The sequence below is a fragment of the Microtus pennsylvanicus genome, chromosome 4 (genome assembly GCF_037038515.1).
Source record: "Microtus pennsylvanicus isolate mMicPen1 chromosome 4, mMicPen1.hap1, whole genome shotgun sequence".
Lineage (NCBI taxonomy): Eukaryota > Metazoa > Chordata > Mammalia > Rodentia > Cricetidae > Microtus > Microtus pennsylvanicus.
In genome coordinates, this window is record NC_134582.1 from 16,521,501 (window position 1) to 17,098,216 (window position 576,716).

General features: G+C 42.1%; 1 protein-coding gene, 1 long non-coding RNA gene and 1 pseudogene across 20 annotated transcripts; all 3 read right to left on the reverse strand.

Annotated features, from left to right (window-relative positions):
* Positions 1–61,305: 61,305 nt before the first annotated feature.
* On the reverse strand, positions 61,306–398,097 carry Tcf4 (transcription factor 4). Of its 19 annotated transcripts, none has more exons than XM_075968356.1 (20): positions 397,544–398,093; positions 395,267–395,357; positions 393,475–393,547; positions 279,371–279,432; positions 275,715–275,811; positions 222,716–222,777; positions 180,297–180,426; positions 179,789–179,838; positions 112,292–112,397; positions 108,463–108,596; positions 103,006–103,138; positions 94,913–94,980; positions 93,713–93,791; positions 91,247–91,323; positions 88,578–88,781; positions 68,923–69,058; positions 66,903–67,065; positions 63,228–63,457; positions 62,249–62,389; positions 61,306–61,659 (listed from the first exon to the last, which is right to left on the reverse strand). In XM_075968356.1, the coding sequence occupies exons 2-19, from the start codon at positions 395,336–395,338 to the stop codon at positions 62,253–62,255; spliced, it is 2,013 nt and encodes a 670-aa protein (XP_075824471.1). In that variant the 5' UTR covers positions 395,339–395,357; positions 397,544–398,093; the 3' UTR covers positions 61,306–61,659; positions 62,249–62,252. The 19 variants fall into 19 exon arrangements, with proteins under 19 accessions (XP_075824471.1, XP_075824472.1, XP_075824469.1 ...); XM_075968357.1 differs by lacking the exon at positions 397,544–398,093 and adding an exon at positions 396,643–396,821 and having other exon boundaries at positions 180,297–180,423; XM_075968354.1 differs by lacking the exon at positions 397,544–398,093 and adding an exon at positions 396,643–396,821.
* An 80,163-nt stretch (positions 398,098–478,260) lies between these two features.
* LOC142848581 (glyceraldehyde-3-phosphate dehydrogenase-like) lies at positions 478,261–492,019 on the reverse strand (annotated as a pseudogene).
* An 80,041-nt stretch (positions 492,020–572,060) lies between these two features.
* Positions 572,061–576,582, reverse strand: LOC142848610 (uncharacterized). The gene is made up of 3 exons (XR_012910433.1): positions 576,472–576,582; positions 575,374–575,471; positions 572,061–572,375 (listed from the first exon to the last, which is right to left on the reverse strand). It is a non-coding gene; the product is annotated as an uncharacterized LOC142848610 (long non-coding RNA).
* Positions 576,583–576,716: the final 134 nt, after the last annotated feature.

A 576,716-nucleotide genomic window follows, 5' to 3' on the forward strand; every position in this document is an offset into this window, starting at 1 on the left:
GACAGCAGTCTAGACATTTTTATTATCCAGGATATATGTTGAATTCACACTTTATTTTCTTTCTTCTTTGCTGTCTCTTAGTTTTGAAGCCTTGTTTCTTCTCAGTTAATGACTTCCTTATTAATGAGTTGTCCTAGCTCCCAGTTCTTTTCTCCTGTAGTAGTGATTTGGCTTCATCATCAAGTATTTTAAAAGAGTCAGTGGTTCTCCGTCCGTCCTGAAAGATTCACTCTACCTCATCCTTGACGTGTACCAGGATGTGCAAACTTGGACGCAAGGGTTGATGAAGTTTTTTCTGTAAATGAACTTAAATTATTTCAAGCCTACATTTAGCCTACTGGCAAGTTACTAAATTAAGTTATATCCAGGTAAATCCTGGCCCTTGTGTAATGTCTCAGCCTTTTCTGGTGGGAAGTCAGCCTCTTCTAGGTGCTTTCTTACAATGTGTCCCCCTGGCTTGGAGACACGTCTTGGCAGTCAGGTATATGTGTAAGGATGGGAGTACATGTGGCCACGGACCATCTCTGCTGCTCCGTGGGTCTGGAAGACATGTCTCATCCATCTCAACTCGCTCGCTCCCCTCCTCTTTCCTCTCATGCTTAGGATCAGGCACTGTGGGTTCCACTCGGTGTACACATGAGTGACAATCTTGAAGAGCATAGACAACTGCTAGATGCCAGTACTCTTTCAGGCACTTAACCACTCCTGACAATCTTTGAGTGATCTATGCAGACAAACAAAAGTGGGGGTTAGAGGGACTGTGTGTACATGTCCGTGTGGAAGTCAGAAGCTGGCCTTGGGCATCTCTCAATATTCAATATGGCCTTGTATTTTGAGATGGGCTCTGTTGCTGACCCTGAAGCTCACTAATTTGACCATGGTAAACAGCCACTGAGCTCCAGAGACCCTCCTGCCTCTGCTTCTCTGGGGTTTAGATCACGGGGGCATACCATTACACCTGCCTTTTCATATAGATGTTGGGAATCTGAATTACGGTCCTTAGGATTGTTGATTCAGAAGTTTCCCTAGGCCCACAAGTTGAATTTTTGTTGTTGCTATGTTTTATTCTTTAAATCAACTTGCTCTCTAATATTTGGGTATGTGTGGTTAGGTTTTTAAGCTTCACTTAGCAAAATTTCACCCAGAGGCAGAGTCATACAATGAAACCATTCACTCACAACCCCACTTGAACAGCTACCATGATGGTCTCATCTACTGCCTTATTCTTCAACCCCCACTTGACACCAACCCCTCTCCCAATTCTTATCTCCCTTTCCTGAAGAATTTTAAAGAAAATCTTAGGCATTAAGACTTCTCCAAAGAAATACTTCAGCATAAATCATCTAATAAAAACCTTCTAATAGTGACAGTTAATTATTAGAGATAACAAGATTAATCACCATTCTATGTACTACCTATCAATCTGTACCAATATGCTTTTATATCATAAATGGGAGGTTTATATGAAGGTGTAAATCACAAAACAATCCCACACCAGTTTGGAATTATGATTAATAAAAGGGTTATTTATTTAAGGGAAAAAGACTTACAGATCACCATCCCAGACAACAGCCCTCAGCGTGACCAGGAACGAAGTCTAACAGCAAGAGAGAGAGCATGCACACAGCTACGGCTGCTTTTTAAAGCAAAAGAGACCACGCCCAAGTGGGCTGGTATCTTAAAGGCTATTGGCTGAAGGAGTGGAAGGAGCTCCTGCAGCACTTATGCATCTCTGGGTACTTTGCTTCCCCAGTTCTTAGATACCAGAAGCCTTTACTCTATGTCAGGGTTCTCAGCCTTCTAAAGGCTGCAACCCTTTAAAACACTCCCTTAATGTGGTGGTGACCCCCAACCATAAAATTATTCTTATTGCTACTTCATAACTCTAATTTTGCTACTACTATGAATTGTAATGTAAATGTTTTTGGAGACAGAGGTTTGTCAAAGGGGTCGCGACCCACAAGTTGAGAACCCCACTGCACTTTAAGGCTACTTTCTCTTCCAAGTCTCAGGAATAGTTTTGGAAGGACTCGTTTTGAGTCTGGTCTCAGGAAGTATTTACAGCAAAAATGTACATAAATATTATTAAATTTAATAATATAATAATAATGGTGAAGAAAATTGCCAAAAATAACACTCCAGCTTTTTTTTACTGAGTCATAAGTAGATCAAATTAGAATCAGTTAATTGTTCACTGAAGAAAAAAATAAATACAAAATAAAAGATAACTAATTCTATAAAGACAAAAGAATTTTCTAAAATAAAAACTAGCCATTCCATATTCTCCATATAGACAGGTGGATGCTGACATGGCCTATGAACTCAGGCCTCACCCACCTGAGGAAGCTGAGTTTCCAGTTACCTCACATTTTCCTTTCATCTCAACCTGGGGAGGATCTGGCTGGAGCAAGTCGAGCAAGTATTTGAAAACATTTAAATTCTTACCTCCATGAGTCTTCCCAAAACTTCTAACATAATTGAAAGAGTGAGTTCACTTGGCAGGAAATGTTTGCTTGAATTCATATCTGGTTCTCTCAAAGAGAGAAAGAAAACTCTTCTTTTTTTTTGTCCTGAATTAGAAAAGAAGAAAGATATAAAGATGATTCTTTTGCATATTTACTCATAAAAGAAGCCCTGTCCGTATGAGCTTGTATGGACAGAATCTAGGTGATGGGCTGTCCATACATTGCTTTTCCATTTTTTCTGTTACAACATGAAAGTTGTCTTGCAGGGTGCTTCATCTATATCCCTTTAGCGAATTAGGAGCAACTCTTTATCCATATTATCTCGTGAAAAATCCCCTGAGATGCCCAGCTAAAACAGGTTCTGTGAAGAGAAGATCAACAGGCTCAGCCTTCTTAGATTTTAGAATGATTAATCTCCAACGTGCACTAACAATCTTTCCCCGTTTCCTTTGTCTGATGCCGGAATTTATCATCTTAATGTACTTCGGGCATCTCTAATCTGCTCATTTCTATCATTGACGACTCTCTGTATTGATTTGGACACACCTACCCTTTCTGCTTGCTTGCTTACTGTCCTCTCAATATGCCCATGGGAAAACTGCTTCATGAACAAAAGTTCCCAGAAATTTAAACAACAACAAATGTACTTTAGATGGAATCTAAATCTGCAAAGCTGAGTAAATGCTTAAAACTTCAACAGTTTTGGAGAAATTTAGATGTCACGGGTCCCGAGTCTAATTGCAGTTTATTTGGGGTTATATTTTACACGACTTAACTCCTTGATCAACTCAGTGCCTGACCTAACATCTTTGTAGCTATTGTAGAACCTTGTAATGCATGATCAGACCACAGCTTCCAGCAACTGGAAGACTAAGGAATGTAGTCAGGTAGACTGAGGCCTAAAGGCCTAGAGCAGAGAGTTCTCCATTCTCCTATCTCTGGCCTCCCCACTGTTTCCACCAGTCTCCTTGAACAGTGTATTAATCTATAATTTTATTACTCCTCTTCCTATAATAACTTCCTGAAACTGTTACCAGCGTGGGATGTGGAATCTGGGACATTCTGAGGCTGTGTTCCCAGGCCATGGTCACTCACATTTGACACCAGAATAAACTATGTGTTACCTACTTTGAGGTAAGAGTTTTGTTTCTGTGTTGATAATTTGGGTCCGACATTTTGATACTTAGCTTCGGGTTTCCTTATTGGCTGATGGATTTGGGGCATGGGGTGTTTCAAGCTTCCTTATTGGCTGATGAGTTCTGGTTTTACTGATGTATTTCATTTTAATGTCTAATGTGCTTCTACTTGCATTTGTATTTAATTCTGTTTTCTTCGGGGATCACATTTCTCCCTAGTTAATTCCTAATGACCAATGTTTGAAGGCATCTGCACCACACAGGCAACAGCTGACTTCCATTATGCCTGAGTTTTCTCAGCAGGAACCTCCACTGACCTAAGCAGCCCTTTCGCAAGACTGGCCCAGGCAGAGCAACAAGCCCATGGCCTTCCAGGCCTTCAACCTCCTTGGCTTAATGAGTTGCTACTTCTAATTACTTTTAAATTATTTTAATTGCTTGAAACCATTAAACACACACACACACACACACAAAACATTTGTGTGTTTTCAAAGAAATGCCAGAGTCTACTCAGGCCAAGATTTCCACTGACATAACATGATTTAGAAGGAACATCAAAGACTTGCAAACGAGACCATGGAAAGCCTTCTTACTTCTCCACCCATCAGGACTCAACGTTGTTGAAAAACAATGTGACTTCCAGAAGTGCTAGCTAAGCGGAGGCTCTGTGAATTCTGGTGAATTTGCCTAGCACAGAATCAAAAGAATCATGTATTTGCTTCTCACTTTCAGGAGAAAAATGAAAAAAAAAAAATCAAGAGACACTTTGTTAAGATTCTGGTCTTCTTTTGTGTTAGAGAAAGAAAACCAACAGTCATGCCCCCAAATCTATTCTTTAGGCATAGGTTTCACGGTGTCTCTAAGGCTTTGGAGGAGTTTCAGTGTGTCTGTGCGGGAAGTGTTGGAAATTTTAGTGTAGTTAGTTTAGAACTGATGTCAATTTGGGGAAATGTTCAAGTGGACATTCTGGCAGGCTCCAAAGCTCTATGGAAATCCCAGCCCGGTTGACATAACCGTGGGAGATTTACAAAGGGGCCACGTTGAATCCCAGGTGACTTTGACAAAATGTGACGCCCGCGCTAACGATGAGATGAGCTGGAGAGCCTGGAGAATGGCCTGTCACCGCATCATCCACAAGTCTGGTTCGGAGTCCTTTCCTGCCTTGTGTGGAAGAAAGGCAAACCTCTCCCAAGAGAGACTCAGACTTCTTCAGGCCTCAGACATTTCTTCCCTGCCATTTTTTTCCCTAAAAACCAGCCCCCCCCCATCCTGATAACTGTGCCTTCTTGACATTCCCAATGCAGGTATCATTTCCACCTTCCTGCTGCTGCTTGGCTTGGAGCATCCTCTGATATCAGTATGAACTACTTCAATTCAGTTGGGAAGCCAGAGTGCAACCTCGAAGGCAGAGGGGAGCGGGTGGGTGATTTCTCCCAGCAGAAATGGTATGGGTATACTATGAAAGAATGTGGAGGTGTACTCAAAATTATCCAATGCAGGGGACAACAGGTGATATGAATAAGGATCTAAGACCTGCAATTTGTTCACATAGAAAGAGAAAGCAAAACCATAGCCAGATAAGATAGCAGAGTTGGGAAAACACAGTTGCAATCTACTCACTAGACAGGGAGCAAATCCACAAAGGTCAAATGAATCCATAGTTACCTAAGCGGATTAACCAATAGAATTGTATGGAGATCATTTTTAGCTTGGTCCTGTCCTCAAAGATACCACTTCCGTCACCCTGGAACTCTTCGAGTGCAGAGCTGATATACGGAAGTTGGGGCATCCAGACCTAAGGAAAGGATCCGTGGCCTGATACTCAGCCAAACAGGGAAAGCACCAATCCAACCTGCACCTCTGCTTCATGCGATGAGGCAGGTAAGAGGCAAAGCAGGCCTATCTTTTCTCTCGAGTGTATAAACCCAAAGACCATGCCATTGGGCAACCGGGCACACAGACTGAGCTGGCACTTTATCCAGATTGGTTGTGCCTTATTCCCAGGTGCATCGGCGTTGTTTGAGTTCTGTCTCTAAAGGGGTGAGTTCAGCGCTCTTGAAAAAGACAGTATAGAGGCTGGAGAGGTGGTTCAGTAGTTAAGCGCACAATAACTTTTCTGGAGGACATGGGTTCAATTCCTAACTTCCACGTTATGACACACAAACATCTCTAACTCTGGTTCTAGGAGATCCAGTGCTTTCTTCTGGCCTCCATGGGCACTGCAAGGACATGATGTGCTTCAGGTGAAAACACCCATACACACAAAATAAGATATATGTTAAAATATACAATATAAAATGAGCTCATTGATAACAATTATTTAATATTTGGTATATATATATATATATATATATATATATATATATATATATATATATATATGTAAACCTTAATTCTGTTTTGTTTTTATATTCTCTATGCAGTTCAGGAATACTTTGAAGCCACGGCTATCCTCCTACCCCAACTGCCTATTACTGGGACCACAGGTATGCGCCACACAAAGACGAAATTGAAATATGTAATGCAGTGATTTGGTGCTGATTCTTCTTTTATCCGGACCTTAGTTATATTGAAGACAAAAAAAAAAAAAAGCTGGAGACACTCAGATCTGGCGTGGCACTCGCTCATCAGCCACAGTCCCAGAAATCAGTTCAATATGTAATGTCTTCCTACCGACTTTAATGACCTTTCTTGGCCCTGCCGTAGGAACAACTGAAAGCTTGGAGGGCCGGGAGGACACTGCAGATGCACAGCTGGGGACGACATTGCGGATGCACAGCATAAGAAATGAAAGTTCTACAATAGTGACTGGAACTCTCTGATCCTCCCCTACTCTCCAACTGCCAGCACTAGTCTGGGTGGGGTAACACAGGATCCAGCTACACAACACAGACCCTCTTTTTCCCTTTAGGCTGCAGCATGTGCTTCTAGGCCCAAATCCTCCAAATGGACTCTGATTCCACGCTGATGGATGAAAGATGAGAAACTCAGTAGCTTTCTGGTGGATTTTCTCAAGCGTCTGTTCTCAAGCCAATTGTTTGAAGATTTTTTTTCTTTTTTTTCTTTTTTAAGTCCCAGTACATCTCCTTTGGGCTTCTCCCTTTCCATGGGGAGGAATCCACCAGAGACAGCCCACCAGAGGCAAGGCACTAATGTTTCATCCTACTGAGTACTTTGTTTCATTCTGGTCAAAGATCAGCGTTGATCTAGGTGCTTGCCAGCTGCACAACAGCTGTGCAATTCAAGAAAACCACACTGGGCTCCGGAGGCTGAACAGCTTTATTAAATTGGGGAGGGGCAGGGGAACAGGTTGGGTTATATCCCTCTCAGACATCCCCCGAGTAAGTCTCTCCAAGGCTGAGGATGCTATGGATGCAAGGGACACTCAGATGTCACACCTCTAGAGTGCAGTTGTTAAGAGTCATTCGTATTTAGAGCAAGAAGCGGTGAGGGTTAGACAAGCTGTCCTTGTTTGTTCTAGCTTGTCCGCCAACTTGCAAAATCACAAGTTAGATGGGATATTCCAAAGAAATTAAGTATGACGTTAAGGCAGACTATTGCAAATTGTCAAAACTTTATAGTACACACCCTACATGCTACCTCTGCATGCTAACAAAATGCACCTTCTAGGATCCAAAACATGAGAAAAAGATTTTAAAAAATCAAATCGAAACAAAACACTAACACCAATAGCAACAAACAAACCTTTGGCCCTCAAGTCTATTTGGAAATTGCTGTGTCCTGGTCTCAGAGAGAGACCCTTCCGTGCGCCAAGAAATAAGGTAAAGACAGCCGAGGCTGTAGCTGAGTAGTATAGTAAAATCCTCACCTCATACATGTGACCCTAGGTTCAGTCCCTGTACACTAAGATGCAGAGTGACTGAGAAGACCACACACACACACACACAAACACAAATGTACATGTACACACATAAACATGCACACACTTGAATACACACATATAAACACACAGACATACACACACTCACATAAACACACATGTATACACACACACACACATTCACATACACCCAGATACACATCTTTATGAATGTATTTGGTTAATGTGTCCAGGGCATCTGTTTTCTTTTTATAATCAGTTATCTAGAAGCCTACAAAGGAATCATATTTCCAACTTGCAAATCCATGAGTAACGCGGCCATTCCTCAGAAGATAGATTTGCAACTGACTGTTTTGGCTGTGGTTGTGCTGCGATGGTCAGAGCCGGTGTAGCCAGTGAGCATTTTCACACTCCAACTCCACCTGGAATGAGAGCACTGAGCACACAAGTTCACAGCCTCTGAGCTACATTACTGTCATCTCCCAGACCTTGACACAGCATTGGCAAGGGAAAACCGTTTCCTGCCTGGCAGCGTCAAACATGAACACTTGAAAAAAATCACATAAAATACACGATGTGATATTTTCTTGGCAAACTCTCTTAATAAACTTCTGAATGAGATCCCGGGAAGCTTAACAGGCAAGCAAAGCTCCCAGTTGTTTACTAGGATATGAAAATGCCTTCCTCGCTGTATGAAGCCATCGGTGTGAGTGGATCACAATCTAGGGAGCACTTTTAGTTAGGAGGGGGAATACTTTTGTTTCTCCAAGCCTGAGAAAGCTGAAATCAGGGCTATGTTCTCTTCAAAACTGACAGCTGAAGTCAAGGGGTGGTGTGTGGTTATGGAAGAGTGGGGGTTTGTGACTGGTCCTAGGCGGAAATTAGTTTGTCACTTGGAATTAGAACTAGTTGATAGCTACCCTAGACATCTTCCTGAACTTCCGTCTCACTTTGATGGCCCCGACTATTCAGCGGGAGGCAAACATGTGCTGACTCATGGCTCCCAGCTCATTGTGCAGCGATAAAGTCATGTCCAGTTTTTGTCCCAGAACTTGTGGTGAATAGAGAAAAGCAGCGCTGAACGTCTGTATTTGAGTCTAACACACAGGTTAGAGGCAGTTTCAAACTTACTCTAATGTATTCCTCTCTCTCTCTCTCTCTCTCTCTCTCTCTCTCTCTCTCTCTCTCTCTCTCTCCTAAAGGAGGATGCTTAGGCAAATCTGAAGATTAAAAAGCTTTCTTTAAGCCTCCCAGTCAGCACTTACCTTTTTTATTGAATGTTACTTTTTTTTTGTCAAAATGTTTAGCTTAATAAAATGATACCCAGTCCACAAAGACTACGTTCAGTTGTAAATCGGTCATTCCTCTTCCAATAAATATCATCACAGCCTCTTTCCCAGGACTCTAGCAGGGACTACTGCTTGGTCCTTTCAGTAGTCACTGAAGGAGGCAATGAACACTCATTCATGCCGGCCCGAGAATCCAGCTGGATGCGGCTTCAGAACTCCACCCTTATCTACACACTTGGAACATCTTTTGCCCACGTTGCCATTTGACAGCTGTTTTTCCAAGCCTACAGATGTTCAGCTGTCTTGACTCATTCATTCAAGCAAAGTAACAGGAGCTGGAGATCTCGACGCGTGCACTTGACCTTGCTCTCTGTTTCCAGCAGCAAATGCATTGTGTTTGCACCTGTTGAAGACACTCTCACGTCTCTTGTGAGGAAACTAAGGGCCAGACTGCATGACTGAACAATAACAATGGTCTTCTCCTGGAAGGAGGTGAGAGGTCCTTGGACTTCCCACAAGGCAGGGAACCCAGACTGCTCTTCGGGCTGATGAAGGCGGGGGACTTGATTGGGGGAGGGGGGGAATATGGGAGGTGGTGGAGGGGAGGAGGCAGAAATCTTTAATAAATAAATAAAAAGAAAAAAAAAACAATGGTCTTCTGAGCAAGGATGAAAGAACAAGACCACAGTCAATAGTTTCCCATTAGGGCTCTTAAGAAAAACATGATGGCCCTGCTTTGTGGGACCCTGCGGCTTGATGTCTGGGCCGACTTGATGTCTAGAGAAATGATCAAAACTGATGGCACAAGCAGACACGGCAATTACTGGATAACCGGGCAGGTGGCAGTGCACAGGTGTGACACTCATACGCAGAGAAGACATAAGCAGGGTACCCACTAGCTCTCGCTTATTCAAGAGGTAAGGAACCACCAGCAGTGTCTTCCACCATTGGGGTTTGCTGGCTGAGCTCTGTGTGACCCTAGAACCTCCTAAGGACATAGATACAAGTGCATGGTCCCATCATCCGTGAGACAATAAAGTATGTCATGAGTGTATCTGTGTTTAGCACCCGCTCTGATGGTGCTGGGGGTCTATTTCCCAGCAAGGGCTACTGATAAGCAGGAGGTTGTGAGGCGAGTTGTGTTTTCTAGATCCAAATGAGGAGGCACACGAACAAGGCACAGATAGGAAGTGTACTGGATTTTCTGGGGTGGGAAAGGCTTAGAAACTCTTGCAGAAAAGTCCACCCTTTTCAAAAGATGGGCAGTAGCTTCCAGCCCAGTCAATAAAATGGTTTTTACAACTACTCTGGAATTACCTGAATGTGTCTTACCAGAGAAGCCAGTATTATCTTCTTCTCCGCACCTCTGGATCTCCCTGTTGTCCCGCTATTTATATTTAGTCTTTCTCTCTCTCCTTCTCTCTCTCTCTCTCTCTCTCTCTCTCTCTCTCTCTCTCTCAGGGTATAGCAGGCTCAACAACAGTAACAGCTCTTAAATCCAAGGTTCTAGCCTCTGCAACAGATCTAAGGAAGGCCTTTCTCTACACCCTATGAAGTACCAGGGCAGACATGAGAGGTTTCAGGGCTACTCAGTCCCTGCAGGACAAACAGAAGACAACAGGAAAAAAAGAGAGGTGACAGAAAGGACACCTGATTTCCCTAGTCCTTTATTCATCTACTTAGTTATCTCTTTGGAAACCGCTAAGTGACCATCTAGTGGGCCAGGTGTGGGTATCGGTCTGTCTCCTCACTGTTACGGGCTGTGACAACTCTGGCTGGCCAAGTTATTTACATGCCTGGGCTGAAGCTGCCCTTCCATAGTTAACTGTGTCCTTCGACTAGCTGTGAACATTCTCAGGAGCTCTCTTTATGAACTGTATAAGAATGAACTTTCCTTCACAGCCGCTTTGTTTTATAGAGATCTACCTTCAAATTAATTAGTTATATAGTAAAGTAACATATATAAAAAAAAAAATGTTCCTTAAACATGAGACCAAAACTGGACTACTAGGGAAGTAGGGGACAAGAGTGTAAGTCCGGTGTGAGTTTGTGTGTGTGTGTGTGTGTGTGTGTGTGTTTGTGTGTGTGTGACAAGAATAAGGTATGCATGAGAGGAGGAAAAATAAATTCATTGCTCTGCATACAGACTTACAAGAAAAGGAATTAAGAGCACAACTATCATCTTCAAAAAAAGGGAGAGGGGCTCATTAGCAGCCCAGTTCCTCAGGGAGCCCTAGCCGTTTCATTAGCAACAAATCACTCCCTAATAGCAAATGATCAAAAGCAGAAGGCTTCGGCAAAAGGAAAGCCCATCTTCCACCAGTCCAAGAACCCCGAGGACAGCTTGTTCCAAACTAATTATAAAAGTGACAGGGTGATTTATTTACAGGTTCCGTGTGCTCTGAATGGTTCAAGAACAAGCTTCAGTGCCTTATCACCCAGCTCTCCTGAGTCACTAAAACACCCAGGAATGTGAAAGTGTTGATTTCCAAAATGCATCTTCCAGGCTGTTTCTCATTTGGGGAAGGAATACATAAAGTTCTCAGTTCTGGCTTCGAGACACCCTCTTCAGTGGTTACACCATTTGAGTTTGCCTGAAGTGTAACAGAACAGGAGGAGGACTGGCTTGGATGCTGAGCTGGGCTGTTTAAGATGGTAGGCAGTAGCCACAGGTGTCCGTGGGAATAAATGGACTTCAAAGAAAACACCAAATAGGGAATGTGGCTCATCTTTAATCGCCATAATAAAGGATTATGAATGATGACTACTATTTATTAATAAATCTTAATGCTCTAGATATAGAACTTCATGTTTTAAAACTGTAGCTAATTAAACAATTCACAATTAGGGGCTGGTTAAGAGGTCTTGCTGTTCTTTCAGAGAATCTTACTTATGGAGGCTCACTGATGCCTATAAATGCAGGCACAGGGGGCCTGATGCCCTCATTTGGGCTCTGCAGACACCCTCATGCATGTCTGCAACACTTGCACACACACACAGACATGCACACACACTCAGACACAAACATACTTATTTTTTAATTTACAGCTATGTGGCAACCAATCTATCTGTACTGGATAATATTGTGCAAGAAACTGCATTCGATTTAGTATCAAATACATCAAGTTTGCAATTTTGCCAGCATGTTAAGAGGGTTTTTAATTCAGTGAAGCCACACTTTCCCTGTGTTGGGATACCACTCTGGCTCAGGGAGGACTCACTATCATCCTGGTGTGTGGAGTGTAGGCACGCTGCAAGTGAACACTCGCTACGACCTGGGAAAGCTGTCTCTTTTTTAAACACTCCTGAAAACCACCCTTTTTAGAAAGTTATGTATCTGGCTTCTTTACCCATCTCTCCCTTGAAGAATTTAGACTATGTAATCTCAAGACCATTAATTCCTCCCCTACCCATATTCTATAAACCCGATCCCTCCCTGTTGATACAACTCAGAGACATGTCAGGGATATTAATCAATTCTATTGCTGACCAATGAAGACACTTCAAAATGGGTTTGGGAAAGACACCATTACCCCCCTTCAGAATGCTAAAGATAAAGGAACTGGCTTGAACTATTGGCTACACCAGCCCTGATGGCTTTGTTTAAGAGACGTGCTACATCTGGGATTTGCTAACTTGAGTCAGAGAAGACTTTCTATTTCCTCCCAATGACTTCCTGAAGTCATTTTTCACAAGGGCTCAACTTTCTAAGATGTCGTGCCATAAATGCCTTTGCTGTCAGCAGGCAGGAACCCTGCCAAGGCTGGCCTTCCTGAGACATTCCCCTGGCTCCTCCTGCTCCTGGAGAGCTGAGCTTGACAGACGTTACCGTCCTTTGGGGAGATACAAGCCCACTTTGATCAGGTACAAGTTTATACTGTAGTCAGTCTCAGGGCCCTTGAGAAACACGTGGGCAGACAAACTGTTCTCATACTGTTACTGAGAATGGAAACCCAGGAAGTCAAGACTGGTGACGAATCATCACACAACAAGGAGAAGGCGAAGCCGTTTCGATGACCCACTGAGGAGGGAGTGTGTTCCGATAGCATGCACACAGGGATTGGAAGCCTTGCACCAATTGCACCACGCTGTTTTGACCATGTATTCTCTCCTCTTCATCTTTTCATGTGTGTTTGTCGAGATGCCATTACTTTTCTTCTCACATTAAATGCTTCTTTTCAAGTCAGCATTAAAAGTTATGAGTTTTGTTATAGCACGGAGGTTATCATTATCTTTAAAGGCATTATTTTAATTTTGTGGGTATGGGAGTTTTGCCTGGCTGTATGCCTGCACACCACTTGCATGCCCGGGTCCTGTGGAAGCCAGTGAATCAGATTTCTTGGGACAGGAGTTACAGATGATTGTGAGCTACTCTGTGGGTGCTGGGAACAGAACTCAGATCTGGGGGAAGTCAGCAGTACTGAGTCACCTCTCCAGGCCCTAGAGACTTTGCTTTAAAGTATACCTGTTTGTTTAACTGAGCAGGCTAAAAGAACAGAAACAAACAAACAAACAAAACCCCAGCTGGTTTTCTTTTTTTTTTTTTTTTTGATTTTTTTTAAAAATTTATTTTTTTTTTTTAAATTTATTTATTTATTAAGGATTTCTGCCTCCTCCCCGCCACCGCCTCCCATTTCCCTCCCCCTCCTCCGATCAAGTCCCCCTCCCTGATCAGCTGAGCAATCAGGGTTCCCTGACCTGTGGGAAGTCCAAGGACCGCCCACCTCCATCCAGGTCTAGTAAGGTGAGCGTCCAAACTGCCTAGGCTCCCCCAAAGCCAGTACATGCAGTAGAATCAAAAACCCAGCTGGTTTTCAAAGTGAGAAAAAGCCTAATACTACCACCACTAATACATTTGGAAGAAGCGCTAGACATTTGAACATTAAGTTGTTGGAGAGAAAAAAAAAACAGGGTCCGGAAGCCCAGGTTTGCATCTCGACAATTGCCAAATGAATTTCTAGATATTAAGTAACAAGGTTATGTATGCCTAGAAGATGAGGACACAGAAAACAAGGACAAAGCCCAGAACCATGTTGTTTTGCATCCATGAGGTCTTCAGTGGAGCCCTTTGCTTGCTGCTCACTCTGTCATATACAGAAAACTGGGGGAACAAGAAAATTCTGACCATGCCTCCAGACCCTTCTTACTTTGGACTCTAACAAGGCATCTCACATTTCCACTTCTGACCCAATAATCATAAACAGACAGCAAGAGGGAAGAAATACTTCTGAGACTGAGATTCAGGCAGCAAAGGTCCTCTGTAACACCACGGGCTACCATCAAATTTCACTATATCAGCAACTAGTACACAAGATCATACACATACATCTACACACAGCTCATAGCTGTCCCTGTATTGGATTAATTCATGCAATTGTAGGCAGTCCATACATTCATTCTACCTAGAAAATGGTAAGTTTCCACCAGCAAATTATACCATAACATCTTTGCTGGATCCATATCAAGAAATAGTGATTGATTAGAAGAACAAATCAACCCTGCTAAACTCTCACAGTGCCCCCTTAACTCTAAGTTGCCGCGCCTGCTGAAGGCTGCTGTGTGCTCTCCGGGTCTGCAGAACTGTGCACACAGCCTCTTGCAGCAAATAGGGAAAGGAAATCGGGGAAGCAGAAATCAAATTTCTCCAACTGAAAAACGGACACAGCACAAGCGAGCTCTGAAGAAACAGCTTCTACTGATGCGGCCAGCCCGCAGTGGAACAATTCCAGGTACACTGTGCCTCGCCCTCATGTCTTCCCTCTGGATAAAACCCATATGAAAAGAGAGCATTGCCACTGAGCTCTGGCTTCCTGGAGTCATCCCGCAAGCCCTTGATCTTCCAGCTGAGTGAAATGGAGGAGATTTAGCCGAGTCTGAGATGCTCGCTGCTCTTCCTGTGAGTCTGTGAGAAACTGCAACACTTGTCCGTGCGAGCATTTATCCCATTATTTTTTTCATCTGTAGATTGCTTAGGGAATATCAAGGATTCATATATATATGTATGTATGTATGTATACATATATATATAAAGTGTTCAGAAAATATATTTTAAAAATAATTCTGTCTCATCCAACTGAATCTCTCTTAATTAACTTTTCCTACCCATAACACCCTGAGGTCTTCAAATTGGTATTAAGGTCTACATCAAATGTTAGCCCAGTGGACAAGCTTACCAAGGCTGTCCTAACCAAACATATAGTTATGAAATCTCTTTTCTTGGAAGCCAAAGTCACTGAATTTAAATGTTTTTCCAATAAATTAACACTGGCGAGTCCTCATCAATAATACTTAACTAATACTTAATCAAGGTCCAGTGTCCCTATCTAGGAAAAGAGAACACTATAGCCAGCAATTGCATGTAAGGACTTAACAGACTTTTGACCCCATGCTTTGGGTGATTTATATGAAACCTTGAAACCATTGTTCTGATTGACAAAACAAGGAATTTTAAAATCCTATACATGATTTTATTTGTAACAGAGATTCACTGAAAAAAATATGAAGCCTCATAGGATGGGGAGCCAGATCACCTTTAGATATGAGAGAACATAAGAAACACCGTTCTAGGCTTCTCATTCATCTTTGCATTGGGAACTACCGTAGGGCCTCCCAGGACTGCATTCCACCATGTGTAAGGAAACCCAGATGAGTAAAACATTCCCTGACCTAGAGAAAGGTGGGGCACAGTCACCCTTGGCCAGCAAGCGAGGACTGTTTGACCTGTGATGTCTGCCAAGTGTTAGCCTCACGTCAGGGAGCTTCCCTCGTCCCCAAATGACAGGCAGCTTGGAGCCCAGGTGCAGAAAATCATGTCACACTCCACAACCTCACCTGACGCGCTTGGATCTGCCTTCTTCCAGGGAGGAATTCTCAGGAAGAGGTGTGGAGGGTGTCAGAGTTCTTTCGGGAACCTTTTGAAGAATGATCTCAACCTCATTCTCATTCTGAGCACCTTGTTATCGCCGCAGATAATCTTACAGTGTAAACGATTTCCAGCTGCCTTTGGAGAAAGCCCACGGTCTGTCCAGACAACAGCGACAACTGTTCGTGGGTTACTGGAGCTTGTTAATAGGGCTTGGGTTTCATTACTATGGGAATGTTAGAGAGCCCCCGAGTTCCCCGATTTGTAAATTCAGTTCCTTTGAAGTCAGGTAAGATGTTTCTTTCCACTTTTTCCTTTGTTTCTCTCTGATCCCCCCCTCCCCTGCACACACATGAATCATTTTTAAACAATCAGGCACGCAAGTATCACCCTGGTATCTGAATTCAGAGATCTGGAAGATGCTTTATTCTGGGAAACACGTAGGCTGCGCATTCCTGAAACGGAATCAACAAAACCTGTGCGCTCCCAGGTGGGAAGAGGTAATTGCAGGTGTAAACCAGGCGATGGAGCGAGAACAGGCAACCAAATATAATAAGCAAGCTGCAGCCGAAGCTTTGGTGAGGCTCCTTGGCCGTCTTTTCATTTGAATTCATTTGCATCTTCAGTCTAAGATGTCACAACGAAACACTCTATATATTCCAGCAGGCTCATCAATCTATGACAGGAATTTTGCCTTTCAGCTACTCTAAGTAACGTGTGTGTGTGTGTGTGTGTGTGTGTGTGTGTGTGTGTGTGTGCGCGCGTGCGCGCGCCCACCAGAGGCCACAGCTGAGGTGGTACTGATTTGGATCTTTTGCCGTAAGAACAGCTTGTTTGAAAACTCTGTCAAAGTGCAGGGTCTGGGTGATCTCCAGCACTCTGAGGCCACACATGGATTAAGAAACCGAGAGTCAAGAGAGAGCAGCAGATTTCTCATCAGAGCCACGGTGGGCTTGACCCTCAGCCTGCTGCACGCAGTGCAATGGACCCTCTGTAGAATCTTTTCTTTCTCTTTTTCTTTCTCTTCCCCTTCTCCCCTTTTTAGTGAGAAAGAAAAAAAAAGGTCCAACTTCCATTTTCTGTCTTGCTCAGTGACTAAAGGATATTTTTTAGAAAAATATTTTGTGAAGCGTTCAGGATAAAACTGACAGTGCCTCTCCTCTCTCTCCTCCGCCTCAAGAGTCCATGGTCATCACATGCCCAAAAGTGGCCTTGAGCCCTTCAGGACAAGGTCTGTCAGAGGCTAGGGATGTCAAGGCAGGTCTTGTCATTTCCTTGTGAGACCTGGTAAGTGCATCTTGCTCCAGGCCCGTGACAGGGAGGAACGCTGATGAAACCACATTGAAAACACATTATGAATGGCTGCGTTAGTTTCCGATTACTGCCTAAGGAATCTTACTAACCATGAAGCTTAAAACAACACATGTTGATGGTTCACACGACAAAAGTCAGAAGGCCAGAGTGAGGCTCAGTGCATTAAAACTGAGGGTCCAGAAAGCTCCATTGCTCTGGAGGCTTCAGAGAAGACTACTTCGCAGTTAAAACAATCAGCGTTTTGAGTCTCTCTCTGATTCCCCTTTCAAGTTCTTTTACATTAGAGGACCTATTCTGACTACATTGGCTCCCATCATGCGAGAGAATCTTCCTGTATTAACATCAGTAGATAAGTAAACTCAAAGCTATTTGGAGTGGATTTTTCTTTTCCATGGCATAATACAGGCACAGGCACTGGTGACTAGAGTATGGGCATCTTTAGGAAGTCTCCACTATACTTGTAAAAGAGAAAGAGAATCAATGACTTGGGATTGTAATTGTATAGAAAATGGAGACATGCCCATAGAGAATGGCCATGAAGCAGAGAAAAGCTGCAATTTTTCAATATCTTAATCCAGGCTAAAGGCCACTGAGAAAAGAGATAATGCAATGAGAGAAAACAAGAGCAGATACCAGAATTTGAAAGGAATCAGAGGTGAAACGGCTATGAAGCACTGAGAAATGCTGACAGTGCTCAGGAACCATTTGGGAAGCAAGAAATAAAAGCACAGAAATGGAAAGAAACAGATGCACACTCAGACCCAGCGTTGCTCAGACCTGAATTCTTGGGAAGCTCAGACTAGCACAAGCTCCGTTCCTCCCCAGCATGCCGCTCCACCAGGCACGACTTGTCCACCTCCGTCCTTTAAAACCTCATGGCAACTTTAGTCCTTCCCAGTCTGTGCCTGAGTTCGTCAGCTTGTGGAGGTAGGGGAAGAGTGGAGATCCTGTCTTCACTGGTTTCCCGCGCTACTGGGGCTATCTGGCTCCTGGTCCCCCACCCAAACACCTTTATCAGCCACTCCTTTTCCGGCCACACCTCTGAGGGGGGCAGTATCTTCTGTCAGCTTCGGGGAAGGACAGCGCTGGCTTATCACCATGCTTCCAGAAACTGGAGGAGAGTTCTAAAAGTAACGGGCTGCAGGGAACTGCAAACGGAGGTGCACTGTCGTTATTAAATCAGCATTAAATATGAAGGACTTATCAGCGTGCAAATGTGGAGAGCCAGCAGATTAATTGTAAACTGCTTTACAGGTAGCTAGAGATCTGACCTCTGAGACTGACATTAAAACCTTCAAAGTTTCTGGCACTGCTAACCTAAGAAGGAAACAGGATGCTTGAGAGTAGAGGGAATGAAGCTTGGCTCCAACGTCAACCTCATTCCACCATCCCCAAGGTAGTATTACTTGAGGTAGAAAAAACATCTTGCTAATAGCTAATAATACACACATCTGCGCACTTTTTATAGAGTACTAAAAACAAACAGCCAAGAAGTGAAACTTTTTTTAAAAAAATTATCATTGTAATACATCTAGAAACTCACAAAATGTTTAATGTTCTATTTATAAAGTCTGTGAAAAGTACACTGAAAACTCTAAGACATAAAGAAAGAAAGCTACAAAAGACCCAGGTAAATAGCAAGATATACTAAGTTCATGGATCAGAAGACTCCAGTTTCGAAAACGTCTTTATTTTGCAATAATTTCAGATGTGCTATCTGCAAACATGCTCCACCTGGCTGTCCTTAATGTCCAATCTTATACAACCTTGGTACATTCAGCAAAACTAAATTATTGTGGATATAACGGTGTTAACTGGATTGCACAGACACCATTCAGACTTCATTTAGCATTTTCCAGTACGCGTCTCCTCAGGAACACCACCAAGGGTCCCTACCAGTCACACTCGAGGGCTTGTGTCCTTTTTTAGTATGTCTGTGCTGTCTTGTTCTGAACAACATTTCAAAGAATACAATCCAGGTGTTTTGTTCCTGGCTGTTATTTTTTTATATTAGACTCTGTTCTGAGTTTGATGAAAGGGTAATGCAGATATGGTGTGCCATTTTTGCTACCTTGTATCAGGGCTCTGGTTTGTGAGCATGGCTTATTACTGGTTATGTGAACTCAGTCCTGTGGCTACTGTCATGTCTGGGACTATTGGGATTTCTCTGTTCCATTAAACATGGTGCCTAGCCTGTGTAGACACTATGCACAAAATTTAGCTCAACATGAATGATAAGTCTAAATGTAAGACTAAAATCATAAAGCTTTTACATAAACGAACAGGAGTAAAGAGAATCTTTTCAAATTCAGGTAGGCAAAGCCTGAAAGAACACATGCACGCTTAAATACTCACACACATGTACAAAGAATGAATCATAAGACAAAAAAAAATCATAAATTAGCCTTCATCTAAGGTGAAACTTTCTGGGCACCAGAGAGATGGTTAAGAAAAGATGCTGCTTTTGCAAAAGACCCAAATTCACTTCCTAGTACCCAGACTGGTAGCTCACAACTACCTATAACTCTAAGTCCAGGGTCCTCTAACTTGCTTCATCAGGCACCTGCCTTCACATACCATAGCCAAACAGAGAGCCCCACATAAACAAAGTATTTTTAATCTTAAGACTATTTTAAAAATTAAAAATGTCTGATCAAAAGGCAACATTTAAAAATTGAAGAGACAAGCCAAAGCTATCTGGAGAGAAAATGGTTGCCACGCGTATATCGACAGAAGACTTCTGGACTCAAACTGGACAGAATGGGGAGGACGTGGTGAATACCACTCACAAAGAAGACGAAATAACCATTTTTTAAACTGACAAAATACCTCAACAATAACTTCCAAAGGAATATACGTAATTGCCAGTAAGAATAGAACAGATGTTGAACATCATTAGCTGCACAGATTAAAACCATGATGAGCTACCACTACACCCCTGCTAAGGAAGCCAACATTAAAGAGACAGACAATACTACGCTTTGGCAAGGATGTGAATTGCTGGGACTACTCATGCATTTCTGGTGGAAATGTAAAACAGTTTGGCGTTGCTTTTAAAGTTAAACACATGCTTATTTTAGAAACCCTCCATGCCCACCTAGGTATTCACCCAAGAGGAATGAAAACATGCATGACACAAAGAATCGTTCAAGTATATTTTAGTTGCTTTATTCATAACTTCCACAACCTATAGAACAGTAAAAACCCATGGGAGCTGCGTAGATAAAAATGCATCTCTGCAATGGAAACCAACTCAAGAATAAATTATACTGCATTAAAGATGGCAGACCAAAAGAGGACACATCGTATGCTTCCACTGATACATACTCTAAAATGACAGAGATCATCTATGTAGTGACAAACATGGATGCATGACGGACACCCTGAACCTTGACTAGACTATGGTACTGACTACACAGAACATTTGAAATAATTACTTTGTGGAGATGGAAATGAGATATATTCTCGCAATGTTGGGGGTACCATGAGTTTACACACTTGTCAACACATACATTAGAATTTTAAATTGTTGCAAGTAGAGTGTAAAAAACCTTTTGTTTCATGTCATATATTTTATAAAACAAATCAGCTATTTTTCGGCAATGCATATTGCCTAGTATTTTTGGAAATCAGCTATGGAAGGTTGTGCGTGTGGGATATGTTTGTTAGTGCTATGGCCCTCCTATCAATGAGAGGAAAGCGTACATCTCACTGCATCTCCTAGAACATGTTTCCTTTCTCTAATGTTTCCTTTGGGGTGGAGTTTGCTGAGCCATTTGCTCCTTGAATACTCAGCTCTAGCAGACTCACTTCTGGATTGGACACACATCACTCTCAGAAACTGTCTTAACAGTTCAAGTTAGTGCTGCAAAATAGAAACACGACTTCTGTCTGTCAAAATCACTTCAAGCAATGACACTTCTACAGCATTGTGGCCACCTAAAACCCCCACGTTGTTTGCTAATCAGTTTGGTATACAGAGAGGAAGAGTAGTCGATCGGGGAAAATGCTTAGCACAGGTCTGTGATTAAAAAAAGATACAAAGACTACCAGATACCCTTTATTATAAATACAAAAATTCCCAAAAGTTGATGGAGCATCTCACCATGACCCAGGATGCACATGGACCTCTAATTAGCAAATTACAGAAAAATTTGAATGTCAAAAAAAATTGAGAGTTAACTATATTTTGAGTAAGGGAAATTACTTAAATGACTTATATTGATTTTATTTTTTTTTCAATTTATTTATTTATTAAGGATTTCTGCCTCCTCCCCGCCACCGCCTCCCATTTCCCTCCCCCTCCCCCGATCAAGTCCCCCTCCCTAATCTGCTTGAAGAGCAATCAGGGTTCCCTGACCTGTGGGAAGCCCAAGGACCGCCCACCTCTATCCAGGTCTAGTAAGGTGAGCATCCAAACTGCCTAGGCTCCCCCAAAGCCAGTATGTGCAGTAGGATCAAAAACCCATTGCCATTGTTCTTGAGTTCTCAGTAGTCCTCATTGTCCACTATGTTTATCAAGTCCGGTTTTATCCCATGGTTTTTCAGACCCAGGCCAGCTGGCCTTGGTGAGTTCCCGATAGAACATAAAAACAAAAAGAAATGAAATTTCAGCACAAATTATCAAGGGATCAATAGAATATTTGATTCTACTAAGGAATGCCATTACAGAAATCATCAAAATCAAGGTTATAAAAGAATGGGCTATAAAGACAGTCTCAAGATGTCATCAGAGTTGAATGACTATCAAACAAGGGACTTAGGAATAGAGAAATCAAGTAACTTGCACAGTGACTGCTCATCTAAACACAGACCACTAACGCGACTTAAGGTGAAGTTATGTGTCCCTTTTATAGAGGCGTGGACTATACACTAATCATAGCTTTCCTGCCAAAAAACCCTTGCCTTGTATCTAATCATAAGGATTTGGGGACACTTGTTAAAACTGGTCTGAAACCCTCCTATGTAACAATCGTGTGAAGTATGAGACTCTTTCAAGCATGACAGCAAAATGGAATGTAAGATTCAAAAGAAGTAAAAGTCATACCTTAGTAAAACTGATGGAAAAGTGAATATTGGAATATTACCTCAGTGTTCAAATTCTTAGTTTGACGATAGTACTTTTTTTTTAAGAAAATACCAAGACACTTACAGATGAAAGATTAAGATTAGGGGAAAATCCCGTGATGTAGGCAGAAGTCTTGGACGAGTTCATCTGATGGAAGATGTGCAGATAAACACACGACAACTCCATCTCACAGTGTCTAACTCTTTATAAAGACAACTTTGAAATAAAGAAGACCAGAAAAGCCAGATGACAAGCCACACCCATGCGAGCAGAAGAGGAGTCATGGGCATCTCAAACGGGCATTTACCTCTGCATTTTTTGCTCCCATTATTTCTCTACCCTCTGAGAGGCAAAAACCAGTGGCCATGGACAGTTGAAAGTTCTATTAGCAGGACACAACTTGTACACATGGATCGATTTAAAGGCAATGGAAGACACCATGTTTCAAGATGTTAAGTCCTGTGGTTTCAACTACAGATGTACTAGGGATTCTTCAGAGCAAGAGATCTATGGTGGTTGATGTGGCTGGGAACGGGGGCTTGTGACACACTAAAACTACAGAACTGGAACTCAGGAACAGAAACTGCCCGCATGTGTGCAAAGGAAATCCAGTAATTGACAGTCTATGATCTAAATCAGAAGGGCTTTCACGGAAGAGAATTCTGAACAAATTTTGAAGGAAGGGGTGGAATTATAGAAATCACTAAATACACGTTTGAGAGGAAGGAACCTCAGGGGCAATCACCTCCCCAATTCCATATTTTTATAAGTGGAAATAATCAGGTTTGTTTTGAAGGCTATATACTTAGAGGAGTGAAAGGGAGATCTGGCCAATTTGAGAACGCTAGGCTGGAGCAGAGGCGGGTCTGATTTGGTCATATCATCCAGCATTTCTGAGCCTTTATCTGCTGGGATGAGGTTATGATATTGGTTTTTAACTTTGGGTTTCCTGGTGACTTCCTTGATAAATCAAACGCAGTGGGAACAACATTGTAAGACAGAGAGAACTGGGCCCTTAAAATACTCATCCTTAGAATTCTGAACCTCCAAGTAGCAGAGTCCAGCTCTTTAGAAGATGACTTGTATACGATGAACAAGACTCACTAAGAGAGCTTAGAGAACAAGAAATACCACCGGGAAAGAGAAAGCAGTCAAGGAATGCCAGGGTAAGAGGCAAGAGAGGGAAGAGGCTCTCTGAGAAGTAATTCCTCCAGCTCCAGATAGCCACACTGATGTCTTGTGGATCAGAAATATGGTACCAATCCAAGTTTGTTCTAAGCTCTTGCTAAATCTAGGGGCAAGTAAAATATTTATTTTAAGCTGTTAAACTTTGAAATATTTAGGTATGAAGCTAATTTTAAAAAGCTAATTGCTAGTGTCCCTTGCAAGTCTCTCTCTCTCTCTCTCTCTCTCTCTCTCTCTCTCTCTCTCTCTCTCTCTCTCTCTCTCTCTCTCTGTTTTGTCTTCATAAAATACTGCAAGAGAAAAATGGCTGCAGATCTTTGGTTAAAGGAATAAGCAAGTAGAAAGTGGCAAGCTGACTTGCATTGGTGGTTTGTGGTAGCAGAAAGAATGGTCAGTGTCTGTGGGGAATGAGGGGATGCCAAAAATTAACATTCTTAGATCACTTTCTAAGGATATAAAACCTTATTTTGGAATATTCCCTTCAATCCATGAAGTTTACATCCTCTTCGCATCCAAATTTTCTTTTATAAAGGAAGAAAATGACAATCCTGGTTCTCCCTGCCTCGAAGACTGATCATGATAGCACAAGATAGCCACCATCCATGATCTTTCTGATGATGTCTAGCTCTTCATGTTCTGGGTGCATGGAGAAACTGTACTTCCTGTCCCTTTGTGACTGAGTGTGGTCATGTGATTAGTTGGAACCAATGAATGTTTGCCTCTTCTGAGTTAGTGTGTGTACTAGCAAGGTCTAGATCTTCCAACGCTCTCTTGCCCCGTTACAGAAGTCAATGATTGACATCCTGCTGATGCCATCATCCTGGTTTACTGAGTGATTCAGGGATGAGTGATAGCTGCCAAAATATAATGGACATGTAACATGAATGACAAATGTTCATTTCTGTCACCAAGACTTCAGGGATTGCCTGCACCGTGACATGGCACAAACTCTTCTGACGCATTCATGACAGGAGATTGGAAATACCCAGGAAACTGCAAAGGGATGTTACTCCTACAAAGGACAGGCTTCGGCAGGCTTTTAAGCGGAGAAGCACTCTGACTGATCATTCTATTTCTAGTAGGCTTTTGTAGTTTCGTTATACATAAGGAGTCATCTGGCTTCTCTGAGTCAAAACTGCCTACAGAAATGACTGTGACGATGGTAGTGAGAGCAGTATTTATCTCCCTCCCCAGTGTTCTGTGTCTACTGGGCGACTACGAGTCACTGTACAAACAAATTCACTCTCACACAACAGACCTGTTGAATGCACTTACCCACCCTATGTTAACAGCTGTAGAAATTGGCATTAGGGAGGTTCAGTACTCAGTTGTGCCCGTTGCCTCCCCATCTTTGGGTCTCTGTTTAAGAAGAACTCCAGGGCTATGGTAAGGAAAAGTGAGGGTCTCCCCTATAAAACACATATAGAACATGGCACACGTTCTGAACACATTATATTCTTGCTTTCACTAGGGTTTTAACGGGAAGTTGAAGTCAGCTAGACATCCCTGGGTCCAAGCCATCTGGTACCCATGTGTAAGATGTGCGTGCTTCCCTACGTCCTTCCAGGATGGCACAGACATTAATTGCTTAATGTGGAAGAGGCAGGAGCTGGGAGCAATAATGCTCATTTCCAAAGTCAGCTTGATTTTACCTTCATGGGCCCCAGCATGATGCTACCCACAGGCCCCTCAGGGCTTAAAAGTACCACTTGGAGCTTCAGCTCCATTTGGGGCATGTGGGGTTGGCACAGAGACCACAGTACCAACCTGATTAAGTACATGTGGTAAATGTGAAGGGTGAAGATGTTCAAAATATCCCTGGACCCACCCCAAACTTTGGGTGGCCTCAAAATGCCAAGCTTGGCCTGGAACTAGCGCTTGCATGCAGTGATCTTAAATTAGAGGACGTCAGATTCATTTCACAGTGTTTGGGGGGGGCTGGAAGACATGAAGACATTTGGACAGGGTTCAGAAGAAGACCAGAGAGACTTGGACTGATGAGAGTCCCGATGGAATGACGTGGACCTGAGTACAGAGCCTCACTCCCTGGTCCTCCCTGGAACCCGAGTACAGCCTTTCTCGCCTGTTTAGTAATTACTCCATCTGTCAAACCTCACCTTCAGTTCAAATACCTCAGTCCCTTAGGTCTAATTTCCCATGGTTCTGAAATTTTTCTTTCCTCCTCTAAGATATCTTGGAGAAAGTCTATTTCCTACTCCACAAGTCTTATCTAAATTCAGAATCCCAGGGTTTCTGTTTACCTTTCTTCTTGCCGTTAGCCCTCCAGAGTGAGCAGCCCATAACTTACCTTGACTTCTTTTTTTAAAAAAAGTCTTGACACTACTAATTGATTCGTCAATCAATTTTAGTTTCCTGCTACCTGACATGTAAGGCACTGAGCTTGAAACTGGGCACAGCAATGAATCATAAAGACATCATTCCTGTCCATACAAACATACATTCTAACCATGAGATGGACCTCATCCTCCGGAAGTGCATCTATCTTTCACTCCACCAAATTCTCCTTCATCTTGTTCCTGTAGTCAGAAATCAGCCCTTTGGGGGAAACAGCTACATCTTCACTAGTAGCAGACTTTAAGGAAGGTCTGTATGCATTGAGCATGGTATACACACAGACTGTGGGTTTTGCCTGGTGAGGTGTTTTGGCTATTAGATTGTGACAAAATAATTACTTAAATTATAGTAAAAGAGTCTTTTAAATTAGTATGAGATAGTGAAATCACAACCAAGTCCTCTCAATCTTCCAAAAAGCTAGCCTGGACTTGTTCAAATAGTATAATCATCAGTATCGTTTCCAGTAAGTGAATATGGGACACAAATCCTTTTTATTTATAGTTAACTTTATTACTGTGTATGTATGTTTGATGCACATGTGTTGTACAAGTGCAGGTATGTAGGGGCCATGAGCCATGTGGAGAAGCCAAAAGACCACTCTTGGGAGCCCGTTCTCTCCTTCCACCATAAGAAAGTCTCAAGTCATCTGACCCATATGACAAGCATCTTTATCGGCTGACCATCTCAGTATCCCCACGCAAAGTACTTTTTATGCTGTGTTTGTGAAGTAGGCAATGTGAAGCAGGGAGACATAACTTGATTCCAAACAATGAACCAATAGGTCAGTGAGTCCAAGTTATGTACTAATTGGTCAGTAGAAGATATGGGTGAATTGGTCAGTGATCATCCTAGTCTTCCAGAGGCCTGGAACACTCAAGGTTGCAAATACAAAGGGTGCAAAAACCTGAAGCCACAATCAATCTAACACACTCTTTGTTTTGTGTTTATCCCTCGTGTCACTTGGCTATCACTATGGCATGAATCCCCTCAGCACTTAATTGCCTACAACAGTGCCCTGAGTTAGGTTAGGCCCTTCGAAGACTAGATGTGAGGATATGAGGGTGACCGTGGAAAACCATAAGAAAAAGACATTGGTTTTGAAACTTAACTTACCGGAAGATGACAGTCATGTATCTACTTGAAGGAATTTAATTCCAAACAGAAGGAATGATAAGATAGATGGGAAGGTTGAAGGGAAGCTGAAGAGCAGAAATGAGAGCCAGAGTAGATGCATCAATCTGGAGAGACAGAACTGGTTGCAACTACCAACTGAGCAAGTAATTATGGGGAGTGGAAAGAGAGGAAAAGAGAAATGATAGTTGAAGTTAACCAAACTGAGAAGTGAGACTATTTGGCCAGTTACACAGTGGCAAAAGTGGCAGTGTGGTATGTCACATGGAAATCAGATGACTAAAACGGGGTACTGGAAAAAAATTACTACAACTGAGAGCTAGATGACCCTGGTGAAGAAAACATTCCAAGGATGAAACCCCAGGACACTCCAATTCCTGCTGGAGACTGGGAGTAAGAGGCGGTATCAAAGTGTGAGATTAGGAAAGAGAAGGCCAGAAAGTAAGAAAGCTGGGTAGAGTCGCGTCACTTGAGCCTAGACAGACGTGCACTGTGATGTGGGGTGTCCTTCCGTATATGTGTTGCTTTTATTGGGTTGATGAGTAAAGCTGTTTGGTCTAAATATACATATACAGAAGGACATCCCACGTCACACTGAAGAAGAAAGGGGTGACTTGTAAGTCATATGTCCTTGAGAACCCTGATGTGAAGATAGAGGGTCGACAACTTGGCCTTGTGAAGTAGAAGAACTGCCATAATTAAGAGACAAAAATACCATTTAAGTAAATTCACTGATAAAAGAAAGAGAGGCAAGGAAATAGGGGGAAAGAAAGACAAAGAGAAAAACTTGCCTTTATAAAAGTAGATATTATTGAAGAATATATGGTAGGAGTACACAATCCAGATTTTTTTAAAAATGATGATGTATCAAAGAAATAATTATTAAAAACAAGTCCTTAAAAGTAGATTCCAGAACATGGTAAGCAGTTTGAAAATGAATTTAAACTTTCTTATTTATTTACTCGTGTATTTATTTGTTTGTATGTGCGCATTGGCTTATAGGAGCCACAGCACACATTTGGAGATCCAAGAACAACCTCCAGCAATCTGTTCCCTTCTTCTACTGCATGGATTGACCTTGGGCTTAGTGTCAAGAGCCATTATTCAGGGGACAGTCTCACCAATACAAGGAACGAATGTACTACATAAATGTGGTCAATTTCCCATGTATTACTGAGGGCTCATTTTAGATTTGTTGCCATAAATGAGGAAAAAAATGAGGAAGTCTTGTCTAGTTTGTGCCATAATATTTAATGGCTCAGTCCAAATTCAGAAAGAGAGGGTAAAGTAGAGGATTTAAAGCAAAGGAGATGGAGAATACGTATGAGGAGCCACTTTCACGGTTTCTCACGGAGTCAGTTGGTTCAGAAGAAACTGAACATGCAAGAGGTTTGATAAATAGTGAAAAACCTGAGATTCCATAAATGAACATCTAAAGGAGATTCAGAGACACAATAGGGTTGGGTTGTGAAATTAATCATGTTAGAAAGACAGAAAGATAAAAGCAAAGAGGTAGAATTAAAATAAAAATTTCAAAAGTGATGTAGTTCCTGAGAGTGGAAAAGGCCCTGGTGTAATCATGAGGGCACTAAGCACTATTGAGGAAGATCATTGGAGCCTGAGCGGCAAGAAACTTGAGAAGCTGGAGAAGAAAGAACAGAAACTTTTGGTCTCACACTGCAATTGTGCCCAACTTACTGCTGGCTGAGTAGATAGATACAGATAGTTGTCTGTTCTCTCAAAGACAGAAAACGTTAAGAGTTCTGCACCAATGGCCATTCACTCACAGATGAAGGCACAGTGGTAACAATGGCTCCCCAAACTCCAGTTCCCAGGGGCATCTTAGTGAGAAACTGATCCTACTTGCCTACTGTTTGGATGCCTTACAGAATAAAACCCTTCCCCTATCAGATACTTCTAATCAGTCTTGTGTAACTTTTTATCCACCCCCACTTCCACAGACAATCCATGTTATACTGTTGGAATGTAAACAAATCTTACCTACAGACAAGAAGAGATCTTTATATTTCCTACCCCAAAATGTCTCAGGAGAAGGAAATGCCTCGCGTGTTAACATACTAGAATTCCTTATTTGGTACACCCCTTTAATTCCTGAGCTTCATCAGAGAATCAAGATTGTGCTGTTCCTGGAAATATTTGCCTGAGACATTCTTTGAGATATGTCTCTAATTACATGGATTCTGAAGCGAGGAAGTAAGAAAAAATAACTCAGTCAAAAGGTAAATTTTCGTTCAATAAATATAGGTAAGCTAGGTAAGCCTGTGTGTATGTGCATGCGTGCGTGCGTGCATGTTTAAGACAGATGGGGAAGTGCTTGTTTGGTGAGACGTCATCACGGGATCTTGAGCTCTGGGGTAACTATAGAAGGACTTACACAATATCCAAACTTGGTTTGTTTTTTTTTTAAAAAAAAAAATAACAGTCAGAAGCTCTTCCATACATTAGTTGAAGGCTGTACAACAGAAGTTCTTCCATACAGTAGTTGGAGGCTTACGACAGTCGGAAGCTCTTCCATTCAGTAGCTGGAGGCTGTACGACAGTTGGAAGCTCTTCTATACAGTAGTCAGATGCTGTACAGCAGTCAGACACTCTTCTATGCGACTGTAAAGTACAGGAAGCCTTAACTTTGGAAGTTGGTCAAAGAACACGAGTACAGAGATGTGTTACTGGACAGCTAAAAGCTGATAGGATGAGAAAGTGATGGTTAGAATATCTAGTCGGTTGGCTACTGGAGATATCATGGAAGCAGACATCTTGCTGAGATTAAAGTGTGGAGAGAGCTGGAACTTTCCTGTTGGGGAAGAACAAACCTGGGGGCCTGTGTAGTACATGTGGAGGTCTGACCCTTGCTGAACTGTCCCCAAACTAACCATCTGGGTTAAATAAATCTTTCCAGTGATCAAGACTCCAGATTCTCCTTTGATGAAATAGAGTTATAATATATGTGTTTCAAGGACAAGTTTTCTTTAACTTTTAAGGGAGGAAACCATGTCCAACTAGTTTAGGTAGAAAGAAAATTTAATGATTCATATAAAGTTCAAGAATCCTGAAAAGAATCACAGGTTCTCTTTCTCTAACACACATACTACCTTGGTAAAAATCTTTCTGTTGGGATTCACAGCAGCTCAAATCATTTATCCTTACTGTTAGTACTGTACTGTCAAAAGAAGAAAAGAAGAAGAGATTCTTTTTCTCAATGATACAAACTTATATCTTGGGAAAAGGCCTTTTTAGTTGGCTTGGATCACATCTGATCTTGATTTTTACACTATTTTTAGGAGGATATACCACTCTGATTGACCTAAATCATGTACTCAATTTTGGAGATATAGCTGTATGGGAAAGTGGAATATGGAAAACTTATATTTAAAAAGATATTTGAAAAGCTAAGTATGTAAGTATTTATAACCCTATCTTTATGGAGACTGAGGTGGGAAGATCATAAGTTCAAGGCCATCTTGAGTCACACAGCAAGTAGAAGGCCAATCTGGGGTCCATAACCTGATCCCTATGGAGATGAGAAAGAAGAGAGAGGAAGAGGAAGGCAGAGCAAAAGGAAAGAGATGTCACGTGGTGCATTAAAAGAAGACAGTGAAATCCTCCTGAGCCTGATGCCCAGCTCAAGCTGATCACAGGCTTATGATTAACAAAGGGCAGCTGATATCTCATGGGTGCCTGGTATGTATGCATTTTAACAAATGATGTCACTTAATCCTTATCCCAAACCCAGGAAGTACAGACAAAAGAGAGGATGATATATGGCAAGGCGCTGTCAGCGGCTTCCTTCTTACTTTCCTAGTTAATGCCAGCCTTGGCAGCGTGAAGGAGGGGAGCCCCCAAGGACTAGCAATGCATAAGACAAGATTCCTAGTGCCTCGGAATTGTCTGCCTGAGCAAAGGTGATGAGAGGGAAAACGTGACTGGAAGAGAGAGCATCTGAAGGTTCAAATTGTAGGAGCAGCGGAGGTACATTCAGAGATACGGCCGGTCTCACCGTACACCTGTCTCTGCCATGGTCACCATGCATTTATCTTCACTATGGGCTTTACAAGGGCATTTAGCCTAGGTTAATCTGCGTTAAAGCTTACATTGATCATTTAGATCATTCAAGTTTTGCGTTCACTTGATTCTCTCATATCTCTACTCTCTGGCTAGAATAAACCATGCCCACCAGGATTCGTACTTAGAAAATGCCCCTTAATCTCTGTCCTTAGCCTTCTCTGCCCCACTCACTGTCATTCAGTCAAAACTCCTTAAACTCTTCCCAGATGCTAGCTGTGTCCTAAAATCTCCTGTCAGGTGGCATATCCCAATCCAGCCTTGAAGAGCTGTTAATATTCCATAGCTGTTCTAGAACAGCCTTGCTTGTTCTGTCTGCATCTTTGTACGGTGCTCCTTGACACACACACACGCACATATGCACACACACACACACACCCAAAAGTCAACCAGTTATTGAAATTAACCAGTCAGTTATTTAAAAATCAAGTCTCCAGTTTGTTTAATTGAATTAACTAGCGAATGTTGTTTGGCTTGCACAGAACTGCGCTGAAAGGAAATTACCTCAACAGTTTTCAAATTTAGCCATGTCAGAGAAAGATCATTTCCAACTGGCAGCTTGCAGTGGAAACTCGTCTACATTGCGATGTGTTTTTCCCCCTGAAATAGCTCCCTGCTTTGTTATTGTAGGATCATTTATGAGCACGGCTGGAGCGACCCCAGGGTCTGCATTTCCAAATCAAATGGCCTTAGAGTGTTTGTTCTCAGCGCAGACTTACCAGCCTGAATGGAAGCCTGTGCTGTACACATTCAATAAATAATAACAGAAAGAATTCTGGGTTATGTGAATGTTTTCCTGGCAAAGCTTAATCTAATTAACCCGATATCATCAGCCTTTGCTAAGCAGTTTGTGTACATTTGGACCTGGTAGCCTGAGTGACTAACATATCTTTGGAAGGTGTGAACATATTACACAGGATCAACAGTTTGCACACTGGTGAGGAGGGGACTCCAGGAAAGAAACCATTTGCACCAAAGTCTATGGATTAGCTCCTCTGTTTCCCCCTTCTTCTGTTTATCCTGCCCTAGATACAAAAATACTGGGCCCTACGCACTGGCAAATCCACAGGTCAGCTTAGAAGCCTGGGAGGAGAACCAGCCAGGGAGGTACCTTGGGATGTGCCTACCCCAGTAGACCATTCCCAAACTTCAAAACAGCTTACTGGAATTGACTGTCTTTCTGGGTGACAATGAGCAGTAAAAGCCACACCATTCTGATCTATTTTACCTGATTAAATCCCCTTTGACCTTTCTGAATCTCAAACTGTGTTAAGAATGAGAGCCATGGGTTCAGAATGGGACCGAAAGAACAGAGAGACTCCCACTGTGTCCCCCGGGTAGCTTCAGGCAGAGGTGGGAACTAAGAAAGTGACATATTGAGAAATAACTTTCTGTTGTTCACCAGCCACACCGTTAGCCAAACTCTCTATAGGACAGAAACAATTGGTGTGGGGTTTCGTCAAATATATGATCTTAGAAGTTGTTGCCTTGTAAAACCCTTAACAATTTAATGCAACACACACACACACACACACACACACACACATTCTCTTGGATTTTCTGTGTAGATTGAACAAGATTTTTGCCGAGATACAATGATGGCATGTCATCCACAGACACAGCCGAATCCTAGCCTTCTAAACCCACTCTTTCAAGTCACTATCGGAGCCTGACTTTAGCAAGAGCCTAGAAGACTGTGCATTGAAGGCAGTGCTGTCCCCCGCCACAAACAGTCAATTTAACCAGTGGAAAAGTCAGCATGACATCTCGCTATTTGGGAAATTAAGAGCCTCTTTGAAGAGGTTTAAAATTTTGTCTTTATTCTTTTCAGCAACTAGAACAAATCCAAATTTATAATGACAAGTCTGGATATTTTAAACAATTTCTACTCATGGTTGTCAATGCCTTAAGTTTCACTAAAGATACTGTTTTGTTTTTCCAATGTATGAATCTGAAACCCACAGAGAAAGAGAGTCAAGGGTTGGACAGTGGTAAAAAATCACCCTGGATCAATTTTAAGAGATAGAATAATGGAATAAAAATGTTTGTTTAAAGCTAGGTGTGATAGAACATGCTAGTAATCCTAGCACAGGAGAACTGAGACAGGATTATGAGTTCAAGGCCACCTTGGGCTACACATGGAATTCTGATCAGCTTGCCAGGTGACAATCCTGTCCAAAAACAAAACAAAAACCAAAGTAGAAAAAAACAGACAAAGATAAACAATAAAATGTATGTTAAAGCAAGATGGCTATGCATGAACATTCGAATCAATTTTATATCAAATATCCTGGACACGGGAATGACTTATATGTCCATTAGCTACTGGGTGACTGAACAACCAAAGCATAAAGTTACTGGATGACATAACCTTGTGGTGAAAAGGGGTGAACTACTGACACCCACGGAAACTTGGAAGGTATTCAAAGGGATTATGGAGAAGGAGGGGTCAATTTCCAAAGCTTGTACGCTTTCACTACATTATGGTCTTGAAAAGAAAACACTATAGAGAGCAAGAAAAACAGTGGCTGGAATGCATTGGCACAGCAAGAAAAACCCTGTGGTGACAAAATGGCTCAGCATGTGGAATTTGCCATGGGCATGTGACCCTATCCATGTGGTCTAGTTGAAAATGTTGTGTGAACACACATGCGCATGTACACACACACACACACAAATGTAAAACTAGCAAAAACCAAACTTTGTGAATATTTTACCAACATCAGGTTCTTGATCTTGATATTGAGCAAGACACTATAACTGAAGGGGCCCAATAGAGGTTCTGTTTATGGATGAACATTAGTTTTTATTTAATGAAATTAATTTTCATTAAGTCTTCAGGTTAAAACATGAAGTTATCTTGCCTTAGAGGTTTAGCCTGTAATCTCAGCAATTGGGAGCTGAGGTTGGAGGATCACTGCAAGGTGGAGGTCAGCCTAGGGGCTGCATGGTGAATTCTAGATATAAAACCTGGGATATAAAGACCTTGTCTTAAACAACAAAAAGTTGCGGCAGTCTTTGATAAAAAGCTGAGCAATAATCTAAAAGAAAACAACTAAAAGCTTGAAGAAGATGTCACTAGATTCTTTAGTGTGGGCAGAGTTCTTACAAGTCAAACAAAACCTTTTAAAACACGTCTCAAAAATATGACTCTGTGTATGACATTTGTCATACTTCTATGAACCTAACCTGTCCATGTGGTCTAGCTGAACACACACACACACACACACACACACACACACACACACACACACACTAGGAGACAGAGAGACAGAGAGAGTTAAAATTGCCAAAATATAAGCTCTGGGAACATTGTACTAGTGTTCAAAATAAACTTACGAAGATGTAATTCAGGAAATGAAAGTCACAGTCAAATGGCCTATGGACATTTTAAATATCTTTACCTTCCCATGTAGTTTAAGGTATAATCCATGAAAAGATGTAGGCCTTGTCTTGGCAGTTTACAAGAAGAAAAGGTGTTTGGTGTTAATATTCAATGATAGTGTTAGTGTTGTCATGGGTATGTTTTTCACGGGACGTAGACTGGCTCAAACTTCCAAGGAAGCCCACTGACAGGAGCAAGGCCTTCCTTCTGTGGCAAAGGGCAGAAGTTTAGGGGAATGTTGCTGTTTAGAAGGAGGATCTCTGGCCATGGGGGAGGTGCTTCAACACCTTAAAGTACTCATCAAAGAAAGAATGCGTGTCCCCTAGCTCAGGCCTACTGACTCAAAACACAGTCATGTGCACTGTAATAGTGCATGTAAAGGACAGAGAAAATGTCCTATCTTCCGGTGACACAGAGGTCATGTGACCCACATATGCATGGCCATACTGTTAGAAACAATGGATAACATTGTTATTATGTAAAAGCATACCCATCCAGTCTGTCAAGGAGGCTAGATGACACTTCCTAATGGTAGTCATCAATTACCGGTTTGCTATACTTTCATGATTATTTCAGAATATACCCCTGCTTGTTTTTTAGGTTAACCATAAAGTAGATCCATGCAGGTTCTTTCAGCAGAAGGCCTAGTACTATAGGAGAAGACAGCTCTGTGCCTCCTCCAACAAATGTCAAGAAGGACAATATCTGTGTATGGTTAGACAATGTTTCTATTTTAAGCTGAGTCCAAAAGTTTCAACAATTTAGAAGTTCATAATGTAGTAAAGTTACAGAAACTTAGGGGTTCAGCTTGCCAAGGCAAAAGCCATTTTGAACGGCAACCACTGCGATTGTCCCAGAGTAACTCCAGTGAGTTTCTCCTGTATAGCTTCTCAGCAAACTAAAATAGACAATTCCATTAGACCCCAGAGTTAGGAATGTGCCTGACTCCTTGATATTATCTCAAAATAAACCAGGTACATTCCCCACGATGAAGTCATTCTTTTCCTAACCCATAAGCATATCCTGTGGATGACTCAGACCGTGGTCATGCAATTGATCCTGCTACCCTGGACTGTGTTCCTCTCACTGCCTCTCCTAATGCGCTGTATTTTATGTGATGTTAGATGTGGCTAGAATTATGCTTGGAAAAGTAACAAAGGTTTATTGAATTAATCATTGACCAGCAAAGAAGTAATTCTAACTGCAGAAACATTGAGGCTTCAGAGAATGTTTGGCTTTGGGATGACCTTTCTGCCCTTTGCTCCAAAGGAATTATGGTGTTTTGAATAAAAAATATAGATGTGAAGAATTATGAAAATTGGCACAAGAAGTATTTAGCAGAGATACATGCAAATGTATGAAGCCTAATTGGAAATGCATTAAAATATGATGGACAGAGGAGGACATGTACATATAACAAGTCTAGCGAACATAATGTTTCTAGCTTGGAAGTGGAAACAACTTATGTTCCAGCTAATTATTTTGTCAACTTGACACAAGCCAGAGTTATTTGGGAAAAAGAACTTTGTCCTAGCTACTTTTTTATTGTTGTGATAAGACACGATGGCCAAGGCAGCTTATTTTGAAAGTAAAGTTTTGCTGGCATGCATTCATGCCCACTCACACACGGTGTCAACAGCTGCCTTTGCACAAACACGGGAACGCCGAGGAGCTGCGACATGTACAGCCAAGCCTTCTGTGAACTCGAACCGCTACTTATTACGTCACCCAAAATACAGTCCTGTTCCTCTCTCAGTTCATCCCAGCACTATCCGTGTTGTGACAGCTGAAGTCCCACATTGCAGAAAATCCCTGAGTTACAGCAACTCTAGACAGTCAACTGCACTTTCTTACAGTGGACCTTTTGCACAGAATCCTCCACTCACGATTACTTACCAAGAGGGACTTCTATATCTGACAACCTCCGGAATGGCACTGAACAAACCTCCTTCATTGCTTGTCTATAAAGTGACACAAGAGACAAGTCTCATTCCCTGGCGGCAATAAGGATGAAGAGGGGTGCTGCTGGCCAGGTGGGACATACCTGGGACACCCAAAAGTACCATAAATGATGGTTGGTTCTGGGAGTAATTGGTTATTAATAATACTTGGAACTGTACCAACTTGTTTATAGCTATATTCTGTGGCTCAATAGTAAGTCTGATATATAACTTATAGTCACAGATATATTTAAACAAATGTTATTATTGTTTTTATTTCAGGCAGCCAGACATTCATCTGTCACCTTTAACCCAGCATCAATATGCATCCTTCTGTCCTGCATTCCAATCATGGCTTATCTATCCCAATGAAATTACAGGTTCCCAATTAAACGTAATTTTTAGAAGTCTTTCTCTTTAAGATCCACTAGATTGGCTACTCTTTTAGACTGAGAGAGGCAATGCCATGGCCACCTTCACCCTTCAGTACCCGTGGGAGCTTTATACTGTATTTTGTGGTGTGCTTAATATTGGATATCCTCCATGAAGGATTAAACTCCAGGAAGACAGTCCCTGAATAGATCCTTCAAATATTTCACTAATAGAGCCTAGCCCATGATGGCCCTCTAACCTGAATAGAGTCATACCTTGTCCAACAGTGGAAATGCAGTCTGAGAAACATGCCGCGGTGCCATGTCCTCACTGTATAAATATCGTGGCATGTCCTTAGACAAGACAAGGTGGCTACAACCACACTAGACAAGGTAATGCCAGGGACCGCTGTCACATATCCACTGTGGTGGTGACCTAAATGTCGTGCGCAGCCCATTACTGTATTTGAATAGAAGGATGAGTCCTTCCAGCTTTGATGAATGTCTTAGCAAGCCACTGCCATCCCCTGAGCTGCACTGCATCTGTAGTAATATGAAGCGGCGGCGGGGCTGCGTCCCCAACACCCCAGCCGCCTGCTCGGCTAGCTTATGCCCCAAAATAACAACACACAAACTGTATTCATTTAATCACTGCCTGGCCCTTTAGCTTTTGCCCTTACTGGCTAATTCTGATATACCGATCAACCCATCTCTAATAATCTGTGAGCACCAGTCTTACTGGGAAGATTTTAGCCTAAGTCCATCCTGGGTCGGAGCTGGGGCATGGCGTCTCTCTGAGGCGTCTGCTCCCGAGAGGAGAGCTGTCGAGTCTGAGCTCACTTCCTCTTCCTCTCAGCGTTTTGTTCTGTTTACTCCTCCCACCTATCTTCTAACCAATGAAATGGGCCAAGGCAGTTCCTTTATTAGCCAATGACCTTCCTCCATCATGCATCAGTACAGAAAACTCACTCCAAGGCCTTAGGAAAGCACATGGAGCGAGAACAGGAATATAAAGACATTCCTATTTATCTCCGTCTCTCTCTGCATGTGTGTGTGTGCACAAGATGTGTGTTCTTTTAAGTGAGTATGCAGACTGTGACGTGTGGAGGTCAGAGGACATCCTCAGGTATCTTCTGTGTCAGGGGTCACATCCCACCTTGCTTGAAATAAAGTCTCTTTGCTGTTCTCCACTGTGTGTGCCAGGCTAGCTGGTCCATGAGTTCCCAGGGATTCTCCTTTCTCGGGCCCCCATCTCCATGCTGGAGACCAGGGATTAGAGATGTGCAATGCACCACCAAGCATCACAAGGGTGCTGGAAATTCTAACTCTGATCCTCCTACTAATACGGCAAGCAGCTCATCCACTGAGCCATCACTGAAGCCCAAGTTCAGGTTGATATTTTTTCAGTTTTTCTTTTTCTTAAGACATATAAAATAAAAAATGATTTTGCCCTTGGAGCTTTGTCCTCTTTCTAGTCTCTCCTCTCCTCCCTCACCTCCCCCCCCTACACACACACACACACACACACGCACATGTACACAGACACATATACACACACACACATACGTATACTTTTCTTGGCAACATTGCACTAGAATCTGATTAGCACCATATTATATTATGGGCGGGTTTTTTTTCCCAAGTCTTGCAAGCCAAAACCTAGGCAGTGGTTCAACTGATCTTCGAAGTGGGCCTCTCCAGTGGAGCTGGGACGCTAGGGTGGCAGGCAGAGGAGGAAACTTGTGAGGAGACTTGCCCAAGCCTTGCAAGTAGAGCATCTGCTTCTTGGCCTCCGAAGTGAAACAACTCAATAATTACAGACCTCCAGGCTTTTTTTTTTCCTACCTCAGGAAACATTTTACAACTAACTAGCAATTTCCAAAAATATGGCTCAAGCAACACGTCTCCCTATCTTCTTGTGTAGGAGAGGGTGTGAGCTGTAACGAGACAGGGGCTTGTTATCTCAGGGGGCTCTTGGCGAGGTGCTCCTGAGGACAGCTTTTAATTGGGTAAGCACATGATAGTGAAGACAGGGACTTTGAAACTTTCTTCCAGGAGAAACCAAGGCCCTGCTGCCAAGTCTTCTCGTTAGAATAAATTAGAATGTCAGCTGGGCGGGTGAGAAGGGTCGTGGGTGGGGAAGGAGGGCAAATACATAGCTTGACATCTTCATAAGACTGTGGAAGCTGGAAATTTGCTTCCAATTTTGAGAGATCCCAGGTTTCTGGAACCCATTCAGGAATAAAGACAAGGCTTCCAGGTGGTCAGCCTGCTCACACTATAAGTAGCAAGGGGCCAGGTGCAGCTATTATAAATGAGAAGATCAGTCGTAACTCCAAGGGATTGCAGTGATGGGAACCCTTCAAGACTGGCATCCTCAGAACTTGAACCAGAGAAAAAGAAACATCAAAATTAATTTGAATGATCTGTCAATCTTGGGCTTATGCCCGAAATCATTTAAGGGTTCCCAAGTTCAGGGTCAGGTGGAATAGCGATTCTTCCTCAGAGTCCTCATATTACAACATGAAAATCACCTGTGAGCCAGCAAACCGCAGAGTCCAAGACTTAGCTATCAGTTGCCTCTTCCAGACAGCCTTCTTTGGTTTCTTAAGGTCCCCCCTCCATGCATCCACTGTATCTCAAACATAAGACAAGGAGGCTTGTCCGTCTCTCCTCATTTTCCTTGAGGGCAGTGGTTCTCAACCTTCTTAATGCGGCCCTTTAATAAAGTTCCTCATGTTGTGGTGACCTCCAACCATAAAGTTATTTTGTTCTTACTTCATAACTATAATTTTGCTACTGCTATGACTTGCGATATAAATGTCTGATATGCAGGATATCTGAGACGTGACTCCAAAGGGGCCACGACCCACTGGTTGAGAACCGCTTTAGTGCACCATCTCTGTCCGAGTGGTCATTTGTCGGAAGACTTGTTCGAATTGGGGTGACTTCCAAGGCCTCTATTGTTCTGGGCAACATCCTCCCTGGGTCAGCTCTTGTTTTCAAGCCCATTTCTTCTTGCTCACAAAGGTAAAGTTGAACTTGTGTCCAACTTCTTGTGGGTGCAAGGGCACCAGTGGGCTGGGACCTGGAGGACAGGAAACCAGCCAGGGGCAGGTGAAGGCACAGAGTCCTGAAAAAAGAGTTCAGGAAGGACACACTGGAAGTTCATGGGAGAAGTGTGAGTTCAGAGAGGGGGGAGTTGTTTCAGGAAAACTTTCTTGAATTGTAAAATATGGTCAAATGAATGTAGTTTCTTTTTTTTTTCTTTCAGAAAGTAGGTTAATTTGGATGACAGATTTTTAAAAGAAGGGTAAGCCTTTCTAGCTCTGGTGGTAGATATGTTCCGTGCCTTAGTGGAAATGAACACTTAAAATACATAAAAGTAGCAAGGTTGTGTGTCTGTGTCGCATGCATAGGTGTACAAGTGTGTGCAGGTGATGAGCTAGCTGAGAACAGAGATGGATGTGCAATGTCTTCTTCCATGGTCCCATGCATTATTCCCTTGGGAGAAGTTCTCTTGTTGAACATGATACTATTTTTTGGCTAGGCTGGTGACCAACAAACCATTGTAATTCTCCTGACACTGTTTCATTCACCCAGCACTAGGGTTAGGTATTCATGGCCAAACCGAACTTCTTACATAGGTGGTGGCTATCCAAAATCAGGTCTTCACGCTTGTAGAGCCAATGTTCTTTCCTACTGAGCCATCTCCGCAGCCCCCAAATATGAGTATGTTGTTAAGCAACAAATTGTACTGGTTATAGTTAGTATTGTTTTTCATATAGTTTTTTTGGTGGGTTTTGTTTTGTTGGGGTTCTTTTGTTGTTTGTTTTCACTTTTACAGCTTGTTCTAAGGGTAAACAAGGTACCTAACTGGTAGAGTAACAGTATAATCACAGAGAGTTCTGCCATCAGACTTGGTAGTGGAACCTTCATGGTGTATTTCCCAGAAAGCCAGAAAAAGAAATGATTCTAACGACTGGGCTGGCAATCCTTTATAAGTCAGGTGGTTCTCCATTCTCTGCTTCCATCAGTACTAATGGAATCTAATCAAATTACCTGCCTAGAGATTATTAGAGGTAATTTTTGATGATAGAGCCCACAGAACTTCATAGGAAGTTGGAGGCTTGAGAGATGTGGCTATAACAAAACTCTTTCTAGTCCATCTACATGTTTCTATGAACAAGTTTTTTTTTGGTGCCTCCAACTTAAAAACAATGTAGGGACTGAACGGATACCGAGACCCAAGCTGTTAAAGGAAAGAGCTGCATTCATCCACAGGCAGGGAAAAAAAAATCAGGACACAAAAGAAACTTCTCTGCATCATTAAATATGCTTTCCTTATGAATGCTGGATTTTACTCTTTATGTCTACTAATTAATTATCAATATTTACACTGTATTTTGTGTACTAGTACTAATAGTAACAACTCAATCTGGAACAATTTTATTAAAATATTAGAGCATTCTGGTGACATGAAATAAAAATAAACTTGGGTTCCATGCCCATTGTTTGAGGCTTGTGCATTTAACAGTGTGAAAAAGGCGTTACATATAAAAGTATGTTACATTAAGAAAAAGCTGTACAGTGTAAGCTCAACAGAAATAAGAGTTTAAGGGGAGTATAAGTCTGAAAGAATTGTCTTGTGTTCAGTAAGAGCAGGAGGTATATAATTTAAAGGGATGGTGGTAGATATGAAATTGTTACCACATTTAAATTCTCAAAAAGGAAAGAGAATAGTTAATTTAAAATGTCTGTACTCCCAATATACCAGACATTTTGTGCTCCTGAACTATTTAAAAATCGCCTGTACAATAAGAAGAGGTGGGCATGGTGGAGCATGCCTTTAATCTCACCGCTTGGTGTTAAAAATCTCTGAGTTCTAGGCCAGCCTACCTGGTCTACAAAGTGAGTCCCAGGACAGCTAGGGCTACAGAAAAACCCTGTCTCAGAAAACAAAACAAAACCAATAAACAAACAAAATACAAAATGAGAAAAGGAAAGACAACAGAGGATACCATCATTCAGGTCCAGGGACAACCTACAGAATGGGGAAAGACCTTTACCAATGAAACAGCTGATAAAAAACTAGTGTATACACTGAACACCAAGAAAGCTATTCAAATAAAACTGGGGTACAGAGCTAAGCAGAGATTTCTCAAAAGATGAAACACAAAAGATTGAAAAACAACGAAAAGAATGTTCAACATCCTTCATCACCAGGGAAATGCAAATTAAAACCATTCTGAGATTTCATTTTACCGCAGTCATGGCCAAGATCAATAATACAAGTGACAACTCAAGTTTTCAAGGATTCAGGATAAGGGACACACTTACTCATTGCTAGTGGCAGCCCAAATAGACACTATGAAAATCAGTGTAGTCATTCCTTAGGAATTTGGAAAATGATATACCTCAAGATCTAGGTAGACCACTCTGGGGTATACACAAACAACTCTATATCCTACTACAGAGATACCTGTTCATTCGTATTCATTGCTGCTCTATTCATAATAGCCAGAAACTGGAAACAGCGGAGAAGCTCATAAACTGATGAATGGCTAATAAAAATGTGGTATGCTTTATATGTGGTATAAAAACAATGGAATATCATGCTTGTTAAGAAAACAAAAACTTGTATATAAACGGATGGAACTAGAAAAAAAATCATCTGAATGAGGTAACCCAGACCCCAAAAGACAAATATTAAATGTATTCTCTTATATGTGGATGTTAGCATTTAAGCTTTTATATGTGTGCTATAATCCAAATAATCACAGAGGCTAGCAATCTAGTAAGGGACCAGGATGGAGAAGATAACCTATGGAAGGAGAAATGGAATATATTGCTAGGGAGAGAAGATGGGGAGACTAGAAAGGGAACAGGAATAAGAGAGAAAGGTTGAAAAGGGAATGTGGGGAGGAACCACTAACCCCAACGGCCATTTGGAAAAAATATATATATGGAATCCTACTACTGTAGAAGCTGCCTAAAATATATATATATGAAAAAAATCTAAATGGAGTCACCAAATAATAGGGGAGACAATGCCACTAGTAGACATCTTATGTTACTAAGTCACACCTCCAGTGATAGCATGTTTTATATCTTGTTGAGTTATTGGCCAAAGGGATCCCATAGAATCCCTCAAATACCAAGCAACCAAAGCAACTGGTTGCTTTCCACAACCGTATGATAAGGTCCAATTGCTGAAGACAGCCCTTATTTATGTCATTGAACACAGAAAAGTTGATCTGGTGCCCAACTAGAAGCTTCCCCCTACTGACTACGGTTTGTGTCCTCTGCATGCTACCAGAGGAGAAAGGTAATCATCAGCATCACCCAGCTACAAACCCTGTGACCTACAATGGTTACCTGCCTACATGATATAATAATGCAATGGCGGAACAAATGTTAAGCAACCCACCACTTTCTGATTATATCTAAAGCCAACTCTATGAAATGGAACCCATAGCTGATACTACTAAAGTGGCCAAAAACCTGAGACTAGATAGGTCACTGGCTGATGTGGAATTCCCCTCTGTATGCTTGATACCATTGGTTAATAAAGAATCTGCCTTGGCCTGTTGATAGGGCAGAGTAGAACTAGGTGGAAAAAACTAAACTGAATGCTGGGAGAAGGAAGGCTCAGTAAGGAGAAGCCATGTAGCCCTGCCAGAGACAGATGCTGGATGGAACTTTGCCTGGTAAGCCACAGCCATCCCCTTAAGGCTTAGGGACCTGTGAGGAAGAAGAAGGAAAAAGTGCATAAGAGCCAGAGCTGATGACTGCAAGGAAACAATGTCTTCCAGGCACAACAGGGTTGAGGTACATATGAACTCCCGGAGAGTGTGGCAGTATACATGGGACCTGCACCGGTTTAAGTTAAACTGGATCCCAGTACTAAGAGAGAAATGGAGATAAGATCCCACCCCTACCCAAGAAGCAATGTGCAATTGATACCCTATGGCAAAGGAAGAATTCATTTTCTCCAATGGAGTATCACTGAGTATACTATTCACACACCAAGGCAGGCCAACACAACACTTTTTGTGGATTTTTTTTGTTTCAATTTGTTTTGTTTTGGCTTGGCTTGTTGATCTTTGGCTTGTTGGCTTTTATTTTTTTAGTAAGTATATTTGTGGAGTATTTTGATTTTAGGTTTTATTTGTTTTTTGTTTTTGTTTTTTTTTTTCAGAGAGAGAGAGAGGAAGAAAGAAAGAACATATAAGTTTGGGTAGGGAGGGAGCTGGGGAGGATCTGGGAGAAGATAGGGGAGGAGATAAAAGAAAATTTAAAAAAATGAGAAGAAAGCAATGTCAACCCAAGGCTTCAAAACGCTCTATCATGGCTGCAAAAGTAGAGTAGAGTAGCTCAAATGAAGCACAGAAAGCAGAGAGGGGAATGCAGTGCTCTGCTGGCTCATCTTCTTCCCTGTTCTTTTCACCTGAGTCCTCAGCCTATGGGTGGTGCCATTTATTTAGGAAAGGTCTTACCAATTCAGCTAATTTTCTCTGGAATGCTCTCGGTGATATTGCAGGGCTCTGTCTCATAAATCTCATGGGTGATTCTAAATCCAATGACGCTAACAATGAAGACTGACCATCACACTGGTGGACGAATACCTTCTATGTGATATTCTTCTCATTTTTGTCTTGATAATAGATGGGGCTGGAGAAACGGCATGCTGGTTAAGAGCACTGGCTGCTCTTGCAGAGGACCTGGGTTCAGTTCCCAGAACCACATGGCAGCTCACAACCATCTGTAATTTCATCTCCAGGGGTCCAACACCCTTTTTTCACCTCCTTGGACACCAGGCATGCATGTGGTATCAATACATACAGACAATATACAATCAAAATAAAAATAAAGACATCTTTTTGATTTGAGCAAATGATATACTTAACCTCGAGATAAAAGGTAGACATTTTTAACCAGGGAAGTTCACCTCTCAGTCCTGGACTTCAAAGATAGTTTTTCCACGGTAACTTTGGCCCCTTCTATGTGTGTCTCTGACATTCCAGCCAACAGAAGAGGAAACTGAGTGAGAAGTGTGTAATCCTGTAGCCTGAAGGCAACAACCAGACAATGCATAACATAACGAGAATCTCTGTGCCCCAATTAAACAACTAAATTTTACTTTTAAGTATACATGAGAAGCAGGCTCAGTCCATGGGCTATATTGTGTAAGCCCTTTGGAAGCTACTCCTCAAGATAACCAAGGTCTCATTCATCTCAGGATTTAGTGTCCCTAAAGAGAAAGAAATTCATGTGCCAAGTGGTGGTGGCACATGCCTTTAATCCAAGCACTTGGGAGGCAGAGGCAGATGGATCTTTGTGAGTTTGCAGGGTGAGTTCCAGGACAGCCAGGACTTTTTCACAAAGAAACCCTGTCTCAAAAAAACCACCAAAAAAAGAAAGAGAGAGAGAGGGAAAATGAAATTCTAGACTAGACTTTCAAATAGGTTTCAAACACTAACAAAGATGTTCCTTCTTGCCTCTTCAGGAAAAATGACTATCAGGACCAGAAGTGCTTTGGCCAGAGAGAGAAGATAAGTGGAAAGTCTTGGGATGGGAAAGGAGAAAAACATTTTGTTTCTTCCAAAGAGGTGGCTGGAGATTTAACCTAGCGGTTCATTCATGGTTTAAAATGCTCCTCAAGCAGAAAATGGCATTTGTCCCTTAATATATCTCACCCCACTTCTATAGACTCCATAGATTTAGGGGATATATACAACTTCTGAAATGAGGGCTAAGATTCTTAGCATCCTTTGAAGCAATGCACACCCATGTCATCAGGCCCTGGTCAGTGATACATACACAGACTAGGGAGGAGGCAGCCTTCCTTTAAGAGCTGAGACTGGTCTGGGCTTTTTTCCTTTCCCTTCCTTTTGTCTGTTGGCATAGTGCGAGTTCTAATACATCTTATTAATAAAAGCCCCGAGTCAGATACAGGGGGAAAATGCTGAGAGAACAGAGAGAGAAGGAGGAAAACCACAGCCAGCTTACCTAATCAACTTCCCAGCCGAAAAGGGGAGTTTGTTCCTGTCTCCTCCTGCCTTACCACTTCCTCCTCTGCCCAGGCAAATCACTTCCTGTCTGTTTGCACAGACCTCCAGACCTCTATGGTTAGTTAGCGGCTAGCTCCATCCTCCGATCTACAGGCAAGCTTTATTTTTAAAAACAAGATACCACCACACGCTGGCTGGAATGTGGACTCAGAAAGCACCCTAAACCATAGGATGACTGAAAGAGCGAGCAATAAGGAGGAAAAGCAGAAGAGGCCTTGCTCATGGTGGCCGAGCACCGGCTCATCTAAAGCGGGATCCCACTTGGAGAGTGGTATGCTCGGTGTTTTCTGAGCTGCTGCTACTTTATGACACATTGCTTCTTTCCCCAGAAGTTCCTAACTACTTTGCAGGGAATATGCTTCTTTCGACAAGCTCTCAAGGCTGTCTGGCAAAAAATATCAATTGTCTTGCCCACTCATGAAACCCTCTTTGAGATGTACCTGGTTATTAGCTACTCGAAGACTTGCCTGACTTTTCTCATGGATTTTTTTTTCCCCACCCGACCGACTTTATGCTTGCTCTACCCTCAGCACTGTTCCTGGTTCTCCTGCTTGGCTGCGTACTGTGTGAATTGCAGCAGTGGATATGAGCAGTAACTGCAATAGCTGGGGGAGGAGCAATGATGCAGTTGGTAAGTTGCTTACTGTGTAAACATGAGGACCCTAGTGGGGTCCCCAGAATCCATGTAAAATGCTGAGTTCAGCACCACACCGTTGTGATAGTAGCTCTGAGAACGAATGCTCTCTGGCACTTGCTGGCCAGTGGGTCTATCTGAATTGCTTCAGTGAGACTCTTGTCTCAAAAGAATAAATGGAGTCAACAGAGGAAGACACCTGATGCTGATGGCCTCCGCACATGCACACACATGCATGGACATGCACACACAGCACGCACACGAGAACTGTGCACACACATGCATGGACATGCACACACAGCACGCACACGAGAACTGTGCACACACATGCATGGACATGCACACAGGATGCACACGAGAACTGTGCACACACATGCATGGACATGCACACACAGCACGCACACGAGAACTGTGCACACACATGCATGGACATGCACACACAGCACGCACACGAGAACTGTGCACACACATGCATGGACATGCACACAGCATGCACACGAGAACTGTGCACATACATGCATGGACATGCACACAGCATGCACACGAGAACTGTGCACATACATGCATGGACATGCACACACAGCACGCACACGAGAACTGTGCACACACATGCATGGACATGCACACACAGCACGAACACAAGAACTGTGCACACACATGCATGGACATGCACACAGCATGCACACGAGAACTGTGCACACACATGCATGGACATGCACACAGCATGCACACGAGAACTGTGCACACACATGCATGGACATGCACACAGCATGCACACGAGAACTGTGCACACACATGCATGGACATGCACACACAGCACGCACACGAGAACTGTGCACACACATGCATGGACATGCACACACAGCACGCACACGAGAACTGTGCACACACATGCATGGACATGCACACACAGCATGCACACGAGAACTGTGCACACACATGCATGGACATGCACACAGCATGCACACGAGAACTGTGCACACACATGCATGGACATGCACACAGCACGCACACGAGAACTGTGCACATACATGCATGGACATGCACACACAGCACGCACACGAGAACTGTGCACACACATGCATGGACATGCACACAGCATGCACACGAGAACTGTGCACATACATGCACGGACATGCACACACAGCACGAACACAAGAACTGTGCACACACATGCATGGACATGCACACACAGCATGCACACGAGAACTATGCACACACATACATGGACATGAACACATAGCACACATACAAGAATCATCATGGAAATATATGTGTATACTCTCATACATATATGTATATAATAACAATTTGAAAAAAAGAGGCCACAAATTTGAAGGGGAGTTGAGAGGGTATTTGGGAGGGGTTAGTGGGAGAAAAGATAAGGGACAAATGTCACAATATTATTATAAACTTAATTTTTTAATTTTTAAAAAGCAAATCTTTTTTTTAAAGAACTTAACAATAGTTGTGAGGTTGTATTAGCTTTCTATCACTATAATGAAATACCAGACACAATGTACTTATCAAGTAAAAAGAGGTTTATGTAAGTTCCAATACTAGAGCTTCGAGCTCAAGATCAGATAGCACATGGGGCTCTGAGAAAGGTGGTGCTTATCATGATAACAGTGTGTCTTGAGCCAGGAAGAGACTAGTATTCCACAAGAGTCTTCAAGGCCATGATGGAAGGATGACCCACTAAGCCAGGATTCCTAGGTTTTCCCAACACCACCAGCCTAGAAAGAACCCTTTTCCATATATGAGTCTTTGGAAGGTATTCAACAGCCAAAACACAGCATAAATCATGAGGCTGAGGCCTTCACCACTAGTAGTCATGACTGGGGTCTGACAGTGTGATGTTGGGTAACTGACCATGGCATCCCCGCAAGGAGAGCAGATGAAAAGCTTTCATGGTCTTTCCTTGATCTCTGTAGAGTCACAGTGTGCAATCAATGGAGCAATCCCCACTTGTTCATCAATTTCAAGATCCTCAACAGTTCGGAGACACTCATGCTAATGTCCTTGGGAAAGAAAAGACACAAGAGGAACGAGCTCTCTTCCTTCTTGTACCCAGAAGAAAGGTCATGGGAGTACACCTCCAGAAGATGATTGTATGCAGGTCAGGAAGAGAGCCCTCCTCGTCCCCGCTGGCCACAGAAATGTAAGATTATAGATTTCTGTTGTTTGATGCAAAACTGTGGTATTCCATGAAGACAGGCCATGAAGACAAATATAATAGCATATGTGGAATCATGACGATTCAGCTCCCTTTCCATTCAGTGTGACTAATTGACTCTTGCTCATCTTTGATGCTTTTGTGGTCCTTGAGTACAGCTGCCAGGGCCATTGGCAACAGAACTCACAGTTCTTATGGAATTTGCTTATGGTCTTAAAATGTACTAAGGACCCCAAAGAACTTTTATTTAGGTAAGTTCTACCCCTTTAATAATCACCACAATAGAGATTAAAACTGAGAAAAATGTCTTTCTTGTTAAAAAATAAACAGACACATTAAATCTTTAGAAATGAAACGTTTTTTAAATGAAAAATAACACATTCAAAACAACTTAATAAGAATAATGGAACTGAGCCTGGGGAGCTCACAAAGATGGATCCCCAGAATCCACATTTAAACGAGCAAGGATGGTGGCAGACACCTCCACTTCTAGCCCTGGGGAGCTGGAGATATGAGGATAGACTAGATCTCTCTGAGCAAGCTAGCCCACTTACTGAGTTCCAGGCCAGTGAGTGAGTTTGTCATAAAAACAATAGTGGGTGGTACCTGGTGAATGACACCTTAGCTCTTCCTCATGCTTCCACGGGCAATCTGTGTACCCTAACACACATGTACCAGCATACACATGTCTACATACTTTGTCACCGGTTAGAATAGGGCGTCATTTTCTAATTTATAATTTCCTTAAGATCCTAATGGAAGATAGATGGATGTTGTAGCCTGTTGTGGGATGATCCCTTGGCTGAAGGTGTGCTGGAACATGAGCCTCACACAGACATGCCACATGAATAAGAGTAACAAACTTTGGCTTTCTCAGAGCATTGCGTTTGTAGAATATTCTTCTATAAAACTGAACCAAAACGTAACAAGTGGCCGTTTCTCAAAGGTTAACTGTTGTGTGGAATCTGAGACCATGTCAACAAGCTTTGTATTCCATTCTCGTGAAAGTTCACTGGTACGTCACAACTTCTGAAGAGAGATCATCATACATACCTGGGTAGCTTTATGTACTGGCCACAGGCTGAGTTACATCTGTCTTCCAAATATGGACTTAGCAAAATATTTTATTAAATAAATATGTGTATTGCTACCATCATGGGATTCACTGCAAAATCCTTCAAGGATTGAGAAGCTCTCATAACAACCAATTCAAGTTTTCCAAGGTTTTCTTCATTCACGGTGTTATTGGGTCTCAAGGAATTAGTTCAGAGCCAGTATGAAACAGACCTGGGAACACTGGATTGTTTCTTCCAGTGCCTGATCACCCTGGTACCCAACCACACACCATTTTGTGGAAGTTTAACTGTGAATTCTGGCAGTGTGTCTTCCTGTCTCTGAGGAGGCTCTGGGCATTTGAACTGCTAAGATCTAAAAGCTGGCTAGGGAGATGGGATGGTTCTGTCATTGCCATGTGGGGATTTTTTTTTTTTTAAGACATAGCCCTAACTGTCCTGGAACATACTAGGTAGACCAGGCTGGCCTCAGATTCACAGAGATCTAACAGCCTCTGCCTCCCAAGGGCTGGGATTAAAGGCATGGCCTCTGACTTTAATTCTTTACACAGACCAAATAAGAGCCTAATAAGCTTTCCTTTACTTTCCACGCAGGGACTTGGTGATCAATTATCTCCAATGTTATCCCTTGCCTGAGCTGGGCTATAGTTAGTATTGCTTTGTCCACCCCTACCCTGGTCCTTATAGCATGTTACCTTTGCCACCTCTGATCCTGTCACCCCAGTTGAGGATGCTTGGAGTTCTCCCAGGGGTTCAGTTTTCAACACTATAGTGAAGGCCATGCTCTCCAGAGCTCTGAGTGGATGAACATAGTCACATGATTTATCCACTCCAGCACTCCCATTTCCCTCGGCATATGGCCCTTTGCTTTGTGGGACTTCAGAACCTTCTAGCATTTCAACTTCACTTAAAGTAGAGCTACTTTGGGTTCATATTCTCGCCAAACAAAGTAAATTATTAGAGCCATTTGAACCCCCCTGGGCTAAAAACATTCAATTTGGAGTCTCTGTTGGTGAGTAAGTCCATATCAATTAGTTTGGCTGGATCCAATTACGTATTTCTTCCTCCTTGATCCCACACCAGTAAGATCCACTCCCACACATGTTTCCCAGATTTCCATCATTAGAGCTTGGCAGAATCATTCCGTTGTTGTGGTGTCTATTACTCCCGTTCGTGGGTTGTATTCTGTACCTCACCCTTCCAGCATGTGCTGGAACGTGAGCCTGTTTGGGAGTCTGGATGGAAAAGGGCTACAGGGACAGTTTTGGGGACCCAGCAGTGTTTTGAAGGCAGCTCCCTCTAGTAGACCTGAAGTTCTTCAAGCACAGTTGAGAGGGCTGCTTGTAGTAGCATGGGAGACTTCAGGGTTTCAGAGTAGTGCTCTTTGCTTTACTGAATGAAATACCCTCACCCCTATACTGCCCCAATCCAATCTTTAGGGTCCTCTTTCTTCCTATCTATGCTCTAGGCTTAACAAAGGAGATCCAATTACCCTTGTAATGCCATGACCTGTAGAGTTAGGCTTCCTTCCCTCCAGGAAATAAATCTGAGTATTCCAGGGTAATTCCTGATAGGGACGTCAGCTTTCAGTTCCTTTATGGAGACAATGATGGGAACATAAAGTCAGCTTCTAAAGCCATCATTTTTTTATTGCCAAAATTACCGTAAGAAACTTATAATCCACCCCATTGTCTTTCTTATTTTAACTAAAATATTGGATGCCAGTAACAGGTTGGTTACCAGGAATCTTCCAATTGCACGCGGCTGTAGGGACCTGCATTCAGGCATCTGCAAGGGATAAACTGAGCAACAGTTTGCCCGCAGAAAACAGTGGACCACTTATGGCCACGCCCTCTGGGAACATCCAATCAGGACACAGAATCTGTCCCAAAAAGCTCAGAACCAATTCTGAAAACTCATCTTTAATGTTTGACCACTAGAGTAGCACTCTTGGTGCAAATGGTTAAATCATTCTGGGCCAGGTTATCATCCTTGAGCCTCAGGTTCTAGGTCACAGATCAGAGCAAGAACACCTGGGAGCTTCATTCACAACAGGACAAATTGAATCTTGGTGGTGCAAGCGTCCTCACAGAGCCACACCACGGACAGGCACACATGAACAAAACGTGCAGATCTGCCAACTCACTTCTCTGCTGGGGTTCTCAAAGGTTCTCCATTGTCCACAGGGCAGCCCAGACTCACTGGCATCTAGACCTGTCCTTCCTGCCCATTGTGCCCCTCATTCGCTCGCTGCTTTCAGTTGTGAAGCCATCCAGAATAATCTAGCGTTCCCAGAATGGGGGCAGGAGGGCCCCTGAGTGCCTTTCTTTGACCTCACGTTTCCTCTGTGGGAATTTCATTTAGGAACAGCAATGTCCACTGCTGCTTTTACTGTGATATCTTGTCTGAAGTCTGATGTTTGGTATGTCCCTGCCCGTCCACTGTTAGCTCTCTTCTGCCTGTTACACTGGAGGCTGACCTGGACTGCCTCTCATACATTGAATTGGCCATGAACTAATGGTAGCAAAAGGAAAAATACCTGAAAAGTGAGGGGAAACCCATACAGTCTCCTCCACAGAGTGGAAGCACCTGTGTAGGTGGAGATGATTCGATGGGTGGGGATGGAGTGGATCCTTATCCCCAGTGGACACAGGGACTCTTATGGAACTGTCGATGATCTCCATATGCCTGGGCTGAACATTCCACAATGTTATAAGTATGTATGCTTATCATGAAAACACAAGAGACCATAAATGGGAGTTTTCCTCTGATAGGTCGCTTCAAGATGGCTTCACTTCACTGAGCTTGCCTCAATACTGGTTCAAGCCGGTGTTATCTTCCCTTCTCTCACAAAGCTACTGACTCCATATTGGCCCCAGAAAAGGAGGGGATGGCCTTCTCTACTGGGAAGTGGCAGCCCCAAAGTGCGCTTGGGATCTGAGATGTTGTTACTAATGTCACCTTCACCATTGCCTCCTTCTGGGACCGAGTTCCTCCTGCTCCATCCTAAATCCACCCTGGATTGTGTCCTTCCCTCTACCTTCCTTTGAGAATGGTTCTCACTCCATGCCAGCATCCCTCTTAAGCACCGCTGTGCAGCAGCCCTGTGCAGCAGGTGTCCAACGGAGGGTCCAGAAGAGGACAAAAACTGCTTCTGAGATGGGCTGCAGTGGCCTTGTGAAGTGGGTGCTAATGGAGCACCAAATCAAAGATTCTTTTGGAAAGTTCCTCAGACAAGTTGAAAGAGAAGCCTGCTATTCCTCCAGGGAAGACCAATTAGCTGTGTGCCCTCAGGAGATTCATAGCACAGAGCTTCCAAATTGTTTTCAGAGCGGGTAGAATGGACGCATGTGCACTTCCTAATTACATGGCTTCTGTGTGCTGATTGGCCCAAGAACTGACTCCTGATGAGTCTGTTTAAAGATGATGTGGCCCTTCAGTTTCCCATTGGAAGACAATGTGGACTGCTGAGCCTCTGTAGCTACCCTCAAGTCTCTTGGTCATTCACTAAAGGCTTCCTCTGGGAAGCTGGGCATGCTGTCTCTGGCCCTCGTGCTTCTCTCTATACCTCACACATCACACATGGATGTGCATGTATGGTATTTTCTCCTACTATGTCATTCATGCCACACAGAAAACATAGGGCCTATTTCTAAGAGTCAGATGGCTGGGGTTCCAATGTTGCCTTTGACTGTTGTCAGGCCAACAACTTCCTTCAGCTTTCACGTCTTCATCTGGAATAAGGGAATGGCCAGGTTCAGCTAACAGAACTGTGTGTACTGGATAAAACAAGAACTCCAAACAAACTAGGGAACTGTGCTCTGTGACATAGGTCAACGGTGTGCACACATTGTTTTTCCTTTCACTTATGTTTTTGTGTGTTTAATTCTTCTGCAGGAGCATTTCGACTACCTTGGAAACAAATTTGCTTTCCTTGTGGTACCCTGCAGGGGTTTTGATACAGGCTCTCTGATCCCCAGATGCTATTGCTCTAGTTTTTGTTTTTCTTTTAACTGGATCAGATGATCATAGGCCGACGCCAGGCAATGGAAAAGATGTGTGGAGAGAGAAAGAGGGAAGCCAGGACTGAACAAAGGCTTGGGAATGGCACTTTGGGTTGCTGGGCTGTCTGGTTGGAAGCAAGCCTGCAGAAGCTGGTTTTGAAGATGGGGGATATCATGGGGGAGGGGGGTAGTGGCCTGCAGTCCTACAAGTACTACAATATTGTGGATTAGGAAGGCCAGAAGACACATTTTGATTCAAGTCAGGGAGTCCTTCCTCTGAACAGCAAAGAACTCGACCAGTACTGGCCAGTCTGCCTCTTAAGGCCTCTGTTGCCGGTGTAGCTCATGCCTGGGGCTTCCGATGCTCTTTCTCTTTGTAAGATGTATAGGGTGGGAAACCAGTTTCTTAGATTTCTACAGAGTATCAGTGAAATGTTTGTGATAAGGAGAAGAAATTAAGTGTCTCTTCCGCTATTGCTATGTTGGCATTGTGAGCTTTAGCGGTGTTTGAAGCAAAGCTTCATACAAATTCACATGATAGTTTTCCCTCAGCCCACAGGATGTCTTCACTCAGGCCTCCTTCATCCTTTGCCCTCCGCTTCGTGCGGCATCTTCAGACACCCACCTCACCCACCCTCTCTCCCACCATTCAGAATGTTCTTTACACCTAATTTACTACTAACCTCTTCCCATGTATGGCTGCTATATTAGACTGTTCTAGCCTTGTGCTAATTACCATAGCATTCTTTATGTCTGCCATTCTATGCCAGTTGCTGGCAATATGTCCACAATTTGTAGACTAAGGTAGAAGAGGGAGAAGTTCAGGCGTTTAGGGACTCTGCTGAGAAAAGTCATGGAGGAACAATGGAAAGGAGAAAAACTGAGCCATGAACCTGTTTGAAGTGGGCACGACTAGACAGACAGTCCCTTCAGGAGATGGCACCGTGCAGGAGTGACTAGGCCCAAAGCCAGGACACTGGCTCCTTGTTTAAGCTCCAAGGCCTGGAACGTGCTCCTGTGAATTTGACACAAAAGGCTAAGGAAATAATATAATTCCTTTGTAAGTTCAGGTTTCCATGTTCTTCACAATACTGGTGTGTGTGTGTGTGTGTGTGTGTGTGTACAAAGAATGAAGGTTCCCCAACAGGGAACGGTGCTGGTGGGAAATCTCGAGCCTGTGGGTCTGATTCCGCACGGGCATTTGCACTTTGCTCTTGGCTAGTGTCTGTTTCCTGTTAGAAGCGTATGGGTTCCTGCCAAAGCCAAAGCTATTTGACTTCTAAATATAGCATAACAGATGTGGATGAGGACCATATTATTTTCTGTGTTGCACAAAGCTTTTTTTTTTCCCCTCCCAGAAAAGCCAGACAGCAGACCAGTTCTGGTTAGGCTCAGTCAGCTCAGTGTTGGTTGGGGTTGGTTTCATGACTTTTAAGTTTTGGTTACGTTACACCAGGTTTTTCTTAACCTGAACAAGTGCCCCTGCCTAGACTCAAAAGCTCTTCACTGGGCCTTAGAAAGGAATGTGGTGATACCTGTGTTTCTCTTACAAAGTGGTTTCTCTCATTATCAAAATAACCATAAGTCAAGCACAGTATGTGACAGTCACTGAAGGGACACGCCGTTCCATAGGGCTGTGTGTGGAGGCAAATGCAGTCATCTTAATCTAGTATTATTATCCCTGGCTAGTGGGTGTCTAACTAGTTTAACTGATGGGTTCTGTGTACCCACCATTGTCTTTGCGCTGTAGTGACACACACAGGCGGGAACCAGTGAGGTAACACAAGCCTCAAGACCTGGGAATTTTACTTGATGAGATGAATTTTACTCGACGCCTATTTGTTTATCAAACAAATACCAAGGTGATTTTGGCTTGACTTGCCCACCTAGTCCTTTCAAAATGGGCTGTTTCTATGTGCTGCCGAATGTTCAGAAGAAACATGAACCTGTATTAGCCTGAGGCAGGTGCACACTTATGGGACTTGAGATCTAGCAGGCTGAGCAGGGGATCCACAGTGCAAGGCAGTTGTGGAGTCCTGGGCTGATCTGAAGGCAGACAGCACACTCGCTGCTGTTTCCCATCTCCCTCTTAAAGAAGGCCACAGGTGACATGTCCTAGGCTGTCAGTCAAGAGAAAGGTGGCCTGCAATAAAAGCCTAGGACAGAAATTTCACCTGGTTTTCTATGAATTGATCAAACTACGAGCCTAAAAATGGCACCCGATTTTGCCTTCTGTAGCTTCTTCTCCCTTACCCACCAATGCAATGAGGGCCTTGGTGAATATTATTCAACCTTCCCTGGCAATCTAAGTTCTGTTTGGGGTCTAAGTTCATGTACCTTACTTATCTTATGTCTCTTGAAGTAAAAAATCTAGTGTTAATAGACTATGTGAGACACTGGACAGATGTCTGGTTCATATCTGCTTTCTTGATATCAAATAAGTTACATGATCAAATATAATACTAAAAGACTAAATAATTGCGGCTCTTTTATGTATATTTAAAACACACAGTAAGAACATAAGAACATCTCAAATCATTTAAAGGGTTAAAGGGGTTATCAACCAAAATCTTTGGAAAATTCATAAAATTTAAATATCTGCAAACAATCCAAACAAAAGGAAGTGGGGATGGGGAGAAACAAACTCCCAACATTTGGCTAAGGAGGGAGGGCACTTTACATGGGAACCAAATGGCATTACAACATCTTTCAGGTAACTAGTCACTGTACCCGGTGAGAAAGAACACAAGAGCAACGTCGGAGACGTCCCCCCCAAACCCACGCACCCAGTTAAAACATTCCATTAAGAACTCCTCTGCCACGGGCTTTCTCTCATTGCATAGGCCACGTTTCAGTTCTACAGCGCAATGCCAAGCAGCCTTCGAGTTCTGTCTACAAAAATAGTAACGTACAGTACATAACACTGTGTAATCTTAATCTGTACAGTTTTGTTCCCATAGGTGGCACACATCAGTTTGTACAAGCTAGAAGAAAAAAAAAGAATAACACTCCTCTGGTTGTTTCCATTTGGGATAATAGTCAACAGAGTCAACCAGAATTTGGTGTGGTGGGGATCGTCTACGAAAGCATCAGTACAGTATCCTAGTACTGCGGATAACAACGGGCAGCTTTTACCAAGTGATACAGAATAAAATTGTCCTGGAGCTTCATTTATTTATTTACTTGGACTGAAAAGATCTAGCTGAGAATGTTCTGCCAAACAGCCGACCAACAGATCCGGAAGGTTAGGGCTGCTGAGACTCAGCCACCTGCCGCACAACCCAAAACACGGGCGCAGTTCAGGGCTCTTCAAGTGCATAGCTTCCGTGTTAAGCGTGCATTAATCGCATTCCTTCCATCAGTTAATCCTCTAGACAGCTTTCTCTGTGTTTTGCATGCATCCCGCTCCACGTTCATTAAGGGCATCTCTTCTTAAGGAACCATGGGCTTTGCCTTTCAATTTGCTTTTGTGATTTTTTTGTTGCTGTTGTTATTGTTAATGTTTAGTTTAACTGTCAGGATCTCCAGTGCTCGGAACACATGAACAGGAGCTGCGCTCTGACAGAAGAGGGCCGTGTGCACAATGAGAAATGAAATGAAACGAGCGTCAGAGACAGTTTATAAAAATGGCACATTTATTGCTACAGAACGGTCATGTACATGACTTCATCGAATAACTACAGATGGGAACAGGTAACGGTCTAGACCAAGCTGGGTTGTCTGCCTCTTGAAGGAAGTCCAGCACACAACCTGTTTGGACACTTCTACAAATCAGAATACACCAAAAACATGGAAAATCGAGGCACTCAGCCACACATTGAAAACAAGGTGTAACTGTTTATCTTTTTTTGAAATGTTTTCCCTTTTTTTCTTTTTTTTAACAATTTTTTTTAAAGTTTTTAATGCTGCAGCTATGTGTACAGTCGCAAAAAAAAAAAAATGTCCGCACTGCGACCTACAACTAAAAACAAAAACAAAAACGAAAACAAACAAAAGAAGCTACCATACAGTTTCATCTCGGTAACACATGGTAAAATAACATCTTTTAAATAGTAAAATAAAGTAACAAACTTTTACTCATAATGATTCCAAAAATCTACAAAGAAGAAATATTCAGAATCTGACAATTTTTTTTGTAATATCCATGGTATAAAAGGATTGCTCCTGCGAAAAATAAGCCAAATATAGTTTTTATTTTTAAATTTAGTTTTTTTCCTACTAGGGTGTACTACAGTCTATTTCATAGCAAAAAGAGCACTAGACAGACAGAGCTTTATAACAAAAAGCCAGGCACTGATACATGGTAAATCTCTGCTTTTTTTTTCTTATCTTCACTTAATTGCATCACAAGTAACAAGAATGAAAAAGGCCACAGTTCATATATTTCACCATTACATATGTCTATAATACTTGAAATGAGCATATGGCAAAACCAGCACTGCACAGAGATGAGTCACTTCAAGTCCCATGAGAAAGAACATCTCGAAAGAAAACAAACATAACCAAAGCGAAATCAAGGAGGCCTACAGGCCTTGGTGCCCCATTGTCTTGGAATTCATCACATTCCATCTTCACCTTTTTATTTATCTTTAATGTACTTAATTTTTGCTTCCAGTCAGCCGGCAGACTACACTTTTGTGCTTGTTTATGCGGAATTTTTCATTCCTGACTTAAGTTCGGTTTTGGACACAGATCATATTCTGCCTGTTGGATGCAAAGATGAAAAAAAAAATCCTCTTACCCCCAAGTCTCAGTTCAACTCCCTCCCACTTCCCAACCCCTCATCAAAACAAAGATCACAAATAATAATAATAATAAAAATCAAGAGATAGGAAAAAAAGTGAAAAAAGGAAATAAAACAAGGAATCGGAAGACGGAGTCAGAATCAGCTGTACGACTGGGTGAACTGACAGTTGAATAAGCATTAGTGTTCCTCACAGTTACACAGAAGACACACGGTAAGAACTCCTAGATGGATAGATCCCTAATTCTGCATATTCATAAATTACTCGAATGTGGAGGTGGATCAGCTGTTCCAAGTTGCTTTCAAAGCCTGAGCCTCTTAAACTGCTCCCTAAGCTATGCGCTGCCACACCAGCTATATCTAGTGTCGTATGGACCCTTAGGAAATGTTCGTATAGCATTTTAATCCTGTCTTCTGCTAAGTTTCTCTCAGGAATCCAGTGCAGGAATACCAGTATCTTACCTGGGTTTGATAATTACAAAATAACAACAAGAAGGAAAAGAAAAAAACCAACATATTAAGAAGGCCACATTCCCTTTTTTCTTTTTCTCTCAAACTGGAGATACAACCCAATTACTACAGAGAGGGTCAGATCATGTTTCTCCACCAAGCAGAATACAGCCAGCAGCTTCTGGTGGCCTTTAGGGAGGCTTTTGCTTGTTTCCAAAAGGAATTTGACAATAGCCGTATTACATTACAAGTAATGAATACATCAAAGCTGGTGAACAAGAAATTGCAGCTTTTCCTCTGTTTGAGTGAGAACAAAATATAAAAGCACCAATTGAAAAAAAATCAAATAACTATAATTTAATTTTTTTGCTTTGTTTACAGATTTGAAAAACTTTAATTCAGCTTTAGTAAGCACCTTTACGATAACATGTATCAAAAGTGCCATTCTGAAAATGTTCACCGATGCAGGGAGGATTTCCAGTTCCCTCAAGAGTAAACACCATATTCTCTTCTATACATGTCTCCTGAATGTGATCAGAGTATACCTGCTTCCTATATAATAACAATGTTCCTAGGGATACCCGCCTTGGTAGACTATACAAAATGAGTGCAGAATGTCTCACGAAAAGGAAATCTTTACCATGGGGAGAGAACAAGTACACATGGTTTCCATCTTTTCGGGAGGAGGGGAGGTGTACATTATTGTCTTCCATGCCTTTTTTTTTTTTGAGTCCCTTTGTTCGCACATTTCACAGGAAAGCCCCTGAAGAACTTTTCATGAAATCTGATTTCTGCTATTCTCCTACATTTTCAATCCACCTCCACATTTTAGGAACTTATCAACAAATCAAAGCATTTTAGTTTTATCACTACTGAACATATTTACAGTTTTCAACACACACACACATACACACACGCGCGCGCACACGCACACACAGAGCTAATCAAAATGTTTATGGGTTTGTAAAAGGTGACCACGTGGTAACTATCTTATTTGTTCTTACATTTTCAGAAATGAACATAAATTTCAGATTCTTGTAGCTCACTATTTCTTAATTAAGTGACTTTTTTTTTAAACCACACAGTTTAGGAAAAAAAACCTGATACAATGTATTAAAACACATAATAACAAGTCTACATGTAAAAATATAACTTTTACATACACAGTTTCAAAATAATGATAGGTTTGCCATTGGTTGCATAAAATTTACAAATGTTTCATCACTATGTAACTGGTAAAACAGGACAACAGATGGGGCATTTAGACCATTTCCATGGATTTATGGCATTTACTCAGTGCTGATAGGTGGAAAAACTACTTCAACAGGGATTTTTTTTTCTTAATACATGCCAAGATTGTGTGGCTGTAAAAATAGAAACCAGTTAGAGACAAAAGGATGCTGACAAATGCTAAGTAGGAGCACTATCTGTTCACTGCACTACACACCGGAGTCAACCACTAGCAAGATTTAGGATGGGAATTGGTTCATTGTGCCCAGAGTCAACGCTAGCTATCTGATGAGTTGCTGTGCCATAGTTTGATCAAGGTTTCTATCAAATGGTAAGTAGAAACTTCATTCATACTGGCCAGAGAATACTGCACTGCCCCTCCTCACGAAAGTGCAACCTAATGCTTTAGGACTTATAAGGCTTGTTATAATGCTGCATGACTGGTTGGCATCTTCTTCAGACCAAGGAGGAGGCAACTTTTTAGTAAACCCATTTTGAAAAAGAAAAAAAAAAAGAAAGAAAGCAACAAAATCAATCAGCTCGGTCACACCTACTTGCAATTTTCTCATTTGACAGTTTTTGAACTCGACTCTTTTTTTTTTTAAAGTTTTGTATTTTTTCCAAAAATCTGACCATGTATTCAGAAATGCCTCACTGCACACTACTTCGGCTACACAGGTAGGTAACACTTGACTCATTTTGTTAAGTCACAGCCACTTTGATTATGTTATGTTTCCGATGATATAAACATTGGAAGGCACAGTGGTAACATTGTAGCATTCTAACCGTGTACCTCGGAAAATCCCAGGAGAGGGTCGCAAGGGCAGCGCCACAAGCCAGACAAATTCCCTTTTTGCCTTGCCCGGGCAATGCTGCGTGTAATTTCTACACATGATGTGATTTTTTTTTAAGTCCTGTGTTCCCAAAAGACTGGAGAAACAACTTTCTACTAGTTATGAATGAGAAGCAACATCAGGGTCAGCATTTCGTCCTGCACTGCCCCTCCGGAAACAGAGTTGGCACTACAGGTTACGATAACAAACTGGGGGAAGGGACAAAAATCAGACAAAAAAAAATCCATATTTACAGTAAAATCTTTCTTTTAAAAAAGTTAATCAGTACTATTTTTTTACAGGAGAAAAAAGTCTGAAACAAATGAACAAAAGCTTACCATAGTCACTAAATTTTTAATATATATTTATATATATATTTATATATATATTTGTCATAGGTCTATAACATCCATCTGTCCCTCCTACCCTAAGGAATGGCTAATGTCATCATTTCGTTGCCATCAGGACGTTTGCTGGTTTTGTTATGAGGGTAGCCGGGCTTCCCCTATTCAATATCCGGTAATTAGAAACACTAGCTGACTTGAATGCCAACAAAAACGTTCATGTCGTTTTCTTCAGAAGTACACTTTTTCATTATTGCAAGGTTACAATTTTTTAAATTAAATATTTTTTTCAGACTTACAAATTAATTATATTTTTTTTTTCCAAAAGAAGTTTAGGCACAAATGCATTGCTCCACAGCGTGGAAGGATTGCCATTCAGTCTCTGGGCTGCGTCTTAGCCTGTACATACCGCTTCGCACATTCAGAATGATATGTTAAAGAAGTCGTCCCTCAAGTTGCACTTTTTCTTTCTTTCATTCATTTTTTTGTTTGTTTTCTGCTTTTTGATAATTGGGAATGCTGAAACCTCTTGCGTCTGCGACTCATAACTACTCAGACTTGTCTTATATTACAAAAAAAAAGGGGGTTAAGGAGCAGTGTTTATGTGGGTTTAGGGTAATACAGCTGTTAAGGAAGTGGTCTCTTGTTTTAATGAAGCAAGGTGGCAACTTGGACCTGAGAAAGGAAAAGGAGAAAAAAGTCATTAACATAATGATAGGAAAAGATTCATATTAAAAATTTAAGCCCTCTTTCTCAAGAAAGAAAAATATTGGCTGATCTGGGCGATACCAGTTGTATGTGGTTTGTGTGCCACTAAGAACTGGGGAGGACAGCGGTAGTAGAAACCGGGTCCAGCACACCCCTTCCCCACATCTGTCCCATGTGGGTCCAGCACACCCCTTCCCCACATCTGTCCCATGTGGGTCCAGCACACCCCTTCCCCACATCTGTCCCATGTGGGCCCAGCACACCCCTTCCCCACATCTGTCCCATGTGGGCCCAGCACACCCCTTCCCCACATCTGTCCCATGTGGGTCCAGCACACCCCTTCCCCACATCTGTCCCATGTGGGCCCAGCACACCCCTTCCCCACATCTGTCCCATGTGGGTCCAGCACACCCCTTCCCCACATCTGTCCCATGTGGGTCCAGCACACCCCTTCCCCACATCTGTCCCATGTGGGCCCAGCATACCCTTTCACATCTGTCCCATGTGGGCCCAGCACACCCCTTCCCCACATCTGTCCCATGTGGGCCCAGCATACCCTTTCACATCTGTCCCATGTGATTCGCAGCATCTCCCATCCCAGGGTGTGGGCCAGCCAAGGACAGAGGAGGAGGCTCTGAGGAAACTTTCTCTTCCTCCCTTCTTTTCAGACAGGCAGCTTTCGGGTTCAGATTCCTTTCTGTGGGTTGGGAAAGCACAGGACACTCAGTCAGCAGGGCTCCACAGGGGTAGAGAAAGCACTCCGCTGTCCATGCCAGACACCCAGACTCCATTTCACATGGCAGGATGTGGGCATCGTGCAGGAACGTGTACTAGTAGGTCACTCACTGCCCACCAGTTACTAACTGCACACAGCATAAAGGCAAGCATGGTGGCTAAGGCAAGGAATGCCTGCACTTGAGAGGCAGAGGCAGGGAAACTGTAAACTTGAGGTCAGTCTCTGCTATACATAGTTCTAGGCTAGACTGAGTGATACAATAAGACCCTTGCTCAAAATAATGACAACAGTGATTTAGAATGATGAGCTGGGAAGAGGGAGAACTCATTAGGAATGATCACAGTGCAAGCAGGAGGGCCCACGTTCAGTGCCCAGCACCCACATAAAAAGCTACATGTGGTGGCCGGCTTGTAATCCAGCCCCGGCAAGACAGAGACAGGCAGATTCCTGGGGCTCACTGGCTAGCCAACCCTAGTCTAATTGGCAAGCCCCAGGTCCTAGTGAGAGGCCCTGCCTCAGGAAACAAGATAGGTAACCGCAAGGCTAGCTATCCTTTGATCTACACACACACACACACACACACACACACACACACACACACACACACACACCCCACAAAAGAAAAAGAAAGAAAATAGGTCAGTCAATCATGTCTGATAATTGACAGCACACATGGAAAAGATGTAAAATAACACTAGTGAGAAGAACACCCTACAACCTAACTACAGGAGACAGACTTTGTTTACAGTCCCGCACACTAGCAATTCTTTGGGGGCTGCTTAGGCTTCTATCTCCTGACCTCGCACTTGCTGCTCCAGGCTGAGGATGACAGCCACGGCCTGGTGGAGAATCAGAAGCTTGGTCTGTGGCTTGTCACTTTTCAGGTGGAGCTGCACCATGCGGCCCAGCTCCTTGAAAGCCTCATTGATATCGCGGACCCTCAGGCGCTCGCGGGCATTGTTGGCCATCCTCCGCTCCTTTTCACGTTCTGCCTTCTGCTCTGGGGTCAGGTCCTCATCATCGTTATTGCTGTAGGGCGAGAGGAATGGGTGCTTTTATGATGGTGTGGGGGAAAGACGGTATCTATATTACATTTTCTTTGAGATGCTTGACAGATCCATCCTTCTTCGCAGAAATGTATCCATTTGACCTTCATATGACCTTGGTTGGTTTAGGTAATGAACACACCAAACTTTTTGTTCCACCCAGGGATTCTACCCAAATCAAACAGAAGAAGATGATCTTGGCTCCAGCAGGGTCATAGTGTGTCTACCCTGTTGTAGGGGGACTCAGGGGGGCAATGAAGACTTCATGTTCTATGCAATATGCACTACTCAGTCTTACAGAAGACAGAGATCCAGGCTTAGTTTATACGTATGAAAACACAATGATTACTTTAACAATCTGAAAAAATGACGTATGAAACAGACAGAAGATGAGTTATTGCCCGACAGATTTTTGTAGATCACGGTAAATACAGTCATATCAACAGCAGAAACATCAGAGAGTGGAGTGATCAAAACCAAGCACCACCTCTTTATGATGGACCAGGATCCCCGCGAGTCACAGAGGAAGCCAAACAGGATTCTCTGTCAGAACTAAACTAGTCTGTGACTCATTCCAATGAAAGGTTCAGCAGGCATATACTGAGCAATCATAGTGACCCATCTGAGACTTTGCTACGGAAGGTGACTAGGCAGATGAGCCATCTGGAAAAGATGCTCTCACAAATGGATTCATGGATCCAGGATTGCAAACGATCTGAGGGCTGTTATAAAGAAAAGAGGAGTTTGGGGCTCAACAAAAAAGAAGACTCAACAAAACCAAAATCTCCAGATGAGATACTGTGAGCAAGAATCTCTTCTGGATTCTGGATTTGAGAAGCATGGGGGAAGAATATGACACACACACACACACACACAGAGAGAGAGAGAGAGAGAGAGAGAGAGAGAGAGAGAGAGAGAGAGAGAGGGAGGAAGAAGAAGAAGAAGAAGAAGAAGAAGAAGAAGAAGAAGAAGAAGAAGAAGAAGAGAGAAGAGAGAGAGCACTTTCAGTCCAAGCCACTGAGTACAGATCCTTGAAAAGAAGCTTAAAATCCCCTAATCCCAAATTGTTCAGTCAAGATGATGAGTCCTCATATTTAGAACTGAAGATGTGGAAGATTAGCTTGGCTGTACATGGAATGAACGCTGACTTCAAATGGGTGTAGCCTTCCCAGGCGACCTGTCCCTGAACTCCTGGAGTCCTCAATTATCACATGTACTCACTCATAAGTGGTTTTTAAACATAAAGCAAAGAAAACCAGCCCACAAATCACAATCACAGAGAACCTAGACAACAATGAGGACCCTAAGAGTAACTTACATAGATCTAATCTACATGGGAAGTAGAAAAAGACAAGATCTCCTGAGTAAATTGGAAGCATGGGGACCTTGGGGGATTGTTGATGGGGAGGGGAGGGGAAGTGAGGGGAACAGAGAAAAATATAGAGCTCAATAAAAATAAAAAAGAAGAAGAAGAGGAGGAGGAGGAAGAGGAGAATGCCCTTGCCCAAGCCTACATCTTGGAGGGCTTTCTTAGTTTCTTTCTGGTCTCATGTTTGACCACAGGGTATTCTACCTGTTCTGAACTGATTTTTGTGCAGGGTGAGACTCAGGGACCCAGCTTCACCCTTCTGCATATGGTCTTCCAAACACAGAAAAAAATCAAGTAGAGATTCTGTGCGATACAAAAAGAAAACAAAGAATTGGGCAACATGAAAATTCTCAAAGTCCATAGTGGGCTTAATAGGAAATGCCATTATGAAACTCATCACTATGTACGATGAACATATATATGCTAATAACACAAGAGGAGAAATGGAAGCCCTCAGGTGGCATCCAAAGTGCAAGCAGGGCCAGTTACCCCGGAGGAGTCCTAACCAGGAGAGGCTTTCTTGAACTCTGTGAAGTACCTGAGGATATAAGGATGCTCGGACAGAAAGGGGCATATTGGGGCAGGATGGTGTGAAACGCTACAAGGTTGGACTTTGTGACCTCTCAACCAGCACTGACTATGCTGCTAGGAAAGCCAGCACACAGCTGGCTGAAGGCTAGAGGAAGCCTTTTCTTTCTCTGTCTCTCATTTTCCTTCTGGCTTCTCCTTTTCCCTCTCCGAGAATGTCTGCCGCTGGTGAGGGAATGCAGCCTGGGATTAAATGGTTCCTGCATACCATGAAGCAAAAAGGAACAGCCAAGTCTCTGGTAGGCCTGTTCTGAAGCAAAAGACTAGCAATATTTTTAGACAGTGACCATGTGTCAAACCTTACATAGGGGGAATCAGAAAATGGTAACCCGGCCTTTAAAAGTTTTCGGGCTAATGGCTAATTAGAAATAGTTATTCCCATCACTAAACTGCTCGTGAACATAACTAGATTTGAAGGCTACTATTTCACCACACACTCTGTGAGGCATACGTTGTAAACGACACAAAAACGACTTAAGAAGACACTGAATGGCTGAGTAAAATGATGTTCTCAGACTCCAAAGGACCAATTAGTATGTACACGTTATGGCCGCTAAATTATCAAGAACTCACTCAGCTACCAGAGAGGTGAAATCCCCATCTAAGGACTTCTTGCCAATGTGGCCACAAATCAGGGAACTGTAATGATGAGAGAAAGAGAGGGATAAGATAGAAGCACTTAGCATCTCCGGAGCCAGCAGTAGCAGGACAGACAATGTCATTTGTCGCAATGGTTATAAAGAGATGAAAAGGCAGTGTGAACTTGATTCATGAAATATGCCAGGTGTAGCCCTGAGAACCACAACCTTAAAAGGAAGCTGGAGTCTTGGCACAACTGGGCAATCTGCAAAGAAAATTAACCCAAAGGAATGAAGACAAAGTATATGGGTCCCGAGGAACCCTAAACCATCTGATCACCAGACTCAAGCTTACAGAACTCAAAGCCACCAGATATTTAAGAACACCAACTTGAAGCCATTTCCCTGCCGTTGTGTTTTTAGTAGTAGAGAGGGGGAGAAAATTAGAATTTATTTTACACACAGCAACCTGTTAAGGATAAAACTAGGAAATCAGAATTTTCTCACTTTAAAGATAAAAAATTTACAGTTGTATATACAATCGACTCTTTAACATGGCTAAAATCTCCTTTTTAGAAATGTTTTAGGCAAAAACACTTCTGACCAAATTTGAACAACATAATTTTAACAAGGAACTGTTTTTACTTGAATCAGGTACAAATAAATTTATGGTGTGCAATTAGCATTGGGCCCAAATTCAAAGGCATTTAGGCCTCATTAGAATACAGATATCTCAAATGATACCTGGAATACTTCTAGAACAAGCCTTGGATTTTCTTTTCATTTGAGGCTTTACCTGCCAGGAAAAAACTGAATAGTTTCTTCCTGTTCTGTTCACTTCATCAAAGTCCAATAAAGGAATTAAATGAAGCGACAGTATTGTATACTGTTACCTAGATCTTGACCTAGTAATGGATTTGATATCCTTCTTGTCGTCGTCTAATTTCTTGTCCTCAGAAGATTTTGTGTCTTGCAGGTTCTCGTCGCCCTCATCGTCGGACTTGATCTCGGAGCTGCCAGACGACACACTCTGGCCCTGGAGACCTGGTGGCATTCCTATGGAAAAGCCAAAGGAGAAACAGAAACGGGGAGATCAGCTGATGCCCAGCCGTCTTTGCGGAAGCACATTCACCCTAGAAACGCAGAGCTTTCCGGCCAGATCTGGGGCCTCCGGTCGCTTTTCCGAGCTGTCTGGGGAAGTTTCGGAAATGCACCTGTGGGAAGCAAGTTTTCCTTGCATCGGCTCTGAGGTTAAATTCTATTTTGCAATCTTTTGGAGTAGATGGTAATTTCACTGTCTACAAAACATCAACTTAATTGCAATGAAAATCATAATCATGAAAATCACACACCTCAATGTTCTGATTAAGAACCCGAGTAAATATCAGCTATTATATTGAGTTTCTTCCATATGCAATGATTTAATAGAAAAATGTCCTTAAAATATAATTCCCAGGGAGTACGCTAAATATGTGCAGTCAAGGCTTCAATAGATACCCTAATGATATTCTGAAATTAAGCTTCTCTTATGCTTGAGGAGTAATCAGCATTTGTAAATGGTACCTATGGAAGGGGGTGCTCGGCTCGCCGGAGAAATCTGGAATTCTAACTTTGCTCCACTGCTCATGTCCCCATGACATCTGCATGTGTCGCTGTGAGAGTAATACTCGCACGTATGTGCCCGGTGCCCACCCTTCTCTACCTCTTTCTGCCTATTCTTTTGAGGCGGGATCTCTCTCTGAAACCTGGAACTCCCGTCTTTTTGGTTAGTCTGGATGCCAGCCAGCTCCAGCGGTCCTCCAGAGGCTCTCCCCTGGGGGTCAGGGTTACAGGTGTGTACAGGGTGCTCAGCTTGTTATGTGGGTGCTGACATTTAGACTCTGGTCCTCATCGCTGCTCATCGAGCACCCGTAATCACTCCCTGGCCTTCGCATGACATTCAAAACACAACCTTAATGGAACCTGGTTCTCGGGTTGAAGGCTGTCTGTCACAAGCATCTGTCACTCACAAGCTGTGTACTCTAAAGATGCGTGACTCAGAATTTGTCCCGTGGGTCAGGAGCCTTCTTGCACTCTGGAGTCCTGAACAGCACACGTTCCCACTGCCACAGCCTCTGAATCGACATTTTAATTAGACTCCCAGGCTACAGGTGAAAACCATATCATAAAGAGGAAGAACACAGACATGGGATCACTCCTGTTTCAACCACAGTGAGCCACACACCTGTCTCTAGAAGTATTCAATTTTGCACTGGTTAACAGCCGAGAGGCTGGTTATAGGAATTCCCAAGGTAGCATTCATTTATTTTAAATAGGGAGGGAGCAAAAAGGCACTGTAAGTGAACATTGTTCATCTGGCCCATGAGTAACACAGGAAGTTGGACCCAGGTCTAGTCTTTGTAGTCCTGGGGATACAAAAAGTCCTTGTAATGGGGGGGGGGCACATTGTTTGTTACAGGGCTTGATCACTCCAGAGCAAAAACCATACAACACAGTTCACTGTTTTTCCTTTTCTGTGTTTTAATGTACCTACATTTCCTTCCATCTCAAACGACGACGATTTCCTCCCTGTCCATTTGGAAACATCATTTTCAGGCCACAACTAACCATATTAGAGGAACGAATGGGTAAAATGTGGAAATGGCTAAAATAAAATTTCCTCTCGGCATTCTGTTGTCTCGTTCCCCGCTGAAATGGGACTGGGATATCAGAGGACGTCTGAGGAAAACAGCCACGGAAGAAACACAATTAGCTGGCCAAATTCTAGCTGCTTTCCCATTATTGACCACTTTGGTACCAAATTTGGTTCTTGATTTTCTGCCAGGGCCTTCCAGACGCTGCCAAGGACACTTGACACCAGCGTGAAGCCTTTGTTTACCAAAGGTCAGGCACCCGTCCTGGGAGGTGACTAACCTCTGTAGGGGTCTTGGGGTGGGTTCAAGTCCGGGGAAGTTGCCGACTGGACAGGAAGCTGCGGAACCGGAACCTGGTTTGGCAGGAGAGAATGGCTGCCTCTCAGAGTCACGCCGTCTTCGCGGTGGGCCCCAACCTGAAACGACAGAACTAGAGCGCTGAGTGTGGCCTGGAGGGACAAGGGCTGTTTTCCAGGGGTAGCTGGGACTTGGTGCAGTAAGGGCGTCCTGTGAAAAGCCGTCCTCCCAGTGCATTCCACTAGAGGGCGCTGAAGAACTGCACATACACCTACAGTTCTGTGCTTAAAAAAAAAAAAGAAAAGAAAAAAAAATCCAACACTTAACACTCAGTAAGATGCCATGCCTTACATCCAGTGACAAATATGGCAGAGGAGCTCAGGCAGGTAAAACGTCAAATTGTCTCCCAGGGTGCTGCAGTGGAGCGCACTGATTCGTACCCATCTGTCTTCTATCATGTCCGCCAACAGATCTGACAATTATCTTAATGCCCATATGCTTAATTGTGGGCTTCTCAATTCCCCCATTGCTATCGGAAATCCTACAGGAATTTCAATTTGGCATTCGACTTTCATTTCAGGGGATAAGATTCTCAGGCCTGCCATTTTTCCCCCCATAATGCCAGCGAAGTCTCTGAGAGCGGAAGCTCAAGCAGTATGGGACATAGCCCCTGCTTGGTACAAATATAATAAAATGTCACCTGGCTTTCCAAAACTGGCAGCCCATTCCAAATTAATGTTCACTGTATTTCATCAGCTGCTGCGTCTCAAATCTAAAGGGGAACCATTTCTGCCAATGCCACCACACCGGAAAATGTACCAATAAAGGTTTTATTAAACACACCAGTAATGCCATCATTGCTATGTGAGGATGTCTGGACATTTTTCCAACTTCCCCCCGTCTCCAATACTCAGATCCTAAGAAAGACACTGTACTGTAAATACTCTTTATGCTTCCAGGAAAAAAAAAATAGAGAGTTCAGTGTGGTTCTTTGAGTTAAAAAGAATACCATTGAGTTTTATGAAGTAGTACTAGCTGCTCTGGGGCTCAGAGGGGATGAACTCATGGCACAGGAGTGTGGTGGCTGACTCTGTAGCTTGTGCCTTAGGGTAAAATCATTGAGCGTTTGTAAACCAAGGGAACAGGAAGTGCTCACATTTGCTCTGCCTTTCCAAGAGGCTATTTAGTTAGCCTCCTATCCAGTGCATACGTACGCCAGACAGTGGGTTGAACTCTAAAAAGCATTTGTCCATGAATTTATACTGCTGCGAACCAACATTTATTTTTCTAATAAAAAATAGAAGCACACTGAGCAGAAATTTCTAGTCTTTCACCATCATGTTTCAAATGATCGTTTCCAAAGACGTGAAATGAAACTACCACAGCAGCACTCAGAGAAGCCAAGGACTCTGTTGACTGTGTATCCCCTTTACACGTACACCATACACAGCTTGCCAAACTAGCCATACACTACACACACACACACACACACACACACACACACACACACACACACCACACACACACACACACACACACACACACACACACACACACACACACACCAAAGCAAGAGAAAAGAAAACAGTTCTGGACAGGGAAGGAAGATCACAGAAATTCCTGTCATTGTTTAGATTCAAAGCACAGCTGGGGCAGCAGAGGACTCAAAAGCCCTGAGTGAAAATGAGCATTTCTGCTGTGACACGGGGCAGTCTAGTTGTGGGCACTTGGTGTCTGCGTCCCACAAGAGCTTTCTGGATGGGGGTTACTGAGTTTCCACAAGGCGTCTTCAGATGTACAGAGACCCCGCTCACTCTCCAAAGCAGCCCGTTGTGTTTGGAAGACAGAGGGGCGCGGCAGTAGATCCCACCCACTAGCCCCGGTGTCAGGGCTGGAGCTCCAGGGAACGGAAGCTCTCTCTATACTAACCACGGGAAAGGGAGCTCTCTCTACATACTAACCATGCAGATGCAGGCCCAGCTTTTCTCTGAAGCTAGATCTTCTCTGGAAGGCAGGTCATAACCACCTATTCCTTCAAACACATCTCACCAATACTTTATGTGGTTGTTTTATTTTCCTTTGGAACAAGAATGGCAGTCACTTTCCAGGTTTTGATTTGCCATTTTTACTTTGGAAACCCCAGCGCATTAAACAGCTTGCATTTCCATGAGGGATGATGGTTCGAGGTTGGAATCCCCAGAAGTGAAACCAGATTTGCCCTCAGTGCAGATGAAGGCCCCTTTTCCTTCACAACCACCCTACAGATGTGCACAAGCCTTCTCTAAAAGGCACCTGTGACAGAATTTAAGACTTTTTTGTGTGTGGTTTTCATTTTACAAAGTTACTAAATGAGTATTTTCCCTTCTTGTTTCCCGAGAGGGAAAAAGAACTGATAACCAATACCTTGCAATAGTTGTCATCAAAGCTGGGTGGGAAAGACGGGGTGAGAGATCTAAAGAGGAAGGCAGAGTCCCGGTGCCTGCTTCTCTGTGAGATGAGCAGACACCATAAATCACGCAAGTGCAATGATACAGATGATACGACAGAGAATGAGGCCTAGGCTTATCATAAACATCTCTAAATCCATGGGAAACAGTGTGTAACACAACAGCTGTGTACAGGCCTAAGTGCTTTACCGGAAAAGCCTTGCACAGTATACAAAACTGATGGCTGACGGAGCTCAAGGACCCTCAAGGCTCACGCTAACTCTACTGATGGTTACTGCTGGAGTCACTATCTCTAGCTTCTTCAGGCCCATTTGGGTTAAGTCCCTTTACTCTATTATGACGGGAACATAGCAGAGGTTATACTAGAGCCCATTTCTTTTTAAATGTTAGGGAGGCTAGTCACCTTACTTTTGCCGTTTATGGATAATTTCAAGTATCAGTCATTTCGCATAAAGGAAGCTGGGGTCGATGGTGCCTTCGATGCTGTCACTGTTTTCTTTGTAACCATGCAGACTTTGGCTTCCATGAATAATGCAGCTCCATGTGGTAATGAGCTGGAGCCTGTGGCTGGGGAGTAATACTCCAATTTGAAGAATTAGCTTGGGTTGTCTTCTTGGCCACAGACAGTATGTCTCAACCCGATTTACTTTTCCTTTAAAAACATCATCTTAGTCACATACAAAGGGGCAGGTTGGTGGTGGGGGCTAGTGCAATTACAATTACAGTTATCAAAATAGAGGAATTGATACACACACCACACACACACAAATGAGAGAGAGAGAGAGAGGAGAGATCACTTTTCATATAAATATAAACAACTAGGGAAAAGATTCTTTAACTAATGAATTGATTATTAGTATGATATACTTGGAATAGTTTTGGAAAATTCTTATTTACTAAATCTCTGTTTTGATAAACTTGCAGCAAGTTGTGAGAACAGCTGACTTGACTACTGCTGAATGGACTCTTCTCCTGCAGTCACTCGAATGTAGCTTGAGGTACTTACATTAAAAGGGAAATTGAAAAGTTAATTTAATTACTATTGACCTACCAGACACGATTTACGTGGTTCACACCTGTCACTTTGCAGGGTGCTATGGACGGAGAGATCAACACGTCAGAAGGATGCCAGCCCTCAGGAGTTTACAACAAACTGCCAAGCGTCCATGATGACCAATTTAGGGTAGGGTTTTGACAGAATGGAACAACTTATTTGAGCTCGAACAAAATAAAATTCATCCTAAGGAATTCTGTGTACTGGATTTGGGGCCCACGAGGGTCCTGGACACCTAAAGTTGCTTCTTGTCTCTTATGGGACACTCGTCTCCACTTCTGCCTCAGGAGAACCTTAGCTTTCCTCGTGGCCCTCCTGTGCCCAGGTCACACTCTCCCTTAGCAACCTTGGGAACGTTCTTCCTGGCCCTGTGCCTCCTGCAAGCATTTCCAAACTTTGAGATTCAAGAGTGTCTAAAAAATCAGTTCTCCACTTGGAAGACAATACGGGTCAGACCATGAGACCACTGTGCGCTCAGGTAGTTCAGGGGACATGGAAGAGAAAGCAAAGCTTCGATGGCCCTGCTCCTTCTGGTGACCTGATAAGCCATGGATAGTGGATACCAAGTAACACCTAAGCCACTCTGGAGCTCAGGTCAGAACATACAAGAATTCTGCCATAGCCGCTGAAATTCTCCGGCCTTAGTTTATAACCAGGGATAGTCAAATACATTTAGACATGTATTAACGTTGTGAGTCATACAAATATCATGTAATTTAAATAATCACACTTTCTGAAGAACATTAGACACACTAAATTCATAGAACACAGAGTTCAAAGGACTAGCGCAGTGGTTTTCAATCCATGAGTTGTGACCCCTTTGGGGGTCGAATGACCCTTTCAAGGGGTTGCATATCAGATAACCTGCATATCAGATATTTATATTACAATCCATAACAGTAGAAAAATTACAGTTATGAAGTAGCAATGAAATAATTTTATGGTTGGGGTCACCACAACATGAGGAGCTGTATTAAAAGGTCGCAGCATTAGGAAGGTTGAGAACCACTGCATTAGAGGGAGATAGGAAGCAGGTCAAACTTTATTTCAGAGAAGAAATCTAAGGGTAAGAATGGCCGAGTGAATTACTCAACAACCAGTTGCAGAACTAGAAAAGACCTAAACTAACTCAGAAAGCTTATGACATTGAGCAATTTTACTAAGCATATAAATTACATCTAGGAGAGGGAAGTGAGTTAAGAGGCACACGGGGCTTCTCTCCTGGAGTTTTTGCTAGAAAACTGTGTGTGTGTCTGTGTGTGCGCATGCATAATATATTCATAGGTCCACATATGCATATACAAATACTACGTGCATATAAATGCCTGTACATGCACAGATCCAAAGCATTTTATTTTTCATTTATTAGAGGAAAAAAAATTCAGAGCTGACTACCTTAGGCCAAGGCCAAACTGTCTAACTAAATTGCAGAATTCAGTATTTGCTGTGACTCTCCCAACATAAACAGATTTAAAAGACAAGCAGCTTCAAATTAGGTGGCCAACGGCCAGGCTGATTTTACTCTGGGACGCGAGGTGCATCTCGGTAAACACCCTTGTCCTTATCCTCAAGCTAACAACAAACACCGCAAACAAAAAAGACATTCAGTGCTTTTGCTCTCTTTGTTTCCAGGGAGTATTGTGAAAGTAATTATTCTGTTGTATTTAAGAGGCCTATTTCATGGATGGGAAAATGTATTAAATTTCATTTGGCAGTTATTCAATTCTAGTTAATGTTATCGCCAGAGATAACGGCTTCCAAACAGGCTTTCAGGACCTGGCCCCTCCCACTCTACCATAATCCTTCTAAAAGAGCAGGATGGGGACTTTCGGCAAATGTCATCCGTCCATGTCTAGATCCACATAAAAATGGCACAAAACCAGATATGTTATTGGAACGTTTTGGTTTATTAAAAACCGATGCTTATTACTGATAATTTCTGGTTTTCAGAAAGTAAGTAAGGAACAAGAAAAGTACCAAAAGAGATGTTTGATTCTTTTTCTTTTACCCTTCTCCTGTGTTTCCTCAATACTCACATAGTACACACAGACACACACACACGTTGGGGGATGGTTCCCTGTCATTATGACATATTGACATGGCAAACACTTTTGGTGTTCAATAGTAGTCTCTCCATGAAATATAAACTCTCATTTATATCTGACAGTTAGAGGAGACTCAATTTCAGCTTCCATAACCTTGTTAGATCTCTGTCATATCAGAGGAAAGCAAACTTATTTTTTCCTATGTGCAACATCCACTGATGCCAAAAGTGCATCCTTCAAAGACGTAGAAATCAGTTGGAAAGTTTTCAGTGGTTCACAGAGGGAGCTCAAAGCTCCTAAGAGACCAGCAGAAGATGAATACTGTGAGGAACATACCAGACCCAGAGCCCTGCAGAAAATAAGATGGAACTCTAAAAGCCAACCATCATAAGAGAAATTCCTAACATCCAGGATAGCCTTCACCACAAATATTTCCTATTTGCTCAGTTTTTAAAAATGATCAGACTTTCTTTTTTTTTGGTAATGACCACATAATTGAAAATTTCAAGAACTTCTTCCTGAAAGCAGCTCAGGGTCCGGTTCCTCTGCTTGGATTTGCCTTGACTCTCCAGATGCTGCTGGGGGATGATTTCATAACTCTTAGGAGAATACCTAATTGTTTTGTTTCCGGAAATCTTGTGGCTCTACTTACAATTTGTCTGAAATTTAGTGTGATTCATTTTTGTGCAATTCTTAGAGATTTATTTAATGCTTATTCTCCAGATAAAAAAACATTCAGAATGATATCAAAATTTTAAGATTGATTTAACGCGTGTGAGTGTTTTGTCAGCATTCACCTGTATGGACCACATGCACATAGTGGACCACATGCAAAAGGAGATTCAGAGCCCCTAGAATTAGAGTTCCAAATGATTGTGAGAAACTGTGTAGGTGCTGGGATTCAAACCCAGGTCCTCTGGAAGAGCAGCCAATACTGTTAACCACTGAGCCATCTCTCCAGCCCCTTCAAGATGATTTCCTTAGAACTTCACCAAGTGTGGCTTTAGTGGCTTGGATCTGTTATGTGACCAACTATGCCAAGCTCCTGGGCCTCCATCAGAATGGTTATAAGGCGTGATTCTGTAAAGTGGTTCTCAAGGTGCAAGTGATGAAAGCTGACTCCAGTTGGTTTTCTTTCTTAAGTTCTATGTGGTGGAACTGTTTCTTGTCTCCCTTCCGCAGCCCCACTCTCTGCTGCTTCCCACTCTTTACCTCATTTCCGCCAATGGCGGTGACATCTGGACACTATATTCCTTGTCAGGACTATGGGCATTTAGAGGCCCAGTCCACTCCTGCTCCAGGCAGCAGGCTACTAAATCTGTTGTATAGAACTACAGTTGATCAGCTATACTGAGTCATGCCCATCTAGTGTGGGGATTCCGGGGAGGAACCGCAGTTACCTGTAAGCAGCTTTATTTTGTTTAGAAGCCAACTGAACACTTTGACAACCACCAGTAACTGTGGATTTCTGAAGCATACCTGTGTGTAGGCTCTTGCAGCTGACTGCCCTGTGAAGCGCTCTGGAGCCACAGACTGTACGACTACAGGCATACTATGATCCACCTTTTCCTTATAGTTTACTTCTCTGTGGGAAGCCGGGGAAGCACTGAGTGCATGTGCAAAGAGTAGATGAAGTCCTGAGGAATCATACATTGTTGACATACACAGGGCCTTATCAATGAACTGCGCCTCAGCCCCATGGGGACAACCAAGCCCTCCACCCGCGGTGAAGTTCAGAGGCCAAGGCTGACAGACATGCAAGTTTGAGGGTTTATGGCTGATCAGTGTGTGCAAAAGCTAGCAACGACTGTGTCCCCCTCCCACATAGTTCCATCCAGGTACTGCTCTCCTACTGAGACTGGCTAACCCCTCCCTCTGTGCTGTACAGTGTGTATAAATCTGTGGAGTCTCTGGTTGTTGCTGTACTTGGTGCTGCTCCATCAGAGCACACATAGCCCATCCAACCCCGGTTTCTATGTACATGCCGGCTGTTTCTTTTGTGCTTGTTCTTCCTTCACTCTCCTATGCTCCAGCAGGGTTGCCAGTACCACGCTGTGCAGGACGAGGCACCTAACAAGCGCCTATAGTACAGATTTGCAGAAGGAACAATGGCATAAAGAAATTTGCCTAAACAAACGAAATGTATCTTCTCCACCTCTTTGCAAATCTTCATTGTTGGAATGCTATATTCTTCTCCCAGGATCTGGTCCCTTAGCTAAGGTGCGGTATAGTTAGGAACAGAGCTATGAGCTCCATCTCCTATGTTGGTCCTTGACCTGGATGCCCAGAGACTATCCTAGTTATCTCTTAGTTTTAATTTGATCAGCCTGAATCTTTTGCTATCTGCTCATGGCAACTCATCCGCTGGGCTTTCTCCAACATTACCGTGGGCCAGGGACAACAGTGGACTCGTCTCTTCTGACAGCTCCTATTTCATCAGATCCACAGCCATCATCTTGTCCCTAGCTCCTTCGAGACCGTGCTGATCTCCATAAGTCTGCGCTTTGCCATTGCCTTGCTGGGTTCGGGAGGAGTCTCTCTCTGATTGAATCATTAAAGGCACCACACATAAAATACATTCAAGGACATAGTCAGATGGCCCTGGGCACAGACTTCAAACTTTGCTACGCATAAAGCCAATGCTTGTCTTGGGTTGTGAATGCCACATGGTTGGCACCTGGGTCCAGATTGGGGGACACCACTATCATTACCATGTGCAGGTGGATGTTCCCTAAACACCAATGATGGCACACGTGGCACATTTCCAGGAGGAGAGGTCTGACATTCATAACCTTTGATAATGTCAAGTACCAATTTTTGCATGTCTGCCCAATAATAAGCATTCCATTTAACTTAGCAAATGACTTTCAGATGTCCATATGCAAAGCACTCTTTAGGTACCCAGAGGGAAAAAAATAACAAAAGACAGACATCTATTACTTAACAGACTCATTATAATGGTGGCATAATATCATTAAGATATAAGACAAAATAAGACGGATGCCTTACGAGAGAACAAGGTCACAATGGGTTTCCAGGGATGATGAAGTCATATCTATCTGGGAAAACCAGGGCAACTGAGATAAGTTTTGAAGGACAGGGAGGATTTTGATGGCAGTTCTCTAAACCTATCTGTAATAGTCTGATATTTGACACTAATTACATAATCTCCCAGCTGTAATGGGAAATTTATATTTTTAACATCAATAAATGGCATTAGACAGTCTCTTTCTCTCTTTATGTCTCTGTCTGTCTCTCTTTCTGTGTGTGCATCTGTCTCTGCGTGTGTGTCTGTCTGTCTCTCTGTGAGTCTGTCTCTTCCTGTCTGTCTGCTGTCTGATCCTGCGCCTGTCTGTCTCTCTGTGTGTTTGTCTGATTCTCTCTCTCTCTCTCTCTCTCTCTCTCTCTCTCTCTCTCTCTCTCTCTCTCTCTCTCTCTCTCTCCCCTGTCTGATCCTGCGTCTGTCTCTCGGCACAAGAAGCAAGCAGCTCAGGGCTGTGTGTTAACATGTGTTTTCATATTGTCAGACTACATATCTCTGACGAAAAGCAGATTTTCATGCAGACCGTTCTAAAGCTCAAGCGCCCCGCTCCAAAGTGAACACACAGGGCATTCTGGACGCACATGGCACCTCAGTGTACGCGCATGCTATTGGTGCAAATGATTCACTCTTAGTTAACTGCACTGGAGCCTTTCATCTCCCAGCTATACAGTAATGGCTTCCATATGACCAGTGGCTGCTATAAATAAGATCAAAAGCAAAAGAAAGGATTTAATAAAAGAAAATGACATTAAGGGTAGCATTAAATCAAGAAAAAAATGCCAATATCCACTTTTTATATATAAAAAGAAATTCTTCCTTTTTTGAGACCAAGGGATCACAAAGGACCAAAGCACCTTGTTGCATGTTTCCTGGAGAGTCACCTACAAAGAGCAGGTGTGTGGAAAGTCTACCCGTGCACATCTGACCATCGCAAATATGCAGCTGAGGGTGGAGGATGTGCCAGCTAGAGGCAGAAGGGCCCCTTTTGAGTACTTACAGAGAAGTGGCACCGGCCTGCACAGCTGGTTCGATACTGGTAAGACTATGGTAAAGCTGCCGAAGGAAAAAGCCGCCCATCCCTCTGCCCTCTTCCCTCCTAGATAATGGGGACAGGCTTTTGGGGAATCCTGAGCTTCTCAGAGAATCACAACATTGCTCAACCCTAGTACATGTGTTCTGCAAGAGGAAGTTTTTTTTGGCAAGGCAGATCTGATATACAGAGCCAACTTCCCAAACAAATTTTCTTCTAGTTCTTAAAAAAAAAAAAATAAGTTTACAATGCTAATCTCAATTCCCGACTGGATACACAGCTGCTAATAGCTGCTGCTCCCAAAGGAGGGGGGCCTGTTTCCCTCGTCCTCAGAGGAGTGGGTACCTGCCCTGCCCTGCCCTGCCCTGACTTCTAGGCTTTCCTCCTGTTTCTTGTTTTGCCTTATTTTCAAAACTGCTTTAGTGAGGATTTGTTAGAAGGTCTTCAAGAGATAGTCTCAGAAACAGACACACAAACAAATAACAACAACAACAACAAAAACAAAACAAAACAAACAAAAACCAAAAAAACTCCACTCCAGCCCCAGGCAGTTAGGCTAGGGCTCATTTTAAATAGAAGTTATTTTGCTGCTACTGTGTTTACAGAGGAAATTCAAGGACTTCAAACCTCTCCTCAGAGCTGTGGAACCTCAGAGGCTTGGATCTGCAGCCCTGTAGAGGAAATGACCATTTTGGATTCCTTCATACTGAGCTAATTATTCACTCAAGGGCTAGCTGTGTTCAAAGAGTCTCAGTTCCTAACAGTACTGCTAATGCGATTACTTACTTAGACCCAATGGTGTCCTAAATAGAGGAGCAAAACTTCAACACTTTTTCCCTCTAAGAGGAAGTCCCCTGCAGCAGATTCCTGCGCCAGCCGGCCCCTGGCAGTTTTCTCGCTTGTCCAGGAGCACCTGCTTCAACAGTGACCTCAGTTCTATATCTCAAGACTCAGACAGTTCTCAAAACAGCTTTTAAAACAAAACCCAGCTGTTTCCCATCTAGTCTACAGGGGGAAAATTGGGCAGCTTACAGAAACATTACCCAGAGACTACCATTCTCCAATAACTTTCACACACTTCAGCTCCTCACCAGAGCTGCGCGTGTGCAGAAGCTGGGGGGGGGGGGCGCACGGGGAACAACAATGTGCAAGCTCGGTTCTGTGGCTTTGCACAATACATCCAATTAGCCGCTTTCAAGGGCGTGTGGCTATTGTACCACAGTGCTCCCCCCTTGCTAACGTCGGACAGATCTTTTGGCTAAACTCAGCTTTACAGTTCTCGGGTGATTTATGGGTAAAGGGGAAGCCAGAATTAGCACAACTGCAAATGTCAACCAATTAGGTCTGACAGAGAACGCAGCTCCCACCTTTCAGTTTTTAACCCCAAAGCCGATGTTTTCCTAAACCCTCTACTTGCTCTGAACCAGTTTTGTTTTTCTTTTCTTTTCTTTTTTCTTTTTTTTTTTAAAGCCACATGTTTTCTAAGCAGCAGCTAGGATACTTTTGATTTGAAAAATTTACAGCCACAATAAAAGTTAAACTAACACAACGGCCATGGAATTTGAAGAAATATAAAATGGCCAAGGCTTAGTCTTGGCTTTTAAACAGTGCCAAGCTACACCAGTATTTTCTGTTTTGGTATGAATGACATAACCGAATTACTTCATGAACTGCTACTTTAATTCCCAAGGGTGGAAAATTCCATGAGTTAATTTAATTTGGATGTAAAAATATATACATGAAAACTCTCTCTTCCTGTGGACTCTCATGTGCAATGCTCCAACCAATTGCTGGAATCATTGCTCTGCAGAGGAGGGGCTTGGAGCAGCCTGGGCTACCAGCTGCAAGGCCAGACCATCAGGCAATTTCCTTATTGCTCTTTGAGCATATAAGCACCTTTCTTTCTTTTAAGTTTTTTTTTTTTTAAATCATGTTTCTTCTCTAGCATGCCCCGCTGTAACTGTTAAAATTCTGCGTGGGTCCCTGCCCAAGTTTATGTTTTTCCTAGTCTAATCACTAATTGTGGCACTCTGTAATTCTACCTTGTCCTGAAGTGAGACATGGCTTTTACTGTAGACTGGCCAGGAGAGGTTCCCATGAAATCCGAGACTCTTGCACCTCCAACTGCCCCCGCTGCATCTAAAGCAAGCTGAGAGACATGGGGTGAATGAGGATGGGGATCTCAAACGTGCACAATGTATGCTTTTCTCCATGGTTTTGTGTTTTTTCCCCCTTTTTACACCACAAGGGTTGTTAACATCCCACATTATGGGCAGTTTAATATTGTGTTCTCACATTTAACAAAAAGAGGTCTAGGGTACTCAAAGTATCTGCTTGCCTTCTCCTCTATTATCTAAAAAGAAAACAGCCAGTACCAAGGGTGTGACGAAGCTAAAGGGTTAGTTTGAAATGTGCATTTAATTTTCCCATATGAAAATGGGGATGAGGGAAAGGTTTTACGATTCCGTTTGCTTATAGCATGTGGCTAAAGCATGTTACATACGGGCTCCGGATTTGTTTGTTCCAGGCACACAGAAAGCAGGGGTTTGGGCTACAGATCTAAGCAGATGGACGGACAGTGTCCATGTCATGAGATCTGAATTTGAATAAAACAGCCATGGGAGATCAAAGAGAATGTACCCAAGGGTGGTGTGTATGGGAACACACGGTGGTGTGTATGGGACTGGAGTTCTAGCCATTGCTTTTGAGGTGGAATGGTCTCAGGGCACTGACCGGATGGAAAGTCTCACTCCAGCTGAATTGACGCAGAACACAATTGTGATGTGAGTTTAAGGACTCTATTGTTGAACAAATAATCCCTGGTTGAGAGAATTTCTTCAAGCTCTTTTTTCTCTCTTTTTGTTTCCTTAAGGTTTTCTTTAAAAGTATCACAGGAATGTTGAAGAAAAATCTTTCAGCTGAGGTTACTAGTCCACTCTCAGGAATGGTTGCTGATTGAGGAGATTAGAAGAGTCAGGGGAATTCTAGAGACAGGCAACTTCTCCGATTTTAAAGATCAGCAGTAGAGGATTGGCTAGACTATGATGCTGGAGATTACAATCCTTGTTGGCGCAGCCTGGTAAACAGTGTCTCCATGCTCGGCAGGACAGCAATGGCCCCATGAACTCAGTTTGGTTTAACCAAGAACAAGCTCCTCTAGACAAACCCCATTTCCCCACTTAAGGGGGTGGGGGTGTAGCTGCATGCCTGGATCTTACAGCAACAGGATGGATGTCATAACAGGAGCTGCGTGAACAGAACTGGGGGACAGAACTGGCTGTGACAGTAAACTCCCAGATCAGGAACCAGTGTGGAGAGAATGAATGTTCTCTTGAGCCTCAGGGCTTTTTGGTTCATGTCTTCCTTTCCTGGCTAACATTTTTATTAGTGGCTTTGATGTGGACTTTAAAGAAACCATCACATCTGCCGACAATAGACTGGCAGAGGACATAACTGCATGAGGACGTTAAGTTGACCTATAGACTGGAGACAGATGGAAGGCTGAGATAGGAAGTTCTGGACAGATACAACACTGAGTCCACTGTCTACCGGGGCAGTCGGCATGGAGGCTTGCTTATGGCTTACAGATTACAGCACATCAGCATGATGGTGAAGGAATCAATATTAGCCACTAAGAATTATTAGACAGGATGGTGGGATGCAGGAGTGGATAGATTTTCACTGGTCTACCCTGAACATTCCCTGAGTACCGCATCCAGACTGAGATGCTGCACACTCCAAGTTCCTTAAAGTAGAAAGGGGACCTTGAATAAAAATCCCTCGTGCCTGTACTGGGTTGGACTTGGGAGCAGTTCCAGTGGGCAGAAAGGCACCGCATGCAGAGGCAGGTGTGGGCTGGTCAGAGGTAAAATTTGCAACTTGTTGATCTGAAACAGGTTTTACAGAGAGGGTGAAGAGGGTGATTAATACCTTGGTAGATAATATGGAGGGAGAATAGAGTTGAGATGACCTTTAAAGTCCCTGGGACTCTATAGCAATCACTGTACACACATGAAAAGTGTGTCCAAGCACATGGAGAATTTTACGGAATTGAAATCTGCAAAGACCTAAGGGGCCGATGCGTCTGCTCACACTCGTCAGGCCAAGCTCCTAATCTCTATGTTCACTTAGATGACCTGCCAGGAAATGCAGTCAAGGCAGCAGTGCAGGAGCACCCAGTAGGTGCCCTACGTGGTGGTTTAGTATGATCGGTAGAGCTAAAGCCAGGCACAAAGGAAGAGTGCATGGGAGCTCATTACCTAAGCACAGGGAACAGAGTAGTTTTAGATACCATTCACAGTTTTGGAAGTGTTAGGGTACTGAGTAAAAGGGAAGCGTACTGTATAGGACGTGGTAGGAAGGATCCTAGGACCAGGGCTACAGCTCAGGGGTAGAACACTTGCCAAACCAAGCCCCAGTACGATTTTTTTTTTTAAAGAAAAAAAATGTTGATGCAGTAGCTGGCCTGTTTGTCTGTTTTAAAGCCTCGCTCAACCAAGAACGAGCCAAGCAAGCAGGATTGAATCACTTCCCCTTTCAAGGTCTCAGTCTTTAGTAGCAAAACAATGGCAATGGGCCAACTGACCTGTGAGCTGCTTTCAGCACCTAAAATTCAATAATCTAAGCTCAACTATGCAAGCAGAAGTCAACTGTTTGTCCACGAAGTCTTACACCCTCTAAGTTCCTATATGCTCCATGCCAGCTGAAGAAAGATCACTGATCCCTCATCATAAGCTAATTGAATAAATTTTTAAATCAAAAGCTAAACTCTCCAGAGAGAAGGAAATGGAGTTAAGATTTCTCTTTGCACTGATGGTTTCTAAAGGTGTTCCACAACCCCACCTGGCTGAGGAGTTCAATGTGAAGGCTTGTGGGATGCCATGGGGGACAGGCAAATTTCACAGGACATCTCCATCTTTTAGTCAGCCACAGCTCCTGAAAGATTGCTGCTATTAGGTACTGTGGTCTAATCTTGTGAGGCTAGCTAACATGGAAACTGAGAAAGGATTGAGAGCTTAAAGCCACCTTGGGCTATAAAGTAAGTTCAAGGTAAACCTGAGTACATTAGGAAATCTTACTTCAATTTTTATAAAGGAAGGAAGAGAGGGAGGGAGGGAGAGAGAAAGGAGGGAGGGAAGGAGGGAGGGAGGAATTAAAAAGGAGATGGGGGCTGGGGCTGTAGCTTGGTACTATTGCCCCTGCCCAGTATGGACAAAGACCTTGGTTTCATATACAGGAACACACAAGGCACTTTTCCTGTAACAGGAGGCCATGAGGCTGTCCCTTCTAGGTAAAAGCGTCCCTGTTTTCTTATAGGGTCTAGTGGACTAGCACACAACAATTTGTTTAAAAGGTAGTAGTTCTTTCCAACTACTTTGTGAGCCCCAGAGACTAGAGACCATAACTGAGCAAGCGCCTGATACTTGCAACCACAGCTAATGTTCTTGAAATGAACAAGCAGAATTTGCTCAAAAAAGGAACTGAGAACCACAGGAACTGCATATTGATAATAAACACAACACTGCTGAGTCTATCTAACCAGGGGCATACACGGGGCCACATGAAGACATGCTTGATGTCCGTCCTGTTCCACTAAGAGACAGGGTGAAGCTGCTTGAAAGGCTCCATCTCTGAGAATAATAGCCAATGCATAACGAGGAGGACCGCATTGAGAAGACTGCTCCTAGAGCAGCTTAGAGGAGAGGGGATGATTTCAATGCCAAGATTAACCATGAGGTGGAGGAGATATGGAGCGGAACTGGAAGTGGCAAGATTGCCCAACTAGAGACAACCCCATTTGTTTTCATTTTTCCCCACAGTCAGAGATATGTGCTTAGACTCTGCCAGGGAAAGAGGCCGTTATGGCAAGAAACATGACTTGGTGACTTAAAGTTATCTCCTCACTGACTCAAGTGGGAAGAGTCCATACCTCTCGGCCATTCAGCACCTACATGGTGACTTAAGGAGGTACTTAGACAAAGATACTTAGCCATGCAGTGATGGCGCATGCCTTTAATCCCAGCACTCGGGGAGGCAGAGGCAGAGGCAGGTGGATGTCTGAGAGTTCGAGGCCAGCCTGGTCTACAGAGTGAGTTCTAGGACAGCCAGACAGAGATACACAGAGAAAAGCTATCTCAAAAAACCCAACAAAGAATGCTTTACACATTTACGCTATGCTCCCAGTCTTCACGGGAGAGAACCCAACTACTCTGGGATCCAGATCATAAAATGCCCAGAACATTCTTCTGCCAACTGATGCTTACTAACATATGAAAATTGCCAACTCTTTGCACTTTAGTCCTGAAAAGGTGTATTTACAATGTCTGGGAAGGAGGTATGGCAGCCAAACAGAGCAGGGAGTCTGGAGTAAGGTCTGTAAACTTTAATGGAGATGGATGTCTTAGCCTATTTGGACTTCAGGAAGTTCACATCGCCAGCCCTGAGGGCCACCATACTCCTCCTCACTGGATTTCTATGATGCCACCTGAGCTGCTCGACCCAGAGCCTAGACCAGAGGGGTCAAGCTAGTCAGTCTTCTTCTCACCGAGTGACAATCTATTTCCAGCGAGGGAGAGAAAATATAAAATGTGGCACTCCAGGAATTTACACCTGCCAGTCATACTGAAGTTGTCCCTATAAAAGAACCAGTGCTCTGTGACGCGGGCTAAGATAAATATCTGGAAGGGGTATGACTCACTGTGCTGTGAAACGGGGTGCTGGGGGAGACTGCAGAAAATGACTGCTATAGACAGAAGCAGCAAGAGACGGCTTCCTGGAAGAGCAGGAGTTTGTCAGAACTTCGACCATGGGTGAGAAGAGAGAAGTGGACAGGGCAGATGAACCCAGGACATATGCAAAAGAAGTACCGAATGGGGCCTGTTCTTGCCATACGCACTTGCACACTGATTTGGCTGGAAAACCTTTGCATAATACAATGGCTAAATATAAGGCTTTTGGTGATTCATCAAGGGTCTTGGCCGATGAGCCACAGAGCTGATCCTATTCTTACAGACAATGGAAGTTCCTTCAAAGTTTCTGAAGCACAGTCAAATAACGTTATCTAGAAAGCCCCGCTTATCTGCCATTTATTCCAGCAGTCTGAGCCATGCCGCCGTGGGAGAAAACATCCCTTTCATTGTATTAATAATTAGTAAATTCCCAGAGACCAAGGAGGACATTTTGTGAATCAAAAGTTAAGTACAATTTGTGAGCAACTAAATGAGATAACACAATGGCCGGGGCAGCACAGCTTTCCCCGCCACAGACCCAAGCTGCCGGGGAAAGAAAGGCTTCTGTCATCTTCCCGTTATCAAGGCATTTTGTTTTGATTTTCAGGAGACGGGGAAGGAAGGAAGAAGAGCGCAGAGGTCAAGACCATTTGAAGTCATCTATTCTTTAATCAGAAGGAATCAGGAGGCAGAGTTCGAACAGAGATTTGTTCAAAACAAAAGCAGCCTTAAGGTGAGTCTCAAATTTCTGCGCCTTCACTTCCAGCCCAGAACAACAAAGGAAGGTGTGTAGCTGGGAGCCAGCCCCATTCCAGGCCCCTCTGCCCTGTTTCCGGTCTGAACCCACTGCTACTTTACTTCCTGCAGCTGGCCAAGGTTGGGAAGCCTGTTTCATGTATTAAAATTCGAATGTGGAAAACATTACCAGCATCCTCCTTGAATTTTTTGTTGTTGTTATTGGGGGAAAAGGAGATTTTTTTTTTTTTTTTGCTTCCTCTCTTGTTTTTATTGTGGAATGTATCAAATGGTCAAAGGTTAACTTCAGACTGACTAAATTAGAAAACTATTTCCTTTGTCCTTAGGTTTTTGTTTTGAAATTCAAACTGGTTTGTGTTGAGAAAAGACATGCCAGTCCAATCGCTTCCACACACGTGAGGCTTCTGGGATGGGGAGTTCAGATTTTTAGGGGTTCCAGGGTTTTTAGGAAGCTAGAAGGCTGACAAGACCCCGATTGGGTTCACAGGGCATGGGCTACAGACATGCACATTTCTGGAGGAAGGCTAAGGTCTGGCTGGCTCCACAGTTCCTAGCAGAGTGGGACAGAACTTGTCTTAATCAGTAAACTGGAATCATAATGTCTTTAATATAGCATCCCAGTGACCATGGTCAAGAGGTGTCTGCATGCAACGGGCCAGTTATTTAAAATAATTTAGAAATGACTCTAGTCTATTCTCTTCTCTTTCCACTGGAGTCAGCATAACTTCCCTCTTCAGAAATAACTGTAGTGTGCTTTTTGTTGATGTTGCTTTCTTTTTCCTCTTGTCCCCTTTCGGCATCAGACGCAAAAAGAAGGCAACTCAAAGGTCAAATAATTGCAAATAGCATCTATGTACAGTTTAACATGCTAAAGAGACGCTTAGCCTCCATCTGGTATTTAAGAACAAGCTACATATTTATGGGAAAGACAGTCTCTACATCAACGTCCTGGGTGCACGCCGCATCCGGCTAACATATGCAAAGTGAACGCAGCTACAGAAATTAGACTATTTTTCTCTTGATTGAGAGCAGATACACATAAATGGTTATAAGTTGCAGATCTGGATTTTTAATAAAGCCAGATTTCTTAATTAAAAGCAGTATTGTTTAAATACTGTAGTTGAAAAAAAGTGAGAGGAAGGGAGAGCCATACAAATGAAAATCTCATATTATATGCATCCCAAGAGTTTAGCACATTACCTGAGGCCAGGCTAAATTAAAACCTAGGCTTTCCTTTGTAAACTCCTCAGCAACTGCTGATGAACACGCAAACAATTTTTATTCAATGATGGATTTTTAGTGTAGAGGTCAAGATAAAGAAAAAAAGTTAAGAAAAGAATAGCACTGGCATTGAAAAATATCTTTGCACATTTTAGATGTGAGTTCATTGCTCCTATTTATGGACCCACATTTTTAGTTTCTAATCAGTTGCAGGTTTCAGTATTATACTGTGCAGGATGGCACTCTTCATCTTAGTCTTTTAATTAAGAAAAATTGAAGAAAGACCAAGAAAAAAAATGCTGTGGAATGAGAACTGCGCAAGTATTCATGGTTATTTTGCATTTCCTTCTGGAACCATTTCACTACAGGGAAGCTGAAGTGAGAAGGGAAAAAAAGCCTTGCACCCAAGCAGCTCTGAAAAGCCTAGAGAGGTCAAGCAGAGCAACAAGACATTTGCCACCATGTACGTGCAAGGAGCAGGTTGATGCAAAATCAACAATACGGCAAACTTTACCTGATTTATCAGCTAATTGTTACCATTTAATGTTGTTATAGACATTCTCAGACTCACATACAAGGCAAATACACAACTTATTTCTACCTCCCAACCCTGAGACTAAAAGGTAGCATTTTGTCTTTATGAGGTATATAAATCTCATATTTGGAATATCACTCATGCAACACGAAGTTGAGTTATGTGCTTTGATCAAAGTTATCAAGATGAACAAATGAGCAGTGACCCAGCAACTTACGAAAACATGTTCATATAAAATCTTGTGCATGGAAACTCATAGGAGTTGGTGCGTGTTGTTTGGTTTTCAGGCAACTACCAAAGAGCAAAGTGGCCCTAGAACCTGTCACCTGAAAAGTGGGAAGTAGCACTGAAAACAAATAAAGCTTTAGCATGTGGGAAAAACACAGGTAAACTTTTAAAACATAGAGAGAAAGAAGGTAATCAGAAAAGGCCAACCCACGGTGTAATCCCATTTAAATGAGAAATGCCCAGAACATGTAGGAACAGGAAGTTGATCAGGGATCGCCAGGAGCTGAGGGGGTATGAAGAGGGTGGGGAGTGACTGCTTGATTGTTTGGTGTCTTTCTTTTTACAAGAGGCAAGAACATTCTAGAATTCAACAGTGGTGATGGCTGCACAATACTATGAACACCCTGAAGTGTACACTATCAATACATGAATCATCCATACGGTGAATTGTATCTCTATAAAGCTTTTCTTAAAAACAGAGAGTAGTGGTAGTGTTTGCACTTGAAGTTCTAATTCTACATAAGTAGAGGTCATGTATCCACATCACTTACCATGAGCGAATGTCTGTTGGCTGAAAGAAGGCCAGTTCCATACCCTGAGCCCAGACCACCCATCGCTCCATTGTGGGATGGTCCAATGATCCCATGCATGTCCGCATGGCCACCGGGTACAGCTGTGGACGGGCCCACTGCATGATTCCGGAGGACGTGAATCGCATCGTCCAGTCTCTCTAAACGGTCTTCAATACGGCTTTGCTGTTGGTATATAAACGATGTGAGATCCGATTCAGTTTGAAACGCACACACAGGTTACACAAGCAGAAGACTGAGTTGCCACAGACCACACTTTGGCTTTCGGAATATATGTTTCCAATAAAGTTTGCTTCCTGAGAACAATAATAAAAATAAATAACGTCCTTCCTAGAAAACTGGTGGAAAACGTTAATGTTAAAACTGTAGGGTTATTTTTCACAAACAAAGTCAATTCAACAATTCTTTGAGGACATTATTATGTACATATGCTATACTGGACTACATTAGCTTGAAAGAGAATTTAGATTTATGTTAGAGAGGAAAACATGCATTGAATTTGAGGAAATCTCTGGCAAGCACTGGCTAAAGAGCTCAATAGTAGTATTGGAAAGACGATCTCTTTTTTTTTTTTCAACAAAATTTTCTTCAAGTCAGAGATAGGTAAAAGTTTAGAGAACATTAACCTTCCCCCTCCCCTACTTCTGAACTGCTATTAATATCAACTTACATGTGTGTGTTGGGGGGAGGGGGCTCAGAAATTATTACAGCAAAGATATCTTAAAAATTCTGTCACTCAAAGTGATAAAAACCATGAGACTGAAGAACAACAAAGACTCAGCTTGGTCATTGACCCAGGACCTAGAGTTGACTTCAAAGTCTATACTGCAGCAGAAAATCCATTACCTTATGCAATAAAAAGCCAATCATTCTTTTCCCATCGAGTCCTTAAGGTCCTAGTTTTCTTCCCCTAGATGAGGCCTATGCTATAGCTAACGGGGAAGAGAGAGAGAGCACAGGAACATCTCCCTTTTTACTGTAGCAAATAATTAAGTATTACTTGCCAGTGGAGAGATTAAAATGCACCATCTCATCAACCCACGTGCCGTGTGTATTCACAGACAGACAGGACAGGGCTGTTCCTTCTATAGACATGTGAAAACATAGCTCAAAAATTAAGGGAATTAATTACTCTGTCCTATTGCCAAGAAATAGTAGTCAGGGTTTGCATCTATGTGTCCCCCCCACACTTTTTTCAACTTAAACCTAGTGCTGTTTTTGACTAGAACATGCCATAGTCTACTTGGTTTCGAAAGTGCTGGGCAAACAGATGTGCAGCTCCATTGCATGAGAAAAGCCATTTCTAATTATTCTCTACTGACAGGAAGAATGTGTGTCTAATAGGCTTAGTCTATGGTACAACCGATTTTGATTTGGTGGCCTTGGGGGCTATCTGACCTCCTTTGCCTGCTGGCCATGCTACTCATTTGACCCAGAGAACCTTACTAACCTTCTCTGAGTCTCCAGTTTTGAATCTATAAAAGTAGAGGATGACAGCACAGAGTTGGGTCAAGGGAAGCATGGAAAGAAATCATACAAGTACCTGGCATACTTTCTGCCTAACAGTTGCCTGGTGGAGAGTGAGGGCTCTCCTTAAGAATCCCTGTGAGTGTGTTCAGAATGTACAAGGAAAACCTGTGGTCCACAGCTCTGTTCTAAGTTCTCCAGCTGAATAAAGGCTGCGTTTGATGGCTGGGTGATGGAGAACAGTCTACAGAGGTTAAGTACTTAAAACTACTGGGCTATGGGATGTAGTCTATAAAGAAAGAGCTGGGTCACGGGCATGTTTTCTCTCTGCGCAGTTGTCTTTATTGGTGAAAATGCATAGTTGGATGATTCATACAGTTCACAGAGGAAGAGCACGAGGAAGGAAGACACTAGAAACTAAACTGAAAAGGCAAAGAGTAGCGTCTAAACCGTAGACAGGCACATGGGCAGAGATATGGGATTCTTTGCTTTCCGCAAGGCTTCGTCTCAGAGTATGAAGGAAAAGAGGAAAACCTCGATCCCGAGGGACAAAAGGCTCCTTACTACTTCACTCATGTGGGTACCAAACCTGCCTGGTGCAGGGCTGGTTCTTGCATAATTCCAGCTCTGCCCACCCTGAGCTGAGGAAGATAAAAGTGCCAGACTTTGAATCATCCTGTGAGTATTTATAATATGAATCAAGCTCATGGAAATGTTTAGCTTCCCCCCCTGGAAGAGTAACCATAGCCACTTCTTTACAAGTAAAATTGCTGCATTCCTACAAGAACCACAATAGAGGGGACATGAGTGCTAGGCCTCTTGCTTAAGGTTAGGTGGAAATGGCCCACAGTTATCTGGCAGGGAGGGAGGGTGGAGGGAGAGAGCATCTTCAAGGATTTCAGACCTCACAACTTAGGTACTCATTGTTCTGGAATTTTCCCAAAGAAGCTGGGAGGAAGGCACATCTCTCGTTAGACACTAGGTGTTTAGAGCCTTGGGTTCCCATTCTTGTCGCATCTAAGCCACCATGTCCAAAGAGATGAGCACAGCCTAATGACTGGCTCCAACAAGCTGGTGTTCTTAATGTAGACCTTAACTAGTGACTAGCGAAAGTAAGAGTCTTAAAAGAGGTAGAAAAAGGGAAAACCTGAGATGTTACATACCAAAGAGTGCAAGGGTCCTTCATAGTTAGGAGATGATGAGGTCTGTCCTCCGTTTCTAGACCAAACAGCTGTGCCTGCTGACATAGAAAGGAGAAATACAATCAGATCCATGTATGCAAATCCCCCATAAGTAAAAAGGAGCAATGTTGATCTTTGCTACTCAATAAGACAAATACACCGAATCTTCCTAGATGAAAATCTGGGGACCAGAGAAACCTTTCAAATGTAAAACATGTAGTCTTTTCATGTGCTTACAGTGTCCTCGGGCTGCTCTGTGAATGGGAAGAGTTTGTGGGGTCTAACTTTCAGCTAGCAGACCTCCTCTTGGAGAAATCTGTCACTGGAGAATGGAAAGCCATAGTGCTTTCAAGGGTGCCAAAGAGAGGGGGTGATTAGGCCTTGACTGGAGACTGGATTGTGTTCAACCAAAATCCCCTGGTTAACGCAGAAGAACTTGACTCTTATTTTAAAGATGTCTATGGAATGAGATAAAACCTTTTAGTGCTGGGGATCGAACTTGGTGCTTAGCTCATGCTCTGTACATACTCTCTGATGAATCCCCCCAGAAACTTCTAGAGGAAATAAGGTTAGTTCAGAGCACTTCACTAAAGCAGAGAGGATAAAACTCACTAACAACAACCACTAAGGAGTTTCTTCCAAAGAGCCTTTTAGGATATATTCCCTATATCGAAACCTACAAGACAAAAGCCACTTTTAAATTTAAACCAATTTAAAGTTCACATACACTGTAGAAAACTTAGAAAATCTATAACTCGAAAAAGGAACAAAAAACAATAACTGTGATAGCTCGCTCAAGATCCCATGCCCTGGTGCTGCCAGCACGTTTAAAATCCATTCTTCCTGTCTTTTCTGGGTATGCCTGTGTATTTTTATGCTAAATAAAAATAGGGTATTTTGTTCAATTACTTTTCTTGACAGAATTTGGACAGAGCCGTTGGTGTGAAAATAGCAATCTGTCCCCTTATTTATATCTTCATAAAAGCTCTTTCTTCGTAACATGTGGTCTTACAAAATGCATTATGAGGAAAGTGACTTCCCCAGGCTTGTTTTGTGTGCCTTCTACCTACAGCAGGTTGCTCAGGCTGAGGTGTCATTGAAGGGCTGTGCATTCACCTCCCCATCATTACCTAAGGTGTAGCAGCAGCCAGAGCATGGGTACCAGGCTCCTGGGCAAGCTCTCTCATTGTTCCTGGCATACCTTTGACAAGCCACCCAGCCTTGCCTCTATTCGGTACACTTATGTACAAAACCAGGACATCTGACATTAGCTGTTCTCACACTTCAGGACGACGGAACTCGCTGCTTTGTTTAAAGCGGTAAATGTGGCATGCCACCTACTTCCATGTGCTCCTCCTCTTATCTTAAGTCCTTTGTACTCAGTCCTTCTCTGGTTTGGGAGATTGATATCTGAAGTAATTGTTTCAGAGCCTAAGAAGCTGGTGCCAGGGCAGAACAGCATGATACTGAGCTTTTTATCTGTGCCATGGTGGGGTGTTCTGTTGCCATCTTAGAATCACCCTGCATCTTCCCAGTTTCAATGTGGTCGCCCCAGCACAGACTAACTGGAGGATCCAGTTGACCCCATCACCGTCCTAGTCTTTGAAATTGCTGTATCACAGGGGCTAAACCCCAGCTATGCTGCAGCCACCATTTCCTAAAGTTGTTAAGTAGTTTGAAACCTCCTACTTTCTACAAAGGAGCTCGGTTTAACAGTAGCTCATAGGGAACAGGAAGGATTCAAGGACACAATGTTTAAGCAAGGCAAATCTATTCCAAATTCCAATAAGGTCATGTAGACGTGTGACAGTTTTGCATGTAAGCCACCTTGCCTTCTTTCCAATGATCTGAGACGTGGACAAGGCTCTGGCAAATTTTCTGAAAGCATTCATGTAACAAGGGCTGTGGGGCACTCAAATGTACCTCAGATAAGTAAGATGATTTACTATATAACTGTACCACCTCTAATTATTTGATGAGAAGCTACACATCATAGCAATTGTATTTAAAAGACAAATATTCCTCTTATTTTACACAATTATGTAACAATTTATGTACAAAATCACACTTTCCTCTAAATACTTCAACAGAATTAGAGAAGGCTCAAATGTCTCCAGGGAAGGATTCATTTACATAGCCTCTACTTGGTAATTAAGTAGTAGACATTTATGGCTACATTAACTACTTCTTTGAAAAATTCTATTGGAATATATGATTCAGCTGTTGAACATCTTCTGGAGAACTCAGAAGAGTTTAAGAAATGCCTTTTCGCCTCGTTCTAAGAAAATAATTGGATACAAATGAACCTTCAGATTATAGTTTTTGTCATCCACCCCCTTCTATTTGTCTATGGAAGGGCTATGCTTTGAGATCTCTGTAGGCAGTGGGAGTGTAGAAGGTCTTTCTGCAACCTATTACATCTGCTAAGAGAAATTTAGAGTATCGTACCTGAGAGCGAAGGAGGCGAGCCCACGGGAGTTGAAGGGTTTGATGAAAAGCTGTTGTTAGTGTGATCTGGAGAATAGATCTTAAAGCAGAGGGGAGGAAAAGAACTTCTCATTTATTTCGAATACATAACGTTCAAACAACAAAAGTACCCATGCAGTTCATTTAAAACCCAAAAGTCACAAAATGTCTGTGGCCCTCAACTGCACCAACAACGTTCAAAAGTGGTAAAAAATAATAATAATAATAAAAGTGCAACAATAACTTCCAGCTCGCAAAAGAATCCCATTAGAGGTAGGTAATGGTAGGAAAGGAAGTGGGGTTAGCCAACTCCAAGCCCTGTCCCTTTCCCACCCATTACTGGTGGTGTTGCTGTGAGCAAGCTGAAGAGATACAGCTTTCTAATTTTCCTTTCTCCCTCCCCAAACCAAGAGGCTGGACAGTATCATGGCTACTGTCATGAGGGCATCTGAGAACAGGACCCAAGAGAGCCCAGATTAAATAAAGACTTTTGCTTGGCATTCCATGCTGATATTACTTGAACTTATTTTACGCTCATGAAGGGAGGGGAAAATGCAAGACACAAATCTTCTTTAAGAAATTCTTTAAGAATTTCTTCTTAAAAGCGTAAATAACCATGTGGAGCCTCTAAAGAAAATCCAAGGAACAGCACTTGAGCTGAATGAATAAGGGATGCTACCTTGTCACTGAATTGTTCAGCTCCAGGTTACTGGCAGTGTGCTTGGCCAAGGCAGAGAAGTTAAGTCCCTTAGGTGCCAATCAAGGGACAAGTCCCCCATGGACCTCAGCTATTGTCCTCTCCCCTCCCCCAAGTAACTTTCCAACTGTTTTGCAACTGATTCTTAAAGAGTCGGTCTTAGCTAGCCAGTGGGCATCGACAATACTTTAGAGATTAAAAAAAAAAAAAAGAAAGAAAGAAAAAAAAAAGGGGACACAGAAAACTACATGAGCCAAAAGGCCCAGAGATTAACCCCAGCCAACACCAATGGGAAAACAAGATCAAAGAAGCTAGCCAAAGGAGGTGAAATCGCTTTTCCTCAAACAGCCTCAGTGGTCCTTCACCCCCACCCCCTCATCAAAGCTATTTGCATTTATTTTCTAAAATTCCATATGTCCACTTCTGATTAAAGTTCACCCTGCTACAAGCGGTGCCCGTGGAGTCCAAAGTCAATATTTCCTCACCGAAGCCAGGGCTTTCCCCAGAGCGTCTCCAGTCTGGGAGCTGCCTGCTGCCCCAGTTCCTCTATTTGCTGCAAAAACAAAAGGCAAAATATGAAAACCAGGCAGTGAGACGTCTAACAGTTTTCTATTCCTGGTCCATTTACTCACAATTTAATTGCATTTTTAATGCTAATTATAACACATTAATCTTTAATTAGCATTAATTTGTTTGCCGAGGTAGATGTCAAATATATTCATGTTACATTTTTTTTTAACAGATAAAATATAAACCTGACACCTTGATTTAAAGACAAAATGTTTCCCCTGCTATTACTTCCCCCAAGTCACTGATGAGTAGTCACTGGTGACAGATACCGAGCCAGCCCTGAGTGGTCACTGTCAGTGAGAAACATGTGACACATGCAGAAGTCTGAAAATCCTCAAACTCCAACATGTCTCTGCAGATAATTGAACTATCTTCAAGATATCTTCAAATAAAGAAAAATTTAATAAAGAGAAAAATGGACAGTGGGTAGAACATGAAAAAACCTATAACTGGCCTGGCTAATAAAGAAAGAGAATATTTTCATTATTTCAAATATATATTTTGCGTATAAAGAACAAAAGGTATTATTAATAATAGTGCATATGTTTCAGTATGTAACATAGCCAGCTCCTTTGCTGAAAGGACTGTGTCTCTAGAACCACGGGCCAGGTGGTGTGATGAACTGTTCATTGAAACACTGACTGGACCTGGGGAATATGCCTAACTAGCAGCTCAACACCAGCACACAGACTTAAGGATAATCCATTCATGTTTCTTTCTTTTTTTTCACTTTTTTTTGTGGAAAAGGAAATAGTAAGTCAATTGATGAATCTAAGCAAAATTTCACTGCACACTGAGATGACGTTTGAATTCCCCAGCCTTCTTGAATAGGAGACCCTCTTAGCCAACCACCTCGCACCATCTTCTTCAAGGCCCACAACACAGTACATGATCACGACTCCAGCGGTCAAATCCACCATTTCCCTGGGTCTAACTTCATTCTTGGGACCTCTGCTCAGGGTAGCTAAGGTATGTTTGCCATGTTCATATATTTACAGGTTGGGCACGCCAGTTATCTCTTACATATGCTTTATTTGATAAACACAACTCCCATACACACTTAGTTGTTCACTCCTCTGACACTAGGAGGTGTTGTCTGGCTGACAAAACAGACATAATATCTTCAGGGAAAGCAAGCCTCTTCCTTGCCCATCACAAATGCATGGTGTGATGTGGATGAATGATACAAACACTCTGGGTTACGGGTGTGGGCAAACTCTCAGAAAGCACGTCTGATAGTACAGGGCTGGGCAAATAAAAGCAATTTAGAAAGGGAACAAGTACATTAAAATATTTAAGATAAAGAATATCTGAAAATGAAAAGTTCTAAATGAAAGGGTTTTAAGAGCTAATGATGGTCCTAAAGAGAGTATGACACAGATTTGAAGAAATAGAAAGTATATCTCATCACTATGTACTATACTATGGGTGGGAGCGATCACCTTTTGGACATCAAGCAATATCATTTTTTCATTATTATATGTTTAAACACAGCAGGTAGTAGAAATAATTTGTGGTGTTTCCCTGATTTTAAGACAGATCTCCATGAAGTGAATGTTCATAGAAACATTGGTGAAAAAAAAAATCACATTTTCTAATCAAGAATCTCAACAAAAAAGAGACAAGAATTTGTCAGTAAAGAAATGCTGCTGGGTAGTAGTGGTGCAGACATTTAATCCCAGCACCAGGGAAGCAGAGACAGGTGGATCTCTGTGAGTTCAAGGCCAGCCTGGTCTACAGAGCAAGTTCCAGAATAGGCTCCAAAAGTAAAAAGAAAGCCTGTCTCAAAAGACAAACAAACAAACAGAAATTGCCATAGCAGTAGTTGTCAGAAGATTAACTCTTCTTGAACAATGTTTAAATGAAGATTATAAAATATCACCCGTCCATCCATTTTTAAGATAGAAAACGCGAAGACTTGGAAGATCAATAAACATATTCTAAGCATATCTACAAACTGAATTATGTACATCAAATCATACATTTAAGAAGATAGGACAGCCCTCATAGGATATTACAGATCTTTAGACTTATTTACTTCATTATTTAACATGCATGAATATTTTGCCTGCAGGATGTGTGTGCAGCACACACTCGCCTGGGGTCGGCAAGGTCAATAGGAAGCTTTGTTTCTCCTAAAACTAGAGTTATAGATGCTGGGAGCCACCATGTAGGTTCTGAGAACTGAATCCGGGTCTTCTGCGAGAACAACGAGGGCTCAGCAGTGAGCTGACTCTCTAGCCCCGGTGTTGTGATTTTTGTTTTAAAGCACTGAGCCTTTTAAACCAAGCTATTAGTGTCTTCTTTATACAAAGAGATATTAAGACTCAGGAAGTTGAATCAAAAATAGAACCAACTCCTTACCTCATCTGGCCATAAAAATGTTTCAGAAAACTACAAAGGCTATTCATGCAAACCACCGATAAGAACGGACTATGTTTTAACTTGAAGCCATTTTACCTCGCAAGAGCTGGACAGCCCAACCCAAGGGCTTAAATTACAAAGCCGTTTATGGAGGCTAGTCTACTACTGTTTCACTGGGCATGCCTTTTGTTCTGTTCCAGGAAACTCGGGGGGAACGCATTTTCAAAGGAGCTTGGTCTGCTCTTGAAGATGTCTCTTTTTATTTATGCGACCAATATACGAAAGGACGCGGAATTAGAAAGGAGATATATTTTTAATTCTCAAATGGCATAATATTTTATCCTGGTACTGGAAAGTGGGTCATGTTTAGCAAAACACATATTAAATTCACCATTCCGGCTTCAGGGTACTAGGACATCATTACTATTTTAGTACCAAGTTTTTGTAAGTGTATATAATTAGAAATCACCAAAGTCCATGTGACAGAAATACACATGAAAACCATTTTCTTTATGTGTACCAACTTATTTTATTTTGAATCTAATCAATTTCTTTTACTAAATAGAAACAACAAAAACACAACCTAGCCCCTAAGCAGAAGTACGACATAAATATGAACGGAGGATGAGCAACTATGAAAAGCTTTGTAATTTTGCAGGAGGGTTTGATGCTGCCAGCCATTCAAGTATTGTTCAGAGAGCTCACACACAGGTGCTGTTGCTGGCTAGATGAAGCGCACACAGAGGTTTCATATCCTGTGCTCGGTGGTGGACCACCCTCCGTTCGTCTCCGCTTTGGGGAACTGGCGATTCCCAGCAGAACACGCCCCAAACAAAATACCAGGACGAGCGGTGCCTGGGGATCAGCCCTGAGAATCAGAATCTGGAAAACATGCCTCTCCTTTATTTCCCACCCATAACCTGGGGCAGGGAACAGAAGACATCAAAGACAGAGGAAGTGCAAATCAGTGTGTCCTCCAGAGATGGGCTGCTTCAAGATGAGGCTCTTCTGAACTGTGTCCCAGTGACCCTCCTGTCATTAAAATGCTAGGAGAAGCATAGCAACACCATGACTTTGTCCGCATAGAGGACTGGAAAGTGGAACGTGGCCAACACGCCTCTAAGCCTCTTAGAAGAACCTCCAACATGGGCCGTGATGCGCTAATGCCATGTGGGAAGGGCTCCAGGCATTCACAGGGGAAGGTGGGCCTCCTGACTGTGTGCAGGAAATGGTGGAGAGGCTTAAATCAGACTCATTTATTGCTCTCCACTGGTGGTCTTTACAAGTACAGACCTGACATTGCTGCATGAAATGTATCTTTCCTCTTCCGTCTGGGCCTGGTCATCACCCAGATTCATCTGAGAGCTCAAGGTCCTCATAAAACACAGACTGGATGTTATGTGACGAGTTTAATAAAATTACTATGAAACCAAGCCCTCTAGGGAAAAGGGACATAATGTTTCTACTAGAAAGTCACATCCCAACATGCTTCATGTCACACAAACATGTCAGAAGGAGTGAAAGTTGTAAGACAGATTAATTCATGAACCAGATAGATATTTCAGAGTAATCTTTAACATATGTTGCTTTAAATCAATCTTAGTAGCCTGCTCCTTCAACACTCCTTGGTTTGAGGTTTAAAAACATGGGGAATGCCATCTTTTTCTGGACTCAGATGGCAAGCCAGCAAAAGACAAATAAAGCAAGAGCGTTTATGTAGTTCTATGCCCAATTCCCAGGGAGGGACAAGGAGGGTGTGTGGACACTGTCGAGGCATATAGATGGTAATTCCCAATAGCAGGGGCAAATTGCTGAGTGGCTCTCATGCTTGAGGACCTGTGTTCTAGCAGAAGGTCCTCTCCCTCTTGATCAGCAAGAGCTGATCATTCAGGAAGGAAGAAGTAGGAAGAAAGCAGCGTGTACTACCCTGTAGAAATCTCCATTCTCTGCAGCTGGCATCTAGTAACTTCCTCTGGGTGCATACTTGGATCGAAGGGATCCAGACTGTACCACTGCTGACACACACCAGCTGCCTGGCACCGAGAGGGTACTTAGGGATAAAGCGCAAGAGATGCAGGGAACTTCCTAAAGGTGCCTGGTCAGCTCCCTCCTTGCCTAGGTGCTAAATCACCTGAGCTACCATTGACCCATTCTGCACCCTATTAACCTCATTTAGTCCAGGGTGCTTCAGGAACCCTTCCCATCCAGAAATGGCTAATGTACCCTCCAGGATGTTTGCTAGAAAGAACAGAAATGGACCATAAGTCACAAGTGAAATATTTTACCATGAATGGATATGTAATTTAAAAAATATCTCATGAATGTTTCTTAGAAGAACTGGAATTGGGCATTGGAAGGCAAAGGAAAACAAAGAAGCCATCAGAAAAGCAGACATGGTCAGTTGTCTCAGCAAGACCGACAACAAGCCATCCCCAACCTAAGAGGGCACTTTCCTTCTTTAACAGCAAACAGACAAGAAGTGAGATGCAGGCCTAGAGAGGCAGCATTCAAAGTCCCAGAGCTCATGTCCCCTCCACAGGTAATGTGAGGCTCTACAGACTTTCAAACAATGGCTGACAACCGTGGTAAAATATTATTACATGATACAGAGACGTGGGGCTGCCTTCTGAACCCAAAAAGCTTGCTTGAACATCAATGCCATGTTTCGGAGGGCTGCAGTGCCTTGCAACTTTGAGCCAAGGAAACTTGAAAACTGGGCTGTCCATGTGTGAGCGCTCGAGCCCATTCTTATGGCATTGGGGCTCTCACTGTCTGTTTTCCCTACAGGATCATGTGTGTAATCTCAAACATGTGTCCGGCTATGTGTTCCTTATTTACCAATTATTTAATTAGCCCTGTTTGTTCTTTGAGATACAGGCAATGTAGTATTTCTTTATTTCCTGCATTTCAGAATGAGTGAGTATATGCCAAATATTTTCAAAAGTCTACAGATGTATTCTATTAGTCCGCACTGTTTGTTGGGGAAGCACGCTGACATCAGAAGAGAAAGCTTCTCTCCGCATTATGCAGACACGCTGCCGTTGTTGCCCCCCTCCGCACACCAAACCAAAGCCTAAGAGGATTCCACATAAAGACACATGAGCACCAGAACGCCATGAGACAAAGGCTTTTAACTGGATTTCAGCTTTCCTCTGCACTTGTATACAAGGCAGAAGAGAGTACGTTATTTTAAGGCAGAACATACTGGAATATTCAAGAATGCTCTCCCTTAAAGTAGCTTTAAAGTCACTTTTGTATTTATGCAAATTTAATAAGGTCCGTTCTCTCCATAAGGCTGAATCACCAGATGTACTTCTCTTCTAAGAAATTAGGGTATCTTTCTATATTTTTCTAATGGACTTTGAGAAGAATACTAATTCTTATAAAATAATTTATGTAGTACATTTCTTAAAAATCCTTTGTGTGGGTTCTAAGAGTTTTATATTTTTCTTTTGAAATTGGGGTTCTTTACTATTGTCTGGCTCTTTGTAGGAGTCACCCGTCCCTCTGCTGTGCCCAGGTGACTGCTGTTTGCCCATCAGATAACAAGGAGAGGGCCATCTCAACAAGCAATCCTTATTCTCACTGCATTGGGCAACTAAGCTGGGCAAGGTTCACAGAGAATAACCTGGACCCCAATCTCTCTTATCCAGTGACGCATGCCTTAGTCACACAAAGACTGAAGATCAAGTCTACACAATGGAGTCTAAAAGAGAGCCCAAGTGTGCTTTCCTGAACTCGAAGGTCTGCTCCACCTCCATATCTTCCTTAAAAAGACAATGACTCAAACCACGAGCAGACAGGAAATCTGTCATGTATGAGGATGAATGACCGGCCATCCTTCATAACCAACCTCATGACTGCAGAAGGGGCTTTCCATCTGCCAGACCACACTGAAGTGAAATGCGGCTCAGTCTTTCAGTTCTGCACTTTTCTTTCTTTCTTCTTGTTTTTCAAATCTGCCCAAACTTCACTGGTAGCTAATAAAACTTCCCCTGTGTGACCTCTGTCCACAACTCCACAAGGTCAGACTTACAACACACTTGTAAAAGTTCTCCTATGGAAAGTTCCAGAAATGGAAACTCATTCCGAAATTTGCTACTCTGTGAGTTGTGATAGGAGAGAGCTAGTAGGTGGCTCATCTCAAGTGTGAAATAAATCACCAAATAAGCAAGCAAAGGTATTAGTTAGCCAGAAATTATATTTTCACATTTTAATACCAGCTCACTCACCAAAATCTATCCCACATAAGTGATTCACACGATCTCCAAAGTTCAAAGAAAAAAAGAAAAAAAATTACAAAAAAAAAAAACTAAAGCAATAAACAGCAGCCTGATGTTGAGTTTTTCATCAGTGACCCTCTGGGAGTGATCTCAAAGACCAAGCTGTTACAGTTTGGATGGGAAATGTCCCCCACAGGCTCGTGTATCCGAACACTTTGTTCCTAGCTGGGGGTGCTGCTTTGGAAGACTGTGGAAACTGTGAGACATGGGTGGCTGGCAGGCACAGGCAACTGTGGGCACAGCACAATCGGGACAGCCTGGCCCTGTTTCTGGTCTCACCTCTGTTTTCTGATCCATTGAGATGTAATAGTCTACACCACAAGCTCTACCTACCAAAGCAGGTCATTCTAGACTGTGTCTTTTCAAACCTTGAGCCCAGATGCAACTCCCCTCTCTTGAACTGCTTCAGTGAGGTATCTGGTCACACAACAACTATCCAAGGCACCTGTCAAGGGTGGCGGCAAGTGGAATAGAGTGGGCTGTGACCAGTGAAGCCTTGGGTTTTCTGAAGACCCTACAGTGTTTAGATGTGCTATGCATCAGAATAGGAGGTTTGTCAAGACTGGGTCACAGGTAAGAGGCTGCCTCCTCACCAACCAGAGTCTTGTCTTTAGGAGTAGTTGAACACCCACCCTGCCTAGCTCTTCCCTCAGGAAAACAGTACTGCCAGAGATCCATCGGCACTAGCGGACAGCAACAGACATCAGAGGACGTGTGTGGATGATGCATTTGGCAGCAACAATTTTCCTGAGCCTAAACTTATTACAAAGCCCACAGGAAATCATTTCTGGTCCACTGTTACCCAGTGATTTCTCTGATGCGCACAAGTACTATTTCTCTTCAAGGCCTTCATAATGCTACATTCTCTGAAGGTTATAGTCATCTAGCTATTAAAAGGACTTTTAATAGAAAATTTCATATAAACAAGTCTTTGGAAGACAGTGACACATCATGACGAAGACCTCAGCATAATGGTCAATCTCCGCCTACTATTAAATAACATCCACATCCATTCCCTTATCTCACTGGTCTTCTATGAATAACCTTAAGAACAATCAACTTCCCCCTGTGTTTGAAAATGTGAGATGCAACAGAATCTGCATTTACTTAAACCTTTATTTAACTTAATGACTCATAATGGACAACAAAGCCAAGTTTCAGTTTCTTGTCACAAAAAAAAAAAAGAGTGACTATGGGCAAGTCAGTGATTATTCCCTTCAACACATTCATGTGTTTGCTCAGCGATATGACAAACATGTATTGCCTGCCTGTAAGTCCGTTCTGAGGAGAGAAAGAGAGCCCTTTATTATTAAACCCTGCCATGGACCGCTGGCAACTTGGCTGGCATGGGCATCACTCACCCATTATACTGTCCGTCCCGTTGGCAGGAGGTGTGCAGGAAGAGGTGCTGTAATGGTTTGTGCCACTACGATGGAACGTGGACATCGGAGGAAGACTGGAGTTGATGTCTGCTGAGGAGTGGGATGGGTAGCTCTGCGCAGGGAGCAGAAAGGAGGAGACATCAATCATGGCATACTTAGCATTCTGATATGTCATCCAAATTCACCGGACTGCAATCTCTCGGAATCTCAACCCAGTCAAGCAAACATCCTGCTTCTTTCTGCCTGCTTTCATTTCTAAACAACCAAATACACAGAGCTCCAAGGTGGATTTGTGGTTATATCAAATGTCAAAGAATACCCTATCAACTTAGGGCACTAAGAAAAGATTAAAAACTCCAAAATCTCAAAGTCATTGGTTTTAAAAAAAAAAAATCATCCCATACATTTTAGAAACATACACAACTATTTCTGTCATTCCTCTGTGGCCTACTAGACAAGTGAGAAAGATTGTACTACATAATGAACACAGCACACAGACCTCCAGGGTTCATGCTACATTGGACTCCAGCCTCTCACCACTACATGGTCAAGTTATAGGAACCTTCTTCTTCTCCAGTTGTGTCACCTTGCTGAATGAATCTCAGCATCAAGAACAAGGAAGGAAATGAAAAAGTTTTCAAAGAATTGAACGCAAATTCACTCTGAGATACGAGTGTAGGAAAGCTCGCAAGCAACTTTGATGACTTGACTCGGGACCCAGAGGTTTGCCTACGCTTTATTTTGCTCTGAGTTCTTCCTTTGCATGCTTCAGATGCTATTTAGCTGACTAGAAGGTAAGAGCATCTTTGACGGGTTGCCTGGTTTCAAATTCAATGACTAAGCCAGTTGTTCAAATGATTTAGGGCGGCACATGAGTTGGGCTGTATCCATCCCTAAAGGAACATGTGTACTTACAAGGACACCTCAAGCTAATTTCCCACAAACAAACAAAAAACCCAGTCATTGAAAATTGCTTGCCTTTTTGCTTTATAAGCATCTGAATGTGCTATAGATATGTTACCAAAAAATATCTAGAGATAAAAATTTTCCTGACATGTAAAAAATTAATAGTCTACAAGTTTTTATTATATCATTATTGCAGTTGCATTTAATTGCTTAATTTAAAAATAGAGGCTGGGCAATGGATCATTATTGTCTCATGACTAGAGATGCTTTTAAAATTAGTTTTTAAATAGAGCTACTAGATACTGCAAACACCAGGAAGTACTAAAACCCAGGCATTTGTTCACAGGAAGGGAAGTGGTTTCTTGGTACTGGCCAACGGACTTGGGGAGTTCTGCCTCTCCTGGAAGACCCTCTCTTTGCTTACCACTGTCTTCTGAGATCAACCTGCACTCTGTACTAGACCATCTTATACTCATTCTCATGCCATTCATTGCCTGCTGCTTAAGCTCACTCCCATAAAACTGTGACCTCCCTAAGGGGAGGAGGTGGAGCTAAGTATGAACATACAACAACAGTACAGCACATATTAATGGACAGTGGACTCAAGCATAACTTAATTTGAGAGGCTACCAAAGAGTCCAGGTCACACATCTGCCTTTCAGAGCTGGGTCTGCCAATGACACATGGATATCTTTGAAAATACCACCTCCATGTAGCGAGATAGATACACATAAAAGATGTCAATGAAAAGGTAGAGGTAACGTCCTTACTTGCCCCTGGGCCTCTTGTTAAAACTCATTGACACTTGGGACTTGAATCTCCTAAGTTGCCCATACAATGTTCTCTAAAGAATAACAGAGTGGGGCTACTCTATAGTATAAATAATAAGAAAGACTAGATAGGACACAGGACTTGGAAAACCAAACTTAGAAAAGTTGGGACATGGTTATGCACTGAAGAAAGATTATTATAGAAATATAGAGAAAAAAAGACCATGTGGGAAAGAATTGAAAGAGAGAAAGATGGCAGGACTATACTTTTATGGAATGGTATTGCTTGCTGAGTTTTGCAGAAATCAAAAAAGAAGATTTCAGAAAATGCAAAATATAATCAAAAGATTGTAACAATTAGATAATGTGATGGGGGAAAGAGAAAGTCATGACCGAGACTCTCTGGACCCTCCTAACTTAGTGGATAATGAAAGATAACTTAGGACATGACACACAGGCTAAGTGCAGAGAACAGGATAAAAATCCCTACAGTTTTATGGGGAAACCAAGGTAATACCCACTAAATCAGTTATTTTTTAGAGACACATAGAAAACTAGATGCTGAAACAAATTAATGAGATTTATAGCCAGATTACTTTTCAATGAGAAGTATCTTGAAAACTAATGTTACTCAGAGAAGTAATAAACACAGCACAGAGAACATGAGCGATGTATGTCTCTTTTAGAGATATAAGGACAAACTCTAAGAGATTTTCATGATCTCTCTCTCCAGCTATTACTGCCTACCCTACTTACTATAATGTTTCAAGGCTTTCCATGCCCATGCTGTTAATTTTTTTTCCTTCGGGTACCCAACTTAAAATCTATTAATCATGCAAGTGTTACAAGCATTCACACTGGTGATGTCTGTTAGTGATGTGTGGGAGATTTGAAGATTCAAATATCTTTGAATTGGTAGTATATACTTAGAATGAAACCATGCTATAGGCCAAGTTAGGGGCTCATATTCTTGGCATTTGTGGCCTTTTGTGAGAGATATTTCATTGTCATAGGGCTTTACTGTGTGGATGGTTACCAGCATCTCTGGCCTCTACCCACTGGACCACGGTAGCATCTATATCCTATTTGTAACCACAAACAAATCTCTAAGCATTGTCCAGTGGTTCCTGAGACCAGCTGCAAATTACTGATGCACAGAAATAAAAGACAAAAGGAACTTCTTTAATGCTAAAATTTCACTTTTCCTCAGAACACTGCTAGAGTTATGTGTTAATCACATCAGGCAATGAAAACACTATCCTATGTTTTCAAACATCTTTGCCAAATCATCCAAACTTCAATTTTCTATAAAGACCCATTCCAAAAGTTAACTAGAAACTCCACTCATGAGGATGGTTCTGTGTATGTATTTGCACCACGCAGTCATGAGCAGTTGTAAAAGGCTAACACTGTACAGGGGATTTAAAAACTTCAAATTGGTAGCTTGACAGTTACAGGTGAAATGCATGGAACTGGAACTTCCTAATTATATAGTCTATTATCACAGGGCTAATGATGTTTCCAAAACGTTTTACCTTTAGAGATAATACAGTAGTGGTCAAATTATACCCCCCAAATAATCTAGGGAAATCTCTCTTCCTCAAGAGTTAGCCCCTTGCAACATGGGGTTAGCCAAATGCTACAGATTGGAGCTGTAGGGAAGCATCACTATTTTCAAGATAAAAGATGCTGGCTGCTGTTGTATATTCAAATTATTCCCAATCAGTGTCAGAGTCTTCAAAGTCACTTCAGAGAGAGATTGTCATATGGCTAAATACTGAAATTACAATGATAACTAGATGTAATAATTCAATACTTTCACTCTCAGTGGGAAAACTCATTAGGAAACATTACCAGAGACCTTATTCATTTACCCTTTAAAGCAAAAATCGTACTCCCTGAGATCTGCTAATTGGTCATATTAGGAACGGGAACCCGAGTTCTGTGATGGACACAATGCTTTACCAAAGCAGTTTCTCACGTGAGCCACTGAGATATTACTTTAAAATGAGCTTTCTCTTTGGACGATGATACTGTTTTGATTCATTAAAATTTCTCCTAAAATGTATTTGGTTTCTAGTTTGAAATGATACCTTTTGTGCATCTGAGCATAATTTAGGGGCTCCTTCCTCATGCAGTGAACTTCAGTGGGATAGTATCAAATCAGAATGCAAAATTATAAAATATGATAAAAGAAAAGAAATAACTGTAGGGGAAAGAAAAATAACATGTGGACAAACCTTCAAAGGACTGAAATTCTAAAACTTAATATTGTACTCCAAACATTAATTTGTCATCATAAATCCCCTAGTTTTGATTATGAATCCCAGGAAAAATAGGAAATGGTGTTGGATAAGTAAAAATGTTACAAAAAGATATTCTATCATAATTACAGTTTATATTTCTCTAAGCTTTCACTGAAATGTGTCCATGTAGAGGCTGGGAGAAGAGGAAATTTGAAACTCAATCAGTTGCTATTTGCTGAAAATACGCTAAAATTGGGGAGATAACAAACAGGCTACTCCCATCGCTACCGCCTACTTCTCAGGGCCACGTGGTATCCGGAGCTCTAGGACTAACTGAGAATGGATTTACAAGGATATCAGAACTTTCATATCTGGAATCTTTCGGCCATCAGAGAAGGATATAAAGCTGCCCCCCACCCCACTTCTTCTATATGTGCAGTGGTTGAACAGAGGAGAGCAGAGACCACAGGAATCCATGAAGAATTTCCCTGATCAGGACAGAGAAAAAGTAATAAATGTGGAATGAGGAAAAACAGCAGGAAGAAGAGAAGGACAATAGTTATAACCATGGCCATAGACTTTCCTTCATATCTATGAGGTTTGAAGTATGTGTGTGTGTGTGTGCGTGTGTGTGTGCGTGCATGTATGTGTGTGTCTAGCAAAGGATATGCAGGTACATGAAACTGTGTGTGCACATGAGATCAGACCAGGATTTAGGATGTCTTTCTCTATCACACTCTGCCTCACTGCGTTGAGATAGGTTTAATCTAGACATTCTTCTTCTATTTAATAATAGGTTTAAGTACACAAGTAGATTCTTGGCTGTAGTAGATTTTATGTCTAGAGATAGGTGGCTGATTCTTTGGGGACAAGGGATTATACTATAGGAAGGTGAGAAAGCAGAAGACATGGGAAGAGTGGAAAAACCTTACTTAGGAAAGACTTAATATCGTACAAGCCAGTGGCTTTGACAGGGTTGTTCAGCAAAACAGAACATGCGTCGCACTTGTGTGGAACTAAAATTAAAAACCCAATGAACGTGGAAATTCCACAGTTTCCTATTCCCAACAAGACCACATAGAAAACATAAACCCTTTCCATATAGTAGGTCACAAAAGGCCAACGCTGACATAGAAATCCCTGTGATCTCAAATCTTTCCTGTCCCACCCTTAGCCGAGCTTTCTCCAGAATTTTAGACAGTAAAAAAGACAAGGCGCTGCTGCCATTACTGAAGCCCGGAACTCAAAAAACACTGTGTTTATCAACCAAAGGAAGCTGACATCGCCATAAAGAAAACAGAACAAAATACAATAAACAAAGGACAATGACAAAGAAGCTCCACAAGGTTTACAGAGGTGATCGTGTCTGTGGGGCCTTTGATCGCCGAAACAATAAAACTCTAAGAATAAGAGGCCTGAGCTATTTTTGCGTCTTAGCACGGTTCTGGCATACACACAGAGAGGAGACTCAGAAGCTGGCGGGTGCTCACCCCATCCCCGCGAGCCTTCCTTACCAAACGTTCATGGGGATGCAGGCTGCAGTAGCTGCTAGACTGCGGAATATGAGAGGAATTGCCCAGCATCCCTCCATAGCCAGGCTGATTCATTCCACTGGAGGAGCTCCAAGGGTCACTGCTGTGATGGCCATCTGGAAAGGACAAAGAAAACCATGGCTCTGCGGAGGCATTCAGCCTTGCCTTTTAGAATAGGGTTTCTTCATATACTTGAAAATAACCTCCTGTTGTGTATTCATCTTTGTCTTGCTTTTCTGATTACATCATACGATAGTCATCACTATCTGTCGTCTCCCCCCCCCACCCCCCCCGTGACTTTTTATATTGTCAAACAAACAGAAACATTTAAGTTAGTGTTCTCGGTAAAAATTCAACTGGAAAAGAATGGAACATGGTTCTGTGCAGAATTGTATCACGTCAGCAAGGTGTTTCGTGCTGGAAGAAATCCCTGACCACTGCTCTTAGGAAAGTCATCTAAAAAGTTAAACTGTTCCCAAACTTGGAGGTGAAAATAAAATAGTCGAGACATTACAGAGTTGGCAGGGCTGCAAATTTTAAGAGACTACACCGCAATGACTACTGGAAAAGAACAACCCAAATTTAGAAGGTTGGATTTCATTTCTGTGCCATGCACAACATGGAGAATTAATGTTGGAATTATCTTACAGTCAGTGGGGGAGATATTTTTCAGTCCTAGGTCGTTTTGGAATTTGGTATGTATGCATGTAGCTCTCTTAAATCTTCAGGTGCAATGTGAGTATACGCATGCCTTAATATAGATACAAAAACATGAACAGACTCTGGATTTCATAAATATATGAGGTAACGGAGTTTGTAAATCATACAGAGATATCATTTTAAAGTCTCTTCTAGTGTGCAGGTAATCTTTCATATTAACGGGAGAATAGAGGTAAGCTTAATGATTCCTCCCCGCTGCCCGGCCCTGTGGTTATATAGATTGCAATTGTTTCATTTTGATTTCATAAACAAATGTAAGGGCAAGAAACAGCCTGAACCACTGCTAATCCGCCCAACCTCCCCCTTTCCTCAGTAGCTGAGCAGAAATGATTAAGAACCGGATCTATACCAAGATACCAGCTTCATGCTGAATGTACACAGGTATGCCTTGCTGAAAACAGGCTCATTTCGACAATCACATGACGAAATCACAGTCTTTTTAAACCAGGCAAATTTCATCTGATATTTTATTTCATGAAGTTGTGGGATTTTTTTTTCACTGAATATTTAAACTCTGAAGTTAGAATTTCAGAACGACTCTGGTTGCAGAGCACAAAGGGAGAGATGGTTGATTTCTTCCTTTAAGAACCATGTAAGCAAACTTTTATCTGCAATTCTGACAGCTGTGGGCATGTAACCAAAGATGGAAAGTGGAGATGAAAATAAGTTTACAATGGTAAATTTAAAATATGCCCATGAAAACCCTTTCCATTACACATCTGCAAAACCACATATTCGCCCAAGCCCTGATAGGATCACCTCGCACCTAATCCTAACCCTAACCCAAACCCAGAAGGGACTGATGTGAGGGAGACGGAAATATCAAGCCGCTAATTCTGTGATCACCATGTGGAAACTCAGTGGCTTCAGAAAGCGAACTGGTTTTGGAGGGTGTGTGTATGTATATATGTGCATGTATTCATATGTATGCAGACATGTGCAGGTGCAAAAATATATGTTCATGCATGTGAAGGCCAGTAGTCATTCTTTTGAGAAAATGTCTCCTACTCGGCCTGGAGTTTTCTAGTATGGCTGGCTGGATGCTCAGCAAGATGCAGGGATGCACCTGTCTCTGCCTTCCTAGGGCTGCGTGAGTCAGAGGCATCTGCCATCTATATGGGCGTTAAGGACCCAAACTCAGGACCCGTCTCATCCAGCAAGAACCATCCTGTGTGAGAACTCTCCTGACCCAAAGTTAACATTGCATATACTTTAGATTTCACATGGACTACTGAAGATTAAATATCACCTTAAACTTAAATATGAAGTTCAAGACCATTAGCACTTTACACTGAGTGCGCATCTGGCAAATGAATTAGGAATACATATCACTGAATAAGCATTTTCCTGGAATACTCTGACAGCACGATGCATGGTGTGGCAATACACTTAGGATGGTTAACACAGTGTACGCTACTCCACGCAGACTTATAAAAATATGTATTTTACATAAATTATGCTTTTCAGAGTAAATTAATATTTATCACATCCCATGATCTTGGCATAATGTTGTTTTGAAAGAATAGAATTAGATGTGTGCAAATTAATTGTGCTCATCATAAATGTCAACTGAAGATTTTTTTTTGGTATTCATATGCTGAAAAACAAATCTGTTTCCCATAGTTCACGGGGTGTGCTGTGGAAAGGAATTTACTGCTTTAATCTACCTGGCCTCTTTGCTACGTGCACCATTCAAGACAACCTGTTTCTCAAACACATAGAGGGATTTTATTCTTCTGTCTATTTTCTTAATGAAAACCTGATTTTTTGACATAAAAAGTCCTTGAGTTGGCAGCATCCGTAGGACACTTTCTCCCATGGTTTGTAGCTGAAGGCAATATGCCCATTGTCATGGCACAGAATGTACTCAAGTGATTAGCCAATGACCCTTTGAGAGTTACACCTAGGTCAGGTCACAAAGACAGAGGAAACCATGAGCTCAGTAATGTGTGGAACAAATTCTCCCTGATCCCAAGGGACCTGCTGCATTCTGTTTTATAGACTTTCTGGAGAACTTCACATGCAAACCAGCAATCTGAAGGAGCTAACTTGAAAGGGAAAGATGAGTCTCTTCTCATTGCAGTAGTTTCGAGTGTGCCCTCTGCAATCTTAGTGAGTCACCAGACCGCTCGGTCTCTTGGTATTACTGCCCCAAGTGTGTTATCGCTCCCATGTGTCACTGTGTGTAAAGCAGTGTCCCTTTACTGTGCCAATGTATCCAGGCAGACGGAGTTAGAGTTGTGTATTTACAGTTTAGAAAATTGCACCTCTAACTTCAGGGTATCTTGGGACTAAGACCATCATAGTTTTAAGTATCCTAGATATGGCCAGGATGGAATAGAGAGCTCCTTCCTCTTATGAGACCATTTATGAAGTAGCTGGTGTCAGTTTGATGATCCCAGTCTTTTCCAACTAGTAGGGAGGAGCGATGTGACCAGAGGCAACAGTATAAGCTCAGGGATACGCAACTATTTGCTTTTTTAAAAAATTAAATACAGTGGATAATTAAAAGAACACATAGTCATTATCCACTGTGAAGCTAAAATGTCCCTGCCATGTATTCCTTGTACATGGAATTCAAAATTCTCTTTTACCTTAAATAAATTAGTATGTCATGTTGTATAACATCCCATGTTTCAATGGGTCACTTATTCTTAAATGGAACCCTTATTCTCACTACACATTAGTAAGTGGTTAAAAACATTATAGATGGCTGGACCCAAGGGGAATCTTTTTCCTCTTGGCTAAGTACAAGATCTCCAAAACATACCCTGAGCTAGATGAGATGTACCTAAACACACATATGTTTGGGAGATGGCAGAGATACTGAAGGCCAACAATCTTGGAAGAGCAGCAAGGCATTTGTTTTATGTGGGACAAAGCAATTTATTTTTAATCCATTAGAGGGCAAAGGACTTTAATGTAAAAGAAAAACCATTCTCCATAACTTTGACTTAATTAGGTATGGAATTCAATTACTAAGAGGGGAAACACCTCCACCTCCCTCCCCACCGCCCCCGAAACCCTTGTCTATGATTCCATTTCTTTTGCCCTGTGTATAACCCTAATGGCAGGCAAAGAAGGACCTTACCTTGCATGAAGAAGGAGCTAGGGAAAGTGCTGGCCGCTGGTTTGGAGGAAGGATAGCCTGGCGAGTCCCTATTGTAGTCGGCAGTGCTTGCTGAAGGAGCGTAGACCTGGGGAAAGAGAACCACATGAGTTCAACTTTCTACATGGATCCAAGTACCTCTACATCCATGATTCGATGAGAAGCTGGCACAAAACATAAAATTGGGATGCTGTTAGAGTCTAAGCCTGATCCAATCCGAGAAGCACTGCCTCCTTTGGATATAGCAGAAAAAAAATTCTGTATATTTGTGTTAACATAAAATCATCAGGTATGAGATTTTCCAGTCCAGGCGAGAACACTGCAAACCATGTCTAGAGGTAAACACACTCTGCAGGCCGGAGTAGCCCCCGTCTACAGATTCCTTTTGCTTTAAAACACAGATGGCCCATGAGCATTTTCGGGACAACACAGAAAGTCCTGCACACAGTCTCTCCCAAAGATAGACCAAATCTCTACCTTTCAATTAAAAATTTCACTTGAAATGCAGAAGGGAGGGAAGAGGTAGGCAAAAGGAGGAAAAGAGGAAAGGAGGGAGGAAGAGGTGGGGAAGGAGGGAGAGAGAATGAACACGAACTAGGAATGAGTATATATATCAGGCTATTCCATCCACACACTGTCTGCAGAGATGCATGAAAAAAGGCCATTAAGTGCCTGGATCAACAGAAGGACCACCAACAACCAGTGTGTACACAGGAAAAGGGGCTCTCTCTCTTTTTTCAAGTGCTTATTATATTTGTGTGTACAATAAACTTTAAAAGTGTGCCAAAAACTTAATTTACTTAACATTCGTTTATGAACCCTCCTGAGACTTGGGGAGCCAGAGCCTTATAAAAATAGGCCTCATGTTTTCTTGTTTATGTTTCCTTGAAGCAAGCAGCATCACAGCAAAGCATAAATTCATAAGGTATAGTTTAACTTTAATTGGTTCTCTCCCTTGCCTTTTCTGCTAAATATAATCTTTTTTTTCTTCGTTTTTAATTCCCATTTTCCTTTGCTCTAAAAGTTCCTCTCCAGATGGTTGGAAAGACTGAACGGCTCATCCTCTTGATGAAAATGGATACCTTCCTGCCTCCATTTTGAAGCAGGCAGCGGCTCACAAACTTGGCAGTGAGCCTACACTGATATTCACAGGTCACAGTGAGAGGGAGGAAATTCACCAACAAAAAGGCTGCGGCAGGATTACAAAAAAAAAATCCATTTTTTGCCACGTATATCAAACACCCTAGAAATTAGAAATTATATAATTCTCTTAGAACATCCATGACTCATAAAGCTTGAGTATTAATTCCAGGTTTAGGATTTCACAAAGGCTAGGTCCACAGAGACAGATGTGGGAAGTGTGCATCTGTATCCATACATCAAATAAATGCTCCACACGCCCTTGAAAGTCTGGAGGTCCTGGATGTTAAACAAAACAAACCACACCAGAAAGAGCCGCTCATGCTGTGGGCAGCAAGCATGTTTTCACCCTGAGTCCCCGAGGGATTTAAGTCCCATTTTTCATAGTTTTTCAGTTTGTAAATTTTCTCTAACCCTTAAATGTATGGACGGTAATTTATTTCTGTTTCTACAACATTCATAAAAAGGGGCTGGAGGAAGCCCCACATCATTCCTGAAGTGTCTTTAAGAAACAAAGAGTGAACTCTAGGGCAGGGGTCCAGCCTGGGTCTTTCCTGGGAACGAGACAGCCAAAAAACAGGTGGGGTGCTACCGCTGACTCAGAAAGGGCCCAAGCAAAGGTAAAAGGGCGAGAGAACGATACCTTCCAGGAAAAGGGCAAAGCGATCACTAAATCGCTGTGTGCAAATGCATTCCAGAATGTGCCTGCACACCATGGCTACGGTATGTTCATATGCCTCAGCCTGACATGCGGCTGGCCCATGAGTCCTAATGTAAGCTGAATGCACTCTGCATTGTTTTCCATGTTTCAGAAATCAATAGATAGTTACTGGGGAAAACTGGCCTTTTCATACTATTCTTCTACCTGTGTACAGGAATTAGGTCTTGGAAGATAATTTATAGCTTAATTTTAGTAACTACTCTACCACCACTACTCTTAAACATGAACAATAGAAATACCAAAACCATTTGATCTGTGAAATTATTTCAGACATTTGGGAAAAGATAAGAATTTCTATCATTATTTTAGTTCTATAAAAGAAAGCTACTTTGACTCTGAATTATGAATAAATTAAAATACCTAAGGGTAAGATTGTTTAGGCAAATTCTTCAATACTGCCTGCTTGTGAAAGAGCATCTACAAGATAAAAATATCTTAGCACACACTTCAATGTGTAATTTATGATTTCCTAACTCTATAGTCAATTGGAGACTTTGATTGTTTGTTCTGGACTTTTTGAGACAGCGTTTCTCTATTACGTAGTCCTGTCTGTCCTGGGATCCGGTATGTATGGGCCTTGAACACACAGATATCTGCCTGCCTCTGCCTTCTAAATGCTGAGACTCAAGGCTCTTGGTGTGGCGCCAGCACACCACGTGGAGATTATTAATACAAGGTGAAAATTCCTGTTAAATAGAAAAAGAGCACATTTTATGCTATTTCAGGGCAATTTCTGTGTATCTTCCATAACACAAAGTCATTCAGAGAGCAACTTAGATGCCTGCCACTCATTTTCCCTTTAGATGCTGTGTTTTTCTCACCTTACATGACACTTTAAGGCAAATGGTTTTTATTTTTGTTGATATAAGTGAATTCTGCATAGATATGTTTTTGGAAAATTGAAGAGACCAATGAATGTATTTTCTTCAACTTGCCACATTTTATTTATTTACTAATAGCTGACTGATGTAGGTGCTGGAGATGGATGGAAGCTGTGGAACATCCTCAGGAAACATTCTACCACCCAGCCACACGCCAGCCCGCGCCCATGAGGAAAAGCATGAATTTTAACATCCAGAAAATTCAAAATGGAAGTTCAAGGAACTGTTTCAATATGTGGAACTTGTTAGAGCTACACAATTAATTAGTTATTATTCTTTATTTTTCATCATTTGATAGACACTGTCATTTAAAATTGTACTGAAGGTAAGAGAGGATATTTACATAAATAGCAATAATAATGTTCACACTACCTTTAATATTTCAAATTTCAATGACAGTGACAGTCTACTTTACTTGATTATGTTGTCAGTTTCTCAGTTCCAAGTGGTCTATGTGGTATTTCCCATAAACTGTTTTATAATGATATTATTTCCACTAAGTCCTCATATATGTACCACCTTATTATTTTTCAAAGTCTACAGTTAGATTACTTACCTAACTGGAATTGTTTTTAACAAGATATATCAGGAAATTAGGTTTAAAAAATCAGCCCAATTTGAAAGGAAAACTCCAACATCATTGCAATATATTTAAGTGACCCCAATAAGAAGAAAAAGAAAATATCCCGAGAAACAAAGGCCCATACTTCCCTAGAAAGACAACTTAGATCAAAATGGATACTGGACTCTGACCTTCCCCATAAAGGGAAGAAAGTGTGAAATACTGCCAAATTGGATCAGGGAATGTTTGCTGAAGCCAACAGGGCATCACCCTTCCACTCACTCTTCTTGTTGAGAAGAAGCCTCCTGGAAAATTCATAGTATAATATATTTTGCATCAAAGGTTGGTATCACCATCTTCCCTGTCATAATTCTGAATTTAAAGTAAAATCACAGAAGCCGTAAGCTTAACAAAATTGTCTAGATAACATTAAACCACAGATTGATGGAAGTATAAAAATAATTTTATTTTACAGATAGACTTTCTATTGTAGCCATGTGGAGATGGCACACACCTTTAATCCCAGTACTGGGGAGTCAGAGGCAGGCGGATCTGAGCTCAAGGCCAGCCAGCCTGGTCTACAGAGTGAGTTCCAGGACAATCAGGGCTACACAGAGAAACCCTGTCTCAAAAGACTGAAATGGGTGGGGGTGTGGGGGGGGAGAATTTCTATTCTGAGACCTACAGTAGGCACATTGCTGCACCCAATGACCCTTTCTAGCCACCAAGAAAATGATATAAGTTCTTCTGACATTATAAAATAGGATCAAGCAGGAATGCCCACCCACAAGCCGAGTGGAGGAAGTGTGTTCCCTGATCTTCCCTCTCTTGGTCAATGGATTTCCCTCAGGAGGATTTAAACATAACAAAGGTTGGATTGCTCAGGATTTCTGCAGAGCAGTGTTTGTGGTACAAGTTCACAACTTCATTCTTCTAACCTCCCTGTCTCCAGGATCCTCCCTCTACAGTGGGAGCCACGGGACCTACTCTGCAAGCTTGAGCGAAGTAAATGGTGCTTTGGGTGTAAAGTAACTAGAATGGATCCTGACACACTGTGAACATGTAAAAAAAAAATATCAACCACTGTGTTCAGGTCTTGTCATGATTTTTATTAAGCCTACAAATGCAATTTAGAAAAGTTTGCCTTTTCCCCATTAAAAATCTGCTAAGCAACAATAAGGCAGAGAAAGTAGAACTGCGCATCAAAGTCTATATTCTATTAAAACCAATTCTTCCTTCTCTTTTAAAAAATTTTTAATGGTTTATTTTTATTTTATGTGCCGTGATGTTTTGCCTGCATATGTGTCTGTGTGAGGGCGTCGGATCTCCCGGAACTAGAGTTACAGACAGTTGTGAGCTTCCCTGGGGGTGCTGGAAATTGAACCCGGGTCCCCTGAAGGAGCCACCAGTGTTCTTAACTGCAAGCCAACTCTCCAGTCCCCAATTCTTTCTTCTTGAAGATGAGACATTATTTATTTCCACATTTCATTTATTTTCACATATTTTAAATTAGATCTTATTTATTTTCATATATTTTAAATTACAATAAAATGACATTATTTTCCTCTTGTCCTTTTTTCCCTCCAGACTCTCCCATGCCCCCACTCTCAAACTGATACTCTTTATTATAGCCGCATGTACATAAATGCGTATGCAAGAATATGTATACATGTATTCATGCATGTGTGAATATGAAAACACAACCCAAAGGTCTGTTTTTGTTGTCTCTGTGTAGGATAAGACATTCTTAACTATCAACTAGAGTTTGACTTTTGTGATAGTTTACAGAAAGTCTTGGGGATCCCATTAGTCTTTTTTTTCATCTATACCAGTTTTATTTGCATATTACAAGGGATGCTATGGTAAGACCATGCATATGATAAGCAACGTGCTTCCTGCAAGGGAACTCTAACTCAGAAGAGCAGAGAGAAATGGCTTCAGACCATGTAAAATAAGGGTCGGTGGTCACCATATTTTATAGAAGGTCTTCACTGCCCCTTCATGTTACCACCCACTCGTGATTATGCAAGTGCAATGAGCATATGCAATTTCCAAAGGGAACTGTAATAGCTGAAACCGCGTGAGGCGATAACAGAAACAGCAGGAGAGTTCCAGATTCTTACAGAGCGTTACCGTACTATCCACAACGAATGGAAAAATACCACATTAAAGTAGTGCCACAGATGTCCCTCAGAGCTCAGAGCCTGGGAGATTGTACACATGGTCTCAATTGGGGTCTGTTGGCCTCCATATGGCCTTTGAAGCCTTATAGCTAGCTGACCAACTCATCACTCAACAACAAGGTAGACTCTCAGTTCTTCCACTCTTTCAAGGACCTGGGTCTCAGCTAGAAGAAAGAACAGCTCGTAGACAGGACTGTGTGTATATTCACAAGAATGAGATGGCCAATGTTAAGTTCTACGGGACCAAGTTAAAGTAAAATTGTCAGCTAAGCTGACACACAGAGAAGGAAGAGGAAAAGGTACATGGAGAACCAGTCTCTGGACTAGATATGCATAGGCATGGAAGGTTCTGTTATTACTCAGATCTGGACTGGACTCACAGGGTTCAAATTTCCACTCTCAGAATTCATTATGAAGATATGACAAAACAATTTATCTCTTGGGGCTTGCTTTCCTTGCTTGTCCAATGGGGCGATTCTCATCATAATGATGAGTGATATCATGCCAATCACACTCCCTAATCAATCACAGGCACTCAATTAATGCACAAAATTTACACTTTGCCAGAAACTTACTCATTGCTTCCCAACAATGTCTCGAAAAGTGTTGTCGGATGTGGTTGTCACTAGTAACTGGGGGTTATTTCAACTGAACTTACTGAAAATGAAACAGTTTTGAGTTGTCAGTCATGTTGGCCATGTTTCAGAAGCTCAAGAGCCACAGGCAGCCATTGGTCACCATACTGGTCAGCATGAGCACAGAACTGCTTATATGTAAAGCATCCTGCCAGACAGTGCTAGGGTGGAGACGAGACCTTCCATAAGGAGAGACTGGGTATGTTGCCATCCAACATAAGGACTTCTGCCTCAGCAACAGTAGCTTAGCTATGTCTCGTTTTCCCCCAGGAAGGAGGATCTGTTTTGCCGAGATGGTGGGAGAGCCAACTCCAGGTAACCCCAATACAGCGCTTACAGCTGACATACAACCAATGTCCACCTGATGAAATGGCAGAGAGTTCCATCTACTGTCTTTTTATTTTAAAGTCCTATGTAGCATTACAAATTTGAGACTTTTTTTCTTTAATAGCCATCTACTAAAATGATTGAAAACTATACACCAAGGAGGAGGAGCTATGAGCCCCGATCTCTGTCTATGTTGGAAATGAAACTCATGAGCTGCAAGTTCATTTTTGGTCACTATTGTTTCTAACAAAGGGATGAGAGCTAGACATGGCACTGTCACCCTGCTTTTGGTTTTGAACAGTAAAAGACTTCTGGCCGGTTTTCTTGTTATCTATCTTGTTAAGACTAGATCCCTTATTCTTTTTTTCTATATTGACTTCCTGAAGACAATCTATCTTTTCTATCAGTTTTTCAGAGGTTCCCCTTTTCTTGACATGTCACCTCTGCACCTGCCGTCCTCTGTTGCACTTCCTGGGTTCATGCTTTCGAAGCTCAAATGAACTCAACCTCATTTTGCAAAATAGGCAGAAGTTTGAGGATTTGCCCAGGCGTGTAAATAGTGAGCCAACTCTGCCCATCCTCAGTATCCTCTCCCAAAGTCTATTCTAATGCCTGGATTTAAAGACTTGAAATGGCCACCAAATGGAAAGTTAACAGGTTCAAACAGTTGAGTCTCATGGCCTAAGATGAAAATGAAGTTAATCACACTCAGAGATACACAAGAGCCCAAGACCCGAGCCGAGAGCAAACTTCAGGAATTGCACCCCTCCAGTCTGTAGTGCAAAGTCAAGGAAAATTGAATGATGAAGAGAGGAGGGCTCTTCCTTGACATCCGAGTGATGGTTAATGACCAGACTGTGATATGATTGAAGTAGTCACATTTGGAGGCGCAAACAACAGTGCCTACAAGTCTCTACTGACACACAGAGACATGCCCCTTACAAATGGAAAGACAGCCACAGGCACCAGATGATGAATTTGTGGACATTTCACTTCTAACTAAAGCCCATGAAATTTTCAAAGGAATTAATCAAATAGTTCTAAGTGTTCTAAATTGGTTCACAATGAAGATTTTATTTCTCAAACTATTTTTATTATCATTCTGGGGCTCACGTGAGGGTAGGTAGTCATGGGAGAATATTTCATGACTTTTCAAACATACATGTAACTCACCGATTATGTGTGAGTCATCTGTATTTTATTGCTACTAACAGAACAATATTTTCTTTCCATTCTACTAAGTTACATCACAAAAAATATATGAGAAAATATGAGAAAGAGAATATATATTCCCAAAGAAGTTCTATGAACTTGTCATATATTTAGAATAAATTCCCACAAACACATATCCACACATCCTGTTATAAACACGACATATCAATTTCTTCTTCGAAACAGTAGCTGACTCCTGTTTATTCATTCATGAGTAGTGAAACTTGAAGCTAAATCCTTTAAGTTAGTTTCAACCAGTAGATTTTTTTTCCTCACCAAGCAAATTTCCAGGTTTCTGTTAAGCAAAAGAATTGTCAGTGGTTCTATCCTTTCCTTGCTAGTGTCTTTATTAGTCAAATGACAAGTGAAAAATATCAAGAGGATGAAGAAGGCCAAAGGAGAGAAAAGGGGAGCCTGAGTAATGTTCAGATTGCAGGCGGGCAGGTGGCAGCCAGTGTCCTCCTTTCCCAGGCACTGAATTCAGCCTGCTAGGAGCTTTGTGACAACACTGGTGACTGTGCCCTTGATGCTAATGCACGTGCCTTCCAGTAACAAAGCCCACCTTCGCTGCAGAAAACCTGGTGTAAGTTACAGCCCCGTATCTCTGCCTTATCATTTCTTCTCTCCAAATAAAAAGACAAGGCTATTGCCTCTACTTTCTTCCCCATAGATAACTTCTGAATATTTCCTCAAACCTCTGACTCCCTTTTCAAATTGATTTAAATGAGCTGGGTGCAGCCTTTGTAGAGATGTATGGGGGGGGGGTGCACAGGGACGCCAATAAAACCTCTGCTTTCCTCAATAAAGAAGCACACTTAAGACAGAACTGTTACTGCTGAGTGGTCACATTGCACCTTAGATGTTGACAAGGGCCAGTTCAGAAAACATTTTCTAAGTGGAGTCACTGAAAACCCAAGACAGTAAAATGGCCAGCAGAGACTAAATAGATTCTCTCTGTTATGACATCACATACACATTTGGGATTCTGAGCTCTTGGCATATACTACACTATTGAAATCTCACATCCACCCTCCATAAGACAGCTAGGGGGGTATCAAAGAGAAATAAAGGAAAGCAATTAATAATGATGTCCCAACTTGGCACACCTTTCCATAACTGTAAAGATACCCATTACCAAGGTCTGTGAGGATGCAAGTTCTTGTCATGACTGGCAGGGCCAACTGATGACAATATACACTGCTAACATATTACTTTTGATAGGTCAGGCATAGGTCCAGCCATATTATGTGTATAACTTTTTTCTTTCCCTTAGCCCATTGTTAGATTAACATTGCATTTTCACAGATTAAGACCCCAAGGCACACAGAGTTAACATAACTAAAGAGCTCAACTAAGTGGCAAGTTTGAGATTAAGAATCATGAAGTCCCATATCAAACTTGATCTCTTAAGTATTACGATGGCAAATTTTGATGGCTATGCATACTCCAAAATGACTGAAGATGGGCTCCTACCAAACGTTTTCCGAAGTCCTGGTTGGATCATTTAGGAACCATGACCCCAGCAGAAAGACATCCACTTTGTCCAAAAAGGACACAGGAAGTCTCTATGGTGTGGCGTTCATGGGGGCTGCTGCAAGAAACAGGATTTTCAGAATGTGGTTTCACTAAGGAAGAGAAGGTATCCATAGAGAGTTGTTTGTTGTTTCTGGAGACACAAAGTGATACAAAACCATCTGCTAAGAGTTCCATGGGATTCGGGTATGAAAATAACTCAGGACTAAACACAAGAACAATAAGAAGAGAAAACAGTATCACCTGTGTGCTAAATACAGAGAGGACACAGCCTTATCTGTGTGGGCTAGCCTCTAGCTCCAAGGCTTCATTTCATTTTCACAACTGCAGTTCTCTTGCGCTCAGCATTAACTGAGCAGATGCCATATGTTTGCTATTGCATTCAACTTGGTATATCACAGCAAGGTCCACTCTCAACATCGTGAGCACCTTGGTCTGAACTTCAAGGGCCTTAGACAAACCAAGCTACTCCTTGCTAAAGGTCTCTGGAAACACTGACTTGCACCAACCTGGGACCAGCTGAAATCTGACTTCTTACTAGTTCTGTCCTTATGTCACCCATTTCCACAGAAGTTGGCTTCATCACAGGCTCGGGGTTGGCACAGAGAAAATACTGTGGATGCTAAGTACACCACAACTCCTTAATATGCTCTCGACACCTAACTAAGTTGTTACCCAACTTTTAGTGATGGATGCTCATCAGCAAATTAAAGATAATGTTCAGAAGAGCCTTTTGTATGACCACAACAACTTTTCATCACTCTGGTTATTTTAAGTCCTCAAGAGCTATAATTCTATCACAAGTTCTATCTTTATTTACACTAATCACAAGAGATTCTGATCTTCAGGTATATATAACAGATTATCTCCTATCTCAATGCTTTCTTCACCTTCGGCAGCCAAATGGTATTTTTATGATGACAAGAACTGCTCCATTAGGAGGTGTTGAAACATCAAAGTAGTGTGTGTTGTGTCTGCCAATAAATAGCTCCATGACCTCGAGAGATACTGTTTTCTCAGTTAAATAAGGGCTCCAAATTTGCAAGAAAGCAATTTCTATGACTCTACACTAATGATAGGAATGAACTCTAACTCCAGTGCTGATTATTGCTGTTATCCTGTACTGTAGTGGCCTACAAGAAGTCGTTCTAAGGCTATCTAGTTTACATGGTCACAGAAAAAAAGAAAGTTAAGAGCAATATTGTTTTTTAAAAGGCAGATACGTTTGAAGGCATGTATGAGAGTATAGTGCCTACCATAGAGGTTCAAGTATCACTAAATACAATGAAGGAAACATGAATAAAGCATTACAGACAAGATACATAGAGAGTGAGAATATTAAAACAACATAGGGAAAGTTACGTATTCGTTGGTTCCACCAGGATAAATCTTAATGATTCCACTTTTCACTGTATTTATTGCTGGGAAGCAATAGTACATACAGTTCCTTAGAAAGGACTTGAGGAAGTTGGTGAAGTTATGAAGAACCAACAGTGTACCCAGAAGGTTGTGTAGAAAAGAACATGTTCATGATTTTATAATTTGATCTTGTGGAATTCTAAATGAGTTATCTCTACTTCTCCAAACCCAAAGTCTTCAGTTGTTGTGCTTGTATACAGTAAACACAAACAGGCACCAATTCCCAATGCTTGTCAGGAAGGGAGGAGAGGCATTCAGAAAGTTGTTCTAAATAAAAACAGATGATAACAATTTCAGGAGTAGAGACCCAAGAAATAAGGGCAGAATTGGACTCCACGGGAAATTGAGAAGATGAGAACAGGTGGAGCCACCGTGACCTGTAGTTATATACTTTGACATTTAACTTAATCGCATAAAAGGAAATTTCTTAAATTCTGTGACTGATCCATTGTTCAGGGTTGAAACTATTCAAGACTTATTATTTTTCACAATCATCCTGAGATCAACTGTCTATCCAAGTGTTCCATCATCCTACTCATATTGTATCATTAGGAGAAAGCAGGCAAGAGAAAGGTTAAGTATCTAAACATCCCTGTCGTCGTCTAACTAAATGAGGTTAGGAACTGGAACACATCCTATGTCTTTTCAGTCCAAAGTCCAGGTCAGAAGAGACAGCCCTTAAGCCAAATAGCCTTACAAATTACCAATGGTCTAAGCGACCTGAAGGTCACCTTTCATATCAGTAAATGATGTTTACTAATGGCAAGTGGAATTTCCAGCAAACTCTAGGCTGTGCTTTGAAACATCAAATTTAGCACTGGTGCTTCAAACAGATGCTTTCCTCTCTCATGTACCAAGAGAGCTGTAATGAACACTGCGTCTCCAATCTGCTAGAGTTCTGAACAGCCATGGTACACTGCAAAATTATTACCCCATCTCCCCTTTCACTGAGCTGAAAAAAATGTAGGAATTATCTCTTTTCTGTTAAAACATATGGCCTTAAGTACTTTCAATGGAAAACAAAGGCATGAAATAATTACCAAATGTAGGCCTCTGTGGCACCGATTGAAATGAAAAAAAAAAATGGTATGCAAATTGTCAACAAGCCAATCAGCTTCCTCTCTGCTATTCATGTCGGTGCCCACCTCTCCTCCACACTCAGGGAAAACTTTAGGTAAAGTCAACCAGTCATAGTTCCCTGGTTTAACTCAGAACAGAGCTTCTAGCTAGCACAAGGCTAGAAGTTTCTGGATGTACAAAAGAAATATGGAGAAACTACATTCAATAACAACAGTTATTTCAAAACTTCTTCAAGGAAATGAGGGATTAAGAAGAACCTTGTATTTCTGACAAGAGACCATGCAATAGAAAACTAAGTAGTCAATAATAATTAGTTTGTGTCTTCAGGCATATTCAAAATATAATTAAGTTGGCTTTCTTTAATAGTGAAATTCTAGGTATTTTTTCATATGATAAATTTTTTCTTAATTTTGGAGACAAACAGTTCAACCATTTACTACCAGCTATCTTAATAATATTTTGGAATAAGGTCAGTATAAATATATGTAAACAATACCAATTTCTTTAATAATGCAATTATAGTAATTATGTTCCTTTGATGTCTGAGAAATGTAACTTTTAATAAGCCTCTTTGTTTAATAATCTTGGATTTTCACAACAGAAATGTCAAACCCAGATGGTTTCTTAATATGGATAAAAGGGGAACAGTTTAAAAAGTTCAATCTTTGTTCATATAATTAGCAAAGAATAGATTTTCTCTTTGGAACTTCCTAATCAATAGTCAGATAGATAAAGAAAAAGAAAATTGATATGCATATATTGTATAGATAGTCTGTGTATATGGTAACATTAAAGTCAGAAGTTCATGAAATATGGGCAGAAGGCTAGAAAATAGCTGTATAATGGCTGGGATGTTCCACTGGGATCATGAAAGTGTTTGGAAACTAATCAGACGCCATGATGGCTCAGCATCCTGAATATACTACATAAGCCTGAATTGCTCAGTTTGTACTGGATAATTTTACCTTAACTAAAAATCAATCAACAAAACAAACAAATATAAACTAAAATAGCACATACCAGGTCTTAATTCACATCTTGTCCTGAGGAAATGACTTCAGACCCATATATAGTGAAGACTTATGTGCAGGAAGACAGATTGTGGACCGTAGCTCTAGAGTGCTCAGCTTTGCTGTAATTTTCTAGACAGACAATTAGGTATCTAGTGTAGTTAGTTTGAGGAACAGAGGCTGCCATCTCAATGAAATGCAAACTGCCCTCCTGCCCAAGCCACTCGCAGCCTTTGTCAGCAGGATTAATATTCTCCCTTTCTACAGAAACAAGTGTGTGCTTGTTTCATGACAGGTCTTAGGTCAGTCCCTCAGCTACGAGGATTGGCCACTGTAAGCAGGAGACCTTTCTAGGTTTGGCTGTGTCACTAATGAACTGAACATGGGCAGGCGATCCACTCTGTTGCAGGACATTCATTGGAGAATAGGACCACGCTACAAGGTCAGATCTCAGGGTATCTTGTTTGCAGAGCCTGCCCGCAGACAATAGTTTTGACAGTTTTCTTTACAGCAGACTACTGGATATGTAGGCAACTTACTCCTCTCTTTTTTCTGACAAGCCCAGGGAGTAATGGGTATTTGTGTGTGATGTCAGAAACGATATGGACCAAATCACCTTCTGACAAAGGCCATTTCAATAACGTTAATGGAAGATTTTTCAAGCTTGCCTTTACTTTTAGAAATGTGTATCTTTTGTGAATTACTCTGGTCTTATCTTCCAAAGAAGACAATGGCCCTGCCCTTGGTGGTTATTTTAGAGGCTACACTGTAAAGCATGACCAGAGCAAAGTTCTTCCTAGAGTAGAGAGCCAATAGAATGTATCAAATAAATGAGGAACAGAAGCAGAGAAAGGGAAAGCAAGCCTTCTCCACCCCAATGTTTACTCATCAGACTACCAACTTTTAAGGACCTTCCCAGAATCTTTCATGTGTCAAAAACTGCCCTCAGAATCAAGAATGGGATTTCTTAGAGGATGGTAGGTAAGAACAGATAGAGGCAGCACAGCTGGAAGGAAATTAGACTGACGTTGTACAGTTGCCCCAAATTAATGTGCAAAGTTTCTCAAGGCTTCCACCACAGTAGGGTCTCTGAATGCCTTACTATATTTGGGCAGGAGAACTCAGTTTTCACATCCCATATTCTCAAAATAAGGTTGCATGAAGTTGTAACAAATCACAAGCTGCAATCACTTGAATTTACCTGCTCTACTCCAATCTGAAACTAAACCAGAGCCATAAGCTAGGGAAGCAATGTATCACTTTGAGGGTGTAGAATTAGGGCTCACAGATAAGAAGACAGCAAACAACAGAACTCTTAGCTGCATGCGTCCCCTAATATAGTTCTCCCTTTCCCCTTCGATGCTTCCAGGGATTCCCCTGCCCCCAGCTGGTTGGACTGGACCAATCATTTTGCCATTTACACACGTTCTACTTTTCTGGCAGTCTTCGTTTTACCCCAATATATTTGATGCCATGGGGTGAATAATCCTTCTTCCTACCATTCCTCTTTGTTTCCTAGTAAACAAGATGCCAGGTGGTTATCTTCCAGTGCCTATTCTTGGATTTTGCTGCCTTGATTCCCATTTAAAGTTCATTCCTACAAATGTGGGAAAGGTCGCCTCATGTATCTTTCTTCTGCAGCCTGAGATTCCTGATCAGTGTTAGTAGAGTACCCTCAAGATGTCTATTGACTTTCTTCTGTCCAGCTTGTGCAGTGATTATCTAACACTTGCCCATACTAGACATGAAACGAATATCAGTGTGATGGCTTAGTTGTCCTGCAAGGCTTCTAGCCACCCCCAGAATAAAGAACGAGGAAAGATACATTAAAGTGTGTTTTTAAAGCAACCAAAATAAGTCGTCCCTAAATAGGACAGATGAAATCTACTGCCTCCTTCTAACTTCAAACTGATAATCTCCAGTGAGAAAGCTAGTCCACAGAGCAGATACAGGATTTCAGCCAAGTGCATGTCAGAGAGGTACAGTTGGTGGAAGGAGCCTGAAGCTCTGGCTATTTTTGTTCCCTAAATTCCCTGTGTTCTGCTCCTGTACTTAAAGCCAGATGCTGAAGAACACAATATCAAGGAGAGAGGATACAAAGGCTCTGAGGATTCTGCAATTGTCCCAGGATTTAGAGTCCCTAATGTTAGGTCTGCCGAGAGCATTGCATGCGAGAGAACAAATCTTCCACTTTCCCTATCTCTTAGGGGCTCAGGAGTGAGAGAGAGCGGAGACTCGGCCAGGGCCTGGGATTGGTGATGTACTACCCATCTTCTAGGATGGAACAGTTGAACCACAGTACGGTTCATGCTCCTCCGTTTTGACTGCAACTGGGTTTTGGCTCCTGTTTAACCAAAAAGTTGACATTGGTGCTGGTTTCCTAAAAATGATGCTTTTCTTCTGCTATGTGTCAGTTCCATCGGAGAGGGCCAGCTCAACGTGACTGTTCTTAAGGTGACATGATCTCTGATGCTTTCTAAAATAGTCTGATGTAAACCAACTGGGTGAGAAAATGCTAAGATTTTCATTTCCTTGAAATGTGATGCTATTTTTGAGCTTCTAATTGGAAAAAAATTAAACTGCAAGCAATTAAGTGTGGAGGAGTGGACCAAAGGTGGCTCATATTTGGGCATATGGTAAATTGATTTGCCATTGAACTGGGAGGCTAATATTAGGCATGGGTGAGCCAAGCCATGTTTTGTGTTTGTTCAATGTCTCATACTATTTTTTCAAATGTCATGGGCTCAGCAAAACCCAAAACACATTTTCTCAGCACTTCTCCCTTTTTCAACCCATGTGTATTTTGAGAGAAGTTTAATTCATATGTTTCTGATTTATTTACATGCAAGTCATCAGAATGTTGTTTTGTACTAGCTATTTGATGTCCAGGAAGCCTGTTGAGCTTTTCCTTTGAGGTTTTCTCTCCCCGCCCCAGGATCAGGAAGCAATGATTTGCAAATAGTAAAAAAGCTAGGGAAAAAAAAAGTGCTCATCAGATTCCCCAAAATTCCTCCTCAAAGGTTCAGATTGTGTTCAAAACACAGATAGTATGAAGTCTGAGTACGAGTCTAACTTGGCAGATGTAAGTTGGTGTTCCTAATTGACACGGTCCTTGAAGTTACTGATCTCTTCCTTGTGTCTACATGGAAGTGCATACTTGCAGTGGATGGCTACCACGAACAGATCCTAAGAAACAGAACGGACTCGAGCATTGGCGGGCGGGTGACTGTGTACATTCAAAAGCATTCATACCCTGTGAATCTTTCTCCATTTACTAATAGCTAGAATGTAATCAATCAATCAATCAATCATCAATCAATAAACTGCCCAACCAAAGAATCTTCTTCTTAGAGTTTGAAAGGATGGACAGAATTTGAAGACTACTAAGTAGACTTCCACAAGGCAGCCTTTTCTTCTTCTTTAAGAAGGATGAAGACACTGAGAAGTGGAAACACGTGAGGAGCCTTTTCATCTTTTAACATCACCCATGTTTCCCCCAAAATTGATCACTGGGGTTAGCTTTTATAAATTCACATCAGATTTTAAGCGCTGTTGATAGTTATTTTGGTTGTTCACTTTTAAAAGCAGGCTGTTTCCTTGGTAAGTTTTCCTAAATTTCAGACTGAATACTGAATTAATATTGGGCAAGAAGCAGAGAAGCAGTCTCGAATGGTACCTTCTGCCTCTGTAGTTTTCTTATACACACAAGGACACACTTCCCATCAGACTGTGGCTTCTGGGTAGGCAGATTAGCAATGTGGGTAATCTGAGGAATCCTTGAGAGAATTTTATATATAACCCCCTTCAAGGTGGTGATATCTCTCTTCCAGAAAGCTCTTTCCCATTTTCCATTTCAAAACCAGAATGGTGTTAGGACTGAGAAGATTCAAAATGTCTTTTCAAATCAAGTCTCTCTCCGGCACAGCTGTTGTTAAGTGACCTGGCATGGTGCAAGTCAAACCAGCAATCCATGCACAGATCTGTTGCAGAAATGAGCCACTGGAGCTTTCAGGAAAACAGTGTGTGTGTGTGTGTGTGTGTGTGGTGTATCTGTGTATACAGAATATATATGTGTATACACACACACACACACGTTGTTAGTGTTCTTATTGGTTTGTCTCCACATCAGCCTTCTCAATGCAACTCTCCCAAAGAAGCTAATATGGCACAAAAACCACGTAGAAGTGCTTAGTCTTTATGTATGTGTACATTGAACCAGTCAAAAATCCAAAGAGCAGCTTTTAAAGCATGTGACTGGGACCGGAGTAACTCAACTAATTGCTAGTTGCTTTAAATGCACACATTTCCCATCACTTATTCACATGTAAGATTACAAGATGTCAAAATTACTACCATTATCAAAGTCCTAAGAATGCAGTCATTTAACAAAGCAAGAATAGACTTCCACACAGCAAGGAAGTTGGCTTAGGCAAATACCTGAAAACATTGGAACAATATGCTTGCTCTTCTCTGCGGAACCCAATATATAGAAATATCTATCCCAGTCAGGTTCATGACCTTTTAATAGACATAGCTAAGCTTTGTCATGCAAAGCTGGACTGGAGAACAAACAATCTGGAACCTCACCTATTTCCTTTCCTTCATTCCTTCCTTTCTTCATTTCTTTCTTTCTTTTTTCTTTTTTGAAATAGGATCTTACTGTGTAACCCTGGGACTCAATATGCAGACTAGGCTGGCCTCGAACTCACAGAAGACTGCTTCTTCCCACATGCTAGGATTAGCTTTAGCAATCACAGCCAGCCAACCCCACATTTTTAAAAACCTTTTTAGGGGATACCTAATAAATTACAAAAACTTCACTAGGAGCTTTTGTAATTCAAGGTGCTCTGGTTCTTAGACTTTTCAACTGGATGAAAGTTTTTAATAGAAACACACACAACATACGCCAGCCACATCACCTTTCAAACTATGTAAACTAACAATTGTGTGTATTATTTTCAAACACAATAGTTGGAATAAAAAGGAAACTTCTACTTAATGGGCCACCAGTCTATGGAACAGATTACATGTGAATCTGAAAGCATCACAGAAAATGTTCACGGGCAACATGAAACATGACTGTAATGTTCTTTTACCCCAGTCCCCCACTAGAGTGTTCCTTTATCTGTCAGAGGTGCAGGCCCAGCTGGACATCAGCGACAAGGAGCCTTCTCAGGGCAGCCCCTGCCAATGCATATCCAGTAAGGAAGAAGATACTGCGTGTGGCAGACGGGTCACCAAGCATCTCCTTCCAGCGGCAGCAATACTCACAGACATTGCTTTCCCCCACTTTAGGGCTGATGATGCATGGACAGACAGAATCTGATAGAACTCCATCATATCCTTCCAGTGCCCCTTAATGGCATGAGCTCAAACAAATTCCCAGAAGTGTCTGTAAACCACACACACACACACACACACACACACACACACACACACACCAATGTCTACTGCTACTATTTTTTCAGCATCATGTCAAAGTTTCACAACCTTCACCAACAGACTTTTAAAAACGTGAAATGTGTCCTGAGCTTCTAGGGGAGGGACCCGCCACCACCCTGCCCCCACCTGTTTTGACTTCAGCACACTCATGACCATCTTGATGGAATGACCTGCTCTAAGATTTTAACAGACCGGTGGACAATTCTTTTTGTTTGTTTTAATTGAAGGTCCTTAATGTGGGCCACATGTTGCTAGTGGTGTTCTGGACGTGCCGAGGAGGCAGGGCAAGGAGAGCAGCGTGGTAGAGAGGTGGGGGGACCACGGGGAAGAAGAGAAGGTGGGGAGCGGGTGGATGATGAAAAGACCAGTCCCACAAGCAAAGCACATTAGCAGCCCAGAGTGGAAAGGGCCGGAAGGAAAACCCACCCACCTCACCCCTGCGCTCATTCTATCAACCTGCAATTGCTGCAATCAAAACCATATGTCGGTTCTTCCAGATCTTTCTCACAGGACAAACATGCAAAGGGCCTCAGGCCTGGCGTTGCCATCAAATGGTAATTGATACCATATGAGCCACAAAATAGAAAAGCACATGCAAACAGCAACCTCTCTTTCTCTCTTTCTCTGCAACCCCCCACCCCCCGGCAGCCCTTTCTTGGCCCCTTGAGAGGGATGAAATTGCAGGTCTTGCCGGGCTGCTAAGTGCACCATGCACCACGAAAAACAAGTGTATGAGGCTCCAGCAACCACCTGTAAATGAGAGCAGGAGGAGGGTCCACAAGCCAAGAACCCAGCCCTGGGAACAGGCAGAGGCTAAAGGTCACCCCGGGTTAACGCAAGGTCATCCATCATGGAGGGAACTGAGCACAGGTGTGAGCCCGATCACAAGCTCAGAGCGGGGAATGACCCTCTCTGGTCCCTCGGCACATCCGGCTAGGACAAGCCTGTCCCTCTAAACCACATCTGTGAGGGAGTGGGAAAGTGGAAACCGCTCCCCAATTACAAGGCAATTGGAAGCAAAGTGACCCCAATCCTGTATCTCTCCTAGTCTCTCCCTGTGAGAGGCTTTCTCTGCATGTCATTGTTCTCCGTAGGAGAGAGAAAAGGAAAGAAAAAAAAATCAAGCAAACGAGTGAGCTGGAGGTCCTGGCAGTTGCTGGCTGGCTGTTAATACAGTAGGTAAAATCCGTCTCTTATTTCCACCCGCACTGACAGAACCGCCAAGTAGCACGCGGCTCTCGCCTCTGCATGTATATATTTTCTTATTAACTCGATCGGGCAGAAATTTGCAGAGATTTGTTTGGATCTGGAAGTCACAACAGAACGTCAGTTTTACAAACCAAGGCTCATTCTGTGGTGGAATGTACAGCCCTGGACCAAACCATTCCCCCCACACAAGCTATTTGTTCCAATTCCTCCAGCAGCCGCTTCTGAGCAAACAACTGAGTCTAAACACACGCGATGGCTCTCCGTTCTCTTCCTTCTGCCTAGCCCCTTATATGTGGTATTTTCATCTTATAGATCGTATGAAGTTTAAATATTTTCCAGATGGGACGAGGGAGTACAGAACCCTGTAAACACTCTAAGTTATAAAAGGACCAACTAAATACTTAAAACAGAAGAAGATGACAGCCACATGGTTCCTCTGCCAGCGGGAAACTGGTGAGTTAACACTGGCAACTGTAGGAAGGGGGACAGAGAGCAATCCCCAACCCCCAAGACTCAAGATGGGCTGATGCCTCCTCATTTAGATCGGATCTATTTATATCCTTTCTATGTAAACCAGTTCCAAAAAAAGAAGATTTAAACTCAATTTAAAATTCAGTACATCTCAGTGGTAAGAAAGCCAACTATGTTTATAACCTGAAGATAAATTCCACTGTCCAGCAGTGGGGAAAATTAATAAAGCCTATTAATTCCATACATCTGCCTTGATCCCAGCAGCCCTTTCTCCCTTTAAGTGTGGCAAGACCTGAGTCAGGTCCTGCAGACTAGAGAGGCTCATGACGGCGGCGCACTAAGCCAAGAGGGAGGGGGATGAGTAACCAAACTGAACAGAGTGGAGGTGCACGGGCAGGGGATGGAAACCAAAGTTCTGATAAAGAAAGATAGGAGAAAGCAGATGGCAACACAGCAAAGCAGCAGTGTGGCTTAGGAAGTGTCAGGCCAAGCGGGCTGGGGACAGACCACTCTGGGGAGACTCGGGCCTTCCTTACCTCTGCTCTCCCTTCGTGGTCCACGCAACATAACCCTGTATGTGAGCATCTGCATTGTTTAAATTTCATCCCGTGGTGGTGTTTGCTGATTGGTCAGGCATGGCTGACAGCATCAGGATTGCAATCTGACAGACAAGAGCAAGCAGGACCACAGCCCAGAATTCATAGTGGGAGGCAGAGAAACGACCTCGGGCTGGGTATGTGTGGCTCAGACCTGCAGATGTCTGCAGCAAGGCCTGGGGCTGGCTTGGGGGTGGGAGGGCCTAGGAAGAGGCTGGGAGGAGTACACGAGGAGGGGAGGTGGGACAGGCCAAGCGACCCAAATGACCAGGCTTCAGGCGTCACCCTGGCGTGGACCATATCTAGAAAGTTCTTTCTTGCCATTCCCTGCTCCTCTTACCTCAGAATCACAGGCTTCTATCCCTGAATCTGTTTTCACACAGTCACACTGGCTGGTGTTTCCAGTCTGGGGATACCGTAGCTAAGATCTCAGGCTCATCTATTTATTTTTATTGAGGCAGGGTCTCATGTAGCTCAGGCTGGTTCCCAGCTCAGTATGTAATGAAGACTGCCCTTTAACTCCTGAACCCCATGCCTCCTCAGGCCTCCCCCTCCCATGGGCTAGGATTACAGGCATTTGTCATAATTACAGGCTTTCTTTTCAGGTATTTATTTTTCCAAACTTCTGATGTTTTCCCTGGGAATCAGAGATCCCAACTCACAAAAGCCCCCCATCCAGGTAACTTTACGGCTCCTCACATCATGTGACTATTGGCAGTAAAGCAAGGATGGGAAAAGACAAGGCGGTTGGAGGTGCTTGAAAATAGAAGGTGAAGTTGCTGTAGGAATTGTCAAACGAACAGAGAAGAAATAAAATTGACTGAAAGTAAGCCAGGAAAGGTGAACCAGGATTATTGAGTTACAGGATATGCCTTTATTTTGAGCCACTGCCTATTTCTCTCTAGGCCAGTAGGAACCAAGTATTTCTGGCTGGCCAGACCTCACCTTCTCTACTCAGATCCGATCCTTCTCCTCCTTTTCTTCCTCCTCCTTCTCTTCCTCTTCCTCCTCTCCCACTGTCTAACACTACAGCTGAGGTTACCTTCCATAGACACAACTGTTTTCCCTCCTAAGATTTTCAGCCTACTTTCAGTGCAGCTGACTGCCTGACTTCATGCCCAGACCATCTAGATTCATGACTGCACAATTCTGAAGAAAATTTAGAATTTATTGCAGATATCCCACTGTCCCCCAAGGATGCTGCTTTCCTAACACTTTCTCCTGAGAGGACTTGGAGAATATCGCATAGTCAATAATTATAGAAGAAGAAAAGATACAAGATGAATCCAGCACAACAGCAATAAAAGAGATGGATAAAAGTGGGGGGAAACTGTGCGCCAAGCACAGACCCCGGAGACCACATCATTAAGACAGGTTCAATGAGTGGATAAAAGAGACAAGATGCTTTGGTGGAGGGGAAGGCTAACACAACTCGGAAAACAAGATTTAATAAAAACTAATCCTTGAAATCACCACCACTGATCGAACGTCAAATCTGAAAAGTGAGCTTCTAGAAGAGAGTGAAATACAAGCCCCTGGTTAAAATAAAATAAAAACTCTACTATGATTAGTATCCAAAAGGAAAATTTTTTAAAAATCTCATTTCTGTCTTTCACGGTGTAAACACTAATTATATGGATTAATTCTTTAAAATGAAGCTGGGAAGACACACCCCTAAAATGTGAACATAAGAGAAGACTCTGACTTGGAGGAAATGTGTTTGAGAAGGACAACATCAAAAGGTGAGGGACATAACCATCAGTCAAACTGGAGGGTCTGTGTGACGGGAGGAAGGAGGCTGTGGCCATGAAAAGCCCATGAAGAAAGAAGTGGTCAGAAGACCACAAAGGAAAACCCAGCGGGAAAGAAATATACTAGGCAAGCACACAGAAATGACAGAACAATAGAAAACATAAGCTGGAATACAGGAACGTGATATTAAGGGGAGCTATATGCATGCAGCAGAGAGGAGAGCAATCAGAACTGGGGGAAACGACAGTGTGTCAGAAGCACAAAGTAATCTCCACATGTTGCCAAATTATGCTGTGTAGAAGAACCCTAAGAGCCTGGTAAGAATATAAAGAAAAAAACTGCATACTTTTTTTGAACTGTAACCCCCCCATAACTTCCAGGACCTGATTATAACTGCTGGAGCAACCAACAACAGCCACACCAGGGGCTTTAATGGTTGCAGGATGCTCATCAGGTATGAACCTGGGTGTTTTGCAGATGGTCCTCCTCCCATGGAGTTCTTCGTTATCCAGAACACTCAAGGGTACAACCTCTTTGGAGGACTATTTAAGCAAATGTGCTGCCCCCAAACCAGTGGCAAAGTGATGGCCCTTATTTAAACGCCACAACTATGTGCCACACCCCACAGTGACCATCCCTGAAGAGGAGAGTGTTTCTCATGTCAGTCTTGAGGACCTGAGCAGCCCATCAAGGGCCTGGCTCGGGTTTTTAACTCAGAAGAGGATCAAGTTGGTTTTAGTGATAAACCAGTAATTGCATATTTGGTGGAAATAAGCCTGCAGCTCTGACGAGCAGCGAAGGAAGCTGGCTGACAGCAATTTCAGGTGCTGGGACGCAATAAAAACAATGAAGAAAGAAAATGTTTGCTTTTTCTGTCAACCGAGATGTCAGTACCCATTAATAAATCTATCTGCTAAATCTACTCTTATTCATGTGGGACATCACCAATTTAAAGTAAAATAAATTATCTTTAATTAAATGGAATTGTCGTCTTCCTCCCGCTATCATCCCCAATTATTCTCCTTAATCAGCCCTTTAGGGAGAAGGCGAGATAGACCGCCGAAAGGCACACTGACTATAAACAATTTCTCTTTCTGTCAAGGGATGAAATTTTTAATTTTGATTACAGTTTATAACTATAATTTTTGGATATAAGAAATGAAAACTGCAAAATCTTATCATTTATGGGGGAGGGAAACACGGTCACTTCCAAACTCCCCCTTTCTCTTTCTTGTGAACATTTCAGAAGAAGCCATGCATGGACAACAAATTAATTATTTCATCGTAATTTATTACTTTTATTTCTGATACAAAAACTGCTGGTTTTAATGAATACCTTAAAGTGCACAGCACTAACTCAATGTCATCTTCTATGGTTTTAGGTTGTTAAGCTTTCAAAACCTGGTATTTCTGAATGGTATCAATTCATGTTTAGACAAGAGCAGCATCTGTACTTTAAATATTAAGACAAGGCACTGGCTAACAGGCAAGGCTGAACCACTTCAAGCTACTCAATAATTTCTCCTCTGATTCCCACTTCCGTTCCAGGGAAGGGGGAGCAACCGCACCAAAACTCTAACACGAGAACTATATACGTGAAGCAAGTAATATACTGCAGAATCACACCAGGTCAGCGCTTATATGAACGCAGCAATGGCCTTAAAATAAATGAGGAAACCGACACTCCCAAACTCAAAAACAGAGAGATGAAATATTATCCCGTGAGCAATGAAGAGGGAATGTAGGAGTAACTGGGCCCAGCCATCCTTCCCCTAATGCCAGCGACACCCGAGTAGGTGTGTGTGTGTGTGTGTGTGTGTGTGTCTGTGTGCGCGCATAGATTTCACTTTTTATTATAACCATGGTCCTCTGGTAGGAGAAAGGGGAGCTTGCTTTTATAATGGGAGAGTGCATATTAATTATTTACAGATAAACAGGTTGGAGCACTGACTACTTCCTCACTACTTACTGTTACTTTTAAAAAATGTATTTTTTTTCCAGGGTGTAGCACTGTTTTCGTTTAGCATGCCTTTGAATCGCCGCCTACAGAAGTAAAAAAGGAAACCGCAGCTATACAAGCCTGCTGACTTTCTTATAAAAGAACCGTTTTAAACTTGTTTATACTACTGATTCCAAATGAATTCAAGATGGTGGCTAGTTAAAGAAAGAGAGCCCATGCCAGGGAGTTTGATCAAAGAACTTCAATTCAGCAATGTTCAGTTTTAATTGACCACTAATTAAGCTACATTAGTCCAAGAAAGGTCTGTATCACTTTGAGTAATAAAGAAAAGAATTAATTTAACCCTGTGTCAGTCAGCTTTAGTAAATTCATCTGAAAGCAACTTCTCAAACGACAAGCATGAAAGAGGTGTCTAGAGCTAAATGCCAAAAGTGGTCTACAGAATTCAGAGGAGACGGGGGACTCGGTTCTCAAGTGCATTTGTCACTTCGCTAGTGATGTCACCTTGCAGGTGTAATTATCTTCATTACAGACACAAAGATGTCAGCTTCGCTCCCCGGGTTGCAAAGGGTTTGCTTTAAAATTGGATTCAAAACATGGCAGCCGACCAGCCAATTTTAACTTTCCTGTATTCTTGACAAAAATAGAGTGGATTTGCAAAATCATGAGAATTTTCAAAGGCTTGGAACTCTCTTCTGGGAAAAGTGAGTTGAGGGGGCTGGGGGAGAAACAACTGCAGCGACACCACCAGAAAAGCTCATTATAATTAGGAACCACGAGCTATGACAGCCATGGCAGCAGCGTGCAGGGCGCATGTGTTAAAGAAGTGTATTTCTAAAGAGCCAGTTGCAAATGTGGAGTTTTCCCCTATGTTACCCTGCAAAAGAAAAAAAAAGTAGAAGAAAAAAAATTGTTCAATATTCTCATAAAGCATTCCAGAAAGGGAAGGAGGAAAAAAGAATCACAAAACATAGGGTGGCAGGGGGAGGATACCACTTCAGGATTTAAAAGCAAAATGTAAGCTATAAGAGCGCATTGCTTCACAACTCAGTCTTCATGACTGTTACAGTCCTTCATATTAATACTGAGGTGATGCCCTATGATCTCACGACAGATATCAAAACTGTAAAATATGTTTAAATCTTAAAAATAAACACTGGTGTCAATGTTATGCTGGCATGTATTTTATATTAATTAACCTCACCCTCCATGTCTGCGTGAATAGCGCTGATTCTCACTGCACTGAATGCCACAGGGTCACGTACTCCTAAGGAGGGGCATCCTTGTGGCCTCAATGCACATTATATTTTGCTTTAATGATTTCTGGCAACCAACTGCTGTATTTTCTACAATAGTATTTAATGAATAACCTTTTTATCATTCTGCCAGTACTCATTAAAATGCACTTGTTTGTGAGATGCAATAGCTAGCTATATGAAACCAAAATATTAATGCAAATTGGCTTTGCTAAGTTTAAAGCAGTATTTGCATTATAGGAACTAAACATGGTCCAAACTGAAAGAGTGCACAGGGCACAAATGCCTCCTGACACCATGATTATTACTGAGAGAAACCATGGCTTGTGATACCACTAGATGCTCAAGAAGAAAGCACTGAAGCATGTGCCAAGCACTTAGTCTGCACAGCCTGGGGAGATGGGGAAACTTAGACAATGCTCTCACCTATTCAAGAACGGTAGGTTTAAGGTACCAGGGAACTAATGAATGTGTTCCCCGTGCTCATGAATACCTGAACAGGCACATTACCTGTCTCCAGAAAAACAGAGCTTGTTGACAGAACAACGGGGGCAGCTGTAAGTGCTCTCTGTCTTCTGTGGGGGTCATGAGAACCTGCCATGGGTCTGCCTTACTCTACAGAGACAGGGGCGTGGACATCAGATGCACCACATCCACTGGGCTGAGGAAACATTTCTTGGCTGTTGATGAGAAGCTAATGGATGTGCAAAGATGCCTTAAGACATGGCGGGTCCCCTCGTTCAGAAGCTCATTAGTTAGGGTTATAATTAGAGGAAGGGGTTCCAAAGTCTCTGCTCTGCACAAACAAAGAGGCTGATCTTTAAGTAAGATTAGGTAAATCAAACACTAACTTTCAATTAAGGAGCAACAAATACAATTCTTTTGAGCATCTAAGATAATACAAGGAGTCTTAAAATGTTAATTCCTATCTCAGAATTGACATTATCTTATCTAAAGTTAAGCAAAAGGCAAAATACCATATTGAAACATGGCAGGAGAGATTTTAGTTCTTCATGATGCATGAAGACCATGGGACCTTTGGGCAATTCACTAAATTCCCAAGTGCTACCATTTCTCAGCCCAGATCTCTCCAGCAGAACTCCCTCGGATGATGCAAAGGTTCCCTGAGCTAGCCCATGGAGAGACACTAACCACATGGGACTGGGGACTTTAAATGTAGTTGGTGTAACTGGGAAACTTAATTTTTAAAAACTGTTCTAATTTTCACCAATTTATAATCAAATGGTAACAGTCACATGTGGCTAGTAGCTACCCTACTGTCCAGGGGGTCATCAGTCTTTGAAATGGGCTAACAACATTTGGGGCACCTACCTTCTGGGGTGCAGTAGGTTACGTTGCTTTGGGAGGTACCTGAGAGTACGTTCTGAAGGAATGGGGGCTCACAGATTATTTCATCAAATGTTAAGACTATAATAAAAGTTTAAGTTTTATCACAGTTTTACAGTACTTGCTGCCTACATATTAAAGAAAAGGTACCCTACAAATATTTCATACCCTATAAATACACAAATACCACATAACCTGCCTTTACAAAGCACATTCTGAAATCAACGATAAGCATATTATTGCTTTAAAATTACTGAGAGGTTTAGACTCGGGTTTATGGAAGATCAGAGAAATACTGAGACCTTACCACAGACAATCAATGATTGACTGAAGCTGAGAAAAAGACCAATGATCCCTAAAATACCCTTTGCCTTAAAATTCGTGGACAACACTGGGGGAAAAAAATCACCACCTCTCAGAAACAGAAATCCTCCAATAGGTGAAATTATCACCACAATGATAACCTGTAGTTCCTTCATGGCAACAGGCAAAAATGACATCTCTGCAGTTGCTCACTATGGATCTAGACAATCCTGTACCACATGTGACGAGAGGCCCCAACTAAAAGCCAATGGAGGGCAGATTTACAGGTGTCCCAGAAAGAGGTGGAGCCAAAGCTAATTCTCTTGTTGTCAGTCAGTCTTTACTAGAACTGCACAGGGCCAAAGTGGTCAGGGCTCCAGGAAGCAGGTATGGTGTGGGTGTGAGGGCGCCTGCAGGGCTGAGATGCAATCTCATGAACCAATGCGCTAAAAAACAACCAAAACCTCTCTGTACCAAAGGTCTGTTGTGAGTACAAGCTGCTGATCCTTGTGCCCGACTGCCATGCCCTGTAGACTGTGCTCAGACCTTGCAGCACCTAACAGAGCCTCGGGCAGAAGCTGAAGGGTGGCACAAGATCCTGTCAGACTTGGCAACTGTCTCCAAACCTTGGCATCTAGGAAGTGAGGTGCACTGGGTTCTAAGAGTTGGCAGCCATCAAGACTCCGCTATCAGATCCTTCGCCCTTCCTGTACGGAGAGCCAGGGGAGGCAGGGAAGGTCTCAGTATCACATTCCAAATCACAGCCAGAAAGGTACAGTAATGATGGACACTGGGCAGTGACAGGAAGAGGGGTCCCCGATGTTAGTAGGGAAAAAAGTTGCTCTGCTAGGAAAGCTGAAGAGTCCCTCAGGTTTGCTTTAATCTTTATAACCTTCTTTGTGTATATATTTACCATGTATACAAGTTAACATTTAACCATATATTTAACAAGGATTCAAACAATATCCTTAATGCTCCCCTCAAATATTTTCATATGTAATTATTAGTTATTCTTTAGGTTAATTCCCTTTTTCCTCTTTATGTTCTTCAGCGGAAAGAAGGAATATACTTCTTTCAGGATTCTATGAAGCAAAAAGCACAGATCAAGTTCCCAATCTTCTAAAAGACAAAGTACAAGCATATATATTTAGTGTAGGAAGAAAATGTCCCTTATTGACTCAAGAAAGTCTAACAGCTATTTTGAATCCATTTCAGTGGGTTCACAAATAATTCACTATGTTGAAAATATTGCAAATGAAATATTACATTTGCTTGGTAGATCATGGAGATAGTTTACAATACTCTACAGAGTGATATATCAAAAAAAAAGAAGGAAATTGGTTGGAGGGGAAGGAAGGTGAAGGGGAAAAGAAAGAGGAAAGAAGAAGGAGAATGGGAGAGGGGAGGGAAAAAGAAGTGAAAAGACAGAACATAGAGATGGGGAGGGAAGGAAAGGAGGCTGGGAATGAGCAGGGAGAAGTCAGGGAAATGAAAGAGGGAAGAGAGGAGAGGGGACAATAAGAGGGAAGGCAGAGGAAAGGACTCTGCATGTGGCTCACATGGCAAGAATTAACTATAAATGTCCAGACCCCACGTGTCTAAAGCAGGACACCTCTGCCTCTGCCCTGCTGAGGAGCAGTTCTGTGCAGCATGCAAGGGTTAGCCTCTAGAACCATATGCCAGTAGCAACCCCATGCCATGCCCACAACTGGGACAATCAAACTGGTTCCACCTGTCCCCTGGGAGGCACCACTGCTCTAGAGATCCTTGTTTGTTGCCTCTCAGCAACAAATGCCCACTTGGATTTTCTGAAGCTTTCTATAGACATCTCTAGAAGCAGCTTTTGCCCTCCAAACCAGGGAAAAATCATTTCCAGCTATGATCATTTTGAATGTGATATTGTGACCTGTAGCACTGACACCGGCAATCTGTGTTTGTTCTGGAACTTTTAAAATCAGTTCTTTAGTGATCTTGAGAACGTAACAGAAATCTTTATTATTTTCGACTGTGCTCTCATCTATACATAATAGCCAAACCAATATACTGTATATGACTTTCTAATGAACAAACAAGTTTGGGCAATAAATAACTAACATTATCTGTTGCTGTCGAGTTATGTGATCTACCCATCCATCCACCAGCCATCCATTCTTTCTCCGATCCAGCCACACATTTATCACCAGACAGCCCACCATGTTTTCGATTCTGATTGAATTATTCAGGTGAAAAGCAAAGGGCCAACCAGAGAGTTTCATCTACATAGCTCCCTATTGGCAATGCATCTGGGAATGCACTATTACCCATAAATAATCCCACACTAGGTCAGCTGTCAGCTTGATACACTACACCAAAAGGCCTAGAATGGTTTCCTTGTTAAGTAGTTAATCCATTGTTACAGCCATGCTCCAATACCCAACCAACTTCAGACTAGAAAACTCTTGAAACCAATGGAACCTAGAAATCACAACTTAATTTTGAAACATTTAGTGGATATGCAAAGTAGAAATCAAAACTGCAACAAAGATTCTAAAGGCAAGGGCTCGCCTAAAACTACTCAGCTATCTGGTTCTGCTTTGCTATTGCTTTTCTTTTTGTCCATCCTCTAAGAGTGGAGGAGAAAATGGCCATGAAACTAAACGGTCCTCCACAAGGGACAGGTGAGTGTGGCTTTGCGTGTCTCAGTGTTGTATCTGAAAGATAACACAGCTTCTGCAGCTTAGAGGTCAGGCTCTCACAACAATCCCTGTAAGCCATCTTTCTCGGGGTTAATTAAGTAAACCGAATCCTAAAAGGTTTTCCTAACAGAGCTGACACTGTAAAGTGGCGCCAGGAGCATCTGCCATGACATGAATCCTCCCAAAGTGAAGCGCCCCTCTTCCCAGTGTTCGCCCATTCACTGCCAGTATCCCAGAGGTTCGCCACATTTTGAGATCTCTGGGAAGCGAGGTCACTAGGCTCACATCAACATACCTAATTTTACGTTCATGTTATTTAAAATTTTAATACAGCACAGGGCTTTTTTCTCAGGTGTTAATAGAAAAATCAATTTTAAGTCACAACAGCTGTGATCATTTTAAATATCACAGCTGTCATAGGCTGAAAATAACCAATGTGAGCACATACATTTCTGTTGCAAATACAACAAAATGAAAATATGATGGAATGTTAACTTCAGCTCCCGCTGAAGCAGGCTAATACAATGGCGGAGAACTTGCTTTGATTTATAAAATCCGGCTCCAATTTCATTGCTGACCTAACCAACAGATGGCTCAATAGAAGAGGGCGGAGCACGGGTTTTAAGAAGTAGCCCTATGGCAACTGCAGAACACGTTTCATTATGGAAATAGTATTAACTTTGGAAGGGACGAGGCTAAATAGTGGATATCAAATTGAGAGTTCATTTATGTAAACATTTTGCTATGAAGACGGGGAGATTAAGTGGGATCCACGCTACACATTAAGTGTTATTAAAGTCTGTGAGTTTCAATTATTATAGAACAAGTCTAAACTCCTGTGAATTGGTGGGAACTACTGTCTTTCAGGAAGTAATGCAATTTCACCCACATCTTTACAAGCTTTAACTAGCCACAGCAAGAGCCAATATACTTCCTTCCCTCTTACGACAAATCTAATGCCACTGGCTCTCAAAGACTAGTATGGCATTCTTAAAGCATATCTAAAATAGAACAGAATAAAATAAAAGACAAGGATGCAGCATCAATTCTCCCACCATGTGCACAAAGTTGAAGTTGGTTTGCATGAACTGTACTGTGAATAATAAGTCCTCTCAGAAGTCGAGAGTTCTATTAGCAAACACAGCCATCTCCCATCTCCGATGCAGAGAAATGTAACTCCTGTTGGGAAAATGATACTCCATAGAAGAGCAAAATAGGGGAAAGACCCAACCTTCAAGCAAAGCACTGGTGTGTTACGTAACACACATTCTTCAGAAGCTTCTCCATCGTCCAGGTCTTTCTAACCCCCTGGCAAATACATAATCAGAAGATAAAAATCTCAAGTGTTCCTTCCAAGATCTTACAGATACCCAGTATAAAACTGAAGAGCTGGCCATATCTGCCACTAAACAACTTCTAAAAGTCTGCCCTCCTATTCCCCGCAGGGAGGCTCAGGGCATCAGGTACAGGGAAACCTTGCTGGCTTCATTTATTTGCATACTAATTCCAAAGCTCCACCAATACACTGTGGTCCTTTAATCACAACAACACACACAAAGGCCCGACAAAGTGAAACCACACTTGTTAAACATTTATCCCAACCCCCACATCACACAAAGAAAGCTTAAGGAAAAAAAAAAACGCCATCCACCCTGCTCAGAACTGCTGGGCTCCTCTGAATGGTAATAGCAGGTGCAGAAATAATAACGTGCTGGCCAATCAACTTTTTTCCCTCTGATTTGTCAGTTTATCTTAATAATGCCATTAGGAATGTAAACATTTCTGCAATTTATATTGAAAAGTCAATAAAATAATGGGGTGCAGAATTTATCCTTTTTAATTTTTTAAGTAATACATTTGATTATTTTAATCACGTCAGTACTTAACTGGATGGAGTTTAAATATGCATGTAACATCAATTTAATTTGCTTATTTCGCTAGAAAAACTATTGAGTAATACTGTGTTATTCTCCTTACTGGAAAAAAAAGGCACAATTTAGGGAGAAAGGGAGTCAAGAACACATTTCTATTTTGTTCCTTCCTTGGAGGTGGGAATCTAGTGCCTTCCAAGTGGCTTCCATTACGAATACTTTAAAAAGGAAACCAAAGGGGCGACAAACCCAAGGAGAGGTGAGAGTCCATGACAGGCTCACTAGATGGCTGACAATAAAAACAAGGGGTGTTTCCACGCTGTGGGTAAACTTTATTGGGCTCCAGTAATAGGGCTGTGGTTGGTAAATGCATCAACTATTTTTAAAACGGTGTGTGAGCTTTTCCCAACATAGCAATTCCCACTTGAACAGGATCATTATTGGTGCAGTCATTCCGTACTTTATAATCCTCACCCTTGGGTTTGTGGAGGTGAAAAAGCCAAGTCAAATGTTAGCCACCATTGTTAACATGCCCTGTTCATTTTCAGGTCAGCTACAATGGAAGCAGCTGGAATTCAACTCTTCCCCACTCAGTCCCACCAATTACCTCAATGTGCCCTCTCTCAAAATGAGTGTAATTTGGCTTGGAGGAAGGCACAGCTCTAGGTCCCTGAGGGATGCCAGGCAAACCAAGCAGTTCTTTTACTTTTTCTTTTCCTTTTCCAGCGGAGTTGAAATCTGACCATCACTTCTCAGTGCTCACACTTCCTATCTCCCAGGTGCTTTAGCTTAATCTCTAGCCAAGTTGGGGGAGAAGAGACTGAGTTTTGAAGCAGGATTCTCTCCCCAACAGAAAGGTACAGCTACAGTGGCTCCCTTCCCTGTCATCTGGAATAAAACGTTGCATTTCCTTAGGAAACGAGGGAAGATTTGAGTAAAACTGCAAAGGTGATAAAGGCAGCCTGGAATTTAAAGACAGCATTATCAGAAAGATGTGAGTTTACTGTTCAAGGCAGAGTATGGTGCTGTAACGAAAATGCCCCTCTGAATACCAGTTTAGATCGGAAGTCAGAGACCTTAGCTCTTCCAAGAAGAAAGCCTAAGGATGCCTCTCGAAGTACCTCCAACTTCCAAAGGGAGGAATATCAACTTTAAGAACTGTTCTTCACATGAAAACATCACTTTGCTCAATAAACTATAACAATTATCCACACTGTTTGCTTTACATGATATGATATTGTACCGCATAACTTCTTAGCTATTGAAAAATGTTCAAAAGTCTGCAGGGATTTCAATGTTCTAAAAACTCCAGGAGTAACTTGAGCTTTGCCTCAGGCTACAAAATACAGTTCTCGTATTAAAATGTCCCCATCACCTTTGACATTATTTGATTGTTTTCCGGAGTCCACAGATCAACGTTATAAGACTCTGGCACTCTGTGAAATAGTTTATAAGTTGTTGAGGGCCATGCAGAATTTCATTTTTGTCACCATCCATAATTTTTATCACATATAATTGTGCCCCATCTCATCTTAGAGTTATGTTTGAAAGTATTAAGGGCCAACAATGAATAAATAAAAATCTACTCAGACACATAAAAACTTGGAAAGCACTTGCTCGTCCACCGTTTTTCATTCACATGATGATGAGCGAATGTGTCTTTGTGTGAGGCCGACAATATTGGAGAGGAGAAAAAGGCCCCATAACTTACTGCGTGTGCTAGGAGGCAAGCGTTTAGGCAGGTTTGATGTGGGGAGCAAACATATGTTCCCACTGAATTCTCTTCTCAGGGCAAAAGTAAGCCCTGATTTGGAGAACTTTCAAAATTGTCCCGGTCATTATCTAAGAACTGATATATTCTCACTGGGTCGGAAATGAAGAGGCTTTTGTTCTGGTCACGACGAGTCTCCTGATGGCAGACTGCTAACTCTGGACTTGGCCTACCATACAGAAAGGACACGGCAACATTTCTCACAGTGGCAGAGCAGCAGCAGAAGTTTTGGGCTGGCTTGGGAATGGACACGCACACATTCACAATTAGAAAATGGGATCATGGCTGCAGTTAAAGGAAGGGAAAAGCTGTTTGACCAGCAAAGCATAGGGAAAAAAATAATTATCCTCAGGCCTTTATGGTGGCTTCTCAATTTCACTAAGGAAAAAAAAAAGAATAAAAGGATGTAAAGGAGCAACAAAACAGACAGTAGGAACTGCGCTGTGAACCAAATCCTCAGTGGGGCAGGAAGCGCCACCTCTCCAGTGCAATTTCCTGCTGATAGCTGGAGAGGCATTTAAATAGCATCCAGCTCCTCTGTGCGCCTGGCCTTTCCTCTGCTAGCCCTCCTTTCCCTGCTCCAGTGTCCTTCCTGGAACTCCTGAAACAATGCCATCTCCTGACACTGGGAGCCGGAAGCTTCCCAAGTGTCAAACCTACCAGAACTCAGGGGTTAACTAAAGCAAACCACGTAGGTCTTTTCTTCCTAAGAAATTAGCCTCCCGGCAAAAAATGGTGAAGCTGGCATCCATGAATCTGAAGCAGAGATTTTTGGAAATTTAATCGGAGGCAGACAAGCAAGAGGTAGCTACAGTTTCTACAATCTCAAGATTAAGTGTATGTTGAATATTGACCAGCTTAAACCTACAGAACAAAAGCAACATAATTTTGTTTTAAGGAATTACAAATAGACAGAAAAGCAATTTTGTTAACTTAAAAATCAACAAATTGAAATATCCTGCATGTCAATAATACAAAATAGTTCACACACAAAAAACTAAGGAAGTTTTCCTACAAGCTTTTTCTTTGATTTTTTTTTAGATCAGTAGACAGCTAAAAAAAACACAATTAGGTGTATGATCTAAGCAAATTTTTTCTCTGTATTAACAACTAAACCAACATTTTTAAAATTAAAATGTATTTATATCAGTTATTTTTATTTATAGTAAGGGTTCTAAAATAGTAATTGTTTAAAATACCTTTTAAAATGTCGACTGTAATTTGCATAGTGGATTCACTATGGAAAACTTTAAAACCAAGTGCTTACTTATCTGTAGCTGCCCCAACCATGATTTTTTTAAGGGTTATATTAAAAATGTCCTTAGCAATGTTACTTCTGATGTCATTAAAATATTAATCATTTTATGCTGTCACTTTCCATGGCAAAGGCCTAAGAGCTGAATGAAGCCTTCTATACCCCACACTTCAGCCTGGAAAAGGAGACTTGTGATTGTCACTTGTGTGTAGGTGAACTGTGTTCCAAGAGCGGCTGTGAGCTGAGAGGCCCTGTTAGTCAGATGTTTCAGTGTTTGGCGGCCTTCATGTCAGAGAAGAGCTTGTCTTCATTTTCGCCTCTGAACTTTCTGAAGATGAAAGCCTGCATAATATGACCAACCGTCGGAATATAAACATGGCGAGTTCTTGCTCACTCGCCTTCTGAGATTTGATGACTTGACAAATAACTATTTCAAAACAACTAGTTTAAAACACCGTTTGGAGCTTGTTAGTATGAAGCAAAAAGAGCAATTAGAATAATCACAGGTTTCTCTGTACGGCTTAACACATGCACACGCTGGCGAGAGCCGATGGTGTGATCTGAAATTACCAGGAGGAAGAAATTTTGCCACTTTTGTTTTCAATTTCATTTGCCAAAATTTTATCTATGTGAAATTGCCATATTTTTAGATATTTTAAGCTATATGGAATTTGACCAAATAATTACTCATCAAAATTTGAATTCAGTAAGCACATAATCCATTAGAAAAATATTAGGGCTAGAATTATTGCTTGCTTCCTTCCTTCCTTTTTTTTTTTTTCTTTTGGGCAGACCAGGTAATACCCGGCACTTCTTATGGCCCGAATAAAGACAGACAGTGGCACAATTTGACATTAGCTCGAGATAATAATACTCAAAAGAAACATCTCTCTGCTAGAAACATTTCCTCAATAGTTGAAGAATAGTGCTTTCCAATTTTTATTTGGCTAAGACTGGGATTTACTTACATGCAAGACAATGATGCACAGGGGAGAAGACCATCACACACAAAAAATTACTTGGCCAAGTTCACTGACCTCTCCCCTGGGGGAAGCTGAGTTTTACAAACACTTTCTCGTTTAGACTCAGAATTTATTCTTTGGTAGCTCTTGGGTTAAGATTATTTAAGGTCTTACTTTTAAGAAGTCTACACTTCAGAAGAAATCACTGCCCTGCATGCAAGCGTGGAAGCCATTTGGACACAGTAACAGGGAAAATTTCTATCTTAAGGTAACAGAGCCCATCGATATTTTCCTTTGTTTGTCCCAAAATATCATTGATTAAAACGTTTCTCTTGCTGGGACGTGGAAAGAAAATGGATTCTACAATCCCTGTGTTTGTTGGTTCAAACAGAAGATAATCATAATTGTCAGGCTGTTCTGTGTTCTTGCTACAACCTAAAAAATCACAGTGTTTGGGTATGGCTTTCCATTTTTCTTCTTTTGTTTATTCACAGGGAAAAACCTGCTTCCTCTAGCCTCTTTCAGTTCAGGGAGTTCAAACTGAATTTAAACAAGTAATTGACTTGTCACTGGGGGAAAAAAAAAGAAGGAATTCAGTGCTAGGCTGTCTTCAGAGGAAAACCTGTGCCACAGAGATGGCCAGGCAAAACAGTTCAGGTTGAAATGTACAGTGGTCTCTCTCTCTCTCTCTCTCTCTCTCTCTCTCTCTCTCTCTCTCTCTCTCTCTCACACACACACACACACACACACACACACACTCAGGACACACAAATAGTCAGATCTCAGATAGACAAAATTCAAGAAAGGTAAAGTCGCGTCCACGGGCATGCCGAACAATTAACGCATGGCATATACAATCTCCACAAGATGCCTGGCACCCAACCAAATGCAGCTGAATGTAGAGCTGGAGCCAGTACAATACACACTGTAGAAAAAACAGAAATCTGTGTCCCCAGGGTGCGCATGAGGGTGTTTTGGAAAATGGTCTAGGACTGGCCCTTCTAGGGAGCACACACAACTGGGCTTTGCTGACCATTTCATAAAGTTAATTCGAAGCACTGGCAACTATTCATGGTTTCCAACGTTTTCTGCTGAGGCTGTACATGGCTATTTTTTCTAAATATAATGTATGTACAATTTGCCTCTTTCTAGTGTTTGAATCAATAGAGATACACATCACCAGATTTGTTTTTAATAAACGTCTTAAAACAGTTCCTATAAATACATTTCCTGTGACAGAGTGATCTTGATTCTATGAGTACCATCCTTTCAAAAAAAAAAATCTAACAACCAAAATATTTGGCAACTGTGAGGGCATATTAGTGATATGATGTCATAGTCAGCATTTTCTTATGGTAGAGGCAATTGGCAAGCTGAGGGAATGGAATACATATTTTTAAAAATTCCTTTGGGCCATAAGGAAATTAAAATGCCCAAGCCTTAACTAAAAATTTGACAATTCAGCTGCTTAAGATGCAAAACTAATAATTAACATATAAAATTCACATCACTGGTAACCCCTAAAGTTAAAAACCATAACAACTTATATGTGTTGTAATACATAATGTAACATATAATTCTTTTCATGCATATGCATGTAATATATAACACATAAGATAGAATCTTGTAATGTACAGGGGCAACAGAATTCTGGGCTCTGTCTTACTATTTCAGAGCCACTTCTAGAAGTCTGCAGATCACACTGGCATCATCAGTGGTGAAGTGAACAGGAAAGGTTCGTCAAATGGTACTGATTATGGTGTGTCTGGACATGTCTGAGAGATAGCAGGTCACAGCCTTAAATACGAAGGAATGAATCCCTAACAACTGCAGTTCAGCTACAATTTTTTTTTAGAAAATGAGTTAAATAATCCCAATATTTAAGATCACTGCTTTAAACACTGATCAACTTAAAATCCAGGCCACATACTTCAAAACCTACTTTATTTACCACATTTAACTATTGCTCTGATTACATGCGATATTCTTTAAAGGGGCTTTAAAAGGGATAGTGTTTACAAACTTGTGATTGACGGATACTTCGAAATAAAATACTAATTCAACAGTGGCTCATTCGTAGAATTGAATGTCTGTTAAACTCCTTAAACTCCACTCCCAAATGCTTATGTATATGTATACATACCAGTGTAGCCCACTAGAAATAAGCATTGTACATACATCTGTGTGTACATATGTATGTGTATCTCTATACACACACACAAATATATATGGGCTTACACGCATATAACAGCACACACACATTTAATTTGCTTGCGCCAATCAGTACAGCTGAACTGGGCCTTCGTGAAAGCTCTAATGGGTCCCTTTTGGCCCAACTAGCACACGCTTATTAAGATCAGCCCAAACGTAAGTTCAAAGTACAAAATGAAAACAGTTTCTAAATGGCTGTTTCTCACCTCCTCACCATTCTTCGCTATTTTAAAGTAAAACCTTGCTCCTCCACTGCTCAACTCTTCGAAGAGCACCACATACCAATTCAAAAAATACTGAAATCCCTTTCCTTCAGAGGGCCCAGGCGAAGGAAAAACAAAAAGCAGAACAACAACAACAAAACCCCCAAAATCTCCAGATGGCAAGTATAAACCTTCTGCTGAGGTTATGCACAAGATACTAGGCACTTTCCCCGCTTAAATGAAGCCTTTCTGTTAGACGGGGGAAATAGAGGAAAACGCCACACAGCACAAATAACTTAGAGTATCCTTACATGCACGACCAGACTCTTACCCCCACCCCCTTTCCTTTTTTGGGTTAAAAAATAAGTTTATATAATCTGCCCCATCAGATATGTCAGTTTTAAGTTTTTAGTCTATTTTAACCTCTTATCTCCTCTCCGCTACCCAAGGCTTCCAACTTAGTACGACTTTAGATAGCACAAAACCTCAGTCCGGAGAGAAACTTACCCCCAGTTTTCTCTCAGGCTAACTTGGGCTCTCTCGGCTCTCTTCATAATCTGCTCCTCCTTCCAATCATTTGAAAACAGAAAGAATTTGCTCAAAGTCCCTGTTTTATTATTATTACTTCAAATCGCACCGCCTCCTAAGTTTACCTGACTGTAAACTTTCTCTCTGGTATCTACTTTCAGAAGCCTTGAAAAGCATCGACGCTTCTATACTGGGGGACAGAAAAAAAGGGAACAGGCAGCAGTAACATCCTAGGACTCGCAGATGATAAATATTTCATGGCACCGAGAAAGGTGCGGCAGCCCTGCACAACTTCGCAAACAATGCTCCCCGCCTAGGATGCTCATCCCTGTGACCATAAAACTTGTCCCCAATGCCCCTCGCAGCCGAGTTCGCTTACCGCTTTCCCATTATAGTAGTACATCAAAGAGTTGCCGCCCATGCCCGGGATGGTGTATGCGCAGTACATGGCCTCGGATTCTTTTTTCTCCTCAGTACCACTCTAACAACTTTTATTTCAAACTCGCTGTCCCTTTTTTCACAACAATTCCTTCAGTTGCATTTTCCCATATGGCCGGGCCAAGCGTGGTGAATATGCAAAGCAGGAAGAGACCATTCCTGGCGGGCGGGGGAGGCCGCGGCGCTGCTGTCAGACGCTCAAGTTCGCTCGCTCGCGCAGGCTGGAAGGCGGCCCGGCCTGTGCAGCGCAGCAGCCGAGCACTCGAGATCGCTTCAACTTTTCCGAGGGGTTTTTATCAGTTCAGTTCCTCGAATAATGCCGATTCCTACAAATTCCTGCAGGCTTCACCTCTTTTGCTCTCTCTTGCGCTCTCTCGCTCTCTCTCTCTCTCTCTCTCTCTCTCTCTCTCCCCCTGTGTGTGTCTCTCTCCCTCTTTTTTTGTTTGGTTTTTGCTTTTTCTTTCTTTTTTTTAGGCACCCCCTTTTTTCTCTAAAATTTCCACTCAACTGCCTTAGGGTAAAAGTGGAACAGGGTCCATTATTGAGCAGAATACAAATGCGGTTAATTGACTCCCCCTCTCTCTCTCTCCCTCTCTTTCTTTTTTGTTTTAATTTGATTAAAAAGCGAGTGGCAGGAAGGGAATCGTACGATGCACATCTAATAACTCTGCCATCTGTCTCTGCTGCTGGCTAGCTCCCAGCATTGTACGCAGCTGCCTGAGAACTCGATTCGGAGAAAGGGAGGGGGGGTAGTGGAGGAAGGGAAAAAGAAAAAAAAACCCACCACGTCTCTGACCTCGCTCATACAGAGAGAGGGGGCAGTGTTTTCTGGCTGCTTGGTCAACAACGGACAAAAACGGGTTGCGGAATGAAACAGAGTAACAGTGGGGCCGGCCCAGGGCTCGGCAAGCCCTAGGCTCTCAGACCCAGGGCAGAGGGTAGCTGCCCGCCAATGAACTTCACCTTGCCACGCCGAGGCTGGCTGCGTGGTCAAAAGCAAGCTAGCTGAATGCCACGAGGCCAAGCTTCCCCTCCTTGGGGTTGGGCACCCCAAACCCACACACCCCGCCAGTCTGGAGTGCTGTGGCAATGGAGAACCCAGCTGCAACTTAAGCTTGCTTGTTTGTTTGCTGTGTTCTAAGGCAAGTTTATTGGTTAAGTCCGAATCTACCAATAGCTCACAGCTGCCAATTCCTAAAAAGGCACCTTAGAGACCATGTTTTCAGAGTTCTGTCTCATCCCGGGAGCCTGATTTCTGCATAAATATTTTAACAAGCGTTCCGTGCACGTTTTTTTGTAAACTTAAATTTTACTAAACTTTAGGAAAATGAAAACCTTCCTTCACCTTTATTGATCACGACTAAATAATAGAATTGCTAGGTTTCTAACAAGCAGGAGGATATTTTTGTTGTCTTTTGAAAAATATATCAACTAACAAAAGGGGAATTTAAAAAAAAAAGGAAAGGAAAGAAAGAGGTGGAGGGGGGGAGAGATGGGCTGACTTGAGCTTGCCAAATTCAGAGCATCACAGGAAAGGAGGGCCTCTGGGAATTGATCCCAAATGAAACCAAATCATTTGCATATGCCGAGGCAAATGCCACTGAGCACACATCTCCTCTTCAGAAAAACTTTAATAATGCAAAGCACCTATTTCCTTACAACTCAACGCGGTAACAAAACACATCCAGTATTAATAGACAACGAGGGGCTGCAGTGGACTATAGAGCAAAGCCTAGCTAAGGGTGGAAAGTTTCGCCGACACTAACACACACACACACACACACACACACACACACACACACACACACACGGCCCAGAGGTTTGTCTAACTCACTTGCTCCGCATTTGTTTGGAAGGTCCCCAGAGGTTTCTGTAAACAGTACTTGAATTATAATCACACATTTCATTCAAATTTCATGCTTTGGGGATTTTTTCCTCATTAGAACAGTTAGTTGTCAATCTGACGGGATCCCATTTGAACCCTTTAAACCACCCTCCGTGTTTAACACCCAAGGCCAGGGTGCTCACTACTAAAGGACAGTGTGTAAAAACCAGGACTCAGAGAGACGCGGGAATTTGGAGAGAGAAGTTGGGATAGGGTTATTACTCTTATTCCTTTGTTGTTCTCATAGGACTGTTTCTAGATCTTACCTAACTTCATGGATGGGACTGCTGGAAACACTGAACTATCTCCATACACGACTGTCTCTGTTAGCTACATTAAACCTCTTTTCTTGCGCATTTTGCGAACATGTAAATGTCTCTCCATCAGTTATACTTCAGTGGGCTATAATTCATAGTTTTAAACTTGAAGACCTTATTTCTTTAAGAATGATACAAATCAATAATTTGATAACGTGAAATAGACTTTAAGGTCTTTCAGTCTGGTATCTGAAAGTAAAAATAATTAAAATAGGACTAGAGCATTAAACTTTTAGGATTCATTAACGGATGCAAAAATAGTCTGACACTTGTATTGGTTAATAAAGGTTACAAATTTGATGGGTTGTTCATGAATTATACCCAGGAAGACAGGGTGCCTTATCATCCAGGGGTGTCTGGGGTTTGGTTTGCTGACCTTGGGGAACATTTCAGCTGCAGAACTCGGGTCAGTGCCTTGTCAACTGAGACAGTTCTTCCATCTCGGACTTTAAAGTTGTCTTTGTAAGAGAAACACCCTTCGTGATGAATTTTGAGTGTGCTGCCTAGGGAGTGAGCACAGACAACTGAAGCTATACGCGAAATTCCATGTGTCTGATAGGAATTTAAAACAAAGTATTGATCTTAAGCAGCCAGTTTGTAAGAGACCCTGAAGAGGCCTTCTATGGTTTCCATCAGTGGACACCCAACTAGCAGGGGCTCAGCAAAGAGGCCCCTCTTTCAACACCGGAGATGACAGCCAGGCTAAACACTGGGTCAGTAGTCTCTCTGGCATATAACTACCAAGCATCATTGGGGATGTGGTAGATGGTGAAACTAGCCATCAATATTTATTAAATAATAAAACTGATTACTAAAATATGTCAATACCATTTTTTTCTAGAATCCAGTTAACCATGTGTTATTTTTTTCCAAATATTCCTTGATAGGATACATTTGAGGCAAAGCACATTTGGTGCTTGCAACACACATCTATGATGTCACACAAGACTGAGGGTTCTTTGAACAGATACTCTCAAGGCAATGGTGTAACATCCCCAGAAAGGTAGGCAGACATTCAGTAAGATCTCATGGGGTGAATGAATCACATAAGGGAACAAGTAGCTACTCAAATCCTACAGTTCTTGAAAACAGATCCTTGGTTAATATATTCATTCATTCAGCCACTGCACAAACACTTTGAAAACAATTCCCATCTTCCAGGGAAGCTCCATCCTAGGAAAGAATACAACTCAGAGATAGTTCAATATTCTTCCTAACAGAGGCATGGGACCAAGAGATACAAGCAGATGCCTGAACACAATCAAAATTATGACTAATGATCACTGCTTTCGTTCACAAAGTGACAATCTTGAAATAATTGTGGAAGAAGTAAACCCCCAACCGCAGAGCACATTAAAGCAGATTCTATCCATCTCCCCCAGAAAAATAACTGAAAAATTATATAATTGCAGAGTCTAAATAAACCTAAAATGCATATACATGTCTGCCAAAATAAAGTAGGGGAAGGGTCTAAATACGAGCTGAAGAACGAATAGACGGATGGATGATGGATGGCCACACGGAAGGAATGCCATGCCTCTCGCTACCATATAACATAACTTAGCAGGACATGACAACTTTGTGTTCTTGTTTAAATCACTGGTCACTTAAAAGTTTCTAAGTACTCAGAGTTCCTGCCCCTCTATTATTGACTTCTACAATGCTGGTCCCTTTTACTTAGCATAACTGAATTCAGCAAATGACATGAATTAGGAGATGGGACTATCCATCAATCCAGTGATTAAAGCAAAAGAAATAAGCAAGACTATACATAAAAAAATCACATTTTGGCAAATAAACATCCCACTGATATTCTTGATGAGAAGACAGTACTCAATACATTTACAAAGATAAGCAATAAAGAGCAAAGACCTTCACTTGTTTAATTTTCACAACAGGTACTTTGTGAGAGGTGTTTCCATTCTTATTTTCAAGACAGGGGATTAAAATCGAAAAGCCTTAAATGCCATATAATAGACCAAAAAGATACTGAAGCAAGGGAACCAGGAGATGCACAAAGTTATGGCATCCAGATCACTCCTACTGGAGGTCTGGACTATTAACGTAAGACTGACCCCATTGCTACTCTACAGCACAGGGACCCTGGCCACGCCAGACAGCCCAGGTGGAAGTGCTAGCTAGCATCGTCCTTTATGTCAAACACTGGCTCCTTCTGGGACACAAACGAGAGCAGACAGCTCCCTCAACAGATCAGCTGTGTGCTCTAAATGAGAGAACATTTCCTCATCTCCCTGTTTCCTCTGTGCAAGAGAACAATCACTATCCTGAAAGGTCTTAGATCCTGGAAGTTTACTACCAAAAGTAAAAAAAAAAACATAAAATTACAAGGCCAAGTTAAACTCATCATCAAGCAGATACCTAATCACGATTATTCTCAAAATTTTAGACCATTAGCTGAGAAGTGCGTATGAACATTGATTTCTGGTGATGCTTTAGGGTTCAAAAGTGTGTTTCCATATCTAGGATGAAAAGATCCGAAAATCTTGCCACAGCAGCGGAAGGAGGTTATCTGAGCTCCCCTGCAGCACTGAGGACCGGAGACAGTTGTGCGGATTCATACCTTTGGCTCTCCAGCAGGAGTCACTATGAACGAGGGATTTAACTCAAGTTAAGTCCATGTGGATCTGCACACAGGAAATGCTTACACAGGAACTGCTGTACTCTGACAATTCTGAGTGAGCTCTGATGGTTTCTAGTTAATGAGGGGTTAATATTTCATATCCAAATTAAAGTGAGGTGACAAAAGTCCTGTTGGGTCTGACTACATGCAACTTTATTACAGATCTAATTACCAAAATATTGAGCGAGGTACAGAGAATCTTAGACATATGGACATGGACAGTCAGGCTTTCTCCTTCTCCCTCCCTCTGCCTCTCTCTTGACCCCCTCCCAGCTTTACCTCTCTCCCTCTTTCTGTCTTTTCTTATTCACTGTGATGACCACAAGTTGAGACTGTTTTGCAATCGAGTAGTGAACTCCAATGAATCGCTCTGTCCATATCTCTCTATTTTTGTCTTGATATTGAGATGTTTAAAATGTAAAATATTTTTATGTGCCATAAAAAAGCAATGAAGAGTTCTACTGTAATTATTTTCCCCCTTGGGAAAAGCACCTACTTATCTTCCTGAGGACCAGAGTTCGATTCCTAGCCTGTTAACTATTGCCTGTAATTAGTTCCATGGGGATCTGACCCCTGTGGTCTCTGTGAGCTTCTGCACTAATGTGCACCACCAATCCAACACACACATACACACACACACATACACACACACATACACACAGATACACACACACACAGACGCACACAGACACACACACATGCACACATACACTGACAAATACTAAAACTAAGTTTCTTTCATTAGAATATATTGTATTTTCTATGTTCATCAATTAAGAGAATATACTTAGCTCAAATAAATATTCTTTAAAAAATTGATGAACCTGTCTGAAACAAATAAATGTGATATTATTAACTCTTGGGTAAAGGTTGGCAAGGTGGCTAAGCACATGAGGGATTTTGCCACAAAGGCTGACTTTCTGGGTTTGGTCCCTGGTATTCACATGTTGGGGAAAATAGATTTCTACAGATTGTTCTCTGACTTCCACATACACACATACACATATGCAACCACACACAATAAATATGTAAATTTATTTTTAAAATGTATATGTAAAATAAAGATATAAAAATGTAAAAAATTAATTGCCAAAGGATGCTCAGACAAAGTGAAAGTCTTCACCACCAATCTTGTGACATAAACATGCTCTTGTGGCACCGTAATTCTTTTAACACAGGCTACCACATACACCGGCTTCATTTGGAAGTCGCTTTTCCTACACAAATATATCAAAACATGAGCAGAGAGACTATGAAATCGAATTCTTGCCGTGGCTTCCTGGGTGTGAGTTCCGATGTAATCTTCAACTCAGTTCTTTTATGGCATGGGTTCATGTGTAGACATTCAAATAGTTTATGACATGCCCAAATATTTGTTCTCTTCATGGCTGGACAGAGAGCTTGTGGGCATATTGATTGTAAGTCCTTCACACTGATGGCTAAGCTAAGCAGTGAAGGATATTTGGTTTGAACGAGATTTGTTCCATAAATATTTGACTTCTACCATTGGGTCATATTCTTCCTCCTTGGGAAAAAGAGTTCAGAGTTCCCCATTTTGCATTGGGTAGGATTATTAGCAGCTGCACAGACTTGCTATTTGGGAGACATACTTGCCATTTGGGAGGCACACAGAACCAACGTGAAAATCTGGCTCCTGAATCCTATGTGCACATCCGTGACTTGACTACACTGTCCCATTCTTCTCCCTTATTTCACCTTTCTATGATAAAGAATTCCACGGGCATCCCGTTAAAAAACTCAAGGGCTATGAAATTCACCGAGCCAGAGGTCTAAGGTGCCATTCCACTTACAGATGGGCCAGCCTGAGCTAACCCACTAATGATAATTAAAGTTGGACATCAGCTTGTAAACAGGCCTGTGTGAATCTGATAGGAATTACAAGCTGGACTCAGATGAAGTTTATACCTCTGTTCCTCGTGTTCATACAAGTATGAGTAACTTCAACATTCGGGCACAGCATCCAATAGCTCAAATACTAAATAAAATCATGGGAGAGAACACAAACAATGCTTCTGAAGACAGAAAGAAAATCTTATTTAAGGAGAAGAAACTCATTGTGCTTTTAATTTTTTTCTTTCCCCCCTGGGGCATCAGCCTCTTCCCCCTGGGAGAACTGAATTTTTTTTTAAATCGTTTAACCTAACCCGGTGTCATCCACAGACAGTCTCTAAGCATCACATACCAACAAACTACTTCTATTTTGGTACAATGAGGAAGCGTCACACCGGACAATATGAAAACAGCGGCTGAGGAAGTTGACGCAGATTGCCGCACTTCCTAGACGGCGAGCTTGCAGGCATACCGCAAATCTGAATCAAACAAAATGGTAAGGACAACTTCGTTCTAATGCACAGAATTTAAAAAAAAAATTGCTCCAAAGTTAAAGGGGTAATTCAGAGTCTGACTATTTGTTACATTAAGGAATGAATTACTTGGAACCCCCTCCCCTTTTTTTGACTAAAAATGGGTTGATGAAGCTCACTGGAATTTGTACACAGAAATGAACAACAGAATAATATACTTTAAAAAAACTTACTAATAGATATTTGGCTTCTCAAAACATTGCTCAATAATCGGGGTGAGGGTAGCATCACAATGAAAGTAATTTTCATTCAAAATAGACTAATTGTCTAGGGCTGTGAACCCCCTCTAGAGTGGAATTCTAGCAATTTCCTGAGGTTTCTGTTGATTACATTTAATAGTTTGACACCACTGAGCAAGTAGAACAGCAAATTGCTGGACAGAGAACAAACAACTTTCAAATACTCCGGAGCCGATCTCTGGCCATGCTTCTAATCGAAAGTATAGGTGCTAAGAATGAGGATGAAGCGAAGTGTGCACATGGCGTCGTTCAAGTGTCTGTTTCATGTTCCTGTTTTATAAAGATTCTGTTTGTGCTGCTGGAAGCCAATCATTCTGTGCTAGCATCGGAGGCATTTTAAAGAGGAAAGAGCAACAGATGACTCTTGGTCTCCCTAAGGGCAGTGGGATGGGCCACACTGGTCAGTGACTCATCCCTGTTCGAAAGCCGGTGCTCCTCAACTCTAAGTGACCTGGAAGTGACCTTTGGTTCTATTCATCTTAAGTCCTCATTTTACACGTAAACAGAGGTATGACCATATCTGCACAGGTGAGACAAGGCTTGCGTCACCTTCATCAAGAGACCAGGCTCCAGGCAAGTCTCATGAGGGTCTCAGAAGACATGTTTAGTAGAAGCTACATCACAATTAAGAAAAATTCTGAGTCTTGGATACATAAGCTGAAATAAATGCACGAGCACTTATCGGACACAAACAACATTAAAATAAGAATTGCTCAGTGAAAGTTTGGTGCTGCCATATGCTGACTTTTAACACTTGACCAGTTTAACCATGATGAGTCGTGACCGTCCAGAAGGAATGTGGAGTGAGGATCTTACTTCCCTTCATGGCTGGGCAAAATAACTGATTCAAAAGGAGTAAGCAGGACATTTTTTTTAATGATTTCATTTTATATTTCTTTATTTTTTGTTTTGTGTGTGCGCACGCGCATGAGCAAATGCGAGTCCATGCGTGTGTGTACATGAATGTGCACGTAGTGAACCACTTACGGAAGATACTCTCTCCTACCGTCACGTCAGTGTAAGGGACTGAACTTGCGCCTTCACGCTTCACCTGCTAAACCATCCTTCTAGTTCAGCACTGTGGTTATTAGCACCAAACGGCAAGCAAACTGCTCCCCAGTAAGTGACATTCATTTCCCGAAATGTCAGCATTTGGTTTTCTCCAAATACAACTATAAAATACTTAAGTTGAAAAAATGGCTTACAATAATTGGCCAGTTATTCTACCTTTAGTCCTTCGGCACCTGTTCAGAACGTGAAAGTCATGCTTGCTTACCTAGGTATTCAATGCCATCATGAAGTAAATGTGTAGTATGTAAAAGGAGGGCTCAGGAATTTTCAGCTTTACCCATTTAGTACAGACACTGTGCATCCTTCAGTTATTAGTAATGACTTGCATATAATTAGTGGTTTCTCATATCTTTGACAGTATTATATATGTATTTATGTCATAAAATATGTATTTTTCTATAAGGCTTCCTAAAACAAAATTTTCTGCATAGGAACATTACTACATTTACTAAATGTTTACATATTTTATGATGAAAATTATTAAACATGACAAAGAGAAAAAATATGTTGATGGTATTTGTATTAATCAATGCTTGGAGGGGGCACACCTTTAATCATAGAACTCGGGGGAGGGGGACAGAGGAGGGTAGATCTCTGAGTTCAAAGCCAGCCTGTTCTACAGAGTGAGCTCCAGGACAGCCAGGGTTGCGCAGAGAAACCCTGTCTCAAAAAAACCAAAAACCAAACCAAAACAAGAAAGACTTAAGCAAAGCTAAAGCTTGTGGCTCTTCAAGAGAGGGCAAGCGAGTCAAGCCGTCCTTTCCGGTCACCTGTATGTGTGGGCTCACTGGGCAAGGGGGAGAATGCAGAGTTTAGAATCGAAAGCAAATGTAAATGCTAGGTGAATTCTAACTTGTTTCTGAAATCTGCACAAGTTCTAGGTTTATCTACATCTATTCTTCCTTATCAAAAGTAGCCATAGAGCTGAAAGTCTCCCCCCAACAACTTCTTTCATTTTTTTTCTAATAAAGGATCTCAGGAAAATCAATTCAGAATGTACAGAACAATTGAAAGTTATTTTCATCTCTGACCACGCAGAACCTCTTCCATCATCCTGTGATTTCCGGGGAACAGACAGACTGTCACCACAGACTGTGTGGAAGCTGGAAGGTTCTAAGATCCAGAACCACGCTGGACCGACATTTTCCGATGGGGACCATTCAAGGATATACTTGATATCTTACAAATATTGAACAACATGGACTGCTATTAAATAAATCACATCCCTATCTCACAGCACCAGCACAAGAATGTTACAGATGTTACAGATGCATAATCAGAGCTCTGACACATTTGCTTACTGGGGAAAGAGGGAGGGAGGGAGGGAGGGAGGGAGGGAGGGAGGGAGGGAGGGAGGGAGGGAGGGAGGGAGGGAGGGAAAGGAAGAAAGAAAGGAAGAGAAGGAAGGAAGGAAGGAAGGAAGGAAGGAAGGAAGGAAGGAAGGAAGGAAGGAAGGAAGGAAGGCAGGCAGGCAGGCAGACAGGCAGGCAACACATTCATTTGCCTTCTTTCCACGATGACAGGAATCAAGTCCACAGGACTAGAGACACACATAAAGTTAAGGCACCTGTTGACAGCCTGAGGGTCTGAGTTTGAACCACAGAACCGATGTGGCGGAGGGGGAATACCAACTCATGAAAGTCACCCCCTGATATCCGCAGGCGTATCATGTCATGCACATGAAAAAAGTGTAATTTCAAGTTTTTTTTAAAAGTAAGAAATTGCCAGGTGTGGTTGTGCACATTTTTTTTCTGTTTTGTTTTGTTTTTTGGGATAGGGGTTCCCAGTAGCTGTGGAGCCAGTTTTAGAACTCATTCTGTAGACCAGGCTGGCCTTGAACTCACAGAGATCCGCCTGCCTCTAAATCCAGAGTGCTGGAATTAAAGGTGTGAGCCACCAGCACCCAGTTGGTTGTATACATATTTAATCCTAGTTTTTATTTTAATATCTAGCAGGCAGAAGGTGACGAGGCTAGCCTGGCCTACATACTGAGTTCCCGGTCAGCCAGGGCTACATACCCTGTCAAGTGAATAAAACGAAAAGAAAGAAAAAGAGAAGTAAAAACCTCAAGTTCAGAGAGGAGATTTCTCAGATAAACAGTTTAACTAGCTTCAGTCTGAGAATATATTTCTTAGAACAAACAAAAAATGAGAATAGTATTAGGCCCCCCCAAAATCAATAGTGCCCTGTTTACTTTACTTGTAACACACAAATATGATAACTATTCTACAAGCTCTGATGTTCTAATCATAACTGATTTCCTAAGTCTGGTCTTTCTCTCACTTGCATGGATAAGCGACAGAAATACAAAGGTAGAGAATGTTGTATTGGCAGGGCTGCCAGAGAGCATGCTCATTCCCACACACACTTTACCAAAGGGGGCTGGGGAAGGACACAGCCTACCTTCTTTATTCCTGTGGAGCAGTTGGCAGTGCCAACAAAATGCCACAGACATAGGAATGGATATAGGCACTGTCACTTTGAGAGAGGACACTATTAAGTTGCTTAGCACGTGCGACACACACTCCTGATCATTTCACAAAGTCTTCGGTTTTCCCTGGCAGGTCAGGTCGTCTCTACTTATGTAAGCCATATTCTACCTTAAACATCCGATCCCACAAATCTTTCCTCTGGGGGACACCGCGTTCTCACATGGCTGGACACTACTGCCCCTTGTTGTGGAAGAGAACAAAGAAGAAACATTCTTAACACACCTTCCCATTTATTTAACTTTGGCTTTGTTTTCCTTGCCAAAACATTCTATTTAACTAGATTCTAGGCATTATAGAAAAAAAATGCATGTTATTTCATCTCATTGTTAAAAGAAACATGCTGATAACAAAGAAACTCAATAATAATTGCAGTGACATATGGCTGGCTTTGCTTCTATGTTGCATGGTATGCTATCATGGGAGATGTGATTATATTATTTATGATGTAACTGCGATCACTGGATTTTTAAGAGTCATATAATCTCTGCGCTTATTACTCTACAATGAACAATACTGGTACTAGGCTTCTTTAAAACATTATAAAAGGCGTGCTTGCTTGAACAAACAACTGAGGTCATCTTTGCTTACGTCTTTGTGATGGTTGCCCACTGACAACCATCTAGTACTTATTAGATGTATACTGAGTATTTGTTGATTTTTCTACACAACATTTGATCCTTCAAAGGATTCTATTCTAAGTGGGTATGTGATGACATAAGTCAGTGATGTCCACATCTACTGGTTGCTAGCAGTTTCTTAATATTTGGGGAGTTTAGACACCCTTTTTGGGAATAAAAATTACATCATCCATTCCTAGTTAATTCTCTGATGCACTTTTCACTATAATTATAACTAAAACCTCTTACTAGAATTATGTAAGAAAGGCACTAGCATCCTGTAAAGACAAACATGAAATAGATTTCAAATGCAGACATGCATATGCCATAATTGTTAGCAAGGGCTCACTGTGTTCAATCTACTTACCATACAGGAAGTGTATACATCTAATAATATACTTTCAATAGCCTTAGCTAAGAATATTGTGTCACAAGGTCAACACTACATCAAGCTACTGTTCTATGGCTTAATCTTTTAGAAAGCCTCTTAACTTATTGACATCACCAGTAAAACCACCCAGGAGCAATACAATACTGTACTATAGGCAACTGTACAGGTTGCTATAGAAGTCCTAATTATCACGTTTCAAAGGAAATTGCCAGAATCTTACACTTGCCATGCCTAGCTGTATAGAAAGATGCAGGGTTCATTTAACTCGCTCTTTCTTTCTTATTTTTTTCTTCAAAAATAACTGCTCATCATTTTGAATTGAACAATTCATAAAACAACTTTCTATGATTGAGATGTTTTATCCTTATCTTTATGATTTTGCAACAACAACAACAAAACCTTGAAGAAACAGAAAATCCCAACTCTCTTCTACATCTCCAGATACACCTTCATTTCTCTGAATGAAGCACAGGTGTTTCATTTCATATCCAGTCCAAAGACTGTCACTTAAACCTACGCTGCTATGATGCTTACCGCATCGGCCCTCGCGATGTTCCTACTGTGGGAGGGAACTCAAGCCACAGCACCCTCCTGTGTGGTTCATTTAATCTGGGCTCTGGAATCTCAACTTGTGATTACTCTTTTGTTGTTTTTGGAGGCTGTGAGTTCTCCATAAAGTTGAAAGGAAGATGAGCTTTATTTTCCAATGAATATAGCTTTGCTCTCTGTTGTTGAGGGGGAAGCACAGCTGTGCACAGTAGCTTCAATGAAGCGAGGGACAGCCACAGAATAACTCTGCCTGAGTTCACAACTATAGGCTCCATGGAATTATGTACACCCCTTCGGCTCACAACCACTTGCATTAATTTAGACCTGGAATTGCCATAAAGCAGTATTGATTTAGGTTGATCTCAGAAATATTTTTTCCTCTAATTTTATCTATTTTGCAGAGCAATGTTACAAGGACTAGGACTATTTCCATTTTGTACATAGTTATTAATATACTATTTTTGCATAATTGAAATGGTGAACAACAGGGACAGAGCCCAAATTTTTAATTCAAATAAAAACATAATTAAGGGCATCACCTCTTAAAATTATTCATGTATAGCATTCTTCATAATAAAATAATATCTTAGAATACAATATCCTGGAATAACTTTTATTTAGAATATGCAAGTTTTATATTTATTCCAATTATCAAGTTCTATAATGGACCTGACATGGGCGTTATGCACAATCTCCATCTACACTGTTCCAAGATTAGTCAAAACGGATAAGTGAAGCATTAAAAATCGTGGGCTAAGAGCCCCATCTTAGTAAACAAATTCCATTCAGTGAAAATGAAACAGAGCCACCTTTTGGCTCCTTAAAATGAGCTATAAATGGAGAAGGGCTTGGTGCCTTCTCTGTCCTGCAAATGAGAGCATGCATTTCCAAATGTAATTCAAAAATAAAAGTGCTAGCAATTATCTGAATTATCAGGTTGAATTCATAAATTGTGCCTAGACTAACATGGAACTATAATTTGTAAATGTCCAAAATAATTCACTTTCTGTTCTAGAAAACACTTTTATCCTGAACCTGAGAAAAGTCAAACTTAGGAGTCCCTTTCTTATTTCAGTGGCCAAGAAGAGTTCAGCTTCCATTGTCAAGAAGATCCATTTAAAAATGGCTTAGTATCCAAACATATACTGATGAATTATTCAGCTCTTACTTTTGAAATGTGGGAACAAGAAGAAAGTTTGGCAAAGTGGTGCTATATTTTAAATTTAATCATAAATCAGTTCTTGGGAATTACAAAGAAGGCCTTAGAAGCCGGCTGAGGACCAGATTTGGTCACTGAATGCTGAGTGCCGCACTTGCTAAAAGGCTAGAACAAGGCACACATCGGGGCAGAGCATCCGGGCCACAGTCATGGGACTGACACCCAGGGAAACCTGTCCTTAATTTATCCCGTTGTGTGCAGATTTGGCAAGGATCTCCAAACATCATTTACATACCATATGCCCTGAATTACCTAGGCACAATGGCTGTGCGCAAATATGTTTCGGGTCTGACTGTTTGCTTCTTTTATGAGTGTTTGCAGCTTTCACTTCGTCTCCACATTGCTAAATAATTTAATGTGCTATTTCATGCTGCAAAACGATGTTTTGCTAAATCAATAACTAGTTTTTTGTTTTGTTTTGTTTTGTTTTTTTTTGGTCTTGTAAAGAGAAAGAAAATGTTCCTGGGATAAGCAACCAAGGGATATTATTTCTCCTACGTGCAATTCAAATAAAGGAAATCAGCTATTTATGTTTTTGCCTCATTTTAATCTCTGTATTTTTATGAGGCATATAAATGTGACACACTCGACAGTAAAATAGGTACAAGTCAGATGTTATGACTGCTGCAGAATACAGAATGTGTCAGCAAGTTCTCATATTTAAAAGAGATTTCCCCAAACACGTCCTTCGCCTTTCCTGCACCTAGTCCCTACACAACCGAAGCAGGACAATTGGCCTGTGCCTTGGTTTCCCTTCCCCTCGATGATAGCGTCCAAATGAATTAACATTTTCCAGATTCTCAACCTCAATTTAAAGCTAATGTTAAAATGTACACTTAAACTCAGAAGCTCAGTAGCCTTGAACGAGAACTGTGAAGCGGAACTGTGTACACTGTCTCTCATTGCGAGTTATGAACTTAATTTCACATTAAAATGACATCAACACCTTCATTTTGGATAATATTTTACACAGTAGGAATATTCATTAATGTAGGATAATAGTGTGATAAGCAGCTTAGATATTAAAGAAGCAGGGGAAATCTAGTTAGTCTACTTTTTATATGAATGAGAGAAAGCTTAAAAACTCAAATAACTGAAGAATTAATTTCAAAAAAATATTTAATGATGTTCTGCCACTATGTCAAATGAAGAACACCCATGGTGCAGACATTTTCAAATGTAAAGATCTCAGGACAACTACAGAAAAATCACAGTCACTTTCTGATCAGACATTAAATGTGTTATAATATTCAGAATAAAATATAACAAATAATTATACTTGTATCAGTTATATTCCTAAATAAAATATATGTGATATCAATATATTTTGTTCTAACCATTAACTATGAACTATCTGAAATGCATGAATTATTCTCACATTTGATAAAAGAGGGAAATCTAGCAGCTATGAGATCAGGTCATTTGTTGATATTTAACTAGAAAATATAAAGTGCTCATATAATTCTTAATTGGATGTTAAAATACATGGCCGAGCAGCTGTGTCTATACAACAGTACAGAAATAAGCAAAAAGTAACAGTGTTATCTGAATTCTATCAAATACTTGGTTTTCTTTAAAGGACAAGAAAAAGAAAGAAGCTGCTATTGGAATATCGGCAACTAAAGGGTTAACAGACATATGCTGTATAATTAGGAGATGCATTAATGATTATGAATAGTAAATGATTTGGTGCAAAGAAAAAAATTTAGTCAAAGGGACATGTACCTATCTTACATGTTTATTAGTAACTGTATATAACTAGAGATTTCTGCTATTAAGAATCTTGCATTATTGGTGTAAATACTTCCAAGGGTACATCAAATTGTAATCTTTCATACGACATCCATCAAACCAGGCTGGAGATTTTGACAAACATTAAACACAGTAAGGAGGCAATTATGTATGCATGATTTAATCTGCAACTAATTAATATGCAAATTTATTCATATGTTAGTTACTAAATTAAAAATGCAAAGAAGCCCTTATGGTGATTCTCGAAATTTTGCACAAACAGAACATTTAAAATGTAAGAAAAATGAAGTTTTTTCGAAACCTACACCACACTTTTGGTGTCTCTAGAACCTGTTGCATTAAGAACCCTAAAAAAAATAGTGTTTAAATACTAGATAATAATTTAAAAGGTGTGCTAATTTCATGTGAGAATGTGGGAACAGAAAGGTTAATCAGAATTCTCTCGAACTCTTAAGAGATGCGGTCTCATTATCAGACAAATGATATTCTATTTCTAAGCCTCTTTCCCTGCTCTAGGGTTGTCGGTGTTGGTCATTTTCCTGATATCTTGTGTAAATGTTTTGGAAGTTTTGAGAGGAATAAACAGTATTTGAAAGCAACCATCAAACCAGAGTAACTTTGAGACCATTTGGTGTTCACTAAACATGCAATTCCCTCCTCAAGATGGCAACTCGCTCTTTTCGCCTTTGGGGAGCAGCTCTCTGCAAACAGAGAAATACAGGGAAATTATGAAAAGGCTGGAAATTCTCCACAACACTTTCCCCAGAATCCTCAAAGACACAGTGTGGCTAACCAAAGAGTAACAGCCTCCGCAGAAGGCAGGAGGTCATTTTAGCCGCATCTAATCTGACAATTTTAGCCCTGCATTTCCAGAGTCCAAAATCGAACCGAATCTTTTATGTGAAATGAGGGGTGTGGAATGGTGATAATTTTAAAAATATCTTTGGGTGTCTGTGCGCTTGGGAGCATCCACTGAAGTGCACGGTATTATGTTTTGGCATGTGACTGCCTTCTGGGGAATAGAATTTCTCCGGGACTGCCTACTGATCAGCAGCAAGATTTACTGTGGACCAACTCCTCGTCCGATCACCTTTTCATCCACAGTCTGACCTGACGGTCATGTACTCATCTCCCGAAGCTGGTTGCTGGAACATCTGTAGTGGCCTCAAGAAATCAACATAAGTCAACTGTATGAGAAAACACAATAACAGCTTCGCCGTCTCTTCCCAGGGCTCTGAACTCTCACCCACGCTAAAAAAAAAAATCTCTGTCAGTCTCATCTCTGCCAAGTGACACACAAAAAGGAAGTTAACCATTGGCTGTTACTTGCCTTCACAGTCTGACTCCCATTTCCCAGCTTCCCTTAGCCCATGCGGATGCCAAGCGGACTGCAGCTTGCCCATTTCATTTGGACCACAGCAGCCAAAAAAAGCACTACCCCACCGCGCGACGACAAGCAGTCTGTTTTGATATTAGTGCCTCAGTATGTGCTGTAAGAGAGTCAGATGTCCCCAAACTACATGCCCTCCCCTGAGGGACTCTGTCCTAGTCCTCCTTGGCCAGAGAGATGGTGTGCATCCCACAAACCCTTAGCTGTGAAAACACAGGGGACAGAGAAGGCACCATTTTCGAGGGACAGGGGGAAATGGCCACTAGCGTCTCTTCTACCGGGGACAGAATTCACGGCCTCTGCTCAACGTTTGCATCTAACTAGAAATATGAACTCGGATTCCAATCACTCCCTGCAGGCCAGCTTCCATGGTGAAACTGAATTACATAAGGAACCTTTTTCTTACATAATTAAGCTGTAGGAAATGCTAGCTAGCAAGTGAGTATCAGGTTTTCTTTCTTTCTTCCATAAAAAGTAGGGGACTATTTTGGGTTCGGGAGGGGGAGTTTTTTTGTTTGTTTGTTTTCATTATTTATGGGGGTGTGGTAAGACAGTAGTAAAAATTTTTTTCCTCCTGATGCATGCTGGTTTCTCTGCATTAAATGCACAGGATCAGAACCTAACGTCATATAATCTCTGAATGCCTGGGCCATTCTCTCTCACCCTTTTCAGCACGAACATCCTGCTCGGTGAATTCTCCAGGCAAAGGTGAGGGTGCCACTGCCGGGCACTGCAGAAGTCTGAGGGTGCTAGGGTCCTCTTTGATTGTTTTTCTTTTTCAGGTGGGCTCAGTTTTTGTTGTTGTTGTTGTTGTGACCGAAACTGAACATAAAGCTTTAAAAGCTTAAATGTACACATTTCTGCATTCATTACACAGTGTTGAATCTAATTTGTTCTTTTTACTGTCACAGGAAGCACATGTTTAAAGCAATCTGTTTCCTCATGTGAATGCTTTCCTGTGTGTTTAAAAAAAAATTGCGACATACTTTACCCCGAGTAACCAAGAGGTGATCATAAATATCCCTAAATAGCATTAAACAGATATGAAAGACATTAACACTTTCAGAATGCCAAAGTAGTATTAAAAAAAAATTCTAACAGATGCTCCTAGGTCAAAAAGTGAAATGTGTGTTTCCTGAAAGAAAAAAAAAACCACTCTCATCAGAATCATAAATGAACTGCAAGCGGAGAAGTTTGGTGTTGCTGAACAAACAGGGATCATTTTGGGGACGAACACAAGCCATCCACTGCCAGAGTGCACTCTCCATGAAAAGCCAAATTGCAAGGAAGTTTGAAGAAAGCCAATAGTTTTTGTAATCCACAAGGTGGCAATGACTCGGAAAGAAGGGACAGCTACCCTGGACCCACGATCTTCCCTGGAGAGCAAACATTCTCGGTGAACCACTGTTCCACTGGCCGGGGCTCACCAGTCAAGGACCTTTCACGAGGAACCAAACCTGCTGCCTGGTTTTGGGCAAAATGAAATTGCCTGGGAAAAGCATTCATCCAGGAAATGTTGAGCCCAAGCTCCTCCCACCCCCAGCACCTGTGGAAGATTTCTTCTGTTCTTTAAGAGCAAGACAAGTTCACTAACCAGCTTTTGTTTTATTTTTAACTATTTTTAGTTTCTCAGAGGTGATGCGCAGATCTACTGTTTCTTTTAAGAATTCCACGGTGGCCTTGAGAGCACACACACTGTAATCATTCAGCAAAGGCTGGAACCCAGCACCCAGCAGTCGTCAGCTTTACTTGGAAGTATCTGCACACGCATACAGACATAGCTAATGTCAGAGGTGTACCTCAACTGTCCTGAAGACATTTGATTCTGTCTCTAAGAGAAATGCAGGCGAGGCAGACCATCAAGACCCAGCTGCTCCACACACTTATCCTGCCAGATGCAGTTAAAGGGCCAGGTCAGAGCTGGGAGCAGGAGCCACGCCCATAAGGGTAGTCTGCGCACCACTGGGGAGGAAACAGGTTTCTGGCTGATTTGAGACTATACCACATACACACTAGGGGAGAAAGAACATGTATGTATCTCTCAGTTACTTAGAGGTGGGGTTGACTTAGCCATAACAACTGCTGGCAGAGAGCAATCAGGAGCGGCCCTGGGTGGGCATCTTAGCCTCCTGCCCCACACACTGCAAGAGCAACAGCACAGTGCAGACATCCGACAGCTCCTCTGCAGAGCTACATTACGTGGCTCATGATTGCGGAAGGCTCACTGCAGGCTTAGCAGGGCCAAGAAGAAGGGACACAAAGAATGTCTGAAGCAATGCCTAAATTCAGATGAAAAAAACACGTGGCCCATTCAGATTAGAAACTGGGCCAGGTTCTGCATGCAACTGAGTCTTTGCTCTGATGTGACCTGCTCTCACCTCAGCGACCTTGTCAGGTTATCTTTGTTCAGATGTTAAAAGAAGGGTAGCAACCCTGCTGCTGATACTTCTGGTACAAGTGTAATAATGATAGCACCAGCAAGCGATGGCATATGCCATGTATGGCCGGGCAGCAGTGCAGTGAACCCCAGATAAGCTGCTCAGGTCCCATGCTTCACCTGCTCTAGCACCTTTCTCTATTTGAGAGCATGGTCTCCTGGGTCCTTGGCTCTCCCCAGGGAGCCACTCCACAGGACTGTGTACAGGACCACATTAAGGCATGGAGGGTCAGTTTCCTGGGGGTGGGGTGGGGTGAAAGCCTTGACATTTTAATTTAATCTGGGTAATCAAACACATTTAAGGTGGTAAGGGCTGGCTGGGTATCAAACTTGGGGTCCTGTGCATGCTAGGTTAGAACATTACTGTTGAGGTCCATCCCTAGCCCTTGCGCCAAATGCTTTCTACGTTACCAATGGCCCTGGTGTGGAGAGCTCTCCTGCGCTGCAAAGGGTGCTAAACAGCTGTGGGCAGCAGGGACAGCATCTTGGTTATGGACGCAGGAACTTACAGACAGCCTGGGCAGATCTCAAGCACAGCTCTGTCACACACAAGCTCCATGGCTGGGGCAACGCTCCCCTTCTCTCCACACCTCAGATGTAGACAGTTGCGCCCATCTCAGGAGTTCTGTAGGATTACATGATGGAATACAGAACGTACGCCTGTGCCAAGGGGTTGCCCTTAGCACACTGCCATCACGTCCTCATGGGCACTGTGTCCTAACAAGAGCACTGAGGAGAGGAAACCCAGCATCAAGTTAGGAAGGGCTGGTCCTCCATCAGGCTCCTCTTCCTTCTGTTATCCCAAGGCCCATCCCAAGGCAGTAGGCCTGCAAGTCACACGCAGAGGTCCTTGTGTTTAGCTTGCATGGGACAGACGACAAGCACGGCCTTGTCTTTCCAAGGTGCAGATGAGTGACGAAGGGGGCAATGAGAAGTTTAAAGGGACAAAAGTCCACTTTGTTATACGGGATATTTTCTTCAAAGGTCAGACATGCTCAAAAGCCAGTGACACCACATCAAACTGCATAGAGCATGAAGAGCCAGTAAGGTGGCCCTGGAAACTAAGTCATGTATACGACTGCCAGGAGCATCTAGACTTCAGTTTGGTGGGAAGTGGACTTGACAAAATAAAAACGAAGAAGGGAACAAAGGCACGAATGGGAACAGATGGAAATGCGCACTGGCCCTTCCCAATAGGAAGTCTCAAGCACACAGGAGTCTTCCACCAACAAACACGTGGATGTGGTTTACTAAAGGGAAAGCAAAATGGGACTTGTTTATAAAATAATTGCTTATTGTGGTGTGAGTTTTACACATCCAAACTATTTCAAGCTAGAGTAAATATGTTGGATTTCGTTACACTTTTGCCCATGGATCAATGAAACCACTGATAATATGGACCATTATCTTGGGTAACTATATAAATAAACTTTATGTCAAGGTTCTATGTGAGGGACCCATAAGCTTTCAGCAATACAATTTTACTTCTAAAGCATATGTTTGAGTACCAAGTGGCAGGATTTGTAGCTGTTTTATATCATATTTTCAAGCAGTACAACAGTAACTGCCATTTGTTTCTTTCCCGTACTTATGCTGACGAGGATCACCATGCCATGAGCACTCAGCTCTCTGCTCCCATGCACCGTGAACGCAACACCCTGTGCCCCTCGGTGACACTTTGAGTCCCTTCTTAATATTTTGAGTCTCTAAAGTTTGTTAAAACAGCAGCCTGGGTTTTATACACGACTTGTTATTGAATTATTTTGTGCCTCAAAGTTCGCTTCCTAATGAGCAAGCCAGAAAATATTATTGAGCCCCGTGTTAATACACCTGAGCACCTGTGCCATAGCCCAATTCCCCAAACGGGGTTACTTGAAAACATTACCGCGAAGAATCAGCCACCTACTTGAAACCGTTTTCTCGTAGCAGCTAATGATATAATGATATACTGTGCCGATCAGGAGAATGAAAGCCATTACAATATTATTATAAGTATAATCCAGGAGGCATATTTAGAATGATATGGGCTGGGAGGGAGGAGGATGCTGCAGGCAGGCAGATCCTCTTCCACAGACGATACCGGAATAATTGTTCCAAAACAGCATTGTTAGAAAATCTCTTAACTGGCGACAGCAAGCGGCGATGGCGATGATTTTTCTAGGTGTGTGTGAAGGATGGCGCTAATTTTCATGACTGAATGTACTACGAAGTTCATTTTCCTGAGAAAATACACCTTCTCCTATGATCCACGCTTCACAAGGCTTCAGTGAGCTCCAACATGGCAGTGCACCTAGACGGTTTCCCGCAGTTGGCTTTGAAGATGGCCCGCAAAGTCGAGACATGCCCCTATTTCCCTCTTCCACTGAACAAACAAAACACGCCCAGTGAACTTTACACATCCAGAATCACTTCCGAGGGCCCTGTAGGTGACTGCTTGCAGATCAATTTCCCTCACTAGCACTGTATTGAGCTAATTCTGCAGCTTGCACGGGTGGTGTTTCTACGCTGCTGAGAGATAATTTTTCAAAATATCTACTTTCTGCAAAAATACAGCTTTCACATTCGTTTTGGACTGAAATCGAGACACCTGAACAGAACATAGCTCATTCGGCTTTGGGACTCTGAGGTGCGCCATGGGCAGGCATCTGCATTACCGTAAGGTCCCTGAAGAGGGAGCAGTGCTCAAGTGAAAGCCAGCCGGGCCCGCTCCGCCTAGGCAGCAGCTTTGAAAGGGTAAACACACTCTTTGGCATGTTGCTGGTCTGAGATCAAATAATGGAGTATTTAAAACTACAGAATCTGCCTGCATTTTATGAAAGTTCCTGCGCTTTGAAAAGGAACACAGTGGCTACACAAACACACCCTGGACAATACAGACCCGGGCTATTCCTTTGAAATGCCGGTTTAAAATTAATGCAATTTACTTTTAAAAACAAAATGCCGGTTTAAAATTCAATGCAATTTACTTTTAAAAACAAACAAAGCAGGTGCCTGTCCACAGCACAGCTATAGCTATTCTGCCTTAGGAAAAGACAACTTGGCTCTTTTTGATGACATTTCTCATTCTTTTAGACTCACTGACACTTCTAAATTGCATTTAGCCCCCTGCCTCCTGCCCCAAGGTCTACCTCTGATTTATTACTTCAAATAAAAACTTTGGAATTCTGCAAAAGAAAGGAAACAGATCTTGGAGATGCAGAAATTGTTACTAACTGGAACAGAAGAATAGTTTTTTTCTCTGTTAGAATGTAAGACTGCTTCGGTCAGTGAACTTTTCTTTTAATAGTTAGGAAGGAACGGCTTCCAACTGAGTATCGAGTCCCCATCTATGTATGTCCAGAAACAAGAAATCCATAGAGAAGGCAGATGACCCAAAACAAGCTTTATAATGGCAAACTACACGGAGGTCCTGGGACCATTCTCTTTCTGTGGTAAAGGATTCTTGCAGCCAGCTCTTAGAGTTCTGAAATTAAACCACGAAGAGTCCAACTTTCCACACCAAGTTACACTCTAAAGGGCAAGTGAGAAAAGAAAGTGCAAAATAACCGTTCCCTAAAATGTATTTCTCCTTTCTCACACCCGAGTACAGGTGTCTTGTGCTGCTGCTGAACTCTTAAAGAAGTTCCAATAAATCTTAATACTGACACTGGATTAAAAAACTTGATTACAAATAATCACACACACTGGGGAGGGGTAAGGGCATAGTGTTTCATGCCTACCTTAAGGCAGCCTGCAGAGAAGATGAATCAGACAGACAGACAGACAAGACACACACACACACACACACACACACACACACACACACACACACCCCTCTGGTAGGGGGAATGAAATGGTCTTGCTTCCTTTGAGTCTCTACGGTTTCTAACTTTTTAATTTGCAGAGATAACCTTTGATTAGCTAACAGATACACAAATCTGCTCTCTAAGGTGAGCCTTTATTTTTGCCCCTGCTACCCCACAACCCTCACATTTCTTTCTCTTTTTATATTTAAAATATGCACACCAGAAGTCTCTTTTTGAAGAAGGGGAAAGATTGTTGCAAGAATTATTCTGAAATTCTCAGTAATACAGAACTCTTTTAGGAAACTTCTGGGAGACGGGAATGCCAAATGCCAAACGGTGATGGTGCATGTTTCCTGTGCGTGCATTCTGAAATAATGAGTCCAAATGCAAAGATCTTCCTGTATTTATTTCATATCCCAGAATCTCATACAAAACTCAACTCTTTATTATCTTCTAAAATCAATGGAGAGGAAGAGATTGATTTCCAGAAAACACATTACTGAACTTACAGCTCCAGGCTGGATTAGTAAACTCTGCATTCACTCCAGGAACAAATGCATACTTTGAGATGGACGGTCCCTGGGTCTGCACAGGAGCCCAGTGTTGCTACATAAACTGGGTGGATGTTCTCTCTTATTTGCATGCTTAACTGCATTACCGCAATCTTCTTCCCCCTATATATTTTTATAAATTATTGGCTTCATTTATGTGATCAAATCTTATATTTTAGGATGGTCAATTAGAATATGAGCATACTAAGTTCAGAGTTGATTCTATGAGCTGCCCGAACATTTGAGTGGAAACCCATACAACTGTTTGTATCATACAGGAAAGAGCCTTAAAGACGCATTCTCTTATGTATCTTATCACTTACTGGGTCCTTCTAGAATTCCCTACACAAGCCCAAGTCCAGGTGGCCTATGCCCAATTTACTCACAAAACATTTAATACTGCCACAGTCATCTTAAAGGGGCTGCATCACTGCTTGGGTTAAAATGTGTGACATGAAAATGCACCATGAGACACAGAATAGCGTGTCCATGACTGCCTTATGACACCCATCAAAAGTGATGAGGGCCTATGTGCTTTAAATACTATGATTTTTAACCACAGAACTTCTGGGCTCCTACTAAGAAATAAACAAGTTATCAATTCTTCTTGAGAAATCATTTGAGATTTCTTTAAGGATCTGAGGAGAAAAAAAAATCTAAAATACTTTAAAGTACAGATTCAATGGCATATTTAAAACATGCAAACTAAAACACTTTCTAATGTGATAGAAAGTATCTAAGAAAATTAATACTGTTAGTATTATCTGTTCACTTTCATTGATTTATCTAATAATTTCACTATAAAATATAGCTAAGTCCAGACCTAATGGTTTTATTTTACCCAAGAATTCATGTTCCTTGGGGATATCAAATAGTATCAAATACATGCTACACTTTTGTTTTCTCAAATCTACCTAAGGAGCCACTCATGCCTCAAATAATCTTGGAGATGTTCCAATCTTATTTTAGAATCTTTTCCTCAGGATCTGTGCATCCAAAATTATCTCTGACCACTTAAAGCTTGCCAGATCTTCCTGAACTAAACATAAATAAATAAACCAAAACTACAATTTAGCATGGAAATTAGACTTTACTGAACAATTCCGTTTGTAAAACTCTCCTTGGAGATGACAGTGGTCATAAAATAGCTCTTAGGGTGAACCTTTGCATTTCCACAACCTTCCATTGTTCCAAAAGGCCTGTGTGAGTTTACAGCAAGAGTGAAGACCAACTCTACAAATACTGAAATACAAAAGTGTACCTCTTCACACTTTCTGATAAAACATACAGAATTTCAATTTGATGATCAGGCTTTGTATGTTTACATGTTAGTGAGCACAATAAAACTTCCAAATGACATCTGTTCCTTTCTTATTTTCTGTGAATTTGATAAGACTATTTTTAAACAGTACATTTTGAAATTGTTACTTTCCAGATTTTAATTCTATTGCATTAATTTCTAGTAAAAAAATGCACGGATCATTTCTCCTAAGCTGTAATTTAATATTGTGCCTTTTATTCTCTGCATAAATGCACAACTCCGTGTGCACGATCATTAGGCTACTCGCAAACAAGACACTTGCTGGAAAGGCTAGTAAAGCTGCAGAGGGTCCAGATCCCAGAGAAAAAGACTGTAAAGCAGAAAATCGAGATGCAGAGATCTAACCAACAAGAAGCTCACATGCAGATTTAAAAGGTTAGAAAGGCCCGATGAGCGGTGACAGCAAGAACACAGCTTTAGTGCTCAAGTCCCTTCAGCAGAGGAAGACCATGTGATAGTGGGGCATGGCCCACAACAACTTTTGGCAGCAGGAAGTGGGGCTCTCTGACCAAGTATCATTTCCCACAGTCTTCCCTTAAACAACCAAAGTACCCTAGACATCACTCCAGACCTCTGCTCTCCAGTGAGCTGCCTTCTCTTCCTCTGTGGTTCTAAAGACGCTAAGCCTTGTGGGTGATTCTTATACCACCCTGTGTCGAGCCTACAGTACAAATGAAAATTCATGTCTCCTAACAAAACTATGATGCGACATTGAGCCAAGTCTCTCTCTGTCTCTTTCTCTCGGTGTCTGCCTCTCTGTCTCTCCCTTCTTCCCTCCCTTTCACTTCTGCCTCTCCCTCCCCTTCTCTCTCTCTGCAGGCACAGCAGAGCTCTGAAACAAAGCTAGGCAATTCTCCCCACCTCCTTGACCCAGATAGCCTGAAAGAGCCAGCGGCACTACAGCAAGGAAGTCCACTCTCTCACACAAGTGTATCACAATATGTACCTATGGAATACCACACTAAGTGTTCCTCTGTTTATCTATGAAAGAGAGAGGGCCCATTTCACTGGGGGTGGAGGACGAGTTCTCGCAACGGACTGTGATAGATTTATTACTATTTATCATGGTCAATATGTATCTAAGTGAAGACAAATGTTATCTAACCAAATCACTGTAAAAGAAAGCTAACCCAATCTTTTACTATGTGTTACAGATATACTCAAGAATATGTTAAAACAAGGTCTAGATGTATCTTGAATAAGACACATTTCTTAATTTTATTTGAACATAAAAAATGGAAGACATAGATCTAAAAATACAGAAATCTAGATCTATTGGAGTCAAAGTACGACAGTGTCTAGCACAGACTCTTTCCTAAAATCAAGTAAAAATACACACTTTTTTTATTATGCTGGCAAGGTGTGGGTCTCCTCAGCAGCAGAATAATACAGCAGAGCTAAGTACACTAAGCGAAGCACAGCTCAAAGAGAACGGAGATGCTCTGGAATTACCAAGTACAGCGTTGGTGGGAGTGCACGATTGCTCAAACTTAACTTCTTTCTGCTTACACCTTTACTGAATCTTCATCTTGTTCCTTGTCTTTTGAAGAAAGGCCATTCATCAGTTTATCCCACAGGGCCATGAGGAAGACATCCAACCATGAACACTTAGTTCTCTTGGAAGAGTTAGTCCCAAACCGACTGTCCACCAAAAGCCAAAACTTGGAACAACAGAAACAAAGTTCCAATGTCTAACTCTCATGTGTTAGAAGAAAAAGACTTTCTGTTTCCTGAGCATAGGGCAAGGGAAGTGCCACCAACAGCAATAAAAACAAAAAAAAAACAAAACCCTTGCAGATGTGTTTGTAGAGACTAGCTAACTAAGAAGGAATAAATATTTGTAACGACTTAAGTTACTGATAATAACATCTCAGATACTTCAAAAACTTCTAAGAAAGTATGAAGATTTCTGCAAATTTTTTTGCGGTGGAAAAAACAACAAACAAACAAACAAAAACCTCAAAGTTCGTTTCACCATGTTACACAGACGGGACGAGATAGACCTAGTGGTGTGGCTTCCCTGCACAGTTACACTGTCACCTCAGAACAGCCAAAGTCCTTTTCAGTGTGTTTAGTATTGTCAGGGTTATGTTCAAATGTAAACAGCTTCAAGGTCTTTATCATTTGAAGCTGTCGTTTAAACTATAAAATCGAAAATGCCATCTACATTAATTCTACCAAACGTCAATAGGCCTACAGAAACAGCCAATTTCAATAAGATATAGAAACTGGAGAAATAACAACATAGTACAGTTCTAAGTGACATATTGATATTCTAAAATGACTATTTTATATGCCATTGGCAGTTTTATTTACACAATATTTTTCCATATTTATGGCTAATTTTGTGGTGCTTCTTCAACATTATCAAGTCTGATAATCAGCATACAAAATTTGTGGGGTTTTTTGATAAGACTTATTCTGATATATTCATTTAATAATTTTTTTGGATGAGCTGAACCGAAATCAAGTCAAATACACAGGTGTGTGGGTTAATCTAGCACATTTGCAAAACCCATTATTCTTCTAATTTACTAAAAATGAAATAGAACCAAGGAGAGCACTGATTGGTTATACATTTTCAGAAATCTAAATATAATTTTGTCTGAAAGTGTAAGAACTTATAAGGCCCATTAGTCATTTTTTTTTTTTACATACTAGAAGATTAAGTTAAAACTGTTTTCGCATGTACAACACTGTAAGGAAAGATTTTTTTAAAAAAAAGGAAACAGGAAAAGAAGAGAGGAAACCATTTTTTTTTAATTTTACATAAGGAGAAAATTGCTAGCAATGGGTTAGGTATAAACAAATTAAATACCTCCTAGGACCTAAAATTTGCAAATGCATGAACTCAAATCAATGTGTCATGCATTTCCTGTGATTACAAGCCAGTTTTCCTAGGTTGGGGCCTGGGGCATCACAGCAACACCCCGACAACACAGCTCCAGGTATTACAAATGCCCAGGATGCTTTGGCTACCCTGGATTCCTCTGACCTCACCTGGCATTAAGGAGCAAACGAACAGTGACCACCTTTACAGTCCTCATTCATCCACCTCTCCAGAAAATAGAGACATTCTCCCTGCACTCTGGGCTGAAACCCATGTAAATTTCCCCTAAATCCGCTCCGCAAATCTCCTTTCTCATGCAAATCCCTAAATCATCATAATGCTGACAAAGAGTTTAACCAGTATGGGAAACTAATACTCATGCTCTCCAAATCCCTGTACAGGTGAAGCTGTGTGCAACCTGAGGTACCTTTTCAAGGCTCTCTTCAGAGCTTAACTTGCTGAACACCAACCTAAGCGCCAGCCTTCCAGCAGGGGCAATTAACCACCGCTGCCAGGGTCAGGTGCTGGTCCTTTCTGATCTTCCATGTTCTAGATGCCCAGGCAGCTCTGGGCGCATGGAACCTCACCGGCTTCTGTTGCCTTCGACTGATACCAAACAGAACCCAATGGACAAATAAAACGAGGCAGTACTTACTGAAGAGGGCAAACCCGGAGGAACTTTTCGGACTTTCTTGGTCTGCACCTCTGCAATAAACAAAAACAAAAACAGAGAAGCTGTAAGCTCCCACATGCCCAGTTCTCCAAAGGAAAAGATATCAAAGCAAGAAACTACCAGGATTAGGGGAGACATCCTAGCTCACTTCCGCTCCTACCAGAAATCAAATCAAACTCTGCTTTGCAGGTGAAATTGAAGAGACTGGCTTTGCCTGTGGCTACTTTGTGTTTTAAAAAACGGGTTTCTTGTGTGCACAGTCAAGTGACACCCCGAAATAAGCAGACATTTAAAAAGTTATGCTTCTTTGTACATTGTTACCATATCTCCTGGAAAGGGGGGGGGGGAATGTGTGAAAAAGGCATCAAGCTGAGGATTGACTCCATGCTGAGGAAAGGGGTGTCTTTCTGGGGCAAAGTTGGGATAGGATGGCATTTCTTAAAGTGAATTTAATAAAGACTCCAGGCACTCAAACAGAAAAGGGCCTTACCCATGGCACTACTGTGAAGAGGCCTCCGCCGGGTGTTATTGCTAGAATACTGATAGTACTGGGAGCCAGGTTTGGTGGGCGAAAGGGTTCCTGGATTGCCCATATCCATGTCCCCTCCAAGGAGGCTCTGCTAGAAGGTGGAAAGAAACAAAGAAACAAAAACAAACATGGAAGTTTAATTTTTCACATTTACCACCTCGCACGCGATTTTAAGCAGAGTAATACAAGCCCCAGCATTTGCTGAGCTAAGACAATTAGCAAAACAACTGCCAAAAAGCAAAAGCCACTGAGCAAGCAGCTATCATCAAGTTCGCTATTTTTTAACCCTTTACTTTGGAGACGGGGAATGGTACCCCTTTACACCAAATACATTTTAGAAGATCGTTTCAGATGACTACCACTTAAATTTCGTAAGAAAATGTCGTTTCTTTAACATGAACGTTTTCTTTCCCTGCACGCAGGCTCCTACCTGGGAGCTATTCATACCCTTGTTTCGAAAGGACTAACACGAATCTCATTTTTTTTTTTTTGGAACACACACAACTTCTCCCAGCTGCGCACACTGGGGGTATACAGTCCACTCTCTGCCGGGCATATCCTGACCGTCCAGGACTTTGTAAGGTACCCACAGAGGGCAGAATGCCAGATGAGTGGAGAAGAAATTCAAATCCCAGGGCAAACTTTCAAGATTATAGCAAACGTAGACATTCTCTGGAAACGGGAACAGCCCATGCACTCCTTAAGACTACCAGGAACTGAAACAAATCCCCACGGATTAAACATTCACCTGAACACTAGCACATTCCCGCAAATATCATCACATTATCACGGTGTGACGGACGGCTAAACTTTCAGAAAATGATGACATGAGACAGATTACATAATATTACATTTTCTAAAAGCTACGTAGAAACTTACCCACAATATATAAACCACCTGATTATACTCTGCATTGAACACATTGTTCTTTTAATTATTCTGATAGGCAATAAAACAAGGGTAGCTAGTACCATTTATATTAAGAACAAATTTGCTATTTAATAAAGAAATTTTAAAATTAAGTGCTAAAAATCTAACTTTATCGTTACTTGTAATCAACTTTTACTGATGGAACTAATTACTGTCCTTGATAAAGTACAGAATGTGTTTTCCCTAATCTAAATTCTAATCACCATGTCACTCACAACAGACTTAGGGATGCTTCACTAACACAGTATTCACATGCAAAATACTCTAAATAGGCCAATTATGACTCTGCCCCTGTTCCCTGGTTAACCCGCTGAGAACTGGAAAATTTCACAAGGCAGTCACCACCTGAAACAAAGGGTCCTTGTTTTAAATTAAGACAGTCTTTTTGATTCCTAAATAGCTCAACAAAGTGGCATGTCTTCCAGTGAAAGCGGTTGGTCAAATATGACCCATAAGCTGGAAAATCAAAAATTCAAAGCTCTCCTAGCCACCACAATATAGCTAAATATCATAAAGAGAGCTGGCGATGGTGGGGGAGTTCTGTGCCTACTGGTGAACAATATATAATGGGATAATCAGGCACTAGCATGCCTGTCTTCCCTGCTTCCAGCTTATGACTTTTCCAAGGGATACGTGATGAACATTACTTTAAGAAAAAAAAAACTGAAAAAGAGATTCTCAGAGTGAAAACGTATTACTGAACAAGCAGCTCACTGCTAACATCTCGGTTCCATCCACAAAGGAGGAAAATTAGATCCTTTGCCAGATAAAAACCTGAGATCAGCATACTAAACTGCTGCACTTCGGGAACTTTCAGGAGATGGCAAAGTATTAATAATGGCAGGCATATTAATAATGGCAGGCTAGAGCAGCAAGAACATTACAAGCAACTTGTCTACAAATTAGGAAACATAAAGATATAACATCAAACATTTATTTTTATCGCCTTAGGCATTTAAAAACTAGAGGTTCTACCTGAAATTTCACTTTTGACGAATTCTTACTGACAAGTTTATATTTATCTAACCCTTAATCCAAGAATATTTTTAATGTCTCCACTGATAAAGGTGTTTCTATGTGAAGTTACTCTCCCCATGACTTGGTGGATCTACCACTGAGTCTTCATTTTATTGGGGAAAAAAAGTTTAAAAATATAATTATTGTTGTTGTTACTGTCTTATAGTATGCTGAGCCTCTTGCATTCTAGGCAAATGGTCTACCATTCAGCTACATCACTCAATACCCATGGAAGCGACATCATTCAGAACCCATGGACTAATACTAGCTTGGTACCTATCAATTTCATAGACACTGTACTGGCAGCCATGGCTCTTATTTTTTCTTTTCTCTCTTTTTTTTTTCAAAATAATATAAAATCCTCAGGAAAGGGTTGACCAAATATTCTGAAATATTCTCTTTTCTTTTCAAGGGGCCTAATCGTTGGTTGATTCCTATTGGTCCTGGTAGCAAAGATTTCCCTCCCAGAAAAGGAAACCCATGTAGTAGGCCAACATAAAAACAAACAAGCTAGCTGCCCTGGTTTTAGGAGCATTCACAACAGAGTTGTGAAAAACAGATTATGATAACAGCTAAATGACTAAGGCTGACCTGCTTGTCGTCGATTTCAAAGAAAATCTTCCTGTGGCCAGTCAAAAGCAAACCAGCTTTCGGTTCTTCTACAAAGCCACATGCACTGTGGACTGACAGCAGCGAGAGGCACAGAGCACTTCCAAATAGAGGCTCCTGATAATCTCTCCCCCACAAAATAAGAAAAAGAAAAAAGCACAGTCCTGCTTCTTTCTTTCAGACATGTTTGTTCCTTTTTTTTTCCCACTCGGACAATGGAATCATTCTTCTAAAGGGACAAAAATAAACATTTCCTCAAACTTAAAGGGGCACTAATCACCCCCACAGGGAAAAGGAAGATAAAAATATATGTGCTCTTATTGGAGGGTCTACTTGTGAAATGAACAATGACTATTTACTATTGTTTGGTCTTTACGTCACATGCTCCAGCCTCTACCGTAATGGGAAAGATTCAAAATAATTTCCACTGCTCAAACACTTGGTACGTGAATGTTTAAAAATCAATGGCATTTGATTAAGGCAAATTAAATAAACAGAACACATAAAAGATAAGGCATTCATCTGTTTATAAAATAAGTATGTATAGCTTTGAAAACAAATTTATATTTCATGGCTGTTAAGTTTAAAAGCTAAGTCTATTTTCAAAATGGGTAAATGAATTCTTGCCTCTATTATAATAGGATTAGAAAAGTTTAAGGGTCCTGTTTTTTATTTGTTTTTCAGTTTGCTTTTTTTTTTTTTTTTTTTACATTGTGCTACCTTGTGTTCTGTGGTTATTCTGGGTCCACAGCAGTTAGCTGCCCCCATCAATCAGGAAACACTGGAAGCAAGATGTGGTATTTCATATAGCTAACCTGTAAATCTTAAAGCCATGCTTGTGAATCTGTTTAACTGTCCACATGTGAGGAGACAAGGCCTTCTCCTTAATCCCATCCAAAGGCAAACAATTTGAAGCCTTAAAACACAAACCAAAAAACAAAAAAACAAACAAAAACAAACCACGCCAACTTTGCTCACTGAGCTCAAACGACTGGAGAGTCACCCAGTGCAGTCCACGCACCAGCAAGGAGCCACGACTGGCACAGCCATTCAGACACCGAAGTCAAGATTCTGAGATGCTCGAGGAAACTGCACTGTTGCCTGTACCCTAGCAGGTTTGAACATGAAGATGTCTAGCATCATCTCAGCCCTGCCCTACTCCATTAGGGGCTGAGTGTGGGCCTTCACTCCTTGATCAACTACTAAGCTTGGTTTATGCAACTAAGGATGTAACCACGAATTACACTTGGGAAACAGAGAAGTGGCTTCTATCTCAAATTAGATTTATAACTGAATGGCAATCAAAAATCAAAGAAACTGCTCGAAGCTTAAATTATCAAAATTTCTTTTTCTTGTTAAACTAAAATCATCTCGTTCCAAACGATTGTTCCAGTTCATCCAGGACTTTTAAAAGTAAAGGGGAGGGGGAGTGGTTCATTTCTAAAAGGAAGATTATATTTACCCTTAATTATAGATATGGATGAGATCAGAGAGCTCTGCGCACTGCTTTTGGACATATGTTTAATTTATCTAAGAGGTGAGTGGCCTTGAATTTCAGAGGTGGATCCTCGGAGAGCAGAAAGAGAAGCCAGGGTTTGGACATCTCTGAGGGGGGAAATGTGCCCCTGGTTTTCAGTCTTTCTCCGCCTTTGCGTCACTACCATTACCTTGTGATCTGCTATCAGACACAACATCTCAGGGTGGGGGATGCTGCAGAGCAGAGAAAAGCAGTCTCGGATGAAACCAGATTAAGCTCCCTTTCTGAACTTTTGCCAAATGCGTGTGAGTCTAATTCATGTTTGGGTATTCTGGCACTCACACAGCTGCGAGTCCATTCTTTCATCGCAGACCCAAGTGATGTATAGTGGCTTTGTATGGCGAACTGACTCCACAAAAGCAGGGATTTGTTATTTTAAAATGGAAATAAAATTCAGCCCAGCTATAAAACTTATGAATGTGGGATGTCTGTATAGGTACCTAATAGACTTTGGAGCGTTAGGTGCAAACTAGATGTGGAGAGAAATGACAAAGGAGATGTCCTTAATACACTTGATCACAGCCGAGGACATATCTCCATGGCTAATTCTGCACAGAATTAGGTTTCCAAAGACACTGCTGAACAAGATTCTTAATAGCCATGGGGAAGTTTTTGCAATTCCCTATTGAATAGTTGCTGCTGAATTTGCCATTTCGACCACAGAAGGGCCATTGCTGACTTACTTAGTAGCAGGAGGAGGCCATAATTTTGCTGCTGTCCGCACTTACTCGGCAACCTAGAATATATCTTGCACCAAAGGGCAATGAAAAACACAGTAATTCCACCTGTCCACTTTTGAACTTCAAAGCTTACAACTGAAGGTCAGACCTCGGACAGTCTTTATCCCTGATCCCCGAGTGTCCAGAAAGACACTGTTACAGCATGCTTTCATTTCTGTTCTGGACTTAGTTTCAGTAAAAGAGGACTTGGGGAAAAAAAATACTAGAAAGATGAAATGGCAGAGATAACCAGGGGCTTAGATGGTAGCTGTGTGACCAAGAGATACAAATTATTGAGACTGTCATTCAGCAAATAGTCTCCTTTAAGAAATTTTGAGTATTTTCAAAAATAACAATTCATATTAAATTTAAAGTGCACATTGTATTCCACAGAAACTCGGAAATAAAGCTCAAGCTAGGCCTAGTGGGGCAGTTGTGTAATCCCAGGTGTTTGGGAAGCTGAGGTAGCAGGACCGCAAATACAGGGCCAGCCTGGGCTACAGAGTGAGCTCAGGTTCAAGTGAGGGGCAACTAAGCAAGAGCCTATCACAAAATAGAAAATAAAAAAGAGCTGGCGATACAGCTCAGTGGTAGAGCAGTTGTCTAGCATATGGAAGGCAACAGGCTCAACCCTTACTACCATGAACAAAGGAAGGTAAGAAGAAAGAAGGAAAAAGGAAGACGAAAGGAAGGAGTCAGGAAGGGAAAAAAGAAGAGAAAAAGGAACGGACAGAGGGAGGGAGAGACTGAAAAAGAAAGGGAAGGAGGGGGAAGGAGGGAGGGAGGAAGAGAGGGTTCACACAAAGTAAGAAGGAGGACCAGTGAGTTCTGCATAGACCCCAACCTCAAAAGAATCCAGACTGCTGGAATACAACTGCTCTCTCCTCTGTAGAGGGGGACTAATAAATGCTTTACCAAAGTTCCTAGGAGTGCAAGAAACAACACATGCAAAATGTCCAGCAGAAATGGTGCCCAACAAATACTTCAGCTTCCTCCCTCTGTCCTTCAGGATAGTCCTGTTAAAACCCACTAACTATTACTTAAAAGAGTCGTCTGAAGCTGAGATGATTATTAGATCCTCTACTCCACTATCAGATAAAAAACAAAAACCAAACAAAAACACACTGTGCTAATAATTTGAAACATGACTATAAAGAGCTGAAAGGATTAAAGATGGGAGTCTACAAATCAGTGATAGCTTAGTGGCCTTGGGCCACACCGGCAAGAAGATAGGGACTGCCCCATATTTACTAAAGAAATTGCCCAATAATCTTGGAATCTGAATGTTAGTGGCCACTTTCCTCAAAACGCCACAAGGATTTCTTTCAGCGACTCATTTGATTTTATTTTTCAAACAGAGAAGTAATTTGTTGCTAACTCAACTAAATACAAGATAAAAATGGTTTAAAGTCAATCTGCCAGTTGTACTGAAATAAAAAATGTCTGACGTGGCGTAGAGCTCTGTACATCGTAGAGAGTAGAAGAAGGTAAACTCTCACTGTGTCGGACACTGACAGATGATTACAAGCGTGGTTCAACTATGTATTCTCTCTTCTCAAAACCAATTATGGGCACTTAGTGGCTGGGCATTTAATATTTGACACTTAAAAATTTTTATTTTCTTCTTCCATGACATAAAGAAACAAACAAACAAGCTTTACAGTTTAGGTTGGGAATTTGCATAACTCCTAAAGAATTCAGTAACCCTGAGCAAAATTATTTATTTTAACAGCGATTGGATTTCACAAGACAGTTCAAAATTCAAAGATATTGTTTTTCCTTGTAAAGAAAAACACCTTACATTTAAATGCTATAGTGTAATACAAATGTTGCTATGGTAACTGCAACTTAATGTATAATGTGGTAATGGTCAAGTAAAAATTCATGCATTTTTAATGGAAATTACAACTGCCCGAGGACTGATGAGATTTATACATCCACCTATTTGACTTCTTCTCAAATTAAAAAACAACAACAACAAATATTATTTCTTGTGTACACTAAAGTGAGAAAGTTTTTCTGTGGTTCATGAAAATGCATTCTGGAAGCCCAGGTCATCTCTTACGTATTAAAAAGAGGATTAATTTAGTTGTTGTGCAGTGCAAGTTGGGGGGGGGGGGTTGAGGCATCAAAGCAAACAGTAACTTGAATAAAATTAAGCCTAAAAATTCTTTTTTTAAAAAATATTCATTTATTTATTATGTATACAATATTCTTTCTACGTGTATGCCTGCAGACCAGAAGAGGGTACCAGACCCCATTACAGATGGTTGTGAGCCACTATGTGGTTGCTGGAATTGAACTCAGGACCTTTGGAAGAGCAGGCAATGCTCTTAACCGCTGAGCCATCTCTCCAGCCCAAGCCTAAAAATTCTTATTTAACTATACAGAATTTAAGAAAAGCACTTTCTTGTCAATTAAAACTCCTCCTCAGAATGGCTCAGGAAGATCGTATAATTTATAATTTGACATATAGTCACTCAATACCATATAAAAAATATTTTTCTTAAAGTGCTTTCTGCTAGCAATAGTGTACCCAAGTAAAACAGGAAAACTTTGATAGGACATGTCAGCATACAGGGGAATTAGCATCACACAGACATGGCCTTAATAAACATGCTGAGAGAGCCTCACTTGACCATGTTGCTATTTAGGTAAAATAAAAGAGTCAGCCTTTATCATACAAGATGGGGAGAGTTCTAATGCAAGGTTATTGCAAATGTTTGCCTCTCTAGGCAAAGATATAGAAAATCCATGTTTATGGGACTAGCCTCTCTGAGAACAGGAGACAGGATTTCCTTCATGAAACTACCAGGGTGCTCAATTATAGCCTAGTGGTCAACTCTGCAAGCAACCACTGAGGTAGAGCGTGACAAGAGAGCCCACATGCAAACAGCGTGACAAGCTCGCATTCCGGCACAGTAGTACATGTCTAACACAATCTCAAATCACCCTGGAATTCCTTCCTTCTAAATAACCCTGTCTACATATGGCCTTTGGCTCTGTGTGCCTTAGCTCTACCTCCCAACATGCCCTCTTTCCTAAACGTGGGGGATGGAGGCCAAGCTTGTTATCTGCTTATCAGAGCAGGAAATGACTTAGGTATTCAGCTGTTGACTCTTTATCTATAGTGCCAAGCATGGGGATGCAATAGAGCAGGTGCTCCCTAAACAATGAAGGAAGTGCAAAACTGTTTTATTGGTCAACCCAAGAAAAGGGAGAGAGAGAGAGAGAGAGAGAGAGAGAGAGAGAGAGAGAGAGAGAACAGAACAGATCTATCCCTCTAGTAACTCCTACTGGCGATGCTGCTGATGATATTGACCACAGCCAGAAACAAGTCCAGATCCTTTAGACACTAACATGGCAGACAGTGCAGCCTCCAGCGTACAGATGGGGACATTGAGAGTGTCTCTGTGTCCTGACCAATACCACATGGCTAGCAAGTAGTGGGGCTAATTATACTTGACATTGACACATATACTTGTCCTTTATGCCCCAATCTTTCTGTGCTCTATCTGTCCCAAGCCCTTCCTTGTTAGCTGGCAATATCAATTATTGTTAGGGAACCCTGACTTTGAAAGCACGTCTCTTCTTACTGCAGAAGGGTCATCTAACCCAATGGAATTCAACAGGGCTACTTGTGAGTGCCACTTGGCCCTGGAGAACCTGGATATGTAATCCTAGTGGGTGTTCAGTTCTTTGGTACAATATGGTAGTATGAGCACAGTCATCATGAGAATCACTCAGACAACATTAGGCCCTTAGGAACTTGATGTCTGTGATTTCTCACTACTGGCATGTGGCCCCTCATGAGCTTCCTTGCTTTGGGGTGATGCTCTTGTACCTTGAAAAAATTTGTCACTTGTGGAGACTTTTTTTCTTTTCGAGACAGGGTTTCTCTGTGGTTTTGGAGCCTGTCCTGGAACTAGCTCTTGTAGACCAGGCTGGTCTCGAACTCACAGAGATCCGCCTGCCTCTGCCTCCCTAGTGCTGGGATTAAAGGCGTGCGCCACCACCGCCCAGCTTTGTGGAGACTTTTTAAAGAGGATGGTTACTCTGCAGAACACAGCATCCAGAGGAGTCTGGGAGAATTTAAACGAGTTAGTTAGGAAACCGTTCTCCTTAGGTTTCTTGAACATCTTAGATACCTAGCCTTTAGCTTCTACTTTCTTGACTACTACAATCAAGTTGGTTTAGACAGAAGCAAAGCCAGAGAAATAGATTCAGCACTGAGAAGACGCGGCCTTTGCTATACGCCAGCTACTGTGGTGGGCTTGGAGGAAACAGAACACTTATGTGAAAACCTTGGCTAAAGATGGCCTAAGCATGGTGAGTGGTGTGTTCCCCACTTCTGAGGCTTAGGTTTACCAGAACTGAGCCCTCTCCTCAGAGGACTGGTCTTCTCACTCTACATTAGATAGCCCACTCCAAAATACCTCTGAAGATGAGAATCAAACATCATCTTATTAGGACTTCTAGGGACTGTAGGGGAAGACAACGCCCTACCCTGGACCCTAGTGCTGCCCCCTTATTACAGTGCCTTGGGATTACAGGTAGATGTAGGGGACACTTTTAAATATGGGAGATGTTATTCTAACTGACGGCAGCCATACAAAGAGCAGCAAATATCCACACAGAACTCACTGCAGTTCAAGCTCCCTTGGCTGCAGTAACCCATTTAATTATCTCAGCCCCCTGAGGCTCCCCTTGTATTAATCCCACTCTACAGATGAGGTGGCCCGAGGTAGAAGGAAGCTAACTACCCACCCAAGAGAACTTGAAAACTATCTGAAAACCAATGAACAAGCAAACGGTGTCATTTCACTGACAGTAATTACATCGCTTAGTTTCATGCGGTTCCTGGTATCATCACATCTGAAAATGTTAACAGTTACCTCATGCTCATCCTTCAATCATAGGATCAGGAGCCTCCCACCCCCTTACCCCTTCTCCACTCTCCAACACCAGCTTGAGCACTGAGGACCTATTTGCAGCAATGCACTCGAGTCCCACGTCCTGTGCCCCGGTGTCCCTCCCTACAAAAATGCCATAAAAACTCACGGATCCCAGGAAAGATTTGTTTAGTAAAATAGCTGGCGATCAATTATTCCATTTACCCAGCACTCAAATGCACAACTATCTAAAGCAGTCCTTAGTTTTATAAGAAAGATGATACAGAAACAAGCAATGACCAGAAAACTTTACAAAGTCAGAAGGAGATGGTGATTTTAAAGGGTTCTTAAAGGAGCTGTGGAGCATTTGCATGTATAAATAAACACTCCTTTTCTCTCCCCGAGGATGTAGGACAGGTATATTTTTATTATGTGCTCACATAATACCTCATTATAAATATATTTAGATATTGAGCATGTGGCACGGACATGCCAAACTAGTTCACCAGCCAGTTGAACAAAATCCCCGAAAGAAGCCTGCAGAACATGCACTTCCAGAAGGCAGAATTTCGTGTATCGATTTTTAAAAGAAACAAACACTTTGATCTTTTCGCACAAAACCCTTCTGAGAAAAGGACCTGCACACAAGTAATCTGATGACCCGGAGTTGAGTTCAGCCTAGAAGCAAAACCTGACAAACTTCAAACACAGAAAAAGAAGTCAGGAAGGGGCTGGAGAAGGTAGACTCTAGCCTACCACCAGAGCACGCCTTTAATCCCAGCACCAGAGAGGTAGAGACAAATGGATCTCTGTGAGTTCGAGGCCAGTCAGATCTACAGAGTGAGTGCAAGGATAGCCAGAGAAACAACCACAACAGAGAAAAACCCTGCCTTGAAAAAACAAACAAACAAATAAATAAGCAAATAAAAACAAAAGAATGGAGACTCTAAAATATTCTGAAGTGTATCTGGGATACTAATGATTACCTAGATATATGCACATGCGCACAGGCACACATGCATGCACACACAAGGACACACTACCTGACACTACTTACTTACTTTCTTTGCAGTACAAGAGATGCACGACAAACTCCACTAATGACACACCAACAGCTTCTTATTTTATTTTACATTTTGAGGCAGGATGTCATTTGCCCAGGCTAGCCTTGAGCTCTGTAATCCCAAGCAGCTATTAAATTTGCAAGTCACCTGCCTCAAACTCCAAAGTAGCTGAGATTATAGGTCTGTGCTACTGGGTTCTACTTACTAGACCCATTTTAAAACTTAAAGCTAAATGTTCACATTAGTTTTCCATAAATGTATTATTACCTCATTTACAGTATATGGATGCATGTTAAGGAATAGAATTGACAGACAGACTTTTACCTACATAAGTCTATGTGAAGGGGTCAGATGCCCCGAAACTGGAGTTTTAGACAGTTGTGAGCTGCCATGTGGGTGCTGGAAATTGAACCTGGGACCTCTAGAAGCACAGCCAGTGCTCTTAACCACTGAGTCCTCTCTCTGGTCCCTGATTATTTATAATTTTTTAAACATTTGTTAATCAGAAGGTCCAGAGTCTCTTTTTCTTACTTCTCATATCCATGGAGCTCAGATAACTGTTTGCAGTTCACAAGATTCATTACAGACATTAACATCTATTTAATTCTTAGAAACTGCCTAAAACATTCTGGGGTGGGGTATATGGTACATGCTATATGTTTGTACCCCACTACCCTCCCCAAATACAAGCACTTCTTAAATTCTAAAAGACCCATGATCCAACAGTTCTAAATAAGGCAGCAAGACAAGGAAAGTTCTCTTTCTCTTCAAATACTAAGCAGGCCCAGTACTGTTCACTTTCTGAGATCAGAGGAGATCAGGCCCAGCCAGGGTGGTATGGCTACACACAAGCACCTCCTCCTCCACTGTGCTTGTGGCGAGGGTTAACAGGGACCCCACAGCAGTAATCTTTTAATTACAGTCAGCACCTAGATATACTTAACGTTCCATTAGAACCCTCCTCATAACTTGCTCAAGATAACTGCACAGATTTGAACTGGTAAGTTCATCTACGCCTAGTTCTACACAGACACAGCTGGCCTCTGTGTTTGCCTGTCCATTCACCAGAGAATCTATGCATTCAGGATGACTAGTCAGGTCTTTTTACACACTTGGGTGTTTTGATTTTTAAAGTGACTTAAACAGGTAATTTTTACTGCTGCTTGAAGGAAGTTCTATATACTCAAAAGGCAAAATGGGTCAATACCCGAATTTCACTCATGTGGTACAAGGCAGAGACCCTGCCTCCACCAGAACGCACTGAGCTTTGTGCTGGGCAAAGTTCGTTTCCTATTTGAAGCCTAGATTTTCTATGACATTCCAGATTGCAATGTAAAACCGTCAGGGGAACAGGGGCAGACCGACTGATACACTGTATCCTCACGTATGCATGCGTGAGTATATGAGTATGTATGAGTTTGTTTATTGTTATACAGGCTCCAATCAAACACACACAAAGCTTGCTGCCATCCCTCCCTTAGCAAACACACACATGATTTGCAACCTACTCCTTGACCTGAATGGGCAATACTGGGTGAAAAAGTTGAGGAAATCCTCCTGCCTCAAGGGACTCACACAGCTCGATCAAGATCCAGGCTTAAATTTAGTGAAACCTCCACTACTGATCCTGAAAGCAACACCCATGTCTTTAAGGAGTGGGCAACACATGCAGTCACTTCTTTAGGATGCTCAAGATCGTGTTCTAGGCGTCAAGGATCAAACACAGCTCGATGAACAATTCAGTTCCGGGTACACAGAAGGTACAAATAAGCACATTGGTGGAGTTTAATCACTTCCGGGGAGGTAGGGTAGGTCTGAGAGGTACCTTACAAATTCAAGGAGAAAACTAAATGTAAAATACACATTCTCCAGGGAAATCACCGAAATGGCGAGAGATGATGGGGAGGGATGCTGTAGACGGCACAGAAACTACCTGAACTGTCTAGATACGGTGAAAATTAAAGAGCAGATTCTGTTTGTATCTGGCAGCAAAACAAGGTACTGGGAGTGGGAAGGAGGGAGCAAGGGGAGCAGGGCAAGAATTGCCAGTTATACTATAATTCCAGTACTCAGGAGGCGAAGTCCAAAAAACCAAGGGTCCACAGGCAGCTGAAGCTACATCAGTGAGAAATCATTTATAAAAATTAAACAAAAAAGAAGGAAAAGGAGAAAACTCAGGAAGCTGTGCTGTTTTAGGCTTAGCTTTGAAAACAACGGCCCTTTGTGTGCTGTTTAGGTTTCCTTCCTTTCTTTTCCTTTTTATTTTATTTTTATTATTATTATTTTTTCCTTCTGTCAGGAAGAGGGAATCTCAGTTTTGGAATTGCCTCCATCAGATAGGCCTATGGGCATGTCTGTGGGGGCGTATTCTTGATTGAACTGAAGATTGATGTGGGGCGGCCCAGCTCGTGTGGGTGGTGCCCCCCCCCCCGTAGGTGGTCCTGGGTGGTATAAGGAAGCAGGGGGAGCAAGCAAAGCCAGGAGAGCAAGCCAGTGAGCAGCCTTCCTCTGTGGCCGGGAGCTCCCGCCCGGGTTTCCCATGAGTCTGGAGTGAACCTATAAGATGAAATAAACCCTTTCAGCCTCAAGTTGGTCTCTGTCAGTATTTATCACGGTGACAGAAACAGGGCGGGAAGTAAAAACCAAGGACATCTTAAGCCTGTTGATTCCTCTCAGTTCACAGGAAATGTGGAGAATACATGCTAAAAGGCTGGGAGGAAGAAAGAGATCAATCAAAACCACAGCATCAGACAAGATCATAAAGGGTGTAGTAGGGAAAGCTGTGGATTTTCAAAAAGGCCAAAGGTAGACAATACCCATGGGCAACATTCAGTCCAAGCACACCAGCGACAAAAGCCATTTGTTTTCTGTTGCTGGTTTTTTTTTTTTTCTTCCTAGTTTGGGATGTTTTGTTTTGCTTTTCTGTGACAAGGTTTTGCTGTGGAGCTCAGACTAACCTAGAAGTCATAACTTCTCACCTCTGCCTTGCAGATGGTGGGTTACCAGGTGAGAGCCACTATGTCCAGAGACAAAAGACAAAAGCCAGGGTCCAGGGTGCTGAGGAAGGATTGCTGAGAGTCCCGGCAGGTTCTGTGATGATACTGTGGTTATGTTAAGCCGGGGGGGGGGGGGGGGGGGATGCTATTTATTTATAGAATCTAAAGTAAGAGATGCTGTGTTTATATATAAAATGATATGCAACCTACAATAAAGCACTTGGAAATCATCAAACGGCTAAGATGGTTCTAAGGCAGACAGCGCAAAGGCTTCAGTTTCTGTTGAAACTGAAGGGTAGAGACATGGTTTTACACTTTACAGTACTCTGAATTACTGTTGCATTTGAAATTTTCCACGATCAAAAGATTCAGAGACGAACATATCTGTAAAACCAGCTCTATGCATTTTCAGCCGAAGAAGGGTATTAAAGTTCAGAGTATTTTTCAACGCTGGCTGTGTGGTTCAAGGCTTCGGGGTCCCCCAAGAATTATATTCTGCTGTGTTCTCTGCAGAACAGAATTTTTAAAGATGAGGTCTTTAGACACCCTAGACTAAAGGTCAAACAGATGGTCAGGGAAGGAATGAGAAGTCCCCTCTGATCTAGGGCCCCATCGCAAAAAGCCCCTTTGCCCTGTCCCACAATGCTCCTTGCTTCACAAGCCAAAGCCAGAAATGGTTGAGGATAAGAACAGAGTAAATGGCACGTGGACTCCTTCTAAGAGAGCACACAAGCCCTACAGGTACACAGGGCGAGCAGAGCATGTCCCTGTCAGTCTGTACTGACTACACACCTGTACAGGTGCTCACCAGGAAATCCAGGAATACTGAAATACTCTAATTTTGGAGCATTAGCTTAAAAAAAATGGGTGGGGGTGCACAAACATCAGCAGCTGGATTTTTTTTTAAACTGACATAAATAAAAATGTATTCATTAAATGTTTATGAAAGTCAAAATTCAGCCGCTCACTAAACTGGGTTATTTGGCTACTGCTCAAACATCAGCCTGTCAATCTGTGGGAGAAGAGAGCTGTGTGCTTTTAGCTTGCAATTAAAAAGAGAACATCAAAGGTCTCGCGTGCATCCTGCAATGGATCAAAGAGAGACTGCTGCCTCCGCCCCTAGCTCCTGTCTCATCCTAGCTACCCTTTACAGAGGGAAAGAGGCTTGAAAAACAGGGTGCCCCATGACTCAAGGACATACTCCTCCACATGCTGGACTCCCCAATCCCAGAGTTAGGTGAGGACAAGCAACGGAACCACCAAACCGAAAATGGGTTCTATCAAGTGTCTAGTGCAAAACCAGCCATTGAATCAGTAGCATTTTACCTGACAGAAACAGACTGGGGTAATGGGTGTAGGTAAAGTACTTGCTGCAGAAGCAGAAGGGTCTGCATTCCATCCCCAGTACCCAACCAGAACTCCGGGGCGTGCTGGTGTGTGCTTACACATCCCAGCTCTGGGGAGGTATAGGCAAATGAATCTGGGGGCTTGCTGGTCAGCCAGGCTAGCCTGAACAGTGAGTCCCAGGTCAATAAGAGACTTTGTCTCCAAAAATACAAGGTAGACGACTCCTGAGAAATGAAATCAGAAATTGATCTCTGGCCTCCATACACATGCACACAAATGCACATGCATGTACACACACAGGAGACAAAGGCATCCCCACAGATGACCATAAAGTCTGCCCGTTTTCAGAAAAAGGACTGGCTCAAAGGTGTGGGAGTCAGACGGGACGTTTGCTGAAGGCCAGTTGCAAAGTAGGGACATAATGAACACAAAACAGAAGGAAGGGGGCAAAAACATATGGCCAGCCAAACCGTACTTACAAATAATTTTTAATGCTTTGCAATATGTTAGTTATATATGAATGGAGGGTCATTTTCTTAGGACCTTTGCATCAAACTGAACATTGTGACAGTCCTTGGCCTGGTTCAAAATGTAATGCCTAATGACTCGAAAGACAGCATCAAGTTCATCCTGTATGGGGGACGAGCTCTGCTGGCCTTACTGATGTTTCCATAGAAATTTACTCCAGTTCTGCTCTGGACACTTAGAGCATAAAGTCTTTCTGCCAGAAGGCACACAGTCACACCTTCTTTTGTTTTGATACAAGGACTCAAAAGGGAAAGGAAGTTATGAAGGCAAGGAAGAGTTTGGAAGGAGAGATTAAAATATTCACAATGAGGCAGCAAAGGGTTATTAAAGCAGAGGTTTGCCTCCTGGGGAAATTGGGAACCAGAAACCCAACCATTTATGGATGAATTAACTCCTCTCTAAGCCTTGGCATCTTCCTGTGCACACGCTCAGACAGGAACCGGAAGGGATACAGGAACCTCTCCTATGTCTCCCCTGGGCACCTTCACAAGATGGCCAGAGTCAGTATGCTACAGTATCATGTGGCTAGGGTGAGAATTTAGAAAAAATAGACATATACATACCCAAAATTGCTGGAAAATGAGAAAGAAAGCCTCTAGAAGACCAGAACGTTCTTAAAAGGTAAAATAGAGCAACACTACTATGGGGGGGGGGGGGCAGTGACTCATGAGCAACATTAGAAGATGACAGGGGAAAAGCAATTCAAAGTCAGGCATGTCCGCATCCCTGCCTGGAAGGATTCATGGAGCAGAACGGGGAGAGACGATAATCAAATAATCAGGGCAAAAGCAAGATGGAAAGGGGAAGGCAAAGGAGGCTATGGCTTTAGCACTCAAGTTTTACATTTAACCGGAAAGCATTCAAAGTGGTGGTCACAACCAAAGCCAATTTAGGAGGGGGTGGGGGAGAAGCAGAAATTTAAAGGTGTATACCCTCACATTTCTGAAAGAATTACATAAGTGTACATAATTCAGAAATAAAAATTATTTCCTCGCTGGGCAGTGGTGGTGCACACCTTTAATTCCAGCACTCGGGAGGCAGAGGCAGGTGGATCTCTGTGAATTTGAGGTTAGCCTGGTCTACAAGAGCTAGTTCCAGGACAGGCTCCAAAGCTACAGAGAAACCCTGTTCAAAAAAAAAAAATCATTCCTCCACCAAAACAGGTGTGCTTGGTACACAAAATTTACAGAATGGGGCAAGAAAACCGCTGTGGCATCCAGGATTCGGTGATTATTCATACAGTTTTAATATGTAGAATGAAGCACACTGATTTCTGCCCCAGAGGGAAAGAGTGGGATGCAGAGAAACTAGTGACTCCAGTGTGCCAAGGAACACGGAGCAATGGCTCAGGACTAGAGGTGCCCGCCTTTAACCCTGACAACCTGAGTTTGGTACCCAGAACCCACAAGGAGAACTGACTCCCACGGTTGTCCTTCCATAACTACAGGTACAACAAGCATGCCCATGTAGGCACGGACACAAGTTGCTATACACACACACACATACACACCCACACCCACACACACACACACACACACACACACACACACACACACACACACACACGGAGAGAGAGAGACAGAGAGAATTAATTAATTAATTAGATGTTTAAATAATCTCTATAAATGCGCTAAGATTCTGTTCTTGTTCAGGAATGATAAGGAAACTATTTAACTCAATATTTAGTAAAAGTGAATATTTTTTCATTGTGTCAGTTAAACATGAGAATAATTTTCATAAGGAATGAAATAGGTATGCCATTCCCATGTCATTAAAACAAAAGAAAAGTTTTATGTCAGCAAAATATGAAACAAAGGAAATGTGGTTAAAAACACAACAGGTTTTAATGACTATCTGTATCACACGCTGATTTGGTTTGTCTGCGTTCCTCAAGTTACAGCACCGATCACATTGGACCAGCTAATACAAATCTAAAGTTGAGTGCTGTGCAGAAAAAGCCATCATGAAAAACAAACATAAGAAATGGAAAATGAGAGGTATGAAATATACGAAAGATAAAGACTACAGGAAGAAAAAAATTGAAAACATTTAGGAGGAGAGCCAATTCAAGGCAAAAGAAATGAAATTATGTTACACTGATGATAAAAGTAAACTCTTCAAATTTCTCTTGTTTTCACAACTTTTAATGGTTTATTGTATATCTTTGAGATATATTTAACAAATAGGTACTTGAGAAGCAGAGGCAGGCAGCTCTCTATGAGTTCAAGGCCAGCCTGGTCTATACAGTGTATTCTAGGTCAAAAAGGCTACATACTGATACCTTGTCTCAAAACAAATGAACAAATACAGACATATGGTAGATTGATAAATTCATGATTGATTTTCCTCAGAAGTAAAAACCCAATTGACAGATAATAAGACAATGTTTCAATCATAGTAGATAAACCATGCACTTTTCAATTGCATATGGATAATATTCTCTAAAGTAACAAATGTATTAAAACAAAAACATACTGTACTACTACTGTGACAAACGTTTTACCACAACTGAAAATATTAAGTCTATTAATAACAATTGGGCCATACAGAAATTTGAAAATACTATGTAGAAGTATATAGATGGGCAAGAAACATGGCTTAACCAGGAAAAGGCACTTGTGGCAAGGACTGATGATAATCCAAATTTCATGGCCAGGACCCACATGGTGAAAGGAGAGAAGTCCTACTTGCAAGCTCTCTCCTAACTTCTATATGTATGCATCCAAGCACACATATGTGTAAACAAATAAACAAGCAAACAAATAAATATTGTGAAAGTATATAGATTAACAACAAGGGTAGCTGTAAATAAGAAAGGTTTGGGGGTATTGCCAAAGCAATATAAAAATGAAAAAAATATGCTTTGTTAAATAGAGAGAATGTGTACATTACATATATTAGTATATGTAAAAATAAAACTAAATGAATTAGACATGCAATATAAAAATCTAAGGAAAGGGTATAATATACTAAGGATAAATATGAAGAATTAATGGGATTTTAAAAAGAACTTAAAATGTAGATTATCAATAATATTTAAAAAGTCCAAACAAAATAGATAAAACTGTGGCAAATATGAAACAAGGAAAAACTCAGAAAGAGAAAATGCATTAATAGTATGCAAAATATATCTATATCAGTCTTAGACATAGGCTAGGAATCGTTACTATAAGTGAGCAATATGCATAATTTTGTGTAGATAATTATAAGGCTGCAAAATGGGCATTTTGCAGAAAGATACAGATTTAGTCTGAACACACAAATTAATCCTGAGAAGTGATGATCCTAGGGAAGTTGTCCTAACCTACAAGAAGCAGACAGACAGGAAACAAGCCAATGACGAATCACTGAACGGAAGTGCTCAAGCCAGCAAAGGGGAAGCATGGTGTCCATTCCATTGTTCTAGTTATGTGTCACAAGACTTCAAACGGCAACATCAAAATAACACGGAAAAATACTACGTGTGACGGTGGCATCAGTATCTGCCCATGACTTTCTTCCCTAGCTCCTCTCAGAAAGTCTCAAAGGAACAAACGACAGCAAAAACAAACAAAATCCCGAAGCTGGAAAGGCAATGTAGTAATAATATCTGCAAGACCACCACACCGAAAAATAATGGTTTTCCTCCATATCGGCTCACTAATTAAAAACAAAATGGAAAACAATTCTGTTTAGAAAAAAATAACATAAAACACCTAAGAATAAAATTAACAAGAACATAAAAGTGAATCTTTACTAAGGCTCAAAAGAAACTTCTTGTTTTGTTTTATTTTCCAAGACAGGGTTTCTCTGTTTAACATTCCTGGCTGTCCTGGAACTCATGCTGTAGACCAGGCTGGCCTCCAACTCAGAGATCTATGTCTCTCTGTCTTCCAAGTGGTGGGATGAAAGGTGTGCCACCACCATTTGGCCTCAAAAGAAACATTTTATACAGTCAGTTTTCACAGTCTAGGAAGGTATTTTTCTCAAGAGAAACACTATAATGAAAAATATTTTTCCTAATTAATCTATAAGGCATTTATCTCAAGCATTCAATGTCTAAATTTATGTACTTCTCAAAAAGTATTTTCACAAAAAATTTTTAAAAAGTGTGTGTATGTGAACATGTGCGTACAAGTTCATGTGTGCATGAATGTGTGTTCATATGTATGCGAATGTAAGAGGTCAACACATGTATCTTCCTCAATTATTCTCCACCTTATTTTTCGGGACAGGGTCTCCTGTTGAACCTGGAACTCACCTACTTGGCTAAGTCAGCTACCAGCAAGCTCTAGAGACCGCTCTGCCTGGCTCTTTTACCTGTCTTTACAGAATTGAACTCAGGTCCGCACTCCAATGTGACACGTATTTTACCAACTGAGCCATCTCCTTAGCCACACATAGTTTTTCCTATAAACTAAGGGGAAAAGAGGATTTAGTGTCACTGTGGTTCTTTGGAGGGCTTGGGGAAAGGCATGGCCATACCACAGCTTGAGTTGGCTGTACTGGGAAACTTCTGTCAGTAGACTGAAATCCATAGACTCACTTCCCCCTCAACTCCTTTTCACCACACGAAGCCAATTGCTTTCTTTCCGTCTCAAGCCTAAGCTTCTGTTGCGGAGATATCGTGACTCAACTGTAGTTTTCCCAAAAGCTCTTCCGTTACTGCTCCCCTCTCTCCTCTCGTGATGACATCTCATGCAGCATTCCAGACTTTACCCTACCCTGCCCCTGTCACATGACACAAGTGTCACAACTAACCCTCTTGTGCACACTCTTCAACGGTGGTGAACAAGCCCCCTCCAGAACCTCACTATGCTTTCTGACCTCAAATACAGCATGTAGACTTCCCTGTCAAAATACTTAACCTAAGTTTCTTACAGATGCTATAAAAATCAGTCATTCAAACGGCCATTTCACGCTTAGCTTTTGTTTGACGATTTTATCAAGGACTCATTTGCTCTATTAGAGTGACTGGCAAGAAGTCTAGAGTGAGTCTAGGCCTGGCGCCAAACTCTAGGCCTTAGACACCTATGAAATGGAAAGTCATGTGATCCTAACTTCTCATCCATTCTTCATAATGGTGTGACTTCTCACACAAGTTTGACTGACCCAAAGGTCATCTGGTGAGATAGACAAGGTGGCAATATAGGAGTGAAAAGCAAGTGTGTTGAGCCCTATTATTTGAGTTTAGATTAAAAAAGAAAAAAAAAAGGAAGGGACAGGGTTCAATGTCAGCTCTCACTTCAATAAGAACACAGAATCATCATCATCCTTCTCCTCCTCCTCCTCCTCCTCCTCCTCCTCCTCCTCCTTCTTTTCTCTCTCTCTTTCTTTCTCTCTCTCTCTCTCTCTCTCTCTCTCTCTCTCTCTCTCTCTTTCTCTCTCTCTCCCCCTCCCTATTAAAAGCCTTTCTTCCTTAGAGTGTACAGCTATAAAATCAAGGCATCCATAGCGGCTATTTTCAAACCCTCCATATAGGTGATGGGCTTATTTCTTCATAATGTGATATGATCATTGTTCTGTTACTATCAGAAGAATATAAAGTCAAGCATAGGCATGAATATGTTAAAGGGTTATGCTTACATTTATCTGATAAAAATAGCGGTGTGAGCATGTCCCATAAAGTTGTCAAAGAGGCTAGGAAGGCCCCCAAATCTCTGTTCAGGCCAATATAGTTCCCCAGGAACGGTCTTTAAGCACCACCTGTTAAAACTATCCAGGGGGGTGGTACCCAATGATGTCCTTTGAAGGAGAAATTTCATTTTCCATGTGACACTAGATAGTCATATAAACGAGCCCGTGGTGTTCCTATTGATTTAACCAAGGGCAATCCCATACTACATTGGATAGGTATTATTTTATGAAACTTTCACCAGGACTTTGTGGCAGGATGCCCAATCCTGGCCACCATTAGCCACTTAGTAGCTCCAGGAAAGCTATTTTGTTTCTTCCTTTTATTCCACCTTATAAAAACGAAGACTAACTTTTTACAATGAATAGTAATGTGACTGTGTTGCTTTCATTTAATGGATTAAAAGGAATGTGTTGTTTTTAATATGTTTTCTTTTAATATGCTATATTCTTTTCATATTTTCTTTTAATATGAAATTGGGCTTTGAAAACTTCAAAAAAAAACCTCAGAAAGTCCATTTTCTCAGCTTGAATGTATAGAGACAAATTAATGCTGAAAGCGTTATGAGCTGGACCAAAATGAAGTTTCAGCAAAAATGCTTGATCTGTATGTTTTGTAACAATATTCAGTTATAGGTCACTGCTGTCCACATAAACTCAATGGCAGGTTTCAGCTAGCTTTCTAGCTGTTAGTTTCATAATAACAGTCAAAGCTTATTGGATAAACTCCACGACTTAGCATACGCCTGTGTCTTTCATTCATGATATTTTTAAAATTTACATAAAACCTCCCCTAAAGAAAAAGATATTATTACTCAAGATGGTGATAACGTACTATTTCGGGCACTCTGGTAAATGTCCCTGGTGATTAAATTGCTTAATCTTTGCAAAATTCTACATATCCAAGAGAGCTGCTAATACCAACAAACATGGCACACACAGAAGGCTGAGGCTCAGAAAGCATGTGTCACTTTTCCTGGCCACAAGCTTGGTGTGGGGGGCACAGGGCTACATGGAAGGCCACGTGCATCTCCTCAGCCAGTGCACGCTTTCTGCTTGACCTTTCTACAAATGCACACAAGAGAGAACTGCGGCTCATCGAGCATACGCAAAGGCCCCTGTCTTCACATGCAACACACAGAAATATCTACTATTGATCATCAAAATTTGAAAAGTGTTTTTTGCTCAGAAAAGGATTTAGGCCCGTAGTACACATGAGGTTCTGGGTTCAAACCTCAGCACCAAAACAAAGGTGTAAAAATGAAAATTTGTAATGGGGTGTAGTGGCACACATTTCAAATGCAGTATGCAAGAGACCAAAGCAGAGGATTAGCTCTCACAGGCCAACCATACGCTGACAAATAATTACTTAAATTTCAAAATATTTTAACCAATATTTAATAATGATTTTTCATGTTGTGAGCATGTAATAGAGTCTTAGCCTGTGCACATTAAAGCGTGAACAGTTTTGTTTTCAAGAAAACGGTAAATTCAAAACTCACTCTGTAAAAGTGACAAGGCTGGGATCTGGAGAAAGGGCCCAGACATCACTCAACCTCTGTACCACAGGTGGGCACACAGTGTTGACAGTAAGCCGGCTAGCGCCAGGAGCCACAACCTCTGAGCTTACTCCTTGGCATTCTTCACAAACTTAGCCAGCAAAAAGAAAAGGACCTCATGTTACCACGATCGCATGAAGTGCGGTCCACAGTAAACCCTAAGGGCCAAGTCTGCCTCCTGGGGAATTGGACAGTGCAAGGTGAGGAAGGTACGGAGCACTCAGGGAGCCGACCTTGTGCTGGGCTCCAAGTGTGCAGCTCGCAGACGGAAAGGAGGAAGCACTGAGCAGGTGCTTTATGCTCATCCTGTTTTCACTACTTTGAACGGCTCGCTACTTATACACGGAGTGCAATGGTAAAGATGCCGACAACGAGCGTCAGGCTACACGGGTTCTAACTGGGCACACGTAAACCCAGGGGACCCCTGACTTAACTAGTCCACCCCTGGCTATTCATGCAAGACATGAAGAGTTGGGCAAGATGATCTCTAAGTATTCACAAACTCTTTAAAAAAAAAAAAAAGGTAAACATCAAGCGACTCACTGACTACACCGAGTAATGACTGATTTCAGTTCAGAAAGTGGCAAAGACCTCTGCCTTTAAACAAAGATATCTTGCATTTCTGACTCAGTGAAAAACAAGTAATTCTAAGACAACAATACAAGCCTGGCAGTGAAACTCACAGCCTAGGTTCTAGAACATTCCTCTCATACTTATCAGCACATCTCTTTCCCTCCTGTGAGCATACTGGGAAGGCGAGCTGTATGAGCATTGTCTTCCTGGTACAATTCGGATCTTTCAACAAGATTGAAAGGGCCATGCATGGCTGTAGTGAGCCCCCACCCCCAACCCAGTCTGCGCTCCGCTGGCCTTTTCTCAGAATGACAGAGCGTCTTATTTACTTGCGTCAGAATTGTAGTTCATCAACCCAAGGGGCCAATGAAATGTAAGGTGCATCGTCCTTACCTATTTATCATCAGGACAAGGAAAGTTGCCAATTAAATTGGCACCTCATAAATTTCTGAGGTGCTGAAAGGCAAAAGCAACCCTTCAGAATCTACTGAACATGACCACATACGGCTTCGGTACCCGGTTTTCCCATTACTCCAGACAAATCTATCTGCCAAGAGCAATGCTAGCGACTGAATCACATGTCCTACTTAAGCCAACCGTCTCTCTCTATTCTGACCACATCCATTAGACACTGAGAAAAAGAAACATTATTTATACTACAAGAAATTAAGAAAAATATCACAGATTAAATGCATAGCTCTCATTTTTTTTATTTATGTTTCTTTTAAAGGTAGACTTTCTGTCACCTGTGTGGTATTCTGGGAGGATATTCTGTGAATCATGGTTAAAGGTTACCTTAGTCCTCATTATCTATGACACAGATGCTCACTTGGAGCTAACCGGGATCCCATAAATCACTGTACTGGTAGCTTTGGTCCACTTAACACAAACTGGTATGGCCTCAGAAGAGGGAACCTGAAATGAGAACTCCCCTCTATCAGACTGGCCTGTGTGCATGTCTTAATTAATGACTGATGGAAGACTCAAGCCCAGCCCGCTGTGGCTGGTGCCACTCACTGGGGAGGAGGTGCTGGATTGTATAAGAAAGTGGGCTAGGCAAGCCAGGGGAGAGCAGGCCCATCTGCAGCATTACTTCATGAGTCCCGGCTCTCCTCCCGCACGGGTTATCCTCCTGTTCCCCACACAGAGATGGACAGTGATGGGCAAGTGCCAGCCAAATAAACCCTTTTTTTCCCAAGTCGTTTTGGGTCATGGTGTTATTGTTTTTTTTTTAAGATTTATTTATTTAAGCTAAATAAGAAGGTGAACCCAAAGAAAAACATATAGGCATCTTCCTGAATATTAACCTTCATCAGGTGATGAAAGGAGACAGAGACAGAGACCCACATTGGAGCACTGGACTGAAATCTCAAGGTCCAAATCAGGAGCAGAAGGAGAAAGAGCACGAGCATGGAACTCAGGACCGCGAGGGGCGTACCCACACACTGAGACAATGGGGATGTTCTATTGGAACTCACCAAGGCCAGCTGGCCTGGGTCTGAAAAAGCATGGGATAAAACCGGACTCGCTGAACATAGCGGACAATGAGGACTACTGAGAACTCAAGAACAATGGCAGTGGGTTTTTGATCCTACTGCATGTACTGGCTTTGTGGGAGCCTAGGCAGTTTGGATGCTCACCTTACTAGACCTGGATGGAGGTGGGCGGTCCTTGGACTTCCCACAGGGCAGAAAACCCTGATTGCTCTTCGAGCTGACAAGGGAAAGGGACTTGATTGGGGGAGGGGGAGGGAAATGGGAGGCGGTGGCAGGAAGGAGGCAGAAATCTTTAATAAGTAAATAAATAAGATTTATTTATTTATTTATTATGTATTCAACATTCCGCCTCCATGTATGACCACATGCCAGAAGAGGGCGCCAGACCTCATTACAGATGGTTGTGAGCCACCATGTGGTTGCTGGGAATTGAACTCAGGACCTCTGGAAGAACAATCTCTCCAGACCCTGGGTCATGGTGTTTATAATGGCAACGTACAGCAAACTAGAAGAGTAACCCAGCTAAGCCTTTGAGGGTGCAGAAAGAGAGCCTTTATAAAGTGCTCCTTAAGTCAGGTCAATCACACCTGAACCCACCCTAGGAGCTGATTGGTTCTAAACACTATCCTCAAGTAGTACACAGAAACCTAGATGAAACAACCTAGGAAACACATATTTCCTGTCTCATGGAGTTTCAAGTTTATCTTTCTCCACAACTAGCCCCAAACAAGATCCTATCTATGTAATATTAGAGTACACATTCCAAACAAGTCACTCAGAATTTCCCAGATCCTCTGTGTTTGCTCAAGTTCAATGACAAGGTTTGTTAAATTGTGAATAACTAATAAGGACTAGGCAAAACAGAAATAGAACAAAATTAATGTACCTGATATTAAATGCAATAAAATATTTTCCTCCCGTTATACTTAAGATGGCACTCAATCATTTTCCAGTGAAGGAAATCTCTGCGACCTACAGGCACACGGGATTCGCCCCAAAGCAAGCTGCTCCTCTATGTTCAACAAATGCTAGTAGATGTTTGAAGGAATGTGCTTCATTCAAAGCTTCCCCGACAAAGCAGAAGTTTCAGTAGTCAAATTCCTGAGCTGAGATCTGTACAGTGATTTTGCTTATTTCCCTATCATAAAATCCAGCCTGATGTTTGTTGTCTCTGGCTTACAGGCCAGTGTCCTAAGGAGAAGGTTTATGTTACTCCAAGTTTGTAAGACATCCTGTGAAATCCACAGACTGAAAACTCAGAGAGGTACTAGAATCTTCTCCCCGAAGGAGTGTTGGGTCTGAGAGGGAACGAAAACGAAAATAAACAAATCACAAACAAACAAAAGCAGCTCCCTTCCCAACCACACACATGCTAAGCATCATCATCATTACTCAAACATGGTGACGGGAGCCCAGGACACAGATCCTGTGCAGTGTCCCATACAATACGGGGTTAACCCATTCCCTCACTTAGTTCATTTCCATCAACAAACACCCCTGACCAATCACTACTAAGAAACTGTACAATGACACTGACTCATCCTGATACAGGATGTCTGTCTGTCTTCCTCCACCAAAACAGACCTCTAGTCATCTTCAATGAGTTTCACTTTACCAGTGTACCCCAGTGAAAAGCAGTCAGTGGGGTAATATCCTTTCAGAGGCTGTCTGCCAGTCTGTTCTGAGTCTGTGGACTGGCAGGCAGGGCTCTCCTGTCAGAGCTTCGAGAGCTCTGCAGATGTCTGCTGTGTTCAGTCAAATCGAAAAGGAGAAAAGATGGCCTCTGACAAAGGACAGCTGTCAATCAGATGGTGTGCTCACACTTGGTAGTCCAATGAGCAGTGACAGAGGTGACAAGCGGTTGGCTAATCAGCACGCCATGAAATCACACCCCTTCCCAGGGCTCACCCCAACACGTGAGGTGACAGCGTGTGTGCATCTCCAGCGCCCGGGCTCCTAGGCGGGCTCCCTCCCTGCCCTCTTTCCTGGCCGCTCAGTCTCTGCCCGGTGCATTAGTGCTCTTAGGCCAAAGCCAATGGAATATTGCTAGAAACAAATCTCGGTTGGGAAGAAACAGAAGGGAAAAGCAGCCACACAGGGACTATAAGTGACACAGTCATCTATTCAGAGCTGCTCCACATTGACACTGAGGGATGATTTATTAGCTACAGACAGCTAGAGATGTTACTAGAAAATCAGATCCAAAGTCACGGGCTGCCTCACTGCCGCCTCCCCGAGACACCCACCATCTTGACATTCCCTATTCTTGCCACAAGGGGGCACTTTGGGGCTACTTCCTGGTTGAGTGGGCTGAAGATTGGTCTTTCCAGTTACAAACACTGCAAAGAGGGTGCTTTGGGATGGAGTGAGATCAGGAAACTGGACTGGCCAGTGAGCTGCACATAGAAAAGTGAAATCTCAAGATCTCATATTTGCTTTCTTCAGTAGTGAGTTTTCACTTATACCAAGATCACCGGAAATTTGACTTGGTAGGAGGATACACACCTGCAACCCAGCACTGATGGGGTGGAGTGAGGAGGGTCACAAGTTCAAGGCCAGCCTGCATACTTTTACAATGATGACAGAATATCCTGTCTGCTCTCCCCAGTGGATTCTAAATAAGCCAAAGAAAGGAAGCAGAGGAAACAGGAAGAAAAACAGGGGAAGGGATAGCTGCAGACAAAGTTGAATATATGGCTGTCCACTTATAGTTCGGGAGCCTAAACAAAAGGATGTCTACAGGGCCAAAGCCATGGAGGGCAAAGACAGTCTGACCAACACTGCATGTTGCCTGAGCTTCAGAAAGGATACATGGCCACGGCTACCCAGTATAAAGACAAAGCCAGCCTTTCTCTGAGGAAAATTTAAGAAGCTATTTAGTCTCACAAGAACAGAGACAGGAGAGAGCCTGAGACTGGCTGCCAGCTCCCACATCAGCGCCTACAACCATCAGTCAAACCAACCCCTTCTTTGCCTCCTCTCGGCTCCCAGGTACCTGGAGAGGCATGCTGGGTCCCCATCCAGGGAATTCCCATGGTAATGCGGTAAGGCTGAATGACCCTGTTACCAGGATATGGGCCCATCAGCTGAGCTGCTAAGGGCTTAGACACTCCTGTTTCCTCCTAAGCCCTGCTCATCTACTCAAAGCCACCGATGGACCCTGAAACATGCAAAACATCATAGTCTTTGTCACCCAGAGCATCTTAAAATCCTTGCTATCCATCCAGCTAACGCTACATAAAAAACGACACCTTTTGATCAAAACCTCACTACCTCCTACAGACTCTTTCCTAAGCATAAATAGCCAAGAAGCATAACTATCACAATATTTTGCTCAAATGTTATTTTATTTTGACCTATTAATACTTGCATGCAATCCCACGACTATCTGTAACTCCAAAAGCTGACATCCTCACACAGACATACACGCAGGCAAAATACCAGTGCACATAAAATAAAAAGAAATGATTTTTTAAAAATATTACTAAGTGCGCGCGCACACACACACACACACACACACACACACACACACACGCACACTTCCATTCTTACCAGGCTATTTCTAATACTGAGCAGTACATATTCTAGTTAGGAAAGCAATACTTAACAAAAAATTAAAGAACACAAGAAAATGTTACGAAACAAGGTTTCTGTACCTATAGAAAAGTTGAGGGGCTTGCTTCAGGCAGCTCTAGTTCTTCCTAAACAGCCTAGAGAACAGCAGGTGCCTTGGGGTAGGAGGAGCTTCCAATCACTTCCTTGACTTGGCCTTGTGTTCATCCATTTGAAAGCCGGGAGGGGTGAACCCCATGCCATTTCAGAGCCACTATTACTTGAGAATTTCTCAGGAGATGGTAATTTGAGGGGTACTCCACTTGAACACCAAGAGCAGGCACATCCCGGAAGCTAAGGAGGTACCAGCTTGCCAACTGGTATGTGCCTTCTCAGAATCTTAATACACAAATGCCACTGTGATGCTGCAGCAGAAAGGGCAAGGGGGCCATCACTTCCAGAAAAGAGGAAGCTGTCTTTAAGGAAAGCCTGGGGGTTAGAGAAATCACCAGGCGGGAGGAAGGTCTGGCTAGTCCTTACAAGTCTAAGGCAAGTTTAGGGTTTCACTGAACCCTGTCGCTATTTTTATCTCCTCCCTCATGCCACATGTAGGACACAGGAAAGAGCTGACTCTAGCTCGTGAGGGACAGTCTCTGAATTACATGGATTAAAAACAGTTTACTAAGCCTGCCTGGCCTGGCTTACATTTTGGTTCTGAGCTGAACAATGGAGGCCTTATCAGCCCCCTAGGGTGCTGAAGACAGCCAGGGCTCTAGCCAGTTCCTCGGGGCTGCTGACAACCTATCTCGCACATTTGCTTCGTGGTTATTATAAAGCTTTTACATATTTAGGGAGCCTTTCTGGAATGGCTAGAGGCTCAGGCATAGTAGTGATAGCTGCACACACGCGCTTTTTATCCAAGTTCACAGTTCCTGGTCACTGGGGGTAAACAGTGTTATCAGCGATTATTATGGATTTAGTCAAGTATATTTTATTCCTGTCATTTATGAGCACTTGTGTTGGCTGGTATTTACAATGTCGGGATTCTGTCACTTTGGCAACCTTCTGAGACAACATTTTTCCAGTGTTACAGTGACATTTCAAAAACTCAGTATTTACAAGCAAACGACACCCTCTGGCTCTGTGACAGAGCAATTCAGTGGTAGCTGAACAAAGGAACACTCATCTAAGAATTTCTTCAGGCTGCATTTCCAGCTGCCACTGGTTATGAGTCCTTAGCCTAGATGGCCCTCTGCTCTTAGACAACAGAGAGCCCGCCCATCTAGGAAGCACACACGATGCTATTGAAATTCTGTCTTATGTGGTCAATATTGGTGAGATGTCTTGTATATCGTCAAGCAAATCTAACTTGTCTGGGCTTTGTATTCTATTTGCTAAAAAGTGGGTTTGGCCACTAGCTATAGCTATTTACGTCTCTTCTGACTAGTATTCTATGTTTAAGAACTTTAAGATTGAAACAAAAACGGAAAGAAAGAACCGAGGCTAGATTTGTCATCATCGTTAGCTTCTTCATGCCTCACTTCAAGATCACAAACATAGAGAAGGAACGTGAAGAGGCAAATCATGGTTCTGCAACTCACCCCTCCCTTCTCTGGTCTCCTCATCTCCTATCAACAAGGAAAATCACAAAGCACAAAGCCTTGGAGACAAGATGCAGCTAGTACTGGGCTTCTCCCTTCAGCCTCAAGAACTTTTCTACTTTCAAGAGGACTGTGACGCCCTTCAGTGCTTCTGGAGATTCATCACGGAGTCAGAACCATGGAGAGGTGGCAGCATGGGGAACATGTGCCCTGCTATTTCAATTTGTGCCTATGAGAAAGACTAGGAAGCTGTGCGCTCTTCCTGGTCTAGAGACCTGTATTGGCTATCTAGATGGCTAAGCCTCAGACACTTCTTAGGGATCCTCTGTCTCATCACTGGCAGAGAGAGATACACGTGTTCAAGGATGCTGCCGGCAAAAGGAGAGCTGGAACCTCTAAAGGAAGACATCTTTGGCCCCAGCTGCAGTGGTGGCACACACCTTTAATCCCAGCACTCGGGAGGCAGAGGCAGGTGGACCTCTGTGAGTTTGAGGCCAGCCTGGTCTACATAGTGAGTTCTAGGATAGTCAGGGCTACACAGTGAAACCCTTTCTCAAAAAAACTAAACCAAAACAAAAGAAAAAAAAGAAGAGCAGGAGGAGAACTGGGAGAAGAAAGGCATCTTTGAAAAGTTTTCCCAACTCTATCTAAGAAGTAATAGAGTAGACAGCTAATCTAGGGCACTGACAGTTCAATCTCTGATTATTATTAATGGTGAAAGGCTCTCTGAGTCTTGGTTCTTGTATCAATAATGAAATCACAGGCAGTTCTTACCTTAAAGGGCTCATAATATAACTAACCAAAGTATTTCAATATGGAGCATGCACTTGCATGCAGTCAGTACCGCCGTTGGCGCAGGCATTCATTTGCTCTTCCATCCACTCAGTCAGGCACTGAGACAGAGGTGGTAAGAGCTGGGTTGGCTGGCCTCTGGCTGATAGGAAACCAGGCACAGAAGCATGGTGCCTCGTTCTACCACGGCTCTACCATCAAAGAGTCCGAGAAAACAATGGCTGGGTGGAAATCTGAACTAAGGATTTGAGTGGATCTGATTGAAGGAATAGAAGAGGAGAACAGCAGGAGGTGAGATAAAGTCATCTTAGAGGATGAAGGGCCTGAGGAAAGAAAGGGAGATCTAACCGCGCACAAAGCAATGTGATGCCGCAGAACTGGACAGTGAGCGGTGCTTACGGACTAGGCCAGTAGGCGGGAAAGTATCTGGGTGACCAAAACCCTGTCCCAGCCACTAGAGGTGGGACTCTGAGGCCACAAAGGAAAGCCAAGCAAAGCCAGCAGCAACTGGAAAGCTCAGAGAAATGGCATGCTGAGTGGAGGGGAGGCCAGCTACAAGGAGGCAGCAGCAGAGATGGAGGTGGGGTGCAAAGGAGCATCAGAAGCCCTGGGATCCTGGAAGCAGAAATTACCTGATCTGTAAATTGAGGGCTTCTGCATACGAGGGGGAATAACTGGTCACAGATGGGGGTGGGGTGGAGGTAAAAGGTGACTAAGCCAATGGATACAGATGGATCAGTTCCAAGGGGAAACAATGGAATTCAAATTTAATACCCTCAGTGAATGATCTACTTTTTTGGTGATATGCATGCATTTTACGTTCACCTTATAAAGAGGTTCAAATCAACACAGACATGATTTAAGCTCTAAACATTAGAGTACTGCAGTAAGTGACTGGACGATGGGTCCGGCCTTGGACACACAAACACTCAAACCTTAAATATTCAGAAGGAAGTATCCAAAACTGGAAGTTTACTCAAGCATGTCCTGCTATTTTGTGAAGACCTCACAGATCTCTAAGAAGCTTGTATACCAGTGGTTTTCAACCAGTGGCTTGCTGCCCCCTTATTGACCAAATGACCCTTTCACAGGGGTCACCTAAGATCAGCGGGAAACACAGATATCTGTGTTAAAATTCATAACAGTAGCAAAATTACAGTTATAAAGTAGCAACGAAAACAACTTTATGGTCCGAGGTCATGGCAACATGAGGAACTGTATCAAAGGTCGCAGCAGGATTAGAGAGTTGGTTCAGTGGCTAAGAGCACTGACTGCTCTTCCATGGGACCCAACACAGACATACATGCAGGCAAAACACATGAATGCACAAATGCACATAAAAAGGGTAACCACAGCATAGGAAGGTTGAGTGAGAATTACTGCTGCAAGCAGTCTCAAGGAATCCCTAAGATGAATCATGAGTGGGATCCTGGCTGATAACTCAAATGCCCACTTAAAGAGGGACACGGCAGCCTTTCCTTGTGGCTTTGTTCATCCTGTGTTTGTGGCAGGAAAATCTCAATATTTTCTTCATATTCCTTACTTCGGATTCTTGTTTTATATGTTGAGACGAGTGGGAAAGTTAAACAAAATTGAGAAGATATCAAGTATCTTATCATCAAAGCCTGAGAAATACCAGCTCCTCAGCTAAAGAAAAATAACATACTTGGTGATTTGTAATAGAAGTAGAAAATGAACTCCCTGGGTCTCTGGAGGTCTGCAATATGATCTTTACAAAAGGTAGCTTGCCAATTTAATTGAGGTAGGAGTTATTTAATTTTTTACAGGTATAGTTTTCAATAAAACTACATATGCCTATAATACTGCTACGGCAGATGTGTCTCGATTATTAGAGGTGGACTCGAGGGAATATATACAATGGATCTTCCAGTCTGTAAGCAGCTGCTGGGGGTGTGTGATAGGGATGGGCATCATGCCACACACAACGTGTTCTTTAAGTGAAGCAATGTCTGCTTCTTTCACTGCAGGTGTATTACAGAGATGAAATTTAATAACTTACTGTATATAATACCAATAAAACTGAAAAGATTCAGTGGCCTGCTGTTCGTTATGGTGGTACAAATAAGCCTGGATTATTTTGCATGCATGCACAGTCAAACCTCAACATACAGAGACCCCCGCATATAGCACTCTGGGGATGGTCATTGCTGGAAAAACATCCAGGCCGTTCCTCCTCAGTTATGCCGTCACATTGACTCTCTGTTGTCCCACATAAGCATGGCTCTATGGTGGGCTGGAAATAAGAGGATATATTTTACTCAAGTCACAAAAATCCTCTCACTAAAAGAGGTCTTCTGAATTGAGGTGGGCAGTAGAAATGAGGGGATTGGGGAGACGGTCACTAGATATCATGACTGATCCCATTCAAGGAGATCTGATGAAACGCCATTTTCAAGTCTCAATCCCCTCAAAATGTGACTTCTCCCTTTACTAAATACAAAGACAGTCTGACACAATCAGTGCCATGCTCTGAAAAAAAGCAGTATTTGCATAACAGCAAGGTGGGAGCAAACAGAGCCAAGCCTTTCCACTGGGGTGCTGCTGTACTTCCAACAGATAATCCTTCAATGAGTGAGCCCACAGAACCAAATCTACACACACGTGAAAAATGAACAAAAACTGCCCAAGTGAAGAAGCGTGTCAAGTCTAGGCAGGTAACTGCAATGAGGCCCAGCAGCAAACTCGATAACTTTCTAAAGGATTTTGGGGGGGGGTGAGGGAGTTAATTTGCATCTTCTGTATTATGGACACTGTAGTCTTGAGGTTCACTTTAAGGAGTTTAAGTAAACATTTCCTTGATTATGGAATGATGTTGCACCCAAATTTAGACACAAGAACATCACTTTTGAAGGTTATCCTGATTCTGAATTGTATTTATTAAAAAATAAAAATTAAAAAAAACACAAAAAAACTTGAGGGCTATTCTCATTTCTATAAGACACAACGATATATGTCAGCGCAGAACTTTCTTGGGCACACAGTAGAATTATGTCAGTATTTTAATACTGGACGATTTTCCTTTCTCTATACATAATAGAAATACAAAAGGAACAATTAGAGTCTGAATTTTTAATAATTATCAAAACCTCCCAATACTCTTCATAAAAATGAAATTAATCCTAAATTTTCATGAATTTATAATCTGGATACTAAATGTCTAACTTTGATAGTCATATATCATCTCAAAACACATTTGATGGCTTTGTATATACTCTTCCCGAACTGTGCAAGACGACCCTATATTCTTAGCCCATGTCCTGTTATTGAGTATACTGCACAAATGGGTTAAATGGCATGGTCAGGAAATGACTGGGTCACATTCTAGAGACCGTTAAAGCTATTGTTTGGGGATTTTACCTTACACTGGTCTGGTGTTTGGGGGACAATAACGTGATCTGTTATGAATTCAAATGCGTCATGGCAAACCTTGTTCTGCCAGCACCATGTGACAACCAAGGCCAACAGAGGATCTGTATGTTTTAAAGGAAGTGTCTGTGCCACTGCTAAAATGTGAACTGGCATATTCCACCCAGCCTTCTCACAGGAAATCCTCGTTGATTCTGAGGAAACTGCACACGCTAAGACGGAGGATGTTACTAAATAGATTATTCACACAGTATGTTTTTCTCAGTGCAGGGCAGTTGGGATGGCAGGACACGGCCTAGTCCTCACTGCCAATCTGAACAGATCTGAGTGAAGACATTTTGTCATGAGCACAGCGATGGTCCATACTTCTTCAGGACCATGAAACCCACAGAGCATATTTTTCCTAGATAAGACCTAATGCAGACCTCGGGACTTAAAACCCCAGGGTCTGGGGTAGCAGGGAAAAGGGGTTCTGTCTCTGAAACCAGACGTGCCAGAGTTAGAAACGCATCTGACACTTGACTCAGAGTGATGTGGAATCTACCTGCTCCACGTATTTTGGGTTCCATTTCTTAGAACCATTGAATGGGAGTAATTAACAGTCACTCTAGAGGTTTATATTGGCACCTAACACTAGTTCCCAGCCTTCCTAGAGTGGCCCAAACTGCCTTTCAGAATCGTACACATTTTGGTTTAATTCGTCAACCACATCTGGATGGATCGGAGAGGGGATTATTTACAGTATCTTGCTGATTCCTCACAAAGCAGAGCGTAGGGTAGGGCAGCAACCCACAAGAGCGAGCGGGTCAGCGGCTAGCAGCCAGTTCTGAGTGGTTTAGCAGCAATAACCCAGTACAGAAAAACATGATGCGACTTTGGAGAAATGGCAGGGCTTATTGCAAGGCTGATCTAACAGCTGACAAAACAACAGATTTATTTTAAAAAACCCAATTTTAACTAGAGAATACTAGTGTTCCCCTTGCAAAGATATGTCACTGGCTATTTCTACCTCCTGCAATCAGGACTTTGATCAGCTTCTTGGGCCCTGACTACATCTCTTATCACTAGACTATAGGAGATTGGGAAAATGCTTCCCTGTAGCTCGTAGCCCACAGGCAAGGGGCATACTAAAATCAGAGACTGCTGACATTACACCATTATCCTCATGGGACACCAAAAGTTGTGGCATTAAAAAAAGGGGGGGGGATGGAAGAAAGCTCTTCCCTAGGGAGGGCTGTCAGCTGCGCATGCGAATGTTAGGTTGTTATTATTGTTGTTGACGACAAGTCATCAGTTTGAGTGCTGGGGTGACAGTTCCGTAGGTAAAGGGCTACACAAGCATGAGAACCTGAGTTCAGATCCCTCACCCCCACACTAAACAGTGTGTGGTAGGGCGCACTGGTAACCCTAGTGATGCGGGATATGGAAACAGGCAAATCCTAGTAGCTCACTGGCAGGCTAGCCTAACAGAAACAGCAGGAGACCCTGTCTCCAAAACATAGAGGGAGACAGAGAAAGGTACCAGAGTCGACCTCTGGCCTCCACACAGGTAGCCACACGTGAGAGCACTGGCACAGACACACAATGCAAATACACACATCAAAGGCCAATTAATTAATTAAAATAAGTCCACTGGCAATCCAGCGATTCACATAGGTTTTATCAGCACACGCTAAAACTACCCAGCGAACTGCTTGTGGAGAAAAGGTATAATTATCTTCTCCAAAGGGTCACCGTTTGGAAGGCAGGAAAGCTTTACAACAGAGTGGTCTAGGGAGTGTTGGGTTATCCAGATGCTCCAATGAGCATTGCCATTAGTCCAGGGTCCTGGTGGGATGACGAGAGCACACCCTATGTCATCCCCGAGGTCATCTACCCAGAAACGCCCAGCCTGAATCTCAGAAAGCACTTAGACCTGCTTCTCAGAGTAGAGACAAGCACGCGGTGAACAGATTAAGCAACGTCACATGTCTAGAAAAGGGGACACTGTAAAGGCAATACCACTGGTCTCTTTGAGGCGACCACTAGCCAAGCAAACAAAAAGAGGGATTGCTATAATCTGAAAGAGATGATAAAGAGGTACAAAAACCAAATGCCATACATCAATGCAATAGTTTTTAAAATGGGAACATTTTCATGGAAACAACTGAAGCAACGAATGTGAACCAGAAGAAGAAATTATTGATAAATTCTTCAGTGGATATAACAGTATTTTAGTTAAGACATGCATGCGCTCTATTTTTAAGAGCTGTATCTTGAAAATCTAGGGTAGAAATCTTAGCTCTGTCATTTAAAAATAATTTTTAAGAAGATATGCTATTATAGGTACAATATATACAAAATTATAACAAATATTAGCAGATCTATGTGAAAGATACATGTCAGTTCATCCTACTATTTTTTCAAATTTTCTGGGTTCCTAAAAATGCTCCCTAGGTGAGATACAAAATAAAAACAAGACATGTCTATAGGTCCTATCTACTCAGGATGCTGTGGAGATCAACTGAGCCTGGGAGTTTGACACAAACTTGACTAGGCAAGCACAGATATAAGGATGGATGATAGATGGACAGACAGTAATGACAGATAGGTAGATGGTAGATACATACATACATACATACATACATACATACATACATGCACACATATATGCATGAGGCATACATGGAAGACTATGAAAGCGAACACAACTCCTTGGTCTCTTTTAACATACAAACAGGAAAAAGTCGGTAGGGATAAAGGGATTCCCTTTCTCTCCTCAGCTCCCAACACATCCCTAGAAGATCAATAATCCATTTTGATCGGTATGATGAAAGAAAAGATTCGTTGTCTGCTTTGGTGAGTGTGTTGGGTGTCTTTTCGAAGCGGGTTATACTTACTAGAATTCCCCAAAAGGAGAGGCATCACCCTGCCAAGCACTGCTCCATGACAGTCACGACCACACTCAGAGGCTGAGATGTCCAAGGCCACCCCTGCTGCAAACACCCTGCCCCACGGTTCACTCGAACAGAGCCACAGGATCAGATCAGCACATTGAGCTTTGGTTCCCATAGCACCCCCACCAGAAACACAGAACATTTACGATCACCTTCCTGACAGCTACACATGTAGAAAAATGTCAGAAAACAAACAAACAAACAAACAGTCAACAAGTCGGTGAAGGCCAGGTAGACCGTCAGCTCAGAGACCTGTGCAGTGTCTCTCCGGAGACAGAAGCTGTGAGAGCATTTCAGGTTAGAAGGTAAGGCTTCCCATGAATGTCATTTTCTAACTACCACAGGCACAGAAAAAGATGCCACAACTCCGTTCACAAACATCACTGTCCAAACTCCATTCCCTTCGATGTTTGCCAACAGCGATGCCAAGAGAACAAAAGGAAAGTCTTCCTGTTTTGAACCTGTCAGGCACAGGATACCCAACGCAGGCTAAAGCAGGCTCAGCCTTGGCTCTCAAGGAGTTTCTGGGGTCCTTGAGGCAGCCAATGTCCGATGAAAATAATAATGGGAAACGATCAGAAATGCCACAAGGGAAAAGCAGAGGGCTGGGGTGGTGTCGGACATAGGAGCTGCGCTCAGGAACAGCACAGAGGATCGAGGCTGAACCAAGTACAAGCATTCAAACATCAAATGCCATTAGAAAGCAAAGTGGGCTTCGGCTCCACGGAGTCTAAGTAGTCATTCTCATGGCAAACCAAAAGAGATCTGTGTCTTTTTAACTTAGGTCTATTTTTTTTTTCTATTTTTACTTTGAGGGGGGATTTTTTAAAAGCTTTAAAAAGAACCAAAGCTTTAGAATTACATTAGCTGTAATATTTTTTACACCCCCATTCTTAAATCTATAATTCATCTCCAAGTCAATGACATGTCTAGTTTTAGGGAACTACAGCTACACAAAGAAATGACTTCTTTCCTAGATGGCTTTAAAGCTTTGGAAAGTTAACAACAGTCTGCCGGCTTAATTAAACACAGTTCTAAGTCATTCTATCAGCTCTAATATCTACACATCCGACATCATCCATGCAGTCCTACGTCAGCAGCTGCTACATGGGACTCAATGACTTGGCTAGAGAAAGCGAGGTAGGGACTTGGCTTGTCAGTGCAGCCCAATAGAGATTTCAACATATCTTTCATCTTCGGTGTCTTTGAAATGAAGGTCAAATGTAATATATGGATAATATAGACTATCCATGCCTTGAATAATCTAATTAAGGCAAGCAGTCAAAAAGCTTTATCAAGGTCGGTAGGAATGACAGATTTTGAAAACATATCAGTACAAGGGAACATAACTTGGCAGAGCGCTCTCTGAAAGGGTCAGTCACCTGGGGAGCAAGAAAGGCAGTTCAGGCCAGCTCCTGAAACACGCAATGGGTTGGATGTAGCGCTCAGCTTCCCAGCTATCAACTCCCCCCATACACACACACACACACACACACACCTCATAATAACCATTGTCAAACTTCTATTCAGGGTGAAAATGTACACACTCAAGGTCATCAATTCTGCTGCCCTAGTCTCGCATAAAAAACTAGGAGGATTTGACAAAATTTTAAAGTCTGCAAATTGATCCTGTTCAGCTCAGGAAAAAAAGACCCGAAAGGCAAGTCACACACACACACACACACACACACACACACACACACACCCGTCCCCGCTTCTTTCTGTTATTGCAGCGTGATCCACTAGGAATTCTATGCTGGCTCTTACAGAATTAGGGTTGGGCTAACTTGCGAAAAAGTTGATTTTTCACTCATTTGTGCTGCTGTCAAACTTTCCATTATAAATTTTATTTTCTCTGCCAGTAAAAGTAATATGAGGTTGTGAGTTGGCAAGAAAAAATTTAAAACTGGGGTGTGATTTCCGTACACCAATTTGATGTAAATTAGCTTCTCTGTATTTTGTGAGAGAGTCTTGAAAAGCCACTTTTGTCTACGCAATTTCCAAAGTTGCAAAAAGTCAGTTATGTATATTTCTGATAACTTCACGTGGAAGTATATTGATGCACTTATTTATATTGCTCATTTTTAATGAATCCAAATTAACTGATAATAAAGAACCTGATGGCTTTCTATTTTCCTACTAAAATATTCACTTTTAGAAAACCATGTCTATATCCATTAACATTAAATCCTTAAGAGAAACACATCCATTGCTTATATGCACACGCACGCGTGCACGCACACACACATGCATTTACATACAGTGAATGCTGATATAGCACAGTGATTTCCTTTTGTAACCCGATACAGCTCACGATAATAAGTAAATGCTCCAGGACAGCAGTTCACTACCTGTTGCTACCAGCACCTTTAGTGCAGAATGAGCAAGAAGCCACTGGAACTGGAATAAGCATGCTCCCATGGAACACTGCTCATCCCTATGGGTTCACAGGCCGCATTGTTATCATAAGAAAAGGCGGCTCCTGGGGCCACCCCCTCTAAAGGCTTTCTGTCCAGCCTCTCACTAACTAGCAAACAGGAGAAAACAAAAGCTCCCCTCCCCGAGAGAGACACTCACCTTGTTACACAGTGGGGAATCATTTCAGCTGTGCTCTGCTAGTTAGACTCCAAGCCCCAGACACAGGGAATCTGCCTTTCTTTGGGGGGGTTGTTTTAGCTCAAGTAGTAGACAAGGGTTCAAAGAACAATGCGGCTCAAGAGGAACCGACTCACTGAGAGACAAACTGGTCTGCTCTCGTCTCAAATTCCACAGAAAACCGAAATCCAGACTGTGGACACATTCTCGTCTCCAGGCCCTGTTTCCCCACGCTGGGAATTCTCCACACTTCCCTTTTGCTAACCTTAAGCCTCCCACTGTTTAGAGGTGGACACTGCTGAGACCAAGCTGAGCACACAGCCAGTTCTTGCACATGAAGCAGAACTAAAAGTGGAGGCAGTCCACACTCCCAGCTAGACTCTGAAGGTCTCTCAAGAAAAGCAAGAGCAGCAACATCCCCAACATACAAAAGAATTTTCCTGGCTAGGAATGAGTCGAGGTCCCGAAATGTCAGTTCTCACACACTCCAGGCAATCACCTCAGCTTCCCCCATGTCCCTCTCCATTTCTCACCTTATGTTTGGAAAAAAAAATTAAGTTCAGTTTCACCCGAGGGAAGTATTCCCAAAAAACGGAGGGAGAAGGGACTTCGCACTGCACACACACACTGACTCCCACGGTCTGGCTGACGCTTTCCCAAGTTCAGGGGCCTCGGGCTTACTCAGCAGAGGAAATCTATGTCTGTGCGGAGTCATGCCAATTCCTATTAGTAAGAAAGGATGCAGGGACTAGGAAGCCTATCCTCTCAACGACCAGCGAAAAATAGAGACCTGTGCCATGACCATCTGCAAAAAGGAAGGATGTTGTGAACTTTCTTCTCCCCAAAACACTGGCGACCTCTGCCTTGACCCTCAGAAACCAGACCCACAGGAACCGGCTTTTCTGCAGAAATTGTGAGCTCTTCACCAGAGCCCCAGCTCTACGAGGCTGCTGGCCCAGGCTATCTGCCCCAAACATGTGCACTCACATTCCAAAGATGTTTCCGCTGCACGGGAATGCTGTAAATTTCTTTCCTGCAGGATTCTTTCCACCCAAACTGCCATGGGCTACTCTCCTGCAAGGGTTCTCAACCAAGCGCTGAGCAGCTCATCGCTGGGAGAATCTTTTAGATGCCGAGTGTGACTGAATTGGCAACTGGGCCAGAGGAGTCAACTTTTAAAATGCAAATGTATACAGCAGGGAGGGGAGAAAAAACCCTCCAGAACCAATCCCCCAGAACTCTACCTTCCTGATAGAAAAAACCCTCCAGAACCAATCCCCCAGAACTCTACCTTCCTGATAGAAAAAACCCTCCAGAACCAATCCCCCAGAACTCTACCTTCCTGATAGAAAAAACCCTCCAGAACCAATCCCCCAGAACTCTGCCTTCCTGATAGAAAAAAACCCTCCAGAACCAATCCCCCAGAACTCTGCCTTCCTGACAGACGAGTGCAGCCGGAAAGGATAGCTTCTTCAGTGCCCAGCTACATTAAGGAAGCACATGTGGGCTTACATTTCTTAGGGATAAATAATCAGGTTGTTTAAAAAAAAATCCCAAGTGTATCTTTTTTCTTTATCATTGAAGGAACTAGGAGAGTGCAAGGCTCAGAAGCCGAAGGAGCCCTTTTCTGCCCAGAAACAAACGAGTGCCTGCTTTTTCTCCCGGTGAAGAACAGAATGGTACAAGTCTCTGGGTATTAGAGGGCATTATTAAATTTCAGTGAGAGCTTTGGAAAGCAGTTCTGTTCTTTAAAACTACAGATTAAAATATGTATTTTCATCATGATTGGTAATAAGACTAAAATTCAAAAAGAAAAAAAAACCATGAAATGGGATTGTCAAGAGAAAAGCTTCCACTTTTGCCTATAGATAGTATTCTCAGAAATGGGCTGTCTAGAGAGTTGAAAGTACGCTAATGCAGAGGGCACAAATACACACATGGGTGTGTGAGCATGTGCACACACACACACACACATACACACACACACACACACAACACACGCATGCACGCGCGCGTGCGCACACGCGATACCTTTGTGTTACCCTGGCATTTTATTATTTAACTAAAGTACTCTTCCTGACTCATGCATGCTTCCCTTGCGACGGCTTAGCTGTTAGCCTGCTGGCCTTGACTTCAGGCCAAAAACAATGCAGAAACAAAAAGGGACAGCAAATCATATTTTCACAGACATTTTTATCTCTCAATCCTACCCTGTTTTCACACAACATCATATAATCCCTAAGAAAACTATAATTTCGAGCAACATCACCCAAACCCTGGATCTGACACACTGAACATTTCTTGGGCGAGAAACTGTTAAGTTCTTAATTGCAAATAAACTCTTTCGATGGACCCACTTTCATGGACATCGCTGGTTTGCAAACAAGACCTGGGGTAGCGGCTGATGAAAAGCAAGCCAGCGGATGGAGTTTTGAGTCTGCCGAGCTCTAAAAATAAGATGTTTGTTAGTTCTAAGCCCTGAGTTGCTCCGTTCTGTAAAGACAGTCATCGGGAGGCTCTCCACCCTCCGGGCACCTTAGCATCACCATTGAAAACACAATCAACAATCATAGCTGCACAGCGCTGTCACTGCCCAGGTTAGCTCTCAACTCTTCCCCAACCCAGAGGGGCACTTACCTGGTGGCAACCCTGCACGTTTTCTCTCCCATAAGATGAGTATGAGCCCCTTTCTGTTTTACCTGCCAAGAGAAACAATAAAACAGTAAAAATCGGGCTTCTTCCTTTAAAGAAAACCTCCCCTGCAGGTAACAGATATCCACTTTCCGTCCCCGATGTTTACATACGTGAAGGAGGCACTACTGGCAATGTATGCAAGCAAGAGAGGGAATAGCACTTTCTCACTCCAGCGACAAGAAACTGGAAAAAAATATCCTTCATTCCTATTCTTAGCCAAACTGCTCCACACTTCCAAAAACTGTCATTCCAGTGGCCTCCACTTTCTCTAACAAACAAACTGGCATTCCTTATTTTCACTTTCTTTCTCCCTCACAAAATTTGAACAATTTCATTTTTATTTACACAGCAGGCAAATGATCTATGTAATGACCCTAGTCTGGTAATTCCCATTGATTATATTGACACTTAATGGGGAGGCCAAAGCTAATCAATCATGGGCTCTCCAGATGGTGAATCTAGCAAAGAAACTGTTCAAAATTCTAAGCCCCCCACCCCCCCATCTCTCTCTCCTCCCTTTTAAAAACTCTTTCGCAGGAGTGATCCCATCATGATCAACACAATGATGGAGAGAACACTTGAGAAAGGGGGCTTGGAAAATCACCTATTCTGAATCCAAGTTCAGACTCTACCAGGAGACCCCGTGGGACCTAGGATCAGGCTTTTGAATGTCTTGTCCCAAATCCATACTCTACATGCATCTCCACATGTATCTACCTGCTCAGGATAGGGAGAGCATCTCTACTGTCACTGAACTACACATGCAGAAGAACCCAAGGATGCATGCTTTCTCTGTGTAGACTTTAATAGAAATCGCATTACAAGAGGTATTATTGAATTCAGTTGGTGGTGTTCAAAGGGTTGCTCTAGAAACCAACCATACCAAATGACAAGGAGCTAGTGGGGCAAGCCAGTGTCCAGGACCTCACTCCACCCAAGACGGAAGGGCGCATCTCTCAAGAAAAGCGTTTTGAGGTGCACTGTGCTCTACAGACAGCAGTATGCTCTTTTCCTGTCCCAAAGGGAAATTCAAAGCTTCTATATTGAGGTGCTGAACCAACATCCTGTTAAAGTTTACAACCCCCAGATTTTCCCTTCTCCACTCAACACGAATGCTGACAGGAACAGTAGCCACTTTCTCTTTGGGTTCAATGTCAATGTTATCAGAATAAGACTCCCTGACAGCACACACAGAATGTGTCTTCGGGAACCTTATCTCTGGTGTAAAGTGTGTCCTTTGTCTGTGTCAATATATTAAAACATCCAATGGAGATGTTTTCAAAGAGAACAAATTCGGAATCTTAAGCCCACGCCCCCACCCCTGTATTAGCTTTTCTCCTGATTTTAACAAAACTCACACTTAGGAAAATTATACTTCTTCCATAGTGTCCAGCGTGAATTAGAAAATCAATGACCATGTCAGCCCTAACTCCAGGGAAATGAGAACCCATTACACAGAGTGTCGGTCCTGCGACATGGAGTGGAGGGCGGATCAATTTACCTGTGCCCACTGTACATGTGGTCACACAGAGATAGTACGTTATGGAAGCTACCCTAACCTCTAACTACTCCTCGTCACTAACGCCATCAGCAAGGGTGTGACCTTCATGAGCAATATCAAAAGACACATGCCCTCCTCTAAGCTCTTACACATAAGAAACCTTCAAGTATATCATGATATATTTGATTTGGACACCAGTCCTGGTTAACCACTTCATGGGAAGACAGACAGGAAGGCAGAAAAAAAAGTTGAAAATAAGTGCTTTGACCTTGTAGGAATATGAAAATCTAATGTCCTCATTTGGCAATTCCCAAATATTGGATTCTAAGATATGGGTATAAGATAAAGTGCCTATTTTGGTTCCATTGTTTTTTTCTACAGGATACTACCACCTGCTACGATTTCCAGAACTCATCTCTACCATACATAACTGGAGAGAATGATTTTCCTACCAGCATTTGTCTTGCTACAGATACACAAGCCGGGCCAATCCTTCTATTGGAATAATGAAATAGGAAGAGCAGACACAGAACAGAAGGGTACGAGAGAAATCAGGTACGGAAAAGGAAGACAGAAAGGACAGAAAAGAAGAGCAGTGGGTTAGGAAGGGAGGGGAGGAGGCCAAAGACAGGAGGAGGAAAATAGGAATTCACGCAATAGAGAGTCCCCAAAGTACTCTTGGCTCCATGGGCTCAGCATTCTTTACTATCATATCAGATACAGACTGCTTAATCTTAATTTCGCTTGTTAAAAAATATTTATCCAGATACAAAAATAAACCCACTGCAAATTACAAGTTGTCAGGGTTAAAAATCTACTCCTGTTTGTGTGGGGGAGGATGAGAGAACAGCACAGACATGAATCATTCTCCCGTAATTTGAGTGTTTCCATGACATCAATGGGCACCCGTCCAGGACTCTGTCGAAGTCTGCGAGGTACCAAAGAGGCAGCGCAGCCAGCGGGAGGCTCGGAGGTGGACTAATTTTTTTTTTCCCAAGGATTATGCTCCTTGGGAAGGTCTCATCAGTACGATCCACTTTCACTATCAAATGGATCGCCGCGGAGATCATGGGCAAACACATTTCATCCTAATAGTGGGAGCCTTTAACTTTATTGCAGCTTTTTGTTCCCCAATTCAGCTATAAATCTGCCCTCAGAGCCCAAAACCCTGGTTGGGAGGGAAGTAATCAGGGACTGTGGACAAAGCCCAGAACCTCGCAAGCATCAGATTTTCTTAGTGCCATCGTTTTTCAAATGATAAAAAGCAGCCATTTTAAAATGGCACCTCAGTTTCCAGAAAGGAAAAAAAGAATCATGCATTTCGTGTACATTGCCCACTAAAAACTAGGCATGGTCTTGATATGAATTTTCTAGTTCAAATTCACTGGAATGTTTGTTTAAAGATAAAGGAACTTTGAAGCTCACTGATAAGGTGTCTGAGTAGGACCCTTAAGGAACTATGCATGCTCAGAAACACAAAGGCCCCTAAATATCTGTGTTTCCTCTATGTCAGGCATGAATTTTGTCACTTATATAAACCGGCTGGCACAAAGAGCACGTTTCCTCCCCTCTCTATCCTTTACCACCCACCCTCTGCCCCACAACCGCAATGGGCACTCTGAAGGAGCTCAAGATTCCATTTCTCCAATATTTAAAAGAGACAGCAGCGATGGCGATGCGCAAGCCCCGCAAGCCCACTGCGGAGTTCTCGAGACAACCCTCCAGTACTAGAATGCGACAGCCGCTGCGGATATTTTTTTGGCACAAAGACAATGGTGGCAGTGCCAAGCCCCATGGCTAAAACTACTCAAAAGAGGCATAAGGGTAGCATTAATCGCTCAAGTCTTTTACTGCATGGAGTACTGTTGTCCATATTTTAAAAGCTAAAAGTGCCCGTTCGTAACATTTGTTGTAGGACCATGAATTGGGGGAGGGGGAGGGCCTGTGAAATATAGATGAGAAACCAATCTTGTCAGGCATTCGATTCCTTTTTAAACCGAAAAGGACCAAATGTTAAATTTTGCTACTGGTAACAATCTCCGTGCAGGAAGCAAACGGTCTGACCTGATGGAGGAGGTCGAGATGGCTGTGTGATAGCGACTGAGAGGAGCCTCTGTGCTATGTCCACATGCTAAACAACTTCTCTTCTCCAGCAAGGCTACACGTACACAAGGAACATGAAACGCTGTGTCACAATGTGTTTTTTTTTTCCCCCAATTAAATACGAAGAATGCTGTAAATGAGCAGACACAGCACCCGTCAATCAATCCTGGAAACAAAGGAGATCAACACACAGCCTCTTGTCTAGGACAGGTCAGTGTCTACAGTGAGCAAGTGATCCAGGAAGTCAACAAGGGTGTTGTTCAAATCCAGCCCATCCTAGGCTGAAATCTATACTTAAATGTGATTGTTAAAAATGGCACCACATGGCAGTCAAGAAAGGATTTGCTTCTTTTTTTCTGTTGTTTTTGCAAACCTAATCCCAGCAGAAAATACCAACCATTTGCAATTTTTAAGGCCAATATTTTTGTTGACCCTGACAATAATCTCTTATCATGTTGTCCCAAGAAGCAGGAGGGAAATTTGTTGTTGTTATTGTTGTTGCAATTTGGGGGCAGTGCAGTTAGCAAATATCTCAAGAACCCAGATTCCATCTTTCGATAATCTATTATTTGTCATTAGACATCTGATTTTCCTTCCAACGTATCATGGTATCCTGCTGCAAGGAAATGGAAAGGCAATGAAAATACCGCATGGAGGAAAAATGGGCTCAGAAACCATTCCACTCACAAAGGTAGTTAGCATCACCTTTGGTGGATTAGCACACCTGGGCTCACACAATAGCGTAAAGCCAGGCGGAAAGATGCAGAGACAGACAAGAGCAACTTCCCTGTGGGATGATGTCTGGAGGTCAGCTCAGGCATAGAGAACATGCCCTGGTGGTTGATCAGCAAGAGAGTTGGGTCATATTGGGGTGTATGGCCCCTGCTTTGTAAAGGGCCCCTCTAACACCTCAATCCAGGTGGAAGATGTTTTTTCTTACCCACCACTGAAACAGGAACACCTGTATGGTGGGACTCCGCCTCCTCTTCAAAGCCTTGATGAAAAATTATCTGATCCCTTAGGACAATACTAGCCAGGCTATTTCCCTGCTAATCCTCGTTCTGGGAACTGAAGAATGAGCCTTTTGTTCCTCTGCATCAGACTAGGGAATGCATCATACACATGCTTGATTTAGAATAAATTTCTGTTCCTGTCCCAACACCAACTATCTGTGCTTACCCTATTACTTTGTGCTTCTTCTGGTCTACTACAGTGAAAGGGCTAGTCCATTAAGCAGTAACTAGAATCTTCAGGGGTAATGAAAAGACACACTGGTGATTATTTAGAATCCTCCCATCTGCATGGCTGTCTCTTCATGTCCTACCCAAGCCAGAAAAGCCGAGATCACCCCACACGAGTCACTACCCAGAGGGTTCTACGCATGGTAGCTAGCTAAACAGCAACACAGCTGGCAAGGTGGGCAACATAAACACCATCTAACAGATGGGGAAACTGAGGCAGAGAAAACTGACCAAGTCCATACAGGTCTAAGTAACAGGGTCAGAATTCAGATCCTCGCCTCTCTACCTGCGATGCTGAAGGTATTTTAACTCCAGGAAAAGAACGTACAAATAAACCAGAGGCCAACATTGAAGCCTCTGAAATCCCAGAGCTCAAAACACTCATGAATTTGATATGAAATTAATGAAAGTGTCTTATAGGCGGTGATAATTTACATTTACATGGTGTTTTATTCCTAAAAGGTCTCTAGATACTTTATGGCTGTACAAATGATGTACACAGAACCTGTGACGTCTCACAATTAACTGCCACCATCTCCATGTTAACTCAAAGCAAGTAATTAACAAAAAAGTGGCACAAAGCAGCGCTTATCCACATTCTCTATGTAGAGAGCATAACTGTCTATTAAAATACACAGAGAAGAACGAGAGGAAAGACATAATTACAACATAGGGTAACACTATCAGTCACAAGCGTCTTCTAAGGGAGAACAATCCTACAATGGGCCCCAGAAGTCAGATGGGAAACTAAGGGGAAGGATACAGAGACTGGTTCAAGCCATGTATGACCCTCCTCCACAGATGCAACTTGGATCTTGAAGGCTCTTCGTCTTGCAGGGAGGATGTATTTCACTGCCGAGGATGTTTGCTGAACCAACGGGAACATACACCCCTGCTTCTATCTTTGTTTTGTGTATTGATACAACCCCTGACAAATTTAAAGTACAGGGATAATAGATATACAAGACTATGTAAGATTGATACATGTTTGTAGTTTTCAAACAAGCAACCAGTCAAAGCTTATTTTTAAAACTGTAAATCAGTATAATATTTGGGTTCTTCATTTGGTGATAACTCAACAGGCTTCTATTTCTCGTGGAAATCAGTACCTCTACCTCTCCACATCGTTTTTAACGAGCTGGTCAACTTTAATTATCCCTGACCCCCATATACAGGTGAGAGCATGAGATCTATAAAACCAAATGTGACATTATCAGTCAGATGTCCAAAGTCTCGGAGATGAGAGCTGGTTTCTCCTGCAGAATATAGATTGCAGGGTCTATACACAGGACGGTGCTAACTTCTCCCATAGGCATGTAAAATGCCAAATTTCAAATAAGTTCCATACTGAAAGGATCATAACCCTCTCCCAGTATATAAACCAATCACGCAACACTGAGGAATCCTTTCCTCCCTCCTTCGTAAACTGAGGACAGCGAGAAGCAGGAGAAAAGACAGGTGTGTAGTGCGATGTAGGGGTGGGGGATGATAACCACAAACCTGCCGTTTTCTCAGAACTGATACTCCTTCAGGATAAACTAAGGTACTCAGCAATGGTTTGTCTGTCTATGTCTGTCTGTCTGATCCTTTGGAAAACAGTAAGCCTGGATAGCCTCTCATGGCTAAATCACCTCTTCTATTTTAGGCACGGCACTGCCTTCAGAGCCATGCACAGTGAAATGTGACAAAGGAAAAAAGTTTGACATTTCACCCAAACTATTCACTTGGGGGACCAGCTCTGTTTTGGGGTCCATTCTCCAGCTATGCTTCAAGGCCCATATTCCATTCTCATTAAAGCACTTATAGTAGCAAAGCAGTGTACTGAACATTAAGGAAAGTAGCTTACCTTAGATCATTTAACACACTATAGTCCAGGAATTCATCCTATAGATTCTGTGTTTATACAGATGCAGTCACGGAAATGAAGAGAGGGTTCTGCTGAAGCTGTGTAGGTCTGAGAAGCTGGGGCCCAAGTAGTTCCTGCACTGAAGTCCTTTCTCCACAATATGCCACCTCTCTGAGGACTATTCTAGATGTCATTGTCTCTACACAACCACATCCATGTCTCCAAATAATTACATTCAGTTTACAGAGCCTAAGAGTTCTCAGGTCCCTGGCCAGAAGAAAAGGTCTCCGTGCACGCGCGTGTCTTGACCATCCCGAGACAGATTCAAAACCACCTTCTTACTGCCAAAGAGAAATGGTGCCCTTAGTTATTTCACAGGCACTAGACAGCAACAGGCAAGCCAAGCCCCTCATGCGTTGTCTTCCACAGAGGCTTATATGTTAGCAAGCGAAAGCGTGTGACTTGTACGTATTATCTTCCAAATGCAGGAAAGTCTTTCATTGGAAATAAGGCTAATTCCACAGAGTGTGCAATTAATCAGCGTAATCACGGGGATAACTTGGCTGTTTGGGGAGGTGTGTCAGATAACTCCTTAAGGCCACTAAAGCACCACTTGAGCCACCAAGTAATGATTTTCTGAATCAGCAATTTATACAAGGGTCCCCTAGAGACCCCGAGGATGGAGGGCAACCCCAGAAGCCTTCAACTTACTTGTAATGAGTGACTTCCCCGTGGCTTTATACACAGTGTCTCCACACTGCTGCCTGCCCTGCCTTACGGTTTTCTCACAGTTTGAGTCTCCAAGGAATGGGTAAAACTACAGCAACTGGGGGCCTGGAGGGGCCGACAACAAACAGCCTGTGTAATCGTAAGTTTGCTACATTTATTTTTTTTAGGAAATAATTTCTGCATAAAAATGGGAAGAAAGTGCTAGAGAGGTGGCCTAAGTGGCCAGAACGACCAGCTCATGGTCCAGAGGACCTGAGTTCAGTTCTTTGTGCCCACACCGTGACTCACAGACATCTGTAACCACAGTTTCAGGCGATCTAACGCTCTCTGCTGGTCTCTAAGGGAGCCAGCGCACAAGTACATAGACAGACAAAATAGGCATACGCATAAAATAGATTTAAAAATTTAAAAATAAAAGTAAAACTGAAGAAAAGTTGGGAGCTAGAGAGATAGTTGAGTAGTTAAGAGCACTTGCTGCTCTCCAGAGGACCCGTATCTGATGTCAGCATCCATGGTGGCTATTACTTTAGTTCCCTGGGATACAAAGCCCTTTCCAGCCTCCCAAGGCAAGGGGCACACATGTGGTAGAGGCATATATGTAGGCAAAACACCTATATGCATAAAATAAATTTTTTAAAATTCTGAATGAGGAAAGCATTATTTTGTAACACAGATATCAAAGCACGAAAGCTCAAAAATGTTTTTGTTACATTCTGATACAGAAGGAAAGTCTCAGGATTGTGAGGAAAAGCTATCCTCAAATGTTTCAGCTATGATTAGAAACTCTATCAATCAAGAGGAAGATCTCTCTCTCTCTCTCTCTTTTCACTCTTGTTTTTTAAGATAGGATCTCTTAGTAGCTATGGAGCCAGACCTAAAACACACTCTGTATACCAGACTGGCCTTGAACTCACAGAGATCGCCTGACTCTGCCTCTGCCTTTAGATTGCTGAGATTAAAGGTGGTGTCACCATTGCCCAGCAAGGAAGAACCTTCTAAAAAACCTGGGGCAGGTGAAGTCATGCTCAGAAACATGCCCCAGGCACGTGTGTGCATGCGCATGTGTGCGTGTGTGTGCACGCGTGTTTGTGTGTATGCATCTGTGTGCGCACATGCGTTCTTGCACACGTGTGGTTCTGGTGCATGTATAGATTTGTATATATATGGGAATGGGTAGAGGCTGCAGGCTGACAGTGGGATGTCATCGATCATGTCTTTTCCACCTTATTTTCTGAACGGGGTTTCTCACTGAAGCGGGAACTCGCGGTCTCAGCTAGACTGTCCTAGCAGCAAGCTGTGTCACATGTCACCCCCCCCCCGTCAAGGCATAGATGAGTCCTGGCACATCTGGTGCTGAGGGTGTGAACATGGGTTCTCCTACCAGTACAGCACTTGACTCCCAGAGCCACCTCCCCGGCCCTGCATTTTATTTTATTTTTATCAGTAAAATCTCATCAGTTATGACAACCAATTTAATCGGTACACACAGCTCTATAGGTTATAGTGGCTAGGAGCCTGATAGACAACTAGATGGAGATTTTGCCACGCCCACCGAATCTGAGTCAGTTTTCATAGGACAGGCAAGCTGGTACCCATGACCCTTCAGACAACCACATCTCAAGGCCAGGGAGAGACATTGCTCAGCAAGTGGGGTCTTTTTTTAAATTCACTGAACTCATTCTTAAAGGGCAGTGGTTGCAAAGAAATTATTTTATACAATCAAGTTGATTCCTCTGATAAGCAATAGTGCCCATAAACACAGGAGCCCTGGACCTCGGCAAAGGCTGTGGTTCCAATGCCCCCAATGCCCCCACATCAGCCCTTCTCCATTCTGTTCCTAGAGCGATATCATGTTCCCATACAGATGGAACTCTAGAAACTGACCCAGGGCTGTATGAATTTAAAGGCCCCATATACCCAGGCCTGCTCCTCTACCCATAGCCAGAGAAGGTGAGCATTTGGGTCCTTCTCTTTCACGGCAAGATATGTGACAACATTTCTGCCCAGAGGTAAAGACACACCATGAAAATCCGACTCTGTGGCTGGGAATTTTTTTAAAAAGAATTTATCAGCAAAATTTAAGATAACTGATAGTAACAGAGTTTGCTACAGGAATCACTTTGCCTGATAAGTTTGTGTTCAATAAACAATAAAGTCTAACAGCGAAAGTAACAGTGGACATCAAAATAAAAATGCCAAAACTCTGAATGAACTGAAGTAAGACAGATTAAAGAAACTTCAGTATTAAGCAAACTCTAAAGAATATCCAAACATAGAGACTTAGTCGTCTATGCAGAGAAAATATACATCTGAGCTCTGCATACATAAGTGGTGGCCTCAATTTCAAGTTGAGTTTACAACTAACAAGAATATGTGGTTGCTGGCATGGTGACACATGTCAGTAAGCCTGCACTTAGGAGACTGAGGCAGAGGGATAGCAAGTGTGAGTAAGCATAGACCAAACTAAGAGACTGTGTCTCAAAAGTGTGTGTGTGTGTGTGTGTGTGTGTGTGTGTAATTATCTTCTCCTAAACAAATCTCATATTTAATGTGATACTCAAGGCTACACAACTATAGGCAGAATAGATGTTGGGAAAATATAAAGTATGGTAGATATATCTGAACGGAATCTGAACAGTGCACACGTGCACATTATGTCTATGACATGCATACACACACAGCTCTGCACTCCCATGCTTTATACCCCCATTTATTTCCATTCCCAACTTAGATAATGAAAACATGCCCAATACATATATACAAGCATACCCACACGTGAACATTAATAACCCCAGTTGTCTGTGTATCTGTAATGTCTGAAATGATGACCTCTCGAGTTTTACTACTGGAACACCACAGTTGTGATCTACATTTTGTTGAGGGATTGAGGAAGAGTAATCTGAATCCACAATGTAATCTAGATTATCTACAGAGAAGACAGAGCAGGAAGATTGGTGACCGTCAGAATTAGGGAGGGGTCATACTCTGTGGGCTCTTCAAAAACAAGAGGATGAGTCAAAATAACTACACTGTCAGGTAGACAGAGCCAGCTACTGTGCGACACTAGCGACCATTAAAGGAAACTGAGGCTCAAGGTAGAACGACACAAGGCAACTCTTCCTGCAACGCGATAATTAAGAGAAACGCCCTATTTGCAGAAGAATTTAGTCAGAGGAAGTCAAGGACGGGAGAGAAAGGAAGGGGAAAGAGGGTTCAGGAAATGAAGCAGAGAGTGCGGAAACAGAAAGGAGTGACGTCATCTCATCCCTGCGCTCAGGAGACCAAAGGCGTCAGTGATTACAAACGTCAATCTCCAGACCTAGAACCAGCAAGAATTATCATCTGAGTGTTTGTGGTATAAATCTGAGAACCACGACACTGAGAAATATTTTTTGGAGCCCTCTTTGTGCATGCCATGCGGCAGAAGTTAAAAGGTCTGTGCTGATGGTCACTCTCAGAGAGTGTAAACACGTGACACTACTCATCGGGGAGATGTGCCTCAGGAATAAGACCCAAAGCAAAGCAAGAAGACCTAGCAAAGCCTCACTGGAGACACTGATGAGGGAAGGCAGGACACTGGCCACCCCAGGAGAAGTAATACAAAAGGCTGCAATGAGGACTTCATGTTAGAATCCAATTATTTTGGCAATATTAAATATGTCAAAATAATTTTTTAAGTGATGCTTAAACAATTTATTGAAAACCAATGGTAAAGTCATCAGAATCTAAACCTGGAAATACAGCCAACCGAGAATAAACTTACAGGATATATTGTCTCCTCATGGTCTAAGCCCTTTGACAGTTCCGTGTTTGGGAATTTGGAGTGGGGTTTTGTTTGCAAATAAGAAATTTGCAATGTAAAAACTCAAAAAACTCTAAAGCTCCCAAGTTTCTTTTACCGCAATTACTAAACTGATTCAATCACATGATCGTGGAGATACATAAAAAGTCATTTACACAAATGTAATTATTATAGAAAATGTAATGGAGCTTTGCCTACAGAGACCACGGCTATCTTAGGAACCTGTTCTTTATACAAAGTCCTGTTCTCCACTACGGAGAGGGATATGCGCTACCAAGGATACCTTCCTCCATGAAGTGACAGAGAGGTGGCTTTCCACCTTCTTAACTGTCCTTGAATAGTTAGATATGTTGGCCTGGGACCAAGAGTGATTTGTTCTTTTTAAATCTCACACTCTTCAAAGGCAAGCAAAACAAAAACTGATTCCATTGCACCTGCCATCCTCACTGGCCTCAGGTGAACATGGCTCACTCGGATCTCCAAGGGCACTCAGAATGCCTTCATAAAGCATCAGGATGATGCAGACCCAAGTTCACATCTGAGAAACAAGAGCAACTATGAACCCAGAAGGAGCCCTCCGGGTTACCCACCACTTCCTGAACATGGTTTGCCTTCTGTGGTCTATTCCCAACTCAGAAAAGCTAGAATTCATTCCAAACATGAGCATGCTAAGCAATGGAATTATGGCCAAGCGAGTTATACACCTTAGGTGCCCTTTGACCTATCAGTAAGTGCTGTCAAGGAGGGCAAAACTACACCCAAACTGAACCTCACTTTCACTTCCACGGAACAAATAAGTGGCCATACTCAATCTTAAGTAACCACATGGTCACAGAAAATTTTTGACTAATGTCCAAGATGAAATCAAAAGGTAAACGCAACCACCACCACGCACACCAACTTTAAGAGTCTATTCCAATCGGAGTGGCCAGCAGAGGGCGCACATGACACAGCAGCCTTGGGCTGAGCAGGCACTCCCCAAACCTTTTTAAAGTATTAAACCTGACCAAACGTGAAGGAGGAGCATATGAGCTAGCTAGCAGTCACAAAACTAATCTCAATTTAGGATTACTAAGAAATACGAGTACATTATTATTTAATAGCTACTTTAACAGGGGCTCCTTGGCTGCCTTACGGGAAGCTGTTCCTTAAAAAGAGGCAATGTCTTCGCATACAAGCAAGCTTACGTTACTTTCCAGGGCTGCTGCGATTTTAACAGGCCTATGAGGTCTATATTAGGAATTCCCCCACAATACATGTATTTTTAGAAGTAATTTAAATGCTAAATTTCTAGCACATAACATTTTTCTGTGAATTATATTAAGTTACTCTTTGAAATAGTATCTCTTTTAGTGTGTATCTCTCCATATGCGCCATACAAATCCATTCATCTTTGTGGCACTACAGCAAACCAGAATGTAGGGTTTCATGTCTGAATTCACATGCCACTCACTGTTTTCCATGTTCTGTGTCCCCTTCGCCAGCGTCCACTTCTCTGTCTGAAACCTCTATATTTTACTTGCTTTGGGGTTATAGAAAGTTATACCCAAAAAGGTGTTCCCAGCTCTGTGTACGCAAGTATCTCTGGACAGGCACTGTTTAAATAAGTGTTCCTAAAAATGCTAAGACCACACATCTCTCCCAGCGCTTTCAAAGCTTGAGATTTCTCAAACAATAGAACAAACTTAAAATGAAAGGGAAAAAAAGTGAATACACTAAGAAATGCTGAATTCTACATCATTTTCCTCTGCAGATAAAAATATTAAATAACCCACAGGAAGATTAACTTCTGATTTCAAATGGGTTACAATAAATGGACGGCTGCCAAAAAGTCTAAATTGAAAACAAGATTGGATAATTCATCGCCATTTGTCTAGCCACCTCGACGGCCATTTCAACCTTACCCCTAGTCCTCAAACAAAAACATCGAAGCCAATGGACACATCCAGCAGCTGACTGCTTTCCTGCTTCTTTTCTAAGCAAATCTCTGCAGACTCGAGAAATGAAGAGTCCACAGTATCTGCAGACCAGGTGATTAGGTAGCACATAGGTCATGGCAAATGATACGCACCCTTTAACTGATGTGGCCACTCCATTTCTGCATAAGCTAAAATGACGCGATTTTGTTATTCCTAAGCACTCAATTCTGAACTGTTTGCACAATCTGTTAAGTCCAAGCAAATTTAAATGATCCTGACGTGCAGCCCGCCAAGGCCAGTGATGGGGATAATGCCTCTTTACATGGGTAAAATTCTGTGGCATACAGGTCACTCTCTTCGGGGGAATCAACTGCGTGTCTCTTCTTTGCATTTCCAGCACAATCCTTCATCCTGAAGCCTGGAGCTGAGAGTGAAATGCAAGAAAGGAGCCGAGTGCTCAAAGCAAAAATCTGCTTCCAGGACAATCCATTATATCTGACAAGTTAAATGTTCCATGGTCGGCCATATGGCACCAGAGCAGGCCCGACGATGGAAGAGGGGAGCTGGGCAAATGCATCACAATTAAGGAGTTTGGCTACACACTTTACTTTGAATCACTTCTCTTTTTTCCCCAAATTGTAAATGGTATCCCCCCAAATTTTCATCTGAGCTTCTTTGAAAGCGAGTTCTTTTTAAAAGATATTCCACAGTCTGGATAAGGGAATCAGGAAGTTAGGGCAGGTGGCTCTCAGAGAACCTTGCAGACCTGTAGGCTCATCCTTTCAGTCCAGAGACAATAACAAGTAGACTTCAGCTGCTTTAGACTATTTAAATGAAACTGGTCATGAGGTTGGAACATGTAAATGAATCTGGTGCAACACAAAATGCAGCCAGTTCCCTTGCTTAAGTCTAAAAGTATTAACCATATGCACTCCATAACCAGAATAGGTGTGTTCCCATTTCTTCTGGGGCTCACTTAATACCCACCTGAATTACATGGAGACGGCACAACTACCACAAACGCCGAGTCCGGTGGATAATCTGAGAGCAATCTATGGCACTCGCTACAAAAGCCGTGAGGCTTATATTCAGGATGTGTTTGCTGTTAGGGACAACATCATATAAATTATATTGATACTGTAATCAAGGTTAGCGTGGAGTTAGGGCTAAGGAAGGTGGGACAAAGTGACTGAAAGAGCTACTGCACCATGGCTGTTTCACTATTTCATAGAAAGAAAACAAACGTTCTTTTTTTTTTCCTCAAGGAAGAAATGGTCCCATAATAAAAACTAGAAGAGGTTTCTAAGAGAGTACACAAACTCATGTGGCCCCGTAGTAATTTTATCTGCACTCTCTCTTTTGGAGATGACACATTCTTAAGCAAAATAAATGGGGTGTGTGTGTGTGTCTGTGTCCTGTGTGTGTCCTGTGTGTGTGTGAGATAATGGGTTGGGTCTCGACAGTTATGATTACTGTTTAAGGTATTCAAGGTGCTTTGCAAACATGAAATTCCCAATGATTAGAGAGAAATGCACACATCTTTGCAAGAGAAGGCGCTAAGACTCATTTCCCTAAACTATGTTCCGTCTCCAGCTCTCCAGAGGGTCACTATTGCACTCAAATGCACCCGCTTCTGCCTTAATTAAGAATAGCATTGCTTCCAAGAGCATATATGCTTTAGGAACATGGGTCCAAGCATCCTGCTGGAAATTGAAGACATCTTTTTTGGTGGGCTGAAAGTTACCATTTGGTAGTAACTCAGTGCAATCCGGTATTTACATTTCTCCTATTAATGCAAGACAATTTACTGAATTATGGAAGCGAGTATGTGGGTAATGAGTTGTAATCTGTATTTTATAACAACAATCAATTGTTACAACTGTATATAATATTGATCACTTTCATAAATGTGCCCTATGACCTTCATCATAATATTAGTAGATAAGTATCAGAACTATTATAGTAAGCATTTTCATTCTGTGTGTGGCTTAAAGGATATTCTAAGTGGTTAAATGACTTGCATCAGTACACACAGCAATGACATAAACAACCCAACAGCCCTTCATCCCTGAGCCACGTTTTCTTTTAATGCCTGCACTATATTTTGCCAGGTCACATCATTTATTACTAGGGGAAGTATGACCATTAAGAAAGCATGCATACTACTGAAGAATTCAATGTGCTTATATTCTACACTATTATTCATCTTTTAATAAAAATACTCATTTTTATTTGATACACTACTATGTTACTGTCCAATGAGAAAATGATGCCCAAATCCTAAGCTAAGAGGAATGAAAACATACTCAGCACAATCACACTGGCTCCCACACATCTCTGAGATGTAGCCGTGTGTGCCTCACCACCAGCGTAGGGCACGAGACAGTCATGTGCTACATACCCTTCTTATGCATCTAGACCCACATTTTTATTACGAACTGCAATGTCCAGATGGTAAAACAACACTTGATCCAAGGGGCTTCTCAGAACCCCGACTGTCAGCATTCAGCCATTGCACTGTGAACAGACTCGAAACACTGGCCCGTCCGAAGCTTCCTGCACAGCCCCCAGACTATGGGTAAGAAGCAACTAAAACTTTGCTCATTAAAATGCCCATATTCAATTCAAATCTTTACCGAGGAAAAACATCTAATATTCATATCCACTGCCATCTTTTAAAAAAGGCGTATGGATGCTCACATAAAGAGCATCACAGCAGAGCAATATGGCTGGGATTCATAGAGAGAAGGAAAAACACAGAGGGAAGGAATGAGAGGAAGCCCACCAACGTCACCATTTCAGGTGGTCCTTTATCTTCTGTTTGATACATCCATTAATAACCAATTATGTTTTAAATGCATTTGTGTCTTTTAGGCATTTTCTCCATTTCCCTTCATTTCCTCCATGGATTTTAAATCTTCATTACAAATCAAAACACTTATTATCACATACGATTTGTAAAATTTTGGATTCCTATTTGATCCCTGAAGTTCAGGTTAGGAAGGGTTCATGAATAACAGACTTTAAGAAACCACAAATGCTTTAACAATTGTTTAAGCAGTCACTTCCTAAAGCTAAGCAGATTCTTTTTTTCTCAAGCAAACATTTTTTGCAAATATTTAGGCTGCTTTGATATGCAAATATTCTCCCCCCCCCCCTGAAATTACTGCATAGACCCCAAGCAATTGGAAAGCTTTGCAAGGGAAAGAGGGTTGGTAGCTGGATGGGGTGTACTGGCAGTCACCCCCAGCTTCTCTGCCCACAAACAAATGTTGCTGCTGTGGCAATACCTGAAACAAAATCTCCTCGTGTCTGGGTAAACAACTACTTTAACATCCTCTGTTCCGCAGCTTCAATGTTCTCTGACTGAGGCTATGGTTCCCAAGCAAGGTCACCCTGAGCACCCACCCAGAAGCTGCCGATTTCAATGTTCAGTAACCCCAGTAAATGTAAAAGTGGCCTGCTTCTGGACAGCGGAAATCCAATCAGTTCCAAAGTGAAAAAAATCCACAGAAAATAACCCGAGCCAACATGGAAACGGAAGAGGCCACACATAGGCCATGCCTGGAGACCCAAGTCTGAACAGGCAACCCAGAAGGGGAGACCTGGCACAATATTCTCAAAGAGCTCAACAGGACAAGTAGCCTCTTGGATCACGTTTTCCTCTAAGAACAGCTATTCTTAAAAATAAAGTTTTCAAGAAAAAAATAAAAACAAACAATAATAACGACAACAATAACCAAAACAAGAGGGTGGCACAATGAAAAGAACCGGTAAATTCAGCAATGCTATAACTTGTTATTGCAGGTGGAAACAGTCTCTAGGAAGCAGACTCCCCCTGCCTTTTACTCTTCTCTATGAAAACATCTTCAGAACTTGTCTGGGAAACTAGGGAATGCCTGGATAACAGGTGAACAAACCCAGCCTCAGTCTCTGTCCAGCTCACTCAGTTAGGAAAGTCACAATTAGTCATGGGGAGAACAAAAGCAAATCCCTAGGGTTAAGGTCACTGGACCCAAGCTGGGTGGGACAGAGGACTGTAGGAGCTGGACACCCTAGTGAACGTGGTGGGTGGAGACAGTTAAGAGTGAAGTTATCAGAGCCTTTGAAATGGAAAGAGCTGCTTCTCAGCTGTGAACCTGCTGGTCCCCACTTGCTCTTTGGCTCCCATCATCATTTCCTTGTTCACACGTGTTAGAAGTGGTCAAAGATTGCATCAGATGTGGTCTGGACAATCACAACAAGGTGCGCTGAGGCCGCAGTTTCTTTAAATGTGCATCAAATACGGATATGGGGCTGGGGAGAAGGAACCAATCACAGGATGAAGTGTTTGCGCTGGGGGTGGGGAAGGGGGTTATCTAAGGCAGTAACAGCCCTTAGATGGACTGTGTGAGAAGGAAATTTAAAAGCTCCGCAAAGTGTCAGAATTAACCTCTCCTTTCTGACTGTTTACAGGTGAAATTCTGCCATCTGGATGGGCAGTTTGCCTGCAGAAAAAGAAAGAAACTAAAAGGGGTGGGGGACCCTACTCTGCCTCCCATTTTAACACAACAGATTTTTAAGGGAAAGGGGGCAGAGCCATGAAAATTGCCCAACACGGGCAGATATGCACATGTGCGCGCACACACTCATGTATGAAGTGTGACAAAGCAGGGCTCGAACAAAGCAGAAGTCAGATTGTCATCCGTGTCCCAGGGAGATGACTGCGGAGTAAAAAGCGACTCACTCTCGAGGGCAGAGCAGGGGAAAGAATCACTGTAGATTCCTGAGTAAGTACCTGATGGGATTTCCTGTTTTCCTGAGAACAAATTAATAGTAATAATAGTAACAGCCAACGTATCAAAGTTTTTACTGCCCTCTCACAAGAACGTCGTTATAGTATTTAGTCACACTGGGCTAGCAACTCCGGGAATTACAATTTAGCTTCAAGTAAACAGGAAGCTGTGTTTTAGCAACCCCTGGGAGTTGGATCATTTCAAATTGAAAACTAAAAAGCTTATACATTTTACAATTTATAAACACGTATTTTCATCCCCTCTTCTTAGTCCTAATCCAAACCTTTTTAAAAAAACAAACTCTATGAGAGCCAAAAGATCCTATTTTTATTTTTTGCTGACAATTTGATTTTTAGAGTAAAGAGCACATGACATAAACAGTGTCAGAACTCCTACATATTACTCTCCAACCTCGAGGGCCACGTAGGGTTTTCTGTTTAAGTTTAGGCTCCGTGGCAAGCAGTGTGCCAAGATGACACCAAATGGCTATTTGCCAACTGAAAGCTCCACGTTCGGAAGGCTTTACAGCGAGAACACCGTGTAGTCCCGCTCTCCGTCCGGGAGACATGGGTATCCATTTTGGTGTAACACGTCTCCATAATGACATCCGAAGCAGAACAGAACCAGAAGCGATGAGTGGGAGAATTATGGGTATATTCTCAGAGCCTGCCACTAAGCCACAAAGGGAACCGATTATAAAGTAAAAAGCACTTAGTGAAAAATAAAATATCATGTAGACAAACAACAAGACCCCACAGAAGCCCACTCTAAAGAGAAACAGGGTACTTGCTTTTCTTTGGGCTTCAGGGCGGCAGGCAGAGGGAGGCACCAGATCTAATACTGAGGCAGAGTCGCCAAAATCGTGTGGAGGAATAAAGTGTTGCGGTGTCAGTTTGCCAGCTCGAGGACAGAGCGCAACACGCCAGGCTTGGCTGTCCTGACATGTTTTACTATGTAAATTTAAATAGTCTTGAAAGGGAAAAGGAAAGAAAAGAAAGGGTGGAGGGATTACATGTGGCCTTTTAAAAAATATTAAAAAAGAAGTTTGTTAGAAATTCTCATGCTTCGGTCACAAAAAAATACTTTCATGGTTATCATTACAAAAAAATAATAATTATAAGAAACTGGCTCTGAGGCTCACACTCCGACACGTTTCCTCGAATGGAAATTTAGGGGGTGATTTAAAGAGTTAAAAAGACTCCCGACCATTAATTTGCATCTGGTGCTTTTAGTGTGTGTGTGTTTTTTCCTCCCTGAAAAGTTGGCAGAGCCGCCGATTTTCCATAATGCAAGCATTTGGGAATTGTGAGGGGAATGAAACCGATCCAATCTCCTGACTGCGACATGAATTTTCATTAATTACAACCTTGTCAGCAAAAGCATTATCAAAGCTGAATATGAAAATGCTAATGAGTCCTCATTTGCATATTTTTCTTTGTTGGAATGTCATTAATTATTACATTTTATGATGATGAATGCAGCTGTCGAAGCTCTCCCATGCATAATTAGCCATCAGAATGCCAGGAGCCGATCAGCATTTTTGGGTGAAAAAAAAACAAATTTCACTTCCACTCTCCCCCATCCCAAACATCACCAAACACACACACACACACGCACACACACGCACACACACACACACACACACACACACTACAGGAGTGGGGGAGAGAGAGAGAGAGCAGGAGAGAGCGCACAAGCTGACGACAGTCCTAAGGCTGGACCTTGGGGAAGATGGAAAAGGGATAGGTTAAAGGGAGCTAATTTTTGCTTTTAAATTATTTGGTTTTTAGGTGATAACGGTCTTATACAATAGAAGCAGTTCTTAATAAAAAAAAGTCGTTATTCCAGCTTAATTAATGCCATGCTTAATTATAACACCATGATGTCAGCGGTTTTAATTAAGTATTGGCTCCGTTACAAAAAAAAAAGGAGAAAGAAAGAAAGACCTACTCCGTACTTCAGCGGCGCCACAGTACCGATTTGTGAAAAATCATGTATGCAATTTTTTGTTCTTCAGTGGTTCATGAACTATTCAGATTTTTACAGGCAGCATTAAAACTCCATGCACACACATGCGTGCGCAAGAGGGTGCACACATGCGCACACACACACCCACTCTCACCCACACTCAGGCAGACACGATTCAGGCTAAGGGGAAACCGTTCTTTCCGCCCACATTACTTGGGCCGACTTTAAAGCGTACCTACTTGACCACTTTTTTTGAGCTAAAGTGTAAGTGAAGATGACAAAACATAGCTCATCCTCTCCCAGCCGCTGGGAACGGTGTTTATAAGTAAAAAAAGAAAAACAACACAGAGCAGATGGGACCATTACACATGACCAAACCAATCAATCACAGATGAAGGGCCCAGGTGCGGCGCAGCCGTGCAACAACGCACCATTTCACAGTCTGTCAGACACACACACACGGTCGTCCATGAGTGACCCTCCTCAGCTCCCCCCGGACCTCATCTGGGGCGCTGTGCCCCTCTCGCCTGCCTACGCTCCAACTGACGTCTTCATAATCACTCTGTCTTTCTATGTGTGGTGGCTCGGGGAAGAGACAGGATGGAAGGGGTGGTGACTGGGGGTGAGGAGGATGGGCAGGGAGCTGGGACAGAGGCTCCCATCATTGTCACTTAGGAGGAGTCCAGTCTTCCTCCTTCTGTCATGCCCAAGACCCCTCCCTCTGCAACCTCCAGAAGAGCTTCTCTGACCATCATCAAGCTCATTAATTTTAAAGGGTGACTGTTTATTTGTGGCACCCCAAGTGTCTGCTTTTGGAAATGGCCATTCTTTGTGAGTTGCTTGCTTCTGAGGAAACAGATGAATGGCACTTGCTACACTGAAAAGTCAGAAAACAATCAAGGTGGTCAAAGAGACTTTGCGGGGGCCCCAAAAAATGGATATAAAGAAACCCTAGTGAACCAAAAGCAGCGAGGATCCAAATCTGTCTCAAGATCCTGTGTCTTAAATAATTGTGATGGCCTTTGGCATCCTGTAGCACAAATTCATCCAGGGATCCTTGAACCCAAATGAAGTTGTGCATCTGCGGACATTGTAAACTCAGAGTGGCAACTTCATTGGGAAAAGTTCAATACAAGCTCAAGGGAGGCTCGAGTTCCCGCTCTAAACTCAGAGTTCCCAACTTGCAGCTCATCTTCCTTTTCTCTTTCTCTTTAAAACAGGCAAAGGAGTAAATGAAAGCTCAAAGAAGAAGGCAAATGAAATGGAAAGAAAACCCAGCACCAAAGCCCAGCTGCTGCAGAGAAACAACAGCTTCAGCACCACACTACAGCACGCCCCTAAAACAAGCCGGGGATCCATGGATCCCATAACATTCAAATCCTTCTTATTCTACATGATAATGCCTACCAAAATCTTTGAGCTGTTTGGCACAGCACGAACATTATATGCAATCAGCTTCATATGCTCAAATATGAAAAATGGACATTCTTCTCTACTTTTTGAGAGATGAACACGACTCTAATTGATCAACAATTTATCATTCATTTGTGCCGATTTTATTGAGGAGAAGGCACTCAGAAAAGCAATCAGAAAGCCTACAAAAAAAGTTTACTTGACTACAAAATAGCTTAATGAATTCATGTCCAAAAATGCTCATGACATTTTAGACTTTACTGGAAAATTTACATTGAAAACAAGTAAGAGCTAGCAAGAATATTACCGTATAATCCAGCCACTCTAGGGTTTGACGCCATTTCTTTGCAGTTTCATGAAATGGTAGGGGGAAACAATGTACAGGTTGAGTTAGTGAGAAAGCTTCCAACCTCAAACCTCTCTGCTATTCCATTTACAGGCAAAGACAATTTTACAGAACACTAGGCAGATTAGATTCATCTTAATGGAAGCTCTGCCTCTTAGCATGGGCCCTACCATCAAATCAAACATAGTCTCAAAATGCTTGGTGACACACTTGTTTGAACTTTTTTTTAATTTTAATTTTTTTTAATTTTCGTTTTTGTTTTTTATTTTTGTTTTGTTTTGAAGAGTCAGTATGTTTTTGTTCTTGTTTGTTTGTTTCCATTTCTTTATCAGTCAATCTGTCCTTGGAAACTTCAAATACCAAACCAATCATGAATCTTCCTGCTCCCCAATGTGTCTTAAAAATTTTATGTGTAGCCCTTGTTAACAAGGAAACTCATCTCTACACTCAAAAGAGAGAGAGAGAGAACAAATATATTAAAAGCTTCCATTACCATGTAAAGGGTTCACCTTGTGTTTGAATGTGTATTTTCCCCCTCAAGGAACTGCACATTTGCATTAATAAATATCTATTCTCAAGCTCAATAGAAATTGCAGTACAAAAAGCAGATGTGTACATTGAAGCCTTTCAAATTAAATTTCCAAAAGCAGAGCCTATTGTAGCTCAAGATCAAAGGGCCTAACACACGATCTCCTCCCTCTTCCCAAATAATTACAGAGAGTTCACTTCTCTCGAGAGGAGCACAACAGGTCAGTCTTGAACCTGAAGGGTTAGGATCAGGTGCTGCAGCTTAGCGTCCCTGGGCTGCTCCAGAGCTCCACATAGGGCACCTGCATCTTAAACCCCACAGGAGGCTGGGAAATGCCTCTTGCTCATCTCTTCTCTATTCTTGGGGGCCTGCTTCCTTTGCCACATGGAGACTTTAGAGCACGGTTTGGAAAGGGACACGCCTGTGTCCATCTGGCAGGACAGTTGTTCTAAAGGAGGGACTCGGCTGCCCTGAAACGCACCTCAAAAGAAAACACGGCACTGGTACACGGCCTTGCTGGGTACGGCTACGTAGAAACCTCTTTTGGAGGTAGATGGGGTATAAATAATGAATAAATGAGGAGCGACACTGTTATGAAATGTCATATCCTGGCAGTTCTGCGAAAGGACAAGACCCTGGGGAGGGAGAAGAAAGGGCTGCAACCGCAGACTCTTCCAAAACTGAGGTTCGGAAGAAAACCTGCTCCCTTGGCATGATTAGCACGATCTATTTCTTTGGGGAATACAGGTAAAGAGAGGAGAGAATTGAAGTCAAACCCACGCAAACAGAGAACTCGGTAGAGAACGCCCTCTAGGCTTAAACACCCTTGAAGCCAACTAGGTTCTACACGTGCTTTTCCACCTCCCTTTTACATTCCTGGTGCCTCATTTCATCCTTTGCTGCCCATAGGCATCTGTTCCCCTCTAATTATTTGCCATTTAGAAAAACTCTGCTTAAATTCCTTGTGCATCTGGCCCTTGCTTAGTGTATATTTGTGACGTTTAAATATGGTGCTGGGTATTAGAACAGCCTCACATGCAAGCACAAAACCTTTCCCTTCCTAGAGAAGTGTTTCAATATCCAGCTTCCCCCAAAATATAAACAAAATGAAATCAACTTTAAAAGTATTTGTTGAAATAAGCATGTGTTCTTGCTTAGAGTCTGTCCCTCTCTCTCATACACACATACTTAGACACTTCCAAGAGCCAGTTATTAGTAAACAAAGATTTGATCAGTGAGTGTGATCCAACCAATAGCCTCATATATACAGGTCTTCCTCAAATTAAGCATGGGTCCTATCAGCACCTCAAATGTGTTTCTAAAATCAAGTCTTTAATTAGTTAGGATCATCTATCTCCTGAAATTTTTTTTCTCCAACCAGTGAAACAGGGTACTATTATTTGACATGGAAATACACTTTTAGGGGTTGACTCTCTTGAATACAGGAGTGGAGACGTATTGGAAAAATCAAATTGCTACTTCAAAAGCCCCAAACCGAACAAGCTTCTCTCTTCCACACACCATTCCCGCGTTCTCTCTCTGTCCATCTCTTCTTTCTTTAACCGCTCTTATTCTCACTGTAAAGTACTGGCTGGGGGAAAATATGAGGAATATTTGTTTCTAATATTTGTTTGACTAATAATTAGGTATTGAGTGTTTCCTCATCTGAGTGAGTAGAAAAGTTACTACTAATATCAGTAATGATAACAATGATTTATCTTCTGCCAAATACTTCCCAGTGGAGTGACTGACAGACCTGATGACCTGGGCATGTCACTATCTTGGTACCTTGATGATTTCATCAATAAAACAGAGCAGGTGATAATAGCTATGTTGTGACATTGTTATGTCAAGTGAGGACAGTGAGGGGTCTCTGAAAATTTAATTTGTTCTTTATTACCAGTGGCCATTGTATATAGATACTATCTTTTGTTCATGGCCATATTCACAGAGACTAGAACACTGCCTGACCATGGGATGAACTCAACCAATAAATGACTCATTGGGGAATGAATGAACCAATGAATGAGTGAACAAAAGATTTACGAGAAAAAAAATACTTGTGAGATAAATTACTAAATAGTTGACAGGTATAATTTCTGTGGTATTTTATATTGCCTCTGATTTGGTAACTGATAATTTATGGGGAAGAGCAAGTAACTACAATTATAAATAATATAGAAAAATCACACAGAAAATGGGAATCCTGCCTGGTCAAAGAAAAAGTGGCTCAGTTCTAGGGATGAGGAATACAGTCTTCTTATTTATGACTCTGCAATGACCTCCCTCTCCGAACAGGGGCTATTTAAATAATTACAGCTAAGGAGAAACATTAAGTTCTGCTTTTTCCTCCTGAGCAATAAGGATGTTCCTATCTCTTCCTTCATATGGGCATTCCATTCTGCTCTGGGCCAAGTGCTTTTGAAGTTCCAGCGCATCGGGAGTCCACCTGTTACTCGTGAGTTCACAGTGCATCTTACACCTTCAATACATAACTTCCACTTAGACCTCTCTGAATTTCACACACTAAATGCTACTGCCAGGTTTAAACCGTTGCCTGATCAGCTGAAAAGGCTCTCAAACTGAACATGGAATTCACAGTCATCTCCTTCACAGCTGGACACTTACTTACGTTCCCTACGGTTTCTGAGATGCTGGAGAACTCTGACACATACCGAAACCCCCCTGTCCTCTTCCGGCACCAGATGTGAAGATCTCATTTAAATATCAGTACGACACCGAAATAACATAACATTTATTAAATGTTTTGTGTTTTTAAATTAGTTTTTTTTTGTTTTGGGGGGGGTTTTGTTTGTTTATTTGTTCATTTGTTTGCTGTGCTAAGAAATGGAGGCAGGGCACTGGGCATGTTAGGCAAGCACTCTGCCACCAAGCTTCAACCCCAGCCCCGCTCTTTAATTTTAAAAATAGAGATGCTCTTATGAAAATGGCCTCCATTTTATCACATAGCAAAATTACAAACTATGTGGCTCAAATTAGGAGGATATCTAGTGTTTGGTGTCAAGAGATGCATCTCATTCCCATACTTTGAGCCTTATGATCTAGAAAGAAACGTTACACCTCAGTTCCACAGGGGGAAGGCACCTGGTGAGTGAGTGACATGCCTATTTAGGGGAGGAAATAATAGCAATATTTTAGTAAATGGTATCAAAGGAGAAATATTACAGAATATTAACATAAGTGGAAAGAGGTTAAATCTAGACAAAAATGGCAAAACCAAGACATCCAACACCAAAGAAAAGCTGCAATACTGCAAACTGTCATGATGAGCTTTCATTTTTACAGTATGAGTCATAAACCAAGAATCTGGCCAGGCCCACAGACCTGACGTGTAGCAGGGTTGGTCAAGGTCAAAAGCGAACCCACATAGCAGCTGAATCTTTCCATTTGGAGCCCCCATCCCCCAATCCACTTACATCAGCATCTTCTCCTCCATCTTCCCTTTGGGGAAGTGGGTCCCCTGTAGAAGTGACAAATCTGACCACATTTCGGCACAATATGTAGGGCTAAACTACATAACCAGCTTTTGTAAGCTCATGTGCTCATCCTTCCACAGAGGTGATATACAAAGCTCTCAGGTTTCCACATTTTCAATGATAACTGCGGAAAATTCCAGTTCTTTGGCAGGCTCCATTAGTGTGTCCTGCCCAATCCAGGTGACCTTCCTCCTGCCTCCAGAACTGAAGGTTCTGCTGTTTGGATCCTGACATGATCTATCATAGACTGTTAAAGCTTGGCTCGCTCAGCTGTTCACAGGAAGGTGATGTCTCCTTGTCCCTTGGAGTGATGAAGGCCTGTAGGCTGGGACTGCTCTCTGTCCATGGTTGGCTGACCCCAGGCACAGAGAATATGGAAACTAAGTGGTGTATTTTTATATAATATTAATATTATAACAGTAGTCTCACATCTACAATTTTAGATATTTGCTATCTCCAGAGGTAAAAGTGAAATCTTTTTCTGGCAATAGAGAATAATGAATGAGATGATCTCGTCATTGTCATTTATAGACAGGTCTGATTGTGTATATACACACACTCATTCAGGGTTACCTCTAACTGCCATGCCAAAATCACTGTAATTTGGTGTAAGGGGGACTGTGAGTGTAGGATGAGACAGAAGGAATGGGGAGAGAAGCAGCTCTCTTTTTGGCTCTTACAAGTTACTAAACACGAGCAGAGACTGTACTTCCCTAGCAAACTAGGCAAAGAAGGTTCTAGAGCACAATTACACATGGCTCCCAGTTCAGCGAAGATGACCTCCTGGAGATGAACAGGCTGCTGAGTAAGGAAATGGGAGTCAGTGGACTCCAAGATCTCCAGGGCAGGGTCTACATCTAGGTCAATGGTGTCCTGATACCATCTATCATCCTTTTCTATCAAAGCACTAAGACTTCTTGCCTCTCAGTGTTCCCTACCCCATTAGAAGCTGAAGGAGATGATACTTTTCCTAGCACTGTGAGACTTTACCCATTCCTCTGGTGAAGTATTTTTTAAAATGTTATTGCTGGGGTTTGATACTGTGCTGAAATGTATAAACATGTGAGAAGTAGACAAGGGGGGGCACACAGACAGAAGAGTTGTCCCTTAAACCTTCATTTCTGCTGCCTATTATTTCATGCCTTCCACCATCTCTAATCTTTTCTCTGGTAACATCTACTTGTGCTGTCCAGGAAAAGAGGAATCTGCTTTGGATTCTCAAAGAACTGAGCATAAACTGCACACACGGCACTAACCAAGGTGACTTTCACCATGCCACCCCTCGTTTTCCATAGAGATAAAATGGGGTAGAGAACAGGTGCTTCCAGCAAAGGGTGGCTATGAAATAAGCAGACACCAGCCCAATGCTTGTTATATGGTTAAAGGCTAGAGAACAGTGATGACCATTAGGACTCCGAAATTATGAAAACCATCTGTGCCTAAAGGGTCACTGACATTGCTGGTCTTCAGCAATGACAGAGTAGTGACTCCTTGGCTGTTCCATGTACTGTCTGGGATAAAAAGGCCAGGTCTTCATCAGGACTGTGTTGCAAATGCCTTGGTGATAGAGATCAGAGAATCAAGAAATAAAATGTCTTTTCTGGTATCTCCACTGTGGGTACCGTTGCCAACAGCAATGCCTGAGCACCAAAGCATGAAGTATGCTCAACTCTAGCAGACTCTACAACAGTGGTTCATAACCTTCCAAATGCTGCGATTCTTTAATACAGTTCGTCATGTTGTGGGAATCTCCAGTCATAAAATTATTTTTATTGTTACTTCATAACTATAATTTTGCTGGTTATGAATCAATATGTAAATATACAGCATGCAGGAAATCTGACCCTGTGACTCACAGGTGGGGAGCCATTGCTCTATAATGCTAAAAGAAATACAACATGAATGTGATGGCTCCAAAGGCTCCTCACTTTCATTATAGTATCTTTATTCCAAGCTAATACCCTTGGCTTTCTAACTTCTTCCCACTAGACCTTTCTCTACTAGTGACCAGCATGTAGTCAATCACCCATGTGGACATCTTTGATGGGGTCACTTCCTCAGATGATATGGGGACTTCTTTCCTAACTGGGCATGTAAAGAAACAATTCCTACCCACTTGCAACTTCCATTCTAGAAGAAACAAATCAAGCTAAGATAATCTCTTTATTCTTCATTCAAATTCTTTAAAGACATAATAGTTAGAGACATGAACACATATTCATGCAACTCTATTTATTTAACTTCTGTACAGTGACACCCCGTATCTTCTTTGTTCTATGAATTAGTGATTAAATTGCTTATTTACAATAACTAGTATGTGACTATCTAATTTTACATACTATATAGAATACATATTGCTTACATGGCAATAAAAAACGGATGCTTCTGTTTAATGATATTGGTCATATGTCCCAAAGAAGAATTCTTCTTACAGCAATCTGTTAAATAACAACACTAACACTTATTTGAAGTACTCAAACCAAACTCTCATACTTTCTCCTCAACTGTGGTATTCTTACTACTTACCCCAAAAATATGTGAGACAACAATAAATGACTAAAAATGGGTAAATTTCAACATCCCAAGTAAATATGAGGCATCAATATCTATGGTCCGTCACCAACACAAGACTAAAATGATCACATTATTTTTATGTAGCTAGCCACTGATTTGCTCAATGATCATGGCAAATACTGAGTCTGAACCAGTCCTGGGATACATATACCGCTGGCCCACTGCAAAGCCACTAGCAACATTTTCATCACTCGTGTCTAGCAGCCAAAACCAAGTTTCACAAGAAGGGCAGGCACTGTCTTGAGGAATACTGGTGTCATTTCGGGGCACACACTTGATGAATGAATGACAATATGGAACACAGATGACAGAGCCACTCATGAGTGGATTCTCCTGTCTCCCTGGGACCCCTCCTGACACCCTGTACCTCCCAGTGCTCTCAGAGATGGCCATGCTTCTCCCTTACCTCTAACCCTTGCAGATGCACCTCCACTCTTTAGTCCACATTTGCCCATTTGTCTCTCCGTGATCTCTCAAGTCTGAACTTCGACATCAACTGCCTACATCTCGTCAGTACTACATCCACCCCAACTAGGACAGAATAGCTTCAAGTACGTGGCAGTAAAGGTGTGTGTGCGACACAAAGCACCTGTACAACAAACACTGAAGAATGGGATTGGGGAGTGACTTAAAGACTGAATGGTAACAAAGGCAGTATTTATCTCCATTCAGAGGAATGATATTAGTCGGTGTGTGATACAAGTCAAATAAGCTTACAAACAATGATTTAAAAACCAATCAAGCAATACACTGTTGAACCTTTCCATAAGTTACTGGCATTCATGGGCGATTAACAGTAGGATATGCCTCCAAATAAAACTTCACCAATCAAGGTTCTGTGATTAGAAAAGAAGCCTACGGTTAAATAAACGCTTATTAATATCCTGAGAAATGATTTCACCATGATTGCTGTTCTGACTACTTTAGTCATTAAAATAAAGAGCTCTGGCTTTCTCTGAAGGCTGCATTTTCAACTTTGTAAAGATTATGAGTAAGAACGGGCAATAATAATTTCACTGAGAGTGGGAAGATCTAAGAGAGAAGTGAGCACGTATACTATCTAAATTGCACATTTTCTTTTTCTTTGAGCCACACATTAAAAAGAAATACAAGTTTTTCTGGACTTTTTATGACTTTATGTATTTTAATTTTATTAAATAGATAGAATTTAACAGATGTGCAAAGGAAGACACAAAATTTGCAATTTTTATGATTGTAGGTGTAGGTGTGTGTGCATTGGTGCATGTGAAAGTCACGGCTGTCAGACCCTTCTGCAGTTGGAGTTATAGGTAATTATGAGCCTCCTGACGTGGGTGCTAGGAACTGAGCTCAGGTCCCTAATAAAATGAGTATACACTCTTCATTGCCAGGCCATCTCTCCAGCTTTGATTATGAAGCCTTGCAGATAAGAGTGTATCCGATACCAGTGTCAAACATGTGAGCCACCGGTCTCCCATCAGCCAGCTCTTAAACTGTGGTGCCAAGTAGCTCAGAGTCAGGTCTACATCTATGTGACTAAAATAGTCCATGCATGTAAAATACGTACATCAGACAAACTCAGTTCTGTCATTCTAAAGATAAGGGGAAATAGCACCACATGTTCTTACTGCCCACCAGCTTACAGATTAAAGAGCACCCACAAAAGTCTCATGAGAGCAGAAGTCACAGCTTGAGCTCCCAATTCCTTCCTGGATCTTTAATATGATAGACCGAGAAAATGGCTCCATTGGGGAACAATTGATAAAAACTCAGACAGAAATTGGGATTCAACCTGAAGCCCAAAAAAGCAAAGCAGTCAGCCACTGACTCTTACCTCAACCTCAGTTCAAATATGGTGATCCTGCCTCCAGGAATCTCAGAATGAGACTCTGACTGAGAGCTGTCTCCTCCCATTTTATAATCCTCTCAGTTCTGCGGTGAGCACCACTACCGCCTGGTTTCTATGGCCAGCTAGTGTGGCACTGGAATTAAAGGTGTGTGTCATTGCTGCCTGGCCTGTATGGCTGGCCAGTGTGCCTGTTTTCCTTTTCTGATCCCCAGGCAAGCTTTATTTATTAAAATACAAATGAAATGTCACTACACTCTATCAGTAAAGCATGAGGACTTGAATTCAATCTCCAGGACCCATGTAAAATCAGCTAGACAGGGTTTAGCAAGGGGAATGGTGGCACAGCCAGAAAGGTTCTCAGTGCTAGCCTGATGACTTAGCTGTCGTGTGTGTGTGTGTAAATATATGTGTCAGAAAGACACACACTATAAACAAGTAAATAAATATAAATAGATAAATAAATGAATGAATAAAGTGTTCTGTTTTGTTTTCTAAGCCAGGAAAGCTACACTCACTCACAACCCCAGTGCTGAGAAGGCAGAGAGAGGCCCTGCAGCTCGCTAACAAACCACGCTGCTGCTACTGTACAAGGTGAGCTTCAGGCCAATGGCGAATCTGCCTCAAAAACCAAGATAGACAGGATCTAGACACCCAATACTGACCCCTGGCTTCCATGCACATGACGATGCACATCCCACCCCACCCCACACTGGATAAAATAAGTCACACTGCACAGCAGAAATAATACTGGAAAGTGTACCAAAATCTGGGGCTGGGGGTGAGGTTCAGGGACAAAGCAGTTGTCTAGGATGTTTGAAAGCCCTGGTTTCAATGTCATCAAGGGGAAAGAAAAAAAAAAACAAAAACTAAACTTGCCTCCATAGCATCATTAGCTGGCTATTTCTTCAAGAGTTTGACAAAGCAAAGCCTTTTCCCTGAGGTTCATTCAGGCTTGGCTGTAGATTATGAAAAATCATAATGGATATTCTTTTGGAAATATGTGTAAGGCTATTCTTCCTCGAATTTGGCTTTCCCCACCTTTAAATTAGAAAAGGTGTATTCATATTTTTTTTCCTCAAAAAAGGAAAAAGAAATCACTCCTATTTGGGACAGACATACAATGTTAAACTGTGAATGAATACGTAATTAGCATCTGCCAATTCACATCGCCACAGAAGCAAACCTCTAGGACCAACAGGTTAATCTAGTCATTTGATGAGGCATTAATATAAATATATATATCAATTCAGCCTTCATTTCCCCCCAATGGAAGTATATATAATTTTAGCATATTAAATATCATGCCTTTTGCCAAAAAAGTTATTAATTTATGGTGTAAAAATATCTTGATGGTAAATAATTAGGTGCTAAGTAGGTGATGAATCACTTTTACTAAGTGAGAAAGAAATAAGAGGAGTTAAAAATAAGCCCTTACATGAACAGTTTGGAGACTAAAAAGAAAATACTTTGAAGTGGTATGTAGGTCAGAGAGCCACCCTGAAGTTATGACCCCTGAACTCACACGATTCAGGGGGACGCTAGGCCTCTGCATCACATGGCTCAGCTAGAGTGATGTCTGATGTACAACACAGTTGGAGAGTGGTAGCATGTGGTCCTGTTTTCCTTAGGGAATTCGGGGTCACGGGTTGACCAGTGAAGACTGTCGTTCATCAGATGGAGTTATGCGTCCGATATTAGAAGACAGGGAGATAGCCTGACTCTCTAAACAGAGGTCACCACCAATTAACGAGTCTTTCTCACGTTCTCTCATCAACTCTTGCTCCATCTTTTATTACTTACAAAGCAAAGCACTTGCAAGTGGGAAAACTTCAAAGGCCCTTCAGATATGTCTGTGTTTTCCGGCCTACCATCCCACAGTCCAGCACATAGCCTATCCCTAACAGGTATCCGTCATTGACATTGACCAATCGGAGAGTTGGCGAATGCCTTAGAAAAGTGAAGACAACAGGCTGGGCATAGGGAGTAACTAAATGACAACATTCAACTTCGTGCAGTGGCAGGCAAGATGTCTTGGGGACTCAAGGAGCATCTATGATATGTCTTTTAACTTATGCTTACCTAACTTGCTTTACAGGCAATTTTTAGAGACAACGACGAATGAAAACAACCTAAAAGCAAACCACAAGTGTTCATGTAAAGGTACACTCCCTTGTTCAAATCCTCCCGGGGTTCCTCTTCTCTCTTCTCACTTCTTGAAGGGTTTTGTAGGTGGCTACTGCCAAGGTTTAGGGCTTATTCGTTTTCTTTGTCTCTCCCCCTGCTCACCTATTTTGGCCCAATGCTGACTTCTTTTCTGTTTCTTCTTTCTCCCTTGGGAAGTTTATGTGCGTTTCTAGCATCCATCCTCCACCCTCGTTTGTCAATACTAAGCCAAAGAGACACACACACACAAAACTTCATGTTTCAGCAGTGCCTCCATCGCTGGTCAATATAGGAATATATGATGTGTTCTGTGTCTCATAGACCGAGAAATCACTTCTGAACCTCCTGTTGTTTAGGAGCTTGAGAAGACAGTTTATTAGTCTTTATTTTAATCTCGCAAGCGACTGTTATTTTCTTCTCTTGTACTTTTGGGGTCCTTCCTTCCATATTTTACCATCTTCCCATAGGGACGCTGCTCTTCTTCTGTGCAGCGCGTGATGTCAGCTGTGCCTCCTTCTTAATAAACAGCTGCCCTGCGCGCTTCCGCTTCTAATCCTGCTGACAGCTGGGTTTTGCTCATGGCGGGTTTACTCTTACACAGACCAACTTTCACATATATGCTGTGGAATCTGATTCTGAGAGAGTCATCCATTCCTGCCCTGCGTCCTCCCTGCACCCACTCCCATCATGATCCCGTCATTGTGCACTGTGGCCCCTACTCCATCAGGATTAGTTGTTAGAGTTTGCTTGCACAGATAAAAAGCTGGAGTCCAGCCCACATAGTTTACATTTTTCAGTGTTTCGATCAATGGCTCATGTATTATTTGTTACACGGAGCATAATTAGATCGTGAAATCCAGTGCAACACCCCACAGGTCCAAATTCTTGAATGCATCCAAATTTCCATAACCAAATCAGGCTGCCTGCCTCTTTCTTTCCTTCCCTGTCTAGGTTGACCACTTGCCTGCTAAAAGCCCTAGTTGGATTTTCATCATGCTCTTAAAATATTCTCACATTCTACACTTCCAATCACATCCTTTGTTTCGGAGAGAACTCAATCAAGAGGGGTTTTGTGCAAGTCTCCACTTGTACATGATGATAAACAGCTTAAGCTACGTTCAGCACATTCACCATCATTAGTTTCCTTTCTTCACCGAATCCAGATAGATCACGTGTTATCTACACCATTATTTCCTGAGACTGTGTCCATGTCCTAGTGGTCTTTTCTACCTGGGGGAGGCAGAATTTAACCCTTTCCATCATCAGCCAGTAAGCACTTCTACCTACAGTGTGCAATGCTGTCCTTGCCACACACATTTCAAAATTAACAAACTAAAAATTGAGCAGCTACTGTCTAAAAAGGCAGGAAGTACCTCTACTTTCTGAGCCGTGACAATGTGCATCCCCCCAAACACAGGAAAGGGCGGTGGTGTGTATTTCAAAAGAAAAACGGTTTCTCTAACTCAACATTATAAAATGGAATGACTCAAGGAAGCTGACAAATAGTATTTGACAAAAACATGAAGAAAGGACTGTGCTGAATGGGGAATGGACTACGGGAGCCAGATGGGAAAGTAAGGTAATAGTGTCAGCACGGCGGGCCATGACACCTTGCACATTGGTAAGATCACGGTGATCACTCTCGTGTACTAACTGGTAAACGCTTTGAAGCACCACATTTATCTAGTTTGTCTTACAACACTAATGTTCTCCTACCAGCACACCAACAGGCAATATGTTTACAAAGCTATAAACAGGATGATGAAAAGTGAGCAAAATAGTCAATGGTGAGCTTAAAATTTTAACAAGCACTAACAATGGAAATGTTATTTTAAAAAGAAAACACCCCTATCTTGGCCATTGGGTCATTTTCCAGTGACTAAAAGCTAGGCCAAGAGCAGAACATGCTTCCAAGGTAACCATCCAGATTTCCCGGAAAGCCAGCTAGTGTTGCTCTCCAGACTCAAGTTGGTGTTCAAACCAATTTTTGAAACAAGGCAGACCTATAGAAAAATCAGTAAGGATTTTTTTTGGGGGGGATGGTGGTGGATGGGCTATAGCTTATTAGTAAAATAAAGGAGAAATAGGATTTACTTTTAAGATTCTAATTTGTGCATACATGAAAGTAGAAAAAGAAAACCACTAAAAGCGGGGGGGGGGGGCGGGAAGCCCTACTTTGTTCTGACAAAGGTAGTAGTTGAGTGCATCCTACAGCCTATCAGTCTCTGAGGCCTATTGGCCACACATCTCAGTTCTTTTGAGACTGGTAGTAGCAATGGGTGCCAAGGCAAACAGCATGGAAATCAGGATAGTTTTTCAAAAACTACACAGGAGATGAGAAAAGCCTCCTAACTAATAAAGCAGCTCTCGTGTCTTACAAATAATTGGATAACAAGAAACATGAACTGTCAGAACTACGGCTTTTGATGGCACTAGATCAGAACCAGTTAGTACACAGAAAACAACTGATTAAAAAAAAAAAGTCAGGTGTACAGAAGGACTTCTTGTGTTCCCACAAATGTGCCAAGAAGTTTGTCCAAACACAAATGAACACAGAAGGGTCTAGGTGTGTTGCTTTAGAAACCTAGACTGGAGCCAGGCCAGAGTCCCATTCGATGGTACGATGAGTCAGGAAGATTTTGTTTTTCATGTTCCAGTCATATTTCGATCATAAGCGAAGGGTATGTCCAGTAGGGCATCTAATTGTACGAACAAAGTGCTGCTGTCTGCAGTCACAACTGTGACATTTATTATGAAAATAATTGACATTGACTTACCCTTAGTTGAAATAAGCCCAAGCCCTGTACAGGGTTCCAATGCTTAGTTACAAAGCAGGGTGTTAGATATTGACCCATTGTCTTCCTCTCGGTTGGCCTAGATGTCTGGCTATGCCCTGCCATGGGGAACCTCTCACATTCTCCTAGGAGGCCACACATCATTCTCTGAGGATCGCATTTGACACGAACTATGTGGCTAAAAGATTGTGAGTCTAACGTTCATCATCTTAGGATATAACAACATCCCCTGTAAGTAAACAATCTACTGTTAACACAAACCCAATTTTCATAGGAACTGTCATTTCATATTGGCCTTGTTTTGGACATTTCTGTCCTGAACCCAGATGAAGGTAAAGGGGCACCTAGACCGTGTCCATGTTGTATTAAAGGCTTTGTGTTTAGTGTTATTTTCAGCTCCTTTTTTTTCTTTCCTAAGACCCAATAAGGTAGCCAGTTAATAATTAAAAGATCACTGACAGCTTTACTCCTATTTTAACTACTGCCCAGTAAATGAGCTGAATTTCAGAACACTCTTTGTTCCTTCCCTTGAACTAAAAGACCTATCCACCTTAGGTTGATCCATTATCTCTACTCATAGACATAGCCCCACACCTCCCTACACCTCCTCCAATAGTGACACTGTACTGTGTGTTCCTCATGGTCCAGGTCTTCCTCTATGCACTCAGCATGCATTACTTTAGTTATTTCACCCAATACAATCAATTTTATAGTTATCTTCAACATATACAGGAGGGAAACCTGGATCAGGAAAAAGCAACCATCTTAACCAACTAGTGAATCAACTAAGTTTACCAGTAAGGATTACCAAGAAGGTTAAGCATCTAGTAAATGGAATTAAACCAAAGAACACTCACGGCTAGGCATCATGCCATCTGCTTCCCAGGGCAACAGAGTGAGAGAATGGAAATGAGCCATATTTGTGGACCAAAACCAAAAGGAAGAAGTCAGACAAGGATAAATGCAAAGTCCCATCCCACACACATCCATGGGAGCCCTAGCTGTGGAGTGAAGACACAACCAAAAGCCTGAATCACTTCAGTAGACCATAGGTCAGTTTTAAATCAGGGCTATTAGTCCTCAAGTCACCATTTTCAGAGAGAAAGAACAGCTAGAACATACGCAGAGGAGAGAGACTGGGTGTCTAGTCAGCATCTCTACTGCTGTGGTACACACCATGACCAAAGGCAACTGGAGGAAGAAAAGGTCTATTTCTTCTTATAGCTTACAAGAACGTTTCTGAGTGAAGCCAGGGCAGGGATGGGGAGGCGGGAATGGGAGAAGATGGCATGGAGGAACACTGCCTATTGGCTTGTTCCTCATGACATTTTCAGCCTGCTTTCCTGTACCATCCAGGACCATCTGCCCAAGGGCGGTAAAGTACAGAATGGCCTGAGCACTCCCACATCACTTATCAATGAAACACACACACACACACACACACACACACACACACACACACACACACACACACAGTCTTGCGTGCAGAGCAGTCTAGTGGGAATGTTTTCTCAATTGTGGTTCCCTCTTTGCAAATATCTCTAGCTCGTATCATTGCATCAGAATGACATAAAGCCAGCCAGCATACCAGGAAAAGGTGAAAATGTGGCTGAACCATGTTCTGTAATGTAGTAAATATTTCCCAATCATATTTTTAAAGGAAATTAAAATTTTCATCCTCAAAAATTTATAGAAAGAGAAATTGGTAGCTGTGGAATTAAGAACTTTCTAGAATCAGAGGTGTGTTGGCAGAAGGAATTGTCATGTCTTCCCTAATGTGAGAAGTACCCAGGCAGAAGGTTCAGTGTCTTCTCATCCATCCATCATTCACTGCCTCATACCCACATCAGTCCCAGTGTCACCCACGTGCCACACCGAGCCCCTGCGTCATCTCGGAATGACTCCTGTGTTGGGAGGGTAATGTATATAAGGAATCACAAACACCAAAAGAGCTGTCAACTCCTTTCTTTTTAAGAATTTATCATGACTTCCCAAAATGGGGAGAAAATCTAACCCTTGGGATAAAAGTTTCAGACAGATCTGTCTGGGATGGGGATGGTGAAAGTAGAGATGGTACAGAGGATATGGGGAGCAAGGAGGTAAGGAGAGGGAAAGGGGAGGGAAAGGGGGAGGGAAGGGGAGGGAAAGAGGGAGGGAAGGGGAGGGAAGGGGAGGGAAAGGGAGGAAAAGGGGGAGGGAAGGAGAGGGAAAGGGAGAGGTAAAGAGAAGGTAAAGGGAGAGGGAGGTGAGAGGAGGGGAAGGAAAGGTGAGGAAAGGGAGGGACAAGTAGTAAAAATATTACTCTAATGGTGAGTGATTAAATAGAAGACTGAAAGTGATCGCCTATGAGCAGGAATTAACTAGTTTACCTAAAGATAGTGTTTGTAGGTTTATAACTAGTTTACCTAAAGACAGTGTTTGTAGGTTTATAACTAGTTTACCTAAAGACAGTGTTTGCAGGTTTATAACTAGTTTACCTAAAGACAGTGTTTGTAGGTTTATAAGACAGAGGATTTACTTTTTTCAATTTAACGTCTGTCTAAAAACGAAGGATTAATCAGAAAATCTGCTTGCCTTTCTCTGGGTGAGTAATTTAGCCACCCCTGTGATTTCACTGCTGAGTATGGAATGCTGCTGGCCAGCTCTGCAGCCCTGACCCAGAACCACAAACCGTCTTCCCACAAACATCGAAGAAAATCATTATGTCTAAAACTGGACTTCCCAACACGAATCCTCCACAAAAGATCTGCATTTTGTAAATGCTGATGAGCAATACTATCATCCGTCAGGGAACCCAAGCCAGACAGACCACCAAGAAACGAAGGATGACCTCTCCCTTCCCCATCAGTTTCCAAGCCCCAGAGTTTCCAGCAGCCGAGGAGTGCTTGAATCCACAAGGTCACTGTTTCCTGATTTTCTTTCAGTCTTTCACCACCTCCTTCTGGAACTGCTCTAGTCACCTCCCAGCTAACCTCCTAGCACTCACATCGGCATGAGTATGGCTCAATACCTCAAACCGTATCCAATCACGTTATCCCACCATTTAAGCCAGCCTTTGGGCAGTTGGCCACACGTACTGAGGAAACCCCAACATAAGAGAGAACCTTCCTTTTTCTAGAGCTGGAATTATATTACAGTTTAGTCTGCCAGTCCTGCCTTTGGGGGACTAGGCCTGGGACTGCTGATGGAGTCTCCAGCTCTGTTCTATATTTATTTAGTTAGTTAGTTTTCGTTTTTCTGGACAGGATTTCTTCTGTGTGGTCCTGTCTGTCCTGGAACTCGCTCTGTAGACCAGGCTGGCCTCAAACTCACAGAGATCCACCTGCCTCTGTCCCCCAAGGGCTGGGATTAAAGGTGTGTGCCACCACTGCCCAGCCTTACAAAGACATTTGTGATCCCTGGTAATTCTCCTTGTACCTAATCAGTACTTACCATTCTTTAAGATATAGTCCAAGTACAACCATGTATCTGTCTTAGCTTATGCTGACTCAGGCAATGCCCAAACCCAGTAGCTTGAGCCAAGGACCCATACTGCAGATGCTCACTTCAACAGCCTCTCTGAGGCTTTCAGGTAGGTAAGTTCCTCGGAACTGTGTCTAAGCGGTGATGAGACAATCCACATTCTTGGAGATACTTCTGGGTTGTCTTTTTTTTTTTTTTCTGATGGGATGGGATACATGCAGGTATGTGTTGCCCTAAGCTCTGGACCCTCTGCTTCCTGTCCTGAATTCATGTGTTCCACCAGTCACCTTGTAAGAGATGTGAGATGAGAGAAGATGAAGAAGGATGAGAACGGGCTTGTTAAGGTGAACAGAAAGGAGGAATTGTAAAAAGAGATAGGATCCTCCTACTGCCAAGTAAGTTCCCAAGTGAAGAGAGAAAACAGGCTTTCTCTGACTAACTCGTTATTGTTGAGCATTGGATTAGCTGAGGTTGACTTCTAGAAATTCGTGCCATTTTCTCTTCAATTGAGGGATACTGGGTCAGGTAAGGGCTTTAGAGTTCAGCAGATGCAGCTAGGATCCTGGGCTCTACCACTTAGTGGCTACAAAGCACTGGGTAGATCTCCTGTTCTCACAGATGCTCACCACCTTCTCTAGAAAACAGCAAGGGACACGCCCAGCCAAGAAGCTTATCACATAGGCACAGGGCTCTGTAAGGCCTTATAAAGAGGCTTTATATTTCAGAAACCGTAGCCATGTTAAGAGGCTGGTGGCTGGGTTGGGCAACAGCACCTGGGGTACCCACTGATGATTTCACTCATGACCTAAGCAACCTCTGACTTGTACTACCTGACCCTCCTGTAGAAAGTATGTCAATCTAAGGGCAAGAAAAGGGGCACATCAGCGTGTAGTGCCTAACTGGACATGAGGTTCTTATCGCAGGCCTTTCGAAGTGTTTGTTAAATGAATGAATGAACCGAAGGTAAATTGAAGGTCGGCATTCGCCATCTTAGCCAACCAGTATAAATGGAGTTTGTACAGATGGTTTCCAAACATACAAATACTACGGACCGTATCACTGTAGAGAACTTTTTATATTTTAAGGAACATTTTAGTTAGTTTTGTCTAGAATTATTTTGAAACAGGATCTCACCATGTAGTACAGAGACCGGGCTGGCCTCCAGCTCACAGGCCTTTGCTTCCTGGAGGCTGGGATGAGATGTACAAGCCACCCCATCCAGCCATTGCAGGCATCTCTGCAACATCAATGTCTCCTTATCCAGCAGTCAGTGCAATTCTTCAAGCAGTAAGCGACTCCCCTGTGCTTTCACAAATATATAATTTGCCCTTTCCATCGCTGCTGTCAGGGAGCATTTCCTCTATGCCTGAAATCAAGACAGCTAAGCCATGAGGTGTAAAATCCGCTCATGACACAGCCAAGCCCAAAACTGAACTTGCAATCAATTTCATCATCTCTACCCCTTCCAACTTAGCCACTAGGAAAAAAAAAATCTCCCTGCCTCTGTCTCTAAATAACTACTTGTGCTGAAGGTACCAAATTAGCAACCCGATTGTTGATGGGGTATGGGCGGGGGGAGGGGGTGATGTGGAAGGGTAAAGGCAGTTTCTTGGATAAATGAATGGCCTCTAAATATTAGAATGTACCCAAAATATCCTTTCCTAGATGTTTGACACCACAAAAAAATGCTACCATTTAGGTGAGTTCTTCAAATTTGACCACTGAGATGTGTTACCTGATCACAGTGACCATGGGAAACACCAACTGACAGGGAAATTAGTCCTCCTTCAGCCGTGAACATGTTCTACGCAGACAGGAAGCATTTTGTTGTTTTGGCGGGAGGAATACTTGGGGCGAAGGAAGGTGATCTCTGCTGATATGGCTTTAAGAGGTAACTGACATTTATATATATTCTATTACCACCTTAGACGCCCACCCTAATTATTAATTATCCACCTAAGTGTATACCATTTTACACAGCCTGCCCTTTAACTAGAGCTCTCGGAGAAGCTATCAGAAGTTGCCTGACTAACAGACCGTGTCTGGAACAGCTAAATGGCTTAGAGAATGCAAAGAGTTCCCCATATGCACACTTTGCAGTGTTAATGAAGACCCACTGCCAACTGCAAGACCACGTGCCTTCCTACAGACACATACCTGTAGGAGGGTGGGGAGTTGGGAAACGAAACAACAATGTGGGAAACGACTGTGGAGGACTAGAGTCCTCTCTCGTCTGCTCCAAGGATGTGTAAGTCACAAAGAGGATTCGTTTGATGCTAGAACAGGTGTGAACTCAATTCCACTAGTAAACTACCAGCAGCTCAGCTGAGAGAAAAGCCATAAATTTTTCCTTCAGAACCACATGAAGCTCGTGAAACGTCAGACACAAAATCTTATTAACCATTTGGATACCTGAAGAAGACTGTGAGTAAGGCCATTTTCCTTGGTTTGGCTGTCGATTTGCTTCCAAGTTAATGAGGGCTCTTCCTAGGAAAGCATTAGTATGTTGTACTGGTTTGTCCTGAGGATGCTCCCCACCCCTAGTGGGTCTTCATCCCTGAGGATACCATCCCTAGCAGGTCTTCATCCCTCAGGATTCTCCCCATCTCTAGCAGGTGTTTATTATTTCCTGCCCTAACAAGAAAAAATGGAAACTGAAGGAAAAAAAGAAAAGGTCTCTTTCAAGATCGCAAAATCATTTTCTAAACTATTTTTCAGATTAGTTTCTTACAACAATTAGCTCCCAGCCGGGCGGTGGTGGCACATGCCTTTAATCCCAGCACTCGGGAGGCAGAGGCAGGCGGATCTCTGTGAGTTCGAGGCCAGCCTGGTCTACAAGAGCTAGTTCCAGGACAGGAACCAAAAGCTACGAGAAACCCTGTCTCGAAAAATTAAAAAAAAAAAATTAGCTCCCAGAGACCAATTGCCCCACAAGTAGCTCACCGTGATGGCCCATTCTTACTGAAGTGGTTAGCCAGGAGAGTGAAAATATTTGTAATTACTGTATGTTAATTTTCAGTTCATGTTTCTGAGATCATCATAAGGAAGGAATAGGAAAACTCACTATAATGAAATAAAAACTAGCAATTAAAGAAATTGTATATTTAATTCTCTTAAGAGACCAGTTGTTAAAAGTTCCAAAAATATGGATATTAGGCACACATCCAAACATTCTGGAAGTTAGGAAGGAGACAGAGGCACTAGTGGTGTTCTCTCTGTGGTGAGTACTGCCCAGTTAAGTAGAACCCACACAGAGTATTTACGTTTGCATCTGACACATTTAGATTTGCTAGTTGAACTGTTAAGAATACAGTTGGTCCAAGCAGCCAAGGTAAGTAAAAGGCACAGAAATTAGTGTGCAGTAGTTTCTGAGACTTTGGCCACTGCTTCCAATACAATGCTGGACAATCATATTCTGGAATGAGAACAGTAAAAAAAGCTTTTTATGTGTCTTCTGCCTTCTTCGATTTCTTTGTCTCTCTTTCCTTCACCAAATGTCACCAGGTAGTATACCCTCCTTATTTACATACATTCAACCTTAATAGAGCCCATAATTTATCATTCCCCCATTTCTCCAAACTTCACTACATTATACTCAAGTTTGCAAGTGTTCAGCCCCAAGAAGCAGAAAAACAGCGCATGTCAAGCCATAGTAGGCACAGCATTAATTTGCATTAACAGAATGTAAGTCCCAGGTGACTTTCAGTTTACTTCATCCAGACACAGACCATCTACTCACACTGACAAACTATCATAAGCACTAAGAAGACTTGAGCAAAGTCAGGCAGCCAAAGCATGATGTACTCAGAGACCAGAGTCCAGAGTCCTGGCTTGACCCACCACACACCACTTCCCACATACTGGATATTTTGTGTTACGTTCACGCTACACAAAATTTTCTGATGTTATTTTTTTTTATACTTAAAGCCTGTATTTTATTGAAATTTACAACGATGCCTCCTCCTCATTTTTCCCATTAATAGACATATGTCAAGAAATTCAGAAGCAATTAAGAAACAATCATTGAGAAGACGAAGTATTTGAATCCCATCTACAAAGAACTTTCTTCCCTATGTCCCATACACATCACATTACACTGGTCAGCTCAGTATGCACCCCATAACATTTTACTGTTTGGCTCCCGGGTCTAATGTTCTACAAAAGGGTAGGAAATGAGAGCCAGCCAGTCAGCTTTGCTCAAACATACTACATGGTTCCGTCAGCCTCAGCAACTCTTAACAGTCAAGGAAGGACAGGGTAACTCCACATAGGGACACTACTCTTTAGAGACAAACGGAGCAGAGCCATTCCAGGGCATTCCCAAGCACATGGAAGGTGTCTGTAAGGCAGCAGTGATGAAAAGCCTCGCTCTTAGTCGCGCCTCCACAGCTCGGTTGCAGCCGAATAAGCCTAGCTTTCGGCCAGTCTCTTTGACTCAACATGAGGGCGTCTCAGTTGTGTGAAAAGATGAAATTGAGAACCTTTAAAATGGAAAGGAAAACAGCTGGAGGCAAATATTTCACAAAGGGACACATCTGAATTTAACAAAGCTGTCGCAACGAGGAGCTTAGTGCACAGAAGAAAGGATTTTGTGGACAGGCTAAGAAAGGAGCCCTCCCACTTGGGTGTCGATGTCTCGGGGGCTGAGCAAAAACTACTCCATGCCCACCTGCTCCTGCCTTCTGCTCCGTCCACAGTAGAAAACAAAAGTATTTTTAAACTGCTATCATTCATGACTCAAAGCTGCTATCTTCAATTCATAACCAGGACCGAAAAAGGCTACCGATGTGTATCTGCATTGCCGTACCACTCCCACAGCCAGGCAGATGCCATGACATCTCCTGAGTCATTCTGTGCTTAAAATGGCAGCATTGTGGGTCCTCATGAAGTGCCATGAGAACACTGACAACAGCCACGCTTATGGAGCATCAACAGATTCCCTAAGGAGGACACACTTTTATTAGACATGGTGGTAATAACTGTCTTGGGTTTGAGGGACGACGAAAGCTTTTAAGAAATTCAGTGTGTAGGGGGCCAAGAAGTTGGCTTAGCAGGACTGCTTGTACAAGCCTGACTCCTGAATTTGACTCCTGGAACACACAGAAGGAGAACACCAGCTCCTGAAGGGTGTCTGTGCTCTGGCTTCCACAGGCATACAATGGAATACTACACCCTCCACAGTGTTTATTAAAGAAACGTATTGTTTGATCCCCAAGTCCAGAGTCTGTACAGAAGTGGTGTGCTGGTTAACACTGTGAGGCACATGATATGCAAAACTCTTAGACACGGTCTTTCCCCTGAAGACTGCAAAGAAGAAGTTCACTACTAAATAAAGGCAGCAGCATTTAGTCCACTACCTGTTTATGTTTATAGACACAAAGTCTTTCCCATCGCCTGTGTTCTCTCCTGGCCTGACTCATGCCACACGGTACTGTTCAGCAGGACTGGAAAACTTCGGGCCAAAAGTTGGAGCCTGGCCTCACAATTTTATTCAGTCTTGGCATGTTGTCCAGAATTAAATGTCTTTTGGCACAACTAATTCTCCACATTAAAAATCAGCAAGCAAAATTATGTATATGTGAAATGAAAAGAGGGACCTGCACCCTGCCTCACAGGGTGGACATTCCTTTCTACCTGCTTTAGTGGGCATAACAACGTGCTGGAGGTGAATCCTCTGGAAAGAAGGTCTCCCTGCCTATCACTTGCAGTGGCACGTTCAGGGTGCCAAGAGCCTCTACTGCATGGGTGTAATGGGAAGTGGGTCAATTTAAGATTGACAATTGTCTCTACCAGAGAGAACACCAAAAAGACAAGGTAGAAGCTAGTAACTGAAACTGTAGGCTGGCTGCTTCACAGTCATAGTTAGGGTTTTTGTTGCTGTGAAGAGATACCATGACCACGGCAATTCTTGTCAAGAACTGGGGTGGCTCTTTCATAGTTCAGAGGTTCGCTCCATCATCATCATGGTGAGGAGGGTAGCAGCATGCAGGCAGATGTGGTGCTGGAGCTAAAAGTCCTACATCGTGCATGCAACAGGAAGTTGACTGACATACTGGGCAGTATCCTGAGCATAGTAAACCTTGAAGCCACGCCCACAGTGACACACTTCCTCCAACAAAGCCGTATCACCAAACAAAGCCTCACCTCCTTAAAGTGCCACTCCCTGCGAGATTATGGGGGCCAATTACATTTAAACTACCATGTGGTCAAAATACTCTTTACAGGGTGGAGAAGAGAAAGCCAGAGGCATAAAGAACAAGGTTTGGTCAATGCAGACACATAAGGTAGGAATGGCTGCCTACCGACTTGCCCGAAACACCAGCACCAAACTCAGTGCAACGCATTTTAATATTGATAGTCACATCAATTTGTCTTGTGTTCTCATTTGCTGACCCAAACTGAGTTGAAACACACTTTTATACTTTATTACAGAAAATTTTGCTCTTGGTTTTCAAAATTACCGAATGAAAAAGTACATACGTTTTTCTTTAAAATGTATACTCCGGTGACAGAAGAGCTGGCTCCGCAGTTAAGAGCACTTGTTGCTCTTGTAGAGCAGTTGGCAGCATCCAAATAGTGGCTCACAGTTTTATCCTAACTCAAGCTGAAAGGGAATCTACTACCCTGTACTCTCTTCAGCAAGTACCAGTCACATGCATGTTACATGAGTGCAAAAACACTCATACCCATAAAAATAAATATATCTAAAAAAGGATGACTTTAAAAAATAAACTCTATGAATCAAATCAAATAAATTCTCTATACGCTTCTTTGATCTGTCTGCACCGGAGAGGCTGTAGAGTTACTACATACACAACCATCATCCACCCCGTCCTTAAAGCCAGAGACTGATAGGGCATCAGAGATCCAGGGGTGAACAGGACAGGAACTACTAAACCCACCTTTCCCCATCTTGACACCAGAAGCTGTGAGTCATTTTGAGACAACACTAAGTACAAAAGAATCGTAGAGCCACCAGCCATGAAACCACCGACTTGCAAATACATCTGAGCAGTAGCTAGGGCCAAAGCTAGTAGGAAGGAGAAAAAACAACTAAGTCACCTAAATTAGCCAAATTTTCCAGTACATTGAGCACAAATATTCCTATTGGACATAAATGCATTATTTGCATGTGAATCTTAAATGTTTTTTCTTTCAGAATTAATAACTTCTTCTCATTCTTTCTGGTTATCTCACAACCAAGCTCAAGATACTTGGGATTCTCAGAGTTGAGATTACCAAACCCAGCTAGAGTGAGTAGCATTGAATAGAAGAATTCTCCCCAGTCCTTCAGGGACCCACGTGCCTCTGTTACCCACAGTTTTCTGTTTTTAAAGAAATAATTTATTTAAATGTATCTTATGTACGTTGGTGTGAAAGTGTTAGATTGTGAGCTCCCATGTGGGTGCTGGAAATTGAACACCAATTGAACGTGAGTCCTTTGGAAGAGCAGCCAGTGCTCCTAACTGCTGAGCCCTCTCCAGCCCCATGCCCACAGTTTTCAAGGCACGTTTTTCTGGTTATCGGTTCTTCTAACTCTCATAAAGGCAGTTTTTGTAAACCTGTTCTGACTGTGGAAGTCTTTCATGGGCACAGTAAGAGTCGCATTTTATGAAAGAGAAGATGCCAGAACAAAGGAAACGAGACCAAGGAAAAGAGCAACAGGGGTGACTGTTGACCAGACAGCAGGAAGTGCTGAATGCTGGGAACCATCAACTTCCTCAATGGCTTTTCAAAATATTATTGATTTCACCTACTTCTTCTTACACATCAAACAATCTGTGGCGTGGATATTGAAAATGGAAATCCGCCACACCATACTATGAACCATCCACTAACAACGGGAGCATATTATGTACGACGGCAGAAGGCACATAACTATAAAATCAACACTGAATTTCAACGAATCTGGTTCTGCTATAGGGTTTTCATTCCAGTTTAGTTGGATCTAGAACAGACTCTAATTTATAGGCATTTATTTCATTCTGGGTTCAAACCTTATATATGTGGTTTCTGGGGTCACTTTTATCTTGGATCATTTAAGGGCATTTGTTGAGGTCCTGTATTGCTATCCTGAGAACTGGTCTACAGCAGAACATCCTTTCTCTGGTACTCAACTGACTGAGTCACTATTTTGCTCTAGACATTCCTTAATTACAGGGATAAGTGGAGATACAGAAGAAACATTTAGCTGGGGCCAGGCTTGGAAGTTTAAATTTGGGGCAAGGAAAAGGGCTCAGCAAGAAAAGGCGCTTGCCACCAAGCCTGATGAGCAAATTCAAGTCATGAAACACACGTGCAAGGGAGAGAACCAACTCCCACATGACCTCACACATGCACTGTGATATATACATACCACACACATACACACATACCCCACAAGTGCACACATACACACACACACAATTAAATATCTTTCTTTCTTTTGTTTTTTTCTTTTTTTCATGTCTGGATTTTTGAAGCTTACATTTCTCTGTGTAACGGCCCTGACTGTCATGCAACTCACTTTGTAGACCAGGCTGGCCTCAAACTCACAGAGGTCTACCTGCCTCTGCTTCCCGAGTGCTGGAATTAAAGGCGTGTGCCAGCACTGTGGTGGTGGGATTTTTTCAAAGTTTCTTTTTTTTAAAATGACATTTGAAAAATAGAAGTCCTATGAATGCCACTTGAAGGTGGTAGTAATAAAATAGGGATGAAGGGATTCGAAACAAGAATGAAACAAATATCTCTAATAATAAAATACAGGCCACAAATGATTCAAGAGAGAAAGCAAAGGACCATTACATTAGAAAATTGTCACAGAGACTGCCCAAAGGGCTCCTCCTCCCTTGGCTAAAGGAGGTGAAAACAGGAAGCCTTGAACACTCCAGGCAATGTAGCAAAGGAATAGTGGACTCAGGTTCTCTTACTACAGCAGTTAGAGCTGCTAAAATCACTAATGTTTACTCTTAAATTGTCACAGTTCTCAGTGTTTCAGGAAGATGGTTTAACATGTTAAAAGAATCAATACTCTCAAGCAAAGCAAGCAAAATCAAATAAGAAAACTATTAAAGATTCCTTCTATCCATAATTGCAGATACCAACACATAACGGATGACAACCAGACAACGCAAGATGAGAAATGCCATCAGACAGACAGACACACACACAAACCCACACACCTGGACATTAGGCCAAGGAGTTTATTACTGTGGTAGAGCACTTGCTGAAATATGTAAGGCTAATTGTGCTGAATTCAATCCCAGAACAAGCAACATAATAATAATAATAATAATTAAAAAGAAAGAAAAAAGAAAGAAGGCATTCAAGAACGAATTCCAACATTAATAAATGTGCAAGCAGCCTGTTCATCTAATGGCTTCAGAATACTTTGAAAGTGAACAAACCTTCCAGAGTTGGATTTTGCTGTTTATTAATATTTACATTTCTGCATCTGACCTAGTGGGCTAGTAAAAACCCATCTGCCTGCGTGGGCTAGTGAAACTACCCATGCTTTGAAAAGATGCTCTTTCTTTGCGGTCATGCTTCCCTTTGCACATGGAGATTTGCAAAAACAGTTTTCCTCATAAAAGTCAGTTCACTGGGTGTTTTCCATCTCTCACTGAAAAGAAACGCCACCTCAGCGCATTCTCATATGTGTGGTTTTACAAGAAGCCTCTGTCACCTGCCTCTGCCACTGGGGTGGGAAAACTCACAACGCTCCGCCTTTATGCTGGGGTAAACTCACAGTAGCCATGAAACACTCTGAAGTAATACAAACTGAAATATTCCTGCTAGGCAAACAGAGCAGTGGAACTGAATTATAATGAGCCAGCAGCTGCCACAATATGGCCACAGTAACCAAATCAAAATACCAACGGCTAGCCCAGATGAGACTCAAAGGTCACCCCATAAGCCAGCAGCCTTCTTCGGTTCTTCCCGAATCCTTCATCTAATCCCACAGGAAAACGTTCCGCTGAGCTAGGTTAAAAGCAGTGACTCTGGTGGGGAGCTATTCACCGGCCTGGGATAGTGTGACTAAGGACTAGACACACATACCACAGCTAGGAAACCGAGCCACTCGGGCTGGAACATGTGAAAGTTGGAGCAGCTGACAGGACGCTGCAGGCAACTGACAGAAAGTGTCACTTTTCAGGGCCTCCCCTCGCCAGTTCACCAACACAACCTCACGGGGCAACGGGCCCACTTAGCCTCCACCAGTAGGGCTGTCTACTCAGACTCTAGAGCAACGGACGGAAAATGGGTGCTTCCATCCGGCCTCAGACCAAAGACTTTCAGCTGAAAAATATTCTAGCAACCATTATTAAAAAAAAAGTAAGACAATTACTTGCAAAAGGTTGATGCTTGGTAAAACAAAGTTCATCGTTTTAATATAGACAGACAGGAATAAAATTTTACAGACAGAATACTTCTGAAAAAAATCTATATTCTTTGAATACACTCCATGCCAGGAGTTTCAAACAGTTCTAGATCATATAGACAATGCTCTTACAGACAATGGGTCTCAAACTTATGGCCCCCCTGTCCCGCTAGCATGTTCCAAAAGCTACCCAGCTGACCACCTGGGAAGGTTTGATTAAGCAGCTTCAACAATACCGTGAGCACGTTTCAACAGATGAAAAGAATGTTAATATCATTAATAATCACAGGAACCAGGCATGGCGTGTCTCTCCTCTATACAAATCTGTGCACTGGCTCATATCTAAGGCAAGTTGGCTGCTATGTCCCCAAGGAAAGCAGCAAGTTAGTTCATGGCTATCATGAAGCGCGAGAAGAGGCTAATAACCGGCCAATGTACTACAGTCTGCCAATCGCTCACAGCCTGCCCCAAAGCTAACAAAACGAAAAAGCCGTTCCTAGGCACTTTTTAGCAGAAGCTTGCTTTTTGACTAGTTATATGTCCTTTGCAGGTTTACATGACATGATTTAATAACAATGAGTGTATGACAACCACAGACTGACAACAGGTCTCTCCTAAAGATAACCTGTAGCCAGGAAGGGCCATTGGTTCTCATGACATAACAGGCACATGTGTGCGACCGTGTGCACCCATGCGTAGACAAACATGTGCTCATCTACATTACGGACTTCACAATCATGAGACAGGGGACTACTTTCAGATTAACAAATTTTATTTATAAAGAAAAATGATAAGGTCACTTTTATTCTTCTTCTCAGTTATATCCCCTTCGGCCTCAACTTTGAGATTATGACACAAAATGGACTGAGTTGTCCTATTTTGGTACCACAGAGAAATTTTATTTTACCAAAATTGTAAATTTATCAAAAAAAGCCTTTGTGATAAAGAAGTTTATGAGCAAGCATGTTAAATTCTTTATCACATCACTAAAATAGCATATTGCCGTAAGAAAAAAAAATGGAGCATAATAATCCACTCAGAAAAGGATGCAGTGATCTTTCCTTTCTTTGAAATAATAAAACTTCATAAGTAAACAGTTTACCAAAAAAAAAAAAAAATCAGGTCATCTGCAGTTAATAACTCTTTCCCGTAAAATTAGTGTCACTTACTTCTGCAGCAGACGCCTAATTCAGTCACAGACTTGATTGATTTGACAATAGAGAATCTGCTCCAATAAAGTGGCTGATTTATTTCCGATGCTATAGCTTTTACCCTAATGTGACATGGCAGAATGAAGTCTTTGAAATATAAGGAAATCTTTTGTAGTTTTAATGAAAACCAGTTAAAGATTCTAGAGCAGACCACTGTCAAGGCTTTTAGTAGATGCCGAGAGCCTCTTTGGGTGTGAGGGAAAATGTTCACAAGGTGACGGCATTAGAATATAAGTTAAACATAACCAACATTCCAGATTCCATGGTTGTCGTTTAAGGATTAAACTGCTGGACTGCCAGGGGTTCTTCCTTCATCTCTGTTTGCAAACTGCTTGTCTTTAACCTTTTGAAAATCACGTCCTGTTTATGATTAAAATAACAAAAGTAAAAAAGCATAACACCCAAGTGGGCTCATCTTACAGGGCCATTTCAGCACCCTGGGCAAACTCAAAGACGACCTCTCCTCCCAGAGTCAAGCCGTGGGATGGGCAAGCCAATCAGGATGCGAGAAATGAGAGGAGTGAAGAGTGTTCAAGGCACCAGCATCCTTAGCTCTTTAGAAATACCTTCTCATTCTTCTCTAGACTAAAAATGTTAGGCATCCCAGACTTGTTTCAAAGACTTTTTCTCTCTTTGTGTCTCTCGGCACACTGCACAGTGACCTCTGGCTCTGAGGGTGACTTCTTTGACCCGAGTCTGACACTGGCCCGTTAATGTCAGATAAACCATTTAGCCCAAGCACAATTCTTTTCTGTGCAAAAATCTGCTTGAGGTGGAAAATGTCGTGGTGTGTAAACAATAAAGAGCCATGTTTCAGGCCAGACAGCTTATCTAACAGAGAAGTCTTTGCTCGGGGAACAGTGGGCAGGAGACTTGCCCACCCAGCAGCCTTTCTCATCACAATGCGGGACTCTGTCTTAGCCTTCATGACTAAGAGGTTAAGGAAAGGAAGGCAGACGGGTGAAAGAGAGAAGCTGACATGGGGTTTCAACTTAAACAACAACCATGCACAAAAAACCACGTCTGGAGTGTCAGCCCACTTATATTTAAATAATTTGGATAAAAAACTAGTTTGTGAAGCAGCTGTTCACGAAGAAACACAGACAACAGCGGCTATTTGACACAGTTGTACGCTTCGCCTTGTTCTGAAACATTAACCCCTCTAACTGCTCTTTCAGCTTGTTCACATACACACCAAACTTCTAAACACCAGTGGCTTACATATTTGAGGTACCGTTTTAGCTCATCAGAGACTAATTTTAGACTTTTCCAAATGAAGTTTCTATAATCTTTTCACATTAGTTCTTAGGTCACCTTTATAACTTTATAGTTGACTTCATCTTACACAGTTAGGTAAAAATGAACAGAGAAGCAAAGAGCCAAGTATTCAAATCCTGGCTATGGGCACCAAAGAGTCTAAACTTGCCCAATAAAGTCTAAGTTGACAAATAGCCTGTCGCCTGTTTCCATATATCTCGAGTTAGCTGAGGCCTGACGCATTTTTCACCAATAACTGAGAAGAACCTGGGACTCCTGCTAAAAGTTAACAATTAAAACCTCACTATGAGGTTTATCATTTTGAAGGGTGGAAAAAAAACTACCCAAACCAAGAACCTAGATCAAATAGCATCTCATGGTACTCAGGGTACACATGCAAAGGCGTAAACTTGATGTGACCCACTAAAGACAACTTTGTGTTAAATACCTGATTTGCTGTCAATTAAAAAAAAAAGACTGAGATGAAAGGACCTTCGACATCTTAAGGAATTGGCAAAGTTTTAAGGTGTGAAATCAGGACACTCTTGAAAAGCATTTGCAATTACAGTTTCTGTACAATGTAATTATTGATCAGAATTTTCCTTGGAGATTGGTCCAACAGCTTGTATCATGAGATTGAACCTCATTTATCAAAAGATTTATGATAGAATTTGGCCCATCTGAAAGAGTTCCTAATATAGTAAAGAATTCACATTTACTAGAAGAAAGATCGTTATCTTCCATCAAAACTGAAGAAGGCAGCTACTGGGAACGCTTAAGTCATTATGAATTATCTTCCCATTGCTCAGGTTTACTGCTGCTAAACAAGCATCCCAACTGAGTAGTCAGAAGCAGAGAAACACGCTAACACAGCCAGAAGGCAGGGCACAACGGAAATCTGCAGACAGACTCAGAATGCAAGCAGCTTCTGTAAAGTGAGATAGAATGAGGTCTATCTAGGGCAGTGGTTCTCAACCTTCCCAGTGCTGCGACCCTTTAATACAGTTCCTCATGTGACTCCCCAACCGTAAAATTATTTCCATTACTACTTAATAATGGTAATTTTGCTACTGTTATGAATCATAGTGTAAATATCTGATATGCAGGATATGTATTATGTGACCCCCCCCAAAAGGGTCACAACCCACAGGTTGAGAACCACTCACCTAGACAGTCAGCACAAAGTCCACAGCATGCAAAACCACAACCAGACCATACAACTCAACTTGAAGGGGTTATTCTGACCACACATGTCTTTGTCAATCATGAAGCCAAATATTTTATTACAAATATTTGTCACTTTGACTTCTTTAGTATGTACTGAGAAAACTACTGATAGCAACATTTTGTGTCTAAGGAAGACAAACGTCTACATGGATCCTGTATCGCTGAAAATCTTCAATTTCATGTCTGAAAAACTTAGTGCTTGTCGATCTGTTCGCCAACGTTCATAGCCATTTTATTTTCTAATTATGAATGCTATTTCTATCATTTAAGAGCACTACAGTAAACGGACTGATTGACCCGACTCCTAAAACTGAATGTCTGTCTGAGGCACATTTCCCATTCCTTGCCCAAACATGAGCTTTCCAAAAATACATGATAAAATAAAACTTTTCTTACTTTGTATTCTGGAATTGACAAAAGGTGGAGAGAGATTGTCATGTGACCCAAGATCCCTGCTGGTCATGTGGTCATAGGGAGTCCCATCTCCATAGTTCTGTAAGTAAGATAACAGAGTAAGTCTCGTCATGTGACACACCTTATAAACACACCTCAATAATGAAACCTTTCCTATGAAAAGAAACTGGAATCGGTTATTACTTGCCCCACGAAATCTCACTGTAAGAGCCTGCACCTTCATATGAACAGTAGGCAAAAGAATTCAAATGTTTCCCAAAGTCATAGCTGCGAAATTTTAATATAATGATAATGCTACCAACTTCATGGAATTATTGACGTGATTAAATTAAATAATACATGTCAAACAGCATACGCTCATGAAGTAAACTGCATATAACAAAAGTTATTCCTTCTCAAAACCTATGTTCAAGTAAGGGAAATGATTCATAGTCTGCAATGATTTGCCTCTTGGAAAAGCAAGGTAGGGGGGTCTGAGCAGCACTTAGCTTGCGATATTAACGTTTCGGTGTTTTATTTTAGCTGCTATTGCAGCTGTGAAATGGACGGCTCCTTATATTAGTAATGAACACGCAAGCCTGTGAAGGGTAACAAACCCGCACTAGGATGAACATCAAAGCTTCAGGACCGGGCCTGTGTGCCAGCTCAGAAGGCAAAGGTGCTCACTGTATTCACCCGAAGACCTGAGTTCAACCTGTAAAATCCGTGGAAAAGTGGAGGAAGCAAAAAAAAACACCCTACAATGCTGTCCTCTGACCTCTAGATCCGAGTAGTGACCCATCTTCATAGACACACTCACGCCCAGTTATACATAAAGGTTAAAGCTTCAGCTTAAATCAGTGTTTATGCACGTAAACAAAACACACCACACCAAAACAATTTTAAGGGTAAACATTTTTGAAGAAATGTGTCACTATAACAGTGTTCTCCTTATGTTGGGAATTTAAAAATTAATACAGTGTTTGTAATCTTTCCAACCACTTAAATTCCATGGAGTAATTCAATAACATTTAAGAAAGAGTTAAAATCTACTGTGTTATTTGATTTAAATGTCGGCCTATTAAAGAGCATCAAGTGACCAGAAAGGGGGGTGGGGAGTGTCTGCTCAGCTGGCTGAACTGTCCATAAAGTCTAAGTCAAATTTACTCAGAGGTATCAGTTTGGTATGTTAGCCAAAGGGCAGAATCTGCCCACACATGAAAGATGAATGCTGTAAGAACAACAAAAAGTCACATCACTTCAGTGTGGAAGGACCGAGGCCCTCAGGACAAGCGACTGGGCTCTCCCTCACCTTTCTTCATTTACAAAAAAAATTAACCAGGATGACACTAGACTCTAATCCTGCTAGAGTGTTAATTTGTTCCTAGACATCTTCCACTAAGGACCCACCCAGGCATTGTACAACGCTCATTATTATTTATGAAATGCCCTCATCCTAGAGAGTGCACTACAAACTTAAAATACATGATCGAACTTAATTGTCAGTACAGTACTGTGCATAGAAGCTAGGACCGGCAATGAGGAATGGGGGGGAAAGGACACGGCGAGGTCACCTAGCGTGACTCTACAGACAGGGAAGCCCCTGGACTTGGAAACTTAAACAATAAGATGGAGATTCAAATCATTCAGCAATATGTGTCTTGTATGCATTTACATATTCATGTGTGTCGTGTGTGTGTGTGTCTTCATGTGGGAGTATGGACTCATTTGTGTGTGTGGTACCTGTGTGTGGATGCCGGAAGGCAAATTTAGGCATAAAATGCTCAGATTAGGGTAGACTAACTTGTCAGTAAGTCCCAGGTGCTGGGATTTTAAGTGCACAATACCACCCCTGAATTTTTTTTTTCTTACCAATGCATTATAGGAATCAACCCTAGTTCTTATGACTGTGAGCAAGCTCTTTGCTGACTGACCTATTTCCCAAGTCCTACCAGTGCATTTCTTGTTTTTCTTTTCAAATTATACTTATTTACTTTGCGTGTGTGGTGGGTGGGGAGTCACACACACGTGTGCCGCAGCATATGCAGGACAAAGGACAGCTTGGAGTCACTTCTCTCTCTGCCGTGTAAGTCCTGAGGATGGAGCTGATAAGCTTAGCGGTAGGTACCTTTGCTCATTGACTCATTTCACAGACTTGCTTATTCAACAAAATTTGCAGTTTCTGGAAACTAAGTTTGAAAGTAAATCAGGAAGATTCTAAATGGGCTTTGTTTGCCAAAATTCAATAGAAAGTAGATTGTCAATTAGACTACATACACACTATGAGGCAGTTTAAGTTTTAAAAGGGAGCTACTGGTAGGAAGTTAATAGTAAGAAGCTAATATAAAACTAATAATGTATTTTACTATGAGAATCTAGCTCAATATTTATAGTTTTGCACTGAACCACACATAAGTGTGTGTAAGGAGAAACTAAGCAAGCCCAAGCGAACAGAACAATAGAGGACATTCTGTCATCCCCACTGGCTGTCAAGGGATGGATTTATTTGTGCAAGTGCAGACTGTAACATGAGGAGGAGGAGGAAAGATTTCCTCCACCCATCCATATAATGCATTAGGATGTCAAGCTCGACAGCTGCTCCGAGGCTCAGCCGAGTTCCTCGTAGGCTTAGAGATCCTGCTGCACCCTGCAGACCAGCGTGAGGCTCGTGGTGCCAAGGACAGGTGCAAAGTGTTAAGTACAACTGGCTAAAATAGCCTCTTGTGCAGCTTGATGGGCCACCTCTGTCTCCAGAGACAAAGCAGAGACCTCCCCCAATGCAAAATGATGGGGGGGCGTGTACAGTAAGATGTCCCCTCCCAGGAGAATGTCCCATCTAGAGAGGCAGGAAGGACGGTCCATCCTACTGCACTAAGTCGACTTCTAACTGGGGACACTGTATGTGTGTAATCAATCCTGCTGTGGGATTAAAGGCACTTAAAAAAAAAAGTACTAAAGACATCATATGCAATGGCCTGCCTGGTGGAACAGTAACATGGCCCCAAAATAAAATGAATGCAGACTTGCTATGCAAATCATACTAATAGGTTAGACTCCCATGAAGTGTTATTCAGGAGTCTAGTCATACCTACACATGATGGATAAATTAGGATTTATTTAAGCTTGGTCTGAGTGCAACAAATGACTTTCTATCGCACTTGACCACCGACTGGCAAAGGTAAAGCCGTGTGTTTGACATAAGGTCAGTACCAATTCAGCAGGTGTAAACTCAGGTGTGGTAACCAATAAAATCAAAGAATCCCAGAAGGCTGCCCTCTTTCAACTGATTATACAGATCTGTGCAGGTGTGTGTGTGTGTGTGTGTGCGTGCGTGTGTGTGTGTGTGTGTGCATGTGCGTGTGTGTGTGTGTGTGTGTGCGTGTGTGTGTCTGTGTGTGTCTGTGTGCGTGTGTGTGTCTGTGTGTGTGTGTGTGCGTGTGTGTGTCTGTGTGTGTGTGTGTGCGTGTGTGTGTCTGTGTGTGTGTGTGCGTGTGTGTGTCTGTGTGTGTCTGTGTGTGTGTGTGCGTGTGTGTGTCTGTGTGTGTGCGTGTGCGTGTGTGTGTGTGTGTGCATACCTGATGCATGTGAGAAGCTTAGTCAATTTACATATATGCCATGTCTGTCTGCTTGCCGGGGAAAAAAAGATTACATATACTTACCCTGGACGGGCTTGGATGGCCTCCATTCCCCCAGGACCCTGAGCTACTTCTGTCTTCTACATCTAGGGACAAGAGAGAAATTCTTTAGGCTTTCTTGTAATAATTCTTTCTTTTTGTATATGCATTTTTAAATTAATGTTTCAAATTAATCTCCTGTTGCCTTTAATTAAGAACCAGGCACAGGGTTACCACGATGACAGTGGGTTCTGACCCATCTACTTAAATTAACTAATTTAAATTCACAGCAGACGTGAACTGGACCCTCAGGAACCAGAGGTATGCACAAAAAAATTACTTCTATCCTCCACAGCTTTCGATAGCCTCCGTTGTGAGAGATAGGAATTGGCGCTTAAAGTTTTATTAAAATCTTTTGAACAAAACAAACTTCAAAGTACATGAACACAATTTTAATCCAGAGGGAAAGTTAAGCTGAAGTAAATGCCCACACTGACACTTTCAACTCCACTGCCAGAATCTGACTAGATTCTGACTGTTCTCTAGCCCAGTTTATTACAGCAAACAACAGACATGCAACCCAAACTACTAATGGAAGGCCTCAGTCGTTCCCTCCAACTAGCACGGCGCACAGATAGAGGGGCTTTTGAAAGTCTGTGGAGACACCTCTGTTTCTAAGAAAATAAATAAACAAAAATCCCCAGGATGGTCCATATAGACTCAACTATCATTATCAGCATTACAGTTATCATCATCATCAATATCGTCATCATTATCACCACCAGCATCACCATCACTATCACCACCAGCGTCATCATCATCAATATCATTATCACTATCACCACCCCCATCACCATCACCACCACCACCAGCAGCATCACCAACGTCATCATCATCAATATCATCATCATTATCACCACAATTACCACCATCATCACCACCACCACCATCACTATCACCACCATCACCACCATCACCATAATCATCACCACCACCACCATCACTATCACTACCAGCATCATCACCACCATCGTCGTCATCACCATCATCATCACTGCTTTGAGAGCTTGACGTAAGGCATTTGATCATATCCACCCTGCCCCTCACTCTTTCTAAATCCATGTGTCCTCCTTTTCCTATCCACCTAACTTTGTTTCCTGTTTTCTTTATAATCTTTCAAAACTAATTTTTGCTTCCCAAATGGTCGTTGATGACCGATGGTCTACTGCAGAGTAAACTCGCATCCTGGTATTTGATATGTAGAAATTAAAGCTGGTATTAGATTATGAGGCAGTATTTCATTTTGATAAGTCAAGCTTGAAGAGACCCTAGTCAGTGACCCGGGAGGTGGGATGCACTGAACTCTCTCCCTGCACAGTTCTATTGCTGACTAGAGTAAGGAACGTTCCTTCACGGCTGTTGTGAGCGAACTCCTGAGGACAGCATTGCCAGGAAGTTCTAAGGATCAACCTACATTTGAGGATGGCTTTGAGAATTTTGATGAAAGGCCCATTAAAAACATGAAAAGTTTCCTTGTTGTGCAGATTTTTTGATCCCGGTAGATAACAGACGGCCATCACAAACATCCCCTGACAGAATCGGAGGAGGGTGCGAAACTCTAATCCCATATTCCGACTCTTCAAACATCTCCCTGATACTGTTTATTCTCTTATTGGCCTACTGTCATTCCTTTTATTACTGCTAGTTTATTATCAGCAGAAGCAATCACAGTATAATTAATTGGCTTATTTTTGGGTACAGAGGAGTACATGGTGTTACAGGATATCTTAAGAGAAGAGACAGCAATAACGAACTTACTGCTAATAAGCTTGAATCTTCATCACCCCCCATCTCTCAGTGTCCCTTGTTTCCTGGCCCCATCTTCTCTCCCTCTTGTGGTCATCTTCCCCCCTCCTCATTTTCCACCCCTGCTCCTCCTTCCTCTTTCTCTTTCTTAACCACAGGTCCTCTTGGTTGGCACTCCAGAAGACAAGGAATGACAAGCAGATATCCCGTTAGACTCAGCGCACTGCAAGCTGAAGGTGTAGAAAGAAGGCTCAGGAGACTACATCAAGCCTAAAGAAAAGGTGTAAAACTTCCCCAAAACCTGTTGTTCAACGACCCAGGATGCTGCCCTATCTTGTACACTCTGAGCTATAGTACACGGAAGAAATTTACAACCCTCAGGGATTTTCACACGACTGAGTTTGTATCCTGCATGGTTCTCTTAATTTTTAAATAAAACACAAACATTTTCAGGGGGAGGGGATTTAAAAATAAAAGCTCTCAATCATTGCAGATTTTCAAACATTTAGTACAACCTGACTTTTATTTTTTAACCTGAAACAGCCAACTTAGATTGATGGGAGATCCTGCCCTAAAATTACACCCAAAAGGCAAGAAAGGGGCAGATTTGATTTTCTCTGTCTGCCATATACTTCATATTGCTCAGACTTGTCTACTTTCAATTACCAAAAAGGGGAGGGGGTAAACATCTAAGATAGACAAGGACAAAATGGACCAAATGGCTCTGCCAGGGACTCTCCATTGGGGACAATTTTGACACCAAAAGACAATGGCAAGTTCCATAGGCAATTTTGGCTATCACAGGTTAGGAAATAGGTCAGGAACATTGCTAAACATTCTATAAAGGCAGGGAACAGTCCTTTCAATCAAGAATGTTCTTTCAACAAGTATGGACCATGCCTGAGACACAGTCACCCCAGGCCAGCAAGAAAAGAAAAGAAGTTCGAGAAAAGATGCGTTGAAATTTAATTTATGACTTAACAAGAATTCTTCTCCCGATACACTGCGGCTATGGATTTGAACCCCAGACTCGAGCGGGACTGTTTCAGGAGATATTTATGCATATCTTCTGTCCACGGCATAAAGGGGGAAATGATGGTCAACCCGGCTCCGGCTAATTAGCAGGCGGGTAAAACACATCAAAACTCGAGTATTCCCAACTGGGCAATTTCAAAAGCAAGCAAGCCGCTAATTAAAAATGCTGGAAGTCGAGCTTTTTCAAAACAGGTTAAATACTGGCTGGGTTCCTTCACAAAGAGATTCCCACCCAATCAGATCCGACTGCTCTTTTCCCATCCTTTCCCGTTTCCATCTTTCTCATTTCCTGACCTCACGCTGCTCGGCCTTCCTTTCTATTTCCTCTCTTTTATTGCTCTCTTTTGAACAGGATCTTCCCTGACGAGATCTAGAGGATGAGGACAAACCACCAGCTCTCCCCCAACTCAATAAATAGGACCACCCAATGAACTCTAATTGTATTTTATCTTGGAAAAAATCTATATAAACGGGTATGCATTTATGTAATGCAAAAAGAAAGTCCATTGTGGCAATTCAAAAGCAGGTAAACATGTTACTTTTTAGCCATCTGTTGACATCTTCTCTGTCCTAAGCTTCATCAGACCTGATAGTTAAGTGAGCGTTTTACCTCAGTAACCAGGCCAAGGCATCTCATCTCCAAGTCCATTCACCGCCATCTGAATTCCTTGGCATGATCACGTCAAAGCCAGCTTCTTAGGGTGCACCTCAAACACAGAGTCTGTACCTCACCAGTGAGGCGAAGGCAGCAGTGTTTATCGCCAGGTCCCGGGTAATTTTCACACACATCGCAGAGTGTGAGAAGCAGGAGACTATGCTATTACTGACTGAAGACAAATGGCACCCACACCCCGGACAGTAGCCTACCTCACTGAGTACATTGGTTACCGGATAATGGAAGTCAGCTTGAGGTTAACAATTACTGTTTTTGCAGAGGACTACCTGAATATATACCTGGAAGCTCACAACTGTCTGAAACTCTAGCTCCAGGGTATCTGACATCCCTCTTACTTCTTCATACCTATGTACGCCTGTGTATAAGCGCGCGTGCACGCAAGCATGAACGCAAGCACGAACGCAAGCACGCACCCGAGCACGCACATGCGCAAACATACACACGCATGCGCACACACAAATATTTCTTAAGCACAAGCGAATAACCCTTCAGAAAAAGTAAAAGCTCTGACTCCACATTTACGCCATGCTCCTGTCTCACAGCATCCTAATGGTACCTGCTAGACTCACGTTGTGTGAAACCTGCACACGGCCTAGGCCGGACCACCATCCATTCTGTGCCGGACGCTGCACAGCCTTACCATGGGTTTGTTCCTATTACTTTGTGCCTAGAAGGGGTATAAAACCTTTTGACAACGAAACGGCACAGTCACTGGCATCTACAAAGTCCATGCTTGAGACCCACAGAATTGAATTTAAAAAAAAAAAAAAACATTAGTTTTTTTGTTTTTTGGTTTTTTTTTTTTTGGTTTTGTTTTTTAAACAGGGCTCCACTATGTAGCCTTGACTGTCCTGAAAACTCTGTAAGTAGACCAGGCTGGCCTCGGACTCACAGAGATCCGCCTGCCTCTGCCTCCCCAAGTGCTGGGATTAAAGGTGTTCACCACTATGCCTGTCGAAAACCTCAATATTTTAAAGTAAGTTTTTGTGCAAACTTTACAGCAATCTCTGGCCACATGTGCCCTGTACGCCATGGGGTGAACTTGCCTGACTCTTCCTTCCCTCTCATAGGAAATGAAGCTAAAGGGTGGCCAGCCGTTTACTGGACATTTCTGTCCTAATAGCATGCCAACTTGATGTATGAGAAAAGTGAGGCTCAGAGGGGCTAGCAAGGCACCTGAAGTTTTAGTACACAGCAGAGTAAGACAAAGCCCCAGGTCACATGGGACCATAATTCAGGGAGTGCATCCAGCAAACACCTCAGTGGTATGAGCTTCTCAATCCTACACCCAGCTAGGACGTCCCTTCTTGCCCCCGAGATGGAGCAAATATATATAAAGCACATTTCTGCCCACTACTGTATCCATAAGACATTAAAGATAGATATCCAAGAATAAATAAATTAAACATTTGAATGGATCACAAGGCAATAGCATAAAAGATAGCTAATAATTCCATCAAAAGAGATGCTATGATGGGCTAGATATTTGTTTGAGGTACACAGAAACTTTAGAAGCTATTATATTGGCAAAAATGAAAAGAAAATTTAATGCAGTTATCTGAATAAAAGATAAAAATTATTCTGGGGAAACAAAATTAACACTTGCTTTTTAATTTGATGGAAAATTCAAGTTTTCCCAACAGAAGTCAGAATAGAAAGAAGCAATTCATTTTACCTACAAAAAAATCACACTTGTGGAGTCACTGAGGCTGGCTCAATACTATAGTTCATTAAACAGACATTTCTGCTACAAAGAACCCTATGGATATATGCACACTCCACCCCAAGCTGTGATGAATATATATGTAATATATCTTATAGCAAAGAAACATGCTTAACTGTCTCTCAATACCTTGTATGGTATACAGCAGACGGGAAGTTCTTTAGTTTTTTACTGAATCAAACAAGCACAAAGGGAAGAAAAAAATAGTATTTCTGGTATAAGAAAGTGTTTACATCTCAATTATGAAACAAAACAGAGAAAGACCCAGGTAACAAAAAAAAAAAAGATGGCTGTGATAAAGACATCTCAAGAACCAACTCCTGCTACTCCATGTGTACAAATGACCAGCCACCTCTTCCCCGTGGGCATGGGAAGGGATCACAACACCATGGGTGGAAGGAATGATACAAAAATACCAGTAGATGAAAGAAACTACACTTTCAAAGTCTGAAATGAGCTCGGTTGCCTGAGGTTTCTTTCTGATAACCATCCAAACTAGGATAGTCTTGGCAACTTTCACAGATGTGTGGGCTGCTCTGAGAATCAACAAGCCGTTGAGAAGCTCTCGGCTCACGGGGTCCTCTCTGTGAAGTCATTCTAAAATGTCTGACCCTTTGCTGCCAAACTGCAGAAGGCAACGGGGCAGAGCTCAGACACGAGTGGACCCTGAGAGGGAGGATCCACTGGTGGGATGCTAACTCTCCACGGCTTCCCATCCACTCACTGCCCTTCGGGGTTTGCTCACTGGCATCTCTACTTTGTGGACCATGAGGCTGAAACTACCCAGGAAACTGGGCAAACCTTGAAACTCTGTTCTGGGAGTTGGAGAGCAGCCTTAGATTTGAACAGGGGCTCTGCTATGTCCATCACGGTAGTCCAAATAAGTCGCCGGCCTCTCTGAACTCATTTTTGTGAACCATAAAATGAGCGAGTTCGATTTCCATTCTTGGAAATAGGGCAGGCTAGTATATTTGGATAACCCTCCCACAGAAGACTAAAAATGATGGATAACAGGCCTTTTTTTTCTTTTACGTCTTCTTTAAAATACTAATGAGCCAACACGATATGAAAGTTCCATCCAGCCAAAGCTAAAAATCAAAGCAAAAGCTGGAACCCAGGGCACAAGGAGACATTTCTGCCCTGAGAACATGTACCAACTTAGAAAATGTAATGACCGCTTAAACAAAGAAAGCAGAAGAGAAGAGTAAGACCTGCCCCCAAAGGGGGATAAAGGGGAGATCGTATTTGTAAGCTTAAGGAGATATCTTCATGGTAAAGGGCTAATTTTCACTTGTTTAACACAAAGGGAAGTACCCCTGCCCCCGCCCCACACACACACCGGAAGAAACTCTCAGCATCCAATCCCTGCTGATAGATAGAGCCTCATTTGCTCATGGCCTCCCAATAAGAAGTTCTCCAAGCCACCTGGAACCTGGAACTTAAGGAACTCTGAGTCTCGTACTTTTATGGTTCTTCATATTGCTAATAAACAAGACCAGAGACGTGTGCATGGTCACCCGGAGGGCCGAGAAACACGAGATAATGTGGATGCACAAATACTCCTTTTCCAATGCACTCGAAAGCTTTACCCTAAGTGAGCATTCAAGCGGCATTGGATTTGTTCCGTCGCTCCAGCTATCTTTAAAATATTCCTTTCATGTCTTATCACTAAAGCATCTTTCTGCATGTGATACATAAATTTAGTGGTGTCAAAGGATATGCTAGAACCCCACCGACCCATATAAAGAACACAGGTCAAATATTAGGTAGGGGTATTCTTAGTTTGAACTAAAGCAGGATATATTTTAGACGCGGAGCTAGTGATTGATTCTTTCCATTGAGCCTAGAACCCACTAAACACCAAGATCGCTCTGGAGGAAATGCATTGATTTACACTGAAAATGTCCATAGATTCCAAAGCATTCAGAAGCTATGGATGGTGAATTCCTCTGAGGAGCTAATCTTTCAGAGACAAGTCAGCAGCTACACGGCATTGAGTCTGCTCTACACCACCAGCACTGTGGAATATCCTCCACACAGAGTAGGGACTCAGAATACCTACATCTGTGGCTCTTACTAATTCCCTAGTCCAGGAAGAATCCTTGGCTGAGCCCTGCACACAAACTGAGATGGCATATGCTCTCCGTCACTGCCAGATGAATGCAGAGTTCAAAATATTTCATCAGCAAAGAGCACGTTCAGGGCGTGCACACTTCTACTAGCAGCCAGCTCAATACGAGCTCTCAGCCGAGTGATCGGAAGTCAAACCTGAGGACCAGTGCCGACAGGGGAAGCGCTGAGGAGCTCCTGATACTGATAACCCATGTCCACGTGACGTTGACAACTGCTGCCGTTTTCTATTAGAAACAAGATGTGATGCCTCAGCAGGCAGGAATTGTGTGCAAGGGCGAGCACTGCGGAATAACTCCGGCACTTAGTAGAGCTGACTGGGCAAAGGACAAGACAGGGATGCTTTCCACACCTACAGGTGTGCTAAGACACTATCAGGAAAGAGAAAGCGGACCTGAGCGTCCCGGGTTTCCACTAATGGCTCAGAGCTGTACATACCAGATCTGAAACTGAAATGGGGTGTGTGTGTGTGTGTGTGTGTGTGTGTGTGTGTGTGTGTGTGTGGTGTAAGTGTACATGCACGGGTGTGAAAGTAAACTGCAGATACTGTAGAGACCACAGAGCAGAAAATAACTTGTTGGGAGGGGGGTTACTGTAATGCTTTTAGCCTTTATTAATGTCAGTTAGTATGTCTTTTAAGCATTGCAAAAAATGTTATTCTAAAATATATAAAGAAATAGCAATATTATTTTCCACAAGTCTATAATAAGCTCCTTTACTAAATTTAGTATAGAACAATTGCAGACATACGAAATGAAATACGTTTCCTATATACATTATAAGTCAGAGCGAGAATTTTCACAAATTCAGGTAACAGCAGTGACCATAGCTACCATGGTAAAAATATGTCAGTGCTGTTACATGTTTTCAGACTCAGAAATCTTTTGTAAATGCAAGGTAAACAGGTAAATTGGGAAATCAATCAAAAGTCATCTCCAAGTTTTACTATGTAGCAATCCCTAAAATTTTGAGGTGTCCCTAATAATCAAACTTGGAGAGTCCTCTAGTTGAACTAATCAGTGGGAAATGTGGAGATCCATGAGGCTATGATGTGTTCCAGGGCAGCTTGGGAAATGCCTGAGGTGGTAGTGACTCCCCCTGAAGGGAAGTCCTAAGTGAGATCTCAGAAGCAAGAGAGGCCATGAATACAGACAGTGAAAGAACCTCTCAGCCTAAGAACCAGCCCCCCGAAAATAACACAGTGGGAGATGAACCACTTCAGTCAGGTGACAATGATAGCAGAGGCCCACGTGGTGCCTGAAGTGTAGGCTGAGGCCAACCACCAAACCCAGTGCCGGGAGATCCAAATTAAAGGTGAAGCTTTCGTGGAACGTTTCGAGCAGCATGAGAACCACAAAGTAACCGGTCCAGAGAATAAAACGTTCAACAGAGGAACAAACTCAAAAATGGCTTCATTTCTTACCAGAACACATTCCAATCCCAACGCCTTGAACATAAAACCTACTGTGCATGTAATATTCGTGGCCCCAAACCAATGGTACCAACACAGATATGTGATTAATAGTGTCTTCATTGGATTCCAATAGGGGTGCAGGGAGAAGAGAGTTGAAACACACATCAGCTCTATCTTGGTCCCTGTTTGCCTCGACCGCCTCAGCTCCCTGGAGCGCCATCAGGGGGGCTCTGAGAAGAGGGCTCCTGAAATTGAAATGTTAGTGAGCTGTAATTGCTTTCTATGACCACAGTGGTGGCCGGCTTCTCCGAAAGACATTTGTACTCTGGTTCTTATTTTTGCCTTTTATTTCCCTTTTGTTGTAAAATAATAATAATAATTTTTTTAAAACATGTTTCTCCTGCTTCTTGTGTTCTCATCTCTTCTCATTCCTTATTCCAGCTACTTCTCTGATATTGCTGAAACAAAACAAAATACTTCTCGACATTCAGAAATCCAGCTTTCTAAGAGTCAGTCAACTTATGTATCAAATATTCACACACACGCGCGTGCACGCACGCATACACACACACAGGCATATAAACACACATGCACACATATACACACACATACATACATACATATATATGCATGCAGATACACACATGCATACACGTGCACATACACAAAATACATACACATACGCACACACATACACACATGCATATACACACACAATACATACACATGCGCATACATACACGCACACATATACATACACACACTTGCACACACACACACACACACACACACACACACACACAGAGTTTTCCCTTTCATCCTTTCCGTATCTGATCCTTCTACCTGTGTGTACCACCACAGCCTATGACCTGCCAAAGACAACTAATCAATCCTGCATGTTCTCTTCAGGGGTCATGTCTCAGTTTTAGGACAATTTTCTCTGTATTTAGGCTCAAATGTGCAAACCACACTATATTACTCTGCAAAACATCAATGAGAAGGCTTAATTAAGTAACACTGACAGATAAATCCATTTCTTGCACAGTAATCAAATCAAAGCAGGTTGACATAACACAGGAACTTAATACAGTTATTCCCTTGTAATTGGAAAAAGGCCCTTTACTCGCATTAAAGCAATCTTCTGGGTATCGGCAAAATAAGAAGGCTCAGAGCTTTAATACTGCCCTATAAAAGTCTCAAGGCTCAGAACCATCAGCAAACAAGGCAGATTATCTAAGTCCTTGATCAAGGCAGAACACACAGTTCCTACCATTCTCAACCACTAACTCTTCATCTCCGTTACAATTAAAAAGAGGTAAATCGGCATCAAACACATATACACTGGGAAGCTGCAAAAAAGTGCACAAACTCCTTCCGTGTTTGAAGATCTGCCTCCACGTGTAATTTAAGCCTTTCAACAATGAATCTCGAGTGCTTTACTACTGTGAGATTGCAATGCCGGGGTGCAAACACGGCCTCCCTTCACTTTCCTGTATGGGCTCTGTGCTGCACACTGCCTGAATACAACCTAACTCTTAATCACGTGTAACTGTGGCCAACAGAATTACAAATACATAGAAAATGAGCATGTGCCACATCCACGATTTATCAGAACACTTACCTAGTCACGAGTATACTGCCCAGCCTAGGCCGAAATCCAGAAGAGTTTAACATCACCGTACCTTGTTTAAGTCCCCAAATTACACAACTTTTCAGGCATTTCTTCGGATTTTGATGGCCCCATTAGTCATTAACCAGTCTCAAGATGGTTTTAGCAACTCTTCCAGAAAGCAACCCTTGTACAATGTAAAACCTATTTGGTCATGCTCACATTCTTGGTTGACCACCAAAATACTCTAATGATCCTCATTAAAAATTGCAGCTAACCTGGCTTCAGCTGGCAATTAATCAATAAAAGACCAAAGGCTGAGATGAAGAAAAACATATCTTTTAGTGTCCTCCCACCATTCTCGAAGGTCCCTAATGTTAAAGGGTTTTAACAACAGTGCAGTCTAAGTTATATAAAGTATTGCTTTTGACTAATTTACAAGCAGGGATGTATCGATATTATTTACTTCTGCAGTGTTTCAACATGCACATCCCAAGGACAAATCAGTACTACTACCAAAATCAGGTAGTTTAATGTTGATACTTTTATCCACTTCATAATTCACATTCCAAATTGGTACCACCCACCCCTATGGGGAAGACAATGTCAAAAGATCATGCACTGTATATAAACCCCATGTCTCTTTCATCTATTTTATTGGAAATGGCTCCTTAGTGCTTCTCTGAGTGACACGGAATTTCAGAAGAATATGTATAAGTCAATCCCAGAGGATGCTTCCTAATGATTATATCCTCCCTAGGTGGACACAGCACTAGAAAAGTGACCCTATGTCTTTCCAAGGATGACACATCAAGAGCCCCATGAAAACACAGTGTCCTGCTTTTCAGGTGATAAACTAATGCCTGTCACCTGGCCACAGTGCTGTACAGATTCTACTGTGTAAGTAGTTCTCCATGCTGCACTCACCACAATCTCTGGAGAGATCCTTTAAGACCATCCTAACTAATGTGTGGTTACATGCTCACTAAAAACACGAAAGAGTGAAAATAGACTAAGTAAAAAATGAAAGCATCCTCCAGTCTCTATTACGATTCTCATTCTAAAATGACTTCCTAATGAATCCTAGTAGATCTCTGGTCTGTAGTCCAATGGAAAACTTCAAAGAAATTTGAATTCTGTTTGAATTAATTCAAAGATTTCTTCAATTTTTTACTAATATGGTAGTGAGAGACCCCTGTCAGGAAGAGTTGCCTTGTGAACTAGGTCAGGAAGAGGAGAACAAGGAAAAGAATATGTTACACATATCGGTACTATAAACTGAGAAAGAATTCAGCCAAAATGAAGGTAAGATTGAGCAAACCATTTGGAAACCAATCCAATAGATGAGGGCATGCTGAATCCTCCACCCTGGGACCGGACCATCATCCTATACGCTGTTGCTCCCAGCTTCGCCATTTCCACTCACCAGTGTGTATGACCTGCCACAAAGGTAACACATCCCACAGCATAGACAAGCACCATCAGGTACGACACAGAGAAAAATCTAGCACAGCTCTCACAGGCTGGCAAAAATAAAACCAAGAGATATCTAAAGTTTTAGTGTTAGATGGAGAAACTGATATTGTAAATTTATATTGTCTTATAGTTTTAGTTGTGTGCCTAGTCTTCAACGGCTGAGACAACAAACCCTTTGATCTACAGCAGTGACCTGCCTACGTGATACACTGGCTTCATAGAGACACCAAAGTTGTGGGAACAACAAACCAACATCTGATTGCATGTAAGGCCCATTCCATGAAACAGAACCCCCACCTGACAGTGCCTGGGTGGTCAAGAACCCGAGACCAGAAAGGCCCTCGATCTAGCATAAAACCAAATACTATTATTCTGTTCAAGTGGTAAACTGACTCCTAACAATGTTCTACTATGCCCATAAATTAGTGTCTTGTGCAGTCTTCATCAGAGAAGCTTCCCCTTGCTGTAGATGGGAACTCATACAGAGATCCGCAACTGACTGGACAATCCGCAGAGAATGAGAAACCTTGGTACATTCAGTCCTAAATGAGATTTCTTCATCAAATTCCTCCCCTCAGAACTCAGGAAACTCTACAGAATAAGAGGTTTAAAAAAACAAAGCCAGTAGGGATGGAAGCTACCGAGGAAACGGTGCCTTCCAGCACAACAGGACTGAAACACGTATGAACTCAGAGGCTGTGGCAGGATGCACAGGTCCTGGGCAGGGTCAAGTCACGTGGGGTCCCAGGGGTGAGAAAGGAAGTAGACACGAGCCCTCATCCCTAACTCAGAAGCGAGCTCTAACTGACAACCACTCACAGAGGAAAAATATTATCACATATATTCTCACTGGCTACATAAACTACACTTAAGGGCAGTCCATAGTGGGAATTTTTTTGTTAGGCCGCGTAATGCTATAGTTGGACATTTTTTAACCTTACTGGTCTTTTGCTTATATATTATGGTTTCTGATTTTTTTTTTGTTTTGTATATAATGGTGTGTTGTGTGTGTGTGTGTCTGTGTGTGTGTGTTTGTCTGTGTCTGTGTTTCTCCGGATTCTCCTATTGTTTGGTTTTATTCTGGTTTGGTTGTTTGATTTCCTGTTTGTTTTCCAAAGAGAGAGAGAAGGTGTTGAGCCAGATGTATGGGGAGGTGAGGAGGACCTAAGAGGAGATGAGGAAGGGGAAATGGATCAGAATGTATTGTATGAGAAAAACTATTTTCAATTTTAAAAAAATGAAAAATATTTTCCTAACTTTAAGGAGCAGGTGTACAAATGAGTTAGACACCAAATATGAGGAGCTGAACTGCTCGGCCGTCAAAATAAAGTGACAGGAAATTTGTCATGTGGTAGAACTTTGCCATCACTTGATGGGACAGGGGAAGCTAGTTTCTTACAAACAATACAAAGTGGAAACAGCCCCTTTCGCCTGTGATAATGCCCTTGCTCGCCCACAATTTGGAGAGTGCTGATGGATTTCAGCTTGAGCTACACAAGGCTGAGAGCAGCTTTCCCACAATGCCCTACCAACCAAATGTCAGGCAGACAGACATCGACAAAGGTCCCCCTTGCTTGTGTCTGTGTGTGCATGTTTGTGCGTGTGTACATGTATAAAGTCAGTGTGCACACTGGACCAACCCATTTGAATATCCTTCTAGTTCCGTGATACCAACGGTCATGTCTAAGACGATGCCCGTGTTTGTGTTTTTCATCAACTTGGTCAGAGAAATCTGATGTAGGCATTTCACAATATACCTCAATAACGTAATCATACTTTTGCTTTATGTTTTGGTTATTTCTAAAAAGGTTTTATGTTCACTTCAATTAAGATGATGCATCTGGAGTCATTTAAAGTATGAAATCGGGATCAAAAGGAGCTCCAGACTTAAATATGAGCAGACTACAATCATTTTCACATCGCCAATACTGCCCCAAACCCTGTCACCAATGTCTACTCATGGCCTCTGTTCTGCCCAGTCTACCACACAGAGAGTCATCTCTGAACCGCAAAATCGGATGGCATCAATTTGCAGCCACCCAGGACTGTGATGACAGAAACAGCCCATGGTGTCCCCCAAATACATACTGTTTCCTATACTTCCACTTTCAGGGGCCTAAAATCACGCAAACACATGTTCGCCCTATCCCAGCTCTGGTTATAACTGTTATAACCATAAAAAGCCAGAAGCACCGAGTGGTGTTCTTAGGTTCAGTCCTAACAGGCTCAAAGGATCAGGGAATAGACATTTCATGCTGGGATATCCGTAGCTCAGACGTCTCCTGTCTTGGCCTATCTGGTCACCAACAGTCACTGGTGGAAAAGAGGTTACTGCTCCACTGTATGTGCCACAAAGCCAGCCTGCAGCGGTGGAGGGGGAGCCATAACTCGCCTAAGGAATGGTAGAAATGTCATTGGTTTGAAAGGAGAGAAGGACAGAGAGACCCAAAGAATGACAGTAACCAGGCGTCTTGAGGGAAAACAAGAAGCAGAGAGGTGGCCAGAGAAGTCTGGGCTGTCAGTGAGAATAATGATTTATCTGATGAGATTAGCAAAAGGTTGATTAGGAAAGATGCCTGCCCAACACGGCAAAGATTGCAATGTAACTCGAAGATTCTGTTTTGGGGGAGCCAGTGCCTGCCAAACTCGCTCCGCAGAGCAGGCTAGCTGTTAGTGATACAGTGGGAAAATAGCCACTAAGCCAGATTTTATTTGATTTGTACTGATGATTTTTATTAGAATACATGGATCATTGCTTCAACCTTTCCATGTAAAACCAAATCAAATTCAGAAACTCACACATCAGTCACCTAACCTTATGTCGTTCCTTCTGCTTTACTAGCGTACAGCAGCCCCATTCCGGCTGATCTGTCCTCGATAAATCGCTCAGCTACTCCAAACTGTTGGGCCAAATTTTGGGAGGCAAGTGGCACACAAAAGCAACTGCGAAATCTGCGGTTACAAATAGGAAAACCGAAGACGAGAAACACCGCGAGCTTCGTAAATATGGGGGGAGGGGGACCCAAAACAATGCACAGCCCACGCATAACGAGATATAATGGATTCTCTGCACTGGATCAAACGTGCTGTCACTTGCTCCTAAAAGGCCTCGCTTCTCCCGGCTGGTCAATCTTGCCTAATCCGAGGCACTGTGCAGGACCCTGCCACGGACCAATCCCAAATAAAGGGAAGCCCACAGGATGTGACAAGAGCACAGACTTCGACAATCAGTTTCACAAATGAAAAATGTTATGACACTTAAAGAGAAAATTGCAAACACTCCATGTTACACAAGCAGAAAAATCTCTGTATTATTCATAAGAAACGCATCTTTTAAATGAACAAAGTTCTGCGGCATAAACTGAGGCCATGGATCTTCCCTTCCCATTCCTTCATAGTTCCCTTACAACCTTTTCCATGCTGCCTCAGAAATACCATAGGTTTCCATATAATCCTATAGCCAGCAGTTACTGCTGGACTCTCCAAGGTGAATGCATTCCACTTCCTGTGTGTCCTGCTGCAAAGTACCTTACTGTGTCCTCCTCAGAGACAGGAGAAACAACCTTCCCAACTGGGCTGCCGACTTCACGTCAATACAGCCACATGCACCTGGAAGCATCTCCTCAAAAGCAGTGGTGTCCAAACTTTCCAGTCTTTGGTGTACCCCTGGGTGGTAAAAACTAGGATTTTGTTCGCCAGTCTACCATTTCTTTGACCACTAGACTAGGGACCTCATCCTCCTTGGCATTCACGTGGGATCATCCGACTAAGGCTTGGCCAATAAAATCCAAGGATAAGTACTATGTGTCTTTTCCTAGACTGCCCCTAGCCTTCCCCTGCCACCTCCTATGAAGGAACTTCCCTCCTCTTTGATCAGCCTATTACTAATACCTACTGAATCCCAGAGCAAAAGTGGGGATGAATCCAGGCCCCACGGGCTACAGTGTGCAAAGAAGGCTCCCGCTGCTCCTGGACGACAGAGGAAAGTAGTCCTCTAGAGGGTTAAGCTACTGAAGTTGGGGGTTGGTTGTTGCAGTCATTCATATACCCTGACTAATGCATCCTCCCAACAGACTTCCCTGAATCCTGGCTCGAGGATTCTATCATGTAAGCAAAGCAAACACACGCAGTTAGAGCTGGCACGGGGAAGCAAGGGAAACTGGTCTTTGAACTCTCCTTCTTTCCTTTCAGACTTGTTTTCGCCTCTTAGCACTTCCTCCCTCTGAGCACCAAATGTTCCCAGGCTGCTCAGTCTGTCTCAAGAAAATAAACATAATGCATTTATTATCATCTTTCCACCATTACCTTTCTGAACACCACTCGTGAGAATGTGCCGAGCTGCCTGCTAAGGCGGGCAATGCGGAGAAAATGTTTGGTATCTCACATTGTATAGATTCTCATCCAACACAATGAGAATGACTGCTTCTGCTCTCTGGCCTGTCATGAAAATTGTAGGAAACTAGGGAAAATGTCACCATGGAACATAGTAGGAACTAAGATATATAGTCGTAACTCCTAATTTTATTATAATTATTGTTTTTACTATTTCAATCCAAAGGAAACAAAAGATTAATATCAAAAGAGTCTGTTCTCTCTGAAATATGTGATTTGGATTGCTACAAGAATCTTATGAAAGGTAATATTTGATTACCAAAAATAAATGGCTGCATAATTATTTAAGACCGTACAGTATAAAGCTGATCTCATTTTTGGGAGTGGACACATGAATAAATAAACTCCAGATTTTGTACGCCCACTGAGCTATGTCCTCAGACCCTATAATTGATTCCCGTAAGTTACTGCAGTTCAGGATGCAATGATGGTAACTGACAAGGGTCTAATAGAAAGCCTGGCACTTAAGTGAATTAACTGTGCTACCTTGGCATCTCTAGAGAACACGGATAAGGGAGAAGACATTCCTCATTTCTCTGCTGACTCGGTTAGAGATTCTCCAACAAGCACGGCAGAGAAGTTCAAATAAACCTTAACAAAATAGTAGAGACATATCAGTAAAAAAGCGTTGCTTTTGGTTAAAAGTAAAAACATTCTAAAACACAAGAAAAATCAAACTCCTCAACATCTCCAGGAAAGATGTGATGTGAAGGGAGACGGAAACTATTCTAACCTGGGACACCATGCTGGCCTTCTGGCCTTGGTACCCAGGAAACATTCAGGACCCAACACATTGATGGTCAAACCCAACGGTGGCAGCACATACACGCCATGGACATCAGCAAGCATTGGTCATAACTTTATTTTTATCTTCCTTGAAGAAGAGGGTATTCAAAGCTGGCTACCACCTCAGTAGAAACTTACACTGGCAAGTCTTTTGCGAAGTCACCTCCTTTAATGCTTAGCTTCTACTCGCACTAGTTGGAGTGTTCCTCACCCTCCAGAGGAAAATGTAGGCTTCAGGTAAGGGGTCAGGAATTGTGTTGCCTGTTCTAGCTGCATGGAAAGCTGGGCTGCTTATATTTGGTTTTTACTTTCCTCCCAATGAGCACTAGAGATCTTTATGACCATAGAAAGCTGTCGCCTTAAATGTCTATATGCAGATCGTCCTCTTTAATTTCTTCTTACTGTTCCTTATTTGTGTTCTCTTTTTATCTATCTCTTCTTAATGTGTCACTTCTTCTACCCTTACTTTTTTATACATTGAACAGTTTTATATATCTCCTTCAAGAATTACTGGTCACCACTTCTCAAGAAATAGACAGAGTCCCGAGGCTGGGATGAGCTAACCAGTACCTTGAAGTCAACGACTTCTCAAATCCCTGATCTCTCTACAATGGCCCATTCTCTCCTGGACTGACCTGCAAACTCATCACCAGATAAGCCTGTACTAGGAGATGAAGAGACATACGTTGCATTTAGAAGAAATTCTGATATCAGTTCAATTATGACAGCCGGTAACAACTGATAAGAGCCTTGATCACATGCCTAGAAGTGCGCAAAGCCAGGGCACTTCAGTAGCTTTCAGGCGCAGCCTGAGCTCCCAGAGGACATACCCAACTAAGCCATCTCTAAAAGGCAATGGGTGCCCACAACGCAGGGAGTAGGGCATCAACCCTTTTCTATGTAATCAAAGCTGGGCCATCTCATTAGACCCAGAACCTTGCAAAGCCAGGAAAATCAATAAGCAAGTGCACCAAAGGAATCATTCTCTGCAAAGGAGGTGGCGAGAAGCACGAGAAATACAGAACTCGGGGTGTAACTTGGTCACAACAGTAGGCATCTGGGCAGGAACTAAGGAGGATACAGACTTGAAGCTGGAACGCTGTGCAGTGATTAAACAATTATTACATGGTCTGGAGGCTCTGAACAGACCCCAGAGTTTAAACCCATGAGATTCACATATGCGTTCTGGAAATGGTATCTGTGGGAAAAAGTGAGTTATTCGGGCGAGGTCTTGAAGAAAAAGAGACAGGAAGCCACTGCTATACCAGATACTAAAATATGGTGGGTTATACCAGGATAATTTATAGAACACAAATTAACAGCTAATTCAATGAGAAAATTAAGGAAACTAGGGTAGTTAGGGTTTATTCCCAAGTTTTCATCTGATTGCATTAGTAAAAACTTGAGAAAAACTAGGAAAAACACATTTAGATATATGTGTGTTCCAAGTGTCTATTTGTCATCTAAGTATAAAATCTAGCAAAGTAATTAAATAAGTGGATCTGGAGCTGAGAATAGGGACATACGTAATTTCGGAGTCTAATTTAAAATTCCCTTGAGGCTCACCAATTAAGGGCAGTTGATGCTCTTGCAGACAAGCGGGATTTGGCTTCCAGCACCTACACGGTGTCTACCAATCATCTGCAACTCCAGTTCCAGGGGATTCTGCTGTGGAACAATCTTTTTGTACACTGTGAATATCTGTTGCTCTTATTGGTTTAATAAAGGGCTAAGTGGCGGATAGCGAGGCAGGCAGAGGTTAGGCGGGACTTGCAGAGAAAAACAGAGTCCAGGGACGGTGAATGGTGAGATCGCCAGCCAGATGCAAAGGAAGCAGGAGATGAACACGCCATACTAGAAAAAGGTGACACTACGTGGTAGAGTGAGGGTATATTTAAGTGGAAAGAGCTAGTTAGTAATAAGCCTAAGCTATTGGCTGAGCATTTAAAATTAGTAAGTCTCTGTGTGGTTATTTGGAGGTGGGCTGGTGGGACACAAAAGTCTGCCCACAGGATTTAATGCCCTCTTCTGACTTTTGTGGGCACCAAGCATGTGTGTGATGCACATACATACACACATGTAGGCAAGAAACATGAAATAAATGGATATAAAAGAAAATGAAAATTCCTCTAGATAGGAGATGAACTCGCCTCTCCAGGCACCAAGGCAGAGGCTATCCAGCTTCTAAGTCTGGCAGCATCGGTGAAGTAACTATGTCAACAGGGGTAAAAGATCTACAGTTTATACAGCCTCCTCCATATCAGCTTCCCTGGGAGTCAACTTCTCTCAGAATCACAGGATTTCTGGACCTATCTTCTTCTCCAATCACATTCAGTGACAAAGTTTAGTAGATAAAAGGTCTGCTATTGGGACTATCAGAAAAACCAATTCCTAAAGCCAGGAGTTTTCTTAGGCATATATAACTGAAAATATCACCGAAGTGAGGATCTACCTGGTGGTCGTACATTGTCTTTTGGAGGCAGTAAATGACACAGACAACACAGACAGTATACACTGGGGAGGGAGAAAATTATACGCCAGGAACAATAAAACTAGAGATGGAACCTGGAACGCTCTTCAGAGGGCACAGGGTATCACCCAAGAAGTCTTAGACATAAAACTCTGCCTTTCACCCCTTCATTCACCCCTCCATCAGAATGCAAGGTCTTTCCATGGCTGTATGGAAAGAACAGTATCCTTAGCTGTGAACCATCAAGACCATCTGAAACCCACAAAGGACATTCAGATGCCCCAGGCAAGGTTCAAATATATCTATTCCTCCTAGTTGAACCTCAGTATATACCCCCTTTGAATACAGCATCTTCCCGCCACAACCCACTGCTCCACATCCCTACAACCTCAAGATGAGCTCTTTACAAAGACATTGGGATAGCTACGTTAGCTGCATGTCTTACCTTTTAAACCATCATTTGGGTGTAGAAGAAAACATGTTCCTCTTTAGGCTCACTTCCATAGCACTAAGTGGTTTGACATAGAATACTTTATAATCACTGGCCTTGGAACAGTGGACAAAAACAATTGCCTCTTCTTACTACTAGAACTGTCTACTGTCACTGGATAGAGGGGTGGGGGCTGGGGGAACAGTCTGTGTCCATTTCTTGAGAAGCAGCTATGATGTACCTATTTTTAAATCCCTTTTCCCAGCAATTTATCCCATTGATTAGCAACACCATTTACTAATATTTAAAGTTCTGTTTCAATTATTATCATCAGAACAGCCACGACAGTAACAACAAATGCCCTACAGCAGTTTACCACTTTAGGTCTTTCACAGCCCTTTGGGGCACAGCATTTCATCTCTCTTTAGAAACTTCCAGGCCAGACAGATCTGGTGCTTGGTCTAAGTCCTCAGGGCTAGGGAGCAGGGAATCTGGGAAGAGCACCCAGCATCGCTTCTCCTTTCAACCTCTTCCCAAACTGCCTTGTCCCCTTCTTCTGAAGCCAGGAGAGAAAGGGGCATCTTCAGATGTCGGCGTCACCAATTCGGATGAAGGCTGCTCACTATAGAAAATGCCTTTTCTCTTTTGGCAATCCAAAAATTGAGAATTCAAATTTCCTAATTATCAAGGTTTTCCTTTTGGGATAAACATGCCCTCATGGTGGCTCCTCTTTTCAATTAATACTAGCTCTGAGAAGCAGTTTTTAATTCATTCATTCGTGTGTGTGTGTGTGTGTGTGTGTGTGTGTGTGTGTGTGTGTGTTTTCATCTACACAGAAACTGAAAATATTTTTAAAGTGAAACAGGTCTCATGAGAGAAAATGGCACGCACCACTGCACAAGCTAGACCTGAAAATCCTCAAAGAAGAAATACATCTAGCTAAACGTATTCAAAGTCCCACCAACGCTGGGGGTAGTTTTATCAGGTGGGTCTTAAGGCACACAAACTCTCTCGCTCTGTCTGAGTTCTAACACTCTCACCTTTCTCCTAACTGAACATGCACACCAGTAGGGCCTTGAGTTGGGAAATCAAGGACACAAGCTCCACAAAGTCAGAATACCTCTTCTGAAAGTGTCCTTGCTAGAATAAACTTACCAGTGATGCCTGTGCATGACAGCAGAGAAAACAACGGACTTGGGTTATGACAATTAAAACCATCATTCCTTTCTTTTACGTACGAATACTTGTTGGCTTCGCTTGCACGCCACTCTAACATCTGTCCAGCTGCTGTCGTCTCCTTCTCACCAGACCCACAGTGCTACTCTGCCCTTTTTCTTCATGGAGCATCCTACAGCTCTTAATGGGCCAGCCGTATGGGACCTCATTTTCAGTTCCACAGCCCATCACAACCGTTCCTCCACCTGCCAAGGACTGAGAAAGTAGGTACTCGGAGCATAAAGTCCTGGCTACACTAGGGCCCTGAAAAAGGCCTCCTATTCTAAGGGAACAGATAGTTTCTAATCCTCTCTACATACTCTCCTGTTTAACTGTGAAGCACAGAACTACATGGGGATCCCCTTCCCAGGAGGACACCACACAGAGGAAGAGGCCTGCAGAACTGGAGTGGGTTGTCTATGTGTTTCTTCTATGTAGGCCAAACTGGATCAAAGTTTTCTCTGCAGCTGAAAGCATCCTAAAATAAGCTGGAGATGCCCTTTCTGCCACCCAGCACCAGGCTTGCCAAGCTAATGCTCACAACTGTGCTTCAACAGTAACTGCATGCATGAACCCAGACTTGGACAGACAAGCCGACATCTCTGAGCCACTCACGTGTGTGGAAGCATGCTGGCTATGGCCCTCCCCCAAACACCAAAGGGGCAGCATTTAGCTCAGCATCACAGCACAGAGCACACCTTTGATTTACCATTATTAGCTCTACATACAGGCTACACATGGTCCAAAGTCTACCCATACATCGATATGTATGTGATAGACATTCTGCTGGAAAGAGTGTCTATGGTTTATCTTGGCTTCTCAAAGTAGCCTCAGAGTCTCTGCCATTTAAGACAAGCTGGTGCTCAGGCAGCCACTGTGTCTGCCTAAATCATACATATTCCTTTTCCCCTCTAACAGAGTAAGAATGCAGGTCAGCTGGGCGGTGGTGGCATATACCTTTAATCCCAGCACTGGGGGGGGGGGGGGGCACGGGTAGAGGCAGGTAAATCTCTGTGATTTCACGGCCAGCCTAGTCTACAAGAGCTAGTTTCAGAACAGGCACCAAAGCTATGAAGAAACCCTATTGCAAAAAAGGAAGGAAGGAAGATAGGAAGGAAAATACAAGACAAGACAAGACAAGACATGTTTACCAGATAGTCCAAGCTCTTGCTTGAGGCAAACCATCTTTAAGGAAAATAATCCTAAAGTTTCTCAATATTTTGAACATTGTAAATGCTATGGACTCTCCCAAGGCTGCAAGGGCCATTGATATTCCCACTTGACTGTAACAAGAAGCAAAGGTTCCATTCCCTAAAAATGTGACAACACATGGTTGATTCAAAAAGATTGTGACTCCTGAGCTCAAAATTAAGTGGAAGAGACAAAACATGCACTTGGAAAAAATAACACGGATGCAAAGTTAACGTTCTGACAGGGCCAGTAACGAAGCCCCCAAGAGTTGTTTCCAGAAACATTAGAGGGGAGGAGAGGAGGGTTTCCTTGGAACAAGAGTTCAAGATGGGCAAGAAGGATTTCACACTTTAGGAAGCTCAAAATCGAAATTCCAGATGAGGGTAAATAAACAAGAGCAACAGGAAGAGCCTGGCGGGGAAGGGGGGCCTGGACCTTCAGGTAGGGTCCCTAACAGGAAGGAAGGGCAGAGGAGTCCAGGTCTTCTCCACTACCCAAGCTAAGAAGCACTTCCCTGGGCCTTAATTCACTTCCTGTCACCCCTTCCTAAGCTTCTCCTCCCTTTTCATTTTTCACCTTTTACCTTTCCTCCTGAGGAAAGATTCCAGGGCTTGCCCACCCTGCGAACCATCAGACACCTCCAACAGCTACATCTTACAAAGGCCTTCGGTGGCCCCCTGCTGCTTTTGAAGAAGGGACTCAGATGACTGGGGACAGTATCAGGCTCTGCCTGGGCCACTTCTGTGTTCTGGTCTCACACACTCTTGCCACACAGTCTGTCATCCTGCCTCTTCTTCTCCTTCCACCTGCGAACTCACCAAACAAGGAGGCAGAGGGGTAAAACATCACCTCTTCACAGGGGAGGGATAATCGGGTAGGTGATGTATATGGGCAAATTGCATATTGCTATGAAATGATGAATGGTCATGTCACGGCCAGTACTAACTGGACTTTGGCCCTTCGTGGGATGTGACTTATGATCCAGCATGCACACGCCATATCTCCACAGAATAGGAAATCGGAATCCGCGTTGTTCCTGGTTGAAGTCCCAGCATCTTCAGTTTCTAATGCACACAGAGGCCCATTCATTTTCAACACGTCATTTCTATCGATAGCCATGAATGATGAGGTTCAACAGTATCTACATACAAAAATCTTAAGATGCCCTACTCTTTGCTCAAAAACCTGGCAAACGTATCACCTATCTCCGCAGTCTGAATCTTGACCATCATCCAAGTTTTCACCTCGACATTGCCTCCTCAGGCAGGCACTTCCTCACTCTAAGTTAGAGAGCACTCAAGTTCCTCTACACCCCCAAAATGTGCTCACCAACCCCTTCTAGTGCTGCTAAGCTTCCTCTAATTTATCATTATTTGGTATTGTGCGTGTGTTTGTTTGTGTGTGTGTTATCTTTTACTGGCACCCAGCTGGGAGCAAAATCACCAGAATAGGAGCTGGAACTGGGCTCCTGGGGCCCTGAAACTCAATGAGTATTAGTTGAATAAATAATAAATTTTATTCTGTAGAAAAACAGAGAACTTGTCATAAAAATTATATATATATGTATTATATGGAGTTAAAAACACAGAATCTAACAAAATAATTATCATTAACAGAATTTTTATGCTGGTGAAAATACACTGTGGCAACATATGATATAATAAAGTGAAAAACATTTTTTTCAGTAAAGGCTCACATATTTTTAATGAGGTCATTATATGTTTTATTTCACTAAAATATTGAATCGGGAACATCTATAAAAACAAGAGGCAGAATGAGATAAAAACCTAGTTTGTAACATAAAAATATCCATGAGATGGAATTTTCCAACTTATGCCCCTTTTAAAATAAAAACCAGATTTGAAAGAACATAACTGGAATACCTGATACACAGTTTACTACTCTTTTTTTCCCAAGGGGTTGTATACAAAGCTCTTATTTTCTTCATTAAAAGAAAAAAAAAGACAGAATCAGCTGGTAGATATACAGTACCCTTCAAAAGCCTCGGCTAAAGCCACAAATAATTGCAAAATGTATTCAGATCAAATGGACAGCTTATTTTATGTATGATTTTGTAAGGCCTTTACAGATACCCATGCCTGCCTTTGGAGCTCATTTCCAGGGATCTGATGTAAAAGTGCCCCGGCATAAACAAACCAAGGTTTTCTCGACGCTTATATTCAAAACAAGAAAAGAGAGAAAGATGAACTTCTGCATTTAGTTGTGGTTACAAAAACTCTCACTCCTGGATTTTGATTGGTTGGAGTCAAATATACAAAACAAACTGGGTTTTCCGTTTAAATGCAACACCCACATAGTTCTTTTCTTCCTGTCCATACCAAGCACTTTTTTAAACATTCAGTCACAGAGCTGACAGGCAAAGAAATGTGGGTAAAAACCTGAAAATATACCATGGCCCTTTAAGCTAATGTGCATGAAACATGTTTCGAAAAGTCCTTCTTCAAATTATTTTGATTCCAGATAGATTTTGAATTAGGAACAGGAAGGAGAAAAGACTACAAAAATGCCCAAGAGGGCAAGCTGGGATGGGGAAGACCAGTTTGACCTACAGCTCTGGAGCCGGAAGGCAGCCTGGGACAGGGAGCATGACCCTGCTGACCTCAGGGTCTGTAAGGATAGACATTCTCTGAAGAGAGGATGGATGCACAAAGCAAAGAGTGAGCTACCACTAAATAAAACAAAGCCAACCCCCTAGGCTCCCCACCACTTTGGTATGGACAGAGAAGCCTTGGCGGTGCTTTTCTTTTTATTTACTCCTTTCTTCTTAATTCCGAAATGTAGCCCCAGTTTACACGAGGAAAACTGAAGGAGAGCAAAAACTCCCTTGACAAAATAAGCTTTTCAAACGCCCTGCCTTGTGTGGCACTTTCTGTGGGTCCGTAAAGTCCGCAGAAGCATAATCGCTTCTCCATGCCGACATCAGAAGCACGGCTCTGTACGCACTTGAGAAGCAAGCTTTCTGCTCCTCTAATTTGGTTCCCAGGTCCCCATCATATACAACGTCCATGGCAGTACTTTTCAACCTTTTCTAGGAATAGAGATGTCAGGCGGACACAGATGCTGGTCCCCAGGCATACCCAGAGCACCCTGGGAATCTAGCAATGAGAGAACACACAGCAGGCTATGATCAGGCACCCGTTTTGAGAAATGCTAGAGAATTCACCTAATTCCAGCTGTCTCTAGGTATAAGGGATCTGAAGCACCTATTGGGGCAGGGACCCTAGAAACTTCTCAGCCTCCAAAAGGTCCTTTGACACAGAGTCACAAGTTTTGAACTTCACCAAGCCTTTCCCATAGTCACCCTTGGAGCGCTCAGACATCCTGTCTGGAGGCAGGCAGTGAGCCATAACCTTTCTCCTAGCTCTTTGGAAACACTTTGCTCACAGATGTCTGAGAACTGAAGTCAGACAAGAAAGGATGGGGTTCAGAACCTGCAATGCCAAGTGAGTTTCGGGGTAGATGTCAACCCCAAGAAGAAAAACGAACACACAGAGCACAAAGAACTCCAGAGGATCGTGTTGTCCTGATCCTCCCACTGTGAGCAGAGCTGGGGGAAAGGTTTCCCTAAGCAGCATGTGTTCAACGAAACCAGAAGAACCTTCAGTGGGGACAATGGTTTGCCATTCTTCACAGGGCCGTCTGGGTCCTGCGCAGAAAGGAACACAACATACCAGAGGACATAAACAAACCAGAAATACCTGGAACTGCTTTCCAACGACCCTGTGCCCTGTATAAAATGCAGAATTCAGCAACAGCCAGGCTGCTCTTCTACCGCTTAGAAACACAAACCTTCCAGCCAGGGGAAACAGCTGAACAAAAGCACTGCATCTGATTCAATCAGACTGCATTCAAAGCAGAAAGTTCCAAACTGTATTGGAGCAACTAAGCAGGCTCCTTCACTGACAGCGGAAGTACCCTGTACATTTCTTACTGATGCACGAACTAGAAGAAATGGTTCCAAACCTTCTGGTGGATGAAAGTTAATCCCCACAGTTTTAGTTAAAAAAAGAAAAAGAAAAAACAATGTGAAAATAAGAAAATGAGTCTTAGAAGAATAGCATGCACAAAGACACATCAAAAATGTAAATATTGGGGTTGAAAGTTTTGAGTGTCGTCTTTTTATCAGATCTAATCACGATGGGATTTCTGTGGTTATTTTACCTTTCCTATGATCCTTTTAAACAATATTGAGGCTTGTTTCATTTATTTGAATATTTGTTAGCAAATCCGACTCCAATAAAGCAATAAGCATCAGTCAGAGAGGTTCATGTTTGTAGACCTCTGAACCCATCCATCCTTTAACTACATGACACAGATCTGTAAAAGGGGGTGATCATGTATACTGAAGATTCAATGTACTTAACACAATGTCCCACACACAGAAGTAAACAGTACATGCATAAGGATCATCATTAATTCATAACGATTCATCCAAATGAAGCTCTGAAAAAAAAATCATGTAGACAAGTCTGTCTTGGACTAGAGTTTTAAAAATTATAAATTTAAGAGTCATACTGATAAATTATACATAAATTTGATGAACAATTCTGGGAGATGGTCCACCTCATTAAAGGCAAACATGCATTCCACCCATTTTCTCTATAATTCCAGAAAAAGACACGGAGTGGACAGGACACTTTGCATAAATAAGTATTTCACGGACACGTCAGTCAAGAACATCATTTGGAGCACACCAGCATTCCTTTGGCTGTCTCTGTGCAGTACAGACATGTGCATACAGAGAGAGCATGGTTGAGGATGCTATTCAGTTGAGAGCGATTACAGAAGATATCTCAACAGTATTAGCAGAAAGGTTAAGAAACGGCAGGGAGAAAAAAAAGTAGTCTTTCAAAAGATGATTTCCATTAAACTTCAGTTGATTGTGAGGGGGAAAAAATAGTAGGCCATTAGTCTGTAGTGTTGGTTAATAGTTTTCCTTATTTTCAGAAAACAATGAAAACTAATGACTTACATCCAACAGCTTCAAGACGTGAATTGCTGTGCGCGATTCGCAAGCCCTTCCACCACCCGTCTCTACGGAGTCCCTCGCTTAGTTAAGGTTTGAAATTAAGGTTATTATTTATGAGAGAAAGTTGGAGAGACATTAAGAGCTATCACAATTCCCCCAGACCACCAGTGGGAGAGGGAAGTTCCATCCGGTATGAATGGAAGATAAGACTGCAGGCCAAATATTTAAACGGGGGTGCAGAGGATACACACACAGCAATCCGCACGCACCTGTCACTGCAAAATTCAACACTCACACAATCGAAAGGGCATTTGTGTTCACAAATCAAGTAATTATATCCCTGACTATCCATCTGCATATGCAATTACCCAGTCTGTTGCACAGAAAAGCAGATTTTTGCAGGTGTTTCCCAACCATCTTTACTTCAAAATCCAGTTGCCCTTTCTGTCCTGAAATCTGGGCACATACCAGCCCCCTAATTGAATCTTCGTGGTGCCGTGGTGAAGATCAAGAGCTGTGTTTTCGCATCGCACATTCACACACGGAAGGTGCTGTAATCTAATCAGGCTGCGGCTCCACACCGCCACTTCACTAATGGCTTAATGGGCTCTGCCGACACCTTCAAGTGAAAGAGTCTGCGAGGTGCCTCCCGACTCTTGGGTGACTCTGTTCCTAGGCTCTCGGCACGTGCCAGTTTTGCCCACACACCTCGAGGTCTCAGAGCTACGACTGCCGGATGCCAAGCAAAGGCAGATGAACAGAGTGACAGAGCAGCGGACAGGAGGTAAATTGGTGTGGTGACGGGCAGTGTGGTTCATCAAAGGGAAGCTTCTCGCAAATTTACCGTCACAGAAATTCGCACTGCCAAGTGGTTGTCTAGCCTCGGAACTTGTTAAGCCCCTGTTCCACTTGCTGCAAAGTATAGTCTGTGCTGTGGTATTGTACTTGAGAAATCAATAACATCTCAGTTCTGAGGGCGTCGAGGGACCAGCCTCCCTCCAAGTCACTCTCAGATCAAAATTAATCTTAGACCGAGGTGTACAGAATCTGAGGGCTGACAAAGATGTCAAAATGCCAGCAGATCCAATAATCACCCAAGAAACAGAAACTAAAGTTCGTGTAAGGGCAGAGAAGTCCAGTGTCTCAGATTGCACCTCAAAGACCCATTCTAGACATTCTAGATCTTTCACAGACTCAGGAGCAGCGCTATCTCAATGCCACATGATCGGAAACCAATAGCCACGCTCGCCTATGGAGTCCTTCCTACGAAGTCCTCCCCATCCCCCAAGACAGGGTTTCTCTGTATAAACATCCCTGGCTGTCCTGGAACTCACTCTGGAGACAAGACTGACCTAGAACTCACAGAGATCCACCTGCCTCTGCCTCCCAAGTACTAGGATTAAAGGCGTGCACCACCACCGCCTGGCAATTTTTGTTGGGACATTCTTTGATGTACAAATAATGAAGACCCAGGGGAAAGTTGTAAAGTTGGATTTTTTTTTTATTCCTCACAGAAAGAAACATCAAACCCCTTCTTTAAAAATTAATTTTAAGTCGATATCAAATACTACCCTTGAGACCTACAGAAGATCTACCTTCCTATTACTAGCTAAAGCATTCTGCAGACACGTCAAATCTATGGTGGCAAGATAGTCAATCCTAAATCAAGTCTTTCGACTTTCTTCATACCATAGATGAGATGCTTGTCCCAAAATACAACCTGTTTCCTCTCACAGGCAGTTGGCTTCAACTGCATATCCCAGTGGCCCTGCACTCCACTATCCCTATAAGCCACTTCATTCATTGAAGGAACCTGCCCAGAACCAGAATAAAGTGTACTGTCAAAATTACACCCTATATGATGGGCATGGCGGGAGAAATGACGTGAAGTTTAAATGTATATGTATTCTCTTTGGAGGTGGACAAAAGCCATGGGTATTGGCCAAACTGCATCTCTCCTAACAGAGGTGCCAACATTGGCTATGATTCAGCAACCATTTGCTTAAAATATTTGGGGAGTTAACCCCATTATCCATCCATCTATCACAAATAGTATTTTAGAAGAAAAATGTTATCAGCACGAATACAGTGATAATGAACTGAATGAAATGATTAGTGACCAGTATTGGAAAATCAAAGACTGGATAAAACCATCAATAGGAAAGCCTTTTAAAAGCACTGTAGGGCAGGCGTGGTGTGGTGTTGGACGCCTTTTATTTCAGCACTCCAGAAGCAAAGCCAGGTGGAACTCCGTGAGTTTGAGCACAGCCTATCTACAAAGGGAGTTCCAGGACAGTAAGGGCTCCATAGACAGACCCTGTCTCAAAACAAATAAACAAAAAATACTTTGGGGCTAAGTTAACAAATCCCAATATTGTGTGCAAAAATGTTTTATCTGAGAATTATACAACAAAAAAAGAAAAGAGAAAAAGAGAGAGAAAGAGAGGGGGAGAGATGGGGAGGAAGAGAGAGAGAGGGAGAGAGACAGAGAGAGGAGCGTCTCTTGTTGGAGCCATTGTGAGTCATTATAAAGTGTGTGTGTGTGTGTGTGTGTGTGTGTGTGTGTGTGTGTGTGTGCTCTCAGGCTCTTGTTCATCCTACACAAGTGCTCTACCACTAAACTAGAGCTCCAACTCGAAATATAACATTATTTAAAAAGAAAAAAAAAGAAAAAAGAAAGGCTGTATTTTTAGTTCTCTGGCCAAACCCCAGCAATTAGTTTGAAAGATTTATAGAAATATCCATGTGGACATGCTTACAAGACAAGTCAGGGGCACGGAGCAGAAAGAAAAGAACATGCAGCTCTTTGAACTGATTCAAGCTCTTCTCTACCAAAGTGACCACAAACCACATGTGTGTGGTGGGGGAGGTGACTTGCACACGAACCACAGCGACGGATGAAAGGTGCTTTCGGTGTACAGAGAAAGAAACTGCAGTGGGAAGAAAGGGGACACCCTGACTAAAGAGAGAGTCTTTCCAGATTAGTATGATGATTTAAGTCGACTTCAAAATGGTTTTGGCCTTATGAAAATTACATTAAAACTAGCCCTGATGCATTTGCATTTAAAGGGCTGCTTCACACTACTTAGCTAGAGCTGATTTCAGTCCCCACGGACTGAGAGTATTAGGGTACTAAAATCACAGACAATTTCTAGTATAAAGGATTATAGTACTTTGAACTAAAGGGCTGAAGGAGGTAAGTCAGCACATCAGGAACACGAATGAAGGGCGTGCATGTTTTGGAGCAGGAGGACACAATCACCTGCAACATGAAAGGCCTTGCTAGACAAGGGAATAAGATCGCATGTGGTCCCGGTCAGGGCGCTCGCATCCAGTTGAGAACATTGTGCACCCTTGTAAGAACACACACCATGACAAAGAAAGAGGCAAGTGCCTCAGTTACAGTCATTAACTTTGATCCTTCCAACACTACACTAAGAGAAAAGATACCTTGTGGCAACATCTATAAAGGTCAGGAACACACAATGAAGCTTTTCTTTAAAGAAAGAAAAATCTGCACAAAGCAACCTAACTCAAACAAGGAGCCTCGCCTTCCTTTTTAAAGTAAGGAAAAGCATTCTTAAATCTAGCTCTTGAACCATCAATAGTTCAACCACAGGGCTACTGTCTACAACCATATCAAAACAGTTGATTCACAAGAGCAAGCAGATGGCTTGTGTCCATTTTCTGAGACCTTAAAACCAGAACCCAGTCCCCAGCACTAGCCCAACAAAAGGGAGAAGAAGAGAAGAAGGTCTTGGAAAGCTCCATGAAGTTCCTCAGTCAGGCCACTTGCTACTTGTTTCTGCCTCCAACAAGAAAATTACTTAATTGTTTTTAATCTTGTCCTAAACATACATAGATGAGAAAATGCTTTGGAAAGTTCAAAGTATTACACAAAACTATTATCATCATTTAATTACCAGAGATGTTGAGCAAGGACGTTTTATGAGAGCCGGTCTGTTCTACGACCTCTTAATTAAAAGGAAATGTGGATGCAGAAAGTCCCCACTGCACACAAATACACCTTTACAGGGAAAATGCTTTTGAAGAGCAACCAAAGTCAGTCTCCAAGAATTTCAAAAGTCAGGCAATGACTTTCAGCATCGACGTAATACGTAAGAAAACACATGACCAAAATACACAAATAAGATTAATCGTGTTGAACGTTATGCCATGCAGCGATTTCTAAAAAATCAACACGCATGCTCTTTAATTATGAAAACAGATATGTATTCATGTAATGGAAAAGCTACTAGAACATCACATGGTAGTCTATTAATGTGTACATTTTTATGCTGTCGTACATTCAGACTTTTAAGGTAGGTTCAATGCTATCCAAATGACTGAATAAAAGAAAAATTGCTGGCAAGCTCAGGAGCAGGTGACTGGTGACCCGTCTCTTATGTGTAGCAAGCGATAAGGTCTTTTGCTAGTCTCTATTTTTCTTTTCCTTGGTTAGGACATTCATGACCATCTTCCTGTCCTGCCTCTGTCTGCCTCTGAGTTTATAGGTACACACCTCCTGCATTCATTATACACGTGTTTTTTGGAGAGATCACCCACAGATGTGGTGAGCAGAAATGGGATCAGCAAACGCCGGGGCACAGGCTCCGTGGAGGCGGCAAGCGAGCCTCAAAGTTTTCACACATCCACTCTGCTTAGAGCTGCCAAGTGGAGGACCTAAATTCAAGTGCTTTATAATTGTTACAAATTGTGCCAAAGTACACTGTGTAGCAATAAATTATGACGCTTATCTAAATTATAAAAGTAATTAAACTTTCCTCAGATACTCATAATTCTGCCCTCCATAAATTTTCTGTTCATTGCATATTCAATAGCCCTGTGTTCCAGTTAAATGAAAACAAAAAAGAGAGAGAGCAAAAAGGAAGAAAACTAAAAAGAGAAATAAAGGGAAGGATGATTTCGTTCCAAAATCAACCATGTACATATAACACAGGACACACCTAAACTCCACAGAGCCATACACAATGGCTTTCAAGATCTGCAAACCACAGCAAATGGTAATGAAAATATTTATCCTACGGACAATTCTCAAAGAGCTTTTTGTCATTTGTTTTCCTACCATTATTATAGACATTTGTTTTAACACAAGTTTTCTCTCCCATCCCAACATTTCCTCCTGCTTTCTGAAATTATAAGTCTTGGTTAGCATATTACTGTAAAGGTTGTTAAAATAATAGCAAAAATAATGAAAACAACAGTAACCCGCTACGCCGCCTTTGTCGTTTGCTACAGGGTCTCTTCTTCATACAGGCTAGACAGTAAAAGAGTCACCCCCTGCGGAAACAAGGCATCCCGGGATGGATTACAGCTGCTGCTTGGAATCAAACACAACAGGAGTTGTGAGATTACAAAACTCAGAAGTTTACAGCCTCAGGCAGTACTGGGAGGAAGGTTACCATTTTCAAACTTAAACTTCGAGATTCCAAGTGAATTCTTGATAGTCAGGGGTGCAGTGGGGGGGAGGGGGCGGGAGTCTCTTTACAAAAGATTCAGCCATATTCCCCGGGGACACGAATCAGCCGAGCAGGAGGACAGTGGTGAGAGTGCATCCTCTAATGACATTTCTCCAATGATCAGCAAACACGATGAGCAAATGATGAGAAAGCCCCATAGGTTGAGAGCCAAGTTTGTCAGGCGTTCCCTGGGATCATCTGATTTTCTGTTTGGGTACCTGGCTGCTCAACCCTAAATGGGGTACTTTTATTTTCATATCTATTTCAATTTAACGAAAACATTTATTTTTATAAACAGAAAAGGAAATGAGTTTGAATAAGATATACTTATGCAATTACCATATCTAATAGCCAATTACATGTCCTTACATGAGCAGATAAATAATATATGCACATACATTTATCAATCTTGTCTAGGAAGGAAGAGAGAAGAAAGTCGATGAAAACCAAGCTACTGCACACAGAATGCAGTTTTTAGTATTTTCTATTTGTATTGGGGAAGCACTGTTTGTCTTCAACAAAGTCACAAACTGTAAACGTTTTGGTTTAAATCTTTTAAAATCAAACTAAACTATGCAAGTAATGTATTAAACATATTCTGTGTCCTAGCAGCTCTATGATAGAACTATTTACATTTTTCTCTTGTTTTATAAAATAAAAGGGATAATATTCAAGTTCCTACAAAGCTATGAAAACACTAATTGCTTTAACATCGGATTAAATGCTTTGAAGTTAACATTCATAGGAAATTTTTGCTACGATATGATCAGACGTGGTAAATGTCCCAAGTACCCTTTGGTTAAAGCTACATGAAATTGGAAGGGGGGGAACCTCTGATACGTACATGAATATGAAATTAATTCATTATGATCACTGCTACCGCAATGAACACAAATTAATTCATCACATTGCAAGACACCACCCACTTGTTATACCAACTGACAAGAAAACAATAGGACAGTTATCCTCTACCAGGTGACACACGTGACCAAAGGCACCGCTAGCCTGTCAGTCACAGAAGTCCTTCCTTCCCTGCAAGTCTGTAAGAAGAGGTTTTTACACGGGTTCTCTTTGCTCACCTTAAGCCAAGCCTAAGAGCCAAGGACCCACGTTATCATAAGTTATCCCCATTCCTACGCTGCCTCCTGGGGCTGGTCGCGAGACTGGCTAAGGTGCAATACTAAAGGGCGTGCTCCCACTCTGGCTCCTGCAAGAGCGGACTCTCACCTTGCGTGGCTCTGAGAGAGCGCTCGTCTGACTGCAGGTCTGAACTCCAAGGCAAAACAGCCTTTCTAAACAGCCAACCGGGGTCTCTTGCCATACAGATGTACACTAGACAGTCTCAACATGAGCTAAAAGTCAAGGTCTGTCTGCTGTCTTCTCCTCTAAGGGAACCTTTCTTGACATCAACACCCTTTGAAGTCCTTGTACACAGGCGCTAGATCAACCCCGAGAGCTTACGCTCTACCGCAAGAACCATCAATGATCTCCTTCTCCTCAGCTGGTTTTCCTTCTCTCATACTATGGGATACAAGGACCTAGCACCTAAATCCCGGCTACTGCCCATGCTAATTTCCAGCACCTTAACCCCTCTTCCGATTTCAGGAACTGGATCATTACTAACTCAGCTGTCACACGATATAACTGCATTTGCGCAGTAATTCCAAGCGGAGGGAGGGAATGGAAAGCTGCATTCAAAACGGAGCTTTTTCCTCCCCAAGATGCCTTTCTCCTTGGGAATGAGCAACGTGAAATGACAGCGTTTTCCTCTTAGCAAATACTCCTTCCAGCTAAGAAACACTTAGAGACTTTTGGACAGCCGGCAAGTTTAGTCCTCAGGCGGTTACGCCATCATTCTTAAGGGAAATTTTCCATCTCTTCTTGAAATAGGAAATATATATTTGTTTGCTTCGTGCGTCTTCAGACAAGGGCTGATCTTATGGCCATTTACAGTCCTGACGCAAGAGATGCACACGGTAGTGGGGTCCTGAAGAGATCCAGCTTAATGTCAAAACTTGATCAACATGAAAGTCATTTATTCAAAATTTGTCTTGGGCCTCAACAGGACTGAAAAGGAGGCCTTCTTCCCTATGCGAACCTGCTCCCAGTCCTTGTTATTCAGCCTTTGTGGGCGCTAATCCTACGCAGACACATCTGTACATCACAGAGGCAGCACTCATGTAGGAAGGAAAGAAATCTGTCCTACTAAGAGCAGACAGAGTCTCGTATTCCTGCCTGAGAACCAAGCACCAACGAACACGGGGAGCCTAGCGGGAATAGTCAAGTAAGTGCGCAGCTGGAGAAGTGGGTTCCACACCAGGTGAAGTACTAGAAAACACGGAAAGACTTTTCCAGCCCAGACTAGCTCCATCTGTTCATGAAGAACAGCACTCAAAACGCGACTGCGCATTAAAACCACCTGGGGGAGGGGAACACTGAGAACAATCCGGTGGAATTCGGGATTGGGGGGTGCGGGCAAACATCTATAGTTTTCCCCATGCTCCCCCAGGTGACTGTCATATGTAGTCAGAAACACAAGTCACTGAGATAGAAGTCGGGTGGCTTCTTGAAGTCAAAGAAAGAGCTTTACTATGAGGACAGAGATCAGCTCAGAGTGATGGCCTTGCTAGCTAGTCACATCTTACATGAACCTCTTACATAGAGATTCCTAGACCTACCAAATGGGAGCCCTAAGGAACGGTCCTCAAGAATGTTCCATGCATGCTTTAAAAATCTCCAAACACAAGAATTGTCAACTGGGGTTTTGAACCACTGACCTGAGTGCAACTCAGAAGTTCTTTGTGCTCCCTAACTTGGTTGGTTTCCCACACAATACTTTGTGTTGAGATAGGTTCATGGGAAGATGCTTGCCAGAGAAATTGGAACGGCGGGGGATGTGTGGAGGAAGGGGAAAGTATTTAAGAAAAAAATAAAGAGAAAAGGAACATAAATGTCCTCTAAACACTCACATGTCTGCTTCTTAAAGGGCTGGTAATGAGCAGTGGTGTACAGCAAAGACCCAATGAAACTAAATTTTGTACCAGTTCATTTCAGCACATCCTGTTTATACGACTATTTAATGAGTCATTCAGCCAGGATGATTTTCTGTCTGAATATGTTAATTGCCATTTTTTTCATAGCTCTCTATTAAACAGTACGGATAAATAGGCAATGTGGGTGCTTGTCAGTGCTAGCAACCCCTCACTCTCAAGGGGGTGGGCCACACAAGGGAAAATGGGGGGACTTCTTTTTTAAGCGTTTAATTCTTTTACCAGGAATTGGCATTTGGGACCCCACTTCAATTCAGAAGCATATGCCAGCGTTAGTACTAAAGTGAAAACGAAATGAGGTGCTTCTCCCCCATATGCCACTGGCTTCGTCCTATCAGGAAGGATTAGCTCCAGCAACAGGGCAGAGATATGAGGCCTCTTGCTGGCCAGTGCCCCCGCTTTCAGAAGGTCACTATGGATGTTTCAGGAAAGGTAAGCCCCAGAGAAAGGGGGTTCCTTTCACCCTGGTGTCCTTTCAAGCCCAGTTCCCTCGAGGACCAGTGCACAAAGAGAACTCTCATTAATCCAGACACCCAGATCATCCAGGAAATGGACGAAATGTCTACTTAGTAATCTTGGATTATATTTAAGGAGTGATTAAGATAATTCATTTTTATAGTTCATGTATTCCCAAAGGAAGCAGAATTTATAAATGCAAAATTGGAAGTATCATCAACACTAAAACTGAAGTAATAACAACAGCAAAAAGGCAGATTTTATGCCCACCATCACTTAATAAATCAAACCACTTTTAATATTCATTTTTTTTGCATTTATGCAGTTTTGAGTGCCTTAATTTTAATTTTAAGCATTTACATTAAACAAATTATCTATCATTACAGTGTTTTTGGAAGGGAAAAAAACAAAACAAAACAGACCTTAAGGCCATATTTTACTTTTAACTGCTTTGTTTACAAAGATTAAATGGTCAAATTAATAGAGTTCCCAATGTGCTTTTGACATCTAAAATTTTTCATAAATAAAAGCAATGCAACAAAAGATAAAACTCAGTGGCAAAAGTTTGTCTTTGTAACCGTTAAAGGGACTTTATAAAAGACATAGGTCTTTCTGAGTAGTAACTAGCAACATTGAAAAGGACAGGTTGGATTTTTAAAAAAGACAGATTTGACCTAAAGGGAACACATTTCACAGCGGAGGAATAAACTGAGGAAACAGTTTGCGATTAAAAACCTCTTGAAAGGATGCATCATCTTTAGTAGGGGAAAAAAAAACCCTCTTTGCTGAGGAAAACAGCTGGAAACAGGAAGCTCTCTGCTCTTACCCTGCTTTGATTCCACCACATCCCACCTCATGAAAGGCAAAGGCTGATTTCAGCCAAGCCTCTTTTCAGGGGGAGGGGAAGGGGCTGTGTAGATCCAGATCCAGAGCCAACTCCTCCAGAACACCGTGGCCCCACACCAATCACAGAAACACAGTAGACTGGGGAAAGAAGCAATAGATGACATACAAAACAACAGGCAACAGGTCTGCCGGAGCAGGGGGATGGGTGGCCGGCATACCTGCTCTCCCTCAGCAAGGCTCCCACTTGCCAAAAGAAAACAAACCAAGACGCCCATGTGAATTCGGACAGGGTTTTTGTCATACCTCCCTTTGTCATTCTCTACTGTTATGGAGAAGAGGGTACAAGTCCTTATGACAATGAATCTAACTCACCATACTCAGACACCTAAAGTTTTAAACTGATTTCTCTATTGGTCATCTCACAGATGTTCCCCAGACAGCTACCTGAAAACGGTTTAGATGAAGTGTATTTAAAGAACGGTGTAGCTGACAGAGAGAAACTCACGTGAGGAGTGTGGATGACGGTTGCTGTCCAGCCATGGACGAGGGAAGCTAAGCAAGAAAAACTCAGGCCCAACACGCCCAAGTCTCAAGTTATTGTTGTGTTGCTCTCTGGGAACACTTTTTTAAAAGTCGGAATTACACAGCCCGACAATACGTGAAAATAAACACAGAGGTCCTTAGCCTGGAACACGCTGCGCCGTGCCATCGCATAAATACTACACGTAGAACATTTCATATTCTTCCTCAAGTGGTGACTGACACAAAGGTTAAGGAAAGGAATCCACATGCAAGTTACATGGAAGTGAAGAAATTAATGACTGCCTTCTTCTAAAGATGTGCTCGATAGACAGGAAAATTTCTCAGCTTAAGAGGTTTCAAGCAGGATATGTTAAATGCGTGTTAGCTCCATCCAAACAGGCAGCTTGAGAGTAGGTATCTTCAGATGCTCAACCTTACAGTGCTCTGATGCCATGGTAACGGTTCAATCTCTAAAAAATGTCAATCATTAACACATACTGTGTGTCATCTCCTTACCAATGGATAGCAATTGCCTGCCTCTGCTTCCCGAGTGATGGGATGAAGGGTGTGCACCACCACTGCCTGGTTCATTCTGAATGCCTTTTATGTGAACTTAGTTACTATGGGAGAACTAGAGCTTTGACTGTCTCCATGCCCTATGATTTTAACAGCGTGCGACTCTAAATTAAGAGTGATCCCTACCAAAGAAATAAAGGAATTTACTTATTTGTGCCATGGTTGCAATGTCTATTTCTTTAGTCCAGTGCAATTCAATGGACAGTCCGGGAAATTAAAGTCAAAAAGAGAGACAAGAGAAGTAGGGAAATGGCTCAGTGGGTGAGGTGAGTCCTGTGTGAGCAGCAAAACTGAGTTCAGGTTCCTGCACCTACATAAAAAGTTTGGACAGAGGGAAACAGGACGATCCTTTGGACTGACTGACAAGTTGCCTAAGGGCTGTGAGTTCAGTGAGAAAGAGACCCTGCCTCAAAAGCTAAGCGGAGAGTAATTGACGGGACATCTGATATCTGCCTCTGGCTTTCACACACATCCCATGAACACAATTAAAAAATAATAACAACTGCTTATTCAATATGGATTTTCCTTATTTGTAGCATCAACTTCATGGTGAAAAGAATTTTGGCATATAATTTCCATCATTCCCAGAGCAACCTATGAAAGAGAAAAGGACAGAATAGGACCTATTTTTCCCATTTTCAGCCTCAGATGGCTGCAAACAGAGTAACCGTCCTCCATAAGGTCACAGATATTAGCAATAGTGTCCAGACCTCTAATAGACAGTAGTTCCTCTATGAATGCTATAACCTCCATCAATACCAAAAAGTCAGGTACCATAATTTTCAGGTCAAATTGCAGAATTATTCTAGCACACGCCTAGGGAACGCAGCTTCATGAAGCAGTGACAGTAATTGGTCTTGTCACAAGAGTATGAAGAAGGAACGGCACAGACAGTCACCTTTGCTTTGGAGTCTACTCTAGTTGCCCTCGTGCACTCTTGGCCCTTTCTTCCTCTACGCTCATGCCGTCAGTCTTACTCATTACGGCAAGGCCACCAGCAAGAAGATGAGTTTGAGTGCGTCAGCACTGCAGTCTATGACAAGGCCACCAGCAAGAAGATGAGTTTGAGGGCATCAGCACTGCAGTCTATGACAAGGCCACCAGCAAGAAGATGAGTTTGAGTGCGTCAGCACTGCAGTCTATGACAAGGCCACCACGTACACTCTTCCACTGAGTATGGAGGAGATGCCTACCTCCTGAAGCCTCATGACGATTACGGGAAAATGGAAAATGAGCCTTGGGAGGAACCTGTGAGTTCAACCAAAATATCCCCAAGAACTAAGATTGATGCCCAGACCTTGATGTCCCCTAAATGACAAAAATGGCAAGCAAGATTTCTTTTTCCCTTCTTTTCCTTTTCTGTTATATTCCTTTAAGAGAGTTTGGTAGAGAGAAAGACTACTATGTAATTAGAAGGGCTGTTGCCCTAGGTAGAGATATAGAAATGCTAAAATTTTTGCTGTACTCAGTTCTCTTTAGGAACCGTACCAAAATTCAAGCAGAAGTGGAAGAATGCTTGTTACCGCAGTTATAAAATGCTGATGACAAAATCACCATGCTTCATCAGTGCTTTAGAGTAGTGACTTCACCTGTAGGTCGTAACCCCCAAGAGACCATCAGAAACCACAGATATTTCTATTACGATTCATAACAATAACAAAATTACAGTTATGAAGCAGCAATGGAAGTAATTTTATGGCCGGGGTCACCGCAACATGAGGAATTGGATTAAAGGGTCAGTTGAGAACCAACACTATAGAGGGAATAGGATTATATCACTGCATAATTTAATCTTTTCATATACTTTTGATCCATCAAATATTTTATTTAAAACAAGGGTAGAGGCAAATCACTGCAAAGCCGAACGTTGGCACCAGTAACCAAGTCAATGGAAGACCTTCGCTGGTGAGCTACCTGTGTGCCCACTGCCCCATTCTGCCTCAGCCCCATTCACACTGGGCCTAGACTGCCTCTGATCTAGTCTCTTGCAAAATGGGCTGCAATGCTGCTAACTTTAAAAACCAATCAAAGCATTAAAATAAAAGAGACATCCTCTCCCTTATTTGGCAGGAAAACCGGAACCCAAATGTTCCAAGCCTCCCTCAAGAACAAGCAATTATAAGGTGCACAAAGGCAATGCCTTTAAAACAACACGCTAATCCTAATATTAGTACCTTGGAAAAGGAAAACTGCCAAGAGGCTGGAATAATGCCCAGTTCTCCGTCTTACCTACAGCAATAAAACTGTCCTATAAATGTGAACAAGACAGTTAGGATACATTTTGGAGTGAGGTTATTGGCATTTCTTCCCCACCTCTCCATTCCCTAGGAGAACAGGCCTGACCTATGGAGGCAAAACACAGCAGATGGTAACCCAGCCCGCTACCAAGAGCACTTAGTCAATCCAAATAATTCACATAAAAATGAGGCAAGATGTTCAATGATTTATGGCCTCGATTTCACTAGATAATTAAAGAATCTGACTCGTCCAGAGAATCACCTTTTTATTGTCAGATGCTGGGTAGCGAAAGTGTGTCAACACAAAACGTTATTTTATGACTATTAACAATAAAATAATTACTAGGTACTTATTAATAACGTAACTGATATTATTATAGCAAACACGTGTGCCAGGCACTCTAGTTTGTAATTTATAGTGGATGATTTATTTATTCCTTATTACAGTTCTATGGAACTATTGTGCTACTGCAGGGATCAGGAAACTGTGACTGCCCCCCCCCCCACACACACACCAAAAAAAAAAAAATTAAAAAGAAAGATAGATAGAGAAAGAATAACCCAGAGGACAAATCTAGAAAGGAAATTTAGAGCTGTTTCTAGATTTTGCAATTGCATGGGAGTGGGTTTAATTTAATGCTTCTGGCAAAATATGTTTTAAAAATGGAATTCATTTACATGAGAAGATGCCAAGACCAGGATCCTCAGGCCCGCACTCCTGAGCCTTTGATTTCCTGTGCCCTGTGCAGCCTGACCGAAACATCTCTCCGAGGAGCGACAGCCTCACCTGTGCATGGCAGGGTGTGATGGACGCTGGGAAGTTTGTGCCGTTCCAGATTCTGAAGGGAAACACTCAAATCTCAGTTTCACTTGATGCCCACACAACAAAGCCCAAGCAGGAAAGACCGAACAGCAGCCATTTCTCACTGGCTCCGTGATCCTCCCTCCATGGGACTCTAAAACTACACTTCCTCTCTGTACAGGGTCAATTAGATGATATTCTGGTAGCAGAACCCTGACAAACTTGAAGACCTGATGGGGCTGCTTACCATCAGGTAAAGTCATGCTTGGAAATAAATAAAAATATTCAGGAATCTTCTAAGTCTAAAATTGTATTTTCTTTGTACAAGATGAGGTCATATGTCCAGTAGAGAAACATGTGCTTTGATATTTAAATGTCTCTCCACAGCCCACACTGGTACCAAAAAGATCCTTCCAGCAGTAAGCCCGCGCTCACCCATTTCCACACGGTATTCTAATCACTGTATGCCTTCTCCACCAGCAACATACATCTCCTTTGCAGTTTAGCTGTGAGAAGGTTCACAGGCAATGGCGCATGTGCAGTAAAACAGGCAAACACCTGTGTCCATGCACAGCCGCAGCCGCAAAGGTGACAGCGGACTCTAACCTACACAGATGCCACGTGAACACCAACATCAGGGACGTGTCCCACAAGCGATGGGAGACAGGGATCACAGAACTGCGGGGCTCGACTGTTAGGGTTGCTTTTGCAGCTTCTCAGTTCCTCCAGTCACCTGAAAAGAGTACTAGTGAGCTCCAGTGAAATGGAGAAGCCACGTGGGGCATGAGCACGGCTATCCCGGGGAGGAAATGCTGGGGCCAGTGTATTCTCTATCAACCTCCTCTTCCAGTTGATGCTCACTGGAGCAAATAACAGCAGCAATGCACTGCCTACTGATCAATGAGCCAGCGACAATGAGAGAAGCTGGCACGGGGATGATACCTCCGCAAGCGCAGTATACCCCAACCTCCTCGCAGCCCTCCACATAGACACCTACAGAGCCCTCTTCCCTTCTGTGAACGACTGCAAACCCAATGCTATTCCATTGCTATTCCAACTAAGATGAAGACGGAGGCCGTTTTAGAAAACTTCACTGCCCTACAAAAGTGTGCAGCACATCTTCTGAGACCCACTCACTTCTCACTTCTGTCAATGCAGATTGCCACTGCGAACCTTCCTGCCATGACAATTCTTCAGCCACACTTCTGAGAAAGGGATTTGAGGGTCAGTGCTTTTATAGCTATCAAATGCAATTATTTCCAGAGAAAACTAAGAATGGGGGCTGGGCGTGTAGTTCAGTTGGCAGAGTGCTTGCCTAGCATGGACAAAGCCCTGTGTTCGACTCTCAGCAAAAAAACAAGCCATGCATGGTGTTGAACACTTAACAAACCTAGGACTCAGAAAGTGAAGACAGAAGGACCAGAAGCAAAAGATCATCCTCAGCTTCATAGCGAGTTCAGGGCCACCTTGAGCAACATGAGACACTGACTCAAAAATAAATAGACATTAAATAAAATCTCAAAAACTTAAGAGTGGTCTTACATTTTTCTGCTCTGCCTTTGACTACACCAAGAATTCTTGCTGAATTGTTACTATGAACCAAACACTATTCTCACGACTGTCGATGTATTGACTCATTTAGTTCCCAGAGACAAATGAAGTAGGTGTTTATATTAAATCATTAAACAGAGGAATCAAGGAACTGTGTTATTATTACAAGCTACAGAGAAAGGGGACAAAATTCAAATATAAAGTCAGAGGGCTTTATATTTCCACCATGGAAAGCCCAACCTTCTGAGTTCACACTTGTTCTCTGATTAGAAAATTCTAGAAATCGATACTGCAAACACTGTGGCTATGTTTGTCCTTTCTTTCCTGGGATCACTACCTAACAAACTGCAAATATCAAACAAAACCACAGGACACACTAGGTGCTGCTGGGAGTCTCCATGTCACGGTCCCTCCTAAGCAACATGCCAACAGGACACAGTAGATGTTTCTGGGAGCCTCCATTTCACAGTCCCTCCAAAGAAACATGCTGAACTTCCAGAATCATGCGCTGACTTTGAGCAATCCAAAGAAAACTAAAATTGTTTCTGATGAACTGTTAAAGAGATTATCTGCAGCAATCATGAGAGCACATGTCTCTTAAGTCACAGGGTGGCTCCGTACTGTGATCTAAACTTACTGTTTTTAAACAGAAAAGACACTTCCAGTTCTCTTAAGTTTAAAAACTTATTATTGCCCGTTGAGTAATCCACGTCAGAAATCAGATTAATTGGAAATAAAAATATCTATGTGTGCCTAATTTGTATAAACACTCAAGGAACACTACTGTCAACTTACTATTCCCAAGAACTGAGGATTTCCTGTAGCAAAGATTGTCGCACAGTGGGTTTGTGACTAATAACGCTGCAAGACTAGGATATTAAAGCCTGTACCATTATCTGTGTCGTTCTCTTCCTGCTAAAACTATGTTCACATATGTACATATGTATACCTATGTACATATAGCTGTATACAAACAAGAGGCACAGAGTAAAAACAAGCACATACAAGCACACATTCCCACCATATAGATATATATGGTGTGATATATATTGCACTAAATGTTGGTGCCACATGGAGCTTTCGGCCTTAACACTATGTAGAAAGCCATGCTTGAGATACATGCTGTCTCCCCATAAGACTACATGCAGAAAAAGCTGTGGGAGTTGGAGACTAAAGTGAGTTCTTCGTGGAAGCAGGATGGCAAAGATCCGATCCCCACTTGAAAATATATTTATTTTTACTTTATGTGCATGGTCATTTTCCTTGCATGTATATCCGTGAACCTTGTGCACACCAGTACCTACCGAGGCTAGAAGAGGGTGTGAAATCCTCTGGAATGGAGTTACAGAGAATCGTGAGTCACCATGTGGGTGCTATGAACTGAAGCTGGGTCCTGCGGAAAAGCAGCCAGTGCTCTAAAGTGCTGAGCCATCTCTCCAGCCCTCTTCATCACTGATAGCTATCTGGACGGAGCAAGTTCCCCAAATCATAGCCCATTTACAGGGGGAAAAATCTGGGCTACCTCTAAGTCAATAGCATTCCTTAAAATCTTGAATCAGAACTCTTTAGACCCTTAAATAGTTTCAAAAACTACCTCCCTGAGGAATTCCATTAATCCAGACATGGGGGGAGGGTTCTGAGTCAAAAATAAAAGGAAAGGAAGGAGAGGGGAGAATCAGAGGAACTTCAACCATTAGGACTCTGGCCAGGGAAATTCCTTTGATAGTCAGTCCTGAAGAAAACATTTAAGGGTTGGAATAATAACTTGCTCTGGAAATCGGCACACATGAAAATGGCTGGCAAACATTATCTAATGCAATACTCTTCAACATCTCCTGGAAATGACAGCAATCCCGAAGAGTTTTTCATGAGCACCACCCGGCCTCCAGATCCCACACGATTTTTTTCTTTCATGTGTGCCTCCTTCAGATTCATGCTGAACCCAGCCAAATCTCCCCTGGGGTTGGATATAACAGCATTCAATGAATAATAGTGACAGCCACGTCTGACTCAAGGTCAAGGGTACATATTCGTCTCCTAAAACTTCAGTTAGATCCCCTGGTCTACCCCACAGACGAAGTCACACTAGTAGGTTAAGGAAGGTTCCCATGCAGATAGTGCCGAAGATGATAACACTAAGTGTTTTAATGAATGGGAGGTTGTGGGGGGGGGGAGTTGGGGAGGGGAAGAACTTCAAGAAACAGAAGCGTCTACAGTAATCCTCATTAGCTTCTCACATAGGGATGTGCAACTCGACAGGGAAAAAAAGAATTTTCACTCTGAAGTTTTAAGGATCAAACCCAGGTCATCATGCAAATGAGACATACTTCCTATGTCTGGCCTACAGTACCCTTCCAGAAAACTGGGAACCTAATATATATATACATACATACATATACGTACATACATACATATACATACGTATATATACATATATATTATATGTATTATATGTGTATATATATATACATTCCTCGCACCAAAACCTCTAACCATACACTCTGATCCAGAAGCCAAAGTGTGACTCCACGCAACCATCCACTAGTCTGACTTCTAAAAACTCAGAAGTTGAGAGATCAAACTTTTTGATAGATTAGCCTTCCAAAAACCAAACAACAAACAACAACAACAAAAAAAAAAAAAACTAGTTCCCTAAATATTTGCTTCCACTGCCCCCTTCCAGAAGAACAGGAAGTGATAAATTCCCGCATCATATGTAGCAATGACACTGTTAACATACATCTTTGTGAATGTGCAGTTGTTAGATTAGGATTTCCCTGGACGGCAGTGGTTCTAGACCTTCCTAGTGCTGCGACCCTTTAATACCGCTCAGCATGCTGTGCTGACCCCAACTGTAAAATTATCGCATTGCTACTTCATCACTGTAACTTTGCTACTGTTATGAATTGTAGAGTAAATATCTAATATGCAGGCTATCTGATACGTGACCCCAAAGGGGTCATGACCCACAGATTGAGAACCACTGCTCTAAAGGGACTTTCTTAGAAGACGTCTTCCTTGCGGCTCTTCCCCACTTCATGGAACCCAAAGAGCCCTGACCAATGACGACGCTGGGAGAGCTTTCATGTGTTTGTATACAGCAGGCAAGAGGAGGGGAAATGATACTGCCTGTGTGTTTATGAGCTGCATTTGAAATGTGAACAATGGCAGACCTTTACCGAAACAAAAATAAAATATGAGTCAACAAGATCTTTGCCAAACCGAGGTCTCAGGACAGCCGTTGTTGAGCCTTCTGGGAATCCCACTCCAGTAAGCAGGATAAAAGCAGGACATGCTTCATTTCCTTCAGCCGCTCCCCAGGCCTCTCTTGGAGATGTTTGTACATTTCCTTCCTCCTCGCATCGGGCTGGCAAACTGTCGTCATTTCTTTGGGGTAATAATATCCTGTTGATGTCTGGGTAGGTCTGTTTTGAGTGTTCCTTCCACGGAACACATATACTTTTAATATTACTTTTTTACTTCAGGGTAGTAAATTATTTTTCAACATATTTGAGCACAGTTCAGTAATGTATGATTGGAAGCAAAGAAGGGCAGGAAAGTTTAATAAAATGTTGGGTTTATTTTTGGATTTACAACCCAGATTTGGTAATAAAGCAACTCTAACAGAAAAAAGAAAAGAAAGAAAGAAAGCATTCTCTGCTATTTCAACGGCTGAAAATATTTACCTACACTGTTTTAATAATGTAAATATATTCCTTCTTCTTAATGTTGGAGCTTGGAAATTTCATACACAAAAAGAACTTCTCATCAAAATACTGACTTGTGAAACTGATTTCACTGGATATACAAAAAACATGAAGCACTTTTGGAATGGAACTCTAAGTTCATTCCATAAATGGTTCCAAACACCATGAATTCAAATATATTAAGTGATTAAGAATTTATATATCAAAATTAACTGTTTTTCCAAAACTTAAGAAAATATCTGGATCTGAAAGTGTACTTCTTAAAGAAAGAATTTGAGTTAACTCCTGACAGAGTCACATTTCTCAATGAAATTAAGGGTTATAAAGAAAGAAAACAGCACAAAGAAATGTTCAGAAAAACAAAAGAACAGACTGGACCTCGCACTTCAACAGACATTATGGTCCTTGAGACAACCCTGGATTATCTGTGGAATATTAAAAATAATGGGCCATTGCTGCAAGGCACTTAGAATCTTTTTTATGAAAAATGCTCAGTGTCACTAATAACTGAGATTTTAAAGAACACAAATCTGATGTTATTTTTGACATTTAGTAAGATTAACGGAAATACAAATTGGTACCATTTTCTTGATAACATTTGGCAAAAGCCTAGAACCTATAAGTCCCTAGTAAACTACCATGGTAGCATTCTTACAGGTGCTGCGAAATCGCTGTGCACACAGTACATGCAGGGTAAAGTCATTAGCTACCAGAAAATTGAAAACCTGACAGAATATGCCATCTTTAAACATCAGACTTTGAAAAGCACAGTCTTTCCACACTGCCCTTTTACACTGTTAAAAATAATTGGCATATTTCATATCCAAGTTTTACTAGGACTAGAATCTACAAATTATCAAAAGGTTTTAAAAAAATTCATGAATAAAGTAAAAAAAAAAAGTCACAGATTCAGTTTCCATGTAGCTTTTGTACTGCTTCAACAATAGGGAACTGGTTCTATGATTCTTTTTACATTGTACATGTCTGAAATTTGTTTCAAAATAAAACAACTACAAAAAGGAATTAAAGGCAAAGGGAAAACACAGTGTAGAAAGAGTCCTACGAGGGTTTCCCCGAAAGTTCAAAGATGAGAACAGCAGGAAGAGACTGGGGATAGCTGGCAAGAAGGCAGCTCGTCAACTCAATCCTGGAGTGCAGCCCTAGAGGGTAGCCTCACCCCTAGAGGGTAGCCTCAGCTCTTCCAAAAGGAAAGCCAGCAGGCCTTGAACATCAGGCAATAGACAACAGCAGGAAACTCTGGGAGTTACCCCCAGTTTCAACTACTACATGAGGTCTCTTGAGAGATGTGAAAGGGCATTTATTACCTTCCAGAATTCACTCAGGTGGCAAGTCCCCCGAGCCTAACATTTCTTGCACACCAGCTTTCACCTTGCGTGAAGAGAATCGGGCGCCATCACTGACTATTACAGACTTCTCGTGCACACTTGTTCACTGAAGTCAAATTCCTACTACAGCCCAGTGCTTCCTGGGTAATTCTGACTTCACTGTCTCCTAGGACTAAATCCCTCTGGGACCAAGGTCTGATGAAAAACAGAAGACAAAGACCTTATTTTTAAGACACTAAACTCATTCCTGAACCTTCACAAACCACCATCATACAAATATCTCATATTGCAACACTCTGGACACCAGCGTCTATGGGAATGAGTCAGAGCACAGCTCTGCTAACTAATATATCTATTTTTGAAAGAGTTTTTAAAAAGCGTACTGCTTCTCTTAATTTTTCCATAAATATCTAACTATTCTCAAAGGTATCATTTAGGCTACACATATAGCCTCAGTTCGCTAACAAAAAATTTCCATGACTTCCAACGATAAATTAGGAAAAGTGCAATTACCGTAAATGGCTACAAGATATGATTTTGCCTTTTCTTATTAAAAATAAACAAACAAATAAATAAATAAGGAGCTCCTCATGAAGTAACAGAACACAAATAGCAACTTCTTTACATTTCAAGTTACATTCACAGAACTTGACAACTCTCCTCTGTCTCCATAGAATGAATCCTGAGGCTTTTGTTCTCTTTGAAGATGCAGGCGCATGGAAGGTTGATGCTAGCCAGCCCTGTTACTGATAGCGCCTCGTAATGCTAATTGAGTTAGCATAAACATATACATCCCTGCCTGGCCTTTCCTCCCTATCTAAGAGCAAAGCAGAATCTATGAAGATAAGTCAGATCTACATTTTTTTGTTTGCTTTGCATGAAAATTGCTTTACACAGATAAGCTCTTGATATGTATTCTGCTTCCAAAAGATCAAAGATCATTCTTCAAACACCAGGTTTCTCTCCCCTATCTTCCATCTCTCCTCAGATTTCTCCTGTATCTTTACCCCATCACTAATGTTTTCTGAATACTTTTAACTTAATGAAGACTGATATTCTTCAAAATGATCTTGATAATTTCCTAAGGGTGGAATGGTACCAAGCATCATGGTCCACATGTCTGCTTCCTAAAAGAGTCAGTAAGCAAACATGTATTTGGAAATACCAGGCAAGTATAAAAAAAAAAACACGTGTATATTATTCATCCATGCCACAGGATGACCACATCAACTGCCCTACTGAACAGTAACCACGGCCAAAGGAATGACCTGAAAATTAAACAAGTCAAAGTAGACCGCGGGGACAACTGATCCAAGTAAAACATTCAGCATGAGACTTTAAAAGGAATGCTTCAATTCAGAACTGCTTCTTAGAAGTCCACTGCCATCAAGGTAAGTTCTGAGTAGGGAACATTAGATTATTTTTAAGGTTTTTAGTAAGCTAAAGAAAATGGAAAGAGAAATAAAAATGATTTTATAAAATACACGTGATATAATAGAAACTACTAATACACAAATCCATTTGTTTGCCTGATTTGTTTTAATATATACTATCTATTTATTGCTATAATTTTATATAGTTCATATATTAACATATGATAATATACAATGTATGGTTCATTACTGTAGAGTAATTGAGTATTAATTCTGCACCACCCAATAAAAGACTACACTTCCTTAAGAATGAAAATAACCTCAGCAAGATTAAGAAAATGACACAAATTCAGAAGCAAAAATATTTTTTAACTGTGAATAGTCATCACTTGTTGGATCGTATGCCACCAACATTAAAAATGTCAAAAAAAAAAAAAAACCAAGAAAAATAGGATCTATAAAAGGGTCCCTCAAACAGAGATTGGCTGCGCAAGCCTGGTGACCTGAGTTTGATCTCCAGAGTCTACTTTGGAAAAAAAAGAACCAATTCCAAAACGTTGTCCTCTGAACTCTACATACACAGCATGACTTGTGCCACACACAATAATAATAAACAATTTTCAAAGAATGGAAAAAAAATCAAAACCTTCTTAAAGTACCTAAAGAAAGGAATCAAGGAGATAAAAGGAAAAAGGGATCAAGAGTCCTGGGTGGGGGCTGAGAACATGATGTAAAACTCATGAAAAGAAACTGACTCAACAAATTGTGCATGTCAGAGTCAGTTAGGAAGCGTGCACTCAACACTTACTTTGTTTCTAGCCACGGAGACAGTGTAGCAGCATGGCTGGACAGCAGCTCTGAAGCCAGATCCTACAGGTCAGTCAGGAAGACTGGCTCCTCAACTGGGGCTAGGGGCAGTTTAGCTCATCTCTACATCTTAAAAGGCGCCCCAGGAGAGGTAGACTGTAACTGAGTTCCCAAAGTCTACAGGAGGTATAGCAAGAGTCCAACAAGTCAAGCAGTGGAAAGGATGGAGCCAGTTTGCCCTGTCACTGGATACTTTGCTGCGGAGTTTGGGAGGATGTCACAGAAATGAGAGCAGGCAGTGGGAGTGAGCTTGGCTGGGCTTGTAGGGATCTTTGCTTCAAAATATGGTCGGGGTGGGGAGAGACTAAATCTGGAAAAAAAAAACCCTATGTAACTTTTAAGATAGGAAACGTGTGACCATATTTATACCGAAGAGCTAGAAGAAAAGACACTGGTAGCTCAGAAGGCAGAAGGATAACACATGAAGGCAAACAAACCTATAGAGGTAGAAAGGAAGGGGAAGAACAGTCTAGCCAATCAGGCATTTTAAATGATGATTCCAAGGTATGGTGCTGAAGGTAGTAGTGGTAGTCATGGCAATGATTGTGGTAGTGGTGGTGATGGTGATGGTGCTGATGGTGAACGTCTTGTTACAGATCAAACACCTCTTCACCCATGCTTCTGTGAAGTATTAAACCATCATGACACTGGACTTGGCCAATAAGCCCTCATCAAAAATGCTATGCAATGGTTAATACTGATTAGCAACTTGACAAGGCATAGAATAACCTATCAAATGAGCCCCCTGGGCATGCCTGCTAGGCACTGAGTTGACTAGGTTGCCTGAAGTGGAAAGACACCCCTTCACTATGAAAAGATCTGGACTGACTAGAAAGAAGAAAGTAAATGAAGTGTGGGCATTCCTCTCTTGGCTTCTCATCTGCAGATGCAGTGTGATCAGATGCCTCACGCCGCTGATGCCATGGGCGACTAACGTCAAAGTGGGAGCCAAAAGAAGCCCTTGCTCACTTAAGTTGTTCTCAGGGTTTTTTTGGGTTTGTTTTTGTTTTGTTTGTTTATTTGTTTGTTTTTGTCACAGGAATAAGAGAAACAACTGATACAGAAACAGTAGTTAAAGGGGCACATGCTGGCTGGATCCTGCTTCTTTGGTTCTGCTGGATCCGGTATCAGTGATGCAGGGAAATCCAAAGTTGCCTCTGAAGGTGAGGCCAAAAGCAAGCCAAACGGGTGGCCACCTAGACCAGCCAGCCCTGCAGTCCCTGCCATGGGACTGTGCTTGCATGTGTTGGTAGCTGCCAGCAAAGGAAACATTAAGCTCGGCTCAGTCCAAACTGAGCTGTAACTTGCCATGTGAGTGAGTGAAATGACCACCATGGTAAGACGCTCAGCTCAGTTTTCAAAGTGCTTCCTATAAAGCCGCAGATAACTAATAGAACCTGAGGAAATCCAGGAGGACGTCAAATGCACACCAGTAACTGGGGTCCAGGCAAATAATTCCATTGGTTTTGGTCAGAGAAAAAAATGAAATGCCTTTAAGTGAGATGAGAAATCTGAGAAACAGAGGTCAGTGTCAGACATCTTCCACAATGGTCAACGGGTTCCCACTATTCTGGTGGTGTGGAGGTCTGAAGACCTCTGTGGTGTTCTGTCCCTTTGGTTTGGGTTGCAGGAACTGACCTCATGTCATCAGGCTCAAGCCTTGATATCTTGAGACAGAGTCCCTGGCTGGGCCTGGAACTCAGCAATAGGCTAGACTGGGTGGCCAACAAACTCCAGGGAACCCGCCCCGCCCCCCCCCCACCCTTTTCCAGTGGTGAGATTACAAGTGTGTGCCACAATGCTCCACAGCTTTACCTGGTTTCTGGGATCCTGCTGAGCCATCTTCCTGGCACAGGACACACCCGCTTTTGATTGGACACACGCAATAGTGACTCATGGATGCATCAGACAAGAACACGGATTCCAATCAAGAAAATATTCAGGCCCCTCCAGGCTAGGACTTTTATCATCTCTCTTGTTTTGTCTCTGGATTTGGTTTGTCAAGACCCAGGACTAGCGAGTAACAAGTACTGCAATAAATAATCATTATATGGATTGTCAGACACCCATTATTCTCCACATGGTGTTTGGCACAAGGTAACTTTTTAACACGAAGTGGTTACATGAACTAATGAGTCACCACTAAGCAAGTACTACTGAAAGAGTTTAAAGGCTTGCCCTAAGACTGAGGTCTTCAGAGGCACCATGCCCGAAAGCTGAAATGACCTTGAAGTGAATGAAGTTTATCTTTCCCACATTCCCTATAAAATATGATCTGCCCTTGTTACAGAAAATGTTGGCCCCGGAGCAACTGCCAGTTAGCTAGGTAGAGCCAAATACCACAAACTCTGCTCTGGAAAACTCCGCTTCCTAACATCTCAAACACAAACATTTCAAAGGCTGCTGTAAGCAGCTGTCAAACTCTATCAAAAGCTACTAAAAAAGTCCATAGTAGAGTATAAATGAAAAAGAAAAAGGCGGAATTATCAAAGATGCAGGAAAAACAAAAATAAATGAAGACAAGTTGAACTCGAGCAGTGTGAGCAATGACTGTCATTTGAGAATATGCACTGTGGGGAAAGTTTGTATTTGCAAAGAGCAAGACAGCAAAACCAATGCATGCATGCAATGAGTAAAACGGGGTTCAATTCCTTTTCATGATTTGGCAGAAATATTTTTGATTGTTCACTCATTGAATCGAGGCCTGAATAATACATGGAAGTAATATTATGGAGGGACTGACAAAAACCACAATTTGATGTGTTAGGACAGACAGTGCCACACAACAGTTTGCCTTTTTTGATGTAAATCTGGAGATGCGAAATCTGAAAGAGGAGAAGGCAAGGCAGCAAGGGCCTTAGAAGCTGGAGATCTGCTCTGTGTGTCTTCCCAGCTGGAGGGCGCTCCCGAGGCACTGGGAAGGCCACGCCCTTCTCCTGTATTATTGGACATTCACCGGCTCCAGCAAGCCATACACAAGTAAACATCAGCTTTCACCTCACCACGTCATCATTTCAATGACACTTACTGGAGTTCTTTAATAATTTCCAAAATACAGCGGGCGAAAAAGTGGCAGAGACAACACAGGAGCCACGAGAGTAAATGGCAAGAGAACAGGACAGCAACCTGAGTCTACAGGAGAATGAGCGTACGAGGTAGTGCTGAGACACAGGGGTGCCCACTGCCTCATCAGCACCACTTTCACACGAGGGATGTGAAACTCTCTCTACTTGGGCAAGTTTGAACATTAAAAAAAAAAAAAAAAAAAAAAAAAAAAGGTTTCACAGCTTTTTTAAAAAATGCCCTTCCAAATTTCTCACATGAAGCCCGGACAAGTCACTATAAAATGGTCTCTGTTACATATGCTTGATTTGTGTGCTGAATTTCGATACACCAGGCAGGGCCTTCCGTTCTTACCAAATCATCCTGCCAAATGTAATTACATCTGCTTAGTCTACAATTCATTTGCAACAGTCTCCGCTGGTGCCATAAGAATCTGGGAAGACCCAAGACCCAGCAGAGCTGTGTCATTTCTTAAGTACAAAGGCAAGTTCTCGAAAATCCTCTGTCTGATATAAGGCACTAACTATAGGTATGGAATGATTCATAAATCAAAGAAATAATCTCATTTTCCCTCTACACTCTAGAAGAGAATTAAAAGTCCAGATTAGTATTATACAAATTTTTATCCTTCCACCTTTTATGCAGAGATGCACACACAGAGAAAGAGAGAGAGAGAGAGAGAGAGAGAGAGAGAGAGAGAGAGAACTCAAAAATACCCCATCTGGGAGCAGTCTTATAAATCAATAAGGAAAGACTATTAAAGCCATCTAAAGTGAATTTTTATTTCCATCAGAGAATAGTAATTTTCCCAGAGATTCTCCATCCAGTGTAAGGAAAAGAATATCCTAGGATTGTCTCCAGGGATCAATTGATCCTTCAAACCCTGACCTTCAGAAGACCAAATCATTAACAGTTCTCTACTCGTCCCCGCAGTGATGAAGCGCTGCAGTGTAGAGCTTCCCCAGGAACACACTGACTCACTTAAATAAAAAGCAATATGTTTCACTTCTGCAGCTATATAAATATAGATATGTATATATAAAAACAAGCATCATCCCACATCCACATATATATGGCATGTGCACATGGGAGGATCGATGATGTTTATAGATATCTATATGTATTTATATAGAGATATACATAGGCTCCCAGGCAAAATGTTCGTTGTTTTTAAATTCTCTGATTTTTGTTGGTAACAGTTATTTCTCGTTAACACATAGTAAATATGAGACTATCACATTATGTAAACCATGCAAAGCTGATCAAGTTACATTTCGTTCCCTGAGAAACATTTTCTGTGGCTTTACAAATGAAGATATGACTTTTGAATGGGAACACGTGGCCTTGTTTATAAACCAAGGGCACACAACGTGATCACGTAAGAAACGTGGTGGGAAGGTACGTGGGGCACACTAGGGAAAAGCATGCCACGTGCAGGGCACAAATTATGATGCAACGTTCCGATATTCCCATCACCAGCTAGCTACCACATACCCATGAAGCGACGTGACTGAGCCACCCCTTGCCCCTTCCACCACACGGGACCCTGGCCTGTGTTACACCCTCTCCTTCTTAACTCGGGGTCTAATTATCCAGTTTAAGAAATATCTGGGGCTTGGTCTCTTTCTCCTCCTCAAATTTCTTCTTTGGCTTCCACACTATATTTTTGACACAGGGCAGAGACTTGTGGCAAACCTGTCAGTCCACATTGTCCCTTACTAGGAGTTCTGGAATCTACTCTATCTGGAAAGACACAAACAGCTGGTTTCACCATTTTCCCCATGAAACAAAAATAAATGGAATTATCATTTCCTAACAATAGATTATAACGTCATGCAAGAATTATGACAAATAAGATCCAAGGAAGAGAGGGGTATTTTTAGCATGGAAATAACCTTCTTAAAAGAGCTACCGTAATAAGAAAATAATGAACTTAACTCATTACATTGGAAGCACGTTATCTAGATGTTATCTTCTCGCTCCCAGTAGAGGGTGACACTTTGATTTGCATTTTGTGCTCTGCAGTGACCTCAAATATAGATGTCAATAAACCCCTTCGCTCTTTTGCCACACCAAAAGCAAACCGTATACATTAAATCAAATTCCATAGCATAGACTCTCCTTCCTCCCTACCTTGTCCTCCATAAGGACCAGATGAACCACTGCTCGGCCTCATTTCGCCTTGGCAGTACCCAGGCTGCGTGTACATGGATCCTATTCAGGTACCTTTTGTGAGGCAACGCTCTACTGTCTTAAGAGATGCAAGCTATTTGAGCAACACTTTTCCCCTCAAGAAAGTATGGCATAAACAGCAATTAGAGGATGAAATTAAGTTTATAATAATAAACAACTATATAGGGATCTTTCTTAGGCCTAAAAGCATCAGATTTTTGCCTTCCAATACAGGGATCTGTCTTAGGCCTAAAAGCATCAGATTTTTGCCTTCCTTCTAAAGTATTGTTTTTAAGAGAATTTCTAGAAAGTAGCTCTGGGAAGGCTTCTACCCTCCTGAACGAGCATGGGTGAACATACAACACATTGTAGTTTTGTGGGGTTGGCCTTCAGAGCAAAAAGAGGAAAATAGGAACAGAACCCTGGACTGAGGAGGGCAAGGCACATGGCTGGGGTCTGCGCCTGAGCTGAGGAGGAAAACGGTAGCAAGCCGGCTTGGAGAAGGCTCTCTGGGAGGCTGATCTAGGAGACTAAGAGGAAAAATAAAAACAGGAACAAACCAAAACACTGAGGAAAGCAAGAGCCTTGACCAGTTCCTGCTTCTTCCTTTTGTCTGAACTTTCTCCTCCTACTGACAAAGGCTCACAGGGAGGTTAACAGGAAAAGAATAAATAAATCCTCTCTATCTCCCCCCCTTCCTGTTGCCTCTGTCTCTCTCACTCTCTATCAATCTCTCTGTGTCTGCCTCTATCTCTCTATATATCTCTCCCTCCCACCCCCAACACACACATTTCTCACAAAATAGAAAACACAATAGCCAGGTTTGGAGCTTGCTAAAAGTGTTATGGGGGCTGGAGGGGCTGGAGGAAGACCTACACAAGAAAATACTGGAGTATGTGCTATGATTCAGAGGGAAACTAAAGATTCAGAAAGCCATTTCCATCTTAGAAAAAATAAAAGTAGATTCTGGGAAACATCACATTTGACAGATAGACAAGATAAATATCTCCACAAAACTGGTGCCAAGGAAAAAGCTTGAGAGAGATATATAAAGGTAGATGGATTTAAATTATGCAAAACCTAAAAATTTTCTTAACTGTTATTAAACCTTCACTGCACTGTAGCAAATACATCAGTGATAGAAAAGCTCTTTTAATGCAAAGGGAAAGTCAGGATAATAAGAGGAAGCAAACCCAAAAAATACGATCCAACACAAACACAGTCATACTGGGTCATTTACGCAGTTGGGCAGGATAGCACAGGCCTTTAATCCCAGCACTCGGGAGGCAGAGGCAGGCAGATCTCTGTGAGTTCACAGCAAACCTGGGCTACAGAGCAAATTCCAGAACAGCCAAGGCTGTTACACAGAAAACCTGTCTTAAAATAAATTTGAAAGAAAAAAATGGCAAGAGTATTAATCTGTGAAAATGTTAAACATAATCTTCTACGCCTAAAGATGATAGTTAACTGAAAACCTAAGAATCTCTGAATGAATTTAAATGTAAAGAATAACTTTCATTTTTATTTATTAAAATATGAAAAAAAATCTTATTTCAAATACCCCTGCCAATGTCTGAAAATCACACAGAGTGAAAAGGACACAGGGCCAGCCTTTGCTCCCTGTGCTGGAGGAAAGCGAAGCCATGAAGAATTGTAAAGGCGAGGGGGACTGGAAATTTAAATAAGTTGAAATTAGCTGTTTTCTTACTTCCTAAAACAAACCTCCAAAAGTGACCGTACAAAGCGGTGCCATACACCAGGAAAACATATGCAGGCAGCAGCCCAGCTAAGAGTGTAAAATAAATTCATAACCTGGGAGGTGCAGAATAAAATAATTTTACCCAATTCAGGATGAGAGATTCTAGAAAATACACTCAAAAAATGTTTTTAAAAATTAATAGGAAACAAGAAAACTATAATAGCTAAGTAACTTTGAAGTAAATATATATATTGATGGGTCTTAATTTTCAATGAAAATATAAAAATGTTACATGGCAACATAGTAACCTTGAGTTGCCTAAATTTGCATAAGTATTTTGTTTTCTGTGTGTTCGTGTGCTTGTGCATGCATAAACGGTGGATTATATGTGTGTGTGTGTTTATGCGGCAGCTAACTACTGAGTGAGAGTTTTTGGTTTCATAATTTGCAATTTTAGTGTTTGTGAAGTGCTAACTAACAACAGACAGGCATCTCCTTTGCAAACACTCTTGTTTTTTAATAACAGCCCGAAACCTAAAAGGAAACCATTCTTCTATGAGAGTCACACCAGACAAAAACCAAACTTCAATTCACAGCATTTAAAACGGCAAATGTCATCAACACTCAACACGGTAGGAATACAATTAAAGGTCAGTTGTCTTTGTTAACCTATGCAAACATCTGCACCTAAACACCCACCAAAGTCTGAAGGAAACTGAAACCTTCATTCTAACCTTTACATTTGGCCATCTTCGATGTTTACATAGAAAGGACCAAGCAGATCACTTTGATGCCTCTATAGCAGCAAACAAAGTGATCTCCATACCACACTGGGTCAAGGAACAACAGTGTGGGGTTTTTTTGTTGTTGTTGTTTTGTTTTGTTTGTAAAAGAGAACAGCGATCTTTCCTGCTGAGTCATGTCTTCTTGGTCAAGAGTGCTTTCCTGCAAGTTTCCCACATAGATGACTACTGTGTGTTATTTACTAAGCCTTATTGTGCTTTGTCCAGAATGCTTACACATACGCGACCTGCTTTAAATTGTTGAAAGCTATGCAGTAAGTGGAGTGGGGGTGGGAGAGCATCATCCGCGAACACTTCTCTAGCAGTGGTGTTTCAGACACTAGACGTGTTACTCGCCACTTGCCAGCAGTCCTCAACAGATCATTTCCCCAAACGATGCCCACAATGAAGACTTCTTATTGATTAGAGTGCATCTAATAAAGCTGCATTCAAACACAAAGGCGGCCCCCTCCACCATGACAAAATAAAAATCAATGGACGCAGGATGCTCACAGGAGGCACGGGAGGCACGCTCACCACCCCTTAGGCTAGACCCAGCTTGGGATTCACAGCCCCAGACCCCACGGAGGTGGTCATTTGGCAAGTCCAGGCCAGAGAGTAATTTCCCATCTGCTGTGCTGCTCTGAGGATCCCATTCAAGGACTAGTCTCTAAAAGTTTAAGAATAAAAAGTAGCCAGCGAACTGAACAATGGTCAATTATCTAATTAGCATTTCAAAAGGCAGTGATAAAAAGGAATAATACTCGGAGGCCCACGACTCAAATGAACAGCTGTGTGTGACAAGATCAGTTAATTAAGCTTCAGAACTTTCCAGTCCATCTCCCTTTACCTTCCTCACTTCCTTCTCTCCCTATTTCTACCTCTCCCATCTCTCCTTTCCCTATTGGAAGCATGTATGTGCATGCGTTTATCTTTTTGCTGAATACCAGCCGCAGGCTTCCTCCCATGCCTCTCTCCTATAAGAGACTTCAAGGCTACCTTTGACTAACAGATCCCATCTAAAGGTGCTGCTTACGCATCTCCTTTGCCTTCTAATCTCTACCATGCTTGCTCCAAATGAAGTAAACTGACATGCTAATTCCCAATTTGAGGACTTGGTTGAGTGGCCATGCTTTCTACCTCAAGATCACCTTTAATCACTTCTTAACATCAATGAACTTCCAGGAGGAAAAAAAGTAACATTTTAGCCATACTGAAAAAATACCACACTGAAGACCAAAGGCCAAACAAAAAGTTGCTGACCCTCCGTTCTATTTTGTTCTTTTACTAGGAGACAAAATGAATTTCAGGGCCTTGTAAGTGATAGAAATCTGAGGTGTGTTCTCTCAGTCTCCACAGGAACCAGAAACCCATAATTAGCCCTATTCCCCAGACCTAAAACCAAGACATCATGAAGGCAAATAAGTCATGTAGAACTTGGTTTTAAAGCCAACTGTCTTCAGTACCAAAGCCAAGCAGTCCCTGTGTGGTGCTATATTCCTGTCAAATGCATGATTTGAAAGACTGAAATGAGTTCTATTAACAGGGACTCCAAGTTCCATAACACTGGCCAAAAGCTCAGCCCAGTAGTAAATGTCAGGACTGGAAGGACTCCCTATTTCCTCTCTGCCCCAAACTGCTGCTTCTTGTCTACATCAAAGCTTACTTCAATGTCACGTAGAATCAAAGAAATGAGGAAAAAGAGAACGAGACATTGGTATTCACAATAATTATCTGAAGACCTATTTCCACAAATGTGCAGCAAAAGCCCTGGTGGACGCCTGAGCCACAAGGATGCTGGAGGATGCTGGAGGATGCTGGAGGATGCTGGAGGATGCTGGAGGATGCTGGAGGATGTTGGAGGATGTTGATGGATCCTGGAGGATGCTGGAGGATGTTGATGGGTCCTGGAGGATGCTGGAGGATGCTGGAGGATGCTGGAGGATGCTGGAGAATGTTGGAGGATGCTGGAGGATGTTGGAGGATGTTGATGGGTCCTGGAGGATGCTGGAGGATGCCTGAGATGCATCTACACTTTCACATCCATGAAATCTGGCAGATTTTAGTCTGACAGTAAATATCATCACAGCTCTCTTTATCAAGTTACACATTTTTAGCTGTCTTCTGTCTTTGGGGTTCCAAAGTGAACGCAACAAGGTACCTAAAGAGTCAGAGAGGAGAGAAACGGGCCCCGCTTGAGGAGGCACAGAAAATTCCCTCAACTGCAGACATCACTCCAGGAATCTGGCTGAACATCTGAAAGTCACTCTGTCTTCCCATGCTGGAAGCTTATTTCGGCCTCTTGCCCTATTTATGAAAGGACTGGTCTCGGTTAATGCATTGTCTCTGACAGCCCATGGATTTATCCCAGAGAACACTGTATTGCACAGAGGGCTTGGGATTTTCCATCCTTGGAGCAATCCTAGGGAAGGTGATGTGGCTGCCGTGGCTCTGATTGCTGATCAGACTCTGAGAACTGAGGACACAGGTGAGCACTGAGCCGGGCCTGGAGGTAGATGTGGAGGTGGATCTAACTGGAAATCCAAGGTAGCTCCCATAGGATCCTGAGACCCTGCTAACCTCGACAGGCACATTCTCCCCAACACCAGTGTCCATGTATCTATGCTGAGAAATCTTCCCTCCATGAGCTCTAATCAAGCCCTCTACACCAAGATCAGTCCAATAGGATGGAGGAGCAAACTACTCCAGGGAGCCTTAACAATCAATCATACTTTAGTCTACAAGCACACTGGGAATGCAAAGAGCTACAACTCTCTCAGAGGGGTTCTCCTACAACAGTAAGTATGTAATGGAGGGGAGGGGAAAGGAAAAGCCAGTTTCAAAATGCACCCTTCCCTCTGCCAACCGCACGGCACAGTCAACCACTGAGGTCCCCTTACTCCATAAGGACCACTACGTGTCCACATTTCCACCACACAGCCATGGCAGACCTGCTGTGTTCTGAGAGACTGAAAGGACACTCATCTAGGACAGGTGCCTAGAAGAACCCCGTGACAGTAAGGAGAACTGTGAGGTCCTTGTTCCCCAATGACGTCCCTCTCCGCAGAGAGAAACACCGAGAGATAGTTTATGTGACTACAGATGTCCCTCTGCACAGAAAGGGCCCCTCGGAAGCAGCAGGCATTCCCCTCTCCACCTCCTCTGAAGCCTCGAGACCACACGAATTCATGTGACTCTAACATTCTGGGGAGCTCAGCACAAACTCAGACAGGTGCTACTCCAAATACCGAGCTAATGAGATATCTGATTCTTTAACTATTCCGGGTCCCAGCAATTAAAAAGCATATCGCTGTGCACACGATACGCACTCGATAAATGCAGGCTATGTGAATGAAACAGAGACGATATTGAAGGAGTTCTTTTTAGGAAGCAGATGTGTATTGAACTTCAAAATCTAAGGATTTTCTTTTTTAGATTGGCCTCTCCCAAGACTGCCAATTGCCTAGATAAAATTAAAACTGGTAACCATAAAGGAAAGGCTATGAAAAGCAGACAAAATTATACTTACTATTATAAAAAAAATGTTAATTATAGACACACCCTCCGTAAGAACCCACTGCAATAAGCCTGAACTAATTGAGTGCCCACAGACCACAACCAAGTTGAGAGGAGAGACGAGGCAGCAAAAACTGAGGTACCTACTGGAAGGTAGTAACCTTGGAACTCCTTTGCTTCATCTTTAGGACTCTATTTTGCAAACCAAACCAAAGTAAATGACTTCATGACTCTAGTTAGCAGAAAGCAAAGTGGTAAAAGGAGCAAAAATCCTTCTGTGCTTTCTCCTATGTCTGCAATCTTCAGAGGAGAGACCTGTCTGGTCTGAAGCTGCCCACCATCCGCACACCCCCAAACAAGTGTATGACAACTGAGATAGTAAGTATCCACGCTTGGGTGTATGATTTGGTGTGGGTAAGAAAATCAATTTCATTTAAAAAAAATGGAGTTTAGAATTGCATCCTTCTAGAAACGTCACCATAATCCAGTACACTTCTGTCCAACACAGACCCCAGAGGGATCTGATACAAGCCGGATGCTTGTGGTGTCGATAATGTACAGACACTCAGCCTGTGAAACTCTCTGTCTGTAACCAAAACCATTATATAATTCAGTGGTTTTTCAAGCCTTCCGAAGATGTCCACAGGGGAGTTTTCTAACAAGATGAGGCACTGAAAACGTATTGGAGCCACCACTTTGGATCTTTGCGTGTCTACCAGTCGGCACCTACAGGAACTCAAGAACAGTACAAACTTTACATGGACCTAGCCTTCACATCTGAATGATTGAGGTAAAACTTCTTACTCTGGGCTAAGTTTCCCCCGGAAATTTGTATCTCATTAGCGACTAGCTTTGAATTCCAGAAAGCCTCTGAGTCACTGGCATGTGGTCCGCTGCTGCCTCAGCAGCTCTTTATTCTTCTGTGTTCCCCTTTCCTCATTCTCTTGTCTCTGGAGCAATACAACCTCACTCTTCAATACAGAGAACAAAAATAAATAAATGCATAGGTGCACTGAAAGTAACAAACATACTCTAACCTCCTTTTGGAAGTGCAAGGCCTTTAAAATGAAATGCCGTATCTTTTTTTGGTGATTTTTCATGTTCATGATGTTAATAACCTTCTAGATCTGCACAGTTCTCTCTCACCAACTCAGGAAGACACTCTTTCATTTTCCCCATGCTCTTCACCCAGAAAATAACAAGGTTCATTTAAATCCACAGATTTTCTTTTTTTCTCCCTTTCTTTCTTCCTTCCTTCCTTCCCTCCCTCTCTTCTTCCTTCCTTTCTTTCTAGTTAGAAGAGTAAGACAGACAGACAGAAGCAAAATATGTTTTCCCATTAGTCCTCATTAAATACAGCACACAATCTAGCCACCCCTCAGATGCTATCTTTAAAACCACAGGGATGATATACGGGTCCTTGTAGGTTTTGATTGACTTTCTAGGCAATCTTACCTAGATTTGTTTCCTGCTGAGTAAAATCTCCACAGGGACTCCAGGTAAAATTATCTCTCGCTGACATTAGGAAGGAAAAACACTAACAATTTTGCAATGGCTACAGTCAATAAAGAGAAGCCAAAATGTCAATGCATCCCTGGGACAGTGGGGAGGCTGTCACCAGCACACAACACTAGGAGGATATGCAACCTTTCAAGCATCTAGAACATTCCAGCGCCCTCAACAGTGCCATCCCCGGTTGGTTATCCTGTAACAGCCCCTTTGTGGCACAGTCCAGAGCCCCCTCTGGTTTCCAGGCACCCAGGTGAGAAGAATGCTGTTTCTGAGATAACACATAAATTTCGGGAGAACAAAGCTTCGAGTTTGATAGCTCCAAGCATAGCAACAGAGTCAGGGCAAAATGGGTCTACCAAAAAGAAGCAAACTGTCTAGATGATCCCAGATCACTTCAGCCAGTTCAGGACACGTGCTGAGTGGAAACTGCGGGGACATGCATCAAGAAGGTAAGGAAGGAACAGTGGGAAACAGACCGGGCGATGGGAAGGAGGGAGTTGGTTCTAAACGAAAACGGCGCTGGGTGTCTTGGCTCTGTGCACTTAAGGTTTCTTTGCACTCTTTTTAGAACGAGTGGGGGCTGGGGATCCAAAGCGGATGAAAGAGTTATTTATGAACAGACGGGCCACCAGGATGGGGTGGTAAGAAAGCTATGGAGGAGTGTCTGGACTTGTGGATAAAGGAGGAGGCAGACATATGGGGAAATCTATATAGAAGAATCAGGGAGAGTGAAGAAGAGGCTAAAACAGGCAGATGGCTGGACTGTAAAGGAAGAGCATTATGCGGGGGCTCTAAAGAAAGGGAGGTGGCCCCGGGAGGAGGGAACAGCGAAGGGGGAAAAAGGGGGTCAGGAGGTGACTGCTTAGAAAGTTGTTTAGAAGTTGCAAAAATTAGACATGGTTAAAAATATTTTTAAGTATAATTAAAAGCCAGGAGGAAAATGAAACAAAATTTTTTTAAAAAAAAGATACTTAAAAAAGTTACTCACATGGAAAACACTGTTTCAAATTATCGGCAAGGGTTTGTTTGTTTTTTTATTGAAATGTTAAGGAATTATAACTAATAAAAACTGAGGCTGTCGAAAAAGATCCTCTAGAAACAGACTTCCTATGAAATTTTGGGTAGATTGTAAACAATGTCCCCTGGTAAGCTTTGGGGAACTGCATTATGTGGCTAAACATGCACACTCTGGGTACCAGGGCTGTTTCTTTGGTCTGCCTCCTGCCAGAGAGCAAACTATTTGCATCCAGCCCTGAGTACAAAGTTTGGGTCTTATTCATCTCTATATCCCCAGTACTTAACACTGACGAATCAGTCCCTCAATAAGCAGAGGAGGGAGGGAGGAAAGTAACTTCAAGTAACTTCACAGGTTCCAACAAAGATCTCAAAATGAATCCAAACTCTCAACATCACAGTTTTGACATACATAAAGATGAAAATGGAGCTATAAATATATACATAGAAATCATGTGCAAATATCTTAGGATAATTATTCTACCAGTGCAGCCACAATACCTACGTAGAGCACTCCTATACCGCTGTTAATATCCCTAAGCTCAGAAATTATGAACCTTAGAGATAAATGTCCTGAAATTGTATGTCATCAAATACTGAGGACTTGCCCCAGGGTCCGACTTCAAAATTGGATTTACTCTCATCAATGAATTCCAACAAATAAAGTAATCAGGAGTGTGCCCAGGGAAATGGGTTGTTTGGGGCCACCTAGGGTCTGAGCACGTTGGGGGCCACCTAGGGTCTGAGCACGTTGAGGCCCACAGTGTCTTTTTGAAATGCAGACACCTCACTTGTACTATGTAACCTGGGCAGTCAAAAGAAAACAACCACTTCTAGCCAGTGATGTGACCAAAGTTGGATTAAGTAGGTATCTGACATCACATCCCCTACATCATTCCTGTCAGCAGCCAGGGCATATCGTGGCTCAATCTCCATCCTAAAGCAACCCCATCACCTGTAAAGCCACATTAGCATGTAGGAAATTTCTTTTGACCTTCCCAAACAAGTCCTTGATAATTGAAGTAATGACACGAAAAACTGATTTTTGTTTTTTTGTTTTGTTTTAATAAAGGGAAATCAAGAGATGGAAGAAATAAACAAGGGAAGAGAAAAATTCATAATATGATTTTCTCTGCTAAATACTGTTGGGCCAAAGCAAACAAAGGTTTATTCAACTACCCAACCCTTTGATATGCTGATAGTTTGAAAAGTGGAAATATCCAAGTCCGGTCAGATCATGCCTCTGTAGCCACCTTGTAGTTGAGGGAATTCCCACATAGGGGATGATTCCATAGAAAGTTCTTCCAGCTCTAAAACATGGGGTCTTGAAAATACCCTCCTGTATCATGGCCACATTGGATGTCCACATGTTGAAAGTGCACAGCCTTCTAATACGGTGAAAGCAGGATTCCAAAAAGTTTAACTTACCTGTCTGAAAACGGGGTACGACACTTGTCTCATAAGGATATCAGAAGAACAAAGTAAGAAAAAGATGGGATAATTCACAGATGCCCTGTCATTACATGAGTTTTGCCATTGGGGTCTCCTATAGGTCCCCACCTGCCCTGCTTTCTAGGGACTGACACAATGAAACAAAAAACATGGTTACAAACAAAACAAAACGGCAACAAAGCTATATGTCCTAACTACTTTTAATATATTGCATGTTCAAACACCCCTGATTAAAGCCTCCCGGTCGGCATCCCCGACAGAAGTGGCACGCAACCAGCATCCCAGGGAGCATTGTGCTGTAGGGCATGCGACCCCTACTATTATTAAACACAGGCACAGGTAGAGCGCTCTGGCTTCTATCAAAGGGCACATCAAAGAGTGGATATGTGTGCACTCACATGCTTAGAATTGCTATAAAGCCCCCAAATGAAAGATCAATGCGACCGTCTACAGGGACCCATAAAGTCCACAGGGAGGCAGGCAAGGCAGGGTCTCTACCTGGTAAATGGGAATCTGAGAGGGGGCGGTCTCTGGCCGTACAGCTGGACCCCATTAAGGCTCCCCAGCTGCTCACAAGATCACTCAGCAGCCTCAGTGCTGAGGAGTCACCAGCCTGAGCTGCAAAGTCAGGACAATTTGCAAGCAGAGTTTCCAGACCTTGTCCCTCTCTTACTGTTCCCAGGGAAACATTTGGCGAGCATGTTCCTGCAAAGTTCCACACAACCAAGTCTAGACACCCTCCAAAGAGTCCAGCAAACTTTAAAAAAAAAAATTCTCATTAATAAGAGTACAGCTTGCTGATATCCTCAACGAGGTAGAAGACATCTCTTTTCAGCTTCAGCCTTTCCTGATCTCCTTCCAGGTCCCTCCACCTCCAATGTCTCCTTTCATTTCTCTTCCCTTTGTTCTCTCCTTAGTGAAATATGTGTGGTGCAGTTTCTCTGTGCCACGATGTTGTCAGCTGGACTTTGCTGGAACTGAACTGCTAAAGCAGACGAGAAAGCGGCACAGCCTCAAAGGAAACAAATGCAAAATGAGGTCAGGTAGACCTGGTGTGTCCTGAGAAGAACACAGGAGGCAAAGGTACCCCAGGTGCTTTGCTGGCACTGGGGAATGGGAGGCAGTAAATAGTAGGAGGTGGTTTATTATTCAGACTGAAGTAGTAAAGCCTTTGCTGTGTGCCCGGTCACCGAGCATGAAGAATCCTTATCCCCACAACCCAGATGAGAAAATTGAGCTCAATCTCCACTCTTTGGTTAGAATTCCTTCTGAGGCTGCCAAGAGCACCCCATGAGGGGCAATTACTTGGGGTCAGCGAAGAATCGTCTCTGAATTTTACGATTGTCCCCCTGAGTGTTGTGTCTGCTGCCATCACCAAGGTATGACTTAGCAAACCATTCCAGGGCCATCAGCACCTAAAGATACGAGGGCCTGCCAAAAATGGCCAAGGTAGGAAAATCATAGCAGCCTACAATGAATTCAAATTCTACAGCAATATGAGAAAAATAATTATAAATACCATTCTTACTTAGGCACACTCACCAAAACGAGGATGGAAAATGTTTAAACCTACTTTTGTGTTCTTTCCAGAATTGGCACATCAGAAATCCATAGAGTAAATTTTTTTCTGATTATCATTTTTACAAAACAATACAACAGGGGCTTTACTGGGTTAGTGAAATGCTTGCTGCATAGGCTGAATTTGAGCCATGGAACCCACATAAGAAATGGTGGTAGCTGAGTTTGGGATCTCAGCACTGGGGAGGCAGAGATAGGCTAGAATCCCTAGAGTACTTACTTGGTAAGCTCTGAGCCAGTGAGAGACCCTGTCTCAAACTACCAGGTGGCCCAACATGATGGCACACACTTCTAATCCCACTACTTGGAAGGCGGACACAGGTGGATCTCTGTAAATTCCAGACCAACTTGGTCTACATACAGAAAACTAATGACCAAATGTGGACAGCTCCTGAGGAATGCTGATCAAGGTGGAACTCTCCCAGAGGTGCCTGTGCAAACACTCACAAGCATACACCCACATGAGCAAACACACACACACATACAACACTACCAAGTCTTAAAGAGAACTATTATTCTTTTCACTGTCTACGAATCATACCAGATTTTTTGACAAAATGGGTAATAAAAAAATATTCCCCCACCAGTGGCAAACAGAGTAAAATCATCTCTTTTTTTTTTTTTTGCCAAAGGCACACAGTAATTGAAGCAGAAATAAAATGCACAATAGAAGGGATTAAAAACACAAAGTTATGCCCTGGTCCAATTAGTAGGTAGAGAGATCAATTGTCAGTTCCAGGCATTCTTGGGGTTCCAACACTTAGAAGAGAAACGGCTATAAAGTCGTGCCCACCTGGCCTGGGCAGCAGAGGCCTCGCAGTTTCAAGAAACTAATATGTGACATCTGGAAGCGGTTCAGAGACAAATGAGAACGAACCAGCAAATCCATAAAAGGGCTTAGTAAAGCTTTTATTGTTAGAAAAGTTTTTCCACTCTCTCCAATCTCAAATGTGTAAGTGACGTGAGATTGTGCTTCGTGCCTTCACCTGATCAAGCTGGCCACAATGTGAAATTAAAGTCGCCTCACTGCTCACTGTGCAGATCTCAAGCCGTCCCTGGACTTCACAGCAAGCAAACAGTCAAAGTCTGGTGAACTTTTCATTCCTGATCTCACGGGGCCTTAGACAGCATCTAAACCATGTAAGTCACTATGTTTCTGTGAAGCACAGGAGAGACGGTCCATGATTTAAAGACTAGGAAACACTAGTATCTAACATTCAAATATGGATTCACATTTAACAGCGGGGGGCGGGCAGGACTCTTAGCTCTTAAACTTTCAGCCTGGGGCTATTAAACCACAGCTCCATAGGAATAAACCTACAAGAGGCCAGAATTACAGTTAATATAATTACATCACCTAGTGTATCCCTAAACACGTTAGGCTTTCAAAAGCCAATGACTCTGTAAAAGAGATAATTGCAATCAACACAAGCAATTATTCAGAAATAAGTATAAAAATATCAAGTTTACATTTATTGGGATGCTCCATCAGGCAATGAGGCATTATGACAATATTGTCCTGTTATCGGAACCAACATAAGACAGATTTCCTCAGACTGCAGATTTACACAATAGATGAATCAAATAAGTATGCTAATGCTGCTGGAGAGGCCGCTCTGTGAGTTTTGTTGCTAGTACAGAATAAATTTGTACCCCCAAAACCCCCAAGACTTTTGTGTCTCCCATCACACTTTAAAAGTATTTCCTATTTCCAACTGGAAGCCTGAAGAAAAAGCAAACCGCTATGGAACCGATTCTGTGAGAAGACAGTGCTCGTGTATCCCAGCACTCTGGCCACACTAGCCTCCTTCCTCGACAGCTTCCTTTCCCCCTGGCTTAGCTTTCTGAATTATCTGCCTTCCAGGGAAGATTCTCTTTCCCCTATGAACCACGTGTGGTCATAGCTGTGCTGAGGGTCTTGTACCTGTTTAATCGTCATAAAGAATTCTTTCAAAATCATGATTCAGAAGCTGGGAGCGGAATCAGGCATATTTTAGTACACCCAGGACAGGTGACGGAGATCTAGTCCGTCCCCAAGTTACTTAATCACAATGTGAAATTAAAGTGAGCAACAGAGTCTTAATGGACAAGGACCCACTGGGTTCCACAGTACGTGGTAAGGAGGTTATCCTGCGAGCCGGCGTCATTTGCAAGTCTGGGATGGAATGCAAACATGAATCTATAGTTCAAATCAGTGGCGCAAAGGGCAAAGGTGTCAGGAGTGATTTTGTTGCCAGGAGCACATTTGATTTGCATCACTGGTAAATGAGTAAGCTATCATTTGCCTCTTCTTTGCCTCACAGATGTCCACAATAAAAGCAATGTGAAATGCATACTTGAAGGTTTTTTCAGCCCTACGCACAGGAACCCTGAAGACAGCTCTCCACGCATATTCTGCCAGTCCTCCTAACAGAAAGACTAAGTAAGTTTTGATCATGGTTCCTATACTTTCTCAGGAGCTGGGAAGCCTTATGTCCACTAGACGTCCAAAGTCTTCCCTCAAGTAGACTGATATTTAGTATTTGGATGTATTTAAAACATTCTAACAAATCTGAATGTTTCAGCATAGCTGGAGCTTGGCAGCAAGTTGCAAGGCAGGACAGCTTTTGAAGACTTTCAGTCTCTAGAAGAGAAACAAAGACTAGGATGAAAAAGCATCCAGGTTCACCCAGGGTTGAGAGTTTCTTAAGAATGTAGGGTGGAACCGGGCGGCGGTGGCTCACGCCTTTAATCCCACACTCAGGAGGAAGAGGCAGGTGGATCTCTGAGTTTAAGGCCAGCCTGGTCTACAGAATGAATTCCAGCACAGGCAGAGCTGTTACCCAGAGAAACCATATCTTGAAAAAATAAAAATAAAATAAAAAAGGATGCAGGGCATTTAGTTCTGGCAACCCTTCTGATACACCAGTGCCTGGCCCCAGACACCAAGCCAAAGGGCAAACAACAGAATGGCCGCAGTGATGTTAAACATGCCATATGCCGACAAAAGATGGACCCCATCTTTTTACAGTACTTGTCTGAATCTCTAAGAAGATCCTGGTGGAATTCTGTAGCTTGAAATGAGAGAACAGAGATTCAGTGTTTCTGACACAAGCCCTTCGGGTTCTGAGCAGAAATTATAGAATGGAAATATTATCAGAGCTACAGAGTCCCAGAACAGTCTAGGCTAAGGGACAGGGACTAGCGCGCCAATGCCCAAGGAGGGATAGGTCCTAAGACTTCTACACTAAGCCAGAGATTTGAAAGGCTACTGAGTTTATGTCACCAATTCAGAGAAGGAGCCAAAAAACACATTAGTAAAGGCTAGGGGGAGGGGGAAGCCGGGGGACTGGTAGTAACCAAATCTCTGAAGTCACCCGTGTGCACTGGCCACAGCCAGCTTCACACTATCACTTTGGGACCCCACACCATAAACTTAATGTAGGAACCAATGTCAGGCAAAAAAAAAAAAAAAAACCTGCCACGAAACTGAAAGAAACTAACAAAAAGCCAGTTTTTAAGAACAATCCCATAAAGCACAGCCCTTGGCACTACACAGAAGACAAATGCTCCAGTGGAAATGAGCTCAAATTTCTAAAAAAAAAAAAAAAATAGTTTTTAAAGCATAATTTAAAAAAAAAATAAATTCTCAAAAATTAGAAACACGTGGCAAAGAGACCAGCTGTGGAGTCGTCGACAGAAACACAGAAGGGCCACAGCACCCCAGATCTTGACTCAGAGGCCAACTACATTTTAAACGTTGGGAGACACAGACACAAAAAAGACCATAAACCATAAGAAAAAATCAGCTTGAAAGGGAACTTCAATGGGCTGAAAATACTACCAATGAAATCAAAAGGAAGTTTGGGTTTAAAAAGAGATTCAACAAAATGAAAACTGAATCCCAAGGAATTATGGCGAAATACAGAAAAACAAATAATTCCACTTAAGATCTCCACCACCGCTGATGTAGCTGAGTGCGCACAAGGCTCTAAGAATTGTGCCAGGGTGGTTGGCTATGGTGGTGCCTGCCTCTAATCTCGACACTTGGAAGGATGAGGTAAGAGGGTCAAAATCCAAGGGCAGCCTGAGCTACAGACAGACAACTCCAAAACAGTCCGGGCTAAATAGAAACCGTATTTCAAAAAGAAAAATTAATTCATATTTTTTAAGAAGGGCTTGGGAGATGGCTCAGCAGCTAAGAGCACTTTCTGCTCTTCCAGAGGACTCGAGTTCAGATCCCACCACCCACACATGGTGGCTCACAGCCATCTGTAGCTCCAGTCCTCGGGGATTCAATGCTTTCTTCTGACCTCCGAGTACACTGCACACATGTGATGTGTAAGGCATACATGCAGGCAAGAAAACCGCATACACATAAAATAGAATTAAATTTAAAAAAGAAAGAAAAAGAAACATGCTCTTTCATACAGAGAATCCAGTGACACACTTTTATTTGAGGTGGCTGAACCTGAAAACACCAAATGGTTGCTAATAGTATAAAAACCCCTCCTTCCTTCCCAGAACCATAAAGAAACTCTGGTTAAACACTCTCTTCTCAATTTCATTATACACAGTATTATCTTTAACAGCCTTTAACCTGTGTGTGGCAGTTCACACTGTACACTGAATTTTTACAATAGTAACCACAACTTTAAGAGGATTCTTTTTTTAAAACACAATTCACATTACCCTAGATTCATTAATTCGATCAAAGTCACTATAAATTTGGAACCATGAAGAGATTTTCATGGGGCAGCCACAAAATATTTCATGACACAGACACTTGCAAAGACAGCTAATCACAACAGAAATATCATGCTCTGTATCTAGCCTGGAAATGAACCACAAAATAATTTTTTAAGAAAAATAATTTTAATGGGAGCACATTAGGTTCAGACCCATTGTTTAATCTGTCCCTTAAGCCGCTGGCCACACATGTTCTGAGCACATTTCTCAGACACAAACCAGTTCCACACTACTCTTTTTCCAGAGTAGGAAGTCCTATGATCTGGACTAAAAATGTAGTTATAAAAGATCCTTAAATACAGGCTTACTGTTAGCACCTTTGCTATGAACTGTACTCTCATTTACACAGTAATACAATTGTAAAATCCATCTGCTGATCTGATCAAGAGAGATCATGACATAGTTTATCCCCAGCTAGGAATAGCACCCACCCTTCTGGGACTTGCTTGCATCTCCAGAAAACCCAGCAGGTCACAGGAAGAGAGACCCGGACATCAGCTGTCTGGGTTCATTAAGAAAACCTGAGAGCAGGAGCTGGGAGCTAGCTCGCTATGAAGGAGATGGCATCACAAGCAGGAGGACCTCAACTCAGAACCTTAAAAAACAGAAGACACCGGAGTGCAGGTCTGTGACCCCAAACCTGCAGAGGTAACGACAGCAGGGCCCCTGGGGCTCTCGGGCCTGCCAGCCTCCAGGACTCGTGAACCCTGAGCCAATGTGAGACTTTGTCTCAGAAAAGCAGGGACATTCCTAAAGACCAACACCTGACCCTGACACACACAAACGAATGCACACACACGCACACCCCTCCACCCACACACGTAACTATACAAACTCACACGCAAACAAATGCACATGCACCCACCCACACACATAACTATACACACACGCAAACAAATGCACCCACACCCACGCCCACACATAACTATAGACACTCACACACAAACAAATATACACGCACACGCACCCACCCTCCCTCACACACACACATAACTATACACACTCACACACAAACTGAGATCACACTTAAGCTAGACTTTTGCTTATTAAGATAGCAGTATTTCGGGAAGAAAAAAGAAGAACTTGGAATATAATTTTGTGAACCTGTTGACAGTTCGCATGGGATTCTGCAAGACTTAATATCTGCGAATGAGGACAGAGTTGTCAGACTACTGCCTCCGTTCATCTGTACACATGGGTGTGTGGAATGAGGATTAGCGAGGCGAACAAGGAATATGGGATTTTAGAGTATTCCCTATTTTAAAAAAGTCTTGGGAAAATATTAAAACAGAGAAGAGATTCTTAGTTTCTATAAGTTTTTATGAGTGACATTCCTATAAACACCCTCAACTGAATAGACATGAATAGAGTCCTGATCCAAATGAAGTCTTGAAAGTTAGCTTATTTGACTCTTATTAAAAATACATTCAGCCAGGCAGTGGTGACGCACAACTTTAATCCCAGAGGCAGAGGCAGGTGGATTTCTGAGTCTGAGCAAGGCCAGCCTGATCTAGAGAATGTGTTCCAGGGCAGCCAGGGCTACACAGAGAAACCCTGTCTGAAAGAAAAGAAAGGAAAAGAAAAGAAAATTTCAATCACCAGTACCACACAGACAAAAAAAAAAAAAAGGAAAAATCTACAGAATAGGGCTGGGGAGTCGCTCAGTGAGCAAAGTGCTGGCTGACCAAGATGGGCCCCCCCCCCCCCCCCCCGCGTTCAGATCCCTAGCATCCAGGTAAGGGCCGGTCAGAGCCATGCACATCTGTAATCCTAACCTAATCCTAACAGTGGGAGGGTGAGAATGTTGAGACAGGTAGATCCCAGGAGCCAGAGACCAGCCAGTCTAGTCAAAACAGTGAAAAAAATCCTGCCTCAAAATACAAGGAGGATGGGGGGTGGGGGAGGATAAGGAATGGCTAAGACAGTGAGTGTTTGTCATGTATGTGTAAGGACCCCAGTTCAAATCCCAAGCACCAACACAAAAAGCCAGGCAGGCTTATAATCAATCCCAAGGACAGGAATGGGGGAGGGAAACAGAAGGACCAACTCCGGCTTCTGGCTGAGAGACACCATCTCAAGGGAGTAGAGGAGAGAGTAATAGATCAGCCGATTAAACCTCCTCCGGCCTCTGCATGTGTGGACACACAAACAGAGGGCAGGGTATATTCCACAAGTACACCAAACACACACAAAACAAAGCCAAAGAAACAGAGAATAAAGGAATATACTCAATGTCTGGCTACCACACTGGCAAGTGCACCCACCCATGTGAGCACACACTCACATGTATACACACACACACACACACACCCCTTCTCGTGGCAGGTGACGCTGTATCAGCACCTGTGATTTACATTCTTTTAATTACTTTCTAGGTTTTGTTTGCCAGATTTAAGGGAAGGAATCTCCAAAGCAACTCCCAAAGACATGTGAGAGACGTATAGGAATATGGTGGTCAACTAAGAAAACATATACTCACTCCATGGGCTGAAAGTCAGTGACACATTAACCAGCGAGAATGTTTTTCAACAGGACCAATGAAACCCAAAGCAGCAATACGGGCCTCTGAGTTCAGGTTTTGCACTACCCCTTGGTTATAGCGCTATAACCCGCACACCTGTGCACAAACTCACACCAGCACCCACGCTCACAACCATTAGGAATTTTTTCCTGTGAAAGCACGGCCAGCAGAAAACCCACAAAACGTTTTGGAAACTCTATCCCTGCTAATGGAACTCACAACACTTTCGGTAGCCATAACACTGTTTCTCTTCTGAGAGATTTAATTTTCATTTGGCGTGAGTCTGTGTGTTTGTGCACACACCTGAGTGGGTTCTGCACCACATCCAGGGCAGTGCCATTTCTGGCATGAGATCTCTGAGAGGCATCAGATGGGGGGAGGAGGTCCTCTGCCAGAGTGGTAAGCAGTAGTGAGTAGATGTGGGGTCCTCTGCTTACCACTGAGCCATCTTTCCAGCCCCTCGCTCACCACTGCGATTTCTAAGGTAATTTAAAGAAACTTGGAAAACATGATCTGGGTATACAGGACCTGCTAAAAACGTCTTAGTTAAACGTATAATTACACCTAAGCTAAAACTCTTAAGTTACCATCAGTGGGAAAGAATATCATCAAATTCTTTAATAGTAAACTATCCCAGCCACTCCTGTGCTATAGGCCAAACACGGAGCAAAGAGGTGGGTAGACCGCCTTCTCTTAAACGAACATGAAAAGAGAACCTTTTGTGCCCTGTTAAGTGGCAGCCCAGACTCTTCCCATTTAACAGAGGCTTAACCCATTTGACACACCCATTCTCAATTAGAGGTGAAGCAACTGTCGTCTCTGCCTTGAGGACAAGAGCTATTGTGCAACAAGGAAAGCCAAGGGAGCGGTGCCACAGCTCAGGCTCCCGGGCTACACTCTAGGTTCTTCTCAGTTGCTCTACTCCTTGAAGCCAGCGATTTAAATTCCAAGCCTCATTTGTCTTAGATGTAAAATGGGGATAATGTTATCTAGAAGGCAGAGAAGGATTAAATGAGATTGAGATAACGGACTGCCTAGGCTAATGCTGGGACCTGGCAAATGTTCAACAGAGATAAGATGTCCCCTTATCTCCCAACAAAAATTCCCTCTGAAGGTGTACCCGGAAAGTAAACCGCACTTCTCCATCAAAAAGCAGTAGAAAGCAGCCTTCGTCGGGCGTTCATCAAACTTGTCAAGCTGTTCAGCGTCCATTATTCTTTTTTATTATATTTAAGGCACTTAAAATAATCTCTTAGTGATTTATTCTCCTTTTAACTAGATGCAGTAATTAGAATATCTTTTATGATGCCGCAGAGTTTTCATTTCAGTCAAGGTGTGACTGTTTTAGAAAAAGCCACCGCTCATAGAAGATATTACAACCCAGAAACGGACTGCTTTTCTTCTCAGCTTGAATAGAGGCACAAACACAGAATGAAGACGCTACACCGTGCATTTCTATAGCTGAAAGACGAAAACGCTCAGGCGGGCATGAGCCAATAATTCCCAAAATACCTTTCAGGAACTGAAAAGCAGATATGTATGTTGCCATGGCATTCGGCAAAATTAATACATTTGAAATTTGGATTATATATGGAAGGAATGTCTGGTAAGTTGTTTTTTTTTTTCCTTCCCGTTATGCTGGCTTACAACCACTTTCTTTAAAATCACCGAGTGTATACTCATTGCCCTGGGCCACGGGATGAGGGAGATGAACAAATAGGGCAAAAAAGTTCAGTCTGTACCTGAGATCCCAAGTAAGCAGAGGTCATGTATGTATCTGTCATGCAGGGGCTCGCTCTGCACCGATTCTCAACAGGCTAAAAAGGCTGTCTACATGTAGGTCAGGACTCCCACCTTGGGTAAGTCATTTTTCGGATTCAATTTCCTCAATGGCAAAATGACAGCTTCTGCGAGAATGTTTGTTCCATACTTCCTGCCTATGAGAATCCTTTGAAGTACACCAAGAATCCTTACTGTCTAGATCCTCAGGATGTGCTAGGGAGCCAAGGATTGCTGCCATCAAACCATTCTTGAAGGAAGCCAAGACGGTCACAGAAAGGTGAAATAAGCCAGATCGGAGCCAGGCTCCCCAATCCTAAAGATGACATTTCTCATCTTCCTCAAAGGAGCACAAGGCCAAGATTCCATTAGAACCTCCTTACTCTCCCCAACCTCATCTGATTATATTCTTGACCTAACTAAATTTCTTAGGGCCTGAGATTGAGTAGTATGTAGTCTATGTATATCTAATTCAAACAAGGACAAAATTCCCTAAGAATAAAAGAAGCTAACTGGATAAATTGAAAGTAAGCTCCTCAAGACAATAGCTGGGTCCTTAGGAGACCAAAGCTAAGCCCTTCTTTGCCCTAGGGCTGGAATGCAAAACTCTAGAGAAACCAGTGCGACCACCCACCAGAGGCTGGGAAGACTGGCAAAAGCCAGGGGAAACCACCCAGATCTGCACTCCCAGAGCTGAGACTGGGTCCTAGATAAGATTTGAAAGCAGGAATATCGCTAGGGAATTTCCCAGCACATTAAGTAAAAGACCACCTGTAGGTAATGCCTCTGGCCCAGCCAGGGACTACCAGGAAGTGTGTTTCACCAGAGGGAGCGCAGCGTTGTGACTGGAAGCAAGGACAAAACTGTACCCACGTGTTCAAATCCTAACTCAGTGAAACGGAAGACCCAAGCCTCTGGAAAAGTGACTTAGCCTAATGTGTACCTCAGTTTCCTCACTGCAAGGCAGGCATATGCTTCCACCTCAAACAGTCGTGAAGGTCAGGGCTTACTGTGTGGGAAGGACTTGGAACAGAAGCTCGCTCATGGGTGCCACCTGTTGTGAACTATTACTAGTAATATGTGTGTGCACATGTATGTATAAAACTCCCCCTGTTTGATCATATACACCTTCTTGATCATTCATGGCAAAAAGAGTTTCATATTCTAAAGAGCAAGTCCCGAGGAAATGAACCATTGCACTGAAATTCAGCAGAGTTGCCCCACTTGCTATTTTATTCAGTGAGTCAAAGACACAAGGAACAAATAAATAACATCTCTATGCCAGGGACAAAATGCCAGGGAAAAGGACACAGGGAAGACTAATGTAGACATGGTATCTCCATCCCTTCAGCACCTGCGCCATGGCACACAAACAACTTTAAAATAATTTAGATTATAAATATTATAAAATTCTCTAACTTGTATCTTCTCACTGGCTATTCTGTTTTCTGTTTAGCCTAAATAGTCCCATGTAGTGGTACACCTGTTCACAACAGGTTTCTTTGTGCTGCTAGACCCAGAGTGACCTCTTCCACACGAAGACAATGGGCACTGGAGAATACAGATGGAGAAAGAAGACCTACTATCAAAGTTTCTAGAAAGTGCAATCAACAGGGGCAATGGACAATTATTATCTTTATCCATGAAATCGTCAATAAATCAGCACTTCCCCAAACATCCTCACCGTAAGCACTTCTAACAGTAAACCATAAAAGTCTGAAAGGTTGTGTTTGGGGGTTCCAGAATCCCCGCTCCCTAGCAGCCAGGCGGGTACAGGCACCCTGATTTCTATCTCTTTTCCCATTGCCGGCTGTGGGGGAGATGAGAAAAGGATGGAGTTTGACTTTTGAGAATCTACAAATAAGTATCCCCAAATTAGCCAGATGCACAGTATGTTCCTATGATCAAGTATCAGCAACCAAAGTAGGTGAGAAAAATAATACATTCTCAGCTTTGAAGGCTGTAATAACATCCCCATTATAATTCGCCCGAATAGATCAACACCGGCTTTACATTAACAGCCTTCTCTTCAAAAATAGACCTAGCGCCGCCACAGCACTTCTTTCATTCGGTGTTCGGGAAGATTGTCAGGGAAAGCTCCCCAGCACGTGTTTCCATCAATCAGAGTGAGTGAAAGGCAGGGAGAAGGAAAGAAAAAACAAGGGAAGACCGCAGACCCGCCTGGGGGTGTGGGGTCGAGGCCCTGCTCCTGAGGGGCCTTGGTACCCCATGCTCCCCACTGGTTCCAGACAGACTCTGACAACTGCTGGGTCACATGACTGTAGGCCAGGCAGGGCTTTGCTACAATCCCACTGGTGCAGGTTTTTAAATTTCAAATGCCAGATTTGTTGAAACAGGCTGGGTGTCTCCTCCCCTGGGAATCCGCACTTCCATGTGACAGGACTATCCCTACTCGGTGGCACCACTGTGCCACTTTAAAATAGCGTTCTGTGAGCGGTTCCCAAGAGATGGGGGCTGGTTAACATTTGATATCATAGCATAAATCATTCCATGAATATGGAATCTATCAAACAGACACCCATGCTTATACTTGCAATAAAACATCCTAATGGGTGAGCCTGAGCCAGTCCCGTGCTTGAGAAAACTTCACTCTAACTGACATCCTGTAGATCTAGCCGTCCACAGCGACCATGGGTACCTGTTTCCTCATGAAGCAAAGAACTGGGAGAACAAACAGATGCCAGCTTCCTCTACACGCGAGACGTCGTAAGGCATTTCATGTTTCCTAGGCCATCTTTTTGATGCCATGTTTCAAGGCGTGATGACAAAACATGGCTCCTCGGGAAGGCAGCAAAACCCAAAGAGGCTGACAAACAACGCCATAAAATCCTCAGCTCTGTGAACTGCCACTCAGATCCCAGACCGACGGCATTAGAAAACAAACGGCCATTTGTGCGGTGACTCCGTGAAAACAAAGGTGGGGACGTAAATAAGAACCTTGCGCTGTCAGTGTATAGCAGAGCTGACACCCCCATCAAGTGTCACAACACTCACATTCTTTGCCCTGTACCCAGGGAGCTGAAAGAGGTTTTGTGACCTCACCGCCTCCTCCCTGATTCAGCAAGCCACTGTGTGTTCTGGGGATACCCTACCCAGCTCCGTGATGCAAATGGAACAAGCCATGCTTGGAAATGTGAATATGTAAAATTTTGGTTAAGATCTGAATCCCAACATCTTGAAATAGAAAATGTGTGAAGTGATTGACTGGGCAGATTGCACTTAGCTTACACTAATGATTAACATGTGGACTTACGGCTTTGTTTTGCTACAGTTCTGAAAGGGAATCCCAGGGAGGACGCCCACTCCATCTCAGTGGTAATCTTCATTTAGGGGGCAATCTCCTAGCTGTGGTCAGTAACTGGAATGATTTGCAAAATAATTAGATTCTGTAGCCACACAGAGCTTGCCAAGGATGGAGTCAGAATAATTTATCCTTTATGGTTCCTGGTGGCATACGACCATATGCTGAATAAATTTTGACCCCCGAATGCCTACTCTGTCCTCTGATTGTGATTCCTTGCACTTATCTTCTTGACTCAACCCAAAACTGCTAAGCCAGTTGTGAACCTGCCCCTGTAAGAGATTCTCAGCTTAGCCTCTGTCCACGCCACTCTTTTGGAAACCAAGAGCTGTGATTAAATAATAACCGAGTCCAAGAGAGGATACGTATTTCTAGAGCGGTAAATATAATTACTGTGGATACATGTTCCCAGATGCTATTGAGGGGCTCCTCATGTCAGAACTTTTAGCTTGCAGTCCCTGTGAGAAGCTATCAGTTCTTCGGGTTGGGCACCTAGAGTTTTCTAGAAATCGTATTGCAGCTTCTCATAGACACACACTAGAAGGAGAAGCACTCTTTTCTAACGTGAGTTTCTATACTGGGACAGAATAAAGGACACTGAACTGGTCCTAAGAGAGGCATGACTTCAGCCATCGTTTGAGGAACTCCCTTCTGCAAACCAAACTGCTTGTTCTCTTATCTAAAGTAAATATTTACACGTTCTTCTGAACCCCTCAAAGATGCAGATATCACAGGGAGCCTTTGCCATCCCAGCCCTGCCTCCCAGTTCTTGACCCCGCAGTTCACACCCACCCGGCAATGTTATCCTCTGTTTGATCCCTGCTGATTAGGCTCAGGAGACCTAACGTGAAGGGCTACCAGTTTCAGTCTGTTCAGGAGGGATGAGTAGTTCAGCTACAGCCTGCTCGGCGGTAAAATAACCCAGGCCAGAAATTTGGTCTTGTGTGTGTGTGGTAAAGCACCACATATACTGACTGTGTTACATAAATAATGAAAATTAAATTACAGGATTTTAGGAACACATTCCAAACAATCCATTCTACTGCCAACTACACTGGGCTCATGACCAGCTGTGGAGAGAAGAATGTCCCCCTCCTCTTAAATCTTTATGTTTCTCTTTTCATTGATTCAGATAAAAGTAAATAGTATCGGGTATCCGTTATACTGGTCTGCTAAAATGTCTGCTTTGAGTAACTATGCATATCCCCCAAAACCTGTTGGACGGTTAGTGCTGCTGGCTCTCAAAGAAATATCCATTCTCTTCAATATGACCAAAAGCCAATGCCAAGAACACCTTATCTGTGCGTTATATCCTTCACATATCTTGAAGAGCGGGCCCTACCCTGTGATGTGCCTTACTCAAATGGAGCTATTATTTTTTCTACATGGGACTTCCAGCGAAGACTTTATTCTGCCCCCCACTTCTTTACTCCTTGCCAAACCCGTAAGTAAATACCATTGCATTTTCCAGTTTACAAACCAATAAATGGACTCAGAGAGACAGCTTCACTTTCCCGAGGTCACATGCCTGCCGCTCCACTGTGACATCAGCTTCCAGTCCCCACCCACCCAACACAGTCAGTTCTCTGAAACATCCAGTGTTCCTTCCGCCTCTCCTTGGCTCCACCTGAGCTATACATTAGCTAAACATTTATGGTGTCTTTCACTGACTCACCAGCACAAGGATTAACCTCACACTTGTCCACTTAATTTCTTCAATTTCTTTCAAATAGACTTCCGGGCTTGCAGGTGGTATTCCTATGACTGCTCAGCCTACCGTCTCTGGCAGTATGCTCAATAAATATATTTCCTACCTAAAACAATAAAATGTGCTTTTGAATAACATCATCCTCAAAGAAACTAAGCAAAACTAACATGGGAGAAACTGTATAATCAGATATAAAAAAGAAAAAAAGCAATGGGGGAAAAAACAGATATCCCACCTTTGGTAGAAGAAGAGACAACTGAATCCTAAAAGTGGGGAGGAAGAAGCTGGCAGATCCCAGGGCTCCCAGACCAAGGGTGACCATCAAGTGACAATTACCATCTTTAGTCGGTTCCTAGGAAGTCACGGATAATGGTTTTTATCCTGACAGTCATTTAACGTTCCCCATGTCTCAGAAACCAAGTGTCTGAGGGATGATACTCGAGGCTGTCCCGTCCTCCACATGTACCTACATACGTGCACATCTACCCACCCACGCACGTGACATGCACATCTAAACACAACTACACACAAAGACAAGAAGCATGACATCGGAAGTGTTTTCATTCCCACTAGCAGTGCCTCCACGAAGCACTGAGGCTGCTGGAGAGGAAGTTTGTTGATTTTCCAATCTCCAAGAAGGGAAAAGGCCAGGCCGCAAAACTGCCCAAGCTCAAGCCAAAGCTGAACGCCATGCAGAAACGAAATATCCTGCAGCAGCAATCGTGTTTATACATCACGTCATGCGCAATGGCTCCGGGTGGATGGCTGCAGTTCAACTGACGTGTTCTACCACTGTTCCACACAGCTGCGGAACCCAGAGACTGAACTGCAACCTCCCCCATTAAAGCTCGTTTCCCCCATTGTTCCTCATAATGGGATCTAAGGGATCATTTGCAGGATCTCATAGAAAGTTGAAATGTTGTTTGATGAGAATCATTAGATATTTAAATCAGAAATGAGTGCCTAGCAAGAGACGCAATCACTGTACACCTAAAGCGGAGCTCAGAACTTCCAGGGCAGTCTCCACCTCTGTGTGCTGGCTGCTGGATTCGTGCTTGCATGTGTCTATTAACAAAATCATAGAGGGAGGGGGAAAAATCATAGGTGTCAAATCTTGCTTCCGGTATCTTTCCACCATTTAGCAGCTCAAAGGAGGCTTTTCAGAGGGAAGGCATGGTTTGTTTTTACAGCAGTGACTCACACACAACAGCAAAATGATAGCGCATCAACCAGAGCACTTAGGTCCTGAGAAGAAAACATCACATGTGACTGTCGCCTACCACCCTCAAGCTTTGTTTGCTGAACTTCATTCAGGCAACAGTTTTGTTCCCAATAAACCCTTAAGGTCAAGACTCTCAGGGCACTTAGTAAAAGCAAGGCACCATGGAGTGAATGATGGCTGTGCCTTCTGCAGACAGACCTGCGACACCCTGCTGGCCCTCTAAGTACACGGGAGAGGCCTGGAATGCAGAGTGACACAGGACACAACAATATTGTATCATCCCGAGCTTCAACTTCATAGGTACTCCCTGCGGCAGCAGGTAAATATATTTGAGGCTTTGGGTGGCCATGTTCAGGCAGGTCCTCAAGCCCCCATGTTTAGTCATTGTCTGCAGTCTGTGTGGAAACATTTAAGGACCTTTGTGCTCTACTGTGTGCACCGTGGATCAGTAAATATCATGGACAAAAAAGATGATATCCTAACGTTCAAGGTGTGGTAAACCCAGTGGACGATCTGCACATATTCAGGCCTCCAAGAATTAACTGTATTGAATATGCACATCTTAAAGCAAACTTCATAGTGCCCTATGATGGTCAGCTCTAGGGCAGGCCATTTTATTCTCCATGTAAAGGAAGGGGAAAGGGATGGCAAGCCAAAGCAGAAGAAATTAGCATTGATTCTGACCAAGAACCACAGGCTCTATTAAGCAAGCTTTGAAGTCAGATAAATAAAAATTATAACTATTCAAGGAGTATAAAATTATATAACTACAAAAGAAATATGCAAAGTAACTTAAGTATTCTTAAATATGATTTTTTTATATATGGCAATATATGTGCCCGAGTGTAAGTACATGCACAATGTGTGTGCGCGGGAGCCCACAGAGGTCAGAAGAAGAACCAGTCCCTCTGGAACTGGAGTTACGGGAGGTTGTCAGCCACCCTGTGGGTGCTTGGATTGAACCTGGGTCCTCTGCCAGAGCAGTAAGCGCTCTTTACCTCTGACTTTCTAGACCTATGGCGAAGTATAAGTAATAAGATTTATAAAACTGCTTTAATGAGTAAAAGAAAACAGAAAGACAGAAGTCTGCTGAAAAGATGGAAGCCTAACTCCCCTCTGGAAATGAGAAATCAACCTCAATCCAGTCTACACTTGGTAGTCTCGGAGATGTTTAGAAATATAGTTTTTCAGTTTAGAAGGGAGTGAGAGTGAGCCTCCATTTGGGGAAGCAGGAAGAGTTTCAGGGGTACAGCAACACGCTCATAGTGGACTGGACACAGAATCCATCTCCTATACAACCCCATTCACAGCTAATGTAGGTGGTAGTTCCCCTCCCTGTAATGGTATAGCACGGAGATTCTAAAAATATCTGTGACATTATGCTACGTGTCTCTGCGTATGTACAGTCCTGCAGTTAGAAGACCTTTGTGCACATGATTCCACACATGTAAGGTTCAAATAATCAAACTGCTTTTCGGGGCTCAAAAGAATTACACGAGTGAAAAGTCTGCAGTTCCACAGAGAGCATGGATATTCTCACATCCCTCCAAGGAGGACCTGTGTACTTACACTTGTCCAGAGCACACACACAACACAGGGGGTGGGGACATGGCCTGACCTACAATTTCAACATTTCCTAGATGCAAGAGAAACCTCACATGCACCTATGTCTCCATGGGCTGAGCACCCAACTGAAAGCTATATTTTCACAGAAAAATTAAAAAGAAAAGACATTAAACCCAAAGGTTAATACAAAAGAGTTTATCCAGTAAGCAGAGGCTGCCTATTGATCAATGCAAACGTCTGATGAGTGGCAGGGATCAATAGCAGGGTTCCCTTCCCTTCGTTCAGTTCGATGTCTGCAGTATGCCTTCTCCAATGTATGCTCATCGTCCATATGCTTAAATAATTCGCGGGGCAAATACGTTCTCCAGAGCTTAGCTCTCCTCTGTAGGCCCTTCCTAGATATTTCTGCCCTGCCAGTGAACTTCAGAGACAGATGACTGACAAAATCAGTCAACTGAAGTTCTTAAGGTAACAGTGAGTTAAAAAATCCAGAAAACTCAACTTTCACAGCACAGCCTGTAAAAACATGGAAATCTCAGCTACAAATTCAAACAAGATGAATACAGGAAAGAAACCTGCCTAGCCAGCCACTGAAAGCCATCCCTTCGCCTGAGCTACATGAGACAATCCAACAGACTGAGAGGTTTTCAAATTAATTCTGTCACTAGTGCACACACGTGCACACACACACACACACACACATGCATGCATACACACACGCATACATACAAACCACACACACATTCATACATACACACGGCACACACAAGCACACACACATACACACACATACTTGCACAGACACACACACACACATACACATGCATGCATACACACACATACATAAAAACCACACACACATACATACATACCTCACACAAAAGCACACAAACACACAAGCACACACACATACACACATACTTGCACAGACACCACACACACACACACACACACACACACACACACACACACACAGCTACAGTAACCAAGCATACACACCATCAGTTGATAACATTTTCTGACATTTGATTTTCATCTGGTAAAAAAATATTCAGGGCAGAGAGCTGATCTTAAATTAGTTCCAATATTACCAATTTGTAAAATTTATAACCAGAAAAAAAACAAAAAAAAATAGGCTTTACGCTGCACTCTCAATAACCTACTGCTGAATATTTTACATATTGTACATTTTCTTGTACAAATTGTGCTTATCCAATACCTACAACTGCCAGAATTAAAGCTATAAAACTCAGTTAAAGCCGGGGTAGAGGATAGTCCCTAATCCTCCATTCTCAATATGTTATATCAAATGTCTTTTAGTAACTGCATTAGAAAGCAATTACAGCTTAATAGCTGTCTAAATCCATTATCAGTGTACATTTAACCTTTCAATATTTAAAGATAATATTTAATTTGAGCAAATTAATGGACTGCCTGTGAGACCAAATACATCTATTTAGTCTTTCTGGTTTTCCGTCACTGATATTTCTCTTTAGAGACTGGGTCTCGTGACAAGAAGTCTGGTAAAAATGGAGTTCTTTCTGTTTGTAGTTTAAATAGACATTAATAAATGAGAGGCCAAGCTAACCCCAAATGAGAAGTAATGTCCTTATTAACTGCAAGTGTCTCTTGCCATTAACAAAGCAGCTTTTAATTCTTTGTAGATTAATCTCTATCATTAATAGTTAAATGAGTTTATATACCTTTATCTTTCAAAGTGATTTTTTTCAAGTTGAAACTTGTCTAATCTCTTTGACTTAAAGAGGATTGACTGTTTTTTTTTTACAGAAAAGCACCCCCATGCCGTATTTTTTACACCTCTGTTCAAGTGTAATGACCTTTAAGAACCCTGAGGATGATTGTAACCACACACTTACATTGAAAAGACGAGATCAATATGCAAAACTAACGCATTGTAGAAAAAGAAAAATACTGTAACATTATATTAATGGATGAAAACCAGTAAAATAGCAATGAACAACAGCCCAGACCAACCAGCAGCGCACAGGCCCCAACTGAAGGCCACTGCAGTAAGAATCTCACAGGGAGTCTTCTGCCACAGTATGATGAATATGATGTCTCCTACTTTCCTTAAGGTGGCTCAATCATCGCATTTCCTTACTACCAACTCAGTCGGAATGCATCAGCAGCTACGAGCTAGGAAAACCAGAGAACTCTGCTGGCTCTTAGATCACATCAGCAGACTAACATGCCTTAGTGTTAGACTGGCTGAAGTGTGTGGAGCCTAAACCAAAGCTCAGCTTGCCCCCGTCACTTACTCCTGCGCAGGCTAAGCAGGACCCTAGAGCACAGACGTCAAGAACCTCTTGTTTATCACCCAAAAATGTGTCTCCCTTCACCATAGTCAACACATTTCCTCCATCCCAAAGGGCTATGAAGAACTCCCATCCCATAATTGTCTCCCCTCATATTTGTCATCTGTCTGATTTTTCATATCACACCCTTATCCAAACTTATGTTAAAAGATGTGTGTTTTCCTTGTCCCAAAATCAATGTTCCTAAAAGAAATGCAATGAGAACTGTACCCATAATTGGACTTATACACTTTTGATCTTTCATGCTTAAAATTCTGAACCTATTACTTTACAATACATTAAAAATACTTGTAACAGACACCTTATTTTTTGTTTCATTGTTAAAAAAATCTGCATGGTTCAAGAGTTAAATATTAGCTGGGCAGTAGTGGCGCACGCCTTTAATCCCAGCACTCGGGAGGCAGAGGCAGGCGGATCTCTGGGAGTTCGAGGCCAGCCTGGTCTACAGAGCTAGTTCCGGGACAGGCACCAAAGCTACAGAGAAACCCTGTCTCGAAAAACCAAAAAAAAAAAAAAAGAATTAAATATTATGAAAATGTATGCATTCAGGTCTCCTACCACAGTAATCTTTGCACCCTCCATGCCCTTCACTGAAGTTCACTCTTGTTTTCTTATTAATTTGCAAAATGCAGATACAACAAAAATAATGTTTACATCTCTCTCCTTTTATATAAAATCTCTAAGACACCCAGCCTGAATCATTACTTAAAGTAAGATAATTAAATATAGATGTGAGCGCATCTATCTCCAGGAGCTGATAGAAACTCGTCCTTCCAACAGAATCATACACTCCCTGTGAGCAGCAGTTTGAAACCACTGCTCATCTTTCCCAGTATGAAACCCAATGAATTCAGCAAAAACTAAGACAGCAAAGTAAGAGGTCCAAACTGGAGTACTACAGTTTCATCTCATTTGAATCTTTTTAAATTTTATATGTGATTATGAAATTGAGATCTGTCATGATCATTAAAAGAATTTCCTAATAGTATCCACAAATAATCAACAAATCAATCCAGAAATATTTAGTTTCCCAATAATTGAGTTTTCCCTCAAAGAGAAAATAATTCTACATCCATATGTCGTGGGGTTCAAAAATGGTAAGTTCAAGATTAAAAAATCTTTTACTTTTTCTTAATAAAGAAAAATAACTGACCAAAGGCTAGATCCTGCCCGTTATTATCAGTGTTTGTCCAGAGGGTCCACAGACATTTGAAATGACATGATCTACTTATTTAGGTCATCAGTAAGTGGGGTAACAAAGCTTTATTCTCATTAGCCAGGAAAATTGACTCGGATAAAGTCTAGTAATTGAACTGGAGGAAAAAAACATAGAGAAAAGGTATAATTTTTTAAAGAAAGACTGAGGGACAAAATCATTGAAGAGAAATTTCTGAATGAGACGTGCATACATTGTATCTATTTCTTCACTTTAAAAATTAGCAAGTTCAAAGCAAACACTAGCACATGTCAAACACCAGGCATTCAACACAGGACTGTCAACATCAAAGCAAAATTGAATGAGTTCTCCAAAGCAGAAAAAAAAAGAGTAATTATTAGTTAGACTTCCGCCCGTGGCCATCAGAAATGTTACCTTAATTTGGCCTTAATAACCTATAATCACTTTTAGTATATGGGTCTAAAACTGCCATTATTCAGCTTGATCTATGGATATAATGGGGCAGAACAGAACTGTGGGTATCATTAGAATAAGTTCCTGCAAAAGAGGGATATGTAGTACATTGCTAATGTGTAAATGACTAAATAACTTAATTAGGGGGAATGAAGAGCACTTAGAAACACAGTTACTTAAACTGAACCATGATAGCGTTGTGTGCACGAATATATTCTTTTAAAAATGTTTATTAACTAAACAGTAGAGAAGAAACACAAAGGAGGGCCTTTGTTCATAATGGCTAACATAGACTGATGAATATAAGCAGATAAAACACAACTGATCTATTTATCATTGTTAAGAACGTCAAAATGATCATAAATATATTTTTGTACAAGGTTATTTTATTAGAAATTAAAAGTAATGATGACTAGCACCTCCCTCTGGCCTCCACAGTTCCCTCTTTGATATGTTACCATTCTGCTTACAATTAAATAATTTGTGGTTGGGAGGCAAAGAGAGACTAAGAGCTCCATAAATCTCATAAGTTACAATCACACTAAAGGGTTGTTTTTCAAGAATAAGGAAAGAAATGCAAATGAATATTATTTTTTTAAGTCTTGAGCTTTGGCATTCCGTATATGTAAATAAACATGGCTTTCAGTTATCAAAGCACCTTTCTTAGATAGACCAGGAAAATCATGGACGTTGACAGTCACCCAAAAAAGATGCTCCCTGAAGCAAGACAAACCAGCAGACAGGCACCGCAGGGGAAAGAGCGCGGAGAGCGCATGTGGGGCCTCAGTGCACAACACAGCTGCTGGGTCTAATTTTAGGCCAACTGGCCTTGTCGCTGTCTCTTAACAAGGAAAATTTCCCTGCTGAATATCAGAAGCTGTTAAAAAGGAAAAAAAGCACATAATAATATTCATTAGTTAACTTATCTACATCATTGCCATTTTATATTTAAAATACGTGTGTGTGTGTGTGTGTGATGTAAGCCGAGAGGAGAGCTCATCCAAGGCTGGGGAGGCTACCTTAGTTAAGACAGTTTCAGTCCAAACAAGTGACTCAAGACCTTTATGCATCAAAGAGCACAGGGTGCTCACTTGTCTAATGATGAAATCTAGGTGTTTGTGAGCATTTCATAGAAAAACTATGAATTTCTGACAATTCTGATGACAGTTTTAACTGTTGCTACATACTGAGCTTTATAGCACGCTAGACACAGAGTTCAATGCCATGGTCCAGTGCTTGGGTGCATACGTGATGTGTGAGTGTACATACGTGGCCAGGCATGTACCATGCAAGGTCCATGACTAAGGGACCAAAAGAAGACATTGCACGGCCTGCTTTCCATTCTCTCTACCGATTCTCCTGAGGCAAGTTCTCTCACTGAGCCTGGAGCTCGCCATTTTTTGGCTAGGTTGGTTGGCCAGCAAGCCTAAGTGATCCTCCTTGCTCTACTGCCCGCCCCCAACCATGCACTATGGTTTCAGATATGTGTGGCCATACTCAGCTTCTATACAGGTTCTGAAGAGTTGAACTCTGTCCTACTGCTTGTGCGACAAGCTCCGTTACACATTGAGTCATGTCCCCAATCCATCTATGAGAATTTAATTTTTACATTAAATTCTTAGGACTTAAATCTAAACTTTCACTAGCTGAAGCATCCCTCCAGCACTGGGGTGACTATGCAGATGCAGACCAAGAGAGGAGGGCTCTCTAATCATTTAACCGAGAAAATTATAAATCTACCATAAGCATACACTCTCAAATGCTCTCAGGCCTTTCATTTAGGCTTGTTGGAAGTGTGTTGCCATCATTAAGAAGGGCAATGAGGCATGTGCCCACACTTGTATCTGTGATCTTCTTTTTTCCTACAAGGCAGGGATGTGGAGATGATGTGGTGGTCAGGGGTGCTCGCTGTCAAAGCAAGAGGATCTGTGTTCAAACGCTCAGAAGTCACATTAAAAGTCAGGGGTGACCACCTCTGTAACCCAACATTGGGGGACAGAGATTCGCAGATTCCAGAAACTCACTGGCCAGTCACACACACACACATACACACACAGATACACACATAAAATGCACATAGAATGCTTATGGTATTTAGAAAATGATCACAAACTTGTTCCCGAAACTGTATGCAAAATACAGTCTTCATGATACATAAATGTTTTGATCTATAGAAAAGTTACATATTTTTCATCAGAATTCTAGAGCATCCTGTGGTTCTAAAATGCTCAAATTCCTTTGGAGAGGAAATCTCATGCCTCCCAGATTGGCCTCCAACTTACTACGTGGCTGAGGATGACCTTGAACTTCTGATCTTCCTCAGTGCTGAGGTTACACATACTTGCACTAACCACCCACCAGTTCTACACAGCTCTGAGCATTCAATTCATGGCTTCCTGCATGGTAGGCAAGCACTCTGCCAACTAACCTACAGCCCCAGCTCTGTGATTCACTTCCCAGCCCGAGCCCAACTCTAGCATTATATCCCCAGCTCGCTCCCAGTCCTCCAGGTCTAGTCGTGGAGGACACCTGCCACTCCAAATGCTCACAGCACATGGAACTTCTCCCGTATACCCAACTGCTCTTCCATTTTCCTCTGACTGGGGAGCCCCCGACTTACCCTTCAAAGTCCAGCAGCCAGATCTCTGGGAAGGCCCCTCTTACCAAGACCCCTAGTGGTACTCTACATGCACAGGCTCCTCGTGTACAGGCACCAGATAAGATCTCCGTAGGCATTCATGTCCTTAATGTAGGGCCCTTGAGATCAACAACTATCTTTTCATCCTCCTTTTTGTAATCTCAAGAATTCAGCAAACTCCATCACATGTCCCAGAGGCTCAAGAAATTTGCTAACTAAATTCTAATAAGTGAGTATCTAAACAAATGCTATAAAAGTCACTTAACAATATTCTAGCAGGTGCTACATATGCAAGAGAAAATTCCTCGGAGACAATCTGACTATCAGGATCTTCACTTCTGATATTAACTAATTTGAGCATCCCTTCATTCTGGTTCTTCAAAAAAAAATCTAACACACTCCTTATGCAATTGTTTTACATGCATGACACTTATCTGTATTTCTTTTACTTTGGGCGGTTTAACTATTCAAATTGTTCAAAAGTAACATGTACATAGTCATTTTAACTACATGTTAAGTATAAAGAAAACAGAAACTGCCTATAGGAGAGAAGGTTTCATTTTCAAGTTTATGTTTTTACTGAGATTTAAATTAATTTTTCTACTACAATATGGACAATATCAAAGAAAACTGGGAGAAGAGGCCCAAGTCTTGTTACTGCTGTTTCTACCACACATCAGTCTGAGGCACAAGCTCCAGTCCCCTGGTGAAGCCCAGCTGCTGCCTGCTATAAAAAATAAAGTTTTACCAGCACACAATAATGTTCATTGGCTCAGCTATTGTCTATAGCTGTTTTCACGCTACAATAGCAGACGTTAGTCACTACAACAGAGAACATACACCCTTGAAACCAAAAACATTACATAGCACCTTGCAGAGAAAGTGTGCTGACCACTGCCACAGGCTAGACCAGTGGCTCTAAACCAGTAGGTCACAACCCCTTTGGGAATCAAACAACCTTTTCATGGGGATTGCCTAAGACCATTGGAAAACACAGATATTTATATTATGATTTCTAACAGTTGTAAATTACAGTTAAGAAGTAGCAATAAAATAATTTTATGGTTGAGGGGGTCACCACCACATGAGGTGCTATATTAAAGGGTCTCAGCAGTAGGAAGGGCGAGAACTGCTGAGCTAGACCATTCTTGTTTGAGATATGTATGCACTCTCTAGTTCTCCAGTGAGGTGAAAGAATTTTCTTTTAACAGAGGTTCCCCTTACAGACTTCTACACAGGAAAGAAAGGTGACAAAATGTTCATACCTGTAACATAAGAAATTGGGCACTGACGTGAATTTTCAGAAAACTAGCCTTAGGAAATCAAAACATCAAAATGTACCTCTGAACCAGGATGTGTGTCCTTGCAGAAAGGAAGCAGGAGCATCGGGTAGCCCTTAGGAAAGCTGTGGACAAAGAGGTTAGCGCCCGGCAGTGTGCACCCTCCTGCCAATCCTGGCAGTGAGCCTTCTGCCTCTGCCTCTGCCTCTCTGCCTCTCTGCCTCTCTGCCTCTGCCTCTGCCTCTGCCTCTGCCTCTGCCTCTGCCTCTGCACACTCTCCTGTCCTCTTCGGTCTGGCCAAGGAACCCTAAGCCTGGCATGCAGAAGGCACCTCGCACAATCACATACTCCATCCTTGCTTTGCTTCCTTGATTTTTACAGCTAAGCACTAATGAGGCGCAACTAGTTGGAGTCTTCTTCGTGAAGAATTATGTCCAAAGTCAGTAACTCTGTGTTCTCCTAAGATTAATATCTATAAATTCCAGGCCACGTTGTCCTTGCCTCATTATTCTTCTAAAACATATTCAATCACAGACATATTGACTGATTGTTAGAAAACAAACACAACACTAAGATTAAAAAAATAAAATCCAATCTCTGGTTCTCCTGTTAATAACAATAGCCAACAATTCAATATTCTGCTGAATCTCACGGAGAACTCATTAGTTCCTTGCTGTTTCCTTTTCCTCATGTCACATCAAGGAGACCTCAAGGAGATGCTCTACACCATGATGAGGTAGTGTCTGTTATCAACTGTCGGAAATGTCACGTCCTCCAGAACCCATAGGGACTGTCCCATGCCGTGCCACACACAAGAGAACACTGTGAACGGCTGTTGCAGTTGTGAAGGGCGGCCTCGAATACACAGAAAGGCATCTCTTTTTAGAGATCACACTTTACCTCTGCCCTGCAATGGCAGCACAGCTTTAGACAAGGCAGGGGATTCTGAGACTTGGTTCCTCTTCATAACCAGATTTGGGGGCTTAATGCATGAAGATGAAGAAAGGGAGCCTGGCATGATGCTGAGTGGCTGCTATCCAACTTTAGATTTTGTTCTATACTTTATCTGATAATACGCAAAATGTAGCTGCCAAACACAAGAATGAAAGATGATAATTTTGAAAATCCACAGCACAAAAGGAAAGACACTTCTTGGTTTCCAATGGCAACGCTACTGTCCTGAACTTAAAGTGAGTGCAATTACATAAAGTTTTCATTCTCCCCCTAAAAAGTTTTCATTCCTATTAATTTAATAATTCTATTTTAAATATAAATCTATTAATGTTTATTAAATCATTTTTAAAATAAATATCATTAATTTAATCCAAAGACCATCTAGATCTAATTAAACTATAAATATAGTTTTGGTTTTCTGCTTTTTTTTTTTTAAAGAAAATGTTATTGCAGTTGAGTTCTGAAGAATTAGGAAAAGGCAAAAACCAAAAGAAGGGATGTTCCACAACACTTGAAAAGGTCACGGATCAAGGAAAGTTAGAAAAAGTCTGAGGCGTAAAAGTCCCATGTAGGTAGACAGTGGGCAATGACAGGAGAAAACCTAATGTGAATACAGAAGTCCTTCCAAGTCCCATTATTCTAAGAATTACTGTAATCACAATAAAAAAAATACTAAAATGTATGTTAACAGACTGGTTTGTTTGTTTGTTTTTCCTTTTCTTAAAATCACTCTAGTTACATTACAACATGGGTTCAGCAGGGAAAGTAAAAAGAGAAAGGATTCCGGAAGCAATAACAAGAATGAAAGGGTCAAGGTGTCCAGAACCTAGTTCAGTCCACTAGCTGCATGGTAGCGCCATTTTTCATAGGCAGAAAAGCTCCTGGAAGCATTCACAGAGGGGGTCAAACACCATAGAGAGCTGGCTCAACAAACTGTCACTGAGTAACATGGAGGACACCAGAGCAGTTTATAGGTGAGAAATCTCTTGGAAACAAAGGAGGCAACCCAGTGTAAACTTTCTGTTCCACCTGGTCCCAAAACCTTTCAGTCCCAAAGAAAAGCACAGAACGTTATATTAATTATAAACTGTTTGGTCTATTAGCTCAGGCTTGTTATTAACTAGCTCTTACAACTTAAATTAACCCATAATTGTTATCTATGTTTAGCCACATGGCTTGTACCTTTTTCGGTGCAGCAATTTCATCTTGCTTCCTCCGTGTATGGGTGGCGACTGCAGACTGAGCCTTTCCTCATCCCAGAATTTTCCTAGTCTGGTCATTCCGCCTCTACCTCCTGCCTGACTACTGGCCAATCAGCATTTTATTAAACCAATACAAGTGACAAATCTTTTCAAGGACAAGAGCATTATGCCCCAACAACTTAGGATGGAAGAGAACACGAGAAGAAAAGTAGACATAGATAACCTACCATGTGCTGACAAGGACCCAAAGATTCTACGTATTAGTCTACCGAATTCTCCCAAGGACTCTGTTGCTAAACTTTGCTCTGAGGAAACCAGGTCTCACCGGTAAGAACAAGATCATAACAACAACACCTGGTTCAAGCCTTAGGCACTGCACCACACTGCCACTCAACAGAATAGATAGAGGCCCAGGGACAATGCGTGAGGTCTTCAAGCATTACAGTTCAATAGAAACAAAACACAAAATAGACCCACGAGGAACTGGACTATGGGAAAGGTGCATGAACACAATTTCTAGAAAGAGGGGGGGAGGTGGGAGGTTAAGGGAGAGGGAAGGAGAGATATTGTCTGTTTTCTGAAACATAACAAGGATGCAGTTCTTCCAAACCCAATGGGAATAGTCGCTATGGGGGAAAAATGTAGGTTTGATGGGATGTCAGAGACGGACTAAACAGTAAATGAGAACTCTGCCTTGAAAATCAGACTACAAAAAGCAGTTTACTTTAAAGAATTGTGGTATCTCTGTGGCAGTTCTTACAGGACAGATTTCTCACCAAGTATGGGAGGAACTCAGAGCAGGCTAATCACGTCCCTGTGTTTAGATGACGGGAAACACAATTTTTCTGACTTGGATGTTAATGTGTAAGCTGGGAACAGGGCAAATGTTGCTGATAGCATTGTTATTAAATGTTCTGTGCCAATTTTCTTACAAAAAAAAATTTTTGGAGCCTCTCTTCTTCAGACTTGCCACATATCTCCATCTTTTCGTAGTACTGGCACTGACATTTGCCCACAGTGAGTCCAAACCCACTAGAAATTCAACTTTCCACATTTTATTTTCATTTATTATATATTTTAAATTACTACATCATTTATATATTCGGGAGGGCCACTTCTAGTGGAGGTGGCAAATCAAATCAAAGGACAACACAAGGAAGTCAGTTCTCTACTAAAGTCGTCAGGCTTAGCTTTATCTGCTGAGCCATCTCACTGGCCCCTTTCTCGCTAACTTTAATTATATTGAGACTATTAGAAGATCTATAAAATTGTATATTTTCAAAGGAAAGACATAACCAGGAAATTAAGAATAAAAAGAATATAAAAATTAACACAACTTTTGCAAGTGAAAAAAATAAGCAATGGGTGATGTTTTAAATAACATATTAGACAAAATTGAAGAGAGAATTAGTGAACTAGAAGATAAACCTACAGAAAATACCATAAAGCAATGGATACAATGAAAAGGAAAACATGCGAAAAGTTAAAAGAAAACAAAGGCAAGGGAGCAAATTTAACACATTTACTTAGTCCTCACAGGAAACAAAAATAATGATTCCCCTCGGATGTAGGAAAACATAGACCAACAGACACAAAACAACAAGCAAAAACTATTAAGCGAAAATTAAGACTATCACCAAAAAGAACAGGCAGATCTCCAAAAGAAGGACAGCAATTATGTAGATGAGCACCAAACTTCTCAGAAGCCAAAACAGAATTAGGGAGCCAGTGGAATGAAATCACTGGAATAATGAAAGAAAACTTGTGTTTGGAAGAGTTATCACTAAAGAAAAAGAATAGGACACTCATTTGGGAGAAAACACTAGAGTTGAGCTCCAACTTTCCCACACAAGCCAAACCCCTAAAAGACACACTTCTCCACACAGGAAAATGATTCCATAAAGGAAAGCTGAGAAGTAGAAAAGCATAAAAATCATACACAGCAGAAGTCTAATGGTGTCTGCAAAATCCAATGCCTAACTTTCAGAGACAATATTAAGGACCAAAGCAAAAACGGAAGTAACAGAATAACGAGACGAGTATTTGTTGACCCCAAAGGAGTCTTCAAGAACTAAGATTATAAACTTACAGTTTATGAAATAAACTCTTGTATCATAAAAGCCCAAAGATATTTATCAGAAATAATTGCAAACAATGGAAGGGGGCAAGAAATAAAAAGCAACAAAACCTAGCAAATGCATTTGAAGGAAAGAGAATGTAAAACTAGTAAAAACATAACACAAATGAACAGCTGAACTATAGACAGCAGAAGCCAGAGCCACACGGACAAACATCTGTACTGTAGTCTATCTAGAAGATGTAAGTCATTTGATGTTATCTGTTTCGATAAAAATTAAAATTTTGTAATGACTGATTCATATAAAGTACAATATAGAAGAAATAAAAATTAAAATTAAATAAAAACATACAAATATGCTCACAAAAGAAAAAACTCTACAAATACAAGACAAAATAAATTGTAACGTAAAAGAAAAGAAAGAAGTTGACCATAAATAAAGTGAATAGATTTGATTAACCCGACAGATAAAGAAATTCTAAACATAAATGAATATAATAATGTAATTTCAATATGCATAAAGTCAAAACAGAACAGTGGAGAGAAGAACAACAAATTCACCACCATAAAGTATTCCAACCCAATCCCTTAATGACATCGGTGTCAGGCACATTTTTAAAAATTCACAAAGGTATAAATGATTGAGATAAAAACTAATAAGCTTGAATTTCTGGATATACAGATGACTTCAACTCAAAAGCCAGGGAATTTGCATTCTTCCCAAGCTCATGTTAAAATACTATGGAGATCAAATAGTAGAACTGACAGCAAAGGAAGTCAAGAAAGTATAACATGGCAGAGTTCTCCAACAACAATTAAACTGCGATAGAAGTTATTATAAAAACTCTCAGTAAAAGATATGTAAAGGAGACTTCTACCAGCAGCATTATAACAGTAAAAACCTGGTCTAAGCTAACCATGTCCACCATTGCCTTTGCCACTCAGCCTGTGATCCTAGACGGTGCAGTTACGGGGGAAAGGTCATGGTAGGGATTTTAAAGGAGAAATAATACAGTTTTCTTCGCATTATCACAATTAACAGGGAAACTTCAAAAGAAAGCACATACATCATTTTCTAATGGGAAAACTTAGCAACATGAATGAACATGAAAATCAATATACAAAAGTTAACCAAATGTCTATATGCCAGCAATAATTTGAATATTTCATGTAAAGGAAAATTCCATTCGTGACAGAAACAAAAATAAAAAAGCTAAACCATCAAGATAAATATTCAACCTCAGAAAAATGATATAAAAATACCTATCATTCTCAAAGTATAATTTTAAAAAATCTTGCTTTCAAGGACCAAAATGAGAGGCTGAATAAAGAAAGGTAATAATTACTAAAAATATCACATGTTTCAACAAAATCACCTCAAGAATCTCTCATCTTCATTAGAAATACCTAAGAGACTCATTTCAAAAACCTTGCCCTGCTAATTCTTAAAATAACAGCGAAGAACGCAAGGCAAAAGTGTGTGTGTGTGTGTGTGTGTGTGTGTGTGTGTGTGTGTGTGTGTACACAAATGAGAAAGGAGAAGCAGGAGGAAGGACTCCTCCTACCAGGTATGAAAACATGACATCAAACTTAAAACGCAAAGGCAACACAGACAAACTGCCCCCCAGATTAAAGAATCCAGAATGAAAGACACTCCTACACATGGGAAGCATTACAGAAGGACCACTGGGGTGACTGGGGAAAGAATGGGCTTTTCATGAAGTAACTGGAGAACGAGTAGGTATCTAGGCTATTCGGCCCACACAGAAAGTAATATGGAAGACCTACTTATAGAAGATAAAATCATGAGATACTTTTATCTCCAGACCTTGGTGTAGAGAATGACTTTCCCCCCAGGATTCAAAACAAAAAATCCTAAAGAAAATGCCTGATAATGTTAAAGACTTTGCTGGGACTGGAGAGTTGGCTCAGCAGTTGGGAGCACTTGCTGCACTTCTAAAAGACTTAAGTTTGATTCTCAGCACCCAAGATAGGTGGCTCACAACTGCCTGTATGCCCAGCTCCAGAGAACCTGACGCCCTCTTCTGGCCCCTGTGCATATCTGCACTCCCATGCGCACACTCACACACAGGCACACATACCATTTAAATAAATCAATAAATATTTGTACAAGGCTCTGTTTACTAAACGTTACTGCAAAGAAGAAAGGGATGGGCCACAGAAGTACCTGCAGTAGGTGAGTGAGAAAGAATTATTCAAAATTCCAACAACACCTACAAATTGATTACAGAAAAAGGGGAGAAAATGGGGAATGGGGGAATTCCAAGGAACAATGAGGAGAAAAAAACATACATGATAATAAATATATGCAAAAGCTCATCATCAAGAAACCTGCATATTGAAACCACAATGAGATACGTTCTATGTTTTATACCTACTAGAAAGAAACAAATTAAGAAGCTTGATTAACACCTAAGATAGACAAAGACATGTACCCATAATAATCTTTTATGCTGCAGGTGAGAATGTAGATTACTAAATTGAAAATAAAAAAATCGATAAAAAAAAATTTCGTCATGTTGTGCTTCCACATAACGTGACAGCTAGGACATCTACTCACAAGCATCTACTTTACTGAGAGACTCTCCCTGTGGATCAGCTAAGAAACCAAACCAAGCATGGCTCGCACAAAACAGGCTACCAAGCCAGAAGCTCAAAGGAAACAAACCGGGGTGGTGTTCCGCAGTATCAACAGTGACAGAAAGCCACACGCATCATCACGGGTCAACTTGGAACATACACAAAGTGAGAACGGAAGTGGCAGTAGACTGCACGATGCTGTCTCTGCAATCCCCCCAGGGTGAGCTAAAACACCAAACTTCACATCCTAAAACTACTCCACAAGAGAAAAGGGGGAGCATATCATTATGCTTACCTGTCCCAGAAAAGATAAACGGGAACAGCAACAGAGGAGGAACATTTAGAAAGAGAACTAGCAGCTAGTCGCAAAACTGCTCTAGTTGGTAGAAAGGATGGGTGGGCTCAGAAGCATTCCTCCACAGCTAGATTTCATGACTTCCGGCATGCTACACACACTCTTCTGCAGCTGTCAAATACTACAGGATAAAACAGGTCCTGTGATACAGACTGAGTATCCCTTATCTGAAATGCTTGAGACCAGATGTGTTGTGAATTTCTTTTCGTTTTGGATGTTGTGGTATTTGAATGCACAACACGGAATAACTTAGGGGCGATGTCCAGGTCTGAACACAGGAATTTACATTTCACTTGCACCTCACACACACAGCTCATTTCGTGTAGCTTTCAATGCCTCTGTGTGAAGGGACATAGGCTCTGATGTGGGGTTTTCCACTTGGAGCCTCAAGTCAATGTTCAAAAACTTTGGAACCTTGGTAACTTTCGGGTTTTCAGGGGGTAGTATGTGCATGGCCTGTATCTGATCAGGGTCACATGGAAAATGGAGAGCGCCTGAAGAGAGAACAGATGCAGAGCCAGGTCTTGATACAAAGGGTTAAAGGAAGACCTCTGTGGATGGAGGGAAGGTGAGGGGGATAGTTTTCTACTTGTCTTTTGTTTGGTTTTGGTTTTTGAGACATGGTCTCACTCTGTAGCCAAGGCAAGCCTAGAACGCATGGGCAATCCTCTACCTCAGTCATCCCAGTGCGGGGATTACAGGTTTCAGTGACCACGCCCAGCATTATCTATCTTTGCATTTAATTATGAAGTATTTCAAGCATGAAAACAAAATAGTATAGAAAAGAGCTTGCCATGATGACATTGACAATGCTAATCTTTTACTAACTTTTATTGGGGAAAATAAAAAAATAACCCACCAGGCAAGGTGGCACACAACTGGTCACATATTGAGTTCTAGGCCAGCCAGAGCTACACAGAGAAACCCTGCTTCAACAAACAAACAAACAGACAGACAAACAACCTAACTAGGCATGGTGCCTGCAATCCCAGCATTCAGGAGGATGCAGCTAAAGGGATTATAAATTTGCAGCCACCACCAGTCTGAGCAACATAGTGACACCCTGTGTGGACAAAGAAAAGGGGGGGGGAGAAGAGAGGGTGACAGGGACAGGAAGAGAGACTAGGGAGATAGCTCAGCAGTTAAGAGCCCTGATTGTTCTCCCAAAGGACCCAGGTTTGATTCCCGGCACCCACATGGTGATTCACAATGCCCTGTAACTTTAGTCCTAGGGGATCTGACACTCTCTTCTGGCTCCCATGATCACTAGGTTCTAAGTATGGAGACAGCATACAAACATACAAGCAGACAAAATACCTGCTGTGCAATAATCCTTTTGTACACTGTGAATATGTATTACTTTCATTAGTTTTATAAGAAACCAACTGGCCAATAGATGGCAAGAAGTGGTTAGGTGGGAGAGCCAGACTGAGATGCAGGGATGAAGGAGGGCAGAGCAGGTCAACACAGAATAAGCAGGAGATGAGCATGCCATGCTGAAAAAAGGTACCACCGCATAGTAAAGTAAAGGCAAAAAGTATGGGTTCATTTAAAATGCAAGAGCTAGTTAGTAACAAGCCTAAGCTATTGCCCAAACATTTAAAATTAATAAGTCTCTGTGTGGTTATTTAAGAAGCTGACTGGGAGGAGGACAAAGCAGACTGGAGGGACACAATCTGGCTACAAATAAGCATTCACATAAAATAAATAAAGAATAATGTTTTAAAAGTGCTGTAGATCTGTAGAAGCTCAGTGTGTCCCTCCAAAAGAAAGGCCAGCACATTTTATTTTGCTTTCATTTAAGACTTACCAAAGCATGCCTAGAGGATGATAGACTCCCTAAGAGGCAGACACCACACCTGAGAGCTGCTAAGCTATACCTGGCTCACCAGCAGTGAATACATGCTTTAAAAAATTTTGCTTTTGGAGCTGATAGCTTCTGCACTTCCCTCATTTCTGAACACACATGCTGAAGAATCTAAACAGTTCTAGGAACCAGGAGCCAAGTATCACTAATTGGCATTGGTCTAAGGCTAGCCTATTAGCACAGCTGCACCCTGTGCTAACCAGCTGGCCCACATAGAGATGGGGAAGAGAAGCCTCGGTGTCTCTTCTCTAACTTTCACAGTAGACACACTGAGAGAGTTGCGAGATTCTGCCTCATGAAAGAGACTACCCAGCATGCTAGAATGAGAGAAGACACCTAAGATCAAACTAAGATTCATGAAAGAATGGAGCAGGAACAGCTGGAGGGAATCATGGCAGAGGCCGATGGTAGTTAGGAGAGACCAAGGTGGGAACTGAGGGTGGGATTTGGGTAAGTAAGAAAGCTTCATGTCATACCTGATCAAGAGCTAACAGATAATTTCCCCTTTTGGTCTACCTCAAGAGACAAATACAGGGGCTGGAGAGATGGCTCAGTGGTTAAGAACACTGGCAGCTCTCCCAGAGAACTCAGATTCAATTCCCAGCACCCACAGGGCAGCTCACAACTGTCTGTAACTCCAGTACCAGGGAATCTGATGCCTTCACACCAAATGCACATAAAATAAAGTTAAATAAATATTTCTTTAAAAAATGAGGAAGAAATACAATCAAACACTGATGGTACAATCCCAGGCAGAACACCATAGAAGTCAAACCACCCTCAAGTTCACCGACAAATATGTCCAGTAGCATCAGGGGACTGTATGGATTCTATCAAGCAGTTCTAACATTAGGGACAACAAGCCTAAATGGTCCATGGTCACCAAAAAAGACCCGTTTTGACCTCTGCACCCTAGAAGAACAGGATTGCAAAATCAATCCAACCCTTTTCTCAGAAAACATAAGGTGTTTCTTCAGTGATCAGTGGGTATAGGTGCAGGGAGGAAATGGCAACCGGAAGCTGATTTGCACATTCTCAAGTTAGTAAAATGTTAAAGGCTGTTACACACACACACACACACACACACACACACACACACACACACACACGTACTCACTAAGAATGTTCTCCCATGAGCTGAAGGCACAGATTTCAAATAAGGACTTTAACCAGTGGCAGCCCAAACTTGGAAACCCAGTTCATACCTGAACATGTGTCTACAGGAGCCTCACAGCTGGCAGGGCCGATATACTGAGTACCTTATGGGTTGAGGTTCCTGGCTGCAGCAGAGGGTCCCCAGGAACAAATCTGATCAGTAGCAACATTCCTTGTGCTCAGCCTTGCAGAACCTGGCCCCTGTCCACCTCTGGCCTCCGTTCCAATCATGCTCTCTTACCTGATCACCATACCTCACTCTATACGGGAGCCCAGTCAGCCCTCTTCATCCACGTAACTATCCCCATCCACCAGAACTCAGCTTCGCTGTACTCACCTCTAAGTAGCCTTTCCCTACTGTTCAGCTGGGCCAGCTAAGGTGACTTCTCTCACCTCCGACATTAGAGCTTGCTGTCTTGTAGGTCATTTATCCCATAATGTCTACTGCCATTTTCAGGCAACTCGGGACCCTGTCTGTCTTCTCCTGCATTCACCTCCAGAGCCCAGTATGTGACCTTCCACATGGTAATCAAATTTTAAACTAAAAGAGCCATTTTAAATCCTAGTAGCAGGTCAAGTGAGATCATGAGTTCTGTCAACCTGGGATACACATAATATGAGCCTCTCTCTCTCTCTCTCTCTCTCTCTCTCTCTCTCTCTCTCTCTCTCTCTCACACACACACACACACACACACACACACACACACACAGTAAATAAAATTTTTTAAAAAAACAAAAAACTACATTACTGTGTATAAATTATAAAATAAATATTACAGAAATTCAAATGTGAAGATAAAAAGATATCTTTAGTGTCTTTCAAGCAAATCAATCTCGCACACTTGCAATTTTTAAATTTCTGCTTAAAATTGACAAATGGGACATAATTATAATCATTTCCCATAGAGACTCTGGTGCTAAATTTGAGAGTACATTCATAACAACCCACCTGAAGGTCCAACTTCCACATTCATTCTAAAGCTTCCTTCCTTTACACATCACACACACACACATACACACACATGCATGCACGCACACACACGCAGATTCTAAAATTGAGATTTCCACTGGAAATGTGCACTGAACTCTACTTGAAAGACATCTTTTGCAGAAGTCTGTATCCCTTCATTGAAAAGCACGTTCCTGACGAATCCCAGCTGAGCTTTCTCTAACCACTTAAAGGCGGGAGTTGACTCTGGTCAAGCCCCATGGCACAGGAGCATCCCCAAGGTAACAGGGTCATTTGCAGCTGGCCTCTTGGGAAAATAAAAAGTAAAAACTTACAAGATAAATGAATGAGTGACAAAATAAATGAGCACGTGGAAGTTTATCATTCTTAATAATTCTATCAATGTCCCAACAACAGATTCACAAGCCCAAATTAAAAAAAAAAAATACGCCATTATGGTATCCCAAACTTTTCAACATTGTTTCACCAACCAAGACTTGACCCGATTCTACCAAAACCTTCAGGGTTAAAGAGTTCTTTTAACACTACAAGAATACATCTAATGCAAAAGAGAAAATAGTTCTACATAGGCTAAAAAAAAATACAGATAATAAAAATTTAATGAAATCAAGGGAAAATTACATGTCAGAAGAAGATTAACCTAAAAGCTAAAAGTTACTAGCTGATAGATGTCAGAAGAAGAATAACCTAAAAGCTAAAAGTTACTAGCTGATAGCTGGTAAGGTGACTCACTGGGTAAAGGTGCTTGCAGGCAAACCTGACGAGCTGAGTTCGATCCCTGGGACACACATGATTCAAGGAGAGAAGTTGCCCTCTGATCTCCACACATATGATGTGGTAGCACATCCACACATACCCAATACACAGGCTAACTAATTAATTAATAATTTAAAGTGTAAGAAGAATTGCAGATCAGAGACCAGAAAAGCATTCAATGCCTGATAGCATCAGTTAGTGGATGATGATGCTCAACATGACAAAGAACTAAAACCAATAGTTTCTGGGCTGACTATATGGCTCAGAGAGTATGCACAAGGTCCTGAGCATCTGCCACTGTCTCAAGTGCTGGGATTAAAGGTGGGAACCACCACACACAGCTATCAACTATCAACTTGCTTTTGTAAAATGTATATATGTTTGTATATATGTATGTATTTATTTTTATTTTGTTTACTTTGGAGAGGGAAAATTGAGACAGGGTTTCTCTGTATAACAGCCCTGGCTGTCCTGGAACTAGCTCTTGTAGACCAGGCTGGCCTTGAACTCAAAGAGATCCACCTCTCTCTGCCTCCCAAGCACTGGGATTAAAGGCATGTGCCACCATGGCTCAGCTAACTTCTTTATACAACTTAGGGCCATCTGTGCAGGCAGGGCACCACTCAAGCAAGCTAGACCCTCCCACATCAATCATTAACCAAGAAAATCTCCCACAGGCTTGACTACAGGCCAATCTTATGGTGACATTTTCTCAATTGAGGTCTGTCTTCCCAGGAGATCTTAGCATGTTTAAAACTGACCAAATACAAAGGTGCTCAGTATGTGAAGGTTTTGCTCCCTACCCTGAGTGACCTGAATTTCATCCCCAGAGTCCACAGAAAACTGGAACCAACTCTACACAGTCCCTCTCCGACCTCCACTCCCGCACCCATGAACACATCACGAGTACACACAAAACAAATGAATAAATTTTAAAAGAAAAACAAGTTACTATGAGATTAACATCATGGGGTGCAAAGTATTTCCAGTGTAAAGCCCTTATTATTTTAAAAAGGGAAGAAAAGATAAAAAAAAATACATAAGATCTCAACAGAATTTCTTGAGTCTACCTAGAAACATCTTTGGAAGGTTTTATTTTCTTTGTACTCTGTAGATTACCTAAGGGTTCATTAATAAGTTCTCCCTTAACCAATCTCAACCAACACCTGAGTCTGCAGCCACTGCTAACTGGAGGCACTGAGTGCGGTCACAGAGGGACATTTTCATATCTGACACCTGGGACAAGGAAAGGTGCACACATGCACATCTGCGTATTTTTCCTGCTTGTGACACAACCGTCATGCACGCCATTCAAAGAAGAATCCAGCTCCTTCACAGTGTTTTCACAAGCGCTATGTAAATTGGGGCTGGGATGATGATATTATCCTCGAGACAGGTTTGGAAATGTACTCATGAGTTACTACACGGCAATAAATATATCCGTGAATTACTACATGGCAATCATCACTATTACATTTTCCTGCTAGCTCTGACCCAGATGCTATGTGGCCCTGGTGATGATGGTGGCAATGATAATAAAAAAAAAGATGATGAACTTTTGCCATCTTAAAACGTTCTAAATCTGTAGCTTTTCTTTCTGAGCAGGTGTAATGCCTCCTGAATTATGCTGGCGGGGCTCATGTTGCTTTTTGTAATTTAAGAGACAGGCTTTAAAGTTCTATCACGTTAGAAATACGAAACAGCTTCTTAGGAACAAACAGGGAAAAAAACTGCCAGATTTTCAGAATTTAGTTTAATGAATAATTTTCTACAAAGGAGCTATCATTTGGGATCAAGAAAAAATTTCCACTTTGAATATCATAGGAAGAGTATGAAACTAATTCACATCAAAAATTTTGAAAAATCAAAAACTTCGATTTCCACACCCAATGTTATCCATTAAGAACTCATGCTATTGAAGGCACTGGCTTTTAATCTGTTACACCCCTCGAGAAATTTAACGTTGGGGGGGGACACAATAAAAATATTGACATTTAAAGTTTGAAGATCATCCCAAGTCATGTGTGCCTAGACGATAGTAGAGCCTTACTGCAGAGCAAGGACCATCCGTACTTTCTTCCCTCTGCTCCAGGTTCACTATCATCTGGATAAAAACGTAGCCCCTAAACACACCCCTCTTTCAGGATCAAAATCAATGTATTCATGAAACTTTTTACAGCAAGAGCATCTGGTAAGAAATAAGCTTTCAAAAACTAGAAATAAAAAAAAGAAATACATTTCTATTTATATAAACTATGGCATGCCCAGGTGTAAAGGCGCCAGACTTGAAGACGTAAAAGCAGACAGATCATAAGTTCAAGACCAGCCTGGGCTACACAGCAAAACCCTGTTGATAAATAAATCAGACAAACGAATTTTTTAAAGCTGATACATGACTATGTGTTCTGAAAGATGTAAGCTGACTTCATATGCATTTTCTGTGGTTTTTTTTATTGTTGGGCTCCATGAACCGTTTGTATACATATTTCTCCCACAAAGCTTTCCATGTCCTTACAGCTGCCAAGGATGGTGGCGAACTTAACATACACTAACGAAGTCATCAGGTGGGCCACCTGTCAGCATTCAAAGAGGTGGCTGAAAAGCACGCCAGGTAAACAGAAGCAGCATCTTCTGGCCATTCCCAACACACTAAACCCAAGGGTTGCAGCTGCAGCGGCTCTACCGCCATCTCAGGAAGGGACAGAAATAAATGCACCTTTCTAACCATGCATTATCAAACTTTACTCAATTTAAGGGGCTACAGAAGCCATTCCAGACAGAGCACGACAGTTTGCATGTTTTTCAAGCCTTGCTGTTCAGTATTCTACCGAATATGAAAACTAGGCTGGGCAGAGCTATCGTTCCCACATTCGCCGTGGATGCTCCAGCCTTTCCTCATTTGGCCGTTCTTTAAGGACTTTGTAGTTAAGCCCCGGTTTGGGAAATTTGAGATTAAGAACCTTCCATTTGGAGGTCTTGCAGTTCGGCTAAGTACCCCAAAAGGGAATGTTTAAATTAATGGAAGATTAAAGCAAGGAAGAACATTCTATAAGGTATTCCATAATGGAGCTCTGTCACCACCTTCTCTCTTTTATTGAGAAAATCGTCTGTTCCCAAGGGGCTGAAAGTTTATACGCCAACCATCAGACCAGTTTAACTATTCAAAGTTAAAAATGTCAAGGAAAAAAAAGCTCGTAATGGAAATGCTGACATGCCATGAAGTAAGCACAGGCAGGTGCCCTGCCACCAGGGTCATAATTCAATCAAGCTGCACTCTGACGTCATCTGCCACAGAAAAAAGCCAAATGGTTTATGAACAGCACCAGAACCCCCAAGATTAAATTACAGCCCTGATATTTAATCATGGGTCTTACTATGTTATTTTTAATAACACAATACATTTTAACAGTTATTCGTCAACTGCCTGAGCCAAATTAGACCCTGCGATGACAAGCAAGCCCGATTATGATGTCCCATCTAGCACCATCTCAGTTTTATTATTTTCTTCAGGAATGGTAGATTATATACCTTTTTTTTGCATTGGAAAAATATATAGTTGATAACAACTGAGCGGGCCAAACCTTAATGAATAGCAGCACCACCACTGTGACTGGAGGGTTGGGACATGTATATTTACACCCCGTGTTAGCCACAACCAACTATATGATTCGGGGAAGAGATATTTAGCTCTCCCAAAATCTTGAGGCTTCCTCATAAAATAGAGCATCTCTAAATCCTCATGTAAACCTAATTTCCCATAAATCATTTACTTGCTAAACAGATACGGTGTGACTTTTCTTTAGGGTTCTCCAAGGATCAGAATATAAAGCTTCCAGTGTGAAAAGGGCTTGAATTTTACAACTCACCTAGGATGACTGATCAAAGGGGCGCCCTACCCCATAAGAATGTATAAGCCAAAGTTTCCAGAGGCAGCGTCAACATCAGCAAATGAAACAGGTTCTTTACAAAGTAATGTATAAATACTGCCACACATGTGAAGGGTTGTTTGCAAAACAAATCAATACAGGCACATCCAACAATGGATTGCAGCTAATAAACTACATATAGTAATTACCACCAATGGCAGTCTGGAAAGTCATTCATTACATGTTAATTGTCACACAAAAGTACAAAAGCAGCCATCTGAACAATTGAGTGGCTGCACCTTTAAAAAAAAAAAAAACTTTCTTACGGGCCTAAAATCCATCCACAGGAACCGATTTTAAACACACCTGGGTATTTGATATGCTGATTAACTGGCCCTTTATTTGGTTTTGAAATGAAAATAAATACAACAACCTCTTCAGTGGTTTTGCCATTTCTGGGGGGCTAATATAAATAAATGCATGTATTTGTACACTTCCATTTCTTATAACAAAGTACTAGCACATCTTCCTGAAAGCCCAAACTGTCACTCATCTAATGTTTCTCTTAAGCATAAAGAGTTATGATCAATAGCATCTACCCAGACACTTAAGTTACATGGAGTCTAAATGGGGCACGCGTGGAAGAGGATAACTCCCATGCAAGTTTAGAAATTTGGGGGCCAACTTTGAAATTTTTAAATCAGTGTAATTAAGAAACCTGTAACAAAAATAACCTTTCACACAAGCCTAGGATACACTCTCCCTTCTCTAATACTTAGCCTGATCTAATTAGCTTGGAAGAACACCTGGTCATAAAAGAAGCTCATAAAATACAAAACTAAGCAAGGGGGGATTTTTCTTCTACTACCTGGCCCTTTATTTGATGCTGTGTCTCTACAAGAATCTGATTTAACCAGTACACATACAGATTCTAAAGGCTTAACAAAGAGCATTTTGGTTCAAGACCTGCAAACTGAGAAACATTTCAAAATACATCAGGTTCCTTACGAGGCAACTTGAGATCTGTTCTCTTGGATTATGGGAACCGATCTAAATAACATTCTAACCCTCACCCTTAGAGATCACAAGCCGGAGGGCATCAGGGCTCAACTCCATGCCCTGGCCAAGGTTGCAAACTCCCAGTATAAAATGGAGTTTACCATTAGAAGTAAATGTTTTATCTGTAAAGCTTACAAAATTACTCTGTTTATCATAGCAGATGAAAGCAAAAAAGGAATAATTTTAGGCTCCAAACAAAACTGTTTATATGACAGTCTCTACTGCTCCATGATTCTGAGCATTTAAGACAGATTCAAGCAATTAACAGCATAAACTTTCATTACATAGTACTATTATATATGTTTATGTGACTTCGCTGTTCATCTGTTATTTAAGTGATTTCCTCATTACAATAGTAGGGGAAGGATAATTTGCTGATGCTGTCAAAAATGCTGAGCATTTCAGTCTCAATAGTTCTTGGGTCTCCATGCTTGTTTAATGCATTTTATTTACTTAAGTCGGTGTCAAATAGAGTACCCATTCTTCCCTCTGAATTTAGGCAACTAACACTTTAAGCACATGTCTGGTAATAGACATATCAAAACTTCCAAACTGTTTATCTTAGTGATGCAGATGAATTCAGGATTATAGAACTTACTTGGATTCCATTCCAAAGACTTAACAATGAACTGCAAGCTTTTTTATATTTAAATATAAGAGGGCCTTATTTGTTCAAATATTAATAGGCCACACTGGGTTGCTGCAATTTCAGGTCTTATTATTTACACAAAAATAATGGAAAACGCCTTTACTGGGCCTACATAGCTGCTGATTTCCCATAGAAAGAAAGCACAACTTTTAAAATTTCTGATATATTTTCTCCGTAAAGATAAAGTGCTAATGCGAGAACAATACACTAACTCAAATGGAAATCCATCATAACTTAAAATGGTAACTCAATCTGGACACTGAGGCAGGAAAAATAGTAGGTAAGATTTGTAGCACTAAATATGTTATTTTTTAAATGCTTTCTATTCTAAAGATCATACATAATATTCCATGCCAGGCCTCAACATTATATTTCATAGCCATATAATCTTGAGAAATACAAACTGTCTGGTTCTTGATGCCTTTGTATGGGCTCGTGTGGGCTGGTGTGCATGTGTGCCTATTAAGGTGTGCATATATGTGTGAAGGTTGCAAAGATTTGGGTCTAGGCAGGCCTGCATGTAAACCTAATTTCACCACTAACCGCCTTGAGAACGGGTCATTTAAAAACTCTGTGCCTCGGTTTCCTCACCTATGAATTGGGTATGGGAATGTTTGCATCTACTTGAGCTCTTGGGAGGACTGAAACTTGGATAACACACACCGCAGAGAGGATGGCCCCTGGCACAGAAGCAGCACTCACTCGGGCTCCCACGGATTCTGCCCAGTGCTCCAAAAGAAGGAGCACAGGGGACACCAGACAGGAGAGAACAATCGATAATCTAAAACAGTTTCATACCTAAGCCAAGTGCTCAGACGGCATGTGAGCAAACGACAGAACTTCCAGGGCACACAGCATACCAATCCTGAACCCCCATTATGTCTGACAAAGGAGCGAAAACCAGTGGTGAAGCCAACGCTCTCTCCCATAAAGGGTCTGCAGGACCACAGACAGCAAATCAACGCTGACTGTCGATACTAACAAAGGACAGCGAGGACGCCCCTCACTCAGGCTCCTGAGTTCTGCAGCTGGGTACTGGAGGCTCCAGGTCCTGTGTTTCTCCAGGGCTGGCCCTCAGAATACTGGGGCTTTGATATAACAAGCCTGATGCTACTAGACTTATTCAAACTCTAATAAAAGTTCTCAGTCTGTGTAAAAACTTTTACAACCACCATGGACTGTACCAGACTAGGATGTATAGAACACACATACACACATACACACACACACACACACACACACACAGAGAGAGAGAGAGAGAGAGAGAGAGAGAGAGAGAGAGAGAGAGAGAGAGAGAGAGGAAGGAAAATAGGGAGCATCTCCTCCACACACACCTTCAAGAAAAACCAATTTCCTTTCCACAACCATCAAAAAAATTCACACTGACACAGGAAGAAATGAACACAGGATGTTGGCAACTTGAATTCTTTTTTCCCCCTCTATCATACAAACGTGCACATTGAGGTTGATTCCTCCCCCCCTCGATGACTTGATCAACTGACATATTATTTTGGTGTCATGGGGACACAGGTGAGCTAACTTACACAAAAGTCAAGGACTGTTTTCCCCTTTCCAAAACTGGCTTAGGAGAGAGAGGTGATGTGCTTTGACATTCCTCTTAGCTGTTTTAACACCGTTTATTTGGCAATCTTTACCAACTGCTGAACACCTAAGAGCTAAGCAACTATGTAGGGGAAAGACCCCTCCACTTTTGAACTGAAGGAGCCAGCTGCAGGATGGTCCACAGACCCACCGTTCACATGTGCGAACAGAAGCCAAGAAGGCTGACCTAACAAGTTCTTCAGTACATTATCATTTTAGTAGGTCAACTTTAAGATGACTTTTATTTAAATGATGCCAAACTCTAGTATGTTTATCTTTTGTTCCCGGAAGCCTCAAACATAATAAAATAAACTACACAGTTCTTATGTCAGAAAATTAAGCCTCTACTCACCCTAACACAGAGCTTCTTTCTTTGGGTGCCCCCACCATGTTTTGGGTTTTTTTTTTTCTTTAACGGGAACAATTTTCCAAGCATGCAGGCCTGTGGCTGCTTTTAGTTCATTTTAAGATCAATACTATAAGAGCTATCAGGTTGCTCTGTATGCATTACCCTCTAGGCTGGAGCTACTCCTTAAACACAATGCCAGAGCCACCAGTTAAGGTCATGGAAGCTCTGGTCCATCCTGGCTGAACAGTTTTTACTGCATTCTGGGAACACCTGCAAACATCAAACAAAAACTGCTGGTCCTTTCCCGGGTTGACAAAAGCCTTTCATGTGAAAACTGCTCCCTGGGAATGTCAGGCTGCAGCTCAGGTTACATTCCACTCGCCCCAGCAGCCTCCCCATTGCTTAAGGTGGGAGGAAAAGCCATGTTTGTGGAATGGAAGATTAAAGGGAACCCAGCCACACTCTTTTCGTCCTCACACTGAATATCACGTATGAAGGAGTCAACAGCTGTTGGGAACCTGAAGAATGAAATATCACCTGACCTCACTGAAGAAAAAAAACAAAACAAACAAACAGCACTGATTTTTCAAACTGGGATTCTTTATTTATGGTCCAGATCTCTTTTCCCTGAATCCAAGTTTCAAAGTCATATCTGAGTCCACTCAGGACAATGAATACGAACTTGAAGTTACTTTAGAAAATAATTCCTCTATCCAAAGTTTTCTCATTCATTCTTCCAGTTAAAAGGGCAAAGTGCAGTCTTCATAATTTTTTTTTAATCACGCTTTAAAAGAGACACGTGTCTCTTGTGTGGAAATACAAACCTTGTCCTTAACAAGCAGCCATGTGTTCTGACGTGCCTTAATAGAGAGCCAAGCTCTGGAGCCTCTGTATTCCAGCCCCCAGCCCCCTGCTAGCAAGGAACGCCTGCATTTTCAATCAGGCAGGCAGGATAAAAGAACCCTACACTTTCTATCCTTACAAGGTAAACATCTGGTCCTGAAAACCACACCACTAGTGCCAGGTAGCTTTAAAGTTCAACACCTTGAAGATAATCTCTGAATATTCATAAGAAATATCCTAACCGTTCAGCAGGGATGAGGTCTCCTTCTGGGATTATGTATACATGAACACCCCCCCCCCACACACACACACACCCCACACACACAAACACACCATTGTCTGAAAAGCTAAAGTTTTGATATATGATCGCTTACCAAAATGAATTAGTACATACTCAACTCATCCATCCTATACTGTCTACAAACACTTCAGCACTTCAGCACAGCCTTTAACTGAGCAGCAACACAGAACACGAGCTGAAGGTAAAACAACTGTCTTTTCAAAGTTAACATTTTTCCTACTTGTAATACATCTTAATATATTAAATCATATCTAAAGTAATCCATTAACTTATTCCAAATGTGCCCAGCTTTCCCACAGTGTAAACAGAATTTTACACTAACTTTAGGAGTAGTCAGTCTCTGGGCATGCCTGACATCGACTTTAGTCAGATTTCAACTGTACACACATTTCTTAAGTAGAACATGAAGTAAATGACTGCCAGACATAAAGTTAGTATTTTGATGGTGTCTCCAGGAAACACTAGCTGGACTACAGCAGACATTTGCCTTCATCGTCACTTCAAGCATTCATAGTACTATTTTCTGTCTTGAGAGCTATATAGAGAAGACTGTGCAGAAATCTCTAAGATGTAACACTGATACCATTCTGTTAAAAATGGAACCAGTCACGGGATTCACACGGTAAAGCAAACATACTGTCACGAGCACTTTTCATCAAAGACCCTAAAAAGGCCAAAGTCAAACCACAGGAGGCATCACATACTTTGTAAAGCATATTAAACAGAAAAAAAAAAATCCCCTAAACTTATAGGACCCAGGAGAGGTAACTTACTTAAAAACTAGCAAGCTTTAAAAGACATTAATTTTATAAAAATACATAAATCATACAAATCAGGTCAACAAGATTTCTTGGGTTGCTACTGCACCAGATGAAAAGACAGAAAAATTATATCCACAGCTGACAGACAAGCACACTAGCCTCTCACCGCTAGAGATGTCAACATTTACCAGCCTGACTTAAGAGTAGTGCGGACTGGGGGACTGTTCTTTACCATGGCCAGAACTCGAAAATCCTGCTGCTACTTAACAGGCATCAGTGGATTTAAACCCTGGACCTAAAGGATATCAGGCAACAATGTGCTGACTCCTTGTTTAAAACTGGTTGAAAAAAAAAAAAAACCACTGTACAGAAATCTCACATTTTCAGCTCCCACTTTTAATAAGAGACACTCAGAGTCCTATACTAAAAATTCCTCCTCAGATGCCAGATAATCACTGTGCACACAGACTCCTTTGTGAATACCGCGGCCTTTTTGTGGGAGCATCATCCAAAGAATTCTCATGTATAAAATGCTAAGACTCTTTAAATCTGCAATATTAAATTCATTGCATAAGTCAATGATAAGGGAGGGAAAACCAAACAGCTCAAGCATCCAGAAGGTATTTTAACAATAAATGAATTTCTTCTTCGCCTCTCAGACCAGCAAGAGGCTATTCACAGACCTGTCTGAAAAATTAAATGCCCCTTTCTTTGAAATGGTTAATTGTATACAGAACCTAATAACTGCTATTATTTCCCCTTTTATGAAAGCTGGATTTCCCCCCTCTATTTTAAAATAGGCAACATAGATCTGTCCCCATGTTATTAGCATTAGTCTATGTTCACATGTTTAATTACAACCATATCTTTAAAAAATCACTTTTAAATTAAGTGATGGAATCCCAAAATGGTTTTATTGATGGAAAGACAGGTCTCACTTTAATTGTGAAAAGGCAACATTCTGTAAAAGTTTGCTGCTCATAGAAAATGAGATAACCACAGCATCAGAGGCTAAAACTCGGAACACGTCAACAGGGCCAAAAACACACAAAGAGTAAATAAACAAGTAAGGACATTGAACTTCACACCGAGGAAAGAATTCACATACTTGAGCCAGTAAAATGTCCACTCGCCAAAGAAGTTGGTCCATTTTTCCCACTGCTTACAGGAGGCGAAAACATCTAAAGGAAACAAAGAGATAGCACAGTTGAAAAGAAGACATCCGAGGCTTCAGAGTCCATCAAAGATCTCTCACAGTCTTGATAAATAACTTGGAGTTAATGCTAAGGCTTTATTTAGTAAAACAGATCGCCATTGCCACCCAACTTAAAACTAAACCAGGCACCTCATTCCAACCTCCTCCCCCTCATTACCACAGTTCTGTCTCTCTCCTCGGGTGACTTAGATTGCTAGACAGTCCTTCTACATTGTGAATACAGTCCCCTTGGCATTATCAAGACATAGATTGGGGGACAGCAGCCACTCTAGAAAACACTAGTTTGACAAAGGAGAAGAAAAAGTTGTTTGTTTTATACTGAAAACCTTGGACATAAACGTGGCGATGTCCATTTCCATTCTGTACAGGACTTGTCTGTCATAGGTGAACCCAAATAAAAATAAAAATGCCACCTGCAATAGATTCTCACTTCAGCTCAAACATGAGAGCAATGTAGGCAAGTCTCGTTTCCTCTCTCTCTCTCTCTCTCTCTCTCTCTCTCTCTCTCTCTCTCTCTCTCAGTCTCACTCTCTTTCACTCCCTCTCTCTCCAGCATTTATTTCAGCCCTAATTGGTTCCCCTCTTTTCCTCCTCTCTGGTGCATTTTACACACCTTCCCTGAGTCAGAGCCTGCAAAAAGCAAAAGATCGAATGGAGAAAGTGCGACAAGCAGAAAGGGGGCTGCAAGGCTGCCTAAGGGCTATGCTTCCTGGCAAAACTTGCGAGAGCCATTTCTCCACAGGGTCTACCAGAGGAGCAGCAGTGGCAGCCAGCAGCGGCAACAGCAGCACAGCAGCAGCAGCGGCGGCTGCGGCAGCAGAAGCAGCAGGAGTAGCAGGAGAGGGCCCCACTTAGAAGGTGGTTTGGCTTTTATTTGTGTGTTTTGTGGATTCTTTTGCTTTTGCCTTACAAATGCATCTTACACCAAACTCATCTGGCATGAGAACTGAATCCAATGCCCCTGGCCCTGTGGAACTCCTGGGAAAAGAGGGGATGGAGAAGGACCTAAGGGGTGCAATTGTAAAACTCCACAAGTGTGTACCTTCCTCTTAGTGCTGACTCCAAGACTGTAATTTACTAAAATAGTCCAAGACACTCTACAGAATGTAGTCACAATTTATGCATAGGAGTTTCCAGAGTTCCCCCCTTCCCCTCCCCGCAAAAAAGGAGGCAGCCAGGTGGAAGTCAGGAGGACCATGGGTCTTTCCAACAAACCACAGCACCATCAGCCTCAACTTTACAGCAACTGATTCTTCTAGGCTCCAATTCCCATTTCTAAAGGAAATAAATAAATAAATAGAATGTGGGGTAGGGCACAAAGTTAGCAGTTCACTCTGTGTTCAGACGGGGCCAAGTTTGCCATGGACTTTACAGTTTTAAGGGGCTTCTGCTTTTCCTTTCTGCTTATTTGGAGATTCCATTATTTGGAGAAATTGGTAGGTAAAGAAATCAAGGCAAGTCATTAGATGCTTTAAAAAAAAAAAGCTCGGGTCTTCCACATCCCAAAATTAGTTTAAAAAAAAAAAAGCTTCTTAAATGGAAAGGACCCCCATATTTTCCAAGGGTTCAGCCACTTAAAAATTACCCCAGTCTTTCACATTACTATGGGTTTCTAGCAGAAGTGTTGGGGGAGGGTTGTTTTTTTTTTCCACAGCTGTTGTTAGTTTCCACCGTTCTTTCTTACCGCACTGAAATCCAGTAAATCACTCAGCTCTTTGTCCGTCCCTAAGGCAGCCATTCGCTGTTGGTGATGCATTTTAGCAAATCACACAAACCTAGAAACATGGAAATAACCGCAATCAGAAAATCCAGTCCCAATCCTTGAAGAAAACACAATCGGATTTTTGGAGACTGGGGGTTGGAGGGGTGGGGAGATATAGGAGCGGATGGGATTAAGGTAGAAAGGAGTGAGGAATGGGAGACTTGTTGGGTTTTGTTTTGATTTTTTTTAATGGAATAGGCAGCAATAGCAAAAAAAAAAAAAAAATAGCGATATTGTATTTCCAAAGAGACGATCAAACTAGTAAAATCCACTATAAAACCAAATCCTGGAAAGAAGGGGGGTAAGCCGCTCTTCAGCGCATCAATTTATGCAACAGGAGGTAGAGCGAGAAATGAATGGATCACAGAGAAAAGAGAAACTACTGCACGAACCGGTCTCAACTTTCCCCCCACCCTCCACCCCACCCCCTCACACGCACACACTCACTCGCACACACTCACAGCTCTCCCCCCTGCCCTGCAAAGTAGCTCGAAAGAAATTAAAGACCAGCGGTCCCAGGAGTGCAGACCCGTCCACAGGGGGTGGGGTGGCCAAGGAGGGGGAGCCGAGCGGAGGCTCCGGTCCTCTAATTGTCCCGAACCCCTAATTTGTGAAAGAAAGGGTTGTTTTTAAAAAAAAAGAAGAAGAAGGAAAAAAAATTGAAGTCAGGCCCATTGGCAAAGTGCGCGGTGCCCGGGAGCCCGCCGGGCCCGGAGGGGGCGGGGGCCGGGGGAGGGGACGCCGTTGCTCCTGAGCTCCCGAACCCCGGCAGGGACAGCAGGGACCATGGGGGCCCCCGAGCCCGAGCGCGGTCGCCCAGCCCGGCCCGGCCCGGCCCCGTCGCGCATCCGCCCAGCCGGCCCTGCCGCGCCGCTACCTACCGCCCGCGCGCGACGAGGGGCTCCCGGTGCAGCGCCGGCGCCCAGGCGGCGGTCATGTCTATCCCCCTGCCTCCGCCACCACCACCTCTTCCAACGGCCGGCGCCCGCGCCCGCGCCCGCTCCGGTTTCCCCGCCGCCGCCGCCGCCGCCGATCCGCAGACACACAGCCAAGATCCCTGACTCTTAACACCAACTCTCTTCTCCCGGGAGGGGAGGGGACGAGGGAAGGGGGGGAGGGGGAACACGGCGAGGCGCACGGAATTGCAAGTTCAGCAAAGAAATGGGTGGGGGGGCTCCGGCGGGGAGACGCGGCGCTCCGGGCCAGGCTGCCGGGGAAACACCCCCACCCCAGAAAAGAAAAAAAAATCCCAACACCACCCCCGTCGCGGAAAAAATAAATACATAAATAAAACCCACCAAGGAAAATTCACCCAGCACCTCATTTTCCCCCTCAGATGGCCAGTTACAATCTGAAGCCTGAACAGTTCAGGGTTTGCCGGGTTCATCCATCGGAGGCACTTTGAAATTGATTCGAGTTTACATCCCTTCTCACTTCTCTCTGTGTGTCTCTGTGTGTCTCTCTCTGTCTCTCTCTCTCACACACACACATACACACACACACACACACACACGAGCGCGCGCGCACACACACACACACACACACACTGCAAAGCAAGTTTTGCTTTGCTGCAAATACACGTGATGCATAAAGACTTTGCCAAGACGAACAATATTTTTCTTTTCCATATAGAAACCCATCCTAGGGAGATACTTTGTTTGGGTAGTTTTGCGTTGGGGGTGAAACCTGAATCGCAGACTTTCTTTCTTTCGCCCTTAACTCACTAAATCGTATAGCTGCAAACTTTGTTTTAAAAAGGAAACAAACAAGGTGATTTTAGGGAATGAATATGGTTTTGTTTTTACACTTGAGTTCCTAGGTACTCCAAGTCCGCGCTCGGCAGCACTTCAAGTTTTCAGCTCGACATTTACCACTACAGGCCCTATATGCTCTTAAAACACACTTTTTTCACACCACTTTTTAGGATAAAAATTAAGCTTCGAAATTATCTTTTTGTAATAACATGCGTGCTTTACCCAGTATATGCAACATTCACTATTTTAATGTTAAAAAACACATTTGCCCAACCCTGGTATTGCTAGATGTGCGAGTACGTACCGAAATGCATGCACACACGTTTTCCCATTGGCAATTATTTAATAGGCTGTTCCTTTTGTTTGAATAAAACATTGGGATCAACATTCTAAAAATTCAGTTCAATTACAAACAGTTTACTCTGACAGCAAATTGTAACGTTACCTTCAGTGGCCACAAATTTGCTCACAATATTCCAAGGAAAGAGACTTTAAAAAAAAAAAGAGAGACAAAAATCTTCTGCAAGTACTTAGTATCTCACATGTGTATTCCCCCAAAAGAGTATTTTAAGTAGTAGTCAGTCCTGTTCCAGGGTTAGCCACAGATTACAAGATAATGCACCTGGCTCTGGCTTTTGCATTCTCCATCTTTAAACTGTAACAAAATTCCCTCCCCCAAAAAGTAACCATTTAAAAAAAAAATCCAACAACTTTTTCTTATCTTTTATAAAAAATAATCAACACAGGATAGTTATAATTGTTCTTCAGTCTTGTTGGTTGTATTTTTTTTTTCTTCTCTTTCAAAGTCCTAAACTTGTTCCAAGTTTAGAGGCGTCTCATCATCCTCCTCCTCCTCAACACCATCATTGACTCCCCCGAGGAGTCACATTGATAATAATAGGTTTCCCTGAAAGATACATTGTAATCCATTCACATCCGGGCACTGCGGCTTATAAAGAGAAGGCGCTGCGGCCACGGCTGCTCCACCAGACAATGACTGGGGAGGGGCGGGGCGGGAGCGCGCGACCATAGAGTGGTAAACACAGCGCCTAGAGAGGCCGCCAAGATGGCGGCACGCTAGGCCACGCCTCCTCCGGGAAGCGGGGCGGGCGGCCCCGCGGGCGGGCGGGTGGGTCTCGGGTCGCCTGCCCCAGAGCAGAGCGCGCCTCGCGCCGGGTTCCGTGTCCGGCCCTGATCTCTGCCGCTAGAGTCGTTCCCGCAGCTGGAATGAACTCGCCGGGAGGCCCGGAAGATGCCGCGCGGGCCACAGGCAGCTGTGGATGCAGATTTTTCAGCCACGCTTGGGCTGTATGGGGAAAGGCCACCAAGCCAAATGTGTTCCTGGCCTGGAAGAGTGACTTGACAGGGTGCTCTCCTCCTCCTCGGGGCCAACCCTATTTTTTTTCTTTTTTCTTTTTTCTTTTTTTTTTTTTAAATAAGCTTCTAGGGGTGAAAGACCTTGATTAGTGCAGAAATCTTCTTTTATTGATGCAAGATTCACATGGCTCCTGTACCATAAACCAGGATGGACTCAACTTCTAGTTCTGGCCAAGCATGTACCTTCTCAAAACTGTTTTCTTGTCGGCAAACAAGGAGACTTTGAGATATCTGATAAGGAAGATGCTACCACTATACAAAAATCCTGTTCCATCCTTAATTTATTAATGATTCACTGATACCCCTAACCTAGCCATTTGAGATTGCAGATGCCCTGGTCTCCAAAGTATAGTTTCTAATTCTCCCAAGAGAAAGCTTATTCTGTTCTACACATTGTTCTAAGAATTTCACAAATGTAGGCTACATTGATGCTCAGAATGAAGCTAGAGTATTGGTCACCTCTGGTCACCTCTGGTCACCTCTTTACCTATACACAACAAGAGAAGCAAGTGCAATAGCAGAGCCCGACCCAAAGGAGAAGTTTATTAAAAGGTATAAATTTGCCTCATTAAAACCAATATCTACATTAAGGTGTAGAGCCCACCTTAGAAGGCAGTCTGACCAGAGTCCACATTCACCCATGTTCCCAAACCACCTGGCAGTGGGGATGTCCTTGTCTCTAGTTTCTGATTCTGATTTGTAGTGGTGACAGAACAGAGATCTTTTGCTTATATGTGAGTTTTTACAGGACAAGAATTGGGACATTTATGGGTTATTTCACACATGAAGACTCCAGTCTTTTATCCCCATTCCACATTCTCTTCTTAAAATAATATTTTACATCGAGCCACCACCTCATGCTGCGTTATCACAAGCATTAGCTCGGGTTCCCAGAGTAAGCCTCGGCAGGCTCCGGAAAAAATGATGTAATGAAAAGATCACAAACATTGGCTTGGAAAATATATTCCATTGGCTCTACCTCTAATCAGCTCCGTGACCTAAGACTCCACGCCAATGCCTCTTGCTGTAAAACGCAGAGGCTAGATTCGATAATCCCGTAAAATCCCTCTTAGCTTTGAGGTTTGGAAGATTCACCCTCCTGAATTTCAAGGGCAGCAACTGATCTGTCCAGAAATCACTGATAAGATCAAATTTGGGATCTAAAAGCACCCTGCTAGTCTGGTATGGTTTTTGTTTCTCCTGACCCCTTTTGATCAAGAAGAAACATGCAATTTCTCTTCCTGCTTTAAATGAAGAGACAAATGTGGCTGTGTTAGTCTTTGTTTTTTCCTGAACTGTCAGATGAGAAGTACTTTCTAATCATACTTATGGAAGTTGGAGGCACCTTAGAAAAGGGTATTTGGGAGGACACTATAAAGCTTAGAAATAAAAGAGTTGGTGTAGTAGGTACCTTTTTGGTGCTCCCTTGGTCTAGAGACTCCCTTAGAGAACTTTCTGTGTATCCTGACACAGATGTGTGTCTTAGTCAACTCTGGCTGCTGTAACAAAGTGAGATATACTAGCTGACTTGAACACCAGGCATTCACTTTTCACAGTTCCAGACTCTACAGGGTCAGGTTCAGTTAGGATTCTTCCTCTTCCTGGCTTGCAGATGGCTGCTTTCTAGCTATGCTCTTGTGTGACTGTCAGAAAGAGAACTCTGGTGTCTTTCTCTCATGAAATTACCCATCCAATCTTAAAGGCTATCTATGACCTCATCTAAGATGAATCACTTCCCAAAGAAATTTCTTTCACTTCCCAGCACACTGGGGCTTCAGTAAAGGAGTGGGAGGTGGGGTACAAACGCACCAATATTTAGTTTCTAAAAGAGTAGAAACTTTCATGGATGCCACATGATTCCTGCCAACCCCAACCAAGCAGTCCCCAAACACAGTCGTTAAAGTGAAGAAGACATGTGTTATGATCAGCTGGCCAGAGCGGGTACCAAGGAGCCCGATCTATGTGGGTATCATGGTTCTAGAATTCAGAAATCATGAGTAAATGGATAAAACTGCTCTAGTTACAGAGAAAGGTCTTGGGAATTCCAAAAGAAAAGTTTACAATAATAATCCTGATTATCACATATGTATATATGTATATATACATATATATATATGTATATTTCCCCACCAGCTAGAGGACTCATTGCCTCCCATCCAGGAGCACAGGACAGCCTGCAATTTTGCCTTTCTTCAGCTAAGCTGTCCTGAGAACTTTCCTGATCTTTACACCCTACGAAGACCATAACTGGACTTGGGCATACTTCAAACTGCAGTGTTGTCAGTGTTACCATTAATATTTTAAACTATGGTTTTAATTGAAATAGAATTACATCACTTTCTGCTAGGTGGTGTAGGGAAAACCTTTAATCCTAGCACTTGGAATCAAAGACAGGTGGATCTTTGTGAGTTCAAGGCCAGCCTGGTCTACAGAGCAAGTTCCAGGGCAGGCAGGGAAAAAATTCTACACAGAGAAACCTTGTCTCAAAAAACCAACAATGATGATGATGATGATGATGATAAAAAAAAAACATCACTTTCCCTCCTTGATATTCTCTTTCTATCCCTCACAGATACCCTTGAACTCCTCCAATGGCCCCTTTCAAGTTGGTAGCATCTTTGATTGTTAATATTACATATGTATGTGTATCACAAATATATAACTTGCTCAGTCCATTTTTGTTGCTTGTTCATACATGGTTTCAGAGCTAATCATTGTGCATTGGAAAACCAATAAGAGGCTCCATCCCTTGTGAGAGGGCACATTACCCTACTTCCAGCAGCCATTAGTTACCTGTAGTGCTTTGTCTAGGAGGACAAATCTAGAAATCTCCCCCCTCTGTTGTAATTAGTAGCGGCAGGGCTGCGTCCCCAGCACCCCGGCCACCTGCTAGCTTATGCCCGAAATAACAACACTCAAATTGTATTCATTTAAACACTGCTTGGCCCTTTAGCTCTAGCCCTTACTGGCTAATTCTGATATCCTGATCAACCCATCTCTAATAATCTGTGAGCACCGGTCTTACCGGGAAGATTCTAGCCTATGTCCATCCTGGGTCGAGCTTTATCGTGTGTGTCTGCCCCGGAGCAGGGCATGGAGTCTCTGAGCTCACTTCCTCTTCCTCCCAGCATTCTGTTCTGTTTACAATACCCACCTATGTTTTAACCTATGAGGGCCAAGCAGTTTCTTTATTGCTTAACCAATGAAATCAACAGATTGATATATGACACTCCCACATCACCCCTCCACATTACCATGTTCATGAATATTGGCCTCGTCCCATTCTTGTTTATGCAGCCATTTCTAGGAGAGACTGTTTCACAGCAGACTTCTTGGTATTCTGGCTCTTACAATCTTTCCACCCCCTTTCCAGCAATGTTCACTGATCCATAGATACAGGGGTTGTGATGGAGATGCACCCGCTGGGGCCAGGCTCCCTATCACCTGTTGATCTCTGAGTTGGGTCCATCTGTGGTTTTCTGTGATGCTCTCTACTTGCTTTAACCAGAGGTTTCTTTGATGATGTGTGGTAGTACATTTCTCTGTTGGTCTAAGATTTAGAATGTAGTAAGGAATTATTCTGGTCTAGCAAAGTGGCAGTAGGAGATTCTCTTTTAAGGTCTATGATCTCCAGCCCTGGGAAGCGGTCTTGGTTTCCAATACCAGGCATGAGCTCCCTCGTGTTGATTGGGCCATTAATCCAATTAGACAGCTTTTGGTGGCCACCGACACCAACATCTGAGTGCCCCTCATTGCACCATTATTCGTATCTTGCCAGGCTGGTTATTGCTGGGCTGCATAGGTACTGCAGCTGGACAGGACTGTTCTTTCCCTCCCTCGCAAAGTATTTTCCTTCAAGCAAAGACTCCTTTCTCTTGGAGGCAAGCTTGCACACTTAAAACTACCCAATCCATGGCACCAAACCCAGAGTCAAGATGGTCCATAGACAGGGCACTCCCTTTTCTATCATTTGGTGACCTTAGGCAAGTTCCACAGCTTCTCAGCCTCTAAGATGCTGGTGCCCCGATACCTTACATGCCTGTTTTCAACCACGTGACATGTGAAGTGATTTGAAAATGACAGAGTCCTATTTAGCGTGTTCGGGTTTAATTAGACAATGTCTCCTATCGGCTCAGATGATGGGTTTGGGGAAAATGTTTGGCTCCTGAGGAATATTTCTTTATCAATGCACTAATCCCTTAATAGTTCATAATATGTTGTCATTTTGAGGATGTAAGCGAAAGTAGGAGTTGAGTCACTAGGGACATGCCTTTGGAGGAGCTATGTACGGCCCCTTCTTGTAGTCCTTTTCTCTGCCCTGCTAGCTGTCACAAGCTATGCAGCCTCTCTCCCACGCTCTCACACTTTGATGCTTTACCTGCTCAGGGGCCTGACATCAACAGAACCAAGGACCACAAAATGACACCTCTAAAAGCTGGGGCCAACATGAATTACTCTCCCCTTTAAATTGTTTACGTCCGGTATTTGGGTAGAACAATCAAAAATCTGGCTACCAGGAAATATAAAAGCATCATGTCAGTGCAGAACGCCTGAAGATCTGACTCCTCTTTCATGAGTCTGAAGAGAAAGGTAGTATTGAGACTTCCCTGGGTTCAAAAATGATCAGACATTGAAGGGCACTCAGACCCAATCCTCCATTTATAGTTGTGGATGTCAAGAACCAAATGCTATAGCCTGTTCAAGGTCATCTCGCTAATTGAGTGCAGAGGAAAGGAGTAATTGAAGGCCCGGCCAGAATCTCGCAGCAGTCTCCCTCGGATTCTACTTTGCTTTGGTAGTGTGGTCTATGTTAAAATAACAAACAGACAAACACAAACAAACAAAGAGGAATTGGCTTGCCGCTGTGCTGATAAAATTAAGAGAGGAGGAAAAGTCAGTAAACAGCTTCTGAGCTTTTACTTTGTGTCAGGGACTGTTCTCACCGGACCTGAGGCAAAAGTGTTGGCAAAGAAAACGAGATGATAGAAATGTCAAGGGCAGTCTTGCTCAGAGACTGAGCCACAGTGAACACACCACTGCCTATGGCGGACGCGCACGAGAGGGCTGGCTGGCACAAATATTTTCTGGTTAATAAAACCAGTGGACATAGCAGTCTGTAACTTCAGTCTGCGGCTTTTGCCTTATTAATGACGAGTCTGAAAGGCTAGAGCCTCCCACAGCAACTTAGTGCTTCACAAACTTCCGGTAGCTCACAGTAATCTGGAAACTTGTTAAAGCTCACGCTGCTGGGATTTCTGCGACCGTACTAGTGTCACAATTGACGGGGGACCTTACATCGTTTGGTGGTGTGACCCACAGCTGTATTGACATTCCAGCTGATGGGATCCCCACAGAGGCCATGGATCTACCCATACGTGGACTCCAGTATTATCCATCTGACATGTATGGCCTCTGGGTCAAGGAACCCTGATCAAATGGTTTGTAACTTAGCAACATCTGGCCCATACCAGGTCTCTTATCTCTTTCAGTCCGGCCATGCTAGTGAGCCCAGTCTTTGCCATTTTGGGAAGCTTTTTATGCTTTTAATCTTCTAGGAACCTTCCTGTATGGGGCCGTTGGAGGGTATCCCTGTTGGCAGATCTCAGATGCAATCATGCCACCGCAGCAAAGAAGGGTCTCTGCTTACTCATAGTACACCGAGAAGGGCAGGACCCAGTGAAACCCCGCCCTTGCTGCCTCACCGTTCCCCACCTGTGGTGTGGGAGAATTGTCTGTATTCTGTCAATCATGTTTTAAATAAATGCTGATTGGCCAGGCAGGAAGTAGAGGTGGGGTGAGGAGAACAGGAGAATTCCAGGAAGGAGGAAGCCCATTCCTCAGAGTCCTGCCCAGACCACCCAAGAAGCAGGATGTGACCTGCCCTGCTAAAAATGGTACCACGCCACATGGCTAGCATAGATAAGAATGATGGGTTGATATAAGTTATAAGAGTTAACAAGAAGCCTGAGCTAACAGGCCAATCAGTTTATATCCTAATGTAGACTCTCTGTGTAATTTTCTCTGGGACTAAAGGACTGGGGGACCCGGCAGGACAGAAACCCCAACGAGCCCAGCCCACATGTTACAGAATGGTGTCTACATGGATAATGCATTTAATTCTCAAGATAACCTCACAGGGCAAGTGCACAGAAATTCTCCTTCCATATTGGAGGAAGCTGGGGTGCACAGAAATGAAGTGTCTTGCACCTTTTCATGACGTGAGTAAGGAGCCAAAGTCAGAGCTCTGATGGAGGCCCCATTCTACATGTCTTTGACTCAGTTGCCCTTGGCTCTGCGACACCTGTGTCCCAGCCTTCTCATCCACCCCTCTTCTCATCCTGCTCTAATGCTTCATCTTTGTTGGCATGCCCCACTGACTAGGATGTTCTTGGATGCTGCTCCTGCCTCACAGTGATGTGTATGTGGGGGATTAAAAATAACTACTCCAGTAGCTTACTTCAAAATTAAGGTAATTATTAGATCAGTGACTTTCCTTTTAAAATAATGTTCTGTATTCCAATTCTCAATAAAAAATGGGCTTTAGATTATCAGCAGTCTTGGCAAATCCACATTATATCCATGGGCCATTACCGTCGATAATTGAGAATACATACACATGTTAATCAATCATTTATTCCTGCCTCCCATCTCTCCTGCATGGTTCTAGATGTTATGTGGTTCAGCCTTAAAATGGGGAGGCACAGTCGCATTTTATCACCCTCTATTATACAGAAATATAATTGCAGATATTACAGACTTGGAGGAAGTAGGGAGGAAGGAGGGCTGTGCTGAAATTCTTCCCAGAGCTGCTGGCAATAATTTTATAGTATAGCAACATTTCATTGTCTACTAAAGGTATCATTTCCACCTTTTCCCTGTAGCTCAGGAAAACAAGAAGTAAAATGAACACAACATAAAATGTAACGGGCTGTACTTCCACGTTCAATTTGTGTCGAAAGCTGTCCCTTTGGGGGATAGAAAAATACTGGGCTGAGAACAAAATGCCAGATTGAAACCTTGCCAGTGCTGTGGTCAATAGGCACATGCTTGAAGTCCTGGAACTAAGAACATTTTATGGATAGATGATCTTTGAAGGTAGAGGCTATTCTATGCAACATAGGCTATTTGGTTATACCCAAGCCCCTTAGCCACTCAACGCCAGTAGTGTTCCCGAACCTCACAACTTGTGACAACTAAAACTGCCTCTCTATAATTTGCTATGGCTAAATCACCCTGGCTGGAAACCATTGCTGTAAACAAACCCTTTGAGCTACAACCACTATCCCATCTTTTACAAAACTAAGGACCACGCCACTCTAGAGAGTTGCTAACAGAATCTAATACATCCACACTTTGTGAACTATGAGTTATCACTTAAAGCAGTAATGATGTATTTTCTTATATTTTATTTAGCCTATGCTGTGTTTGAGAGTTCTTTATGCAATCTGAAATACGGAATTTATTGAAGCTGTAATATAAATTTCTGAACATATTTCTAAAGGAGAGTATGAAATACTTATAGCAGATGGGATGAGCAGCCACTTCCCATCCAACACTGTCAATAAACTAACAGCTAACTTTGCTCTGTTTCATAACCACAGGCTGCCTCCCAGCCTCTGGCTAAATCTATTTAGCAAAGGGCTGATGTCAGTCTCAAGGGGAGTCAGGTGCACAGATATTTGGCATCCCTAGGACTAGAGAAAAACATCACAAAGATCATGTCTTACCATCCTAAAGCAGGAGATCACCTCCAGCTATAAAGCACACCACAGGAGACCAGTGCTCCCGGGGTGAAAGCAGCTCCCTTGAAAGGGTTCGGAAAACCATGTAGGCTCTGGATGTTACATCCTGAATGATGCTCCTTGGTCCACCCTTCTAGACCAAGTGCTTCATATAGGTACAGTCCTCCTGTGCCCTTCCCTGTAGCCATGACAATGCACACGGAAGTCATTGCACAAAGTAGGCACTTGACCCAATTTTATTGAACTACTAGATAATCATTCTGCTGTATCATGCAAATAAAAATAACTATTCTAAAGAACACAGGATAGAAAGATTTTGCATATAAATATTGCCTGTAGGATTAGTTTGTCAACTGAAGCTTGGGGAATAAAGATAAAATTTTCACTCCAAATAGCATGTAATATTCACAATGTAAGCAGAGTAAATATTTTTCAAGGCAAAAAAAAAAGTGCCGGCTAAAAATAAACCAATAATCAGACTCAATATTGATTAGAATATGATTTGTTCAATCACGTTTGCCCTTTTGGTGGATGGATGACAACTGAAATACCAGAGATTATTGATCTCCTCTAACAATTATGCTAAATTAACTCATAATGCACACTCAATAACATTGTTTACACACACTCCTCTTGCTAGGAAGGAGCTCTCTAATTCATTTTCACACATGAAAATTTAGTAAGTTTATAGAATTATATAGCTTTCCCTAGAAAAGCTGAGGGAGCCTCCTTCACATATCTCGGAGGGAGGGGAGAGGCGAACAGTGGGCAGCATCATTTGCCATATGTTCAGCGATACCCACAGCTCAGAGTCACAATAGACAGAGGTGAGCGTGACTGCGCCATCCTTCCCTGGTGGGGAATATGATGCATTTTAAGTTAATATTTATTCATTTTTCCCCAATACTCATATTTTGTCCTCAGGTTCTCTAGGAAAACAAGCAAAGAAACAAACAATTACCTCCATGGGTGCACTAGAAATTTTCCTCACCGTTCAAGGAAACCTGTAAACTAACGTCTGGTGAAACTGGATTGTTCGTGAGGGTCAATAGGGCAAATTGTCAGTTGAAGTTAATAAAGGAATTTAAGAGAAGTTTGCCAACAAATTAAAAATATATCATGCATGAGGGTGAGTGATATTTTCCCCCATAGTCCAAGGCCAGCAGATTTGATGACTCAGAGAATATAGCATCTCCATGCATGCTTGACAACCTCAATCTGATCCCCAGAATCTCCACGTAGGCAAAAGGGGAAGCTCCACAAAGGACCCTCGTGGCTGTCCTCTGACTTCCACATACACTTGGTGTTCCACATCTCTCCATCAGACACTCAAATTATAATGAACACGTGTTACTCAAAAGATTTTCTTCAGTAACCTTAGGCCCCCAGAGACTGCCTATGGATTAACAGAAAATACAAAATTCTGCTTCCTTGGGCTAAGTAAAGATCATGGAATCACTGTTTTAGATTTTTTAAAAAAATACCAATCCAAATTCCCACTCCCTCTCCTCCTCCCGTTCCCTCCACACACCTTCTCACCCCACCCCTGTCTAATCCTAAGAGAGGGTAGGGCACATTGCTTTAGGAAAGGTCCAAGGCCCTCTTTACTACATCTACGCTGAGCAAGGTATACATTCAAAGAGAATAGGATCCCAAAAAACCAGTACATGCAGTAGAGATAAATCCTGGTGCCACTGCCAGTGGCCCCTCAGTCTGCCCCAGCCATACAACTGTTTGGTCCTATGCTTGTTCCTTCCCAGTCCAGCTGGAGTTGGTGAGCTCCCATTAGCTCGTGTGAACTGTTTCAGTAGATGAACCCTAGACCCAATAGTTTTAAAGATTCGCAATGCAAGCTGAAAATTCAACACCATCTAGCATTTTGCCACAATGTTTTCACAATATAAGGTTTCAGCTATCACAGATCAAAATGCCACCTTGAGATAAACAAATCTTGAGTATGTTTTAAAGGGAGTCATTGAGTCCAATAATCTCCAGGCTAATCAGTCAGTTGGAGACATTTTAAGATTAAAGGGGATGAATGCATTTATTTTTAGTTCCACAAAATTCTGCTTTGTGACTTATCTTGATTTGTGTATTTTTAGAGGCTATATCAACCAATAAAAATCATTGTGCTATGGACTGTGGATGCAGTGATAACCAACCCTGTCCTGCCATTTAAAAAAGGTGTTATCTTTCAAAATTGGAATGCTGAAGGGCAGGAGTTTGTTTGATTCATTGGGAGCCCATAGAAGTTTCCGTCAGTATCTATAGGGTTATAACAAATAAAGTGGTGGCTAGAATTGCAGTCCATATGATGGTTAGCAGTGAGTGCTGCGGCTGAAACATATCCTCTCGGAATATGTATGTTGAGGCCCAAGGTCCATCATGAGGCATTGGGAAGTGAAGCATCCCACGGTGACTAGGTCATAAGAATGGAGCTCTCATGTATTGATTTAGTGCCTGCGTCAAAAAAGACCCCAGAGAACTCTCTGTCTACCAAAGCAAAATTCAAGTAAGAAGGCCACCACCTACAGCATAAGGCGCAAAACCAACCAGCCCCTTGATACTTGCTTACTAGTCACCAGAATGGTAAGGCATAAATGCTTGTTATATAAGCCATCCAGGCTATAGTAATTTGTTACAGCAGCCAGGACTAAGACAGTGGGCATATGTTGCACTATGTATGTGTGTGTGTGTGTGTATACATACATATACATACACACACACACACACACACACACACACACACACACACACACACACATATATATGGAGTGGGTATACAAGTGGACAGCCCTGGGGCCTGGGTCTGGTTCCCCTGGGAAAACCTGGAGTCAATATGGAAAGGTTCAGAGATAAAGGAAGGTTTTCATGAAAGTCTTTGGAGGTAATGGTCTAAGCATGTCCTTCAACAGACACACACACACACACACACACACACACACACACACACAGGGAGAGAGAGATAACTTGCTTTCTGAATGTCTTCTGGTGCCTAGCAGATTAATCAGGCAGGTATAATGAGGACTGAACAGAAAAGCACTTTTCTCCAGGAAGTTTCTGGCTGAGGGAAGGCCGGGCTGGCTCACCTGGCTGAGAGAAGTGAGCGTGTGCTTGTTTGTGGTTAATGAGTGTTCCAATAGATACTATACTGAAACGGGTAAGAGAATCTGAACTTGAAAACACAAGCAGAAAGAGGCCGGAGTGATACCCGGTTCACTCAGCAGATCCTGCAGACAGAGGCCGTATGTGAAGGTACCCCATTCACTCTGCCTCAGCCCCGTGGCCACTCTGCTGCCTCCCACGTGCCAGGCATCTTCCCAGGACCCCTGACTTGGCTTGGGGAACTTGTTTGTCCTAGATATCTGCAGGGTTGCTTCCACCTCTCTATCAGGGCATTTCTTCTAAGGCCCCTCCTTGGTAACTTACCTAATCATTGTGACATTACAACTTCCATGTTTAACGGATATACTGGCAGGTTTTGTGTGTCAATTTGAAACTAGCTAGAGTCATTGGACAGGAAGGATCCTCAGTTGAGGAAACGCCTCCATGAGACCCAGCTGTAAGGCATTTTCTGAATTAGTGATCAAGGCTGGTGGTCTTGGGTTCTATAAGAAATCAGGCCAAGCAAGCCAGTGACTGCAAGCCAGTAAGTAGCTCCCCCATGGCCTTTAGGATACTGCCCTGTTTGAGTTCCTGTCCTGACTTCCTTCAGTGATGAACAAGATGAAAAGCAACATGGAAGTAACAGCTGAATAAACCCTTTCCTCCCCAGTTTGCATTTTGGTCATGGCATTTCGTTGAAGCAATAGAAACTCTAAGACAACTGTTAGCCTTCTTTTTCTTAATACCACATATCACGATCCATACTCCCATATTTTTGTTCATGTTTAAAAGTGTACATGAAGACAGGAGTGTTGCCTCTTTGTCTAGTAGAACCTAGAAGAAAAGCCAGTCTATAGTAGGTACCAGAATGAATGAATTCATTCATTAATTAAATTAATAAGTCTATGTGATGATATTTACAAAGATCTTTGGCATCTTGATAACATAAAGTCATTCACATAGGAGCAGATCCTGGCTGTAGAGGATCAATTTGCCTGGCTTCGTGCATGCAGAGGGTTTTTTTTGTTTGTTTGTTTGTTTTGCTAGGGTCTGGTCTTTCTTCTCATGTCTCTTTCTTGTACATTGGCTCATTGGGTGAGTTTGGATGACATTACTGAGCATGCTCAGTGGCTCCCTAGATAATCCTTTCTTCGGTAGATGCCACAGGATGTCAACAATCTGGTCTGTTCATTCATGAGCTCAGCTTGGAGCACACCTTTATTGTCCAGCTCCATCTGCGAAGGGGCAGAGCTTCAGCTGACTGAGTGTAAGATACGGAGCAAAAGAGACCTTGGTGGGTACCATGGCGGCCAGGAAACAGAATACGCCATGCATGGAGAGCTTGAGTGTAGAGTTTATTTAAGAAGAGGGTATTGGGAGGGTAAGGGAGAAAGGGAGAGAGAAATGATGGGGGGGCGGAGCTAAGAGCCAAGAGCGACTTGCCTGGGAAGAGAGACATTGGGAGTGGGCAGAACTTCTCTTAAAGGGACCTTTGTACTGTGTACAGTGCCATAGCAGAGGGGTGCCTGTGCCCAAGGGGCAGGGCCAGAGTGTGCCTGAATCCTTTGGCTCTGTTGATGGTTCTGTTTGGGGAGGTTTGGGTGGTACAGCCTTGCTGGAGGAAATATGTCTCTGGGGCCATTTACCATGCTCTTCTCTGTTTTGTGAACACGGTTCAAATGTGATCCCACTGGTTTCTGCCCCAACTTCACTGTCTGCTACCTCTGCTTCACCATCACGAATGCAAGGGAATATGACATACATGTCAGTACAGAAAAGACTGCTTATAAACCAAGGAAATATCATATAAAATGTAATATTAATATAGCAAATTCTCGGCAGCTCCCTTTCACCATACACCAGGTAGACCAGCTGTTTCCTACCACAATAGGCCTGCCAGGCTCATCTGGGATGCCCACCTAACCAGTTTCCAGCAAAGTGAGCTCCTTCTCATTCCAAAGAACTGAGAAGCCTTTCTACAGTATCCTTCTGGAAACAAAGTCCGAATAAATTATTTGCTCTTTGCATTGCCTTGGCCATGGGGCTTAATCACAACAATAGTTAGGTAACTAAGTCAAATATTAAAAATGGTAATATTCAGCACATTGGACTGTTATGATAAAAATGAAGAAGCAAAAATACCCCATAATATTTTCTATTTAGTGTCAATTTGGATGGTTCCTATGCCTAAAGATAGCTTTATTAAATCATATTTGAGATTCAATAAATTTCACTTTACAAGCATATAATTTGGTACATTTTGTCATATTTCTATGACGTGAAATCAATTGAGAAAATGTACATAATCAGCTCACAGAGCTCTTAGGGGACCAGTGAGGGGGCTCCATGGGTAAAAGTGCTTGCCACCAAGTCTGAAATCATTATCTGGAACCCACATGGTAGACAGAGAGAAACAACTTTTGAAGATTGTTTTTTGACCTCCATATGTTCTGTGATATGTGTAAGATCTCAACACACACACACACACACACACAAACACACAGAGAAATAAATGTAACTTTATAAAAGTTCCTCGGGATCCTATCATATGCCTCCTTCTCCCACCTTGCCATCTCCCGTCTGCATCCATTTTCTGTCCCTATAGTTTGCTTGCCCTGGAATCGCATACAGCGTAGTCATAACAGCGTATAATCTTTACTTTCTGATCTAGTGTCCTCAGCTCAGGATAATTACTTTGTGAGTCATCCGTGTTACTTCACGTTTCAACAGTCGGCCCACAGCATTGCAGAAGAACACATACGCATAGCAACATTTGTTTTCCTGTTTACCTCGGGATGGTCATTTGAGTTGTTTCCAGGTAGAGACCTTCAGGAATCAAATTGCTGTAGACATCTGCGACAAGTGTTTGCGGAGCAATATACTTTCAGGGCGCGAGAGATGACTCAGCAATTAAGAGGGAGTACTGCTCTTGTGCAGGAACTGAGTTTCATTCCCAGAACACATGTTGGGAGACTCAGAACACCTGTATATCCAACCCCAGGGGGCACCTGCACCCATGCACGCGTGCGCGCGCGCACACACACAGAACGAATTTTAGAAACAGAACATATTTTTATTGTTTTTTGGGCAAATGCCTGGTTGTGAATGGGATACGTTTACAGTCAGGGGTTTTTCCTTTCTGTGATGGCTACTGTGGACTGTTACCCTCACAGAATCCAGCATTACCTGGGAGACAGGCCTCTGGGTGGACTATCTTGATTTCATTAAAGAGCTGGAGAAAGTCCACAGCAGGTAGTGACATCCCCTGGCTGGGATCCTGGACCGTACAAGTAGATAAAGGGAGTCAAAAAGCAGCTACAATCACCTCTCCCTGATTCTTGGGTGCGGGGGAGGGAGGAAGATGCTACGTGAGAAGCTGCTCCAAGGTCCTGCCACCCCGACTCCAGGTGAGGGACTGTGCCCTTGAAATGAAAGTCAGAAAGGACACTTTCTCCCTTATGTTGCTTTCATCAGAGCGTTTTGTCACAGTAGGATAAAGAATCAAGTTCTTAACAAACGGTCCACTAGTTTCCAAGATGATTACTCCATTTCAGGTCTGCAGCAGCTTCATCGGCAATGCACTTGGAAACACGAAGCATTCTAACCCCTCCATGAACACTGCTAGAGAAGGTATTTTCATACTCGTTACCTGTATGTGGATAGCAATTTTCCACAGTAGTTTGATTTGCATTTCCTCACTAAGTAATAGTTTGGAGCACATTATATATGATTCTTTGCATATTATATATGATTTTTGGTATCAGCATATTTTCTTTGGGGAGGTGTTTGTTTAAATCTAATGAAATTTATAATTGGTGAGGTTTTTAATATTTGTGTTTGAAGATTACAGAATATATCCTGGATGCAACTGATTTATCGTGATTATGATCTGAACACACTTTCTCTCAGTCTTCTTATTTTGATCTTGAAGTCCTTCATGTAGAAGACTGTAATTTTGAAGAAGTACGTTATATAAATTTCTTCTTTTTTAGCTCATACGTTTGGTATCATAGCTAAAATATCTTTTTTACAACCCACTTTTTGCCTCCTAGAAGTTTATAAATATAGAATGTTCACTTAATCCTATCTAGGCTTTCATTTCAGACCCATTTTAAGTTCATCTTTTCATGTTACCAGGTATACCTCACAGTTATATTTTCCTATGTAGAAATCCAGTTGTGCCTACATTGTTGTGACAAAACCTAACAGTTGCCCATGAAAAGGCCTCTCCCCTTTGTGGAAAGTGAGTTTTCTTATGGTTATGCTAAATCTCATGGGTGTGGATGGGCACTAGTAATAACTTTGTCTGTCTTATGGTCAATATATCGTTACTACATAATGAACCTTAGAATTTCCACAAAAACAACCTGCTAAGTAAGGTTTCAGTACATTGAGTTGCCTCTGTACGTCAATGTAGGTTGAAACGACATCTTAACAGGATGCATCTTTGGCCCATGTGTAGCTTGTATCTCAGATCTTGGTGGCTTTGCAAACAATTGTGTTTATTCTTTCTAATTCTGTATATAGCTTACACACTTTTGTTAAACATAAATATATAATTTAATATATGTATATATATATGCTAAATTTAATTTTCCTTTGCTTTTAATAGTGTAGGGAAGTATAACTGATTTTTGTTTAAATTATATTGCATCCTGCAACCCAGCGGAACTCATCTAATAGTCCTAGTAGATGACCTGCCTTCAGCGAAAGACGGTTTGACATCCTCATTTCCAAACATAATGCTTTTCTATTCCCCTCGTAACTTGGCTGATCACAAAATTAAATAGGAACTTGAGATAAGCTACTTTTGTTTAACCTTGCTCCTGATTTGAGAGAGGACTACTCTTTTAGTTCTCAGTACGATGCTAATTGTAGTGTTTTTTGTTTGTTTGCTTGCTTGTTTCACTAATACCCTTTATTGGTCAGGCAAGGTTTTTATTTCTCACGGTTTCTAGTTTTTGCTTGCTGTGACATTTGGGAGCATCTTTTTCATGTCTACTGGTAACATGACCGTTGCTATGAAAGAATACTTGACCAAGAAGCAACTGAAAAAAAGAAAATTTAGCTTGACTTATTGCTCCGGGAACAGACAGTTCTGGCAGGAAGTCATCATGGCAGGAGCCTGAGATGGCTGGTCACATCGCATCTGGAGTCAGGAAACAGAAGCTGGTACAGTCCCTTATTCAGCTGACTCTCTCCTTTTGATGCAGTCTTGATCTCTGGACCATGAAATGATGCTGCCCATACTTATGATGGTTCTTCTCACCTCAGTTGAACCTCGTCTAGATAATCCTTCATAGACATGCCCAGAGCCTTGTTTCCATGGTGACTCTGGATCTTGTCAGCTTGACAATCATGAGTAACTATCACAAATATGGAGAACTGTGATGCTATTAAATCATCCTTTCTGGAATAAACCTTAGGTGTTTATTATGTATTATCCATTTTACATGTTGTTAGATTTAATATTCAGCTAAACGTTGCTTGGAATTTTTACAGCTGTGTTCATGACAAAAGGCAGTCTTTAGCTGTTTTTTTTTTCCCTCTGCTGCTGTTTGTTGTATTAGCCACTGTTTCATCAAAAATGTTAGCATCGACTACTCAGTTGTTAATTAAAGGTGTAACGCCACGCAGCAGATTTCCAGAACTCGTCTCCCACGGCTGCAGTTTTGTAGTTATTACACAGCCATCCTCCATTTCCTCCTTTCTCCAGTCCATAGACCACCACTCTGCTTTCTGCTCCAGTGAGTCTGACATTTTAGAATCCTCACGTAGGTAGCTGGCATATTGCAGTTACTGTGCTTACCAAGTGCATCCAAAGATCGTCCATACAGGTATTCTATCCATGGAAGAGTTATCTCTTTCTAGGCTACCTTTAATTCCATCATGTATTTTGACCAATGAATTTCACAGAATTCTATGAATGCATTTCTATTAGAGTCTTCTGTTGTCTGTGTGTGTTGGGTGGGAGAGGTGAGGCCATGTCAAAGAGAAATGGGAAAATCTAACCAGGCTCATTGTCATCCAAATTAGCTGTCACAAGAGAAAATCATGGCTTGACAGAATAGATTCTCAGGAGAGCTGAGACTAAGGCTCAGTCAGTTAAATGCTTGCTACCCACGCATAAGGACTGAATTCAGATGGCCAGCACTCATGTGGAAATCTGGGTGTGGTGACATATATCTTTAACCCTAGTTCTGAGTAGGTAGAGGCAGGAGAAAGGTCCCTGGAGTTAGCTTTTATGGAATACTTTCCTGTGTGAAGATATTTCACTGTGATTGGTTTAATAAAAAGCTAAACATCCGATAGCTATGCAGGACTTTGGGGGCAGAGAGAAAGCTGGGAAGAAGAAGGGCAGAGTTGTGAGAAGATGCCAGGACTCAGAGGAAGTAGCATGAGCCGTACAGAGTAAAGGTAATGAAACCACAAAGAAGAAAGTAAATTGATAGAAACGGGTTAATTTGTTATAAGAGGTAGTTAGAAACAGACCTAAGTTATTGGCCAAGTTTTTATAATTAATGAGAAGTCTCCATGTGGTTAGTTGAGAGCTGGCAGGCAGGGCAGGAAACGTTCAACTACAGCTAGCCTTGCATATTGGTAAGCTTCAAGTTCAGTTAAAGACACTGTTTCAAAAAATGATAATAGAGAGTAATAGAAGAAGACATTTAACACTGACCTCCAGCCTTCTCCCTCCATCCCTCCCTCCTTCTCTGTCTGTCTGTCTCTCTCTCTCTCTCTCTCTCTCTCTCTCTCTCTCTCTCTCTCTCACACACACACACACACACACACACACAAATACATACAGAGGAAGGAAAAGAAGGGAGAAAGGGAAGAAGAGGAAGTGACTTAGCTTGGCAAGTTAAATTTTACATCATAATGCTTTCCTTAAAGACCATGTCTACATAAAAAATACATACAGTCTTATCGATCACCTAAAAACTGATAAATAACAAAATTTTTACAATTTTTCAATAATTTGAAACTGTTTTTTGGATGGTTAATATGGGTAAATATTAGGATGTGAGAGAGGTCAATACATCAAAATCTTTAAAGGTTCTTCACAAAAATTATTTTTTGCAAAGTTAAGATATTCATATAACAATGATATTAACACTAACAATTGCTATATTTTTACTTTACCTTATTTATTGATTTATTCATTTATTGCCTGAATGATTTGTAAAACAGGGTCTCACTATGCAGCCGTGTTTGGACTGGAATTTTCTATGTAGATCAGGCTAGCCTCGAACACACAGAGATCTGCCTGCCTCTGCCCCTGCTCCTGAGTGCTGGATTTAAAGTATATGCCACTATACTCAGCTTTTATTTTAGACATTTGTCAACCACGTCAAAAAGTCGTGTCTATGCAAGCAGTGTACATAAAAGTACTTAGAATTAAATAGTAGGATATCTTTATAAATGAGACACATTTTAAAAGATAGCTTTATATACATTTTTGATGACTTCCAAATCATCTTCCAAAAGAACTAGAAGCTTTATTATTATTACAAATATGCAAATACAAAATGGAATGCAATGAAAGTTTAGGAAATCTGATTTTTACGATGATTCTATGATTGAAATTCCATGAGCAATAATTTTTTTCCTAGTGTGGTTATTTTTTTCTAAGTGAATTCATCATCTCTTTGACTGAGTAGATGTCTGGATCCTCGGGGGTCAATTTTCAATGCATCACATGGGAATTTAGCTGTGAGTGCCCCATTAGTGTGAACCAGAGTTTTGCAGCTATATCTTTGTGTTGAGCAGTTGCTCTTTAATGCTATTTTAATATTCGATGGTCACTACAGAGCTGCCAGGCTGGGGCTGCTTCAGTGCGAGAGACTTTCAGGACTCACTGAGTTTGAACCTCCATTCAGAGCAGGCTGCAGTAGTTTTCTGACTAATCTGGAGGTCTTTGGGAGAACCGGTCCAATCCAAAAGAGAATTTCTCTTTCATTGTGGTAAATCTGAGGAAATTGATGGGCAAAAGGTAAAACTGAGATAATCAACTGATTGTTTTACTTAAGCTACTTATGGAATTTGTTACATTTCTTTCCATGGGGTAACTTAGAATTAATTTTACGATATTCTAGTGTAGTACTAGCTAGAACCAGAAGTGAAGGAAATTTTGTTTCTTATTTGTGGAAATTCATTGCTTTTGTCATAAACTTTATAAATATTTAAGTTATTTGCACTTTGGGTTTCCTTACAACTATGTAGGCTGAATTTGCAAGAGCTGTGATAGACAAAGCAGCCTGCAGAAATCAGGGGTCCATGCCACAAGATGGATTATCTACTTGACCTAGAAAGTGTCTTACTGTGTGGCTCTGGAGCCACTTCTTCCTTCTTGGTGTGCCTTGTGCTGTGGCCTTCTGGAGGTCAAGAGGTCAAGACTAATTTAAATGCTCTAGGAGATTAGTATACGTATGTAGCTTTGGTTCTTAGGACATTCCATGTTTCCTTATGATCAATTATTACTATTATTCTTTATATTAGTCATATGTAGCCCAAGCTGGTTTTGAACTTTTTTTGTACTTGGGGATAACCTTGAACTCCTGAGTTTTCAGTCTCTACTTCCCAAATGTTGGGCTTATACCTGGATTATGTGGAGCTATGGCTCTAGCCCAGGGTCCAAGAAAGCACTCTAGCATCGAGCTTCATCGCCTTTCCTGTCTGAGCTAATCTAAGCTATCAATCAGGGCCACCTGGAAGGAAGCTTTGGAAAGACTCCAATTAAAAAGAAATGAAGAAACCAGGCGGTAGGGGCTTATGCCTTTAATTCCAGCTCTTGGGAGGCAGAGGCAAGCGGGATCTCTGTGAATTTGAGGTCAACCTGGTCTACAGGGCGGGTTTCAGAACAGCCAGGGCTACACAGAGAAACCCTGTCTCAAAAATACAAACGAACGAAAAACTAAATAACTCTCTTATCTTCCTCATACTCCTCCTTTTTACAGAGTGCTCCATTTTCCTTCCTTTGTTTAGCATGTGATCTGCTCCCTCCAAAAGGAATTGATCAAAATGACATGTGGTATTAAGGACAGAAACGCTCCAATCAAGCCTGCACCAGCTCTACCTCCCTGTAGCTATTTTCTGAAGAACCTTGTTTCACGTACCACCCAATTCCTTGAAACAGTCATCTACAAAGCACTTTGTCCCTGTCTGGATGTGAGCCAGCAACCACATCATAGCGTCATGTATCTAGCCTGGGACCACCCCAGTGTCAAACATTGTGTCCTTGTGGTTCCTCATGCCAGCTCTCCATGAACAAGGTCTGGAGATGACTCAAGAGAAACACCAGTATTTTTTTCTTTTTGTGCAAAATACTGCAGATTACTTTAATGAGCTTTGACATGAAGATAAATGTTTTAATTAAAATTATGGCTTCTTATATTCAAAGTCTTTTGAGGGAGGAAAATCTTGTTTTCTAAAGAATGAAGTTATTTTTAGACTATAGCTTGGAGTCCTAATACTAAAATTCTTATAAATATTTTATAATATATATACACAGATATACAAATGTTGACTTTTATTGATGTTACTTTTACTCAAATGTAACTTGTTTTTGGTGGGGGTAGGGATTGAGACAGGGTTTCTCTGTGTATCTCTGGCTGTCCTAGAACTTGCTGTGTAGACCAAGCTGACTTCAAGCTCACAGAGATCCACCTGCCTCTGCCTCCCGAACACTGGGATTAAAGGTGTGCGCCATCAACACCCAGCCAAACTACACTCTTGAAAGTACTATCTACCTCTATCTACCTGCCTTATTAAAACAAGGAAAAAAACAACAACCAAAAATGTGCTTCACCAAGGTGAGAATTTGATCCTATTAAGTTTATCTTCTTTTCTGAAGTAGGTGTTTTCTTATTTTTAACAGGCAATTTGTCGATAATATGAATTCTTTTTCTTTTTATGCTATAAACAGTAAAATACATGGATTTTCCCCTCGAGCACCACATTTACATAATTTTTACAAGGGAGAAGAAAGTGATTTCCCTTTTGCCTCATTTGATATTCACACGCAAACATGACACCCTCATCAGCTGTACTCTTTCCATTGAATGAAATCCTGAGGATGATCTCACACTCAGACCACAGGACTGGCCACCATTGCAGTAGGCTACTTTAAGACACAGTATCCCTGTCTCTCTCCTCTTAATTTTTGTCAAGAATCAACCTTATTTTCTTTTTCCCCAAAGGAAAGATTTCCGTTTGATTTCAACTAAAAAGAAAACGTCAGCATTTCTGCTTTGTCATGTTCTCATATGGCACACACTGTCCTGACTCAGCGGGGAAGGCAGGCTGTCTGGAGAGACTCTGCAAGGATGGGAAAGTGGACTTCCCTTTCTCATTTTCATCAGACATAGAAAATTAGGGTATATTCCATCAAGCCTGCTACCTAAAGGACCAGTTCACAGCAATAGGTCCCCATGATTCCTCTATCAGTCCCTGTCTTCAGTTTAGATTAAGACGTCCCCTTTAACTGTATTTTCCTTGTTCCTTTGCTGAATGATAGCAGAAACGATCCATAAAGATGATTTGATTTTTTTTTCTGCCTCCCAAATACTGGGATTAAAGGCATGCACCATCAGCACCTAGGTGTGGAAATGTGGTTTTGAGGCTTGATTTTAATCAAAGTCAACTGGACCATCCCCTAGGCCAATCTCAAAAATGTTTACCTGGATCAAGATTAAGCTGTAAACTATTTACATCAACTTCTACAACGGAACTCATTTTTTTTTTAGTATGATTGAAAAACGTATTTGTTCAAGAGCAGCAATAAATATGCATTTTTGTCTCAAAAATGGAAGTGTTACTTGTTTTAGATATTGATAAATAAAGAAGATGTAGGGTAATTGCCAGTGCAGAAGGAAAAATGGACTAAGACTTCAGAAACAGATGAGACTCGATAGCTTCAAAGGAAGGGGTGACACCACAAGCATGCCAGCCATTCGTCACAGATGCGTAACTTAGTGGTAAATAATTTCAACTTAGGATTTAGAAACTTCCCGTGTACCAAAAATTGAATGCAGAATGAGGTTTGTGACTATTATATTTTGCACAATGGCTTCATCAAAATAAGACTTTTGTTGTTTCAATTTGAAAAACTTTTATGATTCTACAAATCTCTGGAAACATCAAGAAATGATCCTTGTTCTCTGTGGTAGGCCAAAAGGAAGGCTTGGGACTACTACCTGGTGAGAGGCTCTGAACATCAAGTGTGAACAAAATCAGACTGATATTTGTATCTCCTTGTAAAGCATTGGTTCTTAGACCTCTTGGACATATCAAATTCCGGTATGTGGATAGTGATGATGAGTGGAAGTTATCTTAAGATCTGTAGTAGAGACCATACTGCAACATGTCTATCCAAGAGTAGGCAAGAGTTGAATATAAAACTAGAAGACACTCAATTGTCTCTCCTCCCCAAATGAGATGCTAGGTACTATCTTGCAAGCTGAGACACTAAACTAAAATCAACTTGCTTCATTAAAAAAAAAGTCAAAGATTAAAAGACAGTTGACATAAAAAACTTGATAAGTGAATCCCAGTGCGTAGCCGCTGTCAGACTGAGAGATTCTCACAGAGGAGTGTGAGGAACACAGCAGTGTGCTTGCAACCAGCACTGAAAGTTCAAACCCGTCTTCATCCAAGTAAAAAGGAGACCAACAAAGGCACCTGAGTGAGAGCTATCTCAGAATTTTGTTTGTAGAAACATTCCTACAAATTAAAGTGATGGACCATGCAAGACTGGTCTGGAAGGCAGGGTCACTATTCTGGTTGCCAGAATCTTGGGCCACAGGTCTTTGCTCAAACAAGTAATTTCTAAGTGCTTAAGGTGAAAGTAGAATAAAAGACATTTTATCAAATTCTTTCAGAAGGAGACAGCTCTAAGATGAATGTCATTTCCTTGGCTCATGAATCATTCTTAGAGAATTCTGCAGGGCCTTTCCAAGTTCCCACTGCCTGCTTATGTTCACCACACCTGTGTGATTTAAAACATCTCTTTTTCCAAAAGTAAAACCTTTGAAACAGTTCAAAACTGACTCTAATATATTATTAACTTAGAATGTAAAAGGGCAGAAATAATGAACTAACATCCATGAAATTTTGCATGCCTAATAGCGTGTTAGATGATTATAACATTTAATTACCGGGGGAGAGTGTGCTTTAAAAGTTGTATACTTCTTGAGGAAATAATTGAATTAGACAAATTCGCTACATTAACTGTAGTGGAATTAAGTTCTTAATCATGATTATGAATGATAAGAATTTGTTGGTTGCACACGATCTCCATAGCAATGTGCTAGACACGGAAGTTTAAAAAAATAATAGATTTGATCTGAATCAAATAACAATGCTAAAAATTATCAGTTATAGCCAAAAAAGAAAGGGCGTGTAGTGAATGAACGACAGGGGTGTCAGAGGACCAGAGCAAGCATCACAAGCTGGTTTGTGAAAACACCATCAGCATTCAGTGAGTCCATTTACTCTCTGTAGATAGCTAAGCCTTGCTTTCTGATTTTGCACCCTGTGTGGGGTTTGAAGCAGAAATTTCTGGAGCTATAACCAGGAGATCCCATGAACCATCAGATCCCAGGAGTCCCCAGATGGCTGATCTGTTGGTGCAGGCTGCTGGCAGGAGACTTTATCTTCTCTCTACCTGGGCCTCTTGGTAAACTAATTGAGTGTCTCCAGAACTCGTGATTCAAAAGAGTCACCTGGACACCACCTATGTTAAATCAGATGTCCCCTTGTCAAATCCTATTAGTTACAAACAAGTCGCTAAGTCTAGCCATAGTCAAAGGCTTGGGGACACTACTGGTTTCTTTTCTAGTAGCTTGGACAAAGTTCCTGACAGGACGCTTGAAGGAAGGAAAGGTCTGTTGTGTCTCACATTTTAGAAGAATAACTGTCATGGCAGCAGGGACTTGAGATGGCTGGTCACAGTGTGTTCACACTCAATCCTCAGAGAGCAATGACTGCTTGTCCTCAGCTGGCTTTGTCCTGTTTATTTAGTCTAATACTTAGAGCTCATGAAATGGTGTTATCTGGAGCCTTACTGCATTAAATAATCCAACACAGATAATCCTTCACAGGCATGCCTAGAGGTTTGTCTCCTAGGTCATTCTTGATGCTGCCAAATTGGCCAATATCAAGCATTAGATAGATGATGTTCCATCGTCTGAGTCAGTTCTCTTGAGAAATTTGTGGACATACTCTACAGCAGCACACATGGAATGTAAGTGGTAATGAACAGAGTAGATGAGAGAAGACTGCCTGAAGTTTGCAGGTTTAGCAAACCTCCTGAAAGAGACCAGGTAACCTAAAACATGAGACTTTTCACACAGTATTGTCTCCAACACAACTATTAATCTTGTTGTGACATGAAAGAAGCCACAGACAATGGCTGTGTGTGATTTGGTTTGAACCAAAGCTGGTCTATGGGATATAGTCAGCTCTTGGCATAGAACATAAGCAGGAGAAACAGCTACATACAATGACAAAAACAAAAACAAACAAACAAAAAATAAAACAATAGAACAATAACAACAAAACCCTCAAATGAATTATCCCCATCTCTCAACCCATTAACCTGGACAAGCAAGGCAATATGGGATCTAACAATAACAACAAACCATTAAAATACCATAACTAACATAAAAAGCAATCTCGATAACTTATATTGCCTCTCGTTTGTTTTTGTTTAGCTGTGGAAACTGAAGCTCAGGTTGGATTTGGAACTAAACTGAATTACTAGTAACAAATCAGATGTGGAAACCAATCTGTCCGATTAAGAGTTTATATTCTTTCCACTTGACAATGAAAGTGTGTTCCATCTAGGATGAAACAACAACATAAGATGGCCAGAAAGAGAGTTTGAACCATGGAGGCGATGAATGCCAAAGACTTTGGGCTTAGACCACAGGCATTGAGACTGTGCGAGAGTTGCATGCCTGGAGACGTACCTTCTATTAAACATCTGACAATGGTGCACTGATTGCTTCGTGGTAGGTGGGAACGAAGCAAAGGAGACTGAACAAGAGGATGATGCCATAGTCTAGACAGGAAATGGTTAGAACTTGAAAGATGTGAATAAGATTGCATAAATAATACTTTGTAGAAAAGTCTGGCTGGACTTTGGAAATAAACTACAGAAATCAGCAAAGATGGCCCCTAAAACTGAATTGTATTCATACAAAACATCATAATAGAGAGATGTTTAATTTAGGAATGAAGAGCCTCAGTTTAAACACACTGGACTTGGGATGCCAACAAACTTGGGAGGCCTTGGAAAAAACAAACAAAAGCCAAAACACAGAGGGGATCAGCGTTGCTGGATTATACTTTATATAATAGATGTCTAAATCATGAGAAATCCATCAGTTACTATCAACAGCCCAACGACTCATACATATATTGTATAACGTACTTGGTGGCAGGTTTCATGGTGAGAAAGATGACCACAAACTATCAAATCTCAACATCAGAGATTTGATGGCAGAGGAGATGGAAATAGAGACAAAACTAAGGTTGGACAAGAGCCAAGGCCGAGTGTGGTGTCGGTAACCAGAGGACTCCAAGAGGACAATTCAGGCACAAGGGGAACATCAGGAAGTCTGAAGAGCTAGGAACGATCCATAGGTCTGTCTATGGAGAAGCCCTTTATATGGCTTTAGTTTCTACTAAACTAGCATAATTCCTGGCTCTCATCTCCATGACCAACCTGAAGAACTAGGCTGATTGTTCTCTCCCCCGGCTGGACATTAAAATATCCTGAGAGGCTTTTGAAAAGGATACTTTACTTTCTTCTGTACCCCATAGTCTCAGGTCCTCAGCAATTCTCAACTTGTTAATTGTGACCTTTTTTGGCAAGCCTTTATCACAAAAAATATTTACATTACCATTTATAATAGTAGCAAAATCACAGTTATGAAGTAACAACAAAAAATTTTATGGTGTGTGTGTCTGGGGAGGGGGTTCACTGTGACCATGACATGAGGAACTGCATTAAGGGGTTGCAGCTTTCAGAAGGTTGAGAACCATTGTGCTACATGATGGGAGCAAAGGAAAAGAGGTAAGGTACCAATAATGTTCTCTTGGCCTGTCAGAGAAAATGGGCTCATTCCGTTGACTCCACATATCCAACTCTACAACCAAAGCAGGGTTGTAGACAAAGCACTGGGCACTTTTCACACAAGAAGAAGAAGGCTTCACAACTGTTAGCATTGCAAAGTTCAAAGTGTCTGTGATGCTGCCTAGCATTTTGGTAGTTTGTCATACACAGTCAAGTTTAGGGACTCTATTAGCAGGAGATTTCATGTAGGTAACGAGCAGAATAAATACTCCGGGAGCCAAAAGTGTCCTGAAACATGAGATGGAGAGTCAGAATGTGAAGGAAGGGAAAGGTGCCTAGGTTCCCCTGAAGCCCCAGCCTGCCCCAGCCACAGAAGTGCCCTGAGCTTCTGGGGCCCGTTCTCTGTGCATTTGAGGCACAGGAGACGAATTCTTAGGACGATGCAAGTGCCTCTGGTCGAACTTAGAAATCAATTGATTTGGAGCATGCCTTGAAAACTGGGTTTAAGAACAAACAAACAACAACAAAAATACCAAACAAATTAAAAAAAAAAAAAACCTCTCCCAAATGATACTTATATGCAGCCAAGACTGAGAACTGTTGCCACTGAGGGGAAACTCTAGCTGTTTCGAATGTGTGTTAGGTTTGGTGTGGGTGAGTAGCGGTGGGTTGCGTGTGGGAGACTGGGGAAAGGTGAGACACCCCAGCTCCCTCCGCGGAAGTGTACAACAGACACGAAACTATGAGCTCTTACTCCACTCCCAGTTGCCTCAGGATGAGTAGTGTCTTACTTGCATCAGCAGTGACATTGAACTTTGGTCCAGGTGTCCTCAAAACGGAAGGAGAGCAACACAGCAGGTCTCAGTTGTGAGGGGCTGAGGAATAGCGGCAATGACGATGACGACGACGACGACAACAGGCATGAAGGGACCGATTTCAGACCACGTGAAGATCTCTTTTCTTTGTCCTCCAAGTTCCCAGATCTGGAAATTGAAAAACTTTTTATTAACACCGACTGGAGCTGTTTTGGAGGTGACTAACTTTGGCTTCTGGGGTCTTTCCCAGAAAACCTCACCGCAAGCAAGCCCTGGGTTTCTGCGCCTGCGCTAATTCCGCTGACGTCAGCTCAAGTCTGTACTTCCTGTGCACGCTGCTGAATGTTTGCAGAGTAAATGCCTATAGCTTCAAACAGCGGGTCTCAGGGAGAGGAGAGCAATGTCAAAGGGAAAATAAGTCCCTGATTTTAGAATTTCACCAGAAGAAAAATAGCTAGAATGGCAACATTAATTTAAATATAGCCTAATAAAATATGAAACATTTGGCCCGGTACAAGCTCTTAATCCCAGCACGCGGGAGGCAGAGCCAGGTGGATCTCTGTGAATTCGAGGCCAGCCTGGTCTACAAATCAACTTAAGGACAGCCAGAGCTGTTTCACAGAGAAATGCTGCTTTTTTTTTCCTTTTCCTTAAAACAAAAAAAGATACAAAGGGAAGAAACACACTACCAATTTGAAGAGCAAAAAGTATCAAACAAAAGTGCTCAGCCGAAGTCCTCCCCTCAAAGCTTGGGGATCTATGCAGATGAGGAGGTGGCAAGAGTCTAAGACCCAGAAGCGCTAAGTGACTCCAGCGGTTTCCAGAGCCGACAGGACTGGTGCACTGAAGACACAAAGTGACTGAGGGCACACGTAAGAGCGGCCGGTTCAAGCCGGAAGGGTCCCCGCACCGCAAAGGGGAAGTGGACACGGAGTGCGACCCCAAACCAAGAAGCAACCTGTAACTGATACCCACTTGGAAAGGGAAAGTCAATTTCTCCAAGGAATCTCTCTGGGTATATTAACCGCACTCTGGGCCAGACCCCATGCCCTGCAGTGGTTGGTAAGCACCAAATGAATGACACAAATGCCAACACTTTTTCGTGGATTTGTTGTTTCATTTTGGCATTTTATTTTTTGTCTTACTGATCTTTTGCTTGTTTGTCTTCATTTTCATTTTTTGTTCTGTTTTTTTTTGTGTGTATTTTTTTTCTGGGAGACCATAAAGTTGAGTGGGAAGTGGGGGAGGGGGGTGGATATGAAAGGAGTTGGCAGATGAGAAGAAATGTGATTGAAATATATCACATGGAAAAGTTTAATAAAAATTTATCTAAAATAAGAGTAAAAATAAAAATTTAGAATTTTTATGTGACTATTTACATTAAGTTTTTTCTTGCCTTGCTGTACCATTCTCTAACAATCTACCAAATTATAGTCATTTTATCTTCTTTTGATTTATCATTATTATTTTTTGCTGGTCTTTCTCCGTGACTATAGCTTTACTGAGATTATCAGATGATTAGATCTACATGGGACGTTGCTTGCATAAGCAATTGCAACCTGAAAATAAGGTGAACAAGTGTGGCGCAGGTTGTTCAGTGGCAAGATAAGTCAAAAATACCAACGGCAAGAGCTTTGGTCACACCAGAATGAAAGCGACCTACTGATTCTGTTCACTGCTACTCCAAACACCAGAGTACAGCATTGAGTTGCGTTAGGTTGCTTTTCCCAAAACATGAAGCACACTAGAGGATTGAGGGCACCGTGTGTGACTTTATTGTACCGGAAGCACATTCCACATGCAAGCCTCTCTCTGCCTGAGACTGGATCTGCGGAAGAAAGGGTGTGTGGTCAAACTGTGCAGTGGTAAAATTTCATCTTGATTCTTTGCCATCCAGTTTCTGTCATTATTGAAATTTGCTTTAAAACAAAAAAGGAAAAAAAGAAAGAGAAAAAAAAAGAAAAAGAACCAAATCTCTTAATTCCTGGGAAATTTAACTTTAAAGAACCTGAAATCATTTTCCTCCCTCCTGAGCCTGCACATTTTAAAAATTGTTGTAATTCTAAAATGGAAAGCTTACCTCTGAGATCAAGTATTGCAAGTAGCAGGCAGAAGATATTTGGGAGGAAGAGCGGAAAAGGCACAGGGAGCTCCGTCTGTACCCAATAAGATGATGTCCCGTGCATTACGATGTGGATGTCTGGGCGCACACTCTGCTTAGGCTCCATCTGCCCATCTCTGCAACAATATTCTACAGGGCAGCAAGGTGACAAAAAGTTATGTATTTAGTCCTTCCTCAGCTTTGAGAATTAAAACTAATTAGGCAAAATAAGAATTCTATAAGCAGCTTTAATCCAAATGGGAAATCTCCGCACAGTGGAAAGCTTGATCAGATGAATACAAAAGATTAAAGAGAAATAGTCCTGTCCTCTGGGATAAAAATGGCAAAATCAGAAGATTTTGCAGTTAAGCTGAAAGATGCAATAAGAATAAGAAAAGGATAAAGGCAAATACCCTTTAAGCAGACTCGTGTCAAGCAAAGCACCCATCAGAAGGCTGGCAAGTGTAATGCTGTGTGGTATAGAAACTTACATCCATAGAGTGGAGGAAGGGTTTCCTGCACTAATGTGTTTGAATGTACAAATTCTAATTATTTCGATGTGTAAAAGAATTGAGAATAAAAAGGATAAAAAAGAATTCCAACATTACTATCATTCTTGGCATTTATGCCTATAAAGCAGTTTTTCTCAACCTATGGGTCACGACCGGTGGGGGAGGGGGTCAAATGACCCTTTCACAGGGGTAGCCTAAGACCGTAGGAAAACACAGGTATTTATTTACATTGTGATTCATTTGCAAAATCACAGTCATGAAGTGGCAATGAAATCATTTTATGGTTGGGGGTGACCAGAACATGAGGAACTGTATTAAATGGTCACAGCATTAGGAAGGTTGAGAACCACTTCTCTAGAGTATTCGTATCATGAGTTCTTATGAAAGACCAAGGGAGCGTATATATCCTTTAAAGGTTTATTATCAGGGCTGGGAAGATGGCTCAGTGGGTAAAGGTGCTTGCTGGGCAGGTCTGATTCCCTGAGTCCACCCACATAAAAAAACTGATGCAGAAGCACACGTCTGTGATCCCAACACTCCTACAGAGAGATAGGAGGCAGAGATAAAATTGTCCAGAAGCTTCCCTGCAGTACACAGCACAGAGGCAGAAGTGGGAACACACCCACCCCAAACAAATGGAAGGTGAGAACCAACTTCTGAAAGTTATCCTGTACCTCTACATGTGTGTCATTGCATGCACATATATACAATGTTATTATTATGACCATGGTGATTTACCTAAACATAGAATGTTAACTTCAACCTATTGTTGGTGAATACAGCCACATTTCACGTTCTCCCTAGTGACTTTAGATAAAAGAAAAATGACAGATAAATATAATCTAATAATATTGGTACAGACTACATTGCAGTTCGGTATCATGCTTGGAGTCTCCCTCTTTTCTCATATCTCTGTGTGAACGTGTGTCTACCTGGTTCAATATTTTTCACACTCAGCATACCACACATATATCTATACTTGGCAAGGAAGAGTGAATTAGTAAAGCTCATCATTAGCAATAGAATGCTAGCCATTGAATTCTGCCCATCAAAGGTCCATGATGAGCTCAAGAAAGAAGAAGAGGCCACGTGTCATAACATGTAATAGAAATAAAACTGAACTGTAGTTGGACTGGAGGTGCAAACCAAGCAGACTTTTGATAACGACACCATTATATGCTGAGTAAGAGATACACTGAGCAACTTGACCATGTCCTCTGCTTACCTGAAACTGCCAGCTGCCGCTTCAGATGAAAGGATACAATGAGGATACAATTTTCCCTATCTATCTATCTATCTATCTATCTATCTATCTATCTATCTATCTATCTATCTATCATCTCATGCTATCTGTCTATATTCTATTATATTTATACTTATTCATAATCTATCTTATATCTATCATCTATCTATTTATTACTTATTATATCATCTATTACATATTTACCAACCATCTATCAATCTACTATGCTGACACCTCTTATCTATCATCTATTATCTATCTATTATATCATCTGTCATGTATGACTCTTTTCATCCACCTTAATTTACTTTGTTTTCCTTTGAGTGGGTTAGTCTATTGAATTTCCCCGGAAGGACCGTATGTTAAAGATTTGTTCATAAGGTGGTAGGATCTTTAGCAGTGGTTTTTTTCCATGGAATCAATACTGGGACATTGGCTTCTCCTCCTCTCTCCCTCTTTACTTTCGTGCTCTTGTAAGGTCAGCAGCTTCCTCTCCTAAGGGCTCCCACACAGACCAGCTTGCTCACTACATGATCAAAAGCAAGATTACCAAGAAACCGTGGCCCCAGATGAGGAGCCAAAACAAACCTGTTCTCCCCTAAGCTGATTGTGCCAGCCACTTTGTCACAGCGTTGGGAAGTTGGCTAACGCCTGGGCCTCGTCTGACTGTGGGAATTCCCACTCATTTCTCCCTGCTTACCTTTGTCAACCCCTGGCTCCCTGCCTCTGTCTCCCCATGCTGAGTACTTGTGGACGTTTGGATCTTTAATAACTAACTACACAGCCCCCCCTCAAAAGTAAGAGCATCATCCCCAACAGCCCCAACCCAACTTTTGTCCCCTCCTTATTGCATCTGTTCTAGCAAAAGTAAATTCCACAGGTCCCATAGCTTAATCTTGTTTCAGACTCGGTTTGACTTTCTGAGGTCACTTACGGAGCTTGGGAGGGGTTCTGAGACACACAAGAGTCTTCTGCCAGTCCTTGGGGCTCCGTGCTTCATCAATATGAGCAGTCTTTCTATCCCCCTGGTATCTAAATAAACTAAAGGGAAGCAAAGAAGGCAATGAACTTATAGCAATTTCCCCTTCTTTTCAGCCAAGGCTCATCCCTCAGGTGGTCTACAACTTCTCAAGCCACCACTGAAAATAAGCTGGGAGCAAGGCACCACCTCTTCCTCTTCAGTGGTTTTGCATAACACAGAGAGGGAGAGACACTGCCTCAAAAAAAAAAGACAGTGGGATCCAAGAAGACCTCTGATATTGACTTCTGACCTCCACACACATGTACATGCACACACATTTACACACACACACAGTCACAAAGACAAAAGCATACTTCCCCTTTCTCACTCCAGTAGAATCTAATGAGCAGATTGTCTTTGAGTCTCATAGATGAACACACAAGACACTTAGACACATAGACATTCATGCAAGCACATCCCTGCACACCAGTGAATTTTCACTGTCTGGTGGGTGAGTAAGGAACCTTGAATATGGACAGAGAGCTGCCTATCAGGTGGAGTACTAGGCTGTTGAGATATAGACCTGTAATGTTGTGATATTATAGTAATTTGATCTGCATCTACAAGTTGATGGACTCCAGCACTTCTCCCATCTCTCTCTCTCTCTCTCTCTCTCTCTCTCTCTCTCTCTCTCTCTCTCTCTCTCTCTCTGTAAACATAATAGTCTTTCTCAAGGGTGGTGTAGGAGGATACTTCCAACTTCTTGAGTTGACTCTAGTCCTATGGCTTGCCTCAGCTAATGAGATGTTGACCCATGGAAGGGCAAGGTGCTGGAAAGCGCTGGGGTACAGAAACAGGGCTTGGCTTCTTGCGTTTCTAGCATCCCCATGAGAGGGGTATGGCAAGGCTGGCTTGCTGGCCTGAGAAAGAGACATGCAGAGGAGAGACTCCAAGCTCACCAATGAACAGGAAATACTCAGGCTTGCGTGTCATTGAGACAGAGCTCGCTTGCTGGGTAGAAACAGTTAACTTATACTGGGGGGCCTTGACTTATAATCCAAGAAGCTGAAGCTTGTTTTAAGGTCAGGAGGATGTGAACAGAGAGGAGATGACTTCTTTCTCACAAACTCAGAGTGGGAATCTTTGTGGCGAGGACTAGGGGTCTATTAGAGGGAAGAGTGATAAATGCAGGCCTTTTCCAGTGGTAACCTGAAGAAGAGAAAGGTGGATGTATCTTTATATGTTACACATTCTAGAAAATTCTACTGGTAGGATTTCTTTGCTGTCATTTTACTTTTCCTCTTTTATGGAAAACAGATTATTTTCTCATGCAATATAACCCTATCATAGTTTCCCTCCCTCTCCTCCTCCCAGGTCCTCCCCACCACCTCTCCCATCCAGGTCCACTCTTTTTCTGTCTCTCATTAGAAAAGAGCAGGGTTCTAAGAAACAGCAACAAAATAAAACAGAAGGGACACTAGCCCATAGGAGCATGTGGCTCGGATCGACCTTCTCCCCCATTCCCTCTGCCTTGCTAGAAATTGTTAGATTGCATTCCTAAAGCTAGCCCCCAGGGTCTATTCCCTTATTTGGCTACTTCCTCCTCTTGAGGCTGACTACTAAAGTCCAGCTAAAATAGTATTTAAGTCCAGCACTCAAAAGTCTCCTTTTGTTTCCCCAATTAACATGCCCAATTAAAATGAAAGGGCTCATCCTAACACAAAGTTTCCCACTTTACCTATAGAGACTGCCCTTTGCCTAAGTGCCAGGTCTGTCTCCTCTATCCTGAGGTAGTGCTTTGCCCTCGGGGACAAATACCCTTTCCCTATTTTCCTTGTCCCCTTCCCCTCCTCCCTTGTCCCCTATCTCCTTTACTGATCGCACTCTAGCCCCTTCTAGCACACACCTCCCCATTTCCTCCTTTTCAAAAGTTGCACCTGCCAGGTCGTTTGCTGCTCTTTTTCTGCCTGAGTCAGAGAGCAGACACTTTGTCTTTTCTTTCCACTTAATAAAGACCTCTCTGTGAAAACAGGCATTTGGGTGTGGTTCATGCCTAATCTGAAAAAGCCCCTGCTGGGCAGCAATCTCCTTCAATAACAAAAGAAAATATAAATAAGATAAAACAAACAATAAAAAAATTTAACCACCTTGAAGTTGGGCAAAGCAAACCAACAGATGGAAAAGATCCCAAGAGAAGGCACAAGAATCAGAGACCCGCTAGTTCTCACCCTTAGGAGTCCCATACAAATACTAAACTGGAAGCTGTAATACTATAACACGCACACAGAGAACCCGGTGCAGACCTGTGTAGACCTGTGCAGACCCCTGTGCTTGCTGTTTCAGTTTCTGTCAGTCTGTAGGAGCTTTGCTCAGTTACAGCCGGTTTCCTGGTGTCCTCCATCCCCTCTGGCTCTTCTGTTCTTTCTGCCTCCTCTTCTGTGGGGTCCTTGAGCTCTGGGGGGAGGGATTTGATGGCAACATCCTATATAGAGCGCTCTCTCTCTCTCTCTCTCTCTCTCTCTCTCATGCTTGGCCGTGGGTCTGATGATGGTTGAATAAGGCATGGATCTATGAATATAGAAGAATATCAGGAATCATTTTATCACTCCTTTTTTCTTTAAAAGACAGGCTGTATTTGGTCCCTGGGCTATCTAATCCCAGGTTCTTGGTCGCCCAACTGGTGTTGAGTATATGTTCCGTCTCATGGGCTGGGCCTTAAATCAAATCTGTCCTTGGTTAGTGACTCCCACAAGCTTGGTGCAACCATTGCCCTGGCATAGTTTGCATGCAGGATAGCATTGTAAGGGACAGATAAAAGGGTTTGTTTGATCCGGGCGGTGGTGGCACACGCCTTTAATCCTAGCACTTGGAAGGCAGAGGCAGACGGATCTCTGTGAGTTCGAGACCAGCCTAGTCTACAAGAGCTAGTTCCAGGACAGGTTCCAAAACCACGGAGAAACCCTGTCTCGAAAAACCAAAAAAAAAAAAAAAAAAAAAGGTTTGTGGCTGGATTGGTGCTGATGCTTTTCTTTTGGTAGCCCGCAGAGGACCGTCCCATACTAAAGACACCAGAATGTAGGAATGAGGGCTCTATGCAGGCACTCACCAGATTTTTCCATGTTCTAGGAGTCGTGTAAGTGGGTGCTGTCTTCAGCAAAGGGGGCCCTGGCTGTGAGTTGTGAGGAACAACCAATTGTTTTGTCAACAACCTGGGTCCTGAATTCTTTGGAGATGTCTATGAGACCCCTTTGGCCGAGAACTCAATTGGATATAACCCAGTACTGGTACTGGAATCTTTGTTTGTTTGCAAGAGATGGCCATTTGGAACTTGTCTCCACCATTATTTGGAGATTTATAATATATAAATCACCTTTATATATTTAGGAAATTCCCATTGCCCTTGGTTTCAATTATACCCCTCAAACTCCCCTCAATTCTAGCTATCTTTCCCAGAATTCCTTCCCTCAACTCATCTCCCCATCCCCTCCCCAACTGATGCTCCTGTTCTTATCCACACACACCCTGCCCACTCCCAGTCCACCCACAAAATCCTTTCTAGTCTCTCCTCCCAGGGAGATCCATGTGTTCCTCCTAGAGCCTTCCTCTATACCAAACCTCTCTGGATTTTCAGATTGTTGCTTGTTTATTTGATTTTATTTTTAATCTTTTATTTTGTTTTTAATTGTGTATGTGTGTGTGCGCACATGAGCACAGGTGTCTGCAGAGGCCAGAGACATCAGATCCACCAGTAGCTGGTGTTATAGGCTGTTGGTAGCCACCTGGCAAGGGTGCGGGGAATTGAACTCAGGTCCTCTGCAAGAGCAGTACATATTCTTAGCTGCTAAACCATCATACCAGTTCTCTTTGTTGCAACTTTAAGTAGATGAACTCAAGGAAAACTGAGGAAAAGATGAAGACTGAAGGGACAAACAACGACAAAAAGACCAAAAGGAGAGAACAGCAGTCCTGGTGACACACCAGTCAAGCTTAAGTTTGGGGAAGGAATGCTTCTAGGCAGAATGTAACCTCAGGAAAAATTTCACAGTGCACTACAGACACACACACACACACACACACACAAACACCGGTCCTACATTCTTTATCACTTGATCACTCCTCCATCTGAAATAACATCGCTGCGTTGCTGGGCTTTTAATTATTGACTACTATGTATTCTCTCAGAGGTGAGCTGGACATTTGTAATAATGATTGGAAAATAAATAAGAGTTCTGCAAACAGGAAAGATGTTCCCAGGTCTTCTGTCTTAGGGTTTCTATTGCTGTGAAGAGTCACAATGACCATGGCAATTCTTATAATGGAAAAACATTTAGTTGGGTAGCTTACATTTTCAGAGGTTCAGTCCATTATCATCACAGTGTGACATGGTGGCGTTTAAGAAGATATGGTGCAGGAAAGATGGCTGAGAGTTCTACATCTTACAGGTAACAAGAAGTGGTCTGTTTCACTGGTCGTTCCTTGAGTACATATATGACCTCAAAGCCTTCCTGCAATAAGACCATACCTATTCCAACAAAGCTACAGCTTCTAATAGTGACACTTCCTTTGGGGGCTTTTTCTCTCAAACCAACACATCCTACTTCCTGGACCCCAAAAGCTTGCAGGCTATATTGTAAGGCAAAAATGCATTCAGTCTACCTTCAAAAGTCACCATAGTCTATCACGGTCTCAAACGTATTTAAAAGTCTAAAGTTTTAAAGTCTCTTCTGAGACTCATGCACTCTCTTAACTGTAATCCCCTGTAAAAATTAAAATAAAACAGCAGAACCCATGCTTCCAACATGTAATGGCACAGGATATAGATTGCTGCTCCAAAACAAGGGAAGGGGACATAGTGAGAAAATAATGGCCCAAAGCAAGACAGAAAACTAGATGGGTTTTCTAAGCTCTGCATCTCAATGTCTGATGTCAAAACTCCCTTCAGATCTCCAATTCCTTTTAGCTTTGTTGACTGCAACAGGCTTCTTTCTCTTGGGCTGGTTCGACTCCCTATCCTCAGCTTCCTTTAGCAGGTGTCCCTTGACTCTGGCATCTCTAACATCTTGGGATCTCCAAGGCAATCCCTTCAACTTCACAGCTTTATGCAATATTTATGCAATAACTTCTCTAGGCCTCCACTCAGGGACACCCCTGACACATGCCTGGCCTAGTGACTTTCCTTAGATGTGGAGGTAAATTCCATAGCCCCTTTCTTCTATCCTTAACTGCAGAACCACATGGTCAAAGTCGGCAAGTTCTGCTGCTTGTTGGGGCTGGAACTTGGCCCCTTCATCCAATTACGTCTTTACCAGCTTTCTGTTTTCCTTCCCTGCCTAAGCTTGGTTGTCCTTGAACTTGTTCTGTAGATCAGGCTGGCCTCAAACTCATAGGTCTGCCAGCCTCTTCCTTCCAAGTACTGGGATTAAAGGTGTGCACTACCAACTTGGTTCTAAGCTTTTCTTTAATTCCTTTTTAAAAGTTGAAACCTTGGTTTGGTAGGATGCTACCTGAAGTCACCACTCCCTTTATTCCATTGTTTAATCTGTTTATCTCCTTGAACACAGGACTTAGCTCCATTCCCCTTTCTGGTGCTCCTTTTCTCCTCTCAGCTTGCTCTTTTTCATTATAAATCTTCAATATAATTAACACCAGTAACCACACAACAGAAAGTCCGTATGGTACAGGCAACAGAATGGGAACTAGGAGCTGTTGTTACACAACTAGAGCCCCAGACACTGAAGAGAACTGATTTATTAGATGGGAAAAACAATTTGCAATTACCATCGCTATTGTTCAACATGGCTAGCAGAGGAGGGGTTGCTTTAATAACCAGGTTCATCTGAGTCTATTGGTCCCTGGGTATCAGGAAGCTGAAGCACTCCAGGATCTATCTATCAGATATTTTGTTTGAGCTAGGAGAATCACTGGAGATACAGAAAGTAGCAAGACCTGGCCTCAAAGAATTGCAGAGGGAGAGAGTTGAGTACTAATTAAACATACCTCAGTGTTCTATTAGAGAGACAAGGGAAATTGGAATAGCTAAAAGGCCTGTGTAATGAGTGGGAAAAGAAGAAATTCCTAAAGCCAGCCTGAGGCTTGAAATAAAAAAGTTGGGGAGAGGTCCCTGAGAGGGGGGAGTCACCATGTGTCAAGAAGGAACTCGGGGAGAACTTGGCCATGGAATGCAAATAGCTCAGTGTCTCTGGGGACAGAATGTAGGGGGCTGGCAGTCATTGTGATCATGAACACATGTCACTCCAAATCTCAGCAACCAGCTCTTCATGCTTCTCTCTTATTGAGATGGGACCAGCATGATGGATCTGGATCTTAAGGCACAGGGTACAATGACTTCAACTAGATAAGCCTCGTGATGACATTTGGTTTTCATCTTAGTAACTACTATATTGAGAATAACATGATATTAAGTTTTGTCCCCAGAGATTTCAACTTGAGCAAAGGAAGTGAGTTGTCTTGATTTAGTGTTTTGGTTATCAACCATTTCAACACACTCACTTTAACTGAATATCTGCCAAGTCTATGTGAAATGGCTACATTTTCTTGATGGGAGGTTTATAGAATTAAGACTCTATCTGAAACCTTGATGCGATTTAATGGCATTTCAAAAATTTTACAATGCTTTGGTACTAGTTCCATTGTTTTTCAACATTCGGTTAACGAAATGAAATTTAAGCTTAAGATTTTGCCATATGGAAAGAGTTTGTTTCAGCTTTTTTCAATGTAAAGACAATTGGCCTACTGTTAATAAAACATCCCAAGTGCATTTGGTGATTGATGGCTCCATTTTGGAATGTTAGTATTTTAATCTGGGGAAGTTACATTTGAAGACACTTGCCAAGGTCATTTCCATGTTTATGTGCTTTCGGGTTGGGAATTGCAAAGGGATATTTTATTGAGGAAATGCCTTCTGTCTATGACAACACAGCTATTGTTCTGTATATTAGAAGCCTTATGTGTTCTGATAATGTTTTCATAAAATACTAGATATTTTTAATAAGTTGCTTTCCAAAGAAATTTCTTAACTTATATGCTAACTTGTTGCATTGCCAGCTTTTCAGTATTATGCCATTAAAGAAACACACAGACAGCAGCAGCAAATGGTAGCGGTATAAAACCCCTTGGCAACAGATCATTCTACAAAGCTAAATGGGAGTAAAATGGAATTGCGATATTCTAGCGTAAGCACGGTACACAGCAACTGTGGAGAAAACATTGGGACTTATGGAATCACGAAAGGAAGTATTTTATTCTGAAAATTTTCTTAACAGTGAAAAAAACAAGCAAGAACCAAAGAATGGACTAGGAAAGGTATTTTAGCCCCGGAAGGGCCTGCCACACAAGCATGAAGACCTAAGTTAAGCAGGCATTGGAATGTGTGCTTGTCCTCCCAGCGCTAGGTAGTGAGAGATAAACAGATCCTCAGGGTCTCTGGGTAGCCAGATTAGCCCACTGGATGAGTCCTATGCAGGCGAGAGACCCTGGCTTGGAACACAGGAGGATGCTTCCTGGAGAAGGGACTTGAAGCTGCCCACCACCAACATTCCCTAAACATACCCTACCATCACTCACAGTTGAGTAGATCTCTGAAATTTTATTTGTTCTCTTTTTATTTACTCTTCTCTCAGACAGTTGATCGCAGCCTTACCTTCTTCCATTCCTCCCAGCCTCCCCCCATGTCCCTGCCCCACTTCCTCGCTCCCCCAGATTCACTATTCCTTCATTTCCCTTCAGAAAAGAGCAGAACTCCCAGAGAGCAACAGAACACAGTCTAATAGTAAGCAAAGAGGCTAGACACAATCTCTCATATTAAGGCTGGATGAGGCAACCCAGTAGGAGAAAAAGAGATCCTAAGATCTGATGAAAGAGTCAGAGATACCCCAAGCTAAACAACCACAACTCATATGCAGAGGACCTAGCACAGACCATGCAGGCTCTGATTGCTGATTTAGTGTCTATGAAACCCCATGAGATCTGCTTAGTTGATTTTGTAGGCCGTGCTTTCCTGGTGTCCTTGTGCCCTCTGGTTCCCACAGTCCTCTTTCCCTTTCTTCCATGGGTTTCCCCAAGCTCAATCATGGCACTTTATCAAAGAAATCGACTCTCTTTCTCCCACTGTCTAATTTTCTTGATGATTAGAACTGGAAGATCTACTTGTTTTCTGATGAGTTCCACCCTATGACTGCTGATCATGGATGTCAAGAGGATGTGAGATTCTGGAGAAAAATGTTGAGGACCAGCTGATATAATGAGGGAAGCTTAAAACATACTCAAGGTGATTACTTGTAAAAGTGAATGCCACCCAGAAGGCTGCCTACATCTTTTCGTAGCTAATCACTTTTAATTTTATGTCCGACAGTGGTAGTTCTGTCAGAACGTAATAATTTTTATTTGGGCTGGCAGTAGGATATGATGATTCTCGCCACATAAGATTGTCAACAAAGGGTTTTCTGGAGGGCTGTGTGGTGTGTGGAAGAGGGGACTGGTGGTCACAATAGAGAAAGGTACAGGAGTTATAGGAGATTAGGTGTTCCTCAGAGCAACCAAGAGCCTCCCTGCTTCCAGCCTCACCAATCCTGAGTTTTTCTGTGGCTCAGCTTGCTAACTGGCTTATTCTTGCTGATTTCTCCTCCTCCTGTATCTAGATTTTAATTTTTTCCTGCTGAGTTGGTTGATACTTGTATTCCTGTTTATAAACTTTGTGGATATTATTGACATCTCTTGGGCTACTGCCCATTCTTTTCTTGGCCCGTGGTTATAATGGTTTTATATCTATTTATTTAATCTCTACCAATTATTTTAATGGATTTTAAGTGGGAGCAGAAGTCAACAAGATGGTTCCAAGACAGAGTTGTATAGGAATATGCTAGCTATTGACATAGGATGCAATTGCTTGTGCAAATCCAGCAGAATCTGGGATGAGTCCTTCAGAAACCTACCGTGTTGTTCTTGAGGACTCTGTCCTGACAGATGATATGCCAAGGGCAGATGAGCCTAGAGGATAAAGTAGGCTTAGTAGAAATGACTCAGATGTTGGAGGAAAGGGAACTTCTGAGAAGAGCAGGAATGTACTCTGTGAATTTGTTTTCTGATCTAGTCATCATCACTTCTTTGAGATTCTTATTGGAATAAAACCAACCACAACCTATTGGGTTATGGCAGAACTAGTTATGTTACATACATGGTACCAGCTAGGATTCTTGGGAGTCCTGCTAGACCAGTTCAATAAGAACCAAGTAAACTGTATACTCAACATGAACACATAAGTCTAATGATAGAGAATTTTGGACTGTCACTCCTGGGGACACAGATCATGAATCTCTCGTTCTCATTATGTCACAGGAAACTAGAATAGTGACAGATAGTCTGTACACACTGATTGAATTCTAGCTTGGCCATTAGAAGTCAGGGGCTCAGTGGTTCTTGTAATCATTAGAAGAAATTTCATAAGCAGATGAGAAGCACCTAGAAGTGCTGACTCAGGAGGGATTCTTATGTGGAATAATGTTTCTGTACACTGTAAAGATTTGTCACTTGAATTGGCTTAATAAACGCTGATTGGTCAGTTATCTGGCAGCAAATATAGGTGGCACAACTAAATCAAGGATGAGGGAAGGAAAAGGGCAGAGTCAGGAGTCACCAGGCAGATGCAAAGGGAGGAGATGAATATGCCATGATAATAAAGGTACCGCCACATGACAAAGCGTAAAAAAGAAATATGGGCTAATTTAAAATGTGAGAGCTAATTAGTAATAACTCTGAGCTATTGGCTGAGCATTTATGATTAATATAAGCCTCTGTGTGATAATTTGGGAAATGGTTGCTGGGTAATTGGAAACAAGCAGTCAGGATAAGAAACGTCCGCTTACAGGATTCAGCTGGGGCCCTGTAGGTAGTGGGATGTGTTTCCAAATGGTTTTACAACAAATACTTGTGGAAGATCTCATTGACAAAAGGGGGAAAAGGTGGGAAATTAATGATGATAGTGAATAGATCTTCTTTGGGAAAGGTCTTCTAGAATCACCTAGAAATAGTTCATGAAAATTTGTCATGAAAATCATACCCACAGAAACAGTAACTTGCTACTTTCTTTTTAATAACATATTTCAATGGGAGCCATTGCACATGAATGGAAATCATTGGGCATAAATATCTTATATATCACCATTAATATATCTAGGCTATAGTAGCCAAGATGTAGTTTTAAGATTATTTGAACTATTCTTTCTTCTAGCATTCATGTCCCTGGATAGCCACTCCCACTAATCCAATTAACCACTAAGGCTTTGTAGTATCTTGTTGTGGTGATAAACTTGATGATTTTGAAAAGGGCCAAAGAGATTGGTAAAGGATCGTATGTTCAAGAATGTTTTCCCAAGAGGAAAACTTTTTAGCAGAAGATTCACATTGAATGTGAGCAATGCCGTCACGTGGGCTGGGAGGTCAGGTGGGATATGAGGCAGAAATGAGGAAGCCAGAAAGTGAGAGCATCATCTACCTCTGCTTTCTGGTTGCAATAACTCAAACGGCTCTGCTTCCCCATGCTCTTTGACCATGAGGTCCTTTCTCAAGAGGCAGAAATTTGGATCTATTCTACCATGTAGTGAAATACCAGAAACTGTGAGCCAAAAATAATTCTTCCCTTACATTATTTCTGCCAGGTATCCAATAGCCACAGTGAAAAAGTCCAACTGACATGCATGGTCTCTGACTTCTGAATCTAAGTCATAACAGACATTGTGACTTCTATTTTGCCCTCTCTTATTGGTCAATAAGGAAGTCAACTGCCATGTTGTGAAGATGCTCAACCAGCCTTGTGCAGAAGCCATCGAAGCAAAGTGTTGAGACCACCTGCCAGTAACCAAAGAGGCCCTCAGGACTCCTGCCAATAGAGGTGATGGCATTTTGAGGACACATGCCAGAATCATGGATTGAGGGCACTCCCAAATTTATGACCTGTAGGCATGAAGTAAAATACACACATTGCTGTAAGTTGTTAAAGTTTATGCTGGTTTTAATGAAGCCTGAGATTTAAAAATAACCCAAATGGAAGTTGAAGTGTTATTCAATAAATGTTGGAGTGGGGGTTATGGCAGTGGTGTTGGATCTGGAAGGAGTTAGAGAAAGGAGTAGGGAGTGAATTTGAAAAAAATTCACAATATGACATTCCCAAATAATTAGTAAAATATTTAAAACACACACCCCTCAAATGTGATCTTGTCCTATGATATGGAAAATAAAGGCAATATAAGTTTTTAACACAGGCTAAAAATAGCAATGACAAAAACCCAAAAAATGTCTAGACTAAGAAATTAACTGTGTATTCACTAAAGATATCAGAAATTCTTTACCCTGCTTTTTGGGGACATCCACTGCATCACAAAAGATGGATGATAATTTGCTTAGTTATATGAAATAAATGTTGGTTTATTTTTTTAAATGGGGTGACTGCAAAGAAAACCCAAATACAACTAATTCACTCTGCAGCCCATGACAGCATTATCACCTTTAGGGGCTATATGAAAATTCAGAATTTTGGGATATATTCAGTATGTTTCTATCCATCTACATATTTTCCTTCAGTTCATGCGATTGTACGATTTGCAAAGAACAAACACTGTCTTTCATTTGATTCTTAAAATTTTTTTTTACCATTGTTTGAACGCATCAAAAGGAATAAATAACCCCATCTTAAAACAGCCTGTGTTGACAGCCTCAACAGTGCGATCTGATGAACTGGGACTGTGAAGAGCCCCCCCCTTACAGAGACTTAGCAATCTGATCATCATGGTTATAGACTCACACTCCCCAAGCCTTGCAGTGGCCAAATGGACTTTGTACCCAGTCCCTGGGTACTGCCTACACACCTTTTGCCCTTGTGTGACTGTGTTTTACTGCCTACTTTCCTTATCTCACCGTGCTGGCTCCCTCCTTAGTCCTAAACTTCACCTGGTTCTTACATAGAACCACAGCCTCCCCCTTTCCTTGCCCACGTATGTACCTCATCTCTTCAAATGCTTCAATTCTACATAGTGGGTTTCTTCTCTGTAGTCTTGAACATGGACGCTTTCTGTCTGAACTCCTACTTGGTCTCTCTTCCTGCGCTTGCCAGTTCCCCAGCAAGCATCTGCCCCCATTCAAGTCACCCTGTGAGGAATGACAGATGGAAGCACAGGAACGGACAATTCCCCAGCTGGATCTGACTTGAAAACTTCTCCTGTGAGGACAACCTGTCATAGAAAAGGACGGCGCCCTGGAAGATGCAGGGGAAGGGCGATGGCTAATCTTGGTTGTCATCTTAGCTACACCTGGAATCAGCTAAAACCCAAGCAGTTAGACACGCCTGTGAGGGATTTTCTGGATTGGATCATTTGAGGTGGGACCTACCCTACATGTGGGCCACACCTTCCAATGGAAGTCTACAGAACAGTATTTGAAGCAAGAAAACAAGTATTGGATTCTTTGTCTTCCCATCAAGAGATATCCATTGTTGGATTACTAGGACCACAGCTTGCAAGCCATTCTAATAAAATATATATAAATTTCATTCTATCAGTTCTCTTCCTTTAGAGAATCCTGAAAAGGAAATGGTTCTACCCCACTGTGGCACCTATGAATCACAACTTTGGCCAGCACAGTAAAATATTCTTAGGGATACAAGAGCAACACTTAGATGTTGTGGTAACCAAAAGCCAACTTAGACTTAAAGTCAACTCAGCAGGAAGTAAACCTTTCTCGGTAAGGGAAATATAGCCAACTCCCCACGGCTGAAGAGGTCATGGCTCTTAGAGGAGAGCCTACTACCGCTGCTTTCCCAAACCAGTATCGGTTCTAACTGTATTCTAAATACTGTCCTTAGAGCCACAGGTCACGGTAGCTCCCACCTCTCATCAAAGAAATTTCCTTTTGGAGCAGATGGAGATTATGTACTGAAGACCCCAAGGTCAAAGGACAGAGAACAAGTGACTGAGGGGTGACCAGCTCCAGCTGGCCCACCTACGATGTGACTTCTACATCTAAGTCTCATGGAACATGGAGAAAAAGGGGGCAGCAAGATGGTAAAAGCCTAAGGACTAGGAACTCTGTGATATGATTATGTCCTGCAGATACGACAGGGAAGTTACACCCTTCAAATTTCAACATTATGACTGTCTAAATGCAAGCTGAGGAATGACAATACCAGCTAATATGCCAAATGTGGACGAGGGAAATCTCATGGGGCCCCATCCCTAGATGAAGAAGTATAGGCAATAACTGGTACTGAGAGAGGGAGAATTAGCCTTTCCCAAGGATGAGCTCCTTAATTGGGTATACAAAGTCAATTACAAACACATACGTGTACTCATATACATTGTTACAATAATAATACATAAATGATAATAATAATTTTTTAAATGTTGTGAATTGTAAGAGGGAATGGGGCATGGGAAGGGTTTGAGGGTAAAGGGAGGAATGAAATAATTACGTTTAACTTAAAAATAAAATAAATTAGCAATAAATGCTAAAATAAGAATATTCTTGTGATGTTTAAATGTTTAATATTGATTATTGGCTTGACAGGATTGGGAATCATTGAGGCTATAAACCTCAGGGCATTTCTGGGAGAGAGTTTCTAGACTGGGCTATCAGGAACGGGAACACTCATTTTAAATGGAGGTGGCACATTCCTTGAGCTCCAGTCCTGACCTAAACCAAATGGAGAAGGAAAGCTGAGCATTGCTGCTCCTCCGTTTCTGCTTTCTGACTGTAGATACAGTGTGTGACCAGCTGCTGTAGATGCCTGTTGCCACGGCTTCCACACAGGATCCACTGAACACTAACCCATGACCAGAAAGAAACCCTTCCTAAAGTTGTCTTTGTCAGGGCAATGAGAATGGCGACCCATCCAATGCTCTAGGAATCCCAGACATGTGTAATAATTCCACGTAAAAAAACATGGGCAGGATGTGTTATGAGGTGGTGTGGGATAATTGTCTGTATTTTGTCAATCATGTTTTAAATAAATGCTGATTGGCCAGGCAGAAAGTATAGGCAGGCCAACCAGACAGAAAGTAGAGGCTGGGCGATGAGAATAGGAGAATTCTAAAAAGGAGGAAGCCCATTCCTCGGAGTCCTGCCCAGATTACCGAAGAAGCAGGATGTGACCAACCCTGCTAAAAAAGGTACTGAGCCATATCGCTAAACATAGATAAAAACAATGGGTTAATAAGAGCTAATAAGAAGCCTGAGCTAATGAGCCAATCAGTTTTATAACTTATGCAGACTCTCTGTGGTTTTCTCTGGGACTAAACGACTGGGGGACCAGGTGGGACATAACCCCCAAGCAAGCCTGCCTGCTCCTCATGTTACAATGAGGTGGTCCAGGCAATATGGTGAGGGAGGATTGGCATGCTTACAGACCAGGGAATTGGGAAATGCACCATGGATACTGAGCTACACTTGAAGAATGAAGGGAATGTTGTTAGGTGAAGATGGCAGTGCTGGGGAAGGCCCCGGGATCTGCAGTGGTGCTGAGATGGAAGAGTGGAAAAGGGGAAAGAGGAAGATGTGAGCTTGGACAGGGTGTTGGGTGATGAAGAAACTCAGGAGCAGTGGAAGCTCAGAAAGCACAGGGCAAAAGCATGAGATGGAGTGGGAGAAGTCTTGGGTGTCAATCCGGGCACTCACCAGCTCTGTGAGCTTCCTCTGACAAGGGAGTTATGAAGAGGAAGGGAGAACAAGACAGGTGAAGAGTGTCAGGAAAATGGTGCCCAAGACAACTGTCAACACATGAGAGAAAAATGGGCGGTGGAGGAGGCGCGTACCTGGGCCATACTGCCTTGCATATCAGGTTGGGGAACTACAGATGATGAGGGAATTGCTCATCCCAGAGTGAGAACCTGAGACTGAGGGTGAGAATTGGAACAGGGTATGTTGGGTCTTGTGTTAGTGGCTCGAAATACAACAGACTTCGGGTGAGCTGCTATTGTGTGCTACATCGGTGTATTTCATTCAACCTAATACGACGGTTCCAGGAGGGATGTGGTAGTTTGTATGAGAACCGTCTCGCGTACACTCATGTATCTGCACGGCTGGTTCCCTGTTGGTGGTGCTCTTTGTGGAGGTTCTGGAACTTTTAGGACATGGAGCCTTGCTGCAGGAAGTATGTCACGAGAATGGGCTTTCAAGATGGGTTGCCTTGCCCAGTTTCTTAATTGTTCTCTCTCCAGCCTATGTATGATCTTGATGTGATCCCTAAGCTTCTAGCCGCTGCCGTCCTTACTTCCTTGCCTGTGGATGTCTAGCCCTCTGAAACTGCAAGCCAAAATTAACTCTTCATTAAATTGCTTGTGGTTATTGTATTTCACCAAAGACACAGAAAAATAGCTAATACAAGGCTTATACTTGGATGGTTTTCTTGGACAGAGGAGACACTGATGTTCACAGTGGATTACCGGATCCCCTAAAGCCACATTCCTAGTGAATGGCATATTTAAGACTGATGTTCGGTCTGCCATGACTAAAGGTCATGCTGTTTGTAATAATTGTTTAGACATATTTGCAATATATCTGCCAGGGCATTTATATTACATATTTCATATAGCTAGATAAGATCTACCTGTATTCATACATTTTTAAATTTCTGGTAGGTTTATGTCTAGATCAATATTCTGTCAGTTGAGACTATCATAGATTGGAAACCCATTTGATAGGCCTAACCTATAGAACATCAGAAGTTCCCCTGTAGGATAGGCACCTTGGTGATCACGTGATTTCCGGAAATGATAGCTTACTGCCATTGCCTTGTGTTGTCAGAGAGTATCACACTAGCCTGGGAAAATGCCAAAATTTCAAATTCAATGACTTGTTTTTACAGAACATGTACTATTTTCACACCATTACAGACTCAAAAATAATTAATTGGAATGATGATTAAGTCCTATGTTTTAACTTTCAACTGACCTTTCAATTGGTGATTTGAGCCAAATGTAGACTAGTTCTAATTTTCTACCAAATATTTAGAAGAGAAGACAATGTTCACCTTTCATTTTGCAAACTCTATTCCCCAGAACCATCCTAGGGGTCTAGGAATGACTCATTGCTAAGTATTTCTGACCCTGAAGAGAATACATTTGAATTAGTCCATAGAGTTACCTTTTCTGGGCCAACAGAGCTAAAACTGCTGTACTGGGGATAAGGGCTCATGAACTCACAACTGTCGGCTGAGATCTGACTCCTTTCAAACAGCACAGAGCTTTGGCAGGGGTTTTCGGATGATTAAGCTCAATAAACACAGCGATAGGTTAAAGCCTCTGCATATACCTGTCATTGAGTTGGAACAATGAACTCATTGACCTTCTGGATCATGAGGTTCTGAAGAAGGCAGATGTCGGCACGCTTCATCACGGTCCTCCACGCCCAGTTTTCTTTATGCCTCACGTTTTTATGGCCTCACAGCTTTGTTCTAAGCACAGCTTCCTGATTCTCAAGACATTTCCTGTGAACAAAGGCGAATGAGCATTTACCGAAGCTTAAGTTAACTGAAAATTAAATTAACTTTATATGAAGTGAAGTAATTGGTGCAAGATTGTGTAGAACTAGCATAAGAAATCCGAGGTTGCTCAACACATGGGGAGATAAGAGTTGCATCCTGCTAGATTTTATTTTACACGATATTATGCTGAAGTGTTCACTGACCTGAAGAACATCTATATTCTAGCGAGTGGGGAAAGAGTCAATACCACAGATTGTACGCTAAAGGAAATCAACCACATAACAGAACTTCTTGTGCTAAATTGACTATGGTGAAAAAAAAATCTGTCCAATACTCAAAAAATAAATTCTTATCATTAAAAATCTTCGAAACTTTTTGTGGGGGCTGGAGAGAGAGTTGGTAAAATAGTTACCTCGCAAGCATAAGGGCCTGCATTTGAGTCCCAGGACTCATAGGAAAAGCTGGATATTCTGGTATGTGTTTCTAATCCCAGCGATGGGAAAAGGGAGAACGGAGGGTCACTGGGTCTTCCTAGCCAACCAGCTTAGCCACGCTGAGGAGCACAAGTTCCACTGGGGAAAAGAAATCTATGTCAGGAAACAAAGTAGATGAATCCCAAGGACTGACATCAAAGGTTGACCCCTGTCATTAATAGATGCATCCTCCTCTTCTATCCAAGTACACATACTCGAACATATATGCACATAGCATTGTTTTCTTGAGACAGGGTATCATGGAGCCTAGACTGGCCTTAAGATTACTGTGGAGTTGAGGCTTACCTTGAAATTCTGACCTTCCTAAGTCCTCCTGCTAGAAACAACTAACATGAAGATATTTATCTCATATTAGCACTTTTGAATTAGACCAAATCTTTCGGCATACCTTAATGATCTCACCATGGACTGTTTATCTGGAGACTTCTTCTCTGGGGAAGCTTTTGTGATAGGAGATAAGGAACACATTGCTGGGCTGGTTATATGTAGTTCAATTCACCATCCCACTTGATAGAACAAAAACTCATGAGACAACCATTAGGAGTCACTGAAAATCAGACAGCAACACTGCTATCTGTGACGTGCAATACAAGTGAGGGGAGGGAGTCGCTTTCAAGATCACGGTGTAGGGAATAAGAACTTGGTCAGAGTCTCTAGCTCTTGGAGCTTGATATCTAGAGCTGGGAATCCAAGTTGTTCAACCTCACCAGAGCTCCCAGGACAGAGCACAGACTAGAAGCGAGCCTCAGGAGAAGACGGCTCGGAGTAAAGAATACTTAGAGACATCCCAGAGTTCCCTCTTTGCAGCTAAGTGTTGGACAGTTTGTGCCTGTCAAGAAGCTGCCGTGTCAGGTAAAGTGATGTCCACTTGAGAAAACACCAATGACCTCAGAGCTCACACGACACTGACTATACAGGTCCTGTTCCCTCGACCTAGAGATGGCAGCATCAGAATTCATGGGGGAATATCAAAACTCTAGAGTAAATGCTTCTCCAATTGTGACTAAAATCCTCAGAATAAGGCAATTGAGATTTTCAAGCAGCATACACCCCCCAGATAAAACTCATGAGGGGCAAAAAGTCAAAATCAAGGCATTCAAGTGTTTAAAGAAGAGAAAGTCAAACATCTCTTCACATACATGTTACAAAGAGAAGGGACCCGGGAGCTATCCATGAAGAGAAAAACAAACCTTTAAAACGGATGCAGAAATGACAAGAATGATGAACGGAGGAGCAAAAACTTTTTAAAACATTTGCAACGATGTCACATGCCTACAGGGCCATAGGAGCCATTGAATATATTTGTAGGGGCATGAGACTAGCAAAAGAAGCTCAAAGTTTTAAAGGTGAGAACTCCAGTGTCTTCACTGGTAATTCCACTTGCTGGGAACAACAGTGGGTTACACTCTGGAGGAGAAGATAACAGAGAATTTGCAAACTTTGTATTAGAAACTGTCCAAATGGAAACATCTAGAAAAGAACTTGGTTTGAAAGACTGAAAAGAACATTACTGCTCAGGGAAATTTTCAAGTGTTATTATGTATGTTATGTTGAGAAGCATAGAAAAAATATGTAAAGAAATAACTGCTGAATTTTAAATTTGATGAAAACTGTAAATCCCATAGATACCAAATGCTCAACAAACGCCAAGTTCAAGAAATATAAAGAAAAATATACCATGACACAGCATAATCAAATTTTTGAAAGCCAGTGGTAACAAGAAAATTCTTTTAAAAAAAGAATCCAAAAAAGGAGAGCTGTGTGGAAAAACAAATATGACATTTGGGTTTCATGAGAACAAAATCTGCAGAAAACAATAACGCATATCTTTGATAGACTAAAGAAAAAAATCACTGCACACCTAGAATTCTACATTAACCACAATTGCTTTTCCAAAAGAAGGTAGAAAAATTTCTTTGGCTGTATAGAAACTTGAACAAGTCATCGGTATCAGGTATTCATAGCAAGTGATGTTCAAGTATGTGCTTTAGGATACAGAAAGTGATAGAAACCTGTATCACCAAAATAAGCAATTGCTGAATGTAAATGTAGTTGTATAACACTTCTTGAATTAGTGACGTTTCTTTAAAAGAGAATTAGCAATTGAATAACTTAGAGGAACAATACAAACAATGATTGGTCTTTTAGAACAGATAGAAATGGAGAGAAAAGTACATTCGTGAGTCTCTTCCCTGAGTGAGAAGTGGCCCACACATATGAGAAGTGAAGGCAGAAAATGTAAAGCTGTTCATATACTACATCACCCATATAAGCAGCAAAGACTTGTAGTTTGGGAAACAAAAATTGGGATTAGAAGGGGATTATCAAACAATCAATTAAGTCAAAAGAAGTCTGGAAAAGGAGGGGAAAAGCAACTGATACACAAGAAAAAAAATATAAAAGTGTTTGGCTCCAACAAACAAACATCACATTAGATGTAAACAATCTCACTCCATTTAAAAGGCAGATATTTTTAGATTATTTTGTAAAGTAAGACTCAATGATATGCTACATATGAGAAGACCTCTTTATAGCCACAAGTACCGAAGCAAGAGGTTTCAGAAAGAAATGCTATCAGAATAGTGATCTGAAGAAAGACAGGTCATAGCAAAGCTTACCAGTGTAAACTTTATAAAGAGTGATTTCAATTAACTAATTAATCAAGAGGTCATAAAATTCTAAACATATATGCTCTTAATTAGGAGCAGAAAGCGAGATACAGGACACACAAATCAGTATAATTGAAATGACAAGTGGAGTCAGTCAGTGTCCACTTAGAAGTTTTCAGTATCTGTGTCTCAGTGGGTGGGTAAAAGCAGACGAAAAACAAGAGACAGAGAAGATCCAAGACATGTTCTGAACCAACTTGACCTGGAACTTGTAGTGTTCTTCAACGTCAGAACATTCAGGTTTATCGTCTGTCTTCAGACCAATTACCAAGCTAGACCATACACATGTTGGTAAGTCTTCATACAAAGAACTGAGTTATATAAAGTGTGGTTTTTTTTTTGCCACAATGACATTAAACTAGAAAGCCACAACAGAAAAATAGCTACACAATTTCTAAATACTTGGAATCTAAATAATATGTCTCTAAATAAACCAGGGATTGAAGGGAGAGAGAGAGAGAGAGAGAGAGAGAGAGAGAGAGAGAGAGAGAGAGAGAGAGAGAGGGAGGGAGGGAGGGAGGGAGGGAGGGAGGGAGGGAGGGAGGGAGGGAGAGAGAGAAAGGAAGGGAAAAATGGAAAGTATCTTAAACTGAAATGCAGCAGCCTGTACAAAAATAGGTCAAATGTAACTGTAACAAATTTATACGGCAGAAGAGAAGAGACGCGGTGAATCATCTTTGCTTGCTTGACAGCAAACTATACAAAGAAGAATAAATTAAACACAAAGGACGTTAATCCAAGATGGTCACAAGGGCAAGAGAGGAAATTAATGCAATAGCAGAGAAGAGAGACTGTCTGTGGGGACAGACACTGCCTGTGAGGTTGGTCAAGTGTGGGCTACCAGCCAGACATTGGGCCAAAACTAACACGGGCAGTCATTATCAATACTAGAGATTGGCAAGTCAATATTGTTTCAAACCTGAAAAATAGTCATGAAAGAATAATGCCTACATTTTGATTGCTTTCATGACTTATGCAAAAACATTTTTAAAGTTAAAAACCATCAGAACTTAGGTCAAAGAAACCAATCATTGGAGTAATCCATAATATCTATCAAAGAAATTAAAATTTAAGTTCAGACAGCTTTGATGGGGAATGACCAAATGTTTTCAGGAGTAATAATACCATTAATAAACAGATTCACCCAGAAAACTGAATGGAGGAATTTTCTCCTCTGTCGTTCTATGAAGCTAGTTTTAATTTGATACTAAAAGCCTGAGGGAAACGTTACAATAAGGAAGGTTTAACCAATTAAACCCAATGATTCAATAAGAAGCTAATATAGTATGAACAACTGGGATTTGACCTCCAAGGGAAACGTTAGCTTACTGTCAAAATATTGATCAGTGTAATTCACCATGTTAACCAAATAAAACTTAAGACCATTTAACCTTCTTCATAAATGTGTAAGAAGGGACTAGAGGGAGATAGCTCTGTGGTTTTGAACCTGCCCTTGCAGAGAACCACATTGCTGCTAACAGCTTCCTGTAAGTCTAGCTCCAGGGAATCTGATTCCCTCTTCTGTCATTCACATGCTACACATACCCACAAAAATAAAATAAATAAAATAGAAGTTTAGATGTAGAAAAGGAGTTTGACAATCCACTACTAGTCTGGATTAAAAACTCTATCAACTTAGAGCATAGAGGAAGAGCTCAAACTGTTATGGGCATCTCAGCATACTTGTAGCAGCCTTAGAAAGAAGACTGGCTTCCCTTACAATCGGGAAATTAATGAAAGTGGAACTAGCGGGCGGTGTGCAGTGTTCTTTATCAGCAGGAGCTTGGTTCTCTACAGGACTGTTGTATAGAGCTGTGGTCTCAGGCTCCTACATGCCGATTATTTGTAGGGTAGAAACTGACAATTCTAAAATTCATCTAAAAAGCAATTGCTAACACAATGGCCAATGAAGGTAAAGGAGTTTGGTAGTCTGGTATTGGCATTAAAAAATGAGATAGATGAAATAAATCAGTTGGGTTTCCAGATATGGAGGCTGTGACTGGTTTTACTCACAGAGTTCAAGGAAGCAGAGAGAGAGAGTGGCTCATCTTTACAACAAGTTGTACTGGAACATTGCAAATCCACTCACCAAACAGTGACCAAATCTAATTCTCACAGCATAAGCAAGCACTGAACTCAAAAAAGCCATAGACTCAAACTTAAACAGAAAACCAACCCTGTCACAGAAAACCAGGTCCTGTCACTATGTGGAGTCCCACAAGAAGACCATGCTTTATGCAAGACCTTTATGCAGAGGGCCTAAGTCAGTCCTATACAGGCTCCCTGTCAGTTCAGTCTCTGTGAGTCCCTATGAGCCCAGGGTTAGTACATTCTGTGAGCTTTCTTGTGGTTTTCTTGCCCTTCTGGCTCTTACAGTTTTTCCTTCCCTTCTGCAGGTTTCCCTGATGTTTGTCTGTGGATCTCTTCATCTGTCTCCATCAGTTGCTGGGTGAAGCCTCCCTGATGACAAATGGGCTAGGTACCAATCCATGAGTATAGCAGAATATCATTAGGAATCATGTCATTGACATAAAAGCCAAAGGAATTTTCAAAGAAAACTAATGCTACTGTTTGTTGTTGTTTATTGGCGTGGAGAACAAATCATGATATACAACAAACCCATGTGGAAGTTTATTGATGGGGTTAAAGAAGAGGTTGGGCGGTAGACCGGGAGAGGGAAGTGGTGAAGACAGAGAACGGGTGGAGCTTGCTTCAAAAGGCACCTTCTGTGCATGCATACAGAGCCTATACATCCACGCAGCACATGGATGTAGGTTACATACGTATGGTCACAGGACCCTGTGCTGATTAAGTATTGGTCTGCATACTGACAAGAGCATCCTGCCAGGTGACAGGCGGCAGGGCAGCATGAGGCCTGAATGCTAGCTAACACTCTTACTATTATGGTCACTTCACACAAAGCTATAATTTTTGCTACTTTTGTTGTTGTTGTTTTGGTTTTCGAGACAGAGTTTCTCTGTGTAACAGCTCTGGCTGTCCTGGAACTTACTTTGTAAACCAGGATGGCCTCAGACTCACAGAGATCCACCTACCTCTGCCTCCTGAGTGTTGATATTAAAGGCATGCGCCACCACTGCCCAGTGTTTTTCGGGATACTCTTTAAACAGGCATATACCTCACTTTCAATCGCGCCCAGTGTGCTCCGGGATACAGGATGCTGTTTGTCTCTCCTTCCTGCAGGGTGAGACTACAAGTCTTTTGTTGATGTTGTTCTGTTTATACAAACCTGTGGTAAAGGGAATGGGCTCTTAAGTCATCACATGTGGGGGTCTTCAGGTTTAAGAAATGCGCCCGAACACAGCTGATCTTTTTCAGGTTGAGTGCTTGCCTCAACACATCCCCAGAAATGGGGAAGAACACGTGGCTAACAACAGCTTAACTCCCCTTAATGTTTCTGTTTACTCCAGCCTTCCATGACCAGCAGCAGGGTAATTGTGTTAAGTTTGGGTAAAATAGTTCTCATCACCCAGACCCCCCAGTGGGGCAGGGGAAGCTAGTTTCTCTAAACTGTGTCTGTTTTAGTACAGAGATACTCATGCTGAAATAAGAAGAAAGGAACTCGTTTTCATACTAAAAACCTGACTGGGCTTGGCTGGTGGAACACTCCTCATGTGCACCTCACTGTTCAGGAACAGGAGTAATTTTTACGGTATGAGACATGATATATACGTATCTTATTTGTGATGCATATAAATGAAAATAAATTTTCTATTTTCAGTCCTTTGGAGGTGATCATTTGCCATCTAGTTGGAAGACCATTGTCCCCGAATACTTGAGAGCGCCATTAGAATGTCATTGAACTAAGGGTGAAAACAAAGCAGCCCAGAGTGATGTTCCCTGCATTTCCCCACGTTCCTGGGCGACTTCAGCTCTCCTTCTAAAAATAAGATGAAATAGAGATGGCGCCACGTGCTCCCACCTCCCACACATGTCCCCATCATTTCCATCATTCCATAAAAAAAAATCTCCTTGCCAATGAATCATCAAAGCTCTGAGGAGTGTGCTCTGTCTTCCCTGCAGAGGCACAGGTAACATCCTGCTTTGCAAATGACAGTGACGGTATTTTGAGCTCGGATTTTTCTGATAAAACACACGCTGCTTTCTAAATATAAGCAACATGGGTGTGTCCGTTCCAATTTATTTTCTGTTTTATTGGTTTTTAAGCAGCTCACTTCAATCCCTGTTTTAGTTGTTAATGTAAAGATCTGCACAAATCAGGGATCTCTAAAAGTTACTGGCTGGGACACCGCTGGCAGTGTGTGTGAACTGAGCAGTCCTGACGCTCTGGGCATCCTTTCTCTATGATCTTAAGACATCCGTGTAAGCCAGGATCTAAACTACTGTTCTAACAAAGCGATCTGCAACATCTCTGGAGTTCCTCGCTCCTATAATCAGGAATTCCTGAGGGGAACTGGCCAAAGTGCCCCTCGGCTTTCACTGGCATTCACAGGGCTCAGAAAGGAAACAGCTGCCACTGCCGTTTTCATTAGGAATACAACAGAAATACCTCCTTAAGAAATATACTTGTTAATTCTTAAAGGATTTTTTGTGATATATTTTGGTTCTTGTCTATCGCTGTGAAGAAATACCAAGACAACTTTCAAAGAAAGCATTTAACTGAGTGTTGCCCATATTTTCAGACGTTTAGTCCCTGACAGTCATGGTGGGAAGCATGGCGTCTGCAAGCAGGCATGGCGTTGCAGCTAAGAACATACATCCTGGTCCACAGGCAGCAGGCAGAGCGAACACAAGAGTGGGCCTGACATGGGATTTTTAAATCTCAAAAATCACCTCCAATGATGTACTTCCTTCAGTAAGTCCACACCTCGTGACCTTTCCTTAACACTGCACCAACTAGGAATCAAACAATTAAATATACGAGCCTGTGGGGGTCATTTTCATTCAAACCACCACAGTGATATTCACCCTCAACTACATTAACGGAGCTCTGCGAGCCACTTTGATGAGCATGAAGAATGTTTTCAGTTAACAACCTAAGGACTGCATATCCGTTATCGGGAGGGTTTTTAAAATTTATTCTTACCGAATATTTTTTTCTGATTTTGGTATCAGGGTAATGCTGACTCTATCAAAAGAATTTGGAAGACATCTTTTCCTATTTTTTGAAGAATTTGAGGAGTATTGGTATTAGTTATTTGAAGATCTTACAGAAATTTGTGATGTATACATCTGGTCCTGGACTTGTTTTATTTGGGAGATTTAAAATGACTGCTTCTAGTCTTTGGGTGCCATGAGTCTACTTAAATCATTTACTTCATTGTGATTTAACGCTGATATGTCAGGCACATCTAGAAATTCAACTAATTCTTTAATATGTTGAGTTCAACGGAACATAAAATTTTAAAGTATGACCTTATATTCTGAATTTCCCCAGGGTCTTTAGTAATATGTCCCTTTTTATATTTAATCTTATTGACTTGAGTTCTCTCTCTCTCTTAGTTATTTGACTAATGGTTTACTAATCATTTTAAAGAATCAATGGTTCATTTCATCGGTATTTTTTAATTTATTTTTTTTTGTTTGTAAAATTGCATTTGCCAATTTTTTTCTTTCAGTGGTGATATTTGCAGTGTTGTGTGGAGAGTATGTCCTGGTAGGGTTGAGGAACCCTTTCCTTCTGTCAGATTGGTATTTAGGGTAAGAGGCTCCATCTCAAATCTTTCTCCAAGAGTCGGGTATGGTCCTCTGTGCTGAGCCTCCTACCTGGGTTTGCAGCCTTCTCTGTGATGTGGAGCTCCAGACTGGCCTGTGGGCCTTATCTACAGTCAGATCTGGTCCCTGCACTGGTTCTGTAGCTTTTGATGAAGGTACCAATGCTTGATTGGCAAGTGCTTTACCCATGGAGTCATGTCCCCAGGACCAAAGGCAAATTCTAGTATCAAATACACACACACACACACACACACACACACACACACACACTGTGGTTTAAGTAAATTCAAAGCAGTTGTTGTCATTGTGTGTTGTGACTTGGGTTTAACTGGAAGATGCCCTTTATTCTATCTGACAATGCTAGAACCTAATGGTTTGTAGGGAGATTTATTTTTTTCAAGCATCCTTATGGAAGAGTGAAGATGACCTGGGAGGGAAGATGAGGAGTATTGGCGGGGAGTCGGGGGTAAGTGGGGGAGGAAAAGAGGTGGCAAAGATGAATCCCTGGGGTTTCCTCCAGGGTTCAAGCACGAAGGCTCTGTTCTCATTAGGTTCAAGTTTGAGCTTTGAGTGTTCAACTTCATATGGCACCTAAGCATTGTACATAAAAAGCCCCCAAATTTCTCTCTGGCATTGCCCTCCTCTATGCTTCCCCACACCCACCTTTTCCCACCTGCTCTGGATCCCCTGAGGTTGCCCACCTATCATTAGGTCTTCTTGGTTTTTCTGTTTGTTGGCTTGGCTTTTGCATGAACTGGGGTGTAAGAAGGAGATGAAAGGCAGTTAGGAAAGTACAGTCAGGGTCCTTCTTCCTTCCTTCCTGGAGAATGTTCTGTTATTTATTTATTTTTATTGAACAAGAAATGTCTCAAAGAATCTAGGTCACTGTGACTTATACAATTAAAAGTGAAGTTTCTCACATGCTGAAATTCTGGAGATGGAAATTCATGTCTGCTAGCCATGTTTCAGTGGACAGAGTAGCAATGGACATTGTCTCAGTGTCTCCAGGTGTTCTTTGACCCTTACCTCAGCCACACAGACGGCTAACAAAATTACAGATCTCTAGTATGTATTCAGGGCAGATTGAAACAACACGGGGAAGAAAGCATCAGTGTCTGGCCCTTGATTAGGAAAGCAATGCATCCTCTCAATCTTCCTGTAGACTTCTCAATGTTTCATTAGCTAGGACTTTTATTATACGATTCTTCTGAATGCATATGATACTGGCAGTATCCATGCATAGTTTTTGTAGCCTGTGGGAGTGCAAGAGAAGAAAAAAAAGGATGTGGGAATGGTATTAGCTCAGTAAGCTAACAGTTGACAAAGAACAGTTGAGAAGTCGGAGTCTTATTCCAAGGAAAAGCTTTCTAATAGAATATTTTTACTCTAGGGAGCTTTATTAGGTTAGGATTATTTACCATGGCCCTTGGTTTACAATATAGATATGGCTGTCTAGTCTCTGACAACAGTCAGACTTTGGGAAGCATAATAACGTCAGGGGACTAAGCCTCCTGGTCCAAGTATATTGAAAATACACTCTTTTATACCTCTATGTTTTTCCCTATTGGCCTGAACCTACAAAAAAAAATCAGAAGAAAATTAATTCAAAGCCAGAGAAAAGGATGGTAGTCCCCAAATTAACTTGAAAACTCTCCATCCCCATTGCTCCAAAGTAGATGGGTATTGTGATCATTCTTCCTTATCTGTAAAAGGAGTTCTGTTGAGCTAGAGGACCAGTTTGTTCCTCAGATATGTACCCAGAATTCCCTAAAAGATACATCCCAAGGATTGGCAATAATACTAATAAAGTTCTTGCCTTCACAGATTCTATGTCCTATTGAGTAGAAACCAATAGTTAAAAAAAAGGCAAAAAAATTCTTAATTAGTGATTGGTGTTAGACTGAGAAACACAATACAGAGAGGTGAGAGTAAACACCCAGGAGCTTACTTCCGATAGTGTGCTTCCAAAAGGCCTCTCTGAGAGGTGACATTTATGCTGCGACTTGGCAATTAACAAGCCACTTCCTGAATGGTGGGATATAATTACTCCAGAAAGTAGGAGCTTCGGTGCAAAGACCCTTAGGCTATCAGGCTTGCTTCAGCTACACAAAGGAAGCAGACACAAACTTGCTCCAACCGTCGCCAAGTCCTTCCCATTTCTGGAAGTGCACATTATCACTAATTCTATTGTACAGTATGATTCATACAAATTAAAATATCAAGAGCATACTGTCCTGAGATAACCCTGGATCTGTCTCTGCCGCCCCGGGCTCAATGGTTCTGAATGTGACCTAACTATGGAGTTTGAGAATCCTTGGAGGTGGGTACCATGTAACTGATGGACTTCTATAGAGATTTCACTTCTGCTAGTCTATCTCTCACAACCTTATCAACACCATTGCTAATGACTGAATGGTTGGTTTCCAGCACTCTAGACAAAATGAACTCTGTATGTCTTCTGTGTTTGTAGGACTCATGTGCTAATGGTATTTTGTGTGACCTAAGCTGCCGCCTCTGTTAACACCCCAGTCTAATGACAGAGGGCATTAATACCTTGATGTTCTGTCTGCTAATATAAGGACCTGATGAAATGTGCATCAGTATGCATCAAAATAGGAAACTAAACAAATGACTTGCTTTTAAAATGAAATTAAACATTGCTTTAGAAACAAATGAAGCCCTTTCTAAATTTTTTTCATTAAAATGAATTTTTGTCACAACAATATGATATACATGACATCTCTTTGGGGAAAACAAGCTGCAGCCCTTTTTTTTTTTTTTTAAATCACCACCGTCCTGCTAGGTCGTGAAATCTGAGGGCCTGGGTACCACGGGACGGGAAAAGCTGAGCATCATCTGTTATCTCTTCCATCTTCTTGACTTCTGCTACAATGAAATCAGTTACTTCATACTACCATCACTACATCTTTCTTTCCATGACAGACTATGCCTTCAAACTAAGTCCTCCCTCCTCTTCTCCCTTTATTCTCCCTCTTTACATTGGTATTATTAGGTATTTACTCAGAGAAATGAGAAAAGTAACTAATATAGACCGCATCCAAGAAAGGCAGAAGTGGTGGTGGTTGGTGAAGAAAATCTTCACTCTGGATCCAGGGGATCAAAACACCGAGACTGAAGTTCCGTTGAAAGCCTTTATGATTGTGGGAAAGCGCGGTCACTAGTTGATTATTTCTATGTCTAGAGTAGGATCCTGAGATGTCCTGTGTGTTTCCTCAGTTTGATTTGACTTAGCATAGAGATCCATGACCCTTATATGCTTGCAAGGATTTCCAATATTGAAATCAAGTTAGAAAATCTCAGCTTTCCTGAAGGAGCCCCAACAATGCAGCTGTCTTTGGGTGCTCTCCTGGAAAGCTATGCTTCCTTCATTGCTCAAAGGTGGACCGTGGCCACAGCTCTGCTCCCCAGTGATCGACCTCTCCGTGCTGACCTTCTTTTGAGCACATCTTTAGATGAATACTGGCTTATATGCATTTATCTCTGAGAGCTAATACCATTCACAAATGGAGATAGTGAAGTTGGGTTTAGATGATACCCCACGCAGTGAGATCAAATCACTGGAACTAGAGATTTCTGAGCACGTAAGTTTTGGGGTAGAGCTGACTTCCTCTTCTGGTCAACACAGCGGAAGAGAGCTGGAAGTAGTCACGGCATATGCTCAGCTCCATCTCCGTGTATGCCTTTTGAAGATCCCCAACTAGTCCATTCTCAACATACCCAAGAACTTGCCAGAACACTTCTAATGTCATGCCTATCTCATAGATCTTGCCTATTTCAGGACAAACCAATGATTTTATCTATCATCGGGCTGCAGACTCTCGGTCTCATTAGGAGTATGAGGGAACGTCTGGGCAGGGAAGGCGGCTGGCTCTCCAGTTCATGTTCTGTTTTAATCCAGGCAAAGCTTTGAACGCTCTGAGTTTTATGCTCTTCAGTCATCAGAAGACATAGTATTATGTCCCTTCTGAGCTAGGAGACACAGTGTGGAGATCAAAATGAGATAAGCTGTGGGCCAACACATTTGAAAAGTAGGTAAAATCTTACCTAAACTCTCATATATAATAGAGTGTTAAGTCACCCTGCTTCAAGAGGGCTTCTCGTGCTACAAATATAGGAAAGGCATGCAGGTGCTTGCTATGTATGTCCATATTGAGGTAAATGGGAACAGACATAGAGCACACAAAGGTGCTTCTATAATGCAAGAAGAGACTTAAAGATCTTGGGTGGAAATCTGAGTGCGGTACTGAATGCCTCATCTCCTTCAGGAAAGACAATGGAGAAAGGCCTGGTGCACTATTCCAGTTACTTGGGAGAGTTTCACAGTGGTACCTAGAGATTTTCTAGTTAAATCCAACCAAGTGGAACAGGGACATCAGAACACAGAAATTTGTCATTGTCTCCTGAATTTTATTTTTCTTCATAGGGCTTCCATTGCTCTCGGCCTTGATGAACCCAAGTAAGCATACTTTGAAAACCATAGCCTGGACACCAAAAGCAATGGGCAGGGCCTCCCTTATCTAGCCCATGTGCTATTCATTACTGCGTGAATGGGCTCACTGGCTCTTTTATCTGACTTAGATATTCTTCAGACTTCCAAAACATCTGGGCATCTTCTAATCAATACTTGTTGCTCCATGCCCCAAATCTTTCAATAAGTTTTGCCTGCAAGGCTATTGTGAAGGCAAGGCTGTCCCTTCTGTGATTTCAGGAAATATTCCACATGTTGCATGAACGTGTGATTTCAACGGAATGCTCATGTCTCATTTCTTCTTTGCTTTCCTCTAGAACACAGATATTTCATTACGATTCATAACAGTAGCAAAATCACAGTTATGAAGTAGCAATGAAAATAATTTTATGGTTGAGGGTCACCACAACACGTGGAATTGTATTAAAGGGTTGCAGTTTTAGGAAGGTTGAGAAACACTGCTCTCAACCATCTCCTGGCTGGAACTTCAACCCTTAGCTGTAGGGACATCTCAGAAGTCAGGGGACAATCTAGGTACGTGGGACTCTCCTGGCAGTCAGGAAGCAGCATGGTCGCACTGCGTACACATACCCCGCCTCTGGAAGGAGAAGGATAACAGGAAGTGGGGCCCCAAGACCATGTGGAGCGACTCGCTTTCTCTAGCAAAGTTCTGTCGCCTCAGGATCCCATAACCTTCCCCCAAAGTACCCTAGCTGGAAAGCAAGTGGGCAAATGCATAGCTCTACAGGGGACTTCCGTATTCAGACCTCAGCAACACAGAAATATGGAAAACAAGAAGACGATCACCTGAATCATTCCAACAGTGAGTTCTGTGTGAATGTTACCCAGGGAACTACTAGCCTGGTCTGGCCATGCTGGGTTTGTGGGATCAAGCAAAATAGGGTACATTCCGGTAGCAATAGACTCTTTCTACCACTTTCTCTGGTTAGGCAAGGGCTATTTTGTGTGTGCGGAACTGTCATATCATTGATCACAGATAAATTTCTCCTTCATATCTATACATCAGACTTATTTTGACCCCAGGAGGAAATTGCTGTTTTAAAATGATCTCTCTATTCCTAAATATATAATATACTATAAGCTACATAAAAGGAATGCGATTTTTTTATATAAAAAAGAAACGAAACACTGAAACATCATGAGACAAAGAGATTATCTACGGTCATATGACTGTTAAGAACAAGGTGTGGGTTCTGTGTATCATGATGGCTTCTGGAAGGCTAGTTTGTATTAAGTTTTAGGTAAACATCTTCTAGCCGTCAGCTCATGCTTTTGGATGTACTGTGTTACACAGAAGGGAGACTGACTGATCATTCAATAAAGGGCAGGATGTATAGTTCTTCCATGAGATGATCATTTGTCTGTAAGAACTTTACCACTTCTCTAGCTTTCTCAGCTTCTAAATTCAGAAATTGTAGCGATATCTCAACTTGCATGTTGCTACTGGGTTTCTAGTTGTGTGAATGAAATTGAACCAGAAAATTATTATTACAGTCATGCTTCTTAATGTCTCATCCATTTCTTGTCTATTAATATATCGTAAAAAATGCAATAGCTGTGAACCTAATACAAGTCAGGCAGTAAATGGCCCTTAGGCTGAAGTTTTCTTTGTAGAAGTAGATAGCATTTTGTTATTTAATTTGGTTAGGAACAATACACCACAGATGAGAGGTATAAGTTTGCAGGATTTTCTTGAACACAAGCTGGCACCCAAGTAGCTGTGTGTCCTCTCTTCTCTCCCAGGCACTGGCTCAGTCTAGTTGAACTCAGTGGGTCACATGCAAAAAGGAGACCTCGAGGTAGGGAAAGGACTTGTTGAGAAGAGGGTTCTGTGGTGTGATATTTTGATCCCATTCTGATGATCAATTTTTGGAGTTAGAGGGCAGAGCTAGATACTAGCTGACCAAAATTAACCATAAAGGTTTGGAGAACGGGACAGATAGGAGACAGGAAGAAGTAAGGTGAGGAGAATAGAGGATCTCAGGCTTTTGGGATTGAGGAACAGAAGAGAGAAGCCACTTTCCCACTTCTCTGATTGTTCAGATTCTTACCCTCCTATCTGACTCCTGATATTTTATTGATAAAAAAACAATTAGATAAACACTTCAGGGCTCAGGAGCAGAAGGAGGGGACAAGAGTGGTGAACGGAGCTTGAAATGAGTAAAATTGATTGTACAAGTGTGTGAAAGTGTCAAAAAAGTAAAAATAAAAAAATGGTTTCTCAGTCGATGGCGTGCAGCACATTAGTAACAGCATTTTCATAATTATCCTTACATTTTAATTCTCTTACTCTTGCAAGCCATCAAATTTAAAACTAGGAGGGATTTCATTTATACTACAGTTGAAGTAACCGAAGCCTTTTTGTCAAACTCAGCCTTCCTCCCAGCAGAATGTATATATTTATCTTCCATATGTATATTTATGCACACACATATACATATGCATAGCAAAGGGAGATGGTGCCTTCTCTCTATGGGGCCACGCAGCTGTATTTTAACCTAGATACTGATCTTTGGGATTCGGGGTCCTTTTTCAGACTTTCTTGTCTTCCACAGCTCTCATTTTGACAAAAATCTTGGCTGACAGGGGACTATGTCCAGGTCAGTAATCTGTTTTGGTGGAAGAAATAAAATTGTTCTCTGGAGTTTGATTTCAGCAAATATTTTTCTTCATGAAAGCAATAGAGTTCAAATGACAGTGGTCTCACCTGCCTTGTCGCAGGGATGCTGTCTCTGTTTGGAATATGTAATCAGGCCTAAGTTACGTGGAGTTCTTGTCAAGGGTAGACAGGGTCATCAGCATGTCCCTACCACGCGCACACATGCAAAGAAACACAGCTTCAGTGTTATCTATGCCACAAGCTGCTTTTCCTTTAAGAACTCAAACTGTGATAGGCCTCAGGAAACGATTGTCAATTAAAAATAGCTCAACCAAAGCCCAATTCCTTTTGTTTAAATAGCCTCGCTATACTGGATCGCTGCGAGCTCTGCCTTTTTCGCGACCTTTCCTACAACATGGTGCTGGTATGGAGACGGGTTTTGCTGTGAGTGTGGAGGCAATGGAGGACAGACCCTGGCAAGTTCTTGTTGTAGAGAGGCTGGACTGTCGATGTGAACTGGACTGGAGGCAGTAGCCTCAGTTACCCGCAGTGGGGCTCTGTGTGTTCTTCTTTCTACATGCGCATCCCCAGATCTCTGCGTCTTCTATGATTCTTTGCACTTTTATGACCCTTAAGACAGCAGAGGAAGCTTCCCTTTTCCCAAATGCTTGCCCTCTGAGACATTTATTTAAGCCTCTTGCTCCTCTTACCGAAGTTGCACAACTCAGGGCGCACACCCATTGGGAGCATCTTTCTCCCCTGTGCTCTTTCCTGGTACTTCCTTCTGTCTCCACAGCTTCTCCACACAGAGAGGGAGGCTTGAGTCTGAACCTTAAACAGCCAGTTCCCCAACTCACTATTTGGTTTGTATTTGATCTTCCCCAAGCTGATGTCATAGTTAGGGTTTCTATTACTAGTGACCAAAAGCGACTTGATGGGGAAAGCGTTTATTTCATCTTATAATTCCACATCTCAGTCTGTTACTGAGGGAAGTCTGGGCAGGAGCTCAAGGCAAGAACCGGAAGCAGGAACTAAAGCAGAGATCATGGGGAGGCTCATGCTTCTTAGCTTGCTCAGCTTGCTGTTTTAAAGCCCTCAGGACCACCAGAACAAGTTGGGCACCACCCACAGTGAACTGACCTGCCCAAATTAATCATTAATCAAGAAAATGCCCCAGAAATTTGCCTTTAGCTAATCAGATAGAGGCGTAGTCTCAATTGAGGTTCTCACTTGGCCAGATGACCCGAGCTTGAATCAAGTTGACAAAAAAAAAAAAAAAGAAAAAGAAAAATTATCAAACAGCATGTTATATTTATCAGTTTATTGTTGAGCTCTTTCCTTGAAGATATTGATAAATATTTCTTAACTCCAATCAGACATTCAGACATCTCTACAACAGCGCTTATTTTAGTAAGTTCTCTTCCATGTAGACATCTCTACAACAGCACTTATTTTAGTGAGTTCTCTTCCATGTAGACATCTCTACAACAGCGCTTATCTTAGTAAGCTCTCTTCCATGTAACACAGTCATTTATGTGCTCTCCCAGTCAAGGAATAAGTGCCAGCACCTCAGGCTCCATTGCTTGTGCCCTTCAAAGCATCATGACACAAAGGCCACGTCTTATCTTTAGTACCAACTCCAGTTTGCTTGCTGTAAAACTTGACCTGGGTACAATAAATCTAGGGCTATGTTGTATTGTCTGATTTTGCTCAACATTTTATTTGGGAGCTTCCTGTATCTTCTAACTCATAGCTTGTGTTCCATCTACTTCATTGCTAGACAAAGGTGTTCCAGTTGGGGCTCTTCCTCATGGTGCTGCTATGTCCGTTATTGTATGTAGCTTTTGGTGAATGTAATACCTATGCATATGGATTTGAAAGACAGGATAGGTTTGTGCTAAAAATGTAAATTTTAAGTCTGTCATTGGACTGCATGAGGTTGAACAGTTATGAAAAGAGAAAAAAACTAAGGATATGAGATAAAGTCCCTGACAGCATTTGACAGTGAAGTATTTGAGATGATAGTTATCTATAGATAGAATTTAAAAAATTTATTACATTTAAATTGTCTACTATATGTGTGTGCCATGGTTAGGCTGGGTATGGCTCATAGCACTTTGTGGAGAGGACAGCTTGTATAAGTTGGTTCTCTTCTTCTACCATGTGGGTCCCTTAGATTGATCTCAGGTTGGTAGGCTTGGGACCAAGTGTCATTAACTGCTGATCCATCTCGCCATGCCTGTTGTGGTCTGAATGTAATTGGCCTCCACAAACTCATCGGGAGTGGCACTATTGGGAGATGTGGCTTTGTTGGAGTAGGTATGGCCTTGTTAGAGGAGGTGTGTCACTGTAAAGGTTGGCTTTGAGGTCTCATATATTCTCAAGCCCACACCCAGTGTCTCAGTTCACCTCCTGTTGCCTGTGGGTCAAGATGTAGGACTCTCAGCTCCTTCTCCAGCACCATGTCTGCCTGCATTCTTCCATGATAAAGGACTAGACCTTTGAAACAGTAAACAACCTCAATTAAATGTTTTCCTTTATAAGTGTTGCCATGGTCATGGTGTCTCTTCACAGCAATAGAAACCCTAACTAAGTCAATGTCCTGAATATAATTCTTTATTGCATTTAAGCTGCCCTATGATTAGGGGGGTTTGAAGGTTCTTTGAAGTTATGTTTTCAACTCTAATTAGTGGCTTATCTTGTTGTCCCTCCCCCTCCCCCTGGACTGACTTGCTTCAAAGTTTTCTCATTTCTGTGGTGTGCTGAAAAAAGAATGTATCTATTCTCCATCACTTATGGGCTGCTACTCAACATATCTTAGAAAGAAAAGAACAGATCAGAATCTAATCTCTTTTGAAAGACCAAGGAAAACTTAGAGAAAAGGCTGTTAGAAAACAGGAGCATTGAAAAAAATCTATCTATGTATCTATCTATCTGTCTGTCTGTCTTCCATCCATCCATGCATTCATTCACCTACTTACCTACATATCTACTTACTTTCCTTCCTACCTATCAATTTGTCTGTCTCTCTCTGACATTTATCTCTAATTTTCATTTGCTAGAATAATTTAGGCTGATTATAAAATTCAAGCGTTGTAGGGATGAATAGTATAGAAATCAATGTTCTCATTTAACATCCTCTACACTTTCATATCTGATAGCATGCATTTTTACCAACTTCTTTTTTCCTTTCTGTTTAAAAAATATGCTCATCAAACTATAACATCCTTGTATACATGTATGAAAATGTCACAAGGAAACACACTGTATAGAATGCAAAAATTATTATTAAATATTTTGCTTTGGTTTTGTATTAATGTTGCTTCATTTGTAGTTCCAATTTATTAAATTCTGTGGCTAAGGAGTTTAAAACTCTACATATGTACTATTCTGCAGCTCTTTGTCTTTTACATTCAATGTGGTTTATGTTTCCTTTAAGTATCTTTAATGATTAAGCTTAAGCATTCTGTTTTGACATGCTGGTCATTATCATATGTCCTAAACATAAATTACCATAGTAGAAAGTTTAGAACAAATACCAAAGAAGAATTCCATCCTTGACAAGGGACTGGAAATTCTGAGGCATGGCAGCCTGCCCATTGCCAAGCTAGATATAAGATGTGAATCTTCATGTTGTTTTTCTTTAGCAAAATTTGGTTAGTGCTCAGTGAATACACCATCTTTATTAAAAATCAAATCTCTTGCTGGGAATGGTGCATACCACACTCTTAATTCTAACACTCGGGGTGCAGAGGCTAGTGGTGCAAGGTAAATTCTAGGACAGCTGCTTCCATTGTGTAGACCTATTCACATTCACATTTCATAGGGTAAATCAATCCTCCCTCCCTTCCTCCCTCCCTCTTTTTCTCTTTCCCTTCCTTCCTTTTAAATATGGCTACTAGTAAATTTGACATGTTTAGTTGGCTTCGTGTCTTTGTGGCTTGTGTAGCAATTCTCTTGGACAGCTCAGATCTAGCAGTCCATCAGCTATGTGCAGCCATTGTTCTGGGGTGACTTTAAACCCCTCTCTACGGCATGTTTGTTACTCTGACCAGATTAAAACTTTTATCACCAGCCACAGTAAAGGTGTGCAGACTTGGGATGCGAAGCATCTGAAATTTTGATCACTGGTAGGAATGCTTTTGGTGTGATCAAATCAAGGGTTTCCTTCGACAGTGGACCGAGTAATGATTGCAAACTAATTGCAGCAAGCATATTGCACTTTGCTTTGCAGTAACAGCTCCCTACCAGCTGTTTCCTTTAGCAGTTGTTCATTTCAAGTAGGTACCAGCGTGCTGGAGTGTGAGATGCTAGAACGTAATTTCAATCCTTTGCTTAAAATTGAGATTTGTCTTTTTTTTTTTTAAAGCATTTTTTTCTCAAGGACTCTTCAACATCTACACAGCTCTAAGGCTAATTTCATCACACCGTTTCTGGTCTCCTTTTTTAAGGAAAAAAAATGTCTTTTGAAGATCATATGCAGAATGGTACAAAATCTCAAGTTTAATTAAGCTTTAGCAAAAATATCCTTCAACCATTACATTTGTTTCTTGCTTTATTCCCTCATAGCCTGCAACTCTTCTGAAGTACACTTTCAAGTAGCGATTCAATAGAGCCATTTAGAGTAGTCGTTACTGTAGATTAAATAACTATTCCCATATGGCTCATGAAATATATAATCTACACTCCTCTCTGGATAATAAATACAGTAAGTAACTGCTTACCATCCCTGAGGCCATCACTTTTGTCTCTTCTTGTGGGTTTTTCTTTATTATCTATCAATGAGTCTTTGCATTAACTCGTTCTTTACAGGAAATGCTCCATGGGCTTATTGCTACAGAGGGAAGTTGACCCAGATTCCTCTTGCCCCAGGAGGCTTCAGGTGACTGGTACTGATACTTGGTGTTTATTGAGCCTTTGCTATGTGGTTGGCGCAAGAAATAGGCACGATGCTTACTGATTCATGAGCATAATACCAGGCAAACTGTTTCTTAAGTGTTTCGGATGGCATTACTATTCATGTAGAGTCTGGGAAATGGAGATTCAGATTGCCATGGACAGTACAAGGGAAAACATGAAAGTCTGGTCTGGATTTGTTTGACTCTGAAAACCATTATCTTCGCTGTTAATTTGAGAGTGTCACACAGCTGTGAGTACTTCAAGACCTGCGCCGGCTAACGCACTGATGGGCCTAGATCATCATATTGTGATGCTTGTTTAGACATGTCTTACTCTTGGGATTTTTGCTTATATGTGTTCTAGGTTGTATCAAGTTGATCAGTACAATGACATAGGCAGGGCATAGCTGCCAAAGATTATAGATATTGGAAATACATGTTTGAGATATTTTCCCCCATATGTTATCCATCATCAACATCTTCCTAAATTTTGCCAGAGTCTTGGGAGAATGAAGGGAATCCTCACCGTTCGTGCACAAACTGTAGCCCACAAAGTGAGTGGGCGTGATTCAAAGCACAGAGTTTTTTTTAACAGATGGGCTTTCTTGAGAAGAGACTTCTTGTTCTCTTTAAGAGAAGCTCCAGGATCAGGAGGTCCTCTTTCCCTTGGCATTAACAGACAACTTCTCACCTCCCATCCCAAGTGAATTGGAAGTCATCAGCGCTCGGCTACTGCTGCCTGTTACTGCTACCTATTTCCAGCCTGCTTTGGATCCCTGCTTCCGGTACTGATGATGTGTAAGTCCCGGAACTGCCTGATGAACGGCTGCCCGTCCCACCAATCACGCTGGCTCCAGTGAAGCAAAGGAGGCCAACATGACTTCTACCGCCTTGGTCTTTAATTATTCCCCACAAAGGACACATAGTTATTTTCTGTACAGCAGCCTGAAGGCTGAAGGTTGGTGACTGAGGAGGAAGGTCATGACAATACCATACAGTACAAAACATAGATAATAGTTATCACCAGAAACCAAAGAAAAAGGGAAATCCCAGATTCCTTGATGTAAGAATCACCATTTTCTCCTAATTCATTTCCTTAAAATTTGTGTCTGAACACTGGTATGTCCTGTGCTCTTAGGGATCAGAATGTCAACACATTCAAGAAGGCAGGGAAGATGTAATCTGTAACAAGAGTGGGGATTCCCAGAGTGGGAATGATGAGACGATGAGGATGACGAGAGGTCAGGTCATTCAGTGGTCTGTCACCACAGTGAATCAATCCAGACCAGAGCTGCTGACTCACAGTGCCAACTGGAGCAACTGGACACCAGCAAAAAGGATCCAAGAATAATGTTAGTGGCCCAGATAGGAGAAATAAGGTCCCCACCCCCTTCCCAAGAGTTTCTTGAGCTGAGGCTGGAGATTTGTGGTACAATACTTGCCTAGCATGCACAAAACTGCAAGTGAAAAAAATATCTCAGGACTGCAGAGATGCTTAGTGGTTAAAGGGGACTTGCTGCCCATATCACTATAATAGACACCCTTTCTTTCATAACCTGGAGTTATTAAACTTAAGGAAGCTAGGAGTCATCCTGAGATTGGGTGACAAATTTGTAGGTCAAGATGTTGTTTGTATATGAAAAGAACAACTTTGTTTCTCTCAAGAATGAAGGGCGAGTTAAAGAGGAGAGGGTCACATGTTCTTTTCAAACCCCAGTTAGATTTCAAAGCTCACTAATACCAGGTGATGCAGCCTCATTTGAGTGAGGGAGTTCTCCACATGTTTTATCATTTGGTCTGTGTATCTGTGTGCTTGCAAAAAGGGGACCGCAGTGGGGAAGAAGGGACATTGTTTCACAGAAAGCCGACGAGCTAAAGGTTAGCATGAACATGCTAAGCTACCACACAGACTAGACATGCATCACGAATGCAGAACACTACAAGGCCAAGTACAAAGCTTGTGTGATGCATACATTTTGCAGCCACCCATCCCACACGTGATTTCGATTAACACTGATGAAAAAGCCCGTGGCCCTTTGCCAGCCTTGGAGGGTCGTGTAATAGGTTTGACTGCGAACGAAATCATTGCCGAATCTGGCAGCAGGGGAGTCGCTCATTGCTTAGTACTTACTCTTCAGCCGCTGCTGTGAACCAAGAAATAAATACGGGTTAGCGATGTGGAGAGCAGAAAATAGCACAGAAGGACCGAGGATTGCTTTAATTTCCTCTGCACTTGCCCAAAAGTCAGCAAATGTTCTTGAGCTCCTTCAAAAGGGGCAAAAAAGATTTCGGGGACCGATGTTGGCTGCTGTTGTCGTTCAATCTGATTTTTCTTTACTGATTGAAAAAAGTCCCCAGAGTGAGGTATTCATGTGAGAGCCAAATGAAATATTAATATAGCTTAAGGAATCAAATTAATTTCTTTCCGTCAGTGTTTCCCTCACTCTTAACTCTTGACTGAGCCCTCTCCCCTTCGTGCCTCTCTTCTCGCAGGGAGAACCCATTAAGCCTTTTTATTTATTTATTGTTAATGAGTTCTCTGTTCTCTCCTCTCTTTGGCCACCTGTGCACAGAGCTGGTACAGGTCCAGCTGTGGGCCTCATTTTTCTTGGGCAGGAGTTACACAAGCGTGGGCATTTGCTAAAGTTTCGAGGGGAGAATGTGTGGGAAAGGCTCCTTGGTGTTTTGAAGGAGTCGGGAAAGGCCTGCATGGAGCTACAGCTCCGTAGCCAACCACTTTGGGGCATGCAAGGGATGAGAGCCAAATGGAAAGATGCCCCGGGAGCCTGTGAAGACGGCTAGTAGCGGGACATAATAAATATCTTTGTGATGACCGTTGCATCAGGTTTCTTACTTCTGGCAGCTGACGCACAACTGTTACCTTTGGCTCCCTGGCTGCACATGAGAGTCGAGCCCTACCCAACATTCCCCAGGATGTCAAGACTTCACAGCGCCCCCACTCCTCTACCGTTCCTGATAGAACTGGTCCCTAAATTTAAAAATAACTTCCTGGCCTACATTTCCCTTTTGTTTTTCTTTCCATTTAACTTAATCTCAGCAATTATCTTGACAGGTTTAAAGTAAAGCACTTCATTCACGTAATAAAATTTGATTGACACTTTTAACGTGCGGAAGAGGTTAAGTAAGATGTCGCTTTAGCGTTAATAAACCTCTAAGCTTCGCGTAGCAAAATCCAAACACACGTTTAGAAGAGTGGATTCAAAAAGCCATGAAAATATCCTTAAGTATTGCCAGGAAAACTTGGCCTTAATTACTGTGAAGGTTTGTTTTGAATTTCTCATATTTATTTTAATAGATTTTGAGGTATTATATATGTGGTAAGATGTACTTTCTAAGTATACGGTTTGATAAGTTTTGACAAATATGTGTAATCATGTAATCACTAATCTAATAGCTCACTACAGAAAGTTCCCTTTGGATCTTTGGGGGTCAGTTTCCTCTCTCTGTCCCCTCTAAGCCCCTCATACCAAGCCGCAAATATAATCTACCGTGATAGACTTGGTTAGACTGGTTGAATAACGTCACATAACTAAACAGATACTACTTTTACAGCTGGCTCATTTCTCTCAGCATAATGTTACTGACTCTTCCATGCTATCCCATGTCGCTGGTGTTGCCAATATCTTGAATTTATCGAGTTGGGGAGACATCCCCCAGTGTGGGGGACACCACTCCCTGGCAGGATCCTGGCCTGTGTAAGTGGAGAAAGAGACCTGAACAACAACATTTGTCACTCTCTGCTTCCTGATTGTGGATGGGATGTGATGAGCTGCTTCCAGCTCCCGCTGCCTTGATTTCCATACAACAATGGACTGGACTTTTACCTGTGAGTCACAATGAGGTCATTCTCCTTTAAGTTGCTTTTGGCAGAGTCCTTTCTCCCAGCAACCGAAAACAAACTAATGTGGATGTGTTGTTAGTTTGCCACTTTAAATTTTGGACTAATATTTTGTTGCATGAACAAAGCCCTGTTCACTTAGCCACTCACTGGAGGATACATAGGCTTTATCCAGTCTTTGACTATTATAGACTAACTTGGTATACATTCTTGAAGAAATTTTTTGAGTACGCTTTTTTTTCTCTTGAGTTTTATAGGTAGTTGTGGTCTCAGCTGTATGTTTTCAGAGTCTGGTCTTATAAGAATTGAAAATAAGGCACATACAGATTTGCGAAAGAAGTGAGGTCACTGTATTTGGAGCAAAGCAATGGCACATATTAAAGCGCATTACACTGTCAAGACTGACGGCTGGCCACATAAGCAAGCATAATCATAAGCAGAATAATAAATAAACTATAGCCTGGGATCTCTGTTTGTGGGGTCAAGAGAAGAGATGCCTGGTTACTAAGGGGTATCATTTGGGTGGCTTGCGATTTTGACTGATTAGATTATATAATCATTTCTCTACTATGAATGTCACCTCCCATAATACGTTCAATTTTAATCATATGCACACCCAACTATGCATAGGCCTAAGATTGTACATAGGGGATTTTCTCTAAAAATATTGACAGAGGACACAGTTTTACCTTACTGCACACACACCCCAAAAAGTTCAGGCTGGGTCAACTGTTCTGTACTTCATGCCTGGGTGTGTTGGGAATATACATGAATAGAAACTGCCTAAATTTGACAATTGCCAGGGGTAAAGAAATTCAAACTATTGCTCAAGGATGAGAATGTGTGTTCCTTGATGCAGATGGGGCCTGAGGTCTCAGAGAGGTGGGCTCATTGTTTGAAGAAGAATGAATGCACGTACATGCAGGGAAAGGAACTAGGCTATCAAGTTCATTACTATAAGAGCTGGAATAAATGCATGACCCAGACGAAAATGGGGTTCCAGGGTATTAAACCATGTGCTGCCCTGGGGTCATATTGGAAGTCTGTGTATAATTCTAGAAAATAAATAAATAAATAAATAAATAAATGAATAAATAAATAAATAAAACCTAACTGTGCCCTGTTTCTCATTTTTGCCGCCATCAGCACACAAGTGCTTCATCCCTGAGTTACAGCCCAGCCTTTGTGACATTCTTCTGAACATCAGCTCTTCCAGCTATCTCAGTTTAATGTCTCCTCAGAGATTAATGGTGGTGATGTCTTTTTTTGCTTTGTTTTGTTTCGTTTTGTTTTAAAATTGTATGTTCATTTTTGCCACTATGGTTGTTGTTTAAAGTTTTTCTTTTTTAAATTTGAAGGCCACAATATTGATATAGTTTGAATACTAATTCTTTGTCAAATGCAGGTAGAGCAAATCTAGTGTGTGACTTTTAAAATCTGTTTTCCTGATTACTTTTGTAGAGCAGAAAATTTGCATTTTGATAAAATTCAACTCATCAGTTGACGCCTTTTGTGGCCCAGGAAACACTTAACTGCTACAAAGTTATGAAGAAATTTTTTCCTTATAAGTTTCTTTTTAAGGGGTTCAGATCTAACATGGACAAAGCAGAAAGTCAAATCATGCAACCTAAATTTGGCAAATGACATGACCAAGTATTTGTTCAGAGAAAACGTGAGAATAGCCAAAAGACAAACGAGAATGTCCTCAACATGACTGATCTCACTAGGTTCACTCTGGGATGTAACCTCAAAATTCTTAGGGTGGCTGGTTGTAGTAAGACAATAGAGAATAAATCTTGGCAATGATGGGAAGAAAATGGTACCCTAATTTAATATTGTTGGGATGTAGATTTGTGCAACCATTAAGCCATGCAAGAGAAGGAACTAGGCTATTCAATATCCATTTGAGAGGCGTCTAATAAATTAGAATCTATGTTCTAAGTATATATTCAAAGGAGAAAAAGATCCACGGGTTGTAAAGATAGCCACGTTTTCACACCCATTGTAATATTGCACATAACAGGTAAGTGGAAATGGCTAAGGGGATGTAGTATACACAGTGGGATATTATTCAGCCTTTAAAAAAAGAATCTTCCACTTATTCCCACATGGGTGACCTGGGAGAGTGGTGTGGATTGAGTTAAACAGAACAGACACCAACACTTACTTATATGTAGAATATTTTAAAAGTTAAATTTGTTAATATGAAGAAAAGAACTGTAGGCAGTGGGGAGAAAGATGAAGGTCTAAGAAAATGAAGTGGTGACGGGGAGTAAAGAAGTCTAGAGATCTGATGGGTAACATGAGAACACAGTAAAATTGTACTGAATTCAAAGTTTTTATTAAGTAACTAGTGTAACTGTCCCTGCCACACAGAGTGTGACTGTGCAAGGTGATCACTGTATTAATCTGATTACTATACTAAGATCATGTTGTCAGTTTCAAGCATATACAACACTGTCTACTTTTAAAAAGGTATTTCTTTGGGAAGGTTTACAGTTCAGCCTTGATATTCAATTCTGTGATCCTTTCCAAGTTAAATTATACAAAGATGAGAATTCATTTAAAACTATGAATGTCAATTTTTTCGTCATCATTTACTTAAAAAAATGTCCTTTGTCCACTGAACCATGTTGATTTCTTTGACAAAACCCAGTGTTACTGATGTATGTGAGTTGATAGCTGGTGTCTCAGTTCTGTCCCATTGATCAACTGGTCTACCCTCACAGTGACACCACTCTTTCTTGATAGACATGTTTATGGTAAACTCTGAAGTCAAGTAGCAAAATTCTTGAAACTCTTTTTTCTTTTTAAAAGTCATGTAATCCATTAATATATTTCCATTTGTCATAAAAATGACCTCACTAACTAAAGCAAAGAATCAGCCTGGGATTTGGAATGGAATTTCTTGACTATTAGTTAATATGTGGAGATGTGACTTGGCAATACTGTCTTTTAATTCACGAACTTTTAAAAAATTTATTTCTCCCTTTATTTGATCCTTTGATTTCTGTCATTAGTCATTTTTTTATTCCTTTTAGTATACAAATTTCTGTGTCTATTACTAAGTATTGTATGATCTTTGCTGTTGTTGAAAAAATATTTCCACATTTTAGTTATATGCAGGTAAAAGTGATTTTTATGTATTGACTTTGTCATACAACTTTGATATGCTCATATTTTAATATGAAAATTTTATAAAAAAAAGAATAGCTGAAATAAAACCATAGTAAACACTCATGTACATATTTATATATATTAATCATGGTTATAATTAATTTTTGTTATATCACCAATAGGTACATTAGTTTTTCATATTATTTTTAGATGCATTTAAGGTAAATTTCATATGTAAATAAATATGCTTTATTCTAAACACTTCTATATCTGTAGCATTATCATTCAATTCACTTCATATTCTTTTCTACTTTTGGTGAGTTGTATGAATTTTAAATCTTACTGTCTACTGCTTTTAAGAAATGTATTTGTGTGGTGTGTGTGTGTGTGTGTGTGTGTATGTATGTGTGTGTGTGTGTGTATGTATGTGTGTGTGTGTGTGTGTGTGGTGTGTGTGGTGTGTGTGTGTGTGTGGTGTGTGTGGTGTGTATGTATGTGTGTGTGTGTGTGTGTATGTGTGTGTGTGTGTGGTGTGTGGTGTGTGGTGTGTGTGTGTGTGTGTGTGTGTGTGTTGTAGTTCCGTGCGCCATACTGCATATATAGAGGCCAGAGGACAACTTTATGCCGTTGCCTCTCTTTCAAACTTTATATGGATTCTTTGGATCATACTGAGTTGGTCAACTTTGTGTTTTCAGGTGCCTCTTCCATTGAACCATTCTACTGTTCCCATGATGCATTTTGACAAAAAGTTTATACTTGTGTTTCCTTACGTTCCTTCAAAATCAGTTTCTGTTGCCCTCACTTTCATCCCCTGCAGTTGTTGTCCTTTAAAAAACTGTATTATCTTAGCCTGCTTCAGAACAGTGTGCAAACAAAACTGGGCACTATGTATTGTTTACATTCGGGGACTTTCTTTCAGTCTGCCTAATGTTTTGAGTTCCATTCACAATGTTGAATCCATCTTTCCTGCCTTAAAAACTGCTGATCGCATTTTGCTTCCGAATATACCTCCTATTAACGCATGTGTTGTTTGCAAACTTTTGTGCCATGAGTAAAAGGAGGAACAGTCTTGTGTGAGTAGTGTGTGTGTGTGTGGGGGGGAGCATATGCGCTCATATCTTTTGAGCAAATAGCTCAGAGAAGAATTCCAGGGACAGGTCTATGTTTGGTTGTGAGAAACAGCCAGGCCCGTTTTCCACCGCAGTTTTAACATTCTGCACTCCCACCAACAACGTAAGGAATCTGAGATTGCGTTCCATCCTTGCCAACATTTGCTGTTGTCGGTCTCCATTTTTAACCACTTACACCAGCCATTGCACACCCACTTTTCTCTTGTTTCTTCAGTGACTAATGTTTAGCTCTCTTTCTTTTGCTTTTCATTATGAAGTATCTTCTCAGGCCTTTTTTATTTTTACCAATTTGATTTTTTTGTTATTGAATTATTCCCAGATACCAAACCTTAATCAGATATGTATTTTCCAAATATTTTTTCCCATTTTTAGCTTGCTTGTTGTTTGTTTTGTTATCATTTGATTAACAAAATTTTAAATATTGGTAACAATCTCATTTTTAAATTTTTCCTTTGTATTTATTTTTGTGTATAGTATAACAACAACTCACTAGATTCCAGTTTAAAAAATACTCATGATTTTTTTCTGGAATATTATTCTATTTTGTATTTAGGTCTATGACTTATCTCTAATTTTATATGCAATAAAGGAAGAACAGAGTTCTTCATGTAGACGTATAGATACTGAAGCAGCCCTAGCTAATTCTGTTTCCCCAATGACTGTGCATATACACATTGCTTGATGTCTTCGCATTTCTGATTCAATTTGACTTTACCAGCTTGACACTTTCTGAAACAAGACTGCTGAGTCTGATCGAGCCACAGGACTCACTGGGTGGCCCCCTTGGCACAGTCAGTCACTGTGAAGTTCTTACACCAACTCATGGTCACTGTGCCTGGCCAGCAAGCTCTCGGGATCCCCGTTTCTGTCCCACAGGGCTGAGATTATAGGTTTTTATTTTATCGGTGCTGGGAATCCACACACAGCTATCACACTTGCATGGCGGCACTTTACACATTGGGCTCTAGTCCCAGCTCTGTATTTTTTATATTTGTTCTTATTTAAATAATTTTATATTAAAATTTATAATAGCTCTCACACTGCTAAATTTCTGTGCTGAACTCTAATAGGGTCTGTCTTTCTTATTTTATTTTTTTTTTAGATTCCTAAGAATTTCTGTACAATCATCCTCTCATCCGTAAGCAAATTTTCCTTTGCTGCCTGCCTGTTCGCTTTTATTTCTCTTGACCTAGTGCACTTCCTGTAATGCCGATGTACTGCTCAGTGGCAATGAAAAATTACACAACTTTTCATGCAAAGAAAAAGTTCAGTTTCTTGTCAATATGCATTATGTTAGCTGTAGTACTAGGGGACACATCTTTTTCAGTGGATGAGATATGCTTTTAGTCTTGGTTTTGTGAGGTAGTGCAAAAAGATGTTGATTTTTTTCAAGCACTATTCCTGCAAATATTGGGAAAATTATGTGTAGGTATTTTTCCTTTAGTCTTTAAAAATAGTGGTTTCCTGTGATTGTGCCCCATTTGTTTGGGGAGTTTTCTCTGCTGTCTTTGCAGTTGAGTGGAACGTGCTGGAAGACCTGCTCTGAGTATCCTTTGGTGACATAAGGTTCTCCTCCATTCCAAGGAGTTACAAAATGGGCAGGGCCCGATCACGTTCCTTTATGTTCTTTCCTGGTAAGCGCAAGATTGGCATGATTCTTTCCTTGGACATGATGAGCTCACCGGGGAAGTAAGTTAGACATGGAATGTTTTTCACTTGATGATTTCTGACACCAATCTAATTATTAGATAGATATGCCAATACTTTATTTCTCCAGGACTTGGTTTTGGACAACTTGTATTTTTTTTAAATTATCCAGTTCTGAGAGAGAGGTGCAAGAAAATAAATCATGAAGATAATAACAAAATCAATAAAAAAGAAAACAGATGTACAAACCTTTGGAATATTAATAGACTTAACAAATCGGAAACAGAACATGCATTATGATTATATTAAATGAAAGGATATTGCTCCAGACTTATACACATTAAAAGAGAATTAAGGACATATGATGGATTGTGCCAATAAATTTGACTTAATTTTACTGTTAAATTTTGGTCTTGTTCCATTTTAAGTTAAAAATTTATATAACTTAGGTGCCACCATCGTTTAGCTGTACACAGTTGCATTGTCTCCCCAGCATCACGTATTGAAGGGAATACCCTCTCTGTGTTTAATTGTTTTGAAGTTTTGGTGAAATTCAATTGTCCTTATTTGTGGTGCTATGTTTTTTAATATTCTGCGCTATCCCAACAATCTCTGTGTCAGGTTTTGTGTTGGTGTCATACTGCTCTGTTTCAATAGATTCAATAAATTTATTTATGATTGGGGAAGTCTAAGTATTAAAATTTGGGTCTTTATTTTCAAAATTATTTTTAACCTCTTTAAAGCCCTTTTAAAATCCACATGGACAACAATATGGACTTTTTCATCTTTCCTTTCTTTCTTTCTTTCTTTCTTTCTTTCTTTCTTTCTTTCTCCCTTCCTTCCTTCCTTCTATTTATTTATTTATTTAATTATTTTTGTGTGGTAAAATTTATTCATGGAATTTAAGAGAGTAGGGCTTCCTAAACTCCTTCCCTTCTTTTGGGAGTCTGGGACATAAACTGTGAGGGGAGATGCTCCATGCTGGGGGATGAGTTCCGAGAGGGACTCCTCAACAATCAAGCTCTTCTCTCTTCTTCTCATGTTCTTGATGGGGTGGATGGCCCAGGGCTTCTTGCTCCTTGTAGGCCATGTAGGCTATGAGGGTCTCTACTCTGTAGCTCTAGTCATTGCCAGGAAATGAATTTTTCAAAGTTGTCCTTGAGAGCAACTCCAGTTCCGGCACCAGAGGTGGAGGAGTAGGTGTCGCTATGAAAGTTACAGAAGACAATTGGTCCTCTGTGTATCCCAGTGGGCACTCTGATTCCTGCTTCACCACCAACTTGATGTCATTGAACTTGACAGCTTTCTCCAGGTGGCATGTCAGATCCATGAAAGACTCATTCTAGGTAGGAACATGGGCATCCATGCCAGTGAACTTCTCATTCAGCTCTGGAATGGCCTTGACCACAGCCTTGGAAGCACCAATGGGTGCAGAGATGATGTCCTGGGCAGCCGCGTGACCATCATGTGACAGCTTTCCAAAGGAGCCATTCACATTCTTTGGGGGGCAGCAATGGCATCAACTATGGTTGTCAAAGTTGTCATAAATGACCGTGGCTGGAAGGGCTAAGCAGTTGGTGGTACAAGAGGCATTGCTGACAATCTTCTGTGATTTGTCATACTTCTTGTGGCTCACACCCATCACAAACATGGGACCATAAATAGAAAGAAAAGAGATGATGAGCCTTTTGGCTCCAACCTTGAAGTGGGCCCTTGACTTCTCCATGGTGGGAAAGACAGCATCACCCCATTTGATGTTGGTAGGATCTTGCTCCTGGAAGTTGGTGATGGCCTTCCGGTGGATACAAGTTTCCCATTCTCAGTGTTGACTGTGCCATTGAACTTGCCATGGGTAGAGTTATTCTGGAACAAGTAAACTATGGAGTTGAGGCCAATGAAGGTAGGTCATTGATGAGCACAGTATACACTTTGCTATCATTGAGGGCATAGCTGATAACCAGAAGCCCAATAGTCAAAATCCATTCACTCCTATCTTCACTACTGTGTTTCCTGAAGGAGGCTGGCACTGCACAAGAAGAAAGTTCCACTGTTTCTTCTTGTGGGAACCAGAAGAAGCAGAGATAGTATGGACTTTTCTATTTTTATAAAAATGCCATAGAACTATTGATAGGAATATCATTGAATCTGTAGATCATCCCAGGGAAAACTGTTATCTCAATAATGTCTTTCAATCCATCATCACAGACCATATTTTCATCTTCCTTTGTTTCTTTCAGCAATGTTTGTTAAATTTGCAGTGTACATGACTTATACTTCTTGGGTTAAATTTCTACCAAAGTATTAGTATTAAAGTTTTGATGTTATTTGAGGTGAGATTATCTTAATTGTTTTGATATTCCTCATTGACGATATATGGCTGACTTTTACATGTTGATTTTGTGTCTTGTAAATTTAAGAAATTTACTTCATGGGATCTTATACATGCAATCCTGCTGTCTGGGAACTGAAATAGATAGACCTAGAAAGCAGCTTTCTCCACCCTTCAGAGGCTGTGCATGAAGAACTCACCGCCTGTGGCATGGCCAATGGGAAAATCTGAGAGCTTTCCCCTGACATCTGGGAACACGAGCAGGGCTAATGGTCCCCACTTTCACTGCCTCAGCTGAGTACTGGCTTTTCTATCCTGAGTGACTAGGCAGGAAAAAAGAAAACGTCCTTCAGTCTGTAGAAGAAATCCACTTGGACTTACGTTCTTCCTCTTGTTGACTTTGCTTAATCCCTCTTTTATGTTCTGTTCTTCAGTTGATTCTTTATGTTGAGTTGATCATGTTTTTAATCTTTTATGCAACCCACTGATCATAAGTTCTATGGGAAGATGAAAAGCTGTCCTTCAGCAGAAAGGGTTATGGAACACCTCTTGTGAATTATCTAGCTACCAAGGACCACAGCCCTGCATGATTCATCTTTCAATCTCTCAAATGAGTGTCCAGCTTGGTAGTTTTAGGGAGGGCCTGGTCCCATCTACTGTGCTCAATCACTACCGGAAGTGAAAGCTTTGAGTTAAGATTTTTAACCCCTCGTTTCCTATTTCAAGCTGTTCATTTGGTATATATGAATTCATCTATTTTGATGGTGCAAAAGTACAAGTTCCAGGGATTCAAAGAATAGAATTTTAGAATATTGGAGGTAAAAGAAGTGTTGCTGTCCAACCATTGATTATAACTTCCTGTAGTGAATGAGAAAACCAGTCCAGAGAGAGTAAGAGATTTACTCAAGGTTACATAGGTTGTTGGTGATTTAAAGCCCCTTCTCTGAGAGGCAATAAATACCATAAAACTGTGCCATGGCAGTGACCTGAAGCTGCTGTATCTTTGCTCTCCATATGAAGAGTAAAAGGATTCAAATGCCAGGCAATTTATGAGTGTAAAGATTGCAAAAGGAACGCTTAGCCTGGCTAAACTGCTTTCAAGTTCCTGAAATCCCTTTCGTCACGGTCCTTTCCATAAAGTATCCGCTGTGCTAATTATAAAAAATGTCAGGTCCAGGCACCAAAAACTCTCGACAAGGCAGAACTATAACTAAATGGAACTTCATAAAATGGAGTTCTTAAACAAATTCTGGCTTTCACCTATCAACCATCCCCTCAATATAGAGCATACTGTTATTCTGATGCCTGAATTTCACACAATTTAAAATCTTTACCATTTTATAAATAGCCACTTTGGTTTTATTTATCAGTGTTTAAATAAATTCATTTAAATTTGACATTATAAACTAGTAATATGTCTTTATTTCCATTTCCTAATTTTTATTTTAGTGTTTATTCTATTAGATTGCTTGTAGAACATAATTTAATGTATTAGTAGGCTCTAACTTTAAATATGCTTTATTAGTATACTATGTATTACAACTCATAAATGTCCTGCAACATGAAGGAAAAGGAAACAAAGAATATGAATTTAGGCAGAGTTCTGAAAGAAATACTCGGATAGTGGTGTAGCTCAGTGGTGAACCATTTGCCTAGTAGAAGCAAAGTCTTGGGTGCAATCCCCAACACACACACACACACACACACACACACACACACACACACACACACACACACAGAGAGAGAGAGAAAGAGAGAAACAGAAACACAGACACACACAGACAGACAGACATACACACAAACACACACAGAAACAAACAGATACAGACAGACAGATAGAAACACACACACAGACACACATAGAAACATAGGCACAGACAGACGGACAGACACACACACAGAAACATAGACACAGACAGACACACACAGAAACATAGACACAGACAGACACACAGACAGATACGCACAGAAACACAGACACACACACACACAGAAACACAGACACAGCTGGGCGGTGGTGGCTCACGCCTTTAATCCCAGCACTCGGGAGGCAGAGGCAGGAGGATCTCTGTGAGTTCGAGACCAGCCTGGTCTACAAGAGCTAGTTCCAGAACAGGCTCCAAAGCTGCAAAGGAACCCTGTCTCAAAAAACCAAAAAAAAAAAAAAAAAAGAAAGAAACACAGACACAGACAGACAGACAGACAGACACACACACACACACACAGACACGCACACACTGCTCATAGATTAACTGTTCCCAAAATGAAAATCTTGAAAGCTAGACATATTCAAAGCGACTGCCATGACTTTCAAACACCCACTGTGTTCAGGGAACAAGATGCTATTTTAGAAACAGAGAATCTATTAAACAGGAGAGAACAGGGCAAAATACGCAGTTAGGAAACACAATGGAAAATAAACCCTACCTGACAGTAACCAAACACTGTAAGACTGACTAGCAAGTGGGCGAGCCCCGTATGGTGAAAGGACCCTACGGAGAGATATCAGGAAAGAACGAATCTCCTAGACGAGACAGCACAGTGTCGCATCCGTGCCAGAGCCCCACGGAGTCTATATAAAATCACAGTGCAATTACCTTTTGGACTTTATCTTTTTGACATTATCCTGAGTTTAAAAACAAGTTACATTGTCACCAGTGAAACGAAAGGGACAAACCTGGAAGATGAAAAAAAATTACATGGCATTTGATTAAACATTTTAAATTTGTAGGAATAGTTTTCAATTAAAAAAACAATGTGTACTAATAAGTCACAGAACATCTAAATAATCTGAAACAATGAATAAAATGATAACATAATTAAAAACATTTAAATATCAAATTGCTAAAGGTAGAGCAAGTACTTTCAAATCAGCATGGGTTAGAGACATAAATTCTTGAATTTTCTCTGTCAGTAGTGTGACAGTAAGCTCCTTTTTCCCATCCTTTCAACTTGGGGAATTTACATTTAAGAAATAACCAGGAATATTCACAAATATTCACTAATGCAGTACTTCCACCAGAGGCTTTGCGTTGAGGAGATGGCTCAACCAGTAAAAGCCTGCGTCGCGCGAGCATTGGATTCTGAACTCAGATTCTAAGCACCCACATGAAGAGCCAGGTGGGGAATGTGTGCCTGCAGCCCCGGTCCAGGGGGGTGGGAGGCAGCGGGGGCAGTGGGTGATACTGGAGGATCTCTGAAGTCTGCTGGCAGACCAGATGACTCTGTGAGTTCTGGGTTCAGTGAGACTGTCTCAAACAAACGAAGAGAAAGAAATGGTTAGGAGAGACTGAGAAACACAACCAACATTGATCTCTGGCTTGAATACACACCAGTTCACACTGGGGCACATACACATGAACACATACATATCCTTATACACGCACCCCCAATACAGAAAAAGCAAAGCAGACAAATTTATAATGAAGCTTACAAAATATTTAAAATAAGTAATGTTATATGTGGGATATACATATAACATATGTTATCTGTTGGAATGCTAGACAGTCTTTGAAGTTATCTCAAAGTAATGGCAGAGAAGATGCTCTTTTTTTTTTTTTTTGTCTGTTTGGTTGAGACAGTGTCTCACTATGCAGCCTTAACTCTCCTGGAACTCTCTAGATCAACAGACTGGTCTAGAACTCACAGAGATCCTTTTGCCTCTACCTCCTAAGTACCTGGATTAAAGATGTGTGTCATTACACCCGTCTAGACAATGCCCTTAATAATGTTGCTTGTCCAATGCTATTTCAGGACCATGTCATGTAATAGTTCTGAAGTAAGATGCCACATTGCCCTTTGAACATTTGTTTGTGTCTGAGGACATTTTGGGTGTTGTAAGAAGGGGACGAAGGAAGTTGCTATTGACACCTAGTGAACAGAGACAAGAGATGCTGCCAAATGTCCCATAATGACCAAGTGAAAGCTTTGTCCAGCCCAGATGTCGGCAGGGCCAGACCAAGAAATATGATTGAGTAAGAAGACGAAGCAAGGCCTCTGCAAACTGCAACTCTCTCTTGAGCCACCCAAAGCTTGCTGATCGGGAAAACAGAGTACAATCCTGCTTATGGGTTGTCTCAGCCCTAAAGTGCCACTAACACTGTCCTTACAGGGGAGGGACAGCTGGCAAGAGGCTGTAAGGCCAGGCGGATGGCAAATGCAGGAAGGTGGTTTCCAAGTAAGCTGTATTTGACGCTAAGGAATCATTGCTAACATGATTGTTTTTCTTTGCTTTGGTGCAGACACTGGAGGATTCAAGTGTTGAAGGGTTTTGAAGACACAGCACATCACTGGTGCTGTGCATAAGTACAGACAGGGGTGTTTCCAGTAGCTAGGCCTCTGCTGTGGTCACAGTAGCGGGGATCGATTTCAAGTACTAATTGCCCTTTCCGTGGTCTTCCCTACTTTTTATTCAGATTGTTCTTTTCTATTTTTATTTTATTTTTATTTTTCTTTGTTTTTGTCCTAAGATCCAGCAGTTCTCTGTGGAACTAGCACTTGCTTTCTTTAGCAGGAAGCTGGCAGACTTTTAATAAAGTTCTTATGCTTAAGCTACTTATAAATCTAGATCCAAAACGTTACAGTGTGATACTTTATGTATAGAACCAAAGTACTAGGACATGCTACTTTATGTCTTGGCTTGCTCTATTTAATAAGTAGGTTTATTTTCCTTTATATAAAGTGGATAAAGTACCTGCAACGCAAGCATTAGGATGTAAATTTGAATCCCGGGAACCCGTGAAAATCTGGGTGACATAGAGGATGTCTGTAAACCCAGTACTCACATGGCAACACCGAAGGTGGAGACAGGAGGCCCTCCAGAAAGTCACAGGCCAGTCATTGCGGTTTATGCCGCAGTGATACTGTATCAAACAAAGTGATAGATTATCCTCTAAATTCCAGGTATATACTATGGCAAGGGCACACACATATACACATGCACACACGCAAGCATATCACATACCCATTTACATTCACATATATATTCATACCCACACATCATACATGGCCATCTGTATTCTGTCCAATAATCCAAACAGATGCAGGTCAGGGCGTTCTCAGGGAATTCATTTGAATAACCAGATTCCAGCTTCCAATGAGATATTAAGAATCAGGTCACTTTTGCCTTGCTTTTTCCCAAGAACCACATTTTTTCTCTGACAAGGCAAATTCCAACTGATCAGGCATCACCTGGAGCTTGTTCCTCTAAGATACTCCACACCCTCACGCTCAGGGCGGGCTTCCTGGCCCACATCAGCTTTATAGCTGCCTTTTCTTTTCTCACTGTGAGCTCAGGCGGAGGAAAGGGCAGGATGGTATCACACACATCTTATTCAGGCTGGTACATCCAGTTCTTGAATCCATGCCTAGATCATAATTGGTCCTGACAAATACGGAGTTGAATGGAGGGACTTACAGATGTTCTCCAATAAAATGAGGGATGACAATACAGCTTTGTGGCGCCTATAACCAAAGTGGGATGGGAGTGGGTGCTAAAGAGTATGTGGTAGGTCAGGTAGGCTCCGGGAGCCCCGCCTACGGCTGGAGGGAGGGGGAGCACAGGCTGGAAAAAGCAAGAAGAGGCATCTGGGTCTTTGGGTTCCCTCAGGCTTTCCCCTCTCCAAGCTCTGCCTTCCTCAGAGCTCACACACCCTGTGGCTAAAACAGCATGGCAAGTCTGGAGGTCTCTTTGATGAACCCATTTGATGACACTGATAACTTTGATGACATTGATATATTTTATGAAGCCATTAAAGAAAGACATCCTGGAGTTCTCTTCAAACAGTTTTTTGAAGTGAAGATTTGTGGAGGCGTGCCAACTAAACGCTTTTGATAAGGGCTAGAATGTCCAATCTTCTCATGGCAGCACATAGCCAGCTTTCTTTTCCATGTGTAAGGATGGGGCATAGCTCAGTGGTAGAGCACCTGTCCAGGATGGGTTTAGTCCTGTACTCCATGTCCAGTACTGAAGATAAAATAGTTTCTACATGCCTATGTCTGCATATGAGCTGGGATTTTTAGTGTTAGCTGCCGTCAGGATAGAGAAAAAGAACTATACTGTGTTGAGTTGGACCTCAGCTTTATCTTCTGGAGTTTTTGTTTGGTTGGTTGTGGTTATATATCAGGGTTTTACTTTTGCTATGGTCTCCTGTTGCTCACGACGTAGCTGAGAATGACCTTGAACTCCTGATCCTCCTAAGTCTTCCTCCGGAGCGCAGAAATTACGGAGGCCCACGACCAAATCTTGTTTCTGTTGTCCTGGGGATCAAACCCAAAACCTTCTGCAGTCTAGGCATGGACTCTACCAGGTGAGCTACATCCCTAGTCATTCAGCATTGTCTGATAACACATAGCACAGAGATGTAAGCTTCTTGTGCTGACTAATCTAACACGTGCCTTCTCTTTTCATGGGGAAGCTTAACTTCTATACAAGCATTTTGGGAAATGAATGCTGCTTTAAACTTTTTTGTGTAACTGCTTTCATTTAACTTGACTATATACTGAAAAATATTTTCTTCTTCTAGCATGTGATTTTGCTTTTTTTTACCTGTAAAAGGGCGGGAAATTTCCATTTAAAATAAAGGATTCAATAATACAAATGAAGAAGAGTCTTGGGGGGAGATGGAGAGATGGCTCAGTGGTTATGAGCACCGCTCCTGGTGCAGAGGGCTTGGGTTCAGTTCTCAGCACCCATATGTTGGCTCACATTGCTTGTGACTCCAGTTCCAGGGGCTCTGACACCCTCTTCCGGGCTCTCCTGGGTCTCACATGCATGTGGCACACATAAACTCATGCAGGAGTATATATACACATAAAGATGATAAATAAGCAAATAAACAAAAGCATAATTCTTAGTGTAGTAGTGACAAGTTAAAAATTGAAATTGGGACAGAAATCATTTAATTTAAAGCAAAAATTGCAAAAATGCTATACCATTGGAAGTAGGAATGGAGCACTATGAATTTTTGTAGCACACAGTATTGTTTTGGCTTGTCAATAACGTATTTGAGTACTTTATTAGGCAACATTCAATAAGTAGGGGGTCTTCATGCTGTTTGTTAGAGGAATTATGAGTGGTTTATTGATTGTCTCCAGAGAGCGGAAGTCCCAGAACAGCTTAACTTGAAAGATAGTGTCCTTGTGTAGCCACCCAGGGTACCATTCCTCTAGTTCTGCTTGCTATTTCCATAACGTTAAAGACATTGGCAGCACGAAGCACATACATAGAGTGAGACGTTGGTCCATCCAGAGGAGCGGAAGGTAATCAACTCGCTCCTTTTGTCAAATGCAACCATGAAGTCTTGGGCTCTAGAGTCTTCATTCGGATCCTGACTGTTTCTTAGCTTTTTAGCCCATGTCAATGGCTTTTACCTCTTAAAGAGGCTTCTCAGTCTGTAAAAGGAGGGCTAGGCCAGTGTTTCCTGATGAGGCGGTAGAGTGTGTATCAGGAGCATACTGTCTAGGTTGTCATGGCTATTACTCAATGTGATGGATTGAACTGTGTCTTCCAAAGATGTGTTATTGTACTAACCTCCAGTACCTCAGAAAATGACTTGTTTGAACTCAGAAACATGTGTGTGTAATTACTTAAGATGAGAGCTATTGGGGCAAGGTGGGCTGCATATCGATATGATTGTATCCTTGTAAGATGGAGAAAGACAGAAAGGCAGAGCCTAGGAAGGATACAATACTGTGACAGTGACAAGCTAAAGAATCCTGAGATTTCCAGCCCTGACAGCTTCTGGGAAAAGCAACAATGATTTCTGCTGAAATTTGGGAACAGCAGCATCTTCTGAGCCCTCAATTCTAGACTTCCCAGCCTCTAGAATTCAGGGAGAATAACTTCTGCTTTGAGCCAGTTTGTAATTCTTTGTCATGACAACCCAGAGAAATAAACATACAGATTTCCTTTTTTTGTCCTGCTCAGTACCAACTTGGTTAAAACTGGCTTTATACTCCACCACTGTCTTCATGCTGACTTTATGCTATCTTGTGTGTTTTCATTGTTTAATATGTTTAGAAATATCGGTTTATCTCCAGAGCCACAAACATTGTATGTGTGTGTATGTGTATTTTTAAAATTCATCAAACAAACAAACAAATACAAAAGATCAAAATAAAACAGAAAAACTAAGAACCCATCTTGAGAGAGGTGGCAAAGATAATTTTGTTCCTTTTGAGTGTCTGAGAAAAGACTAGACAAGCGAATAACAGGAAGGTAAGTAGAAGTTGGCCATGAAAACCATTATTTAGACAAGGGCTCAAATGAAGCCTTTCCTTGCCCAGGCCTAGCAACCCTGTGTTTAAGCAGGGAATTTTTGTATCCCACTTTCCACGTTCTCAATATAGGCGAGAAACTCGATCTCATTCGTTTTCCATGATGAGCTCCCAGGTTGCTCGCTCGTCCTCCTACAGAATCACGTAGGTTCGTCATCACAGGGTTAAGTCTTTAACTGACCTGTGAGTGAGCATGTGAGGGTGAAAGTTTGCTTTTGTCTGTCTCCCCTGCAAAAAGAAATCTCACCAAAACACCAAGACTTGTGTGGAGGAAAGACAGCAATTCAAGCAAATGACTTGTCTCCCTCAAGCCCTAGGGTGCCTTCATTTCTCCCATGTCCTAGGTTGAGAATAGCCGTCTCAATTTCTTTGATATCTCTCTAATACTGCTAGGGAATTTTTTTAAAAAGAGCTAGAAGGATGGATAAATATAAGTTTAAAATTAGTCGGGCGGTGCTGATACACGGCTTTAATCCCAGCACTCGGGAGGAAGGCAGAGGCAGGCAAATCTCTGTGAGTTTGAGGCCAGTCTGGTCTATGAGAGCTAGTTCTAGGACAGGCACCAAAGCTACACAGAGAAACCCTGTCTTGAAAAAAAGATATAAAAAAATAATAAAATTATTATACACACTTTCATACCTACACTTATGTATGGTGTGTTAAGGATTCAGGACATGACTGTTATAATTTGTTGAAAATTAGTCATTTAATTTATTTCCTTCCTTTTCTTTCTCTCTCCCTTTTTCTTTTTTAAAATCTCTCTTCCTCTGCCCCACCTCAGCCTTTTGTTTTTCAGATAACGATGAGGAGAAGAAAGAGAGACAGAACATTGAAGCAAATAAATGAGTCCAGCCCTCTATTGTAATGGAAGCAGGCACTATTATGTTCTGAATCTTAGCAAAACATGCCGCAACCCTTAATACAAATATTTGTAAGGGCATTGCCTATGATCACTTATGGTTGGGTAAAACTGCCTTATGGCACAGTTATAACATATTTTGTTTATTTATATTTTGCAATGCTGGGGATGGTACCTACAGCCTTTTTCATGCAAGACAAATTCATGAGCACTGAGTGTGACCATGCTCACCTTCTATTATTCTAATAGATGTTTATTGTTCATTTCTTAAAAATCAAGGGTGGGTCAAAGAGAGAGATGACTCAGAGGGAAAAGTGCTTGTGGCAAAGCCTGAACATTGGAGTTTGACTTCCAGGACCCACATGGTGGGAGAAAAGAACCAACTGTTGCAAGTCGTCCTCTGACCACAGCCTGTGTGCCATGACCTGTCCAAATAAATATAAAAAATAAATACAAATAAGCAAATGCAAAGCAAATTTAGAAAAGAAAAATATGTGGGTAAGTACAAGAATTTAAAACTAGACGACCCCATTTTTACATCTTAACATAAGACACAGATGTGGTGCATATCTTTGTCTTAATTTTTGGAGTAGCTGTGATTTTGAAAAATATTAATTCACGTGATAAACATACATCTCACACTTTCTGATTGTCAGGCCTTGTTTTAAGGGCTTTTCCAGTATGTACATATTTTATCCTCCTCTATGACTTAGGCAATATGAGAATTAGTCCTAGTTTAATAAAAGGCAGAGCAGAGCAGTTAAGTACAGGGTCACCCCAGGCAATCTGGTTTGTTGTCAATATTTCAAACCATTGAGCTTTTCTACATCTCACAAGTGACATTTTTGTTAATAACACTGTCATAGGTTCTTTCTCAGGTTACATGTCATGGTTAAATTGGAACATAAAAGTCCAGTTTGTCATTGAGAAAAATGATTTTGATAATCATGTATCTAAGAGGCTTTCTACTATAAAATAATCCTAACTCATATATGAAGTTTGTGTCCAAAACTGTACTCTTGCTTTGCATCAAATAAGATGTCATATTAAATGTTGACTCTTTCGTCTCCAGCACAAAAGAAGGAAATAAAAAAGGAGGAAGTGGAGGACAGGGAGGAGTAGAAGAAGAGGAAGAGGAGGAGGGGGAGGCAAGGTCCTTTGTTTCAAGAAGGTCAGTCTTACCCACAGTTTTGAGGCTTTCCTTCCCCTCCCTGACTGTTTTCCAGAGAAGGAAGCAGGAACCACACAGATTGTTCTACAGTAATGAGGAGGGCCATGTTACACCCATCCACCAGCTACAAGATGACTTAATAAGCGCCCATAGGGTCCTCGAGACCCAACAGTGTCTGTTGCTACATACCAGGAGCTGAATGCCCAGTTATACAAGCACGGTGTTTTTTTTGTTTGTTGTTTGGTTTTTTCTGGTTTGTGATTTAGCTTCTGACACTAGCTAGCACCTGTAGCCAGAAGACAGACCAATGGCAGACATTCAATCCAATCGCATCTCTGCATGAAACCTTTTCCTTGAGAGAGAATCATCAGCTCATTGCTAAGGTTTTTGTGTATTTTCTTTGCTGTGATTAGCACAAATGACAGCTCCTGGAGAAGGTATGTTCCATGGCTTCTTTATTTCATGCTCTTTTAATAACTGCAAAGTGGTCGGAATTACTGAAGATTCGTTGGGGGCTAGAGCCATCTTCTCAAGTAAACTGGAGTGGTGTTTTGCATGCTCCAGCAGAACTAGCCTTGTGAGTCCAGACCCAAATTAAAACAGCGCAAAGGAGAGAGTGATTCCTGCCTGTTGTGCCCCCTTGGAGGAAGTGCATCCAATAACCACAGACTTTACCTCCACTCCCAGAGGACTGTGGGAGTGAGATGACTCAACACAACATCTCAGAGAACAAGCTGTTTCTTTTAGCTACAACAACAGCACAGTAACGAATAACAATACATTCTAGCAGCAGAGGCAATGCCGTGAACAGATGACCTCATGCCCATTGTGATTTTCCCCCAGGGCTTTGGGAAGGTCCTAGAAGCAGATTAGCCTGAATGGCTGTTCAGTCCTCTCCCGAAAGGCCTGTCAATTTTACCCTCCCCCTATTTCTTTTCCCCATGAGTGGATCTCTAGCAGATGTGCAACAAGTGTGGGAGGGAGGTGTTGACTCAACAACTGTGAACGCTTTCACAGGAGGGTAGTCGGACCACAGCTGCCCTGCTGTTAGCGCTGAGAAATAGCTGCTGGGTATCTGAGAGCATGTTGTTTGTATGTGTTCATGTGGGCGCTCACCTGGGCTGGACTCTACAAAGGAATACACGCAGCCGTTTCTTCACGTGGTTGCTGGGGATATGAACTCACACGGCAGGCACTTTACCAACTGAGCCATCTCTCCAATCCCTGCGTCTTTTGAAGGAATTTCTGTTTTACCACAAGCAGCAATATCCCCAGCTTGTAGAGCAGGCAGCTTGTCCAGGATTCTAGCCGGAGGAAGATTGCTCCTCCAGTTGGCAGTTACCCACTAAGAACAGCAGTAGGCATGGGCTGAGCGACTGGTTGAACTGGTCAAGATCTGAAGCATCAGTTTCCAGCTGCAGAATGGTCCAACCATAGCCTAGCAACAGAGGACAGTCTCCCCTGTTGTGAGGATGCTGCCCATTGGACCATTTGTGTCTGAAAAGTGAAGGTCATTTCTGATGAGCACCAGGAATGCCGGCCTCCAGCCTGTTTCTATACTTTCTGTAGTATTAAGGAAAAAGAATCCCTTCATTGCCTTTCTGCTTTAAGTTCCATTGGTAATGCTGACTGTTATTGAGTAGGTATTGTGGGGCAAGTGTTGTCTGATTTTAATAATAGCCCTAAACAGCAGATGCCATTATTCCTCCATGGTGACATATTGGGAGACTGGACATGAGGGATGATGGTCAAAGCTGGGATTCCAGTCAAGATCATTTCATTCTGGAGTTTGTCTGTGCTGGGATTCATTGTCTCTCATACTCTAAATAGATGAAGAAAATCTCATGAAATGCATGAAGCAAACCTGCTATGGAAACTTTGGTCTCACGCTTACTTGCTAAAAAGTGGCAAAAGATGGCAATTATGCCACGCGAAGCATTGATTGACTTCCTCAAATGTTTCTCATTGAAATCATAGCCTCCATGCATTCCAGTTTGTTAGATGAAGTGACCTAATATATCCTTAATATTGTCTCGAAAATTATGAGTCAGGGATTCATTACGAGCGTACATTGCTCCTCTCAAGCTGGCAACCACCCAGAACAGTTTTCTATATTCTCACAAGGCTCCAAACTAATGGCGCCGGCCCTCCAGCCACCCAGGAGAACACGAAAGCTTCAAGACGAAGTGCAACACCCGTGCACACCTGCATGTCATCAGGGAAGTCATTAAGTGAGCAGTCTGCCATCGTGGCTGCTCATTGTCAGCGTGGAAGAGAAATTGACAGTGTTGAGACAGGCTGTCATGGGAGGAAGAGAGCGTCAACAGCCAGAGCATTCACCTCAGTGGATTCCCCAGCCCTCGAGGAGCTACGGCGAAACCAAGTGCACAGAGTGTCCGAGGACGTGGGGGGATTCTCCACTGTGCTTGCTCGTGCACAAAATCGTGGGCACGTGGAAAACAGACGAAGTACCAGGTGGTGATGTGGGTGAAGAAATGGCTGCTGTGGTGAGCGTATGGTGGAGTATCGATGGGGTTAGCTTCTGTGTGTGAAGATAAGAGTTGATTCTTCCTAGTCACCTATACATATCTAGTAGGAATCATCAAGCCATGTTTGGACCCATAGGGACACCAGCTTATCTCAGTGAGGACAGATTAAGAACTCGCAGAAAATATATAAGTAATTTCCATGGGCAAAACAAGAGTAGATAAAACAGTGTGTGTATATGTGGGGGGGGGGCAGGATGTGGGTGTGCCTGACCATATGCCTATATATGTGTGCCCACGTGTGTGTGTGTGTGTGTGTGTGTGTGTGTGTGTGTGTGTGTGTACAGGAAAGGATGGTCTATCTGTTCCTGGAATGTATTCTGAATTAATTAGGTCCACATCTCAGCTGCTTCGAGGAATCCATAGTAGTTCAGCCATTTCAGGTCTTGTGGGAAATCAGCACCTAGCCCATCGTTAGTAGTTACATTCTTACACTGAGGAGGGAAATTCTAAACCTAATGACATGATCTAGAGACACAGTCAGTGGGTGGAAGTCCTGGGCCCGTAGAGCCTGAAGGGCAGAATCCGAGGTCGGTCATGGATCGCTAACTGGTAGAGCGTTGGCCACGATGCCGAAAGAGTGGTGGCTCTGATAGGACAATAATCTCTGAGGGGTGTTGGAGGAGCCAGACTGGCATCCTAACAGGTGGGAAAATCACAAGGCATGTTAACAAGAAGCATGATGAAAGAGCCTCAGCAATTAGCTCCATGGCAAGGAATTAGTTTAAATCATAAACAACGAAGAGGACAGAACGTACGTTTCCATCTCTCCAATTAGGGAGGGCAGGGCATATCTGCCCTGGTAACCTCGAAGCCTTCCTAATTCCACCAGGATCTGTGGTGTACATTGAATTAAAACTTGAGCTTTGTGCTTTTGCAAATGGCTGGGTGACTTCTCCCATTGTTAGTCAACTGTCGACTCTTGGCACTTAACTACCCGTCACTACCATGCGTTCTGTAATGATTATCTTTCCAAGAACAGGGATTAATTATGTCACTATGATCTCCTTGGTGTCTAGACCTGGCAAAGAGTGACAATAAATGGCACCTGAGATGAATTAGATGACGTTCTGTTGTTTTTGTCCTGGCTGCCTATGTCTTCCCTGGCTCTCTTCCCTTTCACCTCCCTTCTCTTTTCTCTATCTCCCACCTTCCCTCCCTCTTCTCTTCCCTTCTGTGTTCTATCTTTTCCCACTTATCTCTTAATCTTATCCAATCTTTCTTCCCTTCCCTGCCAACCCTGCCTGACTTCTGCCTGTTCTGGAAGCTTCTGCTGGCATCGCTTTTCACTTTGTATCTCTGATGACGCCTGGGTCAAAGCCTTTTATTGGATTTGAATTGTTTCATGTAGAACTATGCCTTTGAAACCCCAAACGTGTCCTTTCTGTGGTCCTGACCGTCTGAGATGGGTCTACGGAAGCATGGGAAAGCCGCTCCAGATGGTGGGACCCCTTCCCCGCTAGGAAATGGAAGAAAACATGGGCAGATTGGACAGCTGGGCTGCTAAATGAAGGATGCCTAACAAACGCGTGCAGTGTATCTATGAGTAGATGTCTGCTTCCTGGAAAGATGAACATATTTCCACCTCAGAGTCAACCTGAAAGGTTTGAGTGTGTGTGTGTGTGTGTGTGTGTGTGTGTACATTTATGTACCCATGCTTCTCTATGTTTATCTGAAGGTCAGTGAACAACATGGAGTGTTACTTCACTGGTGTTTTTTGCTTTGTTTTGAGGTAGAGTCTTTCATCGGGAACTCACCAAATAGGTGGATCTGGCTGACCAGAAGATCTCAGTGATCCACCTGTCTCCCTCCCTCCCCCATTGTTGATTTTGGAGATGTGTATTGCAGCACCAAACTTTTACGTGGGTTCTGGAGGCCTGAACTCAGGTCTTCATGCTGACACAGCAAGCATTTTAGCTACTGAATCTTCTCCTGTGCAGCCCTCTCTTTTTTTTAGAGAGAAGGTCTCACTGCATAGACCAGACCAGCTTTGAGGTCAGTCTCTTTGTGCCCCGCCTTTGGCGTGCTGGGACGATAGGGGTGCACTACTATGCTCTGTACATTCCTTTTTTCATTTTCCTTAAAAATATGTGTAGTTGGCTCAGTCCAAACAGGAAACCACTGCTCCAAGGGGTCCTTTAATCCACTGATGTGTATTTGGACTTTTGTTATACAGGTTTTTGTTTCCACGAAGAACTGCATCAAGCAGCTTTTCCAAAGTGGGTTTCATGGAGCATCAGCCCTTTGCCATGCGAGAAAAGTACGACAGTCTTTGGCTATGGTCTAGGAAAGCTTGCTATGCTCCTTCACGCTGCATAGGTTCCAAAAAGCCCCACTGTACAGATGCTGGCTAGTTGAGTACTGCTCACTTCACTCTGCCTGCAGTTTTTAGATGTCTCTAAGTTCACAGCAAAATTAAGTGGAAAGTACAGAAAGTTCTCATATGCACAGAATCCTCACGTACTAACATCCTCTACCAGCCGGTACATTTCTTTTCTCAACATCTTCATCTCCCAGAGTCTTAGTTAACTTAGAGTCCATTGCCGGCATTGCACAAATGTATGACAACACATATCCACCACGGTTAGTATTACATGCAATTGTTCTGGTGCCTTAGAACTCCTCTGTGTCAAAGCCAAGGCTAGTGACATAATCCCAGCCCTGTAGAGGTGGGACAGAAACATTTCTGTTTAGACAGCCTAGCATACCTATATAACAAGTTCCAGGCCGATGAGAGACTGTCTCAGAAACTAAGATGTATCTCTCCATCCTGCTGTGAGACTTTGCTGTCCATCTCTGATAGGAAAGCTACATGAATTCTAAGCATCATGGTTGCCTAAATCCAACTTCACAGTTTCAATGAGAGGTGACCTCTCAAAATAGAAGGGGAGGAATTTTGTGGGTTGCCTCCTATAATTGAAGAGCTAAAAGGAGTTAACAATTGATATAGGGAGAATTAATCTTCCCCTGGGATGAGCCCCTTGATTGGTTATCAAATACAGAGAGGTCAACCATAGAAACATGTCTATTTAGGCAAAACTGGAGAACTCGGCAGGTTGTATTTACGTATTATTTGTTTTTATGTATATGCAAAAAACAACAATTAAAGAAGGGGGACCTTTAATTTGGGAAGAGATTAAACATGGGAAAGGGGAAGAGGAAAGGAAGGAAGAAATGATAAAAGTTATATATTATTAAAATTAGAAAAAAGAACCAAGGTCGATGGCTCTTAAGAATGACAGCCTAGACAGACGTCTGGTCTGCACTCACAGAAGCACAGTCCTGCTCCTCCGTGTTCTGTTTTGCTCCCTTTCAAACCAAGGGGATGGGTGCCATCTTGCACTAGGGTTCTACATTTGAAAACTGCCTGTGGGAAATTGCATTCTAAGTGTGAATGGGTAGAATGGGTGGATTCCACTGGCAAGTACAAGAAGGAATCTGGAGCCCTGAAAGGGCAGGTCATGGAGCCCCACACAACAGAACTGGATTTGTCTGGACTGTCCAGATGGTAGAGAGAATCCAGCTCTGTTGTTTCCTATCTGTTTTTCCTGGGGCAGCTGGCAAAATCTCAGTGGGCTTTAGTCTCCTCCTCAGTAAAATGGAGCGCATACCAACATGAGTTTTGACGATTGAGTTCAAGAGGGAAGCAGAGCAAAAGAATCGAGCGAGGATTCACCAGCATTAAGGATCAGAACTCCCTCGAAACCTTTGTGCATTTCCCATGTCCTGTTTGCCGTGGCTACTTCTGTGAATCACTGCTCAGCCCCTTCAAGAATAAATCAGAACTCAACTGTTTCTCACTGGCTTTCCACACGTTTGTCTTTAGTGGTGCCATTGGTTTACATACTGAATCTGTAAACTCTGTGCTTCTGTTTTGATCAGGGCACCATCTTTCTCCACAGTCCTGACATCTCCCTTTCATTTCACACTGATGGTGCTCTCCTCTTAGGGTCAGGAACCTCTACCCATCTAGACTCTTGCAACAATCTCATGTTCATTTTCTTCTCTCCGAGACATCATCCTATCCACTCAAAACAGGTTAATATTGCTGTCTGAGGAGTCTCACCCTCCCCCATCATTTCCCAGTGACTGTGTGAGCAATTATCCTAAGGCTTAGGCCCATTGTAGGCCAAGATCCAGGTAAGGCCCTGAGGTAAGAGCATGGTGTTGCTCCTCAACGACCTTACCTAGGAGCAAGCAGACAAGCAAGCATGCTACTCCCTGACATATGCTACCCCTATATGTACAATGTGGAACTTCTGCAGTGTGCTATGAATGACTGGTGACAGCGTGGGCACAGGGTTAGGTGTGTCCTTGTGTGTAACTACTTTACTCTGAGGAAGGAAGACTTCAAAGAGACGCCATTTAACTGTATGCTTACGTAGCTGGTCAGGTGCCTGTGAGTGGCAAAAATAGGTGAGTTTGGGCACCATTCTCATGTCTCCTGGGGTTGTGACCTAAACAGCTTGGCTCTCAGCAGCCTCTCCCACAGAAATCTGACTATCCTGTTCTCCATTTTCCAACTCTTCTTTGTCCATATCTTGACCTTTATTATTCCATTCTTTATACATGGCCCTACCGTTCATTCTTTTTCTCAAAGCACATTCATTTATGTCCCTCCAGTGTCTTCACAGTGAATTCCGAGCACCCTTCAATGCAGTGCTAATGGTTTAGAAAGAGGAAATAGCCATCTGTAAACCCATATGTGACTTGTATTTGGTGGCTTGTATGTTCCCTCCCAAATCCATACTGACATTTACTTACCAACATAGTAGTGTTGGGGTGGTGGTTAGGTCATGAATTAATGATGTTATCCAGGGAGTAGAAGTTACCCAGAAAGAGAGCTCCTTTAAGTATAGCCCCATCTTTTCCTCTTGTCTCTTAAGTTCTCACTTGCCTCTTTGTCAGGTTCTAATAGAGCAAGAACGCCTGCCTTCAATGCCAATGCCATGTTCTTAGCCTTCACTAGGCTCCACAAATGTAAAATAAATTGTTATATTGTTTTGAATATACAGTCTATAGAGTTCAATTGTCAAGAAAGAAAGAGAGAAAGAGAGAGAGAGAGAGAGAGAGAGAGAGAGAAAAGAAAAGAAGGGAAGAAGGAAGGAAGGAAGGAAGGAAGGAAGGAAGGAAGGAAGGAAGGAAGGAAGGAAGGAAAGTATCTTCTGGAACCAAGAACACTAGTCAATAGGGATGACGATGTAGGCACCAGCTTGACTTTTCCATTTTCAGTGAGTTCTGTAGGTGTTAACTTCAGTGATAGGACCTTGCCATCAGTTTGTGGAGGGCACCTTTGCAACAGTCTGGGTTGTTTGGGGTTTCACATCTGACTGCTATGCTAAGCCCCTCAGTTAGTTGAAACCCATTCCTTGTACTGAAGCTTCATCTGGTGACAAGAGATGTCCAGTTGGGACTCTGTCTCTCCCATTGTTTTGTGATTTCATTTATATTGCTTTCACATGTGCAGATAATTTAGGGAACATCTACTGTACTAGGCTTCCATAAGACCCCTCAAATGGCCTTTAATTCTATCTGCCCTTCCTCTCTCTGTATCCTCCCCTTCCTCATTTTATCCTCCCATTCTGTTCCCACTCCCATGCCATCTATAGCTATCAATTCTATTTCTCTTCCTTAAAGATATCTGTGTCCGCCATCCCTGTGGTTCTATAGATTGTAATTTGCTCATCTTTGACTTAACAGCTAACATCCATATATAAGCAAATACATACCACATTTGTCTTTCTAAGTCTGGGAGGACTCATTCAGGATGACATTTTTTTTTCTTGGTCTGTCCATTTACCTGCAGGTTTCATGGTTTCATTTTTTTAAATGGAGGAATAATATTCCAGTGTGCAAATAATACCACATATTCTTTATCCACCCGTCCATTGATGGACATCTAGGTTGTTTCCAATTTTGGTTATTATGAATAGAGCAACAATAAATATGGCTGAGCAAATGTCTTTGTAGTAGGATTAGTGTCTTTGGGGCATGTACTAAGCCCGATCTTTATTGTCTATCTTGGTGTCCCTGTGGTAGGACTTTTCCACAGAGGACTCTTTCAACCAGTTAAAGTGAAGTATCTCCCAGTTGCCTATCTACTCTTCTTTGACAATGTCCTAAGCCCCGAGGAACTCCCACTTAAACAACCCTGACTCCATTTGTACATAGGTATGGGTCTCTTCCTTGGGATAAATCTCCTGTGGGCAGAGCGCATTTCTGGTGTGAAACTTACAGGCCTTAGAGTTGGCCAAGAATGGGCTGTCATGGTAAGGAAGCACAGATGTGGGTGGCTGTTGTGTCCCAGGACTGGAATATCCACATGCCAGTGAGTTCCCTCACTGTAAGGACTGGAGTTGAGAACAGGTGCTTACGAGTGGCAGAACTAAGTGCATTTGGGCTCCATTTTCCATTCCACTGGCTACAGTGGACCTGATCTGCTGACTGCTTGGAACCTGAATGGGGTCAAGTACACTGTACCTTCTATGAATGCTGGTCAAAAGAGGAACACAGAGGCATTTTGTTCAACAATTTAATCACTCCATTTACTATTAAAGACATTTAGATCTGTTGACTTGTGGCCATCCCTCTGAAAGCCAAAGGAGTTTTTGTGGGTAATGATTACATTCACACACAACCATACTCGCTTCCGTATAACCAGTACATCAGGCAAGAGAGACGTGAAAATGTCCTCTCTCCTCCTCTTCTCATGAAAAATAAACTTACTTGATACTGGGTCAACAACCAGCATTCAGTAATCTAAGGCACTTGTTTTTATGAGGGAAACTGGAAGCCATCTTCATTTACCCTTGAAGGACTGATGCTTGCATCTCTATCTACTTCGTAAACACAGAAATGGAGAGTTCAGAGATCCAAAGGTGTGGGTAATTTTTAGCAATTTGGAACCAGATTTTCCATTAAGGAAAGATGAACCCAATAAACAAGCCAGATAAAGGTATCACTCTTGAAAATTATGAAAGTGGGCAGAAAGTCAGTGTTCACACACTGAGGGTCAGGCCATGCTGTGCCTTCTGGATGTGGCCACCAGAGCATTCTAGTGGTCCAAATAAAGGAGAGTTTGTAGCTCCTCCAAACAGTGAAGGCAGGAATGGAGACAATGGAAGGGGCCTTCAGATCAAGGAGGATGCTCCTCAGATGTGAAACACATGCATGCTCGGTAGTTAGAAGTTAGTACAGGGGGAAGCATTTTAAACAAAGGGTATCTTAGATACAAAAAGGGTGCATTTTCATGTGGTTTTGGATAGTTAGCGTAGAATAAATTTCTTCCTCTCTGTTGATCCCTTGGGTAATGGATGCTAACGAAACAACTCAAGAAGATGTACAGTCTGCAAACATCAGTAATTAATGTTTTTGATCTGTGAACACAGTGTTAGGATTGACTGAAAAGAACACATTCCCCACCCCTTTAATGCTTGCAATGTGTGTGGTTCTTTAAAGAAATATTATAAGTAGGAAAGACAATCTCTTTCTGGACTTCTCAGTGAGGAAGACAGAAGTGCAAAGTACCAATAAGGGCTTGGGTGTGGGAAAGTGGAGAAGCCGAGTGTCTGCAGGGTGAGGATGTATTTCTTGCATGAATAACTTCCTAACAATTTGCCGAAGGAGTGCTTTTTCTATCAAGCTGAAACCCCAAACCAGCATCGTTTTCATTTTCTGAGCACCTGTGAAGCAATCCAGCTGCACAGCCATGGGAAAACAATAGGCCCAGTGACAGTTCATTAACACAAACCAGCAACCAGATTGGTTTGGAAAAGTCATTGATAGAGAATTTCCCCCCAAGGATGCAACAGCATTCTTGGACCAGACCAGGAAAGCAGCTAACCAAGATTATAGATGTGCACACATCGTCTGAAACTGAATTGTAATTTGGTAACCATTATGATTTACTATGTAAATCCAACAGAATAACAAATAGGGAAAGAGCTGCAATTGCGTCAGGTAGGTTACGTGTGCGCTGTGTCTGGGTGCTCAGTTTTTTTGTACATGGACTATTTTGTTCTGGAAGATCAAGTCAATGATGCTGCCTCTAAAATGGCTATTCCTGTGCGTATCTGTAAAAGGAAACTAGGAGCATTCACACGCCTGCACAACTCTGAGCCTTAGCACAATGCTAATAAGAAACTAAAGACGCTGTTTGGCACAACCACATTCTCACAAACTCATGTCAGTGGTGATGACACATGTTTGAAATATGGTAACTCACAAACAAGCTGGCTGCATCAAGTGAAAAGTATTGACAGATCAAGAGGGTGGGAAATGGATCTGCTAACCACTCACTTTTAGTGCAGACTTGAAAATGTAACCCTGGGAAATTAGAGAAAAGCAGGATTCTTCTCTTTTATATTGATGTCGATACCTGGGAAACTCTCAGGGTCTGTCCTCATTGTGAAATGTTTGTTTATAGAACTTATTCACAGCCATAAGATGGACAAAGTCATGTGACAAACTGGGAGCTAATGCAGATAATCCTTCCCTGTTCCGACATTTCTTCTCTGAAGGTACAGGAATGGCTGGGGAGATGGCTCAGTGGGTAAGAGTGCCTGCTGATCCAAGTTTAGAGCCCCGACACCCTTGTAAAAATCTGGGCATGGTCACATGTACATGTAACCCCAGTGTGGTGGGGGACAGAAACAGTAGGGTCACTTAAGGTTTACTTGCCAGCCTGTCTGAGATAGTCAGTTCCAGGTTCAGTGAGAGACCCTGTCTCAAGGGAATAAGGCAGAGAGGGATACAGTAAGACACTAGATGGATTTCCACCTCTGCCCCCACTCCATTCACGTGCAAACACAGGCACATGAATGCAAACACACGTGTATATGAATCATATGTACACACATACACACTCACGTGGGGACAGAAAGAGAGGGGGGTACAGGAGCATTTTAACGATTCAGTTAATTTTCTCACTTTTTTCTTTTCTACAGCAATTCTATCCTTAAAGTAATTCTTAATATCCCAAGGGAACTTCAGAAGATTTTCCTATAAAACTTAAAGGAGACAAAACAAAGTACTAGAACCACAGTTTGTAAAATGTTATTGTGTTTGAGTTACATACTAAGGCACACATTCACATAATCTGTTACTCAAAGAAGCCACCATACTTCCACATGAGTCTGCAAAGCAGGCGCTCAATGAGATAAGCCCCATCAGATTTTTGGTCTATTGCAGCTGCTTGCTTTTCTTAATCATTTACCACCAACGTCTGGAATGCTTGAAACATCAGTATCATCAGAAACTGATTGACTGCAATGGCTAGCCATAGAGTTAAATTCAAGTGGTTAAATTCAAGTGGCTTTGGAGGGGGTAGAGGTGGGGAGGTTTGCAACTCTAGGAAAATATAAGGATTTACTGCCAATGACTGGGCCAAGGTCGCTGTTATGAACTCTTTTAAAAGATGGTGATGATGAATGGAGTTCACGTGGGCAGGAGAGGCACAGGGTCTGTGTAAAATCTTCTGTGGGGTTGAATGTAGTTTATATATAAGCACATCTCCCCAGTTCTTTAAAGTAGGGTCTTTAGGGGGCTGAGGACAGGGCTCAGTGGAGAACGCACTTGTGGTACAAGCATTAAGACTTTCGTTAAGACCCCTAGAACTCAGATGAAGCAGGATGGAACAGCATCTATCTATAATCCCAGTGTCCCTGTGGTGAGATGGGCAGCAGGGGTAGGAAATTCCAGAAGTTCATAGACTATCTAACCTGGTTTAGGCAGCAGCAAATAAACAAGATTTATCAGTTAAGGGGGAAAGGTAGGATGTTCTAGAATATTTGTTTAAGTATGCAAAAATATGCTGTGAAATATTTAACTATGTAAAGATGTACTGCTGTTTTACCTTGCCAGCATAAGGGCGCCTGATTGGTCTAATAAAAAGTTGAGTGGCCAATAACAAAGGAGGAGATAAAGACAGGACTAATGGGCAGGGAGAGTATAGGAAAAATTTAGGCTCAGGAGAAGAAAATGTGATATCAAGGAGATGCCGGGGAGACACCAGGGCCTAATGGCCAGCCACAGAGAAAGCAGGAAAGAAGGACGTACAGAATGAAAGACAGACAGAAAGCTCCGAGGCAAAATGTAGATGAATAGAAACAGGTTAAACTAAGCTAAAAGAGCTAGTGGGGCCGGGTGGTGGTGCCACACACCTTTAATCCCAGCACTCAGGAGGCAGAGGCAGGTGAATCTCTGTGAGTTCAAAGTCAGCCTGGTCTACACAATGAATTCCAGGACAGCCAGGGCTATTATACAGAGAAACCCTGTCTTTAAAAATAAAACAAATAAAGAAAGAATTCGTGGGATAAGTCTAAACTGAGGCTGAGCATTCAGTCTCCGTATCTTTATTTGGGAGCTGGCTGGTGGTCCAAAGAAAAATCCAACTACACTAGGACCAGCATAAGAGTTTGTACTCTGACTCCACACAAGTTCAGTGGAATGCAGCAGCACACAACACATGGACGAGCACACACACACTCATTCAAAAGATAGAAGACTTAAAACTGCATTATTTTTTTCTTCCTTTTTTCCTCTTTTTCTTCTTTTTTTTTTAATTTCAGTTCTTTTGAAACAGGGTTTCTCTGTAGACTTGACTGGCTTGGAACTCATTCTGTAGAACAGGATGGTCTGGAACTCACAGATTTAACTGCCTCTGCCTCCTCTGCTGGGATCAAAGGTGTGTGCCACCATCACCTGGCTTTGTTTTTCTTTATTGATTTTTTTATTGAGCTCTACATTTTTCTCTGCTCCCCCCCGCCTATCCCCACCCTATCTTTGTTTATTTTTAAGATAATAAATGTCTCAATTTTTGTAATCTTGATACAAATAAAAATAAACTCAGATCCAAATCCAGTAACTATAAAATTTGAAAAAGAAAAAAATTGGAATTTAGGTTGGAGTTGGGAAGTCAATCAGAAGACTATTCAGGTGTATGATTCTAAGGAATGACTCATTTTAAAGCACAGGGAATGGAAACATTAAACTATTTGTGGAGCAGAGTTCTTAATTTTAACATCACTTTAACCTCTCTTTAAAACCCTCCAAATTTCAAAGACTTTTGGGCATTTGGAGTTGAGGATTCTGTGTGATGGGAGAACATTCGAGGTCGGTTTCTGATTTTGCTAAATCCACTAAGGGCCCTGCCCCAGAGCACAGCCTTCCATACCTATGGCAGGATTTTGTTAGCTAAAGTTGATTTCCGCACTGTGATTGACAAGCATTTGAAAATTAAGAAACAATTGAAAAATTCTCCAGGTTCCCACGTCACACTCCAGCCGCAGCAGATAAAGGGACGAATAGTTGAACTCTGGTTCTGGCGATAGTGCTGTCCTCACATCACCTGTGGATCTTCGGAGGGTCACTATGTAGCCACCGTGTGAGCCATAGCCGCAGTCATGGGTTTTGCTAACACAATTACTGCCCTTTGGTGAAGGCAAGCTTTTTGTCTGCATCATCTAAGATCCAAGATCTGGACAAAAGATTATCCTATAATTATTGGATCAAGTATTCCAGAAAAGAAAACAGAATGGAAATTCGTAATATAGAAACCGAGACGGTGTGGATGTATTGTTATATGTTATGCCTATCAAAGGAACCCATTTCGAAGTTTGGAATTTTCCATGAAGTTTATTCTGTCTGGGGAGATGGCCCAGTGGCACCTGCTGCCTAGTATGAAGATCTGAGTTCAGATTCTCAATACCCATGTAAAAAAACAGGTGTGGCTACACATGCCTGTAACCCAAGTAAACCAAGGGCTAGGTTTGGGGTTAGGGTGGAGACAGGAGGATTACTGAGGCTTTCTGGGCAGACAGCCAAGAGGTAGGGAGGGAGGGAGGGAGGGAGGGAGGGAGAGAGAAAGAGAGAGAGAGAGAGAGAGAGAGAGAGAGAGAGAGAGAGAGAGAGAGACAGAGAGACAGAGAGAGACAGAGAGATATTTTGGGTTCGGTGAGCGAACTTGTCTTAACTGTGAAGGTGATGAAGCTAAGAATGGCAGAGGACAGCCACCATCCTCTAGCCTCCACGTGTGCAGACATGTATGTATGAGCACACACACACACACATACACACACACACACACACACACACATACACAGAGCTGGATTTCCAGGTTTACTTGAGAACATAAAATGTAAAAGATGGGGCACTTGACTCTACCAAGTTTCGTGGTAACTCTGAAGTAGAGAGAGACACTGGTTCTCTGCTCTTCTCTCAAGGTGACTGCTGTGTTGTGAGAGATTTGATTCCACTTTTACCCACTGAGCTATCTTGACGGCCGTTGGTTGTACTATGTTTAATATTAGAAAGTTTTAGAAGATGATTATAACAGAACCTAGAGAATCAGTTGCTGTCAATACACGAGCATTACCTTACGCTCTTAAACACTTAAACATGTTTGCCCAGGGGCTGGAAACATGGGGAAATGACTCAGAATGCTGGCCGTGAGAGCAAGAGGATGTGAGTTCCAATCCCAAGAGGATGTGAGTTCCAATCCCAAGAGATGTGAGTTCCAATCCCAAGAGGATGTGAGTTCCAATCCCAAGAGATGTGAGTTCCAATCCCAAGAGATGTGAGTTCCAATCCCAAGAGATGTGAGTTCCAATCCCAAGAGGATGTTAGTTCCAATCCCAAGAGGATGTGAGTTCCAATCCCAAGCCCTTGCAGAAAAAGGCCAGCATGTCTGTAAACACCTATAACCTCGGCACTGAGGGGCGGAGACAGGCACATCCTAGGAACTTGTTGGCTAGTTAAAACCTCAAGTTTTGCCGGGCAGTGGTGGCGCACGCCTTTAATCCCAAAACTCGGGAGGCAGAGGCAGGCGAATCTCTGTGTGTTCGAGGCCATCCTGGTCTACAAGAGCTAGTTCCAGGACAGGAACCAAAAAAGCTATGGAGAAACCCTGTCTTGAAAATCCAAAAAAAAAAACCCTCAAGTTTCAGGTTCAGGGAAAGATGTCTTAAAAATATATATAGTGGTATAGTGGAGGGGTCTGAGAAGATGCTGCTTCTGTAGGAGGCCCAAGTACTGTTCTCAGCACCCATATTAGACAACACCACAGACTCACACACACATACCCACCCCACACACCCCACACAAAATGAGTCTGTAAAGAAATAAGCAAAGTAGAGAGCAATAGAGTGAGGCGCCTTCTTCTCTGACCTCTGCATACACACCCATGAGTTCATTCACACATGCAATGCTTGTACAGACACCACTCCCAACACAAATAAAATCAGTAAAAATAAACTTATCCTTTGTTCCCTACTCCCAACCACCCTTCCTCAGTGCCCCCATGGAACACTACTAGTGACTGTAACTACACAGTCTTTGCCAGTTGAAGGAACGAGTCTTAAAGGGCTGTGGAGGATGAAGGCTCTGTCTGGAATCCTCCATGATTGCACATGCCTACAGATAATAACATGACAGCATGCGACCATAGAGGACATTCTCCACTCAGCCCTCTCCGTGCTCTGCTTCCCTGGCAAGGCCTCGGTGGCTCTGAACACGCCGCTGCTTCAGATAAGCGTGTGGGAACACAGTAGCAGGTAGACTCAGTGTCACAACCCACCCCATGGAGGAGGAAGTATTGTGACCCCATCTAGGGCTGTTAAAGCACTTATCTACGTCGTCCACGTCTGGGGCAAAGAAAACCACAGAATTTTATCAGGAGTCAAAACTTTTCCTGCCTGGCCTGTCACCTAGACTGTGGCTGCCCGAGTGAGCAGAGGCTGTGTGTGCAGGAGCGTGGTTTCTTCAAGAACAAGTGACTTTATCACCCTGGATGCTCCTATCGGTCAGGCCAGGCTTTAGTGTCCACTGTAGGGTTTTGCTCGATTGGCCTTACACTTTTTTTTAAAGAGGCTTGGCATTATTACATAGTTTAATTGTCTTTAGTGAACACCGTAATACTCATCTCTATGGTATTTGTGTCTGAAGCTAATAGAGAGTCAGGGGTGTGATTTAGCATTTCCCAAGTTTCCGTACCATAGTGGTTTGAATGAAAATGGTCCCCATAGGTCCATAGGAAGAGCACTATTAAGAGCTGTGGCCTTGTTGGTGTGGGTGTGACTTTGTTCGAGGAGATGTGTCACTAAGCATTGACTTTGAGGTCTCAGATGCTCAAGTCAGGCCGATCCAGATGTGGACTCCTTCTCTAACACTATGTCTGCCTGCTTCCCTCCATGATGACAATGGACTAAACCTCTGAAACTGTAAGCCAGCCCCAATTAAATGCTTTCTTTTATAAGAGTTGCTGTGGTCATGGTGTCTCTTCATAGCCGTAGAAATCCTAAGACCAACCCCAAATTACTTTTCTTCACTACTGCCCTAGGCAAAGACTTCAGTGCCATTTTATAAACAAGGAGACGGATGATCTAACCAGGATTCTTCCAGGTCCACAGCTTCTAAGAGTCTGGATGGACTTAACCACCTGATCTGTGGCCTGCCAAGCCCTTTGCTGCCAGGGAGCAAGCCAGTAGAGAGAACCTTTTAAGACAGACGAGAGAGGAACTCGGATCTCAGTTGTACTACTACCAGCTGTGGACCTTGAGCAACTTATTTAACTTTTCTGTGCCTTAGTTCCTTATCTGTAAAGTGGGATTAATAATAACACTCACTTGATGGTGCTGGAAAACAGTACATACGCTCACACGTACACCCTGGAGCCAATATCCACACAGCTAATGATAACGCCTGCTAACTTTATCCGCCATTAGCTGCCACCTCTTTGTAAAAGGTAGGGGAGAGCCGACACAAGGCTCTAGGTGACTCAGAAAGCAAACAAAGAAAACGGGAGGACGTAGGACAAGGCGTCGCTGTTCACTGGCTTTGTGGTCTGTCTTCATGCTCATTTCTTCATCCATTCGTTTCTTGTTTGTAGGAATCAAGTCCTATCTTTCCTTTGACTTTTTACCCTGACCTTTTCATTATGTTGCAAAGCAAAGCAAAATAAACAAACCAATGTATTGACATGTGCAAAAATATGATTACTGGGCCTTTCTCAGACTTTCTTCTTTTCTCCCTTTCCTAGGCTTGCACAAACCCCCACAGGGTCATACAGCACATAGGCACACCTCCACATTCTGGCTTTTTGAGTTCCATGAGAGTAGTCCCTGTCCTCCCCTGTTCTGCGCTTCATTTTCTGCCTCTTCTTCCTACTTCTCTTTCTCTCTCCTCTGCCTCCTCCCCTTCCTTTTCCTCCTCCCCCTCCTCTTCCTCCTCCTCTCCTCTGAGCAGGGCATCAATCCCTCTCTTGTTATCACAGGTGCAGTAGCTTGCTGTCATAAAGTTAAATATTTGTCTCCCTCATGAACTCCTACACTCTCAGGGTTGGGAGTGCCATAAAAGTCACCTGCTCCGACCACTCCCCTGCTGCTTGAATGGCTTCTTAAATGTTGTGGCTAGCTGCGACAATGGGCTCTGGGTGGCCATTTCCACCGACAAGAAGTTCTCCCGGCTGCTGGGAAAGTCAGTTCTCTCCTTCCCATTCTTGTTAGAGTCCAAGGGCAAAAATGACATTGAGTCTCACGCCTCTAGTCCGTTAAGAGACACATACTTTGATTAGTTAGAGATATTTGTGATAGAACTGATTTCAAGACACCCGGCAAAGGATGACCAGCTCACAAAAAGATTTTCTTACCAGAAGATGACAGGCTTCCCAGAGGGGAAGATGGCAAAGACCTTCCGTGAGCGGCTTGCAAGCCAGCGAATACCCAGTGCTAAAACGTGTGTGTGAGACGCTCAACCTGAACAGCAACCCAAGCTATGCCAGTAGTGGAGGCAACAACAGCTCCTTTGTTAGAGCTGGGGCTGGTGAAGAGTACACAAACTCCACCAGTAAGTGAAAGCCTAGGTGGAATAAGGGCCTCCTCAGCTGGGCATGGTGGAGACTGGTTTGAAAGGTTTGTAAAGTGGGAATTAGGCACTCGGATCAATGAAGTTTGGCTAGTGATCACAAAACCTCCCTCATAGGAACTTGCTTAGGTTTTTCATAACTCTTGAAGAATTGTACCCATAAATAAATGGGTTGTGTTTGTGTGTGTGAGTGCACGCATGCACGCTCATATGTGGGACATTTATGTATATACACACAAATAATTGTTGCTGGGTCACCATCTGAAAAGGAAATAGTTTCAGTTCGGTGGCTATAGGGCTTGTTCAGCACACACCAAGTACTGGCCAATGTAGGCATCTCCATGCATGCTTTTGTACGGGGACTTAGCAAGCTCAGCACACTGTGCTCACCGGTCCTTATTAGGAAACATTGCTTTGCATTTCATCAAATTCACTAATTTAAAATATGCCTTTTGTATAATTCTTGCTGCAGCCATGGGGCTTGTCTTCTCCTTCTTGGAGTTCTAAGTCTCATTTGGTTAGGTTGAACCACCTGAGGTCCACGGCCATCATTTGAGCAAATGGTTCTGCAGCAGGTTTCCCAGACTAGCATAGCCAAATGCCTATGTTATTGGGGTTCAAATTGTATGTCCTGAACATCTCCCCTGGACCCAAAACACAGAGCATATTCGTGTTATCAGACAGATTTAGTAACTTTTTTCCATTTCAAAAGGGAACAAGGCATTTTTACTTTTATTTTTTTAAAAGATTTTTCTTTTTATTTATGTGTCCAGATGTGTCTCTGTGAGAGTGTACGGCATATGTTTGAGGGTACTCATGGAGGTGAGGAGAAGATATCAGATCTCTTGAAACTAGATTTACAGGCAGTTGTGAGCTGCTTACCACGAATGCTGGGGACTGGATTCTCCAGGAGCAGCAAGCATTCTTAACTGCTGACACACTTCTGCAGTCCCGGCATCATAGCCTCGTCATGTAACCTTCTAAACTCCTGGATTGCTAAGAGCTAAATGACCACTGCATGAACTTCTGTTGGAGTCATTTTTCAGTGTAACCTTTGGAAAAGGTTACGATGCTCTATGTCTCCTTAGGTCAGATTGTATGTGAACATCATCACGTGGGCATGACTTGCTCATCTCCAGTAAACTGATAAAAATCATGTCATTCTTAGATAATGTCCTCTGCAGGCATAAAAATAAGTCAGGAAAGTTGGGCGCGTGATGTATATGTGGGATCTGAACACTCACACGGCAGAGGTAGCAGAATTCTGTGTTCAAGGTCAGTCTGGGATCTATGATGATAATCTGCCCACCAAAAGCTAGGGGTGCTTGCCTAACTTGCTCTGTTCATGGCCTTGGGTTTTCCTCCCCTGAGCTCTACAGGGTAAGCAAGTAAAGAACCAAAACCAACAAAATGTCAATCATATTTACTTCTCATTTCACCCAATAGTGCTCCCTTTTGTGTTTGGGAATGCTGATGATTATAGAGACAAGGCTCCAGTAAAAGCCAGTGTTTATGGTGGAAGAACCAAGGATGAAGCTTGATACTGCCAGATGTTCTGCTGCTGTGTCACAACCAAGTGTCAATCCTGTGAATGACAGTACATGCCATGAACCGTCACAGTGACTACATGCTGAGAGTGATGAGAAAAGACATGGCCTATGGGCTGCATTTCCAGAAAATGTCTGCAGGTGTAGACAAGGTCACCCAATTTTGATGCTAGCAAGAAAAAGGAATTCATTCACTCCAGACGTCTGTGTGTTTCCAGATTCCTCCATTGATGACCTAACCCCTCAAGTACAGAATATGACCATATTTGGACATGGAGTCTTCAAAAATACAAAGTTCGTGTAAGGTCATTAGACTGGTTTTGAGTAAAAAAATGATACACGTTTTTATGAGATGAGGAGATGGGGCCAAGGATACACAGAGGAATGATGGGTAAAGATAGGGACAGACAGACACTCACAAGCCAATGAGAGGGAAGACAATCTGCCAACTCCTTGACCTTGGTCTTGCAGCCTTCAGAACCTGAGGAATTTCAAGTGCTTCAGTCACACAATGGTACAAACCTAGCAGACAATCTTGACTTCTAAAACTTGGTTTTATGATGTAGAATTACTGGGGAATGGGACTTAGGTATTAGTAATCTTTTGTTTTCAGGAACAACGTAGTTCAACTGGTATCTTTTTGCTTTGTCTTCTCCCAAAAATATCAGTAAAACAGAGGACTCCAGCAAGCCTTTTTTTTGGTGAAGATTCAGGGAAATTATCAAGATATCCACCATCCCATCACACCAGCGACTCAACCAGAAAAAGATGCTCTTCCTAGAACCTGGCAGCCCCGTGGACATCTTAGGGCACCTCAGCTACAGCATTAAGTTCAGGGATGATCCAGCCATTGGCAGTTTTTGAAGTTCATGAGATATGAGCTCAGCACCATTGTGGATGAGATTTTCCTCTGAAATTCTGCAATGTGTAACCCACACACCACATGCCACAGCCCCTTCCCCAAGATTAGCCAAACCACAACAACAGAGCACTAACTATAGAGTTACCACTCTACGGTTGACTCTAGAGTCAAGGGAAAGATGGAGGCATGGAAATAAAGGAAGAGAAAGACATTTCTAAGATCCAGGAAGCTTGGTATAATATGCAGCTATCATTCGGGCAGTTGACTGGACCTTCTACTCTCTAAATATGTGTGCTGACATTGTAAAGAAAAAACCAGATTGAATAAGGAGCAGATAGAATTATCAGCATGAGCAGGGGCAGGAAAGCCCCAACTAAAGGAAAAAGCGGCGTAAGAAGCAGACATTTTAAAGGCTTTTCTCAGTCAGGAGGAAGTGAGGGAGGAAAATTGCTGCTTCTGCAAAGGACAATGAGGCACAGAACTTGATGACAGGAAGCGCGGAAGACGGTGGAGCAGTGAGCACAGGCAAGGATGGAATTCCAGGTTTCTGCCAAGCTCTGACAATCAGGTAAGGGATCCCACTGGGGCCTGTGAATGAGAAGTAGGGAAGGATTTACACGAACTAGCCAGGAGAAAGGAAGCACAGGAAACAAGGGTATTGTCTCAGAGTGGCAATGGGTCCAGGAACTGTGTTCTTAGAGATGAGCAAGGATGATAACTCCGTGATGGTGTCAGATAAAGAACCAAAGAGAAGGCGTGCAGCACTTAAGGGATAGAGAGCTGGTGCGATGGCTCAGTTGGTGAACATGCTGGCTGCCAAGCCTGACAATCAGTTCAACCCGTAGAACCCAGGCTTAAAAAAATGGACTGTCTCCTCTAAGTTTTCCTCTGACTTCCACTTGTGTGGATGCACACACACAAGCACACAAAATAAATAAGAATGGGTTAAAAATATTAGAACAAAAAAGATAGAAAATTTAAGGCAAGTATTAAATGGAAAAGAAAACATTTTTTAAAAGCAGAGTACTACAAAGGGAAGACTTTTCTCTTTCCTTTTCTTCTTCTATCTACACCCCCACCCTCACTCTTGAGAGATGGCTCAGCAGTAAAGAGTACTACTGACTGCTCTTCCAGAGGACCTAGGTTCACTTCCCAGCAACCATATGGCTGCTCATAACTGTCTGTGACACCTGTTCCAGGGAGTCCTACACCCTCTCACAGACAAACACAAAGGCAAAAACACTAATGTATATAAAATAAAAACAAATAAATTAAAAAAAAAGAATCATTAGAGCCCAGCGGTAGTGGCCCATGGCTTTAATTCCAGCATTCGGGAGGCAGAGGCAGATGGATCTCTACGAGTTTGAGGCCTACCTGGTCTATAGAGTGAGTTCCAGGACAGCCAAGGTTACACAGAGAAACCCTGTCTTGAAAAATCAAAGGAGAAAACAAAGAATCCCTATATTCATAATTGTGACTCTCTGCCAGTCACGTGCAGACTTGGAACAAGTAAATTAGAAGGCCCATCTTGACTGTCAAAGAGTGGAACATATTTTTAAAGTGCCAACAGTGCTTTGTTGAGTCAGGATAGCATCCAGGGGCAAACTCCAGAGGGCCTGACTTCAATTCCCAGCACATATGTTGAGCAACTCACAACTGATTGCCTGTAGCTCCAAATCCAGGGGTCCAATACTGCCTTCTTGCCTCTGATTGTATGCATGCTTAAAGTATACACAGAAACACACACACACACACACACACACACACACGAATGAATAAATGATTGAATAAGTAAATATTTTTAAAAGTAGGATTTGGGGGTTAGAATTGACCCGGAACAGTATAGGGGGAGGCAGGCTAACCCCCAACCTCAAAAATCCCCCTGCTACTTTTGACCATTCCCTGATTGAATTGACAATAGGCCCTAGTCAACCACCAACCTTACCAGTGACTTCGGTAGGTGGGTACCACACATTTCAGAGTTGGACGCAGTACAGAGAGTTAAAGGGTGAGAAGCATGAGCAATTGCTCTTTACTGTGCTGTGCAATTTACTGGAGAGACAAATTATTCACTTGGTGATGATTAGGGATCGTTCCAGTGTCAGAGCTCCCTGCCATGCCAGCAGGAGGACACTTGTTGCAGAGGCGCAGTGCACACTAGAGTTGATTTGAGGCTGCTCTGTATTAATACTGCGTCCTCCCATTTGCTTGCACAGCAGCTTCCTTTGCTGTTTCCAGTACAGGATGCAGTCTACCCTACATTCTTAGGTTGTGGACATTTTATAATTTTTCATAACAGCTTCTTATAGGTACATTTTTTGCACATGATAAAAAGCTGTTATCTACATATATTTTATTGTGACCTGTCTTTTACCAAATTTTTCAATACTTTTAGGATATACGATATAGCTGCATTTTTCAAATTGTGTCAAGTCGTCAAAAATATTTTTAAGAACCCTCTTTAAAAAGAAACAAAACTCAAAAAGCCTGTTGGGGTGGCGAACACCAGTAGAATTTGCTGAAGGAGGCAGAGGCAGGAGGATCATGAGTTTGAGGCCAGCTTATTTAAAGAAAAGAGAAAAAAAAACTCTAAAAAAATGCATGCATAAATGGAACTGTGAATTTAAGGCCTTGTTCAAGGGTCATTATTATTTGTTTTAGATGGACCTGTATTAATTCCTGACATTCAAGTTTTCATTTCAGTTTATTCAAACCACCTATTAATAATTCCTTAGAAGATGTAAACGAGGATAAGTGTTAAACTCATTTATAGTTTCTGAAGTTTACCTCCCCTCTCTGCTGGGTATAGGAAGACTAGACAGCATTTCCTTATACTGTTGGCATCTGTCCCTCTCTCCTCCTTCTCAGCCTGTGGATGGGGTTTTATGATGACACTGTGAGCTATGAGGCACTCTGAGAGTCACTCGTGTGACTTGTTTAGACTGGAGATTTGTAGGCTGTGCTGCCATCATTTGTTCAAGCCGTTGTCCTGCTCACTCAATGATACTGTGTCATTTCAAGGTTGATTGTCATGATTGTGTAGTGAGCACACGAGTAAAGCAGGGCTAATTAGGTTTGCTTTGAGTGGAGGCGTTTGCTCAGAATAATATTTAAACTATGAGCAACCTTATGGCACAGCTCATGGAATGAAAGAACACACAGAAGAGACACCATGACAGGCATTTAGGAGGCTGGTGTAGGTGCTTGCTGCGTGGACATCGGGTTGCTATTGTCTTACAGGGATACCTCGGGGCCTCCTCTTTCTTGTTCACCGACTATAAACACAATGCCCTTTGGAGTCAGCCTGCAATGAATTCCACCTTCTGGTGGCAGCCTGCTTGGCTCTGGCTTATCTGTTTTTCTATTTGTTTTGATTTCATGAGTAGGTTGTTCACTTCTTGAAAACACAGACTCTGTGTCGTAACACTCCTCATCAACCTGGTTCATAGCAACCTATGTTTGCTACTGGCCATGGATACGCCTGGAATTGTCTAGATGATATTTTCTTAATTCTAGAATTTAATTCATTAAATTCACATGAATTCTAGAATGACTTTCAAAATCGGATGTTAGAACTTTTGACCTCTTGTCTTGCCTGAAAAGCTCTCTGAATGCAAACATGTCTTTTCTATCGGTGTCCTCCGCTTCCCCAGTTCACATACTCCTCCCATCTCAACCCCCAAATTGCCATGTAGCACTTCCTTCGTCAAATACTCAAGAAGTCAAGAGAGAGTTCAAAATCATGCTCCCATTATTCCCTGGAAACATGGGCAGCCTGAATTTGGAGATCATGGCTAATTTCTGACGGACATTTACTATTTAGGGAGACTTACCAAATGACTCAGATACAATTATAAAACTGGGACGCAAAGGAAGACCTAGGGTCAGATAATCGAAGTCAAAAAGGAGAAGAGCAAAAAGCCCCAAACAAAGCTCCAGATGAGAGGCTTAGGCTGGTGTGTCAACACATCCATCTTGCAGAAATGAAAGGTTTAATAGTGCCTGCAATTCAGGTCAGCGGGATCGGCCAGCTGATGGGCTCCGGCTGCTCTGGGCTGGGCCAGTGGGTGAGACACCTGCTAGTTTGAGTTCCAGAGGTTTTCCTGAGTCGTATCGCTAATACATTCCTGGGGGATTTCATTGAGCTGCTTTGCAAGCAGTTTGTGCACTGCAGTAATGGGTAAACTAGCTATTTTGACACACTGCAAAAACATGTTTTTGAAAGGAGAAAGGCTCTTGGTAAAAACAGACAAATGACTGAGGGGCATTTTATTGTCGCTGAACTCTGTGTTGATGTAGGTGTTTAAACAGCCAGTTCCCAACTTGCTATTTAAATACCTATATACTGAATTAGTTATTCACAAGGGAGAGATGTTGGAGAGAGGCAAAAATGATACAATTAAGTTACAAATATAGGCCATACCATCCAAAATATCCCAACTGTCCTCTTTTTCTTCTTTAACGAGTGTCATTATATTTTGATGTGTTTAATAATACAGCAGAGGTTAAATGAAACATGAAAAAGGGATGTACATTAAAATTGAGATAACTCTTCCCTCAGTGAAGTGGAACCCAGCAGATGTAGCGGCGCACTGTAATTGCTGCCTGTTTCCTGTCAATCTGATTAAGTTGCATTGTCCCAGCTCCAAGTGTAAGAATCAGTGGCTTCCCATAGGGCACAGCATGGGATGGCGGGCTGAGGCGGGGGCATAACTACAGGCACCTCCTGCTTCTCCTGGTAATGGTGTAGACATACAATATATGTTGATGACATATAAAATCAATAGGCTGTGGAGGGGGCTAGGCGAATTCTCAAATTCGTCTTCTCAAAGTTACTCCCAGGAAAGCCAGATAAACAGGAACACTCTGAAACCAGAGATTCGGTGCAGTGAGTGACTAAGTCTGGAGCCAAGCACTCAAACACCCGTTTTTAAAAGAAATACATCCATTTCAACTAAATCTACACTGTGCTATCCCAACTGTGTACTCTGTCTCCTGAATAAACCAGGAGAATCAATTGGTGAATATCTCTGAGGAAAGAAAGGAAGTCCAACCCTTTGCGAGAATTTGGAGGGGATAGACACCAGACAGCTAATGATCTACTTGGGGAGACAATCCAAGTGTAGCATGAAGCAATTAGAGAACTATGCAGAGCTACGCTGGGTGAGTTAGAGTTCAGGGAAAGGACAGGGGGGTGAAGCCTGCAATAGGGAGGTAGGTTCCCTGCCGAAGGACTTCAGGAGGCTCTTCAAGATGAGGAGGTAGAAACGAGGGCCAGAAGGAAGACATCCTCAGTGGTTCATCTTGACTGTCAACTTGGCAGGGTCAGGAATCAACTAAGAGATGAACCACTGGGTAGATTGGGTAAGATGTGAAGAGGTTAGAGCAAAACAGGCTTGCTCACTGGTCCATCCTCACTCCCCAGTGTTTTTCCCACGTTTGCCTTCATTTGGTACCAGCAGAACGTACCTGCTGGGCTGGTGGAACGGCTCAGAACATAAACCTCTTGCCATGTGTGCTGGCTAGTTTTATGTCAGCTTGACAAAAGCTATGGTCATCTGGTGTGGGAAAGTGGTTTATATTCTGTCAATTATATTTAAATAAACACTGATTGGCCAGTAGCCAGGCAGGAAGTGTAGGTGGGACAACTGGTCAGGAAGTAGAAGCCGGTCAATGAGAACAGGAGAATTCTGGGAAGAAGGAACTCCTGGTTGGCAGTTGTGAGCCTGGCACGGAAGAAAGATGTGACTGCCTCACTGAAAAAGATAACAAGCCGTGTGGCTAACACAGATAAGAATAATGGGCTAATACAAGTTGTAAGAGTTAATAAGAAGCCTGAGACACTAGGCCAATCAGTTTATAACTAATGAAGAGCTCTGTGTGATTTCTTTGGGACTTAACTACTGTGGAAACCGGTCAAGACAGAAAACTCAGTTAACAGTCATCTGAGAGAAAGGAACCCTAATTGAGAAAATGCCTCCATATGATTGGGCTGAGGTAGACCTGTAGGACATTTTCTTAACTAGTAATTGATGGGAGTGGGAGACCCATTGCAGGTGGTACCACCTCTGTTCTGGAGGTTCTGGGTTCTATATAAAAGGAGGCTAAGTAAGCCATAAATAGCAAGCCAGTAAGCAGCCCTCGTCTGTGGCATCTCATCAGTTCCTGCCTCTACGTTCCTACCCCATTTGAGTTCAAGCTGAACTATGATATGGAATTGCAAGGCTAAGTAAACCCTTTCCTCCCCTAAGTTGATTTAGTTGTGGTGATTCATCATAGCAATAATAACCCAAACTTAGACACTGTGAGAGCCTAGAGATCTGAGCTCAATCCCAGGAGCCCCTTGTAAAGGTAGATGGAGAAAACTAACCCCACGAAGTTGTTCTCTGATTTTCACAAGCATGCCATAGCTCATGTGACCCGCTCCCCCACCAATATCAGACATGCAAAACAATAATAAATAATTATGATTGAAAAGGAGCCCAGCTTCTTTGGTGTTCTAGCATAGGGTGCAGACCAACAACTCTCCAGGGACCTCTCTTCAGCACCAGCCTGAGACTGCTGGGACATACAGCTTCTTCCACTGAGCAGCACTGGGTTCTCAGCTTCTCTAGAATGCAGATGGTCATTGCTGGATTACCTGGACAGTATTTGTTGTGAGCCATCCTAGCAAACCCTCGTTTGCAATATAAACACACAGTCTATTGGTTTGGTGTTTTTCCCTTTGAGAACCCTGCCAAATATATGTCCCATGGTACGAAACCATAGTGACCCAAACTGTCCAGGTTGCAATGAGCTCTGAAGACCTGATAAAGAGCTAATTCTACCTGGATCGAGAAGTTCAGAAATATAGCAAAATAGGGGTTTATTTGGGGATAGTCTGATAAAGTCACCTCCTCTACAGTCATCTTTACCCTTTTATACGAATAGATTTAATAATGAAGAGTCATCAACCTAAGCTCCAGTGTTGATCAAGTTTCACCTGAGAAGTTCGATATACATTCTTGTACTTAATTAAGATAAAAGCATTGGTAAGGGCTGAAAAGATAGCTCAGCACTTAATGGCACTTGCTGCTCTTTGATGCAGAAGAACTAGGTGGGATTTCCAGCACTCAGGGGCAGTTCACAACTACCGCGAACTCCAGCTAGGGAAGATATGATAACCTCTCCTGGCCTCCTAGGGCACCCCCATGCACATGCCCCCCCCCCCCAGATTCTTTTTAAAGCATTGTTGGCAACAGCAGTGGCCAAGAAAAGGAAGGAAGGTCATCGGTTGATTTGGGGATTTGGTCTGTATGAAATTATTTGGCTTTTTACTTTTGCTAACTGTGATAGCGAGATGGGTTGCTCTCATAGACGTGCAGCCAACACAGACATCTGGTGGGAGCATCCGAATATGCTAGATTATGTAAACTGTAAATAGTTTATATCCTTACCTAAAAGAGGATGTTAGGGAATGACCTGAGAGGACATCCAGTTCTGGAATGCTTCCAGCATATGCTACTTTGTCAGCCTAAGAGAGGAGATGGGAGCCCCATCCAGCACTGGCTGGACCACAATGGCAGTGCCCGACGATGTGCAAGATGGCTTACAGCTGCCGGCAATCACACACCATTTCTAGCGTGCAGGCTTTGCTCAACTTCGCTTTTAGGATCAGGTCCTTCTGCAGTGTATTTCAGCTGAGAGTCCTGCAATCAGTTCCTGTATGTCAACAAAAACTCAACTTAAAAGTGTGTAATCTACCGAGAAAGCATCAGGCCTTGTGGAGGGGAAGAATGATCAGCCATACAATCAATTGCCAGGTTTTTGTAATCCCTTGAAATAACTCTGGAATTGCTGTGGTCTTACAGGTGAGCACAAAAGGAATACTTCCTTTGAGCCCTTGTAGGCACAAAGTGACTCACTTGAGATTGAATTGGCTGGACTCAAGAGAACTGAAGCTTAGATGGAAAGGAGCCCCGTGACTTCGTTGTGTTTTTGTGATGACAGCCTGCTCCGTGGCTCCCGCTGTTTGTCAACCTCTTGAGTGACAGGAGGGATTCCAAGCACCCTCGGCTATTTCTAGCACCACAAGCCCAGTAGAGCTCACCTGTGTTTATCCATACAATCCTAGAATCCATGTGGAATCTGCCTTTCTCCGTGTCCCTGGGTCTAGACTTGTGTTTCTCAACCTTTATCATGTCATCTGGGACTGGGCTCATCAGATAACCATGGTCAACTGATATGACCAGCATCTTCCACCCAATGTGCTAACCCCTGGGATGCTTTCTATTCCTTTGATGTCAGACTCAGTCCCTCATAGAGGACCAGCAGTGACTCCCCACAAATAAATGTCTGCTGGAAAGTAACCATAAATATATTTTTGGTTACCATCTTTCTTCCTGGATACGCTGGTATAAATCCTTCATGGTGGAACAAGAAGGTGATGCCATGACCAATTTTTGGATACGTGCTTCCTCTCTCCTAAGAGCCCAGGTAAGGCATTGTAACAAGATGGCGTCACCCCACTCTGTCTCTTGCTTTTGTTTTTGCACAATGGATTTTAGAAGTGACACCTTGCTTCTCCTTAAAAATTGATGCACGAGAGAACAGCACACTTCAGTACCATACAAACCATACTGTTCTCACCCAATACTCCCTACTTACGTTAAGTAAATAGGTACTTATCAGGAGGGACTTCCAGTTTGGAAATAAAATTATTTGCTACAGAGAAAAACACAAAAAGCAAAATGAAGGGTGATGATGTCTCACAGATACGGTGGTAGTGAGGTTATTGTAATAATGTTACCAATTCTGTGACTGTCTTATGGCAAAGCACAGTTATTCTCACCACTAACAATAATGAGGAATACGAAAGTGGTGGGAACCATGGGAAATGTCACATAGAACTTGGACATTTCAAAAACTAACAAATGAATGCTACACGTAGACCACAGAAACTTAGAGAAACTCCGTTGACAGCCGAGAGATCACACAATCTTCTGTGATGGAGTTCAAAGGTGCTTCAGAGGAAACAACATAAAGAACATTTCCAATGAGATTATCCTAAAGTCAACTGTCAGACTTGGCTTGAGTTCCCGCTGGTCTCATAGGCCTGAGGTAACCTTCATGCACGTTTTATTATTTTTGATGTTTGCCTCTTTGGGTCACAGAACTTTCGTTGTGAATGGCCTACCTGCTTAGCAGCTTTGTTAGCCTCTGCCCGCTACCAAAGGCCAGAAACACAGTAATTCCTGCTTGTGTTGCTTCAAATCCATGCCAAATGTCACTTGGGGAATAAGATTGCCTGGCTGAGTATCACTTCTCTATGTAAATGGTTAAAACACACCACACAATAAGTATACGAAAGTGTGAACACACATACAATACACACACCTATTTTACAATTGTACTCCCAGCGGGAGTGAACGTGATAGTGAGATCAATGTAACTAAGAAACTGGGTAGGGTCAGAATTTTATAAGACATGGCCTTAATAGATGACCATCTCTAGTAGGGTCACATGGTCTATCATTAAACACGTGACTTAATTAAGAAAACAGTAACAGTTATTGTAGGAGCCAAGATAAGCCTGCAAGAACTATGCAAGCCAAATCCCCCCCTCTCATCTACCTCCTCCTGTCTTGTCCTTTTCCTCTCTCTCTCTCTCTCTCTCTCTCTCTCTCTCTCTCTCTCTCTCTCTGAAATAGCTTACTAATTTGTCTATATCCACACATCATCAACTGTGATTATTGCAATACACAGCCAAGGCTAGTGACTTAGGTTTAAACTCCATAAACTAGAAGCTGATGTCTCTGAACAAGTGGGCTATCCTAGGCTACTCGCTCATCACGCCTCTGGCACACCACCTATCAGTTTGAAAGTTTCCCTTGACACACTTCTCTAGGTCTAATACTTTTCAACAGGAGAGGACTACCCAGGATGACCTTAGCTTATAAATGATACCCAGGAGGGAGCAAAAACTCCCACGGAGCAAGGACTGTGTCACCCTCTCTTGGGACATGTTCATTGACCAGAGAGTGCCCCTGAACTCTGGTTTTTCTTGGGATTTCATTCCACAGGTGTGATTTAGTTAATCCCCAGCCCTGGGGTTGAACTCCTGTCTCCAATTCTTCTCCCCTTTCTGGAAGTCAGGCCTCTGATCTAGTGGTCACTCTATGGCTACCTGGCGGCCACTGTAAAGTGACCTTATCAGCATAAAAAATACTCTCTTATCTTTCAGGAAACCCCACAGGTTTTGAAGCAACTGCCAGGAACATGGACAAAAATTGGGTGACCTTTATATAAGATAGGTAGATTTCTCTGGAATTTTAAAAATCTAGGCTATTTTTACTTTTCTTAGATAACTGGTTTATGAAAACGCATATAATTTTGGCTAAATAATAGTCTGGTCAATAGAGTTGTAGTCAGTTATTAATTTTATAGGAAGATGCTTAATTAGTAGATTATCCAAAGGAATCAAAATTAAGTTGGGATAATAAAGGCATGACTACCAAAACTTCAGATAGCCTAAAATGCTGAGGAATAACAAATAAAACCTCAAATTCCATCAGAAGGACAAAGTTAGGCATTTCTGTGTTGTGAAAAATTCAGGACATCTATCTTCCTGCGTCACCGCCTTTAGGCTACTGTGTCATCTAAGATCAATGGGTCACCACCTTCCCGTTCAGATGAGGTGACGAGGGAGGAAAAATAGCACGTATCCATTCTGGTTGCCTTAGTTTCCTGCACAAAAACCAAACAAGCAAACAAACAAAAAAACCCACTTTCCCAGGTCATCCCACACGCTGACATTTCATGAGCTTGGACTCAGTCACTTGCTGCAAAGGGATGTGGGAAATGGTGTTTGTTTGTTATTTTATTTCTTTCCATTTGTTTGGGTTGGTTGATTATCAGTGTCCTTCTAAAATAAAACAAGCAAACAAAAGAAAATTTTTAAAAGGCCAAAATGAGATAAAACTCAAAAAAATGAAATTTATCAACACGAATAGATCATTGTGATTTTTTTTCTAAGTGAGTTCAAACATTAAAAAGAAAAATTAGGATAGGTATGAAGAGTTCCTAAATAAGATACTAGCAAATTTAATGGAATGATATAATAAAGGGATAATAGCTGTCAGAGTAGTAATTTTTCTCAAATGCAAAGATGGCTGAATAGCCAAACCTGTCTCATCCAGTTCCATCTCCGTGCTCCACCACTTTGCTTCCTTGCCTTCTTCTTCCTCTTCTGCAGGGAGATTTAGCTGTTTTGGCTTCTCTGCTTCTCTCCTCACACAGAAAGCCTGTTCTCAACTTGAAATTTGTGAGCTACCAACACAGCCATGAGTCTGCAAACAATGATGAAAAAAAAAAAAAGATCTTTGTGCAGCTTTGGGGACAGTTTGTAATTAGAATCCTTGAACATAGATTTTTAAAGTTTGGATTTATAGTTACAAATATTGTGCAGGAGCGCCCGTTCTTCAAAATATTCTCTGACGTTAATGTGGGTTTTTAAAATGTCTTTGATGATGAGATGATGGGAAAAAAGTAATAGTTCATCGTGACCCTGATTGATATTTCCTTGTAACTAAAATTGTTGCTTTTCAAATGTCTACTTGATTATTTCCCTTTTTATGTATTTCATCTTTCTGTCCCTCTTCTCCTTCTCCTCTTCCTCCTCTTCTTCTTGTTCTTGATGACGTAAGGAAATGTTTTCTACACTAAAAATATTTAGCCATTTAGATTTTAAGCACCTTTATTTCCTTTAAGATGTTTTTTTTCCATATGATATTAAGTTTTTCAAAGTTTAGCTTATACAACTATCCTTTCTCTTTTGTTTTCTTTTGGTATCTCCACTCCCCAAAAACATTTAGCCAAGTTTATTGAAATATTATCATCACAATGTATTGTAAATGGAGGCTGCTCGTTCATTTCCCAGATGCCCAGACGTGAAATAGCACGTATCCATTCTGGTTCCTTAGTTTCCTGCACAAAAACCACACAGAAACTATATTATTTGCTATGCTGTTTGGCCAATAGCTTAAGCCTATTTCTATTATTTTATATTTTACCACGAGGCTCGTGGTTTACTAGCAAGGTTCTGGCACCCCTGTCTTCTGCAGGAGCTACATGGCTTCTCCCTGACTCCACCTACTCTCTCTTCCTCTATCTGCTTGGAATTCCCGCCTTGCCCTATTCTGTACTGTAATAGGCCCTAAGCAGTTTCCTTATTGACCAATGGTATTCACAGAATACAGAGGGCAATCCCACATCAATGTATAAAAAGTGTGGATACCTAAAATCAGCTTACAATTATTTAGGAGCTATATGAATAAAATGATCACACTTATGTGAAAAATGATTAGTAAAACTTGTTCTAATGAGCAAACAAGAAAGGTCAGGTCGAAAGGCAGTTTCCACTAATCCAGGCAACCTGAGCTTGATTCCCAGAACCCACAGAAAGCTGGAAGTAGAGAATGGACTTTACAAAGTTTTTCTCTGACCTCCACACAAGTGCTGTTGCATATGTGCCCCCTTATAACGCAGATATGCAATAATAATTTTAAAACATTTTAAAGTTAGGCCTGACGGTGTTTACCTTTGTTCTCATTACTTAGAAATTAGAGGGAGCCTGCTCTCTATGAGTTTGAAGCTAGCCTATTCTATTTAATGAGTTTAGGCTAACTGAGGTTGCATAGCAGGACTCTGTATCAATAAATAAATGCTTTATTACTGGGTTAATAGAGAATGTCATATTTATAAACAGGGTTCATGCTGTATAACTTTCAATTCTTCTCACTGGATCTAATGTACTTCAAAAGAAAATTGGAAAATAAAACCCATAGATGCAGAAATTTGAAACTAAAAGAGACACGCAAGTCAAGAAGAGCAGAAGAAAGAGACAGCAAGAAAGTGCACCCATCTATAGGATGTGGAAATCCTTCATGAAGTAAAAACATGAGATACTGCAAAGCCATTTATGCCAGAGAAGACAGATAAGCAGAAAGAACAAAAAGTCAAGAAATGTGATATTGGCCAGGGGCTGGGAGAAGGAATGGGTGATATTGGTTACCTTTTAACCAAAAAGGAGATAAGCCAAAGCCAAGAAATGGCTTTAGAGACAGATAATGGAGCATTTCTGCAAAATAAAAATTCTACATAATAAAAACCCCTATATTAAAAAAATACAAAACAGAGTTCCTGCTATGAAAAAAAAATATTCTGTAAAATTGTGCTCCACCAAATGACAAGTGGTATGCAAAAAAGAAAAATAAGTGATCAGTAGCGACCTCACTGTTAATCAGAAGAACACTACCAATTAATACAAAAGGAGTAATATTTTCCCAGTTTTGTAAAAACTAAATCATAATAATGGCCATTGTTTGAACTGATGAAATTAAAAGAAAGCCCGTCTGCTAACAGGAAGGTGGTTTCCCAGTTTTCTCAATACAATACAGCATGCATATAAAACACTTCAAACACTAAATATTCTCTCAATTCCCACTCATTACCTCTGTTTTTAGCAAATTATTTTAAAAACTGTATACTTGGAGTACATATATTAGTTTTGCCTTTGATGCTATTTTGATATTGTCTTGTGAAGTACTTAACATTTACAGCAAGGACAATGACGATCATATAAGGAGCACCATTGCTCAGCTGCAAACATTGCAGAGTAGGAAATGCATCATTGTTGATGGAGCTGAAACCTCTTCTGCACCACTGCCCCAGCAGCTTCCCTGCTCTCACTGGTAAAGGTGGGCATTGCGGCATTTCTTTGTTGTTTACTTCCGGTTTTTCGAAACAGGATTTTATTATGCAGCCCTGTCTGTCCTGGAACTAGCTATATAGACCAGGCTGGCCTCAAACTCTTTGTAATTTTACTTTTTTTTATGGTCTCAATTACTGTGCTAAAAGAGGAAGGGTAACTGATCTCAAACTCAGGGAGATACAACTGCTTCTGCCTCGTAGGTACTGGGAATAAAGGTGTATACCATCACCTTAGCTATGATGTGGTGTTTTTTTTTAATTGCAAGTAGGTCTTCTTTAAATATAAATTTATCATGTGTCAAAGCTGGAGAAAATAGGTTAAATGAATTATGATATCTCAGAGTGACGAAGTCCTTTAATGAATTAATGGAATTTTTTCTTACTATACAAATAATATATACACATAGTTGGACACTGAGAAAGATAACATCTTAGAGCAAAGCAAAACTATGAAATCACCCATAAATCTTCCAGTTACACATAATAATTGTAGCTTAACATTAATATGTAGACATAACAAATGTCTGCCATGTGGTCTAATTTGCTTTTATTTTGAATTTTTCCTTTTACTGTCTGAATTACTACATTGAAGGAGGGATGGCAGAGTCGAGGGTTATTGTTTTGTTCTTGTGGTGGTGAGGATCGCTGGGCAAACGCGGTGCCACTGAACTGGATTGCCTGCCACCACGACAACAATGCACTTCAAGGATCTGAGAATGGTGCCATTTGGACTTTGAAGGCCAGGCCAGAGAGAGGTGGGGATCAGCACCATGGCTGCACTTGGCCCACAGTGTGGGAACAGGCTTTGGGCTGGAAGCAGTCCCCAGCAGCAGGAATCTGTTCTTCCACATCCGAGGGGTGTGTCATTTGTCACCAGATGGAACCCCGAAAGGCTTGTAGTCCACACACCTAAGCCGTGGGGCAATCTAACATTATTGTCCATCTACATTTTTCTACTACACTACATTTTTATTTTGAGTCAGTACTCCACTTCTTATCCCAAACCCTAATCTGGTCAATGTCTGGTTGTTTGGTCACTGCAGTATTATGATTCTGGCTCTCTGTTGCTCTCTCTGGTGTCCTGACGAGAGCCCGTATGTTTCCCGCTGCTCATCTCCTCAAAGCAGCCTCTCCCTGCTGGCCTCATGATGAGTACTCATTTCTGAGGTTCTAGAGCCACGCTGATGCCCTGAGCTCCTCACCTCCTCAAAGCAGCCTCATGATGGGTACTCATTTCTGAGGTTCTAGAGCCACGCTGATCCCCTGAGCTCCTCATCTCCTCAAAGCAGCCTCATGATGGGTACTCATTTCTGAGGTTCTAGAGCCACGCTGATGCCCTGAGCTCCTCACCTCCTCGTTTGCATGATTGTATGGCAGCACCATGGTTGTCTGTCCAGAGTCAAATGACCCTTGGCCAAGTGTTCCAACAAACATCCATTCCAGATGTCAGATTCTCGAGGGTCCTGACTCCTGTCACGCCCGCCACTCTGGCAGGGATCTCTGCAAGCCATGCCTCTTCCTTGAGGGCAGCAATTAGGTGATTGCTATCATATGCTTACATAATACAACAATGTTGCCATTCTGTGTTGTTTTGGGAAAAATAAAATCTGATTTCCTCCTTTGAGGCTCCGATTCCAGTAACTTCAACTGAATAAAAAATTTTTCAAGCAGAAAGTGTTCTAACTAATAGCTCTTGTAGTGACATAAGTTATTGCAAAGCAAAAGGAAAAGTAGGGTGCAAATTTTAAGATAATTTTTCCCAATATTAATCCTATATTAAGAAGAATCCAAAAGTACACATACACACACAAAAGTATGCATGCATACACATACATACGACACACACAGCCTTCCAAAAAGGCAGCACCCACCGAGATCAGTAGCTTCTTAAATAAGTGAGCCAAATCACTGTGGTTATAATCTGTGTCATATGAAGAAAAAATGAGGAGCCAGGAAATGTATCTGCCCAAGGAACAGTGACAAATTCAGTGCAGAGGAGATGATAGACAGGACATAGTGGAATCACCAGCATTACTAGGGTGGGTTTCACTGAGTTCAGCTGCACTGGTTGAAATTGTTAAGAAAGACTCAGAGACAGAGAGCAAGAAGAGGGGGAGAGAGGGAAGAGGACCGAGAAAGACAAACAGAGAGAATCTCATTCTCTGTGCCTGGCTATAGTAGAGGCGTAACTAACATTTGTTGAATGTATTCCATGGGACTAATTTAAAATCTAAGTGCCCTGCATGGGACTTACAATAGAACCTTCTTTTATATATCAAGTTCGATTACCCAAATCTTTCTTCTAAAGGAAGCCTTTTTTTCCCCCTTGCTTGTGGGAACTCCTAGGGGTGTTCTCCCACCCTGTCCCCTCATGTTCTAATTGGTTGATGCCCAGGAGCCCCAACTGTTCCCTGCCTCATGGTGAAGCACACACCCTTCTCTATATCAGACCACACAATGAGCCTTTTGATGGAAGAGGCACAGAAAGTCAACCAGAGACCATGTGGCATGCCGCATCCTAAGAGTCTGCCTGGGTGATATGGAGAAGAAATGACTGACAGGCACACATACAGAAAAGCTGGGTGGGGCAAGAGCTCTGATGGAGAGCCCCTACTGCACAGCCTGGAAGGAAACTCATAGCTCATTATGTGCAGCACAGGGAGGAAGGAGGGTTAGCTAGTCTAGGTGGAAGGTCTCCAGAGGGAGAAGTCTCAGGTTTCAGTCATCCCTAAGGAGGGAGAGGCAGTTGCTAGTTTGTGTCACACTGTCCCTATCAGCACACCTGGATCAGCAGAAGGAAGTGCTGTTCCTCTGAGCCTGGCCTGGGGCAGGCTTTGCCATTTTCATATGTCTGCGGTGCGGCTGTGCCCATGTAAACAACAAACCTTCACTCAGGACTTCATCCGCTCCCCAAAGTGGAAAAACCATTCTTAGTGTCTGTGGAAAACACTCAGATCCTCACTTCATATTATGACAATCTACCAAAGCAATACATAGTTAAATAAAAGAAAAGCAAGTAGAAAATAAAAGAGAATATCTGATGTTATTTTTGTAGAACAACTTGAAACCAAAGAAAATCATGAAGAAATTCTTTGATGTATGTATCAGAATATCAAATGTCACATACCCAAAACAGCAAACAAAACTAAAGGCAAAAAGATAAATGTGAAAACTATTTGAAGAACTGATTTGAGGGAATGAATGATAGGAACAGATTTAAGTGGCTAGAAGTTGTCAATACAGACATGGACAGAAGGAAGGGCACGGTCACTTGGTAAATGGAAACAGCCGAGGGATACCTGAAGAGGCTCTTCCCCGACTGTAGTTCCAGATAAACACAAGTCAAACAATCAAAGCTTTTAAAACGATCCAATTAGGAAGGATTTTCATTTTGGCAAAAATATCAGTCACCACTAGAGACGCCAGGGCAGCAGGGCGCCCTTCACAAACTCTGTTAGGATGGAAAATGACTGCAACTTCCAAAGCTTGACAGTAGAGTTTAAAAGCCTTAAAAAGACACAGGGCAGGAGCCAGCTTTGCAAAGAAGTGTTAAATTCAAGGATTTATGTGTCCACGTTTTCATCTTAGCATAATTTACAATGGCAAGAGCTGGAGCCCACAGCATCCGAAGACCAAGAAGGAACTGATGTGCGAAAGCTGGTCACATAAGTGGTCTACTACAATATTTCTTGGTGGCATGGGAAAAATACACATACAGCTAAAAAACTGAATGCAAGATATACACGAAAGAACAATAGCAAGGGTTGTTTTTTTAAGGTTAAAAAAGTCTATTCACCATTACCAAAGTATTAAAACTGATTAATTCCTGTGAATGGGAACAATCTATTCTTGCTGTCTCTATTACGGTAGTCTCCCACTCTGTATGGGCTGTCTGGAGTAGAGCATAATGCATCATTATGTAATTAGTAGAAAATTATTCATAAATATGCAATATATATATATATATATATATATATATATATATATATGAAATCTGAGAAGCAGGCAGTGTTGTGCCTATAGAATTCCAACACTCAGGTCATGAAGGTAGGTGGCCAGGATTAAGGTCATCCATCCTCTGCTACAAAGTGAGTTTGAGGCCAGCCTATGTCACAAGAGACTGTGCCCACGTGTTAAAAACAAAACCCGTCAAAGAAACACAATTCTCTTCCCTTCTCAAGGGTTCAGACAGGAGACAGACGTTTGTATTTTACTGATAGTGACAGCGTTGACCCATTTCAGAACTGGCTGAGTCACTTGGCGACATCCTTGAATTCTTAGGTCTCTGAAAGTGTGCTCAAGGGAAAGCGGATTCCCAAACTCGGTCCTTGGCATTCTGTCCTTTCCAGGAAGTCACTGTGGATTTCACTCTCTATGGAGATTCCAGTCTGTCCCCCAGGGCCAGCCTCAGGTAAACTGTGGAAGAGCCTTCCTGCCTCTCCAGAGTGCTTTTCTGCCCTCACCTGTCCTCACATCTGCCCCCACTTTATTCACAGAAAAACCTGCTAAAACATTTAATCCTCTTCTCCACTTCAGACATTTGGTAAGGGCTTTTGTAAATATTACAGCAGCCTTGCCCAAGTTCTTACTTTCTCTCCTTTAAGGTCAGGAATGCTGCCACCTAGAGAGGTTAAGTCAATTGTTCTTGGTCACACAGACAACTCTGAAAATTCAAAGCCCATTTAAAAAGTTCTGTCCAAACCGGGTAGAGTTGGCATTTTTTGAGTACCCTTCTGTCCTACAAATGCTTTGTCTAATCTCGGAACGAAAAATTAAATTGTTTTTACGTTTGGAAAAGCCCAAACTCCTTCAGTTTCTTTGAGAATATAGATGGGTGGGGGTTGGGGGTTGGGGTATCTGCCTGGTTTTAACTGGCTGCTCCATTATTTCAACATAATTCCACAAAGTGAATTTAGGCACCTCCCAGTTTCCTCAAATTGTAACACTTGTCCCTAAATACTAGATAGATAACAACAGCAGCAGCAGCAGCAGCAACAGCAAACTGTAGCTTGTCTTCGGGTGGACTCAAAATCCTTTCTTCTCTAAGCTTAAGTAGCCCCTGCCCTAGGTAATTTATTTCCCAGCTTCCCATTGTAAGGACAACAAACCTGCCTCTAATCAGCACCAATTCTAAACCACTAACTTTATGCCCTTAGGCAATGAACCTGTGAGGTACCAGTTAAAAATATTACCCTACTTCTAGGGTTGAGGGAGAAATAAGTTAGAAAATGTAACAAGTTCTTTGTAAGGTGGGTGGGGGAGAAGGGCTGGTGCCAGAAGGACCCCCACTTCTTCCATTCAATTCCTTTGGGGTTCCCTTAATGTTTCATTTAAAGATCATACCCTAGACTATGGGTTTTCTTTGTTTTTCCAGGGCACATTCGCTGCCTCACCCTTAACTTTTCAGAGAACCCCTGCTTTTCAATCCTGTTCTTGCAAAGCCTGCGTTTCTACATCGAGCTTAAAAACAAGGCTTAAGTAAGAAGAGGAGATTAAAAAAAAAATCTTCCTGCAACCAGTTTTCTAATCCGCGAGGGTTTCTGGAGCCCCGCTGTGACAGGGTGCTGAGGGGCCACCTCCCCCGAGTGAAAGCTAGGCCGAATTTTACATGTCAGACTTGCTTCTGTTGAAAATTATACAGGCAGCTGGGTAACAGATCTTTCCTACCCCAACAGGATTTCATGGAAACACTTGGGCAGATTTGATTACAAGGAATTGTTCTTGGTGGCTTAACAGCAACACCCCCGCCCCGCTCGCCCCCAAATCGGGAAGTTAAAACCTTGCATCTTGGGAAGAGGTGAGGAAGCCACTTCATTAGTAACATTTTAAGGGCTGTACAGTATGTGTTCAAAAATGTCCCCTCCTTCCTGATGGTGAGATTGAAAAGATGTCAGACGCCCTGCCAGGGTACTTTCTTTGCAGTGGTTCTGGTCTCTGCCCAGGTGCCCTAGACACCGGGTCAGAATTTCCCAATAATCCCTGGGCTGCATTGTCAGTCTGTCGCACCCAGGACAGCGCCTTTAAAAAGACGCGTGTGGAGAAGGACCGTCCCGCGTTAGGAGACGTCTCCGGGAATGACCGCGCCTTGGCCGCTCAGATTCCGAGCTGAGCTTTCGTTTCCCGTAGGTCAGAAGGCGCTGTGGGTGGGGGCGCGGGTGATAGCACAGCTGTCCCCAAGTCCTGCTGCCTCCCCCGCCCCCGGAGTCTCCACGAAATTATGCGGCACTGACGTGAGCGGCTTGGGCTTGCTAGGAGTGTTAGTCTTGGATGTTCGAACCCTGAAAAAAAAAGTGTTAACCACACGCAGGGCTGGTGTCCCTATTCACCCATCCCCTGTGTCCCTCTGTGGGCCGCCCCACGCTTGGCGGTGACTTCTCTGAAGAAGCCTGGCTATCCGCGTCCTTCTGAGCATCCAGCGCGCTCGCTTGGCTCGGCAGCGGTTGCTGGGCCCCCTGCACCCTCGACCCTCCGCGAGATTGTCGTGGACCCGCCGAGTGCTCTCGGTTCCACCTGGCGCCTGAGGTCCCACCGGTTCCCAGCCCTGGGTGCTATCGCCGATCTCGCCGGGCCTCCGCGCGCAGTTCGAGCCACAGTGCGACACTGGGATTCACAAGGCCCCGATCCCTGCGGGCCCAGGCGGCCCACCAGAGGAAAATACACCAGGGAAGAGAGACATCCCCAATCCCCGCACTTCCTCAGGGTACCCATTATCTCCTTGATTCGCAATTCGACCCCCTCCCGCTTGCGCACCCCGATGCATCTCTTAGGTTGTGAAGGTTCGAAGTTTAGACTTGGGACATAAAAGAACGTCATTCATAATATTACAACGAAAAGCAAGTGGGGGATGAGAAACTAGACACAGAACGGGTTTTTAACCTAGTGAGATCACGACGGTTCTTCATTTTCCTAGCAGCATCTCAATGAAAGATCCATGAATTAAAACTTAAAACAATTCTACGTATTTCACCTGCCTCAGAAGTATGGGGTTGTGGGTCAGTCCCATGAAGAGCCTTTGAGGACGATATGGAGATGGAAATTTAGGATTACAACTTTATCCTTTCTTTAAAGCCTTGTGCAGAGGGCGGCCTGTGGGGATAAGGCGTCAGGGCAGGGGTCATTTTTCTCTGGCTCTCACCACAGGGCTCCTCACTTAGAGAAACTCGACCAGGAAGTCCTAGGTAGGGATCATCCAGTACTCGAGCGTGCTTGGTGCTACAATTCTGCTCACTGGTGCTGATAGAGTTGTCAGTTACGTGTTTTAAGTTTCTCTTCCTTGTCTCACGCTTTCAATCCTGGGCAAAGAGGGTGGCAAGGAGCAGCCTGGAGAACTAAAGATACAGCCTCCCCTGGGCCAAATCCCTTCCATTGTCCTCCACTGGGGCTAGTGGAGTGTTCTGGAAACGGCCCTTTCACAGTGTAGGAGGGACAACTTCCCCATTCCAAGCTCTCTTTCTCTCTCCCTCCACCCCCTCATCCTCCTCCACCACCAAACTCTCCCTCACATCCCGCCTCACCCCAGGCCTATCCGGGACAACCCCCTCAGGTCTTTTCTTCCACACGGGAGTTTATTAAACACACAGAGCCCTTACAGTCAGCTGAGGTGTGCCCCATCCAGGAGACGCGGTGGAGTGTAAGAGAAAAAATCCAGAGTATTTTTATGGAACGAATTATCTTTGTTTACTTCAGTGAATCACTATGCCTTCCTTGTTGTTTGTGACCCTCCCTGTTTGCCGGGGTATCACAACCAACTCCCACCAGAGGGGGAGAAAAAGAAGGAAGATGTGTGAGCTCCCCCTGGTGCCTTCCTGAATTCAGGCTGACAGAATCCAGACAAAAACTGTAAGGAAACATCCTTACCAGGGAAGGAAAAAGCAAGTACCTGGCCTCTTTCCTTTGAATAGGGTCAGTTTAATCCTGACTGGCTCTTGGATCGTCATACTAAAGCTGTGGGCCTACATTTAATGTGTATCCTTAGGAAGGGCCAGGGCCCTCTCAGTGGACCTCCTAAACTCCAGGTTAGAACAGGAATTTGCTAGCTAGCTGCCTGGGGGTGGACTTCTCTTGAATCAAAGTGATTACCTTTTGGCCACAATTTTTCTTTTTGTCAGCATGCTGTTGTTCAGCACTGAAGTCTACACACTTCCTGTCGTGTTGTAGAGACGGGCGTTATCGTGGGAATCTAGTATTAGCCACGCTGACCAGTGTTCCACACTGTACATGTATGTGAACAGTGTGCTATACTCAGGAAGGGTCTTTAGCCCGGAGTCAGCGACATTGTAAACTCGGGGCATTTACAAAGGGGGAATTTTCAGTCAGTCTCCTGGGCGTGTGACTGACAGGCACACTTAACAGGGCATTTACTGTGTTTGGTTAGTCCCGATCTTTAACGGGAAGGCTAGAGAGAATAGATAGATGCACCACACTTAATTTCCGCTGTAGCTAGGTCTGTCAGTTCATGGACAAACTTCACTGAGATGGCTAATAGCCTGGGTCTAGTTTCCGATTCCTTTGGTCTGAATGCCTGACTTTGGTGGAATTGGATCCTACTAAAGCCAAGAGCCTAGCTGGAGCCCTGGATAAAACCAGGCCAAGCTCTCGTCAGTCCAGCCCACAATCTCACACTCCTTCCCTGCTCTGGTTTTTATTTCTCGAAATGCAGCGTGGTCACCCTCCCCTTCCACCCTTCCCTAATGCCAGTCCCTCATTCGCCCTGCGATTGTCTTTTCCAGGGACTTCCGAGAATCTCCAGCGCACTGTCCCTGGAGTGAGGCTCGCCTCTCTCCTGGCCATTCTCATCATGCAGATTGCTCTCCTTCCTGCGCACCTTGTTTTTCACGCTCTCTATGCACCCCGTGAGCCTCTACACTAACTGCTGAAACGCATGCAGGTGTTTGATAGGTATTGGAAGCGCTGTGCAGAGAGGTAATGGCTTTTGTTTATCTGCCTCCCCGCACTGCCAAAGTGCGCCGCTACCTCTGGTAGTTCTCTGCTAAATGACGAACCCGAAATAATAACCGTGAAGGATTTTTTTAATTTAGAAATTTTTAATTCTCATGTCTCGTAAATGAAAAATTGTCAAATTAAGGAGCCGTTTTCCGGATTTTAATTTATGTATTCGTTGTGCTCTGCCTGTACCCCAAAAGGATTTGAGGTGGGCTTAAAATATTACGAAAATTAGACACGATTATTAATTCTGTTCTTGCAAGCTCTAGAATTGTGTAGTTCTAGATGCCAAGTTAAACAAAATAGAGGTTTTTAAGACGAGATGTACGGTGTTTTCTAATATCTCTCATCATGCTATAGAAAAAAATCATGGATAAAATTTTTCAGAAATATTTTTGTGTCTCTTTGCATATCATACACATACACATAAATACACACATACATGCATACTCACACTCAAACTGCACTGGCAGGGAACATAGGTTGTTTAAAGCATAGCTATTCAACTGTCATATAAAGTGAAATCTATATTTTCTCTCCCTATATGACTATATATTTAACATCTCTATGCATATGTGTGTGCATACATATGTATATGTTATATACACACACTCCACATTATTATTTCAAAGGGAATTTCCTCCTTCTGGCTAGCAGCAATAAGTAGTCAATATTTACACTCTTGAATATCGATGACATCTCGCGCACACGCGAAAGCTGTGGTAAACGTCTCCATTTTCAAGCAGAGTTTTAATTATTTGTAAAGATTTCAATTGTTCACTGTCTAATGTCACGGCTTGGTCTTCACAGTGTGAAGTGCCACTGTCCAGAACCCCCACAGTATTAAAAATAGGCTTCTAAAGCCGGCTTGATTGATGTTTGGCATAAAGCGCTATTCCTCTGAGCACATATATTCCTTCTGTTCACCGTTTTCATAGAAAAATACCAGGGCTGATTTTTTATTCAAATCTCCAATTTATGCAGGGTTTGAAGTACTAAATACTTAAAGCCCTTTTCAGATCTTTCCCCCCCCTTTTCTGTTAGGTAAGTAGCTAAATCTTCTGCTTCAACACAAATAAGAATCGGAGATTTAGCAGATTTCCTGTGGGGAAGAGAAAGAGTTTATTAATTATTTTGAGAATCAAATAATATGCTTCTTTGACACTAATGTTCCGTCTTTCTCCACCCCACGCATCCTATGGGAGGGCTTTCAAGCCTTTATCAGGGTCTAGATTACAGCAGTTATGGTTCCTTGGAAGAAAGACTGGAATGAATGGCATTCTGAGTTAAAGAGAGAATTTGAGATGTTTTAAGATTTACGCAGCAACTGTGAAGTGATTTTTTCCCCCAAGTATGTCCCAGGGATTGTAATATAAAACACCAAAAAGCATGATAAAGTGCATTTTCATGAGTTTTAATAAATTCTTAATACTGATGAAATGCAAATTTTCCCTTCACAACCCTTATCTGTATTTGACAGAGGCCTACAGAAAAATTTAAATACTCATTTAAAGCAATTTACAAGATACTATAGAGATTGCCAGCAATAAAGAATGATAAGGGATCTTCTTAAATTTTTTTTACATTGACATTATTCAAACCAAGTGCCTTATACAGATTCTACTGGTTCTGACCAGAGCCCATATTGCTAGACTTAGCAAGAGTGCACAAAATAGTAGAAACAAATTGTACTTGAACGAGTCTCCGAAATGACAACTACCTGTCTGACTGATAGCAGTAATTGCTCTTTATTATGTGAGATACTTATTTTTGTACCAGGCAACAGGCCAGAGGCACTCTACGTGTTATGACATTGGATTTGTATGACCATTGTGTGGAAGAAATTCCATGATTACCAATCACCATGGTAAGGATGAGACTTTAAAGTCTTGATCAGGGGTTGTGGGGAGGGTTGCAATGAATGGCGTTCTGAGTTAGGAGGCATAGGCGAATCAGAGCGCACGGCTTAGTAAATAATACAGGTGGGAAATGCAGGGCATTGGTCTTGCACAGCACACTGCTCTGGGCGCTGGCAAACACTCTCTGTGTAGGTAGCAAATGCTTTAGACATTGCACGCCACATAACCCATGTCCCTGCTCAACTGGGTAGCCCTGGTACCAAACCAGATCTAGATAAAATGCCAATGGCAGGGCAGATTTGTAGTATCCTGTCCTGACTATGTCTTTAGGCAGAGAAAGGCAGTACATGGACCCCAGTTTGGAGCAGAGTTCCGCTGGATCCGTCCTCTGAGTGAGTAGAATGTGCATGAAATGGAATCTTCAAAATTTGCCTCCCTCTTTGACATTTAACTGTAAACATTATTGTTGGAGAATTGGAAGACTTTGCTTAAGATACAGTTATAAATACGGCATTTTAAATGAACTCATTTTTGGAGATGGCATCTTATATATTCCACCCATCTTGAACTGACTATGTTGATGAAGATGACCTTAAACTTTTGGTCCTCTTTCTTCTACCTCCAAAGAACTGTGGTTACAAGCAGTGTGGGGACTCAAACCCAGAGCTTCACGAATGCTGATCAAGTCCTTAAGATTGACAAAGCCTTGACTTTAGAGTCCCCATTATTACTGGCCTGTTTCTTACAAGTAAAATCATGACCCTGGAGTCCACAGCTGCCAGACACCACTCAGCCTCACTCACAAAATGATTTTGTTATGTTCTCTAAGGATTATTGGAAGTCCACGTTGCTCTTACTGGAGACCCTGGCTTACTTCAGTGGGATTTTAGTTTTTTCTTGGTTCTGGATGACTCTGTTGGTTTTCTAGTGAAGGCCAGAAGGTATGTCTCGTTCTTGCAAGTGTCTCTCCCAGAGTCCAAGAAGTAGATCATGGCCAGCTTCTCTTGTGCTAACGTTTCCACCTGTCCCTGGGTTCTCCATTATGGCAGCAGTTATGACAACTAGAAACCACCTCTCCCTACAATACCAGATCCACATGTTGCGTTCTTCAAGACGAGTGGGGCACTCTTATTCTGTTTTTGATACAGGTTCACAGTGCAGCCTGTACTGGCCTTGAATTCCCATTGATAATTCTGCTCCCAGCTTCCCAGTTCTAGTTTTATAGCTATGCACCACCACACACAACTAGGTTGTTGCAAGCTATAGGTGATAACCAGTGAGTCCTCTTGGCTAGCTTTACCCAAAAGCAGTATGTAGGGGGAGCAGCTTCACCAGAAGGAAGAGTTTTTTCTTCCCTTCATATTAAAAGACTAAATAAGATCATACAAATTATCGTTAGTGCAATACATTGTAGAATGATTTGTTCTAATACTTTCCTAAAACAGTAAAGAAATGGGAATAGAGTTTGGACCTAATTGGAAAAAAATTATAAGTACAATTAAATGAAAGAAAACCTAGCCGATAATTATTTTTTTTTAAAAAAAATAATTAAACGTTAGGTGTCATAGGACTAGCAATGTTTTCTCTCCACTTCACATTCAGACACGTTTTTAAAATTCAATTTTTATTGTACATTGCAGTGATGGGTTTGTTATTAAAGAACTAAGAAGTTTTCACTAAGAGGAAACTTCGCTGGTCTTGGATTTAATCCTTGAAATCAATCAAGTCTTTAGTGTTCTTTGACTTATCCTCAGATAAAAGAGCTCTTTGAGTGCAAAGCCAAGGAAGTAATCCCCTGCCTTGTGAGTGACCAAAAAGAATGACTGTAAGCACAGATCCTTGCACTTAAGTAGATTACAGTGCCATGGAGGAGATAACGCTAATGCATAGGAGACAATTAAAATGACCAAACGGTATGGCAGTTGTAGTGCCTTAGTTTAGGGTAGACACAATGTCCTTGAGACATGCTTTTCAGAGAAGGCCAGTTCTCGTTGCTGTGACAAAATCCCAGAAAGCAAGAGTTTTAGGAAGTATTTATTTTGATCATTGTTTGAGAGTACAGTCATCATGACAAGGAAGGAAGCTAGTGTGACAGGATCATGAGGTTGTTGGCCACACTGCCTGTGGGGAGGGAGCAGCTGTTCACACCACCTGCAGGGAAGAAGCAGCTGGTCACACTACCTGCAGTGAGGGAACATCTGGTCACACTGCCTCCAGTGAAGGAGCGCTGATCACACTGCCTGGTGAGGGAGCAGCTGGTCACACTGCCTGCAGTGATGGAGCAGCTGGTCACACTGCCTCCAGTGAAGGAGCGCTGATCACACTGCCTGGTGAGGGAGCAGCTGGTCACACTGCCTGGTGAGGGAGCAGCTGGTCACACTGCCTGGTGAGGGAGCAGCTGGTCACACTGCCTGCAGTGAGGAAACAGCTGGTCACACTGCCTGCAGTGAGGGAGCAGCTGGTCACACTGCCTGCAGCGAGGAAACAGCTGGTCACACTGCCTGCAGTGAGGAAACAGCTGGTCACACTGCCTGCAGTGAGGAAACAGCTGATCACACTGCCTGGTGAGGGAGCAGCTGGTCACACTGCCTGCAGTGAGGAAACTGCTGGTCACACTGCCTGCAGTGAGGAAACAGCTGGTCACACTGCCTGCAGTGAGGAAACAGCTGGTCACACTGCCTGGTGAGGGAGCAGCTGGTCACACTGCCTGCAGTGAGGAAGCAGCTGGTCACACTGCCTGCAGTGAGGAAACAGCTGGTCACACTGCCTGGTGAGGGAGCAGCTGGTCACACTGCCTGCAGTGAGGAAACAGCTGGTCACACTGCCTGCAGGGAAGCAGCAGGGTGAAGGATGAATGTTGTAATTGAGCTCAACTTCTTATTTTCATTCAGTTCCAGCCCCCAGATCATGGAGTGATGCCATACGTATTTACAAGGGTCTTCCTTCCTTAATGAAATCTTAAGGAACCCCCACAGACATGGCCACAAGACTGTGCCTGTCAAGTTGGCAATAGTTAACCCTGATAGCCAGGTTTATAATATTTGACATGGAGATGGCATCATTGGTTTTGTGTGAGAGAATAACCTGAATATGGTGTTTCCTTGGTTCAGGAGTAACTTATTCTCTTTGGTAACTCAGATAACATAGAGTAGGTACTTAAAATTTTATCTATCTCTATCTATCTATCTATAGGTAGGTAGATAGATAAATAAAATTTTTGGTTTGGTTTAGTTTTTTTTTTTTTTTTGAGACAGGGTTTCTCTGTGTAACAGCCTTGGCTGTCCTGGAACTCACAACTGACTCTGTAGACCAGACTGACCTCAAACTCATGGAGATTCACCTGACTCTGCCTCCTGAGTGCTGGGATTAAAGACATGCGCCACCACCTTCTGGCTTCCAAATATAGTTTTAGAAAGATTAGTGTCTGAGACAACGTACTGAAGAGAACAAAATAAAAAAATAAGTGTTTCTAGAAATGCATTCTCATTTGTCGCCAGTGGATAGAAAACAAGAGGTTTGGGACACGATTTCTTAGAAGCCCCTCCTCTTATCCAGTGATCAAAAGGCCATTTTCATAGGCAACAGGAGAAGGGACCCCTGCCTGAAATATAAGCAGACATTATTTTTCTAATGCTGTTATCATGACGTTGCTGGCCTTTCCCCGTAGTCCTTTTCTCATGCATTGCCCAGGCCCAGGGTGCTGTATAGAAGGAGTTGCTTAGCACTGCACCGGTCCTCAGATGCACTATATGTGGTTTGCTCTTGTCTGATGTGGTTGTCTTATCACAGAGGACCCCTAGCTGTACAATGGACGATTAGCCTGTTTGCATGGCATATATCTGTGATCCCTAAGGTTTGCTGCCACTACACGTGTGTTCACCTCTACTGTTAGAATGAAACCACCCAGTGATTTTCCAAGATCACAGCAACCTGAAGCTAAAACATCATTCTCCAGCTCTCACTGTTTTAAAATTTTCAGTGGGCTTTGATCACGGATGAATGAGAGAAGCAATGTTTTCACCTGCCTGATCCCACCAGGGTAGAATCTTATAAATTAGAAAAGATGATGTCGTTTGAAGGAACACGGAATAAACTTTCTGTTGCTTTCCTGGTCACCTAAGAAAGGTTTACTGTTTGAAGTCATAGTTAGTGGGAGACATGTGTGTGTGGGGGCGGGGATAAATAACCAGGAGATGGACATAGGAATCAGACTTTCCAGACATGAATAAAGTGAGCTGAGAAATGCCCCACAGAATGTAAGGTAGGAAGTACTTGGTGATCTTTAGGGGCCTGGCTGTGTATGGCAGTGAAAATGGAACTCAAGATGCAGAGATAAAGACAGAGGGCTGTTGAGATGGCTCAGTGGGTAAAGGTGCTTGCAGCCAAGCTGGATGGCCCAAGTTTGATTCCTGAGAATGGCAGGACAGAACTCACTCTCAAAAGTTGTCTTCTGACCGCCACATGTGACCCTGCCTGCAATGAATGAATGAATGAATGAATGAATGAATGTAATTTATTTAAAAAAGAAAAGAATAGCAAAGAGGGACCTATGCATATAACACACAATAAGTACAGAAATCAATTAAAGTAGAACTTTGGCTGGTATGAAGGCTCTGTTTCCTATGAGCCTGGATCATGTATCATCTCTACCCGAATTCTTCCATTTCTGTTATTTAATCCATTTCAGGGTAATTTACATGAAAGGTGACAGGATTATATGTGAAAGTAGAACATTTGGTATGAGTATAGGTGTTTTTCTGTGCCTTGGGCAATTGTGTTTCTTTTTTTATATTCCGGGAACACCTCCCAACTTTCTATCTCCCCTACCCCAGGATGGAACAGCTAAACAGATACATGCAAGACAAAAACTGAAAGAGATTTGAAAGTCTTAGTGTAAGTTAGAAAGACTTGGCTACTTACTTACTTGCTGAACGAGTGTTCCTGCTTTCAGGCACTGTTCTAGTTCTGAGATAAGATTAGAGGTCCTGAGGCTGAGAGGAAAGGTCAAAGTACTCCAGAACAGGGAGCAGGAGGCAGGAAAGATTCATTTCTTCTCTGTCTCTGGGGTTCTCAGATCCATTTAGCACCCTGTTCTCCAGCTCATTACCAATAGTAAGGGTTTTTTAGGTCAATAGTGTGTGTTAGCCCAGAGCTTTGGTAAATCTCCCAAGATCATCCTTCGTTCTTGTGTGACTTATAACTATCCCAGATTAGAGGCTTATATGATGACAAGAACAAGAAGCTGTTGCAGGATGCTGCTTGTTGGTTCCTGGGTTGCTCAGCCCCAAAATAATCACACAGAAACTATATTATTTAAATCACTGCTTGACCCATTAGCTCTAGCTTTGTATTAGCTATCTCTTACATCTTAATTTGACCTATTTCTATTAATCTGTGTATCACCACAAGGCTGGCTTACTGGGAAAAGTCCCAGTGTCTATCTCTGGCAGGACAACATGGCTTCTCTTCTGACTCCACCTCCTTTCTCCCAGCATTCAGCTTAGTTTCCCCCACCTAACTCTGCTTTATTTTATTAGGCCAATAAAGTTTCTTTATTCATTAACCAATAAAAGCAACACATAGACAGAAGAACTTCCCACATCATTCCCCTTTTCTGTTTAAATAAAAAGGAAAGTATTAACTTTAACATAGTAAAATTACATAAAACAAAACAGGTATCAAGCAAGAATTACAGATACAATATTTATATCTACCTTATCTTTTATCATAACTAAGGAAAACTATAACTATAAATTCTTCAATTCCATCAAAGGCTCCAGAAGGATAAAATATTATTTAAGTTAATAGGAAGTTCATTGAAAGCAACATCCAAAACTCTAGAATTGACAAAGACATCTCACTGCCTGGACAGCCACCCAAAGTTCTTCTGTACTGATGGGGCATCCAATCTTCAGCCCACAGGTCCATAGTATCCAGCAGACTTTTCCATGAAGCAGGAAATTTCAAAGACAGTTCCACCTATATTGTCAGTTTTTTTTATTATTTAGTCACTTTTTTTCTGTGTCCTGCAGACACAAGCTTTACTATTATATATGTTTATCTATTAACCTATATTTCTTAATTATGCATTATATTTTTAAGTGAGTTGCACAAACACAATACCTTGATCAAGAGCAGAAATATACATATAACAAAATTAACCTTAAATTTGAATCAATAAATGAAGATCCATACTAAGGCAAATTTCTATAGCATATCCCCCTTTAAATGTAAAGAAACATTTACAGTAGTACACAGCAGAAAAAAATAACAACATTTTGAATTTTGCAGGAAAATGGATGAAGCTAGAAAGCATTATTTTGAGTGTAGTAACCCAAAGGAAAACAATTATTATATGTACTCACTCATAGGTGGTTTTTAAACATAAAGCAAAGAAAACCAGCCTACAAACCACAATCCCAAAGAACTTAGACAACAATGAGGACACTAAGAGAGACTTACATAGATCTAATCAACATGAGAAGTAGAAAAAGACAAGAACTCCTGAGTAAATTGGGAGCATGGGGACCTTGGGGGAGGGTTGAAGGGGGAGGGCAGAGGAGGGAGGGTAGCAAAGAAAAATGTAGAGCTTAATAAAAGTCAAAAAAGAAACATTTACAAACAATATTTGGGAATATGGGCATAGTTCTCTCGACTACTTCCTGCTGATTGGGGGCACTATTAGTCAGGTCTTTTATACTGTATCCTGTGTGCTAGGTTCATCTCAGTAAGCAGTTAGGTGAAGTAATTTTTTGGGGGGGTTCAAGGCAACCTTTCATGGGGTCTTGGTCCATCAAACCATATTAGTCTGGAAGGAAGCCACAGGTTCTCATCCTCTGTGGAAACAAAAAAAGAACCTCTTTTCCAAAGCAACATATTCTTAGACCCAAATTTTGAAGTCAAGATACCTTTATAATATACATGCTGATTTAGTTTAGCAGCCCATACAATGTAATGTCTCTCTGTACTTAGATCCTTCACAGTCAAAAAATTCAAAGGAAACACAGTAATATTCATAATCCAGGCTCTCTGTGTATATTGCATCTTTACATGGCATATTTTTTTACTCCATTACTTTTTAATATTTATTTTACTATCTTTATCCTTTAATCTATGACTGTCTCTTTGAAGACATTTTTTATGTTTTAAAGCCATTTACTTCCTTTTATAACTGTCTATACTTTATTTTTTCTTCTCTTTCCCAAGCTTATGTACAACACATAGGCAGAAGGATGTACCATACCAGAAAGCCCTTGGCCCTTTCTAAGGAGACTGTAGGTGGAGTGAAAAGGAAGGTGTTCATGGACAAGGAAAGTGGCAGAAGACATGGTTGATTGTGCCATGTATTTTATCTGAGCAGCTTTCCCCTCATCCTTGAGGGAGGAGGACTGTACTTCTAAACCATGGCACTCTCAACAGCTAGCAACAGTCCTTGACACCAGATGTACTTTGAGGTAGGAAAATGTACTTTGGGGGAGGGAGAGCAAGCTAAAGATGTAGGAGAAGATATAATATATTAGAGTAGAGGTAAGAGATGAGTGGGGAAAACACTGATTGATACAAAGATCCAAGTTCTTCTGGAACGTAGGTAAAAGGAGAAGTACTTAACTGGGGTAAAAACAAACAAACAACAGACATAAAACATTAAAGCCAACCCTGTCCTTTAATTTCCGTAGTTTCCATTAAGTCTCTTCCTCCCTCCCTTCTGAGACAGGGTTTCTCTGTGAAACAGTCATAGCTGTCCTGGAACTCGCTCTGTAGACCAGGCTGACCTCGAACTCTCACAGAGATCCACCTGCCTCCCAAGTGCTGGGATTAAAGCTGTATGCCACCATCACCTGGTGCAAATCTCTTTCTCTTTTAAAGGCAGCATTCTTGCCAGGCATTTAATCCCAGCACTCAGGAGGCAGAGGCAGGCGGATCTCTGTGAGGTCAAGGCTAGTCTGGGCTATAAGAGCTACTTTCAGGACAGGCCTCAAAGCTACAGAGAAACCCTGTATCGAAAAACCAGGGAAAAAAAGGCAGCGTTCTGGTGAAGCTCTCACTCTTTCAGAATTATCCCTTCACTAATTTTCCCCTGTGGTTCACATAGAGCTCTTTAGAAGCACACATGAAGGTCTTCCTGTGTGCAGAAATGATGTGGATGCTGAAGACGCAAAGAACACAGTGTAGCACCTTGCAAAGGAGACCATGGTCCAGCAGGGTGACAGGCACAGAAACGGATGTCGCACCACCTGGAAGCTTCACGGCACAAGCCTGCTTCAGCATGTATTCCCCTTCCCATCTGTACTCAGGCTGACAGCTCAGCAGTTCACACACAGTAGAGCCTGGACTCCAGCGAGGACTGCGGTTCCGCCGGGTTCAAGCTCTCCATCGTACGAGCTTAGGTCATGCCTCCTCCTCAGTAAAGGTAGCTAAACACTGTGCTCCAAACAAGCCATGAGCACATTGTCATTTTGCTCAGCCTCTACCCACCAAAGCTTATCTGACTATGAATTTTGGGGCTCTGGCTTGGGACTACATGACTCTCCCATTTAAGGCCTCTGGGCATTGAAGACAGGTCTTCTCTGGCTTCCTTTATGTAGCATCTCGCTCTGGGGTCTTCCAAATATGCCTCTGGCTGAAGTCTGGCCAAGACAGCCCATGTCCCCTCTCTAGGCCAGAGCCTCCACAGTATCATGATCCCCAAGAGTACTACTTTTGGCAGTTGCCTGGATGCTGTAGGAAGGAGTTCCTGCTTCTGCAGAACCAATCTAGGTGAGCATCTTGGACCTATGAATAGAGTCATGGAGAAAGACTAAGGAGTTTAGATGTGGTCACTCACTGATGCGTTGTGTGTGTCTGTTTCTTGAGAAAGACTAGAATTGTAGGTTAAACAACTACTTGATAAAATATACACACATGTGGGAGGGAGGGAGAGTGAGCGAGCGAGCGAGCGAGAGAGAGAGAGAGAGAGAGTGAGAGAGAGAGAAAGAGAAAGAGAGAGAGAATATGTGGAAGAATGTGTTAGTGGGAGAAATAAAATACAAATTGCTGTTTTTCATTTCCTTAGCTTGATCAGGAGAAAATCTTTAATACATTTCAACACATGCATTTCAGTAGAAAAGGAGTTTTATTTAGATCATGAAAAAGCTTGACAAAAACTGCTCTTTATGTTCACTCTGGATTTACCCGAACTTCAAGATTACTGTCGCTGGCAGTCTAATTTGCCAGTGTGCTGCAGCAACCCCCTTCCATGAAGGGAGAAAATCAAACTGTTGTAATTTGGAAGCAAGCTATTTATTTCAAAATCAGGGTACTTAAAGTCAATCCTCAGTTCTGAGATATGTATGTTCGTTATTTTTGATATATATCAGACAAAAATAACTGTTACAAGCAAAATACCAAATATCGCTAGAAATTCATTATTTTTGAGATGATGGAAAAAAATAATCACAAATTACCAGCTTGTCAAACATCAGCATCAGCTCCAACAAGCTTGAGTTGACATCTTAACAGTTTCTGATCACTGAAGTCTCCCACATGGCAAGATCAGATAGCTGGGAAGGGCATGCGCAGATGGAATTCAGGCCCCAGATAAACAGCAGGCGGGGTGCAGAACTGGCTTCTCCCCTTTCGCCCTCAGCCATTAGGTCGGTGATTTTCCTGATACCAGGGGCTTTCTTGCCCTGGGAGTCAAGTTCTCCGCGGAAGCGTTTGACAGGCTTCGGTTCCTGATGTCTCACACTCAAGCCTTCCTTTAAAGTCACATCTGCTGGTTTAGAGCGTTTTCAGTTTATTGAAGAAGGCTTCACAAAGAAAAAACAGATGATGAAAATCTCATCTGTCAAAACTGTTATTAAAACCAGTAACAGTGTGAAATTTTGTTTAAATTGAAAGCATCATTTATTTTTATCAAACATTTTATAAACAATCATATTTGAGAAAGATTTGGGGGACCTGGAGAGCCCTCAACAAAACGCGGCTCATTATGCTGCTTCGTTTATAACGTGTGGCTCCGAGATGGGCCGCGCTGCCTCCCTATCACTTCCTGTGGGCCCAATAAGGTGAAGATGCTGTCAGGGAGCAGAACTGGACCTCCGCGGAGTGGACAGAGAGCAGGCAAAAGGCACAGACTTGAGAAGGTGAAGAAACTCAACTATAGGGTGGCACAGAAGATGCTCACCCGAGTTGCCATTTGCTGACTGACATGGCCCCAAATGAAAAGTCCCCAAGAGAGTTCAGAAAAATGAATGGAAAGGGAGGGAGGATGGAAAGACTGAGTGGAGTAGAGTGTGGTATGTGTGTGTGTGTGTGTGTGTGTGTGTGTGTGTGTGTGTGTGTGAGAGAGAGAGAGAGAGAGAGAGAGAGAGAGAGAGAGAGAGAGAGAGAGAAAGAGAGAGAGTGCAGACAGCTGACTTCATGCTCAGAGCTGCTACTGATATCAAAGGGGCATTTCCCAGCCAGGAGGAGTAAAAGACACCCTTAAGCAGGGAACAAGACGAATGTCAAGTCCATTTAGTGGATTCTTCATGCAATCCAGATGTTTGGCAAAGCGGAGACAAAACATCTGATGCTGTGCGCTGTGCAGACTCAACCTAGGAATATACAAAAGATCCAGTTTCACGTCCTCTGCTTCTTTGGCTATTCAGTGTTAGCAGCTTTGAGAAAGAAGCTGTGCAAAGAAACTCCAGGCATGCAAGACCGAGTGATTAGGCCGAGTGGCAGCTTCTCTTTCCATTTTCTCAGGCATACGTAGTTTGCAATCTTCATCTGGGATTCAGCCAAGGTCGCCCCACAGAAGTGGAGCAAGGGACAGGGCACCAGGGGATAGGAGGACTTGACAAGGCCTTGGCTCCCTTGCTCTGTCCTCAGAGAGGACAGGTCTCCAGATACCTAGCCTACCCTTCATCCCTCCTCTTTCTTCGACTGTGAAGGAAAACTAAGCACCCCAAGTGTCAGGGCTCAATACTCCAGGGTGTGCAGAGCACCAGCACAGGACTTTGGTTGTCAACTGAGGTCCAGGTCTCATCTGTGGATCTTCATCTCAGAGAAGAGAGAGTAGATCTTCCAGGTTTGTTTCTAAAATAGCAGTATTAAACTTTCTAGGAAAAAAAAACATATATTAGCATTAGCTATCATTTCCTTGAGCAGTTATTTAGGGTCTTTTGACTCGATTTTATGAATTTTTGCTAAACAATACGCATGTGTACCTTTCTCCTTTTAATGTCAGCCTCAACGTCTTGAGCTCTTTTACGCACCGTGTGCTAATTTTAGAAACGCTTGTGGTTTCCAGTCTTAAAAAGTGAAGTTTGGGCCAGTGAGATGACTCACTGATAAAGGCCCTAGTTGATCAGGCCTAACGACTTGAGTAGTTTCATCCCCAGAACCCCATGTGGTGGAAGGAGAGAATGGACTCCCAAATGTTGTCCTCGGACCTCCATGCCCATGTCCCTGAACACATCCACATTCACTTTAAGAAAAGTATGTATTTAAATACATAAAAGGTCAAAGGCTAATTACATAATGCTAAGCAATACAACCTGTGAGGGCTCTAAACACCCCATCCTAGTCCATCTGTTGTGGATTTACTGAAGCCCTGTATCTTTCCTTAAAAATTATAATCAGTAGCTTCTCTGGGTTTTTATTTAGTCAATCTCTGCTTGCTTTGAAATTTAGACACTTCCCTTTGCCTTCAGAGCACTTCAGGCTATGTGAAAATCCACCAAGACCTAGTACACCATCCTGCCATCCTTATAATACTAAAGCCAAAGGCTTTTAAAACAAACAAACAAAAAAACCCCTATTAATTAACACTGAATATCTGAAAGGACAGATACTTGCTTGCCTCTTATACTTCCATGCTAACACCTCTTTGACTTGCTGCAGTGGTTATTTGTTTGTTTGCTTGCTTGCTTGTTTTTTTGCTTTTGTTTGGTTTTGGTTTTTCAAAACAGGGTTTCTCTGTGTAACAGCCTTGGCTGTCCTGGAACTCAATTTGTAGACTAGGCTGGCTTGAACTCCCAGAGACCCACCTGACTCTGCCTGCGGAGTGCTGAGACTAAAGGTGTGCACCACAGGCATGCCCCTGCTACTGCATTGTTTTGACCTGTGATCAACCATTCACAACCCTTGTGAATCAGTCAGTTAGTCCTGTGCAGGGCTGTGGAGATGAGGTTAATGGAGACAGAAGGACTCACTCTAAATGTGGGCAGCTCTATTCCATGGGCTGGGTTCCCAGACAAAGTGAAAGGAGAATGTGAGCTGAGCGCCAGCATTCAGAGCTATCTGCTTCCTGACTATGGATACAATGTGGCCTGCAGCTCCCTTCTCCTGACAGCATCCCTTCCCTGCCATGACTGACTGTATCCCCTTCAACTGTAAGCCAAAATACCCCCCCCCCTTTAAAAGCTCCTGTCGTCATACAAATAGGTCAAGTAACCAACACAAAAGTTATGAAAACCTAGATAGTGTTTTTTCTTTGGACATTACATTTTCTGCTTTATGTCCTCAAAATTTTCCTTTGATTTCTTCTGCTCTTTTCCATATTTCTTCTTCTTTTTCTCACTTTTCCTCCTCTGATGGTTCTGATTTTTCTTTACTGTTGTTTTTTTCCCCAGGACTTGGGCATTGTGTGACAGCTCTCATTGGATAGCTGATAATCTGAGGATGCCAATTGCCAGTTTTGATCTGTTTTTTTTTTGCCTTTTTTCTTTTAAGCCATGATACAAATGGTAGAGTATTTTGAGATACTCCCTAAAAAGTTGAGGAACTGCTCCTCTATAATCCACCAAGAACTTTCTATTACAAGTAAATTTTGAATGTTTAATGAGATGCCTCCGTTGATATGATCATGACTGGTCTCCCCCCTGACTTCAGTCTATTGATATTACTGATTTCTTTAGTTGATTTTCAGGTGTTGAATGAATCTGGTTAATATTTCATCCAAAAATTCCCCAATGATTTTTGGTCACTACTACTGTAAAGAATCTGAGTTCCCTGTAACTTAGAAAAAACTTATTTCTACAGAAAACTATTCACTATATTGAATTTAGGTAAATTTGAAAATAATTTTAATTTTCATAAAAGTAAATATTTCAGTTTGTGATAATAGCATATTCATCCATTTGTGTTATTCAATTTTTCTCAGTAGGGTTTTTGGTGTTTAGTGTACAGGTCCTGTACATACGTTAAATTTATTCTAAATAATCTCCTGAGTTTGAAGCAATTGTGTGATTTTAATTTTTATGGTATAATTTTCAAATATTTTAAAAGAGTTCGTCAAGATACAATAGGCGTTACATTTTGTCTTTGAAATTTGTGATCTTGATGAACTGATTTGTTCCTAGAAACTTTTATTGATTCCATGAGCTTTTTTTTTGTATACCTAGAAAATATAAATAAAGAGCTTTTACTTATCTTTCCAAGCGCGAATGCTGCCTTCTGCCTAGGTTTATCGTATTGTTTAAGATCTCTAGTTACTGGTTGAACAGAAATATTGAGGATGAATCTTCAAGCTTTATTCACAATTTTAAGCATAATTTAGTGTTTTATCAATAATTATGATGACAGCTATAAGTGTTTCATCATTGTCTTTTATCAGAGTTTGGAAGTTCTGCTCATGCTTTTTAAGTGACTTCAATATAAATTTTAGTTAAATTTTATCAAACACTTCATCACATCTCTTGAGATGCTAATTTATTCTATTAGTAAGTGTATTACACCTATGTACTTATTTATTTTTTACATTTATATATTGTTTGTGTGTGCACACATGTGCACAGCATCCATGTGTACATGTGTGTGGCGGTCCAAGGACAATTTGTAATAGTTTGCCTTTTCCTTTCGCTATGTGGGTTCTAGGGATCAAAGGCAGGTGATTGGGCCTGGAAGCAAGAGCATTGTCTGGCAGGACCATCTCACAGACCCCTCAAGGGTTGTTCGGATGTTGAACCAACCTTGCCTTATGGTATAAACTTTAGTTGTTAAGGAGCAGACCCAAGACACTGATTGTGTTGCACAGCATCTTGCTACTATTGCCTAAGCCATTCTTTCAGAATGATTTGTTTATTTTTCTTTTAAAAATATCTATGCCTTTGTTTCTTGTAGAGGCAGTGTGGCTTCAGCAAATCAAGTTGAGAAGCATTGCTTGTACTCCATTTATTGAAACGGTTTCTGCGGTTGATGTTCTGCTTTTACTGTATGCTGTCAAGAACCCTCCAGGGAGTCTAGAGCTTTGAAGATTTCATTTGTAAATTACATTTCATCATGTGTGTGTGTGTGGTGTGTATGCATGTGGGTCCCTGTGCATATGTGTACAATGCATGTAAAGGCCAGAGGGCAATATCACGTGCTTTTGTTCTATTTCCACCTTATTACTGTTGTTGTTACTATCATTATTGAGAAAATGTCTCTCGAAGAAACTAGCGCTCACTGATTGCACAGCCTGGATGACAACAAGCTGTGAGGCTCTACCCGTCTATGCCCCTGCTTGAGCACTGGGGCACAGATGCCCCCGTCACACTTGGGTATTATGTGGTCTGACCCAGGCCCCCATGCCTGTGCGGCTGGCACTTTACTGCCTGAGCCGTCTCCCATGCCCCGGCTTCAGCTTCTTGATGTGGAATTTTCAGTTATCCCCTTCTCAAGAGAACTTTAGAAGTCTGCGTCTGAACAACTCAATTCCTAAAATTTCCGATACATTGGCACGAAGTGGTTGATATATTCCTTTCTCGCTAATGTTCTATTTTCCATTCCTGACTTTGGTAGTTGAAGTATTTTCCCCGGCACTTCATCTTTTTTTTTTTTGCCAATTGTTTATTATTCTTATTATATGTTTTTAATTCCAAACCTTTGGTTTCATTTCTTTTCTCCACATTATCTGTTTTCTTTCTGTTTCACTAATTTTTGCTCTCAGTTCTACTATTTAATGTTACTTTTAGTTTAGTTTACCCTGTTTTTTCATTTCCTTCAGGTGGAAAAATTGGGTAATTGGCAAGATTTTGCTTCTTAAATGTTTAACATAAGTACTTAAATTAGTAAATTTCCCCCTTGACACCATTTGAACTGCCTCCTATAAATTCAACACGTTGTATTTTCATTTGCTTTCCATTCAAAACACTTTTCTGTCTCCTTTTTGAGATTTTATTGAACATATGGACTGTTAAAATTATATAATTTTAATTTTCAAAATTTTAAGGATTAGCCAGGGCTTGTGGCACACACGTGTAACCTCCACATTCAAAAGTGTGAGCCAGGAGGGTCATCATGAGTTTGAAGTCAAGCTGGACCTCATAATTAGACCCTGTAACCCTGCCCCCAGACAAACTCAGTGGCGATTGAAAATCTTTGTGTTGTTTGCAGCAATCTGATTATAATGTGAGCTGTTTTCTGTTTCTGCTTTTTTTTTTATCTGTAGCCTTTTGGAGTTCTGGGTTTTACATTTTTTTTTCTATATGTTTTTCCTTGGGTCTCATTCTCCCTATTTCATTTTCAAATTACCCTTTCCCACACCATCTGTCCCTCCTCATTCCTTTTTGGTTGTTAATATATTTAAAGGGTGTGTTAAGGTTAACCTGTTTTGTAAGGGCAATGTATCTTGTTTATAAGACGTTATCTTGAGTCTCTACTGGAGTTTTTATTGAATTATCCGGTTTCATTTTAAGTCCTTATTTTTACTTATGTGTATGAGAATGTGTATGTGGAAGCATATGTGTGCTTGGTTGTCTGCATGTGCACCGCGTGCACACAGGTGGCCAAAGAGACCAGAGGATGGCACTGGGTTCCCTAGAACTGGAGTCCTAGGCAGTTGTGAGGTGCCTGATGTGGGTGCTGGAACCTGGTTCCAAACCTGATTCCTTTGCAAAACCAGCAAGCACTCCTAACTGCTAAATCACCTCTCCAGTCACCAAAGTGTAGCTCAGGTTACCCTTGACCCCATGATCCTCCTGCTGCCCATCTCTTCTGCATACCCTCCCAGTGTGCACCACCATGACTAGCTTAGCTCCATCCTAATCAATGGAAAGCAAAAGGATTTCTTTTTTCATATATATAAATTCTGGAAAATATTTTACAAGTCTTACCACTCTGTAATAAATGTCCCTCCAAGAAGTTTCCTTGTAGGCCTTTATCTAACGGAAACAGGTTGCAATTTAGCTGAAGATCTAACAAGAATCCCATTCAGCTCTGTGGAACTCTTCAGCATAACTTTCTCTTCCCTTCTATTCTGTCCTACAGTTTTCAGTTACATTTGGCCCTCTGCACAGTGTTCTGCCTTCAAGTGAGCAATGCGAGGACGTTCTGCTTGAGGATCCCTCCCTTGCTGTGGAAGTTTACAAATGCCTTCTTGGCAGAATTCCAGTGCCTGAAAGCCTCACCATAACAGCCTCCATGGCCCCTGAGAGGTTGCAGTCCTGTTCTGCCTGTTGTCTGACTGCAGAAGGTAGTCTTTTCACAATTTTGCTCAGTTTCTGAGTGTTTATGGCAGATACAGAAGTCTGGATCTTGTTACTTGTTAGTTGAGAGGTAGTTGTTTCTAAGTACCCCAAGAAGAGACTGTAAATGAGGTCTTATGATCATCCTGGCTGCTATTGTCTCAGTACTGAAGCTGCACAACCGTGGGATGACATGCAGATGACATTGACACCAGCTTCAGCAGGCAACACAGGTTGGTCCTCGGTTCTCTACAGAGACTCTATAAACATGGTTGTGACACTTAGCTGCTTCCAAGTATTTTCTGTTTCATCCATAAAATTGAGGACTAAATATCAGAATCACCAGAGAAGCTTCTTCTTAAAAACTATCTTTACCCCAAAGGAGAAAGCAACGTGTGCCGGCTAATTTTATGTCAGCCTAACACAAGCCATGGTGATCAGAGAGAAAGGAACTGCAACTGAAAAAATTTTTCTCCAGAAGATTGGGCTGGGCTGATAGCACGCAAACCTGTAGGACGTTGTCTTAATTAGTAATCGACTGTCAATGGGATAACCCTGAGTTCTGGTGGTCCTGGGTTTCATTGGAAAGAGGGCTGAGAACGCCATGAGGAGCAAGCCAGTAAGCAGCTCCCCTCCATGGGCTCTACATCAGCTCCTGTCTCCAGGTCCCTGCTTTATTTGAGTCCCTGTTCTGATCTCCCTTGATGATGAATAGTGATGTGGAAGTGAAAGACAAATAGTTCTTTTTCTCCCCAAGTCACTTTTGGTCATGATGTTTCATCACAGCAATAGCTACCCTAACTAGATGGGATGTAATGCAAAATAAAAAAAAAATGCAATAGAAAAGAACCCTCTCATTTTAATCACCTGGTGGTTCCTTCTACTTAGACTTAATTGTTACTGACAGATTTGGGGCATTTTCACACAATGCTCTTATTTATAACCAAGTGTGAAGGTATAAACATGATTGTGTATGTGTGTATACAGATTTTATATTCTTATTATTAGCTAAAGTATGATTATATTGTATCTACCACTAAGATGAATTTTTAAAATGACCAAGGCTTAGTTTTTTTTTCTTACCACTGAATGTAGACTATTTTGTTATATTTAAATGTTGAATTTCATTGTATGGATAAGCCTGACCTATTTAGTCAGGTTTTAAAAGTTGACCACAGTAAACATACAGATGTATGATATTGCAAACATACATAGACAAATAGGTATATAGAATGAATTCCAATCGATGAAATTATTGTTGAAGTTGATTATTAAGATAAGTTTAGAGTATAAAACTGATTTTTAAATTAATATTTTCCTTTGGAAAAAATATATATGGAAATCTACACAGTAACAAAGAGCAAAAAGGATCAAAGTTTGTTGTGATTCATCACCAACTAGACTTTGCCTTTCCTCCCTCTCTCTCTCCTTTCCTTGATTCTCTTCCATTCTGTCTCTCTCTCTCTCTTTCTTTCCTTTTCTTTCCTTTTGAAACACTGTCTCACTATGCTCAGGTTAGCCACAAACTGGACATCCTCCTGCTTCAGCTTCCCTTCTACTTGAATTGCCGATCCAAGTCAATACGGGTTATAGAAAAAGAATACCATACTTTTGTATTATATAGAACAGAAATTTATAAATGTTCATATAGAATAAAAGATAAGATTGACGGTGGTGATGCATGCCTTTAATCCCAGCACTCGGGAGGCAGAGGCAGGCGGATCTCTGTGAGTTCAAGGCTAGCCTGGTCTACAAGAGCTAGTTCCAGAACAGGCTCCAAAGCTACAGAGAAACCCTGACTTGAAAAAAAAACAAAAACAAAACAAAAGCAAAAAAAAAGATAAGGTAATATAATCTGATTTAAGGAAGGACTATAGTGTGAAAAGCTTATTACACTTAATAGTTACTTAGGTTGAACAATAGAAAAGAAAACTGAGGTAAGACTGAAGAACTCTTTAAGTTTTAAATAAGTGTTTTATTTTCACAAAAGTCTCTGAAAATACCCTCTAAAATAAAAAAATAAGATTTAAAAAATATCAAAAGTGAAATCCTTACAAAGTATTCTACTTACTTCCCCAACCACTAGGGTTTTGCTACATTAAAAAAAAATGTTAAGGTCTATGATTCTTTTGTGTAGTCTATAATAATAATTTCTTCAGAGTTCCCAAATTTAGAAAACACAGACGTTACCCCCACCCCACCCCCAACACTAAGCTAGAATCTATGGATACGGGCTTGAGTAGCCATGTTATAGAGGCTTCCCTCTTAAGGCTCTCTGGGCCTGCTGTGCCTTCCAAATTAATAGGCTAGACCTTATGTGATCCTTTAAACAGAAGAAAGCAACAAAGGCTTTTGTGAGGCCAAATATATACTACAGGCATTAGTCAAAACCAAGCTATGTTCTCAGATCAGGACTTCATCACATAAAACAATTCATGAAAAACAATCTATTACCACCACTAAGTAAGAATTGGCAAAACAGAATGAGCTCTCTTGCTGAAGAATGCAACTGAAATGGGAAGAGAAATCAGCCAGTCAGAAGAATCAGTGGAGTGTGTGTGTGTGTGTGTGTGTGTGTGTGTGTGTGTGTGTGCGTGTGCGCTCATGTACAGGTCAAAGGACAAAGAATAGCATATAAGTGACAGTTATCTCCTTCCATCACATGGATTGCTGGGATCAAACTCGGGTTGTCAGATTTCCAGCAAGCACCCTTACCCACTGACGCACCTTACCTCTCCAGAACAAATAATCCTTCACAATGCTGATAGCCATTTGTAGAATAGCATAAAGCAAGAGGGCCCTTATTTCTAGCCTCAATGCTTCCAACAACATCAACACCCCAGGGAGAAGGATTATTGCTACACTGGAGCAATTGGATTGTAGTAACATTGCTACATTGGAAACCAAGAAGATCAGAGAAATCGTCTAAGGAAGAAGAGAAGACACTTGTTTTCAGTACTGTGCTATTGTTACTCTATTTCAGAAATCTGTTTTCTTGAAGAGGGGAGCAAAAGCTAGGTTAAATTTTTACAGAGCCATGTCATCCCATCTACTGAAGTGGTTCTGGTGCCATATCCTGTCATGACTAAGGATGTGGCATTGTTGGGGGAATCTTTCGGTTTAAAATGATTAGGTGGGAAACATAGAACCAAATGAAATGATCCAAGTGGCAGAACATTCGCATATAAAATAATTTATGGTTCACCATAAATGTTGTTAAATCTGTGACTTGTTCAATGATGAGTTATGAATCCAGCCCTTGTTAATGTTTCCTTTGCAATATGTGGTGGGAACCAGCTATTAAAAAAATACTAGCGTCACTATTTACTCAAAGGTTCCACATCACCAGAATAAATTGCCTGAGAGGAAACATCTTGTTCATAATGATTTGGAAGACAGGGCTGAAAGTTTCATGGACTGAATGTTTGGCTTTGTAATAAGGAAGCATTCATAATATATGTGTGATATTTGTTAGCGCTCAGCATACAGCTAAATGTTTCATGAAAGGACCATTGTGGGCCCGCTTTTACAATAAACAGTTAAAACTCCTGGAGTAGATTTGGTGCAAGGGGAATGTTTGCTTAGATTTAGCAAAGAAAAATACTGTAAATAATTCATGGGGTATAATTTGACTCAATATTTTTCCTAGCATACAGTGTATTTGAACCTACATTCCCCCCTCCATGAAGCTTTGTTCTTTTGGGAGTGGTGGTCCCTTCTCACAGGTCATTCATCTCTGGGGTCAGTTTGAGAACAAGTACAGGAGCTCAGTGCACAGAAATGCATGTGACAGGAAAAGGAAGGGGGTCCTCACCGCAACATAGTTCGGAAGGCCCTGAGATAGGCCACCTGTCACCTTCTCAAGCAAGGATGAAGAGGCAGTTCTCAAGAACTGAGCCCAGAAAATATCTGTGGCTCTTCTTCAGGGGCAAAGAATTTTGCCTAGGATGGTGCCCACAGGCAAACCAAGCAAAATTAGGGAAGAAGTTTAACGCAAGATAAAATACTTCTGTTTAGAAGAGCAAAACCTAGTGATTTGGGGCCATTATTCCGTGGCCTATAATTAGATGAACACGACCAATCTGAACCCTGTTGCTCAGGGACAGCCCCAGGGCTTGTGTGGCGCTCTCTGCCCTTTCTCTTGGCATTTGATAAAGAGACAACATTCCAAGAAGAGCCACGAGAAATCTTAAAACAGGGGAGCGAGCAATCACTTCTTTTAGCCCTAATGGGTGTTTTTTAAAGAACTGTAGAATTGTGGAATTCCTCTCTCCTCCACCAGCCTCCTTTGAAAATGCTCTGAATTTCTGCTCCCCTTGATCTTACCTACTAGAAATCTCAGTCTACATTTAGAACTTTAGTGATTGTCCAAACCCTAATGAGGACTCTTTCTCTCTCTGATTTGTTATTCATGTTGCTTTAGCATGTAGCAAAGTAGAGGACTCTTTAATGAGTTCTCTCTCTCTCTCTCCCCCCCCCTCTCATTTGTTATCCGTGTTGCTTTAGAATGTAGCAAAGCAAATATTATTTTAAAACTGGCTGGAGATAACCCAGTCATTAAGTGGATGAGTCAACAGATGATTTTTCCCTTCAAGAGTGAGTCGTGTGGAATCCGTTTCCAAGAAGGCAGTTGCTCATGGCTTCCTCCCCTTGCTCCGCGCCGCACACACAGAGAAGGGAAAACGGTCCCCGAGGCAGCAGAATGAAGCAGTCTCATTTGGCTGATACAGAGGCTTAAGTGAGAGAAGGAGAAAGGATTCTTGGGAGAGATGTCTACATAAGACCCTTTCAGCTTTTAAATGACTACACACTGTCTAAATTGCTTATAGGCTGTCTGTTGAAGTGGAGAGTGTGCGCTAGCAATGTGCTCCCCCTGTGAACACCCTGTTCATTTGGTGCAGTTTTCAGAAGCTTTGGGAGCCAGGAGATGTGAATTCTAGCCTTGGCTTCTACACCAATTAGCTGGGGGATTTGGATCCCTTCCCCTCTGTTCCTTATGCAGACACTGATGGCTGATGGAGCCGGTTAGGGATGATGTTGAAATTCCGTCCAGCTCCTCTTGTTCAAAACAACTGGTTAGGGATGATGTTGAAATTCCGTCCAGCTCCTCTTGTTCAAAACAACGGTTTCCTGGGTCTTCCTCTGCCTCTTTATATATATATATATATATCCCCTCCTCTTTTTTGAGACAGGATTTAGTGTACTTTAGGTTGGTCGTGTACTTGCTATTTAGTAGAGAATGACCTTGAACTTCTGACAGAACCTTGGGTTTCTGTGATGGTTGGGTAGAACCTAGGAGTTTTTGTACGTCAGGCAAGCTCCCCTCCCCTTCTGAGTTTTGGTCTTAAGCATGTCAGATGGTAGCCAGAGTTGAGCTACCACGTGCCCCATATAGGAAATCTCTATTCTGCTTACTATGACTAAGGTTCTATGCATTGAGTGAGGGCTCTTTGGGCAGTGACAGGGGGTTTTGCTCAGAGTTTTGTTAATCTCTAGGACGTGCTCTGAGGACCATGGGTGCGTTTTTCTTGTGAAGTCTGGTTTTGGCAAGAACTAGTCTCCTCACTAAGTCCATTTAGACAGAACCCCCTCTTCCCCAGCACACATACCATTCATATCTGATGGAGTCAGCAATTTGAGTAATAGGGCTCCCTAGCCTCCATCAGCCCCCAGGTCTGATTACCAAGGACTCTTTATCAAGAATGCTGCTAGATTAGATTACAGCCAGAATTCCTCTTGCCCTGGATGCTTCTTCTGTAATTTTCTGTCCACTGAATCCAACGTTACCCCTTGGCCACCAGTATCCACTCATCTTAGTTGTAGCTTGACTTTTAAAGCCCTTCCTCCCCATTGCAAGCTTGACTACCCTTTTCCTTGTGCCTGCTGTGGGAACCATGAATGAAGTCTTACCATATTTGGATAGATGTCATTAAATATATTTTTCTTGAAAATGAAGAAGGATTAGGATGAGTGTAGCCCAGGGAAGTGGGGATTTATCCGGGAACCGGGAATTGGGGAAGGTTTATTAGCTGCAAGTTGCCTGTGGCTGACAAAGCCACCATCTTTTAAGAAGATCATATTTGCTTTAACATACCCTGGGAAGCCTATGGCTGCTTTGTTTACTAAGAAAGACTGTAAAGATACCTGGATGACACTGCTCTTCAGGAAGTGCCACTTCATGAACATGAAGTCACATTCTGAGACTAGAAGGCTTTCCTAGAGTATAGAAGGAGCCCTTCGCGCTTCCATCTCGCAATTTCCTCTGCACCAAAAAACTGATGGCCAAACACAGGGAACTTTAGCATGAACTACTCTCCTCTCTCCTGAAAGAAAGAGAGGAGACCTAATTTCCCCTCTGCATCCTTGACTGCTGATGAAGCAACACCAGCTGAAATCAATCCAAGCAAGGCTACGTTCACCTAGGTAAACGCCGAGGAAGAAGTTCTCAATGAGAGGCTTTGGGAGAAGGCAACAAGAAAACCACCAGTTAATACTAGGAAGGGAAACACAGCACTGACAAATTGCAAGCAGAAGGATCTAAAGAGGTCCCATGCTGTCCTGAGAACGCTGGGGAACACACTCTGAGAAATCTCCCTTTGCAATGTGTTCTCTGTCCAGACAGGAAGCTCTGTCGTCTTCCCCCTCCATCCTATTAAGTGTGGACTTAGGTTCTGAATTACAGCAGAGGTTTACACACCACTTTCTGAGTCACTGCTTTCTAAGACAACACTCTGATTTTCCTTGGAGTATGTCCACTCAGGCACTGACCAACCCGGATCCTATCCAGTCTCTAAGACCTGACAGGTTTATAGCCAAAGGTGGGTTGAGAGGCAGTTCATCCAAGTTCAACTTCGAATGAGTGACCTAGCGTGCAATAGCCGGCTGGGCTTGCAGTAAGGAGAGGCATTCCTTTTGGAAAAGTTGGTGTTTTTGTGATTCTGAAGGTTATGTGAGCTCAGTTTTTCCCCTTAACCATCTGCTGCAGGTGCTGAGGAAACACTGTTTGTGTTTCTGTATGGCCATGGTGTAAATAACCTCCACTTTCAGTAACCCTTTAAAACTAAACCAGCTGCCCACATGCTTCCAAACAACCTGTGACTTCCAGTAAGTCTGAGCCGACATTATTGCCAGTCTAGCCTTACCTCCCCTTTACCTTTGGTCTACAGCCCCACAAATGCACAGCCTGGCTCTGCTTTCCCCAAATACAGAGGCTTTAAATAACTAATCTCATGGCTCGTATTCCACTCCAGTCATTTTCCTGAGAACTAAACATCATCTTATGCTTTATAAATTTTATATTTTAAGTGTTGGCACCCAAGAGGGCCTTTCAGAGTGTGTTAGCTGTCTCGCTTTTGTATGTTGTTTGTTATGTACATGCCGCAATACCAATGTGGACCTTATCTTCTATTTTTTTTTTTTTTTGCCCTAGGAATCCTGAGGGTCTTATCTGGAGCAAGGTTGTACTCTATAAAACTTGTATGTACATATACAGACTAAATCTGGGACTTAGAAATCCAGATTTATGAATCCAGACATGTTTTCATTCTTCTTCTTTTTCTCTCCTTCTCCTTCTCTTCATTCCTCTTCCTCCTTCTCCTTCTTCATCTTCATCTTCCTCTTCCTCCTGAGAAGCTATTGTATAAAGCTGAAACCTAATTTGCAGTGGGGACTCCAGGATATTAGAACTCTTAGGACCATGGGGCTTCCGTCAAGGAAAGTTGCAGGCGTGGAGTTGAGCCTTCTCAAGAGAGACTTATAAGTGCTTCAAGTGGCAGAGATGGACAGTGGTGGCTTTCCAAAGCCTTTGAACACTAGCCAGTTTCATCCATCCCTGCTTCCTGGTTGTGCATGCTCTGTGACCAGTTGCTTCAAGCTCTTACTGTTGTAACTTCCTGGTCATGATGGACTGTGTCCCTGTAAACTGTGAGCCACAGCAACTAAACACTTTCTTCCTCAAGTTGTTTTTCTTAGTGTTTCGTCAGAACAAGGGGGAAAGAAAAGAATCACTTCTGAAAGTAAGCTATGAAAGGATGGACCAAATCAATTGAGGCTTGGGTATTTTGAGTGTGTTCGCAGAGGTCCTGAATAGTTGCTCAATCAAGCTGAGTTACAGTGAATTTACGCAGAGCATCAGTTTTCCCTGGTCAAGATCACTCACCCTGGTGCCCAAAGCAGTTGTTTATAGTCAGGTCAGTTTTGCCTTGCGTGATGCACCTGCCACTGTCCAGAGACATTTTTGGTTGTTACAAATGTGGGAGAGGAGTTCTTACCATCATAGTGAATTATGTCATCTAATTTTGGGCTTTTTGTTGTTTGTATTGTGATAATGTTTCATGTAGCATGGACCCTTTACATTGATAAGTGCACTGATGAGTGGCGTTAGCTACATTTTTTGGACAACCACCACAACCATCCATTTCCAGAACTCTTTGGCTTACTTTCCTAACTGGAAGTCTGCACACATTAAACCAAAGCCAGGAACCTCCCATAAAGGAAATTGTTCACTCTTTTTCCTTCAGGGACTGGTTTATTTCACTCAATACAATATCCTGAAGTTTCACCTACATTGTAGCTTTGTTCCAGAATGTCCTTTACGTTCAGTGCAATGTGCACATCACAGTTCACATCTGTAGGGGCTCAACTGCTTCTGTATTTTGCTGTTGAGCAAGATTGACGCCACTCTAAATATTGGTTTGCAAATATATGTTCAAAGCTCTCTTTTTAGTTCTGGGCAGATACTCAGATACTAAATGGCTGAATCAGACAATAGATTCATGTTTGATTTTGAGAGGAATCACCAACCATATCTGCTTTAGCTGGGGCATTTTATACCCACCACCACCAGTGCACAGACATACTCATTCCCTATGTCCTCGTGATTTCCTTCCTGCCTGCCTAACTTCCTTCTTCTACCTGTCCTCTCTCCTCTTTCTTTCTTTGTTTCTTTGTCCCCTTCCTTCCCTCCTTTCTTCCTTTTTTTCTTTCTTTCTTCCTTCCTTCCTTCTGTAAAAACATCTTAACAAGTGTAACATGGTTTCTCACTACTTTCTTGTTTTGATTTCCCTACTGTCTAGTGGCATTGAACACCATTTTACATACTTCTTGACCATTTGTATAACTGGTGAAATGCCTATTGCAGTCTCTTGTCCAGTTTTACACAATCTTGTTTGGTTTCCACTGGTTGGAGAGCTTGATGTACTTTTGCTAACAATCTCAGGTCAAATGTGTGGCTTTCAAATATTTTCTTCTGTTTTATATCCTGCCTTTTACTCTGTATACTTTGATGCACAATTTAAAAAGTTTTAATGACATCTAATCTCTATTATTCTTTTTGTTATTTATGCTGCTAGTGTTTTAGCCATGGAATCATCACCAAACCCGATGTCATGAAGACTTCTGTTTTCTTCTAATACCTTCATCACTTTAGTGCCTCTGTGTAGATCTTTGATTAAGGCAAAGGTTGAGCTTCCTTCTTGTGCATGTAGGTATCCAATTTGCAGCACTGTTGTGGGTTGAGGAGTTTCTCACTTATGAAACTACTAGGTGGCTGCCATCTTACTAAGTTCTGTCCTGTACTCTGTATGTCTGACTTTGTCAGCACCACCTTTTAGTAATTTTACAACCTACACTTAGCATTTATTTATTTTTCCAAAATATCTTGGCTACTATTACTCATTTGTCCCCCAGTTTCAAGTTTAAGTAAGCTTGTCTGTTAAAAATTTGAGCTATATATAGAAATTAATCTATTATACGTATAATATATTGTACTTATAATATTGTAATATTATATATACAATAGATTATTTTCTATATAATTTCTCTCTACATAATTAATTTCTATGTGTAGACAATATAGATTAATTTCTGAATTTTTGGTAATTCAGAAAATGGCGGGCTTGTCACAGTCTCGTGCTCTCCGCTCTGTGAGTCCTGGAGACTGAACTCAGATCACCATGCTTGGTGGCAAGCGCTTTTATCCACAGACCTCTCTCATCAGCCCCACACATCGTAACATAAGAAGTTTTCAACATCATCGCCTTGCGCCAAGTCTGGAATATCAGTTATTACTATCTTTTAATTGAAGATCAATTTAGATGTCCCATGTATATAGTGAATACACTTGTTGGGATGTTTTGTGTTGTTAGTATTTAATTCTATCACATTTAGTGACAGAATATGGTTCGGGTGATTTTTTTTTCTGATGGTCTTTTAAAACTTCTTTGTAGTTTAATATGTCATCCGTTTGATACATGTTTAATGCATAGTTAAAAGAAATGTTAATTTTGCTTCAGTTGTTACAAATCTTTCCACATATTTCCCAGTTTAAGCATGTGAATTGTGGAATTCAAGCCCTCATTTGGAGGGTGTGTTTTCTTTCTTGATTTCTGAGAGAGGCATTAAGAATTTTTGCATTCTGATATTAGCCACCAATGGCTGTTTCTCCTACAGTCAGATCGTATTGAACACTCCAGTGCTAGCTGGTGCCTGTGCTGCCGGGGTCTCCTTTTCATGGACTGGGCTGTTGTGTCTCTTTGTATATTGCCCTGGCTGCTGTCACCACCTCTCCCGCCTCTATCCTTAGCATCTGCCCAGTGTATCTGGGGCCCCCCTTCAAATCTGATCTTTCAGAATCACTTTGTTCTGGATGCATCTCTTGGAGGCAGTTGCACCTGAATTTTGCTTAAAGGAAAACATAATCTGAAAGACTCTTTCTTTAAATCGGGAAATCTATCTGTGGTCGCCTTCTTGAGGAAAATGGAAACATTTGGTCTCATTCTGGCATCCCTGTTTGCTTTCCTATTTTTATGCAAATGAGCTTTTACCCTTTCCTGGAGTGATCACGTTTTCTTTGTTTTCCTGCCTAATGGTTGGAAGGGTATACAGGACCACCATTATTTACCGAGCTTAGAGCCCCCCCCACTTCAAAAATAATACATTTAAAGACATGCTATAAAAGCCATCCATTTAGCCTGTCCGTTTCTGTCTCTGTAAGACAGCAACTTTTCACATCTTCCTTTCCTGGTCGCTAACCGCTTTGTGCTGGACGGACAGAAGATTGATTTTAACCTGGTGGCTAGTAATTTTACACTGGATCCTATTTCATAAAGAATTCTTTGTTAACAATTGCACCAACGTTAAATTACCATTGGGAAAAATCATTTTGATTCAATCATATTGTGTATTGCTAAGTTATTATTTCTCAACTTTATGCCTTCCCTCCTTTTGGATTCATTTTTTTTTTCTGGCAATCATTCTTGAATAAAATTTTAGAAAGGCTTGGTAGGTGGCACATTTTCCTAAGTCCTTGAATGTCTTGAATGAACCCAAATGGCTTCATTGAGCTACTGGGAATTAAAATGGAATACTCAAATCTTGCTCCTGCTAAACTTTAAAGCTATTTCCCCACTCAGTTTGGATTACTATTAGAGAGAAAGAATGAAACAGGCTTATTGCCAGTTATTCAACTGTAAAAGAACCATACGGTAGGTACAACACCAAACTACCAGAATTCAGGGAGGGTTACAGATTTACAGGTGAATGTTGGGGAAGAAAAAGTGACCAGGGGCTGGAGAGATGCTCAGCAGTTAAAAGGAGGGTTTACTTGAAGCATCTAAACTGCATGGTTGATGAGCTCCCCAATTGTCAGATACAGGGGTTCTGATTCCTTCCTCTGGCTCCATCAGCACCTGCACTTGGTTTATGAGACAGGGTTTCACTGTGTAGCCCTGGCTGTTCTGGACCTTGCTCTATAGACCAGGCTGGCTTTGAACTCACAGAGATCTGCCTGCCTCTGCCTCTTGAGTGCTGGGATTAAAGCCATGCACCGCCATTCTTGGCAGCAAACAAAATCTTGAGAGAGAGAGAGAGAGAGAGAGAGAGAGAGAGAGAGAGAGAGAGAGAGAAAGACTGAATTTTAGTAGGGTAATTCTCCCAGAAGAAGCCTTTAAGCTGAATAGTAAAGCAAAGCAGTAGTTTACTGGAGAGTTTAACAATCATATTCACCCTAGACTATGGGTCTAACATTAAGTACTACACATAATTAAATAAATTTACACTAGAATTATGAAGAATTTTACAGCAATTGCATCTTCCTCCAAATATCAATAAAACTTAATTGTCTTATAATATCTAAATGTGCCTTCTTGCCCCCGTGAGACTTTTTGGCACAAGACTGGTAAACTAAGACCCACTCTCTGTTTTTGGAAATGAAGTTTACTGGTGTGGTAACTCTCATTCCGACACATCAGCCGAATCCGGGAGTGGCAGCAGATTGCTCGCAGAGCCTGAGAGCCGAACTCTGCAGTCCACACGATGCTTTTCTAACAGTGTAGCTAAGGTAGTTCTCATTTAGCTTGGTGGATCTTGCGAGCATTGGCTCCAGTGGGCTTCCAAGTGATTGCAGCTAAAATGTCCAAGGATGTCCAGGAAGTCCATTGTCCAGTGACTAGGGTAGCCAGGTCTGTCGAATCAACACCACCAAGACAGCAAAGTTGCAACCCTTTTTTGTCTGACTCTTCCTTGAAAGTTGTGTGCTGACCACTGTCCCAGGACATTCCTCAGTGGATAGCTGCATGAGACTCATGCGGGGATTCCCAGGAGACAAGGGCTATAACATCTTGATTCCTGATGGCCTCACGGACAGCTCTTTAGACATCCTGTTCACTTGTATTTTGCATTAAAAGAAGTTGAAGCTGTCACCCCAGCTTGTGCAATTGTCAGCAGCAACTTGTCCTTTAAACAATTCCCTCCTTTTAATTTGGTCTCGTTCTGTCCCCCGGGGAGTTGCACAATTCAGCATTGCGGTTTTGGTTTCTTTGCGTGATGTGAGGGAAGCTGGCGTGGTTTTTAATGTACTGTTGTGTGGGCTCAGGCTGTTGATTGCTTTTGGCCTAGGTGCTGTGTGGAGCTCCAAGGTTTGGCTTTGTGAACGCTGCCTGGCAAAACAGAAACATTTTGTGAAATTTTACAAATGTCACACACACCCGCACACACACACATTTTGAATTGCAAAATTATCCCCCTTGGCACAAAATTTCCCCCATGTTTTTCTTCCTCATAATAAATCGTTAGCTCTCTTCAGTTATATATGGAATTGACTTGCAGGTTAAAAAGTCCTCGGTTTTCGGTTTACCTTTTTATTTCCCCCTTTTTACTAGTTTACTATGATCTTTTAACTAAAAGAGAAAACAACTTTAAATAAAGAAAAAAAGGAAAGAGAAAAAGAGAGAGAGAGAAAGAGGAAAAAAGAGAGGAAGAAAGAAAGAAAGAACGAAAGAGAGTTTTCTTCAAACATTCCAAGTGAAATAGTTTCAAAAATCCTGGCATGGTTCCTGATTTGATTCCCACCAAAACACAATTTTCAAGACGAGACTGAGCACAATGAACTCACTCCCTGTTCAACTTCCCTGAACCCAGAGGGGAGCTCAAAGCTTCGAACACAGACAACTGTGTGAGTTAAAGCCTCCAAGAGAAAAAAAAATTACAAGTGTGCTTAAAGTCCTCCAGAACCCTCTCCTTCTTATTCCAGCAACCCCTTCCATCTTTCCAAACAAATCTTAATGATTTAGAATGAAAGCGAAGATGAATGGATTGTCACCAGTTCACAAGGTGACTTTGAACCCCAGAGAGGCAGATTTTCGTTTATAGTCATCAAAGATGGTGGTGGGATCAGACCGGTTCAATTTAATAGTTGGGGGACTCAGTATTTACGAATCTGTCGATTTGAAGATGCACCCTGGCTTAAGAAATAGTTCCTAATTTGACTACTCAAATCCGCATCACGCTGGGCTCTGCTCTCTACTCTCTGGTTCCTTGAACGCCTCCCTACTTTCATCCCAGCAGCTTGACCCCAGGGTCCCTGCACCTGTGAAGCCGCTCTGGCAGCTTCCATAGACAGTGCTGGCTGTCCCATGCACCGTACTTTTGCTTCAGACTTTTCAGGGCCACAGCGATTTGGCAGGCCCCAGAGTCCAGTGTGCACCAGAGCCTCGAAGCCAAATGAGGCTGCCTCAATTCCACGATGAGAAATACGCCGCTCGGCAGTTCCGAAACTCTAAAGGGAAAATGTAGTGGCTTTGTTTTGTTAGCAGTAGATCTAGTTTGCCTCATAAGCCCCCAACTGTTGGGAGGAAAAAAAGAACCTAAATGTTCAGTGCCATAATTGAAACAGTACTGTAGGCAGTGCTGCGCTCTGCGGTGCCCACTCATGACCGTGCAGGAGAGCATTATCATGAAAGAGTAGGCCAGAGCCAGGCTGGCTCGCTTGGAACCTCGGCTCCACCACTAAAAAGATCCGTGCCCTTATAGGGTACACGGCGGTTCTGCCCCTCTATCTTCTCGTGTCTAACCTGGAAGAAACCATTTACCACTGCATTCTCCGTTTGCAGGCCAGCGGCAGTATGTAGCTATCTAACTAATTCAACCGCGAAGGCTGAAATTAAACAGGGGCAACAATTCCTACACTTGACGTATTCAGACACATGAGGTTCATGGTCACTGTATTGAAGAGCGTGGGAAAACACGTCTGCTCCAATGCTGTAGTGGAGCGAAGTCTTAGATCTTGCGGGACTGTAATGAGGAGTAAATAAATAAAATGAGTGAACCCATCACCTAGACCAAGGGCCTGGGAAGAATCGAGCTCTCAGTGTCAGGGCTGTCGTTATTGTCATCTCTCTCTAGTCCCTTCCAAGATGGTGGCTTCAACTACTAGAGAAGGGGCTAGCTATTTCATTTCTTGGTCACCAGTATTCTATTTATGATTCGTTTCTTGGGGGACATTCTGTCAGCTTTTATGAAACTGAAATTTCTTATTTTTCAAAGGAAGACACCATGACTGAATGGTTTATGAATGAAGCCTTGGAGCCAACCGCCTATTTAGAATTCCAGTGCAGCTACTTAGTGGCTGTGCATTCAGAAAAATAGTTCACTCTTTCTGTCTCTCAGCTTTAACATACCTAAAATGAAAACAATCATTGTGTTAGTTCCTTGTCTCATTGCTATAAGGAAAACAATCCCAAAAAAGAAGCCGGTGGAGAAGTCACCGTGGCAGGAACAGGAGGCGTCTGACTGGCCACATTGTTCCTGCAGTCAGGCATCTGGGAGAGATCAGTGTCCATGCCTTCTCTGTGGTATTTGGCCTAAGACCCAGCCCATGGAGCGGTGTTGCCTGCATTCAGGGGGAGTCTTCACGTCTCAATTGATTTAATCAAGAGAATCCCTCACAGACATGGCTAGATATTTGTTTCCATGATGATCCCAAATCTCATCAACCATGGCATTTATATATAATAAAACCCTTCAGAGATTTTTGGGGAATGAATTGATGTAAGAGTGGGACCCTGGATGGGACTTGACACTGTAAGTTCTCCAAAAGCATCATGCTTTATTCTTATTATTTCTGTTCTACCTTCAATAGCTCTTTAAAATGTCAAAAGAATTTTCTGGAGAACCTTATGAGGCTCTCAAACTGCTGGTGGAGTGTGGTTTTGAATACCCCAGCCCCTCTGGTCTTTGGGTGGTGTCTGTTTCCCTGTGTTGACTTTCATGGTGGATAGGTGAGCAATTGACAGTTGAGTGACCTGTGACTTAGTAGCTGTCTGGGTGACAGAATTCTACTATCCCTCCGGGTTATTTGGTTTTTTATTGCCTCTGATTGATGTTATAAACCCAGAGGTTCTGTTCCATCCTTGACCTGTTCCTGCTGGTCAATTTCCTCTTTCTCTCTCTACTGGCTATCTTTCACCATGGCTGCTCTAAGTCTACCCTTTCCAGTTAAGCTTTAGCTCCTGTGAAGAGTTTCAGGAAGTTATAGGCTCCCAAATGCTTCATGTCTGGGTCTATTCTCCAGGTATGTCTGTATTGGGAAACAGGGCACAATTGCATTTTAGTGCATTCTACAACTTACCTGGCATTCTATTGCCGTCATCTGGTGACTTCTAATGAAAATTCCCACCATTATCCCTTGCAAGGGGTTTGGTCTGTGTTGATCTCATAAAGAACAAGACCATGTTAAACTAGTCCCAGAAGTAATAAGCATTCCACATCAGACACTAAGACTTTGATGTACCGGAGAGTGTTTCTGGGGTCCATGGCCCACCATCTTCATCCTGATTCTGGAGATTCCTGGAGAGTGACTCTATTACCCACCACTTAGTCACGTGTCAAGGTTGGAATCAGGTTTCAGGCACGTGAACCCAGACTCAACAAAAACCTTTATGCCTATGGATTCCATCCTTGACTGGAAACTGGGATTCTGAACTAGTTTTGTAGAAATAGCAAAGAGAAAAGATAAAAGAAAAACCCATCGAAGACTATGGGCCAAGAATCAGTATCTTGAGTGGTTGGAGGACATAAGGAAGAAAATGTTGAAATCTAGCTTCAAGGTGTCGAACCCAGGGATTGACAATCTGGAGGGTGAAAACTATCTTCCAGTTGGATCCATCCCTGAAGCATGGCGCCCGGATATTAGCAATGTAATGTACACTTGCTGATGATGGATTTTGTAGTTACAATCACAGGTTCTGAGAAGACAGATGGTGACATTTATGGCATGCTAAATGATATGCAAACCTAAGCATTGAAAATTATAATACTCAGGTAGCAATCGGAACATCTTTTCCACAACATTAATAATAGTCGAGTTTTTCCAAATAAAACTGCAATGGATTGAATTGTTTAAAAGAAAAAAAAAACGCTAATTCCTCTTATCAATATTATGTCCTCATTTTCTCTTTTAGGATGTAAGGTGCCATGTCATCTTTACAGAGCCCACAGAACATTCCAGAAAGATAAAGTTGTCTTTTCCTTTTCCCAAATGAGGAAAAACATGGTATTGAAGGTCGTGGACACTGGGTGTGAAAAAGTGATGTGTTTCCTCGTGTGCCATGAAAATTCTCTGATGATGACAGGCCTCCGACGAACAGTATTCTGTGTGGTTTATGGTTTCTATGGCAAGACGGGTGAACGCTTAATTATTAGGATTCAGAAAAGCAAAGGTTAAACCTCGCAGGAAGCTGATCGTTTGGAGTGGCGGTGGGGAAAATGTTGAAAAGACTGAAGGACATATGGGGAGCTAACGGAGACCAGCTCACGTGCCGCCGCCGTTTTGCTGAATTACGAATGCAGAGCGCACGCTCTTCCCAGTCTCATTTCATTTAAACCCAAATGGCTATGGGAAATGGTGTCATACACCTGGTGAAGAGCTCCGCTTCTTAAAAAATGTTATCACTTCACCCAAGAGACTGGTGTTGAACCAACAACAACATTCTCTCTGTAGTTTTCAAAATGAGCTAAACCACGTTGCAAAATACTCTTATTTCCACACACACACACACAAACCCAAACACGGAAAGAAAATAATTCAATTCCTTTCCCCCTGTGTGGCTCTGTTGACATCACTGGTGGCTTTATGATAACATTACCCATTGCTTAGAAGGCAAAGCAGGTAGCTTTCCCCCTCCCACTTAAAGCTAGGAAGAACTAGGCATAGAAACATTTTTTTATTGTTTGAGGTGAAAGGCTATGTTATAAAACAATAAGAAACAGTCTACCAAACTGTTTAGAACAAGAAACCAAAACCCACACAGTAAAACTTCAGCATTATATTCGAGAGAACAACAGAACAAAAACAGAATTTGTTTTTAGTTGGCAAATACACAAAATGAATTTTCATAAAATGCATTCAAAATAATATTTGATGCATTGGAGGCACCATCTCCATTTTGCTATGGTACATTTATAAATCGGATGCTGTACATTGTTGATCCTTGAGCCACATCGGGTATAGGCTTGTGTTTTTCTCGGTCGGTCTACTAAGTATTTAAAAATATTTCCTACTGGCTACCAACATTTGAAAATTAGAATAAATCTCAGGAAGATTCTGATTTTTAGTTCTGTTGGAAAAAACAGCCCAGAGGCCTGTGTTTCACGAGGTGTCAGCTGGGTAGGAACAGAGGCCATCTGCCTTCTGGCCAGTGTTTGGAGTGCACTTTTGGGGGCCAGGAAGGAACAGTCTTCAGGCTGAGTAAGGCTCATGGCTGGGTGATACGTCCTAGATGCCTGAGATGGCTCTCAAGATCAAGCTCTAGTTACTAAAGCATAATAAAAACATACACTCTACACGTGGCCCCGGCATAAAGGGTTATAGACATCTATTCTCGGTAGGCTTTTCTTGTGAGTTACCGTCAACAAGTTCTATTTTAAAATCCTTTCGGACAGAATTAAGCAATCAGATAATGTCACTCGCTAGCTCTATTTACAATTTACTTCTGGACCCAGCCCTCAGGTGGCCTTTTAAGGGAAGGTATTTAATTACTTCCTACAACCTAAGGGAATGTGGAATTACAAATACAGCCAGATTACTGCAGTGCGTGTTCGGTTCATAATTTGTTATCTTCTGCTCATTTCCTTCGCTCGGTGGTTTAGAATGGAGACACTCGCCGCCGCGGATATTCTAACAACACGTGTCAACTTTAAATAAGATTTTTAATTTGTACTTGAGAGAGAAAGTTGAGAAAACAGTGAGGTGTATCACAGGGCTGGGCTTGGTGACAAGCTAAGCGGAGAACCATAGGTTTCTAGGACATAAGCCTCTCCTCAAAGGAACAGGCATTGATTTGGAGTTGCTCACTAGTCATGTGATCTGTCTGCCCAGCTGACCTTCTGTACAACCAAGAGATGACCAGTTAATACTACGAATTGCATAGAATTACACATGCTGAAAAAAAAAAAACCAAACAGGTTTTATGTACACACTATGATATTGTGTCATTCAAGTACGGTTCACAGCTCTTTTGTCCTGGGAATCCTAGAGCATTAATAAATTCAGGTTTATTTTTGAGAAAAGTAATTCGTGTTACAATTGTCTATTTCTTTGCATGTGTTTGTATGCAAGAATACAGAAGGATACATATGCATGGCCACTGAACATGTGTTGAAGTCATAGGTCAATTCGTAGAAGTCAGTTCTTTCCTTCCACCATGTGGACCCCAGGAATAGAACCCAGCTTCAAGTACCTTCACCCATTGAGTCAGCTCACTGGCCCCAAAGCGAACTTTGAATGAAGGGAATTCCAAAAGCTGAGAAACTTAAGAAAAAAATAAAAATGTTAGCAATATTGCATTTTCATGACCTTTTTCTTCATGAATTACTCAGAAAACTGGATTCAAACTTTCCAAAATAAAAATTTCTTTGGCTTACCACTAAAGCATAATAATTTTTGGTTTAAAAGGAGCTGCTGGAGGACATGAATTGAAGGATTTTTAAAAAAAAAAATAAAGAGACGAGAAAAGAAAGAAATCGGAGCACCAAACAGCACTAGCTGCTGCTTTAATTCGGGGGTTCGTAATTACTGGAAGCCATAACCTCATCAGACATGATTTTTAGTGGCTTGATTTTTGATTTTTTCCTTTCAGAAAAACAGAGATGTGTGGTCAGACCTGAGAAAGCCCTTCCTGCTGTGTCGGTTAGCATGCTGCCATGTACGGTTTGTCTAGAGGAAAGGAAGGGACATGGATGAGCGCAAAGAGAAAATACGGTTTCTAACCACGATGCGGAAGTCATAAGTGGGAGCCCAGTGGGAAGGTGGATGAGGAGCAAAGTTTTAGGCCATGGCCGCTTCCTTTACACTTCCCTGCAGACTGATTCTAAAAGCAAGGCTGAACCCCTAAGCTTTCATAGACGGATGGGAGCAGAGGCGCTAGAAACAAACAGAGGGAGTTTTTTGGACGCTGCCTAGGAAGGGGGGTGGGGGGAGAAAGAGATTGGAAAATGTTGCGAGCATTCTGTTCATGTTGTTACTTAGTGCAGTCTTGTCTCCCCAGCCCACTAGTCTGGAACAAAAGTCAGTCTCAAACATAACAACAGACACTGGGGAGTTCGCCAGCAAAAGATCACCTCCCAAAGAACAGGATGGTGATGGGGACTAATGCCAGGCAGTCCCAGGAAACAGAAAGACTGACGCTGCAAGCCAGGCTCCACAGCGTCTCCTTGCTGCAGAGGCCTGAACCGCAGGGGAGAGGAGGGGACTGAGCTGATCTTCCCTGAGGCAGACAGGTAGGCAGACCTCTTTAGCTCCTGGAGGCCAAGGAATAGAAAAACAATGTATAGCTGAGCCCCTGATAAAGAAAGACCCCCTTCGGAGAAAAGTAAACAGTTCATTATGGCCTCAACTGCATACCATTTCCTCAAAATGAATCCCTAGTGGTGTTCTTGGTCCCATGTCAGGGCCTGAGCTGGGTGGCCAGAATTCACCTGGAAACGTTTGGGTGTTGTGGCACGTTTGTAATCACAGGGCCAGGAGGCAGAGACAGGCAGATTCCTGGGGATTACTGGCTCGCTGGCTTAGCCTACAATATTCACCACCACTCAAAGAATGACACCAACAGGTATTCATACATGTGTGCATTTATTCATGTATCCAACACACATGAACACGCATGAATACACACACATAAGCGTGCGCGTGTGCGCATGCGCTGAATCCCAAGCAACGGACAATTGGAGAAGTCATTTTGATCTCATCTGGCCACACTGCACAATGTAGATAGAACTATGCCCATTTTATCCCATGAGCCCCTTCCTTTGATTGATTCCCTTCCGTTTAGTACCTGCCCATGACTGGGCTGTTTGCCAGATCTTGTGATCAGAGAAGCAGCGTCTGGCCTCTGCTTTGGGACAACTCACTTCAGTATGCATCGGTGATTTTGATAAAAGTATACTGTTCAGCAGAGGGATGGAGCGTGCCTGAGGATCCCAGGAGGTTGCTGTAGCTCAACCAGCGTGGTCTGGAGGCAAGTGGTCAGAAGAGGCCTGGTACTCAGCTGTTGCCTCTAAAAAGAAAATGGTTTCTGGCCTCTGCGGTTTGCCAGGGCTTTAGATTTTTTTCTTCCTAAGTTCCTATTTTGACTCAGTTATAGCCTTGGAGTCAGTACTGACAATGTGATTGTTCTCTATCCCAAATTCCCTGGTGGTAACCCACCCCTATCAAATTGTTACCTAACCCTGCAGCTTTCTTCATTTCCACCAACTGTTGATAACCAGTCCTGGCTCCACCCAAAAGCATCCCTGGCACCAGCCGCTCTCTCAGTCTCAACTGATTGTCTCGGGTGTATCTGCTAAGTCTCATTTCTCATCCTTCTTCCTCTACACACTGGACTAGCCTGCACCCCCCACGCCCTGTTTCCAGATCAGACATCTCTCTGTGTTACTGATTGTCTCGGGTGTATCTGCTGAGTCCCATTTCTCATCCTTCTTCCTCTACACGCTGGACTAGCCTGCATCCCCCACGCCCCGTTTCCAGATCAGACATCTCTCTGTGTTACTCCACTGTACAAAAATCCAACATGTTCTCCCACTGCAAACAGACTAGGACCCTAACACTTTGACATATTCTATAATGCAAAAATCCTTTACAAGAAACTGAAGCAGATATCACCAATGCAAGGGTGCAGATAGCAAATAATCCCGTGAAAAAAAATGCTCAATCACCAGCCATGAAACATTCATTTTAAAGTCCTTGTGATGCCACCCCACGGTCATGAAGATGGTTCCAGCACTCATGAGGCAGAGGCAGGAGGATCTCTGAGTCTGAGCCCAGCCTGTCTATACAGGGAGTTCTAAGAAAGCTGGAACTATGTAGTGAGACCATCTCAAAAACAAACAAAACAAAAACAAAAAAGAGTCACAGTGGCAAGAGAAGGCAGAGGAAATGGAGGTTTTGGACCCTGCTGGGTATGTTAAACTATGCTAACACTAGGGCAAACTGTTAGTTTATTAAAAAGTTAAAGCTATACTTAACCATATTGTTGACCCACACTCTATGTGTGGGTCTTGCCTAAGAGAGAGAGAGAAAAAAAAAAAACGTTTGTCTAGGAAAAGGCTCATACACAACATTCATGGTCGCTCACTCATAAGTTCCAAGAAACATGAAGCGATTACAACACTCATCAAGAGTCCAACAACTAAAACTTGTGGTAGGATCACGTGACTGGCAGAGCAGTTTAAGAGTAAACACTAAATGAATATACAAAAACAATATAGATATAAAAAATAATACAGAGGTATAGATACTTTGAGTAAAAGGAAACAGGCAAACAAGTGTGAACAATCTGTATGAGTCTAGGGTGACCACACGTGTGAGCAATCTGTTTGAGTCTAGAGTGACCACACGTGTGAGCAATCTGTTTGAGTCTAGAGTGACCACACGTGTGAGCAGTCTGTATAAGTCTAGGGTGGCCACAAGTGTGAGCAATCTGTTTGAGTCTAGAGTGACCACACGTATGAACAGTCTGTATAAGTCTAGGGTGGCCACAAGTGTGAGCGATCTGTATGAGTCTAAGGTGGCCACAGTATTAACAGTCTGTATGAGTGGTGGCCACAAGTGTGAACAGTCTGTATGAGTCTTAGATAAACCAATTGGAAACATCATTATTTAGTGCGGGGCAGAGTCCTCCCCTCCTATGCTCTCCATATAGCTCTTCCCCCTGTACTTATCTGTGCCTAAACACATTCCTCTTAGAAGGATGCCAGTCAGCTTGGTGCTCACTCCGAGGCTCTCATGTGATTACCTGATGAAGGATTCTATCTTCATGTAGGGTCACTCTCTAAAGTATTGTGGGTTACCGTCAACCCTATGAGTTTTAGTGAGATACAGTTTACCTTATAACATGGTGGCTCTACTTTAACATTCTAGAAAGTGCAATCAGATCAACAGTGACAGAAATCAGAACCATAGTCACCTGGGATGGTGGGAGGAGTTGGTGGGCCATTCAGGTGTGAGAAAACTTCAGAGGGATGGTGGACCCAATCCCGTTTTCACTGATGGCGGTGGGTTCATGGATGTTTGCGCATGGCAACGCTTACCTCATCGTATACTTTTAATGATAAGTGCACACAGTGTTCTTTTAAGAAACGACTGGTATTCCCTTCCCTTCCCATTCTCCTCCAGTCCCAGGTCCAGCCTCTCCCTTATGCCCCACTCACCCTTGCTGTCCTGCTTTCTGCAGGTATTTAAATATTGTCAAGTTTCTCAAACAGCCCCAGAAGCCCTTGCAAATGTCTCCCCTGCTTTGAATGTCCTTGCTCCTTTTCTGCTTCAGGAATACAATTTGGATACTCACTGTAGGCTCAGCGGGTAGTCTATCTGACTGCTTTCATGGATTTGTTATAATTATTTTGTGTGCTATGTAAATGCAAAAAAAAAAAAAAACAAAATGGGGCCAACAACATTGCTCAGAAGGTACTTGCTTCCCGTACTGAAAACCTAAGTTCAACCCCCAAGACCTGTAGGGTAAAAGGAGAAAATTGACTCCCACAGAGTCAGTTATCCCCTCATCTCCACAGGTTCCCCTCACATAAACAAACACACAAGAAAAATAGTGTAAGAATAATTTTGTTTAAGCCGGGTGCTGACGGTGCACGCCTTTAATCCCAACACTTGGGAGGCAAAGGCCAGCCTGGTGTACAAAATGAGTTCCAGAACAGCTTGAGCTACACAGAGAAACCCTGTCTTGAAAATAATAATAATAAATATAAATAATAGTTTGTATTAAGTTAAGTTTTTGTTTGAAGTTAACCTTTTGGGGGCTTGAAAATAAACTTTTTATTTTAGAATCATTTTAGATTTATAGAAAAGCGTCCAAAACCAACCAAATTGCAAACATAATGCAGAGCGTTGACATTTTGTATTGTTAGAAGTAGGAAGTCAACCCCGGTACATTTACTAAAGTCAAAATGTCAGACTTCATTCACATTTGAGGAACCTTCCCACTCGCGTCCCTTTTCTGCTCCAGGACCCAGCAGAGAATGCCCATCACATTTCATTGTCACCTCATCGATGTCCTCCACTTTGTGATAATGTCTCACTCCTTGCTGCTCTGCTTCTGTTGGTTTGATATTGCTTTGTTTTAATATTGTTCATCTGGCCCCTAGAAGTTAAGAAAATCAATGATTTATGCAACCTCCCAGGTGCCTGTAAAGGATTCTCCAGACTCTAGAGGAACAGAATTAATTAGACAACATGACAAAGGGGACTTTAGCAGATCGCTTTACATGATTACAGCTAGATAGCCCAATAATTGTGGGGTGGCCATCCCCCAACAACGGCCACCTATGTTTACCCAATGATGGCCTTCTATGTCTTCCTGCTTGGAGAGACTAAAACAGAACACAGTCCAGCAAGCTGGTGCTGAAGTCCTATAGGATTTCTGGAGAACCACTGGTCTTTAGTGTATACAGGAAGATTGAGGATGCTTGTTCCCAAGGTGGGGACACATGGTGGGGACAGCAGCAACAGGAACAGCGGAGCAGATGTTCTTACCAACAAGGAAGGAGGAGGGCAGTCAAAAGCTTCCCACGTGGGAGGATGGGGAGGTATCCAGGAATACCTCAGAAAGGCCCTGCCCACTCTGGGGGAGGAGTTTCCCCTTTAAATTAATCCTTCCAGTAGATCTGAGATGCAATCAAACTGACCATCAAGATGAGTCTGCAATGCCACTCATACCTTTTTGCCTGCCTTTTGACACTCAAAATCATCTAGAGGCGACTACTATCAATTACCACCCGTTTAACAGATGAAGAAGCTACTCAAACAACAGCAACCTCTGGCTAGCTTGACTCTCAACCACTGGTCTGAGGCAACCAGAGAACACGAGTTAGAAAGATGAATGGATTCATTTGTACAAGTCTTTCTGCAAAACAGAATTCAGCGTAGCTAGGGACCTATAGAGAGTGCACATCCCCTTAGCTGCTTCCGGATGCACTCAACCTTGGTGGGTCATTGTGGAAAACATGCAGCCTAAGCCTAGTCTGGCAGGAGCTGCATCACTGCCTGCCCCAGCCATCTATCCCGACCACAAACAACAACCACTGCTACCCAGAGAGGCACCTCCCCTTATCAGAATAAACCACGAATGTACCAAGCCATACTTGAGACATCTCAAACACAGGCATTTGCTGTGAGAAGGAAATGGTCTGTTATGCTGAAGTATTTTCTGGGGATCATGGAAGGAGTTCAAGCCTGGGCAGACTAGAAACCGGCTGCGGCGCCCCCTGGAGGCAAACTCAGCATGCACTCCCAACTGTGAGCCAGGTGATGATGAGCCTTGTCCATTCCTCTCTGGATAATCTGTGGAGTCCTCAAAACGAACTCGTCTTCCAGTTGTGTTATCATG

What these genes read in the sequence shown, in the direction of transcription:
- Tcf4 (XM_075968356.1), bottom strand. Translation starts at nt 395,338, where the DNA reads ATGCATCACCAACAGCGAATGGCTGCCTTAGGGACGGACAAAGAGCTG. An exon ending in GCCATCCAAGCCCGTCCAGG is followed by an intron (nt 275,812 to 279,370) that starts GTAAGTATATGT and finishes TCTTACTTACAG; the next exon opens with AACTATGGAGATGGGACTCC. An exon ending in TGCATCCCCATGAACGTTTG is followed by an intron (nt 103,139 to 108,462) that starts GTAAGGAAGGCT and finishes CTCCCTGCGCAG; the next exon opens with AGCTACCCATCCCACTCCTC.